At 44.8% G+C, this 436,825-nt stretch overlaps 3 protein-coding genes, 2 long non-coding RNA genes and 1 other non-coding gene across 14 annotated transcripts; 3 read left to right on the top strand and 3 right to left on the bottom strand.

The window, feature by feature from the left end:
- Positions 1-46,697: 46,697 nt before the first annotated feature.
- PSMD12 (proteasome 26S subunit, non-ATPase 12) lies at positions 46,698-77,183 on the bottom strand. Of its 2 annotated transcripts, XM_086687787.1 has the most exons (11): positions 76,983-77,182; positions 67,841-67,900; positions 67,626-67,754; positions 62,669-62,776; positions 58,499-58,603; positions 55,032-55,181; positions 54,802-54,936; positions 53,684-53,796; positions 52,822-52,996; positions 50,122-50,199; positions 46,698-49,181 (listed from the first exon to the last, which is right to left on the bottom strand). In XM_086687787.1, the coding sequence occupies exons 1-11, from the start codon at positions 77,088-77,090 to the stop codon at positions 48,972-48,974; spliced, it is 1,371 nt and encodes a 456-aa protein (XP_086543913.1). In that variant the 5' UTR covers positions 77,091-77,182; the 3' UTR covers positions 46,698-48,971. The 2 variants fall into 2 exon arrangements, with proteins under 2 accessions (XP_086543913.1, XP_086543914.1); XM_086687788.1 differs by lacking the exon at positions 46,698-49,181 and having other exon boundaries at positions 50,123-50,191; positions 76,983-77,183.
- Positions 55,815-55,901, top strand: LOC112864728 (small nucleolar RNA SNORD35). The gene has a single exon (XR_003223998.1). It is a non-coding gene; the product is annotated as a small nucleolar RNA SNORD35 (small nucleolar RNA).
- Positions 77,184-77,414: 231 nt separating the features above from the next.
- PITPNC1 (phosphatidylinositol transfer protein cytoplasmic 1) lies at positions 77,415-347,541 on the top strand. Of its 7 annotated transcripts, XM_086687794.1 has the most exons (10): positions 77,419-77,570; positions 79,195-79,313; positions 80,273-80,337; positions 215,786-215,934; positions 233,111-233,207; positions 257,950-258,021; positions 300,788-300,883; positions 327,524-327,679; positions 330,764-330,827; positions 346,558-347,541. In XM_086687794.1, the coding sequence occupies exons 4-10, from the start codon at positions 215,807-215,809 to the stop codon at positions 346,872-346,874; spliced, it is 930 nt and encodes a 309-aa protein (XP_086543920.1). In that variant the 5' UTR covers positions 77,419-77,570; positions 79,195-79,313; positions 80,273-80,337; positions 215,786-215,806; the 3' UTR covers positions 346,875-347,541. The 7 variants fall into 7 exon arrangements, with proteins under 7 accessions (XP_086543919.1, XP_086543921.1, XP_086543920.1 ...); XM_086687793.1 differs by lacking the exon at positions 79,195-79,313 and having other exon boundaries at positions 77,415-77,570; XM_086687796.1 differs by lacking the exons at positions 77,419-77,570; positions 79,195-79,313; positions 80,273-80,337 and adding exons at positions 171,794-171,980; positions 342,368-342,486 and having other exon boundaries at positions 346,558-346,696.
- On the bottom strand, positions 294,747-305,742 carry LOC147574483 (uncharacterized). Its single transcript, XR_015244246.1, has 3 exons — positions 305,066-305,742; positions 297,144-297,564; positions 294,747-297,109 (listed from the first exon to the last, which is right to left on the bottom strand). It is a non-coding gene; the product is annotated as an uncharacterized LOC147574483 (long non-coding RNA).
- An 18,561-nt stretch (positions 347,542-366,102) lies between the features above and the next one.
- Positions 366,103-389,877, top strand: NOL11 (nucleolar protein 11). Of its 2 annotated transcripts, none has more exons than XM_086687786.1 (18): positions 366,103-366,301; positions 368,022-368,135; positions 368,265-368,321; positions 371,332-371,480; positions 372,829-372,886; positions 373,192-373,336; positions 375,795-375,983; positions 377,658-377,734; positions 380,707-380,830; positions 381,423-381,511; positions 382,093-382,161; positions 382,863-383,047; positions 383,200-383,325; positions 383,535-383,702; positions 384,138-384,216; positions 384,856-384,948; positions 389,190-389,297; positions 389,463-389,877. In XM_086687786.1, exons 1-18 carry the CDS (start codon positions 366,161-366,163, stop codon positions 389,577-389,579), a joined length of 2,088 nt encoding a protein of 695 aa, XP_086543912.1. In that variant the 5' UTR covers positions 366,103-366,160; the 3' UTR covers positions 389,580-389,877. The 2 variants fall into 2 exon arrangements, with proteins under 2 accessions (XP_086543912.1, XP_025783489.1); XM_025927704.2 differs by having other exon boundaries at positions 383,475-383,702.
- Positions 389,878-398,956: 9,079 nt separating this feature from the next.
- Positions 398,957-406,977, bottom strand: LOC147574482 (uncharacterized). The gene is made up of 3 exons (XR_015244245.1): positions 406,834-406,977; positions 406,558-406,702; positions 398,957-399,276 (listed from the first exon to the last, which is right to left on the bottom strand). It is a non-coding gene; the product is annotated as an uncharacterized LOC147574482 (long non-coding RNA).
- Between the last annotated feature and the right edge of the window lie 29,848 nt (positions 406,978-436,825).

Raw genomic sequence — 436,825 nt, 5'->3', positions numbered from 1 at the left:
GGTTCAGTCAGTTAAGCATCCCGCTCTCGATTTTGGCTCAGGTCATGGCCTGACGTTCATGAGTTTGAGCCCCGCATCGGGCTCTGCGCTGACGGTATGGAGCCTGCTTGAGATTCTCTCTCTCTTTCCCTCTCTCTCTGCTCCTCCCTGCATCTCTCTCTCTGTCTCTCTCTCAAAATAAATAAATAAACTAAACAAAAAAAATTTTTTTAATTAAAAAATAAATAAATAATTTACCCATTAAGAAATCTCTTTATTTTTTTTTTTTTTCAAAATTTTTTTTAATGTTTATTTATTTTTGAGACAGAGAGAGACAGAGCATGAACGGGGGAGGGTCAGAGAGAGAGGGAGACAGAATCTGGAACAGGCTCCAGGCTCTGAGCAGTCAGCACAGAGCCGGACGTGGGGCTCGAACTCACGGACGGCGAGATCATGACCTGAGCCGAAGTCGGACGCTTAACTGACTGAGCCACCCAGGTGCCCCAAGAAATCTCTTTATGAGGGGCGCCTGAGTGACTCAGTCAGTTGAGCATCCAACTTTGGCTCGGGTCATGATTTCACAGTTCATGGGTTCAAGCCCCACATCGGGCTCTGTGCTGACAGTTCAGAGCCTGGAGCCTGCTTCTGATTCTGTGTCTCCCTCTCTCTCTGCCCCTCCCCCACTTGCGCGCTCGCACTCTCTCTCTCTCTCTTAAAAACAAATAAATAAATAAAATTTTTTTTAAATTTAATTAAAAGAAAGAATTGGCGGGGCGCCTGGGTGGCGCAGTCGGTTAAGCGTCCGACTTCAGCCAGGTCACGATCTCGCGGTCCGTGAGTTCGAGCCCCGCGTCGGGCTCTGGGCTGATGGCTCAGAGCCTGGAGCCTGTTTCCGATTCTGTGCCTCCCTCTCTCTCTGCCCCTCCCCCGTTCATGCTCTGTCTCTCTCTCTCCCCAAAATAAATACAAACGTTGAAAAAAAAATTAAAAAAAAAATAAAATAAAATAAAAGAAAGAATTGGCTAGGTGTCAGCCTTCCCATCCCAGTATCTTCATGGTCCTAGCACCTACCTGGGGAGATCTCACCCGGCATTGTACCAAACATGAAATACACCCACATCCTGTAATCACATCAATTCATAGGTATCTGTGTTACATTATATGTGTCGGTTTTCACTGGTTAGTTGGCCTATTTTGTCAGCATTTGATTAGTTGTAGTAAGTTTTGAGTGTAAAGGCAATGCATTTTCTTGAGGTCTCAAATCTTTTTGTAGGCTTCTGCACAGCTCATAGGACTAAGGGACCACATCTGCAGTACCTAATGAATTTTAAGTTGCAAGAAGTTTTATTTACTTTATCTTAGAGACAAATGTCCCTGAATTCATCAAACTTACTTCTTTTTTTTTTTTTTAATGTTTATTTTTGAGACAGAGAGAGACAGAGCATGAATGGGGGAGGGGCAGAGAGAGAGGGAGACACAGAATCGGAAGCAGGCTCCAGGCTCTGAGCCATCAGCCCAGAGCCCGACGCGGGGCTTGAACTCACGAACCGCGAGATCGTGACTTGAGCTGAAGTCGGACGCCCAACCAACTGAGCCACCCAGGCGCCCCTCAAACTTACCTCTTAAAAAAACAGGCAACAACAACAACAACAAAAAAAAACGGATTTATTGAGATTTAATTTCCATACCATTAAAGTATACAATTCAGGGCATCTGGGTGGCTCAGCCATTTAAGCATCGGACTCTTGGTTTTGACTCAGGGCGTGATCTCACGGTTTGTGACTTCCAGCCCTGAATCGGTCTCTGTGCTGACAGCAAGGAGCCTGCTTGGGATTCTCTCTCTCTCTCTCTCTCTCTCTCTCTCTCTCTCTCTCTATCTCTCTCTCTCTCTCTCTCTTCCCCCCTTTCTCTCTGCCCCTCCCCTGCTCACACACACACACACACTCTCTCTCTCTTTCTGAAAATAAATAAGCTTAAAAAAAATAAAAATAAAGTGTACAATTCAATGGTCTTTAGTGCATTTACAGACTTATGCAATCATCAGCACTATCTAATTTTAGAACATTTCATCACTCCAGATAGAAACCTTGTGCCCACTTAATGTCACTCCCCCATCCTTCCCCTAATCCCTGGCAACCGCACAACTACTTTCTTGTCTCTATAGATTTGTCTTTTCTAGACATTTCATATAAATGGAATCGTATAATATGTGGTCTTTCCGATTGACTTCTTTCAACGTAGTCTAATGTTTTTGAGGTCCATCCATGCAATAGCATGTATCAGTATTTCATTCATTTTTATTACTGGTTAAGTATTACTTAGTATGGATGGAACACATTTCATTATCCATTCACCAGCGGCTGGGCACTTGGGTTGTTTACACTTTGGGGCTATTGTAAGCCATGCAGCTGTGAACATTTTGTGCAAGGCTTTGTGTGGATATATATTTTTGTTTATCCAGGAATGGAACTGCTGGATCATGTGAGAACATTTAGGGAAATTGCCAAACCGTTTTCCACAGTGATTGCACCATTTTCCATTCCTGCCAGCAGTGAATGAGGGTTCCACTTTCTCTACGTTCTCACCAACACTTGTTGTTCTCTTTTTTTATTCCAGCCATTCTGGTGGGTATAGAGTAGTAGATCCTTTTGGGTGGTTCTTTTTTTTTTTAAGTTTATTTATTTTGAGAGAGACAGAGAGACAGAGAGAGAGATTGTGCACACGTGCAGACTCTCACACGGGGAAGGAGGGAGGGGGGAGGGGGAAGGGCGCAGAGAATCCAAAGAAAGCTCTGTACTCCTGGGGCTCAAGCTCAGGAACCCTGAGATCCAGACCTGAGCTGAAACCAAGAGTCAGCTGCTTAACCGACTGACTGAACCGCCCTGGTGCCCACCATTTTGGTTTTACTCTGCATTTCCCTAATGATTAGTGATGTCAAACATCTTTTCATGTGTTTATTGGCCATTTGTGTATCTTCTTTGAGAAATATTCAAATCCTGTGCCCATTTATTGTATTTCATTTCATTTCATTTCATTTCATTTTTAATTTGAGAGACAGTGGGAGCAGGGGAGAGGGGCAGAGAGAGAGAAAGGGAGAGAATCTTAAGCAGGCTCCACACTCAGCATGGGGCCCAGTTCGGGGCTCAATCCTACAACCCTGGGATCATGACTTGAGCTGAAATCAAGAGTTGGACACTCAACCAATTGAGCCACCCAGGTTCCCCTGCCCATTTTTATTTTTTAAGATTTTAGTTTTAAGTAATTTCTACACCCAACATGGGGCTCAAGCCCACAGCCCCAAGATCAGGAGTCCCATGCTCCACCAACTGAGCCAGCCATGTGCCCCCGAATTCTTCCTTTTATTGTTTGTGCTTTTGGTGTCCTATCTAAGAAATCATTCCCCAAGCCAGGATCATGAAGATTTATTCCTATGTTTTATTCTAAGAGTATTATAATTTTGGGGTTGTCTGGCTGGCTCAGTCAGTGGAACAGTCAACACCTGATCTCGGGCTTGTGAGCTTAAGCCCTGCGTTGGGTGTAGAGATTACTTGAAAACACGATCTTTGAAAAAGAGAGAAAGAATTTTAGCATTTTACCCTTCTATGATCCAGTGTGAGTGAGTGTTTGTGCATGGTGTCAGATAGGAGTTCAGTTCTTTTACAGGTAGGTTTTCAGTTGTTGGAGCAGCATTTGTTGAAAAGACTATCCTTCCTGGGGCGCCTGGGTGGCTCAGTCGGTTAAGCATCTGACTTCGGCTCAGGTCATGATCTCGCCATCCGTGAGTTCGAGCCCCGTGTCGGGCTGTGCTGATGGTTCAGTGCCTGGAGCCTGTTTCGGATTCTGTGTCTCCCTCTCTCTCTGACCCTCCCCCGTTTATGCTCTGTCTCTCTCTCTCTCTCTCAAAAATAAATAAATGTTAAAAAAAATTAAAAAAAAAAAAAGAAAAAAAGAAAAGACTATCCTTCCCCCCAATGACTTATCTTGTCCTCTGAATTTTACAACGGTCCTAAAAGTCTTAAATCCAGTGGCAGGATCTGAAAATTAGGGGAAAGTGGTTATTTCCAGGTCTGATGTGACTGCTGGTACTTGAACCTGCCCTGGAGACCCCTCAGATGGTAAGCTTGCTCTTGCAAGAAAAGAAATGGCCTTCTGCTTCCCAAGGTGGCAACAGAGATTTCTGGTTATTTGTTTATTAAAGTTTACGCATTTATTTATATATTTATTTCGGTATTTTATTTATTTATTTATTTTTTAAATTACATCCAAGTTAGTTAGCATATAGTGCGACAGTATCAGGAGTAGATTCCTTAATGCAGCGGACCCATTTAGCCCATCCCCCCTCCCACCACCCCTCCAAAGTTTATTTATTTGTTGAGAGGGAGAGAGACAGAGACGGAGAGAACAAGTGGGGGAGGGGCAGAGAGAGAGGGAAACGGAGGATCTGAAGCAGGCTTTGTGCTGACAGCAGACAGCCTGATGCGGGGCTCAGCCTCAGGAACCGTGAGACCATGACCTGAGCCAAAATCAATCACTTAACCGACTGAGCCACCCAGTCGCCCCAGATTGCTGGTTTTTTAGAGCACCAGTGGTATTCCAGTTTTACTGGCTTTGTGCATGGGGGGTTCCCGTCCCATCAGCACCTAGGTGGTGATCATAGCAATGGAAGCTAAGTATTACCCACAGAGCAGCGCCGTGTATAACTGTCAGCACCTGGCTCCATTAGGTCCAAACTCGGGTAGCCAACGTGGCCACCGTGACTGCTGGTGACTATGCCTAAGGACCCTGGTATTTCCGGAAGTGATTTTGCAAACGTAGGCGAGGTTACTATAAAGGATTGAAAAAGTGAGAGCTCATGGGAACTGAGATTTGGACATTTATTTAAATGAGGTCCTACGTATAGTCACAGGCCCTGCCTGTGCACTGTGTGTGTGTGTAACAGTGTGCATTGGGGGCCCAATGCATTCTTCCCGGTGATGAAACTTGTCCAGACCTAGGATCGGAACAGAGCAAGAAACCAGCCGGGCACACTGAGATCAAGAATTTGGAGCTGGAATCCGAGGCCAAAGAGCATAGATGGGCCAAAGCTAAAACCAGGAGTGAAACAAAGATCTTTATCAGGAGCCAGACGTCAGGATCCAGGAAGGCAGGATACAACAGAGACATTGAGTGTGGACAAGAGTGTGGTAAGAATGAGACACTCGAGACAGAAACCAAGGATCACGTTGTGCCTTGGAGTCTAGGTAATCTTGTAGTTGGATTTAGAGGAAAACTGGGTGATTTTCCCGCTGACCAGCCTTTTAGGAACTGCAGAAATGTTCATTTCTACATTCCAGACAGGTGGGTTCCTGGCACGTGCATGGCGAGTGCCTAGGATGTGTCTCATGTGGCAGCAGGTACATTTGGAGGTAGAAGCGACTGTCAGAGTATAAGACAAATCCTGCTCTCAGGAAGCTGAGAAGTCGGCTGGCTTAGACTACTTCCAGGGTGGGGGTGCCTGGCTAGCTCAGCCGCCAGACCATGCAACTCTTGATCTCAGGGTTGTGAGTTCAAGCCCCACACCCCACACTGGGTAGAGAGTTTACTTTAAAAAAAAAATTGGGGGGGGGGGGGTGCGCCTGGGTGGCTCACTTGGTTAAGCAGCTGACTCTTGATTTCAGCTCAGATCATGATCTCATGGTTCATGAGTTCGAGCCCTACACTGGGCTCTGTGCTGACAGTGTGGAGTCTGCTTAGGATTCTCTCTCTCTCTCTCTCTCTCTCTCTGTTCCTCCCCCACTTGTGTTCTCTCTTTCTCTCTCAAAATAAATACACTTAAAAGAAATTTTTTTAGGGGTGCCTGGGTGGCTCAGTCAGTTAAGTGTCCAACTCTGGGTTCCGGCTCAGGTCACGATCTAGAGTTCAAGTCCTGCATCACACTGTCTCTGTCTCTCTCAAAATAAATAAATAAACTTTAAAACAAAAAAAAATTTTAATAAAATAAAGAATACTTCTGGACTGGAGACAGGTCCTAGGGCTGTGAAGTCTCCATTCAGCTTAACCATAATGGCAAACAATGATCAGCCCTAATTCATGTCCAGGTCAACACAGCTAATAAACGGAAGAGCCAAGATTAAAATTTAACTTTCTTTATTCTCCAATGGGGCTCTTTCCTTCTTCTGCACCAAGACTCAGAGGCACAGTAGAAGGAGAGAATGAAAAGGGCTGAAATTTGATTATTTCCGTAGGGAAGAATGATAAGAGAAGAAAGTTAAGAAGGAAGGGACAGTGTAGGGGAGAGGGTTAACAGGAGGGCAAGCAGTGAAAGAGAAGGAGAAATGTTAGGGAACTTGTTAGGGAATGTTATTGTTCTGCAGAGAGATAGAACCAGATTATATAATGTATGTAATGTACTTAGTACACACACACACACACACACACACACACACACACACACACATACGTGTTCATAAAGAGATTGATTGTAAGAAATTGACTCACAGAATTACAGAAGTTAAGGGGCGCCTGGGTGGCTCAGTCAGTTGGGCGTCCGACTTTGGCTCAGGTCATGATCTCGCGGTCCGTGAGTTTGAGCCCCGCATCGGGCTCTGGGCTGACAGCTCAGAGCCTGGAGCCTGTTTCGGATTCTGTGTCTCCTTCTCTCTCTGACCTTCCCCTGCTCATGCTCTGTCTCTCTCTGTCTCAAAAATAAATAAATGTTAAAAAAAAATTTTTAAAGAATTACAGAAGTTAAGAAATCTCAAGATCTGGGGCACCTGGGTGGCTTAGTCACTTGAGTGTCCAACTTTTGATTTTGGCTCAGGTCATGATCTCGTGGTTCCTGGGATGGGGCTGCATGCTGACAGCACACTCTGCTTGGGATTCTCTCTCCCTCTCTGTCTGCCCCTCCCCTACTCTCCCTCTCTCTCCCTCTCCCTTTTTTAAGTTAAATAAACTTAAAAAAAAAACAACAAACCTCAAGATCTGCAATCAGCAAGCTGGAGACCCCAGTCCAATGCCGTAGTGCCATCCAAGTTGGAAGGCCTGAGAACCAGGAGAGCCAATGGTGCAAGTTTTAGTCTGCGAGCAGGAAAAGGCAGATGTTCCAGCTCAAGCAGGCAGGCAGTTCTCTCTTACTCAGCCTTTTTGTTCTATTCAGGTCTTCAACAGATGGGGTGAGGCCCACCCACATTAGGGAGGGCAATCTGCTTTACTCAGTCTACCAATTAAATTGGTAACCTCATCCAGAAACATTCTCACAGACATACCCAGAGAAATGTTTGACCAAATGTCTAGGTACCCCATGACCCAGTCCAGCTGACATAAAATCAACCATCACAGGGAACAAGGAAGTATCAATGCATTGATTTCCAATGGATCCCAAAGACCCAAGCTACTGGCTTCGTCCCGTGGTGGGGAACTTTGTAGGTAGAGAAGAGATTCCCTGAGAGGCTGGTACTGCTCCCTATGAGACTTTTGAAATCTGTACGGACAGTTTTTCTTTTCAAAATCAATGGGGAATTTGCAAAATCAAGTTGGAAACCAGGCATGCCAGACATCCTTCGATACCCATGGTAGGCAGCACAGGACTTTCAAACATCCCACTGGATGTTCAGAGGCAAAAATTATCATTTAGGTGTGAATTATCATATAGGTTTTATCTCAGCCTAGAACCTGTTTTACATTACAATCTTAGAGTCTTACCATATTTTCATTAAACATAAAAATTTGGGGGATCCAGCTATCATATAAATTCAGGGACAATTGTGCTTGGTTTTGTACACGTGCATCTTAGTCCATTTGGGCTGCTCTTACAAAATACCATAAGGGCACCTGGCAAGCTCAGATCTCAGGGTCGTGTGTTTGAGCCCCACACTGGGTGCAGAGTTTACTTAAGAAACAAACAAACCAACCATAAACTGTGTGGTTTATAAACAACAGAAATTTAGTTCTGACGGTTCTGCAGGCTGGAAGTCCAAGATCAAGATGGCTGCTTAGTTGGGTTCTGGTGAAGGTGGTCTTTCAGGTTGGGGACTGCCAGATTCACCTTGCATCTTCACACATCCTCCTTGCAGTAGAAGGGGCAAACTAGCTCTGGGGGAAGGGGGGGGATCTCTTATTAAAAAAATAAGCACCAATTCCATTCCTGAAGGCTCCACCCTAATGACCTCATTACTTCTCAAAGGCCCCACCTCCTAATACCATCACCTTGGGCATTAGGTCTTCAACATATGAATGGGGGGTAGGACACATACATTCAGCCCAAGCAATAGGCCACTCCCAAAGGTTTACTTTTTTGGAAAGGATGTCTTTAATGGCCACATTCCTCGTGATATTTAAGTCCATAACCATCCACCTATACCAATCTGCCTTCATTGTGTCTCCCTCAAGGGGATTCTATACAGAGGTACAAACATCTGCTTAGTTCCTTATGTCTTCTAGTGTAGTCGAGCCCAAGCACTTACATATGAAAATATTTTATTTATAAAATTTATTTACTTATTTATTTATTTTTAAGTAGGCACTCCACACCCAACACGGAGCTTGAACTCAAGACCTTGAGATCAAGAGACACATGCTCTACCAACTGAGCCAGGCAGGCACCCCTATTTATATTATTTTATTATAAATTACTTTCCATTTATTTCTCCTTTATATTGAGGCTTCATATGTGGGGTTTTGTTTTGGGAATGATGTATGTAGGTTTGTTATTTTATGTATGAATTTCGTTTCAGAACTGAGAGGGTATTGGGGTGCCTGGGTGGCTCAGTCAGTTGAGCGTCCAACTTCAGCTCAGGTCATGATCTCACAGCTTATGAGTTCAAGCCTCACGTCAGGCTCTGTGCTGACAGCTCGGAGCCTGGAGCCTGCTTCAGATTCTGTGCCTCCCTCTCTCTCTGCCCCAACCCACTTGCATTCTGTCTCTGTCTCTCTCAAAAATAAATAAACATTGGGGCGCCTGGGTGGCTCAGTCGGTTGAGCGGCCGACTTCAGCTCAGGTCATGATCTCGTGGTCCGTGAGTTCGAGCCCCGCGTCGGGCTCTGTGCTGACAGCTCAGAGCCTGGAGCCTGTTTCGGATTCTGTGTCTCCCTCTCTCTGACCCTCCCCCGTTCATGCTCTGTCTCTGTCTCAAAAATAAAATAAACGTTAAAAAAAAAATTTAAAAAAATAATAATAAAAAAAATAAATAAACATTAAAAAAAAATTTTTTTAAGAACCGAGAGGGCATTACAAAAATTTGGTTAAAAAGAAGGTACTGGTTCTGATCCTGGCAGAGAAGGATATGGTTCCCAACTACCCTCCCTTTCCCACTGTGACTTTGGGTATGTTCTTTTTTTTTAATGTTTGTTGTTGAGAGAGAGAGAGAGAGAGAGAGAGAGAGTTTGAGCAGGGGAGGGGCAGAGAAAGAGGGAGACAGAATCTGAAGCAGGCTCCAGGCTCCAGGCTCCCAGCTCCCAGCGCCCAGCTCCCAGTGCCCAGCTCCGAGCTGTCAGCACAGAGCCCGAGGTGGGGCTCCAACTCACAAACTGTGAGATCATGACTGAGCCGTTGTCGGATGCTTAACCAACTGAGCCACTCAGGCACCCCAACTTCGGGTATGTTCTTAAACCCTTCACAGAAGAGGCGCTTATACAGTAATTAGCGTTGAGTATGTAATTGGTTTAGAGAAAGATGAGCAAAGACTTAACCAGAGCAAGCAAAGGGTATCTCCTTTGTCCAAGATCTCCTCCAGACATCAGCAACCCCCTCTTCAGGGATCATTAACAGCAAAGAGCACCCCCCAACAGTGAGCACACGACCCAGGAGAGGACTGCCCAATTACCTGTTCCACAAAGAACAGCTAGAAACACCATTTTGGAATGGAAGAGGACAAAGCATGGTTGGGGAGGGGGGTGCTGCTCCATGACTGCAAACAGACTTTGCCCTCCCCCTTCTCCCTGGGAAGTACTACAGAAGATTCCTTCATTCTCTTTTGGAGCCATTGTGGTTTTCCAAGGGCCACAGAAGGTCTTAGTGTCCACAGTGCTCATGCCGATTCTTACACTTCTGTCCATTCCTCTGCATAAAAGTTCTTGCCTATATAGATTTTCCTCTGACATCTTCCTAAATTCATTCTCCCACCCCTTCACATCCTGGGTTTGGGGGTGATGTTTTAAGTCCAAACTTGCTTCCTACTTTGCTCTTTCCCAAGACCCAACACCAGTTCCCCTTTTGCATCATGACCCAGCGCATGGACCTAACCCGCCCCTGCTCAGGACCCAATTTCACTCTGGTTCCATCGCCTTCTAACTGCCGACCAACCACACCCTCCCCCAAGCGCAGCCCCGACTCCCGAACTCCTGGCTGGCCCTAGAAACGAAGGCCCGATTTGTCAGGGAGAGAAAGATGGCCGCTATCCTGGCCTCTGCCTTTGCAGAAACCAGAGCCCCCCTCCCCATCATCTGCCTCACGGTTGCTATAGGGGCTCTCCCAACGCCAACATCTTTATTTCATTTTTGCCAAAGAAATTCAGAGCAACCAGTGCCCAGTGTCTAGACTCATGAGCAGCCCTGATTGGAGAAGCCTAAATCAGCTACTACTCGTCCTGCAAAGTTCTTCTCACCGTTTCTTTGAGAGGATTTCTGGGCTTTATATTGAACCTAGTGTTTCTGAAGGTTGCTAGACAACCCCAGATATATTCAGATTATCACTCCTTCCTATGGCTTCTCGGCCTTTTGGCTAAAATCAAGTGTAGTGCAGATTATCACTCCTTCCTTACGCCTCCAACCCCTGATCACGAACATCTAGCCTTTTGCCGTATGTAAAATTCACGAAATCTGTTCGAATCCTGAATGTAATTGTCTTTTTTTTTTTTTTTTTTTCCTTTTGATAAATTAGAAACAGCATCTAGAGTATTCGGAGATGCCGTAGAGAATTCTTTTCTTGCGATTCTTTGCCTTCTCTCAGGCAGCCCTTGCCCTCAAACCCCCTCCCATTCCAACACCCTGCCCCCACTCTCCTCCCCCATCCATCACCCTTCCTTTCAAAAATGGTCAAGCCTCAACTCTGCTCCTCCTTCTCTCAGTGTCTTGCAAATTTCACAAGCCTCTGATGTCACAAGATACTGACGGCCCTCCTCCTGGACCTAGTAACTGCTGCTTCTGCAGAGCTGCGGGGGGGGGGGGGGGGGGGGGGTGGGGGGGGGGGAGGGGAGGCTCCAGAAACTCAGTCTTCCAGGCTTTCCCAGGGAGCCGGCAAGAGGGAGCTCTGGTTTCAAAGATGGGGGCAGATTCCACTTGGAACCACAGCCCGTTTCTCCTAGTGCATTTAAATCAAACCTCTCTTTGCCTTGATGAGGATTAATTTTCTCCCCAAGCCTTCCCCTGTCTGGACTACATAAGAAATTTGTATTCCTTCTATTAACACAGCTTTGACTGTTTCCAGTAAACTAATCCGTTAAGCCCCTTGCTTCGTGAGCTTGCACATTTTCCTTGCCCACAGTTGCATGACAAAGCGTCCTACCTCGGCCGACAAAGATTGCTAGCAGGCCCAAATTGCTAGGAAGTTTCTCCCTAGACCACAGGTCTGGCGCCTCGGGGGTGCGGGCAAGATAAAAGTTCAGTTCACCCAGTCTCATTACAATTGCCATTATTATTCATGCCTCTGCGCCCTCCCCACCGGGGCTGGGAGAGCCGGAGGAAGCACTGTTTGCAAATGCTTTAAAAATTGAGTCAGCAAATGTCTGACCTAAATAGTAAATCTGTAACAAATAGAACTCCAATGACAAAACAACCTCAATAAAACAACAATATTTCAGCTAGAAAATGTTATTACCCAGGTGAGGCCAGATAATCAAATTTATTGTACAAACTTTACTGTGTTGCTTTTGGGATACATGCACACCATAAACACTCTCTCAGTCCGGTTCCTGGTCGATTTCCTCCTCCTCCTCTTCCTCCTCCTTCTTCTCCTCCCCCTTCTTCTTCTTCTTCTTCTTCTGGAAGCTCCTTCCTTGCCCATCATGGGGCTTGAAATCACGACCTTGAGTGTCATGCTCCTCCAACTGAGCCACCCAAGGTGCCCCAGTCAGTCAATTACACTTTTTGTCAGATATCAATTTCCTAGGGTCCAGCCCTATCCCTGGATTTAGAAAATCATCAATAAAGACTGGACCAATCATTAAAAAAAAAAAAAAAAAAAATCATTGGAGGGAAATGGTAATCCAGCGGGCAAGCAGAATTGTGATCCACCTGGCCTGGGTTTATTTGCATTTTTGTGTTTTGTTTTGTTTCGTTTCCAAGTCCAATCACAATCACAATGTGCCAACAGCACCCAGAGAGACTGTCTTGAGGGGTCACCTGCACCTCTGCCTTTTGCCTACAGAAAGTGCAACCAGAGGGGCGCCTGGGTGGCGCAGTCCGTTAAGCGTCCGACTTCAGCCAGGTCACGATCTCGCGGTCCCTGAGTTCGAGCCCTGCGTCAGGCTCTGGGCTGATGGCTCAGAGCCTGGAGCCTGTTTCCGATTCTGTGTCTCCCTCTCTCTCTGCCCCTCCCCCGTTCATGCTCTGTCTCTCTCTGTCCCCAAAATAAAAAATAAACGTTGAAAAAAAAAATTTTTTTTAAATAAAAATAAAAAAAAAGAAAGTGCAACCAGAGTCCAAGATGCAAGGAACTGCCTGGCAAGACAGGCTCTCCAGATAAAAAGCTGGGTACCCTTGTCTTAATTAATTACAGAATGCCTCACCCACACTTCCACACTTCCATAGTCCTACATGGCTCCCCTGCCATCGATCAGATAACCTTCCCCCCCCCCCCCCCCCCCCCCGTGCAAAAAAGGTGGTTTTATTACAAGGACAGGACTCTTGGGCAGAAAGAGCTGCCCCTAGATCAGATAACCTTTTCATTAAAAGGCTGGCAAAGAAGTTCAAACATCCCAAGAAATCTGTTAAGCAACAAAGATTTCAACTGAGGAAATTTAAAGATTTGACTTTATTCAACAATTCGTGAAGGATGCAGCATCCCAACTAGAAACAGAAAGGAGATCTCCACTGAGCTGTAGAAAAGGAAAGGTTCCTCAAGGTAGGAAGGGGTTGGGGGGGGGGGAGGAAATTATTAGCAAAGAATGCCTTGTTTCAGGCAAGGTTGCCTTCCTGAGGGGAATGGAAAGGGCTATCGGGTGTATTACCTCACTGGTGTTTGATGTGGAAATATTCAGGTTCAGAACCAATGGCTAAGAATTCTTGAGCATCTTCCAGTGCAAAAAGGTGGTTTTATTAAAGCACAGGGTCAGGGGGCGCCTGGGTGGCACAGTCGGTTAAGCGTCCGACTTCAGCCAGGTCACGATCTCGCGGTCCGTGAGTTCGAGCCCCGCGTCGGGCTCTGGGCTGATGGCTCAGAGCCTGGAGCCTGTTTCCGATTCTGTGTCTCCCTCTCTCTCTGCCCCTCCCCCGTTCATGCTCTGTCTCTCTCTGTCCCAAAAATAAATAAACATTGAAAAAAAAAATTTAAAAAAGCACAGGGTCAGGACCCCTGGGCAGAAAGAGCTGCACTGGGGTTGTGACAGGTAACTGATAATACACTTTCAAGTTGGGAGGGGGTTGGGGATAGCCTAAGTCTCTAAGGAATTTTGGAAGCAAGGTTTCCAGGACCTTCGGAGGGGGCTACTATTGTTAGGAAAAGGTCACCTATTACTGTTTGGTAAAACATCAGTCATGAGGCCCTTCAAATGCATATCAGGGGGCCACTTGCTTGGAAGATGATTGCTAACATATATTTGGAAGGTAGAGAAAAAGGAAGTTCAAAGAAAGGTGTTTTTTTAGTGTTTATTTATTTTTGAGAGAGAGCTAGCAAGCAGGGGAGGGGCAGAGAGAGGATCCAAAGCAGGCTCTGCACTGTCAGTGGAGAGCCCATTGCTGGGCTCAATCTCACGGACCTCGAGATCATGACCCGAGCTGAGGTCGGACACATAACTGACTAAGCCACCCAGACACCCCTGCAAAGAAATTTTTATATGTTAAAGTGGACTTACTGAATCCTGCAGATTGGGCTAATATTCACCTAAAGTTGTCTTTTGCCCTTAGCAAAGTATCATCATGGAGGCAGCTGAACCCCTAGAGCAATGTCACTCTGCCTGTCTCAGGGACTTGTCAATGGGCTGTAAGTTTTAAGAAAATTTGATTTTTTCTTTTGCCTTTGTTTTGCACATCAGTGCTGACCAGGTAATTCCATGTTGACTGGTTATAGGTTACATTCATTGGGGGTGGATACTGAGATTAGGTATTAAGTCTTGGTTTGCTGATATGGGGTTTAGCACAAGTGACTCCATATTGGTCCTGCTATCTCGTTTTAACAAATCCCCCCCTTTTGGGGCACCTGGGTGGCTCAGTCGGTTTAGTGTCCAACTTTGGCTCCGGTCATAACTTCATGGTTCGTGAGTTTGAGCCCCACATTGGGCTCTCTGCTGTGGGCATGGAGTCAGCTTCAGATCCTCAGTCTCCCTCTCTCTCTGCCCCTCACCGGTTTCTGCACTCTCTCTCACAAAAACGAACATTAAAAAAATAAAAAACAAAAACCAATTCCTTCAACTTGAGAAATGTGATCAAATTTATGGCATTAAAAAAAAGGGGGTTGGTGGTGCCTGGGTGGCTCAGATGGTTAAGCGACCGACTTCAGCTCAGGTCATGATCTCACAGTTTGGGAGTTTGAGACCCATATCGGGCTCTGTGCTGACAGCTCAGAGCCTGGAATCTGCTTCGGATTCTGTGTCTTCCTCTTCTCTCGAGCTCTGTCTGTCTCTCTCTCAAAAATAAATAAGCATTTAAAAAATAATAATAAATAGGGGCGCCTGGGTGGCGCAGTCGGTTAAGCGTCCGACTTCAGCCAGGTCACGATCTCGCGGTCCGTGAGTTCGAGCCCCGCGTCGGGCTCTGGGCTGATGGCTCAGAGCCTGGACCCTGTTTCCGATTCTGTGTCTCCCTCTCTCTCTGCCCCTCCCCCATTCATGCTCTGTCTCTCTCTGTCCCAAAAATAAATAAAAACGTTGAAAAAAAAAAAATAGTGATTGATCATTTAAGCTCTTTTTTTTTCTTTAAGTGTATTTATTTATTTTGAGTGAGAGGGAGCATGCTAGCAGCGGAGAAGCAGAGAGAGAGAGAGGGAAAGAGAGAGAATCCTAAGCAGGCTCCACACTGGGAGCGCAGAGCCTGACGTGGGGCTCAAACCCATGAACCGTGAGATCACGATCTGAGCCAAAACCAAGAGTTGGATGCTTACCCAAGAGTCACCCTATCCCTCCTGTAAGTTCTATTTAAGATTTTTTTTGCTGGAACCTTGTAAGCAAAGTTCCAGGCTGGTTTATTGGTTCTGTAAAATCAACCTTAGTTCCTTAAAACTGTTGGGTCATGCCCAAGTCTACACACATCTCTCTCGAATGTGACTTTCTAGTCCAAGCTTTGATGATATAACCAGTATTTTCAATTGTATCTTGTTATAAGGAGAACAGATTCTTATTAAATCATGTGAATAACTATATTGCCAGGAAAATAATATTAAAAAAAGAATTTTCAATAGTTTATGAATTTTGGAAAGAGGCAAACCAATAAACAGACTCTTAACTATGGAGAACAAACTGGTGGTTATCAGAGGGGCGGTGGGGGGTGCGGAATGGATGAAATCAGTGATGTGGATTAAGGAGTGCACTTGAGATGAGCACCAGGTGATGTATGGAATTGTTGAATCACTGTATTGAATACCAGAAACTAATAACACACTGTATTTTAACTAACTGGAATTTTTAAAAATATTTATTTTAGGGGCGCCTGGGTGGCTCAGTCGGTTGGGCGGCCGACTTCGGCTCAGGTCATGATCTCGCGGTCGGTGAGTTCGAGCCCCGCGTCGGGCTCTGCGCTGACAGCTCGGAGCCTGGAGCCTGTTTCAGATTCTGTGTCTCCCTCTCTCTCTGACCCTCCCCCGTTCATGTTCTGTCTCTCTCTGTCTCAAAAATAAATAAACGTTAGGGGCGCCTGGGTGGCGCAGTCGATTAGGCGTCCGACTTCAGCCAGGTCACGATCTCGCGGTCCGTGAGTTCGAGCCCCGCGTCGGGCTCTGGGCTGATGGCTCGGAGCCTGGAGCCTGTTTCCGATTCTGTGTCTCCCTCTTTCTCTGCCCCTCCCCCGTTCATGCTCTGTCTCTCTCTGTCCCAAAAATAAATAAAAAACGTTGGGAAAAAAAAATTTTTTTTAAATAAATAAATAAATAAATAAATGTTAAAAAAAGTTTTTTTTTTTTTAAATATATATTTTTTAATGTTTATTTGTCTTTGAGAAAGAGAGACAGAGCGTGAGCAGGGGAGAGGCAGAGAGAGGAGTCACAGAATCTGCAGAAGGCCCCAGGCTCTGAGCTGTTAGCACAGAGCCCAGCGCTGGGCTGGGCTCGAACCCACAGACTGTGAGATCATGACCTAAGGCCAAGTTGGACGTTTAGCCCACTGAGCCACCCAGCAGCCCCTTATCTATCTTGAATTTTATAAAAACTTTACAAAACGGGCACCTGGGTGGCTCAGTCATTTGAGCGACTGACTTTGGCTCAGGTCCCGATCTCAACAGTTCCTGAGTTGAGTCCCAAGTCAGGCTTTGTGCTAATAGCTCAGAGCCTAGAGCCTGCTTCAGATTCTGTTTCTATCTCTCTCTGCTCCTCCACTGCCTCTCTCTTTTGCAAATATAAATAAAACTTTTTTTTTTTTTAATTTTTAAAAAAACTTAAAAGAGCTTATGAATTTTGGAGAGATCTTGGAGGGAGAAAAAGCAAATGGTTCATCTTTGTTTACAAAGGTATACTTTACCACTCTGTCGTAGGCCATAGTAAAAGAAAAAGTTTCTTTAAATCTGGAAAAATAAAACATTAAAGAATCAGCAAGGTTTTAAACAAAAGCCATAAATAGTTATAACCCTCCTCCTTAGTTCATTCAGTTCTATGCAACATTTGCTCTGCTTGAATCTAATTTTTTCATTAGCTCTGGAAATTTTCACTTAGTTTGGGTTTGGGTTTTTTTTTTTTCTTTGTTTTTTATCTCAAAGTTATCAGAAAACTGTCTTTTAGAGTACTTTCCACGAGTCCTTTTGAGATGACACATAACATCTTAAGATAATAACAGGATTTGTGAGTGATAACATTAAGCTAGGACATCAGATTTTCAGGAATGTTACACAATTTCTGGAACACTTATAACAAATACCTATACATATACAACATAGGGGTGCCTGGGTGGCGCAGTCGGTTAAGTGTCCGACTTCAGCCAGGTCACAATCTCGCGGTCCGTGGGTTCGAGCCCTGCGTCGGGCTCTGGGCTGATGGCTCAGAGCCTGGAGCCTGCTTCCAATTCTGTGTCTCCTTCTCTCTCTGCCCCTCCCCCGTTCATGCTCTGTCTCTCTCTGTCCCAAAAATAAATATAAAAAAAAAAAAGTTGAAGAAAAAGAAGAAAAAAAAAAAACATAATGATGGCTTAGTCTTGTTTCTTATTCGACAATGCTTTCCATATAAATTTAACATATCAACTAAGCCTATTTAGTTTAACATCTCTCTTTTTACAAGTAGCATGAACAAATCTTTTGAGATGTTCCACGGACACTCTGGAAAATCCCAAAGTTAGTTCGAGGTCAAAAAGACTTCATTCAGGGGTGCCTGGGTGACTGAATGGTTAAGTGTCCAAGTCTTTGTTTGTTTGTTTGTTTTTTAATGTTTATTTATTTTTGAGACAGAGAGAGACAGAGCATGAGCAGGAGAGGGGCAGAGAGAGAGGGAGACACAGAATCCGAAGAAGGCTCCAGGCTCTGAGCTGTCAGCACAGAGCCCGACGCGGGGCTCGAACCCACGAACCTCCGTGAGATCATGACCTGAGCCAAAGTCGGATGCTTAACCGACTGAGCCACCCAGGCACCCCTGTTTTTGTTTTTGTTTAATTTACATCCAAGTTAGTTAGCATATAGTGCAATAACAATTTCAGGAGCAGAATCCAGTAATTTATCCCCTACATATGACACCCAGTGCTCCCCCCAACAGATGTCTTCCTTAATGCCCCTTGTCCATTTAGCCCACCCCCCAAGCTTCCGACTTTTGACCTCGGCTCCGGTGGTGATCTCACAGTTCAAGGATTCCAGTCTGTGCTAGCAGTGTGGAGCCAGCTTGGGATTCTCTCTGTCTCCCTCTCTCTCTCTCTCTCTCTCTACCCCACCCCCCCACCCCCCCACCCCCACTCATGTACTCTGTTTCTCTCTCAAAATAAATAAATAAGTAAATAAATAAATAAAACCTCTAGAGGTTTTAGAAATTAAAAAAAAAAAAAAGACATCATTTAGAATCTGATTTCAAGGGACGTTTGTAAAAATTATCAAAACAGTTTTAAAACACTTGGTCAAATAGGGTCATAGGTCACTGTGAAAGGATATTTAGTTATCTAACCAAAGTGACAATTAAAGCCTTCACAAGCAAATATTGAAATTTACATAATTTTGAGCAAAACTTAGTTCTTTTAAAAAACTCAAGAGTATTCAGTTTAAATTATCAAAGACCTGAGAGAAACAATACAGGGAATTATTTCGCAAAACTCTGAATGCTTGTTTTCTAGGCAAATTACTTTCAAAGATCTAATAATAGGGGCACCTGGGTGGCTTAGACAGTAAAGTGTCTGACTTTGGCTCCGGTCATGATCTCGCGGCTTGTGGGTTCGAGCCCCACAGCGGGCTCTGTGCTGACAGCTCAGAGCCCAGAGGCTGCTTCGGATTCTTTGTCTCCCTGTCTCTCTGTGCCTCCCCGCCCCCTCCCACCCCGCTTGCTGTCTGTCTCTCTTTCTCAAAAAAAAAAGAAAGAAAAGAAAAGAAATGTCTATTGTTCACTAAGCCCCCCAAATTAAATTAGCTTTAATATTGGATATTTTCCCAGATCATGTAAATCTGAAAAGCATTTGGATTAGTTTTTCTTACATTTTTGAGAATTGTTTTGAGTACTCAATTTATACGGGCTTGTTTGTTTAAGCCAATTAAACAGAGCTTCTTTACAAATTAATGTTGGTAATACCATCCAGAGGTAGAAAATACCACATACCCACAATATATATATTATATAAACCCACATAAACCTAGGGACAGACGCAAACAGATTATATCTGGTGTACACTTAAGATTTCCCATTAGCCCAAGTTCCTTTTTTTTTTTTTAATTTTTTTTTTTAACGTTTATTTATTTTTGAGACAAGGAGAGACAGCATGAACGGGGGAGGGTCAGAGAGAGAGGGAGACACAGAATCTGAAACAGGATCCAGGCTCTGAGTTGTCAGCACAGAGCCTGACGCGGGGCTCGAACTCGTGGACCTGAGCCAAAGTCGGATGCTTAACCGACTGAGCCACCCAGGCGCCCCCCCATTATCCCAAGTTCTAACTGACCTACTGCAATCCCTGCCTTCCCCCCCCCCCAAAAAAAAATTACCTCCCTGAAGTGTTTACTTTAATATTTACATCTCAAAGGCACAGGGAAGAATGCGAGTTAGAAGACTTGTAAGATAAATAGGGAAAGTTTGGGGATTGGTAAAAAAAAAAAAAAAAAAAAAGGAATAAGTGAACTTTGAACTGCCTTTCTAGCTGCATTTTTAGTTTTGTAAAGAACTATAAAGACAAGGACTGCTCTCAATTCCTCAAAGAGCCACGCTGCAATTTAACCGGCATCATAGGTTGATTCACCTGTAAATCCTTTTACAACCGTTTGGGAAGACTTTTTCTTCCCTCTGGGTTCATAACTGTATTGTAAGTGAAGGGAGAGGGCCTAAAACGAATTCTCTCTTGCTCTGCAATTCGGCCAATTCCTGACCACAGCACTACGTTTGTAGTTTTTAGTCGGGACAAACAGTAAATATTTCTGGCGGTATCAGACAACTCCTTGGACTCCAGAGGCATCCCCAAAGAAGGTGCAGAAGGTATTGTATTTTCCCCTTTCTATCAGGCAGTGTAGACAAAGATCTGAAGTGCTACGCTCACAAGAATTCTCACCCTCAGCCAGCTTCTGCCAGCTTTTCCAGGAGCCCATCTGTAGCTCTGGTATTTACCAGAATTTGGCAAGGTTTTTCACTATTTTTCATTTTAGTTTTCCCTTGGCTGGTTAAGAGAGTAACGTAGCAGTTTATCAGAAAATCCCTCGGAGTCCCGTCAACTTTGGGAGGGGTCCATATGCCCCCCCCCTCCCCCTGCCCCCCCACCCGCCTTCTTCAAGGTAAGGTCATTAACGTGGCAGACTTCTGTTTACAGTCATATAAAGACAATTCAGACAGAGGATTACTGGATAATGGGTGATAGAGAAAAGCAGTGAGGGTTGCATCAATCTTATTGTCTCTTTTATTTCTTTATTTATGTTTTTCTTTATTTATTTTTAAGTAAGCTCTAAGCTCTGTGTGGGGCTTGAACTCATGACCCTGAGATCAAGAGTACGCTTGATCTCATTTAAGAGGCACCTAAAAATAAGAAACAAGGGGCCCCTGGCATGCTCTACTGACTGAGCCAGCCAGGCGCTCCTTGTTTCTTATTTTTAGGTGCCTCTCATCTCTTTAATTTTTCATTAGTTTTTTTCCACGAATCTTTTTTTCAAATTTTTTGTTTATTAAAAAAATTTTTTTAATGTTGATTTATTTGAGAGAGAGAGAGACAGAGCATCAGAGCATGAGCAGGGGAGGGGCAGAGAGAGAGGGAGACACAGAATCCGAAGCGGGTTCCAGGCTCTGAGGTGTCAGCACAGAGCCCGACAGGGGGTCTCGAACTCATGAGCCTCAAGATCAAGACCTGGGCAGAAGTGGGAGGCTTAACCAACTGAGCCACCCAGGCACCCCTATTCGTTTATTTTATTTTTTTTTTAATTTAAAAAAAAAATTTTTTTTTAACGTTTATTTATTTTTGAGACAGAGAGAGACAGAGCATGAACGGGGGAAGGGCAGAGAGAGAGAGGGAGACACAGAATCAGAAGCAGTCTCCAGGCTCTGAACCATCAGCCCAGAGCCCGACGCGGGGCTCGAACTCACGGATCGCGAGATTGTGACTTGAGCTGAAGTCGGACGCTTAACCGATTGCGCCACCCAGGCGCCCCTATTCGTTTATTTTTAAGTCCCCTCTACACCAAATGTGTGGCTCGAACTCACGATCCCCAGATCAAGAGTTGCGCCAGGCACCCCTACAACCCATCATTTAATGAAGCTATTTTGGAAGTTTGGAGGCTTTGATATGCCAATGAAAATAGGTATCGCATCCTGTGTGATTTGGGAGCCCTTACTTTTAAATGCACTTCTTGGGGCGCCTGGGTGGCGCAGTCGGTTAAGCGTCCGACTTCAGCCAGGTCACGATCTCACGGTTCGTGAGTTCGAGCCCCGCGTCGGGCTCTGGGCTGATGGCTCGGAGCCTGGAGCCTGTTTCCGATTCTGTGTCTCCCTCTCTCTCTGCCCCTCCCCCGTTCATGCTCTGTCTCTCTCTGTCCCAAAAATAAATAAACGTTGAAAAAAAAAAAAAAATTTAAATGCACTTCTTGAAGGATCTTATCTAATTGGAACATTCTTTTTAAAGGCCTTTGTAATTCTAGGTTGTAATTCCCCTGAGAGCTGGCGGCAGTTTGGTAGGACCCTAGCCTCAAAAGGAATTTAACTCACATTTCCTGTCCAGCTGTATCTGGTCACAAACAGGGTGTGACCTACATTTTTGTCAGGCCATGTGTTGAGTCCCCCGATCCGGCGGTTACCAAGCCAAATTCTCAGGACACGAAACAAGCATACTGAGATTTTGCCATTTTGGTAGAGATGTATAGCTTCCGGGACCAAAGTTCTTGGACAGAGAATCAGAGCGGGTGCCAGAAGGTGGCATGTTTCACTGTGTAGATTTCAAGCATTTCATTTCTATCATTATTATTATTTTTCCAGCTAAGCCTTGGGATCTCTTGCAGCCAAAATAACGCTCAACTGGGATGTGCTTTCGGGTTGGGGATTGTGAGTGTTTTTTTGGTGCACCTCGGGGAATGGAAGTTTTCTTGAAGTTGGCGGGTGACTTAGTGGCAATCTAACCCATTCCTCCACCAACTTATCCTAGCATGGGAGTCTTTGTGTGATGTGGCAAGCACTGTAATAGATTTTAAGGGCTTGGCCCATGACCACTGATTTTTGCAGCGTTTGGGCCTCTGAGATCCCCGTGAACAATAGCATTTGTATACAAAAAACAAAACAAACATGTGCACCTAACATAGGGGCAGCAACCAAAAGTAGTTACTGTGGACAGCCAGGAGAAGGCTATGCGCATGACCAGAAATTCTCAGCATGGATTAAATCTGCAGACTCCAGGGGCGCCTGGGTGGCTCAGTCGGTTAAGCGGCCGACTTCGGCTCAGGTCATGATCTCGCGGTCCGTGAGTTCGAGCCCCGCGTCAGGCTCTGTGCTGACAGCTCAGAGCCTGGAGCCTGTTTCAGATTCTGTGTCTCCCTCTCTCTCTGACCCTCCCCCGTTCATGCTTTGTCTCTCTCTGTCTCAAAAATAAATAAACGTTAAAAAAAAAAATTTTTTTTTTTAAATAAATAAATAAATCTGCAGACTCCAGTACATGGGGATAGTAGACTGGGATGGGGCTCAGGACTAAACCAGCAAACCCCAGTTCGTGGGGCCTGGGGATTGGAACTGGGAAAAGCGATCGCAAACAACAAGAGAATTTCACACTGAACCAAGAGTTCTGAATGGAACCATCCACCAGCTCGAGCTGACCCGCTAAGCCCTGGACCAGAAAGCCCATTTGATTGGAAGCTCGGTGCAGAGAAAGCAGCGGCTCAGAACCAAGAGGAACTCACCCACAGCCCTCAGAAAGGATGAGAAAGACAGCGGACTCAAAAGTGCTGGCAGGGGACCACGTCTGTGTTTCTTGTTGTTCCTTGGAAGAATCCTTGGAAGTCTCCTTTGCTCCCAATCGCTGACACCAAATCCATGAAACAACAAAAATTCAACTTCGTCAATTTGAAGATCAAATGAGCTTTATTCAACAATTTGTGAATCAGGCAGCGGTCCCATCTAGCAGTAGAAAGAAGCTCCCCTAAGCTATAGAAAAGGAAAGTGTTTTAAAGGTGGAAAGGGATTGGAAAAAGAACATTATTAGCAAAGAATGCATTGTTTCCCGCAAGGTCACCTTCCTAAAGGGAAGGGAGGGGGCTATCAGGTGGATTATCTTACTAGTGCTGACCAGGTAGTCCCAGGAAGAGTTTAAAGGTTACGTTCCTTGGGGGTGGGAACTACAATTAGATTAGGTATTAAGTCCTGGTTTGGTGACATGAGGTTTAGCACAAGTGACTCCATTTTGGGCCTGCTGTCTCCTTTTTAACAAGTCAGTTGTTTAATTTGCTGACTGTATATGGCTTATGTTTTAAGGAAACCTATATAATGGATTCCAAATTTGTATCAGGTTTTCACCCAGCAAAACACCTGCGCCTCATTCTTGCAGTTGACAGAACTTTGTCAGAAGGCACCTAGGACCCGGGTCAACCCAGGACCCAGATATAACCACAGTTCGGAACTAAAGCAGGTGGATCCCAGCCTTCTTCCCACTTTTCTGCCCACGGGTAGCCAACATCACTCCCGGGCTCCCATGCTGGCCTGCTTGCTGCTTCTCCAACAGGCCGGACTATTCTGGTGCTCCAGCCCAACGGCAGCCTCCCCCACAGCCCTTCCTGTCACAGGACCCTGTTCTATAGAAGATGAAAAGGTCAAGGCTTGATTCACACCTTCCTTGGGACTGAGGGTAGGCATGTGGCGGGATCCTGGCCAACAGGACCTGTAGGAAAGCTTTTAGGAAAGGTTTCCCCTAATGCAGAGACTCATGGGAGCAAATGCCTTTCTTGGTTTGATGTGTGCCGGTCTGCGATGCCTGGAACTGCTCAGCCATCTGTCTTTGACCATGAGGATGGGATGCTGCTGGCCAGCTGAGCGTGGCCAAATGGAAAGTTGGAAAGCAACCTGGGTCCTCAGTGTCATGTTCTCCCCCACGCATGCTCATTCTCTCTCTCTCTAAAATAAAAAAATGAAAAAACAAGTAAAAAAAATTAAAAAAAAAAAATTTTTTTTTTTCAACATTTATTTTTGGGACACAGAGAGACAGAGCATGAACAGGCGAGGGGCAGAGAGAGAGGGAGACACAGAATCGGAAACAGGCTCCAGGCTCTGAGCCATCAGCCCAGAGCCCGACGCGGGGCTCGAACTCACGGACCGCGAGATCGTGACCTGGCTGAAGTCGGATGCTTAACCGACTGCGCCACCCAGGCGCCCCCAAAATTTTTTAATTTAAAAATAACAGGGGCACCTGGGTGGCTCAGTCAGTTGTGTCTGGCTTCCACCCAGGTTGTGATCTCGTGGTTTGTGAGTTCGAGCCCCGCGTCGGGTTCTCTGCTGTCAGCGTGGAGCCTGCTTGGGACCCTCTGTTCCCCTCTCTCTGTGCCCCTTCCCTACTTACGTGCTTTCTCTCTCTCAAAAATAGTAAATAAAAAAATTTAAATTTAAAAATAATAAAATCGTAAACCCATTCCATGTTAATATAAACAACACAGTTTTGTGAAAAAATAATTACATTTTCCAAAAGCAAAAGAATTAGTAAGAAGAATTGTCCCGCCCTTTAGCAAATCTCTTTAACGTCTGAATTAACGGGAGACAGCTGGATTCTAATACCTGCTTCTGTACTTGATCTGTTGTGCCATCACACGTCACATAGCCACTGGAGCCCCCACAGTTTTGTACTCATTAAACAATGAGGGTGGTCTCGGTGCTATTATGAAAATACTTTCATCTCATGGATGCCTTGAAAGGGTCTTGGGAATTCCCAGGGGGTCCCCAGATCTCACTTTGACAAAGAGTTGTCTAAGCCTTTCTTTTTTTTTTTTTAATTAAAAAAAAATGTTTTTTAACGTTTATTTATTTTTGAGACAGAAAGAGACAGAGCATGAAGGGGGGAGGGTCAGAGAGAGGGAGACACAGAATCTGAAGCAGGCTCCAGGCTCTGAGCTGCCAGCACAGAGCCCGACGCGGGGCTCAAACTCACAGACCGCGAGATCGTGACCTGAGCTGAAGTCGGATGCTTAACCTACTGAGCCACCCAGGCGCCCCTAAGCCTTTCTTTTTTTTTTTTTTTAATTTTTTTTTTTTTTTAACGTTTATTTACTTTTGAGACAGAGAGAGACAGAGCATGAACGGGGGAGGGTCAGAGAGAGAGGGAGACACAGTATCCGAAACAGGCCCCAGGCTCTGAGCTGTCAGCACAGAGCCCGACACGGGGCTCGAACTCACGGACTGCGAGATCATGACCTGAGCTGAAGTCGGACGCTTAGCCGACTGAGCCACCCAGGCGCCCCGCCCGTAAGCCTTTCTTAATTGTATGTCCTACTACGTGGAGCAAAGATCCAACAATTGCCACCCCTCCTCAGCACTGGTGTACCCATTCCTTCAGGCGCCTCCCCCCCCACCCATGCTCTTGTCTCAGATTTTTGCATGACTCCCTCACTTCATTAAAGTCTCCATCAGAAATTTCACCTCCTTAGAGAAACCATCTTGGACCGTCTGGTAATTATTTTCTTACAAAGCATTTATTACTATCCCCCCCCCCCACATTAGTAATCTCTACACCTGATGTGGGGCTCGAACGCACAACCTTGAGGTCAACAGTTACATTCTCCACTGACTGAGTCACCCAGGTGCCCCTGTGTGTGTGTGTGTGTGTGTGTGTAGTATATATATGTACATACACATTTTTTAAAATTTTTAAATGTTTATTTTTGAGAGAGAGAGAGAGTGAGAGTGCTTGGGTGGGGGGAGGGGCAGAAAGAGAGGGAGACACAGAATCCGAAGCAGGCTCTAGGCTCTGAGCTGTCAGCACAGAGCCCGGCGCGGGGCTCGAACTCAGGAGCCATGAGATCATGACCTGAGCCGAAGTCGGACGCTCAACCGACTGAGCCACCCACGCGCCCCTGTATTTTTTTTAACTGGTTTATCGCCTAAGCACATAAGCTTCACATGGACATGTGTTTTGTTCAATTGCTGACATGGGCACTCAGTAAATATTTGTTAAATGAATAGATAAATAGATAAATGTGAGGGATGGCATAAGGATAATCTAGGGTATACTCTAAAGTCGTTTTCCAGAAAGAATAATGGTTGCCAGGGGCTGGGGGAAAGGGGATGGGGATTTACTGTTTACTGGGTGTGGAGTTTCCGTTTGGGAGGATGAAAAGTTCTGAAGACGGATGGTGGTACTGGTCGTTCAACAACGTGAATGCATTTAACCCACGGAAGTATACACCTCGACATGGTACGCATGGCGAGGTTTATGTCACGCATGTTCTATCGCAGCGAAATCAGTTGCAAACCCTGGTACATTGGCAATTATTACGAGGAACAAATTACCTACGACCCAGCTCACACCCGAGGAACCTGCCCATTTACGGAAACATCGGTTATTTTCATCAACAAAGCTCTGGTCCAGTTGTTGGTTGAATTCATTTGTAAACATGTTCATTCGGTCACTTCTTCTTCTTCACCACGGAGGCAGCTGGGGCGGGACAGCTCATCCACTTGGCATGAAAGCAGCAGGGAAACAGTGCTGTACTGTGCACTGAGCTGTTTCGTACGATCGCAGAAATAAACTCACAGGTTGAGACTCCCTGCACACACACACACACACACACACACACACACACACACAGAGTATCAGGAAACAGCCTGTCCATTTTGGCTTCAGAGGCAGGGATTTTGATTTCCTTGGCTTCTGAGCTGTTCTTGGAGCAGGGCCATCCAGGGAAACTGAGCAAGTACATGGGTCCATCGAACTTGGGCCGGATCCATCAAGGACACAAAAAACAGACTATCCAGCCCTCTCCCCCAAGAGGAGCAGACAAAAGTGTCGTTGATATTGAAGCTGTGGAAAGCTTCAGAAGGCCCCGTGGGAGGAAGCTTGGCATGAGCGGGCAAACAGCTCCGACTGACCCTGGAAGGGAGCACCAGGCTGGGGTCCCATCCAGCGCCTCTGCTCGGCCCTGAGTGCTGACATCCTGTGCTTTCTCAGGGAGCGAGAGAGGGAGGCAGCCGGCCCAGCAGGCTCTGCCCGGTAGCTTTCCTTGATGTCTGAGGAATTCTTGCAAAAGGACGCCACCCATGGAAAAATGCTTACGATAAAACGTTAAATGGAAAAGTCAAGATAAAGTATATATATACATAAAACATCTGTGTGAATATAATATAATGGAAATATAAATCACATCTATGTGGTTTTTTTAATTGCATTTATGTTTAAAAAAATTTTAAAGCATGTATTGAAAAACAAAATCAGGGGTGGCGATTGGCTGCCTAGACTCTTGATCTAGGGGTCAGGAGTTCAATGGGGCACCTGGGTGGCTCAGTCGGTTAAGCGTCCGACTTCAGCTCAGGTCACGATCTCACAGTCTGTGAGTTCGAGCCCCGTGTCGGGCTCTGTGCTGACAGCTCAGAGCCTGGAGCCTGCTTCGGATTCTGGGTCTCCCTCTCTTTCTACACCTCCCTCTCTCTCTCTGTCTCTCTATCTCTCTCTAAAAAATAAATATTAAAAAAATGTTTCAGGGTCGTGAGTTGAACCCGTACATCGGACAAAAACAATTGTTTTTAATTAAAAAAATTTTAAAAAGGAAAGAAAAACAACAGGAGGAAATACATCACAATATTACCAGTGAGGCTCTCTGGGTGGTTGGACCACAGGTTTATCTCTTATTTACATTTTTCTGTGGTTTAAAATTTTTCTGCAACTAGAATGTGTTATTTAAGTGGTGATACATTTTGAACTGTATCAACCCAGTAGCCCCTCGGCTTGTGGGGGATGCGGTGTGGGCTACGGAAAAACGGGTGGGGAATGCCCTGGGAAAGATTTGCCCTTTGCAAAAAGCTTGCTGCCCAGGCGAAGAGCGGAAACGTCTGGAAGGCCGGAGGTGGGGGTACCCCCCCTTGATTTTTGCTCAGTAGTGTTTCTCGAAGTTATTCCATATTTCCCAAGCATGGGCCTCCTGATCAAGAAACACGGTAGCAGACATTTTCCCCCGTAGAACACGGTCCAGACGTCCAGCGCTGAATTAGCTTCTTGCCTCGGTTGCCAGCCCTACGTCCCTCACCTGACATCACCCTCTCCCCGAAGGGCTCCCCTCTGCCTGGTCCTCGGATATCCACGTCCTGAGGCTCCAGAGAGTGTGGCCTACGTTCCGGGGCTGCTGGTTGTGTTCGGGCCCCACTCTGCCCCTGCTTCGATCCGAACCATCCCTCGGGCCTGCTCAGCCACGTCGGGACCACGTCGCTAACACCAGCCTGCAGCTGTGGAAAATGACATAGACAGTTTGTCCTTAGAAACACTTGGCTTCTTCCCTGGGAGGAAAAACTGAGCTCATCCCAAGGAACAGCAGAGAGCTGGGGACGGTGCAGTAATCTCTGGGTTCCGCAGAAATCTACTTCTCAGCCTCCCCCCCTCCCCCGTCATTATTAGATTTTTGCACAGCCCCTGATTTCCCACAAAACGGATTTTCCTCACATGGACGCTGTAGGGAAGCTGTATTTACGGCCACCTCAGAAGAGCAAAACCATTCCAGATGCTTGGTCAGAATTCTCACCGTGCGGTCGGGTGGGCTGCATGGAGCCTCCGAAGGTAACGTCAAGAATGTTCCAGTTGCTTCGGAAGGTGGTCTAATCGTCAAGAGTACTGTGAGGAGACATGGGTACGTCGGAAGCTGGGTGAGTGCGAGAGACCGGCCCTGGCTTGAGAGAAGTGTGTGGTAAGGAGGTGAGGAGAGCTAGAAAGTTCCTCCACTCACCGCCTCCAGGTGTAACACACACACACGCACATGCACACGCACAGGCACATCACAGCACTTGGGAACAGGGGTTGCCCTCCTGCTAGGCTCTCTTGAAGTGTAGCTCCAGAGACAGAATGAAGGAGAGCAAGGCGGGGCGGAACGTTTCAACGTTAAAGCGGTTCCTGGGGTGCTTGGGTGGCTCGGTCGGTTGAGCACCTGACTTCTTTTTTTTTTTTTTTTTTTTTTAGTTCTACCTTCTCTTTTTATTAAGTTTATTTATTTATTTTGAGAGAGAGAGAGAATGCAAGCAGGGGAAGGTCAGGGGGAGAGCGAGCGCGTGAGAGAATTCTAAGTAAGCTCTGCACTGTCCTCACGGAGCCTGACACGGGGCTCGAACCCATGAAGTGTGAGATCGTGGAGCATCCAACTCTTTGATATCAGCTCAGGTCGTGACCTCACGGTGTGTGAGCTCGGGCCCTGCTTCCGGCTCTGCATTGACAGTGCAGAGTTTGCTTGGGATTCTTTCTCCCTCTCTGTCTGCCCCTCTCCCACTTGGACTCTCTCAAAACATATATAAACTTAGGGGCGCCTGGGTGGCGCAGTCGGTTAAGCTTCCGACTTCAGCCAGGTCACGATCTCACGGTCCATGAGTTCGAGCCCCGCGTCGGGCTCTGGACTGATGGCTCAGAGCCTGGAGCCTGTTTCCGATTCTGTGTCTCCCTCTCTCTCTGCCCCTCCCCCGTTCATGCTCTGTCTCTCTCTATCCCAAAAATAAATAAACGTTGAAAAAAAAAAATTAAAAAAAAAAAAAAAACATATATAAACTTAAAACACACACACACACAAAACGGGTCCTGGTTCCCCTGGCCTCTTATCAAGTCTGGGCCTTTTCACGATCTCTCTAGGCGGTACAAATGCCCCTTGGACTGAACCGGACCCCGCATATGTTTCCCACTGTCTGTGTCCCTTCCCTACCGCACAAAGGGCTTCATCCTAGGAGGGTGAAGAAAGGGATCATAGTCCCCACTCAAAGGACCAGACAGCGGCTTCAGGTGGTGCCTCTTGCCCTGGTGCAAGGGTGTGGGGGTCGGGGACAGCCCCACTCTATGCACCCACAGCACTGCACATACTTCCTTCCTCACACAATTCTCCCTGGCCTTCCCACCAGCCACCAAAAGGCCACTCCTATCCTCATGGAGCTCTCTGCCCCCACCTCCCCTCCTTGCCTCTATCATGGGGGAGGGCGAGGGGGGGTGTTGGGGGGGTGGCAGAATGTGAAATCTCTGGTGGTCTTTTTAGTTGTCCTTGACATTGAAGAGAACTGAGCCCAGTGAGTCACAGTCTATCTTGGGCTAAACTGTGACCCCAGAACTCCTATAACAAAGGCCTAACTTGCGGTGCCTCGGCAAGTAACCATATTTGGAGATGAGGCCTTTATTTTTATTATTTTTTTAATTAAAAAAATTTTTTTAAATTTTTTAATTAAAAAAAATTTTTTTTAACGTTTTTATTTATTTTTGAGACAGAGAGAGACAGAGCATGAACGGGGGGAGGGTCAGAGAGAGGGAGACACAGAATCCGAAACAGGCTCCAGGCTCTGAGCCGTCTGCACAGAGCCCGACGCGGGGCTCGAACTCACGGACCGCGAGATCATGACCTGAGCCGAAGTCGGCCGCTGAACCGACTGAGCCACCCAGGCGCCCCAATTTTTTTTTTTTTTTTTTTTTTTTAAGAGAGAGATAGAGAGAGAGTGTGAGTGGGGCAGGGGGCAGAGGGGGGGGGGACAGGGGATCTGAAGCAGGCTCCGCGCTGACAGCACAGAGCCGGATGTGGGGCTTGAACTCACCAACGGTGAGATCATGACCTGGGTCGAAGTCAGACACTCACCCCACTGAGCCACCCACGTGCCCCTTAACAGAATCACTTCTTTTTTTTTTTTTTTTTTAATTTTTTTTTCAACGTTTTTATTTATTTTTGGGACAGAGAGAGACAGAGCATGAACGGGGGAGGGGCAGAGAGAGAGGGAGACACAGAATCAGAATCGGAAACAGGCTCCAGGCTCTGGGCCATCAGCCCAGAGCCCGACGCGGGGCTCGAACTCCCGGACCGCGAGATCGTGACCTGGCTGAAGTCGGACGCTTAACCGACTGCGCCACCCAGGCGCCCCCATAATCACTTCTTTAAAGACCTCGTCCCCAGGGGCGCCTGGGTAGGGAGAGAACACCTGACCTACTGCTTCTTTTCCTCCCTTTCTCTCCCATTCAACTTCCAGTCCCGACCCTCCATATCACAAGGGAAAGTCCCCAAGGCCTCAGCCTCTGCGTCTCCTGTAGCCCCCGTCATTCTTGGGACCGCGGGTCATGGATGGACCCAAGGCCACTGATCACCTGCGCCACTGGCCACCACAAACAGGAGACAGCATCTCTCTCCTGCTGCCGTTTGAGAGACTAGAGACGCGTCCGGTGCCCTGCACTTCCCTGGAGGAGAGAACAGGAGTGGGAAGGGATTTCAGACCCTCTCACTTGCGGCCTATTTATAGCCCACCGCTGGGAGAGGGGCCGGGACCCGCGAGCAGAGCTGCCCCCTAGTGGCGTCTAAGGGCCAGGCAGGCTTCTCCAGAAAGTCGTGTATTGGAATTAGAGTTCCCTAAAAGGGGTAAAGGGGGGGACTTAAAAAAAAATGTAAATGTTGGAGGAAGTGTTTATTTCTCTCTTTTCTCCTATATCTCTAAGAGAGGAAGGAGACAGAAAAGGAGAGAAAGAAGCAAGGTGGGAGGTGTGCATGAGGGACTGAGGGAATTTTTAACCTGTTTAGTAAGTGTGAGGCAGGGTTAAATATTCTCCTAAAAGAAGCATGAGGCCATTTGCTTTTTGCCGCCTCAAGCCTGGCCCCTTTTTAGCAAACTAGCTCGGAATCCAGCCTGGTAACTGTGCCAATATTTACTGGCGTAGATAAATTTATCTAAGCCTTATGCAAACCCTGGGAAGAAGTAACATCATCATCATCATCCCCACACAAATGGGGAGACTGGAGTACAGAGAGGGGACGTGACTTACCCAGGGGTTACAGAGTTATTGAACAAGGGAAGTCTCAAGTCCGGATCGGTGTCCAGGCTCCAGTGATGCGACCACATGTTCATGCCTGTGCCGAGCCAGGCAGCGGCACTGAGGTCAAGGTTCTCAGGACACTCCTCCGGACACGTTGGGTCCTCTGTGTCTCAGGTCCCTCCTCCAAGCTCTGACACTCTCCAAGCCCATGACCTATGGGGAGAGGCACAGGATGATTTTTGCTTCTCACAGTGAGCTCTTTGGTGACCCCGACACTCTGAGCAAATTGTAAAGGTAATGAAGAAAGGCCGGGGAACTTTATCTCTTCATGGGCAATAAAAGCCAGCTATGTCCAAAGATTGCAAACCACCTTCTGACCTCCTTTATTCTGTCTTTTATTATTTTTATTTTTATTTTTAAGTTTATTTATTGAGCAGGAGAGGGGCAGAGAGGGAGAATCCCTAGCAGGCTCTGCACTGCCAGCACAGAGTCTGATGCGGGGCTGGAACTCATGAACCGTGATGAGCTGAAATCAAGAGTTGGATGCTTAACCGTCTAGGCCACCAAGGCACCCTGATTCTTTTATTTATTTATTTATTTATTTATTTATTTATTTATTTATTTAACGTTTATTTATTTTTGAGACAGAGAGAGACAGAGCATGAATGGGGGAGGGTCAGAGAGAGGGAGACACAGAATCCAAAATAAGCTCAAGGCTCCGAGCTGTCAGCACAGAGCCCGACGTGGGGCTCGAACTCACGCACCGCGAGATCGTGATCTGAGCCGAAGTCGGACGCTTAACCAACTCAGCCACCCAGGCGCCCCAAGTTCCTAGGGGCTTGGTTCTAGGCTTGATTCTATTCTACACTTCTGGGATATAGTAGGGAACAGGACAAAGGTCTACCCCTCCTGGGCCACTCAGTCTAGGAGATGGAGACTGTCACTACTTGCACAAGGGAATAAGGAAGGAGGAAAATAAATGATGAGATAATTTCAGATGGTGACAAATGACATGGTGAAATAAAGCTGGATAGTGGGATAGAGAGGATCAGGTCAGGTCATCCCTAATAAGAGACATCAGGGACGTCCTCTTGAAATGACCCTTGAGCTGAGCCCCAAGTGATAAGAAAGAGCCCAAGAAGACCCACCCATGTCAAGATATGGAGAAGAGTGGGGAAGAGAGGCATTAACGTGGGAAGGTGCTGACCCAAGAAAAGCTCAACATGTTCCAGTGGCAGACAAGAAGAAGGAGAGGAAGGATCTAGGTGGCTCAATCAGGTGAGTGTCCAACTCTTGATTTCAGCTCAGGTTGTGATCCCAGGGTTGTGGGATTGAGCCCTGCATTGGGCTTGAGATTCTCTCCCTCTCTCTCCCTCTGCTCCTAGGCTCTGTCTCTCTAAAAGCAAGCAAGCAAGCAAGAAAGCAAGAAAGAAGAGGGAGAGGAGGATCCAGATAAGAGATCAGAGAGATCAGCCAAGGACAGATCAGGTAGGGGCTTGTGGATTTCATCCTCCTTGCAAGGGACGCTGTTAGAAGATTTTTTAGCAGGAGTGAGACAGATAATCAGAGTTAAGTTTTACAAAAATCACTCTGGTTGCATTTGGCCGGTACAAGAGGCTCTTACGGTCCAGGCTAGATACAACGGTGGCATGGGTCTGGGTGTAGCAGTGGAGGTGATGAGAAGTGGCTGGATTCGGGATGAATTGTAGAGATTCAGGACTTGCTGATGGATAGGATGAGGGGAGAGGGAAAAAAATGACATCATCTGAGTTTTGGTCCTGACCTACCACGTGGGATCATTTCCTGAAATGTGGGAAGAACAGGAAGAAGCAGGTTGATGGGGAAATCAGGAGGTGCTTTGAATAGGTTAAATTTGAGTTGCCTTTTTTTTTTTAATATTTTAAAAAATTGTTAAATGTTTATTTATTTCTCAGACAGAGAGAGACAGAGCATGAGTGGGGGAGGGGCAGAGAGAGAGAGGGAGACACAGAATCCGAAGCAGGCTCCAGGCTCTGAGCCATCAGCACAGAGCCTGATGCGGGGCTCGAACTCACAAACCGTGAGATCGTGACCTGAGCCGAAGTCGGTCGCTCAACTGACTGAGCCACCCAGGCGCCCCTTTTAGATATCCAAGTAGAAACATGTTGAGAGTCTGGGGTTCGAAAGAAAGGCAAAGGTAGAAAATAGTGTTTTGGAAGTCATCAGCCTAGAGAGATATGTGAAGGCACAGGATTGGATGAGATTATCTGGGGAGAGAGCATGGTTGGAAAGGAGGAGAAGGCTGAGGAGAGACCCTGGCACCCTTCAATGGCCAGCCATCCGGTGGCATTGGAGGAGGAGACAGCCATTGAGGTAGGGTGTGATGGTAGCTCTATCAGAGAAGTCTAGAAAATGTTTCAATAAGGCAGTCAGTGGTTAACTGAGCCAAACGCTGCTGAGAGACCACGTAAGAGGGGGACGCGATACCTGACCTTTGGATGTGACATGATGGTGGGCACGGGGGTCTTCGAAAGGGCCATTTCAGAAGGATAGTAGAGCGGAAAGCCAGATTGCAGTAGGCTGAGGAGAGAAAGCAGACCCAGTGAGGAAATCTATAGAAAGTGTTTGGGTCACAGCCTCCGCCCTCTGTTGGACTTCTTTCTACTCTCACCCCTCTCTTACCCAGAAGGAGAAGGAGCAGGTCTGCGTTTGTGATGTACCGTATTGTACAATCCCGAGAACTCGGGATTCTATTTCAACATCGATCGCTAGAAAGACTTACAGATGGCTTAATTTCAAGTTAGTAGAATCGTGTGGAAAATACCAACTGTCTCAGCCTGGATTCCCCAGGAAGCACAACCTGAGGCAGAAGCTTAGGTGCTACTAATTTACTAGCGAGTGTGATTTCAGGGGGCAGGAGCAGGAGGAGACACTACCAGGAGGCAGATGCATTATTTGTTTTTTTTTTAAGTTTGTTTATTTTGAGAGAGAGAGAGAAAGGAGAGAGAGCAGGGGGAGGGGCAGAGAGAGAAAGAGAGAGAATCCCAAGCAGACCCCACGCTCTCAGTACAGAGCCCGACGTGGGGCCCGAACCCATGATCCACGAGATCATGACCGAAGTCGGCCGCCCAACCAACTGAGCCATCCTGGCGCCCAAGAAATTGCATTATCAAACCGGCCGCTGCTCAGTGCGGCTGACTGTGCCATCCTGGGGGGCTTGTCCTCTAAGACGTTATATGACCTGCGCTCAGGACGGTCCAGCAGGGAGAAGTGGGAAAGAGGCAACCCCTTGGTCAGGGGTTCACCTCAAGGGACGTCAACTCTCACTCTCTTTTGGTGGTGCCAGCTGGGCTCCCGTCAACAGGGAAGTCCTAGAGAAGAAGGAGAGAAGGGGGGTGGACCCAAGGCGACCCATGGTATGGTCACACCAGTTCCACATCACTTGTGTCTACAAAAGAGTGATTGCTGCTTTGGCAGCTGGAAAAGTGACAGAGGGTGCCCAGAAGGTCTGAAGTGGTGCCTACGAGTCATCTGATATGTCCCTGAATAATAGCCTGGATGTCACTTTATCAATTTTTTTAATGTTTTGATTGATTGATTGATTGATTGATTGAGAGAGACAGAGTGTGAGTGGGGGAGGGGCGGAGGGAGAGGGGGACACAGAATCTGAAGCAGGTTCCAGGCTCTGAGCTGTCAGCAGAGTCTGAAGTGGGGCTCAAACTCACAAACCACAAGATCATGACCTGAGCTGAAGTCGGACCCTTAAACGACTGAGCCACCCAGGCAGCCCTGGACGGTCACTTTAAAAAACATAATAATTAGGGGATCCTGGGTGGTGCAGTCATTTAAGTGTCCAGCTCTGGATTCAGCTCAGGTCATGATCTCAGGTTTGTGAGTTCGAGGCCCCCATAGGGCTCTGTGTTGATGGTGGGGAGCCTGCTGGGATACTTTCTCTCCCACCTTCTCTCTGCCGCTCCCCCGCTTATGCGTGCTCTCTCCTGTGCGCCCTCTCTCACTCTCAAAATAAATAAACTAAAAAAAAAAAGAACATAATAATTAGAAATATCCATAACACCTCATGTCTTCAAGAGAACTGAACCAAGATAGGTATTCAAGGATGTTTACAGCAGCACTGTTTGTAATGGGGGTGGGGGAGGGTGGGAATCAAAATCCAGAACCAAAACTGGGAGGGCACCTGGCTCGCTCAGTCAGTAGAGCACGTGACTCTTGATCTCAGGGTTGTGAGTTTGAGCCCCACATTGGGTGTAGAAATTACTTAAAAGTAAAACCTTAAGAAATAATAACGATGGGGCGCCTGGGTGGCGCAGTCGGTTAAGCGTCCGACTTCAGCCAGGTCACGATCTCGCGGTCCGTGAGTTCGAGCCCCACGTCAGGCTCTGGGCTGATGGCTCAGAGCCTGGAGCCTGTTTCCGATTCTGTGTCTCCCTCTCTCTCTGCCCCTCCCCCGTTCATGCTCTGTCTCTCTCTGTCCCAAAAATAAATAAAAACGTTGAAAAAAAAATTAAAAAAAAAAAAAAGAAACAATAACGATAAATAAAGAAAATCTTTTTAAGAACTGGGAAAAACCATTCAATGGGAACTCATTAATAAAATTGTATTCAATAAAATAAAAATATATGCCTTTATTATTATTATTTTTTAAAGTTTTAAATGTTTTTATTTATTTCTGAGAGAGAGAGCACGGTAGGGGCACAGAGAGAGGGAGACAGAGGATCTGAAGCAGGCTCTGCACTGAGAACGGAGAGCCCGATGCGGGGTTCACAAACCGTGAACTCATGACCCGAGCCGAAGTTGGACACTCAACCGACTGAGCCACCCAGGCGCCCCTGTGCACTTTAAATATAATACAGTGTTTATTTGTCAATCAGTCTCCAACAAAGTTAGGGTGAAAAAAGAAAAAAAAAAGAAAAAGAATAAAAAATGTAAAATTTAAAAACCTGAAGCTAACCATTCAGTCAAGGGGGGACTGTTTAATAAATGATAGTATTTAATATGTTAAAAATCTATGCATCCAGGGGCACCTGGGTGGTTAAGCATCTGACTCTTGATTTCAACTCAGATCATGATCTCAAGGTTGAGTCAGGCTCTGTATGGGGTGTGGACCCTGCTTGGGATTCTCTTTCTCTCTGTCTCTCTCTCTCTCTGTGTCTCTCTCTCTCTCTGTCTCTCTCTCCCCTCCCCCCCCCCCTTTCTCTCTCTCTCTCAGAAAAAATAAATAAACATTAAAAAAAGAAAAGAAACCAGGGCACCTGGGTGGTTCAGTTGGTTAAACGTCTGACTTCGGCTCAGGTCATGATGTCACAGTTAGTGAGTTCGAGCCCCGGGTTGGAGTCTGGGCTGATGGTTCAGTGCCTGGAGCCTGTTTCGGATTCTGTGTCTCCCTCTCTCTCTGCCCCTCCCCCGCTCCTGCTCTCTTTCTGTCTCTCAAAAATAAATAAACATTAAAAAAAAGAAAAGAAAAGAAAAGAAAAGAAAAGAAAAGAAAAGAAAAGAAAAGAAAATGCTTTTCAGAGAAAGAGCACTTGAATATAATATTGGCCAATGTTTTCCTCATCATAAAACCTGTCGTGAACATTCACAAATAGCATGGGAACTTAAAAACCAGGAAGGAAATGAATGATAGTTATCTCATGGGAAGGAACACAACTTCCTCACAAAGACATGAATGATGTACATTCACTTGTAGTTGTGTCCCACACAACTCCTTCCTAACAACTGAGTATACTTAGAATAACTTCAAGGAGTGGATAATTTGCCTGAATATATCAGCAAACATTCAATAGTGATTGGAGTTTAGCAAATTATTTTACCAACGTGATGTATCTAAAAAACCAGAGAAGGGGGCGCCTGGGTGGCGCAGTCGGTTAAGCGTCCGACTTCAGCCAGGTCACGATCTCGCGGTCCGTGAGTTCGAGCCCCGCGTCAGACTCTGGGCTGATGGCTCGGAGCCTGGAGCCTGTTTCCGATTCTGTGTCTCCCTCTCTCTCTGCCCCTCCCCCGTTCATGCTCTGTCTCTCTCTGTCCCAAAAATAAATAAACGTTGAAAAAAAAAATTAAAAAAAAAAAAAAAACAGAGAAGTACATATATGATTAAACACTTAATTTCAAGGTTTGGGGGGGGGGGAAGTCCAGGCCACAAATGAAGTTGTTAAACATCAAAATTAGAAAAAGAGTCTCTCTCTTCGGAGAGAAAAGAAGCTGCCTCTCCAGAAGGACTTTACCGGATCATCTGAGTTTTCTCGGTTAATTTTTCTATAGGCCAAGCCTGGCCTCTGGCCTTAGAGGCCCACGGGCTCTGTGTTTCCAGCTCACGGAGCAGATCTGTCTTTCAGAGACGGATGTCCATTATCCGTCCATGGTAATACTTGTGTATAAAACCACAGCAACCATTTACTTCTTCCCGAGAAGACATTTCACGGTCATCCAAGAAAACACCTCATCAACCCTTCCTCTCTCCTGGTTGATGAACATACATGATGTCAGAAAAAGTATTTAAAACTTGGAAATGGATAAAAGAGATTACTGGGCTTTGTCTCAGTGCAGTGGCTGAGCTTGACTCTGTATTGTCTGGGCTATTTAATAATTCTGTAGGAGCAGAGATTAACTTAGAGATTTTTAGTCACTAAAGATGGAAGTGATACCTGTCTGGCAAAAAGATAAGACACTCAACACATTACGATGCCTGGGCCTGTTTTACACGAACCATTTTTGTATCACGTGCAATTTTTTTTGTTAAGTTTATTTATTTTTGAGAGAGAGCACGCACACGAGAGCAGGGGAGGGGCAGAGAGAGAGGGAGAGAGACTCCAAGTGGGCTCCGTATTGTCAGCGTGGGCCGACTCGGAGCTCGAACGCAGGCACGAACCTGAGCCAAAAGCAAAGGGTTATACGCTTAACCCACTGAGCCACCTGGGCGCCCCCGATTTTATTCTTAAATATCCTTTTGGAGTGGTTTTATTTTCATTTATTTTTAAAGTTTATTTTTATTTATTTATTTTTTTAGACAGGCAGAGAGAGAATGAAAGAGAAGACCCCAAGCAGGTTCCCTGCGGTCAGCACGGAGCCCGAACGCTGGGCCCAAACCCACCAATCCTGAGATCATGACCTGAGTCGAAATCAAGAGTCTGATGCTTCACTGATGAATCACCCAGGTGTCCCCCGCCGCCTTTGAACTGGTTTTAAAATTTTACTGGTTCTCAGGGGCACCTGGGTGGCTCGGTTGAGCGTCAGAGTTTAGCTCAGGTCATGATATCGCGGTTCGTGAATTCGAGCCCCGCATCAGGGTCTGTGCTGACAGCTTGGAGCCTGGAGCCTGTTTTGGATGCTGTGTCTCCCTCTCTCTCTGCCCCTCCCCTGCTCGTGCTCTGTCTCTCCCTGTCTCTCAAAAATGAAGAAACGTCAACAAAATTTAAAAAATTTTTTTACTAGTTCTCTTTTTTTTTTTTTTTTTTTTTTTTTTTTTTTAATTTTTTTTTTCAACATTTATTTATTTTTTGGGACAGAGAGAGACAGAGCATGAACGGGGGAGGGGCAGAGAGAGAGGGAGACACAGAATCGGAAACAGGCTCCAGGCTCTGAGCCATCAGCCCAGAGCCCGACGCGGGGCTCGAACTCACGGACCGCGAGATCGTGACCTGGCTGAAGTCGGACGCTTAACCGACTGCGCCACCCAGGCGCCCCTACTAGTTCTCTTATTCAGTAAAGTTGAATCCAATCTTTGATGTACATATTTTATATTTACATGAGCCATGTTTTTACCTTTCTAAAAAAAATTAAGGTGACATTAGCAAAACAGAAGTAACCATTCCAGAGGCCCTGGCTGGCTCAGTTGGTGGAGCATTCGACTCTTGATCTCGAGGTTGTGGGTTTGAGCCCCGTGTTGTGTGTAGAGATACTTCAACATTAAATCTTTATGGGGCACCTCCGTGGCTCAGTCAGTTAAGCATCTGACTTCAGCTCAGGTCATGATCTCATGGTTCATGAGTTCAAGCCCTGCATCGGGTTTTCCACTGTCAGTCCAGAGCCTGCCTCGGATCCTCTGTCCCCTCTTCCTCTTTTCCCCTCTCCTGGTTGCACGGTCTCTCTGTCTCTCTCAAAATAAACTTTAAAAATAAATAAAATCTTTAAAAAAAAAAATTAACCATTTTAAAATGAAAAATTCAGTGGAATTTAGTACATCCACAATATTGTATAACCATCATATCTACCTAGCTCATAAACATTTTTATCGCTCCAAAATAAAATTCCTTATCCATTAAACAGTTATTTAAAAAAATTTTAGTGTTTATTTTTGAGAGAGAGACAGTATGAGGAGGGAAGGGGCAGAGAGAGAGATGGAGACACAGAATCTGAAGCAGGCTCCAGGCCCCGAGCTGTCAGCACAAAGCCTGATGCGGGGCTTGAACTCACAAACTGGGAGATCATGACCTGAGCCGAAGTTGGACGCTTAACCAACTGAGCCACTCAGGTGCCCCAACAGTTATTTTAATTCTTCCCCTACACCTTCCCAGTCCCTGGAAATCATCATTTACTTTGTTTCTCTTGGATTTACATATTCTGGATATTTCATATAAATAGATTCATACCGTGTGTGATCTTTTGTGTCTGACTTTTCACTTGGCATGTTTTAAGGTTCATCCTCACTGTAGCATAGATCAGCATGATTTTTCATGACTAAATAATATTCTATGGTATGGCTATGCCACCATTTACTTATCCATCCATACTCTGATGGCCATTTGGGTAGTTTCTACCTTTCGACTATTGCAAATAGTGCTGGTATGAACATTCCCTTGCAAGTATTTGAACACTGTTTGCACTGTTCTCTTGGGGATATACCTAGGAGTAGAATTGCTGGGTCATATGGTTTTATTTATTTTTATTTTTATTTTTATTTTTATTTTTATTTATTTAAGTAGGCTTCATGCCCAGCACGGAGCCCAACATGGGACTTGAACTCACGACCCCCAGGTCAAGACCCGAGACCAAGAGACGCTGGTCCCCAGAGCTGAGAGCAAGAGTCCGACACTTACCTGACTGAGCCCCCGGGAGTGCATGTTATTCTGTTTTGTTTTGTTTTTTAATTAATTTTTAATGTTTATTTATTTTTGAGAGAGAGACAGAGCATGAGCAGGGGAAGGCAGAGGGAGAGGGAAACAGAATCCGAAGCAAGCTCCAGGCTCTGAGCTGTCAGCACAGAGCCCAACATGGGGCTCGAACTCATGAACCATGGGATCATGATCTGAGCCAACATGGAATGCTTAATCCACTGAGCCGTCCAGGCTCTTTGTTCAAGTTTTCGAGGAGCCACAAAACCGTTTTCCACATGACTGAACCATTTTACATTCAATTTTACCTTTTTGAAAATAACACTTGGTAAGTTACCAAATAACACTTGGTAAATTATCGTGAACTTCGTGATAAGGTAAATATCATCATTAGAAGTTTGCTTATAGAGCATGGGGTCAGATCAAGGTGAACTCCTTATATGATTTTAGGCCATTTGTACGTGCTGTCTCAATTTCATGAGACAAATGTTTCCAGCAAGGGGGTCACAGGGGTTTGGCTGTATTTCCTGTATCCATTTCCGTGGTTAGGATGGCCTTGACTGCAAGTGCAGAACACTTGGATTCAGTTCGCTAAGGATTCGTCCCCCACCGACACCATGAATGTGTGCTTCCGAAACTCTTCTCCTAGCTTTCATGGCTAACTCTTTGATCGACACATTCTGTCTTCCAGTTCCATACGGCGAGGCTACTGAAGCCAGTTACCTGGTCATTTTTCAAAGTGCATACCTTTTGCAACTGTACGCGGGGCATAAATGCCTCGTGTTGGGAAATTTTGTTGTCAACTCCCTGTAAAAGTTGTCCTCCAGACGCTTGCCTTTTTGTCGTCAGATTTTGCAAGCCAGGAGGCCATTATGTCTGCTTATCCACTCTGGCCCAGAATATGCTGCTGTTATAATCTAAATCTTACAGGAGAAACTGATTTCCAAACTCTTCCTGTAACCCCCAAGTACTGACAGCAGGAAAAAAAAAAAAAGTCACATCATCCTTCTCTTTCAAGATTTGCATTCTAAAAGGTGCAGGAAATGTGGTCTCATAGTGTTTCCATTAAGTGGAACACTTTGAATAAAATATCTGGCCTGCATTCCAGGCACAATGGAAATCAATGTGGAAGCGTCGGGAGACCAGCTGGTTAGTATTCTGTAGTGAGGCGTTATGCAGCACATTCAGCAGTAGCAGACATGATATGCATTTTAAGAAACGTCTTACTCCTTTGCAACATCATCTTTGCTCTTTCTTGAAGGTGAACTCTTCTAAAGTTATCTAATTTGCAAATCCTAAAAACTTGAATACAATGCTAAAATCTTGATGACGTAAAAGTAGTTTACATCATATTGCTTTAATCTTTTTACTTTCTGCACTGGCCAGTGACATTGAAGCATAAAAAAAAAAAAAAAAAAGGTATTATGAAACCACAAAGTTTTCTTTCTCAGTTCAAGGAAAGTGTCCAGAGTTCAAATTAAGATGGGAAATTGAAGCAGGCTATTCAATTTAGAAATGTTAAAACTCTTGAAGATGAGTTTTAAAAGTAGGGACCACGCTCAACTTGGGGCTCGAACCCATGTCCCTGAGATCAAGTCATATGGTCTACTGAGCCAGCCAGGTGCCTCTATTTAGCTTTTTTTTTTTTTTTTTTTGAGAGAAGGAGAGAGACAGACCTTGAGCCAGAGAGAGGGACATGGGTGGGGGGGGGGGGGGGGTAGAGAAGGGAGGAGAGAGCAGAAGAATCCCAAGCAGGCTTCATGTTCTATGTGAAGCCCGACTAGGGGCTTGATCCCATGACCCAGGGATCACGAACGGAGTGGAAATTAAGAGTTGCTCAACCGAGGGAGGCACCCAGGAGCCCCATGGCTACTTTTGATTCATACTGAATAGTTCTTTTTATTTGTCCCAGTTATACCAAATGTTTAGACGTTTTGGTTCTGAACCCTAAAAAGTCCTTAAGGGTTTCAGATACAAGATCACCTATTATGGAGACAGGAATGCCTTATTTAATGCTAATTGTTCTGAGATATACATATGATATATGCTCCAAAAGGCTGAGATGTGGTCTGATAACTTGATCACAAGTAGTTCCTGTTCCACTGACTTTGGCCTCTCCTGGCAATAGGTGTAAGAGAACAAGAATTCTTGTGAAATTTGTCTTTATGTTTAGTGTTAAGATTGTTAGTAAGTTAGTGTTAAGATTGAAATAGCAACAGCTTGGCCAGAAATTGGTCTCTCTGGCCAACCACATCATTCCTTTGTACATATTTTTTTGAGAGAGTGCACGGGGGGGGGGGGGGGGGGGGGAGGGAGGGAGGGAGGGAGGGAGAGAAAGAGAGAGAGAGGGAGAGAGACTGAATCTCAAGCAGGCTCTGCACTGTCAGTGCAGAGCCCGATGGGGGGCTCGAACTCCCAACCTGCAAATCATGACCTGGGCCGAAGTGGGAAGCTTAACTGACTGAGCCACCCAGGCACCTGTTCTTTTGGTTTTAAAGGCCAATATGCACCCGGCTGGTTCAGTACGTAGAACATGCGACTCGATCTCAAGGTTGTGTAAATTCAAGCCCCACATTGGGTGCAGAGATTACTTAAAAATAAAAATCTTTCGGACGCCGGGGTGGCCCAGTTGGTTGTGTCTGACTCTTGATTTCAGCTCAGGTCATGATCTCACGGTTGTGAGATCGAGCCCCATGTCGGGCTCTGCACTGACAGCATAGAGCCTGCTTGGAATCTTCTCTCTCCTTCTCTCTCTGCCCCTCTCCCATTCAGGCATGCACAATCTCTCTCAAAATAAATACAAAATAAACACTAAAAAAATTTTTTTTTAAATAATAAAATCTTGAGGCACCTGGATGGCTCAGTTGGTTAAGCATCAGACTTTGGCTCAGGCCATGATCTCACAGTTCAAGTTTGAGCCCCTTATCAGGCTCTCTGCTGTCAGCACAGAGCTTGCTTAGGACCCTCTATTCCCCCCTCTCTGTCTCTCTCCTGTTCACATGGTCTCTCTCCCTCTCAAAAATAAAGTAAATAAATAATTAAAAAAAAATCTTTGGGGTGCCTAGCTGGCTCAATCAGAAAAGCATGCAACTCTTGATCTCGGGATTGTGAGTTTGAGACTCAGGTTGGGTGTAGAGATGACGAAAAAAATAAAAATTAAGTGAATAAAAATCTTAAAAAAAAAAAAAGCCAATGTGTAAACTGAGTAAAAAATATGCTGCACAGTCTTTATAATTTCTTCTGAGTCTTTTTATTTTTTTAAATTTTTTTATTAAAAAAAACTTTTTTTTAACGTTTATTATTGAGAGACAGACAGACACAGAGCATGAGCAGGGGAGGGGTAGACAGAGGGGGAGACACAGAATCCGAAGTAGTCTCTGGGCTCTGAGCTGTCAGCACAGAGCCCGACATGGGGCTCAAACTCATGGACTGTGAGATCATGACCCGAGCTGAAGTCAGACGCCCAACCGACTGAGCCACCCAGGTGCCCCTGAATCTTCAAAAAAAAAAAAAAAGCCAACATGCAGAAATGCCTAAAATAATTGTGAACAGGACTTCACACATGTATACCGATCTTCATAGCAGCACTAGTCACAAGAGGCAGAAGCAGAAACCTAAGTGGCCACCGAAAGATGAATAAACAAAATGCGCTATATCCTTACAATGGAATGCTATTCAGCCATGAGAGAAACGAAGTTCTGATACATGCTACATGGACGAACCTCGAAAACATTACTCTAGGTGAAGTAAGCCAGGCGCAAAAAGGCAAATTGTAGGACTCCACTTACATGAAATATCTGGAGTAGGTGAATTCAGAGAAGCAGAAAATAGATTAGAAGCTACCAGGAGCAAGGGAAAGGGAGAGGGGGATGGGGAACGACCACCTAATAACTTCTGGTTGGGATAAAATTTCGCAAGTAGGGTCACCTGGCTGGCTCAGCCGGTAGAGCACACAACTCTTGATCTTGATCTTGGGGTTGTGAGTTCAAGCCCCACGTTGACTGTTGAGATTACTTAAAAAAATAAAAATAAAAAAAAAATGAAGAAAGTTTTGGAAATAGATATGAATGCTGGTTGTATGTTATGAATGTAATTAATGCCACTGACTTGTATTACAATTACATAATATAAAGGTAATATACAGTGGGAAGTGAGGATCAAACAAAATCCCAGTAAGGTATAAGGAGAGATTTTTTTTTTTCAATATATGAAGTTTATTGTCAAATTGGTCTCCATACAACACCCAGTGCTCATCCCAAAAGGTGCCCTCCTCAATACCCATCACCCACCCTCTCCTCCCTCCCACCCCCCATCAACCCTCAGTTTGTTCTCAGTTTTTAAGAATCTCTTATGCTTTGGCTCTCTCCCACTCTAACCTCTTTTTTTTTTTTTTTCCTTCTGTTAAGTTTCTGTTAAGTTTCTCAGGATCCACATAAGAGTGAAAGCATATGGTATCTGTCTTTCTCTGTATGGCTTATTTCACTTAGCATCACACTCTCCAGTTCCATCCACGTTCCTACAAAGGGCCATATTTCATTCTTTCTCATTGCCACGTAGTACTCCATTGTGTATATAAACCACAATTTCTTTATCCATTCATCAGTTGATGGACATTTAGGCTCTTTCCATAATTTGGCTATTGTTGAGAGTGCTGCTATAAACATTGGGGTACAAGTGCCCCTAGGCATCAGCACTCCTGTATCCCTTGGGTAAATTCCTAGCAGTGCTATTGCTGGGTCATAGGGTAGGTCTATTTTTAATTTTTTGAGGAACCTCCACACTGTTTTCCAGAGTGGCTGCACCAATTTGCATTCCCACCAACAGTGTATAAGGAGAGATTTTACAAGATTAATTGGTTATGCAACAATTAAACTCGGCAAGCATTTACGTTTCTATGTAACAGAAATGATGGATAACAAGATAAACACGGTTCCCAATCTTACTTAAGTTTTTATTTTGCGTGTATGAGAGAGAGAGAGAGAGAGAGAGAGAGAGAGAAATGAACGAGTGGGGGAGGGGCAGAGAGAGATAGAGAAAGGGAGAATTCCAAGGCTCTGCATGGTCAGCAATGCAGGGCTTGAACTCAGGAACCATTGAGATGGTGACCTGGGCTGAAATCACGATTTGGTGGCTTAACCCAATGAACCACCCAGGAGTCCCAATTACTAATCTTACAGAGAGAAAAGAAATAGCAACATAATGAAACTTTTCCAATCCTCAATTCTTTCAACATGGTAAATATTGAGCCCCAGGTCAGGGACATTGCTTTGTATCCACTCAGAAAGCAAGAACATCTCTCTCCATGTCCGCAAGCAAGACAACAAAACCCAGAACTTTGGATCACTAGACTCAGAAACAGAGGGCACGGGACTTAAGAATCACACTGGAGCATAAGCCTAACTGTACCGATGCCCATGTCCACGCAGTACTTTCTCACAAAGCCCTTTTGAAAACCCTACCGTTTATGCAAGTGTTCGTCCGCAACCCCTGAGAACTTGTTACAAATGGAAGTTCTTGGGCTCTACCCCAGACCTCCTGGATCAGAAACTCTGGGGGTAGGGCCCGACCATCTGTTTTAACAAGCCCCGCCGGTGACTCTGATGTGGGCTCCACTGGAGAACCGCTGGTCAAGGGCACAATAAGGTAAGGCCTGTCGTGAACCCCAGATCAGAAAGGAGTCGGGGGGGAAGCCAACCAGTTGGCGTGTAAAACACGCACAATGTTGTCCCCCGGCTTAAAAAACAGGTTTATGGAGAGGACATGATTTTGAAAGAACGAAAATCCTATGGCTTTTTGCTTTAGACGGCAAGAGAACTGAAAAAAGACATGATCTTTAAAAGTATGAGTTTATTCTCCAGGGTTTTACACACCCACAAATCAGTGCTTTTATTGCAGCTATATCCAGGAGCCAAACACAACGTACAATACGTACTTGTTGTATCATACATGTAACACTTGTAAGAGATAGAATGGAACAGCATGATTTTTAAAGATTAGTTTTCAATGATTCAGTAAGCATATGGAAATTGAGGATAATTACAGAAATCGGTATTGAACTCTAAAATAAAAACATAAATTATATAAAAATAAAAGGGTAAAAAGTGTTTCATTTAAAAACAAAAACAAAAAACAGTGGCTCATCATCTCTCTGTAGTTAGTAACCTAATGAAAACGAAAAGGAGTTAAGTATTATCTTCTCCATATTTAAAACAAAGTGGTTCTGTCCTTTTCACGAACAGCCAGCTGGAAGTCTGAAATGGAAGCCAGGGTTTGGGGTTCTGAACGTCTCAAATATTTTATTGCCCTGTGTTAGCTGATTCTTCTTCGTAACACTAAGAAATTTAAGTTGCTTGGATAGGAAAAACTCAAGAACTGGATGAGCAGTTAAATTAAATGAGATCCAGTGACTGGGACACCGTTACAAATGGCACCAAATCAGGACACACAAAGAGCTTAGTTCGAGGGCAAGCACGTTAAACAAAGACGAAAGAGGGTCATTTGAGAGCTTGACAACAATACATCTGGCCAAATGGCCTAGGTGTTTGCCAAGTACAAGGGTAACGAGTTAGTGAGTTAACGAGAAGCTAGATTCAAATTAGCTCCAATTTGGTTTACAAATGAACAATGCAAAATGATTTCATTTTCTATCCTTTTCATTCAGCAGAAAATTGAAACCATATTCTACTGCTAGTGTGAACTTCTGATGTTCCTGAACTTGCCACCACAGTTTTGGTTAGATTTTTAAAGATGAGTGGTAGCAGATGTTTGTCATCAATGTGACCGATACATAAATTTCCGAAGAACAGACTTGGATTTAATACTGGGTTATTACTCACAATGACTCAGCATAAATAGCAGAGGTCCCTACAATTGTCCCCAGCTCTGGATCACAGAACAGTTTAGTGACCACTAAATGAAAACAAATTATGAAAAAAATGTTATTTCCACAATGCCTTTTGTTCCCCCCTCCCTTCGTTTGGATTTTCAAAAAAGCAGACCTCCTACTTTCTTTACTTTAAATAACCTTCTAACATTGTTTCATTGTTCTGTTTTCCCTGAAATAAATCAAATTTTTTAAAAACTTCCAAAAATTTGCTCATATTAATTGATCTCAGATGTTTCTTTTGACAGTATAACTACTTTTGTTCACTTCTGTAAAAGAAATGTCAATACTGTACGATCTGCTTAGAGGATGGCTGAGTCCTCCTGGATCATTTTTAAAACGTGTTAGGTTGTTATCCAGTGTTCATGTAATGGAAATCAGTTCCTATAGAGTTAATGAATTTGGAACACTAATGATGTCATTAGACCTAGATGTGAAAGCCACGAACCTTATAAAAATGACTTTGCGTGTTAACCTGTGTCAACACGACGTCACTTGATTTTGTTCAGTAACTGGTCAAGACGGGGAACGGAAAGAATCGAGCTACTGTGATCGAAACCAGTTTGACTCAAGGAAAAAAAATTAAGTCTACATTAAGTCTTTAGCCTACCAATCACTCTCTACACTCAGTCTAGAGGCCTTTTGCCACAATACTAAAATACAAATTCTTCACAAATTACAACTCTATCCCAAATGTTCTGATATGCCCTATATTGTTTTATGTTGTTTTTGAAATTCTACTAAATAATTGATAGCTTTACAACAGAATTTCTTTTATTTAAAAAATACTTAAATCCCTATCCCACAAAATGTTCAGAAACACAGGTAACTATAGAAAGTCAATGTGCATATACTGCTTTTATTATAATAATGACGGTTGTTAGCTGAATGAGAACAAATAATAGCTAAAAAGTTTTCAAATGATAGAAAAACACATTTGGGTAAGTTATGACACAAGTTTTTGAGTACGTAGACCATAGAAATAGAAATTTTTTTTTTTTTGCACCAATTGCAAATGCAAAGTTAACGATAAAATCAGGGAAGTGAAAGGTCAAAAGGGGCCTTAAACATAGTCACTATCTTTTAAATTTTAGACAAAGGAGCTGAGAATAGAAAAAAAACCCCAACATATACACCATAACAGTCTTTTTTTTTTTTTTTTTTTTAAATGACTTCCAATTTTAACTCTTTTCTAAAAGCATTAAGGGCACAGAGACCCTATTGTAGATTATGTATCATCTCCTCTTTGGCTATGAGGTGTGTAGTTTTGTTAACAAGAGACATCAGTGAGTTCAGTTTCTGAGACCAGTCATTTAATAAATTATTTGGATCCTTGGGTCTCTGGAAGTTGATAATTCCTGCCAGCCTGTCTACTTTAGCAAAGATGGTCTTGTTAACTACTAGATTCGAAAGAAAAGCTTCTGACTCCTGCAAGAGAGAAAGACAAATTGGATTAAGACAGGATAATTAAAAAAAAAAAAAGCATAATTACAGAAAATAATTTAAGGAAAAATTTAAGGAAAGCATTTTGTCTTTTTTAAAAAAAATGTTTATTTTTGAGAGAGACAGAATGTGAGCGGGGGAGGGGCAGAGACAGAGGGAGACACAGAATCCAAAGCAGGCTTCCTATAATAACGTATTTATTTTACTGCGAGTCTAGGAAATGTCTGCTCTTGGTCTACAATGGTCACCCCCCAGCACATTATGCAGTTAATTTGTTTCCAGAAACAGTGGGTCACTATATATGCCCTGTCACTTGGCAGCTATGTAACTAAGGACAAGGCACTTTACTTCTAAGGACTCTGGTCCTCGTGGTCCAGAAATGTGAGGAGCTGATGAGCCAACCAACGATCAAGCCTTTGACCTCTAACATCCGTGATTCCTCTTTTTTAGCTAAACTGGAAAACGCTATGCGATGACAGAAATGGCTTTTAGCTCACATCACTTCACTCTGTGATGGGTGAACATTCCAGCAACAGGAACTCAGGCCTGAACGTAACATTCTTCTAATATGACCTGGGCCCTCGGCAGGGGGGCTGCAGCAAAGTCTCCGTCACAGTTTACATCTCTATGGTTATTTCTGGGAACCCAGACATATTTATGACAGAAATATAAACCCCAGGCAAACGAATCAATCTAAAACTGCCATATTTAAGAGAAGATTTTAACTAGGACATAATATTAATGTAATTATAAACTTGGTGTTTAGGCTATTCTTTGATCCTCAAGATAGCCTGGAGAAACCTTCTGCCACCTAAGCTTAAAACTAAATAATGAAACAAAACTGATTTTCTCATTTGATTTTTGTAAGTCAGCTGATATTCAAAATGACTGGCTACAAACAGCTCATGCAACATTTACCACTTACATCAACAGACAGATCGAGAAGCTGGGCCATCCTTGTCATTGTTATCCTCGTGTAATACTTGGCCATTATTCTAATATTCTGGGGAGAGAACAGAGGGCATATGAAGGACAGGTAACGGTTGTCGATAAAGCTAACAGCCCATTTGTTTTCATTTCCAGACAGGTTTAGTTAAAATGTCGGATTCAGAGCTTTTGGTTCTCTATAGCCCACCACGGTTCTAAAATTCAACAACAAAGTAAAAAATTTAGGTATTTTGACTTCTGTAGTTATTTGGAAGTTATTCTGAATACTCTCGACAACTTTTTTAAAGCTTATTTATCTATTTATTTATTTAGAGAGAGACAGAGATAGCATAAACATGGAGGCACAGAGAGAGAGGGAAAATCCCCAGCAGCCTTCACACTGTCAGTGCAGGGCCTGATGCGGGGATCAAACTCATGAAACCGTGAGACCATGCATGACCTGAGCCAAAATCAAGAGTCAGATGCTTAAGCGACTGAGCCACCAGTCGCCCCTACTCTCTCCAACTCTCTTTAAATATATATAGTCAAGGGCTGCCTGGGTGGCTCAGTCAGTTGAACATCTGACTCGTGATTTCAGCTCAGGTCATGATGCCAGGGTCGTGGGATCAAGCCCCGCATTGGGCTCTGTGCTGTGTGGAGCCTTCTTGAGATGCTCTTTCTCTCTCTGAACCTCTCCCCTGCTCATGCATGTGCTCACTCACTCTCTAAAATAAAAAAAAAAAATAGAAATCTATTAAAAATACATATATGTGGTCAAAACCTAGGCTTATCTTAACTAAAACAATGGTTAAAAACTATAACGATACTAAACTATTTTTGCTAAATGCAAGAATCTAAAGTTAAACTTTCCTAATTATGACACAGATGTTTAAATGGCTCAGATTAAAAAAGTGATCGAGTATCTCAAAACACCACATTATCATAACTGTTGAAAGGTAACTTGAAATTAAATGTCCCAATTTTCACTGGAAATGGTGCTCAAGTTAGAGACTTCCCTTTATTATTATGTTATTAACAAAACAACAGCATTCACAGGGGAAATGGGGAACAGTGGGAAGAAAAATGAATGGATCTTTGAAGAAGCCGTGTCTTCTCCTGTCTCTGTTAGGGTCCAGGGCCACACCAGCTTCTTAGGAAGCAGGGGAATCATTCTGGACCCCTCTTCCTTCATAACTTTCAATTTAATCAGTGACCAAATTCGATTGATTTTCTTTCTTAAAATATTTCCACCTCATCCATTCTTCTATCCTCAGCTACTGCTTTGGCTGGAGCCCACAGGAGCCCTCGCTTCGTCTTCTCAGTTCCATTGTGGTCTCTCTCCAAACACATTCTCCACGCTTACTGCTAGAGGGCTCTGTGTCAGACATGGGCCTGGCCACCGTCCTCTCGGTTTCCACGACTGGAGTATATACACCTTGTTATGTTCCAGACCCTTACCGTATCTCCGACTTCCTTCCTGGCTGAGCCCTGTTCTTGGAGGCCCTAAGGTTCCCCTGCTGGTCGGTGTCTCCATGCCTTTGCTCAGACTATCCCACCTGCACGCTAACCTGGTTCTCTTCTTATGAATCTTCCCTCCTGTGTCAATTAACCGCGGCTCTTGCCTGACCGTTCTTTCAGGCAGAACCAATCAACTTTCTCCTCATGCTCTACTCCATTCGATATATACTTGTACCCTAATATCTGTAACATTTTTTTAAAGTTTATTTATTTGTATTCTGAGAGAAAGCAAGAGCGTGTGCACGTCCACAAACGGGGGAGGGGCAGAGGGAGAGAGAGAGAATCCCAAGCAGGCTCCACGCTGTCTGCAAAGAGCCCCATGCCGGGTGAACTCACAAACTGCAAGGACATGACCTGAGCCGAAATCAAGGGTCGAACGCTTTACCAACTAAGCCACCCGGGTGCCCCTGTAACGCTTTTATTTATAAATGCATCTTTCCTATGATTTCTTTTTAAGCTTTCTGAAAGCAGGGCCCAAGTCTTCCTTTCCCACATGCCTCAGCACTTTGAACAGTGTCTGGCACACAGAAGGCTCAATAGGATGTTATATGAATGAATGCTGAGCTAATTCAATTTGTAGTGACACCAAGATCAAAGGTCAGGTTTAAGACATGTTACCCATTCTCCAAACCACCAAGCGAGTATCAGACGGAAAACACTCCTTTCACCCACAACTACCCCCCACATTCTTAAGAAATTCCTGCTGGTTTATATGCTGTAAAATTTTGGATTCTCGAGAGGTCCCCACAAAATAAGCATGCTAAAACATCGTTTTCTGAGAAGCCAAAAATGGGGGAATGTGGTGGTGGGGGGAAGAGGGAGTAAGAGGGAGGTGATAAATTCTGATGTGCTTTGGGAAAATATACAATAAACATTTAAATAACAAATTTACATCTCTACTACATTGGGAATAGCCTCCCTACCTCCAAAAAATCCTAAAGCAAAGAACTAAAGACATAACCTCCAAAGAAACACTGGACTATCAAACTTAAAAATCAAAGTTTATGCTCAACTTTACTTCCAGGTTGGCAACTCTGTCATGCCTTTTTTTTTCTTCACTATTTATTTTTTTCGGCCATCTCTATGCCCAACATGGGGCTCGAACGCATGACCCCGAGATCAAGAGTCGCACACTCTTCTGACTGAGCCAGGTGCCCCATCCACCATGCCAGATTCTTACATGTTCAACGACTCTGTTCTTCAGGTCTTTCCACCTTCTTTCACCTTCCTCCGTAGAACCAAACACATCAGTTGCCGGACTCTCGGGAGACCCTTTCCTTAATTCCAGTCCATAGTCTTCAACAAGCGTGGACCAGCGCATCAGCTCCATTGTGGTAAAAAGCTTTAAAAGATCCCTGTAAATTGTATAAAACTTAATATTCCCAATCTGTAAAAATTGTTTTATCTAATATAACAGCAAATGTTTAAAAACTGTCAAAGACTGTACTTATAAAATCTCTACACTCAATGGGGACTCAAAGTTAGGACCCTGAGATCAAGAGTCGCACACTCTTCCGACCGAGCCAGCCAGGAGCCCCTGATTATTATTTATTTTGCCTACTTTACTATCATTTTTTCCATAGTAATTCCGAACGGAGCATTCCCCTACTTAACATTCTATCCCCTATTGCAACGTATTTGCCAATCTCTGGAATAATTAATGTAAACTTACTAATGAGGCAGATAAAAGAAAAAAAACAGCTTTTAAATAAAAGCCCACTGTGCTTATGAAGCGTGTGTCTGTTTCATATAGTATGTACTTCTGAAAATCACGAAGCCCCAAATTACTAAAACTTTATCAAATGGTTAATTAACCAAAAGCTGCTAAAGTGAGCTTGAAATGCAACTTCTACTTGATAAGTGGTTTAGAACGAAGAGTGTAATTTCGAATACAGCGCGAAAACACATTTCGCTATTTTATGAACTCTAGCTTTGTTCGCCAATACAATCTATCAGCAACCAAGTAAGAAGGTGCACACTTAGATTAACCAATTTTCTTTCATGATGGTGTTTTCTGCTACTTTAGCTATAAATGTACTTACTTGTATTTAGGAATTTCTTCTAACTTCTTGTCGCCACTTATTCGGTGAACCAAATCTGACTGTTCATTGTCAAAAGGAGCCAAGATCACATAGAGGACAACACTTTTCAGAGCCTACAAATGTTTTATAACACAATGGATTATATGTAAACTTAGAAACAAAATGGAAACTTTGGCAGGAACTAAAAAAATCACAAGAGAATTGTCTATATTCATGTTTGATATCGTACTCAAGTCTTAGGGAATAAACACCCTATCAAGCTGATCTTTACACAGTGGCTTTCTGTCATAAATTTTTCTGGAGCAATTATGTAAATCCTCGCTAATCTGAATTACTCTCTGGGCTGACACCTTTTTCGGTGACAAATGTATAAAGAAAAAGTTCTTATAACAAGTTAGCAGCACAAATGTGGAATATACCTATCAACTATCTGAAACAGTACTGTGAAATAATTTTCCAAAGTAATGCCAGGTCTTTGCTTGTAACCTTATTAGCAAGTGACCTGCTATACATATTTACTTTCATTTATTTTATTATTTTTAACTTTTAAAAATATTTATTTTTGAGAGAGAGAAAGAGTATGAACAGGGGAGGGTGAGAGAGAGAGGGAGACACAGAACTCAAAGAGGCTCCAGGCTCTGTGCCGTTGGCACCGAACCCGACACGGGGCTCCAACCCACAAGCCTCAAGATCATGACCTGAGCCGAAATTGAATGCTCGAACCCATGAGTCTTGAGATCATGACCTAAGCCGAAGTCGAATGCTGAACTGATTTGAGCCACCCAGGTGCCCCGTATTTTAAGTAATCTCTATACCCAACATGGGGCTTGAGCTCACAACCTCAAGGATCAAGAGTTGCATGCTCTACCGACTGAGCCATCCAGGTGCCGCTATACACAGTTTAAATTGCAAACCTACACTCTTCAAAAGTGACAAAGAACTTAGAGTATCGCCACAATTTGTTTGAATCAGTAAAGATAAACTGAATTGTCAACACACTGAATAGAAAGCAGCACCATACAACTGCTTATGATTACTGAAATTAAACTTATTTTAAAATAAAAAATGCAAATTCTTCCTAATAAGTATCGACGTCCAGTATAAGAATATATTCTTACCTGTTGCCACTTTTCACTTTCTGCCTGTATACAGGGAGTATCATATATTGCTCTGTAGTGCTTACAAATAGACAAATAGGACCCCTCATGTTGATCCAGCTGAATCATTAAGTTATAATATTTCAACTTTAATTTCTGGAAAAAAAAAAAGTTGATAAAATAAATTGGGGCTTATGGTTTTTCCCCCCAAATACTCCTATAGTAAACTTGTAGTTAAGAGACATGCTTACCTCTGTATTTTCTTCCTGGAAAAATTTGGTGTTAATTTTCTTGCTGATGATTTGTGTACGAATGTAATCCTTCACAGCTAGACAGAGCCTCATCTGCTCCAAAATAAACTCCACTCGCTCTTTCTTTTCCATTGATCCGTAGGTTTCCACCTAGCGAAGTCCCCAAATAAGTTTATATTTGTTAATTTTTAAAAACTGCAAAGTTAAATGTATTAAAACATTCACGCCTGTCCAATAACAAGAAACTTCTCGCACACCGACAGAGTACTGATGATGATCTAAAAAGCTGGTTTCCTCCAGGAAATTACAATTTTAAAAAATATATAGTAAATGGCTATTTTTTCTTCTGGTATAAAAAGTTCTGTGAATTTTCACCTATGTAGTTAACAATAGAACTATGTAGTTAACCTATGTAGTTTAACCGCCATCACAATCAAGATACAGAACAGTTCTTTCAGCCCCAAATACTCCCTTGTGCTACCCCTTTACAGTCACGTAGTTCCCCCACTTTGAACCCTCGACAGCCAATGATTCTGAAACAACAGGTCCATTCCTTTTTACGGCCATGAAGTGTTCCACTGTGTGGAGGAACCAGTTTATCCACTCCCCGGCTGAAGGACAGCTGGGCCGTTTCCAACCTGTGCCCATCACTAACAAGGCTACTCTGAACACCAGTGGACAGGTTGAGTGTGAACTTAAGTTTTCATTTCTCTTGGGCACAAGAAGCGAGACTGCTCGGTCGTCTGGCAAGCATACGTTCAGCTTCATAAGAAACTGCCAAACTGCAGACGATGGCCCTTTCTCACGATGGTCTGTGGATGGCACTGTGGCCAGTGCCGATAATGCCAATGGCTCAGCAGATGCCAGGAAAAAAAAAAAAAGAAAAAGAAGGAAACTGCCAAACTGTTTCCCAGAGTGACTGCACCATTTCTCATTCCCATCAGCAACGGGTGAGAGTTCTCATCACTTCGCATCCCTGCCAGCGCTTGGTATTGTATTTTTTTTTTCTGAGCTGTTCTAATACGCGTGTAGGGATATCTCACTGTGGTTTTAATTTGCGTTTTCCTCATGGCTAGTGAGGAAGTTACAATTCTGAACCCAAAATACGATGCCACTTGCAGGCTATTTATATAATAAAAAAATTAAGGAAAAAAAGAGGTTCTAGCCTTTTTATAATTCGGATGACAAGGCTGACATGACTCCAAACGGATGCAGGATGTACAGTTACAGTCAATATGCAACAGATACAACATAGAAAATCAGTTACGTCAAATACTATAAAAACATTTTTAATACTTGGTACACACATATTGCAAATGAATTTATAAAATGTAGAATAACAAAGTAAAATGAAGTAAGGCTATTATTACTAGGTCTGAAAAGGTTTTTATTTCATGGTCTTTGTAATTTTTTTACTAAAGAAAATAAAAACGTATACACTGATGAATGTATGTATGCAAATCCCTAAGGAATGAAACCATCGATGTTCCATCTATGTATGTTCACTCACTCTGCATGTGTCAAGTATTTTGAAGCAAATTTCAGGTAACATCTTATTTATTTCAGTATGTATTTCTAAAAGAGAAGCTGAAAAAAAAGTGATCATACCTAACAATTTCTTAGATCACTAAATATCTAGTCAGTCCTCAATATCTCATTTAATTAAATCAGAATCCAAATAAGGCTTATACTTTGCAAGTGGTAGGTAAGTTTCTTTTAGCCTTGCCATTTATTTATTGACAAAATCAAGCCAATCATCCTACAGTTTCCTGGAGTCTAAATTACACTGATTGCATCCCTGTGGTATCATTTAATAAGCTCCTCTGTCCCCAGTGTATCTTGTAAACTGGTAGTTAAACCTAGAAGCTTTATATAATTGAGGTGATTTTTTCTGGCAAGAATATTTCAGAAGATGTTAAATCGTGGGGCACATAATCCTCCTGGTTGAAAGACAAAACTATGGAGATGGTAGAAAGCTCAGTGGTTGCCAGGGGGTGGGGGAGTGGAGAGAGGGAGGAATAGTTAGAGCATAGAGAATTTTTAGGGCAGTGAACTATTCTGCATGGTACTACACTGATAAACACACGTCATTAGACATTTGTCAAAATCCACAGAATGTACAACATCAAGAGTGAACCTTAAAGCAAACTATAGACTTTGGGTGATCATGTGTTGACACAGGTTCATCAACCGTAACTAACGAACCACTCTGGTTCGAGATGCTGGCAGGAGGGGAAGTGGTGCGTGTGTATGTGTGGGTGTGGGGGGGATGGTGCATCGGGGGCTAGATGGGAACTCTCTGTACTTGCCACTCAGCTTTGTTGTGAACCTAAAACTGCTCCAAAAAATACAGTCTTTTAATTAAAAAGAAGAAAAGAAGTTTGAAGTCAAACAGAACTAGTATGAATCTGAACTCTACCGATTCTTGGCAATGACTTTAGGCACATTACTTAATCCTTTTAAATTTCAGTTTCCTTGGCAGAAAAATGGGGATAGAAATAGTGTCGTGTGTGAACATTAAATAAGATAAAGTGTATAGAGAACTCAAGACATGCTTTAAATTTTTTTTTTTTTTTCAACGTTTATTTATTTTTGGGACAGAGAGAGACAGAGCATGAACGGGGGAGGTGCAGAGAGAGAGGGAGACACAGAATCGGAAACAGGCTCCAGGCTCTGAGCTATCAGCCCAGAGCCCGACGCGGGGCTCGAACTCACAGAACGCGAGATCGTGACCTGGCTGAAGTCGGACGCTTAACCGACTGCGCCACCCAGGCGCCCCAAGACATGCTTTAAAAAAAAGGAACACAGACAACGCAGGGCACACGAGATCCTCTCAGTATTATGGTTCCCCTCCTTTGGCTAAAATGGCACATGACTGAAAAATCAGAATAAGCAATTTAACTTACTGGGGAAACCTTGATGGGCCAAAATTATAAACAAAATTTTGAGTGTAGTTCAGGTACATTTTTTTATTAGGGAGTCTATGGCTTTTCTCAGATTTCTTAGCTCTTTGCTATCTCATTTTAAGATCTCTCCTAAAAATCTGTCCTGAAACATAGCAAATTATGATGCAATTTGTCTTTGTTAAACCAATTTAGTCTAGAAATTGACCAACAATCAAGTATTCATTTAAAACGAAGCTGATGATTAACAGCAAATCCCTAACGCATCAGTAAACAGTACGTGAATTACTGATTTAAGTTCTAAAGAGGATGAAAATGTTAAAATAATAGCACACATCAAGACTGATTCATTGCTTCTAACTTTTCTTCACAACTTTTTTTAGCAGTTTAGTTGGGACCATAATGACATAATTCTCAGGTACTTGAATAACCCCACCCTCCACTGCCCTCACCCTCAACCTTGGTAGTTTTGAAGAAGTGACCAGGTGCCAAAATAAGCTCTGTCTACAAGAAACACTGCCGACCAAATATCAGGATTTTCACATTCTAAATACAACTCCTTACCTGTAACTCTTGTAAAATGGAGGCTGCCTCTTTCACATCACCATTTTGTTCTTTTATGGTTGCTAATGTTTTAGTCAGTCGAGCACGCTCAATTTCAACATAAATCTACAAATATGAGAAATCTGTATTATGAAAATTCTCAGACATGTATTAAAAGTTTTTTAAATGTTTATTTTTTTATTTAAAAAAAAATTTTTTTTTAACGTTTGTTTATTTTTGAGAGAGAGACACAGCATGAACAGGGGAGGGGCAGAGAGAGAGGGAGACACAGAATCGGAAGCAGGCTACAGGCTCTGAGCCATCAGCCCAGAGCCCGACGCGGGGCTCGAACTCGCAGACCGCGAGATTGTGACCTGAGCTGAAGTCGGATGCTTAACCGACGGAGCCACCCAGGCGCCCCTAAATGTTTATTTTTGAGAGTGAGCAAGCACACGAGCAGGGGAGGGGTGGAGAGAGAGACTGAAACGGCGAATCCCAAGTGGGCTCCGTGCTGTCAGTGCAGAGCCTAACGCGGGACTGGAACTCATGAACCATGAGCCAAAATCAAGAGTTGGACACTTAACCAACTGAGCCATCCAGGTGCCGCTAGTTTTGAGAGAGAACAAGCGAGTGAGGCAGAGGGGCAGAGGGAAAGAGAGAAAGTTCAAGCAGGCTCCAAGCACAGGGCAAAGCTAGATGCAGGGCTTGATCCATGACCCTGGGATCTTCACCTGAGTGGGTGAAAACCAAGAGTGGGATGCTCAAGGGGCACCTGCGTGGCTCAGTCAGTTGGGCATCCAACTTTGGCTCAGGTCATGATCTCGCAGTTCATGTGCTGACAGCTCAGGGCCTGGAGCCTGCTTTGGATTCTCTGCCTCCCTCTGTCTCTGCCCCTCTCCTGTTCACGCTCTCTCTCTCTCTCAAAAATAAACAAACACCAAAAAACATTTAAAAAAAAAAAAAAAAAAGTGGGATGCTCAACTGACCAAGCCACTGAGGTGCCCCAAAATGTGTTAAATTTGTGTGTGTGTGTGTGTTAAAATTTTAAAGGTAGAATTGAACTATTATTCAAACCAAGCCTAATAGTATTAGTATTTATCATCCAGTTATGGTGCACTTTATCCTCCATGTACAAATACAGCTGTGTGATTTTACATCTCACAATCACATAATTTTTTAAGAAAATGTTTCTACAAAGCATTATCCATATTTTGTAGCTTTACTTTGAGAACCTAAACATGAAATCCTTGTGTTTAATGAGTAACAGAACCACATGCTACGTTAAATAGCACAGAAAATAGAACAGTGTCTTTAAAAGAATTATTTGAGGGGCGCCTGATTGGCTCAGTCAGTAGAGTATGCCACTCTTGACCTTGGGGTCATAAGTTCAAGCCCCATGTTGGCATAGAGCTGACTTAAAAAAATAATAATAATAAGATAAAAATATCTGATCTTAAGTATTAAAGTTATGAGCATTTTTTGCAGCTACGTAATGTTAGATGATATAATTTCCGACAAATTAAACATAAAAAATAGAACTATAGCCTAATCGGGGCACCTGGGTGGCTCAGTCGGTTGAGTGTCCAACTTCAGCTCAGGTCATGATCTCACGGTTGGTGACTTCGAGCCCTATGTTGGGCCCTGTGTGGACAGCTCAGAGTCTGGAGCCTGCCTCAGATTCTGTGTCTCCCCCTCTCTCTGCCCCTCCCCCGCTCACACTCCATCTCTCTCTGCCTCTGAAAAATGAATAAACCTAACAAAAAAAATTTTTTTTAAAGAACTATAGCCTAATCAAGTCTAGGGAACTAATTTTCATGTTTGGGCTTGCTTGTCCCTTCAGCCTTTGCTTTGCAGTAACCCTTTTTCCCACTCCACCCCCAAAAACCTTAATCTCCAAGAATAACAAACTACTTCCACTTCCCTAAATGTTCCATGTGTTTCTTACTTTGACATATTTGTATAGAATTTCCCCTATGTCTAAACTGCCGTTCCCCCTATGCCCCTACCCCTGTGAATTTCTATTCTTCTTCTTTTTTTTTTTTTTTTAAATTTTTTTTAACATTTATTTATTTTTGAGACAGAGAGAGACAGAGCATGAACGGGGGAGGGGCAGAGAGAGAGGGAGACACAGAATCGGAAACAGGCTCCAGGCTCCGAGCCATGAGCCCAGAGCCTGACGCGGGGCTCGAACTCACGGACCGCGAGATTGTGACCTGAGCTGAAGTCGGACGCTCAACCGACTGAGCCACCCAGGCGCCCCCTTCTTTTTTTTTTAAATAAAGTTTATTTATGTTGAAAGACACAGAGAGCGTACAAGTGGAGGAAGGACAGAGAGAGAAAAAAAAGGAGAGAATTCCAAGCAGGCACCACGCAGAGCCCTTATGTGGGCTTGATCCCACGAACCATGGGGTCGTGACCTGAGCTGAAATCAAGAGTTGGATAGTCAACTGACTCAGTCACCCAGGTGCCCCAAATTTCTATTCGTTTTTTAAAAAAACTTTATTTAAAAAAATAATTTTTTTTAACATTTGTTTTTGAGAGACAAAGAGCACTAGCAAGAGAGGGGCAGAGAGAAAGTGAGACACAGAATCTGAAGCAGGCTCCAGGCTCTGAGCTTGTCAGCACAGAGTCCGACGCGGGGCTCAAACTCACAAAGTGAGAGATCATGACCTGAGCTGAAGTCGGATGCTTACCTGACTGTGCCACCCAGGCGCTCCAAAAACGTTATTTATTTTGAAAAAGAAAGAGAGTGCACACGAGTGTGGGTGGGGCAGACAGAGAAGGGGAGAGAGAGACTCCCACGCAAGTTCCACACTGTCAACACAGAGCCCGACGTGGGGCTTGAACTCACGAACTGTGAAATCACGACCCGAGCTGAAATCAAGAGTTGGGCACGTAACTGAGCCACCCAGGCGCCCCAAATTTCTATTCATTCTTAAAAAGCCAGCTCAGCCATCACACCCTGCCTCTGTGACATGGGAACGGCAGACCCACTGCCACTGTCGAGACACAGCGCAGCGACTATTTTTCTGATGGATCTCTTTGCGGTGGTAAAGAACAGCGTCATGTTCATTCTGGATCTAGCACAACACAGGTGCTCAATAAACATTTACTGAACTGATGGGACAGTCAAACCAAGACCCAAGAAGTTAAACATAAGCTAAAGTTTTGTCCTCAAATCACAAATATCTGTCCAGAAAAAAACATATTTACCTCAGTCACCATTTTATACTTGCCGTTTTTAAAGAAACAAGATTAGGAGAAAAAAAAAAAAGCATCAAAACAAATACAAACAGATTCTGGTAAGACAGTGAAAGTTTTGAAATTAAGTTTACACTGTAAATACTCAATTACTTTATTTGTTTTGAGAGCGAGCGAGCACAAGCAGGGAAGGGGCAGAGAGAGAGGGAGAGACAGGATCCCAAGCAGGCTCTGCACTGTCAGCGCTTGACACAGGGCTTAACTCATGAACCATGAGATCATGACCGAACCGAAATTCAGTCAGATGCTTAACCAAGTAAGCCAACCAGGCACCCCTGTTACTATTAATTCTTAAGTAAACTACACTCATCATGGGGCTGGAACTCAGGACTCCAAGAGTCACAAGCTCTCCCAACTGAGCCAGACATGCACCCCAATACTTTTTATTTGTTTTGAGAGAGCGAGTACATGTGCACGTGAGCTGGGGAGGGGCAGAGAGAGAGGGAGAGAGATAACCCCAAGCAGGCTCCATACTCCCCATGGAGCCTGACGAAGGGCTCCATCTCAGGAATGAGATCATGATCTGAGCTGAAATCAAGAGTCAGATGCTTAACTGAGCCACCCAGGAGCCCCTCTATTAATTTAAATAGTAGAGTAAAACTGTAGCTATCCCAAGCATAGGTTTCTCAAGCAGATCTAGGCCAGGGTGAAGAATTAACTATCTTTAATTATTGCCACATGTAAATATGGAGTAAGATCACTAATTCCCAGAAAAATCTGGATATATCAAGACTGCCACTATTTTAAATATATTCATGTGTAAATTGGGAAGATACTACAAGGAAAAGTACAAAGATAATGGTTGAATCAAGGTGATGACCTATTTTGTCATCTTAAATATATACTGATCTAATGTCTGCATATCTAAATATCTCTGAACACAGATAGGATAGTAATTTCCACTATGAGTTATGCCAATGGAAAACTTACCTTGCCTTCTGTAACCATTCGCAGAGTATCAATTAATCGAAGCTTGATCGGAAGGTCTGTGATTTCCTCGACGTAAGTACAGCACTGTTGAACCATTTTTGCAACAGCCTAAAATGATAAAAACCATTCATAAGCAAGGTTCATTTCTCATACAGTTAAAAATGAAGTATTATGCCCATAACGAAACATAAGGGGCGCCAGGCTGGCTCTGTTCGTAGAGCATGCAACTCTTAATCTGATCTCTGGGTTGTGGATTCGAGTCGGGTGAAGAGGTTACTTAAAAGTAAGGGGCGCCTGGCTGGCTCAGTCAGTGGAGTGTGTAACTCTTGATCTTGGGATTATAGGTTGGAGCCTGATGTTGGGTGTAGAAATTACTTAAAAAAATAAAATCTTGGGGGCACTTGGGTGGCTCAGTTGGTTGTGTCCAACTTCAGCGCAGGTCATGATCTCATGGTTCATGAGCTGGAGCCCCATATCGGGCTTTGCCCTGACAGTGTAGAGCCTTCTTGGGATTTTCTCTCTCTCCTTCCACTCCTCCCTCACTTGCTTGCTCTCCCCAAATAAATAATAAACCTTAAGGAAAAAAAAAAAAAAAGAATAGGTATACTTTCCATTCTGTTAAATAAATACACACACAAATAAATAAAATCTTAAAAAAATAAAAGGGAGGGGGTGCCTGGTGCCTGGCTAGCTCAGTTGGTAGAACATGCAACTTTTTTTTTTTAGGTTTTATTTATTTTTGAGAGAGACAGAGTGAGCAGGGAGGGGCAGAGAGAGAGAGAGGGAGACGCAGAATCTGAAGCAGGCTCCAGGCTCTGAGTTGTCAGCACAAGCCTGACATGGGGCTTCAACTCACAAACCGCGAGATCATGGCCTGACTTGAAGTCAGATGCTTAACAGACTGAGCCACCCAGGTGCCCCTAGAGCATGCAACTCTTAATCTCAAGAGCCATGAGTTCTACCCCCATGTTTGGCATAGAGCTTGCTTAAAAAAAAAAATCATAATGTCTCTGACAGCTAAGATGTACTGAACACCCAGGAATAACGTAAAAAGGTTAGGAAAACCTCAGGTGCAAAGACTTTACCCCTCCCCACTACAAAGAGCGAACATACATGATTACATAAAAGGGGTATTTGACGAGGTCTATTAGAAGGCTTCCTAGCTAGCTTTTTTGGAGCCAAACAAAAAAGCATGGAAGAAGTTGTAACAGACGAAAGGGGGAAAAAGGACAAGAGAAAAGCAGGGGTCACCAGTGGCTATGAACAGCAATGAAGCCACAGCTAGCAGATACTGTGAGTTAAGAAAGAGTCCGTAGCAGAGGCAGAGGGTTTAGCAGCTGCTGCCCCCCCCCCCCGCCCCCCGCCGGGCCTCAGGAGGGCAGAGAAGCCACAATCACCCATACTCCCCTCAATGAAACAGGACATTGAAAGTCACAGCATCCCCTGCCCAGGTTTCTCAGATAATGTAAGTGGGTTGGATACATTTCCTCTAGCTCTAACATTCTAGGTCAGGGGTCAGCAAAACTTCTCTGTACGTTTTAGTAAACATTTACACAGTAAATATTTTAAACTTTGTGGGCCATAGGGTTTCTGCCTCAACTATTCAACTGCCTTTGTAACCTCAGAAGCTGCCAGACAATATATAACAAATGGGTGTGGCTGTGTTCCAAAAACTCTATTTACAAAGCTGACAGGTGGGATTTGGACCGTGGCCTGTAGTTTGCAACCTCTAATATAGACTCTGAACAGCATTATCAGTTATGATAGTCATTGAGAATAATAATTAGGACTCTTTGTCATAAAGAAAATGTTAAACTATATTAAATATATTTTGTTTAAGACAGCAGAAAAGTAAACAGAATATCTTGCTGTCAACTGTACCTCAATCATGCTGGGAAAAAAAAAAAATCCGATTGTATATCTTGCAAAGATTTCCTTAAAAAACAATATTCATGTAGTTCAGGTCAAACTTCTAATTAACTGAAAAAATGGCCATTCAGAGACACAGGAGTTCCAGAAAATAAAGGTTTTATTGTAAAACACAACTCTTTCAGCAAGGGTCTGGGACACTTTGTATCTCAAAACATGATCCTTCTGGGGCGCCTGGGTGGCTCAGTCGGCTAAGCGTCCAACTTCGGCTCAGGTCGTGATCTAGCGGTCTGTGAGTTCCAGTCCCCCGTCAGGCTCTGTGCTGGCAGCTCAGAGCCTGGAGCCCGTTTCAGATTCTGTGTCTCCCTCTCTCTGACCCTCCCCTGTTCATGCTCTGTCTCTCTCTGTCTCAAAAATAAACGTTAAAAAAAAAGTTAAAAAAAAAAAAAACACCAAAAAACCATGATCCTTCCAACACTAATTATAATAATGATTTCTACAAGGGCATACAAATTAGTAATTCTGAAAGCTGTGCAAAAACTACATTAACAGAAATCAGATGGGGTAAAAGAAAAACAAACAAAACAGTTATATCAATATTCTAATGATAAGTGAACATCCTGCTGCTCTCTGAGAAAAACACAAGTCATTAGGTAAGTCATGGTAGGAGTGAGGCTTACCCCCTGGGCTCAAGTGACAGACAGTGAATTAGAAACCATTAATTTTAAGCAATCCAGAAAAGGTTATTTTAAGAAAATCATTACTTTCTAAGTCTGGTAAAGCAGAAAGAAAAGCTTTAGGTAAAAAGTAATTATGGGAAAAGGAAAGAGACATTCTGAGTCCCTAAGCACCTTCCCGAGCTAAGACATAACATTGTTGTCACGGTGAAAAGGGCAGTGCCACTGCAGTCGGGGTCATCCGTCAGCCAGCTGGGAGATGGGCTCACACTCCTCTTTCTCCGGGACGCTCCCCACCCCCCCGCCCCCCGACAAATGTAATCAAAACCCTCTCTTCCTCCTATCAGGTCTCCTAGCACCGCTGACATTGTGTGTCACTTACTGTATACTGCTGGGAGTGTGTGTGTAACTTAAAAAAAGTAAAATAAAAAATAAGTCACCTTTAGGGCACTTGTTAAAGAGGTACTACACTACTATCAGGGATCATATTCTGTACTGAACCAAAGGTGACCTGGCACATTTCTTCACATTCCAAGAGTCTTACATAGAAATGTCAGTTTCTCAATCAGAAAAGGGACAGAGTTAACAGTCCCTCTACTAGTTCTGAAATGCTAGGACTCTAATAAACCTTTAGTTTAGGATACGTGCTTTGTTTGAACGGCATCAGTCCTATACAAAACACATTTTCGTTTAAGCCAGGCTACCTCAAGATGTCTAGGGAAGCAGCGCTTTCCAAATCGTCCCATAGCAAGCAAATCTCAGAAAACCAGAGGAAGGCAATGACTCATCTATGCCAGTCTCTCAACCAACTCTATGATGGTCTCTGAAAGCACAGAACTGAGCAACAAAAGGCATATTTAAAGGAATTTCGCATTCACATGTACTAGATTGCCTCAAATCGATGTGAATTCTTTTTTAAAAAATATTTTAGGTAATCTCTACACCCAACACGGGGCTCGAACTCACGACCCCGAGGTCAAAAGTCGCACGCTCCACTGACTGAGCCAGCCAGGTGTCCCTCTATGTTAATTCTTGACAACAAATTATATGCATGTAAACTTATCTAAAAAAAGAACAACAAATTGTTTTTTGCAAAAAATAATTTAACCTACTCTATCACTAAGTTCACTCTAGCAGTAAACTAATAAAACAAGGGATTTGAGGGGCGCCTGGGTGGCGCAGTCGGTTGAGCGTCCGACTTCAGCCAGGTCACGATCTCGCGGTCCGTGAGTTCGAGCCCCGCATCGGGCTCTGGGCTGATGGCTCAGAGCCTGGAGCCTGTTTCCGATTCTGTGTCTCCCTCTCTCTCTGCCCCTCCCCCGTTCATGCTCTGTCTCTCTCTGTCCCAAAAATAAATAAACGTTGAAAAAAAAAATTAAAAAAAAAAAAAAAAAAAACCAAGGGATTTGAACAAGAACACCCTATTTGTTCTTTGGTTCTACTACTCCGTTTTACAACGTCAATACCTTTATTTGAAAGCAAAAAATAAAAACCCAGAAGCTACTCAGGGAACAATACTTGAAAGATGAGCTATAAATGACAAAAGTGGACTCTTTTGTACAGAGGATCATTTAAATATCTCAAGCGAAAGGGGTGCCGGCCAACTCAGTTCGTAGAACATGGGGCTCTTGATGTTGGGGTCGTGGGTTCAAGCTCCATGTTGGGGATGGAGTTTACTTAAAAAACAAAACAAAACAAAAAAAACCTCAAGCAAAAGAACAGGGAAACAGTAAAATCTAGCTTCCCCAAGACACCAAAAGAAAACATAATCTTTAAACAAAATAAGTAGTCAAAATGTCTGAAAAACTGCCTCAAAATAAGTGAAATATTAATTGTTTAATGAAAGACATGATTAAAAAAATTTTTTTTAACCTTTGTTTATTTTTGAGATACAGACAGGCAGAGTGCGAGCAAGGGAGGGGCAGAGAGAGTGGGAGACACAGGATCCGAAGCAGGCTCCAGGCTCTTGAGCTGTCAGCACAGAGCCCAACGCGGGGCTCGAACCCACAGACCACGAGATCATGACCTGAGCCGAAGCTGGAGGCTTATCTGACTGAGCCACTCAGATGCCCCAAAATACATGATTAAGTAAATGATAGATTATCAGCTTGATGGCTTATAACACAATCACTTAAAATAATAAATATGAAGATAGGGAGCAACACGGAAACAGAACAAAGCTGCACCAACATTCTCGGCACAATTTTGTAAAAATATGCAAATATATGAAAACTAGAAGAAAAAACAACATAAAAGCGGCTGACATGAAAATATGGACAGAATTTTTAAAAACTGTCTAGAATGTTGTAATGCTGATTTAACAGTAATTTAAGACAGATTCACAGAAAGGTTTTCTAAATGTCCTTATTTAAATGCAAATGTGTTTGCTTTATGAGCAGTCACGAACTCACTTGCTTTAACTGGCTCCGTCTTTTTGACAAAAGCATAATATTTTCATTAAGTAAATCCCATTCTTCAGCCTCATAGCACATCTTCACCACTGCAACTAGGATACGGGATGTAGACACCATATCAGAAGCCTGTAAGAATGAAAATATGCTGAGAGTCAACGGAACACTGTTAAAGAAAATCAACGATAATTGAGTTTTCACTATCATCTACTCACGGTGCGGGTCTGTTTCTCCAAAGAGAGAAGGGTTTCAATGACTTCTTGAAGTCTTCCTTCCTAAAACGAAAGATACAAGCGAACAATGAAAACACTACCATCAACACAAAACCAAACAAGAGTCTAAAATGAGAGGTTTCTGACACAAAAAGAAAAAAAATCCATTTTTGAGGAAAAGGTCCATCCCCATTACTATTATTGTTTTGTTTAACCGACTGAGCCACCCAGGTACCCCCTTTGTTTTGTTCCTTTCCATCGTAGTGCTTGCTTTTCCTGTGGACTCCTTAAGTCAGTGGTTTCCAACTTGGGGTCCACAAGCTATTTTTAACATTTCAAATCACCTAAGAGAAACTGAATATAGAACAATAATTTAACACCCGAGAAAAACCTCAAGTCTTTGTTTTGGATTCTAATTATCAACTCAGTGTGGTAATACCAGATTATCTTGTTCTGAATAGACTCTTAATTGGCAGTCACACGTGTCTTTAAAGAGGAAAAATGGGGAAAATGAGTGATTTCTCTATGAAGTCACCATAACAAATACTTTAATACACGAAGTTCTGAGGGGCACCTGAGTGGCTCAGTCAGTTAAGCTTCTAACTCTTGATCTCGGCTCAGGTCACGATCTCACGGTTGGGGAGTTCAAACCCCGTGCTGGGCTTAGCACACTAGCAGCAGAGAGCTTGTTTAGGATTCTCTCTTCTTGCTCCTCCCCCTCTCGCTCTGTCTGTCTGTCTCTCTCTCTCAAAACAAATAAACTTAAAACATGAAGTTTTGAGGAAAAATAAAAAGGATATCTGGTGGTAAAAAGACAAGAAACCCTGGTTTTATTTTTCAATGACTTTTTTTTTTTTTTTTTAAAGTAAGCTGTATGGCCAAAGTGAGGCTTGAACTCACGACCCTGAGATCACGAGTTGCAGGTTCTGCCAACTGAGCCTGCCAGGTGCCACTAATTGTTCAATGCCTTAAAAATAAATCATAACTGGGACACCTGGGTGGCTCAGTCGGTTGAGCGGCCGACTTCGGCTCAGGTCATGATCTCGTGGTCGGTCCGTGAGTTCGAGCCCCGCATCAGGCTCTGTGCTGACAGCGTGGAGCCTGGAGCCTGTTTCAGATTCTGTGTCTCTTTCTCTCTGACCCTCCCCCATTCATGCTCTGTCTCTCTCTGCCTCAAAAATAAATAAACGTTAAAAAAAAATTTAAATAAATAAATTATAACTGTGCTTAAAGGAAATAAAGACCACCTGAGAATATCCATACATGCTATACCAAAGGTCATGCCTTTAAGCAGATACTGATCCAAATGGAATATACCCCTTTTGGTCAACTGATAATGACCTCCATCTCATATGCAAAAACAAAATATTCCCCCTGGGGAGCACATTTGGAAACGGGAGTAACAAAATTCAAATCATATAAACCTAAATGATAATACACCAGGACTAAAATAAGCCATCCTATTAGAAACCACACATTTTAATAAAAACAAAACCAGCCCACAGCAAAAAAAAAATTACAAGTATTTAAGATACTGGTATTAATAACAATGAATGAATCAAAAGTGATGAGGATTTTATTTTGAAATTGTTTTTCTAACTATAAATGAAAAAAAAAATTAAGTTTATTTATTTTGAGAGAGAGAGAGAGAGAGAGAGAGAGTGCGCACGCGTGCCTGTGCAGGACAGCAGGGCAGGGACAGAGAGAGAGAGGTAGAGAGAGAGAATCCCAAGCAGGCTCCGGGCTGTCAGTGCGGGGGGGGGGGGGGGGGGGGGGGGGGCGGCTCCAATTCACGTACTGTGAGATTCAGAACTGAGCCAAAATCAAGAGCTGGATGTTTAACCGATTGAGCCTTTTTTTAAGATTTTATTTTTAGGTAATCTCTACACCCAACATGGGCTCAAACTCACAACCCTGAGATCAAGAGCCATGTGCTCCACCAACTGAGCCAGCCAGGAGCCCCCAGAACTTTTTTTTATTTTAATGACATTCATGGACAGTACATGAGTCCTACTCTTTTACTGATCAAAGAAAGTAATTAAACAGTTTTTGAATTAAGGACTCAAATAATGTTTGGATTTTTCAAAATACTTTCTATATTTTCCAAAATAACGTTTAAACTATGAATTTTCTATGGAGTACAGATTATGTACTGTATGCTCATTGTTTGAATTTTCTTTAACTCTGAAATATATGATTACTGTAATTAAATCTGAAACACCATGACTAGCATTGTAACAATGTTTCCTATGCAAAGGAGAGCATCAGTTCTGAAAACTCTACAGATTCATGTGTACAATAAAGGCTAACTAAATGCCCATCAGAGGAAAAGAACAAAGAACAAATCCATAAATTCTCCAAAGTTAAAAGCTAATAAATCATAGAAGATCAAAGAATCTCAGAACTTAAAGACTGCCACAGATTATTTAATCCAATCAACTCATTTTAGATTTTTTTTTTTTAACGTTCATTTATTTTTGAGAGAGATAGACTGCGAGCAGGAAAGATGTAGAGAGAGAGAGGAAGACGCAGAATCCGAAGCAGGCTCCAGGCTCTGTGCTGTCAGCACAAAGCTCGAGGCTCATGAGCCATGAAATCATGACCTTAGCCAAAGTCGGATGTTTAACTGACTGAGCCACCCAGGCACCCGCTGTTTATGGTATCTTAATTCAGAAGTATGGTTTTTTTTTGTAAGTTTATTTATTTTGAGAGACAGCGCACAAGAGCGCAGGAGGGGGAGAGGGAGAGAGAGTCCCAAGTGGGCCCCACACTATCAGTGCAGAGCCCAATGTGGGACTGGAACCCACAAACTGTGAGATCATGACTTGAGCCAAAATCAAGAGTGAGCCACTTAACTGACTGAGCCATCCAGGTGCCCCAGAAGTATAGGTTTTAAAGAACTGCATTCTAGGGGCACCTGGGTGGTTCAGTCAGTTAAGTGGCCAACTCAGGCTCAGGTCATGATGTCACAGTTCATGAGTTTGAGCCCCATGTCGTGCTCTTTCCTGACAGCTTGGAGTCTGCTAAGGATTCTGTGTCTCCCTCTCTCTCTACCCCTCCCCACTTAAACTCTCTCTCTCTCTCTCAAACAAACAAACAAACAGGGGCACCTGGGTGGCTCAGTCGGTTGAGCGTCCGACTTCGGCTCAGTTCATGATCTCATGGTTCAGTGAGTTCGAGCCCCTTGTTAGGCTCTGTGCTGACAGTTCAGAGCCTGGAGCCTGCTTCAGATTCTGTGTCCCCCTCTCTCTCCGTCCCACCCCTGCTTGTGCTGTCTCTCTCTTTCCAAAATGAATAAACATAAAGAAAATTAAAACAAAATACATTAAAAAAAAAGTAGAAAAAACAAACCAGTAAAAGAACTGTATTCTTCATGTGAAGAAATCACATATTGCTTTAGAGCCATCATCTGCGGTTATCAACAAAACATCAGAGGTCACCTTCTCAGGAAGGCATTCTTAAATAACTCTCCGGAAGTCAGTAGTCATTCAGCACTTCCTTAACTAACAAGCCCACTGACTTTCTGCTTGGTAATGACCCCAAACTCTTTTCTCTTTTAATGTTCATGGTCTCTCTAATCTCACTAGAATGTAAATTCTGCAAGAGGTGGGACTGTGTCTATACTGTTCACCAATGCAGCTCAGTACCTGGCCAAGCACATGATGTTGCTTCTGTAGCTACTACGGTACATCCCTCTATACCTTGTACTACAGTCATTAATGTGCATGTCTTGCCTCCTAAGTGGTCCATAACTTCCTTCAGGGGTGGACCTTGTTCGATTGTTTCCCTCACACCAACTTGTACGTAGTATGCACTGAATGGCTGGACCACAACTAGCAGATGATCTTAATGGCTTACAATTCCTGACTCACCTTGAGATTATGACCTAAGCCGAAGTCAGACACTCAACCAACTGAGCCACCCAGGTACCCAAAATTCCTGATTCTTACTGTCAAGGTAAGTAGGACGTGGTAAGTTATATGGCCGGCAATTCAGTTCTATCTGGGGGATGCTACCATCAACTTCAATAAATACAACTCCCAATTCTCTAATTATTCCACTTTTTTCTCCAAATCTTCCACGGTCAATGCTATGGCTAACCACCTTCCTCCTTTCCTAACTATTCACAGTTCTTGAAATTCCACCCCACCTTGCTGCCTTTCAACTCAGAGGAAGGAGACGGTCAAAGCTACCAAAACCAACTCATTAGAACATGTGACTTTTGTGACTCATTTTTCTCATTAAAGTCTTTGTAAATGAGGTAACTTACTAAGGAGTTTGTTCAACATACATATCATCAACATACATATCATGTATGTTATGTATCTGTAAGTTCTCTGTTTCTACCTTTTACCTCCTAAATGGATCCAACCTTTCAATAACTTGTTAAACAACCTACACAAGAAAAAGGCCAATAAAAAGTTAACCACAAGTAGTTGAAATTTAAAGCTAATCCAGTATTTTTACATGACCTATTTCTTAAAAATTTTTTTTTTTTTTTTTGAGATAGAGAGAGAGAGCGAGCGAGCATGAGCAGGCAGAGAGAGAGGGAGACAGGCTCCAGGCTCTAGCTATCAGCACAGAGCCCGACATGGGGCTCAAACTCACCAACTGTGAGATCGTGACCTGGCCGAGGTCAGATGCTCAACCAAATGTGCCACCCAGAAGCCCCTAACGTTACTATTTCTTAAGAGGGTCTTTATGTCCGAGCTGCTGGCAATCAATAAACTGTTTTACATTTCACCTCCTCCTGGAGAAGAGGCTGCAGGTAACCAAATGAAATGAAAAGACACGAAGAGGGAGAACCAAAGGATACGTTCAATTTAAGAATATAATCCCCAAACAACCACGTACCAAATATAGTGTAATTGAAATGGGGGGTGGTGATCCTCTGTGTAGTAAGAACTGCTAAATACCACATACAGTTAAGAAAAAGCCCTCTTCAGATTAATTTTTAACTCCTTAGCTAATAGGACGGTGAAGCCCTAACCATTATCAAGAACTAGTATCACTTTTATTATTTCATCAATCAAATACCAATCACAGAGGCAGCAGAGGAGAACGTAATGGTTAAAAACATAGGCTCTGCAGCCAGACTGCTTGGGTCTAAATCCCAGGTCCACCACTGTGCTACCTAGGGCAAGACCCTCATGCTCTCTGGCCCTTAATTTTCTCTTAAATGAAATGAGTATAATAAAAATAATTCCTGCCCCACAGGGTTGCTGTAAGGATTAAAGCAATACTTATGAAGACATGCCTGGAATATACTAGGTACATTATCTTCATCATAACAGCTAACATTATATAGAAAGTACACAGCAATAAATATTAGTGACTGGTGTTCTATGTTGAGTGTTAGGACACAGAAACAGAGTCGTAGTAAGTCACAACTGTAGGAGATTCAAATGGCCTGGATTTGTCAATTTTACCACCCAGGTCTAGACTTCAGGATGCCTTCTGAAGGTTTCTGCTCTCTGTGCTTTTCTCACTGGGTATATTCTTATTAAGTTTCTATACACACAATTTTTACCTGCAAATGTTGTTCACATTAAGAATAAAAATTGTCGGGGCGCCTGGGTGGCTCAGTCGGTTAAGCGTCCGACTTCAGCTCAGGTCACGATCTCACGGTACGCGAGTTCGAGCCCCACGTCGGGCTCTGGGCTGATGGCTCAGAGCCTGGAGCCTGCTTCCGCTTCTGTGTCTCCCTCTCTCTCTGCCCCTCCCCCGTTCATGCTGTGTCTCTCTCTGTCTCAAAAATAAATAAATGTTAAAAAAAAAAAAATTAAAAAAAAAAAAAAAAGAATAAAAATTGTCTTGGGGCACCCAGGTGGCTCAGTCAGTTGAGCATCTGACTCTTGGTTTTGGCTCAGGTCATAATCTCGAGGTTAGTGGAATCAAGTCCCAAGTCGGCTCTGCACTGATAATGGGGAGCTTGCTTGGGATTCTCCCTCTCTCTCTCTCTCTCTCTCTCTCTCTCGCCTCTACCCCACTCATTAGTGCAAGAACTCGTACTCTCAATCTCTTAAAATAAACACCATAAAAATAAAAAATAAATTAAAAATGCTGTAAGGAAAATAAGCACGGGAGCAAGTCTCTTAAAGATATCGTGAGATGTAGCAAAACGAACACTACCTGTTGCCAGGAGACCTGAGCTTGACCTGGCTTTGCTGTAGACCTTGGATAAACCACTTAAGCTGCCTGAACCTTAGTTTTTTCACAAGTAAAGTAAAAACAACAAAACTTTCTTCAGTTTTGTTGATGGGCTTAAAGTAAAAAAGCAAAAGAATGTATGCTAAAGTGTCCCATACATTCCAGTGTAAAAATACAATGCTTTAAATAGGTATTTTGTTACATTTGGCAGAATGGTTAGAAAATATAAGATGACAAACAGAAGGCAAAACAAAACTTAAAAAAATTAACTAGACTGTAAGACAATCGTCTAATCCAAAAGTTGAAAATCGTGGGTTTGCATTAAAAAACAAAACCACAAACATTTATGCCCTCCCATCCCCTCCTCCCTCACAAAAAGAATCCACACCTGTACCCTGTTTTGTTCCACTGGCACACTGGCTTAAAAAAAATAAATAAAAAATCCAGGAGCACCTGGGTGGCTTAGTGGGTTGAGCCTCTGACTCTTGACTTCGGCTCAGGTCACGATCTAATGGTTTGTGGGACTGAACCCCTTGGCAGAGCTTGCTTGGGATGCTCTCGCTCTCTCTCTGTCCTTCCCAGCTTGTGCACATGTGTCTTCTCTCTCTCAAAAATAAACAAACTTAAAAAAAAAAAAAAATTCAAACGGCTTTTATTTTACATAGTTCAGCAGGCCACAACATTCCCTGTTTTAAACATTTCTGCTACCCACTTGACACCTAAAAAGGCATTTGAGTTTGCAAGTCTTTCCAACTGTCTTGAACACATAACCATAATATCCTACATAAACGCCATACACGTGATTACTACAACTGTAGCAGTGAAATATTTTTTTTTTCTTACTGGCCTATAAGCTCTCTGAGGGCAAGAGCTTTGTCTAATAACCTTTATACTCCCCACAACGTCTAGCACGGACTACTGACAGTAGGCTATCAGAAATTGGTAAAGGGAAGATTTTTTTTTCTCCCAGGTCTCAGCTCTAGGCATAGCTGTACTTCTTTTCAGCAAACGGTTTCTTCCTTATGGAAACCAGCAATCTATTAATTCCAAAGTGCTGGTTCAGGGGCTGACTGTGGACCGTAGGTATGTTTTGTCTGATCTATGTGGTATTGGCTCAAATGGTGTTTTACAACAGATCTGTGTCCAGATTCTAAATATTGAGGCAATTCGTATAAAACAAATCCATACCCCTGGTTTCTCCCTCAAATTAGAAGAGTTGAGGTCTGGCTGTCATGCCCAATTGGCAAAGATTAACTGGAGGTGAGGAGTTACTTCCCCCCCTTCCCTGGATAAGTGGTCAGAAGTTGGCTCAGGATTTCATCACACTTGGCTCACTAGGCAGGAGAGCATGGAGACAGCACAAGCTCCAGAATCAGTCTGCTTGCTCTGCATCCTGGCTCCATCACTCTACTAACTGTATGACCTTGGGGCACGTGACTCAACTTCTCTTAGACTCTTTTCTTGTCGGTAAAACAACAACACCTATCACATGGGGCTAAGGTGAGGCCCGAACGTGCTAATGCATGTAAGCACGCAGAAGGCTGCCTGGCAGTGTAGAAAATACTCGACAAATGCCAGCTATCGTTATCTGCCTGGCACTGTCGGGGTTTTCCAACTCTCATGTAAGTGAGGATGTTTCTTTACACAAGCTGCTAGAAAGTTCAGAGATGAATTTATGGCTCCCCGCCATCAAGTGTACTGAAGCTAAGAAATTCAGGTGTATCAACTTCATCAGCCTTCCCTATCCCTGTCTTTTTAAAGCCCCACCAAATCTTTTATCAGAAAAAAAAGGAAGCAGTGGAAAGGTTGTTTTTTTTTAAGAAATATTACTGTGAAATATTACTTGACACTCCTCCTGTCCCTGAATTAGTTGCACTTAAGTGTACTTCTGTGGTAATCACCTTAAGAGACAAAAACAACCCTATTAGTACATGCATCCCAGGTGAATAGCAATAAATATTTGTGGCTAGATTGATCAAGGAATTTAATGAGGCCTGAGCGTAATCCTTAGCAACAGCCCATGATGGGAATTGATTCCACAACCATTCAAACCCTAGTCAGACAAATCTAGTTTTGAAACCCTGGTTCTGTTCCTACCTGTGTTCCACAAATATCTCCAGGAGGCTTGGTTTCTTTATATGTAAAATGGTACATAAAGTTGCCTGACACATATCAGGAGATGTGAAAAATGTTCGAATCAAGTTCAATTTCTATTCCAGAGGAGATAAGCAGTTGGACTAAACCACGGTTCATGACCTCCCCTAATTAGGTTATTCTGCACTGCTGTGCCTGTTAGTCTTTGCGGCTGCAGTTCCCGCTCCGGGGACGACTCCTCCCCATCCCAATTTTCTTCTTCAAGGCCCAAAACAAACGTCAACTTCTCCGTAAAACCTTCCCTTACCCCACCAGTAAAAAAAAACAACAGCTTCCTTCTCTGCGTTCCAATAAGCACTTTTATACTTGTGTAACACGCACCACCATGCCTGACTCGTCTAATTCGTTATATATACGAACTCCTTAAGGGCAGGGGTCCTGCGCTCATCACCTTCGTCCTGTTTCACTTTCCTACTGCTTCTCCTGGCTACAGGCCAGGAACATCCCATGATCCATAAACAACTTAACGACATACGTTCATTCAGCCAGAGTAAGAGAACTCAACTCTCTGATCTAGCCTGAACGCTAAAGCGGCCGTAACCCCTGGGAAACTGTTAAAGTAAACGATAAACAGTACCGAGAAAAGGCAAAGAGTACTGTGAGGCCCCACCTCCTCCGGGAAGTGGCCATCAGTCCAGGGGAAGAGTTTGGGAAGCTGTATGCACCAGCGTACTCCCGCTGCGGGGCACACCTGGGACCTCCTGCTCACGCAGGCCCAACTCGGGCTGGGCAGGCAGTGGGGGACGCACCCTTCAGCCCGCAGGCCCCCTGAGGCCTAAGCAAGCTCCGCGCCGTGACTCAGCCCTTGGCGCCCGCGAACAGCCAGCCGGCCTCCCCTCACCTTGGCCAGCTTCTCGCACTCTGGCAGTCGCTGATCCACCGTGGCGCTGTAGTCCACCTCCATCTTGACGATGCGCCCATCAGCCCGCTCTGAGCCGCCGTCCGCCATGGTCCCGGCCTGAACGTCCCTTGATGTCCCCCTGCTTCGGCCACCACTCGTCACCCACACCGGAAGCCGCCTGCGCACACACTCAGGCAGTGCGTCGGGAGCCCGCGCGAAGGACCCCCACGAGGCCCCCTGCGCTGGCCACCAGTCAGGCACTGCCTCAGACAGCCCTGGGGGCGGGGCGGAGGGCGGGGCTCGCCCTCGAGCCTGCGGCTCACGTCCGGTTTTGCCTTGATAACCGACTTTCATCCACGGCTTCTGCGGTGAGAAAAGCTAGTGTAATAGAGTAGGCCGTCCCATATACTCTTACGTCTCCCTGCTTTGCAAATATTATTTCTCAGAGCCGTGGGCAAGTCGCTTAGCTTTTCTTGGATCTCCGTTTTCTCATCTCTGCATGAGCAGGCTGAAATCCTAAAGAAAAAAGTTTCATCTGGTTGAGAATCTTGGTTTAATCTGTGGGATCTCTCAAAGCTCAAAGAGAAGGTATGACAGCGGCTCAGTAATATAACAAGTACTTTTTGTTTGTTTTCATTTTTACTGTAATCCACTACGTGGGTAAGAAGAATCTTTAGAAAGATTTTGTTGACTTTTCTTTGTAGGACTCTTGTGAGCATCAAATGAGATTTTACGCATGCAGGATTATTTCCATTTTTAAGGACCGTGCAAGTTTTCATTAGCATCTGCATCGTCTGGGTCCCTATTTAACTGCTTAGGATGCTTGAAAGTGAAAATGAGGTTGTGTGTGGTGTGGTCAAAGTATAAACAGTAGCTTCCAAAGCAAATGGGAAATCTTGGAATGGTCTACCTGTTAGCGAATTAAATCAGCACCAACATCCCTTTTTATATACTGAATAGACCTCCTTTTGTTGTTTTTGTTTGTTTTTACTGTTCTGTAATGAAAATCATGGGTAATATAACCCACCTGCACACATAATTAAACACGACAACAACAAAACACCCTAGCTGTAAGGTAAAGGAGAAGCATCGCAAAATAGCAAAATAATAATACTTCAGAATATAAAGGCTAGGGGCGCCTGCGGGCTCAGTTGGAGGAGCAGGCAACTCTTGATCTCTGGGTCCTGAGTTCCAGCCCAACCTCAGGTGTAGAGATTACTTACGTAAATAAATGAATAAACTTCAAAATTTAAAGGCTAAGACATGTCTACTATAGAAAATAAAAAAAGAAGCAGTTGTGTGGTTGTTCACACACATAACTGTGAAATTAGAAGTTGCAACCTCAATAGGTTGGTTCCCCAAGCATCATAAGGATTTACTGTGGGTGACATGATTTCTCCAGAATGGTGTACAACTTCTTGGTAAAGTTCTGACTGTGTGAAAGTACAATTTTCCATTGTTTTTTTACATAGAAGAATTCTTAGAAATTTTAGTGTATATTAAAACGTCAAAAAAGAGCATATGTAAAGTGAAGTTCGAGTCTAGGCCTCAGACACATAAGTGGGTGTCTGGCAGGACGTTGAAAAGTCAGGTGGAGGGGCGCCTGGGTGGCTCTGTCGCTTAAGCAGCCGACTTTGGCTCAGGTCGTGATCTGGCCGTTTGTGGGCTGGAGCCCTATGTCCGGGTCTGTGCTGACAGCTCAGAGCCTGGAGGCTGTTCGGAATTTGTGTCTCCCTCTCTCTCTGCCCCTCCCCCACTCACGCTCTGTCTTCTTCAAAATAAACGTTAAGGAAAACAAACTTTTTTAAAAGAAAGAAAAATCCGATGGATTGTGGGACAATATTTTACCATGCAGGTTTGTCACATCGTAGATGTCTGGCATCCCAATTACATGCTGATCCCCCTTACCCCCCAGTGATCGTGACAACCTGAAATACCCACACAAATTTCTAAAACGCATTTCTAGGAGCCAGTATTGTTGAGAGCACTAGGCTGAGCTGTTTCTGGCTCTGTATTCAGTGTGCAGTTGGTTTGGTGAAGAGTAGACAGAGCATTTGGAGGTCTACCGTTTTGCGTCAAGAATGTGAAAAGACAAAAAGTGACAAGGTTGTGGTGGAGTAAATCTGGAGTAAATCCTGGTTTCCAGGACTCAAAAAGTAAGAGTGAGAGAGGGTGGAGAAAACTCCACCAAACTGAAGCCCTTCCTTGCTAGGCCTGGAGGAAATGAACAACGAAAGCACTTTGAAATCTAAGGGAAAGCTTACAAAGGAAACAACAACAAAGTGAAATAAAGAAGAAACCCGGTGAAAGACTGAGCAAGAGAGAAAATAGGTTGAGAGTGCGGGTTACGTAGACGCTTTATAAATCATTTATTTGTCTGAATCGGACATCGTAAGAATTTAGTTTCAGAAGAGAAAAATTAGCAAAGAATAAGGAACCTAAAAGGTAGAGATGAAACCTCTGTAGAAATGTAAAGAGGGATGGAAATTAAGATGTACGCACTAGGGGTGCCTGCATGGCTCAGCCGGTTAGGCGTCCAACTCTTAATTTTGGCTCAGGTCACGATTTCATGATGCCTGCATTCGAGCCCCTGGGATTCTCTGTCTCCCTCCCTCTGCCTCTCTCTTTCTCTCTCTCAGAACTAAACAAATAAACATTAAAAAGAGAGAGATGGACAACTAGTTGGGACACCTGGCCGGCTCAGTCGGTAGAGCATGCGACTTTTAGTCTTGGGGTTCTGAGTTCAAGCTCCACGTTGGAGCTAGAGATTTAAAAAACAAAGAATCAGGGTGGTGAGTTTGACCCTCACTTGAGCAGTAGAGATTACTTAAAAATAAATAACAAAAAAAGGTGAACGTGCTAGTCCCCCAGCAAGGCTTGACTTTATCACTATTTTTTGTTTTGGGTTGGACTTTATAAACTGAACAAATTTGTCTCTTCCTCATTCTTGAAAGCCTCCTCCTCCCCTTCCCTTTCACTTGTTTTTCTGTGGAATCCTTTGTTCCAAGAACTCAGTACAGATATTGACATGCCGCCCTCAATGTATACTTAGTAACGAGACTCAGATGGCCCCGCCAGCTCTAGTCATGAGACCACCTTGAGGAACCAGGCTGGCAGCGGGGACCAGACTGCTATCCAAATGCCCAGATCCTGTATTTTCCTATAAAAGCCCTCAGCCCTTTCCCCCAGGCGGGCTTGCAGTCTTGGAGACATTAGTCTGCTGTAACCTCCTTTGCCTGGCAAAGTAGTAAACTATCTTCCTTTCTGTATACCCCAACTCTGTCTTCCAGTTCCTGCTCTGAGCACAGACGTCAGTTTTCGACAACAGAGAGAAAAACTGATTGGAAAAGCAGGGGTAATGTATATTATGATACTAATTATTGAAAATAATGTGTCTATATATTATTGTTATTTTTTCCATATTTGGCATCTTTGGCCCGTTCAGCTTATTGGCTGTGCACACATCTGACCCGAAGTTCCCGCCTCTGTGAAGTGAACCTTATAAAGGGGGCGGGAGGGTAGAGGGGAGATAGAAAATAAACATGTAAATAATGTAGCAGGGGTGATAGTGAGTGGGAGGTGGTCAAGGAAGGCCTCGCTAGTGAGCCAAGACCTGAAGTAAGTAAGGGAGTCTTTTTTGGTTTCTTTTTACCTTTTTCTATGTGATCTCTACCCCCAACACGGGGCTGGAACTCACGACCCTTAGACCGGAGTGACCGGAAGTCATATGCTCCACCAACTGAGCCAGCCAGGTGCCCCAGTAAAGGAGTCTTGCGGATAGTTTGCAGGGGAGAAGATTCCAGGCAGAGGCAGGAGCAAGAACCCTGAGGTTAGAGCAATCAGGTCACCCTGTCTGAAGACCAGAATACGCGAGGGTAGGAGTTACAGGAGATGAAGTTTGGGGCGATTCAACCATTATAAAGACTTTTTTTTTTTTTTAATGTTTGTTTATTTTGAGAGAGAGAGAAAGGGAGAATGAGCAGGGGAGGGGCAGAGAGAGAGGGAGACACAGAATCTAAAGCAGGCTCCGTGCTGTCAACACAGAGCCCGTTGCAGGACTTGAACTCACGAACCGCGAGATCGTGACCTGAGCCAAAGTCGGACGCATAACCGGCTGAGTCACCCAGGTGCCCCGGGACTTGGTTTTCAACCTAAGTAAGATGGGGAGCCAATGGGGGCTTTGGGCGAAGGGGTGGTATGAGCTGACTTACATAGTAAAAGAGTCTCTGCCATGTGGTGACTAGGTTGGGGAGAAGCTGGGAGACTGGCTGGGGGGTTATTGCGGTAGTTCGGGAGGAACACGATGGTGGCCTGGACTAGGGTGGAGGCAGTGGAAGCGGTAAGCAGCAGCTAGATCCTGGATATAATCTGAAGGTGGTGCCAAGATAGTTGGCCTTGAGGGCAGAGAGGTCAACTATGTCGGCAAGATTTTTGGGCTGAGCGTCTGGAAAGATGGAGTTGCCATTTACCAAGGAGGAAGCCGACTGGGGACAATCAAGCCAGGCAGAAAAGGACAGGAGTCCACAGTTTGGGATATGTTAAGTTTGAGGGCCCTATTGGGTATCCAGTGACAGTGACAGTGTTGAAAAGGCAAATGCATGTACAAGGGTCAAATTAGGGGGAGTCATTTGGGCTAGAGGTTTGAAGTTGGGAGTCACGTAACGTAAGCCACAAGGTCTGCGTTATAGAAATGTTCCCAAGGGACGCCTGGGTGGCTCCGTCGGTTGAGCATCCAACTCTCCAATTTGGTGAGCCAAATTTCAGTCATGATGCCAGGGTCGTGGGATTGAGCCCCATGTTGGGCTGTGTGCTGAGCATGAAGCCTGCTTGAGATTCTTTTCTTTCTCTCCTTCTGTCCCTCTCCCCCATTTGCTTGCTCTCTCTCTCTCTCTCTCTCTCTCTGTAAAATAAAATTAGGGGCGCCACGTGGGTGGCTGAGTCAGTTAAGTGTTCAACTCGACTTTAGCTCAGGTCGTGATCTCATGGTTGTGAGTTCTAGCCCCACATCTGGCTTTGCCCTGACAGCGTGGAGCCTGCTTGGTATTCTCTCTCCCTCTCTGCCCCTCCCCACCCTCAAAATAAATAAGTAAACGTTTAAAAAAATGTTCCACCAAAAGTCGAATTACATGCTCTTCCTATGGCACTACATTGCTGAGAAATACTATTTCCAGGGGCGCCTGGCTGGACTGGTCGGGAGAGCATGTGACTTGATCATCTTGGGGTCATGAGTTTGAGCCCTATGTTGGGTATAGAGATAACTTAAAAGTAAAATCTTAAAAAAAAAAAAAGAAAAGAAATACTATATCCAGATCTGTGTTGACATCATTTGATGATACTACATCAAATATGCTTTGGCATTAAATAGCTACAATCAGTTATGGTTGCATAGGTGCCTCCCTTTAAAGGACACTTAGGATCAAGGACAGTGTCTTCTTTCATCACTAAAACTTCTCTCCAGTGAGTATAGTTACATATAGTCTAAGAATTTATTTCAGATTATTCCAGTGTTTTGCAAATTTCTGTAAAAACAGGAAATGCAATAAAAGGACATTTATTACTAGCTAATTTATTCATTTTTAAAACCTTAAAAAAATATTTATTTTTGAGAGAGAGAGAGACAGAGCACGAGTAGGGGAGGGGCAGAGAGAGAGGGAGACACAATCCAAAGCAGGCTCCAGGCTCTGAGCTGTCAGCATGGAGCCCCATGTGGGGCTCGAACCCATGAACCGTGAGATCATGCCCTGAGCCGAAGTCTGATGCTTAACTGACTAAGCCAACCAGGCACCCTGCTAATTTATTTTTTTAAAAAAAGACAAAACTATACCTTTGGCCACAGAACTTCCTGTTTTTTTTTTTTTTTCTATGTGAAGCAATTTATACCACATCATCATGGATGAATTTTTATTTTATGAGCATTTAATGCACAGCTATAAGCAATTACATGTCAGTTATTCTCTGTATTTAACAGAGGCCTGATAAATGGGTCTACACATAAGAATTGCCTTGGGACTTGCTTTTTGTAGTTGTGTTAAGAATGAATTTAACATTTGCTTATTTCCTAACAAAATCAGACACACAGGTGTTTAAAACACACACAAAGGGGAGCCAGGGTGCCTCAGTCAATTAAACGTCCAAACTCTTGATCTTGGCTCAGGTCATGATTTCACAGTTGGTTCATGGGTTTGAGCCTTGCGTCGGGCTCTATGCTGATCGTGCAGAGCCTGGTTGGGATTCTCTCCCTCCCTTTCTGCCCTTCCCCTGCTCGTGATCTCTCTCTCTCAAAATAAATAAACCTAACACACACACACACACACACACACACACACACACACACACACAGGCTTAGACTTTGCTGGAATTAAAACAATATTTATTAAAACAAAATTTAATTGCAAAGGATAATGTTTGATTTTCAAAAACAGCCCTTGAAAAGGGGGTATGTGAAATGGACACAGGAACCTGGGAGAGCTACCACAGCTTGTCCACAGCAGAAACGATCTGAGCAAGAAAACTCACACAGTATTCAGTTGTTACTCAGAGTATAAAATAAATATAGATAATTGAATGAATAAATAAATGGAGAAGAGACAAATCTCACAGAACGTCCCATTATATATGTAGATACCCTCTCCTCAGGACACAGGCTTAATTCTCCCTCCCTTGATTGTGGGCTGTACCTAATGACTTACTTCCAAAGAACAGAGCATGGAAAGGGAAAAATAGTAATTTTATGGTGGAAAAAAAATGGGCAGACATGACCTTAACCAAGTGATCAAGGTTAAAGTCAAGCCCCTTTTCAAGGGCCACTTTGGTAATGTGAAGAGAAGCATGGGAATGAGAAGGTACATCTTTATGTTACTGTGGTGTAACAGTTTTGTCTTATCCTTCTCTCCTTAGCCCCAATTTTGACAAGTTGAAAGTCAGTCTCTCCGAAAGCTTCTTCTTGGAGAAGCGAAACATTTAGATAAGATTAACAAATGTTACACAGATACAGCAGGTCTCCGCAGCAAGACTTGCCCCCTCCATATGCACCCCCATATTTGGCAGTGTGTGTGTGTGGGGGGGGGGTGGGGGCGGATGAGACTGATACTCGATGGGTCGAGATCAGGAATGTTGCTGAGTATCCTACAGTGACCTCCACAACAAAGAATTAACCTGGCACCAGGGGCCAAGTAGCTCGGAGGTTGAGAACCCTGAACTAATATATACACACATCTAATAGATGTTTATTAGGCACCTACACTACCCCTTCTAGCAGAAAACAGTTTCCAGATGATTCAGAGAGGACATGGTCTGTGTCCTCTGGAAGCTTACAACCATTTCGGGCAGTTGGAAAACAGGTGGCATTTTGTATACAGAGGCCACACTTGTATAACAAACCAGAACCAAAAATGAATAGTCCAGATAAATGTTCTGGGCAGCTAGAAAGGTAAAGAATTGTCTGGAATGGTTCTGTGTAGGCGATGGGACTTTGAATGGGCTTTGACAAGCCCACACAACTTAGAGAGTAGAAAAGAGGAAGATGGAAGGAACTGTAATATTTTACTTCAGCAGTGCCAGGGATATTCTAGGACTAAAACATGACTTGAACGGTCACAAAGACTGTTGCTACATTCTTCTTTCAGATGTAACTTACAGGGTGGGTCCTATTTTTATTCACAGGGACTGAGAAAGGTCTCAGTGTGTGTGTGGAGTGCACATAATCAGAATCCAGGTGAAGACAATGGATTGAAAAAGCTCCTTAGATGATCGGTTTTGATGTGCACCTCCCCCATCTCACCTTCTGAGAACCCGTGCCTTCACAGCTTGTCACTTATCCAAGAATATATGCTGTCAGAGACTTGTATAGGCTGATACTCTTTTCCTACTGCTCATGTCATTCCTCACTGATAACTTAACTCTTTGTTCCTCTTTTTGCTATGTGCCCCATCCTATTTTTTAATATGTGATAATCAGTAACTGTAGATTATACAGTTGTTAATGTATCATCACACTATTCCCTTTTTAAAACTTTTTCAAAGTTTATTTGAGAGACAGAGACACAGAGAGAGAGAGAGCATGCAAATGGGAGAGGGGCAGAGAGAGAGAGAGAGAGAGAGAGAATCCCAAGCATGCTCTGCACTGTAAGCACAGAGCCCTACATGGGGCTCGAACCCACCAACCCTGACATCATGACCTGAGCCGAAATCAAGAGTCAGACATTCAACCCACTGAGCCATCCAGGCGCCCCTCATCAGTACTATTCCTGGTGATGATAGCAACACCTTCAAAGCTCTTTGGCAGTAGATATTGGGGATTCCACTGGTGGAAAAGAAACAAAGATGGAATTCTTGCCAGACTCTTGCTGACGAGAGGACTGAAAACATTTTAAACAGCGCATCTGACCAGTAGATGGCGCTCTCCTCCCTTTGTGTGATTGCATTATGAATGAATAAGCTCTCCCTTTGCCCTCCCCTCCCCCAAGCACTGTTGTAGTGAAAACGGATTCTCCCCAAGTCCTTACCGAATTTCAAAATTCATCGTCTTTTCTTTCTGTGCTAATTCAGATCCTCCTCATAGGTCTCCTGTAGTATTCTAATAACCAATAACCTCCTGCCTCTGGTATCTTTCTTCCTTATCCCATCCAATGCACTGTCCTCAGAGTCACTTTCCAAAAACAGACTGCTGAAAGATGGTGTCATGGGGGAAGAACTGGGGGGAGGGATTCTCTGTGAAGGCAGTGACAGGAGCAGAAGGGTCAAGGTAAAGTGGATGCCTTCCCAGGCCAACAGATTTGTCTCACTTGGCTGCAGAAGGACAGGGGAAAGGTAACTGGCGAACAGGGGAAAGGTAGATTCAGAGCCTTGATCTTCCTGCCAAGGAATTTTAATGGGCTCAGTAGGCCACAGAGAATCAGCGAGAGGTTTTGAAGGTGGCAGGATTAGTGCAGTGCTTGAACAAGATTAATGTGACCAGGCATGCGGATGGACTGAATGAAAAGGAAGTTCAGGCAGCTTACCAGAGTCAGGAGAGAAGTGTATAAAGCGTAATTTGCAGTTTGGGAAGTGAGGGGAGGGAGTTCCTCAACTTTAATATCAATTTCAGTAAAAAACAAACACAAACAAACAGTTACAGAATCAATGTCAGGAAACATCTAGGAAGCTAGGAATATATCTACCCATTGTGATGTCCTGTGTGCATGTGTATGTGTGGCTAGCCAGCACATCGCCTCGCTGCCTCTGGGAAGAGCACTGGGTACCAGAAGCGAAGCCGCGACACTTGTTTTCAAGTAAGAAGTAGGAAAAAAGGAAAAACAGCTTGAGCTTCCGTATCACAGGCTTTCAGTGTGTTATTATTCACCACTACGGTGTCGGTGTCAGATTTAGATTTTCCACCTCGAGGAATTTGGTTTGGCTTTAATTAGTTGCTGTGAATATTTCGGGGCCAACTCTGGGAAGCATCTATCTAGAAAAATAGTTGTCGCTAAAATATAAACTGGATATAGGGTGTTGTTTTTCTATGAGGCTTTGTATCATGTTCACACAGTTATAAATTCCCTCCAGCCATCTGGGATGATTTTTGCCACAGCCCACCATAGTTCTTCTGGTTAACTATTTATTAATCATAATTTTAAATACTGTGACACTGAGATCATCCGCAGCACCATCCAAGCTCTGTGGGTAGCGGTGGGACTCTAGAGCACAAATATTTCCTCTGAGAAAAGATGATGCTTTGCTGGTTATTCTGCACAGAGGCAAACGATGCATTTTTTTCATCCAGCAACTTTTCAGAAAAACAAGCTTAAAAATACCAGACAAATGAAAAACAGACTTCAGCAGTTACATGCAGCTTCCTGAGTAACTGAAGAATGTGCCTCTTGTGGTTAAAACGAGGGATCTGTTTAATATGGATGAAATACCAACACGCCAGGCATTTTCATTGACATTTCACTGTGACTTTTTGAACTTAGGAGTGCTGACAGGAAAACCTCTTTTTGCAGCCCTGTGGACCGGGAGAGGTAAAAGGCTATGTCTGGTTCACGTTCCCTCTGGTCGTGTGCTTTCTGTTTGTACTTCATTTTCTTCCACGCTGTTGCACTTCCCAGTTTAACAGGATTCCTCCTCTGAAATCAGTCAGGAACCCAGGCGAGAGTTCGTTCTCAGGCTCCCAAAGCTCATCGCCTCTCCAGCGCTGGGCTTGCTCCCTGGACCCAAGTGAAAACAATCGCGGTGGGCAGTTGCAAAGACCTTTTCTCCCCCAAAGGTCAAGCCTCGCTTGTGCACCTGGCAACCAGAAGCTACCCAGAGTGGCCGGGCGGAGCACCGTGGCACCCAGGGAACACTGGAGAACGGACTCCCAAGGGTAGGGGAGTCAGGGAAAAGCCCCCTTTCCCGATCCACCCCAGCGCCGGCCGAGCTCAGCTCCGGGGCAGCCCTGCCGTCTGGCAGGAGCCGGGGAGAGAGAGAGAGACATGCTGTTTTGTTTAAATCCTCCACATTCTTTGCCATTTCCCCATTGGCCGGATGGGGCTACCCTCCCCACCGCGGCCGCTGCTGATGTCAGCCTCGCTGGCGCTCGCTCCTCCCGCACCCACCTCCCCGGCCCGAGGCACACTGCAGCTCCGCGCGGACTCTCCGGCTCCGGCGCGGTGGCTGCAAACTCGCGGGCACGCTCGGCGCTCGGGGAGCCAAGGGACCCGGGGGAGGGGACGTGCGCGGAAGGCGCCAGCTTCCTCTCGCCCGCCCCTCGCCGCCGCGAGCCCGGGTTGGAGGAACCCCGGGCCCCAGCCCGACAGAGCCGAGCGGCGGCGGCGGCAGCTTCCCTTTTCTCCTGCTGAGAGCCCCGGAGCGCCTCGGGGACCGGCCCTAAAAGAGCAGGAAATCTTGTTTACCGCCCGGGGAGAGGAACCGATCGAGCCTTTGTCTGGAAAGTCAGCATCTCCAGCTCCGGCTGCAATGTGTTCCTGGTGACATTAGCATTGGCAGACCCGCCGGAGAAGGAGGGGGGGTCGGCCAGGTTCATGTCTGCTTTCGGAGGCGGATCGAGCCGGTGACTTTTGTGCATTCGTTTCAATTTTTGGAAACCTCTCTTTTTTCCTCCATTGCCCGCCACCGGGCATGTCCTGATCCGGTGGCCGCTCCTACCGCCCAGGGCTGCCGATCTGAGCGGTTTCCAGTGGGTCTCCCTCCCGCCCGCCCCGATCCCTCCCTGACTTTGCAACACCGCGTACCGGGAGGACAGACCTCGGTGAGGAAGGAGGCGGGGGAGCCCCGAACACTCGGACCCGAACCTTGACATGCTCTCGGGCGGAGAGGAGGAAGCCAGGAGCTGAGCGCAGCGCCGGGACTGCTTCGCCAGCCGGCTCCCGAACGGGGGGCTACGGGCGCCCTGCCCTGCGTCGGGGAGGCAGCCTTGTTGGTCTGGGGGGCGCCCCTCGCTTCCCGCCCCGGGGGCCCGCGGCCGGCAGGACCATGCTGCTGAAGGAGTACCGGATCTGCATGCCGCTCACCGTGGACGAGGTAAGCGCCGCGCCGGCCCGGCCTCGCCCGCTTCGGGGCCCTTCGCCCCGGGGCGCCGCGTACCCCGCTGCCGCTTCCCGGTCGGCGGGTCCTCTGCGGGCCGCAGGGAGACCCTGCTGGAGCATTACCTCCCCAGCGGGGAGGAGGAAGAGAGGGGGTTGCTGTTTCCACTTGTCACCCCAGAGGGGGAGGGCGGCGTTGGGTGGGGCGGTGGACTCCAGGTGGGTTCTTGGGGGGCACCCAGAATCCTGACTGGGGGATCGGATGCACCAAAGGGAGTTGGTGCGCCCCTCCCTCCAATTAAGAAAATGAATAAAACAAACCCAAGCGCCGCAAGAGCGCCCTGGTAGCTTGGGGGTCGAGGGGAGGCATCCGGTCCTGTCGTGGGCCCTGGCTCCCCTCCCGCGCTTTGCTGTGTGGCCGGGGTACGGGGGAAGCCTTTGCTCTCGGGATCTCGAGGCCCCGAACCCGCTGGGGGGGAGCACCTCAGAGCCCTACGGGAGTCCTCCTGGGCCCGCACTGCTCGCCCTCGCCGCCAGCCTTGGGCGCCGCTCCCGCCACGCCCGCGCATCGAGGCTCCCAGACCTGGCTTCGACCTTTCGCTAACCGCCTGGCTCGGAAACTTTCTGCGTCTCTTGTTTCTTCAGCGGCGGGGAGCGTGGTCTGCGGGCGAGCCGGGAGCGGCGGGGACTGCGGCGCGGCCACAGGAGGGCGCTCCAGCACGTGGGTGCGGGCCCGGCCCGGGTCTGGGTCCTGCAGCTGCAGGGCGGGCGGGGGGCGGGGGCTCGTCCTCCACCCGCTGCTCCGGTTCCATTCTCCAGATCCCCCGAAGCAGCAAGCTCCATCATTCAGGAAATGATGACTCAGTGAGGATTATTCAGGCCCCGGCTTCCCTTTCTTCCTTTCTTCCCCCTCGCCTCCCTACCTTTTTGGTGATTTCACAATTGCTTAGCGCCTGTCCAGGGACATCAAGGAAGCATGAAGCCAATCAGGGAAATTTGAAACTCACCAGTGTGTTTTGGTGTGCCACACCAAAGAAACGGGTGAGCCAAACCGTATTTATATTTAATTACAGAGCATTTAATCTATCAGATGCGTTATTTGAGCCACCACCTTGTGGCGCGGGCTTGGTGCTTTGGGAAAGAAAAGGATATTTAACCTGTAAAGTAAGTGGCTGTGCTCCCGAGGGGCAGGCTTCATCTGTCATCTGGAGCAAGTGTTCAGGCAAGACCCCAGTACAGTCCAAGGCAAGATCAAAGTAGCTCCGGGTTGACAAAACATATATCCCAAGAACATTGGCTGCCAAAGAGAGAGGACAGCCCCCACCGGAATGATGAACCGAGCGTTCTTGCCTGGTGGCGTTTGAGAGAACATTGGAGTAGAGTCTTGAAGGATGGAATCCATGTGGACAGGCAGAGTTTGGAGGGTGCATCCGGAAGGTGTAAATCAAGTGGAGGGAGCAGCGCACAGCTGTGGGGGTGGGGAGACAAATGAGTGAATCTGGTTAATCAGAGTGTTTCTAGAAAGAGTTGAGATGTTCCCACCGTGGGCAGCTGAAGCTGGAGCAGGTCCGCCTGGAGGTATGAGAGCTTCTTCATCTCTTCCTAATGACTTTATTTATGGAGAGGAGTTTGGAAGCTAGGGACAGTGTTGGTACTGTGTGAAAGAACCCACAATGCAGGTGATAATTGAAAAAAATAGCCAGTTCTAGAATCTTCTTACTACCTACAAATTTTTTTAAATGTTTATTTGTTTTTGAGAGAGCGAGCGAGTGAGCACAAGCCGGGGGAGGGACAGAGAGAGAGAGGGAGACACAGAATCCCAAGCAGGCTCCAGGCTCCCAGCTCTCAGCACAGAGCCTGACGCGGGGCCTGAACCCACAAACTGCAAGATAATGACCTGAGCCGAAATTGGGCGCTCAACCGACTGAGACACGCAGGCACCCCCAATGTCTTTTTATTCTCTTTATTCTGGTTGGTTTTATTCGCAGGCTTTGGTGAACGCTCAGGCACACCTCTTACCGCACTTACTTATTTATTTTTGGTGCTGAAATACCCACTGCTTCAGGGTGAAGTAATCGCATTTGAATGGTGCAGGCGGAGGCCCTTTCTTAATTGGCAAATGAAATCAGGCTCCGCTTAACAATAAAATGTGTAATTATAATTTACCTAATGTATAATTCATTCAGACTAGCGCATGATTCAGTTACTATAAAAGTTGAATTTTGAAGTTAGTCTTCTACTTGGTTAGGGAAGCTGCAGGTCAGTGTATAGATCGATAGAGGGTTTCACACCGATAGGGTTCAGATTTTTCCAAGCCAGATGATGGATGAGGAAACTAGGCCCAGCTGGTCGGAGGTTAGATCCCTGGAGTCTGACTCAGTCTCTCTTGTGCTGCGTCCTGCCGTCCTTAACGTTAAAAACTGGGAAGGAGCTGAACGGTACCTTCAAAGAAGCCAGTTACGTCAACCTAGGTAGACTCTTAGAAGCCTAACTTTTGCTTCAACACTTCATTTGCTTTGGGCTTGATTCCGTCTACACAGGAATTTGTTCCTAACCAGCAAGGTTAATTAGCGGCGCCCATAGTCTTGAAAATGAGGCAAACGCCCTCAATTTGGAGAGTCAGTGAGAGAACTGAACCAACACTGTCCATTCTTCTTCCCTGGCCTTGTTATCCCCTTTAACTCCCAGTGGAGGGGAGTGTCAGGGGAACTCGTGTGCTAGGATCCACATTTTTGCAGATAAGTAAACAGAGTAATAGAGGTTAAGTATTGTGTGCCAGGTCATGCAACTAATTAATTGCCAAGCCACAACCAGAGCCATGGCAAAACCCATTGTTTTTCTTTATGCTGCCCTTTGCCTGTTCCTGGTATTTAATGCGGAAAAAGGAAAAACAAAAACAAACACTTTTCTTGAAAACCGATAACATTGCCTCTGTCAACTAAATGAAAAATCAAAGACCTTTGGAATTGTTCTAGAGGGTACTAGATTCTACTATTTCTCTAAACCTTATTTTAACTCATGAAACGTTCCCTAGTTCCAGGAAAGAGGAAAAGCATTGGGAGGTAAAGAAAATAAAGCTGAACCACGGTCTAGATCAGAGTGTTGGTGTTTTGTTTTTTTAGACAATTTCGGATTAAAGGGTTTTAAGATCCTAATTAACATCCCATGCATCAATTTTATTTCATTATTTTTTTAATTAAAAAAATTTTAAATGTTTATGTATTTTTGAGAGAGAGAGAGCGTGAGTGCGTGAGCGGGGAAGGGGCAGAGAGAGAGGGAGACCCAGAATCTGAAGCAGGCTCCAGGCTCTGAGCTGTCAGCACAGAGACCGACCCCGGGGCTCGAACCCACGAGCTGTGAGACCGTGACCTGAGCCTGACCCTTGACTGACTGAGCCACCCAGGTGCCCCTCATGGGTTAATTTTAATAAAAGACTTCACTGGAATAGTTTCCTCATTTATGTTTAGTGTCGTCTCTGAACTGGATATATATATTCCCCTCCACTGGAAAGTTCTAAACAGGAAAGGTTCCTGAGGGCTGATAGTTGATTTCAAAGAGACAGTTGTCACTGTCTTCCTTTGGAACATTTGGTGATGTAGATTCTTTAATTTTAGAAGGGCTGGTAGAGATCTTCTGTAGTTGAGCCATTGCATTCCGTGGAGAAGACTACGGTTGTAGAAGGTCCATCTCATAGTTAAGGGCAGGGTCTAGGCCAGAACCCGGGCCTTCTGATTTCTGGTGCACAGCTGTTTTACTGTTGGCCAGCGGGTCTCCCACTTTTCCTTCTCTGGGGGCTTCCTCGTTGGAAGGAAATATTATCCCTCAGCCCGTTTACAAAAGCAGGGCCACTAGAGAAGTCTAAGTAGTCTCTAGTTGAAGGTGGGTTGAAGACGCTGACCTTCCGTCTACTTAGGGGACATTAAGTCAGCTGACCAGAAGGATGGCCAGAGGCTCCATTTGAGGCTGATTTAGTATAACTCATCTACTGCTTTTCCTTAGATTGTGTATTTATTTGGGGTGGCTTTGGGATGTGTGGCTCAATGGAGATCATGGTGGAGTTCAAGGCCCCTTCCCCACAAGCTTCTCTTTGCTGCTGCCAGCATCCCAGACTCCACCTTCCTTGGAGTCCTTGCAGCGGTCTGAAGATCACCCCTCCCTGCCAGGTTCTTGCCCGTAAGATCAGCATCGTCAAGAGTGAATGAAGCACATCCTAATATTATCTAAGGCAGGACCCCTTTTATTTTCATTGCTTGCTCTGGTGTTTTAACAGTTCCTGTTCTGACTGCATTAACGTTAATGGGAGCACTTTAAGGGACTTATTTGTGGTCCTCAGGGATTTGTTGCACAATGAAAGATAGAAACACTCCCCTCCCCTCCAAGAAGAGAAGAAAGAGAAAGAAAGAAAGGAAAGAAAAACAGCTTTTTAAATACAGAATATTATTTTGTTCTTTGCCCTGGCCAGGAGCCAGTGCACTTTATCCAGGCTCCCCTGGGTCCCGGGAGAATTTTCTTGCGCACATTTCTGAGAACAGATTTGGGATTGGGGTAGTGCCGGCTCTGGAATGACCTAAATGGAGATTCCACAATGCCCAATAATGCTCCTGAAATCTGTTCTAAACGATTTTCATGAAATGCATCTGCAAATATTGGAGCAGAAATTCTTTAAGGAAAGGGAGTTTAAGTTTAATGCCGGCATTGACACTGTATGTTGTACAAAGCGATACCCTGAATATAAAGAATAAAGTCTCCTTGGGTTAATCTCACCTCTCCCGGGGTTCCTCATAAACATAATTTTGAAAAGGTTTTTAAGAACAAGCACTATTTTGACTCCCCCCTCCGCCCCGGACTCTCAGCCTAGTTGGGAGGGACCAAGGCCAGGGTCATGAGTTTGGTTTCTGAGTGATCATGGTGGCTTCTCTTGCCTGTCCCACAGTCAGAGAACCACGTTGTGCATGCTGCCCAGTTATCTTGCAAAGAAAGGTCCCTTGCTGGTTGGGAGCGGCACCTGGGCGGGTTAATGGATAAGTGCAAACCTTTCGCCACTAATGGAACTGACAAGGAGCAGATGTTGACCTCCTGGCTGGTCAGTGAAATTGACTTTCGTGTGCAAAGGACACTGCCATTTCCCCTGTGATTTGGGAGCGAATGTCTGCCACACGAAACAGATGCTGGGGCTTGGGGAAAAAAAAAAAAGGACATTATTGTTAACAAAACCTTAGTTAAAAGCAGGTGGTAATTAACTTTTGCTTTTCATTACAAAAGGATCGAGTGAGTCCCTAAGGCTCTTGAAAATCTACTTAAAAACCCTGTGTCTGATTAAATGAGTAATACTGATATTCAAAGAAAAGCAAGTCGCCTTCATTTCAGAAACGCTCTTGTTTCAGGGGAACGGAGAATACTATTTTTTGTAAGCAGTTTTGAGAAAAGTAATATATTTTCAACACTCAATCTCTTTAAGATCCACCGTGACCTACCCTCCCTCCCCCCCTCAACTCTTTGCCCCAGAATGGCAATGTGTAAAGTGTGTGTAAGGGGAAAAGCGTTCACAAAGTTCTTCTTCTTCTTCTTTTTTTTAAATATAAAATTGTGTGCACAGTGACAGGCAGTAAACGTGTTTTTCAGGGGCAGTGATTACTGGAAAAGTACGTCGAGGTTCATTGCTTTAGCCGCCTGAGTGAGGGCGCAGGTGACCTGGTTGTGGTGTGCGTGGGCTTTGGCCTGCTTTCAGTAGCCTGGAGGTTTATACGGTCAAATAACTTGGGAAACTTTTTTGGAAACTAGCTAACACTTCTGCCCCTGTTTGGAGAAAACGACAGATATAGAAATCAGCTGATTTGTAGCAAGAAGTCAGGAAGGTTTTATATATCTTTTGTAAATTCAGCCCACTGGGAGAGGAAAAGGAGAATTTCAGGTTGTAGATTGCCAGCTGCCTGCCCTCCCTGTCGCCTGCTGGCAGGCGGGAATTTTGTGGTATTCCCAAGTGGAGATTTTCTTTTCTTTTCTTTTCTTTTCTTTTCTTTTCTTTTCTTTTCTTTTCTTTTCTTTTCTTTTCTTTTCTTTTCTTTTCTTTTCTTTTCTTTTCGGTAGGCTACATGGCAGATGAGGTTCTAGTGAGTTACAGATATAAAAACTGGAGGGGCGCCTGGATGGCTCAGTTGGCTGAGCGTCTGACTCTTGATTTCGGCTCAGGTCAGGATCTCACCGCTTGGGAGATCGAGCCCCGCCCCCGTTGGGCTGTGTGCTGACAGCGTGGAGCCTGCTTGGGATTCTCTCTCCCTCTCTCTCTCTACCCCTCCCCTGCTCCGCTCTCTCTCTCTCTCTCTCTCTCTCAAAATGAATAAGTAAACATTAAAAAAAAATATTTGGAAGTTTACAGCAAACTTGTGGGTTTCTAAGTGGAAGTGTCCCCTCTTTAGAGATGTCTTTTCCTGAGCACTCCATCTAAAATGGCTTTCTCCTATTATTATCTCTGAACTTAATTTGTTTCCTTTCAGAGCATTTATCATAATCTGTGCTTATCTCTTTGTTTCCTCGTACGGTGTTCATTTCCATCATCATCTTTTCAGCATGAAATCCACATGGGAAGATGCTGAACATAGTTTAACTTACTTTTCTTTCATACTACGTCTTTGACACCCAGTGTGTATTTTCTGTTTGCGGCACGTGTCAGTTCCCACCAGCCGTGGTTGGTGGCTGCCATTTGGGACAGGGCGCCTCTAAATGCTTAAACCTCTGGTCTGGCACGTAGTAAATGCTTAATGCACGGATGGGAAGAAGCAGGGATAAGGGATCAGGAAAGCTGATCGCATTGTCCTCCTTCACATTGTTTACAATTTTTTCCACTTAGGTTTTATGCCACCTGAAAAGTTTGCAAGCTAGAGATTCTTTTATATTAAAAAACATCTTCACTGTAAGACTCCTCAGCCATACCCTACCCCTGAGAAGCTTGAGGCCAGTCTTTCCTGGGAGTTAACGTCATTTTGCTACCCTCCTAACTTCTGGAGGAGAGTACTCGGTTTCTATTACTCTGTAACAAATTATCACGAACTCAGTGGCTCAAAACAATACCCATTTATTACTTCAGCCTCTGTAGGCCTGAAGTCTGGGGATGGCGTGGCTGGATTCTCTGTTCAGGGTCTCGCAGAGTTGCGATTAAGGTGTCCGGCAGGCTGCCTTTCCTTCAGGAGCTTGGTGTCTCTTGAAAGCTTGTGTGGTTATTGACAGGACTCAGTTCCTCACTGTTGTAGGCCCAAGATCCACCCTCCCTGCCCCGCACCCCCCCAGCCCCACCATTTTTTTTTTTGCCAGCCATCAGCTAGGGCCCAGCTCCTAGAGGCCACCTGCTATTTCCTGTGACCTGGCCTTCTCCACAACTTGGCAGTTTGCCCCTTCAAGTCCAAGAGGAGAGCATCTGCTGGGACTCTGAATCTCTCTGATGTGTTATCTCTGACCTTCAGACTCTTTTTCAAAAAGCCTGGCCTGATGAGGTCAGGCCCACCCACATTCAAGGGGGAAGGAATTAACAGATAAACAGGGTGTGCACGCCAGGGAGCAGGAATCTTGGGGGGCCTTTCTGCCTACCACAGGGAGAATAGCTGGATTGATAGCATCTATTAGAGGAGAGGAGAAGTAGTTATTTCTTGTACCTAACTTGGTGCTCTGGGTGGCACGAAAGTGCTCATATCACAAATGTGTTTTGGACTCTGTATGTCAGGTGCTAGGCCAGGTGCTAGGATGGAGCAGCAAACGCGGCAGACGTGGTTCCTGTCCTCCTAAAGCTTCCAGTCTAGAGGCCATGAGAGAAGTTTTGCTGCCATTTTAAAATAGATTATGACAGTGGTTGCAGAACTCTGTGTGACTAGATTAAAAACCATTGAGTAGGTATATAAAATACATCTCAATAAAACTTTTTTTTTTTTTTTAATGTTTATTTATTTTTGAGACAGAGACAGAGCATGAACAGGGGAGGGTCAGAGAGAGAAGGAGGCACAGAATCTGAAACAGGCTCCAGGCTCCGAGCTGTCAGCACAGAGCCCGACGCGGGGTTTGAACTCACAGACTGAGATCATGACCTGAGCCAAAGTCGGCCGCTTAACCGACTGAGCCACCCAGGCGCCCCTAAAACTTTTTTTTTTAGTTTTTTAATTTGTTTTTGAGAGAGAGAGAGAGAGAGAGAGAGAGCGAGAGAGAGACAGAGTGTGAGCAGGGGAGGGGCAGAGAGAGAGTGGGAGACACAGACTCTGAAGGAGGCTCTGGGCCCTGAGCTGTCAGCACAGGGCCCGATGTGGGGCTCGAACTCACAAGACCAGGAGATCATGACCTGAGCTGAAGTTGGACACTTAACCGACTGAGCCACCCAGGCACCCCTCAATAAAACTGGTTTTAAAAACTTTAGGTGGCTATGGATTTTTTTTTTTTTTCTCAGCAGAATAGACATCTGTGTTTAGAGAGAGAACCACTGACAGAAGGTGCTGAATTTGAATTATCAGTATACTGAAAAGTTGTGGGTCCCTGTCCTCAAGGAGATGGCTCTAGTCATCCTGAATTTAGCTAGCCTTCCGAAGGAGGTTGTTCCTGTCTGCAGCAGTGTGGGCAGAAAATCTGCCAGATTTGGACCAGAATGACCGCAATTTAGGTCAGAACTTGATACTTAGGGGAAAGAAACAGTCCAGCTTGAATAGCTGCCTTAAGGCCAACCGTCGGGCTTTGGAGTACTGGGGAACCTTCACTGACCGATTTCACAACCCTCGGGAGTACCTGCCCCCACTTCCCACCCCAAGGGGACAGGCTGGTGGCCATCATGGGTGGAAGGAAGGAACAGTACCTGGGGACCTTTCTGCTATAGCTCTAAGTGCATTTCTCTCCTCTTTTTTTTTTTCTTCCAACTCTTTTCCCCACTTTATTTAGAGAGAGAGAGCACACATAAGCAGGAGAGGGGCAGAGAGAAAGAGAGAGAGAGTCTCAAGAGTCTCTCAAGAGTCTCAGCGCAGGGGCGCCTGGGTGGCGCAGTCGGTTAAGCGTCCGACTTCAGCCAGGTCACGATCTCGCGGTCCGTGAGTTCGAGCCCCGCGTCGGGCTCTGGGCTGATGGCTCAGAGCCTGGAGCCTGTTTCCGATTCTGTGTCTCCCTCTCTCTCTGCCCCTCCCCCGTTCATGCTCTGTCTCTCTCTCTCTGTCCCAAAAATAAATAAACGTTGAAAAAAAAAAATTAAAAAAAAAAAAAAAAAAAAAAGAGTCTCAGCGCAGAGCCCAAGGTGGGGCTCAATCCCACGACTCTGGGATCATGACCTGAGCCCACATCAAGAGCCTGATGCTTAACCAACTGAGCCACCCAGGAACCCCGCATTTTTCTGCTTTCTATGCACGTTGAATGGGAAGTATATGTGTTAGCCGAATGAATCCTAGAAAACACATTCTGGAGGAGATGGTCCTACATGGGAGTTGAATCTTCTGCCTTACTCATCTCAGACAGATGTCCTGAAGCCTTCCCATCACTGGTTTTATCGCAAAGGAGGCTTACTGACTATTTAAAATCTGTCCCAGGGTGCCTGGCTGGCTCTGTCGGTGGAGCATACGGCTCTTGATCTCAGAGTTGTGAGTTAGAGCCCCATGTTGGGTGTGGAGATTACTTAAAAATAAATCTTAAAATAAAAACAAAAATCTGTCTCAACAATCTCCGTCTGGGATGGCAAGATCGTACCACACTAGGCTGGGCAAATCTCCCGGGATGCCAGACTGCCCCACTGCATAGGACACAAGGTCTTGGCCATTGACTTCACCCATGTCACAGGAAGGAGTCTAGCCCCCCCCCCCTCCCGCCCCGCGACTTTCTGGCAGACTGCCCGAACAACATTATCCAATGCTGTTTGTTGATACAGAAACACGAAAGCCAGCGCTCACCGAGGGTTTTGACATCAAGTATTAAAGTGACTCATTCTTTCATTTCCCAGCCCTCTGACAAAAGGGGGCCTGCTCTTGAAACTCCTTTTCAGACTTTAGTGGAAGTCGACTCGTAATCTAAACAAGTACCTAAGTTCTTGATCCAGTTTTTCTAATGACTCTGCACTTCTTCTTCTTTTATGTCTCTCTTTTTGCTCCTTTTAAGTTTCAAGACCTTCTAGATTCTTCTTGTTCCTGAGCAAAGAAAAAAAAAAAATCATCCTTTAATTTCTTTGGATTATATCTGACAATCTTTAGGGTGTTGTTTCTTTCCCAGAATGAATCACCTAGAGAAGTAAGATTGGTCTAACAAATGTAATTTGATGACAGCCTATAATAATGTTGTTTAAGCACCTAATCTAAGCAGCTAATCTCCAAACACTGGTCCCCGCCCCATGTCATCTACGCATACACCTCTCCCCCCATTGAAGTCTCATTATATTTGCTGTAGTAAGGCCAGATCCAGGTGTTTCTAAGCACTAATTTGTGTATTTTTACACCCCAAATAACTAATCTGTGTGTTTATTTAGAAGAAAATTTAAGGGCGCCTGGGTGGCTCAGTCATTGGAGCGTGCAACTCGATCTTGGGGTTGTGAGTTCAAGCCCCACCTTGGGTGTAGAGGTTACTTAAAAATAAAATCTTAAAGGGGCGCCTGGGTGGCTCGGTCGGTTGAGCGTCCGACTTCGGCTCAGGTCATGATCTCATGGTCCGTGAGTTTGAGCCCCGCGTCGGGCTCTGTGCCGACAGCTCAGAGCCTGGAGCCTGCTTCTGATTCTGTGTCTCCCTGTCTCTCTGACCCTTCCCCGTTCATGCTCTGTCTCTCTCTGTCTCAAAAATAAATAAACATTAAAAAAAAAATTAAAAATAAAATCTTAAAAAAAAAGAAAAAAGTTAACCGGCGAATGAGAAGTCCCTATTAACTTGGATATAATTAAGTTGTTGAAAACCTCAAATTCACTGGATCTTATTTGCTGGATTGTTTGTATTCCTCAGAGCGCTCCCATATTGTATAGTTTTTTGTTTTTTTTTTTAACTTTTTTTTTAATGCTTATTTTTGACAGAGAGAGACAGGGACAGAGCATGAGCCGGGGAGGGGCAGAGAGAGGGAGACGCAGAATCCGAAGCAGGCTCCAGGCTCCGAGCTGTCAGCACAGAGCCCGACGTGGGGCTCGGACCCACGAACCGTGAGATCACGACCTGAGCCGAAGTCGGACGTTCAATGGACTGAGCCACCCAGGCATCCCAATATTTTATAGTTTTAACTCCTGTAGTCAGATTTATTTATTGGTTTTGTTTTTTGTTTTGTGTGTATGTGTGTGTGGTTGGGGGGGATTTATTTATTGTTAACATAGCAAAGCTTCACTTGTCACTCTGGCAAAAATGTTTCCAGCTCGTGTAGACAGTTTACAGAGACAGTGATATCTGCTCATCTGAGCTATCTCCATCTTACAGAAACTGTGGAAGTTCCTTGCCCTGCCTCTCTTGATCACAGCATCCAGAAGCTAGGTACTTAGGCTGTGTCACGAGGTCATGGTTGAGTGTAGTCTCACAGTAACCTTGCTTTTATGTACACGATAAAATAGCATTGTACGCCTCAGCAATGCATCCCACAAAACATACTTTTTGGAAAGTGTTTTAAAATTTGGTTTCTGTTTTTATAGATTCGACTGATAGCAGTCACGTTGTACAGGCGAAGGAGAGAGAGAAATTACGTGTGTTGAGTGCCTTTCAGTTTTATTTAGTCTTCATAATGGTCCTGTGAGTTAGATGTTATCATCCCACTTTCCAGATGGATCATGGGTACTTGCATGGCTGGTCAGTGGTGGGTCTGTATCCGCACCTGGGCTGATCAGACAGCAGAGCCCAAGCTCTTTGTTCTACCCAGCTCTGCTCTGCCTTCCCTACAATCTGAAAGCTGGAAAGAACGAGGGAAGGTTATCCAGTTCCATCAGACAGAGAGGCAGACAGGCGCACACACACACACACACACACACACACACACACACACACACTCTCACACACACGAATCTTCAAGATTGGAGAACTTGTTGAGGATTATCAAAGGAAATGTTTGGCGGGTGGGGGGGGCAGGTAGGTAGTTCTTCCATTCCAGTTAAGCTAAGAGCATGGTCCGTAAGTTTTATCTTCCATTGAATGATCCATTTTACCCAAGTATTAAACCAAGTGACAGTCCTCTGTTTAACTTTGAGAAATGAATCATGTTCCTTTGAAAATACCTTTTGTGGTTCATGCTCTAAAAAGAGAACCACCCCTACACTTTTGGAAATTATTCCTTTTAATGGGTGTAAAAGCCTTTGGCTTTCACAGACCTCATCAGCAGAGATGTTCACTGATGAGCACCAGTGACTTTGTCAAAATTAGTATCAGGAAATAATGATGGGAACAGACAAGTGACACCATGTTTTGGGCACATTTAGTTGAAAACTTAAAAGACTCTTCACAGGCAGGTAGGTAAGCAAATTGGAGGATCTGAAAATGATCAAAATGTACTATTCAAAGTTGTGTATTTACCTCTTGCTGCTGAGTTAGCTGCTCCTTGGAAACTTCTGGCTCACCTTTACTAGCATTGCCTCCAGATGCAGTTTACAACCCACACTCACAAATTAATGTTGTTCTTTTAAAGTCACACCTCATGCAGACCTAAAATTTTTTAACTTGATAATTATTTTGAAAACGGAGCTGTCACACGTATTTTTTCTAAATTAAAAATTATCCTCAAGAGACATTTACCATTATCAAAAATGTGTTTTGAAGAAACCCGAACAAACCTGCCCCTACCAAGTTTCACAGTGGCGATTCAGAGACGTTTTGCTCTGTCTCGACACTGTTGAAATGAACGCGTACGTAATCTAAAATGAACTATTTGAGGGACACCTGGGTGGCTCAGTCGGTTAAGCGTCCGACTTCAGCTCTGGTCATGATCTCACGGATCGTGGGTCCGAGCCCCGCGTCAGGCTCTGTGCTGACAGCTCGGAGCCTGGAGCCTGCTCCAGATTCTGCGTCTCCCCCTCTGTCTTCCCCTTCCCTGCTCACGATCGGTCTCTCTCTCCTTCAAAAATGAATAAACATTTAAAACAGATTTTTAAATGAACTATTTGAAGGGGTCCACTCGTAGTCGGATGTGTACATTCTGGTCATTTTTTAAAAAATTGTGGTAGGGGTGCCTGGGTGGCTCAGTCGGTTGAGCGGCCGACTTTGGCTCAGGTCACGATCTCACTGTCCGTGAGTTCGAGCCCCGCGTCGGGCTCTGTGCCGACAGCTCAGAGCCTGGAGCCTGTTTCAGATTCTGTGTCTCCCTCTCTCTCTGACCCTTCCCCATTCATGCTCTGTCTCTCCCTGTCTCAAAAATAAATAAAATGTTAAAAAAAAAATTAAAAAAAAATTGTTGGAAGATACATATAACACAAAATTTGCCGTCTTAACCAGTTTTTAAGTGTAGGGTTCAGTGGCATTGAGTGCCTTTGTGTCGTTGGGCAACCATCACCACCATCCATGCACTGAACTCTCTGTGTCTTGCAGAACTGAAACTCTATACCCAGGAAAAAAGAAATCTCCACTCCATCTTCCTGCAGCACCTGAGAATCAGCATTCTACTTTCTTTCCATATACATTCACTACTCTAGGTATCTGCTCAGTTCGTTTAAAAAATTTTTTGTAATGTTTATTTTTGAGAAAGAGAGCGCGAGGGTGGAGAGAGGCAGAGAGAGAGGGAGACACAGAATCCAAAGCAGGCTCCAGGCCCTGAGCTGTCAGCACAAGCTTGACGCGCGGGGCTCCCAACTCGTGAGCTGTGAGATCGTGACCTGAGCCACCCAGGTGCCCCTGTTTGTTTGTTTCTTAAAGTATTGCTTGTATTACTTTATCATTAAACTCATACGCCATTTCCGAAAACATACCTAATAAAAGTTAAATTAATGGGATCTAACGAAATAGAATTTTTTCCCTGAATTTTGCCTTCTTTCAAGGAAGAAAAACTACAAAATGGGTTCATATCCATACTCTGGGTGACATTAATGACTCAGTGACCTCTACCTTTGTAGCAACAGCTGAAGTGGTTGGCAACTTAAATTCAGGGCTACTACTCTGTTGTCACATAACAGAAAAAGGGCATTTTGTTCAGAATCCTTACTAAGGCAGGAAAAAAGTACCAGTGCATTTTGGAAGCATTTCAAAGAAATAGGATTGGCACTGAAAAATGTTCTTCTGTTAAAGCAGAAGACAGAGTATTTGATTAATGATAATGCTTTATTCCTGTTCCAGGTGGAAATAGACATTAATTGGACCCTTTTTCTGAATAAAGAAATACAGTTGACTGTTTTTTTTTTTTTGATTTTGTAAATGTTTAATGCAGGAGAAAAAAATAATTTGTCAGTATGATGGCTTATTAAGAAATTAACTTTGGGGGCGCCTGGCTGGCTCCGTTGGTTAAGAGCCTGTGATTCTTGATCTTGGGGTTGTAGGTTGGGGTCCCACCTTGGGGTGGAGAGATTACTTAAAAATAAAACTTTTTTTTTTTTTAAACGTTTGTTTATTATTGAGAGACAGAGAGAGACAGAACATGAGCACGGGAGGGGCTGAGATATGGGGAGACACAGAATCTGAAGCAGGCTCCAAGCTCTGAGCTGTCGGCACAGAGCCAGACAACGGGGTTTGAACCCACAAACCGCGAGATCATGACCTGAGCCGAATTCGGATGCTTAACTGACTGAGCCACCCAGGCGCCCCTAAAAATAAAACTCTTGAAAAATATAAATTAACGTTGTAATCATTTTCATTCTTGTTAATTCTCTTCGTGATGTCTGCACATAGTTTTCAACTCACTAGCCAACAACTTGGATTTCGTTAGATTGTATAGGATGATGGTCCTGCCACGCTCAAGGACTTGTTTTACTGTACCCAGGCAGGGAGGGGGATGTAACGAGATGTTTGTCCTCAGCTTTCATTCTGTCTCAGAAGCACTTTACAGTGTGCCTGAGCAGCTTACAGGCATATTCAGCCTCTAATGCACCTGAAATACAAAACCACAGAAAACAACACTCTTGTTAAACTAGTAATTAGCGATTAAACAAAATAGAGAAACAACTTTGGGTGGATGTTTGAGAAAGGTAAATTTGTAACCACCTACTTGTCTTGACAGGTAGTTGGGAAGCTAGGGGTTATCACTAACTACTTGAGCCTGTGGGCATGTCCTCTGTCTGAAATGTGAGTTTCCTGTGGTCACTGCCTCCATTGGAAACATTCTGCTGAGTTCGTCCTCATCCAGAATAACGATGATGCTGGTGTTGATGAAGAGCGAATGTGACCCTTGGTATCACCTCACACGGACCTTCATTGGGGAGTATTTCAGCCTCCGTAAAAGTGACGTGGTGGATAAAGGTGGTTTTCTTCCTACTTAGCAAGTGCTGTGAAAATAGTCCTTTTGCTCAGTGAGACAGGCTTAAAGATGTGAAATGTGAAATGTAGTTATTTAATCCTCCCCTCGCAAAGTGCAAAGAGTTTGATAACTGGAATTGCATTTAATCATTGGGGTACAGATTGTACCGTGCATGCTAGAAACCCAAACCCTGTTCTGTTGAAGGCCGTGATGAATGCTCATTTTTTTTTTTTTTTTTTTATATATTACGTTTTCACTGCTCATAAAGAGGCATCATGTCCAAAATGAAAAAAACCTTTAGATTCAGGATTTAATAGCTCACCTCTTTCGGATCGTGGTTCACAGCAACTTGGACACAGCTGAGTGTAATTATGTTTTTCAGCAGTGTGACTTATGGTGCTGCGGATAGGGGCGCACTTAGAGACTTCTTGCCAAGATCCAGTTGAAAAGGAGCTTGGTGGTTGTTTTTTTTAAAGAAAAAAAAAAGTAATTAGGCTATTAGTTGCCCAAATGGAATAATCCCCTTAAGCCTTTTCAAGAAAAACATTTCCAAAAGGGTCAGGTGTATTTAGAATTAGTCATTATTTACATAGGTGCCTAGCCTTTTATCCATGCTTGCCTAGGAGTTTCTTTTAAAAAAGATGTTGGTTGGGGGCACCTGGGTGGCTCAGTTGGTTACAGGTCCGACCTCGGCTTGGGTCATGATCTCACAGTTCGTGGGTTCAAGCCCCCAGTCGGGTTTTGTGCTGACCGCTCAGAGCCTGGAGCCTGCTTTGTATTCTGTGTCTCCTTCTCTCTCTCTCTGCTCCTCTCCCACTCATGCTCTGTCTCTCACTCTTTCAAAAATAAATAAACATTAAAAAAAAAATGTAAAAAGATGTTGGTTACCGTGTGTCAGAAACCACCTTATTTTTTCAAGGGGTTCAGTACTGGTTCTTAGAGCAAAAGCAGCCACCTTCTGGGTGCTGGGCATCCCAGAAGCTATATTGGAGATTGATCTATTTTTCATCAGCAGAATGGCTCCTTTCAGGGTTCTGGCCTTCAGACAGCCTTTTCTGTGCACCTGGAGAAGGAACTGCCCAACGGCCTTACTGGCCTCTGTTTTTGAGGAAAGTTGAGAACAAAGTGAAAAGAGGCCAGGAGTCAGGGGAGGGAAGTGGTGGCCAGGGCTAATGGACTGTGGTTTGGAGCTGGAGTCCAGGCCTGTATTGCTGACCCCTGGGCTCAGGATCCTCCCCTGAATGGAGCCTGCTCGCCCTGAAGCGGACTCCACACCGACTTGCCACCACCCCCAGATCCCCCCCTCTGGCTCACCTTTTGGGTGTGTCTCATCTTTAAGCTGGATGATCCGCTTTCTTTCTGCTTTTGTTGGATCTTTTTGAATTGCTAATCAGCCACACCTTACAATGTTCACGTTTTAAGTCCTGGAAATTTGCTCCGCCTTGCGTGCACACCGAGTTAGCATCCCTGAAAAAAAGGCATAATTACTTTCAAACAGATTTTCCTTTCATTTTTCTCCACCCTTTCCTTTAATTAAGCACCTTTGCGTTTTATCTCCTTGAACCCAAAGTACGTATGTTGCTCTATGTTCTGGGTTGCTGGTTTAGGGCGGTGCAGTATATCGAGGAGTAGGAACAAGACTGTAGAACAAGTTGAGTCCTTCCTGGGTGATAGTCATGAGTTGATTTAGGAAGACTCGGAATTTCCTGTGCCTCCGTTTCCCCTACTGGTAAATGCCTCTCTGTTTTACTTCCATCAGGGGCTGATCATAGGAGATAGGGAACTTCCTTGGCAAATGTTAAGTACTGATGATTGTCCATCAGTGGGTGCCGCGTGAGTTCCTGGTGATGCAGTCCCTGAGCTATGCAGGAAATGATATTGTCTCACATTTTAAATACCTTAATATTAGGGGACCATACAGTGCAATAGACATTTTGGAGCCTACTTTCCAAATGGTCCATGGGAAGGAAACCTAAGGTATCCATGGGATCTGACTTTGCCCAGTGGAAATGTTATGTCATAGTAACACATGTTTAAGGATTAGTTTATTTCCAAGCATGCGGGGGCTATAAATTGCTTCTTAAAATTTTACTCTCCAGCACCGTGATGTTTATGTTGCTATGGTGTCAGGATTGACACTCTTGCTTGAGTGTCAGGATTGTCATTGAAAATAGATAGGCCAAAATAACAGCTTAACAGGTGGTTGTGCTTTGTGATGTTTGTAAAACCATTTTGTGAAGAGGTCCAGTACAAGTAAATCACACAACTGTGCCCTTTACTGCATTTTATATCTTACCCATGCTTGCCACCTCCTCCTCCTCCTCCTTCTCCTTCTTCTTCTTCTTCTTCTTCTTCTTCTTCTTCTTCTTCTTCCTCTTCTTTTAACACATGCCTCCCTTTTTAATTTTATATATAGATTTCCCTTCTCTTTCCAGCGGTGCTATGCCAGTTTCCTGTAGTAACACAAGGTTTCAGCTCATTTTATTTAGTGGTGAATGTCCTTTCCTTATTTGTGTAACTGGAGCCCTCCTCCTAAAAATAACCCTTCTTTGCCTAACGTGATTCTTTTTATAGCCGATGCACTCTTCATTTAAATGGAAGACCTCTTTTTAATGTGCCATTTACATACACACACGCATGTATTATATTTCATATCCATAAATACCTATTATGTATGTATTTCCTTGTGAGGTGTAATCCTTAGTGAATTTGGCAGTAGGAGTTGTTTCCAATGACCTATCGTTAAGCGTTCACCCGCCGTTAAATGACAATTTTCTTTCTTTTTAGATAAAATCATAGAACCCTACCGTTAAAACCGTTCAGCTTCCTGCCCACTGTAAGAATCTTTCCTATAATGATCCTGCACGGTGATCATCTTGCCTTTTAGCCTAAATACCAGCATGGCACGGTTGCTCACTCTTCTGCGGTATGACCCCAAAAGCCATGATTGTCCTATGATTGTCCCCTCATGATCGTCTTTTCATTTGTTTCATTGACGTCTTCCTCCCTGGAACTTTCATGGTCGTCACTCATCTCCCCCTCTATAGTGACACAGATACGAGACACTTCCCCATGCTGGCTCTTGAAGTATTTAAAGAAAACTCGAATGTCCTTTGGTTTTCTCTTCTGCTGGCTTTAATATCCACAGTCTGTCAATGACTCACCTTACAAAATGGTTTCCAGATGCCCTCACCCTTCCTGTGGTTCTCCTTTGTCATTGGCATTTAATTTTTTTTTTTAACGTTTTATTTATTTTTGAGACAGAGAGAGACAGAGCATGAACAGGGAAGGGGCAGAGAGAGAGAGACACACAGAATCGGAAACAGGCTCCAGGCTCTGAGCCATCAGCCCAGAGCCTGACGCAGGGCTCAAACTCATGGACCGCGAGATCATGACCTGAGCCGAAGTCGGACGCTTAACTGACTGAGCCACCCAGGCGCCCCTGTCATTGGCATTTAAAAAATACTGACCACAATGCTCTAGAGCAAGAGTCAGCAAACTTTCTGTAAAGGCCCAGAGGGACACACTGTAGACCTGCCGTCACATCCCTATCACAACAACTCACCCCTGGCCTGTAACACAAAAAAGCAGGCGAAGGCAGTTTTGTAAATGCATGGGCATGGCTCTGTTCTGATGACATTTTATTTGTTTATGGATACTGAAATTTGAATTTCATATAATGTCCGCACTTCACAAGGTATTATTCTAATTCTAATTTAACTCAACCATTGAAAACCACAAAACCCATATGTAGCTCAAGGGCCATACAAAAACAGGCATGGGCCGGGTTTGGTCCAAGATCTGGGAGGACCCGGGCTGAAAACAAGGGGAACTGTTACTTCAGCACCTAAGGCTTTGTGGATGCTTTAGCATTAGCCGTTGCCATTTTCAGAAGCTGCGTTCAACTGCTGGCTGCTGGGGCGCCTGGGTGGCTCAGTCGGTTACGCCTCCAACTTTGGCCCAGGTCCTGATCTCACAGTTCCGTGAGTTCGAGCCCCGCGTCGGGCTCTGTGCTGACAGCTCAGAGCCTGGAGCCTGCTTCCGATTCTGTGTCTCCCTCTCTCTCTGCCCCTCCCCTGCTCACACTCTGTGTCTCTCTGTCTCTCTCTGTCAAAACACACACAAAACTGCTGGCTGCTTCTGACAAGGTGATCAGCTCCCTTAAGCCTCCTGGCAAAGCTCAGTCTCTCTACCCCGGAGCCTGTAAGATCTACAAAAATGGCACCTTATAGCAACAACGGTCATTACCATAGGACTTTGAAATGTAAATGTGATGGATGCTGTCTGCTGATTTCAAGTTGGACAAAATGTTTTTTGATTCTTGCTTCTGTTATTTACTGTGTTGGTGAATTCTCTTAGCTTAGTGGCAGATGTAATGAGCATGCCTTTCTGTCTTTATCCAAGCCACCAACTTTTCGGTAGCATCCAAATCACAAAATATAGCTCATAATTGTTTACCTCAGTTGCAGAAACCAGTAGGCATTTGGGTATAAAAATGAAGCCCTCCATTCTATTTTCATAAGCTTAAGAATGGATTATTCTCTACTTCCTCATTAGTTTCAATTTTTAAAAAATGGTCCTCATTAGATTTTGTGAAACGGTTTTGTGAAACCGTTTAACTAAGATTATAATTTAGCATTGCGGAAGAGAAAATTGAGTAAATGGTGAAGCCAATTTTTTTTTTAAGTGTATAAACATTTAATTAAAATTATATGTTTGTTTATGTGGGCATTTCCTTAGCAAGGCTTTGCTTTCATAGGGGAAGGGGAAAGCACAGTAGGCCAACATTTGTGGAACATTCAAGTGTACCAGGACCACTGTATTTTTTATTAATATTTATATATTTTTTGAGAGTCAGAGAGAGACAGAACATGAGCAGGGAGGTGCAGAGAGAGGGAGACACAGAATTGGAAGCAGGTTCCAGGCTCTGAGCTGTCAGCACAGAGCCCGACGCGGGGCTCGAACCCACGAACTGTGAGATGATGACCCGAGCCGAAGTCAGTCGCCCAACCGACTGAGCCACCCAGGCGCCCCTAAGGACCACTATGTTAATTGTCTCATTTTATCCTTACAAGTCAGTGTCCAAGGTGGATCCTATTATCTTCATTTTACAGATACGGAAATTGAGGCTCACAGGATTTGCTAAAGTCACTCAGAGAGTCAATGGCAGAACTAGGTTCAAACCCAGGGGTCTTTGACTACAAATTCCATTTGCTTTCTCCCCCTACACCATTGCTTTCTACAGCCAGAGAAGTTGACATTTGTTCATTAGCAAGTTAATTGCATCAGCATAGACCATTGATCCTAAAATGGATATACTGTATATTCCTGAAGTATTTACTCAAATGGACATATTTTGCAAGGTATGTCCTAGAAACAGTATAAAATGAGAAAATTGACCTCCTTCATAGAAAGAGAGTGATCAAGTTAAAACTATTTGCATTTGGCATTCTTTGGTAAAACTGGGAACATAGATACAATTGTGGATTACCTTAAAGCTATTATAAGTCTTGAGGGAAACCTTGATTGTTTTTAGAAAGCTTCTATATTTATCTAGACTCTATCTTGCAACAAGGCACTTCAAGATGCCATTATATGAATATTCAAAAACTAATAGAGCCTAGATGAGAATGTGTGATAATCTAAAGATATTTAAATCAGGGCTTTAAAAATACATTACTTCAAGTGAAAAGGGAAGTCTCGTAAACAAATTTTTTATAATTCACTATGCATTCTAATTCCACTTCTGAGTCTTTAAAAGCAGATTTATAGAAGGGGGATGAAACAAATTTTCCGAATGAAAATTCGGAGCTCTGAAAGTAAAATGTATTTAATATTTTAATTGTCAACAGCTTGCCATTTTTTTCTGTTAAATTTCTGTGTTGAGATATAATTCACGTATCATAATATTGAGATATAATTCACCTATCGTAAAATTCACTTTTAGTTTTTTATTTAAAATGTTTTTTCTAATTATTTTATTTATTACTTATTTTTTAATTTAAAAGTTTTAATGTTTACTTATTTATTTTGAGAGAGAGAGAGAGAGAGAGAGCACAAACAGGGGAGGGGCAGAGAGAAGGGGAGAGAGAGAATCCCAGCAGGCCCTGCGCTGTCAATGCAGAGTCTGACGCGGGGCTTGAACTCACGAACCGTGAGTCAGATGCTCAACCGACTGAGCCACCCAGGCACCCTTAGAATTCACTCTTATAAATAAGTGTACAGGTCAGTCGTTTTAGTATATTTACAAGGTTGTGCAACCATCACCACTATCTAATTCCAGAACATTGTTTTTCATGTTTATTTATTTATTTTGAGAGAGACAGAGCATGCAAGTGAGGGAGGGGCAGAGAGAGCGGGAGGGAGAGAATCCAAGCAAGCTCTGCACTGGGCTCGATCTCACGAACCATGAAATAATGACCTGAGCTGAAATCAAGAGTCAGATGCTTAGCCAACTGAACCACCCATGCGCCCGTAATTCCAGAACATTTTTATTGCCCCCCAAAAGCCCCTACGCCCATTGGCATTCACTCCCTATTAGCCCTTTTCCCCAGCCCTTGGCAACCAAAGTCTACTTTCTATCTTTATGAATTTGCATAATCTGGACATTTCATATAAATGGAATCATACAATATACGGCCTTCTGTGCCTGGCGTCTTTCCCTTTGCGTAATGTTTTCAGGGTTCATCCATGTTGTAGCATGAATCAGTGCTTCATCCCTTTTTATGGCCGAATAATATTCCATTATATGGATCTACCACGTTTTGTTTGTATCCAGTCATCAGTGGATGGACATTTGGGTTGTTTCCACTTTTTTGGCTGTTGTCGAATAATGCTATGAACATTCATGTGCAAGCTTTTTTTGGACACTGGCTTTCAAATCTTTTGGATCTATATACCTCTTGGTGAAATTGTTGGTCCTGTGGAAATTGTTTAACTTCCTGAGGAATCACCAAACCGTTTCGCACAGTGGATGGCACTGTTTTACATTTTCACCAGCCGCGTATGAGGGCTCCAGTGTCTCCACCACCTCACTAACACTGTTTATTTTCTGTCTTTTTGATTCTAGGCATCCTCATGAGTGTGAAGGACCATCTTATTGTGGTTTCAATTTGTATTTCCTTAATGACTAATACTGCTGAGCATCTTTTTCACGTACTTAGTGGGCTATTTATAAATCTTGGGAGAAAGTTCTGTTCAAGTTACGTATCTATCGTTGGGTTGAAGAGTGCCTGTATTCTGGATGTTAGACCTTATCAGATACATAATTCGCAAATTATTTCCCCCCATTGTGGGGGTTGTCTTTTTTAGTTTCTGGATAATGTCCTTCAAAGCACAAGCACTTTAAATTTTGATGAAGTCCAATGTATCCATTTTCACTTTGGCTCTTTTCGCTCTCTGTGTCCTGTCTAAGAAACCATTCCCTAATCCAAGGTCACAAAGATTTACACTTAAGGTTTCTTCTAAGAGTTTTATAGTTTCAGTTCTTACATTTAGGTCTTTGGTCCATTTTGAGTTAATTTTGTATATGGTGTAAGGTAGTGATCCAAATTCATTCTGTTGCACGTGGCTTTCCATTTGTCCCACCACCATGTGTTGGAAAAGATTGTTTTTCCCCACTGTATTGCAGAACTTGCTCTTTCTCCCTCAACATTTTGATCCTGAGATTGATGCATATAACTATCATTCATTCATTTTTATGGCTGTGTAGTATACTTAAAAAGTTTTATTTATTTAAGCAGTCTCTTAAAAATTTTTTTTAATGTATATTTATGAAAAACAATTTTTTCATGTTTATTTTTGAGAGAGAGAGAGAGAGAGAGAGAGAGACAGACAGAGCATGAGTGGGGGAGGGGCAGATTGCTAGGGAGACATAGAATCTGAAGCAGGCTCCAGGCTCTGAGCTGTCAGCACAGAGCCCTATGCGGGGCTTGAACCCACGGACCGTGAGATCGTGACCTGAGCCAAAGTCGGAAGCTTAACCCCGGTGCCCCTAACGTATATTTATTTTTGAGAGAGAAAGGCAGAGTACGAGAGGGAGACACAGAGTCCTAAGCAGGCCTCAGGCTCTGAGCTGTCAGCACAGAGCCCGATGCAGAGCTCAAACCCACCAACCGCAAGATCATGACCTGAGCTGAAGTTGGACACTTAACTGGCTGAGTCACCCAGGTGCCCCTATTTATTTAAGCAATCTCTGCACCCAATGTGGGGCTGGAACTCATAGCCCCAAGATCAAGAGTCCTGTGCTTTTCTGACTGAACCAGCCAGGCACCCCTTATGGCTGTAATATCCTTTTATGTGAATCTGCCAAAATGTTTTTATCCGCTGTTTGATCCATGCACACTGGGTTGTTCCTAGAGTTTCGCTTTTAGGAACACTGGTGCTGAGAACAGACTTGAAACTATTTCTTACTACCCATGTGTGAGAATGTGTGGGGAATATACCTAGAAGTGTAGAGTTACACACATGTTCTCCAAAGTGATGGTAATATTTATGCTCCTATCAGCTATGTATAAGAGTTACATTTGGGAGAACTCAGTTTTTAAACATTCTGTTTGTTTAGTGTCTGTCTGAAAACAGTCATTACCTAAAGGAAAGTTGTAGTATTTGCAAGTGAAATCTGCCTTTTGGGCTTCTGATATTTTATTAGTAAGAATTATTCTGAACGAGTGAAAGGTCCTTAGCTGGAAAACCTAGTATGCAATCAGTGTCTCTTTAATTTGTGAATGTCAGTGTGAGGCTTGAACAGATCTTTGGCTGGTCGAGGTCCTGAAACTTTCTGCTAATAGTAAATGAGCGTGTGTGTGCTTCATCATGGCCAGCCCACTGTTGCTGTCTTACACAGAGCCTGAAGCAAGTGTGATATAACAGTTGGTGGAACCAGGGTATGGAGGGGTGGGTGGGAGGATGCTTCCCTTTCTTGGCATCCACATGTTCGCACACAGTGGTGATGCTGAGTAAAATTGTGTCAACGATGATGGGAAACATGGCCTATCTTATCTTGTAGTATTGTGTGAAAAGGTTGATGACAGTTTGGGCCAATGGTGCTCAGAACTCGGAAGGAGATGGAAATGCCCTCTGGGCTGGGGACACATCCACTGCTTATGATTAAAGGGAGTTGCGCCAGACCTCCAGTGTGGTCCAGGCATTTGGGTAGCGACAGGCTGGTGGCCGTCAGGAGGTGGCCAGAGGCCTCTGGAGGGCAAGCGGGTGGGGGGCGCGGGCCTCTTGCCCAGCAGCATCAGAGAAGCACGCGGGGAGGTGCTCCAGCTCAGAGTGGGGCCTAGTGACAGGGTGCCAGTTACGAAGCAGGAGTGAGGGTGGAGGGAAGGAGGAGGTTGGCAAGACGCTCCGCCCTCCCCAACCTTAGGGGCTCTTCAGTAGGTCATCAGGCCCCGTATTAAAGAAGATGGAACTAGAGTGGAAGGAAGCAACCTAGTCTCAGGAATTAGTTGATGTTATGCCTCATGCTATATAGACTGAACATTTATATATGCGCCCCCCTGCACCCCCACCCCTCACCAGATTCATTTGAAACCCAGTCCCCGATGTGATGGTGTTTGGAGCTGGGGCCTCTGAGAGCCCTCAAGAATGGGGTTAGGGTTGGGGCGCCTGGGTGGCGCAGTCGGTTAAGCGTCCGACTTCAGCCAGGTCACGATCTCGCGGTCCGTGAGTTCGAGCCCCGCGTCGGGCTCTGGGCTGATGGCTCAGAGCCTGGAGCCTGTTTCCGATTCCGTGTCTCCCTCTCTCTCTGCCCCTCCCCCGTTCGTGCTCTGTCTCTCTCTGTCCCAAAAATAAATAAACGTTGAAAAAAAAAAAAAATTTTAAGAATGGGGTTAGGGTTTTTATCAAAGAGACCCCAGAGTGCTGCCTCGACCCTTCTTCCGTGTGAGGGCACAGAGAGAACGAAGCCATTTATGAACCAGGAAGCGGGCCTTCGACCAGACACTGAATGTGTGCTGGTGCCTTGATCTCGGACTTCTTAGCTTCCAGAACTGTGAGAAATAAATTTGTTTGCTTATGAGCCACCCAGTGTGTGGTATTTTGTTCCATCAGCCCGAATGGACCGAGACAGCTCGTTCCTGGAACCGGCTGACGATAGCAAAACTAGGTGGGCCCGACCTCTACTCCTCCCACAAATAGTAGCCGTCATTGTTTTGGGTGCTTCATATGGGCTAAGCATTTATGCATATTCATTTTGTTCGCTCCACACAATCATCCCATGAAGTGGATTCTGTTACTGCCTCCTGTTTGTTACAAATGGGAAAACCGAGGCACAGAGCCGCTAGATGACTTTTCAAACAGGCAGTCACGCCTTCACTTCAACCTCGTGTTATCTTTATGGTCTTAGATAAGACAACTCCATTTTCTGTTACAGTTTATTTATAAAGTAAGAGCCTGGTTTGCCTCACACCTTTGCCTAGTCTACGGTGTTCGTTAATACTTCTACTGAGGGGCGCCTGGGTGGCTCAGTCGGTTGGGCGTCCGACTTCGGCTCAGGTCATGATCTCAGGGTTTGTGGTTCGAGCCCCGTGTTGGGCTCTGTGCTGACGGCTCAGCCTGGAGCCTGCTTCAGATTCTGTGTCTCCCTCTTTCTGCCCCTCCCTACACATGCTCTGTCTCTCTTTCTCTCAAAGGTGAATAAACATTAAAAAAAAAAAAAAATACTTCTACTGAAAAACCTTTCCGGACTGAGGAAAGGACTTGGCCTGGGGCCTGGAGCAGGGTTTAATGTGTGTGCAAAAATCAGGTAGTTCGTCTAGGGAGAGAAGAGAGACATGGCAGGGGGGGGGGGGGGGTCAACATTCCAAGCAAGTACTGACAAAACTGGATGCATTTTCCAACTAGCCTCAGGATGCCTGGCATTAACCCAGTCCTCCAGCTCAACTGGAAAGTAGATAGTTGACAATTTCTCACTTGTTTGCACACTCCTGATCTCCATGACCTTACACACACACAAGTAGGGGAGGGGCAGAGAGAAGGAGAGACAGAATCCCAAGCAGGCTCCGTGCCATGAGCGCAGAGCCCGATGCAGGGTTTGAACTCATGAAGTGTGGGATCACGACCTGAGCGGAGATTGAGAGTCAGATGCTTAACTGACTGAGCCACCAAGGCACCTCCTTTTTTTTTTTTTTTAAACAATTGCTTTTCTTTTTCTTTTTCAAATGTCTATTTATTTCTGAGAGAGACAGAATGTGCGCGTGTGTGGGAGGGGCAGATGGGGGTCCAGGAGAGGATCTGAAGCAGGTCCTGTGCTGACAGCAGAGAACCACATGTGGAGCTCAAACTCACAAACTGTGAGGTCATGACCTGACCAAAGTCAGATGCCTAACTGACTGAGCCACTTGGGTATGCCCCCCCCATTTTTTTTTTAAAGTAAACTCTGCCCTCAGTGTGGGGAATCGAACTCATGACCCTGAGATCAAGATCTGCACGGTCTGTGACTGAGCCAGCCAGCTGCCCCTCTCCTGCCTTTCTTTAGCTCATGAATCTCATGGTGTTGCTTCGATTAGATTGTAAGATTCCTAATAACAAGACCCACGTCCCCCTTCTCTGAATCCCTTGGATCAGCATAGCCCCCTTTATGAGTCTATGTCCGTTAAAGTCTTCCTGGACAGACTTTTCGTATCACCCTCTGCCCTCCCTCGTACCCCGTGCTAATAAAGTGTTGGCTATATTACAGCTACATGGACATGGTTATATACCGGCCTCACGATACCCTTAACAAATGAAATCTAAAGTGGTGGACCTTTGGGGCGCCTGGGTGGCTCAGTCGGTTGAGCGTGCAACTTCTGTTCAGGTCATGATCTCGCAATTAGTGGGTTTGAGCCCCGCGCCGAGCTCTGTGATGACAGCTCGGAGTCTGGAGCCTGCTTCGGATTCTGTGTCTCCCTCTCTCTCTCTGCCCTTCCCCTGCTCATGCTCTGTCTCTCTCTGTGTCTCTCTCTCTCTCTCTCTCAAATAAATAAACATTAAAAAAAAATAAGTGGCAAATCTTTTTGAATCCCAAAACTCATTCTAGATTCACACTTTATTCTGTGTGATGGTTTATAACATTTTCTGAAGCTCATGTTTTACTCCTCTCTCTTCTGGATGATTTGCAAGGAGCTTTGGCCGAAAGCGATAAAGTCCTGACTGAGACGTGCTACCTGTGCAGTAGGTCACATCTTCCAGAATGAAAATGTTGACTTTAAAAAAATCATGCTTGCCTGACAAACAAACCTGAATACTTTTTATATGTGGTAGATGTGTCAAAAGGTCTTAATTTTTTTTTATTTTTTTTTTTTTACTTCATTTGCTCGTAAGTTGAAGGACAATCACAAAGTTGAAGGCAGTGTCAGTGTTACATATGGAATAATATGGAAAACGGCATGGCTGTGACTGGAGTGTAAAGAACACAGGAACCGACTGAAAATTCACTTAACTTTCCAAATCAGGCTTTGTACTTTGTGTAAATAAATGTACGCCTCCTTTTCTTTTCTTTTCCTTTCTTTTTTTTTATTACAATTTTTTTTTTTAACGTTTATTTATTTTTGAGACAGAGAGAGACAGAGCATGAACAGGGGAAGGTCAGAGAGAGAGGGAGACACAGAATCTGAAACAGGCTCCAGGCTCTGAGCTGTCAGCACAGAGCCCGACGCGGGGCTCGAACTCACAGACCGCGAGATCACGACCTGAGCCAAAGTCGGCCGCTTAACCGACTGAGCCACCCAGGTGCCCCTCTTTCTTTTTTTTTTTTTAATTTGAGAGAAGGAAAGCGAGGGAGTGGGGCAGAGGGAGAGAGAGAGAGAGAGAGAGAGAGAGAGAGAGAGAGAGAGAGAGAGGGAATATCGGAAGCAGGCTTCACATTCAGCACAGAGTCCGACCTGGGATCAAGACCTGAGCCAAAATCAAGAGTCAGATGCTCAACTGATGGAGCCACCCACGCGCCTCTCTCTCTTTCTTGCTCTCTCTTTTTTAAGATTTTATTTAATTTATTTTTAATTTAATTGATTTATTTTTTAACTTCCATGCAAGTTAGTGGATGCATATAGTTAGCATGTAGTTAGCATATAGTGCAACAGTGATTTCAGGAGTAGATTCCTTACTGCCCCTCTTACCCATTTACCCCCATCCCCCCTCCCACAACCCCTCCAGCGACCCCTGTTTATTCTCCATATTTAGGAGTCTCTTATGTTTTTGTCCCCCTCCCTGTTTTTATATTATTTTTGCTTCCCTTCTGCTATGTTAAGATTTTATTATTTATTTATTTATTTATTTATTTAAAAAAAACATTTATTTATTTTTGAGACAGAGAGAGACAGAGCATGAACGGGGGAAGGTCAGAGAGAGAGGGAGACACAGAATCGGAAACAGGCTCCAGGCTCTGCGCTGTCAGCACAGAGCCCGACGCGGGGCTCGAACCCACAGACCGCGAGATCATGACCTGAGCCGAAGTCGGCTGCTTAACCGACTGAGCCACCCAGGTGCCCCAAGATTTTATTTTATTTTATTTTTTTTTTTTTTGAACGTTTATTTATTTTTGGGACAGAGAGAGACAGAGCATGAACGGGGGAGGGGCAGAGAGAGAGGGAGACACAGAATCGGAAACAGGCCCCAGGCTCTGAGCCATCAGCCCAGAGCCCGACGCGGGGCTCGAACCCACGGACCGCGAGATCGTGACCTGGCTGAAGTCGGACGCTTAACCGACCGCGCCACCCAGGCGCCCCCAAGATTTTATTTTTAAGAAATCTCGACACCCAACGCGGAGCTCAAACTTGCAACACCAAGATCAAGAGTCGCAGGCTCAGGGGCGCCTGGGTGGCTCAGTCGTTTAAGTGTCTGACTTCGGCTCAGGTCGTGATCTCACGGTCCGTGGGTTCTAGCCCCACATAGGGCTCTGTGCCGACAGCTCAGAGCCTGGAGCCTGCTTCTGATTCTGTGTCTCCCTCTCTCTCTGCCCCTCCCCCACTCATGCTCTGTTTCTCTCTGTCTCTCAAAAGTGAATAAATGTTTAAAAAAGAAAAGAGTCACAGGCTCTACTGAGTTAGGCATAGGAAGCCCTATGCCTCCTTTTTGTTATTTATATATATTTGACTTACAGTGGACGATGAAGAAGCTGTATTTTTTACTTAAGGATGTATAACCTAGGAGAAACAAGGTGGTCATAGGGAGATGCAGTGTATTTTTCATAAATTCCTTGCCCCCCCAGCTCTTGTCCAGGTTCCCAGGTGGAGGGATGCTGATGTGCTGGGGTGGGGTCCTGCCATATTTGAGAAATTCGACTTTTGCTTTATCACCTTCCTCTCTCATGTAACTTGGCATCTATATCCCCATTCAAGAAGAATTTATATTAGTGATCTAAGTTGCCCTTAAGAGCAAATTTCCCAACATTCGGGACCCTCCTGGTTCTTGAGCCCAACGTGGTGTCAGTGAGGGTAGCAGGGGCACAGTTAACTTGATCTCCGTTTCATCTCTTGGTTGGGTCTCCTGTTGCACAAACCTCGAGTATTTAAAGTCTTGAATCTGTTCTTTTTTTGTTTTTTTTTTTTTCTATAACATTCTAGATGTCCTTTGCTGTGGATCGTATTTGTGTTTGCACCCTTTTTAAAATTTTTTTTTTCAACATTTATTTATTTTTGGGACAGAGAGAGACAGAGCATGAACGGGGGAGGGGCAGAGAGAGAGAGGGAGACACAGAATCAGAAACAGGCTCCAGGCTCTGAGCCATCAGCCCAGAGCCCGACGCGGGGCTCGAACTCGCGACCTGGCTGAAGTTGGACGCTTAACCGACTGCGCCACCCAGGCGCCCCTGTTTGCACCCTTTTTAAATAGTTTCTCATCAATTGTCCTGCTGATAGCATACCTTTGAGGTCATTACCATTGTAAAGATCTCCTTGGTATCCTGCTGACCTGGTTTTGACTGCTCAGCTGATGGAACTAGACCTATTGGAGTATCCTTTCTTTGGGAAGTACGCGTCATAAATCTTCTTATCCACAGATGATTTGAGTCTTTAGGCTCCCAGGCACATGACTTCATTATTAGGCAGTAGATTAAGATCTCCTTATTGCCTTGCAGACTATATAAAGCCTCCAGAATACCTATTTTTTTAAGAGACTAAATTTCTAACTTGCTCAATTGGTTTGTTTATGGCCGTGCTGCTCTGCTGGCCCTGGGAGAAGACAATTTTACATTTAAATGGAATATTCCAACTTTGCTTAGTAAGTAGTGACCTAAACATTACAACGCATGGAAAGGGAACTTCAGTGTTTCACACGAAAAGTTCTGTCACAAGAGAATCCCCATTTTCCATTCTTTGGGTAGGTAGGCACATTTCTCCATGCTGTTGCTGGAAACAGTCTTGCTGGAGGGGAGGAAACAAACAAGAAATCAGCAACCATCGAGTATGGGGTCGTATTAGGAATCCGGCTTACTGTGATCATGATGAAAGCAAATGCCCTTGGCCAGTGGAAATGGACACTGGCGATCCCTTGGGCTGTTGTTTAGGGTTAGGTTGGTGTTACAGAGTAACCGCTTCTTTCTAGGCCAGGTGACGTGGTAAGGGGCAGAGAGCAGCATCCTCTGCCCCCAATTAACACCAGATGGACAACTCCGGGAAATTACGCAGAGACCGTGGCTCGAAACCACGGTAGAAGTTTGCTTAGGGAGAGCACGAGAAAGGGAGAGAGAAATGTGAGAGGAAAAAGGGAGGTGGCCGGGCAAGGTTGGAAAAGACAGGCCCGTGTAGGAGCTGAGGGGAGGAAGTAGGTACATATGGCGGGGAAATGGAAGCTTTCTCGGTTGCTCCGTCAGCAGCATTTCATTGGCACCGATTCTAGAAGTTTCCTATTTCTGGGGCAGAGCGTAGATCTGGTGCATTTCCTAGGAAGACAGATTTACATCCAGCGAACGGCATCTCAAATTGCTGTGCCAGACTCGCGGATCCTTCTCTGTGTCCTTGTCTCAAGTTTTGTGGCTTCAGGACACGCATTAGATGAGAGGGGTAGCCAGACTTTCATAGCTCCTGGGACACTTTCTGGTTCTGACCTTAAATATGGTATCAGGAAAATTCTGAGAAAAGGAAGACCCTCTTTCTCCTGGATCACACGGTACGTTGACTCATGAGACAGCAACAACAACAAAAAAACGTTTTGTTCCAGAAAGATCCACTTGTGGCTGCACTTAAAGCACAAAGTAATCAGAGACAAGTCACGCTCTCATTTTGCTTTGTGCTCGTGGGCCTGACATTAGTCTGTCTTTGATCCCTGAGGGGGTGGGAAGAAGGCAATGCTTTTCAGGTTGGAGCTAAAAAAAGGCACTCTGTGGAAGGGAATATATTTTATTGATCAATGATTAGTGAGCCTTTTTATGACATGCTTGGTATGAAATACAATTTGAAAACCTTCAAAGAAAGGTTCTTGGGAATTACTAAGTCACAGCCGGGTCGGCATGCCCCTAAAAACACAGCCAGAAACATTGGCGCAAAAATCTCAACGTGCAGCCAAGTTCCTAAATTCTTGGGGGGCGTACAGAGACGAAGCAGTGCAATTTCCTGCTTGTGTCTTTATTTACATGGCATTTCCTGACATTTAATGTGTTTTCTCATCACAGAGCACTTAGTGTGTCAGTATTCAGGCTTCTTCTCCAGTATTCCTTTGGATCAAATCAATAGTCCTTTACTCATATCTGTGTGTAGTGCAGAGAAAATCAGCAATGTCTCATGTGGGTCCTCATGTGCAATGAAGCCACCAGGACGATGATGTATTACCGCTGATGTGAACTAGAACATACTTGGCCCTAGTCTCTGGGGGGGGGGGGGGCTCTGTAGGGTCCTTATGGGTATGGAGGGAAAATGGCTCTTGGAGAGACCTCTGTGTCCTCGTCTCTGGCTTCCTCCCAGGTCGGCTGAGTGAAGGCTTTCCTCCTCATAGCGTGAGTGATTGCTTGGCAGGTGGAAGAAGAACTTTAGGTTTTTACCCTGTGTTGGATTCATCTACACACACAGCCCGTATCTAGGATGCACGTCTTTTTTTTTTTTTTTTTAATGTTTATTCTTTCTGAGAGACAGGAGCAGGGAGAGGGGCAGAGAGAGAGGGAGACCCAGAATCTGAAGCAGGCTCCAGGCTCCGAGCTGTCAGCACAGAGCCTGACACGGGGCTCGAACCTTTGAACCACGAGATCGTGACCTGGGCCGAAGTCAGACGTTTAACCGACTGAGCCACCCAGGCGCCCTCCTCCCCCACCTTTAAAAAAAATATTTATCTATTTTTGAGAGAGTACAAGCGGGGGAGGGGTAGAGAGAGAGGGGGCGGATAGAGGATCCAAAGCAGGCTCGGAGTGGTCCTCACAGAGCCCGTCATGGGGCTCCAACTCACAAACCACAAGATCATGACCTGAGCTGAAGTTGGGCACCCTATAGACTGAGCCACCCAGGTGCCCCTAGGGTGCATGTCTTTTACCTGGGTGTCAAAGACTCGGAAACAGAGGACGGTAACTTCTGGAACCCATTTATGTTGTTTCAGAACACTTGTGCCCAGTGTGGTATCGAGAGGCAGGTTGCTGCTCTACAAGGTAACCCTCCTGCAGATTATGACTGTCCTTAAATCACTTTGCCTGCAGCCGCACTCTTGTGTGGCCTTAGCGAAGTTACTTTGATCTTGAAATGTGGCAAAGAGACAGTGTCGATCTAGTAAATATGTATCAAGTTCTGGGAACGCTGTGGCGAATGAGCCAGCACAGCCTTCCTTCCACAGTCTAGCACGGCCAAGGCAATTAGAGACCTTCCAGAAATAGTATTGAGAGGCAAATCCCACGTATAGGTGATGCATGAGGGCCACAGGAAATGACCTCAAACTGAAGTTAAGATTCACAGTATGAGAGACGAGCCCAGAATCTGTGAACTCAGAACCCAGCAAGTGAGCTGGTAGAACTTGCAGGAAGGATGACTCAATTGTGACTGTAATGAAGAAGGCTTAAGCCAAGTCATCTGAAGAAACGACACTAGCATATGCTTCGAAAGAATAAAAGGAGAGACGGAGAAAAACAAAGCAAATGTCTTCTCAGGCCTCTTCCAGGAAGGGAGGGGGTCAGAGCCCTTTGACATTGTCGAACTTCCTTCCGTGGTGTAGAGTTGGGGGCAGTGGGCGGGGTGGAGGCAAAACAGGGCTTTGGAGCCAGACTAAGTTGGAATCCCAGTTCTGCCACTTCTTATTAGGTGTTTGACCTTGAACAAGTCATTTCAAACCTCCTGAGCTTCAATGTGTTCGTCCTTAAAAGTGGGCTGAAAGAGGGGCACCTGGGTGCCTCAGTCGGTTGAGTGTCCCACTCTTTTTTCTTTTTTGAGAGTGAGTGAGAGAGCACGTGGGAGGGGCAGAGAGAGACAGAGAGAGAGAGAGAGAGAGGGAGGGAGGGAGACAGACAGAGAATCCCAAGCAGGATCTGCAGTGTCAGCACAGAGCCCATTACATGAACTGTAAGTTCATGACCTGGGCCCAAATCAAGGGTCAGATGCCAGCAGACGCCCTGAGTGTCCAGCTCTTGATTTTCAGCTTAGATCATGATCCCAGGGTTGTGGGATTGAGCCCTACATTGGGCTCCAGACTGAGCACTGAGCGTGGAGCCTATTTGAGATGCTCTCCTTCTCTCTCTCTCTCTCTCTCTCTCTCTCTCTCTCTCTCTCCCCCCCTCCCTGTCCCTTTCTGTCTCTCCCACTGTCCCTCTCTCTCTCTGTCTCCCCCCCCCAACTCTTTTCCCCTCTCCCCCACTTGTGTGTGCTATCCCTCTCTCTATAGTAAAAAAAAAAGTGGCGGGGGGGGGCACCTGGGTGGCCCAGTCGGTTAAGTGTCTGACTCTGATTTTAGCTCAGGTCACGATCTCACAGTTTGTGGGTTCAAGCACTGCATGGGGCTCTGTGCTGGCAGGGCAGAACCTGTTTGGGATTCTCTCTCTCCTTTTCCCTCTGTCCTTCCACCGCTCATGTCTCCCCCCGCCCCCAAAGCAATAAATAAACATTTAAAAAATGAAAAAAACTGAAAAATAGTGTACGTGCCTAAATGTGATCTACATTCAGCAGGTGCTGCCCCTGCTCTAAGGGGTGGAGCTCGGGTTTGAAAACCCAGGTATGTGTGGGTTCTGTTACTCCCAGACTTCAGCATACTTGCTTTCAAAAAAGTTTTTTTAAAATTTTAATTATTTTGCTCTTTTTTTTTTAAATATGAGAAAGAATATAAGGATTTTAATTGTATTACTGTTCAGTTGCCAACTGTTTTGATATGTTGAACAAAGTCCATTGATTCTTCGTGGAGGAGGGCTTGCTGGAGCGTGTGAGTCAGGCACCTGCATCATTAACTTGTCCAGAAGCTCTTTGCGGCAGATTGATTTTAAAAGCCCCCAGCAAAACAGGATTTCATTCAATGGAAATATTGTCAGGATGGCACTGAGATTTGGATTTGGCTTTCAAACCATGTGTTACAAGACAACTAAAGGTCTTTTCCCTGACACGATGCCTTGCAACTTCTGTTGTCTCTAAGGGCCTTGCCTGGGGGTGATATTCACCCGGAGCATCCTTGGGACCTTGCTCAGCAGGTGTGGCTTTTCTAAGGGCGGGGACATGGGCTTGGTATGTAGAGTTGGACATCTGGACATCTGGTGACCAGTATTTTCAGCCTACAAGGGTGCGTGGTCTACCTGCATTGGAGTGGGGATCTGTGTGCGTCCAGATGTGTCCCTGTGGGTTTCCATCCAAAGGCGAAGGACAAATAAATACAAGGAAGTTGCTAAAAGGGGACACCTGGGTGGCTCACTCGGTTAAGTGTCCGGCTCTTGGTTTTGGCTCATGACCTCATGTTTCGTGGGTTTGAGCCCGCAACGTGCTCTGTGATGATGGTGCAGAGCCCTCTTGGGATTCTCTCTCTCTCCTTCTCTCTCTCTCCTTTTCTCTCTCTCTCTCTCTCTGCCCATCCCACGCATGCTCTCTCTCTTTCAACATAAATAAACGAAAGAAAAGAAAAAGTTGCTAGAAGAAAGAGGAGAGCTTGAAAAGTAGGCTCCAGATTGCTATCCAGCCTGGAAGGAATATGCACACCACCCCCCCCCTTCTACATGCAGAGCATTGCAGTGTTACTTCTTGGGTGTCTTTATCCTTATGTAGATTTAGTACCGAAACATCCAGATTGGTTTCACAGGAGAGGTTTTGAATAGGTTCCTTGCAACGCTGCAAGTCACGCTTTTCTGAAATTGGTTTAACACCCATCCAAACCCCACTGGTGTTTCTGTTACATCTTACAGTTATTCCTCTGCGCCCCGTAATAAATGACCTCTGTAGAGGAAGAAGAGTCACCAGTTCATTGTACAGAAGGATGAGGCCCTCGGAAATGGCGACAGATGACTCAAGATATGCCACCTATTAATGAGGCGCATTGCTTCCGCAGAAATCCTAGCTATAGGCAAACTTTCTCTCAAAGGGTCAGCAAGTAACTGTTTTTTGGCTCTGCAGGCCATAACACGTCTTGTCACAGTCATTCAGCTCTGCTGTTGTAGCTCAGGGACAGCCATAGACGATGGTTTAATGGAATGAGTGTGACCGTGTTTCGATAAAACTTTATTTAACAAACGGGCCTCTGGCATGGAGCCCCTGGTGTGGTGACACATGCATAGGTTATCATAACCTTCCTGTACCCCTGTGAGTATGAAAGTTCATACTTTGGAGTAAGAAACTCTTTTGAATATAACAGAGAAAGAGAGTTTTCGTATTTACACATCACAGTGTTTTCTTACAGCCTATTTAATTTTTAGATAAGTGGTCCACATTTATTTCCTGGAAACTGGATTCCTCCTAAAAGCTTGGTAAGGGTACCCACGTTTGATACGAAACTAATTGATGACGGTTGAACTCTTGGTAACTTTGAAGTTAATTTTCACGCGCCAGCAACGTTCTCAGTAGCACATTTCACGCATGTCTCCTTTGTAGCAAGCACATGCGTGGGATCCCTGAAATTCCTTGCTGCCATCCCAGGTGACCCTCTTAATCCTGAGAGTGTCCACGATTCCCCTGGGAGAAGTTCTCCTGGTCGTCTGGGCTAAGTCCACACTAACACATAGGGCTTTGTGGTGTTGTGAGACTCTATTCCTCTCACACAGTTTACACTTCCTTACTACCGAACCCTCCTCTGACCCGATTCTTCGCACAAGAGAGCGCAAGCCGGATCTGCCATATTTTCAAAGTCATCCTTCATTGCCCACGAACATTGGCTGCACCCCGAGCTTGGCTGTGAACTGATTATTCTCACCAGGACCTGTTAACACAAGTTTCATCGCTCCCAAGGCTAAAAATAAGCCATATTTAACACTTGGAAGCAAAATTCCAGGCGAATAAATAACTTGATTTGATTGAATCTTCGTTGAAAATGTTAACGGTGGAATCAAATGCTTACCTTTAGGGTGGAATGTTGCATTTTTTCTGTGAACGGGTGGAGAGAAACCAATTCCACCTATCAATTGATACAATCAGAGATGGGTGGATGCCTAAGCATCTGAAGTGACAGTAGTTCCTCTTGTTTGAGGGCCTTCCCCCCAACCCCCTGCTTCCCATTTGTGGCACACTGCCATTGAGTGACTGTCTTTTTTTTTTTTTTTTTTTTAACTTTTTTATTTTTTTTAATGTTTATTCTTTTGAGAGAGAAATAGAGCCTAAGTAGGGGAGGGGCAGAGACAGAGGGAGACACAGAATCTGAACCAGGATCCAGGCTCCAAGCTGTGAGCACAGAGCCCCACGTGGGGCCCGAACTCATGAACCATGAGATCATGACCTGAGCCGAAGCCGGATGCTTAACCGACTGAGCCACCCAGGCGCCCCTGACGGACAGTCTTTTGTTTAAATCACGCTGCTACGTTATAGGATTTAAGGATATTTAGTGTCTGCTACGATACAGAAACAGAATGTGCCTAGGAGATAACAGATATTAATTATAGTCATTTGTGAGTGATGGCATTATAGATGACTTTTATGATTTTTCTGTTTCACACATGCTCTGCAGTGAATATGTATTGCTCTAAGAAAAACCGTGCTAAGGCTTTCAAAGTTTTTTGCCAGTAAGTACATTTGACGACCTGACCCAGTACAAACCTGCATTTCTGTGTTTATCAAATTAAAACAAAGAGTTTCATGAAACATTAGTTAACCTTTCTGCTACCTGTCCTCACCTCTGACTTTTTTTTTTTTTTTTTTTTACTACTTGTCTATTCTGTTTTACCGAATGCAGAGAAAGAAAGAAGAGAGTATAGGTATTGACCAACTGAAATGATTTCATGAGCCACTGATGGGTAAATTGAAAAATACTGATTATATAGTGCAGTCATGCCAGACTTTTATTTCATGGGTCAGTAAAATTTCAGAAGAAATTTCAGCGATTGATGTAAGATCATTCACTTATGATGTTGCAGAATAAGGATATTCTAGGGGCGCCTGGGTGGCTTAGTTGGTCTGACTCTTGATTTCAGCTCAGGTCATGATCTCACGGTTCGTGAGTTTGAGCCCCGCACCGGGCTTTGTGCTGGCAGTGCGGAGCCTGCTTGAGATTCTCTCTCCCTCTCTCTCTCTCTGCCCTTTCCTGCTCACTCTCTCTTCCAAAAAATAATAAAATAAAAAATATTTTAAAAGATATTCTAAAACTTAAATTGCTATTCTGTCATTAATTTTTCATGTTTACGATTTGGGGGGAATTTTCATGTCAAAATATCCTTTCTTTTATGAAAGACTATTTCATGGTTTTTTTTTTTTATTATTCTTGAGAGAGAGAGAGAGAGAGAGAGAGAGAGAGAGAGAGACAGAACACAAGCAGGGGAGGGGCAGACAGAGAGGGAGACACTGCATCCGAAGCAGGCTCCAGGCTCCGAGCTGTCAGCACAGAGCCCAACACGGGACTCGAACTCATGAACTGCGAGATCATGACCTGAGCCAAAGTCGGACACTTGACCGACTGAGCCACCCAGGCCCCCCAAGAAACGTTTATTGGTTAAAAAAAATTTTTTTTTAACGTCTATTTGTTATCGTGAGACAGAGAGACACAGAGCATGAGTGAGGGAGGGGCAGAGAGGGGGAGACACAGAATCCGAAGCAGGCTCCAGGCTCTGAGCTGTCAGCACAGGGCCGGACGCGGGGCTCAAACTCACAGAGGGCGAGATCATGACCTGAGCTGAAGTCGGACGCTTAACCGACTGAGCCACCCAGGCGCCCCTATGAAAGAATATTTAAACGTGAAACTTTGAAAAGGGTACAGTTTCGGGATGTAAATAGTGAATATATTTAGCTTTCTGAAAACAGACAGCACTCACTTTGTTTTTTTTCTCTCTGTCAGTGAACTGGTGCAAATTTTGCAAAGCAGTAGCATTTAGGAATCATCGAGAAGTTATCAGTGTTGCCAAAAGAGCGTTGCTTTGGGACGGTACAATGTCAGCAACCAGTTCTGAATCCTGGCCACTTAGGGCACATCACTCAACTTTTCAGAGCCTCCTTCTTTCTGTTCATCTGCAAAAGGGGTACCTTTCAGAGGTATAGAGATAAGATTTATAAAGGGTTTAAGACCATTGCAGATGCAGAGGAGTTGATAAATGTTACCCTCTCAGGATCATTCCCTCTCTCTGCTGCTTTTGTGATTATGAACTTCTGGAATGTGGGAAGAAGTCTATTATTATGTGCTTCTGCACGATGATGTGCTATCCCATTAAGGACCTTTAACGTGAAGAACACTTGTTTGCGTCTTGTCTTACCCTCAAGATTTAGCCCTGTTTTCACGTCCTGCCGGCCTCTTTCTACAACATCACTCATGACAGGAGCACAGCTCGCTGGGTCGTCTGGTTTTAGGGCACGATTAGAAAACATTCCTTGATAGTACAGTGAGGTTGAAGTTTTGAAGCTGGCGGTTTTGGCTGGTAAGGCCTTGGAAGTTGAGCAGAAAACCAAGACTAAGGAAAGGATGTGCTTAAAATAGTTCTCATGCGCCCTCTGTTTAATGACATGGTAATTTGTAAAACAGACTGGTTTCTGTGGCCTTGACTGCTGATAGAGGTTTGTCCCCTACTACAGTTCCTCTTCAGAGTACAAACACGGACACGTGCACAACTCATACATCTCTGCACCTACTTCATTTCCAAGGGCTTGATGAGGATCGTTTATTCCAAAAGTCGTGCCTTTCTTGACCACGGACTCTGTTTATTTCAGCAACATCTTTGTTTACTTAAAGTCACCTCTCGTTGGCCAATGTCTTTTTCAAAAAAAATTTGAATTTGAAAACATTCAACAACTTTTTTTAAATGTTTATTTATTTTTGAGAGAGAGACCGAGTGTGAGAAGGGGAGGGGCAGAGAGAGAGGGAGACACAGAATCCGAAGCAGGCTCCAGGCTCCGAGCTGCCAGCACAGAGCCCGACGTGGGGCTCGATCCCACGAACTGTGAGATCATGACCTGAGCCGAAGTCTGATGCTTAGCCGACTGAGCCACCCAGGCGCCCCAGCAAATATCTTTATCAGATATTTTCAGTTTTGTCCAGCACCGACCATCCCCCGCATTACCTTCTATTTTGTTCCCATTGGGTTTGCCCTCCGGGAAAGCTCCAACCATCTGAAACTCAGGAAATGACCTGGGTGTTCCTGGGAAGGAAGGTTTATATTTATCAGATCCTGTAAATGTTTCTAGAATGTTTCCTATAATAATAGCTAACCTTTTGGTGGGCTTGCTATGTTCTAGAAACTTTGTTACTGGAACATTATCTCATTCAACTCTAAGAAAAAAGAAATACAGTAAAACCTTGGATTGCTGGTAACTTGTTCTGCCGGTGTTCCACGAGACGAGCAGACGTTTCTAAATACATTTTAACTTGATAGAAGAGCGATGTCTTGCAATTTGAGTTAGTACCTGCCGCCGAACGTCACATGATCACAGCTGAGCCAATGGCTCTTGAAATCCACCTTGATCTACAAGTGCTTTGGATTACAAGCACGTTTACAGAACGAATTATGCTCACAAACCAAGGTTTTACCATACTTCCCTGCCTTGATTTCTTGAGAGATCTTTGTAAACGTCAGCTATTACAGTGCGTTCTACCTAGCGATTTCAGACTTCAGGTTCATGGGGACTGCCGTTGTCCCGCAGCTTACCACTCTTTATTGAGTGATTATTATGTGCCAGACACTGCTCTGAGCACTGCAGATACACGGCAATGACTAAAACAAACTCTCTGTCCTCTGCTGGGGTCGGGGGTGGTGGTGATGGGAGAGATCCCGGCAATAACATGTAAGTATACAAAACTACAGATATGTCAGGGAGAGATTAAACAACAACAACAGTAAAGGGACAGGAAGTGGGCATGGGGAGAGAGATGCAGGAAGGCATTTGATGAGGTGACGTTTGAACAGAGACCGAATGCATCGCAGAACGGGACTGGAAGGTGTTTGGCCAAAGAGCCATTTACTCCTGCATGAAATAGTTCTCCTCCTTCTGTTTTTGATAGTTTTCTTGTCTCCTCCCAGCCATCCGTGTCAGAAATGGGCTCAGGGGAGCCAGACTGAGAGAAGCCAGCTCTAGAAAGGAGAGAGAGAGAGAGAGAGAGAGACAGACCCACAAGGTATCAGCTGGCAGATGGCGTTGCTCCTGGGGCTTAGACCAGGACCCCCGCGCTCCACGGAACGGAGCAGAGCGAGGCCGGCTCCCAGAAGCAGAAGCCATGTCTGGTTTCAGAGAGAGAGCCTCGTTAAGGAGGCAAGAGCTTAGTGCCTAGAACCAGGATGCAGTTGGGGAAGGAGCCTTGCAGCAACAGGACTTAATGCTGACACCTTAGACTTGGAACCAGAGTCCTGTGTCCCCTCCCTGTGCGCACAGGGGATGACCAGAAACACCTTAGCATTCCATTTGGTGCGGTCTGCTTTCTGCCACACTCTTGTGCCGGCTGTCCGTCTTCACTTGTTGATTGCCTCCTCTGCCTGAGAACTCAGCTGCAAAAGGAAGCCCCCGCCCCGACTCGGGTGGAGTTTCCTCATCCGGGCCCCACAGGCCTATTGCATAACCTTTACCCCTTGGCAAAGTGCTGTATGTAATCTTTGTTTGCGTGGCAGGCCCTGATGAGGGAGCCCAGAGCATGGGATCTAGAGTCAGACCCACTGGTTTGAACGCTGGCTTCCCTTGGGCAAGTTACCCCATCTCCCTTGTTCCACCTGTAAAATAGCAATAACAATAGTACCTGCCTGGTGGGATGGTCGTGAAGATACATTCCACAGCACAGTTCCAGCCCCGTGAGCGTTCCCGCTTCGGACGAATCCGTATCCCCTTCACTAAACCGTGGAGCCCTCGTGGGGCTGACGTTCTATCGCTGGACACAAACTACACGTTAGCAGACACGGAAATAAATAAGATGCTTTTGGATGGTATTACATGTTGTAAAGAAAAAACTAAATTAGGGTGATGTGGTCAAGAGTGACCTAAGGCGTGCGTGGGTTTGTGGGTGGGTGGGTGGGTGTGGCTGGGGGCATGCATTGTTTTAAATAGGATAAATGGAAGCTTCTCTGAGGATTTGACATGTGGACAAGGGTCTGATCCGTGTGACAGTCTGGAGGGCAGTTGTCCAGACAGAGGGATCAGCAAGTGTTGGAATGACCTTGGTGTGTTTGGGCAAGGAGGCGAGAAAAGGTGAAGCTGGGTGTACCCAGGAGGAGAGCAGGAAGTAGTGAAGCAGGGGAGGGAGAAAGAAGGGAAGATGGGGGAGGGTACCCAGCGCAGATGGTGCAGGGCTCTGGAGGGTGGCCAGGAAGTGTCCCCTTGCAGTGGGAGTCACTGGGAGTTATAAACAAGGGAGTGATACGACTTAACTTATATTTATTATATACTACATATCACATACTACGTAACTATATATTTAGCTATATACAGTTGTATGTAGTTTTTCTGTTTGCTGTGTGGAAAGTTGAGGTAACAGTGGGAACGGGTAAAAGTCAGGGGCGCAGGGGATTCTTGGACTTTCGTGGAGGCTGAGGTAAAGGGGCTTGTTCTGACAGCTTTTTGGGGGAAGATGGAGAATCAGTAGGGGGGTTTAATAGTGTCCCCTCAAAATTCACATCCACCTGGAACCTCAGAATGAGACCTTATTTGGAAACAGGGTCTTTGTAGATATGATTAGTTAAGGACCTCGAGATGAAATCATCCTGGGTTGAAATCCAATGACTGGTGTCCTTCTCAGAAGAGGAGAGGACACACAGAGGCACAGAAGATGCCACATGAAGACACGGGCAGATATTTGGAGTGATGCAGCCACAAGCCAAGGACTGTCAGGGCCACCAGAAGATGGAAGAGGAGAGAAAGGATTCTTCCCTAGAGCCTTCAGGGGAAGGGAGACCCTGCTGATACCTCGACTGTGGATTCCAGCCTCCAGACCTGCAGGGGAATCCATTTCTGTGGCTTCAAGCCATGTAGTCCATAGTACTCTGTTACAGAAGCCGCAGGAAACTAATACACCTCCTAAGGGTCTTTGGTTCAGAAGATTTGCACTGGCATGGGGATGGGGGGCACGGTCTTACCAGGAGTGCCAGCAACTCTGTAGACATCCCTTGAAGTCAGAGAGGGTGGTATTAGCAGGAACTTGAAGGAGCTGGAGGAGTCCAGAGGAGGCTTCTGATGGATGTGGTTGAATGAATCAGTGAATGAATCAGTGAATGAATGAATGAATGAGTTAGTGAGTGAGTCAATGAGTGAGTGAATGAATGAATGAGTTAATGAGTGAGTGAGTCAATGAGTGCCTGCCCTTCAGGTCATTAAATATGATATATATAATTGGCCATCCAGGGGCACCTGGGTGGCTCAGTCAGTTAAACGTCGGACTTCAGCTCAGGTCATGATCTTACAGCTCGTGAGTTCGAGCCCTGCGTTGGGCTCTGTGCCGACAGCTCAGAGCCTGGAGCCTGCTTTGGCTTCTGTGTCTCTCTCTCTTCTGCCCCTCCACTCCCTTCTCTCCTTCAAAAATAAACATTAAAAAAAAAAATTGGCCATCTATAGGGCGAGGGCTGAGCTAGTGAGTAGAGCCACCATCCCTTCTCCTATGTGCCCTCTAAACTCCTGTGAGTTGAAAAACCAGATTAATTAAGATCTTTGTTAGAATTCAGGTGAAGGGGACAGAGTGAGGTCCTCCTAAATGACTTTCTAATGCATAGAATGTGTGGGACTTAGAATCTGGACTTTTAACATTGATTTTCTGAGCCCAGAGGTAATTTTTCTTTGCTCCCTTTTAAATGTCGGTCAGATAGGTCAAGTTAGGAGAAGTGGAGGAGACATCCAGAAGTGTAATCTTCTGCCCCAGCAACAAAAAGCAGTCCTGTTGCTGGTTTATTGCTCCTGGTTTTCGTTTCTTTGTGTTTTTTTGTTTTTGTTTTTTTTTTAATTTTGTTTTTGTTTGGAGTTGAAAGTGCTGAAAAGGGACAGGAAACTCCAGGCCACGAGCATTTAATTTTGTTGTAACCCTGCCAGAGGTCTGCCCCCTCTGCTTCTATAAATTTCTCTTGGCCTGTCTTACAGAAAGTGTATATGGACTGAGATCAAGCTTTTTTTTTTTTTTTTTAAATTAAACAAATAGACTGCACTCTCCTCTGTAAAACATGGGTCCAAAATGGTGATGCCCTGGAAACCTGGCCTTTTGTCCTGGTGATTCAAATTCCTGGCTGTGTTTGGACACACAGTAGGTGCTGAATGAATGCCGTTTTTATTGACATCAGCACTGAAATGGCAAAGTGGTTATGTATGGGTACCTGAACCTATTCAATTTCTGTATCAGTTTCTCTCCCGTGTAATTGATGAGCGTCCCAATGTTGATTTTTTTTTTTAATCAAACACTGTATTTAGTTAATAAAAAAAAAAGCCCACAGAATACAAATCAAAACAGCTGTGTTTGCTGTTGGCGTGGCTGTTCCCCTCCTCATCCTGGAGTACGTCATAACAGCACCACATTTGTAGCAACAAAAGTTTAGAAATAAAAAGGATGGCTTTTCTCCCTGCAGCTACCAGTGACAACCCACAGCCCCAGCTCATAGTATTTATTTAATTTTGTGTCTGGTAATGGGGCTCAGAGATAATTTTGTGAAGCAGATGTGTGAAGATCTGATCATTACGGAAGCTCATCTGTTACAAAAATAAATATATTCTCCAGCTTTGGGCAGGGGGCAAGACATTACTCTAAGACACTTCCTTTTTAAATGTGCTTGCATATATTCATGGACGGTGCGGAATTTTTTGCAGCCCATTTTCAGTTTACCACCTTTTGCCACATTTCTTGCTTGTAGATATCCTGACCAGTGTTGAGGAAAAAAAGGAGGGCAAAGGAAAAAAACAAAACAAACAACAGTAACAACAACAAATGAAAGAAGCAAACAAGCAAATAAAAAAACAACAACAAACACCTCTTTCCCAGTACGCAGTATAGACAGGAGGAAAGTGAAAAGTCAGCAGTGAAAACACAGGCTTCATTCAGGTTATTACAGGTCATTGGCAGCCCGGAACAGAGCCAAACGGAGGGCGAGGCCAGTGAGACATGCCTCTTGGGTGCAAAAAAACCCTCATAAATAATATCTTAATATGGGACACTTAAAAAGTCATAATTCATGCAAAAACTCCACGATGAACAAAGTATTAAAATGTTGAAGACGGGAATCTCACCCAGCACTGGCAACCTCAACCTCATTCGCTTCCCTCTAATTAAAAGTAGGGTCATCAAGAGCTTGAAAGGAAAAGTTTCTCATTTCTCTAAACCTGCCTTTGCTCCTCTGGGTTTGAACTCTAGCTCCTTTAGGACCAGCTTTGTGACTTCAGGCAAATGACTTAACCTCTCTGAGCGTCTTTTCGTAAAATGAAGATCACGCTATCCGTTGCAGGGCTTTTGGTTGGGTTACAAATTATGTCTGTGCAGGGAGCCTGGGTGGCTCACTTGTTTAAGCATCAGACTTCAGCTCAGGTTATGGTCTCATGGTTTGTGAGTTCGTCAGGCTCTGTGCTGGCAGTTTAGAGCCCGGAGCCTGCTTCAGATGCTGTGTCTCCCCCTCTTTCGCTGCCCCTCCTCCCCCCACCCCCTCCAGTCTCTCAAAAATAAATAAAAAAGACTTAAAAATATTTTTAAAAATTATGCCTGTGGAACACTGGGTGCATAGTAGTCTCCCAATAAACGATGGGAGCTGTGAGGGATAATGCAGCCTTATTTTCACTTTGTAGGATGTAGCAGAGAATAGCCCCGCGCCTGTGCTTTGAACACTCATACATCGGTTCAACCCATTTCCTGTTTAGTCATGGCTTCTTGCCTGGGCCTTAGCCACGGGCCATAAGCTGTCATTTCAGTACCTCTTTCTCAGAGCAACTCAGCCTTCTGAAGCCATCCAGAAATCAGGTTTCACGGCGGCTTTTATTTATGAAGGTCTCCCTGGTCATTGTGAGTCTCTCTTGAGCGTATTTCCACACCTGATGATTCATCTGGATGATGCCTCACTCTTGTTGTCACTTGAACTGTCCATAGTCCTGAGCTGGCCTTTGATTTGCTCCATAGAAATGGAGCGAGCAAATGTTCTTACCACACAAGGCTGAAGCTAACATGAGCAAGACTGCAAATCAGGGAAGGAGAGCGCAGTGGGAATCCAGTTAATACTTGATACAGAAAACTGTAAAGCAGCTCAGTTATTCTCTCCCAATTGTACAGGGTGGGCGGGAACAGCCATTTTTCGGTCAGCCTTTCTTCTAATCTGATTGTGGCTGCAGAGACTATAAACTGAGCCTTCCCTTTCATTATTTTCCTCCTTAGTCCTCAGGATGCAAAATGAGATGGAAAGAGGACAGGAGAGTGTCACTCAAGTAACTTGCTAGCTTTGTGGTGGGGGGGGAGGGTCTTCGTTATCATTAATGGTTTATGTGTTTTGAATATTCATGAGTGACCCGCGCTTCATTGAGGGAGGCAACATGAAGGAAATACACATTTGGGCTTTCAGTCGTGTGTGCTTTGGATGTAAGCTCTTCTCTTCCGCTTAATGAATTAATAGGAACTTATTGAGTTGGGTGCAAAATGATACAAAAAACGAGGGGAATGGGATTTTTGCCCCTGAAGTATTTAGGATGTAGTTGGGTAGAATAAATTCTGCTTGAGCTGAGCACTGGGCTCACCCTCCCCGTCCTGCATTTCCCGCCCCCCCCCCCCCCCCATTTCTGCCCTGGAAATGTTGCTTGAATCTGGCCTCTCCTCTTTCACTCTCTGGGCATTTGCTCTTGTGGTTTTTATTTTTGTTTTTCTTTAAGCTTTATTTATTTAAGTAATCTCTGCACCCAGTGTGAGGCCCGAACTCACCACCCGGAGATCTGGAGTCTGGAGGGAGTTCCTCGGATTGAGCTAGCCAGGTGCTTTTTAAGGGTGGTCCCTCCTCATTTACTGTCTGGGTCTATTGAGAGCGCTGCCGAGCCCTATTGGAGCCGGAGGCAAAGAAAGCTGTGTGTCCCTCTGTGCACTTATCAAAATATCCTCCCATATTGCGAACCAAGTGGGAAAAGTTAATAAAAGCTCTACAATATTAAACACACACACACCAATATATATAAAGTCTCATGTTGTTCAATCTGTTCCCGTATCATTGTCAGCTCTCTTAGACTCACCCAGTGGAGTTGGGGTGGGGGATGGGGAGTTGGGGGGAGGTTTGCACGGCCAGTTGCGGAAGGCAGCGTTGTAAAACAAACAGCAACAACCTGCCTTTATTGACAGTTTGGATTTTTGTTTTAATTGTGGGTTTTCTTGCATTACTTTTGAGTATTAAAGAAATACTGCATTAAAGTAATAGGTATCTGGATTGCTGGGATTTCTGCCCCCCCCCGCCCCCTTGATTTTGTACCTCCCTCGTTCATACTAATCCTGGCTCCGGTCGCCTGTGAGAGCCCACTCCCGGCTGCCATGCACACAGCTTGGTTACCTTCCTAATAATCCTGATGGTGATTATGTCCCTTGCGTGTCGACTCCTGATTGCCTGGGAGGTGAAATCCAACCCCCTTGGCTTGGCTTCAAGCCCTATCACAGCCCGGCCCCCACTCACCTCCCCAGGGCATCTGCCCCACCTGGCCCTGTTTTTCCTCACCAGGCCTCCACAAGACCTCACCTTGGCCCATGGCTGAGTCGTGCCTCTGTCCCCAAACCCCTGAACCTAAAATATCCCTGCTTAGCACTTGAGTTCAACCTGGGATACCACCTTCTGGCGCGGCTGCGTTTCTGGGCTCCTCAAGTGTGCTTAAATGCTCTGTTTCCCCCACAGAAAACTGTTTGCTTCCACTCGGATTCCTCCATTGGCTCCTGTCCTTACCATTCCACTGTGATTTATCTGTTTACCTGTGTCCCTGGTTACACTGCCTGCTCTTTGAGGAGAGCAACCGGGCTTTCCTGTCAAATGAATAATGAATACGATTTTGGATACAGTGAAAAAAGCAGCGAGAGCTGCTGTGAAATAATCCATGGGAAACCGTAGCAGGCAGGGAGGGCCCTGGTCTTAAAATACGGAGTCCAATCTTAGTTCTGTCATTAGCTGGCTTTGTGATGCTAGTTATTTTCAGATTTTCACTGTGGAAACTTCCAAACATAAGCAAAAGTAGAGAACCCTATGATGAACCCGCGTGTACCCACTTGGATCTGTAACAGTCTGCCCAGGACCAGTGTGGCTTCGGGTGAGGCCGCGCCGCCCGCCCCCAGCCCGGGACGACCCGGGAGCAAACGCCAGACAACGTATTCTTCCGCATAGAATTATTTCGGTAAGGACACTAAACTTGGAATTGCTTGCAAGCTCACTATGAACCCGGTGCCAAGAAGAGTTCACAAAGGGTGGGGATCATGGGGAGGCCCTCTGCAGCAAGTCCTGAAGGATGGTTATGGATTTTGGCAAAGAAGTTCTGTTAGGTGGGAAGCTGTGAAATCATGTGAGCCGCGCACGGTCAGCAGATTGTTTTAGCTGGAGTGGGGCAGGGTGGGGAGCCGTGAATGGGGGGGAAGCCGAGCCGTGGAATGGCGGGGCTGACGGCCCCCCCCATGCTCCAGGGGCAGCCTTTTGGAGGTGTAGGGATAGGCTGGGAACCTTTTTGTTTTGGTTTTACATTTTGATATTTATTCATTCCTTTTTTTTTTTTTTTTTTTTTAAAGAAAGCTCTAGGCCCAACGTGGGGGCCTGGCAGCCAGGTGCCCCTATTTTCATTTTATGTTTCGAGTTTTGTGTTACTCTTTTTTCTTTTTAAAAGTTTTTTTAATGTTTGTTTATTTATTTTTTTAACGTTTATTTATTTTTGAGACAGAGAGAGACAGAGCATGAACGGGGGAGGGGCAGAGAGAGAGGGAGACACAGAATCCGAAGCAGGCTCCAGGCTCCGAGCTGGGGGCACAGAGCCCCACGCGGGGCTTGAACCCACGAACCGCGAGATCATGGCCTGAGCCGAAATTGGAAACTTAACCAAATGAGCCACCTCGGCGCCCCCAGTTTTGTGTTACTCTGAATGGTTGCACTCACCCTTGGGTGAGTGGGGCCAAGGGTTGTACTCCTATTTATTGAACCCCCTTAAGCTCTGTCTCTGGGAGCATTTTCCTTCTTAACTAATTTCTCCTTTAACAGCAAAAGGGGTGGGGTGCCTGGATGGCTCAGTGGGTTAAGTGTCTGACTTCAGCCCAGGTCACGATCTCGAGGTTCCTGGGTTCAAGCCCCGCATCGGGCTCTGTGCTGACAGCTCCGAGCCTGGAGCCTGCCTCGGATTCTGTGTCTCCCTCTCTCTGACATCCCCACTCACACTCTGTCTCTCTCTCTCTCTCTCTCAAAAATAAGCAAACATTAAAAAAATATGTACACACAACAAAAAAAAAATAGCGAAAGGGATTATGACTGGCGCATTTGAAGGAACTGGCTCCTGTACCCACCGCGGGGCTCCCGAGGGGGGTGAGAAAGGAGAAGTCGGTGTTCCACGCTCAGCCCTACGCTAAGGTGACCTGGCAGCTGGGCATTTTATCCCACTGGGTTTAATCCTTACTATGAATAACAGAGCGAAGCTTTGTTATTCATGGGGGTGGATTTCTGCTGCGGAGAGAATTAGCTGCAATCTTATTCCCAAGGTGCCTTCTGATGCCATGAGTTCTTTCGAACTGTGCATAAATAGCGGCCATTGTTTAGGTATTTGGAACATAAGGCTTAAATTGCTCTAGAAGTTTCAGCTGGACTCCAGATATCTTTGGTTGATTCCCTCTACCCCACACCCCCAAAGTAGTAGTTTTCTCCATATTGCTTTAGGGCCTGCCTCTTCAGCACCTTCTAGAACTAGGGCACAACCAATCCTTTCACTGGAGCTTTTTCTACCAAGAGAGGGGAGAAAAATTCTTCTGCCCCTACCCCCCCCAAAAGACTGGAAAATAAAAGTCTATGCAAGCTTAATCAGAATCTCACACAGAATTTAGGAATATGGTAAATAAATAATTTTGTTTCTGATTAAAATTTTTTTTAACGTTTATTTATTATTGAGAGACAGAGAGAGACAGAGCATGAGCATGGGAGGGGCAGAGAGAGGAGGAGACACAGAATCTGAAGCAGGCTCCAGGCTCTGAGCTGTCAGCACAGAGCTCGACGCGGGGCTCGAACTCACAAACGGGGGGGATCATGACCTGAGCCGAAGTCAGATGCTTAACAGACTGAGCTCACCTAGGGGCCCCAAGATTTTTTTTAAATTTAAGTTTAGAAGAACAATATAGAGTGAATTTATTAATTTATTGCTCCCTGGAATCTCTTAGGAGGACAAGACATTTTAGAATCTCTAAAGGAAGAGTTGATTATTTATACAAATCTCAAAGCGTGCACACCCCGGTTCCCGAGCACAATATGCCTTTTGTGGAGGGGGTGCCCCTAGGAGCAGCAGATATGAAGCTTTCTTTGTCTTTGAAACAGAGAGAAACCCTTTTCTTTGAAGGTGTTTATTTTCTGAAATTTTTACCTGGGAGCTCACCTAACACATTGCTATTTTGTTACTGTTGTTGTATTTCTTTTTTTTTTTTTTCCACGTAATGAGAATTTTTAAGATGTACTCTCTTAGCAACTTTCAAATATACGATCACCACTCTGTACGCTCCGTCCCTAGGACTTACTTATTACATTGCCTTGCTCGAAAAGGCTTCTTGAAAATGGTTTGTGGGCTTAATCTGGGTGTTTTGGTTTTTGTTTTTCCTTTGGTCACTTCGGTCTCCACAGGTTTCTGAGCGTGTGGCCTTCTGTGCTTCCGCTTCCCAGAGTAAAAGTGATGTTCTCATCTGGGACCAGATGCACTCAGAACTGATGCAGTTTTCGCTGACTTAGAGGAGAGGGTTCAAGGCTTCCTCAGAACCCCAAAAATCTGCCCTTTGTGGGCATTTCACACATGCTCTGGTTTCTGCTCTCATGATCTTCCCTCCGTTTCTCCCCTCTGCTGGGCCCGTCTAGAACCCCCACCGGCCCATTCTCTCCTCTCTTCCGTTGCCAAGTCCCTTCTCATCGTTCACAGTCAACATCACCGCCAGGCCAGGCCGTCTTCACTGAACTGCAGAGGTGAGCACATCCATGATAGTATTTATTGCTCTGCTCCTTCAAGTGCTAACGTTTTTATCTCTTTGCCCTTCCTCCTTGTCACCTGCACGTTGAGACCCAGGCAGTTAAAACCATTTGGTTGTACTTATTTAATTTGCGCCGACCTGCTAAGGGGGGGGGGGGGTCTGTGTTGACAGAGCAAAGTCCCTTCCCTTGTATTTTCTCCTCTTCCATGTTTGAGTTCGGAAAGGCTTAGCGTCTGGAAGACGTTCCAAGTGACCCAGAGAACTGCTTGTTTGATAGTGTTGATACACGTTTGTCTTGAAGGCTGATGACACTGGGTATTGTTAATTTAATTTGGAGCCTGTCAGCTTCTGCATTCTAATCACTCATCTGAAGCCTCGCCGAGGACCCAAGATTGTTTGTGAAATTGCCATTGGAATAATCATAACACTTTTTTAAAGGGAGAAGGACTTTATTTTAAAGCTTATTTATTGAGAGAGAGAGAGAGAGAGAGAGAGAGAGAGAGAGAGAGAGAATCTCAAGCAGTCTCCACACTCAGCAAAGAGCACGACTTGGGGCTCGATCCCACAAACTGTGAGATCATGACCTGAGCCGAAATCAAGAGTTTGACCCAGGAGCCCTGGGTTTTGCATATTTTAATTACTTAACTGTTTATCTTTCTAGCAGTGAGGGTAGTTCATTAACAGTGATTGCCAACAATTAAAATAACAAGCCAACTACAATAACACTTACACTCTCAGAAAATCCAACTGAAATCACACTTCATTTTGCTTTCATGATTTAGAGGTAAATTTAGAATCAGTTTCATGATTCTTACGGTATTTTCCAAACTAAGGACTTGCTGAATGTGTTTTTACTCTTGCTATTAAGTTAGATATTTAACTTATCAAGAAATCGCTACCTAAAAGTGGGCCAGAGGCCACATCTCATATCCTTCCTCCTCAGATGGCATATTGCACAGGGGACATTTTATTTTATTTTTGTTTTTTAAATGTTTATATATTTTGAGAGAAAGCAAGTGACTGAGAGTGCACACATGAGCTGGGGAAAGGCAGAGAGAGAGAGAGAGAGAGAGAGAGGGAAAGAGAGAGAATCCCAGAGAATCTGACAGTGCAGAGTCCGATGCAGGGCTTGAACCCAGGAACCACAAAATCATGACATGACCTGAGCCAAGTTAAGAGTCTGACGCTTGTGACTGACTGAACCTCCCAGGTGCCCCTGTACAGGGGTCTTTTGAAAAGAAATTGTGGTTTTATATGTGTGTGTGTGTGTGTGTGTGTGTGTGTGTGTGTGTGTGTGTGTATACACATATGTGTATATATATGTATATATGTGTATACACACATGTGTATATATGTGTATACACACATATGTGTATATATATGTATATACACATATGTGTGTGTGTGTGTGTGTGTGTGTGTGTATATATAAAAAACCTAAAATTTACCTTCGTAACCTTTTTTAAGTATACAGTTCACTGGCATTAAGTACATTCACAATATTGTGTAACCACCACCACTGTGCATTTCCAGAACTTTTTCATCCTCCCAAATAGACATCCTGTCCCCATTAAACACGAACTCCCCCATTCTCCCTCCCCCTGACCCCTGTCAGCCACCCCTTCTATTTCCTGTCGCTATGAATTTGACTGTTTTCTTTTAGGTACCTCATATAGGTGGAATCATACCGTGTTTTTCTTAATTTTTTTTTTTTTTTTTGAACGTTTATTTATTTTTGGGACAGAGAGAGACAGAGCATTAACGGGGGAGGGGCAGAGAGAGAGGGAGACACAGAATCGGAAACAGGCTCCAGGCTCCGAGCCATCAGCCCAGAGCCTGACGCGGGGCTCGAACTCACGGACCGCGAGATCGTGACCTGGCTGAAGTCGGACGCTTAACCGACTGCGCCACCCAGGCGCCCCAATACCGTGTTTTTCTTTTGGGTCTGGATTATTTCACTTGGCATAATGCTTCCTGGGTTCCATGTTGTCGCGTGAGTCAGAATTTCATTCCTTTTCAAGGCTGAAAAATACTCCATTGTCTGTATGTACCACATTCTGTGTATCAACATTCATCATCAGATGAATGGACAAGAGGCTTTTATTTAATTAATTTTTAAAAATGATTATTTATTTATTTAAGTTCTCTGCCCAATGTACGGCTCGAACTCATGACCCCAGGATCAAGAGTCACACGCTGTACCCATTGAGCCAGCCAAGGCACCCGACCAGAGACTTTTAAAACATTAGTTTTGCTCATCTGATCTAGCGCACGCGAGATTGCACACGAGACTCCTGTGGGAAGTGGTATTAGATTTAATTATTAGGTAAAAGATTAACGGAAAGATTTTAAAACTGTGTTTACAGCTTTATTAATCGAGGTACAGTTGAGGTATAATAAACCACCCTGACTTAAAATGTACAGTCTGACGAGTCTTGCCACACGTACAGCACCCGTGAAATCATCGCCCCAATCAAGGTAAAGAAATATTTGTCATCCCTAACGGTTTCCCGGTGCCCCTTTGAAGCCCATTTCTCACTCCCTACGCTGCCCCCGCGGGCTTCCATGTACACTACCTTTCTCAACCTTCCTGCAGGGGGTGGCCAAGCGCCGAGCTGCTGGCCAAAGGGATGTGAGCAGAAGTGAGAGCACTCCTCCAGGCCCAGCCTCCCACATGTGAGCCTTTCTCTCTTCCCGTGTCCTGGCAGAACAGCAAAGGTGACCCACTTGTTGGTGACGGCAGAGCCCTCATCAGCCTGGATCTCTGAATGACTGTGTGGAGCAGGGTGCCCCATCCCATGGCCAATGAACCTTTCCTTGAGTGCTGGTTGCAACAGCTCAGGGTGCCCCATCCCATGGCCAATGAACCTCTGTTGTATTAAACCCCTCCTTGAGTGCTGGTTGCAACAACTAGTATTACTTTAGCTAATACGGTGATACTCACAGAGGGGCACCTGGGTGGCTCAGTCAGTTAAGCGCCCGACTTCGGCTCAGGTCACGATCTCGCCCTTGGTGAGCTCCGGCTCTGCATCGGGCTCTGTGCTGACGGCTCGGAGCCTGGAGCCTGCTTCCGATTCTGTGTCTCCCTCTCCCTCTGCCCCTCCCCCACTCATACTCTTTCTTTCTCAAAAATAAGTAAACATTAAAAATATTAAAAAAAAAAAATATTCACAGAGCTCTTACAAACCGACAAGAAATAACCACACAACCCAGTATGTTAGGGTGACTGTAGTAATCATTTCAATACGTATACGTGTACCGTGTCATCATAGTTTTATTCCCTTTTATATGCAATTTTTCTTTAAAATAACATAAAAATTTTCTCCTTTTTTTAAAAAAATTTTTAACGTTGATTCATTTTTGAGAGACACAGAGAGACAGAGCATGAATGGGCAGAGAAGGAGGGAGACACAGAATCCAAAGCGGGCTCCGGGCTCCGAGCGGTCAGCACAGAGCCCGACATGGGGCTTGAACTCACAGACTGAGAGATCATGACCTGAGCTGAAGTCGGTCGCTCAACCGATTGAGCCACCCAGGCGCCCCTAAATTTTTTTTTCTTTTTTTAACGTTTATTCATCTCTGAGAGACAGAGCATGAGCGGGGAAGGGGTAGAGAGAGGGAGACAGAGAATCCGAAATGAGCTCCAGGCTCCAAGCTGTCAGCACAGAGCCCAACATGGGGCTGGAACTCACGAACCGTGAGATCATGACCTGAGCTGAAGTCAGACACTTAACCGACTGAGCCATCCAGGTGCCCCCAAATCTTCTTTTTAATAGGTGTCATTTGGAAGTCTCTCTTCCTTCTAATTTCCAGCTCTTCTTTCGCTTTGGGGGTCATTTCTTGAGCCCCTCCACTGTGCGAGGTGCTGACTGTATAATGATGAACAACCTCTACCCTGCCCTTGGGGAATTTTTTGTCTGGCAGGCCCATACAGACAGGTGGCCACCCAAGCAGAAGGCAGAGGGGAAGGTGGGAGACTCACTATTGGAGAAGGACCCTATTCACTGGCAGTGGATGGGTGGGTGTGTGGGAGTGGGGGAAGGCCTGAGGAATGAAGGGTTCTAGGTTATGTTCAGAGTTCTATTACCCAAAAGGCTAGAAATGGACAGGAATAGAATCAAAGACCTTCTACATAAGGGGGATCTGTAGGGGTGCCTGGGTGGCGCAGTCGGTTAAGCGTCCGACTTCAGCCAGGTCACGATCTCGCGGTCCGTGAGTTCGAGCCCCGCGTTGGGCTCTGGGCTGATGGCTCAGAGCCTGGAGCCTGTTTCCGATTCTGTGTCTCCCTCTCTCTCTGCCCCTCCCCCGTTCATGCTCTGTCTCTCTCTGTCCCCAAAATAAAATAAATGTTGAAAAAAAAAAAATAAGGGGGATCTGTAATGCTGCAGTCACTCCATTCCTAGGCATGATTTCCAGTAAATTATTTTCAAGTTTTGCCATCAAAGACTCTTCCCTCCTATAACAGCAGAGCACAACTTGAACTCTCCTGGCCCGCAGGTAGACAGAAGGTTGTGTGTATGAGATGATCAACTTTTAAGCAATATTACCGTACATTGGACAACACAATTTCAAAATCTGTTCTGTGCACTATATTCTCATTTGTACATAATACAAAGAATATAATGAACTTGTCCATGATGGAAGAATAAAGTGTTGAATCTGGGCTTCCTGGCATTTAGTCCACTGTTCTTCTGTCTACAGTTCTTTGTTTTTTTTTTTTAATTTTTAAAATTTTATTTTATTTTTTGAGAGATAGAGTGCGCATTGGGGAAGGGCAGAGAGAGAGGGGGACACAGAATCCGAGGCAGGCTCCAGGCTCCGAGCTGTCAGCACAGAGCCTGACGTGGGGCTCGAACCCACGAGCTGTGAGATCACGCCCTTGAGCCAAAGTAGGGCGCCTAACCAACTGAGCCACCCAGGCACCCCTTTTTGTCTACAATTCCTAATGTCCTACAATTATCCTACTATTCCTGTAGGTAATAGTGTATGAAATGTTTTGGTCATGTCGTGTGTCAGCCATTGTTGGGCATTGGGAAGGTCCAGGAAGGTAAGTCTCCAGGCTGCTGATTTGCATAGTATATTATTGAAAGAATTGTAGAACTGTTGTGCATTTGGGTGGTTGTAGGTGAACTGAGGGGCCAATCTGACCTATCTACTCTGAACTTGAACGAGCAGATTAATGCCCCGATTAGCAATATGAGTCTAAATTAGCAATATAGTCTAAATTGCCTCAGTCGTGTCCTGTTGTTATGCTCTCCAGTCTATATATTTGTCCCTAGTTTGATCATCATCTTTGGCATATTTGTTTTGTAATTACTAACTCTTTATAAAAATCTGTTAGCCGTCTGCTGGGAACAAACCATCAGAATAGTAAGGGAGGAAAAGGCGTTTTCTTAATGTCTCTGCAGGCACGATGCGGAAGGTAGACTCTTGCTGGCGTTTTTAATCTTGAGCCCTATCTACTTGCTGCTTGTATGAGTCCATATGATTCTGAACTCACTTCAGTGGGTTTAGTGACCATATACACACACACACACACACACACACACACACACACACACATACACACACACATATATATAGTTTTATATATATATGGTTATATATATATACGTATATAATGTGTATATATATATATATTTTTTTTTCTTCCCCCCTGCTAAGGATTCCCCAAGGCATAGCTTCAGCCCCAGACGCTTTCCAATTTTGCAGCTGTGCACCGGATGTTTGTACCTGAATATCTTCACGACACCTCAAAAATCAACCCAAAGCAGGATTCATTGTGCCCTTCCCCCCAAACCAGCCTCTGGTCCTGTGTTCCTTGCCTTCTTCAGTGACACCACTGTCTTTGCAGGTGCTGGGACCAGAAGCCAGCTGTGTCTCTCTCCCACTACTCCATTAGAACCTAAAAGGCTCATTCTATCTTCCAAATGTCTCTTTGCTCTGACTTCTGCCACTTTCATTTTTGTCTTTCACCTGGACGCAGCGTCTTGGTTTTTTTTTTTCCCCTGTCTCTAAGTCACGTTTTCACATAGGCTCCAGAGTTAGCTTTCCAAAACTCAAATTTGATAGTCACCTCCTTAAAATTCTTAATGACGTTTATCACCTATGAGATGAAGTACCAACTTCCTAGCGACCCCTCCTGATTTCTTGCTTACCCTCCTGTGCACCCTGCCCTCCAGGATCACATATTTGTTCTCCTTCCTCAAATGCTACCTTAGTTTTCATTCCTCTTTTCGCCTTTGCACACTGTTAAATCCTCGCCTCCACGACACGTCCCTTACTCTAATATTATCGCACGGTTCTGTCTCTTGCAGAGCTTCCCCTACCCTTTCTTCCACCTCAGGCAGTTAGCTGCCCCTCTGATCCTTGCGTTTGTTTACAGAGCTTTGTTGTGATGTAATCCGCGTGCTGTTAATACACCCGTTGTCAGCGTGCCGATGAGCTCTAGTGAATGCGGACGTTTGTGCCACCATCACTACAACACAGTTCTATAACTTTGCATCATCCCCCAGATTTCCCTCATGGTTGTTTGTGGTCAGTCCTTGCTCTTGCCCCAATCCCAGGCAACCACTCATGTGCTTTCTGCCTCTGTGGTTTTGTCTTTTTCTAGAAATTTCATCTAAAATCATGGAGTACGCAGTCTTTTGAGAGTGGCTTCTTTCACTTAGGGTCCTGTTTTTGAGCTCATCCATGTTGTTGAGTGTATCAGTAGTCGGTTCCTTTTTACCTCGTGAGTAGTGTTCCATTGTATGGATGCACCCCATTTGTTTACCCACTCACCGGTTGATGGATATTTGGGTTGTTTCCAGTTTGGGGCTATTATAAAAATACTGCTGTGATCATTGATTGGTCTGCAAGTCTTAGTGTGGACACATGCTTCCATTCCTCTTGCATAGATACTCAGGAGTAGAATTTCTGGGTCAGATGTTAAGTGTATGTTTAATGTTTGAAGAAAATTGCAGACTGTCTTCCAAAGTGGCTGTTACATGTTCTATTGCGACGAGCAGCGTATAAGGGTTTTGGTTTCCCCACATCGTTGATGCCAATACTTGATGTTATCTGTCCTGTTGCTTATAGCCATCGTATTGGGTGTGTGGTGTTATCTCCCTGTAGTTTTGATTTGCATTTCCTGTGGTCTTTTAAAACTGCTTTGTATTCTAGAATGTATTGTATTGATATTTATCTTCTTCTAATCTGTGAGCTATTTTAGGGCTGATCCATCTATCTAGCAGAGTGCCATTGGGCAGGTACCTGTTAAATACTTAAGGTTTGTTGAAGGAATGAATGAACAAACTGATACTTAGTTTTTTTAAAAAAAATTTTTTTTTTCCACGTTTATTTATTTTTGGGACAGAGAGAGACAGAGCATGAACGGGGGAGGGGCAGAGAGAGAGGGAGACACAGAATCGGAAACAGGCTCCAGGCTCTGAGCCATCAGCCCAGAGCCTGACGCGGGGCTCGAACTCACGGACCGCGAGATCGTGACCTGGCTGAAGTCGGACGCTTAACCGACTGCGCCACCCAGGCGCCCCAACAAACTGATACTTAGTATGAGTGGCCAATTCTCAGTCATTTCGGGTAACAGAAAACATTGATAAATTAACTCTTGAGATGATTGAAAAGTCAAGTTTCCTCCCCTGAACACATTTTTTTTTTTTTTTTGCCAGTTTCCAAGGAGCAATACCTTGACTGAAGTAAATTTTGCTTCCTTTCCTTTCTTTTCCTTTCCTTTCCTTTCCTTTCCTTTCCTTTCCTTTCCTTTCCTTTCCTTTCCTTTCCTTTCCTTTCCTTTCCTTTCCTTTCCTTTCCTTTCCTTCTCTCTTCTCTTCTCTTCCCTTCCCTTCCCTTCCCTTCCCTTCCCTCTTCCCTTCCCTTCCCTTCTCTTCTCCTCTCTTTTTTCTTTTCTTTTTCACCCATCAGTGGGAATTAAAACATGTAGACAGAAACTTCATCTCTAAATGACTAAGAGCTTGTTGAATAGCTTGGGAGAGAGAGCCATTTGGGTTATTGATTACTCCAAGTTCTGGGAGTGGGGGATTTCCACCAGTACTGTGACTATCTGCCACTTCTCCACTTCTCTCTCAGTTTGGGCAGAAGTCTGCAGACAGTTTCTGTAAAGGGTCAAATAGTAACTATTCAGGTTTTGTGGGCCAGGAAGCAACATCAAGGATGTTACATGGGCGCTTATATAATGAGGGACCGAACAAATCTCCATGAATTTTTGTTGATGAAATTCAAAACATATTAATAATCGGGTACGATTTTTTATAATACAGATTTACTATTGAGAATAGAATTTTGGCGGGGGAGAATAACATTTTGCTTAGAGTTCAAAGGTAATGTTTCCTATCATCATGGTAGAAACGGGGCCTGGTTATCCAATAAAGCTTCCCTGAAAACACCATGGTCATCTGTCTTGAGAATTCACCAGAATGTGCTGGCTGTGTTGGCTCTGATTGCGTTGGAAAACTTTTCACAGGGAGGAGCTGATTAACGGCATAGGCTCTGGGCTAAGACTCCTTGGGTTTGAATGCCTGCAGAGACTCCATAACTATGAGATCTTTGCCTACTTACAAACCTATCTAGAAGCTTCTGTTCCCTCATCTATAAAATGAGTAATAGCACCTACTTCACAAGGATCTTGTAAAGATTAAACACAGAGATTCAGAATGACATTTTGTAAATATTATTCTTCTCTTGATTTTCAGCCGTGTAAAAATGGGAAAAACCATTGTTAACTCACGGGCAGTACAAAAATGGGTGGAGGGCTGGGTTTGGCCTGCAGGACATAGTTTATGGGCCCCTGCAGTCGCGTATAAACTGAAATTATTGCCACTTATTTTGGAAATAATGATTACTTTTTTCTAATTGCAAAGCACCATATGCTCACTGGAGGAAATTTGGAAAACACAGAAATGCACAATAAAACAGAAGTCATCCAGAATCTCCATCATCCAAAGATGTTTTATTGGTAGCATGTCAGCATATATCCCTACAGTCCATAGTGTTCATATGTAAACATACATTTTTTCTTTTATTTATTTGTTTGTTTTTTCTGTATTGAAACGTTTTTTAAAATGTTTATTTATTTTGAAAGAGAGAGAGAGAGAGAGAGAGAACGCTCATGTGAGCAGGGGCAGGTCAGAGAGAGAGGGAGAGAGTGAATCTCAAGCAGGCACAGAGCCAGACTCGGGGCTCGAACTGACAAACCATGAGATCATGACCTGAGCCAAAATCAAGAGTTGGATGCTCAACCGGTGCCATCCAGGTGCCCCTCTATGATGTTATATTTTATTTTATTTTATTTTATTTTATTTTATTTTATTTTATTTTATTTTGAGAGAGAGAGAGGGAGAGAGAGAGAGCATGCACACAGGAGGGCAGAGGCAGAGGGAGAGGGAGAGAGAATCCCAAGTAGGCTTCATGCTGACAGTGTAGATAGAGCCTGATGTGGGGCTTGATCTCATGAGCTGTAAGATCATGACCTGAGCTGAAATCAAGAGTCGGATGCTTAACTGACTGAGCCACCCAGGCGCCCCAGTTTGTTTGCATTCATAGTAATTGTTGACATATTTTAGATTATTTCTCTTATTTCATGCTATTTCCAACACCTTTCCTTTGCTTTTTCTCTTTTCTTATCTCTTGCTGAATTCAATTTTATCTATTCCTACCCCTCCTTTTTTTCTCTATTAGTTTTGTTGGCCTTAAATATTTAAGGTGTGCCTTTAATATTTAAGACTTAGGGGCGCCTGGGTGGCGCAGTCGGTTAAGCGTCCGACTTCAGCCAGGTCACGATCTCGCGGTCCGTGAGTTCGAGCCCCGCGTCGGGCTCTGGGCTGATGGCTCAGAGCCTGGAGCCTGTTTCCGATTCTGTGTCTCCCTCTCTCTCTGCCCCTCCCCCGTTCATGCTCTGTCTCTCTCTGTCCCAAAAATAAATAAACGTTGAAAAAAAAAATTAAAAAAAAAAAAAGACTTAAATAACAGTTTAAAATTAATTATACCTCTGCCTGGTTTATTTTCTTTTTATTTAGTATTATAATTTCTCCCCAGTTTTGGTATTTTATTGTCTTTGATCTTCTGCAGGCTGACTACAGTGTGTGTAGATTTATTTTGATTTATCCTGCTCAGAATTTGGTATTATTCTATACTTGGAGGATTTATGGCTTTCATAGTTCTGGAACATCCTATCTTTTAAAATATTGCTTCTCCTCGGGTACCTGGGTGGCTCAGTCAGTTAAGCATCCGACTTTGGCTCAGGTCATGATCTCACAGTTTGTGGGTTTGAGCCCTGTGTCGGGCACTATGCTGACAGCTCAGAGCCTGGAGCCTGCTTTGGATTCTGTGTCTTCCTCTCTCTCTCTGCTCCTCTCCCGCTCATGCTCTGTCTCTCTCTCAAAAATAAGTAAACATTAAAAATTTTTTAAAAATATTGCTTCCCTTTCATTTTAGCAACCATAAAATGTGCCTCCACATCTGGTGTGGGAAGCATAGTTGATTGACCCCCAGATGCCACATGTAAGGATTTACTCAAAAGCCATCTTCCCCTGGGATGCTCCCTGTTTTGGACTGAGTGTGATGGGGGTTCTAGTGCTGGCCTATTCCTGTAAGATGTTGGACTCCTCCAACGAGTGACTTTGGCTCAAGGGTTCTCAGCAATGTGGCCAAAAACTTTCTCAGAGTTGTGCTTCATTCTCAGTCTCATCCTTTCCAACATGCCTTTTTCCTCTTCCTCCTTTAGAAGTTATTCCTACATCATGGTCTGCATGTCCTCCTTAGCTACTCCTGTTTTTCTCATTCCTACATCATGGTCTGCATGTCCTCCTTAGCTACTCCTGTTTTTCTCTAACATCCTTCCTTGGCATCTGCATCTTGGAGGATCCAAACTAATATAATTTCTATTTTGGTCATCTGGATCTTGCATTAAATTCATACGGACCTTCTCATTTTTCATGTACTCATTGTCCCTATTCTATGGTCATTCTTTCATGTCCCTTTCATCTCTCTGATCCCTTTGGTAATGTCCTCAAATCTGTCTTCCATTTTACTTAATTCTCTCTTCTTTTGTGTCTAGTCTGCTGTTTAACCTTTCTGTTGACTTTTTAATATCAGTGTTTATAATAGTCATTTGTTGAAGTTCTATTTGGCGTATTTTCAAATCTGACTATTACCTTTTTCATATTTTTTTCCTCAGGGTTTTATTTTCTCCTTTATGTCTTTAATAGTTTTTCTTTTCTTTTCTTTTCTTTTCTTTCTTTCTTTCTTTCTTCTTTCTTTCTTTCTTCTTTCTTTCTTTCTTTCTTTCTTTCTTTCTTTCTTTCTTTCTTTCTTTCTTTCTTTCTTTAAGAGAGAGCACAAGTTGGGGAGGGGGCAGAGGGAGAGAGAGAATCTTAAGCAGTCTCTACACTCAGTGTGGAGTCTGATATAGGGCTCGATCCCACGACCCTCGAATCATGATCTGAGTAGAAATCAAGAGTTGGATGTTCAACTGACTGAGCCATCCAGGTGCCCCATGTCTTTAATAGTTTTAAACATACTTACTTAGTATTCTCTGTTTCAAATTCTAATTTTATTATCCCAAGTTCCTGGACTTGTTTGTTGTGTTTGCTGTTTTCTGCTCATGGTATTTTATAATTTTAGATTTTCTTATAAGCTGATTTTTAGTGGGTATTATTTTTTTTCTGTGGGGATCTCATGTGGCCTGATGGTGGGACTTCTCCAGAACAATTTGCATTATTGTTCTAGAGATCCCATGAGCATCCCTGGCTTGGGACCAACGTTTCTGCTAATTTCTTAGTTTGGAATTTTTCCAATCATTATGCTCATGGTTTGGATCTGGGATATCCATTTTTTAGGGGAGAGTTTGGTTTGGTTTTTGTTTTCCCTTTAGAGCCCAGGGACCTGTGAAATTGTCGTCTTGGACCCTTTTCCCAGGGGAAGAGTTTTTCCCCTTAATCTTCACTGAGGAAGCAATCCTTGGAGGATTCTGCCTCTCCTGAAGGGTGTTAGTTCTAGCTCTGCTTATGGTAGCTCAAGGTTTTATCTCCTTTGTCCACTTGGGTTTTAAAATCCAAGTCTGTAAGTTACCAAAGCAGCCTTAGGATTAGCTCACTTGCTTTCACTCACTTTTTCCCCTTTTCAGGTCATATTTTCCCCAGCATTCCTATCTATGTGTTTGTAGCGAGAAGTTGTTTTTTGTTTTTTCAGATATCTTAGCCTGTCACCATATTGTTGAATCAGAAGCCCTGTTTACCACATTCAGTTCTTTCCCCCCCCCCCCCTAACTTTTTAAGGTTTATTCATTTTTCGGAGACAGAGACAGAACGTGAGTGGGGAGGGGCAGAGAGGGAGACAGAGAAGCTGAAGCAGGCTCTAGGCTCTGAGCTATCAGCACAGAGCTGGACTCGGGGCTCAAACTCACGGACCGTGAGATCATGACCTGAGCTGAAGTCTCACGCTTAATCAACTGAGCCACCCAGACTGACCCCCCCCCCCACCCCCCACCTCCCGCCCCCCGCCACATTCAGTTCTATGCTTCAAGCCTTCTCTGGGCACCAGTTTCTAAGCAGTGTCATTAGTGAAACCCATACCCTCACTCATGATTAGAAAACCCGGGCCTTTGATTGTGTTGAGACTGTAGATCTATAGTATATCTTGAAGGGTTTGGAAGGATGACCTTTATCTTCCAATCTGTGGTAACTTCATTGGTAAATCACGAAGCCCTTTAAGATTTTACAAATAGAACTGACACTTAGAAAGTGATGATGGGGAGGGAGGGGGTGCCTGGGTGGCTCAGTTGGTTGAGCATCTGACTTTGGCCTGGGTCCTAATCTTGCCATTCCCAGGTTTGAGCTCCACGTTGGGGTCTGTGCTTGACAGCTCAGAGCCTAGAGCCTGTTTGGATTCTGTGTCCTTCTCTCTCTCTCTCTCTCTCTCTCGTGCTCCCCCCACTTGTGCTCTGTCTCTCCCTCTCTCTCTCAAAAATAAATAAACACTAAAAAAATTAAAATGATAATGGGGGTGCTTGGGTGGCTAAGTTGGTCAAGTGTCTGACTCTTGATTTTGGCTCAGGTCATGATCTCACCATTCATGAGATCGAACCCTGCATTGGCCTCTGTGCTGATGTCGTGGAGCCTGCTTGGGGTTCTCTCTTTTCCTCTCTCTCTGCCCCACCTCTGCTTGCCCTCTCTCAAAATAAATAAATAAACTTTAAAAACATTTTAAAAAATGGTGACATTGTTTTGTCATTATTTCTTTTACTGCACGGGCCTAGTAATAGAGCTCTCTGTTTTCCTCCCTACTTTCTCCCAGCTTTCCCACCATCCTTCTCAATTTGTCCTTTGTCAACAGGACAGAAAAAAGAGGTTGAAGTGATATATGGGTATAATCCTCTGTGCACTGCTAAAAAGATAAACTTAAATGAAGTGATTTATTACCTGTGACAGGTATACTGCACCCAAAATTGTCTGTCAAAGTTAGTGCCTCATTGATTTTCCATACTTTCTCTGTCTGCCTTTGGCTTGCTATTGTTCATTAGAAGTGAGTAAACAGTTTAAGGTGGCGGGGTTTTCTCCCAGTCTGGGCACTCTGCCGCAGGGGTTGGGTTAGCCTTTCTTTGTGTTGGAGGGCTCAGGACTTTTGCCTTCAACTGTATGAGAAGGATAAATTCCACCGGTCCCTTGGGATGACTCAAACTAGAAGTAAAACGTATCCTATACTCCCATTTTGAAAAGCTTCTAGAATCTTCCTATTTGAGTCAAAGAAATAATGGGCTCAGTAGAATAGCACAGGATAACAGACAGCTGTAGGAGCAGTGCCTGAGTAGGGCTGGTCTGTATTAGTTGGTGATATGGAACATTTGGTGGGAACTAATGAAATGGGAGTCTCTTTTCACTTGAGGGGACCACATGCATATCACACAGGACATGTGTTTCCTGTTTTTCTCCAAACCCGTCCCACTGTGTTGGAGAGTGACGAAGCAGAAATCTTCTCAGCAACCACAGTTCAGCCTTGGGAGTCAGGCTCAGTGTCCTCCATCTTCAGCAATGCCCAGATATTGAAGCAGTTGTTTTTAAAATCTTAAAAATTTTCGACTCGCATGGACCTCAGATCTTTTCGTTCACTGTTCTAACTTTATGTAGACTAGGAATCTGAACCCTGCCAAGTATTCGATAGCTTGTTCATTGTCATAGAACGAGTCAGTTGCACGGCCAGGATGACGACCTGCCTGTCACCCGTTACCCTTCCTGGGAGGGCTTCTCCTCTGCTTCTCTGGGAACTCTGGGCAGAGCTCGGTTTGCCTGCACGACAGACACACTTCGTGAATTTAAAACCTGTGCTGTTTGTAGCTCTCATCTTTGAAGTTCATTTGCTTGGTTCTTTGATCAGAAAGAGAGTTCTGTGTATTATGGGTTGGAAAGAGTGAGCTTAACTCTGATTTTTCTTTTCTTTTTTCTGTCTTGCGCTTAAGGTATAGTAATCTAGTATAGTAAGGTATAGTGGCCTACTGCTCCATAGTGGGCACTTTCCAAATACATATTGTGCTGGAAAAAAGACTGCTTTTATGCCAATGGGGTGGAGCCAGGGAATTGATTTATATCATGTAATGACATTTCCTAACTGGCAAATTTGGTGTGGGGGGTGAAGACTAGTTTGATCACTAAATAGTTACAGTTGACCCTTGGACAATTGCAGGAGTCAGGAGGTATTGACCTCCTCCCCCCCATCCTACACAGGTAGAAGCTACGTATAACTTTTGACTCCCCCAAAACTTAACTACCAGCAGCCCACTGTTGACCAGAAGCCTTACTGTAACGTAGAGCCAACGAACACATCTTTTGTATGTTATATGTACCTATATACTGTGTTCCTACAATAAAGTAAGTTAGAGAAAGGAAAATGTTGTCTACGGCCATACCACCCTGAACGCGCCCGATCTCATCTGATCTCGGAAGCTAAGCAGGGTCGGGCCTGGTTAGTACTTGGATGGAGAAAAGAAAACGTTCTTAAGAAAATCATAAGGAAGAGCAAATACATTTACAGTTCTGTACCGTATTTTATTGAAAAAATCTGCATCTGAGTGAATCTACAGAGTTCAAATGTGTGTTGTTCAAGGGTTAATAACTATATAGACAAATACATAGATTGTGTTTATATATACACACATGTATATACAGTAATATACTAATGGTATTTCGCATTTTTAATTAAAGTTTTTTTTTTAAAGTTTACTTATTTGAGGGAGAGAGAGAGAGAAAGAGAGTGAGTGGGGGAGAGGCAGAGAGAAAGAGGGAGAGAGAGAATCCCAAGCGGGCTTTGCACCATCAGTACAGAGACCAAAGTAGGGCTTGAATGCATGTGAGATCATGACCTGAGCTGAAACCAAAAGTCAGATGCTTAACTGACTGAGCCACTCAGGTGCCCCAGCATTTTTTATTTTAAAAATGATAAGCATCCTGTAGTAATTTGTACTTTAAATACTATTACATAGCAAGTAACAGTTTATAATAGCTTACGGGGGATGAATATTGCTGGACAGTTCTCTCTTTGTACCTCTGATTGACAGCTAGGGGGAGTTGAAAGTGTGATTTGTGTTAGTTTTCTTTTTTCTTTCTTTTTTTAAAAAAATTTTTAAATATTTGTTTATTTTTGAGAAGGAGAGAGACAGCGTGAGCAGGGGAGGGGCAGAGAGAGAGAGAGGGAGGCACAGAATCTGAAGCAGGCTTCAGGCTCCAGCTGACAGCACAGAGCCTGACACGGGGCTAGAACCCATGAACCGCGAGATCATAATCTGAGCCTAAGTCGGACGTTTAACAGACTGAGCCACCCAGGCGCCCCTCTTTTTTTCTTTTTTAAAGATTTTATTTTTAAGTAATCTCTGCATCCAGCTTGGGGCTCGAACCTACAACCCCAAGATCAAAAGTCACATACATGCTCTACCGACTGAGCCAGTCAGGTGCCCCAAGTTTTCTTGTTTAAATACTTATCTGCCGTACTGAACAATCACTTTTTTTTTTTTATTTTTTTATTTTTTTTATTTATTTTTTATTTTTTTATTTTTTTAAATTTTTTTAACGTTTATTTATTTTTGAGACAGAGAGAGACAGACAATGAACTGGGGAGGGTCAGAGAGAGGGAAGCACAGAATCCGAAACAGGCTCCAGGCTCTGAGCTGTCAGCACAGAGCCCGATGCGGGGCTCGAACCCATGGACCGCGAGATCACGACCTGAGCCGAAGTCGGCCGCTTAACCAACTGAGCCACCCAGGCGCCCCTGAACAATCACTTTTTAATTGAATTTGTGGCATATTTTGCCATCGTATGCATTTGTGGCAACATTGATTCAGCTTTCCCTGAGCCCAAACTACCAGTTCTTACAGGTTAAGCAGGATGTTGCCTTCATGCTGAGATTAGTTTGTGCTTCACATAGTTGGAGGTCTGAGGAAGCAAAATCAGCTTACAGAAGTCCCTCCCTTAGGGTCAGGAAGCACCACAGATATCAGGAGAAGGTACCTGAATGTGTATGTGGTGGTAAAAATGACAGGATAACTTAGGCGTTCATATAAGCAGAGAAAAAAATGTATAGACCTGCATTATGTGCATTTTCTTCTCTGTGTTCCTTAGTGGTCTGATTATTCGTGTGGCCGAGATGTAAAATCTTTGAGCTTCTAACATCATAGTTATTCATAAAGACATTTAGGCTGATGGCTTTCTCAGAACGTTCTGCTCTTCAGGATGGAACTTCATCTATATTTCAACGAATTTCTAAACGGGGGAGGGAAACAGAACATTTTTCCTTTGATTAATTCATTGGTGTTTTAGTCCTCAAGGACTCATATACCGGTGAACTCCAAAAGGAAGTCCGTAAAGGAAGAATCGTAAATTGGAATTGGAACCGTGAAACTTGCCCCATAAAAATCTTTGAGGGCTGTTCTAAATTCAACATCTGAAATATAACGGACTAGGCGAAGATTTATGAAAGCTAATTTAAAAAGCTAATTTAAACTTGTACCCAAGAAGCACAGTCTTATGAGTTGTGTGGAGTGTTTAGGCTTTTACAAGTTTTAGTCTTTTTACAGTTAACCTGGGTCTTAAGCTACTTTGCCCAAGAATCAAGTACTTTAACTTAGCATTACTCCTAGTTAGATCACAGAGGCATGCTTTGCATTCTTGGGCTGTTCACTGGGACTATGCCCTTTGGAAAAAAATTTTATGATTTTAAGATTTTATGTTATCGGATCTATACATCTGTCTTAGAGTCGTCTCCAGAGGCTGACCCAAAGATGAAGACTTGGGGAGGTGATCCTGAGAAGTCCCAGGAGAAATAAGAAAAGGGAGGAAGGGAAGGTAATAGTGTGTGTGGAAAGGATAGGATTTCCAACCGATCCAGTATTTAGGAAATAGCCTTCAAAGGCACTAGGGACGGAGTCTGCCATGATGGTAACACCATTACGAAATCCCATACGTACCTTGTTGAAAAAGACTTGAAGAATGGCATAACTCTTTGCCTTATAAGAGATCAGTGAGGGACGCTTGGGTGGCTCAGTCAGTTAAGCGTCAGACTTCGGCTCAGGTCGTGATCTCACAGCTTGTGAGTTCGAGCCCCGCATCGGGCTCTGTGCTGACACCTCGGAGCCCAGAGCCTGCTTCGGATTCTGTGGTCTCCCTCTCTCCTTGCCCCTCCCCTGCTTCCACTCTGTCTGTCTCTCAAAAATAAATGAACATTAAAAAAAAAATTTTTTTTGTAAGTGATCAGTGAGATTGGGCTTGCCAATGTTGAGTTTTTCCCAACTTGGGTACAGGGTGCCCAGGAACTAGCAAAATCAGCCTTTTGTTGTAGAATCTTGTTAGGACACAGGTCTGTCACCCAGGTGTGGCAGAGCCCCTCCTTCTAATGTTTTTTCTCCAACCTGAATAAGGAAGAACCAGGAGGTTCTGGTGGTTAGGGCATCAACTGGGCTTTGGTCTTAAGTCCCCTCTGCTCGGTTCTTCTCGGGGGAGTGCTGGAATCCTTGGGCGGGAAGTTCTCGTCCAGGATCTGCCAGATGCTCCCAAAACTTCATGGAAGCTCAACTCCCAGAGTCTTGCATCAGGAGTTCCTTAGAAGTCAGGCTGTGTGTAGGGAGCTGAGGGATAGTGTGAGGGTGAGGTAGGGAGAGTGGCAGGGCAGGTGGGGGAAAGCCGAGCTTCAGCTAGGTTCTTGGGGAATTTGGGAGCGTGACTTGTGCTACAGAGCTGGTCTCCCCCAACGCCCGAGGGTCGACCTTTTGTGCCCCTCGCCCGTGCCAACCATTGATAGGTTGTGGGCCTCCTTCGGCGTAAGTGTAACTTCCCAGGAGGAGTGGCTTCCAGAGGCAAAGGGCAATTTCAGGGACTAGGAGGCAGATGGGACCCCTTAGCAGTGGCACTCACAACAGCCATCCCTGCTGAAGGGGTCCAGGCAGGGCCCTCTGGCATTCCCCAGCAAAGAGATCAGGGCCAGGCTTTGGCCTTTTTCTAGCTCGTCCCCTTTGACATAATTTACCTGTCCTCCAATTGTCCCTCTTCAGAGTCCCCCCCACCCCCCGCCCTCCAAATTCAGTGTCCTCCCCTCCTCCCTGGAAAAACTCCACTCATGGACAGAGTGGGAAGAAAAGTCAGAAGCCTGTGCCTTCTGCACCTGTGGCTTGAGCTGAATCCCACTGGGGGTTCTCTGGCTTGGGAAGGAGTGGGGGGCCCTGGCGCTGGGTGGGAGAAGACAGATGCTTTACTCGTGATCTGTCTTTCAACCACGTTGTACCAGTCAACTAAATAGGCCTCAGAAGGGAGTGTTAATTTTCTGCCTCAAACAACCCAGCAACCAATCTACTTTTATTTATTTTTATTTTTATTTTTTAAGTTTATCTATTTTGAGAGAGTTAGAGAGCATGAGCAGGGGAGGGGTAGAGAAAGGGAAAGAGAGCGAATCCCAAGCAGGCTCCACACTGTGAGTGTAGAGCCTGATGTGGGGCTCAAACCCACAAACCGTGAGATCATGACCTGAGCCGAAATCAAGAGTCAGATGCTTAACCGACTGAGCCACCCAGGCGGTTCACAACCAACCTATTTTTAGTAGAAAGTAAGTATTTTTCTCCTGTGAACAGGCTAAAAGGGCTCTGAGGCATCCAAGAAATTCCCCTCCTTTCCCCCATCAACTCAAATTTCTTGCCCCGACACAAGACACAAGACCGGATGAGGAGGGTGTGGAATGGTGAGAGAGGGGTCAGTTGTGAATGGGGTGTTAACTAAATGGGTGCAGTCAGCCATGCTTTTGAAGTGTCCTTGCTGTGTGATTTCTCCAGGATTGAAGGGCTGTTGCAAAATTCTGAATTCTGGAAGCCAGTATTGTTCTTTTGCTAAACCCTCAAATCCCTTTAGGGGTCTGATAGATTTGCCTTGCCTGCACCCCAAATATATTTGCTCCGCAGGTTATTGTCACTAAGGGATAAACACCAAGCTCTGTATCTTTTTTTTTTTTTTTTTTAAGTAGGCTCCACCCACCGCGTGGGGCTTGAACTCATGACCCTAGGATCAAGAATCTGATGTTTGTACCAACTGAGCCAGCCAGGCGCCCCGCCCCCTCCGCCCCATCTGTATCTTGATGGAAAATTCAAAATCATAAAAAAACAACAAAGGTGCCTACCAGCCACACCCGGGTGCATGTTGCATTTGGGTATTGTGTCCATAACCTTGACCTAAGGTCTCCGTGACCTTAGAATAAAACCTCTAAAGACGTCAGCCTGACATTCTAGAAAGCTGTCCTTAGGACATACTCAATCCATTAGAAGTGAGCCATTAAACCCAGCACACAAGGGGGAGGGGCAGTAAGCTCTACCTCCTAAGGGGAGGCTATCAAAGAAAGGTTCAGATGTGCTGAAACCACCACAGTAATTAATAAATACTTTCAGAAAGATTCAGGCTCTGCAAGTATCCTAGTTCCCCTTTAAAAACCTTGAACATTCACCAGGAGGTCCTGCAGCTATGATTACTGTGGCTGGCATTCTAGAGATTTTCTATTTTCTCTCCTTCCTTCTGTATTTATTACTTGGAATTCCTCTGTAAGGAAGATGTGTCCCTTCTCTTCCATTTATTTATTTATTTAATTAATTAATTAATTAATTAATTTATTAGTTTATCGATTCATTTGTTTGTATCAGTAAGGACTCACGGATATTTATTTCATTCTTTGGGTGAGAGTTTTTGTGTTTTTTTTTTTGTTGTTGTTGTTTTTTTTTAATTATTCTCAAGTTAGTTAGTATACAGTGTAGTCTTGGCTTCAGGAGTTGAAACCAGTGATTCATCACTTACATGTAACATGCAGGGCTCATCCCGACAAGTGCCCTCCCTAATGCCCATCACCCATTTTCCCTACCCCTCAGTTCCCCACCCCCATCAACCCTCCGTTTGTTCTCTGTATTTACGAGTCTCTTATGGTTTGCCTCCCTCTCTGTTTTTATCTTATATTTCCTTCCCTTCCCCTATGAACACGTTAAGTTTTTCAGATTCCACGTATGAGTGAGATCACAGTATCTTTCTCTGACTTATTTTGCTTAGCATAATAACCTCCAGTTCCATCCACCTTGTTGCAAGGGGCAAAATTTCATTCTTTTTCATTGCCACATAGTATTACATTGTGGATACATCCCACTTTTTCTTAATCCACTCATCAGTTGATGGACATTTGGGCTCTTTCCATAATTTGGCTATTATAGATAACACTGCTATAAACAGTGGGGTGCATGTGCCCTTTCGAATCAGCATTTTTGCATCCTTTGGATAAAAACCTAGTAGTGCAATTGCTGGGTCATAGGGCATCTCTATTTTTAATTTTTTGAGGAACCTCCACACTGTTTTCCACAGTGGCTGCACCAGTTTGCATTCCCAGCGACAGTGCAAGAGGGTTCCCCAAGAGCTTTTTTTAATTTTAAATATTTTATTTTTAAGATATGTCTACACTCAGTGTGGGTTTCGAACTCAATGGCCCCAAGATCAAGAGTCGGACGCTCAACCAGACTGAGCCACCCAGGTGCCCCGAGAGATATTTTTGAAATAGGAAAACAGCCTCTTTGAATCAGGTGGAGGGAGGTGGTAAGAGTGTCAGTGCGGATCAAGAGCACATGGGGGATGGGGCGAAGTTCCTGAGAAGGTCAGCAATGATGACATTCAGAGGGGAGGCCTTGGTGAAAACGAGGGACACTCTGTTCTCAAAAACAGGGACCAGGAAAGACTGGACGGCCAATTTTGACGTCAGGAGGGAGTTCCCATTAATTAGCTTTTGTCTTCTCAGTCAATTGGGAAACTGACTTTTGGAATTTAAATTTTCTTGGCCCCAATTCTTGGCCTCCAGAGAAGGGTTTCTCAACCGCTCCACTCTTGACAGTCGGACTGGATCATTCTTCGTTGTGGGGGTTGTCCTGTGCCCACAAGATGCCAGCAGCCCAGTGTGACCACCAAAATGTCTTCAGTGCCACCAGCGGTCCCCTGGACAGCAAAATCACCCCTGGCCAAGAACCTCTGATGTAAAATAACTTACACAGAAGTCTGGCAACCCACAGGATTCCTGATCTTAACCTTCGAAAGACTAAGACAAGGCATTCACCTCTAAGTTCCCGCAGAAAGAACTGAGCTGTCCGAGCTGGAACGCTCGGCTTTGTTGCCATTGGTGAAGCGGGGCCCTGTTTCCTTGGGGATAGTGGGTGTTCTGAGCACACAAGCCAGATGAATCAAGAGGAAACACAGTTCTGTTTCTCAGAGTGTCTTTGCTTCTGAAAAGCGTTGTTGCGGTTAGAGTTTTGCTTCACGGTGGAGGGTTGTTTTGCTTTCTCTGTGGTTTCTATGTGGGCCGAGAGAAGCAACTTCGTTGTTATGTCACATGGGGACATAGAAGCTGTTTCACAGGTGAGTTTCCAAAAGCCAGTTTGTTCTAAAAACCGACATGACACTTAACCTAGCTGGGTGTGCATTGGTTGCTGGTACAATTGTTTCTTAAGAGAGCTGGGGATGTCAGGTACTCTGAATTCCTTTAAGGCTCTCATTTTATTTTTTTTATTATTATTATTTTTTATTACTATTATTTTTTAATGTTGTTATTTATTTTTGAGAGAGCGCACGAACGAGGGAGGGGCAGAGAGAGAGGGAGAGAGAGAAGGAGACGCAGAATCCAAAAGAGAGAGAGAGAGAGAGACACAGAATCCAAAGCAGGCTCCAGGCTTTGAGCTGTCAGCACAGCACCTGATGTGGGGCTCAAACCCACAAACCACAAGATCATGACCTGAGTCGAAGTTGGACGCTTAACCGACGGAGCCACCCAGGCGCCCCGTGGCTCTCATTTTATTATCCAAAGATGGCTTGCATTTTGGCCTAATTTTTTTCACCTCCAGTAAGTTTTTAACAGCATTTCCAACAGCAAACATGACAGAGATTAAGGAACCAAGCCAAGGCTAAGGCTCAAACGACCTTGTGCGACCGCTGATGCCATCTGTTGGCAGCTGGCAGAACTGATGCCCTTCGGAGTTCTGTTTATTGCACAGAAAGTGGAAAGTTGGCTGCAGGGTACCTTCTTTGCAGCCTGGAGCTGTGGATCAGAAGGATAGGGCAGGGGTAGAAAGGAAGGGACCGTGAGTTTGCTTTATAGGTCCTGCATGGGCCATTAGTTGTTGGCAGGAATCCATATTTGAAAAAATTTCAGGACTTTTTTTTTTTTTTTAAGTTTACTTATTTATTTTGGGGGGGAGAGAGAGAGAGAGAGAGAGAGAGAGATAATCCCAAGTAAGCTCCACACTATCAGCGCAGAGCCTGACTTGGGACTCGATCTCACGAACTGAGTTCAAGAGTGGAGGCTTAACAGACTGAACCACCCATGCTCAGTACTTAAAGGTACTAGCTGGGATGCCATTGGGACCTAAAATCCATTTATGAGTCAGTTGTCATCTAAGAAAGTTACGGTCCCAAGGCATTGGCCTTGGGGGGGTTAACAGAACAGCAGGGAGGACCCTTAACTACAACAGTCTCTTCCAGAACCTTAGCATGTGGCCCACGCTTGTGGAATTTGATTAGTCAGGGACACTATGAACTCCTCACTTTAATCAAAGAAACTGACACACTATCATGTAAAAAATAAGTATCGTATTATATCTCTCTTCGTTGTGTTTTCAAATACTGTATGTTTGTGTCTATACCAATCCATTTCGGCCAGCAACCCTTCTTGGATACGAAACCGTGATTCCCAGACACTGGGTTTCCTGGGTCCACAGATGCCGTTAAAAATGAAAGCCAGAATGAGTCCAGCCAGTGGATACCCATCCCTGACCATACGTAAGAATCACCTGGAAAACGTAAAACATCCCTGAGGTTGGCCTCCCTGCCGTCGGTACTGATTTAATTCCCCTGGAGAAGCCCTGGGTCATGGGTTCCGCTTTTGGAACCACAGTGATTCAGGCGCGCCGCTCTTCCTCAAAGTGTGGTCTGCATTTGGAACCTTGTTAGAAATGCAGATTCTCAGGCCCCCCCTCCCAGACCTTCTGAATCGGTCTGCATGGGAACAAGGTTCCCGGTTGATCCCTGCGCACGGTGGAGTTTGGAAGCACACGGTGTTGCCTCTGAAGAGGGGGGCGTACTGAGCTGCCCGTTGGTATCTCCACTGAGGACACCTGTTTGCATTTCATCTTTACCATTCACGGTTTGGGTGGCCTTCGTCAAGGGCCTCAGCTTCCGCCTGCTCGGTGGGTGCCGTGGGCGTCCCAGATGGAAGCCACAAGAGAACCCAGGGGCCCTGCTTCTACCCCCACCCAGTCTTGCTCACAGCTAGCCGTTAGAGTGTGTTTCACAGCACTGGTGCCTCACGGCGTAATCGCCAAACCCAGACTCCAGTCTGTGGGTTACCTCTGGGCTCTTCCTGTTGAGGCTGATGGTGCGTCAGTGCCGGCTGAACCCGTGAGGACAGGTTGAACCTGGGTGCAGCTCCCCAAGACTCTCCCTCGATCTCTAGCCTAGAAGCCGCCTGTGTTGAAAAGGAGGGAGGCAGCGCCTCTTTGTTCGTTTCTGTTTTTCTAAATGTAAACGTTGGTGTTTGAATATTTGAATGAAATTAAGGCTGTGGGGGCATCTGGGAGGCATCTGACCTTACAAACAGGTTTCATCCCGGTCGGACTTGGGGTTTGGATGAGGGGCCTCTGGGCCGGGCAACCCTCTTCTGATCCAACGAATCCATCCATCGTCTTTCTAAAAGAGATCTTTTTTAGTTCGTTTCTTAAAACGCGATGCTATATGAGAGATCTTTTCTAAATCTGTAGTTTCATTTTGAGTAGTGCCTAAAAGAGACACTGAAGTCCCTGTTCAGCCTTTTTTGGGAAACGGAGATCCTTGGCTTCTTTTCTCTGCCGTCTTTGACAACAAGCCCTCTGTGATGAACGGCCATTCGAAGCCAGGCAGGGCTGTTTTGTCGTCTTCTCCAAGCTTCGTTCCCCCCCCCCCCATCTCCTGTACCTCCTGCAAAGGAACAAAACCACCAGAACAAACCAAACTTGGATGAACAAGGGAGGCTTGTCCCCATTCGTGAAATCCCTTCAAAGGGTGTCACTGAAAGAGGGTTGCTGTGGCTCTCTCTTTCTGGAAGCTTTGGGAGGTCTCCGGTAGATCTGATCTGGAGAGACCGGAGTGCTAATTTATGCACAGAAGCCATTCATTAGTCGAGTGCCAGTGATTGCCAGTCGGTTACCATCCCTCCGAATTCAGGGCTTTTGAAAGGACCCCAAGCGGGGCTTGTGGCTTTTCCTTCAGTCCTTTTCTCGATCCTTCTTCCTCCTCCCGCCTGTCTGTCCTGTGCTGCCCCTCTGCCCTCCCCAGTGTTTCTCTTGTGTTGCCCACAGCAACCCCAGCAGTCGGTCCTGGAGTGGAGGGAGCAGGCCTGGTTACCTGGGAGTCTAGCAATGGTTGCTCAGCAATTCACTGGAGCCACACAAAGGAATAGGTTTCTGTGCAAATCTCCCGGTTCAAGCCCCCCCTCAGCGGCTCCCCAACCTTGCTGTGCCTGAGAGCCCTGTTTCTTCTGGCACCTGAGAAACCAGTTACAGAGACACCCCTGCCTCGCCTCTCCCAGGCATCTGTTTACCAACAGTGCTTCGTAAACACTTTTAACACCTTTCCTTTGTGCCCACACTTCTCCTACACACACACACACACACACACACACACACACACACACACGCATGTTCCCTAGTGTCTCCTACTGCCAAGGGTGTTACTGAATCTAATGTCGCTCTAATTGAGTCGACAGACAGACTGGGGCAGAATTAGCCAACGGCCACCCATGTGGCCAGCAGGGCTGTTAAGGTTTTTCTCTTTTGCTCTTTTACCACAAGAAAGCGCTGTGTCAAAAGGAAGTGCCCAAGTCGTCATGGAAATAAATGATCAGGCGGTGGCAGCCAGATTAATCGAGCCATCCTTAATTTGAGGGGGTGGGGGAGCAGCTCTTCCACTAATATACTTAAATCTCAGTTGACAAATGAGACGAGGTGACTTGATCCACTACTGTACTTATTGTTGTGATTCTTTTGAACCTCATTTAGTAAACTTTCTTTCCCCTGGAATACAATAAAACTCCCCCAAACCAAGGAGGTAAAATGCTGAGAGAGCAGACCTAAGAGAGCGATTTTTTTTTTTTTTCCTGAAGGAGAGAGAAAAATAAATTCGGAAACAAAGTAGTGTTCATCACTTCTATCTTGCCTTCTGATTTCTAAGTGTGCCCGCCGGCCCCTTTAAATTCCAAGGACCGTTATGTTCTTTGAGATATTTGTCAATGACAAGGGAGTATGCTTTGAGTAAAGGCATTTTCTTCTGCAGTGTTCATTTCTATTTCAGTGGTTTTCTCCAGTACTTTTCTTTAATTAATACTGTTTATGCTCACTGATGAATAATTCAGAGTCATACAAGCAACAGATGTCAGACGATTCAAAATGACTTTCCCTGAATTATTTATTATTTCTAAAAAAGTAACAGGTTTGTTGAACAAGTAATTGGCAACACAGATGTAGATCAAGGTTTGTCAGCAGGAAACAAGGTCTCCTACTGCTTTTCCTTTTGTTCATGTCACTAACGAGGGCGACACTGAATAAGGGGAGTTTGGCTGATACCAACTCGTAGGGGGTCATTTATTTATTCATCCTGGGTGCTGACCGGGGAGCTGGAACCATGTTTAGTTTCCCAGTTGTCTATGGATGTCAAAACATGAAGGGGAATTCATCCAAAAACATAATTAATGAATGTAGCCTTGCAAACACCTATCAGACAAAACTTAATATATGTACCCAGAAAGAGGAAACATCTTTGTTTGCAAAGATATGTCAAGAATAGAGACCTAGGGGGAAAAAACGAACTGACAGATACGTGAAAGTTTGTGTATAATAATGTTCTGTGCAGTGTTGTTTACACCAGAATTTTAAAAAGGGTCCGGAGAAAAAAAAAGCAAATGTCCAGCAATGAAAAATTAATTAAGGGGCGCCTGGCTGGCTTAGTTGGTGACGCATGTGATTCTTGAGGCAACAGGTTGTGAGTTTGAGCCCCACATTGGTAGGAGTTATTTTAAAAATAAACTTACAAAAGTATGGTTTTGAAGTTTTTTTGATGTGGGGCGCCTGGGTGGCTCAGTCAGTTTAGCGTCCAGCTCTTGATTTCAGCTCAGGTCATGATCTCATGGTTCGTGAGTTCGAGCCCTGCCATTGGCAGATGGCTCCTAGCTGACAGTGCGGAGCCTGCTTGGGATTCTCTCTCTCTCTCTCTCTCTCTCTCTCTCTCTCTCTCTCTGTCTTTCTCTCTGCCTCTCCCCTGCACGTGCATATGCTCTCTCTCTCTCAAAATAAATAAATAAACTTTAATAAAAGCCTTTTAACGTGGTTATCTTGAATAAGTGTTTCTAGACCCACTTGGAAGACAAACCACAAGCATACTAGTTTTTTTCCCCCTTGGTTAGAAATTTTTCTGTCTTTCATAGACTTCTGGCAATCATATGATCTATTACCTTCTTCACGATAGGATCAAATTTTGGATATCTTTTGCCTAGCATCAGATTTTTCAAGTCTGCAGAGTTCCAGCTAATAAAACAAAACAAACCCTCCAGAAGTCAAATGGAGGATTGGGGCCCATTCTTGAACCCACCCCAAATACAGTCCCTAAAACCTACTGATATCCAAATACCTGTGATTTGATATTTCGCTGACAGTCCGTAAGATGCAAGAAAGTAGTTGAAGGGGAGGACAGTAAGAACCATTTGGTGCTTTGGTGGTTTTGTGCAGGTGATACTTTCACAGTTCCTGACTCTTGGGGTGGTAGACCAGGAATGAGATGAAGGGGGAGCGAGGGTGCCATCTCTGTTTTTTTTTTTTTTTAATGTTTAAAAAAATATTTTTAATGTCTTATTATTTTTGAGAGAGACAGAGAGTCAGAGTGTGAGCAGGGCAGGGGCAGAGAGAAAGGAAGGCATGGAATCCAAAGCAGGCTCCAGGCTCTGAGCAGTCAGCACGGAGCCCGACGTGGGGCTTGAACTCATGAACCGCGAGATCATGACCTGAGCCGAAGTTGGGCGCCTAACCAAGTGAGCCACCCAGGCACCCCTGTCTTTTGTAAACTCTTATTCAGAGCTCTGAGAGTGGCACTCGCACAGTGACAACAAAAATACAATATTTCCTTATTATAAAGTGATCAAAGAACTGAAAGACAGTACAGTAAAATAATTTTCTTAACTGACGTTCGTTTGACCAACATTAAGGTGGATTGTCTCTTTGGGGACATGATTCCGGTTTAATCATTGCAAATGTTTTGGGAGATGTTTTATGACTTCTGGTTTTATTGATTTCAAAGACTGTGCGTCCATCTGCCCGTCCACGCATCCCCCACCCACCCAGCTGAGAGCAGAAGGGGCGAATGAGAAGTTTACAGAGAGGGGCCAACCGCCTGGATTGGTAGGTAGCCTGAGGGGACTTGGTACTTTACGTTGTGCTTTTTCTGCTTGGAAAGCATATTGATCTCAATTTTCCAAACACAGCTCGGTTTGTAGCTGAAGAGGAGTAAGTTTTATAATGTCGCCGACGCTGTTGCTTGTCGTGGATTAGCCATGCTCTCTATGCTCTCTTCATCCCTATTAACCGGTTTCTTTATCCCGTTTTCTTGCCCGGGCTATGGGCACCGCACCCACCTCAGAAGGTTGCTGTCAGAGTCCTGGAAACTCATGCTAATGCTTACTTGCTAGCTCAGCCTAATTAAGATTTCTGTTAAGCTTGAGATAATTTGTAGCCAGTGTCTTCCCGATGAAAAACAGAGGCCTCTGTTGACACGTTTTGTTATTCTAAATTGGGACCATCCTGACTTTATACCCAAGAATTCATCTTTAGTTCAGTCATCACGTAAGCTGGTGTAATTCTCTAGGGGCAGCTGTCATTATTAATTTATATCTGACCTGGTTCTGAAAAAAAAAAAATATTTAAGGCGGTGGAACCCTAATTTAGGACTTAGTGGTTCTTGCTTGGCCCATTAGTCTGGACCCGTGAAACCAAAATTGTATTGTTATTGTTATTTTTTTAATGTTTATTTACTTTTTGAGAGAGAGACAGAGTGCGAGCAGGGAAGGGGCAGAGAGAGGGAGACACAGAATCCAAAGCAGGCTCCAGGCTCTGAGCTGTCAGCACAGAGCCCGATGCGGGGCTTGAACCCATAGACTGCGAGATCATGACCTGAGCTGAAGTCGGACGCCCAACCAACTGAGCCACCCAGGCGTCCCCCGCCAAAAAAATTTTTTTAAAGATTATTTAATAAGTATAATCTCTACATTCAATGTGGGACTCAAACTCATGACTCTAAGATCAAGAGCTGGACACTGCACTGAGTGAGCCAGTGAGGTGACCCAGGACCTATGAAAATATTAGAACGATTCCCTAAGAAAGCAGACTAACAATTAATGGCAACTTCAAACGTCATGCTAAGTACTAGGGTTTCTTTTGACTCTCGGACATTGTGTCAATGCAGGTGATTACAACTAGTCTTCCCATCTTATAAACGGGGAAACAGAGACTCCGAGAGACCCATGACTTCTCTCAGTAGTTAGCAGTGTCGTCACAGGGTACCCACTCCCAACCCCTTGGCTGCATCCTGTGTGTGTGTGTCAGTTTCCCGGTGGCTGTGCTACTGGGAGCATCTGTCGTGGGCACAGTAGGAAATGTGTGGAGCGTGTTGGAAAGCGTCCGGATTTTCATCTGGATTTGTGGATTTTGTAACAGGGTGTCTGCTGGGTGGTGTGCTTGGGTAGAGCTGGCACTCTACCTCAGAGGATGGGTATTTCTATCAGAGAAGAATGGACTTGCCAAGTCAGTCTGGAACATCAGGAGTTGAAAGACATTGCAACTACGGGAAAAAAAAAACATTATTAAAGATGACTCTTAAGATGTCAAGAGGGAAAAGAAAATGACTTCTTAGGTCAGAAAAGCGAAAGCTATCATGCTGGGCGAGCCACGAGCTGAGGGATGGCTTCTCAAGGGCGGCTTAAATGCATTAGATTAGTCTGCAGTGTGGATTAAGGGACTGCGGGGACTTAATAACTTGTGTATGAGAGAAGGGCCCTGCAAATGTTACACTGTCATAAAAATGTAACCCTTCTAATTGAATTTAGAAGCGATATTAAAATTATTCTTTTGGTGATGCTTCCTAGATGTATTAAATAAAATATCAAGAGTCACAGTTGATTAAGCTGAAACTTGAACATGCGAGAGTTGTTTACACATGAAATTCTGTTGCTGGGGGTTATTTTGATTTTTTTTTTTTTTTTCTGAAATGTACTAAGAAATTTCTCCTTTTACCTAATTTATGGTCACTCCGCTGTTTCAGGGTCCCAGAAGATGCTCTCAGAGTCTTGGCAGTGTTTTGGAATATAGTATATTATCTTAGTGTTGGGCTATGTATATAATGAACACTTTATATATAGTGATGGTGGGACTGCATGAGCTGAATTCTCTCTTAAGGGCAAAGGAAGGGATAGACTATTATTAACTTACATATGGTGCTTGGCATGTCTTTAAGGAAGTAATGGTGGAAAACACACCTTTTTTTCCTCCTGTGGCCATATGTAGTTTGCTAGCCTTATGTCTGCGCCCCAAGACTTAATGAGAAGATGACTTTGACCGGAGGTGGTTACCAGTGTGCCACTGGGATACTGCTGTCCATGAACTTCGTGAACTTCGTGGATCCATAGACTCCAGAGAGCCTTGTAGAAATCATGAAGCATGAGTGGCAACTGTGAGCGAGGGGGTCTTCTCCTTTCCACCTGAGGACAATCAGATAGGGGCAAACACTAGAGTAGGGAGAGGCAGGGACATAGCATTTTTTTTTTTTTAATTTTTTTTTTCAACGTTTATTTATTTTTGGGACAGAGAGAGACAGAGCATGAACGGGGGAGGGGCAGAGAGAGAGGGAGACACAGAATCGGAAACAGGCTCCAGGCTCCGAGCCATCAGCCCAGAGCCCGACGCGGGGCTCGAACTCCCGGACCGCGAGATCGTGACCTGGCTGAAGTCGGACGCTTAACCGACTGCGCCACCCAGGCGCCCCGGGACATAGCATTTTGAATCCAGACATGTAACAAGGACTATAGTTGACTGACAGATGTCTGTGCTTTAGGAGCGGGGAAGGTGGTGGCGATTCAGAGGCGGGAAACCCTCACCCTTCAGGCTCTCTTCCAGAGTCCCCAAAGGTGTATGTTGTATATTAAAGAGTATTGTGGCATGTATTCCTAAATACCTACATAGAAAAAAACGTATACGAGCACAGGTTAGACCTCAGAACACATGAGTCACACCATTCAAGGTAGATTTCCCTTTCCCTCCACGAACAAGAGCCTCCCGCCTTTTCTATTATTGCTCAAATTTAGAGAAATTTCTTTTATTTTGCAGAACTTTATGCCAAAGAAACCAGTGAGTGTTTTCCTGTGTCTGTCTGAGCTCAGTGGAAGGGTGTCCAAGGACTTAATCCAACTCCCATTGAATGATTGGCTTCTGGCAGAACTGTTAATTTGCAAACTCTTAAGAAAGAGGAAAGTGTACATTCTTCCAGCTGCTAAACTTTGGGCTTCATGGTGAATCATTGGGACAGACTTTCTCGGCCGAGTGGGAGAGCTGTTGTGGGGCCCCGGGTTTATTTAGACACCTGGCCAGAGCTCAGACACATGTGCTTGGTGACCGGCCTCTAGGGCTGACATGCCTTCCCCTAGAAAAGATCTTCATATGTCATTCCCTGTATAGGATCATCACAGACTGCTGATTGAGGGAATGAGTTAGGATCACTGACCAGAGAACACCTGCTATGTTTTTCTTCTGCCTGTTTCAGGGATGTCCGTAAAGGAGAAACCTTACTCGCTTGAAAGCTTCGGATTGCCAGGCAGCTCCGAGCAGTCGCTAGAGGCGTTTTCTCCTTGCTGGGGTTTTTCTTTGCCTCTAGAATACTGAGCCGAAAGGAGGGAAAAGAAGAAAGATAAGCCCCTCTTTGAAAATACGTTCGAGTGGATCCCTATCAAAGAGAAGACCTGAGATTTCTCAACTCACAAATTAGGTGGGACTACTGCATCTGGGAATTAGGACTAGGCCCCATATGGAGTTATTTGGGAATTAATCACCAGTTGGCTGATCCCAGACGTGGAGCACATCGGAATTCACCTCGTGTTGTTTGAAAGTTGGCAACCTGCTTGTTACATAACATGGAACGCAAGGCTTGCCAGCCGGGCCTCCACGTGCCCTGGGGGATTTGCGAGGCTTTATAACTCTTTGTTGAGTCAGCCAGGCCTGCCAGATAGATTCCAGGGGCCTGGGGTATGTTGGACACCGACCTCAGGCTTCGCAGTTTGACAGACGATATCTCTGCCTTTGGGATTTTGTCTTTAGCAACTGCCGTGAACCCCAGAGAGAAGTAAATGAGGGACATGACATGGGCTCTTTTTTTTTTTTTTTTTTTTTTTTAATTTTTGAATATGTGTTAAAATACGCATAACAAAATATACCCCCTTAACTATTTTTAAAGGTACATTTCAGGACACGTGGGTGGCTCAGTTAAGCGTCTGACTCTTGATTTAGGCACAGGTCATGATGATATCGTGGTCATGAGATTGAGTCCTCCATCAGGCTCCACGCTTAAAATTCTCTCTCTCTTCCCCCCCCACCCCTCCCCTACTTGCATGCATGCATGCACTCTCTCTCTCAAAAGTACATTTCAGTGGTATTAAGTACATTCATTTTGTTCTATTGCTAGTGCTACTATCTAGAGCATTAGTAATTCTGCACCCATTGAACACTAACTCTCCATTTCCCCTCTCCCCAGCCCCCCAGCAGCCACCATATACCCCTTTCTGTCTCTATGAATGGGACTATTCGAAGTACCTTATGTACGTGCAGTATGGACCCTTGTGGCCGGCTTATTTCACTCAGCATGACGTCTTCGAGGTTCATCCATGTTGGAGCCTGCATCAGAATACCCTGCCTTTTCCAGGCCAAATAATATTCCATCGTATGGATATACCACATTTTGTTTATCCATTCATCTGTGCACAGGTAGATGGATTGCTTCCTCCTTTTGGCTGTTGTGAAGTATGTTGCTGTGAACGTGGGCATACAGATATTTCTTTGGGTCCCTGCTTTCCATTCTTTTGGATATGTGCCCATAAATGGAATTGCCAGGTCATATATAATGGACTCCTTAAAAAAAGAAAAAAGAAAAGAAAACAGAGAAAGACAGTATAATGACAGTGTGTGACTACCCTCAGAGGACAGGACTTGATTGCTTGCTCTGTTTCCTTCTCCCCTCACCTGTAGCCTACATGCCTCAGTGGTAATCAGCTTGGTGGGGGAAGCTGGCCTTGTTTGGACTGAGATTGCCGGTGTAGACCTTCTCAGTTTGACCCTACATCTGATTATCCCGCTAAAGCACAGAGAGATGAACAAAGTAAATTGAAGTCATACAAATGACTCCTCCTGCCTCCTTTTCTTCTTCTTTTCTTTCCTTTTTCTTCTTTTGAGAACTCTGGTTATGGTGTCTGCACATCTGTTTTAGCCTAAACTCCAGTAAATCAGTGGTGCTGCACGTTGCCTGCCCGTTGGAGTCACCTGGTTGTGTACTGACAACTAAACCCTACGTCCAGAGACTCTGAGTTCATTTGCTTTGAGGCCTGGCCTGGGCGTGGGGGTTGGAAGGCCTGCAGGCAAGTCTAATGTGCACCCAGGAAAATGACCACACGTAAATAAATGTTTTCTTCACCCCTCTCTTTATGTCTTCTTTCTGGTTCTTTCTTGTAAAAAAAATTTTTTTTTAATCTTTATTTATTTTTGAGAGAGAGACACAAAGTGAGACGAAGTGTGAGCGGGAAAGGGGCAGGGAGAGAGGGAGACACAGAATCCGAAGCGGGCTCCAGGCTCTGAGCTGTCAGCACAGAGCCCGATAGGGGCTCAAACCCATGAACTGTGAGATCATGACCTGAGCCGAAGTCAGACGCCCAACCGACTGAGCCACCCAGGCGTCCCCTCTGATTATTTCTTTAGACCGCATCTACAGATTTGTAAATCTCAGCCCCAACTTGAAAGTCTTCTAATTGACTTTTTTGCTTGTTTAAATTCATGAGGCTGCATGATGTAATTTTGAATCCAAGAATGAGGAGACCTGGGTCATACTCGTGTATGTCATTATCTAGCCAGGGATGATGAATTACTTCACTTGTCAGAATCATAGCCTTTTCTTCTTCTCCCCCCCCCCCCTTTTTTTTTTTGGTCTTGTCTTCAAAATTAGAATATGGATCAGCATCTGATCCATAAAGAATGAAATTAATGATTAAAAGAAGATAACCCCTCCAGCTCTAACATGCTCTGAATGAGCAGGGGGGGATTGATGTGGAACAAGGCAGGCTTGTAGTTCATGAATGTGAACTGTGTCATGTTCTAGTAATGAGTAGGAGGATGAAGAACTTCCCCATAGGGCGCTACTGGGAGATCTGGTGCCCCAGAAGCAGCCTTCAGGGCAGTTCTGATCAGTAAATAAAAGGATGCAAAATAAAGATCTTGCAGGATACGTAGTTAATAAAGCAGGAATGTGGTGCCAGGCAGATTGTTAGTGTTGGGGACGTTTTAAGTGATAGAGGGAACATAGCAGGACTTGGTCTAGTGGAACAGAGTGCCAGAGGTCCCTGTCCCCCTGAAAATTGTCACCTCCTTGCCTCTTGCCACGAGCTGTTTATCATATATCTTCTGAATCCTTTCAAAGCTTATACTGTACAGTTTGTTTCTCCCCTCCTCTGAGCCTATTCGAGGAATACGGATGGCCCAAGTTTTTATGTGTGTGTGTTGGTTTTTTTTTTTTTTTCCCTTCTCCAGATTAACACAAGCTAATGCAGTTGGGATACGGTGCCGGAGATGTTAGTGTAGAAAAGCAGAGAATGCACTTCTGTCCTGGACACCTCCGGGCATGGAATTTTTATTCCATGGTGACTTCTTAGGCCCATGGGAAAGTAAGAGGAGGTGGTCTCTTGGGGTGGGGGTGGGGGGGTGGCACCTTCTCTGGAACCGCCCCATAGCGTGTGGCCGTCAGGATGACGCAGAGAGGCGTGTGAATACAGCCGGCCGCTGCAGCTGGTGCACTTGACTCTGGGCGGCATGTTCCCAGGAACCCGCAGGACACTGAGGACCGTGAGTGATGTAACCCAGATCTGCCAGATGTGGGAGCCAGCGTGAGTCACGCTGGACGATTCATTAAGAAACGTTTTCTGGGTCATCTGGGTGAGGAGTCCTGGCTCTTTTCCCTGCCATCTGGGGTTGGAGGCACACGTCCACACACCAGGAATTCCCAAGTTCACTAACATCTGTCTAAAATTACAGCCCGGTTCTCTGAGCTGACACGGTGCAGAGCCCAGACTCTCGGATGGTCCCTGCCTTGTAATTTGCTAAAGGATGTCATCACTTTGGGCAGTAGAAGGTGGGGGAAAGTCACTTGATAAAACCATACATGTGAGTTGCTATGAAGTTTCTGTATATTTGACTAAGATCAGAAGGGGGATGGGATGTTGTGAGAAGACAAAACTCTGTGGGTGCGGTGCCAACAAAATGCCAGGGGTCGTCTTTTTTGTTAGATGCGTGTCAGACACCTCATGGTGGGTGAACAAGTGTATTTCTTTTATTTATTTATTTGTTATTTTTTTTAATGTGTATTTATTTTTGAGAGCGAGAGAGAGAGAGACCCACAGAGTGCAATCAGGGGAGGGGCAGAGAGAGAGGGAGACACAGAATCCCAAGCAGGCTCCAGGCTCCGAGCTCTCAGCACAGAGCCCGACATGGGGCTCAAACTTGTGAGCGCGAGATCATGACCTGAGCTGAAGTTGGACGCTTAACTGACTGAGCCACCCAGGTGCCCCAGAACAAGTGTATTTCTAAAGTGCTTTTTTTCTTTGAGAGAGAGAGTGTGTGTGCACATGTGAGTGGGGGAGTGGGGCAGAGGGAGAGAGGGAGAATCCCATTCGGGCTCTATGCCCAGCGAGCGGAGCCCAACGTGGGGCTCCATCCCATGACCGTGGGATCATGACCTGAGCCGAAATCAGGAGTCAGGGGCTCAACTGACTGCACCCCCCAAGGTGCCCTAACAAATCTATCTCTAAAAAGTTGTAAGCTGACTTAAAAAAAAATTCCTCACAGATGTGTAGCATATAACCAAAAAAGTGCATGCATGCATTCTGGCTAAAATTTCACACCCTGTAATGGGTTGAATGGTGGTCCCTGGAAGCCTGTGAATATGACCTTATTTGGAGGGAGGTCTTTGGAGATATAATTAGATAAGAGATCTTGAGATGGGATCGTCCTGGATTCCCCAGGTGGGCGCTAAATCCAATGGCAAGTGTCCTTATAAGAGACAGGAGAGAAGACGCAGACATGGAGGAGAAGGCCACATAAAGACGGAGGCAGAGAAGGGGGAGTTCCAGCCATAAGGAACAGCTGGGGGGCCACCAGTAGCTGGAAGAGCCGAGAAGTGGATTGTCCCCTCGAGCCTTCAGGGGGGGAGCTGGTCCTGCTGAGACCTTGAGTTCTGACTTCGGGCTTCCAGAACTGGGAGAGATACATTTCTATTGTGTTAAACAATCAAGTTTGTGGTAATTTGGTATGGAAACTAAAATAATAACCAACACTTAGATCAAGAAATAGAATGTTACCAAAACCACAGAAACTCACCTTATGCCTCATCCTGAATTCACACCACCCCAGGGTAACCACTCTCCTGACTTCTAATATCAGAGATAGTTTTTATGTTCTTGGAACTTAATTAAATGGAATCACATAGTATGTAGTCTTCTGTATCAGGTTTCTTCCATTCAACCCTGTATTTGTGTCTGTGTTATTGTGTGTGTGATCATTGTTTTGGCCATACAGTGTTCTACAATGTGAATATGCCACTCTTTACTTATTCTTTTCCTTTTGGGGCCATTTGAGTAGCTTTCCTTTTAGGGCTGTTACAAATAGCATTGTTATGGATTCTGTTATATGGGTTTTTTTGGTGAACACATGTGTTCATTTTTGTTGGTTATATTCTCAAGAGTTGAAGTGTTGGGTCATAGGCTACTTATATGTTCAACTTTAGTAGATACTGCTAAACAGTTTTCGAATTAATTTTTTTTTTTTTTACATTTTTTTTTCAACGTTTATTTATTTTTGGGACAGAGAGAGACAGAGCATGAACGGGGGAGGGTCAGAGAGAGAGGGAGACACAGAATCGGAAACAGGCTCCAGGCTCTGAGCCATCAGCCCAGAGCCTGACGCGGGGCTCGAACTCCCGGACCGCGAGATCGTGACCTGGCTGAAGTCGGACGCTTAACCGACTGCGCCACCCAGGCGCCCCTCGAATTAATTTTTTTTTTTTTTTTTTTTTTTTAAATTAAAAAAAATTTTTTTTTCAACGTTTATTTTATTTTTGGGACAGAGAGAGACAGAGCCTGAACGGGGGAGGGGCAGAGAGAGAGGGAGACACAGAATCAGAAACAGGCTCCAGGCTCTGAGCTATCAGCCCAGAGCCCGACGCGGGGCTCGAACTCACGGACCGCGAGATCGTGACCTGGCTGAAGTCGGACGCTTAACCGACTGCGCCACCCAGGCGCCCCTCGAATTAATTTTTAAAATAGCCAATCACATTCAGAATTCTTTTGTTAGATGGAGACTCCAACAATGAATTCAATAACCATTCTTTAATGGGATATTGTGCAAGAACCAAGTGTTGGACATAGGGTTTTCTAGGAGCAAGGCTCCCCTCCTTAGATCAGAACTCTGCATTCGCAATGAGGAATACCCCATGTCTCAGAAGAACCCATTACAGGTCTGGGCAATTGTTAGAGCACCCCACTTTCTGCTGTGTCACAGAAGCTGGGCTCCTGACTGTAAATTTTAAATACACCTCGCCCATCAGTGGCCCAGCTGCTGGATCTCCATCTTGAAACTCAGAAATAAATTTGCCGTCTTATGAGACGTATATAAGACATTAATACTTCTTTTTTTTTTTTTTTTTTTTTTCAACGTTTATTTATTTTTGGGACAGAGAGAGACAGAGCATGAACAGGGGAGGGGCAGAGAGAGAGGGAGACACAGAATCGGAAACAGGCTCCAGGCTCTGAGCCATCAGCCCAGAGCCCGACGCGGGGCTCGAACTCACGGACCGCGAGATCGTGACCTGGCTGAAGTCGGACGCCCAACTGACTGCGCCACCCAGGCGCCCCAAGACATTAATACTTCTTATAAGCCATATTAACTCCCCTTTCCAGCTTTTGAGTCCGTGTTCTGTAACTTAGGAAGCAATCAAATGATATGAAGCAACCAGTAAACAAGTAAATCTGTACATGAAATAAAGAATACATCGTTTCTGGTCGTGACAAAAGCTGAGAAGACAAGTCAGATGTCGTGGTTGAGTTTGGAGGGAGTGTTCCCGAGCCTTTTTATTTTTTGGCCTGGGAACCTTTTTTTCACTTTGGGAAATGTTGCTTTTGCTGTGTAACTGGAGTTTTGTGAATTCTAATCTTTTCTTTCTGGTTTATCATTAGTTTTACTCATCCTAAGTTTATTAAAAATAACTATCTTGGTTCTCTGCTATTTTAACTACTGTTAGGTTAGAAATATGGGCGTGTGTCGCTCAGTGTGATTCTTCTAGTGACCAATAACAAGGCGTTTGGCCGAAGTTAGACTCAGAGCTGGTGGCCATTATCAGGTGAGTTAACAGCTATAGCAAATGTTGTGCCCTCGCCTGTATCCCTTCATCCTCACCACTGCAGTGCACGCTGGCCCGACTTCTGACTTCCAGCAGCTGCATTTCTTTGCTTGAGGACTCTTCTGGCCTGTAGGCCACCTTGCTGCCCATGAACCAGTGCTTCCTGGGATCAGCCTAAGTAATGACTGACAGGTGTATCAATACCCCAGCCCCCTCACCTGCCAGGGTGGGTAAATCTGAAGAATGTGTCTACATGGGTTTTGAGACTTCCCCAGTGGGATTAAGCCCAGTTGCCCAGAGTGGTAATTGGCTTGAAACATGCCATTTATTTCCTATTTCTTCTTCCCTATATCACTTCCCCATTCCCTTTAAATTGTTCTCATTTGAGTTCTTTTCTCAGCATATGCTTCTGAGGGAACCTACACTGAGCACGAGCCAATGTCAGAATCAAATCTATGAGGTTGAATTTCCCTTCCGGTGATCTACTCGGAGAGATAGCCAGCCGTGTTGTTGAGCGGGTCAAGACAAATGAAAAACGAGAAAACAGTCCGATGGCATAAGTCTACAGGATTCTTCCAACACGAGGGGAAAATCCACTCAGTTCGGGAATGAGATGGCACATTCTCAGTGGCTGTCTTGACCAATGAATTCGGCAACAGTACATTGCATACTTGATAAATAATGCAAGTTAGCAGGTTGAAACTGCTTATTAGACAACAGAAATTCTGCGTTAAGTAAGCCAGAATGATGTCTTAGGTGATTGATAGCTGCCCACTTCCCGTTTAGACATTTGATTGAACTGGCAAATCACATTTCTGATTTTATTTGTTTATTTATTTATATATATATATATATTTTAATGTTTATTTAATTTTGAGAGAGAGACAGAGCAGGAGTGGGGAAGGGGTAGGTAGAGAGAGAGGGAGACACAGAATCCGAAGCAGGCTCCAGGCTCTGAGCAGTCAGCATGGAGCCCGATGTGGGACTTGAACTCACAAACTGTGAGATCATGACCTGAGCTGAAGTTGGACACTCGACCAACTGAGCCACCCAGGCGCCCCTGATTTTTAAAAAAACTTAGTGGCTAAGTGTAGATTTTAGCTCAGATTATTTCAGATCACCTAAAGAACTCGACATTTCTCTTGCTGGGCATCTTGTTATGCCAAAATAAGAAGGTAAAAAGGGAAAAGGTTGATGCCCTCACTAATTCAGTTGACCTCCTAATTAGTCATACTTCCTTTCTTGAGAGGCAAAAATCTATCAAAAATTAAAATATTGAAAGTTTATTTTTCACTTCCCAGGAAACACTCACAGAAGGTAGGATGGTTTACAGATTTGGGCCACAAACTTAAACTTGTAAAGACAACCCTGATGGGGATAAAGGGTTTCTCAACCTGGAGCTTGTCGCGGAAGTATTGCCAGCCAGAGGGAATTCAGAATAATAGTACATCCATTTTGATGATAAAATCACATTTAAAAAACTCAGCCTATTTTCTAGTCTCATTTCTAGTGGTTTTGAAAAGCCGTTGGCTATTTATTGTTTGTCGCCGTTCTTCAAATAATTGTAGTTCCCCCTTACCCTGGGCACGAGAGAAGGGTGCTCCTGGACGTCTGTCACGGGTGAGGCCCCGTGTGTGACTAGTTCTGGCCAATGGGTTGTATCAAGAACAACATAACTGCGACACTCAGCATTTGCTTGCTGGTTGTGGAGTCTCCAGAGTTCTCACTCTCCTTTTCGTGTGGTGACCACAAGGCTGGCGATGGTGACCGCTCTGTCAGCCTGGGTCTGGGACGATCAGGACACCCCATTGACTTGCAAGAGCAAGGAGTAAACTTGGGGCGGTTTTGAACCTTGGAGATCTTGGGGCTCTTTGTTGCCTCAGCAGAACTGGCCGATCCTGACTGATACAGCTCCTGCCGTAACAGATACGGGGGGGACTCCCAGGGAGAGAACTTGAGCTGATTCCCCTTTGTTGTCACAGTGACCTTACTAGAGAGGTTTGTTTGTTTGTTTGTTTGTTTGTTTGTTTGTTTGTTTGTTTTAGACTGAAGACGTCGAACCGGAATATAAAAGGTCCTATGGAAATAAATGTCTTTGGGGCGCCTGGGGGGCTCAGTCCGTTGAGTGGCTGACTTCGGCTCAGGTTGGGATCTCGCGGTTCATGGGTTTGAGCCCCACGTTGGGCTCTCTGCTGTCAGCACAGGGCCTGCTTCAGATCCGGTCTTCCTCTCTCTGCCCCTTCCCTACTTGTTCTCCCTCTCTCCCTCTCAACAATAAAAAAGTAAAAATAATTTTAAAAATTAAAAAACAAAAAAGAAAGAAAGAAATGTCTTTGGGGGGCACCCTGAGTGGCTCAGTCGGTTAAGTGACTTCGGTGGAGGTCATGATCTCACTGTTATGGGTTCGAGCCCCGCATCGGGCTCTCTACTGTCAGTGCAGACTGATTGGAAGCCTCTGCCCCCCTCTCTCTCTGCTCCTCCCCTTCTGTCTCTCTCTCTCTCTCTCTCAATAATAAATATTTAAAAAAGAAAGAAAGAAAGAAAGAAAGAAAGAAAGAAAGAAAGAAAGAAAGAAAGAAAGAGAAAGAAAGAAGGAAATTCTGAAATACAAATGAATTTTTGGTGTTGCTGGGAGTTGAATTTCGAGAAGAAAATGTTGCAGGAATTTTAGCCAGCACTTTTGGAGCAGGGCCAAGCATAATACTTGTCCTTACAGGAAAAAATGCCGGAGAGCACAACTTGAATTGGGGGGGAAAAAAAAAGAACAAAATTTCAAAATACCACTCACCTCTCCAACAAACACTTTCATGAGGGAGACATTTCCCCTTGCCATTTATTTTTCTTCTCCATTTCCTGCTCCTATTTAACTACAGACTTTTGCATGTAGCAATTCCCCCATGTAAATTACGGGGAAAACATTTTCAGCTTTCTAACAACATTACCAAATGTGCAGCTTTTTAACTTGTTCCAAAAGGCATCCGTGGCTCTCACCGAGTCCTGTAAACGTTATCGCTGGTCTCTGCAGAAACCAAGTGAGGTTGAGTCCCTTTGTGCAAGTTGTACCCCAAACTTGCATCCCAGTCTCCCCGTGTTTACTGTGAAATTGTTGGGTCTGCTTCACATTCCTAAATTTGAATTTCCTTCTGTATGGGAAGCACTCACTGTTCCCCTCTGGTTGAGCCCTCCTGAGAGTATGAGGGGCGATTAGTTCTAGAAAACATGGTTTCAATTGTGTCAGGCCTCTGGAATGGTTTTAACCGGGACCCATGCATGGTTTCTGAAAGAGTCCATGTTACCACTGGTTAAGAAAATTATTTCTGTTTCGAATAGAGAAAATTAAGGTGATGATTTTTAACAGTCTTAATTCTGCCTTTCTCTGCAGAGCTCACCACAGTAAAAAAAATGTGCTATGTACCTTTTTTCAGAGCTTATGCTGTACATTTGCAAACATAAGATTAAAACATAGGGGCACCTGGGTCGCTCAGTTGATTAAGCGGCCAAGTTTGCTCAGGTCATGATCTCACGGTTCGTGGGTTCGAGCCCCACGTGGGGCTTTGTGCTGACAGCTCAGGACCTGGAGCCTGCTTTGGATTCTGTTTCCCTCTCTTTCTGCCCCTCCTCCACTTGTGCTCTGTCTCTGTCTCTGTCTCTCTCTCAAAAATAAAAAATAAACAAAAAAAGATTAAAACAGAGTTTTTTTTTTAACATAACTGTCCACACATGACACATTATTATAAACTTGCTTTTTTGAAACTTCATTTATTTTTTATTTTTTAAAAATGTTTATTTTGAGAGAGAGAGAGGGAGAGGGAGAGGGAGAGGGAGAGAATCCCAAGCATGCTCTGCGCTGTTAGCCCAGAGCCTGACGTGAGGCTTGAACTCACCAACTGTGAGGCCACGACCTGAGTGGAAATCAAGAGTTAGTCACTTCACCAGCTAAGCCACCCGGGTGCCCCTTAGAACTTAATTTATAATTGGAGTCTCTCTCTGTGGCTACACGTACATCTCCCACACTCTTTTGAACAGCAGCTCATTACATAGATGAACAAAAACGTAACTGTGCCCTCAGTGATGGACATTTAGGAAGTTTGGGGTTTTGCTGTTATTACAAATGAGCTAAATCTCTGTCTCCACAAACCCATTTGTTTGCTTGTTCATGTTGTCATGCATACATGTATGTATTTCCCCCCAGGATGGATATCTTAAAGGGGAACTGCTAGACCAAAATGCCCACATCTTCATTTTTGGTAGAGCCTCTTGCCTTTTCAGAGCCAGACCGCTTTATATCCCTACCCACGGTGAGCAGGGCAGATTCTCCGCACTTTCTCCAATGCTGCCATTTCGTATTTTGTATTTTAGTTTTCGCTAATCTTTTGGCTAAAAATATCGGGAGTGACTTAATTTGCATTTCCCTGATTCCTAATGAGGTTGACTAATCTTTTCTTTAGGTTGATAATCCATGTGTATATCCTCTTAGTAACTTGCTTCCAGATATCTTTTGCTCATTGTTTTTCTTAATCAGGTTGTTTATCCTTTTAATTGATTTTAGGAACTCTTTATATATTAGGACTGGTGATCTTCAGTAATAGGTTACAAATATTTTCTCCCAGACTATCGTTATTGCTTATGTGAGTATGTCTTTTATTGTAGAGGAATTTAAAATTGCTTCCTAGTCAATCCGTCAGTCTTCTCTCTTTGGTTCCTAGATTTCATGTCTTGCTTTGAAACGCCTTCTACAAAAATATTCTCCTCTGCTCTTTTCATATAGTAAATTTAGAATCTGACTCTCTCTATATAAGAAGACAATTCCTCTCTAAGTCTCTCCATTTATTCCAGGTCTTTATTTATATTTTTTCAATGTTTATTTTATTTTTGAGAGAGAGCGAGAAAGAGAGCATGAGCAGGGGAGGGGCAGAAAGAGAGAGGGAGAGAGAATCTCAAGCAGGCCCCACGCTGTTAGCACTAAGCCTGACGCGGGGCTTGATCCCATGAACCGTGAGATCATGGCCTGAGCCAAACTCCAGAGCTGGATGCTTAACCGACTGAGCCACTTAGGCAACCCCCTCCCGCCCCCGCCCTGGTCTTTATTTTTAATGTTTTTCGATAAAATTTTATTTCTCTCTTCATATAGGCCTTGTACATTTTTGTCGTCGTTGTTAGATGGAGTCCTAGGCATCGTATGGTTTGGGTTGCTACTGTGAATGGGATCTTTTCCAGAAAAGTCTGAGCATTTGATTATTTTCCCAGCTTCGCTCAGCAAACCAGTGAGGACTATATATTTTTTGCTGGTGTCTTGCCTTTGTCTTGCGAACTTAAATGGGATGGTGGCGCTGGAACAATCTCACTTTCTCTCTTTGCTTTGGTGGGCGGTACAAGGCTCATGGTTGGGTTGGTGATGGCGGCAGTGGTGAATAGGGGAAATACCGCCCGCAGAACCTTAGCTTTGCGTGCCCGGGGACACGACTCAGCCGTGGCTCTCCTTGACTCTGTTTAACAGCACATGCTTCCAGCAGGAAACAGGGTTGCTCAGTAAAGATAACGTTGCGAACTTAATAAGGAATGTCTGGCGGTTTTATCTCTAAATTTGAATCCTCTGTTGTTGTAGTTTTTTTTCCAGTTACTTCTATTTCCTTCTCTTCCACCATAATTACTGGCTCTCTATAGAGTTGCCAGATAAAATATAGAATGCCCAGTTAAATTTGAGTTTCAGATAAAGAATGAACAATTTTTTTTAGTATAAGTGCCCCAATGGGACATACTTATACTAAAAATATATATATATTATTCATTGTTGATCTGAAATTCAGAGTTAACTGGGTGTCCTATATTTTTATTTGTTGAATCTGGCAACTCTGGCTTATCTAATACCAGAGACAAGATCTGTCCCCTCAAGGAACTTACCTTTCAGTGATGGAGAAAGACTTGGAGAACTCTCTCTCTTGTCCTTAATACAGAGGGATTTTCTGACAAGATGGCAAGCTCTCTTTATAAAGGTGAGCCTTCTCATACGTGGTGTGCCTCTGTCAGTACTGGCTAATTTCCCCACTAATAACCACGTCCCCCTTTCAGACCAGTGCATCCTCCCGGCTTTCGTCTCTGCTTGTTTTTAAACTGCGGTAACACACACACACACACACACACACACACACACACACACACACACACACACAACTACATAGCATAAATTTACCCTCTCAACAGAGTTGCCCTGTTTTCTTATGTATCAATTACAGCTTTTTTGCTTTTGTTTTTTTGGAAACTACTTCCCTTTCATTTTTATAAGAACAAAAAATAACATGGTTTCATTCTCTAGTGCGATTACCAAGCTCTTGGTTCCATGACATCCCCTTACTTCTTAGAGCCACTGTCATCTTGCCCCATCCCACCAGGCCCTGCCCCCTGCCTTTCTCTGCCATGGCTCAGCATTTTCTTGGATTGCTGTCTTTCTCTATTTTGTTCTCTTCCGTTATTTTGAAGCCTCTTGAACGCATATCGCTCAGGGAACATACACACAAGAAAAAGTATGGGAGAGTTAACCGTTCTGAATTCTAGCATGCCTGAAAATATCTTTTTCTTAAATGTTTATTTATTTTGAGAGAGAGGGAGGGAGAGAACATGAGCAGGGGAGGGGCAGAGAGAGAGAGAGAGAGAGAGAGGGTAAGAGAGAATCCCAAGCAGGCTCCATGCTGTCAGCACAGAGCCTGACACTGGGCTTGATCCTACAAACCTTGAACTCATGATCTAAGCCGAAACCAAGAGTCCGATGCTTAGCTGACAGAGCCACCCAGGTACCCCCTGCCTGAAAATAACTCGATTTTTGTCTGCTGCTTTGCCTGTGCCTCAAGTGCCTCATCTGTATGACGAGAGTGATCATAATTGTACCTACCTCTTAGAGTTATTAGTGAGGATTGGATGTGTTAGTGTGTGAAAAGCTGTTAGATGATCTTTGGTACATAATAAATTTGTCCAGTAAATATTAGCTGTTAATGTTGTAATTGAAGCGCATTTAGATGCACCGTGGCATCCAGCACTCTGAAAACATCATATGGGCTAACAGTAAAGCAGTCAGATGAAAGTTCGTGTGATTAAGTAAACAGTCCTATTTCCACAGTTGCCCCATAGGCTTATGAATTATTTCTTAGTGTTTTTCTTCCCTTCTTTCATAAAGTCGCAATCAGTGTTTTAGGATTTACCTGTACTTTTTTTTTTTGTTTTTTTTTTTTAGGTCACTAGGTTCTTCTCAGCTCTCTGGGTTTTTAGTAAAGCACAGTCATTTCCAGGAAATGGATTTAAATTGTAATGCAAATTCAGTTTAGATGTATGAAAGCAGTTTTGGAGAGGAACAATGCAAGCTACTTAAGGGGGATGGAAAACTTAGGATATTAAAGATTTAAGGAATAGGTTGGCTCAAGTACAAAAGCCGAAAAACATAAAATCCTCAGTGTGGTCGATCTACAGTGGCTGCTTGGACCGCTGTGTTGGAGAGGATTCCAGGTGATGTCTGCCATGAGATTGTAGTCTCATCTGTCATTCCTGGCTTCACCTTACTCCTTTCTCACGAAGAAAGACACAAGGCGTTAGTAAGAGGCTCTGAGAGGGAGAGGGGGTCTAGTTTTTGGTGCGCAGGGAAGGTATCTGGGGAAGCTTGGGTGAGCCTGCGAGGCTGATATCAACCAGCCAAAGGGAAGGAGGTTGAGAGAACCTAAGCACAAAGGCTCCTCGGAAGGATGGGAGGGTACGTCCCTGAGCTGGAGGAGTAGGTGCCCAGCAGGTCAAGGCATCCCTTGTGGGCCGTGCTGAAGACTAGAGCTTTATTCCAAGAGCAGTGGAAGGGATTGCCTTTTTTTTTTTTTTTTAATAAGAGGTTTATTGTTTTTTTTAAATAATTTTTTAATGTTTATTTTTGAGAGAGAGAGAGAGACAGCACGAGCGGAGGAGGGACAGAGAGAGAGAGAGATAGAGAGGGAAACACAGAATCCGAAGCAGGCTCCAGGCTCTGAGCTGTCAGCACAGAGCCCGACGTGGGGCTTGAACCCGTAGACTGCGAGATCACGACCTGACCTGAAGTTGGACGCTCAACCGACTGAGCCACCCAGGCGCCCCGAAGGGATTGTCTTGGATAGTGACAAAAACAGATCTGCAGTGAAATGGGAACCGAGGGACCAGAATGGATTCAGGCACACGTCTTTAGGAGCTCTTATAGGGTCCAGTGGAATGTGGTTGTATCTTAGCCCAGGGCGACAGCTGTGGGGTGGACAGAAGTCAGTGGAGGGGAGAGGGAGAGGGAGAGGGAGAAATCAGTCTACAGGATGTGTCGGGGGGCAAGGCAGGAGGCATCAACAATGCTGACTCCTGGACTTCCACCTGGAGACCTGGGTGAAGGGTGGTAGGAACTGGGAGAAATCCAACCACTTATTGAACCCCTCCCTCTCACATACGAATGTGCTAGAGCTTAGCAAAGGTCAGGGACTCTGGTTCACAGAGCTGCCGGTGGAATCCTGGTGGCTGTGGCTCTGTCTTAAAGGGAAAAAGCAGGTCACGTTGCCCAGTCACCCGTCTCACACTCTGGGTAACTGCTCTGCAACCCTGGCATTCTCTCCAACCTTCCAGGAATCTGAGGAACATTCTTCCCTAAAGGAGTAAGACCACTTGACCACTCTGTTATTGAATAGAAGTTGTTTTCATTTTCTTTTGTATCTGCCTTGAAGTCTGGAGCGAGTGAAAACCTGACAACACCGTATAAACGCAACACAGAAAAGCACCTCAGATCTTCCCATTTTCTCAGGTGGGCGCAAAACGGGTTTCATCTAAAGCAGCTGAAAAGGCGCAGAGACAGTAATTGCTTTGCTATTCCAGGAACAGGTGGCCAAATGAGCAAAACTATTGAAGAGCACATTTTCAACCTGCTAAAAAGCTATAAGGAAATAGCCAAGATCTTTCTAGAACCCATTCCTCCCTGGGGCAAAAAGAAGACCTGGAAAATATATATATATATTTTTTTTAATTTTTTTTTTTCAACGTTTATTTATTTTTGGGACAGAGAGAGACAGAGCATGAACGGGGGAGGGGCAGAGAGAGAGGGAGACACAGAATCGGAAACAGGCTCCAGGCTCTGAGCCATCAGCCCAGAGCCTGACGCGGGGCTCGAACTCACGGACCGCGAGATCGTGACCTGGCTGAAGTCGGACGCTTAACCGACTGTGCCACCCAGGCGCCCCTGGAAAATATATTTTAAACAAAGCACACTCACGATGTTTGTAATCGGAATCATCTCTCTTTTTCCCTTGGTCAGTCTAACTAAAGGTGTGTCAAATTTGTTGACCTTTCCAAAGCACCAGCTTTTGGTTTTGTTGATGGTTCCTGTTGTTTTTCTATATCCATTTCATTCATTTCGACTCTGATCTTTATTTCCTTCTTTCAGCTTGCTTTAGGTGTCTTCAAGTAGAAGGTTAGGTTAGTGATTTGAGATCTTTCCTCTTTTTCACTAAATCTATTTACAGCTCTCCATGTCTCTTTACACCTGCTTTAGCTGCATCCCTGAAGCTTTGGTATGTTGTGTCTTAATTTTTATTCATCGAAAAGAAATTACTAATTTCCTTTGTGGTTTCTTCTTTTAGTCATAGGTTGTTTAAGAGTGCGCCAAGGTTGTTTAAGAGTCCGCCAGTTTTCTACATATTTGTGAATGTCTCAAATTTCTGACTTTATTCCATGTTGTCAGAGAACGTGCTTTGTATGAATTCAGTCCTTTCAAAATTACTGAAGTTTTGTTCTGTGGTCTAGCACATGGTCTATCCTGGAGACTGTTTCATGTGCACTGTATTCTGCTGTGTTGGGTGGACCGGTCTATAGATATGTTAGGTCTGGTTGGCTTATAGTGTTGTTCACGCCTTCCGTTTCCATGTTGGTCTTCTGCCTAGCTGTTCTGTTATTGAAATGGGGGGTTTAAGTCTGTTTTTGCTTTATGTGTTTCAGGGCTCTGTTAGGGGCATACTATGTTTCTAGTTGTATCTTCATGATAGTTTGTTTTTGAGAGAGAGAGATTGCCTGCACGTGAGAGTGGAGAGTAGGGGAGGGACAGAGGGAGAGAGAATCTCAAGTAGTCTCCATGCTCTCGGCATGGTACCTGACACGGGGCCTGATCGCACAGCTATGAGATCGTGACTTGAGCCAAAATCAAGAGTTGGATGCTCAACTGATTGGGTCACCCAGGTACCCTGAATATATATATATATATATATATTATACATGGAAATATTATATATATGAATATATATTATATATATGAATAGATACATAATATATGAATAGATATGAATAGATATATATGAATAGATATGAATAGATATAATATATGAATATATATGAGTAGATATATATGAATAGATTCATATATATTCATATATAATGAATTCATATATGAATATATATGAATCTATATTATATATAATAGTTATATATATGAATATATCTATATCTGTATAGATAGATAGGGGGAGGGACAGAGAGAGGGGGACACACAGATTCTGAAGCAGGCTCCAGGCTCTGAGCTATCAGCACAGAGCCCAACGTGGGGCTCAAACTCACAAACCATGAGATCATGACCTGAGCCAAAGTCAGACGCTTAACTGACTGAGCCACCCAGGCACCCCTATACTATTGCTTTTTAAATCAGTTGAGACAGAAAAGGAGAAGAAATATGCATTTATACTTTTTTTTTTTTAAATATTATCTCCCCCTATGGGGCACCTGAGTGGCTCAGTTGGTTAAGGGTCTGGTTTCAGCTCAGGTCATGATTTCAGCAGTTTGGAGATCAAACTCCTCATCAGGTTCTCTGCTGTCAGCACAGACCCTGCTTTGGATTCTCTGTCTCCCTCTCTCTCTGCCCCTCCCTGCTCATGCTCTCTGTCTCAAAAATAAAAAAACATAATATATATATTTATAATATATATTAATAAAATATATTAATGGAATATAATTTATATATACAGATGTGATTTATACATACACACATAATATATGTATATTGTCTCCCACCTATTTTGTTTTTAAAATATACCTGTGTGGCTCAGTTGATTGAGCGTCTAACTCTTGATTTCGACACAGGTCATGATCCCAGGGTTGTGGGATCAAGCCGCATCTTGGACTCTGCACTGAGCGTAGAGCCTGCTTAGGATCCGCTCTCTTTTTCCTTCTGCCTCTCTCCTCTGCTCATGCATGCACGCTCTGTCTGTCTGTCTCTCTCAAATAAAAAATAAAATAAAATAAAACAAAACACAAAAACCCCACAAAACAATGCACAATCACAACCACAAAGGGAATTCTCTTCAGCCCTTCTGTTTCTTCCCCACCAACTCTAGAATGTGAGTGCTGTCCTACGGGACCGTTCGCTTTTAAACACAGGCGTCACCAGGCCACCCTTGGTTGCTCACCTGTCTGGATGTTTGATTTCCCCCAAAAGAGACAACAATGGTTAGGTTTCAGCCGGTGCATCATACCCTTACTTCCAGGCACAAGACCAGAAGACAGAACTGTGCTGAATTATAGTAAAAACAGGCTTGTATTAACCATCATTAGGCTAGAGCTTAAAAGTCAAAGCAAAGGAGAGAATTTTAATTGCCCTTGATCATTTTGGCAAGATGGTGTTTTGTTTCTCTCTTGTGACTGTAAATTATGTTTTTGTTGTGCTTTTGTTTAATCTTGTTCTAATTATAAAAGTGCTGCATGCTCATTGAGACTTATTTAGGAAATTCAGAAGAAAGTAGAAATTCCATAACCTGGAGATTACTATTCTTAATATTTTAAAGAGTCTTTTCTCTCTCTCTGAACGTGTATGTTTGTATGTGCTTACAGTATTTAAATGGCATCCGAATTTGGAGTTAGGCTGCTTTCAGCCTACGAGTTAGAAAATAGGCCTGTTCCCATCTGCTTGCCTTGTCTCTGAATACAGCTTTGTCTTTGTCACCTAAGATTTAATACGTAGTGCTCCCATCCTTATTTTCTATTTTTTAATTGCGTGTAACTATAGTTTCGATGTCTACTCGGACCAGAAACCTTATTGAAAAGTTCTTTTAAATTTCCAAGTGTTGGGGTTTGATTTAGACTTAGATATTTTTTTAGTGGAGTATTTTGTGACAATGAGTGCTGTGTAGTTTCTTCTTGGAATTTATTTGGGTTTTTATGGTGGTTTATGACATGATTAATTTTTGTAAGTGTTGCATGAGCACATAAAAATAAAATATGGCCGATATTATCATGAATTAAAGGCCCTTCTTTTTGTTTGTTGTCTGCTAAATCTTTGATCATCCTTTTATTATGACCATTTCTGTCTCATTTTGTTTTAGTTCTGCCTCTTGTAAGCAAAAAGTCACTGGGCCTTATTTTATAATCCCATATGAAAGTTATTTCCTTTTAATATGGAAGTGTAACTTATATTTATCATTATAGCTAATGGTACGGTCTTGTTTCATCTCATTTTATCTGTATTTTTATATCTTTTCTTTTAACAACTGCTGTTTTCTGTATGCACTGTGTCTTCTCTAGCAATTTGCAAATTCATGTCTTGTTTTTAATTCTGGTGGTTACTTTTATGTGAGCATTCCTCAACCTTTCCGTTTTTGGATTGTCAAGGTCAAGGTAATCAGTACTTAGAGCAGTACTTTTTTTTTTGTTTTTAATATTTTTATTTATGTTTTGAGAGACAGAAGGAGACAGAGTGTGAGTGGGGAAGGGGCAGAGAGAGAGGGAGACCCACGATCTGAAGTAGGCTCCAGGCTCCGAGCTGTCAGCACAGAGCCCGACGCTGGGGCTCCAACCCACGAACCGTGAGATCATGACCTGAGCTGAAGTCCGACGCTTAACTGACCGAGCCACCCAGGCGCCCTCAGAGTAATATTTATTATCTCTCCTCCATGTCCTCTTTCATGAACTTGCGTGTCACTTCCACCTAAAATAGTATGTGGAACTCAGAACGCTCTTAATACGTTTTGCATTGTACATTACATTTAAGTTTTTAGTTTTTTTAGTTTTTTTTCTTTTTTTAATTTTTTATCTTTATTTTTTATTTTTGAGAGACAGAATGCGAGCGATGGAGGGGCAGAGAGGGAGAGGGAGACACAGAATCTGAAGGAAGCTCCAGGCTCTGAGCTGTCAGGACAGAGCCCAATGCGGGGCTGGAACTCACGAACCGCAAGTTCATGACCTGGGCTGAAGTCGGATGCTCAAACCGATTGAGCCACCCAGGTGCCCGTAGTTTTTTTACTTTACTTTAATTTTTATTTTTTTACATTTAAGTTTTTAAAGTGTCACAATATTATATCATATTTGCAGTGATTATTTAGACATCACTGTTTTGCCGGTTTCAATGTACATCGTTCGATCTTGTATATGTTGAGCTCTTAATTTTTATAGTTATTAGACATCTAGAAGAGATCTTCAAGTTGGTTTTTTGGGGGGAACACCTGTCAGGGCTGTGTGTGAGCCCTTTCACGCAAACGGCGGCTAGGTCATATGTAAAATTTTGGAGTCATTCTCTTTTACTCCCAAAGTTCATGTGCTGAAGGTTTTTATTTTATTTTATTTTTTAATTTAATTTTTTTTTTTTTTTTTTGCCTTCGGGCCAGCAACGTCAGCTTCCGCGTCTTTACCTACATAGCCTTGGAGCTTGCTGTCATGGCTTTAGGCTGCGTCTTTTTTCCAGTGGTTGGTCCCCTGTGGTAAGTCCGTACTTAGAGCCCCTTTCCTGCCCTCATGGACGGTGGAGATCGTGACCTTCGATCTCAGTCTCATTCTTTTCTTTTCCACTCTCTCTCCTTCCTCCCTCAAATCATTATGCTTGGCTGATAAAACTGTGTGTCGGGTGGATATTAATTAGTGATACTGAAAGTCCACTTTCTTGTGGGCAAGTACATAAATCATATTAAACTGGCTTTTACCAACTGAAAAAATTTCAATATATTTTAATGTGAAGAGAAAACACTGAAGGAAGGAGATTCAGGAAAAGGTGACATGGGCTTTTACACAAATGTTCAGATTAGATGACACTAAAAATCTGTAGAAGGTTTCTGAACATACCGTCTCCTTATAGATTTAAGACATTCTTTGTTTCTTCCTTTTTCTTTAAGGTTTTGTTTAAATTCTAGTTAGTTAACATATGGTGCAATATTAGCTTCAGAAGTAGAATTTTTTTTTTTAAGTTTATTTATTTATTTTGAGTGAGAGAGAGCACAAGTGGGGGAGGAACAGAGAGAGAGAATCCCGAGCAGGCTCTGCACTATCAGCACAGAGTCTGATGCTGGGCTCAAACTCACGAACCGTGAGATCATGACCTGAGCCGAAATCAAAGATGGACGCTTAACGACCTGAGCCACCCGCAGGCGCCCCAGGAGTAAAAGTGACTCATCACTTACTCGTACCACACACCCAGTGCTCCTCACAACGAATGCCCACCTTAATACCCGTCACCCACTTAGCCCATCCCCTGCCCACCTCCCTCCACCAACCCTCAGTTGATTCTCTATAGTTCAGAGTGTCCATTCTTTGTTTCTTTCCAAATCACTACCTTCATCATGGATTTGTCTTTGCAGAAGATGGAGTGATCCCCATAGGCTGGAGAAAGCAGTAGTTTCATTTGATTTAATTGGGCTTACAGGGGCGCCTGGGTGGCGCAGTCGGTTAAGCGTCCGACTTCAGCCAGGTCAAGATCTCGTGGTCCGTGAGTTCGAGCCCCGCGTCGGGCTCTGGGCTGATGGCTCGGAGCCTGGAGCCTGTTTCCGATTCTGTGTCTCCCTCTCTCTCTGCCCCTCCCCCGTTCATGCTCTGTCTCTCTCTGTCCCAAAAATAAATAAAAAACGTTGAAAAAAAATTTTAATTGGGCTTACAAATTCTGCAAATATGTGTTACCACACAAGCGGAAAACAGTTTTTTCCCCATTTAAAAAATTTTCTGTTAATTGAATGATAAAGTCAATTCAGAACAGGATCTAGCTATTGATAATGCTTTGTCCTGATCATAACCATTCAATTCAACAAACATCTTCTGAATACTTACTAGGTGAAATGTACTGGGGGAAACACAAATTTTTGAAATTCTCATTTAGTAATTGGGGACTGATTAAATTATGCCCACACAAGGGGAGTGAATGCAACCATTAATAAGTTTTGAAGACTAAGGATAGGAAAAATGCTGATAATATGTGTTAAAAAAAGCACTTTACAAAGTGATATATTCAGTATAATTTCCAATTTATCTACAATATTTTTGAAACCTAAAAAGAATATGTACCTAAACATTAATATTATTTCTGGATGAGTAAAAAAACCTCAAACTTTTTCCATATTCTAATTTTTCTATGATGAAAAAAGTTGATTTTGTAACCAGATGATCATATGATTTTGTTGTTTTGTTGTTTTTAAAGTTTTTCTTTAAAAAAAATTTTTTTGGGGGGGCGCCTGGGTGGCTCAGTCGGTTAAGCGTCCGACTTCAGCTCAGGTCATGATCTCGTGGTCCGTGAGTTCGAGCCCCGCATCGGGCTCTGTGCTGACAGCTCAGAGCCTGGAGCCTGCTTCCGATTCTGTGTCTCCGTCTCTCTGACCCTCCCCTGTTCATGCTCTGTCTCTCCCCGTCTCAAAAATAAATAAAACATTAAAAAAAATTTTTTTTTTTTAATTTTGAGAGAGAGTGAGGGAAAGGCGGGGGATGGGGTGGGGGTGGGGAGGAGAAAATCCCAAGCAAGCTCAGCACTGTTGGTACAGAGTCCAATGTGGGGCTCCAGCTCATGAACCTACGAGATCACGACCTGAGCCGAGATCAAGTGTCGGAGGCTTAACCGACTGAGCCACCCACGTGCCCCTTGTTGTTTTTAAAGGATGTATGCCTGCTGTATAGGATTATGGGAAATGGGCACATTTATCCCCACTCCAGGGATCGATTCAGATCTCTCAGAAAAGGTGGGATTGCATGTGGTCTTTGAAGGGAGACCATAAGCCAATATTCAGAAAGAATAACACATACACCAAGAGAAAGACGCTGGTTAGGAACACGTGCACACATGTGCACCACAGATGAACCGAGCGGCTGGACCAGGTGGGGTGAGTCAGGAGAGCATCAGGGTGAGCTGGGGAGAGCCCTGGAAACTTCAGTAAGAGGTTCGGATTTTGCTCTGAACACTGGACAAAATCATTAAAGGTTTTAGATTTGGGGCAAGAGACTCAGATGAGGAGTAGATCTGTGGTTTAGACAGATGGTTCTGGAAAGGAGTGACGAGTAGGGTAAAGGGAAGGCTGGGAAACACTTAGAAGGTACGCTCCTGGTGTCTTCTGTTTTTTCTGGCTGATCCTGAATTTTTCAGACATCTTCCCGAATTTTTCTTGCTTCCTCTCTCCCTTAATTGTTGGGTCCTCCTGAGTACTGTGCACTGTCCCCATGATTCCCCCACTATACCCACCTTCATAATGCTGTTGGTTTCAGTCCTGAGCTCCAGCCCGGATCTCTTTCCTTGGCTCAAAGGCTCCAAACCAGTATGTGTTTAATTATGTCCAGTTCACCTTCACCTGCTGACTCCCCAGCCTCCCAGAAATGTCTTTCTTCCCAAGTCTGCTTCTCTCTCTCCTCTATCTAGACCCTGGGCATAGTCTCCATTTCCCCATCCTACCCGTTCCTGAAGCCCGAAACTTGGCCTGTCCTCACAAAAGACGCAGAAGGACAAATATTGTGTGATTCTACTTAAAAAAGATCCCTAGAATAGTCGAATTCATAGAGACAGAAATTAGAACAGTGGTTGCCAGGGGCTGGGAAGGGAGGGAATGGGGAGTGAGATTTTAATGGGGACAGAGTTTCTGTTTGGGGATGATAAAAAAGGTTGGTGATGGTTGCACAATATTGTAACAGTTAATTAATGCCACTGAATGGTACACTAAAAAATGGTTAAAATGGTCAGTTTTATGTTGTGTATATATTACCACAATTAAAAAATTTCTTTAAATAATAAAGCCCGTTTGGCCTGGTTTGAATTAGTTTCTCCCGGTCTTATTTGACAATGGAAGCCTGTATCAAAAGAAAAAAGTGTTCTAAAGTGTAACATACATTCGCATCATTTAGATGTTGAAGGAACACGCTTTGGGCAACATTCCCACATTTTTGGGAACAGAGAAGAGGAATTAAGTTCCTCATTGCCTCACACCCTGTTGGAACTCAATGCATTTCCTTCAGAAACATTATTAGAAATGGTGATTAGGCTTTTCCTTAGGGCAATTACGGGTCAGCTAGTTTCTGTGCCGACCTAATATCGTTATTTCTATGGGAGAGGGTATTTGGAGCTTTAGCCTGACAAGGAAGTTCTAGAACACTGTTCACTCAAACTGGAGAGAGATTTCTTTCGACGGGTCTAAGTGCACAGTCTGCTCGCTTTATATTTTGAAGGATAGGCGGTTCCACCTGTTTTGGGGGTAACTTCCAGTTTCTGGTCACTGTCACCAGTCTGGAGGTGTTGAAACTCAGGTTTGAGCACAGGGAATTGTGTGAGTGAAGAGGTGCCGAAATGGGCAGCTTGGGGCATTGCATTTCTTCCTCCATTCGCCTCTGTCTCAGGACCCAGACCCATCTGGGTCTGAGGCAGGAAGTACTTTAGAGGCTCCGCCCACTTGAAGGCTTCATGTCTTAAACCCACCTGCAGATCTGAGAATCAGAGCCACACTCAGGTTCTGTTGGTGACCGTGTTGCTCGCTTTCAGGACCACCCTGACCTGGCCTTGTCACTGACTCCTATATCCTGAGATGTTCAGAATTGACATGCTCATCCTCTTCTTTCTGAGCCCCCTTCCTGCCCTGCTTAGCTGACCTTTTGCTTTGGTTGCCTTTCTGAATTTGTTTCGGGAATCCATCTAATGCCCCAAGCCTGCACATCTCAAGAGGGTGCCCTTGTGCAGTGCACAACCTGTGTGGCTGACCATGTCCTAAAGACTCCCAGGTCCTTGTCTATCTACCCTCCTCCCCAGGAACTGGAATCCTGCCCTGAAATTTCAGCATAGGGCCACGTTTCTAATGTCAGCTTATTTCTTTACTTGGAATGTACATGCTTCTTGTGAAAACTTCCAACCTTATAGAAGTAACATTTCCCACAATCCTCTCTTAGGTAATTGCGATTAAAAATTGGCTATATATATATTCTTTTAGGGTTTTTATTCCCCCCTCCCTGTTCAGGTACTAGTAGGCATGTCTGTACTTTTTTCTCATGTGTATGCACTTGACTGAAACTCTTCCTATTCCTACTATTTTGCAGTTACTTTTTTTTCCCACTTAACTATGCATCTGGGACATCTTTCCATTTTGGCTAGTAGAGATCTCTTTCATGATTTAATGTCTGTATTGTATTTCATTATTTGGATGTACCTTGATTTATATAAGCGGTCCCACTGATGGACAACTGGAGTTTTTCCAGCTTTTTTTCTACTGCATATCATGTAGCCGTGAAGAATCTTAAGCATATAAATCTTTGCACAATTGCATAAGAGCTTCTCTGGAAGAAATTCCTAGGTAGAGTAGCTAGGTCAAACAGTATAAACATCTTAAATTTTAATCGCCGGATCATCTTCCTAACCACCTTGCTCCCCCCAGCAGTGTGGTTCAGGATTTGTTCCCTCCACCTCACCAACACTGGGTAGCCTTTTAAATCTTTACTAATCTGATAGGTGTTGAGTTTGCACTAAACATTTTTTTTTTCACTTGTTCCCTCATTGCTAAACTGAGGCGATACCGGTGACCCAAGGTTAAAAGTTTTACGTTTTTCACTTGCTTATGGGCCCGTTTTATTTCATTAGGTTCCCGCCCAGACCTCTACTGACTATCCACTTTTATTCTATATTTCAGTCCGTTCTCTCCTTCAGACCACTCCCTGCCTCAAAGCTGCAGAGCGATGCCCAGCCCAGGACTTGCAGCGGGAAAGACTCAGGTCACCCCCCAGCTCCACAGATGGCGTGACCTTTGACGCTTTCCTTAACTTCTCTGTGTGCCCCGACCCCACCCCGTGTCCTCATTTGAAAACTGAGATGGTAATTTGTCTTTCAGGATTAAATGGGGTAATTTTTGTGTAAAGCACTTAGCCCTTGCCTCTTACAGTGTAAATGTTCAGGAAATACTAATCACTGTTATTATTGTTCTAATAAGTTGTGCCCTTTGTTTTCTAACTTAAGCTTTCTGACCAGTAGCAATATTGAGATGGCGAAGGATTTACGGTGCTCAGATATTTACAGTGTTTTATATCTTCCCCTTTCCCATAACCGCCCTGAGCCTCAAGCACTAATGAAGTTGCTTGCCTCTAAATGTCACCCTTGGCAGCATGATTCTGACCAAGCACCTCCGTTCTTTTTATCGTAACTGAGTTACATGTAATTGGAGGTTAAAACCATATAGCTAAAGGTAGCTGCTTACCAATTTTTTATGTTTATTCAGAGTGTTGTGAGGTTTGTGATTTAAAAAAATTTTTTTAATGTTTATTTTTGAGAGGGAGAGAGACACACACACACACACACACACACACACACACACACACACACAGAGCGCGATTGCGGGAGGGGCAGAGAGAGAGGGAGACACAGAATCCAAAGCAGGCTCCAGGCTCCGAGCTGTCAGCACAGAGCCCGACGCGGAGCTTGAACCCACCGAGGGCAAGATCATGACCTGAGCAGGAGTCAGTTGCTTAACCAACTGAGCCACCCAGGCGCCCCTGTGTTTTGTTTTGTTTCGTTTTGTTTTAATCTGAGCCAACATTTAGAAGTTAGGCCACTAATATAAAAATCTAGATTTCTAGCTTTTCTGGAGAAATATTTTGGAGATGTTGGCAAACATCCATGAGAGCTGGGTTGCTGCTACCTTCTGTAGACAGGGCATGGGTTCTCCAGGTTTCCATGCCATGCCGTTTTCTGTCCTCTCCAACCCGTGCACCTGGGTATCGTTGGTAATTCATCACCACAAGGCCCTGTCGTTTTGGAAACCATAGAGGAATATTTCTTGGTACCCATGTACCAAGGTAAAAATATTAAAACAAGCATATTTCTATGTATAGGCGAGTGATATTCCCAAGTGTTTAATTTGCTGAGTTTAATTTGCTGAGGAATTATGTTGTTTTAGCCATTGGTTTCATTCACTGACCCCACCCCACCTGCCAAAGCAATGAACATGTGATTCATGTATGAATCAGTTCTAACAGCCTGCCCCTACAGGGCTTTCTTTCTCACTTTCTCTCCTCCTGTTACCCCAGTAGTTCTCAGTCTTAAACTGGACGTTTTTTAAAAAATACTCAGGCCTGGGTGTTGGGGTGTTTTACCCTCTGCCTCACTGCTTTCCTAAAGAGCGGAAGAACCTTCTTGGAGGGGTCAAGAGAGGAACGTCTATTGGACTTCTGTCTAGGAGCGTCATCTGTCTTCCTTGGCGTATACCGTCTCTTGGGATCTCCAGGATTCCCCTCGGAACTGCGGGTTGTCAGTTCTGGGATTCTTGGACTCTGAGGTTGCCCTGCCTGGAAGGCCAGATGGGCGAATGAGACTGGCCATGTCCTAGTTCTCATAAAGGAGAGGAGCACTCCCATTCTTTTCTTTCCTGTGTTCTCTTCTTTTGTTTGTTTGTTTGTTTTTTAGTGTTTATTTATTTTTGAGAGAGACAGAGACAGAATGCAAGTGGGTTAGGGGCAGAGAGAGAGGGAGACACAGAACCCGAAGCAGGCTCCAGGCTCTGAGCGGTCAGCGCAGAGCCCGACACGGGGCTTTGGACCCACGAGCTATGAGATCATGACCCGAGCCGAAGCTGGACGCTCAACCGACTGAGCCATCCAGGCGCCCCTTTCCTGTGTTCTTTTCTTTGGATCCACCCTTTGGTCTCAGAGTAACAACATAGGGCCGGGCTCTGACCGTAGACTTGGGGATGGTGCAGCCGTGCCACGTGTGTGGCTGTAGGCCCTGGCACAGCTCTCCCTGGGCAACAAGAACCTACCAGCTCCAGGTGGTGGAGGCCCATTCACCGGGGCTTAGGATCCACATTGGGGTTGAGGCCAAAGCTTCACCCGGTGGGTATCAGTACTCACTCAACTGGAGCTACCTCTTGGCCATGTGCCCCCCCAAATGTGGTCAGTTGGGGACCTGGGTGCCACCATCAAACCCAAGTATCCTAGTACTGACCCCTCGCGCCTCCCTGCCAGCATGTACAGAACGAAATACTCCACCTGTGCTCCCAGACAGCCTGCCCTTCCTTTTAGAGTGTTTATATTTTACCATCATGTTTTGTTTACATGTCTCTTTCCCTTACTGGAATCTAAGCTCCCCGATTGCCTGTTACCATATTAATGTCCGTGGTACCCAGGACATAACTGATGTTCCATAAATATTTCCTAAGGAATTTAGGTCTTAAAAATTTTATTGACTTTTGCTATATGAAAAACTTCTCTGGGTGCCGTGGGAATATAAGAAGGTCAAAATGCAGTTTGTATTCTGAAGGAGTTCATCATCCAGTTATCAACCTTCATTTATACATTCAGTTATTCAACATTTCTTTCTTTCTTTTTTTTTCCTAAGTAATCTCTACACCCAGTGTGGGGCTTGACCTCACAGCCCTGAGATCAAGAGTCGGGTGCTGCATTGACTGAGCCGGCCAGGCGCCCCCAGTTCTGCAACACTTCTAAGGTCTGGCTAGCTTGGCCCTGGGGATGTAAAGTTACCGAGGTGTGTAGCCTAGTATCAAGTGGCTTCCAGTCTAGTAGGGGAGACAGATATAAAACGATATAAAACACACACGCCATAATGTGGAAGTGCAATGATACAATTTCTAGTAATGGTTAAATATATAGAATAAAACATAAGTAGCTCAAAACCATAAGGGAAGAACTATCACAAAGCAGTGCACGGCTTAGGTGGTTGTTAGGGGGAAATAAAGCTCAACTTTCCTATCGGAGACCAAGGGCCACTTAGAAGTGTCTGCTGGGAATGGGGCTCCACTGTGAAATCAGTGATCCATGGCACGTGGCAGTACAGCAAAGGCCCTGAGAAAGCCTGCATTAGAAACCCATGCAGGGGCCCCGGTGGCTCGGCCGGTTAAGCGTCCAACTCTTGGTCTCAGCTCAGGTCATGATCTTGAGGTTCGTGAGTTCGAGCCCCGCGTGAGGCTCTGTACGAATGGTGCGGGAGCCCGTGTGGAATTCTGTCTCTGCTCTCTGCTCCTCCCCTGCTTGTGCTTTCTCTCTCTTTCTCGAAATAAATAAATAAACTAAAAAAAAAAAAAAAAAAAAGTTAAAAAAAAAAAACCCATCCAACTCTGTTTGACTTAGTGTTTCCCACACTCACTTGAAACAGTCACTCACTTGACTGTGGAGCTCTTTTTCCCTCACCATTTTAACATCCTTTGGAACTGTCATTCCTTCAAATCATTGAGGGAAATGCCAGTGTAGGTACCATCTGTAATTAGACAGTTGGTGGGTCTTCACGTTTTGGGGGCGCATGGACCTTTTTAGAATTAATGGTGGGGGGGAGGATTGTACACCATCTATGCGTTCCTTGAAGCCTGTCCAAGACCGCTGTCCATGGTCAGGGATGGAAAAGAAGGGAGCAGATCCCAGTAAGAGGGATGCCTGTGGACCAGGACAAAAGAGGCTGGAAAAGATGGTCCTGGATCAATGCCAGTCACTTTGGAAGGGGGTGGGGAGAGGTTGTGCAGGGAAAGGGGGCCACAGCGGAGTCGGAGAGGCCAACTGCGTAAAGGCTGAAATGCCTGGCACAGAACAGCAGTCCTTAACGACCAACTGACTATGAAGGTCAAGGGAGAGCCAAGGCCAAAGATGACTTTACTGACAGAGACTAGCGTTCTAGTAGGATTATTTACAGAAAACAGCAACTTCTTGCGGCTGAAACTTCATTCAACATGTCAAAACCGATGTCGGTGTCGTGCTGAAATGCCCCAACTGGCCTTTATTAACTAGTGCCGAATCTCCCAAGTGAAAATTCACTGTAAGAACCGAATTCGCCATCTAACTGGGCATCCTACCTTGAACAGTTAAAAATCAGATTGGTCTGACTTCTAATTTTAGAAGGAATCAGGCTGACCTTCATTGCGCTGTTGCTAACTGGAGCCCGTTACCTGGGTGACTAGATTTACAATATGTCAGTATGCAAATACCATCTGCCCAAGAGGAGGAAGGAAGAAAGGCCTTCCTCCTCTGGGGGGTTGTCAGCAGTTCTGGAACTGTCTTCCTCTGGGAATGGGGCGGAGGGCAGAGAAAGAAGAGAAAAGAAAACCAGGGACGATGTGATTTTTCCAGGAGTTTGTGGTTTGCCTTGTGGACAGTCCTATAAGGCACATTATTAGGGGGCGATCTATAGGTGGGGTTGAGATTTTACCTTGCTTCTGGAGGAGTGAGCAGAAACGGTCATATATACTCCACACCCAGTGTGTCCCCAAACCCTCTGATTCAGATCCATTGCAACAGCTTAATGAAGTCTTTGAATAGATGATTCTGTCCTCCACAGCGCATTTAGGAATCTAATTTCCAATTGATAGGAGCGTATGAGCTAGATAGGGAACCCGCTGCCTTTCTTGGGCGCGCTCTCATGAAGGGTGAACTAGAAGGGGATAGTCCATTTCATTTTCCTGCACGATGGGTTGACTGGGTGAGCCGAAGGGATTTTCTCCCACAGAATCTCTATATTCAGCCCTCGTCCTGTGTGTTGTTCCAGGCTGGGGTTTAGAATCCCATTTGGAAACATTCAAATCCGAAGGCAGGCAACTTCTCTTCCTTTTCGCGAAGTAACTGTCACATCAGCCGTCGGCTCCAGAAATGTCTCCCACCCACGCATTTTGTGCGTCCAAATTAGATGGACTCATTAATTTAAATTTTTACTTTAAAATCTCGGGGATTTCTGTGAGTGGGTATGCTTCTTTTAATTGCCGTGTGTCACGATGTGTGTAGGAGGAAGGCTTTCCAGGACGAGGGCTGAGAACCTTGGGCTGCTGGCTTCTAATTTTGTCCCCGCTGGTAACTCCCCCTGTGACCTCTTCTCTCCTTGCTCTCTTTGGTACTGCTGTCTCCCACCTCTTTAAAAAACTCTTCCTAATATCAACCTGAAACTGTCAGCAGCACGGGAGGGTGAGGAAACTCACGTTCCTTACAGGGTACTTTTTCCAGCCTTATAAATAAATAACCTTTTATCTGGATGCCACCCAAGTGGCCGAGGAGATTATGCCAGAGACAGGGGACAGTGAATCCTGGAGCCGGACTCCCTGGGTTCAAATCCCAACTCAACTGCTTCATAGCTTTGGGCAAGTTGTGCAGCCTGTCTGTGCACCAGTTTCCTTATCTGTAAAATGGGGATAAAAATACTTAACCTACCTTGGGGCGCCTGGCTGGCTTAGAAGAGCATGCAACTCTTGATCTCGGGGTTGTGAGTTCAAGCCCCATGTTGGGTGTAGAGATTACTTTGTTTGTTTGTTTGTTTTGAGAGAGAGAGAGAGAGAGCAAGCGAAGGGGGGGGGCAGAGAAAGTGGGAGAGAGAAATCCCAAGCAGGCTCCACACTTGTAGCACAGAGCCCGATGCAGGGCTCGAACTCACAAACTGTGAGATCATGACCTGAGCCGAAAGCAAGAGTCGGACGCTTAACTGACTGAGCCACCCCGGCACCTGGGTGTAGGGATTACTTAAACATAAAAATCTTCAAACACAACACACACTTACCTTCAAACAAAACACAAAACACTTACCTACCTCAAAGGGTTGTTGAGGATTGAAGACGTATAAACAGTTTAGAACCATGCTGACCTAGAGAAGTTAGAACAGGGTGGTGGCTTTTATTTTTGTTATTATTTTATATTTTTATTATTTTATTATTGTTACTTTTCATTTTTATTATTATTATTTCTGTTGTGCATCGTCAGGGCTCCTGGGAAGAAGCGACGTTTTGCTGTGGACAAGGAAGTGTGTAGGATTTGCTTGTAGGCTGTGACCTCCCTCCCTCTTCTTGCCAAGCTAGTGCCATCTAGGCACAGGTGAAGCCTTTTTTCCCATGAGACGCCTCCTGGCTAACCGCAGACCCCGCTGCTCTGCTCCATTCCTAACTCCTTCTCCACTTTCCGTCTGTGCCACATAATCAGTAGATTTGGATGTGCTACTGTAGCTTCTAATAGTCTGTCGTGCCCAGTTTAGCTCTCCGTTGGTAATGAAAAGAGGCTATGTGGCTGGATAGTTGCCCATGGTATTTGTCCATTGGATGTGCCCACGTGTGAAATAACGGTGACAGAAGCAAAGATAACCTTACCCTTCCGTAGCTTACTCTTGGCTTTCGAAGTCACTTGTTTGACTTTTCTCGTTTCTACAAGTAACTTAACACCTATCACCCAAAAAGTAAGGATGACACGTTATCGGCAGGGATGTAAAATGGGGCAGCTGCTGCGGAGAACAGTTTGACGGTTCCTCAACAGGTTAAACACAGAGTTTGCCATGTGGCCCAGCCATTCCACCCCTAGGTGTCTACCCAAGAAAACTGAAGACGTGTGACCTATGTCCACACAAAGGCTGGTACACATTATGTTTATAGCAGCATTATTTCTACTAACCCAAAAGTGGAAACCACCCAGATGGCTATCAGCTGAGGAATGAATGAACAAAATGTGGTGTTTCCATGCAATGGAACATTATTTGGGTTTTTTAAAAAAAAAAAAAAAAAAAAAAAAAAGGAAGGAAGGAAATACTGATATATATACTACAGCATGGATGAATCTTAAAAACACGATTCTAGGGGCCCCTGGGGGGGCTTAGTCGTTTGAGCTTCTGACTGTGGCTCGGGTCATGGTCTCGCAGTTCGTGAGTTCAAGCCCCACATCAGGCTCTCTGCTCTCAGCTGCAGAGCCTGTTTCAGAAACTGTCCCTGTCTCTCTTTGTCCCTCCGCTGCTTTTACTCTCCGTCTCTGTCTCTCTCTCAAAAATAAATAAACATTAAAAAATATTCTAAATTAAAGAAGTAGTCACAAAAGGCCACATGTTGAATGATACCATCTGTATAAAATATCCAGAGTAGGCATATCCATAGAGACAGAACATACGTTGGTGGTTGATAGGAGCTGGGAGGAGGGAAGGGTGGGGTGTGACTGAAAATGTTCCGGAACTAGATAGCGGTGATAGTTGTACAGCCCTGTGAATGTACTAAAAACCACTGAATTGTGTACTCAAAAAAAAAGAAAAAAAGAAAAAAAGCTATGAGAAGATCTGTATAATCTATTGCAGAGTTTCAAGTCATTTCCAGGGTTACTTTTTCAAGAGTAGCTGTCACCTGAAATAGAATAAGAAGCGACTTACTTAATTTGCAAGAAAAAAAAAAAGAAAAATTAAAATTACCAAGAATGGCTTTTTCACCCCAAACCTTTGAATATAAACCATACACACGTGTTATAAGTCAATTCTCAGGACTCAAACAGTTATTTACTTGAACACCAATGTTTGTAACAGCATTACTCACAATAATAGCCAAAGGGTGGAAATAACCCAAATATCCATCAGCAGATGTATGGATAAACAAAATGTGGTCTATCCATACAATGGACTATTAGTCAGCCTTAAAAAGCAATGAAATTCTGACACTCGCTACGACATGGATGAACCTTGAAGACATTATGCCCAAGTGGAAGAAGCCGGACACAAAAGGACACACACATGTTGCGTGATTCCACTCATACGAGGTACCTAGAATGGCCAAGTCCATACATAGAGACAGACAGGAGATTAGAGGTCATGGGGGTGGGGGGAGGAGTTGGGAGGGATTGGAAGTTGTTGTCCGATGAGTATGGAGTTTCTTCTTGAGATGATGAAAAAGTCTGGGAATGGGTGGTGGTCGTGGTCGAACAATATTGTGAATGTACTTAACACCACTGAATTGTACATTTAAAAATAGTTAAAACAATGGAGCGCCTTGGTGGCTCAGTCGGCTAAGCGTCCGACTTCGGTTCAGGTCATGATCTCTCAGTTTGTGAGTTCGAGTCCCGTGTCGGGCTCTGTGCTGACAGTTCGGATGGAGCTTGGAGCCTGCTTTGGATTGATTCTGTGTCTCCCTCTCTCTCTGCCCCTCCCCCACTTGTGCTCCATTTCTCAAAAATGAATAAATGTAAAAAAAAAATTTTTTTTAAATAGTTAAAACGGTCGATTTTGGTAATGTATATTTTACCACAGTAAAAAAAAAAGGGGGGGGGGGTAAGGATCCTATGAAGACCATCACTTCCTGCTCCTCATTTTGTTTGTCACATTCTCTTTGCTGTCAACCCTTTGAAACTTGATACATTCTCTTTCATGCTGGTGTTGCCTTGGGGACTTGTTGGGGGAGGGGGGGGTGCCGGAACAAGTTTACAGAGAGTCAGAAGGGCCACCGTGGTTGGCCTCAAAGGTGCCGGTTGATAAACTACCTCCCCAGGTCATAAATCCAGAATGCAAGAGGAGCTCAGAAGATAGATTTCTTAACGTAGTAATTTCTGAAATTGTACCCGATTTCCTCTGTCTTGCCTATTTCATTCAGTGTCTCAGGAGAGCAGGATTTGACTGCCATTTGCCTTTCTCTATCAGTTATCTGCTTCTTTTAAGCAAGGACGAAACACCCTCAGGCTGCCATTGCCATTAACGAATAGTGCCTTCCCTGCAGCCAGCCACGTACCCTACAAATGCCGGCTGCCTCTGGGCTACAGGTACCATGAGTGTGCAGCCTGGGGCCTCTCTTCCAAAGCGAGGTGAAGAAAGGTATTGGAACTTTCCATACTTAGATCCCCGGTTACAACCTGGTCGTAACTCTCCGCATTGCTAGACAGTTCGCAGAGGCAGCTAACACTTAAGCAAACAAAGGAGTTCGGTGACCTTCAAATGTTATTCTAGGCATGAAGTGGCTTGAATAACTCTTTGAACACAGCGAGAGCTCCCATTGTTCAGTTGTATATGAAGCAGCAAGTGCTTTTCTTTGCATTCAATTGCGCTTCTGTTCTCAGAAGGTCTCAAAGACACTAAAACTAATTGCTATCATTCCTGCAAGTCTATTTCAACTTTTAGCCAGTACAACAGCTTCCCTGGATGCTACTGGTCATTTTCCTAAAAGATGGATAGGTGCCATAATAGGTTTCGCAAACAGGAAAGACCCTAATTCTGGAAAGACCCTGTTGCTTGCATAGTAGACGGACCGCTCTCCCTTTGATTATGGGGCCAAAGTTAAGGAGAGGAGCACTGGCAAGGGGGAAGCAAGGAGAAGGTGCAGGATTCATTTCCCAGGACAGTTCTGTCTCAGTCTTTCCCCTTTAGGGCCTTGTGATTGGCTGTGGGTTTATGTTCAGTAGTAAACACAAGTGCCTTGATTGCTTTCCAGAGGTCAGACCTGTCCCCAGACCTCTCTCCACTTATCTGAGTTGCGGTTGGTTTCTCAGCAAACGGTCTGATAGCTGAGATGGAAGCTTCCGCTTCTTGCAGCTCAAAGCCTTCTGTCTTCACGGCGGAGCTCGTGTGGAAAGCCTCCTCTTCGCCAGAGACGAGGTCTGTCTTGTTCCTAGCTCTGCTTCCAGCGCCTCCGGGGCCTGGCACACACTGAGTGCTTGTTCAGTGCACAAGCCAGGACGGACAAGGCTCTCCAGAACCAAGGCTTGTCCCCACAACCACGGTATGGAGAAATCTCGCATTCTGCCGTGAAGGCCAGCTACCCCTGTGGCCTTGAGTTGAGTTCTAGCATGTCCTATCTTTGGTTCTTCATGGCAGTCAATAATGACTAATTCGTTCAGCTTCATAAATATACACACACACACACACACACACACACACACACACACACACACACATATATACACACACATATATATTAAAAATTTTTTTTAATGCTTATTTTTGAGAGAGAGAGAGAGAGACAGAGCTCGAGAGGGGAAGGGCCAGAGAGAGAGGGAGACACAGAATCTGAAGTAGGCCCCAGGCTCCGAGCTGTGAGCTGTCAGTACAGAGCCCGATGTGGGGCTTGAACTCACGAACCATGGGATCATGACTTGAGCTGAAGTCGGACGCTTAATGGACTGGACCACCCAAGCGCCCCTATATATATATATATATATATATATGTATATATATATAATATTAACATATTTTTAATGTTTATTTATTTTTGAGAAAGAGAGAGAGAGAGAGCAAGGAGGGGCAGGGAGAGAGAGGGAGATAGAATCCCAAGCAGGCTCCATGCTGTCAGCACAGAGCCCGACGCGGGGCTTGAACCCACGAACCAGGAGATCGTGACCAGAGCTGAAACCAAGAGTCGGACGCTTAACCGACTGAGCCACCCAGGTGCCCCAGCTTCTCATTTATAAACACGAGGGGATGACCCCTCCTGCTCGAGCTGATTCTCATAAAGTGGCCGATATATGCTGCACCTTACCAGTTTGGCTATTCGATATTGGCATCAAATGAATTCTTGGGGCTAGAATACCACCCCAAAGGCGAGCCAGTGTTGGAAGGGGCACATCAAATGTGCACTCTTGCTTTTTCCTGCACTGTGAAGAATGTAGCTGCCTTCCCTTACGGGGTCAGGTAGATTACGCCGAGCGTCCTGGAAATGATTTGCAGTCTTGTGGCAGCCACGGGTTGCAGACTTCTGCTTGCACCAGCATAAAGCCTATCCTGAGCCCTTCCCTTGGCGTTAAATTGCTCTATTTCTATTCAGTTGGGTCCAAAACTTAGGACGGGTTAAGCATCGGTGTATGATGCTATTTCTATGAGTTTGTCACAAAAAAAAATTTTTTTTTTTTTGAATTAAAGTCCATCACCCAGCTCCTTCTTAAATCTTTTTATCAGCTTTTTCATTCCTGCACCCTGGCATAATGACACAGGTATTCCGTAAACAAGACACCTCAGAGGGCTGCTTATAAAAATCCAGGAGAAAAGATAAATATGCGATGATGCACTGATATCTTGAAAATATGAGCTGCAAGTTTGTATTTTCCTTGTGGGATCGGATATTGGTTTTCGTGGTTTATTGACCTGGCAGGGAGATCTGACGAAACACCGGAGAACCTTACACCTTTGCTTTTTGGTTTTTTTTTTTTGAAACCTCCTTGTCTGCTTGGAGAAATCTGGACATTGAATCACAGAGTCAGAAAGACTAAGGGGTTGGCAGCCATGTCCTTGTGGAACCCAAGTCAGATCCGGCCCTTGGTAGCAAAAACACGCACTACCTTTCCAAAAGGAAAGGATTTGGAATTGGTCTTGCTGTAGAGTTGCTCTCAGTCGGAGCCCCAGGCTGACTAGCAAATGGAGGGGGAGGGTCATGAAATGAGACGGTCCTTTCTCAATAAGGAGCTGGTGTTTTCATGGACGCATGTTAGGGATGGGGGGATCAGCATGCATTTTGTATTTAATCATTCTTTCTGGACTGTCAGGGTCTTTGCAAGTCGTCATAGTCAAACTGTGTTACTTGGGAGCATCGTTACTGTGAACCCTCCAGAATGTCAATATCAAGGACATTTAACTCAGGGCACCTGGGTGGCTCAGTCGGTTAAGCGGCCAACTTCATCTCGCGGTTCATGAGTTGGAGCCCCAGGTCAGGCTCTGTGCCGACAGCTTAGAGCCCGGAGCCAGCTTCAGATTCTGTGTGTGTGTGTGTGTGTGTGTGTGTGTGTGTGTGTGCGCGCGCGCGTGTGTGCACGCGCGTGTGTCTCTCTCTCTCTGTGCCCCTCCCCTGTTCATGCTCTGTCTCTCTCCCTCTCAAAAATAAACATTAAAAAATAACAATAATAAAGACATTTAACTCTAGGGCATCACGAGCCAGACAAGTAACCAGCAGGGCAGGAATCGGGCATTTCATGCAACATTGTCTCTAAGAGAAATCCTTTTCTAAAGTTCTCAAATTTAGAGAACTGTGTTGGCACAGCCCAACACCCTCAAATTAGCGTCCAAACCAAAGATCCATCAAATGTGAAAGTCCCTGTCCTTAAATATTTTTTCTTTTTCATAGTGAAAAAGACAGACTCTCTGTTAGATGGCCACCGTGAGGGAGGAAGCAGGTGGGAGCCACACTCACTGAAGAATGACACGTTCCCAGGCTTTTTTGAGAATTGGGATGAGGGGGGCACCTGAGTGGCTCAGTGGGTTCAGTGTGCGACTCTTGATTTCCACTCAGGTCATGATCTCTTGGTTTGTGGATTCGAGCCGGGTGTCGTGCTCTGTGCTGATGGGGCTGAGCCTGCTTTGGATCCTCTGTCTCCCTCACGCTGTCCTTCCCACGCTCACACATGTGCTCACTCTCTTTCTCGAAAGATAAACATTAGGGGCACCTGGGTGGCGCAGTCGGTTAAGCGTCCGACTTCAGCCAGGTCATGATCTCGCGGTCCGTGAGTTCGAGCCCCGCATCGGGCTCTCTGCTGATGGCTCAGAGCCTGGAGCCTGCTTCCGATTCTGTATCTCCCTTTCTCTCTGCCCCTTCCCTGCTCATGCTCTGTCTCTCTCTGTCTCAAAAATAAATAAAAACATTAAGAAAAAAAATTTTTTTTTAAAAGATAAACATTAAAAAGGAAAAGGGCAGGGGGTGGGTATATAGGTGATGGGGATGAAGAGGTGTACTTGTGATGAGCACCGGGTGACATACAAAAGTGTTGAATCATTCTGTTGTATACCTGGAGCTAATATTACACTACGCGAACTAACTGGAATCTAAATTAAGACATTTAAAGAAAAAGGATTGTCATGGAATAGACCGCACATAAAATTCACTGTCTTGGCCGTTTTTAAGGGTATGGTTCAGGGGCATTGAGTGCACTCACAGGGCTGTGCGACCATCACCACCGTCTGTCTCCAGGACGGTTCCATCTTCCCATTACACACTAACTTCCCATCCTCCCTCGCAACTGCCATTCTACTTTCTGTCCCTGTGAAACTGACTACTTTGTAAGTGGAAGTTCCCAGGCTTTTTTATATTTGGGAAGTGTTCAATCTGACGACCATCTAAGAAAATTTTTACAGAAAGAAGAGATCGTCTTGGGCAAAGGGTCCGATTTTCTTTGGTTTTTGCGTCATACGGGCATGTGGCAATGCCCTGTTCTCATGCGTGTCCCTTACAGAGCCATAGCATAACAGGGAAATGGGCAAAACAGATCTCAAGACCCAGCCAGATGCATTGCCCAACAACAGAAGGAGCGGTAACTACGGCGGTTTGGGGACAGTTTTACATTTTACAAGGCATTTTTTAATTTGTAAGTTTCTTCTCACTTGATTCTCACCATGGCCTGTGAGGTATTTTGTTAGTCCCATTCTAATGATAAGAAACTGTGGCTCAGATAAATAAATTGTCTAAGGTTACAAAGCTAATCAAAGGCAAAATCAGGACTTCAGCTCCAGGTTTCGATTTTAAAACCCCAGTGCTTTCCACCATAGCATGCGGTGAGCAATTATCACCTCTCTAGAGGTCCAGGTAATCGCCAGTCCTCAGAAAAGGGAAGCTTTGGGGCACCTGGGTGGCTCAGTCGGTTGGGCATCTGACTTCAGCTCGGGTCATGATCTCACAGCTTATGAGCTCGCGCTCCACGTCTGGCTCTGGAGCCTGCTTTGGATTCTGGTTCCCTCTCTCTCTCTCTCTCTCTCTCTCTGTCTCAAAAATAAACACTAAAAAAAAAAAAAAAAAAAAAGAAGAAGAAAAGGGAAGCTTCTCCAAATGTATCCCTAATTGTCCGTGTTCCACTTTGTTAGCTTGGAAACGCATGGAAACGCTTTCCTGACCAGCCAGCCTCAACGAGTCTTAGTGCAGCCTAATGGCTTGAGCCTCAGACCCCATTGATCTAGATCAGGGTCTAGACCAGCACGTCCAACAGAGCTATGTGAGCCACAAATGCAAGCCGCAGTGGTTTCCATTGAAAGTGGTTTAAAATTTTTCTAGTAGCCACATGAAAGTAAGAAGAAACAGGTGAAGTTCATTTTGAGAATGGATTTCAGTTACCCAGTATATCCAAACTACTATCATTTCAATATGTAATCAACATAGAAATTAGGGGTAAAAACATTTGTTGTTGTTGTTGTTACCAAGTCCGCAAAATCCAGTGTGCATTTACACTGACAGCAATCCCAAGTCAGATGCTAAATTTTCATCGGTGGCATCTGATCTGAATTTAAATTTCATAAAAATTCCCAGTTGAAAAAGTAGATTCACATGCCCAAGGTGTTTCGACCTTGTGTAAAAGTTTTCTAATAGCTGAGTCAAGTGTCAGTTTGAGTTTTTTTTTTTTTAACACTTATTTATTTTTGAGAGACAGAGCGTGAGCAGGGGAGGGGCAGAGAGCGAGAGGGAGACACAGAATCCGAAGCGGGCTCCAGGGTCCGAGCCGTCAGCACAGAGCCCGACGCGGGGCTCGAACTCACAGACCGCGAGATCACGAGCTGAGCCGAAGTCAGACGCTTAACTGACTGAGCCACCCAGGCGCCCCTGTCAGTTTTAAATGTTTATTTTATTTGTATTTATTTATTTATTTTTATTTTTATTTTTATTTTTATTTATTTATTTTTAGAGTCAGGCAGTAAATATTTTCAACTTTGCCAGGCCATGCAGTCTGTGTCGAAAGTACTCAATGCTACTGCCGTGCGGCGAAAGCCACAGAATGAAGAAGTAGAGCCGTGTTCCATCGAAACTGTAATTTAACAACAACCACAACCACAACTTCATTTAACAAACAAGAAACAGCCCACACGGTTTGCCGGCCGCTGGTCCAGAACATTGTCCCGATACCTTAGCTGTGCTATGGATCACAGAATACACTCAGCTCTAGACCCTAGTTTTCTGAGGCGGTGAAAAGCTAGACTCATTGTATCTCCCTTCCTGTGTGCAGTTACAACTTTGGCACCACTTGGTGTGAAGCTCGCAGGGCACCTGAAGATAGAACATCTCGGACTCTCTTTTCGGCGGGCTCTTTGCACATCGTAAGGCAGTTGCTTCGAGGTCCACGTGTTGAGAGTGGAGAAAGCTGGAAGCGTTTTGACAGAGCATTTACAGTGATGTGAACCCCGTGGGAAAGTCCCAAGAATGCCAAATTGTGTCACCCCCTGCTCGTTCCTCTCTCCACACTGCCAGAGCGGAGACAGGCAGGAATTGCGCCCATTTCACAGCTGGAAAAACCACATGGTATCATGTTAAGTCAGAGGGCCAGATGTTTCCCCGTGGTTATGTGGTTATGTGGCATTCATCCATTTTGATGGTAAAGGCAAAAGCACGTGTAAATTCTGATTCCTGGGCTGGGGCTTTGATGTCCTGAGTCATATCTTTGGGGAAGGACTCCATTCAGAATGGGTCATGTGTATTACAAAGGGTTGCCCCACTTTTCACATCTTGATATTTAGGAATGGCATTGAGACCAATGGAGGAAGAGAAAGGGGACAGGAAGGGATGAGACAGAGATTGGTTGGAAGATGACACCCGCTTGGTTGGTGCTTTAGGGTGGAGATATATGAGAGCCTGAGTGCAGCACTGGCAGCGGGGGATGGCAGGGGATGGGGGTGCAATTTAGTGAAAAATCATAGCTCGCGGTTCTCCTGAGCCTAAAACTTTGGGTCTAGTAATTCTGGCAAGGAGGACATTTCAGGTGTTGGTGGTGCTCAGTTAATAAACTATATACCCAGAGGTTCTGGCTCGGGGTCACCTTTTCTAAGATCAAGATTTGAGGTCGAACTATATTGAGTCACTTGACTGTGCCCATTCGGAGAGTTTGCAATAGGACAAACTGAGAAAAACCCTTGGCTTCCCCAGATACGTTTGTGCCTTTTCTTAAACTGTGCAGCTCTCTCAAACTTGTGGCACTGTGTGCAAGTGGGAAGGATCTGAATCCCCATGATGTTTTTGTGTTTTTTTTTTGACAATAGAGATCATTATTTGGGGTAGCTGTTCCGATGACGGCTCACACGGAGGCTCAGCCCTGCAGCACAGAGCTGTCTGGAATCGTGATTGCCTGTAATGATGATTACCCAGACTCTGGAGTTAGAACAATAGATCTTACAAAGTTTGAGCTTACTTCCTCCACAAGTCCGTATGTGAGCACAGTTTAAACAACCTGGGTCTTTCACATGGTATCAGGCTTTGGTTATTCGGCTTCTGAAATAGCAAAGTTCAGAAGCGATGGAACTCATCCATCACTTCTCCCAAAATCATGGTGAGGCCCAGATGTGTTAAAGCGATTCACTTGTCAGAGAAACAAAGGCTGAAGGTGGGTAAAGAAGAAACAGTAGACCTGCGGTCACGTCCCAGCTCTGCCACCTAGAAGCCACGTGGCCCCGGAGAAAGTCAACCCTCTCTCGAGACTCAGTTTCCTAATTTGGAAGTCATCGTGAGCATGAAGTGACTGGATCTGTTATCAGTTCAGTTCACTGGCTTTCTTAAGAGTCCTTCTGAATCTTTGGATTTGCAGCCTTCATTTGGCAAAGTTTGTTTGGAGACAGTGATGAGGAAGGTGGTATTTTCACTAAACTAGGGATGGAGCCTTGCAAAAAAATGGTATTCAGGAGGAAAGAAAAGACGGGTCCCCTAAAGATGGAACATTTTGGCTTCAGTACCGTCAGGTACCCCGTAAGTGCTGTGAATGCCTTCGCCGAATTTGCCCCAGTGGCTCTCAGCATTCAGTGTGCATCCGAGCCCGGTCCCCAACTGCCTCTTCCCCAAGGGTCTGGATGTCAAAGCACCAGAATGGCCTGGGATCCAACATTTTGAGGAATATGTCTGCCGACTTTGAGATAAATGGTTCAGGGACCATCTGTCCTACCCTCTACCGCGTCACTGAGAAACTGCTCGATGCATGTGTCTGTGAGTTAATTTGTGGCTTTAAAAACAACGGCAAAACCTGTGCTTCTGGATGGCCCAGCTCAGACGGTCACAACCAGCAGAGCAGGCCTGATTTGCTTGGGAGGGAAAGGAGCGACAGCTGCAGAACCCTTGGCCATCTCCGTGTCTGGCCTTGAGTGTCCCGCCACCCCCCAGTAATGTCACCCACTGCATCCAGCGTCTGTCGGTCGCCCCCAGACTGACGTTATCTTAGTGAGCTAAGGCTGGTGTCTGCCCCACAGTGGCTCGTTCAGGAGCCGCTGGAATGATCAATGAGGCTGAGCAGACGGGCCCTTCTCTGGCCACTGGTGAATCAGCTGCCGGCCGCCTCGGCCCGTTTCCAGTCTCCACAGAGCAGAAGCGCTTGAACCAGGGACGGCTCTTCTGTTGTCAGGCATTGTCCTTAATGCCATGCATTCTTCACATGGGAGTGGGCTGGAGCTCCTGAAGACACGCCCCTTCTGCCAGACCCCTCCCCCACCCCCAACTAAAGCCCTTGGTGGCCTTTGGTTTTTGTTTTTACTTTAAAAAGTGTATTTATTTATTGTGTGAGAGAGAGAGCACAAGCTGGGGAGGGACCAAGAGAAAGCGAGAGAATCCCAGGCAGGCTCCGCACAGCCAGCGCAGAACCTGGCACGGGGCTCGAACCCACCAACCGCAAGCCCAAGTTGGACGCTTAACCGACTGACCCACCCAGGCGCCCCTTTACTGTCTTCCTTTTTGAAAGAGCCGTAGTTAGTCTTTATGAGCAAAAGTAAGAGCCAGAGTTACTAAGGGGAAGCCAGGTCAAACTTCTGATTGAAAATAAACTCAAAGATTGATTTTATCTTTGATGTTTCTCTCTCCCCTTCCTGTGTTTCTCCTCAGCACCCCCTCTTCCCCCCGATTGTGCACAGCACGTGCACGCATGTACGCACATACACGCTCATGTGAAAAGCATTGTAAGTGCGGATCATCCTGGGGAGGCGTATGGCACAGAATCGTGGCACTGCCCTTTGAGGAGACCCAGCCTGCCGTTCCCATTGTCATGGTTACTGGCCTGGCCCCCAGGGCTGGTCTCAGACCAGAGGCTTTCAGCTCGTCTTCACACTCCCCTCCCTGCACCTGCCTCACAGCGAAAGAGGGACCTTCGGAGGTGTGTGTCTTCTCAGCCTTAGAATTGACCGCACTGGTTGATTTGTCCATTTCATCTGCCCCCTTAATTTAAAATCTGTTTCTCTCTCTTAGGCACACAGATAGGAGACCTACAGCCCTGCCGGCCTGGGCGCTTTGGGGAACAACCCAGAACAACCCACCATTATTTTGCTACAGACCCAAGCCCCTTTTCCCAATCCCAGGGGCCTTGATGATAGTGACACTGTGTGTCTGTTGTTTTCACACCAAATCTGCCCGAAGGACCACAGCATCCTGTCTCCTGGCTCTGAGCAGACATCCTTTTTGCAAAAGGCATTTGACCCCCTCCTCTCTCTCTCTCTCTCTCTCTTTCCATCAAATTAGTTTTGCCATGTGGAAAGTACACAGGGGGAAGAAATGCCTGTTGGCCCTGGGGTTTTCAGAGAGGCAGGAAGGAGAGTGGAACAGTTGAAAAATGCAGACAGGGCAGAGAATGTTCCCATTGTATGTTGCTCCTTATTATCATTTTCCTGTAAGTAGACGTGGCTTCTGGGAACCTCAGGCTGGAAGGATCCACACTGTGGATGCAATTGGATAAAAAAGAGTTAAAGACTCTGTAGATTCGCCTCTTTGCGGATCAGTCTGTAGAATATAGGTTCCATTCTTGGTGGGGCTCGGTCATCTGGAGTTTGCTAAAGCTTCGAGGTGATTCTAATGTCCAGCCACTCTTGAGAACTGCAGATCTAGGGGACAGAGAACTCCAGGAGAGTTTGAGACTGATGACGAAAGAGTTAGGTGACATCTAGTCCACTTCTGCCCAGCAATGCAGTTAATTAGGCAGAGAAGGGACAGAAATAACACATCCTGGCCTGTTTGTTGCCAAACAAAATCAGACTTTAGCACCATTTAACCCTGTAGGGCTGATGCTCCGCGCACCCCCCCCCCCCCCCCGGCCGCTTAGTCTGCCAGCCACCCCGGCAAGCATCACCAGGGTGATGTAGAACATTCACAGGAACACGCCGTATCTACACTCTACTCACAACTGGTTCTCCTCCCCACTCCGGAGGAAAAACAACGCCAGGCCCACGTGTCTGCCTTCTTTTCTGGCAGAAAGTGCTGACCATAGTTGCTTGCCACGCCGTGGAAGTTGGGGGGGATGTTTTCGAAGGCAAGCGGCGGGGCTGACCTTTCTCTCACTGTGTGTTTTGTAGTACAAAATCGGACAGCTGTACATGATCAGCAAGCACAGCCACGAACAGAGCGACCGAGGAGAAGGGGTGGAGGTGGTCCAGAATGAGCCCTTTGAGGATCCTCACCATGGCAACGGGCAGTTCACCGAGAAGCGGGTGTATCTCAACAGGTAAGTCACGGCAGCCGGCCATCCACCTGCAGGCTCTCCCACGCCACCCCACGGCCGAGCTGGAGGCGGTGTGTGGGATAAAAAGGTGACCTGAAAAGTCACTACATTTGCCCGCTCCATCCACCAGTCTCGTAGCTTCCCCAAAACAGAGTCCCCTGCCTTCGGCAAGAGAGTCCCCAACTGCATTTTCATGAGGAGGGGCTTTCCTCTTCCATTTCCCACCCGCTGGATGACATGTTCAGATGAAATTTGGTCTAAAGGGTTACAGAGCTTTGTCTCCTACCCCTGGTTCGGTGTTAGCAGCGGGAAAGAGATGGCTTTGCCTGAGGGTTGTAGAGACGTGCCGAAGATCGCAGTGTGCCATTGGGGTCTTGATTTGGTAAGCGTTCTCGTTCCTGCCAGGTGACCACTCGGGTGTTCACAAAGGGAACTGACAATGAACGCTTGTCGTTGCTTCTTTGGAAGGGTAAACAAGCAAGGATGATAACCCAGCACTCGTCGGGACAGCCGTTTCTGCTTTGCAAAGCGTATTCTTTAATCTCTTGGTGTTTTCTTACCATTAATGGCATAGTTGATTATCGGGGCTTGTCTGATCTTCTCCCCACCCAATACCCATTTCCAGCCCGTTTTCTTCCATTTTTTCTCTTCCAGGTCAGGACATGTGTATACTCACTGGAAATATATTTTATTGGAATTAACTGTCTGCTCCAGTGAACCAGTGGATGACTGGTTTGGTCTTTGCTACCGTTTCTGTGCATACTCTTTACCCCCACCTACGGCTCCTCCTGTTGGCCCCGATGTGATTATTCAGAAAGCATTTCCAACATAATAACTGGACAGCGCCCCAGTTTATTCCCTGATACTCGTGAATATTTATCCATTCTTTGTGCCTTGACCATGAGCCATTTCTGAGAGGAGCCACACTGGGACTCTGCCATGCCCACATGGCCTCCACCTTCCAGCAAGCTCAAGTGTACTATTCCTTCTCGATGGGTGCATTTGGGTCCTGTCACTACGGTGTGTGGAAATCTCTCAGGCCGATATCCTGACAGTGAAGGCCATGGGCTGATTAAACTGACATGTTTTAATCTACCCAGGGATGCAGTATCAGGGAATTCCTGAGTCCCGATGAAATGCAAATGAGATCGATCTTATTCATCTATTAGGAGCTGTGAATTCGCAGGATTTGGAACCCGTTCAGCCTCCAGCCAGCTGCCGATTCGCAAGAGTAGCTGAGCTCTGGGACTGGTCTGGGGATGACTTCCTTACAGAGACTGGTTTCTCAACGTGCTGCTTTGGCATTCTTAGTGTGGAGGGTGAAAATCAAATACTGAGCAGGAATCACCTGTGTAGAGCGAAGAGGAGTGAGCATGATGTGAGAAAATAGATACAGACCTATGGAAAATTCCATTCCTTGGCAGACAATTGCCTTTTCCTAAATTATTGCTTAGGAAATGTTCCCTACATACCAAATTAAAAAAAAGAATTGGAAAACTTCATACTGGGGTGTCTGTGTTGGCTCAGCAGGTTGAGCATCCAACTCTTTTTTTCCTTTTTTGATTTTCTTTTTTTTTTTAATTTACATCCAAATTACTTAGCATATAGCACAACAATGATTTCAGGAGTAGATTCCTTAATACCCCTTACCCATTTAGCCCATCCCCCCCCCCACAACCCCTCCAGTAACCCTCTGTTTGTTCTCCATATTTAAGAGTCTCTTATGCTTTGTCCTCCTCCTTGTTTTTATATTATTTTTGTTTCCCCTCCCTTATGTTCATCTGTTTTGTCTCTTAAATTCCTCATAGGAGTGAAGTCATATGATATTTGTCTTTCTCTGACTGATTAATTTCACTTAGCGTAATATCCTCCAGTTCCATCCACGTAGTTGCAAATGGCAAGATTTCATTCTTTTTGATCGCCGAGTAACACTCCATTGTATATGTACACCTCATCTTCTTTATCCATCCATCCATCGATGGACATTTGGGCTCTTTCCATACTTTGGCTATTGTCGATAGTGCTGCTGTAAACATGGGGGTGCATGTGTCCCTTTGAAACAGCACACCTATATCCCTTGGATAAAGACCTAGTAGTGCAGTTGCTGGGTCATAGGGTCGTTCTATTTTTAGTTTTTTGAGGAACCTCCATACTGTTTTCCAGAGTGGCTGCACCAGTTTGCATTCCCACCAGCAGTGCAAGAGAGATCCTCTTTCCCCGCATCCTCGCCAACATCTGTTGTTGCACAAGTTGTTAATGTTAGCCATTCTGACAGGTGTGAGGTGGTATCTCAGTGTGGCTTTGATTTGTATCTCCCTGATGATGAATGATGTTGAGCATTTTTTCATGGGGCGGTTGGCCATCTGGATGTCTTCTTTGGAGAAGTGTCTATGCATGTCTTTTGCTCATTTCTTCACTGGATTATTTGTTTTTTGGGTGTTGAGTTTGGTAAGTTCTTTACAGATTTTGGATACTAACTCTTTATCTGGTATGTCGTTTGCAAATGTCTTCTCCCATTCTGTCTTTTAGTTTTGCAGATTGTTTCCTTTGCTGTGCAGAAGCTTTTTATTTTAATGAGGTCCCAGTAGTTCATTTTTGCTTTGTTTCCCTTGCCTCCAGAGCCGCGTTGAGTAAGAAGTTGCTGCGGCCAAGATCAAAGAGGTTTTTGCCTGCTTTCTCCTCAAGGATTCTGATGGCTTCCTGTCTTACATTTAGGTCTTTCATCCATTTTGAGTTTATTTTTGTGTCTGGTGTAAGAAAGTGGTCCAGGTTCATTCTTCTGCATGTCGCTGTCCAGTTTTCCCAGCACCACTTGCTGAAGAGACTGTCTTTATTCCATTGGATAGTCTTTCCTGTTTTGTCAGAGATCAGTTGGCCATACGTTTGTGGGTCCATTTCTGGGTTCTCTATTCTGTTCCATTGATCTGAGTGTCTGTTCTTCTTTTTTTTTTTTTTTAGTTTTTTTAATGTTTATATATTTTTGAGAGACAGAGATAGAGAGACAGAGAGTGAGCTGAGGAGGGGCAGAGAAAGAGAGACACAGAATCCGAAGCAGGCTCCAGGCTCCAAGCTGTCAGCACAGAGCCCAATGTGGGGCTGGAACTCATGAACCACGAGATCATGACCTGAGCTGAAGTCGGATGCTTAACCGACTCAGCCACCAGGTGCCCCTGAGTGTCTGTTCTTGTGCCAGAGCATCCAACTCTCGATTACAGCTCAGGTTCTGATCTCAAAGTTTGTGGTATCGAGCCCTCACTACATTAGCCTCCTCGCTAATAGCATTGGATTCTCTCTCCCTGTCTCTGTCCTTCCTCCACTCTCTCTCTTTCTCTCTCTCTCTCTCTCTCTCTCTCTCTCTAATAGCACTGGATTCTTTCTCCCTCTGTCTCTGTCCCCTTCCCCCATAGGGCTGGATTCTCTCTTCCTCTCTCTCTGGCCCACCTCCACTCTCTTTTTCTGTCTCTCTCTGTCTGTCTCTCTCAAAATAAATAAACAAAAACTTAAAAAAAATAAACCTCGATCTTTTCCTGAAACAGAGCAAGAACTGTCCAGCTGTCTGTGTCATGGCTGTTTTCTCTATCAGAATATATGATGTTTATTTTAAAGGAGAATAATAAACATTAGTAAGAGGGAAATTTGTTATAAATAGAATATCTGGACTTCCAGTAATAGAAACTAAAGAGATGAATGTGGACCCTCCGCCCCGCACCTCCTGTGACAAACACAGGATGAAATATAACAATATAAAGCTGGCTCAAAACAAAGAAAGGGAAATCCTCAGGTACGAGAAATAAAGAGGAAATGCAAACCAGAGTGGAAAGCTGATGAGCTATGGCTCCAGATGCTGGGATATGTCAGAACTGACATACAGGGAATGTCGTGCCCATAAGGAGACAGGAAATGTGGGTTTGGACCCCTACAAACGGGGACTTGGAGCTGAGAGTCGTGCACAAAAATTGTTCCTGACAATCGAGTACTCAGAGAGGTTACCAGAGAGGCACACATGGACAGAACTACTAAAGGTTTTATTAGAAGTAGAAGGAAATTGAGCCCAAGAAGGAGGAGTGGAGGATCCAAAAGTAATAAGCCAAGAAATTGGTAAACATCTCAATGAGTCTGAATCAGCAATAGGATGTTTTAAAAATCCTGCTAATGGGCCTATACTCTTGGAATTTAAATAATGGACAATGATAGAAGATGAGAGGGTAGTAATTATCGTAAAAAAAACACTGTCAGTTGCTAATATTTTTTAAGAGGAGGAGACAAATGTTGATTGATTTAAAAACTTTTAAGGCATGTGTGCATATTCAAAAATGTAAAGATGACCTCTAAAGAAATGGTAAAACACTACAAAACTCCCAAGAGAAAATGTGATCCATCAGACAGAAAGCAGAGTAAGAACAGAGACAAGCCTACAAAAGGCATGGTAAACAAAAAATGTCAATTTGGGGGGTGCCCGGGTGGCTCAACTGGTTAAGCATTGGACTGTTGATATTTGCTCACGTTTCACGGCATCAAGCCCCTCATTGGGCTCTTCACTGACATCGTGCAGCCTGCTTAGGATTCTCTCTTTCCCTCTCTCTGCCCCTCCTCTGTGCTCACTGCCTCTCACTCTCTCTCTCTCTCTCTCTCTCTCTCAAAATAAAGAAATAAACTTTAAAAAAAAAAACATAAATTTTGATGGTAAGATGAAGCAAAATATATCAGTGGTCACACTGAAGGTTTGTAAGTTAAATCCCACACCTGAACCAGCTCAACAAACATAGGACCACACTGACAAAAATCACAGGTAGCCTGAAGTTATAACTGGAGATTGTCATATACCTGTTGAATAAATGGATAGAGCAAATAGCCAAATTAATTTAGCACACGTAGAGCAGATGTAAACAGCAGAATTAGAACTTTGATGTAGTGGACATTAATAGACCCTAGTACCAACATGCTTTTCTCTTTCTACTTCTTCTTTTTTTTTTTAATGTTTATTTTTGAGTGAGAGAGAGTGGCAGAGAGAGAGGGGGATAGAGAATCCCAAGCAAGTTCTACACGGTCAGTGTAGAGCCCAATGTGGGGCTCGAACTCATGAACCATGAGATCGTGCCCTCAGCCGAAGTTGGACGCTCAACCGAGCCACCCCGGTGCCCCACCAACCTGCTTTTCATAAACACATGAAAATGTAGAAAAAACTGATGACACACTAGGCAAGAAATCAGTCTCAACAACTACCACAATGTCAGTATGATGTAGATCCTGTTTGCTGGTTACAAAGCCCTACAATAAGAAATTGACAACAACAAGTCAACTTCCTCATCATTCAGAAATGGAAAAATTTTTAAATAATTCATGGGATAAAAATGTCCATACTCCCTTTCTTGGCCTCCTTTGCAGTTAGGGATGGCCATGTGACCTAGTTCTGGCCAACGAGATGTAAGGTTTTCCTCCCTGATGAAGAGTCTGGCACCCAGCTGGCTCAGGGTAGAGCACGTGACTCTTGATCTCTGGGTTGTGACCTCGATACCGCACTCCGTTGGGCGTAGAGAGATTACTTAAAAACAAAAATCTTAAAAACAGAGAGAGAGAGAAAGATGTCCAAGAGGCATAATCTTGCTCTAAGAAAGGGAGGAAATGAGAGGAGACTTCTGGGAAGGTAACTGACAGTGTCTACCACCTGGACCTTGACAATAAAACTGAACAGTAGTGCAAGAAGGAAACTGATAGACCAATCTCTGTTAAGAACACAGATGTGAAAAGCCCATATAAAACATTAGCAGATCAAATACCTCGGAGAATAACAATAATAATCATGGTAATAATATAAATCATGACTCGACCAGACTCTCATATTGTTAACACCAATATGGGAATTCAGCAAGATTGCTGGGGATAAAATCCATGTACAAAATTAGCATTATTATACAGCAGGAACAATAAGTGGAAAATGTAACTCTGAAAAAATTCCATTAGAGGGGTGCCTGGGTAGCTCAATCTGTTGAGCCTCCAACTCTTGATTTTGCCTCAGGTCATGATCCCAGGGTCATGGGCTCGAGCCCCACGTCGGGCTTGGCACTGAGCATGGATGGAGCCTGCTTGGGATTTTTTCTCTCTCTCTCCCCCTCTCCCCTCTCCCCTGCCCTCTCTCTATCTCTTTCTCTCTCTCTCTCTCTGGAAAAAAAAAAATCCATTATAATAGAAAAAGGATAGGCAAAGAAATTTAAAGGTACCCAGTAATCAATCTACAAGATATACAACATCTCTCTGGAGGAAAAAAAAACAAAACAAAACAGTAGTGGAGGACATTTTTATCTTTTTAAAGTAGGCTCCATGCCCCCACCTGTGGCTCGAAGTCACAATCCTGTGACCAAGTGTCACATGCTCCACTGACTGAGCCAGCCACACATCCCAGTGGAGGACATTTTAAAAAACCCTAGACAGGGACACCTGGCTGGCTCAGTCAGTGGACCATGTGACTCTTGTCAAGGTCATGAGTTCAAGCCCTACAGTGGGTGTAAAGCTTACAAAAACAAAACAAAAAAAACCCAAAAGCTCCCAAAATAACACGCTAGACAAGTGGTAATGTTCATGGATAGGAAATGCCGTATTATAAAGTTGCCATCAATTCCCAAATTAATTATAAATTTAATACAAATCTAATTAAAATGCCAACAGGGTTGTTTCTAAAATAGAGTTTGAGACTATAATTCTAAAATTCCTGGTTATTATAGCCTTATAATGAGGTTTGGTATCTAGTGGGGCAAGTCCCTTCTACTTATTCAATTTTTCCAAAATTGTTAATGTGAATGTTAAAATCAGAGAACCACCAATGATGTGAAGAATGACTGAAAAAACCAAGGGCATTTAACCTGGAAAGGCCAGACTCAGGGTTTGTGATGGTGTAGGCAGGTGGGAAGAGAATTAGACATGCATATTCGATACGACCTCCAGGGGACCAACTGGACCAAGACCAACGGGTAAGAATGCCAGGAGAAAGGTCTAGGCTCAGTTTAAGGAAGGAATCTAAGTGCGTGTGTGAGAACCCAGAAGGGTGCCTTAAGAGTCCGTTATGCTTTTGCTGGGGATGCCTGAACATGAGCGGGGCTCCCATCTACCAGACTGTCCTTGAGCAGATTTGAACATCAAATAGGTGGTTAAACTGGGCACCCTTTCAGATCCTTTTCAACCTTAATTTTCTATGCTCAAAGTAAGTGGCATACTTACTCACCTCCAGCATTCGTAAATGAGTAACCAATGAGACATTGGAGAAAAGTACTTTCTGTTCCCTTTGCACGAGTCTGAACTAGGTCCATCATTTTATAACATAAAAGACTCTTGGTATATTTGGAAGAGTGTGGCACATCTCTTAGGACCAGGGAGATGATGGTTTAGTAAGAGAAAAAGAAAAAATGTCTGTGCGACGTACTAGAAAATAAGAATATGGATCTCCGTAATCATAAAAGAACACCAGATCCGTTACCTTGTTACACACTGGAGCCACCTTGAGTTAATCATGTCCTGCACGCACAGGTCATGGGACTGCTGTCTTGGCAAGGCTGCTTCCTAATTGAAATTCATTAAATAGGTATTTATTGGAACTTTAAACGTATAGTGAATTGTTCCTCTATTAGGATCGCTTAGTAAGTAACACGTGGCCTTTGCCTTCTGATCAAAGCAAGATCTGGGCTGACAGTGTTTAGCATTTGCGAATCTATCCGTCCATCTTGGGAATGGTTCAGGGAGGAAAATCTTTTGCTCAGCCCACTTAGGCTCTGTGAGCGGGGGCCTGCAAATTAAACTAAAACTGACAGATTTGTGGGAGAAAAGACATTTGTTTTATTCATGGATGTACATGGGAGCCCCCCAAAAAACAGTCAGTTAGAGTTTGGGGCTTATATGCCATTTTACTAGGGGGCGAGCAGGGTGGGGGGGAAAGGCACTTCTGGAAGAAACAAATGGCTTTCATGAAAAACAAACGGGACTTGAGGAGGGTGGATAGGAGATATGATAGTTTTGTGACAGGGGCTGTTTATTAGCCAGTTTCTTATCTCGATGGTAACTTCTCATCTCTGGTGATAGGAGTCAGTCTTCCCTGGTTGTGAATTTCCTAGGGAGGGGATTTATGACAGCTGAATTCTTTCTTTCGAGAGGCTCCGCTTTTATGCTGATAAGGGCAGTTCAGTGAAAGCATCTTCCTGCAACTGTTGATTCTCAAATATCTTCAGCTCCAAATAATTCTTACACTGGTGTGGGTGGCATCTTGGAGACCCCTTTGCCAGCCGCAGGGAAGTGGGTTCTGAGAGCTGGACTGGCATTAGCTGAGACGTCACAGTGCCCACTTAATAATTTACACGCAGGAACATCTGTGTCCCGTGAACCCGCATTCACGAGCTGGCAAAGTGAGTGAATTTTCTCCCTTACATCAACCTAAATTTTTTTTTTTTTTTTTTACGTGTATTTATTTTTGAGAGACAGGGAGAGACAGAGCCCAAGTGGGGGAGGGGCAGAGAGAGAAGGAGACCCAGAATCCGAAGCAGGCTCCAGGCTCTGAGCTGTCAGCACAAGGCCCGACGTGAAGCCTGAACTCACAAAAATCGTGACCTGAGCCAAAGTCGAACGCTCAACCGACTGAGCCACTCAGGCAACCCTCCTTATGTCATATGGGAAGGCAAATCACATTTAGAGATAGGTTTATCAATCTGTTCTTACTGGAGTTCCTCAGAGCCTGGGTAGTCAGAGCCTTCTCTCTGAGTCTGACCTGAGCAGAAAGGACATTTTGTGGAAGGATGTCAGTGGCCCACAGAACTGCCTGCACGGTTGAGAACGGGCAGCTGCCTGGGCACCTGCAAGGGGCCAAGGGCAGCAGACAGACTCCATTCTGCCAGCACCACCACGACTGCCATGGATGGGCCCAAATTGTCCCTTTTTTTTCTTTCTTGCTATCACTTACTCCAAAATCCCAACACAAGCATCCCACTGAGTTTCCGATCCAGGCTCGGGCTGCCAGTGAGTGGGGAGAGGGACTTCCAGGCTGGTTTCCAAAGTGGCTGCATTTTACATTCCCTCCAGCAAATGTGTGAGCATGCCAACTTCTCCACGTAATCACTGCCACTTGCCATTGTCTGTCTTTTTGATTCTAGCCATCCCTCCTGGGTGTGAAATGGTATCTCATTTTGGTTTCGATTGGCATTTCCCTCATGACTAATGACCGTTGAGAATCTCTTCTTGTGCTCATTGGCCATTTATTGGAGAAATGGCTGTTGTTGTCCTTTGCCCATTTTTAAAATTTTTTTTCAACATTTATTTATTTTTGGGACAGAGAGAGACAGAGCATGAACGGGGGAGGGGTAGAGAGAGAGGGAGACACAGAATCGGAAACAGGCTCCAGACTCTGAGCCGTCAGCCCAGAGCCCGACGTGGGGCTCGAACTCCCGGACCGCGAGATCGTGACCTGGCTGAAGTCGGACGCTTAACCGACTGCGCCACCCAGGCGCCCCCCTTTGCCCATTTTTAAATGGAGTCTAATGTCTTTCGAAAATGCCATCCGTCCTTTTATTGCTTGTATCTCATCTCCCAGGGAGGGGATTCCTCGGGCCCCTCCCTACGGCGTCTGAGGCACCGCTGGGTGCACCGTTCATTTCGGCGGTTGCCTCATACGCTCGGAACATTACATTACTTCTCCTACGTTAGCACATTTGGTGATTGTCCTTGGGCCTTCGATCCAGTTCAGTTAACCAAATAAGTGGTATTTCTTGGCTTGGCTTCAAAAAAATCCCCGTTTCAACTGGCATCCAGGGAAAGGAGGCGAGATACTCATCAGTCTCTCAAATAGTGATTCTAAATAAAACCTGTCTCCCAGAATCAGATGCGGGTGGGTCTTTTCTCTGGTCCCTTTGCATTTTCTTTTCATCCGCAGCATCTCTCCCGTCCCTCCCCATGAAGCCCAGGAGGGGAGGGATTCAGGGATGGGGGTGGGGGGCATGGGAGAAAAGAGGGAGGCCTATTTTTAGGCTTGTTTTTCAGTCATGAAGTGTCATGTTCTTCCCCACCACGGCTGCTGGATTAATTAGGCTGTGCTGGCAGCTGCCCGTCAGGGAGGGTTGCCAGCTTATAACGGTGATTCCGCCCAATGCCTGAATCGATCTAATGACGAGGACCACCTTTCTCCTGTTCCATGGCTCTGGCCTTCCAGGGTCACTCTCCTGGCCTCTGTGTGTCGCTGGGTAAGAGAGGGCCCAACTTCCCCAAGCTACGAGTCCTGTTTGGGCAAGCAAAGCCGCCCGCCGGTCACTTTGCCTACCAGCTCGTTGGTCCAGCTTGGTTGCCAGGGCTTGGCTCTTTCTCTCACGTTGCCTTTCTCTTCTCCCAGGTCTGCCAGATCTGCCAAGCAGATCGGTCTCATCTCTTAGAGCTTGCCCAGAGTAAGAGCTCAGTGCCCAGAGCTTGTGTGGCCTGGGGAGAGCCCGCTGCCCAGGCAACAGGTCGTAGAGAGATTGTCGGGGTCAAAGATTCTGACCTGCGGGCTTATTTCCTTGCCGTGTTGAAAGAATCTTTATGGTCAGTATTGAATGTTCGGAGTCAACCGTTACTCATTCAGGAAATAGCTGTTGGTGCCTGCTGTGTGCCAGGCACTGTCCTAGGTGCTGGGCATGCAGCAGGGGCAGAACGAGGATCCCTGTCCTGGGGGATCTTACCTTCTAGGTGGGAGTGACGGTGCGCAGTGGCCATAACGTATGGGAACATCAGCTATTTCATTTTTTAATGTTTATTTATTTTAAAAAGTTGTTAAGTGTTTATTTACTTTTGAGAGAGAGAGAGACAAGAGTGTGAGTGGGGGAGGGGCAGAGAGAGAGGGAGACACAGAATCCGAAGCAGGCTCCGGGCTCTGAGCTGTCAGCACAGAGCCCGATGCGGGGCCGGAACCCATGGATCGTGAGATCATGACCCCAAGCCAAAGTCGGACGCCCCACCGACTGAGCCACCCAGGCGCCCCTGAACGTCAAGTATTTTAGAATATTCCATCTTACATATTCTACGTAAATATATAGTCAGTATGTAAGCATTGAATATAATATTCAATAAATGAGATTGATTAACCTACTGTGTTTTTTTTTTTTTTTCAACGTTTATTTATTTTTGGGACAGAGAGAGACAGAGCATGAACGGGGGAGGGGCAGAGAGAGAGGGAGACACAGAATCAGAAACAGGCTCCAGGCTCTGAGCCATCAGCCCAGAGCCTGACGCAGGGCTCGAACTCACGGACCGCGAGATCGTGACCTGGCTGAAGTCGGACGCTTAACCGACTGCGCCACCCAGGCGCCCCTAACCTACTGTGTTTTGTATACTGGAGAAGTAGAACATGTCAGCGACTTCCTCCTGGCGTGCCTTTCAGTCCATGCAATTCTGCTCCGTTCCGTCTCAGTCCTTAAGAACATGCTGCAGATTCTCACGTTGCCAGGATCGCTCCCTTCTGCTCCTCATTCACCTTCTCCCGTGGGAACTCACAGGAACAGAATGTTGGCCTGGCTGGATCTGAAAAGAACTGGAACGTCCATCGAGTCAAACACGTGCCACCTTGGTTCTGCCTCACTCCTGACCAGTGCCACTGACATCACGTGGCCCTCTCCCTTGAGTGCTTCCCAGCGTGCTAGCCGTGTTACCATAACGCTGTCCGAGCACAGCCTTCCAAGAACTGACACACAGGCAGACCTTTTTTCCCAGAATCCCAATGCAAACTGCTCTTAAAAAACATTTTTTTTAATGCTTACTCATTTTTGAGAGAGAGAGAGAGAGAGACAGAATCCAAACACAGGGAAACATAGAATCCAAAGCAGGCTCCAGGCTCTGAGCTGTCAGCGCAGAATCCGACACGGGGCTCGAACCTACGAACCGCGATCTCATGCCCTGAGCCGAAGTCGGCCGCTTAACCAACTGAGCCACTCAGGTGCCCCCAAACTACTCTTTTAAGTAGGGAGAGCGGTGGTGGTGTGTAAGTGAAATTACGAGCAGAATTCAAAGAGCAGCCAGAACAGTCATTAATCGGAGATCAGCATACGCGGAACTGGGTACCGACGATTCTTATCAAATAATTGTCAAATGCCAGGTTGGAAAGAAAAGGTGAGAACATCCCTCCTGGACCAGCGGGAAATGAGGTTCTAAAAGGTAGCTTCATCCTTTTTAGAAGTCCCTTAAGTGGGCTTTGCTTATGTGAGCACAATCTCCACATCGACAGTGACACGTTTCAGGGACACTGTGAGAAACGCCTGAGCAAAGGGAACCCAGACGGGCTGTCTTTCTGCGGGGAATGTTTTAAGTCCAAAAGGTGGTTGATTCTAGTGCTGTGTATCCCGCATGAGTCGGTGGGTAGAACAGCTCAAATAAAGATTCTGGTGCAGACCATCATAACTCTGATCCCCGTGGAGAAAATGAAATTAGACTCCATTTAGACCACATCTGGCCTAATGATGTTCAGTACCTCCTGGGGCCAAAAAAATATTCCCAAACGAGCCTAGATTGCAAAGAGAGATTAGATATCAGGGCGAGTCTGGTAATAATCTGGATTGTAAAGTGCCAGAAGCTTCTAAAGAAGGGATGGTTTGGGTTTTCAGTTCCGGAAGCTCTTGATGAAGTAAATAAACACGCTTCAGCTGAGACCAGTTCAGGTTATGCCTGCGTTTTGGGGCCTTCTTATCAGATCAGTTGTAATTTAGGGAGACCTAGGAAACCGGTGAGAAGGTTTCAGTGACCATATCCACTGAAGTCCAAGGCCGGGTTTCCCAGTCTCGGCACTGTTACTAATATTTGGGGCCAGAGAATTCTTTGCTGTGGGGGCTTTCCTGAGCATTGCGCATTGTAGGGTGTTGAACAGCATCCCTGGCCCCTACCCACTAGGTGCCAGCAGCATCCCTGCCCCCCTCCCCCAACCTCTCATTTGTGACAACCAAAAATGTTTCCAGACTTGGTCAAATGCGCCCCCCCTCCCCGGGGCGGGGTGTAGAATCCCCCCCCCCCCGCCCCATTGAGAACCAGTGCTCTAGGGTGACGACCATACCAGTTTGCCCAGGACTGGGGAATTCTGGCATGTAGGACTTGTAGCACTAAAAGCAGGACAGCCTCATGTAGACTGGGATGGGTGGGTCACCTGGGTGTGTCATTGATAGGTTCTGTGTTTCATACTAGAGTTTAAAAGTGGAAAAAATACATAAAAGTGAAAAGCCAAGTGTTTTGAAAAGTCTGTCTTTGGGGGGCATTGACAGAGGTGTTTGGGCAACAGTATCATTCCACGTCAGCATGTTTTACGATTCTGTAAAGGCTTCAGGGTTTTGTCTGTCCGTCTGTCCTTTTCCTCCGTGCCTCTGAAGCCTGACATGGTGATACGGGCCATTGGGAGGTCTGGTCCCGGCCAGTGGATCAAGAGGACATGATTCAAACCGTGCCACCATTCCAGAAGAGAGACTCTTAATTTTTTTTTTTTATTGATGTTTATTTATCTTTGAGAGAGAGAAAGAGACAGAGTGCAAGAGGGGGAGGGACAGAGAGAGAGGGAAACATAGAATCCGAAACAGGCTCCAGGCTCCCAGCTGTCAGCACAGAGCCTGACACCGGGCTCGAACCCACGAACTGTGAGATCATGACCTGAGCCAGAGTTGGACACTTAACCAACTGAGCCACCCAGGCTCCCCCTCCAGAAGAGAGACTCTTGTTTGACACCTGGGAGTGAGTTTGAGTGACAGACTTCTCCTTAGAATTGGAGGCTGTGTGACAGTATACATCATGAAAGTGACAGCAGCAGTGGGGACTAATTTAATTCCATTTTCCTTTGCAGCCCTGATAAATCATTGCCACGGGGAAAAATAAATTTTACTTCCTCAGACAAAAATGATTTGAATAATGATGTGCTCTGGGGAAAGTGGGGGCTGAGAGAAAGTCTGTTAGTGGGATTAAAATATTTGAATATTGTATCATGGAACTTTCTGCCAATGCCTCCTGCCCCCGGCCCGGCAAATGGCTTGTAGTGAGAGGTTTTCCTTCCTAGACTAATTGAAGAATCCTATAAAGTGGCATCAGCCCTCTTGCCTGAATGTTGTGGGGTTTTTTTAGGGCGTCGCTTTGGAAAAGGCAGCTTTTTCCAGTGCTTCGTATCCTGGATGAGTTGGTGGATGAAACACCTGAGCTAAAGATTCTAGGGGCTGAAGTCCTGACCACGTACAAATAGGAAAGGTCTTGGCGTGGATTGAAAATTGCTGGTGCTTTTCAGCCAGTCTCCTTCCAGGAAAGGGTTGTCGAATAGGGATGTGGTTCTTCTGGGAGGCTGTCTAAGTGACCTGGGGTCTGAGTTATAGAGGGAGGGGGCTGGGGCCCCCGAGTGCCATGCCTCAGGAGCCTAATGCGTATGGGGAGGGGTTCCGCCCCCAGCGTGGACAGTGGAGAATGGGCTCTGATGCTTGTAGGGAGACCTAGGTACTTGGTCTTGGTCCGAGCTAGAGAATGCCTAGCTTTCTTTGGGGGAGATTCTACAATGCTGTTCCAGTCCATTCTGTTCCAGTCCGTTAACAGCCCTGGGAAGCCACCTGCCCGTGAGTAGAAGCCGTGTCTTCCTACACCACCTGCTGACACGCATCGCTCTGGGCTCTGGGGCAGAAAGGAGGGAGCCCCGGGGGGAGTTGTGCTCGTGCCCATTTCCTGCAAAGCAAGCCCAGCGCGATTTTCCCACCCTGCACGTCAACCCTGGTTGCCCTGCTGCTTCCGCGACAGAAAGGATAAATCAAAGGCAAAAGCTATAAAAACCCCCGTCAGGAAGCAGCTCGTTCCTTTCAAGCAGTGTGAACGTAAGGTAAATGAGCAGTTACTGCAGACCTGATTTTATGGGAGCGAGACGTTGTGTGGGAGAGCGGCAAGAAAAATCGCGATGCGGGGCAGAAAATGCTCCTGCCCACGCCGCCCAGCCCACCGGAGAGCAGTGGCCCTCTGTCTGACACCCCCCCAACTTCGGGGAAGCTTTGGGTCCCCCATTTGATTTGGCCCTGATGAGCCGCCCGGAGCTTTGGGGTAGGTCCGGCTGGCCACTGAAAATACATATTTGTCTTTAAAAAAAAAAAAACAAAAGAGGGGGTCCTGGACACTGTCAGAAATAAGAGAATTCGAGAAGACATGCGAGGTGCACAGTATTTTTCTGGCTCGGGTTGTCGTTTAAACTCCATGTCCGAGAGAGGTTGGGGATTTGGGGTTCTGTTAGCTTGATGGCCCCGTTTTCTTGGAATTCACAACTGCCCCGTAGTGTTATCGTCAACATGGGGGCCTTCAGGAGCTCAGAGTCTGCGTCCTCTTGGGGTCTGATGTCCGGCTAGGCCCAGAGTCCCAGACCCTTGAGCTGGAAGCCCCAGGATGGGAAAGAAACAAAATGGGGTGGGGGCCAGGGAGGCGCCTGGGTGGCTCAGTTGAGCTTCTGACTCTTAATTTCAGCTCAGGTCATGATCTCATGGTTCATGAGTTTGAGCCCTGCATCGGGCTCTGTGCTGACCGTGCAGAGCCTGCTTGGGATTCTCTCTCTCTCTCTCTCTCTCTCTCTCTCTCTCTCTCTCTCTGCCCTTCCCTTCCAAAATAAATACATAAATAAATAAACTTAAAAAAAAAAAAACTAAAACAAAATGGTAGCATCCGGAAAGACACAAAGCCCCCAGGTATAGTGCTGGGGGCAGGGGCAGGGAGGTAGAATAAAATCATGCAGACATATTTAAGGAATACAGGGTACTATATATTTAAATATAGCATTTACAGAATTCTCTGGGCCTGTACTGCTGTAGAGTTGGCCCCTGAAGGAAAACAAAGCCAAATAAAACTAAACAAAACTCAATGAGTCTTTGGTGTACAAAAGGTCTTGAGACCTGTGCCCCTGGGTTTTCTTTGTTTTAAGAATTTGTTTTCTGCTAATGGCTGCGCGGGTTCCTGCTCCAGGGAAAGGCTCCATCACTGTATCCTTTCCAGTGGCTGCCTTAACAGATCCCCACACACGGGGTGGCTTCAAACAACACAGATTTGTCCTGTCTCGATTCTGGAGGCCAGAAGTCTGAAATCAAGGTGTGGGCAGTGCTGATTGCCCCTGGAGGCTCCGCGGGAGAGGCTGTTCTGTGCCTCGCTTCCAGCTTCTGGTGTCTGAGGCAGTCCATGGCTCGTGGCTACGTCACTCCTGTCTCCAGCTTCTGTCTTCACCTGGCTTCTCCCCCTCTGTGTATACCTGTCTCTAAATCTCCCTCTCCTTTCTCTTACGAGGACACTAGTGCCTGGAGTGAGAGCCTAGCCTAGATCCAACGGGATTCCATCTTGGGATCCTTAATTACCTACAAAAGGCCTGCTTTCACATAAGGTTAAGTTCACAGGTGCTGGCTGTTAGGACGTGGCTACATCTTTGGAGGGGACACAAGTCCCCCAACTCCAGTCACCAAGGGGCTATGTTTTGTTACTCTTCATATCTCTAAAATCATTACTGTCTGTCGTTTTAGTTCGTTTTTAAAACATCGCCCCTGTGGATTGTTGAGCTGACACCCGGCCCTGACATTTGCCTCCGTCTCCCTCCCTATTCGGTCTTAAACATCCTATCCGACCACTTCCGCCATATGACTCCTAGGAGACCAAGGCCAGGCTGGCCAAACCCTCCCAACGGCACACCTTCCAGGCACTGAAACCTCATGTCCTTGTAGATCAGGTCAAAGAGGACAGGCTAACAATCGTATGAGGTTCCCCATCCCCACACCCAGGCTGCCATCTGCCTCCCCACATTTTAAGAGCATATGAAGGGGCCCCTGGGTGGCTCAGTCGGTTGTGCATCTGACTTTGGCTCAGGTCCTGATCCCGTGGTTCGTGAGTTCAAGCCCTGCGTGGGGCTCTCTGCTGTCAGTGTAGATCCTGCTTTGGATCCTCTGTCACCCTTCTCTCTGCCCCTCCCCCGCTTGTGCGCGCGGTCTCGCTCTCTCAAAGATAAGAAATAAACATTAAAAAAAAAGAGCAGATGAATATGCACAGAAAATGGTGAACTATGGTGAAAACCAGAGGGATGGGGAAGAGATGACCCGTGGAGAGAAGGGCTGTCTAGGCATGTCTCCACTTTCTCTGGCAGTTTATCCAGAAAGGTGTGGGAGCACGTGAGATTCTGGACAGACTCTTTCTAATTGTCTTTTTTTTTTTTTCCTCTTAGCAAACTGCCCAGCTGGGCTAGAGCTGTTGTTCCCAAAATATTTTACGTTACAGAAAAGGCTTGGAACTATTATCCCTACACGATTACAGGTAAGTCCGTTTTACAACCGGCACGTCACATGTAGCAAGAGAACGTAGTGCGGTAGTCAGATTTCACTGATTCAGGGTTTATTATCCAAGCAGGGACTGTGAGAGCCCCGTAGTATCTGTCTCTTCACCATTTGCCTTCGTCCTTTGAGATCAGTGCTCTTCCTAGTGGGGGCTGGTAGGAATTGAACTGAACCATTCCAGCTTGCTTCTTAAAGTGATTTTATTAAATAGCTAGTGGAGAAGGAACGTGAAAGGTTTTTTTTGTTGTGGTTGGTTTTTTTTTGTTCGTTTCTTTTTTTTTTTTTTTTAGTAATATGTCTAGAGTTTTCGTGATCCCTGTTTCTCCCTATTTCCTCAGTAGTCCCCAAGTAATTTGGGGATGTGGTTTGTAAATAAACAAGTTTGTTTACTTTGATTTGTTTTACAGCTTCTCCCAAAACGTTGACTATAATTTATGTCAAAGGTTCTATTGGGTCTCTCTGCCCCAACTACTTCCTCTGCAGTTGGATAATACGATAATTATAAGATCACTTTCCCTCTTACTTGGAATGGGATGATAATAAACTGTGTGTTGATTCTGAACTAGAAACTGTGCTCCCAGATTTGCAAGGTTTGGTTCCTGTCTCTCAAACACGAAAATTCAAGACCCTACTTGAATATCATAATAGGCTCTTCTTACTGGTTATAAAAGCTGCTTTTCCACTTAAAAGATTTCCTTTGTGGTTAATGAAATGCTCCACTGAAATTATTAGTCTTTAATTCTGCTTTTATAATGCCAGCTCGATGGTTTTTAATTAGCCACAAACCTATAGGCTAATTGAACCTTGTCTTACAGTCCTTATCTGCCCAACCACAGAAGTATCATCTGTAAGAGTTTCATGAGCAAACATGGAGATATTTATGAAAGTTCAGTTTTTGGAAGGTTTCTTTAAAATATTTTTAATAATTATAATTCACCAGTATTTGTTAGTTCTGTGGTTTTATAAGCCATGTGGTTGCATATAAGCATGGTCTAAATCATCATTTTGTTTCTCTTTTTTCTTTTCCCTCTTGCCCAAATGAACATCCGGGACCAGAATACACAGTAAGTGTCATTTAATCATTTTTAAATAGTCAGTTTAAGAACAGTGGAGTAATTGGAACTTCCTGTGTCTTTCTCATCGTACCACGTAATAAAAAAATAGGGGAATAATTCAAATCAGAAATATTTAAATGTAGGCTATTGCATAGCTGTATGTAATGCAATAACTCGCATGTTCTCATTTGTTCAAGAATATGAATGTTAATTTGAAATGCCTTGATATTCACCTTACATAATTAACTTTTGCTTGTATTTTTAAATAGCTTGACTGCTCTACTTGTGATCGTTCAATGTAATAGAGCAGTTGCCAGAAATGCAATATTAAAGTGATGATAATAGCTGTTGACAGAAGGCGGGGCTGATACCTAAAGGCTGTGATCTGATCACTTATTGGAGAACCTCGTAACTAGAAAGACGTTCATTCAGATTATTTTCCTCTGAGCTCTGGATTGGGCAGTCTTGATGGCTTGATGAAAATCATTTGATTTCTTCCTGCCCTAAGGGCCTTTAAAATCATTACTTAGTTAGCATTAAAAAAGGAGACCCTATAGTATCACTGTGTTACCGCGTTTTCATTTGGATCATTTTCCTCAACAACCAACAGGTCAGGTTGTCATAATAAAAGAATGGGGGGTTGCCAGGGTGGCTTAGTCAGTTGAGCATCCAACTCTTGATCCCAGCTCAGGTCTTGATCTCAGGGTCGTGAGTTCAAGCTCCGCACTGGGCTCTCTCTGGGCGTGAAGCCTACTTAAAAAAAAAAAAAAAAAAAAAAAAAGAAAAGAAAAAAGAAAATGGTTAACTGAGCTATAATGGAGTTGAGTTTTTGGTCTTAATCAAAACAATCAAAGGAAAGAGACCTGGTGAGAGGGAAGTGGAGGAAAATGATTCATTGTGTCCTTGGCAAGAGCACAGTGCTTTGCACATAATGAATGCTCAATAAATAGTTATTGAATGGCAGAAGGAAGGCAAAGACAGATGGATCATCTCCTCAGGCAGAGGAGAAGGGTCACTGGCTTTGGAGTCACGTAGGCCTGAGTGTCCTCTGGCTCTGGCTTTGCCACCTTCCTGCCCAGAGTTCTTAAGCACGTGACCCCAGTTGCCAGTTTTTTAAACTTACATGACTCTATGACTATATTCTCACCTGTCCTTTGCAAAAGGAAGAAAATAGTATCCAAAGTTGTTCATAAAATTAAATTTATTCCACTTAAAGTTTCCTTTAGGAGAATAAATCACATCCCTCATTCTTGGGTATTACAATGTCTTTCCTTGGGCCACCTGGGTGGCTCAGTCGCTTGAGCATCTGACTCTTGATCTCAGCTCAGGTCTTCAGAGCCATGAGTTCAAGTGCAGCATTGGGCTCCATGCTGGGTGTAAAGCCTATTTAAAAAAATTTAGATAGGGGCGCCTGGGTGGCTCAGTCAGTTGAGCGTCCGACTTTAGCTCAGGTCACGATGTCGCGGTCCGTGAGTTCGAGCCCCGCGTCGGGCTCTGGGCTGATGGCTCAGAGCCTGGAGCCTGCCTCCGATTCTGTGTCTCCCTCTCTCTCTGCCCCTCCCCCGTTCACGCTCTTTCTCTGTCTCAAAAATAAATAAATGTTAAAAAAAAAATTAAAAAAACAATTTAGATAAAACAATTTTAGATAAAAAAATTTAGATAAAAAGATAATAAAATATATTTCCTTTTACGAAACGATAGGAATATATATAGCATTTCTTCCCTAATGTCTGTGAAAAGGCAATTCTTTGGCAAAATACAAATATTACATTTTAGAAGTAAGCAGCTTAACTTCTCTGAACCAGTTTCTTCATCTCTAAAATTGGACTAAACCCTCTTCCATAGAGCCATTAATAGAAGGATTCAGTGATTTAACATGGGGATCAGAAGACTTTTTTTTTTTTAATGATTTTATTTATTTTTGAGAGAGAGAGAGCGTGTGTGGGGGAGGTTCACAGAGAGAGGAGGACCAAGGATCTACAGCAGGCTCTCTGCTGTCAGCACAGAGCCCAATGTGAGGCTCGAACTCACAAACTGTGAGATCATGACCTGAGCCCAAGTTGAACGCTCAACCGACTGAGCCACCCAGGTGCCCCTAGAAGACGTTTTCTGTAAAGGATCATATAGTAAATATTTTCTGCTTTGGGGGACAGCTTCTGTCACTGTGAAGGCAGCCATGGACAGTATGTAAAAGATGTTGGCCTGGTTGAATTTCCTCGGACAGCAGGCCCAGTTGGGTCCCAGTTTGCCAACCCCTGATGTATACAATGGTTAGCACGTTGCCTGTACATAGCAAGCAATTAAATGGTTCCCCAGCAACACTATCCTCAGTTCCATGGCTGCTAGCGATTGAACCACCTCTAAGAGGAATGCTTGGGTATCTTTTGAGTCTTGCTTCTGTTAACAGTTGTGCAAGTTACCTCCCTCTAAACCTCCATTTCATCGGGGGCGCCTGGGTGGCGCAGTCGGTTAAGCGTCCGACTTCAGCCAGGTCACGATCTCGCGGTCCGGGAGTTCGAGCCCCGCGTCAGGCTCTGGGCTGATGGCTCGGAGCCTGGAGCCTGTTTCCGATTCTGTGTCTCCCTCTCTCTCTGCCCCTCCCCCGTTCATGCTCTGTCTCTCTCTGTCCCAAAAATAAATAAAAAAAAATGTTGAAAAAAAAATAATAAACCTCCATTTCATCATCTGTAAGCGGGGAAAATGTAGTAACTATCTCATAAGGGCAATACGAAGATTATATTAAATAATCTAACGTGAAATCTTAGCCCAGTCTTTGGTGCATGGTGAATGCTCGCTAAATGTTCAATGCTAGAAGCTGCCATCGTTACAATGGAAGTCCTATGGGCGAATAAATGGGAATACATCTTGGTGCCCTTCAATGCAGACTGGGCTCCAGTTCTTAGACCGGATGGGGCTAATTGTCTAGGATATTATTTGATTTTATTGATATCTGATGTTATCCTTTTTCCTGCTTCTCCGAAAGCTTGTACATGGACTTTTCACTTGAAATGTGATCAGTAGTTACAGGGAAAAGAGAATTCATGTCCCTATAACTATGCAAAGGCAGTTATTTGTTCAGCGAGCTTTAGAATTAGGTCACCTTGACTTGACCCAAAACTCATGGCACTTATTCCCCCAGAAGCCAATGACCATACCATGAAATGTGGGGTGATTCATGGAGAAATGAAGTCTGAAAAATGTTTGACATCACGTTCAGTTTTTAAGAATATACATTAGAGGACTTTGGTTCTGAAAACAAGATGCATCAGAATGAAGACCACAGCTCCTGACAAAGCCAGTCCCATGGGGACGCACCTCCTCGAGCAGCCCTCCCATGAAAAGCTTTCTGGCCAGCCCCCATTACCGTGGACTCGGTCTCCTGTGCTGACCTCTGCAGAGGCCACGGCGGATTTCTCAGGGGTCGTGGCCTTTCTTTCTGTCTAACTTCTGCCCCACGGGACTCCTGTAGGTCTTTTTTTCTTTTTTTTTTAATGTTTATTTATTTTCGAGGGAGAGAGAGACAGACAAAGCACGAGCAGGGGAGGGGCAGAGAGAGAAGGGAGACACAGAATCTGAAGCAGGCTCCAGGCTCCGAGCAGTCAGCACAGAGCCCTGACACGGGGTTTGAACTCATGAACCGCGAGATCATGACCTGAGCCGAAGTCGGACACTTAACTGACTGAGCCCCCAGGTGCCCCAGCTGTAGTTCTGATCACACAGCTCAGACTTTCAAAGGATCACGTTATTTTATTTCTATTTGAGAAAACTTTTGGGATAAAACATAAGTTAGTTATAGTTGTATAGGCTCATACTCACCCCCTTCTGTTTGACTCGATGTATTGCTTGATCTTTTCTAGGGCCCTTATTTTTTTTATTTTTTTTTTTGTCAGTTCCCCCCTAACGGTACCCCCAATCCTTGGGGTAGTTGATTAGGCCTGCTGAAACAAAGTACCACAAGATAATAGAAATTCATCTTCTCGTGGTTCTGGAAGCTTAGAAGTCTGAATCAGTGGTTGGCTGGGCCATGCTCCCTCTGAAGCCTTATAGGGGCAGAATTCTTTGCCTCTTTCCAGGTTCTGATGGCCTCAGAGGAGTTCCTTGACTTGTGGCTGCATAACTACAGTCTCTGCCTTCGTCTTCACATGGCATCTTCTCCCTGTGTGTGTGTGTCTGTGCCTTCAACTGGTGTCCTCCTTCCTGTGTCTCCTCTTATCAGTTCACCAGTCCTGAGGTGACTGGGTGGCCCAGTCAGTTGGGCGTCCGACTTCAGCCCAGGTCATGATCTCATGGTTCGTGGGTTCGAGCCCCACATTGGCAGAACCTGTTTGGGATTCTCTGTCTCCTTATCTCTCTGCCCCTCCCCTCCTCTCAAAAATAAACATTAAAAAAAAAAGAGAGAGAGAGACCAGTCCTGTTGGATTAAGGACCTGCCCTACTTCATCTTATTATAAATAATTCCATCTGCAGCAGCCTTAAATCCAAATCAGATTACATTCTGAGGAACCCAGGTTAGGACTTAAGCACATATCTGGATCGTGGGGCGGTAGGGTGGGCTGGGACACACACACACACACACACACACACACACACACACACAATTCAACCCATAGCACCATCTTTCAGTTTTAGATCAACAATCATTTATTAAACACCGACAGCGTATAAAACATCATGCTAGTAGGTTCCATTGAGTAGCTCCTGTCCTTTGGGGAGCCACAATCTTGTGGGGGAAAAGCTAGACATTCCAGTGGCAGCCATCAGCAAGGCACAGGGTTTTCTGGAGGCAAAATGGGACAGGCCATCATTCAGCCCAGAGGGCAGGCTGACACCAGACCTGCCCACTGAGCTGGATGAGCTCTGAGTGAGGCTGATGGCAGAAATTCAGACCAGAGGGCAGAATGCATGGCACTGGGCCATCCAGGCAGACAAGCAGGTGCAAGGAGCAAAGGTGAAAAGAAGAGCCTTGGTCTCTGGACCGGGGCCCGGAGCTTGGTGTACAGGTAGGAGCGGGACACGGCCATCTTTCACAGGGGACTTGGTCATGAGATACGGGAGTGATAAAGTCGCCAGCTTTAGCAAGTAGAAATACAGAATGTCCTGTTGAATTTGACTTTTCAGATTAATGGCATATTAATTGAGAAGTTGTTAGTACTTCTCAAGTATTGCATGGAATATACTTCTACTGAAAGATTGCTCATCTTCTATTTTTTTTTTCTGGCAACCCTATGGGAGGGGGGACAGCACTGGGGCAGAGCTCATGTCAGAGACTTAAGGACAAAAGTCAGGTTATAAGGACAGGGGCACATTGGTGGGCCAGAAGAAAAGGAGGAGAGGGAACTGTATGACTCGGCAGCTTGTCCTAAAGTTAACGTGCCACCTTAACCCGAAGGCCAATCCAGTGGCCTGTCAGAACAACTTAAGTACTTCCTGCCTCAGGTAGGTTTGGCTCAGGAAGTGAAATGGATTAAAGGGGGCGGGGCTTGGGAAGATTAGAGGAGAGCAGATGAGTGTAGGACTGTCAATATTTCAAGGAATATGTGTGCTAAGGGTTGTGGTTGAAGCACAGAGCGTTGTAGAAAGGCGAGAGAAATTTTGCCTGGAAGAAATAGGGAAGATTTCCTGGAGAAGGCGGGATTTGGGCTGGACCTTGGGAATAGTAGAAGTCCTACCTGCGGACACCCGCTGTGTCTTCGTCAGTTCAGGCTGCATAACAAAAAACACCATGCACAGGGTGGCTTCAACAACAGACATTTATTTCTCACAGCTCTGGAGGCTGGGAAAGTCCAAGATCGAGGTAGCAGCTGATTCAGTTCCTGGAGAAAAAGCCCTCCTCCTACTATGGCTTCATAGAACTGGGAAAAACAGAAAGCCAGCTCTGATCTCTTCTTATGAGGGCACTTATCCCATTGTGAGGGCCCCACCCTCATGGCCTCATCTAAACCTCATCACCTCTCCAAGGCCCTACCTCCAAATGCCATCACATTGGAGGTTAAGGTTTCAAATATAAATATGGGATGGTGAGGTGTGGGGGCGGGGGGGCAGTCCGGAGCATGCACACTCCAGGCCCAGTGGGTAAGTGACATTGCTGGATCCTGGAAGCTTGGAGGCCAGGTCATCGTGGCTTTGAATGTCATGTGAGGTCTGTATTTAACTCTCTACAGGAGGCCACATTGTTCCTGGCTAGTTCACTTTGATTTTCCATCCTAAACATAGCACAGGTTTTCTGTCTGCCTTCCCAGTGACTGGGGGTCTGGGTTTCTCCCTCTGGCTGCAGTGGTCATTCTGAAGTTGCCTCCCTCCCCTTGCCTCACACTCAGCCAAGTTCTCACGCTCTCTGCCCCGACAGTTCGGGAGGAAGAGCCCACTCTTCTCCCTGACTCCAGGCTCTGCTCCCTGGATTTACGACAGATGCTTTCAATTGTCTTCATCCTTTTTTCCTGTTTTAAATGCTTTTCCGTTGGCCTTTTTGTGCCCCAATCCTTTCATCCTAAATACCTCTTCTTGATGTCGTTTCAAGCCCATATTTCCTGCCTGTGCCCAAAGTTTTGCCCAGAGCAAAACTTCTCCAATGCCTGACTCTCAGCTGGGATCACCACACCCTGCCCTCCCTACCCTCCGGGGAGACACAGGGGCTCCTAATACCCTAGACCGCTCTCTGTTCTCATAGGATTAGCCCAGAGCAATGTTCATCTATTCCTAGGATCCCCTAGGTCCTCTATCTGACTGTCCAGCCTATTACTGAGACCTCATGCTGCCCTCATTTGTGACAAAACCCAGACAAGAGAACTTTCTTTTTTTTTTTTTTATTTATTTTTGGGACAGAGAGAGACAGAGCATGAACGGGGGAGGGGCAGAGAGAGAGGGAGACACAGAATCGGAAACAGGCTCCAGGTTCTGAGCCATGAGCCCAGAGCCTGACGCGGGGCTCGAACTCACGGAGCGCGAGGTCGTGACCTGGCTGAAGTCGGACGCTTAACCGACTGCGCCACCCAGGCGCCCCTAGAGGACTTTCTATTTAGGGTCATGTAAGGCTTCAACATTATCACAGTGATCAAAACATAAAAGCTTTTTCATCACTGTGTATGACTGAGTCGTTAGGATTACGTGGAAATGCCATGTGCCCAGGAAGTGGAAAAAATATCTTTAGCTTGGTTATAGGAAAAAGTCTTAATTACACAGTAAACAAAGACTAACACGATGACAATTTTCCAGAGGACGGACTATCTATCTAGCCCGTTCTTCAAAACCTGCCGGTTCTTCTGTAGTTTGTAAAGTCACAAAGGAAGGTGCCCGAAGAGACTGGCTGCCTTCCAAAGTCACTGATTTTGTTTCTCTTGAGCTAAAAAAAAGGCGACACTGGGCTATGAACATAGCTCAGCCGCATCAGTTCAGCCTTGGTCGTGATGAAGGGGAAAAAGTTTTTTTCTCATTTGTACGAATTTGAAAACTGAAGCTTACAGTAATTTGATAGTGGTGACCCAGATACACAGTTACTATATATATTTGGGGGCCATGATCATCCCACTCCACCAAAATATCTTTTTTTTTTATTATTTATTTAAAGATTTTAGTTTTGTTTTTTTTTTTTAATTTTTTTTTCCAACGTTTATTCATTTTTGGGACAGAGAGAGACAGAGCATGAATGGGGGAGGGGCAGAGAGAGAGGGAGACACAGAATCGGAAACAGGCTCCAGGCTCTGAGCCATCGGCCCAGAGCCCGACGCGGGGCTCGAACTCACGGACCGCGAGATCGTGACCTGGCTGAAGTCGGACGCTTGACCGACTGCGCCACCCAGGCGCCCCAGGATTTTAGTTTTTTAAAGTAGGCTCCACACCCAAGTGCAGAACCTGAACTCACAACCCCGAGATCAGGAGCTGCCTGCTCTACCGACTGAGCCAGCCAGGCTCCCCTCCGCTAAAATATCTCTCAATAAGAATTCACAGAAGAAGCAATGACAGATGGGGAGCCCCTTTGTACTAGCGAGAATGGCTTCTGTTGCCCAAGATGCAGAGGTGGTGAGCTGTCCCGTGTTCCTCCACAGTGTTGTTATTTAGTTGAAAAAGGTGGACAAGGTAAATTATAACAGACCAGGGAGAAGGAGATGACTCTTGAATGAGTAGCTCCAATGGTGTTGAGCCACAGTGAGAGATGGGGTTGTTTGGGGTTGGTTCAGACCAGCCAGGGTAGAGAGTCGAGCCTGTTCACCGTTGAGAACGTATCATGAGTCACCCGAGGTGAACTCGGGCCATCTTCCCAGGAGTGGCACGGGAGGCTGAGGTATTTTTCTGAAAGCAGCTAACGGCTCTGGATAGGAACTTTCCTTGAAATCTTAGCCTCAGTAGATCCCCGATAATTGAAAGTGCTGATGGGTGCTTGTGTGTGCAGACCGATGATCTCCATGCCCATCAGGCTTTTCTTGAGCTCCCCATCCCCACCTTCCACTGAGTCCCAGCCAAGGGTCGTAGAAATCACTGAATTACATAACTAGGAAATAGGTGCCAGTACAGAGAAAATACACTCAACGCCTGAACGCTAGGATTAGTCTTATTCAGACGGACATGAGAGTACAATCTGGCCATTCTCAACTAAGCTAAGAGAATGATGGTCCTTAAGTGTTCCTTCTCTGGAGTCATGGAGACAAGGGTAGGGATGGGGGTTAGATAGTTAGGAAATAACTTTTATCTCCACGTCGCAATTAACCCTGAATATCCAGGGCAGAAGGTAATCGTGGTGATCAAAAAGAAACAGCCTTCCAGTTGGGGGCGCAGATGAGCAAGGCAGCACTTAGCCACAGGCTGGAGGAGGACCCTCCCAGAGAAAGAAAAGAAAAAAGTCAAGGGAGACATAGGTCATGACACAGGTCATAGACCATAAATAGTCGAGAGTCAGAATAGCCAAGTTCAGAAATCTTCAGGGGTCAAGAGATTTTAGGTGGAAAGAGTCTAAAACCACTTACACCTATCATTAAATTGTGCACAGCCAGTTAGGTTGGGAAGCACTGGGTTACGCAAAGCTACAAAGCTTAAGTTATTGCAGGACTTGTCAGAGGCTTCACTTTTCTGCCATACATTGTGAATCTTCACATGGGAGCTGCAGCACTTTCCACACTTATTTTCTCCTTGGGATCTTGGGTTTTGTAAGGACAGCCTTCTAAACCTTAGGGGAGCTCCAGAAGCTTCTCTCAGGGTTAGAGCCATTATGCACCCACAAAATAGGTCAGTGGATCAATTCTATTTCAGTAAATGTTGTTTTCTCTAAAATTTCAGTGAGTTAATACATTGCATAGTGATTACTGTTCCTCAAATACCAGTGGTTTGAAAGACTCCCAACAGTAATGACCTGTGAATTTCTTTCCAAATGGTGCCGTGTGACCCCACAGCAAAGGCAGCCCTGCACGGAGATGACAGTGATTTGTTTCTATTTCGAAAATGAACTGGTCATGTAGGGGGTGGCGGGGGGGACCTTATTCACAGACCTAGTCAGTTGGTGCCTGGTGACTCAGGATCCTTGGAAAAGCAGTGTTCTTTGTCTGGTGGATCCCCTTTTCCATTTCCTCTGGCTGTTCCCAAGCTGTTCCTTGTACTTCAAAGAAAAGTAATTCAGCCATCTTGGGGGAGAGGGCAGGCGATAAAATGGGCTTCTCTACCATAACGTTAACATTTTGAAATTGTTTGCATTTTTTTTTTTATAAATTTTTTTTTTTAAACGTTTATTTATTTTTGGGACAGAGAGAGACAGAGCATGAACGGGGGAGGGGCAGAGAGAGAGGGAGACACAGAATCGGAAACAGGCTCCAGGCTCCGAGCCATCAGCCCAGAGCCCGACGCGGGGCTCGAACTCACGGACCGCGAGATCGTGACCTGGTTGAAGTCGGACGCTTAACCGACTGCGCCACCCAGGCGCCCCAAAATTGTTTGCATTTTTTAAAACAGGCGCCCCAAAATTGTTTGCATTTTTTAAAACAGGCGCCCCAAAATTGTTTGCATTTTTTAAAACACCGCTCAGGGGCGCCTGGGTGGCGCAGTCGGTTAAGCGTCCGACTTCAGCCAGGTCACGATCTCGCGGTCCGTGAGTTCGAGCCCCGCGTCGGGCTCTGGGCTGATGGCTCGGAGCCTGGAGCCTGTTTCCGATTCTGTGTCTCCCTCTCTCTCTGCCCCTCCCCCATTCATGCTCTGTCTCTCTCTGTCCCAAAAATAAATAAACGTTGAAAAAAAAAAAAATTAAAAAAAAAAAAAAAATTAAAACACCACTCAGAATGACTTTATATGGGTCAGTCATCAGAGAGAAAATACACGTTTCATAGAATCTTCCTTCTCTTTTGTTTTCTGTTTTCCACTTGTGGCACTGAAAATTGGATTTCTCTTCTCTGGTTTATTAGTACCTATGGAATTGTGTTCAGTGTATGTTGGGGAGGGAAGAATAGTACAACTGCACAGATTTTGTGGGGCAGATTTCGTTGTGTAAAAATACAATAAATTGCCTAAATTTGGTGATTAAAATAAAGTGAGTGCAAAATTGCCCCCGTGTTTTTGACCCTCTGACCACTAAGATAATCTCAACTGTGTGATATCTAACATCTTTTCAGTTCAGAATCTCAACATTGATCTTCTTTTTAAGAGTGAGTGCGATTTGTTGTTTGTTTGTTTTTTAATATATTTTTAAATAAGGAATGTGCCTGGTTTGGTTCAGAGGGGTGGTTCTTACAGTTTTTAATTGAGAAGGCTTGTCATAAAGTTTGCTATGCAGCCTGTGTATTTGGGGAGTTCCTCTGAGTCTTTCCCATCTCTATTATTTACGTGTAATTCTTTTTCATTGGATGTGTTCTGCCTGTCTCTTTAAATCCCTGTCCTGCCTTCATTGTGTGTAGCTATCAGTATTCACAGGCACCTTCTGCTTATTTCTCCGTGACAGGTCCAGCTTTAGACTGTATGAGCCTGAATTTAGTTTCCCTGCTCGATTTTCGTAGAGGCGCCAGCAGCAAACCATGCCCCATTGAGAAAACATATTTTCATTCATGTCTTCACTGCCTCTCCCTCCTGGCCTTGCTTCTCCTGCAAGATGCTGTTACTCAGCTTGTCAGAGGACGGAAGAGGCTCCTGCGATGAATGAACTAATGAATGAACAGAGAGCCTCAGTGTAGGGTGCAAGCTGCTGAGTAGCCTCACAGAGGCTGGGGGCTGGAATACAGACAGATGTTTTCGGTGGGGGCTGGAATACAGACAGATGTTTTCCTTCCACTCGGTCCCGTCCTCTCGTCCTCCCCCACTTCTCTTTCAGGCCCCACTGTTCTTCTTGGCCACCCTTTTCTTCCTGTGCAGCATATATTAGGGAAGTCACTCAGACTCATCGTCATCGTTATCCTTTACATGCAATCCCTTTCTCCTTCTCTTTGCTTTAAAATTCTTCTTCTTGGGGCGCCTGGGTGGCTCAGTGGGTTAAGCGTCCGACCTCGGCCCAGGTCATGATCTCGCGGTTCGTGAGTTCGAGCCCCGCGTCGGGCTCTGTGCTGACGGCTCGGAGCCTGGAGCCTGCTTCTGATTCTGTCTCCCTCTCTCTCTGCCCTTGCCCCGCTCGCGCTCTGTTGCTCTCAGTATAAGAATAAACATTAAAAAAAAATAATTTAAAATTCTTCTCTTCTTCTTCTTCTTCTTCTTCTTCTTCTTCTTCTTCCTCCTCCTCCTCCTCCTCCTCCTCCTCCTCCTCCTCCTCCTCCTCCACCTGGGTTCCTCTTCTCAGTTTTCTGGAACTGTCATTGCAGTTTATTTTCCCAATCACCCCATTGCATTGCCACCCACCCTATCTAGGTGTAAAGTCATACATGGCCCTCGGAACCCAAGAACCCAGTGGAAGCCCGGATAGCTCCCCTTCCTTCCTGTGCACCTTTGCCTGCATGATGACTGCAATTCTGAGTAGATGGGAGGGACAGCTGGACATACGCCTTCTTGAAACTGGTGTGTGTGTATGTGAAGGATCTCTGCCTAATAGAGGAGTTTATATATGTGACTGTGTGTGTATGTGTGTGTAAAACACTTTACAATTATGGGCAAAATTAATGAATTAATTAATAATTAAAAAAAAACAAAAGTATTTAAAAACGGAGTAAAGGAAGTTGAGAGTTACTTTAAGATCTAGATATCTATCAGCTGCCTTTACGTACAGATTGACCACCCATAGTCTCCTAGTTTACAAACAACACAGACTGCAGCCCCAGAGTCCAAAAAGACAGTAACTCCTAAATTCTAGACTTGATCTCACGAGCCCTGTGGCACATTCTCGTGTAGGTCTCCTGCTGGTGAAACTTGAAAACATTTGCAGATTCATTTTTACTAATGATCCCATCTCAGGCTGAAATACCCTGTACGGCCTTGGAGTACATTTAATATGATAATATAGAATACAGTACCAGAGAATCAATGTCTTCAGGGGAATTCCATTAGAGAGAAGGTCAAGTCTATATTGAGTTTAATGTTCATGGATAGCAGGGGGACCCGTGAGCACGGAGACAGAACAAGATGGCCGGAGAGGAATGCATTGAGTTCCGGACAAAAGCTAAAAGGAAGTGATCTTTTGAAAGCCTATAAACACTTCATCTACCCCATGCCAGCTTCTCAAGTCTTCCATTTAACAGTCTTGTCTTTGAGCCTCCTTGGAAGGTTTGTCCTCAGACGTGGAAGGATTCCGGCTGGTAACCGGCAATAAAACACTGCTATTGAGCTCAATCGTTGGTTCTCAAACTTTGCTTTTGTTGGTCCAGGAGGTTCCATGGACATGCCTCACCAGCCACCATGTCCCTACATAATGCTTTATTTGTAGAAAGAACCCTGGTGCCATTTAAAAAGCGGTGTGAACTCCAGGACTGTATCATCCCTGAGATCCTTCCTCATCCGTGAACAAGTATGATGGATGAGATGGGAACCACTTGAAGTAGCCATTTCCCAAACTTCCTTCACTTACACCTCCTCCATCTACTCAACCATGCTCTTTATAATATGCTCCCCTTTAGGTTAAAGTGGACTAAAATGAAGAGAATTTCTGGAATACCTTGCGATTTCCATTAGATCCCATATAGTTCCTTTGGGATCTCATTGACATATTTATTTACTTTTTTACTGCTTTGAATTTTTCTTTCCTACTGAAAAAGTAGATGTTTATTGTCAAATGCAAGCATTATAAAAATGTGTATCAGGGGGCGCCTGGGTGCTCCCTGGCTCAGTCGGTTGAGGGTCTGACTTCGGCTCATGTCATGATCTCGCCATTTGAGTGAGTTCGAGCCCCACATCAGGCTCTGTGCTGACAGCTCAGAGCCTGCAGCCTGCTTTGGATTCTGTGTCTCCCTCTCTCTTGCCCACCCCCCACTTACACTCTGTCTCTCTCTCTCTCTCTCTCTCTCTCTCTTTCAAAAATAAATATTAAAAAAATTAAAACATAAAAATATAAAAATGTATATGAGGGCAGATAAAAGGGGCTCGTGATTTCTGCTGATCTCCTCCATGAGAATATTTTGGTGTCTGTTTCTCCATGTTTTCTGTGCATATACTAACATGCTTTTTTTTTTAGCATGTTTTTGTTTTCTTTTTACAAAAATGGGTCATCCTGTTTTAACACTTTACATTTTAATGGCTGTAGAGTTCACCGTAATGTACTTAACCAACCCTCTGTTGGTGGTCTTTGGATTGTTTCCATGTCTTTTCTAAAAGTAGATGTTTATCGTAAAATACAACAGCAATGCGATAATGAATGTTTTTTTTCTTCGTAATATTTTTTACACTTGAGAATTTCTGCCCTTCCTTGAGTCCTGAGCAGGGTTTTGAAAGTACTTCACAGCGGGAATCAACTTAAGCCATCATATTTAAAATCAGTTTTTGAAAATGATTGTATTTGAAAGGTACTAGGATATTTTGGCATTTGAAGGGATATCACTGTGAATTTCTTCGATGAATAATTACTTCCCCAGTTTATCTTTCTTTTATTTTTAACGTTTATTTATTTATTTATTTATTTTGAGAGGGGGCGGGGAGGAGCAGAGAGAGAGAGAGGAAGAGAGAGAATCCAAAGCAGGCTCTGTGCTGACAGCACAGAGCCCAATGCAGGGCTCAGTCCCACAAACTGTGAGATTGTGCCCTGCGCTGAAATCCAGAGTCGGACACTTGACCGGCTGAGCCACCCGGGCGCCCCTCAATTTACCTTTTGAGTAAACAGTTGTTTTCTTCTTCGGGCTTGTTTGAAGTAGGACACATCTATCATTTGGCAGATGTACACACACACATTTTCTTTGTTCTCAGGGGCCACAGGACAAACTGAAAAGCAAAGCCTGTCTCTGCCTTAGTCACCATCACCCCTGACCGAGTGCTCAACTCCACTCGAAGCACTCGTGTGCTTTCCCAGTGCTCAAGAGGCAGCAGAATGTAGGGTCACAAGCACGAACTTCCTTGCCTGACAGCTTGAGCTGAATCTCAGCTCCATCATGTAAATGTTCCATGATTAACCTTTCCGTGCTTTTGTTTCTTATCTGTAAAATGGGGGTAATGATAGTACATCCCTCATCGAGTTGTACGAGGGTGAAGAGTTAATAACAGAATTATCATAGATCAAATACTTGGAATAATGCCATATTATGGTCATCGTTACCTCATATTATGGTCATCATTACCTCAGTGCTGGGTCATGTCTGTCTCAGCATGGGCATAAAGCATGCTGACTGTGGTTACCCTGCATCATCATTTTCACCCAAAGATATACCAAAACTTCCCAAGGTGAAGAAACACCTGGGCAGTAAGTAATAAATGTTGGAAAGGATGTGGACAACCTGGAACCCTCATATCGGGAATGTAAAATGGTGCAGTCGATTTGGAAAACCACCTGACAGTTCCTCAGAAGGTTAAACGGAGGGGTGGCTGGGTGGCTCAGTTGGTTGAGCATATGCCTTTGGCTGAGGTCATGATCTCACAGTTCCTGGGTTCGAGCCCCACCCTGAGCTCCACACTTACAATGCAGAGTCTGCTTGGGATTCTCTCTCTCTCTCTCTCTCTCTCTCTCTCCCCCCCATCTCTCTCCCATCTCCCTGCCCCTCCCCCACGGCACGAGTTCTCTCTCTCTCTCACTCTCTCAAAAATAAATAAATAAAGATGAAAAATTTTTTAAAAGAACTATACTGTGAGAGAGAATATGATTTTCACTTTCCTTTGTAAACTGATGTAGGGTGGGATTACTACCCTTTAGCTCATGGTTTTCATGGGTGCTGTGGGCGTCTATAGCGTGACAGGAATGGCGATCCTCTACCTGAACGGCGCTCATTCTTCCAGAAGTTTTGTCACCGCACGCTTCTGAAGGGCAGCCCCCTGGAGAGCCTCAGACTTGACTCCCCTGCCTGGGTCTCTGCGGCCACCATTTGCTCTCTCTGTGCACGGGTGGGGACTGCAGAAAGGGTTTTCGGCACCACCCAGAAGCTAACTATGAAATTCCCATGGGCTTGCCCCTTTCTCTTTAAGACTTGCTTGTATTTAGTTTTCTTCTCGTAAGTGTTTCTGATTGCCATAGCAACCCTAATCAATCACCGGACTAAAAATAGCCCTTTCATTTTTCCAAAGCATGTCTGTAGTGAATTGAAAATTCAGCCCTGCCGTGCATTTTGCATAGGCTGCTTTCGCTTCCCGACACTGAACCTGGGAGTTGCTTGGTCTGGAAAATTATTCTTGCAGAAGCCGAGGGAGGTACTTTGCTTGTTTTTCCTGGCATTCTTTTTCCCCAACTGCAGATTCTCTCGTCACTTCCAAAAGATACAAGCACATGCGTTCAAATGTTCGACAAAGAACCATCACTTTCGTGCACGTTCAGCTTTAGGTGCTAGAGATTTCACAGGTACCCGGCGATCTCCTTGGCTGCCGTTGCGTTAGGAAGGCAAATGAAAGATGTGTAGATACTGGGTACAAAGGAAGCTTGGTCACAGCGGGAGCGGATGACAGCAGCCCTACTGAGACTCTTCTGGCTCCGGAGGATCTAAGCTAGCAAATCAAAGTGGAGATGACGGCAGAACTCTGCCTCGTTTCTCTGATTTCTCCGTGACACAGCTACTATTTTTACGGGGTTAGGGGCAAAACAGACCCTGGGTGTAAGAAAGTGAATATTTGTTACAGTTCTCCTGGCCAAGCTGTTTTTCTTCTAGTCAAGAAGAGAAAGGGAGAAAGAGAGTTTTCGTGAGAAAGAAGATTCCAGATCTTGAAAGGGCCCAGGAGAGGAAGGAGAGCAGGGAGGGGCTGAATGACTCATGGTGTCCCCCAGGCTCCAAGGGGATTAGGGCATTTTATTGCCCGTCTCCCTGCCTCATCTTACTACCCTAGAGTCACTGCCCCAATCTTCTGCCTGTAAGCAGGGTCATCTCGTGGGGCCCCCGGGGCTCCCAAATGCTGTTTTGTGATGCTATTTTTCAACTCATCTGAACCTCAGTTTTTGTAATAAGGCTGAGTGAACGCGCAGGCGTAGAGGCTTTACATCTAGGAAAGAAGAGAGTCCACGGGGATCCCGGTAGTGTTCTTGTTTCCCTGCCTGAAGCTGGCAGGGGGTCGAGGGAAGCAGAGGAGAGGTCAGGGGATCGAGCCCCTGCTCAGAGGCAGGAGCTCCCAGGCTTTCAGGAAAAGGAGGACACTGTGGGCACGGACGATAGGACGCGTCCTCAACAACAGAGCGGGTCCAGCGGCAGAGCGAGGCGGAAAAAGCCCAAACCCGCTCTGTGGCATGGCCACCGCCCACGTCGTGGGAAGGACCAATCGAGTGTCCTTTTCTTGCACCGCACCCACAGGCCCACAGCCTCCCAGTGTGTCCATGCACCTATGCAGCGGAGGATCTCCCCACCCAGTTTATTTTCTCCCCGCGGAGCCTGTGGGATCTCGTGAGGACCGGTACGGTGGGACGGGCCAGCACCCGAGGACCTGTCCCGCCAGACACTGCATGGCCCTTTGTTAGATCGTTCAGTCTTCACCCCACGGCGCTGAGGTTGGTATCGTCTCCGTTTTATGGGTGAGAAAACGAAGGCTCAAAGGGACTCAGGAATTTACTCCGAATCACACGGTAACTTGTGAAAAAAGAAGCCAGGGCTCGAACTAACGTGCATCTCACTCGAAAATCTGTATTCCTTCTACTGTATTCTTGCTTCCTGTGGGGTCATTGTGTCCTGCTCTCTCTGTGGTCATTGACAAAGCAGTTGACCTCACAGCCGGAGCTACTAAGTTCCAAGAGTACAGAGTCCCCATTTCCTGGGACCTGTTCACACTTCGACTTGAGTGATCTTTTACTCAGATGAAAGCCGGATGGGTGATTTGAAAGGGAAGCAGTGGTTGGATTCTTGAGGTTGGGTGTTGTGTTGGCTTTTCTATCGTCACATAACCAATTTCCCACAAACGTAGCAACTTTAAACAACACGCATTTACGGCCTCAGAGTGTCTCCTGGGCGCAGGTTGGCAGGGTCCTGGCTCAGAGCCTCACTCGGCTGGGCTCCAATCTCATCTAGGCTCAGGGTCCTCTTCCAAGCTCACTAGTTTTTTGGCAAGTATCGGTTCCTTGCTGTTGTAGGACTGAAGTCCACTTTTCTCATTGGCTGGTCTCCAGAGGTCTCTCTCTCTCTCTCTCTCTCTCTCTCTCTCTCTCTCTCTATCTCGGCTCCTGGAGGGTTCCCTTGGGCTCTGGCCACATGGTCCTCTCCCCTCATGGCAGCTCACTTCTTCAAGAGCAGCCAGAATCTCTGCTTCTTCAAAAAATAAGTCTTATGTAAGGTGTACCAACGGATCACCTTGGTAATCCGATCAGAGGGGCTCCTACCCTATGGTGCTCACAGGTGTTGCCCACACTTGAGGGGAAGGAACTGTGCCAGGTGTGTTTATCAAGGGCTGGGAATCTTGGGGGCCATCTGAGCATTCTATCTGGCGGGAGGGTTTTAGTCTTTCCTTCAGGTTGTCCTTCATGTTGGATCATGAGCCAGATGGGACTTGAAGTGTTCACTGTTCCCAAGTGACTGTACCCTAGAGAGCATAGGAGTCCTCCGAATCACTTGACGCCTTCCAGGTTCAGCCAATGGGGGACGCTCCTGACGTCTCCCTTCCTGCAGCATGTTCCAGTTGGTTGTGTCTGGGTTCCCCCCTTTTTTTTTTTTCTGCTCCCACACTCCTGATCATTCCTTCAGTGTTACGGAATCCCCCTCCCTGATGGAAATGTGTCAGAATCTTTAGGGGATGTGACGTGTTTGGAGAAAGTCTGGGTTTGGAAGGTGGGGTACTCCACTTTGAGAAATGTGAGAGTGACCGGGTGAGATGGTGTATTCCTAGCTGGAGCAAAGCCCTCCGTCACAGAAGCTTTGATGCCCGAATGACGGGGTGACTGTGACTTACGCCATTCCTCGTGACAGCAGGAGTGAGGAGGGGGTCTTCTTGATGGAACAGTGTTGCAGACTTATCTTCTGGCTGGTGAGGTGGACACCTGGCAGCTAATGGTGATGATGGACAAGGAGATAAGTGCTATGACACAGGTACAAACAGAACGCTACCCGCACACATGGGGTCAACATTCTGACATGGGATTTGAGATGGGCTGTGTAGGAGACTTCAGGCTAAGGGAACTGTAGGCAGGAAAAAACAAAAACAAAAAAAAACATGGCAGCCAGAAGTGTTCCAGGGAGTGGCGAGCACTCTTCTGTGGTGGACTATGGGAGGAATACAGGACAGAGATATAAAGAAAATTAGGATCGGATATAGAAGACTCTAGGTCTTGCCTTTAAGGGGGGAAGCTGAGCCAGCAGGATTTGGAGGTTCACTGGCCGTGATGGGTGAGAGTAGTGGATTGAATGGTGTCCCCTCAAAATTCGTGTCCACCGGAACCTCAGAACGTGACCTTTTTGGAAATAGGTTCTTGGCAGATACAATTAGTTAAGGACCTCAAGGTGCAAGATGAAATCACACTAGATTTAAGATGGCCTGGGGGCGCCTGGGTGGCGCAGTCAGTTAAGCGGCCGACTTCAGCCAGGTCACGATCTCGCGGTCCGTGAGTTCGAGCCCCGCGTCAGGCTCTGGGCTGATGGCTCAGAGCCTGGAGCCTGTTTCCGATTCTGTGTCTCCCTCTCTCTCTGCCCCTCCCCCGTTCAAGCTCTGTCTCTCTCTGTCCCCCCCAAAAAAATAAATAAATAAACGTTAAAAAAAAAAAAATTAAGATGGCCTGAATCTAGTAACTGGTGTCTTATAAGAAAAGGAGAGGACACCCAGAGAGACGAGGGTGATGTGAAGACACCGGTAGAGACTGGAGGGAGGCAACCACAAACCAGGGAGCCCCTGGGGCCACCAGAAGCTGGAAGAGGCAGGGAAGGGTTCTCCCTGGAGCCTTCCGAGGGAGGGCAGCATTGCCAACACCTTGATTTCAGACTTCTGGGCTCCAGAACTGAGCAGGTAAACTGCTGCGTTATACTACCCTGCCTGTACCAATTTGCTACGGCAGCCCCAGGAATCTCATACAGTGCAGGGAACATTCTAATTCAGTATGGACCTTTCAGTTTGGACCCTTGCTGGGGATGGCCGGCGGGGAGCTGCATACGTGAGAAAAGCAGGTGGGGTTAGACGTCAGCTTGGGAGGCAGCCAGATAACATGGTCTAGGAAAAGTGAGGGGCAGATGAGATTCCCCAGGGGAGAGGGTTTGGTGCAAGAAAATAGGGCAGAGGACAAAATCCGAGGGGACCTCTCCATTGAAGGGGTGGAGGAGGGAACGGAAGGCAGAGAAGGAACCGCTTTCCAGAAAGGTGGAATTCTGGACTCCTACCGAACAGGATAGAGAGTTCCTCAGGGTGTGGACGACAGGGAAGCGATGTTTGTTTGAAAATTCTTTGACTCTCGGTTGTTTCCATACCCTGTTGCTCTGGTTGAGAAGAGGTGAGAGGTGAAAAAACAGCAGAGCATGGGCTACTTTTTAATAGAGTTTGATGGGGAGACAAAGGGAAATGGAATTAATTGTGGATGAAGGAAGGAACATCACCAAGGGTACTTTGATACTAGTTTTTAAGGAAGATGACACCTTTCATGATATTTTTAGGCTGCAGGCAGGAAGCAGGGAGAAGATGCAAGTAATCGATGGAACAAGTTTCCAGGGAAGAGACTTAAAATTTTTTGCTGTGCACCTGCTATGTGCCAGGCACTGTGCTGGGGGTTACTGGAATGATCTCAGTGATCTTCTCAACACTCCTACAGAGTAGAGAAGGGTGGTCTCCCTTCTGTTGCGAGGAAACTGAGGCCGGGAATGCCAAAATAATTTGCTCGAATCCATACATCTCAGATTCGAGCCTGGGTCTGCTGCCCTCACTTCTTCAGTCCTTGTCGTTACATTATTTTCCACTGGAATACAGAAAGCAACATCTTTGTCTGATTCACAAGGAATAAGAAGCAGCATATAGAAATAAGCAGATTAGTGGGGCGCCTGGGTGGCGCAGTCGGTTAAGCGTCCGACTTCAGCCGGGTCACGATCTCGCGGTCCGTGAGTTCGAGCCCCGCGTCAGGCTCTGGGCTGATGGCTCAGAGCCTGGAGCCTGTTTCCGATTCTGTGTCTCCCTCTCTCTCTGCCCCTCCCCCGTTCATGCTCTGTCTCTCTCTGTCCCAAAAATAAATAAATAAAAATTTTTTTTTTTTTTCAACGTTTATTTATTTTTGGGACAGAGAGAGACAGAGCATGAACGGGGGAGGGGCAGAGAGAGAGGGAGACACAGAATCGGAAACAGGCTCCAGGCTCTGAGCCATCAGCCCAGAGCCTGACGCGGGGCTCGAACTCACGGACCGCGAGATCGTGACCCGGCTGAAGTCGGACGCTTAACCGACTGCGCCACCCAGGCGCCCCGAAAAAAAAATTTTTTTTAAAGAAATAAGCAGATTAGCAGTGGAGGAGAGGGAAGTTGTTGGTGTTTCTATCACATGGCCTCGTTAAACTATGAATCAAAATTACTAGTTGCGAGGGAGGAAGAGGTAAGCCCGCAGACTTCTCTAGACCTGGGTGATCTAGAGAAGGGAAGGGATTTATGACAACCTCAGTAGTGAGACACAACAGGAAGCCAGCCAGGGAGAAAGAAGAACCTTGCTTAATCACCGAGGCTGTACTAGGATTAGTGGGCTGGGTCTTTAGGGAAGTTAACCTGTGTAGGGCAAGCAGAACTCGGTCTCGAGATAGACTTCTAGCCGGAAAGTTTTTAGTGATCTTTCTGGAAATGCCCCAGGCCAGAGATCCTCCACATTCAGAGGCTGAGACACCAGCCTCTGGGGCTCTGAGAACCAGCCATCAGATAGCCCCTGGAGATTGTCAGTCCCGAACCCGGTGCTATAGGGGAAGACCTTGACCAGCCCAGAGTTGACCTGTCCGATCCGGGTTTTCCCCGCTGCCTCACCGGAGCCAGGTGTGCTCCCTGCCTCTGGCAAGATTGCCATTCTGATATGAAAATAACCTAAGCCCTTGACTCAAAAATAACAGCATCTGCTAATTTGCATAAGAGTTTTGCATTTCATATTTGGGTTGAATACCCGGATTCATTTGTTTGACCTTAGTTAAGTGGTTTAGAGTTTCAACCGATAAAAACTCCTTGTGGGGTTCCACTCTGATGCACCCGGACCCAGCTCCCCACCCAAGACGGCTCTGTTCTCTCGCCATCTGGCTCTGTGCACGCATTAAGTTGATTCTCAGATGAATTATGGGTTAAAAAGGACCGATCAGTTTGCCGGAAGGCTTGACATTTTTAAAAGGGTCTTGGCAGGTGCATCTCTCCAGGTTCACATGTCAAGAGCTCTGCCATGGGGTTCTGAGCCGCTCCGATTCCTCCAGGGCCTCGATTCATGAGGAGCAGCCCCTCCTTGGAACCCCCAGGGACAGAGGGTGTGAGGGCAGCAACTGTGGAGTGAGAGATTTGAGAGGAGACAGCAAAGAAGGTGTTAATGAATAATCTCAGAGCCTCATTCTCCATAAAGGCAATTACTGGGATTGATTGTTTCTGTGTTTCCTTAGTCACGGTTCAGTTTGCGTGTTTCACTTGGATTGAGACAGATGAACGCCGAATGCACACAGTCACGTGATGTCAGAATTATCAATGGCACGTCCAAGGCCTCTGCCTTCCTGTACACATGCCACTGGGGTTCTCAGCTAGGCTGAAAGGGGATCCTAGACTTGGGGGGATGAAGCACGTGGGGTGAGGGATTGGGGACTAATGGATTTTAGATAATGCACTGTTTTCTCCCCATGCACGGGGTAATGAGGTGGTTTTCCAGTGCAAGCCCACATCTGCATCCCCTGGATGGCTTGTGAAACACAGATGCCCGGGCACCTTCCCTGGAGTTTCTGATTCAGTGGGTACGGGGTTGGGCCCAAGAATTGGCATTTCTGACAGGTACTGCTACAGGTGTGGAGACCCCACTTTGAGAACCAGCTTGGGGGCAGGGGTGATGAAAAGCAAGGACACTGGGACCAGGCCACTAGCCTTGCTATCTTGATGCTACTGTTGACGAGCTGTGTGATCATGGGCCTAAGTTTACTTAACCTCTCTTTGCCTCCATGCCGTCGTCTCTAAAGCAGGGCTGATAACAGTAGTATCTACTTCATGGCATAGTTAGGAGGAATAAATGAACGAGCACTTGGACATACTTAGACTGGTGCCTGATATAGAGAATATGTGCTCTGTGCACGTGGGGTAAATAAATGAAAGCCAGACTCAGGATTGTGAGCCTGTCGGCAGGAGTCTCATTTCTCCGACACCTGCAGCTCCCGGTGGAGTTGCCGGGTCATTTTACCTATTAGGCCTTCAGTCCCATCTCTGGTGGCCGAGGAAGTCACTGGCCAGCTCAGTGGCAGCAGGAGGGAGGTTACGTCAACATCCATCAAAAGCCTCTTCTCAAGTCCCCTTAACCCTTGAAGTCCACTTAATGCACACAGTGTGGTTCAGTGAGACGGGGATGGTAGGACAGAGTGTTTGGGGGTTTTTCCCCCTCGTGCTGGCAAAAAGGGGGGCTGCCTTTTCCATCAAGCTTACCGCAATCAGTTGCTGTCATTTGCGGAATGCCTCCTCTGCGCCCGGCACTTACACGACTTACACACGTGATGACTTAACCCCCAGAAAGTCACTCCTGGGTAATAGTTATTATCCCCATATTAATACTGCCGCGGCTCAGAAAAATTAAATGACTTGTCCAAACTCACGTAGCTATCCAGTCATAAATTCGAAACGAAAAGCCAGGTGTGTCTGACTTCGGTAATCCCATACTAACTACCTCCCTTGCTTTATGGGAATACTCACGTGAAGGTGAAGGCTGGGTCCCCAGCAGTGACAGCTTCTCGCCGCAGAGGTCAGCACCCCGGGACCGGACCTGCCTCTGTTTCAGGGGTTCGCTTTTCTAAAGCCTGTGGTAGGACTGACAGAACGTAGTCTTTCTGGAAATGGACAACGTGCCTTCCATTGCTTGGTCATTCTCTCCGGCCCGGCTTCTGGATGCGATTGTGTTCATGTTGCCAAGGGCAGCTTTTCTGTCCGAATTTGGATGTTGACCTAGTATCTTAACATTGCTGATCGAGAATGGTGCTCCCGACGTGATGGTCAGGAGAGCCTCCAGCGGCTGTACTGAGCGTGTAAAGAGAGGAAGAATGGTATGCTAATGAGACTTTCCTTTTTTCCCCCCGTAGTGTTCCTTTCTGCCAAAATTCTCCATTCATATAGAAACCAAGTATGAAGACAACAAAGGAAGCAACAACCACGTGAGTAGAGCCCCCATGGTTTTGGGGTTTTTTTGATAATTTATTGTCAAGTTAGCTAACATACTGTGTATACAGTGTGCTCTTGGTTTTGGGGGTAGATTCCCATGATTCTTCGCTTACATACAACACCCAGGGCTCATCCCAACAGGTGCCCCCCTCAATGCCCATCGCCCATTTTCCCTGCCCCCCCACCCCCTACCCCCATTAACCCTCAGTTTGTCCTCTGTTTAAGCGTCTCTTGTGGTTTGCCCCCTCTCTGTTTGTAACTTAGTTTTCCTTCCCTTCCCCTATGTCTTAAGTTTCTCAAATTCCACATGAGTGAAAACATGGTATCTGCCTTGCTCTGACTGACTTATTTCACTTAGCATAATACCCTCCAGTTCCATCCACATTGTCGCAAATGGCAGGATTTCATTCTTTTTGATTGCCGAGTAATACTCCATTGTATATATATACACCACATCTTCTTTATCCATCAGTGGACATTTGTAGAACCCCCCCATTTTGTACTGTGCCCTCATCCACTGGGCTCTCAGAGTCGCGGCACTTTTCACAGCCCCTTGGGTGGCCAGGCCCAGCACCCAGCAGGAGGATCTGTACCTAGGACCCCAGACAAGTTCTGGCATTTGCTTTCTGGGGCCATTTCCCTGGGATTTCTCCCTGGAATTACTTTGCAGTCCCGCCTTTCTTCCCATCTTTATGTACTTTCCATGGGCCTCCGTGCGGAAATCTCTGTGGCCTGGAGTGGTTGTCACTGGCATTTGAGGGGGTCGGTGGGGACCTTGAACTCCAGGATTCGGTTTCTGGTCATTGGATGGAGCATACGTCTTCTCAGTGACTGTTCACATTTACCTAGAAAAATGAATGCAAGCAAATATATGTGCGCATGCTGTATATTTGTTCGGGACTATGCTTATATTCACATATATACACACATATCCCACATTAAAATCAGTTTACCCCTCCTGCAAAATACTTACCTTGTGGGACGTTCTGACTCTTACTAGATCTCAGCCATGAAGTTGATTAGTATTGCTGAGAATCCATCTGACCTAGCATTTACACCAGCCTCTTTCTGTTGGGGCAATATAATTTTGAATTGCCTTCTCTTGGGGAGTGGATGTTTTGACCTGTCGAGAGCCTCACCCTGAGATTGGGCTATGGGTTCCATCAGGATCCACTCGGGGAAGAGCCTGGATCGAGAAGCTACACGTCTTCTTCTATGTCATTTACGTGTTTTGCATTTATGGAGAATGATGAAGACCGACACCGGGTCATAACGGTCAAGAGAGAGTTTCCTGACTAGGTGATCCCTGTGGTGCCTTGACACAGCCAAGGGAATGCAAAACAGGATGCAGGAAGTTGTGGAGGGAACGAAGTGCCACGAGGCAAGATCTAAGGACTCCTAAGCATCAGCAACTTGAAATCTTTTATTCATGTGAAAACAGTCACTGAAAAGAACTAAGAAACCCTTTAGAAAGAACAGAGTTGGCCAGGCCTACTCTTGGCTCTTTACATTGATATCTTCTAGAAATATCTTCTAGAAAGTTCCTGCCTGTGGCAGTAACAAATTCTTCTAGAAGGTATAGGTGTATTTGTGGGGAACACAGCTTGCCCTTTCAAGGTGGAATCTGCCTGGACAGAGCGTGAGTGGTTCCCAAGGGGCGTCACTCAAGAACTACCTTTCACACCAGCTTGGTGTGGGAGGAAACTCATTTATTCACTCAGTCTTCAGCAAGGGCGTATCAAGCACCTTCTATTTACATGTCACTGTATGAATCGTATGCATGGTATTAAAAAAATGCAGGCTCAATTCTCAAACGTCAGGTACTCCTACTTTAGCTGGGGGAAAAACCAACAGAGTAAATAATTTAAAATATAAGCACAATAATGGGCTTCCCTTCCTTCAGTATAGAGAGCCACCACTGCTAAGCTCTGAGAGTGGAAAGAGCTGACAGAGCAGCATTCCGTAATGAGCCCTGTACAGTTGTCCCCCCCATCGCTGGAGAGGAAAAATTCATTCCAAGACCCCCAGGGGATGCCTGAAACCACAGATAATACCGAACTGTATATATACTGGTTTTTTTCTTACATATATGTACCCATTATAAAGTTTAATTTATAAATTAGGCACAAATAAGAAATCAACAACCGCAGTAATAAAATAGAACAATATAACAATATTCTTTAGCTTTTACTAAAGCTAATAATAACTTTTATTATATGAATATGATCTCTCTCTCTCTCTCTCAAAATATCTGATTGTTCTCAGCCTTTTTGTGATGATGTGAGGTGATAAAATGCGTACATGATGAGATGAAGCGAGTTGAATGATGTAGGCAGTGACGTAACCATTAGGCCGCTATTGACCTTTTGGTGACGGGTCCGATGGAGGTTCATCTGCTTCCAGACCACGGGTGACCGTGGGTAACCGAAACCGCGGAACGCGACATGCGGACAAGGGGATATTACTATATTTGCAGGGACTGACTTGGCTTGTACCAGGTCACTTCAGCTTCCTGAACTAAGTTAAGAAACCTGGAGTTTATCAGGGGTCAGCAAACTACCTTTTTTGTCAATAAAGTTTTATTGGAGCACAACCACACGCTCACTCATTTGTGTATCATCTAAGCTGCTTTCATGCTACAACAGCAGAGTTTTATAATTGCAACAGAGCTCATGTGGCCCATAAAACCTAAACTATTTACTACTTGAAAAATGTTTGCTCACCCCTGGTTGGAGGGACTCACATCAGAACAGCACCCAGCAGATCTCAGAATTTGACCACTTGATAGATCTCACCATCTGTCCCAGCCAAATGCCCTCTCCAGAATTCCTGGAACTTTCCAGAGGAGAGAGGAATGCCACTGGCTGGGGTACCTTCCCCCCATAAGTTCAAGATCTCCAATGGTTAGCGTCCCTTGGTGGTTGGTAACCTCAAAGGAAAAGTTTTGGGCCATATCCCTGTCAGCAGCCTGAAATAAAAGGTGCTGTGGTGGCCAACTACATTAAAACCTCAATGTCTAAAATAATGTTACATCGTACTTAAACTTGAACCCTTGGTAAAATAAGGACTCTTCTCTCTCTCTCTCTCTTTTTTTTTTTTTTAATGTTTATTTATTTTTGAGAGACAGAGAGAGACAGAGAGACAGAGTGTGAGGAGGGGAAGGGCAGAGAGAGAGGGAGACACAGAATCTGAAGCAGGCTCCAGGTTCTGAGCTGTTAGCACAGAGCCCGACGCGGGGCTCGAACTCATAGACCCTGAGATCATGACCTGAGCCGAAGTCGGACGCTTAACCGACTGCGCCACCCAGGCGCCCCAATAATGACTTTTCTGATTGGAAAATTAATACATGGTTATTAAAACCTGGAAAATGCAAAAGGGTACCCCCCGAAAAAGGAAAAGAAAAGCCAGTAATTTTTCTGTAATTTAGAGATTACTGCTGATAGCACTTCATGTTCATGTTGCAGACCATTAATAAATTTATTTTTTGACCAATTCCCCCAATATTGAATCACTCAGTAGACTGTTTTTAACATGTCGTGATGTATCCTTCCCTATATGATTTTTAAAAATTTTTTTTTAATGTTTACTTATTTTTGAGAGAGAGAGAGAGAGCAAGCGAGCATGAGCGGGGTAGGGGCAGAGAGAGAGGAAGACACAGAATCCGAAGCAGGCTCCAGGCTCTGACCTGTCAGCACAGAGCCCAATGCGGGGCTCGAACCCGTGAACCGTGAGATCATGACCTGGGCCGAAGTCAGACACTGAACTGACTGAGCCACCCAGGCGCCCCTTCCCTGTATCATTTTTAATGGCTGCACTGTATTCCACACTTAAGCGTACTTGAAATGGGCTCGACCTTTTTGATGTTTCCATGTGGCTGAGGACCATCAGGAAACGGGTGATACAGAGCAGACGTGCCTGCACTGCGTTAAGCAGCACAATCTGAAAATAGGGTGGGGGAGAAATGTTTTCAAATATCTTTCAGTCTTTACAAACAAATTCTCCTGCTTTCTCTTTTCCTCTATGGCTCTGTCCTCATGAGCAGATCGTACCTGCGCCATTCGGAGAGGCGTGAGGGCATGCGCAGGCTCACCATGATCCCCGTGGGTTGATAGGACCAGCGTGATCTTCTGGTTTATTCTCTCTGCTGAATTCAAACAGTCAAAAAGCATGTCCATGGCTGTCATTTTATTATCTCGTATCCCTTTGTGGTAGGTGCTGCGTTCTTTTCACTACTCTGGTAGGACTTTGAAATCCCAGGTTAGCCACCCTAAAGTCAGGACCCGGGGTTGGCATCAACATCCTCTGTCCTTGCCCTCGGAGACCTGGGCCGGTCCACACGAGAAGCGCTAAGCCCCCGGGCACTCGCATGCAGTCCTTGTCAGCACAGTTTGCTGCCTCCAGGAGAAACGCCAGCTGTTGTCCCCTGGATTGCCGCCTCCTCCCCAGCCTGCTGACTGCCCGTGGGGTCCTGGGCTTCATCTCTCTGTCATGGCGCCCAGCTTGTCTAAGCTCCCACCCCAGCCTCTGCCTGGCTCCACTCCATAGATCCCCAGGTCTTGCTTGAGACCAGACAGGCCAACCCTGGCCTGATTAGACTTCTTTGCCCGTCGCCTTCCTCCGATTTCCATATTCAACAGCAGCTGTTGGTCGCCAGCTGCTTCAAGGTTGGTCCCAGGGAGGCGGCAAAGGAAGACTTCATGGGTTTTCATTCACACTTGTTAATGCTTCAAAATCAGAACGTGACAAATACATATTTATGTAATAATACTTAAACTGTTAAAGGATAGCTTTGTCCGGGGGTTCAAAGCTAGAGCCTTCAGCAGATGGTGTGCGCTGACATGTCCTTTTTCTGTCCGGGGAGCCGAACGGAGTTGTTGGTGGGAGGCATAGCTAGCTGCTAGAGAAAGTAGCAGAGTCGTGGGCTCTTTCTCTGGTCTCACTGCTTTGCCAAATTATTTAATAAACTCAGTGTATTTCTTGGCATCTTCTGAGCGTATAGTCTTATTGTTCCATCCTTCATATTGTTATCTGTACCCTGTTTCCTCCCTACCTGCCAAAAACTTAATGAAATTGATGACAGACGATAAGAAGCAATAATTAAATTGAAAGACGCCAGTGATAATCATATTGATGAGTGATTGAATAGAGTCCATGTTGCTATCCCATTATCAATTACCGTGCAAGTAATTTTTTTTTTACGTGTCCCGCTATCTAGTAAAAAAAAAAGTAGTGGGATGACTAGCTATAAATATCTTCTCCTTCTTGTTAAAATAAAACGCGTATATTGATGATTGTGAAAACCCCGTAAATTGTGATTACATTCACCGGGGCACAGTGGGAAAGTTGTCTTAAATTGAGGCCCGTTTATTTTATGCGCACAATGATGAGACTTATTTAGGTTTTAATTAGCGCTGGGGAGGCCAGCACCACGCCAGGGTAGGGATCTGTTGTTTGTCCGAGGCCATAAATCTAGGTCTGGGAGAGTTCGTGTGTAGCTGCCGCCAGGCGACTGTGGTTCAGTGGGGTTAATGGGGAGCCAGCCGCCGTGCCTTTACTTCCTCTTCCAGACAAAGTCAGCACCATTTAAAGCAGTGGCTCTCAACCTTAGTTGCACACTGGAGTCACCTGAGAAGTTTGAACAACAGCTCATGGCTGAGTTCCATCCCTCTGGGTTTCTGATTTTATTGGTCCTGGGTGCAGACTGGGTTAAGGCAGGTAAGACACATGAAGCATAGAACATGAGCCCTCTAGGAATGCCAAAGTCTCCCATCAGGAGTGTCTGCAGTTTTAGAGACTCTATCCATCCTCCAGTTAAACCTGATGTGTTCTCTTGGGGGTAAGATATGCAACCCCTCCCCCCACCCCATTTGAAGTCTAGACCAATGGTCGTCAGTGGTGGCCACGCATTAAAGTCACTTGGGAAGCTTTAGCACTCACTGATGCCACTGTCCCATCTCTCCACGAGTCTGATTTCATTTGTCTGGAAAGGGGTCTGGGCATTGGGATTTGTAAAGCTCCCCCAGGTGAATCTAAGGTGTGTCCAAGCTGAGAAGTATAGATTTTAAAGGAAATATCAAGCGCTATTTAAAACCAACTGTGAACGCTTAGGAAATCAGGTTCTCCCAATTTCTTCGCTTCTTCATACCGCAGGAAACAGAACAGTTTACAAAAAGCGTGTTTATGTAACCACCAGCACCACCCACACACACAGTAAAAGGGCCTTAGGGCACCGTATTTATTCTTGTTTAGCCATTATTCCTCAGCAACAAGACTCCTCTGATCAGGTGGAAAGAATGTCCAGCTTAGTTCCTGGAAGAATGAGTCTGTGTCCTTCACAGAGCTCTCCTTGGAGGTTGCCTAAAAGTGGTATGTGAATCTATTTAGTTTCTGGTTCAGCTGTGTTATAATCAGAGAACACAAAGTCATTCCTTGTGAAACAAAAAGATCAGTATTGAAGTCCCAGCTTCGTGACCTTAAGCAATGGAGTGTTGGTTTCTTTATCGAGAAAGGAGAGTAAATAATGCTTGCATCACGAGGATTCATACGGGTTCATTTACCTGGAAACACTTCATAAACTGTAAAGTGCTGTGAAAATATTAGGTTTTTTCTGTTACGGTCATACCGTGGCATTAACTCTGTTAATGATTTCCTAGCAAGACCCTGCTTTTGTCTGAATTGTCAATAAGCTCTTTCTTAGTCAACAAGCGTTGAGTACTAATGTGCTGGGCGCTATAACCAGCAGTGAGGAGACAGCAATAAGACAGACAAGGCCTCCACCATTCCTGGAGTAGGGCAAAACAGATGAACAGGCAGGTAAACAAAGAATTCCAGCCGTAGTAAATGCAAAGAAGGCGATAAATATGGTGGAGAGGTGGGGGGAGGTGCTCGGCTCGAAACCAGGTGGTCGGGAAATGCCTCTCGGAAGAGGTGACAGGTCCAGGTGCCACGTGAGCATGGAAGGAGCCAACCGTCTGAAGGGTCGTCCAGGAAAGGAGACTGTTGTAGGCGGAATTGTGTCCTCCCAGGACCCCTATGTTGAAGTACCTCAGCATGTGACTGTGTTTGGCGATTAGGCTTTGAAGAGGTTGATGAAGTTAAACGAGGCCATTAGGGTGGGCCCTTATCCAACCTGACTGTTGTCCTTACAGAAGAGGAAACTGGGACACACAAAACCAGAGGTGTGTCAGTCCAGAGGAAAGACCATATAAAGACACAGCAAAAATATGGCGACCTGTAGGCTGAGGGGAGAGGTCTCAGAGGAAACTAGACCTGCCAACGCCTTGATTGTGGACTTGTAGCTTCGGATTGCATTGTTTAAGCCACTCATCTGTGATATTTTGTTAAGGCAGCCCTAGTAAACTACCACAGGGACTAACACAGCCCCTGACACAGGCTGATATGTTCCAGGAACCGTCAGAAAACTAGTGGCCAGAGCTGTTCAGAAATGAAATTTGTAAATTGTTTTTTATTCTCTTAAGTTTTTATTTATTTTTGAGGAAGTGTGAGTAGGGGAGGGGCAGAAAGAATCCCAAGCAGGCTCCACACTGGCAGCGAGGAGTCCGATGCAGGGCTCGAACTCATGAACCATGAGATCATGGCCTGAGCCAAAGTCGGATGCTTAACTGACTGAGCCACCCAGGCGCCCCACCCCCCCACCCCCGGCCAAATTTTTTTTAAGTATCGAGGAGCACCTGGCTGGCTCGTCAGAAGAGCATGTGACATTTGATCTCGGGGTCATGAGTTCAAGCCCTCCATTAGGATTACTTACATAAATAAACCTAACGACAAAAAAAAAGTATTGGAAGCTAGATGACGTAAGACCTGTGAGCCCATGGCAAAGAGTCTGGATTTTAGCACAGTGGGAAGCTATGCAAGTATTTTAAACAAAGGCAAGACACGATATTTATGGGCTTATAAAATAAACTTTTTGGTTTGGAATAATCTTAAATTTACAGTAAAGTTGCAAAGATAGGACAGAGTTTGCATATACCCTTCACCCAGCTTCCCCTAATGTTAACATCTTACGTAAACCCGCTACGTTTCTCATAACCGTGGGCTTTATTCAGATTTCACCAGTTTTCCCACTAATGTCCTTTTTCAGTTCCAGAATCCACTTTGGGAGACCACGTTGCTGTACGTCATTTATGTTGTTAAATGTTTGCTCTGGCTGTTCTATGGAGACTATGTGGTAGGGAGAGCAAGAGCGGGAGCAGGAGGGAGGACAGTTGGCAAGCGGTTGTAATAATCCAGACCAAAGATAATGGTGGCTTGGGCTGGAGATGTGACAATGGATAAAGAGAGGAAGGATAGATGTATTTTGGAAACAGACCAACTTGCTTTTGCACTTGATGCATTAGAGGAGGGGGGCGTAAGTATGACCTCAGGATATCCAGCTTTGTCTCCTGACCCTGATTGCCATCGGGGGGAACAGTGCAGGGGTTTCACCCGAGATACAGTCAGTTTGAGGTGCCATTGAGACTTACAACTGGAACCAGCAGGTAAGGAGTTGGCTATAGGAATCTGGAGTTCGGAGAGGTGTGTAGGTCATGACCCAGAGACAGAAATGAGTAAAGTTATCTAGGGAGAGAAGTGACAGCAAAATGAAAGTTCCAGTGCTCCAGGATGGAGAACACCCCGGTCCTGAGAAGGACCTTGGCTTTCAAGTCCAGCTTCTGATTATTATTATCTCTTCTTGGTTAACTCATTTTTGGGGGGTGCGTGAGTGGCTCGGTCGGTGAAGCGTCCCACTCCTGATTTCAGCTCAGGTCACGATCTCACAGTTCATGAGCTCAAGCCCCACATTGGGTTCCGTGTTTACAGTACGGAGCCTGCTTGGGATTCTCTCTCTCTCTCTCTCTCTCTCTCTCTCTCTCTCTCTCTCTCTCTCTCTCTCCCCCCCCTCCCCCCCCCGTCCCTCTCCTTTTCTCTCTCTCTGTCTCTCAAAATAAATAAATAAACTTAAAAGAAAATAAAAAAGACTCATTTTCGAGGCAGCTGGCTGGCTCGGTTGATGGATCATGCGACTCTTGATTTCAGAGTTGTGAGTTTGATCCCCACATCGGGTGCCCAGATTACTTAAAAATAAACTCTTAAAAAAAAAAAAAAAAAGACTGATTTTCAAGCACTAAATTGTGCTTGGTTTTAGGGAATTAGATTGTCTCATTTAGTTAACCGAGAAATCTAGTTTCTTCTCCTGGGTGGGTGCCTTCTTTGGAGAACTGAGTAAACATTTCAATGCTTTGACTGCTTATCTTGCATGGCTGTGGAGAGTTGGCCAGAAAAGTTCTCCTCTTGACCACAAATAGCTTCTACTGATAGTTACCAACTGACAAAGAGGGAATTTTATCATAAGGATAACTCTGTTTATCGAGGATTCTTTTTTCGAAGTTTATTTGTTTATTTTGAGAGAGAGAGAGAGAGAACAAGCAGAGGAGGGGCAGAGAGAGGGAGAGGGAAAGAATCCCAAGCAGGCTCTGCACTGTCAACATGGAGCCCAATGGGGGGGGGGGGGGGGGGGGGGGGGACTTGAACTCACAAACCAAGAGGGAGGTCATGACCTGAGCCAAAATCAAGAATCAGACGCTTAACTGACTGAGCTACCCAGGCGCCCCTTGAACATTTATTATTGCAGTAGTCATTATGAAGTTTGTTTCATTATTAGTATGACTTTTGTATTTTTTTAAGTTTATTTTATTTATTCTGAGAGGGAGTGAGAGAGAATCCCAAGCATGCTCCCTGCTGCCAGTGCAGAGCCCGATGTGGGGCTCGAACTCACGAACCGTGAGATCATGACTTGAACTGGATGCTTAACCAACTGAGCCACCCAGGTGCCCCATTACTTTCATATTTTTAACATAAAGAGGATGACATGGATGGATGTACAGTAAAATAATTTGTTTGCAGATTTCAAAATTTACTAAAATCAATTTACAAAGCAGGGGGCCAGTGAGAACTATAGAATCCATATTTACAGGTCTCTGAAGCTGATCTTCTTTTCCTTAAATGACTTCTCATTGAGTCTTATAGAAAGTAAAAAGCATTTGCTTTATTTTTAGATGTGATCTCTGATGTCTTCAACTTTTATGGTTCTCTTTTTAACCTTATTATAACCAGCCACCTACGAAATCTGTAATTTTCTCTAATATAACAGTACATGCTAAAAAGAAGTTTGCACAAAATACCCCCATTTGCGGTTTCAAAGGATTATTATCCACTGTGGTCCATGACGTGGAAAGTCACTGTCCTTGCTCACTCCATGTCTAACAGTATCATTTTGAGGACAATGGAAAACAGGTCAGGTTTGATTCCTTAAGATGGTAACTTTGCTGTTTGTGGTATAATTTGTGATCTGAGAGCTGGATGTAAAAGACATGTGAACAAAAGTAGCATCTATCCAACTAGCTTTCTGATTCTCAAAGTTGTACTCAGAATGCATGTTACCTCTGCATTCAGAGCTAGAACATACTGCTCATGATCATTAGTAGTAGTCGATATAGCTTAGAGCAATATTTGCTTTCTGTCGAGGCTTGGTTCACGGACGCTGTGGTAAATGCAAAAAGGCCTGGTGGTTAGTTCTAAGGGTTAGGAAGACCGTTAACCAGACTGGTCAAAAGCAGCGTAATCAAAGGGACAAGGCTGAATCATGGTTGGGAAACTAGAAATCAGGGCTAGAAAAGCAACACCAACTACAGGGTCTAGGTGACCGTTTTAAGCTATTACAGTAATAATTGGCTCAAGCAAGAGTCATCAGTGGATGCTAAAACCACGGAAGGAAACAGTATTGGGGAACAGGAATTCACGCTGTCTCAAAGCATTATAAGATTCTGTATTAATTATAAACTGTAGAGAAATATGTTGGATACCATCAAGTAAGCAAATTTTACATCACCAGTAATAGGACGCACTGACATAATGTGCCTCCCATTGTGACACACTGAGAACACGACATCACCTGTGGATTCTTGCCAGAAATGCTTAACCTGGATCAATCAGGAGGAAACAATCAGACAAATCCAAATTGAAAGACATTCTACAAAACGACTAGCCAAAACTTTTTAAAAGAACATGTCGTTAACTTGGGGAACTGCCCTCAATTAATGACTAAAGTAATCCAGCTACTAAATTTAAGGCCCAATCTTTGATTGGATTCTGAATTAACAGGGGGTGGGCCAGCGCAGAGGGCAAGGAAAAATATTCTTGGGAGATTTGGGGAAATGTGAATATGGACCATATATTAGGTAAATAGTATGGTGTAGTATTGAGGCAATCTTAAATTTCTTGCCTGTGGTCTTTGCTTTGTGGATATATGGAATGTCTTGTTCTCTGTTCTTGGGAGGTACGTGCCGGCATATTCAGGAATGAAGTGTCATGCGATGTATCTTACTGTCACATGGTAGAGCCAAAAATAAAATTTTATTTATATAGGTTTTATTTTCTTTAAAAAAAGCCTTTTAAAAATTGAGGAACTGTTCACATGTTGCAATGAGATGTCAAAAAACTCACTCAAGGTTGCGCAATGAGTCTTTTGTTTTTCTTTCTTTTTTTTTTTACCCAGGTGGTATGGGTTTTATCAGTCATATACCATGTGATTTTATTTCTATGCTTTGACTCATCACCGTAGTTTATATATATACACACACACACACACGTATATATATATATATATATATATATATATATATATATATATATATAGGCTAACATACAGTGTATACAGTGTGTTCTTGGTTTCTTGGTTTTAGGGGTAGATTCCCATAATTCATCATTTATATACAACACCCAGTGCGCATCCCAACAAATGCCCTCCTCAATGCCCATCACCCATTTTCCCCTCTCCCCCGCCCCCCTGTTTTTCTTTTTTTTGTACCACAAAACAAGTTTTCAGTCCTCTTTCTTTCCAATGATATCCTGATTTCATTAATGAAATAGGGGGAAATATGAGCCTAATCAGAACTATTGTTATTAGCATCAACATTGATGCTATTCATTCAAAAGATATTTATGAATTGGAGATTTTTTTGAACTGCAGAAACCCTAGGTTCACTGTGAGAAATTTCACTCTCTGGGATGTGTCCTGAAATTTTGAAAGGGCAGATAAGATGATTTAGACTAGCCTTCTAAGTGTACCCTTCTGCTAAGGGTTAGAGCCCAGGCTATGTGCCTCTCTAGATGTTTGCATACTACCCTATTTGTGCCTCCTTCCCTATAGCTTGTCATGCTAAATAGTAATTGCTCATTTAATCGCTCATAAACTTATTTAAAGCTGAATAAGGTCAGATAGCATGAGTAATATCAACACATCTTTAAAGTACCTGGGAGCAATCTAACTTTCATAGACAAAAAAGGACATAACAAAGACGTGAATAAATGATAAATGCTCCATGTTCCTGGATGGCTAAACTAAAGACAATAAAGAAGTAAGTCGTTTTCTAAATTAACTTCCAAATTAATTGTCATGCCATTCAAAATCCCAACAGGATTGTCATAAATTGATTGTAAAATTGAAATGAGGAATAAAAGTCTAAAAATAACCAGAACAAATTTTGAACAAAGAACAAGAAGAGGAGATTTATCCCACAGATAACAAAACCATATTAAAAGAGCATGGTATTGGCACAAAGACAGGAGTAGATCTAAGGTGATGAGGGAAGTTTGATACATAGTAGATAAAGCAACTCAAATTATTAGGGAGATTAATTGGGTCATTTTCTCAGAAAATGAAGTTGAGTCCATTGACTATCCATATGGAAAAATAAAATTAGATCCCTACCTCACTCCATATGAAAAACTAATCTCCCAAAGAAGTTTACAAACCTAAGTATGGATAGCCATTAAAATCACTTAAGCACATTCTGTTTATGGATACATTTACATACCAAATGAAATATAAAATTTATCAGGTTCACCACAAGTTTACAATAACTGTCAGCCTGAAGTAGAAGGGGAAGAGATTTCAACTTTAAACGTGAACATTTCTTTGAAAAGAAAGGAAAAGGAGGGGCAGATTCAGAATCAAATGTGACAAAATGGTTACACGTGTTCGTTTTGAGTGGTGGGTAGTAGCTGTTTGTCATGGGATCCTTGGTATTCTTCTGGAGGTTTGTATCTTGAGTTTTGAAGAAAAAATACTCTTCCAACTCGTCGGTTCCACGAAACTCAAACCGCTCCTGTTTTCTGAGATCCGTTCTCCGTTCCCATTGATTTGCAGTTGTTTTCCCAAATGCTTGGCTTTTCTTCCCCCTACGTACGAAACCTAATTACTGTGGGAAAACAGTGCACTTCACTTAAAAATAAAGCACGGCTTTCCTGTTTATTTACCTAGAGCTTTGTGTTTATGTTTATTGAGCCCAATTGTTGGTACCTCAGTGAATGGATTGCTTACAACAGATGGTGGCCAACAACCTTTGGGTCTCGGAGCATTTTGGATGAGGACACTTTAGGAGTCTGCCCAAAGCTAGCAGCTGGCCAGGCCCATTTAGAAGGATGATGTACTGGATTCAGAGAACTCGCTAGCCTTGGATCGAACAGGGTCCAAAGCGGGGCTCAGGCACTCCGTGATAATGGGGCTTCATTGTCCTGAACCTTCCCACTTCAGGGAGTCATTGGGAGGATTTGGTGAGAAGATGCATGTCAAATACTCCATAAACAGTGATTCTTTTAGCCTCTTTAACTTCAGTTACGCTTCATGAAAACCACTTCAGAGTTAGACTCTCAGAGATCGGCCAGCAGAGAAGTTGGTGGAGTTCTTCAGCGGAAAAGTGCTGAGTTCTCGCATTTTCAATGTCTGTAGTCTCTTCTCATTGTCCACCTTCCAGAATGGGGCATCCCCAGACATAAGCTGAGAAGTCACCCTTCCCTGGGACCTTTGTGTTCACTTTGCCAAGGTCGAGGAGGGATTGAACACAGGCTGGAGCCTGGGACCCTCTGTCCAGTAGCTTCTTTAAAGGAAGTTGGGAATTCTGGTTTCGGAGCCAGTCCTTCCTTGGCTCTCATTCACCTGTAGAGGATCTTGATTGGCACATCTTGGCTCCAAGACATGACAGACACCTGTCCTGTCGCTCCAAAATAGTAACCAACAGGAGAGCTGCAGAATGGTGGAGGGATTCAGGCTGCACGCGCTGGAATCACACCAGTTGGGTTAAGACCAGTTGGCTTAGCTGGCGAAGGCATGTTACTTCACCTCTTAGTGCTCCCACAAATAGGTTTAATAACAGTTCCTGCTCATCGGTACTTGTGAAGACTGAATGCACTAAATGTGAAGAGCTTTCAGAATAGTGCTGGTTACACATAATAGGATCTCGACATGTCAGCTGTAACTGGCATTTCTCTATCTCATCAAGTCTAAGGTGGCCACTGATTTTTCCATGTCAGCAACCCTAAAAATGAAACGCATGTTGGGGTTGATGGCATTCTGCAGTTATAACTGGCACTATTTTTCTTTTTTTTTCTTTTTTGGTGTTATAACTGGTAATGTCTTAGAGTCAATGAATTCAGCATGAGACCTCCTCCTGGACAGGACGTCCAGATGTCTGAATAGTGAATGTAAGCCCTGAATGGTGTTTGCAGGTAAAGTGCGAACGTTGTGCTGGATTCTGTGGAAGAGAAGTCATTGATTAGTAAGCTGTTCAGGCCTGGCAGGTGGCGTGTTAACTTTTTCCAGGGCACTGACTGCCTTCCTAGTAAAGAGAATGACTTGATAGAGCTCTGAAAAAGGAACAGGTGGATCGTCTCCACTCACGGGTTCAGAGCCATCGTTTTTGTCAAATGGATTTCTCTCTAAAATCCCTGGATATCATCGCGCCGATAAATACCCACAAGGACAAAGTCGCTGCTAGTATTTTAGTCTTTAAAAAAAAAAAAAATGGGGCAACGGGATGATAGGGGCTGACCTTATGGAAAAGAAGTTTCCGTAATGATTTCCAGCAGACATGATTTAAAAGCGTTTTTTTCCCTTTGACGCACTGAAAGCGTTGCTTTCATGTGCTCCCTTACTTGTACACGGACGGTGTGGGTTTTTTGGGGGGTTTTTCTTGTTTGGTTGGGTTTTTTTTTGTTGTTTTTTAAGGTCACTTACTTATTTTGAGACAGAGAGAGAAAGCACACGTGTTAGCCAGGGAGGGGCAGAGGTGGGGGGGCAGAATCCCAAGCAGGTTCTGCACTGTCAGTGCCAAGCCCGATGGGGGCTCGAACCCACAAACCATGAGATCGTGACCTGAGCCGAAACCAAGTTGGATGCCCAACTGACTGAGCCCCCCAGGCACCCCCACAGACTATGTATTTTAAGCAAGCACATGTCAGCCATTGCGCACCAAATTCTACACCTGATCTTCTGAGACTAATGGCGATTCCTTCTGACTAATATTAAATATGAGTCTTTCTGACTCATATTTACATCATATTTCCACACTAATACCCACTGAAGGACTGTTTCTAGCCCATCAGACTTTACGGCCATTTTGGCACATAAATTTGTTAAATAGAAACTTCATGAAGCTGCGTCTGAAGATCTTCCATCTTGTTCCCAGGTCTTCAAAGAGACTGTCGTAAATACCTTCGGAATATGTAGACCATTATGAGGAATCATTTTAATTTCCTTTAGCTATTCCCATTACATTGGTAATAAGTAGATCTTGAAAAGCATGAATGAAATGCCATCATGGAGTAGATACTCAGGGGGTGAAACCAAATAACTGACCATTCGGTGCTGAAATGTTTTATTGTCCCTCATACCTAGGTTCAGAGGAAATCAGAAATCTGTCACGAGTTTGAGTTTGTTATGAACTCAACTTCACCTTGGTTGGCATGTGAAAACTACAGTGAAACATCGAAATGAAACATGAAACATACTAAGGAAGGTCCTCAGGAATGCAGGACACTGGCAAGATTGATTTTTCTAGTAACTTAATTTTGATTTATATGTGAAGCCTTGTTTTCAACACCCAGCTAAATCTGCTTAGAACCATCTGGGTCGCTTGAAATAGATGATGTTAAACCAGATACACCAGTTGCACACATGATATGCCTTTGTTGAAGGTTTTCGTAACTGAGATAGAAAACAATTTTGGTTAAAAAAAAAAAAAAGTTGTCTTGTGATACCCAGGAGTGGCTTAATACTCTGTTTGGGTTAAGTGTTCAAGTAACTGCATATTGCCTCCTGTTTCTGAGATTTGCTCTTATTATTTGAACAATCGTACTATTAGAGAAGAATATTCTCTCATACAGTTAAGGATAACAAAATTAATTAGTGACTGGGTACAGATTTTTGGAAGTTGTGGTTTTTTGCCAGGTTTATTCTCTAGCTGCCTGGAAGATCGTGTCTTCTGGTGCCCACTTTGTAAGTTTGCACCGTGGGGTGTTGAGGAACAGAATGTTACAATGGGTTAGAATTATCATTAAGTACTTGTGCAAACAGGAAGGTCCAATGTAAAGGGCTTTTTAAAGTCTGTGGGTTTTATCTCGTACCAAGCCAGTGCCCTCCTCAGATAACAGGTGTTTAGTTAGTTACACTGGACAAAGTCAAGAAGTGGTTCTGTTGGACAAAACCTTCGGGTACTTGAACGGGTTTTTCCTGCTGCAGAGTTGGGGTCAGGTGGCCGAAGAGTCCTACTTTGTCTCAAGGGCAGTCAGCACCTGCCTTAAAAGATGGAGGAAGCAGAGCTGTTGTCCACAGACCTGAATTGACTTGTGTTGTCCCCGACCATTATTATTCCAAACTGACAAGAACGTTAAGCCTTCTGGTTTAAAGACTGTTCCCTCGGGTGTTTCTTATTCCCCGGAGATGGAGTAAATTCTTGTGTTTTGAACATTCTTCCCCCTGGATTTTCCTTACCCAGTTGGATCAGTTTTTTTTTTTTAATTTCTTAAATGTTTATTTATTTTTGAGAGAAGACAGACAGAGCACAAGAAGGGGTGGGCAGAGAGAGAGGGGGAGACACAGAATCAGAAGCAGGCTCCAGGCTCTGAGCTGTCAGCACAGAGCCTGACACGGGGCTGGAACTTGCAGTCTGTGAGATCATGACCTGAGCTGAAATCGGTCGCCCAACCGACGAGCCACTCAGGCGCCCCCCCACCCCCCCACCATTGGATCAGTTTTTTAAATGCTAATGAATATTCTGCACCAAACAATTGATAAAAGCACCTATCACAATTTCTACAGTTAATAGATGCTTAGTAAATACCAGTTATCTTCCTTGATCCCCATGTCTCCACTTCCCAGTGAGAACCTGGGGAGTCCTTTATTTTGCACTGAAAGGAGAAGATGACCTCAATAGTGCATTAATTCATTGCAGCATAAAATGGAAGATGCTATAGAGAACACAGGAGGGAGGGTGGGACTGGAAAGAAAGGCAGGATTGTAATGCAGGCAGAGGCTAGTTGAGAAAACAGGAGGTTTGCAGTAGATCAGATGAGAAGGAACACTGCCCAAAGCTTAAAGAAAGCAGTGACAGCAGAAAGAGGGAGAGGGTAAATTAGGACGAGAAAGAGACGTGGGTGCCAGATTAAATTTGGGAATGGGACAGGAAGACCAGCTGAGGGGTCTGGGATAATGCAGGATTTTGCCATGGATAGGTGATAGTGTCACAGCTAGGTGGTAGGATTTAACCCCAAGCAATCTGATTACCCTCAACTACCTCTCTAGAGACTGCGGAGATAGGCAAGAATAGGTCCATACCTACTCACGTTATAATGAAACCACAGATTATCAGAGATTTTTAAAAAGTCATTAGAAGCTGCTTCAGAAGAAAGATCACACGCGAAGGGACAGCAATAACCCTGACTGTGGACTTCTCTGATTTAGCAACAATAGATGAATGAGGTTATTGAAGGGATATATTTAAGAAGTGAACCCAGGGAAAGGCATGGGCTACAAGAAACAAATGTGGGCCCATCAGCTGGTAAAATATAAATGAACTCTTGCCTGTGAAATATAGAGAGGAAAGAACCAGCAGGTGGGTGAGAGTTTGGAAGCAGGAGAAAGAACCTGCTCCCAGAAGTTAGAGGGGATGGTCTTCCTGAAAATCTCCAAGAGACGAGGAGAGGCCCGGGGGGAGGGGGGGGGGGATATGTCTCCAGGGAAGGGAAAGAGGGGCAGAGAGTCGGTGGCCATGCCTGATGACCTCTCCTTTCCAGGAATGTGAGAAGTGTCATCCACTGAAAAGGAAGGACTTAGGAAAAAAAGGACTTAAGGAGGCCGATGAAAGTTCAAGATAACCTGTGTGGGAAATAGAGGAGGGAGCCAACTCCAGAGGAGTTAAGAGGATGTCTTGAAAGGTTTGGCAGTCTGGTGATTTGGGGATTTTTGAAAGAGTTGGTGCCACCAGCCTAAGGAATTGTGTCATTTTCCCAGTTGTGCTTTGCAGCCGACATGTGGGAGCAGAGGAGATGGTTGGACTGATTCAGGATTTGCTTTCAGGGTGGGCTCAGCAGGCTATGGAAAAACTGAGTGAGTAAGTGAAAGTCGAAATGAGCCTTGAGACCAGTGGAAGCTCTTGGGGAGTGGAGGGCCCAGCAAGGTCAAGGTGAAAGTGTCTGGGGGTGAGGTTGAGGCTGGAGAAAAGGCAACTAGAGTTTCCAGATTTCGGACGTGGAATCACTTCCAGGAGATCCAGGACCAGGCTGGGGCTTGGGAGGAAGCGGGTAAGAAGTAGAATGACGTGAAGGTCATTAGAGGAGGAGCAGAAAATGCACTAGGCTCTGCCCTTGGGGGGGTCGTCCACGTGGACTCTGAAATCACAGGTTATGGGCATGAGTCGGGGTAAAACAGAACCTTGAGTGTGGCTCCTTGGACCTTGTTCAGTGAATGGAGGGGCCAAGGTTTTCCAGATCGGTGGTCTGTAAGTAACACGCGTTGGCAGTGAGGCGTCGCAATTAGAAAGCACGAGCCTAGCAGCACGTTCTCCAAGTGACCAGTGGCCTCTAGGAATTCACTCCCCAGGAGTCTTCATAATCATTTTCTGGGCACGGCTTGATGAATGATTCCGAACATGCCGTCTCTTCAACACTGAGCTCTTGGTCCTAAGGGAGTCCACCTCCTCTCCTTCACGCCGGCCACCCGGCTTGTCCCGCCCGGCGCCAAGCCGCGGGGGGCACGGTGTTTGCTGCATTGCAGACCCTAAGCCCCCGCTTCACCAGAGCCGCGGGTTCATTTGCTCAATCTGAGCAGCCATCGCAGAATTCGGCATTTCTCTCACCCCTTTTACCCAGGTTCCAAAGTCCAGAATCTGCGCCCCTTGCTGACGTGGGCGATGAAGGCAGGGCCCCACCTAATGGCCCTTTTGCAAAGTACAGGAGGAGCAAGCCGACTCTCCTGGGCCCCTCTTGTCAGCCAAAGGGAGGCAGAAGGGTAGAGGGTAAACCAGCTGGCCCCAGCTAGGAAGCACCGTCTTCAAGAGTGGGGGAGTAATAGTGATGATAGTCATGTGGGTATTGGCAGGAATAGTTACTGAGCATGAGCCCAGCATCCTGCTAGCCTATCTATAGCCATGCTCTTACTCAAAGCTCACAACTATTATTATCCCCATTCTACAGCTGAGAACTGAGTCTTAATGAGAGCAAGTGGTCTGCACATGATCAGAGCTAGCAAGCATCAGCCCTGGGACTTGATTCTAGGTCAGTCTGGCCTTGGAGCACAAAGTCTCGTATAACTAATATGCTATATTTGGCTCTAAAAATTGAATTAAAAGACCGTATATGGAATCTGCTACCTGAGTTTTTCAAGCCCGGCTGAGGGTTTAAATTTTCATAGAGAGGCAAGGGAAATAGTCCCTCCCACGTTACAGAAGCGATGTCGGAAAAAAAACGTTTTTTTCCTCCTTCCAAGTTTTATAGGGCAGCAAATACTCCTGAAAGGGATTGTAGTTGTCATGATATCCTTTATGATCTTGTTTTTTCAAAAAGTCTTTATGGGGAGGAATTTTCTCAGAGGTTTAATACCTTATAAAGCATGTTTATCAACCGGAATAGTCAGGAAAATGGCTTTCCAAACGTGTCTTCAGTTTTCATACAGAGTTAAGTGTGGATGGAAGGACAGCTGGGTCATCTTGCGTCCAGCTCAAATCAGATGCCGGGGGTTAGAAGGATGGTAAGCTGGTGGCACGTGCCAAGGAGATGAAAATGATCAGATTCTGAGAAAAGAAGGATCTGGGTGGAAACACCATGATAGGGGAGAGAGAGACCGGCCCCCAGAGACCCAAAGGCAAAGGAAACGAGTTAAAAATAAAACGGGGCTAATGATAAACCTAAGGGCTCCTTGACAGGAGCAAAGTTGAAACGACAACTCTATTCCTAGAGCCCGACGTCTGAACAATTTATTTTTCCTACCTTTTAGTCCCCGTGCGCCTTCCTCGGCTGAGATCAAGTGCCAAAGGACATCTCAAAATATCCACAGCCATAACTACTCAGCATATCTCACCATGTGGAGAGGACAACAGTTCTGCAAAAGTCTTTGTCCTGAACTGTTTATGGATTTTCCATAGTCTGTGCAAGACTTTGAACACATGCTGCCTGCAACTGGCAGCTGCCACCCGGCCTAGGGATGACCTTGCCCCTGATGCAGGAGAGTCCTCACTGGCTTTATCGTGACTTGCCCCTGTTTTGCATATTCACCCTGACCTTTTCTTAATGAAGATTTCAGTTGGGAGAAATTACATTAATGGCTCACGTGTTGCTGTCGCCCTTCCAAATGCTGTGCGTGCTGTGTGGATGGGGCGCCTGCCTGGTTCAGTCAGTAGAGCGCGTGGCTCTTGATCCCGGGGTCGTGAGTTCGAGCCCCACGTTGGGTGCAGAGATCACCTAAATGATGGGAGTGGTAAGTAAAGGCAGTCCAGTAAGTCCTTGTATTCGTTCTGGGCTGTGCCTGGGAGTCAGAATGGACAATACAATAATATGTAATGGGCAGGAAGACAGCTCTTGAAACCGTGTGGAAAAACTCCCATCAGTGCCAGACCAAAAAACACCTCCTGCAGTTATAAAAAGTTGGGTGAATTCAATAGGCACTCATGAAGCTCCCGTTAAGTGAGCACCAAAGTGTAATATCCCAGCACTTAAAGTTAGGAGAGCATTGTGTTACATGTTATCTCAGTTAATATTCACAACATCTTTTTTTAAGTCTTTGAAAAATCTATTAAAAAAATTTTTTTTTGGACAATTATGTCTTTTTTGAGAGACAGAGAGAGACAGAGCACAAGTTGGGGAGGGGCAGAGAGAGAAGGAGACACAGAATCCGAAGCAGGCTCCAGGCTTCGAGCTGTCAGCACAGAGCCCGACGCGGGGCTCGAGCTCAAAAGCTGTGAGATCACGACCTGAGCCGAAGTTGGCTGCTTAACCGACTGAGCCACCCAGGTGCCCCTCATTCACAGTATCTTAAGGTAGATACTGTTACTGCTCAGTTTGTACATGAGGGCGCTCCTGTTGAAAGATATTTAAATGAATTGCCCAAGACCACATGATTAATAACTGACAGAACTGAGGTCCCCAGTGTTTTGATTCTATGTCCTTTGATCTTTCCACATTCCACCTCAGCTGCCAAGAAACAGATCGTGTGGCCAGAGTGCCCCTCAGTGGGAAGCGTCAGAGACGGGGAAGATTTCTGCCCTACACCGGCTGTCTGAATGAACACAACAGTGGGCCATGGGTGATAAATGAAAGAATTATTCACTAGTTCGGTTGAAAAAGTCTTCAGTATGTAAACAAGTCTTACATAAGTCATGAAAAATGGGGTTGAGAAAAATGAGACAGGAGAGTAAAGGGACAAAAATATTTTCTTTATCAAGCCTTAAGGGAAAACACTCTTTTTAAAATACCTAATGTGGCATTTGTCTTAAAAAAAAGAAAAAATGTTAAGACAAGTGACCCTTCTAAAAAAAATTTTTTTTTTAGTATTTATTTTTGAGAGACAGAGTGCAAACAGGCAGCAGAGGGGCAGGGAGAGAAAGAGGGAGACACAGAATCCAAAGCAGGCTCCAGGCTCCGAGCCGTCAGCACAGATGCGGGGCTCGAACCCACGAGCCGTGAGATCATGATCTGAGCCAAAGTTGGACGTGTAACCAAATGAGCCACCCAGGTGCCCCATACACGTGACCCTTCTTTTTTTTTATTTAAAATCTTTTTTTTTTTAATTTTTATTTATTTTTTTGAGACAGAGAGAGACAGAGCATGAACGGGGGAGGGGCAGAGAGAGAGGGAGGCACAGAATCGGAAGCAGGCTCCAGGCTCTGTCTGAGCCATCAGCCCAGAGCCGGACACGGGGCTTGAACCCGCGGACCGCGAGATCGTGACCTGAGGTGAAGTCGGACACTTAACCGACTGAGCCACCCAGGCGCCCCCACGTGACCCTTCTTAACCCAAATCCCAAATTCAAATACATCCCAAGAGATGTTTAGGGAATGAAGCATCTCACAGAAAATGAGCTTTTCCAAAGAGCCCTACAGAAGCACCCTTCCAGGCCAAGTAGTCTATAAATGCAGGCTGGGGACCCCTGGGCCACATGTGGATGACCAGGCATGGAGTAAGGGCCCTTTGCCTGGAAGACTGTACGTCCATCTCAGAAAACACTTCCAAAGCCGAGCTTCATAATGGAAACACTGAGAACCTGCTATCAGCAGCCACGATATTAAACAGGCACAGAGCCAACAGCAGTGGCTCAGAGCCAGGGAGGAGAGATTAACATCACAAGTAAGAGATTTTAGGCTCTGGGCCAGGAGAGGTTTTTTTCCTTTTCATTAAAAAATAATAATAAAAAAGGCAGAGAGAAAAAAATGAAGGAACGGTGCGAAAGAATTCTTGTTTAGCGGCCCTCTTTCAGATTGTTCTCCTCCGACGTCCAGATAAGCAGAGAAACAAACCACCGTCTGTCTGCAAAGTAAAAATGGCCTTCGAGGTAGCCCTTCCGGCCAGCCGCTCTCTGCGTCCTTCATTGGCCCAGGTGCAAAGGGAAAAGAATGATCAGCAAGGCCCATTTTTTCCACTTGGAGTTGGAGAAAACACCATTTGAGCAAAAATTCAGGCTGCCGCCTTCTCACCCTGTGGAGCTCCGAGGAAGGTGGTGGGGAGCCTGTGGCACCCGTCTCCTGGGATGATGGCACGTCGATACGGGGCCCAGTAAGACCTGTTGCAAGGCGGCACTTTTCTAACAAGCTGTATCCTTTAGGGCGCAGCCTTCTGAGATTTCGGGGGAGGTAGTCAGCCCCAGGAGCTTGAAGATGAAACCGTGCCTAGGCGGCATTTTCCAAGAGACGTTAGGGCTGCCCACCCCCAGTCTCAGGGCACCCCCAATCTCTGAGCAGCCCCGATGGGCGGGACATCCTCTGTCGCAAGTAACTCTCGAGAATCGAAGAGGTGCCCAGTTTCCCAGTTCAGAAGTTGCCTCTGGCATCTTAGCCGCTTTCTCCAAACCAGCAAACAATTTCTTGTGACCCTCTCTTAAACCTTCTTCTTTTTTAGTTAAAAAACTTTCAAACCTACAGAGCAGTTGCGAGTGATTCTAGATTCACCCATTGTTAACATTTTTCCACATCTGCTTAGTCTCTCTCTATGTATAAATATTAACACTTCACTTTTTTTCCAGAATCCTTTAGAGAGTAAGTCGGGGACATCATGACCCCTCACCCTTAAAATACATAAGTGTGCGGTCTTAGCAATAAGGACTTTCCCTGGGGTACCTGGTTGGAGCATGCGACTCTTGATCTCAGAGTTCATGAGTTTGAGCCCTGTGCTGACAGCGTGGAGCCTTCTTGGGATTCTCTCTCTCTCCCTCTGTCTCTCTCTGCCCCTCTCGCGTACCCTTTCTCTTTCTCTCTCTCAAAAATAAGTAAATAAACACGGTGGGGGGAGGACAAGGACTTTCCCTTACGTAACCATAGTGCAATGATTAAATTCTGGAAATGTAACAGTGATGCAATGCTATTTTCTGATACGGACTCATATTTACATTTCGCCAGTTGTCCCAACGATGACTTTTATAGTGAACAAAAATAAAAACCTTCAGGTTCATGTCTCAACACAGGCACACACGCTACATTTAGTTGCTATTTCCTGTAGTCTGGAGGTCTTTCCTCAGCTTTCTCTGTCTTTGGTGACACTGACAGTTGAAAAGAAACACAGGCCGTGTTTTGTGAATGTTCCTCATTCTTGGGTTTTCCTAACTGTGTTCTCATGATTAGATTCAGACCTGCATCTCTGGCAGAAATTCTTTTTTTTTTTTTTCTTTTATTTATTTATATTGTTTTTGTGAGAGAGGAAGAGGGAGAAGGAGAGGATTCCAAGCAGGCTCCACACGCAGTGCAGAGCCCAACTCAGGACTTGATCCCATGACGCTAGGATCACGATCCAAGCCGAAATCACCGAAATCAGCCACCCAGGCGCCCCTTGCAGGAATTCTGTAACAGCAATGTTGGGTCTTTGTGGACTCTCAAAATGTCCTTTCCCCAACACGTATGGATGGCTTCCCTGTGTTTTGTTTTCTGGCCTTTGAGAAGACTCTGGCCTCCTTCCATTTTCCAAGCTGCGTTCATTGCAGAGCTGCGTGGCACCGGTGTGAAGGGTTGGTGTCAGCCAAGGCTCAGGCTGACGTGTTCTCCCAGCACTGGAGGTGTGATGGCCACTTGGTCTGTAAAGTCACCTGAGAGAGAGCAGGAAGAATCCCAAAGCAAGGGCAACAGTGGACTTCTAGACTGGCCTCTTGCTTGTGCAGATTGCTGACGAATCCGTAACAGGATTGTTCAGAGGAGAAATGGGTCTGACTGGATTAGGGAAAAAAAGACCAAACTCCCTCCATTTGCCTTATGTACCCATGTTGCTGAGCTTGGGAATTCTATTTGGATGGTTTTACCTCCTCACTATTCCATCCATCTTGTTTTTCTCCATTCCAACTGCTGTTACCCTAGATGACATCCTTCTCTCTTTTCTAGAACAGTCTCACTAAACCCACCTCCCATAGAGTTGTCTGACGGGATCCGTGTAGAGCCCAAATCAGAAAATTTCACAGTGGCTTCCATTGCCGGAATAGAATTCCATCCGACCACTATTTTCCCCTGCAGTTTCTTTATTCCATACTCCCTGCCTCAACTTAAAGGCCCCCAATATCAGATGTTTATAGAAACTTCAGCACAGCACCACCTGGGAGCTTCTTAGATAGAATCTCAGGTTCTACATCAGAGCCACTGAACCAGAACCTGCATTTTAGCAAGATTTCCCAGATTTGTGTCCACAAGAAAGAGCAGGAAGGGCTATTTAGAACATGCTGGAAGGGACTGTTCTGTGCAAGATCTTAGGTTGCCCCTCAGGCTCTTACTGTCCTTGGTACTGAGGCCTGAGGCTCAAACTATTCTTTGATCCAAGGGATTCAGCCCCTAAAATCAAATGTTGCAATCATTTTTCGTAATTTGCAAAAAGAAGGAAATTTCACCGATGAGTTTTTTCTGTTTTTCTTTTTCTCCGTCACAATTTTTCTCCTAAACTTTGACATCCGCTACTACTTTCTAGTTAACAGGATAGTCCTCCACTGGCCGACAACAAAATGGATGGACTAACAGCTAACAAATGCCAGTGTTAAAACTCAAGAGTTGATGGGGGCGCCTGGGTGGCTCAGTCAGTTAAGCGTCCAACTTCGGCTCAGGTCATGATCTCACGGTTTGTGGGTTCGAGCCCCGCGTCGGGCTCTGTGCTGATGGCTCAGAGCCTGGCGCCTGCTTCGGATTCTGTGTCTCCTCTCTGTCTGCCCCTCCCTGCGTGCACTCTCTCTCAAAAATAAATAAACATTTAAAAAAAATGAAAACTCGAATTGATGGTCCAACAGTTCAGTTTGGCAACAGCAAAACGTTAGGTTTGATTACGTAGGAGGCTTTCATGCCAGAGAGAGGCACAGGTGAATGATATACATCAATTGTGTAGCATAGCCCCCACTACCCTGGGGCCGCATGTGCTCATAGTGCTGGGGCACCTTCTGGGACCTAGGCAGTGACCGTCTTTTTGCTGGAGTCATTGAGATGCTGCTTGTCCAGATCTGCAGAATTCAGTGAATTGCAAAACTTTTGCTGTCACCTGTCAAGTTGATTTCATCTTCCACGGCCAGCTCGCTCTCCAAGCTGATACAACCAGGACATGTACCCTGGGTTCTCCAGCTTGATAAGTAGTTTTTAAGACAAAAATCGCAATGAACCTGTTGCCACTTGTTAGATTTGACTTTAGTTGAAGAGACCTCAGAGGCCCGAAGCTGAAAGATAACTGTGCCACCTTTCCGTGAGTGTTAATGATTTGTGACCTTCTGATGGAACAGAAGTAGCAACAGCTGAGACAAACTACTTATTTAGTGGTAGTCTCCCCCTGGGAAGTCCACCAGGAAGCCACGCATTGGGATCTCTGGGAACCCAAGAACTGAACCACAACCAGATGTCACCCCCCAAAATGAATTCATTGTTCACTACGCGTACTGTGGCTTCAGTAATCGGAAGACTTGGCAGAGGCCGTGAACTGGAAAGATGAGTTGGTGTGAGTCAGGTAGGGAGGAGGAGGAAGACCCGGGGTGTGGAAGGTTGAAACAGTGAGTTAGAAAACCGGATGCTTATCATGGGGAGGAGGGCACGCCTGGAGCCATGAAGACAGAAAGGACAGTCCGGGCAGTGTGAATTGATAGGTGGACGCAGGTGTACTAATGCCAGACATTTGTGTAGCCTTTTGGAGCATTTTGAGATGCACCTTCACATCCATTGTCTCATCTGGTTCTGATGGCCCAGTGAGGGGGCAGGACGCATAGAGCGTTGACTTCCAGATGACGATATGGGGACCTCGAGGGGTTGTAGGAACACACAATTGCTAAGCCGTGGGACCCAGAGTGGGACCAGATGTTTTGACCCCTGAACTGTGATGAAGAAACCATTCTAACATATTGGGAAGAAAACTCACAGGGGAGCGTGTGGATGGATAGATAGATGTGTAGGGATGGAAAATTTTCCCTTCCTTCCTTCTAAGTTCTTTGACCTAATAATGGACAGAAGACAAATTTAAGACAGAAGCAAAACAAATTTAATTTCGTATGCACGGGAACCCTATACAAATATGGGACTCAAAGAAATGACCAGTGCGGGGGCTTGTCTACCTTTTAGACAAAGAAAACAGTAGATTTGTGAAAACATTGACCAGATAAAGGGGTTTAGGCTTGGAGCAGTAAGTTAGTGGAAGTAACAAGTGTGTTTATACAGCCTCTTGGCTCTCTACCTTCCCTGCTTCTGGTGGTAAGGATGCCATCTACCCTCCTAGTACAAGGAAGGTGCCTTTCACCTGGGACATTTATCTCCTGCTTTCAGGGGGACGAAGAAGGGTCACAGTGTGCTTCTTGAACTGGCTGTCTCTCAAGTAACTTTTTTTTTCTTTAAATATTTATATTTGAGACAGAGAGCAAGCGGGGAAGGATCAGAGGGAGACAAGAGACAGGCTCCAGGCTCTGAGCTGTCTGCACAGAGCCCAGACGCAGAGCTCGAACCCACAAACCATGAGATCATGACCTGAACTGAAGTCAGATGCTTACCCGACTGAGCCACCCAGGCGTCCCTCAAGTAACTTTAATTCAAAATGAAATGGCATATTTTGGGGTGGCATATTCTGTTCCCCTTCCGATAGACGGGATGGTGGAGGCCTGGATGGATTGGATGGATGGATGGATGGATGGATGGATGGATGGATGGATGGATGGACGGATGGACAAATGGATGAATGGATTGTGGAAACCAGAGTCTCAAAAGATAGAAAGTTAGCAGCACCTGGCTGGCTCAGTGGGTAGAGGATGCGACTCCTGGTCATGGTCATGAGTTTGAGCCCCATGTTGAACATAGAGCTTGTTTTTAAAAAAAAGGGGGGGGGTGGGGAGGAAGTTATGAGGTCCTGCATTCCTCCAGGTGAACAGAGAATAGAAGGAGATAGATTGGTGAAATACAGAAGCAGTGAGTTAATCAAACTTAGCGCCTGAGCAGATGTGAGGACAAGGAAGAAGTAAGAGCTTAGAATGACACCCAAGTTTCTATTCTGGGTGATTCAAGGACCACGGAAGAGCAGACTCAAACCCTAGAACCGAGAGTAGGGATGGGGATGGTAAATGTAGTTTTCATATTTAATTTTGAGTAAAACCAGAGATAGGTGTCCAACAGTCAGTTGATACCAAAAGGTCTGGAATTCCGGGAAAATGGTGGGGTTATTGAGGAGATTCATTAGGTTCTTAGCAATCAAAGATTAACATTTTATCACAGGCGTTCCCTGTAGCATTATCAATGGTGTGGGAAAGGGGACAAAAAGTTGGGGGGGAAGGAATGATCTTAAAGAGTTAACAGCAGGAAGACGGTTTCATTTATATTACAGGAATATAATGAAATGCGATTCAGACTTTCAAAGTGTCAGCCTTGTGGGCTTTTTTTCACAGAGCAAGGCCAGGTCAAAATGAAGCGGGCTTTGCCTGCTTTATGTCATTGATCCCTCACCGCTACCCCAAGAGGAAAGATCTGGTGATGCTTTACTTTACGGATGAGAAAAATGAGGTCCGGCTGTCTTCAGTATCCTGCTACAGGTCACCCAGCCAAGCAGCAGAGCCCGACCACAAACCCAGGTCTGCTGACGCTGGGATCCGGGCTTGCCATTGTGGTGCTGTATTACCTCTCTATGGAATTTTCTTCCTCTGTTTCCCATAATAAAGAAGTATTATGCTAAGGAAAAAAGAGAAAAGGTTGTTACTACAGGAATGACATCACGGACAGTCCAAAGTTGACCCCTGCGCTGGCCTGTCAGGGCAGGAAAGACACAGCAGAGGGCAAAGTGCTCCCTGCCCAGCGACGGAAAGCAGCAGCGACGTGCCCCTTTGGGGGCGTCAGGCCTAATCATGCACCACCTTGGGAAGAGCTTGGGAAGCTAACCGTCTCCCACCTGCTGGCCCATGTCTCTCTTATCCAGTCCTGGAGCAATCCTTCTGGAGCCTTCCGGTTGGCTGCCTGGGGCCCACCCGTGGAGCTCAGCCAGGAGGCCTTGCACAGTTCCCCAACTTTGCCTCGAGAGGTATTTAGAATGAATCCCGCAGAAGGGAAAACCAAACAAAACACAACCTACCAGGCAAATGTAACAATTTGTTCCTTTATTTTGTTTTTTCTGACAGTAGATGCAATCTATCATGATTCTGAAGCGGTTTTGGGCTGATGCCCATTCCATTGTTTGGCCCAGAGAGGCACGCCAGGAATGAGCTGGAAGGAGACACAAGGCCCTGAAGTACCTCAGGGACGCTTGTTTGGCGAACAAGAAGCGGAAACTCTCTGGCCTCTAGAGCTGAGCTGCTGGCAGCCGTCTCCCAGCTCTCCCCATTGTGTCTTGACTTCCCAGTGTGGCCACCCCACCACGCGGGCTTCAGCAAGCCATCTGTCTCCGCTGCTTTTATTCTCTTCCCTCAAGGCCGAGCTGGTAGCTTCTGAGGGCAAAGGCAGGTACTAGTCATTTTTCTCTGTCAGGAACTCTGCCACTTTGTGCAAAGGATTCATTGTTGAGGCTCAAAAAAAGGTTCAGGGAAGGACAGGGGATCAGAGTCACCTTGATGGGGCGAACCCCCAAACACTGGGGCTCCTGAAGGCTGGCCCAAAGCGAGCCCGTGGCGGCTTCCAGGCGAAATATCAATTTGTTAACTTCAGAGAAAACCATCAGCTCTAGTTCCCAGAGACCACCCTGTGAATTGAAATAAGAAGGAACTGGGAGAAATTGAAACTATTTTAAGCTCAGCTTCTGAGACCTATTTTAGGAAGCATTATTGATCATACTGCGGGGAAACCATCCACCGACCCAGGTGCCCGTGTGCGGTGTTGGCCTGATCGCATGGCACCGTCTGTGTGTCCAAAGGAGGCTGTGGCCCAGAGGAAGAATTCGGATTGAGGCTGCTCTGTGCCGAAATTAGCCCAAGTTTATGAAAAGAGCCTTGTTCCAGCTGCCCCGGGAACCATAGCTTAGAAGCGTTTTTGTGCTACTAAAGCCTTTTTAGTAAATGAATTGTGTCCGAGCATTTGTGAACGGCCTTCTGCATCGCTTGAATGTCTTTTTCTGCCCTTTTCTTAATTAGTTGCTATGACCCGGAGCACATTATTAGAACGGTGTTTTTCCAATCAGAATCTTTTTCTCATCGGTCACTATGTCACTTTGATTACTGTCTGTTGAACCTTCTTTGTCACATTTTCATCTCACCCAAATGAGCTGGGGTTCACCGTTGCTCCTTGCGTGGGACTTCAGGTCACGGCACAGAGTGGTTCTCAGCCCTCCACCGGTTTGCCAGAGCTGTTTCTAGACATACCCTGGAATAGAAAGAAGTGTCCTTTCTCTCAGGGGGATCACACTATGAATTCATTTCTGCTTTGTTAGGTTCTTTTACCCTTGGATCTCCACCCTGCCACGTTCCCAGGCATCCTTCCCAGTTTCTTCTCTCTGATGTCCTCATTCCCCAGGTGCGTTTACCAACGGCTTTTTATTTTGAACTTCACCGATGAGCAGTGCCCTTGTCTCTTCCGTACTGCTGTCGTCAGGTTACTGTCCCTGTTGAATTTTCTGCAACCTTCGAGGTGGGTGGAGAAAGGAAAAGGAAAATCTCCTCCCAATTTCTGGCCAATGCTGAAGAAAAAATTACTCCTGACACTTGTTAAAGATGGTAAGGCAGCCTCATTCAGGGGGACCTCTGGAACGGGTGTTTGTCGTAGGGGAGAGAGATGGGCTCCACCGTGAGCACAAGAAAGACTAGCGGGGATCGACAGCCAAGGAGCAGGATAGGGGTCAGTGAATGGAAGGGGGATTCTCGCTGAAGGCAAGCCAGGGTGATAGCAAGAATAGGAGATTTCTCCCTAAACGTACCCAACAGGCTTCTTGCTAAACAAAAAGACTAAACCCTCCAAGAACAGAGACCGAGGTGAGGCCTAGTCAAAAAGAGGACCCAAGGGTGAAAGTTGGGTGAAAGGGGGTGAGTCTTTGTCACTAGTCTGACGTCCACACTTCCTGTGCTCAGATTTGCTTTTCATTTTCTAACCTTTTTCTACTGACCGCACACATTTAATAACAGAACAAAGAAGGCCTGATTGCCTTCAGTCATGGAAGTTCAGAACAGCGAGGCCTCTTGGAAAGCCAGCTTTTTCAACTCCAGGGAGTTTCATCTTGAACTTGAGAAAGGAAAGAGATCTACCCCTTCCCCCCACTCCCCCCCAAAGAGCAGACAGTTGTATTAGTGTCCTAGGGCAGCCATAACCAATGACCACAGACTGGGTGGCTTGAGATTACAGCAGAAATGTATTCCCTCAAATTATGGAGTCCAGAAGTCTGAGATCAAAGCGTGGGCCAAGGCCTTGCTCCCTTATGAAGGTTCTGGGGAAGAATCTTTCCTTGCTTCTTTTTCTTTTTCTTTTTTTCTTTTTGTTACTTTTATTTGCATTTATTTTACGCAGAATTTACTCCCGGGTCATAAATTTGTTTCTTCAGTTTCTTCTGGGATATCTTTTTCTTCTGTGCAACTTCCTCTTCTGGTTTAGGGAAAATCTGCTCTTTTTCGGTAAGGATCGTCTCCATATGGCAGGAAGAGCTCATATATGGATTAATCCGACCATGAGCCCTGTAAATTCTATCCCACATCTTGGGGGCTTTGTTCACCAGGATGTGCTCAATGACCAGAGAATCTACATCTAAACCCTTAAGTTCAGCATGACTCTCTGCATTTTTAAGCAGGTGCACTAAAAATTCAGCCCTCCTTTTGGGCCACCGACCCTGTGTCCAAGCCCCACTCTTTGGTCTGGGCACACCTACCGGCTCCACCAGTTGTAGTGACAAAGTGCCACACACTGCTTCTGTGAAGTGACATCTTTCAGATATTGGTGGCTTTTCAGAGATGCATACTCCGTGAGGGCCTGCGCAGTGTCACGTGTGTTCTTAAAGCGAACACGAAGATTTGAACTTCTTGATTTGCATGATTTTTGTCTGGTCTTCAGGGTCAAGTGAAGAGTGAACCATTGTCCGAGATCACCACAGGCCACTTTTTCCTTGCTTCTTCCAGCTTCTGGTGGCTCCAGGCATTCCCTGGTTTGCAACAGCATCACTTCTATCTCTGCCTGGCTTTATATGATCTCCTCATGTGTTTCTCTGTCTCACTAGTCAACGGGATTTAGGGGCCATCCTAAATCCAAGATCGTTTTCAGTCCACGGACCGGGAACTTTATAAACAACAGAAATTCATTTCACGGTCTGGAGGCAGGAGATCCAGGGTAAGAGTGGGTTCAGAACCCAACCATTAGGTTGAATTCTGAGTTGCAGGCCGCAGCTTCTTCCTGTAAGCTCACATGGTAGAAGAGTCTAGGGAGCGTTGTGGGGTCTTTTTTGCAGAGCACTAGTCCGTTTATGAGGGCCCCACCCTCATGACCGAATCACTTCCCCAAAGCCCACCTCCTAACATCATCCCATGGGGCATTAGGTTTCAACAGAGGAATTTTGGGCCAGGAACGGTAGAATCACAAATATCAGTCCATAGCAATCCTTAACTAATTCTATTTGCATAGACTCCATTTCCAAATAAGGTCACATTCAGAGGTTTCTGGGCATGGTGTGAATCTGAATCCACTACGGGGGTGTTGATACATCTGCTTCTACAGAAACCTTACCGCCCTGCCATCCCACTTCTGGGAACGTACCCTAGAGAAATGAAAATATGCATTCACACAAAAGCCCGTCCACAAATGCTTTCAGCAGCTCCGTTCATAATTGCCCCAGGCTAGAAACAGGAGGATTGATCAACAAATTGTTGTGCGTCCACACGATGGAATACTGCTTAGCGAGAAAAAGGAATGATTTGTGCCACAACTTTGATTCGCGCCACAACTGGATGAATCTCAAAGGCATTATACTGAGTGAAAGGAGCCAGTTTCAAAGGGTTAAAATCTATAGGATTCTGTTTGTATAACATTCTTAAAAAGAAAAAAAAAAAAAAAAACTGAAGGGATGGAGAACACATCAGCGGTTGCCAGGGGTTGAGGCCTGGGGAGGGTGTGACTATAAATTAGTTTTTTGGGCTGCTCAAACTGTTCTGTATCTTAATTGTAGTGGGGGTTCCAGGAACACATCCACGTGTTAAAATTGATAGAACTGTACGGCCCCCAAAAAAACATTTTTAAAAGGTTGTTTCAGGGGCAGGGAGTCTAACGTGAAAAAACAAGGATCAACATATCTTGCTGAGATATTGAGTTGTCATTTTTTGTGAATGATGAAATGGCACTGGATTTTGTATAAAGTTAGGTTTTCAAAATCGTGTCTGTCCCGTGCTAGAAAGACTAGGGGATTAAGATATGGATAACATCTTATGGGTGGTTGCTAATTTCTTCTTTGTACTTGATTCTTCTTCTAACTAAAAACATCTACTTCCTGAGACTTTTTTTTTTTTTAAGAAAAAAAAAAACAAAACAACTCTGGAGGGGTGTGGTGTGCCTTCTGTGCTAGTTCAACCATGAAGGGGCCAGACTGAGCGATCTGGGAGTCGTACCCATTGTCTCTGTGTGCTCAAACTGGGAATGACCATTGCATTGAACTTTCTCCAGGCACCTATCTTGGAAGCCTTTTTGGCAGAGAGATCTGTTTAGGAGTTTAATTAATTTGAACTAATATAGAGAAACATATTCAGTAACTCATGTAGGAAACAGGCAAGCCCCTGTTGCTGACACCACGAATGCCCCGCTTTTTTGAATTGGCTCCCTCAAGATGGCTCACCATGTGGCGTTCTTTTCTACCCCTGCTTCCTGGCCTCCCAAGGACTCCCACTCGCGTCCTTATTCCTCTCCAAGGTGGGAGTGGTCCTCCCTCTGTTAGAAACTCTACAGCACTCTTGGGAGCCCTGGCCTTACCCAAGTGCTTGCCAGCTTCCCTTGGTTACTGTCCAGGGACCTGTAGATAACATGCAGGACCTGTAGATAACCCACAGATGATGCTGAGGGAAGCCACTTGTCCACCACCCATCTTCGGCTCTGATCTAAGCTGTCTCCCACCACCCAGAGCTTTATTTGTCCCTGCCCCGTCCTCCCCTAACTCAGTGGCCCCTCCCCAGTTCTAAGACACTATAGGGTTGCTGGGTCATGACAGTATTTTCCCCAGTTTACCAGCAAAGAGAAGAGTCCCTCTGAGAGACCCTTCGTCCGATTGTCTACGTAAAGCCCTTTAAAACTCAAACCCAATACACTCGAAGGTAAGTGAGCTGGCAATTCAAGGAGAGAGGGCAGTGTAAAGAAAAGAAAATGGCGCAACTAGAAAGGTCTGCTGAGATTCACAGAGACGTTCTTTGGTGCTCCCCTGCCCCATTCCTCACCCCTCTCCACCCCTCCTGCAGCTCTGCACACATCATTACCACCTCATTGAAGACAGAATTTTCTCAGACACTTGTGGGTGGAAACCTTTGCCTTCAGTTTGCTTTGCTACTCCCGCTGGCTTTGGGAAAACAGTTTTCCATTCTGTGCTGAAAAGCCTAATGATATTGTCCACCAGGGAACATTCTCTGGGGAAGCACTGAAGTTTACCCAGTAGCTAAGACAAACTGGCCTAACCCTGATAGATGAGTTTCCTTTACTCAGCCTTAATACCCTCTAAATCCAATGGCCAGTGGAGCATTTGATGAGAATTAAGTCAATGCAATTCACTTCCCATGCTATTACCATATGGGGCTCCAATTCGGCTCCAAAACCACGGTCAGTTCAGAAGTGAATCTGGGGTCATCACTTACCCCAACACTCCCAGCACTGGTAGACAGTTCTCTGAGGCCCCCTAGACAGAAACTCCAGCAGCCATAAGTTATATCCCAGCCTCAGGTGTCTCTGGACCACACTGTGCAGGCACATGGAGGGGATTCTTTCCATGCCACACCAAAATGGCCAATCTTTTGAATCATCCTTGCTGGTTAAATAATGATCCTGAGCCCAGACTACTATGGGCCATTGCTGAGCTTCCTCCTTGCTGAATTTGGACGGGAATACTCTTGTCTGAAGCATACCTTTTAGTACTCAGTACTTTAGTAACATATAGATTATATTTTATATGGTGGTGTTGGTTCAGTCATGCATTCAATCTAGTCTTCTCTCCAAAATCACAAGCCCCCTTGAGAGTGGACACATTCTAAAAGTCATAGTGTTGAACACATAGCAGGTGCTTCATAAATATTTGTTAATTGGGGCGCCTGGATGGCTCAGTTGGTTAAGTGTCCGACACTTGATTTGGGCTCAGGTCATGAACTCATGGTTTGTGAGATGGAGACCCACATCAGGCTCTGTGCTGACAGCATGGAGCCTGCTTGGGATTCTCTGTCTGCTTCTCTTTCTGCCCCTGCCCAATTGTGGTTGGTCTCTCTCGCTCTCTCAGAACTAACTAACTAACTAACTAACTAACTAAATAAATAAATAAAGTAAAATAAAATACTGATTTTTTTTTAATTTTTTTTTCAACGTTTTTATTTATTTTTGGGACAGAGAGAGACAGAGCATGAACGGGGGAGGGGCAGAGAGAGAGGGAGACACAGAATCGGAAACAGGCTCCAGGCTCCGAGCCATCCGCCCAGAGCCCGACGCGGGGCTCGAACTCACGGACCGCGAGATCGTGACCTGGCTGAAGTCGGACGCTTAACCGACTGCGCCACCCAGGCGCCCCAAAATACTGATTTTTTAATTGCTGTGCATCTAGTTTCTTCTTTTCAGAGCACCATTTTTAAGTAATTGCACCGTTAGAACAAATAACAGTTACCCAACTCTGTATTCCGGGTGGGGGAGTGGAAGGGGACGCAGTTCTTTTAAAAGACCAAAGAAGACCAAGCTTTTTTATCTCTATCTGAATGGCAGTTGGAAAATAAGTTGGGTTGGATCACAGAGTATACATATTAATGAAACAGTCACCATTGAATTGTGTAGGTGTGAAAATGTTCTTGGTGAGAATACCAGTAAAGATGGGGTAACGAAATGATGGTTTGCCTTGTCAATAACTTGGACTATGTTTTATCCCAGCCATAATTGCATTTTAGGCTCTGTCCACTGGGTGTACTGATGACAGATAACAATCAATAAACCATGAATCAGACTCTAGCCCCATATGCCTAATGTGTTAACCCAGGGACCATCATTGCCTGCCCTCCACCGAACCAATGGCCATCTTGCAAATCGAGAGCATTAAAATGAAAGGATTGGGGCGCCTGGGTGGCGCAGTCGGTTAAGCGTCCGACTTCAGCCAGGTCACAATCTCGCGGTCCGTGAGTTTGAGCCCCGCGTCAGGCTCTGGGCGGATGGCTCGGAGCTTGGAGCCTGTTTCCGATTCTGTGTCTCCCTCTCTCTCTGCCCCTCCCCCGTTCATGCTCTGTCTCTCTCTGTCCCAAAAATAAATAAAACGTTGAAAAAAAAAATTAAAAAAATAAATAAATAAAAAATAAAATGAAAGGATTGTTAAAACAGTAATTCTGCCTCCAAGGCTCCTTCTTGTTGAACCTGTTCTTTGTTGGTATGTCTTCCGTCAGTTGCTTCCCCAGAGACCTCCCAAGTGCAGCAAAATGACGTTAGAGAACAGAGGCTCAGCTGGGATTCTTTTCCCTTTAATCATATGTGAAGCATAAAGCAAGATGACTGGTGAATTTTTCTCAAAATCCCTACCAATCACCCACCTCTACCTTGGACTGATAGCTTCAGCTGATGGCAGGAAGATAAAATACACACAGCTACTAAGCTTGGATCTTTTTTTTCCTCTTCAATTAAAAAAAAAATCATAGACTTTATTTTTTAGAGCAGTTTTAGGTTTACAGAAAAATTGTGCAGCAAGTACAGATAGTTCCAATCTAAACTTGGATCTTAGGGGCACCTGGCTCGTTCAACCAATAGAGCATGCAACTCTTGATCTCGTGATTGTGAGTTTAAGCCCCAAGTTGGGCAGAGAGCCTACTTTATAAATAAGTAAATAAACAAACAAACAAACTTGGATCTTAAACCACAAAAGTTACCATTATAGAGAAAAGGGATGCAGAATCTGTGACTCCCAGGTTTGTGGATTTCTGAAAAGCCACTGTACCCAGTGCTGTCCCTCACTGGACTGTAACAAGAGAGATTCCAAATCTAGAAAGACATCCCTCCCTGTTCGAGGAAGAAATCTAGTGCATTGTTAAAACGCATTTCATATTTGTAAGTGTACCTTTCCCTTCTGAGTTAGGACCACATGACTCCTATTAAATAGGGGGCATTTCAGGGCAGCTGGCTGGCTCAGTCAGAGCATGCAACGCTTGACCTCAGGTTTGTGAGTTTGAGCCCCATGTTGAGTGTAGAGATTACTTAAAAATAAAATCTTTAAAAAAAAAAACGGGGTGTCTTCCCTTCTCCGTCCCACCCACCTCCATGTATCTATACTCTCCCGGGGAAATGATTTTTAAGAATGGAGTTTTCATGGGTATTCTCCCATACTGGGATATTTAAGCTGTTTGCTTCCTTTGTCTGTTTTTTCTTGCCATTACAATAATGTCAGGAAGAAAATCTTTGCGCATGAAGCTTTTCCTTCATTTAAGATTCTTAAGATAAATTCTCAAAGCTTAAGCTTACTAGGTCAAAGTATATTAAGATTTTAAAGATTCTTCATACCTAATGTTCCTAATACTTTACAACAAAGGAGAAATTACTCCCTTTTTGTTTGGAATCTATAAGATAATATTTACCCAGGAGATCTGCCTTCTCATTGTCGTAGTGCTCAGTTCAAATCAAAAAGAGTTTGTTTATTGAGCAATCATTGCCTAGTGGGTGGGTGGGAGAAGGTCAGGAGAGTCAACCAGATTGGCACTGATATCCACTGCAGATGATCTGTGGGCGGGCATGTCTCTGGTAATTAACCAAAGATGGGAACATTATTCTTCGGGATGTAGGGAAAGTACCACAATTAACTCCCTAACCCAGCTCCCATCTCAGAAGGGAACAACTTCTCCCCAAGAAGTTCCCAAGACCATCAAGGTGCACGGCACCTGTGTTAGGTGCGGGCCTGACGGAGCCGTGACTTGATGTATCAACAAGATATATCTCATCATAAAGCTATCTCAGCAGATCTCGTATTCCAGCTGAGAGAGCCAATGGTTTGACCAGAATTTTGGCAGCTACTTCTGCTGCTGGGGAAACCCAAATGAATAGTAGTTACTCATGGTGTTTTCCTCTGGGGCCTGACTAAGCCTCTGTAACAGTGGTGGCTTAGTTCTGGATTGTGCCCTGAAACTGAGCATGAAGATCCGGACCGTTTCACACACCCCCCCCCCCCCATGTGGCCTCTGATTACACTCCATCATCGTGATCCCCGGCTCTGTTCCATTTCTCCGCCTCAGCGCCTCTGTGGACGACCCAAGGCAGCTGGCTGTGAAGGGGCAGAGAAGGAATGGCCAAAGAGCAAGATGCAACACGACCCAGAGGTCACTCGACATCACAGACGTTTTAACTGGAAAGAATCTTAGTGGTCCTCTGGATCTCTTGGTCTCAACCTCACTGGGGCCGCAGATCTCTTTAGTGATCAGATGAGAGTGTTTGAACGCTTGCTCCAGAAAAACGCACCTCGCCACATTTGGGGTACGATTCCAGGATGTTTCACGACTTCCTGGTACCCATCCGTTTGACGAAGGCTTTTGTTTTCAGGTGAGGCTACAGAGACCCCAAGGAGGTACAAGGTCTTGCCCAAGGTTACACAGAGGAGATCATTGAAGTCCAGCTCAGCTCACCTGAGGCCCAATCTAAGACCTGTCGGCAAATACTGGGAAGTTCCCACTGGACATTGAGCCCTCTGTTGAGAATTACAGAAAGTTAGGGTGCTTCCGACCAAGGCAGTAGAACTCCTGCTCACGAAAGGAAACTAAGATCAATTAGTAAGCGATATTCCTGCCATAGTAGATTCCTCTTTGGGAAGTAAAAGCTAATGCCATCCATTAAGTCGGCGGGCACTGATTGAGCGCCTAAGAGCATCTCCCCAAATCTCTAATCATTGGGAGGTTAATTATTTATTGAAAATTAGAACTCCTTGTAACCTCAGGCCTGAAGAGAGGTTTCAGTCTCAAGCCTCAAGTGATTTCTGTGGCTATGTTCAAGCGGTGGGAACCCCACCCTGGAACAATTACTGTGATGGTGGGAACCCCACCCTGGAACAATTACTGTGATGGTGCTCCGTATTTCCAATGTAAATTAAGTGTCAAGGTAGTGAAGGCCGAGTAGATTCTGCGGCAGCGATCTCTGCTATTCAACAAAGCAGAAAAGTTCCCAGCCTGAGGGGAGTTCCCAAACTCAGTTGCTCACGACATACATTTTGTAAGTAGTGAGAGGGGAAGCAGTTTCCAGTTTCATCTTTCTGGGAAGAAGCAGGAAGCACTTTTGACTGACATTTATCTTCCCGCTTGGGTGCCGAAAGGCAGCTTTTTATCCCTGGAGGGGTCTGGTTGTGAAGGCTGGAGGCTCGCCCTGAATCTGAGGTTCTCTGCCAGCTCTTGTGTGACCTCAGGCAAAGCTCTTCGCTTCCTTGAGCCTTGGTTTTCTCATCTGAAAAATGAGAATTTTCTCATCTCAGTTCTCTCTCTCAGTGTCCTGATAATGTAGTTTTTTGTTGTTTGCTTGGTTGGTTTTTAATATTTATTTTTGAGAGAGAGAGAGAGAGAGAGACAGAGCACGAGTCGGGGAGAGGCATAGAGAGAAGGAGACACAGAATCCGAAGCAGGCGCCAGGCTCCGAGGGGTCAGCCCAGAGCCCTATGCCGGGATCGAACTCACAAGCCGTGAGATCATGACCCGAGCCAAAGTCGGACGCTTAACTGACTGAGCCACCCAGGAGTCCCTGATAATATAATTGTTAATATAAATGGCTCCTCCCCCTGGCTTTATAGTCTATTCTTTCATTGTAGCAAATACTTTATTCTGCCTTGCATCTTACGAAATAGCTTCCTAATCGGTCTTAGTAAATGGTAACTCTGTAAGGGCAGGGATTCAGCCCTCCCTGTCTTTGTAGCCCACAGAGCTGAGGGCAGCAATTTATATACACAGTGTGGCAGTCAGGGCTCGATCAGGAGGCACACGGTAATTTGAATAGAGGGAGTGTAATATAAGGAATTGTTAAACTTTGATAGGTGGAACTATAAAGATGTAAAGGGAACCCCAAAGGGTACCCAAGGCTGAGGGAGAATACAGAAGGAAGAACAGACTCGGAAGAGGTCCTTCTCCATGGCTGTGGGTCTCAGCCTTTACTGGAGAGGCTGTGGTCATAACCCACTGAATGGTGGAGTTTGCGGGTTTTCCTGGACCAGGGCCGGTCCACGGTCGCTAGGCACTGGGAAACAGCCCGCTGGGCACTGGTCAGATGACACTGTTGGGCAGGTGTGTAGAGGCGAGTGCCACAGCCAGTGCAAACCCTGGAACGCACGGTCCTACATGCAGAGGGCCAAGGTGAAGGCCAGGGCTGCAAGGTCACCAGGCAACCATGCGCTCCCGGCGTGCAATTGAGACAGAACGCCACTGAATGTCCCCACTGACGGACTCTGCAGCAGGAGAAGATCCAACACCAGGAAGAGAAGCCCCCTTCCTCCTGCCACGTCCCTCCAGTAAATGACGTAATGTCATAACTACTATAAAGAAGACGTGCTTCTAGGGTCCAGTGCGTTATCTCAGAGCAGAAACTAATGGGTTAATTCGCAGCTGAGGGGCAATAATGTGATAACTGGTATAATAGGTGATCAAAAATGTTTGGATTAAATTAGGAAAAGCCACACAATCTGTCAGTAACTCCCTTAACCCCTGTTTATTTCCCCTTCCTTCAGTCCCATAAATTTTACCACCAATAAATGCCAAACCTCTCTAACTTCTTTTGTAATTTACTCTCTAGAAGCTCATTTCCCTCTGGGGTATTCCATTTTGTTTTGTTTTCTTTTTTAAAAAAAATTTTTTTTTCAACGTTTATTTATTTTTGCGACAGAGAGAGACAGAGCATGAACGGGGGAGGGGCAGAGAGAGAGGGAGACACAGAATCAGAAACAGGCTCCGGGCTCTGAGCCATCAGCCCAGAGCCTGACGCGGGGCTCGAACTCGCGGACGGCAAGATCGTGACCTGGCTGAAGTCGGACGCTTAACCGACTGCGCCACCCAGGCGCCCCTGTTTTGTTTTCTTAATGAGGCACATGTCTTTCTTCTCTTGGCACATACTTAAAAGAGACTCCGGTAAAGAGAGGGGGTGGGGGAGGAGAGAGAGGAAGAGAGGGGGAGGGAAGGAGACCCATGAGAACAACCTGACACCCAGTATTTCATTTATTTACTTCTTCACTCAAACTTGAACTTGTTTCCATACAATCTCTTTCATTTCAAAGCCATCCACCTGTCCTTCCTGAACACTCTTGAGTGTCCCCAGGCACTTGACCTCAAGTGGCAGTGGAAGGAGCCAGAGCTGATCCGAGAACCGGTCCTTCTCTCCCTTTAAGGAAGAGGCGGTGGCCACCTCAGGTCAGACTGGACAGTCAGTCTCCTTGGACAAATCCGAAACGTCCAGTCCCCGACCATTTTAGAAGAAAGTAGACGACAGAGCAAACATCAGACTTGGAGGATAAATACCAGCACAGATATTATTGGAAAGCATACGGAAAAGACTAATAGTTTAAGTCACGAATCAACCAAGGAGAGTGTAGCATGGAAAGGGTCCTGCAGAGGCTGTCCTGTGGGAGATCATGTTATTAATAGGCACCAATTTGTGTCACGTGTCAAGTCAGTGTTCTTAGGCACACTGTTCTGCCAGAATATTTCATTGTCTTCTGAAGAATCAGATTTAATCAGCGGGCACAGTTGATTTCCCTGGCAGGAATTAGCCAAACGGTGAGGTGGGGATACAGCTAAAGCTAAAATGTCTTCCAAGGATGAAGTGGTTTTGCAAACTTAGTCTGTCTACCAGCCTTCAGCAGGGTTGGGAAGAGCATCCCTTCAGGGTGGAAAAAATGAGAAGGGAGAAAAGTAGAAGAACTTCATCGTCCCACCAGAATTTATATCCAGATATGGAGCTGTCTTACGTATTTCATTGCAAGCGATGGACATTCTGGGCCATTGGAACCTAAAGCGGACGATCAGGGAACCTCTCGCCATTTCTCCGCAAGCTCTCCCTTCTTACTCCTACGTGTCCCAAAGAAATCGTGTTCTTAAATAAACAAAAGTAATACATGGGTTTATTCCTGGGTGATGAGATTGTGGACAATCTCTATTTTCTTCTTTTGGTTTATCTGGTTTTTGTTTTTTTTTTTTTCTGCCATGGGCATGTGTTGTTTGTGAAGGTAAACATATATAACATTTTTCGTGAAAATGAAACAAAACAAAACACATTTGTCTTCCCTAAATCTTGGGCTCTGTTGCCACTTGTGGTCTTCTATCTAGCCAGACCCTTTGTAGCCTCTTCACGCCCCCTGTTCAGATTCACTGCCAAAAAAAACTCAGCAGTCTTCATTTTTGGAAGAGATTTATTTCTTCACTCTTGGACTTCTAAAAACAGACCACTTTTTCTTCTACTCCTCGCCAGGCGGTGATTGATGCTACACCTGCCTCTGATGTGACAAAATGTAAGCGACGAATAAAAAGCCTTTCATGAGTCTTGCACATGCCAAGGCCGGCAGAAAGCCCCAGCCAGGAGCACTGAGCCATGTGAAGATACTCCGTGGGGTGTTATTCTGCCTCGGGCACAGTCACGCCAACCATAGGCGCCTGGAGATACTAACTTTTGATATGTTGCTCTGCCCTTTCAGATTTTTGACAATGAGGCCAAAGACCTAGAGAGAGAAGTTTGCTTTATTGATATTGCCTGCGATGAAATTCCGGAACGTTACTACAAAGAATCTGAGGTAAGCAGTAAATGTGGGATGATATATAAAAGAGATTCATTCATTCGTTCATTCATTCGTTCATTCATTCATTCAACAGATAGTTATTAAGTCCTAAACCGGGAGACTTTCATCCATCTCTGTGTTGATTCAATTTGGTCTCACATCTTGCTGGATTATTTGATACGAGTCTCAAAATTAAGTTCCTACTCCTCAGGGCCCTGGCCGCCACTCCATTTCAGTTTAGTTTTCCTGTCTCCCCAGCTCTGCCATCATTCCAGGTAGCAAAATATCCCTTAGGCCAAACCATCCAACATACCGGCCTCCAAAAAAACAGCAGTCACCTGTGACTTCCTTTTTTGCCAGGCCCTGCACAACCCGTCTCCCCATCTGCATGCTCTGTGACAGCAGGGGCTGGGTTTTATTTGTATCTTTGGGGTGTGACACAAAGCAAATGCTCTCTCCATCCTCTGAGCGAATACTGAAACTGGAAACAGCTCATCTTAACACAGAACTTTTCTCTCAAAACAGGAAGTGCCTTCGTGAGGGCTTCTCTTTTTTTCCATTCTTGATGGAGAGTAAATCTAAGAGCATGTCTTTTTCTACAGCTTCCCCGCTACTAGAATCCGTCGTGTGCCTCAGTCCATCCAACCTTGTGATTTTACTGTTGGTGCGAGTTGCCATTTATATCCCGTTCGTATTTTATTAATGGCTGCTGGTGGAACTTGCGTGACCCCCCCCCCCCCCCCTTGTAAATAACATCCCAGTCCTGCGCTGACAGCAGATGCAGGGCTATTTCTGTTGTTTAGCAACAGGCAGCCAATCACAATATGTTTGGACTCAGGGCCCCAGACTCGTCCTTGAGCCATAACACATGGACCTTGAGACTCTTTCCTCAGATTCATTAAGGCTGATTTAAGACATAATAAATAAACCCGTTAAAAATGAATTCCACTGTTCTACCGACTGGGCTCCCAGTATGGTTTTGGATTCTTTTTTTTTTTTTTTTTTTTGCCTCCACATTTGGGGATCTTAACCTGCCCTTAGCAAATGCTTAGCTGTTTGATTGCGGGCGTGAGAGCTCTAGGGCTGATGTCCCTTCTTCATACGATGGGGAGAGGCTGATGTGACTTACTCTCGGTTGGCCTCCAAGGCTGCGCTTTGTAGCGTCATCCACTGACACCAACACTGTGCAGCCAACCACCCTCATGAATTTTCAGAAAAACAGAGTGAAATGCGCTCTGCGTAACTGGGCCTGCGGAGGAGGAGGAGAAACGTGGCCTCTCCTTGTCTCATCATACGGAGGATGTTCTACGGTTTCATATCAAGTCCCCCAGGACGTACGGGGCTTCGGGGACGCATTAGAGCACCACGCAGCGCAGCGGGGGAAGCTGTGTCCCGTCACTTCCGTGGCTCCTTCGGCCCGGGGTGGGGGGCTGCCGTCTCCCTCTTCGCGAGCTCAGGCCTTCCAGGAAGGCAGAAGACTGAATTAATTTCAGCTCCGCCTCTTAGATTGCTTTGATGTGATCCTGCCTGGGACTCACGGGGATCCCTCTTGATTTGGTGGAAAGTCTTAGGATAAATATGGAAAATGCTAATGACGAAATCAACAAGTCTCATTGCCAGTCAGCGGGTACCCGATTCATCTCCTTGTGCTTTGTGCTCTCAAGAACCGTCCCTGGAAAGCTTCTTTTCATTTACACAGACATTCAAGGAGCTTTTTTCTTCATTCTCCACGGTCGTTCATTTCTCTTGGTCACAAAGTATTCTTTTCTGGATGCGGTTGGCCAGGGAAGCGAGAGGTGAATAGTCATTCATCCAGTCAATGTTTACCGAGCACTCACTGAGCGTCACATAGCAATATTAAGATGGTGACATGGCAGTGAGCAGAAGAGACGCTGAGAGTCCCTTCCCTCAGGACACGTCCAATCTGGCAGGGGAGCCCACAATAGAGAATCACTTGAGTACAGAAGGCGTTAAAAGTCACAAGCGCTATAAAGAAGCATGCCGGGAGAGACCATGATGGGCAAACTGAATTTGAGAGGATGAGAGCAGGAAAGATGTTGTGGAAGAAATGACATACTGAGATCCGCATAATGAAAAGAGCTGGGGGAGAAGGTAAGAGGAGAAGATAACAGCATGTGTGGAGGTCCTGAGGTGACACACGTGAGGGAGCGAAAGAAGGCCAACATGGCAGCAGCAGGAACAAAAGGGTGAATGGCACAAAGAAGATTGGAAAGGAGGATGGGGCCATGTTAAGACACGTAGATTTTCTTCAAGTGCAACGGAATGCCTTTGCAGCAATTAAAGCCAAGCATCATGTGATCTGATCTGTGCTTTTAAAACATTGCTCTGGGGGCCCCTGGGCGGCTCAGTCAGTCAAGCATCAGACTCTTCATTTCAGTTCAGGTCATGATCTCATGGTTCGTGAGATTGAGCCCTGTGTTGGGCTCTACACAGGGAGCGTGGAGACTCCTTGGGATTTTCTCCCTCCCTCTCTCTCTCTCTGCCCCTCCCCTGCTCTTGTGTGCTATCTCAAAAATAAATAAAGAAACATTTTAAACAATTATGAAAGATGTCTCGGGATGGCAAATGGACTGGAGAGAAGCACAGCAGAAGGCAGGAAACCACTGAGGCCATTGGAGTTATCTGCATTATTGGTTTTTCACCTTATGTGGTGGTTTGAACTAGTGTGGTTGGAAACAGATGGTTTTGGGGGCGATTTTGAAGATAGAATTGGGCCGGGATTGGTCATGCACTGGATGTGAAGATGAGAGAAAAGCAGGTGTCAGGATGACCTTAAGGTTTAATGGATCGGACAACAAGTTGGCAGGGTTGAAGAGTGGATTTCTGAGAAAGATAGATGGATTCTGCGATGCCAACGAGACATCCAAAGCCCAGAGAAATGAGTCTAGAGCGTAGACTAGAGAAATCTGGGCCGGTGACAGTTGCGGGAATATTTGGAAAATCCTGGGGATGAATGAGAGGGAAAAAGCACAAAGTATAAGCAGGAAATGAGTTTGAGTACCAGCATTGAGGGAGGGGGCTGCATGTGGAGATCAGGAAGAAGATGGCGAGGCCCCAGGAATCCAAAGAACCGGGCAGAAAGTTGGAAGGAAGACACGGAGAGTGCACGAAGGAATAGAAGTTTCAGGAGGAAGCGAGTGACCCGTTGCACTGAGCGCTGCCGGGAGGTCCGGTAAGATAAGAATGGAATACTGTCCCATAGAGCGGTGGCTGTCAGCTGGGGGAGTTCACCCCACAAGGACGCTTCCAGTATCTGGAGACATTTTTGATTGTCCCAACTTGGGGACGCTACCAGCAGCTGATGGGTGGAGGACAAAGATGCTGCTAAAGGTACCATAATGGACAGGACAGTGCCCCCTGCCCCCAACAGGGAATTGCCTGGCCCCAAATGGCACTCGTGCCGAGGCTAGTGACACCCTAGGGAAACCCTGCCCTAGAGGAAATGGTCACTGGAGATGAACGGAACTTGGGATCCAGCTCTCCCAGCCTGCCACTCTGGCTCCCACGCAGAGCCAGCCCTGCCTGTCCCGGACTCTCAGGATTTCTTAGCGGCTGTGGAAGAAAGGGGCTCCAGAGCACTCAGCCCTGCACGCTTTCCACCAGGTACCCCTTCCCGGAGGATCCCTGGCCTACACTGCAGGTGGAATGCTTCCTCACTTGCCCTAGCAGTTAGACCACAAAGGAAGAGGCGTAATTGGGAGCCCCCGACAAAATCTCAGGGAAAGTATGCTCCGTGGGACTCCCTCGTGACGCCAACCCCACATCATTCCGCTTCCAGGCTCCAGACCGCATAGGAACCCACCTGAAGGGAGACAAGGGAGTGTCCTAGGCTCACTTGGTTGTGTGTCATCAGCCAGGGGCTGGGGACAAGGGAAGGAGCCGATTCGGAAGGCAAACCACTTCCAAATACGTTTCCACTGGGCACCCTAAATAATTCACATCCTCCTCCCCACCACAAGAGCTTTCTTCTAAAATGACTGGCCTTGTCATTCTCTGCTTCAGACCCCCTCACTGGCTGGGAGGAAGCCCCGTGCCTCAGCAGGGCCCTCCGCCCTCTCCACTCCCCGGTCCTCCCCACCTCTGCGCCACTCAGCTGGCGAACTTCTCCACTGGGGCCTTTCCTGGGCACCCCACCCCACCCGCGAAAACAAGAGCCATCTTCTCCCATCACCGTACCTGCCCAGCTAGTCCACGGCCAGCACGTGGCAGACGCTTAGGAGACGGTTGTTGAATGAACAAGTGAAAGCCGGGGCAGCCGAGTTGGCTGTGTCAGCATCATAAATAGGAGCACGTTTTCCACGGAGAAAGCTCAGGCGCTCGTGGGCCGACTCCGTTCTGCGATTTTTGATGCTTATGCATTCGGACCAGGGCTATGTGGGTCACCCGTCTCCTCCCAGCTCCGGTCACACGCACCACTGTCCAGGCCCGAGGCAGCGGCCTGAAGCATTTGCTTTCCTCCTCCCGTTTCTCCCTGGAAACCTCCGAGCCACACGAGAGGCGAGAGTGCCTCTCTTCGTTAAGGTGACTGGAGCTGGGAATTTTCCACTGGGTGCCCTCCGCCTGGCGGAGCCTTGTGCCACCACTCACCGGAGATTGAGAAGGACACTCTGGAGACTCGGATCAGGTGACAACACGGTGCTCTCCTTATTCTCGTTTTGCAGTGCTGCTGTCTCCTTGCCACACCAAGGGCCTGAGCTTCAACCCCCAAGAGCCTCTTAGCCTCAGGTTTTGTTCTCATGACCATTGCAAGACTCTGCAAACAAAACAAAACAAAACAAAACAGCGTGATTTCCCAGAAACAGGGGGCACCTCCATTCACCTCAGCACAGCCCCACCAAGGCCCCGCCCCCATCAATCGTAAAGCTCTTTGCATCAAGTCACATTAGCAACCCCCAAAGCAGGAGAGGGGAAGTGAAGCCAAAATCCGAACAGGTTGTGCTTGTCAGGCACTTGATACGTGGGTTCTTTCCTCTGCCAAGATTTCCATCCCAACCCTCTCATGCTCTGCCAAGGCTTCAAGGTGAAGATCCCAGCCCAGGAATGAGGAACTCCGTACAATATGTCAAAAGCGTGCCTGCGGAGGACACAGGCAGGGAGCCCGGGCCTGCAAAGCTGAGTTGGCAGTTTGGGGGCGCAGGAACACATCTCAGCACCCAGCCTACGGGACTGGTCCGGCCCGGCCAATTCCCAGAGTCTAGCATAGAGAGCTCTAGCTCGGAGGCTGTTGGTGTTGGCTTAAGGTAGATTCCGCGCTCTGTGTCCTTGATTGACCAGAGACGGTGATGTCTGTGTTGGCCTCCAGGGTGCTGCCCCCCCACAGCTCTCCACCAGGGACACAAATGTTGGGGGGGGGTGGCATATGGGCATATGCTTCTAAATGTTCAGACATGCCTTGCGTAGAAAGGAGCAGGGAACGTAATTACCTGCTGGAGCTAAGTTTATACATAGAGGACTTCTTTGTGCTTTGTTTTTACTTGTTGTTTTTAATCTTCATTGATTTATGTAAAGCAAAGAGGGGAGCCTCTAGACCATTGTCTCACACAGAGGGGCAATTTTTCCCGTCAGGGGACATCTGCCACTGTCTGGAGATATTTTTGATTGTCACCACTTGCGGGGGGTAGGGTCCTTATGGCGTCTAGTGGGTGGAAAGGCCAGATACGCTGTTAAACGTCCTACAAATGCACAGGATGTCCCCAAACACCCGGAGTGGCTAAGTCGAGAAACCGTGTTGTAGACCAATCCAAGGAAAGGAAATTTAGTAAAAGCAGTAGTAGCAAGACTCTTTTTCTTTCTTTCTTTCTTTCTTTCTTTCTTTCTTTCTTTCTTTCTTTCTTTCTTTCTTTCTTTCTTTTCTTTTCTTTTCTTTCTCTTTCTCTCTCTCTCTCTCTCTCTCTCTCTCTCTCTCTCTCTTTCTTTCTTAAGTAGGCTCCACACCCAGCATAGAGCCCAACACAGAGCTTGAATTCATGACCCTGAGATCAAGACCTGAGCTGAGATCAAGAGTCAGACACCTAGGGTCGCCTGGGTGGCTCAATTGGTTAAGTGTCCGACTTCGGCTCAGGTCATGATCTCACGGTTCATGGGTTCGTTGGGCTCTGTGCAGACAGCTCGGAGCCTGGAGCCTGTTGCGGATTCTGTCTCTCTCTCTCTCTCTCTCTCTGCCCCTCCCCCACTCACGCTCTGTTTCTCCCTCTCAAAAATAAATAAACATTAAAAAAAAAGAGTTAGAAACTTAAACTTAACCAGCTGAGCCACCCAGGTGCTCCTAGTAGCAAGACTCCTTAGTGAATTTTTTTAGTTTGCATTCACTAAGGGCCTACTGTGTGCCAGGCTCTGTGCTGGGCACTGAGGCTACAGAGGCCATGATTGTGTCTAGTCTCTGCCTTTGAACTTGATCTTTTTTTTTTTAAATGACAGAAATTCCGGGGCGCCTGGGTGGCTCAGTCAGTTGAGTGTCTGACTTTGGCTCAGGTCGTGATCTCACAATTCATGAGTTCCAGGCTCATTTTGGGTTCTTTGCTGACAGCTCGGAGCCTGGTGCCCACTTTAGAGCCTGTGACTCCCTCTCTCTCTGCCCCTCCCCTGCTAATGCTCTGTGTCTCTCAAAAAATAAATAAACGTTAAAAATATTTTTTTAAATAAAAAATAAAAAAAATTTTTTTAATGACAGAAATTCCTCTTTCCCTTTATTTACAGGGATGTAAAAGAAGTCCCCATCTTACCAGTGATAAAGAGAGCATAATAATTAAAAAAAAAATTTTTTTTTAATTTTGAGAGAGAGCACGAGCAGAGGACGAGCAGAGAGAGAGGAGAGAGCAAGAATCTGGGGCGGGAGCAAGTGGGGAGCCTGATGGGGGCTCGAAACCGCAAATCGTGAGATCATGACCTAAGCTGAAGTTGGACACTTAACTGACTAAGCCACCCAGGTGCCGCTAGAGCATAATAGTTTTTTTTTTTTTTAATTTTTAAAAAAATGTTTGTTTATTTTTGAGAGAGACAGAGTGCGAGTGGGAGAGGGGCAGAGAGAGAGAGAGGGAGACACAGAATCCGAAGCAGGCTCCAGGCTCTGAGCTGTCAGCACAGAGCCCGACGCGGGGCTCAAACTCACGAACTACAAAATCATGACCTGAGCTGCAGCTGGACGCTTAACTGACTGAGCCACCCAGGCGCCCCTAGAGCATAATAATTTTAATGGAGAAATTTACAATGTTTGGAACTTGGGTGCTGGGAAGGGCACATGTGAGTAATGCTGCCCAAAAGCATGGACTCCTGAAGTGGTGTAATAGAATTAGGACAGTACCAGGGTGGTTTTAGGCAGAATTTGAGAGCATTCCCCTTGAGCTGGATGCCTAAGGGGACTCCTTTGAACTCTGTCTGTAAGCCCCTGGATTCTAGAATCTTCTTGGACCGGTAGCCCGTTCATTGGTCACACCGATCTAAACACCCGTTGAATTCTCTCTTAAGGGAAAAGAACAGAACAAAGAGAGAAACATCTAACTCTTCCAATAACCCCCCGGGGTGAGAGATTAAATGCTATTTGCTAAATCCGACGGGCCGCGGAAAGGGAACCGGGAGAGACCAAATGAGTAAATATTGTCACGCTTCGCTCTACCCTTCCATACAAAGTGCTTCGTCCGAACTGCTCGGCTCCCTCAGATTAAAATCTTCTCATTTTGGTCCTCATGTTGGCGATTTAGGGTGGTAAAAATTTTCACTTGTCTCCAAATGGCCAGGCTTAACACAGCTGCCTCACACTGGATACGTGACGTCATCTTTCCCCCCCTTTCCCTCCGTCTGTCTGTTTCTGAGAGTAACGCAACTGTTTTGTGATGGGTTCCAACTCACTGGGGCCAGGTGCTTCTGGGTAGTTGGACTGACCGTATCGTGGAGAGGAGGGGACACCCTCTGCCACCAAAGTGCTCCCTGGTGACCAGACGCTAACATCAGCTGCCGGGTCGCAGGACCCGGAGCCCTTCTCGGTGGCAGGGTCTCCATGAGGCCAATGCTTTAGAGAGGGAAGGACTTGGAGCGGGGGGTGGGGGGGGAGGAGTTCTGGAAGCGGCCAGAGCAGCAGATATAAAGGGAAAAAGTGGGACACCCTCACTTTTAAGAAGCCTGTAATCCAGGTATCACAACATAAAAGGCTAAGTAAGGAACAGCAGGAGGCAGCGGACCAGGAGGCTTCGCAGCTGAGGTTTACTCCCCTGAAACTCTGTTCCGTCATCACTACAGGATTTCAAGGAGGGGGCAGCTCTCTGAACAGAAGCGATCGAGACAGGCTTTAGAGGAATGGTGGCATCTGAGCGGGACCTTTCAAAAATGATGTTCTTTCCTCTTTGTTCACAAAGTAAGATGTGGCCCTCGTAAACGACAACGACAACCACCACCACCAAAAGCAAAAAAACCGGCATAGGAATATATAACATCGAAAAGACAAATGTCCTGTGATGTCTTGTCCCAGAGATAGCTGTAGTTAAAGTCGGTGTTTCTGACGTGTATACTTAAGCACAATGCATAAGTGACGTTATTTTACGAAAATAAGCCCACCCTGCGCAACAACAGCACACTGTACCGCTTGCAACGTGTACGTTTTCACGAACAGTATAAGCTTGCCGCCTGTTTGTGGCAGCGCACGTGTCCCTAGCAGGTTTTGTAAGGGCTGTATGACGTGCCAGTGTGTGGTTCCTCCGTTGTTGTGCCATTCGTCGTTTGCTGGACGTTTGAGAGGGCTTTCCATTTTCTTGCAGGGATAGTACTGTAGGAAGCATCTCACGTGCTATCTTTTCCGTGTCGTTCTAATAATGTTGCCGCAGATTATGGGGCACCTGGGTGGCTCGCTCAGTCAGTGGAGCGTCTGACTCTCGATTTCGGCTCAGGTCACCATCCCAGGGTCATGGGATCGAGCCCTGCATTGGGCTCCTAGACATAGAGCCTGCTTAAGATTCTCTCTTTCCCTCTGCCCCTCTCTCCCGCTTGCTTTCTCTCTCTCTCTTTCTCTCTCTCACTCTCAAATAAAAAAAAAAAAAATAGAAGGGTGCCTGGGTGGCTCAGTCAGGTAAGCGTCCCGACTTCAGCTCAGGTCATGATCTCATGGTTCGTGAGTTTGAGACCTACGTCCGCCCAGAGCCTGGAGCCTGCTTCAGATTCTGTGTCTCCCTGTCTCTCTCTCTGCCCCTCCCCCACTCAAGCTCTGTGTCTCTGTCTCTCGAAGATACATAAACATTAAAAAATATTTTTAAAAATTACCTTCTGATCCACACGTGTGTGGGAGCAAACTGAATTTTGAAGATGAGTAAGGTTGAAGAGCAGTGTATTGAGGGCAGAGGTAGTAATAATCCCCGTGCCTATTCAGGGGTCAGTGAATAACTGACTGAGTCAGAAGGGAAGAAGAGCCTTGAATGCCAAGCTAAGGAATTTGGATTTTATTCTGCAAGTAGCGGAGGGCCTTCAAAGCAGGGGTCACCAGCCACCATGCAGCGGGACTCCATTTGTGACCTCTCCTGAGAGTCTAACTCCTCCAGGGGATGGTGAGGCCGGGCTTCTGGATGCCAACGGGTTGGTGATTCTCCAACTCCACCAGCCTGTTTCTCTCCTTCCGCCATCCCTTCCACGAACAAGCGGGTTTCAGCCGTTTCAACAGCAATAATATTTTGTTAATGAACAGGAACTTTTAGAAGTGAAAAGGCATTGAACAGCAGTCCAGCCCTCAGCAACCCTGGCTACCACATTTTTAGACCAATAATCAGGAGCTCCCTTCCCTAGGAACAAATAGGTAATCTCTTTGGGATCTCATTTTTTCCAAACAAAAGAAAGCTAGGTCACCAAGTCTTGACAAAGTACCGTACCTCGTGCTGATTCTTAAAAGCACCTCTGTTTTTTTGGCCTCATTATGCGGAACTAACTACTGCACTGTTTTAAGCAAAGCCAATTTTACTAGGAAAACAGTAGTGCCCAACTCCAGCCTCGAGAAAAGGTTTTCATTTTTTAATTTTTCAAAGGAAAAAAAAATTTTTTTTTAATTTTTTTTTAATGTTTATTTAGTTCTGAGACAGAGAGAGAGACAGAGAATAAACAGGGGAGGGGCAGAGAGAGGGAGACACAGAATCTGAAATGGGCTCCAGGTTCTGAGCTGTCAGCACAGAGCCTGACGCGGGGCTCGAACTCACAGTGAGATCATGACCTGAGCCGAAGTCGGACGCTTAACCGACTGAGCCACCCAGGCGCCCCAAGGAAAAAAAAATTTTTAACTGCTGCAGCAATTTGCACGAACGAGGTCCCCAGAGCTTAGTGCTCAGAGGATCAAATCTTACCAATTGGATCAGGTAGTGAAAGGCCAGACCAAGTAGGTCAAACAAAATTGAGGCAAATGAATTCCCAAATAACAGCTCGGAACCAGAGTTTCTAAGCCTCTGCCGGGAGTGGAGTTGCTGATTGTGGCATTGGATCACCGACTGAATAGAAAAAGTCCTTGGGGCTCGGATGCCTGGGTGGCTCAGTCGGATAAGCCTCTGACTCTTGATCTCAGCTCAGGTCTTGATCTCAGGGCCTTGGAGTTCAAGCCCCTCATTGGGCTCCAAGCTGGGCATGAAGCCTACTTTATAAAAGAAAAAGTCCTTGGGAAATGGCTCCATGCCCCAAAAGGAAGGACTCATCCAAGCAAAACATCCATAAAAGGAGAAACAATTAGGCTTGTTGTAGAGGGATCTATGCAAAAGATAACCTCTAGAGCCTACGGGTGGGGATTCCCACCCATTCTTTCCGTGTGAAAATGACTCAACCCCAAGGTAATAAGGGACCCTGGCTCCCAGTCGCCTCCCAAGTGATTACAGTCATTGTGCTGTGCTGCATGGCCACCAATTACTGTATCTTCAAATGAGTGGATGGAGAGATGGCAGGATGGGATGGGATGATATGACGTGAAAGGCACGACACTAAAATGACTAGGACAGGAGAGCCTGGGTGGCTCAAGTTGAGCCTCCGACTTCAGCTCAGGTCATGATCTCGCGGTTCGTAAGTTCGAGCCCCGTGTTGGGCTCTGTGCTGACAGCTCAGAGCCTGGAGCCTGCTTCGGATTCTGTGTCTCCCCTCTCTCTCTGCCCCTTCTGCACTCTCTTTCTCTCTCTCTCAAAAATAAGATAAACATAAACAAACAAACAAAATGACTAGCATAGTCTCTGGTTCATAGTAAGCATTTAATAAATGTCCCCTCCCCCTGCTTGGGCTCCGGCATTGAGATCTACAGATGTGTTGCTGGGATGGTTCCTCGGTAGAAACCATGTGTCTTCGGAAAGCGGCTGCCGTGAATGGTGCTCTGGGAGTTTGCATATTGCGTTTTACCTGTTGGCATGACTGAATGGAGAAGAGAAACAGAGGAGGGTTGGTTCCAATCCCTCTAGTTCTCAAGATCACAGAATCCTCTGCGGGTACAGCGAGCTCCTTCGGAAACTACAGCCATTTTTTTATTGCTGAGACTTTTTAAAAACTATGTTATTTCTTCTGCTGTTATTTCACCTGAATCCAGAGTGACGCGTGTCTCTGATACTTCACCTCTAGGAAACCTTAGCAGTTACCCTTACCGTCTGTCGTGCTAACTTCGAGCTGTCTGTGGCACCGGAGTCCAAGAGGGTGCCCAAGGCAGTTTGGGGCATTCTGTCACTGTCCAACGTCCTTACCAGGCATATTTTAGAAGAATAACTTTTAAGACTTTAAAAGAAGAAAGAAGGAGCCAAAAGTGAATAGATGCAACCGAGCTTTTCAATTCTGTCCCATGGAGGGACCCCTGGGTGGCTCAGTCGGTTATGCATCTGACTTCAGCTCAGGTCATGATCTCACGGTTTGTGAGTTCGAGCCCCGCGTCTGGCTCTGTGTTGACAGCTCAGAGCCTGGAGCCTGCTTCGGATTCTGTGTCTCCTTCTCTGTCTCTGCCCCTCCCCTGCTCACGGTCTGTCTCTCTCTCTCTCTCTCTCTCTCAAAAAAAAAAAAAAAAAAAGAATAAATGTTAAAAATTAAAAAAAAATTCTGTCCCATGGAGAACCTGTTTAAGAAAACAGGCATTAAATCCACAACTTGCTCAGGACTTGGACCAGCTACATCAGCCTCTGCTGTTTTTAGTTTTATTAAATTAAAGCATCAGAATTTCTTAGCCCTTAGAGCAGAGCTCCCAAATCAGGTCAGAATCACCTTGGCACCTTTAAAAAAAAAAAAAAAAAAAAGCGGATATCTGGACCCTACCCTAGACTTACCAAACGAGACGCAGTAAGACAGGACCCAAGGATCTACATAAAATTACACCGGGTTTGGGGAAATAGCCTCAGAGCAGACCTTCCCAACTTTTGCCTGCCGTGATACATGTGGAGAGTAGTTTTTTGACTGGCATATCAGGGAGGACCTCCCGGTGAGAGCTGACCAGCCTCGCGGGGTCAGATGGCCTAGTGTGCTTAGCCGGTGGCCAAGAGAAAGAGTATCTTTCCACATCTATGATCTATTCAAGGTAAGGCAGCTCTGCCTAAGAGAGCTCCATTTTCTGGATTCGAGCTTTTGGGTTTTTTTATTATTTATTTTCTGTGTTCAAGTTTTTATGCCAACTTATTGTTATTTAATTTTGTGGAGGGAGAACGTAATAGCAACCTAAGCCTGGAAAACTGCCTATTTCCCTACTAAGGGGAGGGGTCAATGCCTTTGAATATCACTCCATCTGTTGAGAATCTGATACCATCTGGGGAGTCACATCAGCGTTGTCCTTGCCAGCCAATGGTGTTAATTATAATATACATTTGTGCAGGTTCCTTCCTAAATGGTTTCTGAGCTGGGGACTGGCTTCAGATTGACCCTCATCTAAGTTAATTTCCTCTCTCCAAGACTCATCCGTGTCCAGCAGGTCCTCTGGCCCAGTCTCGTCCCGGCCTTTTCCCAGTTGGCTCTCCAAGAATCTGTGGCTACAAGGCTAATGACGGAGGTCATATTTTTCCCCTTGAGAGACAAGACGTGACCCTGTGATTCTCTCCTCCACTTCTTCTCTTTATTCAGACTCCAAGTACAACTGTTCAGCTTCTGCTCCAAAAATATCCAGGAAAGAATAGGTGTTATTAAGTTGCCTGTCTCCGTCTTAAGGGGCCCAGAGAAAGACCTACAATTACCAGCTCATTAATTTGGGCCTTAGAAGTTTCAGCAGATTTCTCACAGAAGTGCTAGACCCAGACCTAGAGGGCCAAGAACTAACTTTTGAGAAAAATAAAAGTCATGGCTAAGTTGTTTTTATTCAGTTATATCACTTAAGCCTGACAATCCAATAGAATAGATACTGCCTCCATTTTATAAATAAGGAAACCGAAGCTCAGAGAATCTTAAATAACTTGCTGGAAGTTTCCAAAACCTCGATTTAGACCCCGAATTGTCCAGGCTTAAAGACTGAGCTTCCCCCACACCAAGCTGGTTCCTTCGGTTAAAGCTGGAGGTACAACCGTTGTCTGTCTTTGAAGAACACTCAATTGGTTTCCTCTCTAAATGTACCTCATTAACCCCGAGTCTCACTGATCATATGAATGGAGGATTTGGGGGAAAGACAGGGTAAGAGAAAGGGTCTTTTTAACTCCCCTTAGGTTTATTGATCTGCTAGCACTCCATTTTACATCTTTGGGGGAAATTTTCCTCTTTGTGAATATTCTAGAAAATAGTGGATTGGACAAAACAAACCTAGACTGGAAAAAATAAAAACTGGCCTTCCTATAACTAGGTAATGCAGGGACTCATTAAAGAAAAAAAAAAAGATGTCCTAGCCCCTAAAGAGATCTCTCCAGACCCCAGTTTGGAAAACATTCCTTTTCTCACCCTATCATCCCCACAACAGTCTTGAAGTTTTTGGTTTTTTGTTTTCTTTAATGTTTATTAATTTTTGAGAGAGAGAGAGAAAGAGACAGACAGAGTGCAGAGTGTGAACAGGGGAGGGGCAGAAAGGGAGACACAGAATCTGAAACAGCTCCAGGCTCTGAGCTGTCAGCACAGAACCCAAGGCGGGGCTCAAACTCGCAAGCCATGAGATCATGACTTGAGCCAAAGTTGGACACTTAACTGACTTGAGCCACCCAGGCACCCCAACAGTCTTGAAGTTAAATAAAACCTGCCCAGGTTCACGCGGGTAGTCGTTGCTAGAACAGAAATTCGAACCCAGGCGTGTCTCGTTCCAAAGCCTTTTCTGTTGCCTCCTTAGTTCGGTTCCACAGAACCTTGCGCCCCTCAGGGGTGCTTCCGGGCCCAGTAAATAATGCAACGCATTGTGTCAAACAATAAAGGTTGAAATAGCCCTAGGACTTCACTTGTCACTTTCACCTGCCTTATAAATGTATTGGGATTCCCAATAATATTATATTTGGAAAAATGAAATGGGTCCTAAAGTTAAAATATGTCTGAAATCTCCTCCAGGTTTAAAAATGGAAATCCTGTATTGCCTTCAAATTACAGATTGATTGGCTGAGTGAACATCTCTATCCTGGTTTCTCTTCAAGTTGGAGGTCCAGGTTTCCCAAAATAATACAGTACATGAAAGGCAAGCTCGATTTAGGGACAGTTAATCCAGTGCTGATTGCTGTTGCCATGTTGCAACTCATCAAGAATATTTGTTAGTCTATTACAAGCTTTTGATTTATCAAGCTATCTAAGGGCCAAATTTGTATGTCCTCGGTATGGATCAAGGCTCCTCATGCGTCATAGCCTGTGTCCAAACAGCACTGCTAAAAGCGGAGTGAGCAGGGACAGTCCACAGCAAGCAATCCCAGTTCAAAGGCTGCAAACCGAGCCAAGTCTGAACCACCCTCCTTTTTGAACGGAGCTTGCCTCATGGGCTCTTAGGAGAGCTGGTGCCTGGCCTCACCGTCACACACAGTAAGACGGGGGTTCTTTGCAATGTGCCCTTGAGTGACCGTACTGGTTTTGATAAGGTGATCTTAAAAATATAAAGTCATATGTGTTAGTGCTGAAAGGAACAGGTTAGTGTTATATAACAGGATTTTAGGGAGCCGTCTCTGGTTGCTCTAGAAATGGGAGCCAGGCCCAAAGCTGGGGACAAAGGGGTTATGACTCCACATTCCACGGGCAGGTGCTAATCACCCAGGCCAGGTTCTCCCCAGGGCTGGGACTGAGGTGGCCCAGCTGGCCCTCTCATCATGGCCGGGCCATCCGTCTTCCCACCCCACTCCCCTGCCCCCCTGCCCCGCTTCTAGTCTGTATTTGGAGAGGGGGGAGGAGAGTTCATTGGGGGTACACTTCTTGCCTAACCCCAAAGCCTTGTGAAGGGAGTGTTCGGAGGGCATTAATTACAGAAATCAGGACATCTGCAAAAAAGCTGACTCTTTGCCAAGCTGCAAACCTCCAGGTCCAGCCGTAGCACTGCCACCCTATGGGACAGGGGCGAGACTGAAAAGTGGCCCCAGAAGTTTGTAGGGGAACATAGACATTGATGCCTACTGCCCATCTGGAGATTTCTGAAGGAGGGGGCTTTTGGAAGGAGCCCATGGTGGGAGCTGGGGTGGAAATGTGGGCGAGTCCGTCTGGGAATAGGATGCAGACATTCCCTTGGTCCTCATGCAAAATGAAGATTATCGTGTACTGTTTTAGAGATTTGTCCGGAGAATTCTGGTATATTTGCCCTGAGACCAACTGTTGCTCCAGTTCTGCCACACTGACCTGGTGTCCAACAATTCAGTTCAGTTCTGACATTACCTGGAGTTGGCGTCAGACCCCACAAGTTCAAGGGCTCGGTCCCCCAAGGCCGCTCCCACTGTAGACGCCCGTCACAAGTCCGGGACCACCCATACAAGTCAGGGCTTCCCACAGCCTCCTCCTCTGGTTGGAAAATTTGCTAGGAAGGCTCGCAGAACTCGGGAAAACACTTTACTTATGTTTACTAGTTTATTACAAAGGGTATACAGCTCAGGAACAACCAAATGGAAAAGAGGCACAGGCCGAGGTATGGGTGGGGGGAGGTGCAGAGTTTCCCTGCGCTCTCTGGGCATGCCACACCCCCCAGCGCATCCCTGTGTCCACAGGGAGCTCTCCAGATCTTGTCAAGAGATTTTCTAGTTCAATCTCCAGCCCCCCTTTCTCCCTCCCCAAAGGTCAGTGGGTGGGGCTGAGGGTTTCCACCCTCAGCACGAGAGCTTTCTGTAACCAGCTCCATTCTGAGGCCATCTGGGGACCTCACCCTAAGTCACCTCAAAATAAGTCTCTTATTATATAAAGATGAAAAGGAAAAGTGTATCTATAAAGTGCTTGACCCTGGCTGTGGTGCACAGGAAGCATCTAATAAACATTAGCTAGCGTGGTTATTTTTCCTTCCAACCTCTCTTTCTTCTGATCACCTCTGAGGATTTTCTTTGGACTTAATCTTCTCCCTCGGTCCTAACAGGCATCAACAGTGGTTACCCTTCCAGCTGGAGACCACCGACTATTAAATTATTTTGTGGTTTGTGCTCATATTTTCCATTCTCATGCTCCCTCCTCCAGTAGAGAAGTTTTGAGTTTTTCTGGCACTGAATTATAACTGAGAAGGGCTCAGAACACACACCAGAACGCCTCCCCACCACATCCCCCCTTTTCTCTGCCTTTCTGCGTGTCAGTAGCACTTTATAAGTCAAGCTCCTTTAAGAGAGTCGCTTTGCAGAGGAATAGCACAAATCACTCAGCGTTTGTGGTATACTCGAGTGCCAAGAGCAAATGCTTTAAAAATAGCACTTTAGGTATTAACTGCTAACAAAGCAAGAATTGGCTGCTTGTGGCTACAATTTGCATTTAGGGTTGTTGTTTGGTTTTTTTTTTTTTTTAAGCTGATGCACAGCAGTTGACCTTTTAAGTAAAGTTTTAGGTCACTTCTCAAATGCACTCTGAAAGCTCCTTAGTTTTGTTTTGCTTATTTCAACAGCTTTATTGAGAAAGAGTTCACAAACCATACAATGACCCATTTCAAGTGGCAAATTTGATGGATTTCAGTGTATTCACAGATATGGGCAGCTGTCATCACAATCAAATTTAGGACATGTTCATCACCTCAAAAAGAAACCCTGCATGCTTTAACTATCACCCCCCCACACACACACACACACCCGGCTTTTTTACCCCCGATCCCACCCCAGCCCTAGGAAACCCCTAATCTTTTTGTCTCTGTAGATTTCCCTGTTTGAGATATTTCATCTGAATGGGATCCTTTAATATGTGGTCTGTTGTGACTAGCTGCTTTGAAAGCTCCTTAATTTTTTATGTGCATTCCTTTTAGGATTCAAGTTCAATGAATCTGAGTCCAAATTCAGAGCCGAATTTTACCTGGTTGAAATGCCATTCATTGATGGGGAATGAGGATATATTCATCACTTTGGAGTCTTCAAGACTCCAAGAATGCAGGGAAAAAAAGTCCGATAAGTGTTGTTAGTTCATCCCTATTTTAGGACTGAGCGTTGTAGTTACATAATGTAACAATTCCTACCCAGTTACTGCTTAGCCCTATTTCATTTAACATTTATCAAAAACTTCTAATTTCAATTAACAGGGCAAGCCCCCGTTGGATTTAGTCCTTTGTGGTTCACATTGAAAGCATAATTAATCATGGAGACTTTAAATCTCAGTGAATGTAGACTGATAATATTGCCTCTGAGATGCTAGCTGAGCCCCAGCCAGGCCAGGACCTCCTGGGGGTCCTCCTTGCACCTCCCGGATGTGAGACTGATTCTAACAAACAAAGAGACACAGTCTCGAAAGGACTGCACTAATGAAGAGGCCCTCGGCTTCGCCTTTGTTCTGCTTTGTCCAAGTGCAAGATGGATGAAGCCTGGAGGTGTGACTGACTCCAGGGAGAGGAAGCCTTCTAAAGAAGATGTGCCTGCATGGAAGGGGTGGCCAATGTGGAGGCCAAGGGCAGGCTGTTCCAAATGTGCCAATTTGGCCTTTGGTTATTTTAAATAAAAGTTACTTAAGAGATTGGCTGTGCAAGAAGGACACTCCAGGACACCCGGCTGAGTCCGTTGGTAGAGCATGCAATGCTTGATCTCAGGGGTGTGAGTTCAAGCCTTGCATTGGGTGTGGAGATTACTTGAAAAAAAAAATAAAATCTTTAAAAAAAAAAAAAAAAAGGACACTCAGACCCTTCTCTGTCCCCCGAATGCAGGAAACCAATCTCCCTTGTGAAAGGTAGCCTCATCAGGAAGTAGAGAGACCTCCTTATCACCAGAGGTGGGAAATTCAGGGTGCAGAAGGCTGTGTAAACAACCCTTGTTACGTTTTTGTGTATTTACTACCCCAGCCCAAATTCTGTTTAGAATACCTTCCTAACTGAAGCTCCCAAGGTTTTCTCTGTCCTGTCAGTCCCTCAGAGATTTATTCTCTTTGTGTAAAATTTATGAAAACAGGGGCGCCTGGGTGGCTCAGTTAAGTGTCTGACTTTGGCTTAGGTCATGGTCTTGCGGTCCGTGAGTTCAAGCCCTGCATTGGGCTCTGTGATGACCGCTCCGAGCCTGGAGCCTGCTTCAGATTCTGTGTCTCCCTTTCTCTGCCCCTCCCCTACTCACACTGTCTCTCTTTCTCAAAAATAAATAAACATTGGGAAAAAAAAAAGTATATATATATATATATACACGTGTATATATATACACGTATATATATACACGTATATACATGTATATATATACGTGTATATATATATGTATATATATATATATCTTGGTAATTTCTTCAGGCCTCAATTTCCTTATTGGCCCTCTGTGCGCACATGATAAAACTTTGGGTTTTTTCCTCCTGTTAATCTGTCTCATGTAAATTGAATTCTTAGTCCAACTGGAAGACCTTGAAAGGCAGAGGAAGAATTTTTCCTTCCCTTCACCAGTTTGGTCCGTCTGGCTTGGGAGATTACCTCCCTCCACACAGATGGGCTGTAACTCACTACGAGGGCCCGATCTGCCATGTGCCAAGCCTGGGGAGTACCAGCAGACTCCGGAGCCAGAGCTCTCATCCGAGATGAATTTAGAAGCCCCCAGCCAGAGGAGCTTGCAGCCTGACATGATCCCAGCCCGCCAGCCAGCTGCTGGGCTCCAGGAGCCGTACATCAAGCAGTCTGGAGGCAAGAGCACTGCTTCCCCGGCAGCCCGTGCATCCACCCGCAGCCAGGGCGCGAGGTTCATTGTTCCGTGACCCAGTGAGTGGGCATGCTACGCGAGAGCTAGTTACAGGGGACCCTGTAAGATTTGCCTTGTGAAAATTATGACCCACTGGTGTGGGCTGGGTTGTGTCCCCCAGAAGAGAGATGTTGAAGCCCTTAACCCCCTGGCACCTGAGAATGTGAGCTTATTTGGAAATAGCATCCTTTTTTTTTTTTTTTTATGTTTTTTTTATTTTGGGGAGAGAAAGAGAGAGCACCCAAGTGGGGGAGGGGCAGAGAGAGGGGAACAGAAGACCCAAAGCAGGTTCTGCACTGATAGCACAGAGCCTGATGCGGGGCTCAAACCCGCCAACCACGAGATCATGGCCTGAGCCAGAGTCAGACACTTAACTGACTGAGCCACCCAGGCGCCCCGGAAATAGCATCTTTACAGAAGGAATCAAGTTAAAATGAGGTTGAGTGGACCCTAATCCCATGTGATTGATGTCCTCATTTAAAAAAAGCCAAAGTTCGTGTCTCCCTCCCTCTCTGCCCCTCCCCCATTCATGCTCTGTCTTTCTCTGTCCCAAAAATAAATAGACGTTGAAAAAAAAAAATTTAAATAAAAAAAGCCAAAGTGGGAAAGTGTGGAATTCATAATATTGGAAATGAAGGTGGAGCTTTTACAAACTTCATTTGAAAATAAAGAAACCTAGAAATGAATGTTTAAAACCTAAAAATAATCCAAGTCTTATAAAGAATGAGTGAATCCTATCAGAGTTTTTTTTGAGTCAGGACCAAAATAGTACAGAAGCTATAGAAACACAAACCAGAAATTTAAAAAATTTAAAAGGTTAGAAGAAAGGTCAACTGATGTGTGAATGGGGCGATTTAGTCATTTATGTTCACAAACTCAAGTGAGAAAATGAAACTGAAGATGATTTCAAGTGGAATGGATATTAGGGGGTGCATGGGCAAGGGTGGGGGAGGGGGAGAACATGACCAAGGAGAAAGGTTTGCAGTGACCAGAATATTTCAGATAAGACCCGGTGGTTTGATTTTTTTTTTTCCATCCTCACTTAAAGGCATTCAGCTAGACGTTCATTTCTGATCTTGAGGGGTTTAAAAAAAATGTTTTTAATGTTTATTTATTTTTGAAGGAGAGAGAGACAGAATGTGAGGGGCGGGGGCGGGGGGCAGAGGCAGCGAGAGAGGGAGACACAGAATCCGAAGCAGGATCCAGGCCCTGAGCTGTCAGCACAGAGCCCGATGCCGGGCTCGACCCCACAAACCGCAAGATCATGACCTGCGCCGAAATCAGACGCTCAACCGACTGAGCCACCCAGGCACCCCAGATCTCGAGTTTTGATTAAAGGAGTCCTCTGGTAAATCCTCTCTCTTACCTCCCTCCCTCTCTTTGAAAGTGAATCCCTAATTATAGGCCACGTATAAGATTTACTAGATGAAATCAGCAGCTGTAGATATGACACCAGACTTGCAAAAACATCAACCCACTGTTGCCAGAAAAACCCCAATTGTTAATTGCTTCTTTGGCATCTGGCTATAACAAAAACACCCTTTGCTGTTTAACATTAAAAGTAAATGTAGTGGAAAGAACATTTGGCCTAGAATTAGGGGAGCTGGGATTCTAGTCTCCTCCTTGTGACCTAGTGCTTCTGTGGCGTGATCCGGAGCCACACATAGATCTTGGCATCTGCATGGTTTTCGCTGTGCAGACGTTACTTTTCCAGTCTTCTTCAGAGCTGATGGTTGCTGTGAGGGCCTGTGATTCTTCACTGTTTGGGAAAATGTGATCTACCAGCGTTCCCTGCTTAATGTTGCAGAGTCTCGCTTAATTTCTTGAGAAGCCTATGCCTAGAATGTATATGAAGATTCGGGAACAGGTACCATTTCAAAGTCAAGTAGTTGCCAGCCCAAGAGGCGAGCTAAGGCTAGTCCATGAACCAAGGCGGGGCGCCGCCAGATGGCTCCGGGACCTTCATCTTCAGGCCTCTCTCGGACTCCCTGCACAAGATCCGAGACGCATGAAGGCAGTCAGGCCACAGCCATGGCTTTTACCCCATTCCCCTACCTCCTGTGCCTGGCCCCTTGCTCTGTTTGCAGGGTCCTTTGTCTCCCACACGTCTGCATTGCTGAGAGAGTTGCCTTCCCGCCTTCTGCCACTTGCTGGCTCCGTAATTGTGGTTTGATCACCCACTTGCAAACTCAAGAAGGACGACGTTCTCTCAGGTTCTCAGGGGTTTGCCTATGTGCGTTCTGGTCGGCCAAAGCATGGAGGCCATGTCTTCTAAGCCTCAAGCTAGCTGCTGTCCAGGGGCACCTGGGTGGCTCAGTCGGTTAAGCGTCCGACTTCGGCTCAGGTCATCATGTCACAGTTCGCGGGTTTGAGCCCCACATCGGGCCCTGTGCTGACGGCTCAGAGCCTGGAGCCTGCTTCGGATTCTGTGTCTCCCTCTCTCTCTGCCCCTCCCCACCTCGTGCTCTCTGTCTCTCAAAAATAAATAAACGTAAAAAAAATTTTTTTAAAAAGGATAGTTACTGTCCATGTGCTGATAATTATACTCCTCATTTGCCTTTTGTTGGAAAGTTAATAGGCGGGTGGCGAAAGAAACCAACCCTCCCTGTTTAACTCCAGCTCCTGTCTGTTAACTCACATTGACTACGTGGCAGCTGTAAATTTTTTGACGAGGCTTAGCTGGGCAGATCTTCTGTTCCTCACGATGTATGTTTGGACTGAAATATCCAATTTGACCTGTTCCCTCGCATGCCTGCTGGCTTCTTAGCTGGAATGGGTGGGCACTTCTCCGCAAGGCTATCTTGGGCTTCCCCCCAACATGGTGGGCTCGGAGTAATCAGACCAGACTCTGTACGTTGTGTCAGGCGTCCGGTTACTAGCTTCCTTTAGAGGCCTGAACTGACACAGTTTCTCTTCTGCCATTTGCAATTGGTCAGAGCATGACCTAGGCCAACCTAGATTCAAAGTGAGGGGAGATAGCCTCCATCTCTTGGTGGGAGGAACAGCATACTGACTGGCACAGAGAGGGAGGGAGCTGCTGGAGGCCATCTTTGGAGATTATCCACCAGAGACTCCCTGGTGTTACCTCTTGATTTATTGGTTTTCTCTTTTTATTCTCAATGGCGTTGTAGACTGTAGGAACATGGGGTAGGCAGGAATTAGTCCCGTGACCTTAAACCATCAAATCTCCTACCAGCAATTCCAGGGTACTTTGGAAAAGCATCAGTGGCTCTGCCCCTTGACTGCAGGAGTGGGCATGTTACTCAGACGCATCTGAGACTGCCTTCGGAGTACCGTAATAGCTAACGTCAGTTGAACACTTGCCGTGAACCAGACCCTAGGCCTGTGCCTTTTTCCTGAATCGTGTTATTATTAAATTAACATAATCTTTCCAGGCCTGTATGTATATTTCAGTAGTCGTTTCTGGGCTGGTCCGGGTGATAAAAACACAGCATGACAATATTGGTATCAAAGGTTCGAAAATGCTACCCATAGTCCAATCTCCAGCTATTCCTTTCACAGAACACTTATGCCTATGGGATACTTACTGTGCCTTCTCTTTTCCTTCTCTCTTTCAGAATCTCTTTTGTCAATTGAGTATTCCATTAATTATATATTTGTCCCGCTCTGGTCCCTGCTACCTCCAGGCCCAATGTCTTCCTGCAACCGATGCCAATGAGGAACCCGGGGGAAGGTCAAGGAATGGAAATCAGCCAAGTAGAGCGGATTCCACCATGGTTGGAGGGAAGTGCTCTGTGACCACACACAGCCCACACCTTCCAGGGCGTGCGAATGTGCACGCACGCGCGCGCGCACACACACACACACACACATATACACACACACAGCTGCTGCTGCCCTCCCACACCCCTCAGGGCAAAGAAACCAGGTCAAGGGAGAGCATAATGTAATATCTGGTTCTCTACTGTGCCCACATTGTGCATTCAGTAAATGCTTAGGATAATGACTGTTATAATATTACTTTATACAGGACTTTCAGGAATCTCAGAATTAGTACATACCCTGAAAAATCTGACTAAGGTAGCACGTGGCATTTTTATACTGCATTTGTGTGTTTTTCACAGCTTTGTCGATACATAATTTACCTAACGTTCACCCATTTAAGGGGTACAGTTAAATGGCTTTTAGCATATTTATAGAGTTGTCAGCCGTCACCTTAAACCTGATTTTAGAGCATTTTCATCAGCCCCAAGAGAAACTCTGTTTCCATAGCAGCTCACCCCAGCTCAGGCCACTACTCTGCTCTCTTTCTCTGTAGATTTGTCTACTCTGGATATTTCAGATAAATGGAATTATACAAGGTGGCCTTTGATGACTGGCTTCTTCCGCTTATTGTAATGTTTTTTGAAGTTCATCCGTGCTAGAGCATGGATCAGTACCTCATTCCTTCTAATGGCTGGATAATCTTCCATTGTATGGATGGACCACATTTTGCATATCCATTCATCAGATGATGGACACTTGGGTTGTTTCTATTTTTTGCCTATTAGGAATTTGAACATTCATGTGCAAGGTTTTGCATGGACATAGGTTTCAATTCTGTTGGGTAGGTATCTTGGAGTAGAATGGCAGAGCCAAATTCACTCCGTATTAACCTTTCGAGGGACTACCCAGTTGTTTTTCAAAGTGGCCACACTATTTTATATTCCCATCCTCAATGTGTGAGGGTTCTAATTTTTTCACATGCTTGCCGGCAGTTGTAATGATGCACATAGCATTTTTAACCTGTCTTTCACTTTAAGATTTACCCAAATGTAGCTGAGATGGTGATGCCCAGCCTTGTGTGTGTGGTGGGTCCAAACAACTCAGGCATTCATTCAACAAACATTTATTCAGCATGTGTTGTGTACCAGCATCATGGGCATTCAGCATCCACTGGGCTCAAGATGACTGTGGTCTTGTGGAAATGGACAAGCACACCAGTGATGAGAGTCCTTCCCACCTGCCAGGTTCATGGGAGAACCATGGCTTTGGAAGCATAAAGGAGGAGTGTTCGTTCTGAACCACATAGGACAGTGTTCTGGGAGGAGGGGACCCTCAAGCTGAGTCTTAAAGAAGGAAAAGAAGAGTGAGGCAAAGTGGAGGAGTTGGCTGGGGAGAAAAAATTTCAGGAAGAAGAACTGACACTTGCCTAGAAGGTTCTGGAGCCCTGGAGCATGGGGATGCAGGAGCTTCGTAAGGCTGAAGGGAAAGGTGTGGCTTTGGGACAGTGGTCCAGAAGAGCTGCTAGAAAGGTAGGCAAGATCCTAAAGGGCCTTGTATTTCATGCCAGGCATTTTAATGATATCCTGAAGTCATGGATTCTGAGGAAGTCAGCAATGGGATTAAGTCTTCATTTGGGAGGTCACTCTGGCAGCAGCATGGGGAATGTCGGCTAGAGGCAGAGGCCACAGGGGCAGGGAGGCTGTGGGCTCTGCCTGGATGTCGCTGAGGGCCTGGCATCAGCCTCGTGTGGGAGTTGGTCTCGGGGGTGTGCTGTGTTTTCTGGGGGAGCCACAGTTCTGGGAGTGGCCACCGCAGCCAAAGTGTTGTCCGCAGGAGGCACGCCAGTAAAGAAAGGCAGGGGCAGCCTGCCAGCCCCTCAGAGCCAAGCCAGACGTCCCTGCCAGAGCCTCAGCCAGACCCCAGTGATAACGCTCTCTTTAGTTGTAAGCATCCTGCTTGCACCTGCTGGACCTACCCCTGAGGCACAGTCCGGGCTGAGTTAAAAGGGCTGGGCAGTCCGAGATAATCCAGTTCCGTGGCTCAGACTACCTCCCTTCCTGCACAGGGTCCCCAGGTCTCCCTTGGACGGGGGGTGGGGGGAGCCTCATTCTGCTTTATCTTGTGGCCTCTGCTGTGTTTGGGGGGCTCATTTCCTCCAAATTCCTACCTCCCCCTGAGCGGGAGCAGGGTTGTGGTAGAGGGGAGCCCCGAAACAGAGCTGGACAGTAATCCCCAGAGCAAAGTCTTCTGTAAGTTAACGAAAATTCTCTCCTACATACATTTTTAAACAATTTTTTTAATGATACATGTTGTACACCTTAAGCCTACACAGTGTTATCTGTTACTAACTCTAAGCTGGGAAAATAAATAAAAATATTTTTAGGTGTATATATGCATTTTCTCTTACTTTATTAATTCACACATTTCTTCTGAGCTATCTCTGAAAAATAATCCTCTGATGAGATAAATCAGAAGCTGATTTCCACATGGCAATCATTGAGGAAATATTAAATGGTTAAACATTAAAACAATTTTTGTAATCTTTCTTATTTGTTTCTTTGTTTTTAAATATTTTATATATTTTGGGGGCACCTGGGTGGCTCATTAGGTTAAGTGTTCGACTTTGGCTCAGGTCACGATCTCACGGTCCGTGAGTTCAAGCCCCACGTAGGGCTCTGTGCTGACAGCTCGGAGCCTGGAGCCTGCTTCAGATTCTGTGTCTCCCTCTCTCTCTGCCTTTCCCTGTTTGCGCGCTCTCTCTCTCTGTCTCTCTCTCTCTCTCTCTCTCTCTCTCTCAGATAAATAAACATTTAAAAAAAATTTTTAAGCTGTTGTGAATATTCAAGTACAGTCTTTTGATGGCCAAATGCACCCATTTCGCCTAGAAATTGAATTGTCGGGTCATAGGTAGGCGCATATGCTTAGCTCTTAGATATTTATACACATTGTTGAGCAATTGTCCAAATTTACACACCCAGTAATGGGTTGGACCTAAAAAAAATTTTTTTTGTAAAGTTTATCGAACCTAAGGTCAGAGAAAATACAATGCAGTGGCACAAATCTGGCTTTTTTTTTTTTTAATGTTTATTTCTGAGAGAGGGAGACAGAGCACAAGCTGGGGAGGGGCAGAGAGGGAGACACAGAATCTGAAGCAGGCTCCAGGCTCTGAACTGTCAACACAGAGCCCGACGCAGGGCTCGAACCCACAAATCGTGAGATCATGACCTGAGCTAAAGCCTGTTGCTTAACTGACTGGACCGCCCAGGCGTCTCAGCACAAATCTGGCTTAAAATCACGTTTTTGAGGGGTACCTGGCTACCTAAGTTGGTGGAATGTGCAACTCTTGATCTCAGGTTTGTGAATTTGAGCGTAGAGATTACTTAAAAATAAAATCTTTTAAATGTGAGTAAGTAAATAAATCCCGTTTTTGACATGTGAATAGGTGAGCTATCATTTTACTATTTACTTACACCATAAGCCCCTCTTTTGATTGAGATGTATATAATTCCCCCTTTTAATTAAGTGTACAATTCAGAGGGTTTTAGTGTATTCACAAAAGCTATGCAACTTCCACCATTACCTGGTTCCAGAACATTTTCATCACCCCAACAGGAACCGTTTTATCCATTAGTAGTGACTCCAACACCTGGCAACCACTCATCTTGCTGGTCTCTATGGACTTACCTATTCTGGAAATTTCCTATATAAATGATAATTAAGCTTTAAAGTTATCATTTCTTTGATGTATCTTTTTCAGGATCCTAAACACTTCAAGTCTGAGAAGACAGGACGCGGCCAATTAAGGGAAGGCTGGAGAGATAGTCATCAACCCATCATGTGTTCCTACAAGCTGGTGACCGTGAAGTTTGAGGTCTGGGGACTTCAGACCAGAGTGGAACAATTTGTACATAAGGTAAGTGAATAAACAGCAGTTCCCGGACTGTGGACACAGTGACTTGTTTTGTTTTTGTTTTTGTTTTTGTTTTTTTAATGTTTATTTATTTTTGAGAGAGGGGAGGGCAGAAAGAGAGGGGGACAGAAGATCCGAAGCAGGCTCTGTGCTGACAGCAGAGAGCCTGATGTGGGGCTTGAACTCACGAACCGTGAGATCGTGACCTGAGCCTAAGTCGGATGCTTAACCGAGTGAGGCACCCAGGCTCTCCGTGACTGTCTTTATTGTCAGCTGGAGTACACAACGCACAACACCTATACAGTGCTGAGCCAACATGAGCCAACTGCATCCAGAAAACCCTGTTTTCGTGAAAATGCATTTTACATCCAGGCTTAATTTGATGTTTTGCACTTCATTTCTCATTCCGTGACCTCCGTGTCTGTTGGATGAGTATATTCAGGAAATTAACTGAATTTAAAACATAATTCAAAACATACTTCTCCCTCTGGCATCAGGCTAACCTCGTTGCAGGCAGAAGTACTTGTACTTGGTACTTGGGTACTTGGATTCCAGGCAGAGGCACGGGGCTTATCTGTGTGTGCAGCCCCCAAGATCATTCTCACTCAAAAGACCCTGCAAATATAGACACTTAAGGTAGAAGACGCCCCCAAGAGAAAACACGATTGTCCCCTAGATGGTGCATCTCAGTATTTCTGGTCATTTAATAATTCTGTTACCAAAGAATTATTGATAGCCTCGAAACACAGATTTCAATTGTATGCCCACTTTAGCTAAACATGTTAATTGTGTAGCAGGAAATCATCACCTGGTGATGACTTAAGTTTGTTAGGGGCTTCTAGCATGACTGTTAGCCTCATGGAAACAAATGGAAAATGTAGAGTTTTGCATTACCCTTTGTAATGCCTCCCATTTTCATAAAAATAAATACTACCCACATTGTCTCTACATTCCAGATAGGCTGGATATCTGTTTATTTTTCCACTTAAAAACTGATAAAGAATAGCTTTCTGAAATTCTTTTGGGGCCGCTGGAATTTAACGTTAATGCACTGAGCTTTGTGTTACTTACTTAGACGGATTGGTCTACTGAGATTGAAGGCCGATTGGCAATAACACGTATACGTTTTGAATTTAAGTACAAAGGAACAGATTGAACCTGGGCTCATGAGACTCTAGAACAGATCTGAGAGCTTTGGTGTTTTTTTTAACGGAGAGGTGTTTCGTTCTTCTGCGCTCTAGAGCCCTGTCGGCCCAGCCAGAGGTGGGACCCACGTGAGAGACACATAGAAATCAAGTTTTGGGGACCACCTGTTTCCCAGCCGTGTCCCAAGTGATTAAGCGGGAAGACGCTCCCGGCTCTGTGTCTAACTTGGGCTATATCTTCTTTGACTTCCTGCACTATCTCTACCCCCTTATTTTTTAGCCCAAAAGGATCTCCTCTTCTCGGGGCCACTACACAGAGCACTTGTCATATCCTCCTTTCTCTTCTCAAATCCTATTTAGATTGCTGTAGGGCTTATTGTGTTTCTTTTCTCACCCGATGACTTTGGCTAGTTTTGACTTCTGTTTCTTTAAAATACCTGTAGCAATTATGCTCTAGTAAAAGGCATGCCCGTTTCCAAATATAAGGAAGTGTTATCTACACCCCCTAACCACACCTGCTCTGGCCCAGGAGCTGCTAATGAGTATAGGAGGCTAGTATTTGCGTGCGTTTAAAGTACCAGGGATGCCTTTCTCTGAATACTTTTGTTTTTTAAGAATCTATTCACAGTTAAGGGGGAAAAAAATGTTCGAAAGCGAGCCATTAGCACATTATTGAATTCTTGGTTCCAGCAGACAGCTGTGTTGTGCTTAATGTAATAGGGTATATTTTACTGATGGCTCAATGCCGTTCTTTTCATTTCCATGAATTTGACAGTCAGCACTTGAGTGTGTATGGTTTCATGTTGTTTCTTATTTTCTTGACATATTTCCTCCTTCCAAATCATAAAAGCCTCACCAGCTATCCAGAGGCATGGAGAAATAAACACTTCATTATAAACGCTTCCCTTGTTTCTGCAAATTCGCCAGATTAAACTCCTTCATTTATTGAAACGTGCTTGAACCTTTCGCGAGAGGTTTTTGACAATTGCTGGGTTTTGTTTGGCAGGAAGAAAGGAATGTTGAAGGGAGCGTGTGAGTGTCCAAGAAACGTAAAGCGGCATATTTATAGAGGACAAAAAGAGCACCAGAAGATTCATTCATAAATAAATAAATAAATACATAAATAAATAAATAAAATTAAAACTCATGAACAGGGTTACACACAGGCACACATATACACACAAGCTATATATATTATCTTTCTTAGTCTTCTATTGCCATTGCGTGTCACTACAAGAAACAATTTCTTTCCTTTTGTCTCCTAGCCAAGCTTAGCATCCCCATCTGTTCTATACCTGCTGAGGTCCCTTTATTTCGTCTCTTTCAATAATAACTTGTGTAAACTGCTTTTTTCCCCTTCTGTTATGTGAAAGTCACTCCCCAAATGATATTTCTTTATCTCGTATCCCACACCTTCAATTACATTTAAAAAAAAAAAAATTTTTTATCAATATTTAGGTTATTTCCTCAGGGAAGAGTTAAGTGCTCTTTGCTTAGAAGTCACTTGCTATCCAGAAAAGCATTCTTGATTCCCAACACCTAGGACCTCCTTGCACCAGCGAGACACGCACCGTGCCACAAGCGAAAAGTTGAACCTGTTTTAGGTAAAGATAAATGAAAAGTCTCAGGGTGATGAGCCTAGAGATCCATCCCAGCCCCTGCTGTACGACTGCCAAGTAAGGTTGTCCACAGTGTATACACTGCCAGTCCACGTTTCAAACAAGATGAAGAGATTAACTTACAGCGAGTAGAGCACGCCATGGAAGGACTCGGGGCGAACGAGCCCGTATCTGTGTCCATGAGACTATAATTGCCGTCCCATGGACAGAGTGATTGAGAAATTTGTAATTGCCAGGATTCCTAGAATTGGGAACAACCTATTTTCCGGATCGTTTTCGTCAGACGTGGTTATTACTTCACCTTCCTTCTTCTGCTTTTCTAGGTGGTCCGGGATATTCTGCTGATTGGACATAGACAGGCTTTTGCATGGGTTGATGAGTGGTATGGTAAGTCACCTTCCCCACCTTCATCCCATCTGGCTTCAGATGCTACCTAGAAAGACACAACAAAGGCAGGACTATTCCGCCCTGAATCGCAAGCAGCGCTGTCTGTGGGAACATAACAAAGAAGAATATAACGATAGAAGCTTTGTCTCAAATAACCACGGTACAGCTGGCCTTTGAACAACACGGGTTTGAACTGTGTGGATCCACTTAGGCAGATTTTCTTTTTCACTAAACACAGTACGCTGCTGTAAATGTGTTTCCTCTTCCTTATGATTTTCTTAACATCTTCTTTTCTCTAGCTTACTTGATGGTAAGAATACAGAATTGATTACACGGAACATACAAATATGTGTTCGTCAGCTGTTCATGTTATCAGTAAGGCTTCCAGTCAGTCGTAGGCTATTGGAGGGAGTCAAAAATTACGCATGGATTTTCGATTCCACAGGAGAGAATGTGTGTGTTGGCGCCCCTAACGCCCTAATTGTTCAAGGGTCAACTGTACTTAGTTATTGACTAATAAGTAGGACCTCCGTACCTTTGCTGCTGGCAAACTTGAGAACACAAGGGCTCTGTACTTCTGTTGGATGGGTTTTAAACCCATCCTGATTTATCCCAGACTTCGATTCAAGATCAAAACTGTCTGAAGCATCATATCAAGTGAAAGTGAATCCTTGGATTCACAGGACACTTTGCAATACTCTCTCACTAAAAACCTAAGGATTCTGCAAGGATCCATAGGTGCCCCTTCATCCTAACTAAGACTGTTGTGGCTTTTTTCTTTTTCTTTCTTTCTTTCTTTCTTTCTTTCTTTCTTTCTTTCTTTCTTTCATTCGTTTTTTTTTTCATGATTTGGGAGGAGTTAAACAAGTTCTGCACATTTCCACTAAAAGAAAATAAGGTTTGCTTCATCCTGTGATGGATGGACCACCCTTTCCAGATTCGCAGCACTATCATTTCATCCACATGAATCTTCTACATTGCCAGAATCAGTCATCAGAGGCTCTTGTCCTTGACTATAAATAGAAATGAACACACCCAGTTGGTGACTTGGGTTAGATCTGATTAGCCAATGAAATGCTGTCCTCCTTGGCCTCTTCCTAAGTCAATTGAATTTGTCCTCAGTGTAACCTACATTGCATTTTAGTGCTTGTCTGTCATTGTTCCACCAATCCCTCCCTCTTCTTAGCAGAAGATATCAAATCCACAATGAAAAGATACATTGGACTAAACAGGCAAAGAAAATGATTGTCATTAATGTCATTAGCTGCCTCGAGCCACATTTCAAAAGACCTTGTTCTGGAGGGCTTGGTCTGTGTGTGTATGTGCGCGTGTGTGTGTGCATTTTTCCCAGATCTGCATCTTCTGGAGAGCCAAGTGCATCTTCCTGGGTTTGTCCAAAGGCAGACCTCTGGAAGAGATTCTTTTGAAAGATCACCATTTGTTCGTTCTTACCGCACACCCCCAGGACCCTGCTTACATGTAGCAGATGTTGGCTTGTCACATTGTCATGATTTTCATGATGTCTCCCCAAGGCAGGTAGAGGGAGAGCCTCCTGTGATTACTTACCCTGATCATGAAACAAATCTTTCTGCTTCCCCCCCCCCATACACACACACCCGGAGCTTTTCTCAGCTTCTTAGAGAGGGCGCGTAGACGCAAAAAATCCTGAAGACTTGCTGCTCTCTCTGAACTTGGACTTCTCTAAGCTCGTGGTGTCCTTGCCACCAACACTAAGAGAATATCAAAAGGATATTCAAAGAATAATTGGCAAGTGAATGGGGACCTGAAGGGCCAAGAATCTGACACTTTGAAGACCAAGAGACAGGGAGGGCACTTTGATAGATTTCCTTCCAGTACCAGAATGCCATAGAGGTCTTTTCAGAAAAGGCAACATCGAAAAGGGTAGCTGGTTCCTGATTAAGAGGACAAAACACTTCAAGGCTGTTGATCAGAAAAGAGGGTTTGAGTAGAGGCAGGATATAGGAAAAAAAAAAAAATGTGGGTGGGCATCCAATATGGAACGGCTGGGGTACAAAAAAATGGGGGCTGATTCTTTTCTGTCTCAGGCATGCCAGAGCAAGGAAGAGACTTAAAGTCTTTTAGTCCAAAAAAAAAAAAAAAAAAAAAAAAAAAAATCTCAGACCATTCCAGGGGGCCCAAAGCTAGACTAATGCATCAAAGGAAAATAGAGGCCTCCAGTCCTGGAGAGCTTTCAGAGGGAGAATGCCTACCTATTTACTCAGGATGGGTTAGGTGGACCTATTAACAACTCAAGGAGTCTATTGACAAAAAGCCTTTCTGTATCTGAGTGCAGAAAAGCAGTGTGTGGTTTCGTGGATGTAGACCATGGGGAAGCCATGTACTCTGCAGAGAAGGTCTCCACCCCCTGTATACACAGTCTTAGCTCCAACCAAAATAGGCAGCCTTTTCACTAGGCAAGGGGTCTAGGAACCACCCCATCAATTTCATGTAAATTACTGGCATTCTTGCCCCCCTCCCCCCCAACTGCTTGCCCGGAAAACTGTGGCTCCTTCCTTACACAGCTACAGACGGCTCAGTCATAATAGCCCTGCCCACAGAGTGCCTTCTCAGTCTCTTATTCAAGGTGATCCCAGGGACTGTGGGCCTTTCGGGGGAAATGGGTGTGTCACTGTCCATGAGGATGGCCCTTCAGTTTGCGCTACCTGAAGTTACTTATTTTTCTTTGGTCCCAGTAGGCTCAGTGAGGCTCTCATTAGTAGACACAGAAAAGGTCCAAAGTAAAACAAAATAATAATAAATAATAATAAAGTTACAATTAAAAAACCCTTGCCTATGGTTTGTAGCATTGGTGCAAAGTGAGGTCCCCAGGCCAACATCAGCCCCCACCTCAGGTACTTGTTAGAAATTCAAATTCTGGGCTCCTACGGAATAAAATACTCTGGGGGAATAGCCCAGCAATCCGTGGTTTAACAAGCCCTCCAGATGATTCGGATACTTGCTAAAGTTTAAGAACAACTTTAAATCAGATTAGATTGCAAGGACAACTTAATTAATTCAGTCCAAACAGATTAGAGAATGGTGGATGTCTTCCGGGCCAACTGGTAGGCTTCGGTGCCTTGTGAGAATTGGAAAAAGACATCCTTCTGGGCCGGTTCAGCAGGTGATCTCAGCTTAGGGCTGAATTTTAGTCCCATTGGCCTCCCGGGCGATGTGTTTGTACCGAACACAAACTCTACACCATAGGCAGTGGCACCCCTGAATGTCTTTCTCTCTAATTAAGCCAACCACCTCCAGTGCTTAATTAAGAAGAAAGAAGGGGAGAGGGGGGTCGGTGGGAAGGACATTGTACATGGTGGTTGATCTTCTCTTACCCAAGGATTAATTTTGTATCTTTTCTGAGTCTGAGCACGTGGCTGTCTCATAACTATTTCCCTAAACAAATTTTATTCTGCTCATGTTCATTGTGAAGTGTAACCATGTCCACAAAAGGTTCACAAATCTGGCGGTATTTTGAGAGAGGCACAAAGAGGATTGCCAAAGAGAGGCTATGATTGAATGGAACTTCATGAACGTCTTTGAAATCGTCACCCTTCCAAAAAAATTATGAGACTGGGGTGGGGGGTGGGGGGGGGAGGGTGGCATAGTCTTGCTAGTATAGATGAAAGTCCCTCATGAAAGTGACTTAGAAATTATTCTCCAGTCCCTAGAGCAGGCCTAAAAATGAATGGAGCTAGCCCAAGGTGGAGAAGGAAGCCTACTGAGGGACTAGACTAGCATTAGCTGGTTGAACTCACCAAGCCATTATTTTCCCATGGCCTCCAGTTTCCTGAAGTATGAATTTCAGTGCCGTGGCTATTACACAACGTTTTATGTGTGTGTGCCTGTGTTCATTTTCCTGGGGAGAGAACTCCTAGCTTCTCATCAGATTTTCAAAGGGATCTGCGACTCTCTTCTACCTCCCCAAATTAAAAACTATAAAAAAAATCATAACTGTGTATTACAGTTCTAGATCTTAGGGGTCTGAATTACATGGAAAGGGTAATTGACCAAGACTTGAGGATTGGCTACTTTCACTACAAAAAAAGTGGAGCCCACCCCTAAGCTATTTATAACAAGCTTGTATTGAATTTATAATCACCGTAAAGAGCTTTATTTTTCTTTTAATTTTTTTTGAGGTTTATTCATTTTTCAGAGACAAAGTGTGAGTGGGGGAGGGGCAGAAAGAGAGGGAGACACAGAATCCGAAGCAAGATCCAGCTTCTGAGCTGTCAGCACAGAGCCCGACACAGGGCTTGAACTCACAGACCACAAGATCGTGATCTAAGCCAAAGTTGGACATTCAACCAACTGAGCCACCCAGGCGCCCCTCATTGTAAAGAGTTTTAAAGGCAGGAGGCACCTGGATGGCTCAGTTGGTTGAGCGTCCTACTCTTGATTTCAGCTCAGGTCATGATCTCATGGTTCGTGAGTTCAAGCCCCGCATCAGGCTCTGTGCTGAAAGTGCGGAGACTGCTTTGGGATTCTCTCTCTTCTTTCTCTGCCCCTACCTCATTCTCTCTTTCCCTTCCGCCCCCCCCCCCCCCCCCCACCACGCCAAAGGATAATTGCCATTTTGCTAGAGCCGAGGAGTATCAAATTTCATTCATGGTTGCTGGAGCCTCCCTCTGCCCCTAACCCAACCACTTGTTTAACACTTCCATTTTGACCTAGTATTAAGAAAAAATTGCTTCTGTTTAGGCTGAAGATCTTAGAAGTAGAGAGAAAATGTTTGTAGAAGGAAATAAAACATGTACTACTAGACAGGTCATTGAATTAAAGTATATAACTCCAGGGGCGCCTGGGTGGCTCGGTCGGTTAAGCGTCCAACTTCGGCTCAGGTCATGATCTCGCGGTCCGTGAGTTCGAGCCCCGCATCGGGCTCTGTGCTGACAGTTCAGAGCCTGGAGCCTGTTTTGGATTCTGTGTCTCCCTCTCTCTGACCCTCCCCCATTCATGCTCTGTCTCTCTCTGTCTCAAAAATAAATAAACGTTAAAAAAAATTTTTAAATAAAATAAAGTATATAACTCCATTAAAATTTTAGCTGCTGTAGGTATGCAATACAATGAAGGAAAATTTTTGATTGCAGACGTTTTGTCCCATGACATTTGTAACTTCTCTGTATGTTCAACTGACTTCTGTTCTTTCAAATATATGATCTTACCTCCACAAACGGTGAAGTCAGCCTGCCTCCTTTAAAAAATAAAGCGATTGAAAAAAAATTGCCACCATAAACAAAGTTGAAAGATGAGGGGAAGATATTTGTAGTATAGGGTAGCCAACAGAGAATATCTATAATGTATAAAGAGGTCCTGTAAATAAAGAATCCAGCAACTCAGTAGAAAAAAAAGGTAAAGAACATTAATAGGTACACCATAGAAAAAAGCACAAATGACCAATAACTTTGATACTAGTCACAAGAAATACAATGAAAACAAAATATGACATTTGTTCATCTGATAGCAAAAAAATTAAGATCTTGAAAATATTCTGTTTTGGATAAAGTGGGAGAACAAATAAACAGTTTCTATAAAAATGATTAAGTACAAAAACCCATGACCCAGCAATTCCACTTTTAGAAATTTATTATAGAAATTTGTTTATTTATACATGTGCCCTTGAATATGGGTACAAAGAAGCTATTCAGTATAGTGTTGTTTATAAAAGCTAGAAATTAGTCTCAGTTTAAGTGTTTATTTTATTAATAGGAATATGAGCAAATAAATTACGATACACCCATACTGTGAATATTGTTTGTGACAGTTAAAAAGAATAAGCTAGTTCTATATATACCACTATGGAAATATGTATATTTTCCATTAGTGGAAAAAGCAAATCAGATCAATATGTATAGGGGTGCCTGGCTGGCTCCATTGGTAAAGTATGTGACTCTCGATCTCAGGGTCATGAGTTCAAGCCCCATGTTGAATGTAGAGATTACTTAAATAAATAAAACTTTATTTTGTTTAATTTTTTTTTTTTACATTTATTCATTTTTGAGACATAGAGCGTGAGCAGGGGAGGGGCAGAGAGCAAGGGAGACACAGAATCCGAAGCAGGCTCCAGGCTCTGAGCTGTCAGCACAGAGCCCAACTTGCAGCTGGAACTCACGAACTGTGAGATCATGACCTGAGCCAAAGTCAGACCCTTAACCAACTGAGCCACCCAGGTGCCCTTAAAACTTTTAAAAAAATGCATTAAAAAAATGAAAATGGGGTGCCTGGGTTGGCTCAGTTGGTTAAGCATCTGGCTCTTGATTTCCACTCAGGTCATGATCTCCAGGTTCATGAGCTTGAGCCCCACTTTGGGTGAGCTTTCTTTCTCTCTCTCTCTCTCTCTCTCTCCCTCTGCCCCTCGTTCATTTGTACCCTCTCCCTCTAAATGAATGAATGAATGAATGAATAAAATAAAAATTTAAAAAGAAAAAGAACAGTATGTGTAAGATGTATGGCATAGGGTACTATATAGTATGATTCCATAAATGTAGAAATAAGTGAGACTATATGTATGTGTAGTAATATACATGTGAATTCATAAAAAGAATTCATAGAAAAGAAAAGCCTGTACCTCAAACTCTTAACAGTAGTGATATTCAGAAAAAATAGGATTAGTGGGAGAGGTTACAAGGAATTAAATTCTTTTCTCAATATAAATCAGTATTATTTGAATTATTTCTGTGGAACACAATTCATGTATTACTTGAGTGATTTCATAAACAGTCACTGAAATCCATATTTTATTAAAAAGCAGAAAATGGTTGAAGCAGACCAACATTCATAGAGTGGAGGTGTATATATATTATATATTTTTTTAAATTTTTTTTTTTTTTAATGTTTTATTTATTTTTTTTGGGACAGAGAGAGACAGAGCATGAACGGGGGAGGGGCAGAGAGAGAGGGAGACACAGAATCAGAAACAGGCTCCAGGCTCTGAGCCATCAGCCCAGAGCCCGACGCGGGGCTCGAACTCACGGACCGCGAGATCGTGACCTGGCTGAAGTCGGACGCTTAACCGACTGCGCCACCCAGGCGCCCCTATTATATATTTTTTTAATGTCACTTCTTCGTATTTTTTTTTTTAATGTTTATTTTGAGAGGGAGAGTGCATATGCGAATGAGGGAGGGGCGGGGGGGGGGGGGGAGGGCGGAATCCCAAGCAGGCTCCTTGAGGTCAGCAAAGAGCCCAAAGCGGGACTCAGTCTCCCAAACTATGACATCATGACCTGAGCCCAAGTCAAGAATCTGACACTTAACTTACTGAGCCATCCAGGCACCCCAATACAATATATATATATATATATATATATATATATATATATATATATATATATATATATATTTTTTTTTTTTTTTTTTTTTTTTTGAGAGAGAGAGAGCACATGTGCATGCTGCAGGGGAGGGGTGAAAGAGGGGAGCACGGGATCCAAAGCAGGCTCTCTGTGCGGACAACAGAGAGCCCAAAGAGGGTCTCGAACCCACAAACCCACAAACCATGAGATGATGACCTGAGCCAAAGTTGGACACTCAACCAACTGAGCCACCCAGACACCCCCTATATTTTGTTTTTAAATGAAAGCCTTTAGTTCACAGCTGAAGAAATCAAAGCAGATTCCTCAATTAACAAATTCCCTGGATCCAGAGCCTCTTGGACAAAGCAGACTGGTAATAAAAGCAGAAGGTTCCCATCTCAGCCCAGTCATCTGGCAGGGGGGAAGGTTCTATTTGGGCCACATTCAGTGTGACCTCCACGTGGCTGGAGTAGGAGACAGGATCAGCTCTCCCCTCATCCGAAGGAGGGTAAGAAAGAGAAGGAAAGAAACGGCCTCGCAAGAGGGCAAAGAGAGGAAGCCTTGTGCCACTGAAGTGTAATGAGGGCATTTATACCCCCAGCATACTTCCCAGAGCAGATCATATCAGTGTTATACACACACACACACACACACACACACCTAAAACTTCCAACAGCCTAATGTCAAAGATACTATGATGTACCTTTCTTACCAACAGAAACATCATACTAGTTACAACATACTCTTAAATCAAGGAACTAGCCCAGGGTTACTTATTTAAAAACCTTTTATCTAAGAAACGTTATTTATGAAAAGTAACTTATGACCTTCCAAATCCGTATATTGAGGGGTGATTACTTATCGGTCTATTTACAAAACAATTAACATAAGTTTCCTTTTAGAGTGTTTTAGTACACATGAACTGGAAATAAAAAGGTTTGAACCTAAACTGTTAGAAGTCATTCTCTGATCATTGAAAATCAATCCGTAATGAAGATGAATCATCTCTGAAAGTATAATCTGTCGTTGGGCAGTGCAATCGAATTCACTAAAAAATTGATTCATATATAGATTTTGAGGTAATATACTTTGCAGAAGCAAGACATAATGCATTTCACCAGATAAACTAAACAGGAATATTTTCACTTGATTAGGCTCTCCATAAATTACTAAGGAATATTGAAAATATTTACATCATATCCATAAGCATGTATGTATGGTACATGGGGAGAACTCAGGAATCTTATGTGCTCTAATTGGGAGATTTTCTTCTTCTAGGTGAAATTTCCTGGAACTTTGTTTTGTAACTCTTCGTTTAAAACAAAACAAAACAAAAAAGGTGGGGCACCTGGATGGCTCAGTCAGTTCAGCGGTTGAGCATCTGACTCTTGATTTCGGCTCAGGTCACAATCTCACGGTTGTTGAGTTCGAGGCCCACATCGGGCTCTGTGCTGACAGCGTGGAGCCTCCTTGGGATTCTTTCTGTTCCCCATCTCTCTGCCCTACCCTGCTTGTGCTATCTCTCAAAATAAATAAATAGGTAAACTTTAAAAAAAATTTGTTTAAAGGCACCATATTTCTAGAATGAGCAGAAATTCTAGAAAACTATATTTTCTTTTTTCTTTTTAAATATTTATTACTTATTTTTGGGAGAGAGAGAGAGAGAGAGAGAGAGAGAGAGAGAGCAGGAGCAAAGGAGGAGCAGGGAGAGAGGGAGACACAGAATCTGAAGCAGGCTCCAGGCTCTGAGCTGTCAGCACAGAGCCCGAAGCGGGGCTTGAACCCACAAACCCCGACATCATGACCTGAGCCAAAGTCAGACTCAAGCTACTGAGCTACCCAAGTGCCCCTAGAAAACTGTATTTTCTCCTTACCAATCCCAAACTGATGGTATTTGACCCCAAACAATAGATTTTAAATAATGTTCTTCGTTTTTGTTCTTACACAAGTACAGCAGATTTGATGTAGGAAATAATAAACAAAAGGAAGAAAATGAAAATTACCTATAATTCCAACTCCTCAAAACAATCACTGTTAATATTTTGAAATGTATCCTTTTAGTCTTTTTAAAATGTATGTAATGCTTTTCTGACAAAAATGATTTCATATAATACATACAGTGTTTTCACCTCCAATTTTTGACAATATACCGAGAACATTTCCCTATAGTGTTAATTTTCTTCTACATCGCTTTTGAATGGTTGTATATTACTATCAGTCCCCTGGGTTGTTTTCCATTTCTCACTATTACGAACAAGGCAGTAATGAATACCTTTGTTGTTAAATCCTTCTTCACATCTACAAAATTGAAATATCTCTGAAAGCACACGGTTACACAGTTAAACCCTTCTCCTCACGTTGAGCTAATTAAAGATAAAGAACGATTTCTGTTGGGATTCACTAGAACAAAAAAACTACAATGCCTTTGTTTTTGTTTGCCAAAATACTGTCATGCCAGTGTCTGGGAAGGGAGGGGAGGGAGGGAAATGTCTAATGAACACATATATAGAGAAACGTCCCCAAAGTTTTAGCTTAAAAATGACCTCAGTATTCATTCCAGGTGTATTTGTGTTTAAGAAATGTTGATAACTAGCCTTTGAGGTTAAAGTTGATTGTATTGAAAGAATATTGTTAATTAAGATAACGTTTGTTCTAATTACAAAGCAGCGTCTCTTTGTTGCTTTCCAGTTACCTCGATTTTCTAAAAGAAAAGCATGCTCTTTGCCTGGCCAGACTGCTGCTTAGCATCCTCGATACTTACATTGCTTATGGACAGTATTTTTGATTGATGGCTTTGGGGTGGGCGGGAGGGGGGTCATCAGCTAAATAAAATAGCCCAGGTTCGGATTTAGAGCCGCCCTCCATCTTGGCCCCAGACCACACTGAATTGAATCACAGGGTTCTGGCAAGTGTACCCTGTGGAGATGAAGAGAAGCTCACATGACATACATGGATTGATATAAAAAGACAGCAAACCACATGATGCAGCAAATACTTAGGGAAAAATTCCAGCTGTGAATACCCTCTCTGAATCCCCACCAAGCTAATTCGTGATCGGGGTGGTCGCATAACCAATTATTCAGCATACCTTCATTGTAGAGGGGCATGAAGTTAAATTCTGCCATGACAGCAACAGAGGAATGCCTGTGTCTGGGAAGATTGCTGGTAGCGTGGTGTAAAATAACCAAAGAGCGGGGTGGGGAGTTGAGGGTAAAACAGCAGCCATCTTGAAAGTGAGAATAATTGTTATTTTTACGCATTTCACATACTGAAGTTGAATGGGTTCTTTGTTTCAGCTTTTTGTCAGTTGGATTTAGACGGGGGTTCCTCAGCCTTTACCACCATTGACATTTTGGCCCAGACACTTCCCTGTTGAGAAGGGGAGAGTGCTGTGCATTGGTAGGATATTCGGTGGCGTCACTGGCCTCCACCCCCTAGATGCCAGTAGCACCACCACCCCAGGTGTGACAACCGAAACTGTCACAAAGTTGTCCCCTGCTGGGAACCACTAGATTAGGAGATGATCGTTATCCTGAAATGCTGAAAAACTACAGACTCAGACCCAAAAGCATAATGTCATGTGCCATTTTATTTATAGATCAGTGTAGGTGGAAGTAATGCCAGCCATCTCCAAGCTGTTAGACTAGACTTGAAGTTCGATGTAGACCCGCACTCTCCAACACTATGAATTCTGTGCAGAAATACATCCATGTGTGAGCACTGCGCCCAATATCCTTTGTACCGGTAAACATCGTTTGTCTGCCTTCTATGTCGTGTCTCCTGCACTAGCAATGAAAGTGTCCTTTCTATGGTCGAATGCGTTGACTTAAAAAAATCTCCAAATCTGTTTTGAAGGGTGTATGAAAGGTAAGTATTAAACCAAACAAACCTGACCCCGTTCCCGAAGGGATCTTCTAACGATCGCTTTAGGAGATCTCAGGCTATGGCTCTGCCCACGTGCTAATACTTTCTACCCATCTAGCTCACGTTACAAGATTCACCCCTAAATAATTTCCACTCTTCTCTGTTCTAAGACTATTTCAACTTCACTTCCTTGCACTCACCCCCCGTTTGGCTGGTGTAGCTAACTTTATGACATCCTCTTCATAAAGTTAGCGAATCCCCTGCTTTTTAAACCTCTCTTTGGCTTCCGCTATCCTCTTTCCCTAAAGTCTCCCCCTTGAAAGTCTGCGTTTAATAACAGTAGTTGCCAACGTCTTGACCTTTTTTCAGATATGACAATGGATGATGTTCGGGAATACGAGAAAAACATGCATGAACAAACCAACATAAAAGTTTGCAATCAGCATTCCTCCACTGTGGATGACATAGAGAGCCATGCCCAAACAAGTGTATGTAGAATTTTTAAAACATGTTGCCCACCCTTTACCAAACGTACACATAAACTGATATATGAAATACTGCAAACGTTCAGTTCTCCGCCTGCCACAAAAACATGTCGTCGTCGCCCAGAGGCTGTTGGTGAGGAACCTGAGCTGGGTCTAAACTGGACAGTGTCACCCCCCTCTCGACTTTTCGCTCCTTCAAAAAGCCGCTTGATTTGGGGGTTGTTCCACTCCTACAACCCAAGAACGTGGAGAGTGGAAACATTTGTGGCTGGTGAATGGCCTGCACCACGAAGGAAGACAGGGGTGAAAACAGAAGTCCTAGGAAAACTAGAACATCGTGACCGTAACTTTTAAGAACGTAGTTAGCATTCAAGTTATTCATTCAAGGGACAGCTTGTGACTCATCTGGTATTTGAGATTTCTTTACATTTCCTTTGAAATGCTTTCTATGGCTCTTTATAGCTGTTCTATTCTAGCCAATCAGTTCCTTTTTACTTGGGTTCATCTCAAGATGGGGTGCAATCTGTGCACGCACTGGCTGAGCGGTGAAGGTGTGGTGAGCTGGGAACGTGCTGGGCCATGTAGCACGTCCAGCCTGGGACTTAAAATGAGACTCAGAGAGCCACAGGTTATTTAGTGGCACATTGGACATTGAGAGCTGACTGCATGGTGTATGTCAGCGTTTTGAATATTGTTCCTCCCAATCATTTGGTGGGAATGAAGGGGAGATACAGATAACGAAGAAAATGTAATCATCAAGTTGTTTGTATGTGTTTTTGGCCAGAGCCGTGATCTCTCTGGGTATCGGCTTGAGCCTGCCTGTCAGCTGGCCCATGCCCCAGGACAGAACATACTAGATTTTTAAGAAACTGGTAACCTAGTTGTGGAAAGTTGAGCAACGGCCATTGTTGTAAATGGGCGCTTCGGAATTGTGAAGATCTTTGGTTGCACTTTGGAAATTCTTAGTTCAGTTTTTAGAGCATGTGTTTGGTGTGTGCCCCGCAAGGCTCGTTTGTTCCTGTCGGGTGTGTGTGGCTGTCCTTGAGGCCGAAATGGCCCTGACCTTTCCTCCCCATGTTGCACGCAGTGATTGATTGGATTTGCGGAAAACTGTTGGGTAGACTTAACTGGGGTGTTCCTCTCTATGCACAGGCCAGTCCCAGCAGGACCTCCCCCTTTCCTCTGTCCCTGTGCCCACATTGGAAATGCTCATTAAAGACACTGTCCTTGAATATTCATCATTTTCTATTCCCTTTCCTTTTGGAATCTTAGATGCTAGCGCTCGCTCAGCCGCGCTCTGAAAGCTGCTTTGCTGGAAGTGTGACCAGACAAAGGAAGCCAGGGCAAAGGGGGAGAAATGCCACATTCCCAGGGATACTAAGCAAAGCGCTTTTCTCATTCCAGGCTCTTATAGTTTATAGCTTACGGCTGTTTGTTTGGTTTTCTTTCTGTTTTGCTGTGATGATTACCACTAGAAAGTCCGTTTACTATGTATGTAGACAGTGGTACCTAGATGGTTCTCCCATGGGGAAGCCCCATGTGTTCTCTGGCTGAGATTCACTGTGGTTCCCATGACTTCAGCATAAGAGATGCCTATCTGCTCAGAAGTTATACAAAGCAGTTATTTTGAGTGCTGACGACATTTCCCTTATGCTTTGGAATTCCATCAAATTGGGGACCATTTATTTTTCCATTGTCTTTCTTCTCTATCATAATGAAAAACAGTTGACATCAAGAGGCCGCTGTCCGTCACAAATAAAAACTGCATGCGTGCTCAGTAAAGTTTAAATCCTCAACCTCAGACAGGACGTGGTAGGTTGAAATTATGCAAAATTAGCATCCATGAACACGGCAATAAGAAAATAACAGTCTTCTTTTCCACTGAGCAGTTTCAGTGCCTTCAAGGAAGGGAACTTCTAAGAGACTCTGGGAATGTAAAAACCCAATTCTGTATTTTGGATGCTCTCTGCCCCCTGCTGGATGTGTGGAGTAGAGCATTATACTAGCCACTAGAAAGTCTAATATTCCAAGATGACATTTATTTATGATAGCAGAAACATACTCCATTGACTAAAATTTTTCTGGGAGTCTCAATTATATTTTGGAGTAAATCCTTCTTTTTTAAAAACTCAATCTCATTTCTTAGCTTGTTTAATAGTCTTAGTATTTTTTAAGTGGTAAATTTATAGGTACAATTTTTCTTGTTATAGTCTAAATTTTCTACGATATCGATACGATCGTAATTTTGTATTTACTTTATAAATTTCCCCTTTCAGAATCTTTTAACAATTGCTCCCAAGAAATCCTCTTAAGGGTTTAGTTTTTTAAGAAATATTTCTGGTTTCAAAATAAAAAGCTTCTGCACAGCGAAGGAAACAATCAGCAAAACTAAAAGGCAACCGACAGAATGGGAGAACATATTTGCAAATGACATATCAGATAAAGGGTTAGTATCCAAAATCTATAAGGAACTTATCAAACTCAACACCCAAAGAAACATTTCTGGACTGCTCATGTTACGATATGACCTCATATATGCATATATATCTCCTAATGAGTAATACCATGTTATGAATATTCATTCCATAATTAATATTTCCAAAGTGGATGTATTGCGCCTTGCTAGCTGATGCACTGTCATCTCATGGTTCTACCACTCGGTGCATGGGAGAGGACAAGAATGAAAAACGGGTCTGTGGGAAGTTAAAATACATGTAGAAAATCCATGGGCAATAGCTTTCACCTTTTATTCAAGGACAAGCCCTTAGACTTCCACTCAGTGCTTTTTCTAATAAGCCCAGTTACCTATTTTCTCTGTTCCCAGTAAGGAAAAATGGCAAAGGGGACCAGGGATAGCCAGAGAGTGATTAATAAGAACCGTAACAATAGTGATGATGGTAATAGCCGTAGAGTTTTGAAAACTAGAGATCTCAAACTATTAAAAAAAAAAAAAAAAAAAAGGCCATGATAGAGGAGTCATCACTGTGTTGTAGCACAGTGATTTTCATATTAGGTCTAAATGGTAGCAAGTGTATGTAATACATTAAATATATGGCCGGAGCGGCAGGGCGGGGTGGGGTCCTGGCTGGCTCAGCTGGTAGAGTGAGCAAGTCTTGATCTCAGGGTTGTGAGGTCAAGCCCCACGTTGGGCATAGACATTACTTAAAAATAAAATCTGCTTAAGAAATAAATAGATTAGGGAAAGATTTACATTTAAAATAGATATATTTTTTTTACTTTCTCACTTAAATAAAAACATCTCAGGTGTTTAGAAAATCTCCCATCATCTGGCAATTCCTCTTACACGGGGCATCACTGAGTTTATTTCTTGAATGCTTTTTTTCTTGTATGTTTCCTTGAAAAATGGCTTTATTTTTCTTGGCTTTGGGAAAATTAGCAGGGTTTGTTGTTGTCATTATCTTACCTGTTTTTTTAAGCTGAATTAATTAAAATACAGGATGGATACATAGTCAGGATGGGTTCACAGTCAGGAAACCAGTAACCCCCAGAATACAAAAAAATACATTTATTGAATAAGAAGAAAATCTGATGATTTGCCTGTTTTACCCTATAAAGGTATACTTGCATGACCTAAAGTAGGTAATAATATGTGTCATTCCTGGGCCATTGATGGCTTTAACTGCCTTCCCTTTATAGAAAAGATAGGTCTAATAATAGCTCCATATATCATACCATACCCACCACGCATACACACACACACACACACACACACACACACACACACACACACACACACACACAGAGTCTGGTTCTGTACTCTGCTGATCAGTTCTAATTCAGAACATTTAAACTACTCACTGAAGAATGCTTTGGAAAATCTTGGGTGGATATTCATAAAGGAATTTTTTTTTTTCCCCAGAGGTTTGCCTTAGTAAAAAAAAAAAAAAAATTTTTTTAGGGTTTAGCATTTCAGTGTTACTTTTGGTTTATAATCTGGACAGACCTCTTTATGGTACAGTTCCCGTAGTTCCCTTAAAATCAGGTGTAGAGATAAAGCCATTTGCATCTCTTCTAAATGACTGGTCATTTTTCTATTTTTTTTTTTCTTTGAAGACATGACAATGGATGAAGTCCGAGAATTTGAACGAGCCACTCAGGAAGCCACCAACAGGAAAATTGGCGTTTTCCCTCCTGCGATTTCTATCTCGAGCATCCCCCTGCTGCCTTCCTCAGTCCGCAGTGCCCCTTCCAGTGCTCCGTCCACACCTCTCTCCACAGACGCACCAGAATTTCTGTCCGTTCCCAAAGATCGACCCCGGAAAAAGTCAGCCCCAGAAACTCTCACGCTTCCAGACCCTGAGAAAAAAGCCACCCTGAATTTACCTGGCATACACTTTTCAGATAAGCCATGTCGGCCCAAATTAGAGTAACTTCCTATGAATCTTTCATGGGGTTTTTATATTTTCATTTGGGTTGTTGGGTTGTTTGTTTGTTTGTTTGTTTGTTTTTAAGAATCTTCTGATAGAGAAAAAGACTGCTTTGTCACTCAACCATGTTCTTTCGATCTCTGAGTATGCATGTGGTTAAGTAATTTCCCATATAATACGATTCCCTAAGTATGCCACACAGCATCATACTAGATGTAAAATGTAAGGCTTGCAAAGGACAGAAGGAATCTTCTGTAACCACAGCTGGAAGCCGGGAGGAAGGCAGGAAGCCTTGTTTTTGAGCATTTGATGAGGTAGGTGTGGACTTAAAGAGTAAATAAATGAAAACCTTAGGCCACTGTTAACAGGGGTGGTAAAATAGTGAAGTCAGTCTCCTCTCATCAAACCTGAATTCTCAAAAATACTCTCAGGCATAACATACCTAACTGTTCGATTTCAAACTGTTTATCGCCAAGACTTGAATACTAGTACTTAACTGAGATTCCTATTTTGATTAATCTGACTCAGGATTTGGGGCCTAATTAACTCTTTAAATTTTTTGAAAATTTTAATTATCAACCTATAGAGGCTCCAAGTGCAATTAATGAGAACTTATTTATACCTTTCGCAGAATTTAATAAAGATTCCACTTGTTTCTGTCTTTTAATAACTTCCCCCTTTGTGCCCTTGTGGCCTCAGAAACCTTTCAGAATTGCATGGATGAGTTTGGCTGTAACTGACTGATTTGGGGATGGCTTGGTTTAGGAACCAAGAGGCCCAGGTGAGGCAAACGTCCTTTTTCTCTACAGGTACCAACAAACCCTGAATTGTCACCTTCCGTCATCCATTAAGGTTCACAGTATTTGCAATTAATTGAGTAGAATTCGTTGACTCTTTGTCTATTCTAAAAAGCGCAGGGGTAGTCTAAGCTGACTGGACTTTAGCACTGTCACGATGTCTGGTTTGGGAACCCTGAAAAAGAGAACTGTCTCCCATCCCTCTCCAGGTTTTACTTTTCATAGCATCCAGATTTCCCTGGAACAGATTGCCCATCACCGGACCTTAAAAAAGACTGTCCTTCTCTTGCTCTTACTTGAAATCCAAATATTGGGAATGCTGTAGAAGTGGAGTAAATGCTGTCGGGGGAGGGGGGAGGGAGGGGCGGAGTGAATGCGCAGAATTGATGACTCCTGTTTGTAGAGTATACAGGAAGCATGAGAAAAGGTGCCCCCCTGGCTAGCTTTCTTTTCTGCAAGTAGCCGTAATGCAGGATCAGAACCCAGGCTGACAGGAAGCAAGACCGTTCAACCCAAGTGGCAGAAAGCGAACTCTCCTTTGCTCTAAAGAGAAAACTCTGCCATCGTCGCGCCTCACTGCCTTTAAACGCAGAAGGAAGGGCAAGCAGAACCTAGAATTTATTTTTGTCCTCCAAGAGAGGAAGACGACAAGGTAGTTGGGCAACTCCGAGGCCCCAGCTAGCCTTCCTGACCATAACCTCCAACCTCAGGAAAGGGACCTTCCCAAAACACAGATTCCAAAGGAAACAACAGAAACCAAGGAGCGTGTTCTCCTTCCCACACAGCCTCTCAGCCAGTGGACCCTGCCTGCTTCTCTCTCTCAGCGCTCAGCACGCTGCATAGTGTCTTTCCAATTGATCAACTCTCCCAAGGTGCAGGCGCTGGCCCCACGAACCCAGCACCGAGTATTCTAAGTCCTACGTCAGACTGTCAAGATCATTTCTTTATCTACAGGTTGACATTGAGCTTAATAAGTAAATAAACCCAGAACTCAAAGGAAACCAGTTGCAAATAGCTTAGATCCACAGTGCGTCTCTTCCCTGAGAATGACGGCGCTACATGTAGTAAGACCTCTCTGCATGGTATAGTAGCATGATTTTTGCCTGTGGGAAAACTTAATCTTCTCAAACCTCTTGGACTTGCTCATTGGTCCCCTCTCCACACAGTAGTACTTAATGAGAATGTGTGGCTTTCGAGTGCAAACTTCTACTCTCAGAAGACACTGACTTAGTATACGTATTTGCTTACTGTTTGCCAGCTGAAATTTGCCAGGATGGGGCGGGATCGTTATTTTTGCACAGAACAGATTTATCTTGTGCAGGTTGTTAACACATCTGGCACCCAGTTTTTCCATTAATACCGTTGCCATTTTTCTTTCTTTGTAAAGCAGCTTCTGCTATCAAGGTCAACAATGCTATGTGCTTTAGAAAGCTGATTTCTGATTTCTTTCTGTGAGTTTTCTTTCTCCTGTAGCCAGTTCAGTAACACAGACATCAGTTTCAAAGCTGCCAATGATCGTGTGGTTTTTAGCCAACAAATGTGTGTGCACTCCAAGTATGTTCAGTTTTTCCTGTCTACATGTGGTTTGTGTGCATTTAAACAAGGGGGTGGGGGGTGCAAATATTCCCTTAGCTGCTTTGAATATTTAATCCGGTCATCACAAGGCATAAATGACTTCAATATTTTGTCTATCTTGATTTTTCACCTGTCCTTTCTTTTTTTTTTTTTTTTTTTTTTTTTTTTCAAAGTTTATTTATTTTTGGGACAGAGAGAGACAGAGCATGAACGGGGGAGGGGCAGAGAGAGAGGGAGACACAGAATCGGAAACAGGCTCCAGGCTCTGAGCCATCAGCCCAGAGCCTGACGCGGGGCTCGAACTCGCGGACCGCGAGATCGTGACCTGGTTGAAGTCGGACGCTTAACCGACTGCGCCACCCAGGCGCCCCTCACCTGTCCTTTCATATTCTCCATACATGAGTCTGTTTCTTGTGCGATACAAGCCTGCGATGAACGTGTATATATACACCATTAATAATTCCTATAAGGATGGAAATTAAATGCTTGCATGATGGAAACTTAGAAGAAAACAAAGCCGAAACTTGAATTTATTAAGCATGTTTGGGGAAACATAGAATCTTAACTCAGTGCCTCTGTCTGCAATGTGGAAACCTTCAACTTTGTTCACCGAAATTGTATTATACCTGTATATATATAAATATAGTATAGTGAATCAGACACCACCAGTTTTAAGTCTCTGGTAGCCAAATTAAAATAAATAATCCATAGAAGAACACATATGTTCACCCCATCTTTATCTCTGTCGTTAGTGGAGACCATCAAAATGGCCATAAATATCGTTGCTTTGGATGGATTTCAAATGGTGAAATACCCCTGTGCTTCTCATTGGCTATAATACAGCATTGTCGCTTTGGCTGTGCTGTCCCAGGATAAGAAGGTCTCCGTGTTTTTACTGCACAGACTTTCTCTGAGATGAGCTCTGAAGATCATCGCATTTTCCTACAGTTGGGCTGAAATAAAGCAAAGCAAAGGAAAAGCATAACAAAGGAGTCTGTGACGTCTTTCAGTTACCAACGTAATAACAGAAAGAGTTTGCTGGTGAACTAAGTTATAAACCTTCTGCTTTGGGTTTGCATCTGTGTGTGGGGGGAAATGGTTTTAATTTGGGAGGATTTAATACCCATGTTTTGGATTGTGAAAATAAATCTCTAAGGGGTGCAGTTGTGGGTGTCGAATGAACGCAGACACTTAAAAAAACACAAGACCTCCAAAAGCAAATGACACTGTCATCAACAGTGACCTAAGAGAAAAGATTCTGACACTTCTCAGGAAGTCATTTTTCCGTGAAAATTTCAAGACTACTGTCTTTATGTGTGTTTTCCAATTTTACTTACCTTAGCATCTCTGCGTGGCCTCAGAAACAACAAGGTCACTGGCTGGCTTACGTCAATAGGAATTTTACTTGTTACAAGGGCCAGAGTATAATTTAGTCACATAGAATGTGTATTCAGATAATCCAATAGAGAAGAATTGTCTAAATAGCTTTAGTCCCTTTCTGATCATCTGACTCAGTAGGCTAGGTGACAACCTGCCATCTGAGCCATAATTCTTGAAATTAAAAAGAAAAAAAAAAGGTCTGTTTAATAACTGCAGTTGATCATAAATAGACCATTTAAACTCTCCATTCTTGCTGAAACTGAAGTGTTACTCGAGAGCACAGTGTTGGCATGCAGAGACAACACCTACTGGGTTCTTCTGTGTTCTACCTTCAAAACAATCTGTTTGCATTTGAAATAGAAGTGTTTAAGCTTTTTAGGAGTTAGTGCAATAAGAGAATGTGAATATGTTAAGAATTTTTCAGATGCCGTTATAATGTCATTGTTAACAAGTGCATTAGGATAAGCCTCTGGATGTTTTTGCTTAAAATGGAAAACGTCTGTCGAATTGCAAGTTTCTCTTCAGTTTCTGTGTCCTCACCAAGAAGAGGTTCTTTGAGTTGTTGTTATCTCTATGCCCCTTACATGTGGCTTCGAGTGTAATTTTTTAGTGTTTACATTTCAAGCCGGGATCTGGATTAGTTACATCTATTGAGTCAAAATACCACTGCCACTGCCGAAGGACCAAGTTTTGGAATGCACAGTGTTACAGACTACGAGCAGAGCAAGCAAGGTTTGATCATCATACGTGCCATCCTCCTGTGTCATTTTATGGCTGTTTTGTGTTGTTGGTTTTTTCCCCCAGTTATTTATTATTGTTAATAACTTCCTTTTTCTTACATTCTATTGTAAATAAACTACCAAGCAATCTTCTTTCCAAGTGTAGCTTCCTTCTTTCCCTTTCTCAGCCATTCTCAAGGGAATGTTAGCAATTGTGAACTTGCGGGTTGCCGGAAAAGAAGCTTCAAGGAAGAAGGAACGAGCCAATGGTCGGCACTGAGACCTACTTCTAGGTAGGAGTGGGAGTGGGTAGAGTGAAGACAGAAATGCTTTACTGCCCTTTGTCAGCAGTCGTTTGCTACATACCTCCCAGCCTATGCTCTCTTCAAACCTGAAGCTAATGTCAACGTCCGTGTCCCGATTGCCATCAGGCCACAGGCTTCGTATAACTGCACCATAACTAGGCTTTCTACACCGAAAACTTTCACGTAATCATGTCACACTGAGCCGATGAACTAAAACGTGCTTGCTTTTATAGCTCTCATTTTGCCATTGCCACTCCCACCCCGCCTTTTAATTCTCTCTTCCACACACGCAGACTTCACTTTGTGCCAGCAAACTCAGGTACAGCCAGCCTGGCTGTTTCTTCCTGGGGCCAAACTAGAAAGGTTGCTAAGTATTTGGATGCTTACTGGTGAATAAATAGTTTGTAGTTTACCAGCTTACCAGTACTGCTTTTAATCAGTGTTTCCTGTTTGAGTATTACTCTTAGACGTCCAAATGCCCACACTGTTCTCTAAAATTCCCTGTTTCCCTTTGGGAGTTTTTGCCTCCAACCTCCGATTGTACCTTGGCCTGTCAAGTTCAGGATAAATCATGTATCCTTCCTCCAAGCCCTGTTCTGAAATACCCTCCATGAAAATGTTCCTCTCAAACCTGAAGCTTTGATGGCCTTGGAACAGCAATCAACCTGTGTGTACATGTACATACGTGTGTGTGTGTGTGTGTGTGTGTGTGTGTGTGTTTAACTCCACGTGGTTGATCGAAGCAAAGCCCTGTTTTCAAGTTTGTTATGTTGACTTTCTCCATTGAATTATCGGCCCTCTAATATTCCGTGCTCTCAAAAATTCCTTTTCTATAACATGCAACCTAGTGGGATATGCCATTCAAGTCCAAACATTAAACTGGGAAGATTGGAAACAGTCTGGTACTCTGCCTTAATGCTCTGGCTCTGGTCCCAGCAGTGAGGACTCAAGGTAAGATGTAGCCAAGGAAACTCGACATGGCTTCAAATCCTACTGAACGTGGCTGTTCGGTACAGCAACATTACGGAGCAACGTTACCAACCTTACAAAATGAACTAAACACCTGGAATTTAGAAGGCAGACACAAAAGCCTGGAGATCATCATTTCCCCTCCAATTTATAGAAGGGAGACTGGCCACTCTGTCTCTCGAGCATATTTAAGGACAGCCACATCTGGACCTTTGTGATTTTTTTTTAAACCTTTATCTTTCAAAATAACTTTCCTGCTTCTAAGCGATTCCACATGCAAGATGCTGGCAGTTTGCTGCTCCTGAGAAACGCTTGAGAATCATTGTGTCATCTTAAGCACACTAGTGATCACATCCAGAGCATTCCAAAGGTAGCTTTGCTGCCCTCTGTATGCACTGGTTAAAGACCAGCCATCAGTTCTTTTTTTTTTTTTTAATTTTTTTTTTTAATGTTTATTTTTGAGACAGAGCACGAACGGGGGAGGGTCAGAGAGAGAGGGAGACACAGAATCTGAAACAGGCTCCAGGCTCTGAGCAGTCAGCCCAGAGCCCGACGCGGGGCTCAAACTCACGGACCGTGAGATCGTGACCTGAGCCGAAGTCGGCCGCTTAACGGACTGAGCCACCCAGGCGCCCCAAGACCAGCCATCAGTTCTAATGTGTGTTATGCCTCTTCTCAGAACGTAACTTGAAAACTGATAAATGTTTCTACAAGTTTGAATTTCCTCACACTCATCTTAGACTTATTCTATGTATTTGCATTTTGCTAAAATCTATTCTATAGACCCGAGGACATGAATTTCACTTTCCACCTTAATTAAGCACTGTAGAGTTTGCTCTTTCTTCTATGGAAGGTAACTCATAAGTGCATACCTTTCTATAAAATGCTTTGACGATTGTGAATTGTTTTACAAGCACCTTTCCATTTGGTACATAGCCTGTTTACCATTTTTCATAGCTACATAATAGTCCCCCGGGTTGGAAATCCATAATTTACTTAAACATTCCTTTATTATTTGGCATTTAGGTTATTTTCTGGATTTTGTTATTATATAGAGTGTTGTTAGGAGCATCTTTATAACATAGTTTATGTCTTCTTTTTAATGATTTGTTTTGGGTAAATTCCCAGAAATTGAATTACTGGGCCAAAGGATATGAATGTTTTTATGACTGAGTATTTACTGCCAACATCTCTTCCAAAGAAAATTGTAACAATTTACAGTCCTGCTGACAATATATGAGTGAGAACATTTGTCTTTTTAAACAAGTATTTACAGTTTTAAAAGTTTACTACTCTCCACTTGTTAAGCAATTGCTAGCATCCAATTCCCGTTTAAGTCCTTTGTTGGTTTAACGTATTAATACTCTCTTTTTGGGTGTTCATGTGATGAAGGGCAAACGTAGACAAAGAAGTTCTCTGATTTATTTAGAGGTTCGGTGTCTTCGCTGGCTTACTACACTGCAGAAACATTTCCTACGAAAGAGACAAAAACATAAGGAACTCCATTTAATTGAATAAACAAACATCAATTCTCATTTGCGTTCGCACTTTCAGTGATAACATTGAATGCATCTTGACTTGAGGATTTCCTGAAAACCACCATGTAAACGCCAACAGAATTTTTTGGGGTGGTTTTGTTTTGTTTTGTTTTGTTTTGTTTTGTTTTTAACCAGGAGAGAATGAAAGTAAGAACTCAAGCTCACTGTTATTTTAGAATCCATGCTTTCCTGTTTCTAATAGGACCTTGGTAAGGAGAGCAGAAGCTTAAGTCTTTCCTTTAACTTCTTGGAAAGAACATGATGATAGATTGCATGTGTGTCCCCAGAAAAAAGGACATCAACAGACTGTGCATCATCCTCTCTCACTGACGCCACGGGAGAGCCACTCCTGGAGAAGAGAGAATTCTCCTCAAGGAGAATGGTCATTCCTCCCACATCACAAGGACAAGGAATAAAATCTACCCTCAAATTCGTGTGCCATCTGACTGCTGTCTTTACTTTTTTGTTGTCCGTGTCGTGTGTTTGGGTTAACTTTTTATTTTGAAAGAACTGTGGATTCGCAGGGAGTTACAAAGAAATGGGTAGGGATGTCCCGTACATCCTTACCCCGGCCTCCCCCAATAAATATGATAACCACGAAATTGATACAATCCATAAAGCTCATTCAGGTTTCACCGGTTCTACGTGCACCACATTGTGTGTGTGTGTGTGTGTGTGTGTGTGTGTGTGTGGATCTGTGCAATTTCACCACCTGTGTAGCTTCGTGTAATCACCATCGTATTCAAGCTACAGAACTGTTTGATTCCCACAGGACCCTCTCATACATGCGGCCACTGGTTCCGCCTCCCAAACCTTTGTGAAATATTTTATTAGTGAAATATTTCGCAGCCATATCTTTTTTTCACCATAACATACTCATCACAGCTCTCAAACGTTTTGGGGATATTTTTTAAAGTTTTTTTTTTAATGTTTTTATTTATTTTTGAGACGGAGAGAGACAGAGCATGAGCAGGGGAGGGGCAGAGAGAGAGGGAGACGCAGAATCCGAAGCAGGCTCCAGGCTCTGAGCTGTCAGCACAGAGCCCGACGCGGGGCTCGAACTCACAGACCGCGAGATCATGACCTGAGCTGAAGTCGGACGCTCAACCGACTGAGCCACCCGGGCGCCCCTTTTTGGCTATTTTTTAAAAGTTTATTAATTTAGAGAGAGAGCGTGCACCGTTGGGTTAGCTACAGCTGAGGGGCTGCGTTGGGGGATGTGGGAGGAAGGCTAATGTTTGAGTTTAGGGGCAGGCAATCTTGTTTAAAACCTTTAAAGGCTAAGCATTTGGATTTATATGTATTTCTTTTATTTTTTTAATGAGAGAGAGAGAGAGAGCATGTGCCAGAGGGGGAGGGGCAGAGAAAGAGAGAATCCCAAGCAGGCTCTGCGCTGTCGGCACGGAGTCCAATGCAGGACTCGAACTCATGAAACCGTGAGATCATGACCTGAACCGAAACCAAGGGTCAGTCACTTAACCGACTGACCCACTCAGGCGCCCCTACATTTTACTTCTATAAAGATAATTAAATGAGGGTACTTGGGTCATTTTTTAAAAACTGGCTAATTCATGTTATCTGGTGGGTCAATAGTATGTATACTCAGATTCTTTTGAGCAACATGACCTTGTATTTTCAGAATATAAAAATGTCAAGAACTTTCCTTTTTTCCTGATAGGCTAGGTCTAATTTACATCTAAATGAAAAAGCTTTTTCACATAAGACACCCTCCCCAACCTGATGAATGGCTTTTGAGACAGATCTAATTAATACACAGAAGTTTAACTAGAAAAACCAACATTTTGTTATTTGGATTTGCTAAGCAATAACACCGCCTCAGCTGAAACTCTTCAGTGAATCCTTTTAAGTAAAATTAAACCAAATGTACTCAAAAGAAGCATACATATCTTTAACAAGAGCCTCTTCAGATCTGGATCCAAATATGAATCAATTATTTTAAGTGTTTTTGGTGAGTTCCTCTCTTCCTCTCCTTCTGGAATCTTTTTTTTTTTTTTTTAAATGTTTATTTATTTATTTTTGAGAGACGGGGTAGAGAGAGCAGGAGAGAGAGAATCCCAAGCAGGCTCTGCACTGTCACTGCAGAGCCCTACACAGGGCTCAAACCCGAACCCACAAACGTGAGATCATGACCTGAGCCAAAATCAAGAGTCAGGCGCTTAACCCACTGAGCCACCCTGGCGCCATATATATAGAGAGAGATAGATACTTTTTAAATGTTTGTTTATTTTTCAGAGAGAGGGAGGGGAGCACAGAGAGGGGAGGGACAGAGAGAGGGAGACACAGGATCAGAAACGGGCTCTGCGCTGACAGCAGAGACCCTGACGCAGGGCTCAATCTCATGAACCGTGAGATCATGACCTGAGCGAAATCAGAGGTTTAACCAACTGAGCTACCCACGGTTCATGGGTTCAAGCCTCATGTCGGGCTCTGTGCTAAGCTCAGAGCCTGGAGCCTGCTTCAGATTCTGTTTCTCCTTCTCTCTCTGCCCCTCCCCCACTTGCGCTCTGTCTCTCAAAAAATAAATAAACACTTAAAATTTTTTTTAAAAAAAGAAAGAAAAGAATAGAACCAATTTAGGGGTGCCTGGCTGGGTCATCTGGTGGAATCCCCAACTCTTGATCTCAAGGTCGTGAGTTCAAGCCCCATGTTAGGTGTAGAGCCTACTTTAAAAAAAAAAAAAAAGGAATAGAACCAATTTATTTGTAGAGCTGACTGAGGAAGAACAGCTTGGTGAACGGACTGTCTTTAACCCTTGCTCACGCTAAGCTGACAAAGGAAGATGTTGGGGCCACAGGGGTGGAGGGGAACAATCCCCACATAGTTGAGCAGCGTCCTAGCCCAGACCCACTTGACCTTTCCCTGAGGCAACTGCACAAAGAAGTTCACTCGTACCCACCCCCGTGCTGCCCCATATGCCGGACCTAATAGAGTTTAGAGGTAGAATATGTTTAAGCAGCCTCAAACCTCATCCTCGGCCCCATCCCCCACATATTGGGAAAACTACCGGCACCTTCTTCCCAAGCTGACTTGGGTATTTTGTCGTTACCCTGCATCCTCTTCCTGCCTTCCCTGTGAAACTGGTTCCTAGGGCCAATCTCTGCTGGAGTCTTCATTCCTCACCCTCGTTCTGATAAAACTTATTCAGTAATCTAGTACTATCCTTCATCTTTTTCCCTTCCTTCTTTCCTTCCTTCTTTCCTTCTTCCTTCCTTCCTTCCTTCCTTCCTTCCTTGTTTCCTTTCTTCTTTCCTTCTTTCCTTCCTTCTTTCCTTCCTCCCTTCTTTCCTTCCGTCTTTCTTTCCTTCCTTCTCTCCTTCCTTCCTTCTTTCCTTCCTTCTTTCCTTCTGTCTTTCCTTCCATCTTTCCTTCCTTCCTTCCTTCCTTCCTTCCTTCCTTCCTTCCCTCTTTACTCCCCTCCTTTTTCCTTTAACTCCTTTCTTCTCTCCCTTCACAGTGCCTATCATGTATCAGACACGAGGAGAGGCACAGGGGACACAGTGAGCAAAAATAAATCTGGTTTCTCACCTTACAGTTTAGCGGGAAAAATATAATACTTAACATAGTCACACAAATGTGTAATTGCCGTCTGACACAGGGTCAGTGAAGGAAAGTTACACCCCTCTAGGAGAGTACACAACACAAGGAGAAGGCTGTGAAATCTGAAAGGTGAGTCAAAGCTAATCCAGGAGGAGCTTAAAGCATTCCTAGCAGGGCTGCCTGGCTGGCTTGGTGGGTTAAGTGTCCAACGTCAGCTCAGGTTATGATCTCATGCATCATGGGTTCAAGCCCCGAGTCGGGCTCTGTGCTGACAGCTCAGAGCCTGGAGCCTGCTTTGGATTCTCTCTCTGCCCCTCCCCTGCTTGCATTCTGTCTCTGTCTCTCTGAAAAATAAATAAAACATTCAAAAAAAATTTTTTAATGGGGCACCTGGGTGGCTCAGTCGGTTAAGCAGCCGAATTTAGCTCAGGTCATGATCTCACAGTTTGTGGGTTCAAGCCCCACGTCGGGCTCTGTGCTAACAGCTCAGAGCCTGGAACCTGCTTCGGATTCTGTGTCTCCCTCTCTCCCACTCCGCCGCTCACACACACTTTCTGTCTGTCTGTCTCTCTCTCTAAAATGTAAATAAACATTAAAAAGTTAAAAAAAATTTTTGATAATAAATAAATACTCAAAGCATTCCTAGCAAAGGCCTTGAGGTGGAGAGGGCAGACTGTATTTCAGGTTCTGAAGAAAACTACTATGACTTGAGTCAGAGAACAAGGGATATCTGATGAGAGAAGAACCAGGGAAGAATGGCAGGGGTCAAATCTTGCAAAGCCCTGGTGGGTAGGTAGGGTTGCCAGACTTAGCAAATAAAAATACAAGATGCCAAGGGTGGGTGGCTCATTCGGCTGAGCATCTGGCTCTCGGTTGGGCTCAGGTCATGATCTCACAGGCCCATGGGTCATGAGTTCGAGGACCAAATGGGGCTTTCAGGCTGACAGCGTGGAGCCTGCTTGGGATTCTCTCTCTGCCCCTCTTCCACTCATGTGCACGTGCCCTCTCTTTCTCTCTCTTTCTCTCAAAATGAATGGATAAACTTAAAAAAAGTACAAGATGCCAGGTTGAGTTTAATTTAAGGCGAGTGATGATATTTATACTAAAAGTGATTCTTCATCTGAAATTCAAACTTTACTGGGCATCCTGTGTTTTCTTTGGCAACCCTACTTGTGGGTCAGGTAAGGATTTGCTTTTGTTCTTCCCAAGACCAAGGCATTCAAGGGTTTGAAGCTGGGGAGCGGCATAATCTGATTACATTTTGAACAGGTCACACTGGCTACAGATTAAACAGGAACAAGCAGAGAAGCACGGGGACAAGGAACAATTACAGTGGCCCAAGGAAGAGCAGGGGGCTGGACCTGAGGGATGGTAGGGGAGAAGGGGCGGGGTGGACACGTTGAGCTAGGTTGAGAAGATCAAATCAACAGCGTTGGACACCTACCTACTCTGGTCCCACCTTCCACATGCCGATGGTGCTGAAATGCCCAAATCCGTATGTCTGACCTGAACCTCTGCCAGGAACTCTGGGCCCATGAGAGCTACTGCTTGGCACCTCAAGCTCAACACAGCCAGACTAGAACTCTAGGTCTGGCCTCTCCAAACCACTCCCTCCAAATCCCCCCTCCCCTGCCCCCGACCTCCTATGTCGGTAAAGAACACCCCCAATCCACCTGGTCACTCAAGCCAAAAGCACAGGGCTTGCTCTGGATTCCCCTCCCTCTCTCCTACCACACTCCATCCATCTACCGTCCTGTTGACTTCACCCCAAATCCCATCCTGAATCAGTCCACTTTCTCCTATTTCCATTATTACTAACCAACCACAAGTCACCATCTGTCGCACCCAGATGAATGGTAGAGTCTCAAAATTGGTCCTTCCATTTCCACTTTTCTTCACCTATAACCCATTCTCCCCTCGGGAGCAAAGGTAATCCGTTCAAAATAGAAATCAGATCTTAGCTTAAAACCCTTCCAGCACTTCTAATGGCATTTAGAACGTGCCAACTCCTCACCTTGGCTTACAGAGAGTCCTAGAAGATCAAGGCTCCTGCCTTTCTCCGCCTCATCACCATAGGTTGTCCCCCATCACCTGACCCCTTCTTGTCCCGCAAATCTCAGTGGGAAAGTCCCATCTTCAGGGAGACTTTTCTTGAGCAGACTGTCTCCCCCACTTCCCATGGGGTTGAGAGCTCCTTGGGAGTAGGAGCCTCATCTGTCTCATTCACTGCCAAATTCACAACTCCTAGGCCCTCATCAATATTTGTGAAGTGAATGAATACATAGGAACAGTTTGGATCTGGGAGACAAGGGAGAGGAAGTATCAGTGATTTCTGGCCAGATCCAATCTTCAGTCCAGTGACTAAAAACCACTTCCAGAGGCCAGACCCCTCCCAGATTGTTTATTTGTTCACCTGCCAGCAATCACTTTTGCAGAGCCCTGGTTTCTGCTCTGACCTCAACTTGGACCCTTAGTGACAAGTTGTCCAAATTCTTCCTGAAGATTGTTGGCTTCTGTGGACACTGTACCCCGCCCACCTGTCTAAAAGTCCTCAGCTTAAGGGGTGTCTGGCTGGCTCAGTCAGGGGAGCATGCAACTCTTAATCTGATCTCGGGGTTGGGAGTTCAAGCCCCATGTTGGGTGTAGACATTACTTAAAAATAAAATCTTAAAAAACAAAAACAAAAACCAAAACCTCTTCTGCTCCTCAGCTCGAGTTTTTTCCTCCTCCTTCCCTGTCCTGTGAAATTAAATTACAAGTGTTTGCTTGACCTCAAATTCCAAACACACCTGTTGCGTTTGGGCACAATGGAAGGGCATTAGCGTTAGACTGAAATGTGTGCCCTAAATTACCAAAAAATAAAAATTAAAAACAAAAAGCTTAGATTCTTCCTTTATCTCTGAAATTTACCGTGGGAAGTACAGAGGTGTCTGACTGAGTTTCAGTGATATTGTTCAATTCATCATGGCGGTCTCAACATTTGCCTCAAAGGTACTTTGAGATTCTAACACCGGAAAATATATCTTGGAGCATCTTAGACCATATTTAAGAACCACCATAACTTCCATATGATATGGAGATCTGGTAGAATATATATATCTGCCATGCATCTTCTTTTCAGAATGGTGCTTCTAGAAATGTTCCTTTGGCAAAGCTCTTACTATAACCCACTCATGCAATGTGCACACCACCAACTGTCAACCTTCCATGAAAAATCCATAATGGGCAACATTCTCCCTTTTGAATATGGGCAGGCATCCCTTCCTACCCGTTACATAATTAGACTTGTTCATTGTATATTTATCACCTAATTCTATTCTAGGAATTGAATGTGAGAGGCGATAACTTCCCCCAGTCTTCACGGCTAGGCAGCCAAGCAGCATAAACATGACAAACAATTCAGATGGAACAGCCTCAGCTCACAGTAAAATGTACAGGGTCACAGCTGCCTTTGAAGCCTGGCTCTTCTGTGTCTCTCACTGGCGATGGATACCCAGGCTATGTTCTTGCTCATTGACCTTGACTGATGCATCTTGGAAGTGGAACATTTTGACCCGTTCTTATCTGAGACTAGGTTACTGAAGCCTCCTAGTTCCCTTGTTACGGCTGGTGTCCTTCCAGAAAGGATTGCAATCTCCTTTAATAGTTTACCAAACTTAGACTCGAATTTACAGATGAACACGCAAATGCAGCTTCAGCTTTCTCAACCACCAAGTCTTACTTTATCCTAATGGATCAAGCCCACAGCCCATTTATTACAATGGCTTGCCATGTGAGTGTTCTTCTACTTAACAAACGTATATTAAACTCTTTCTTCTTTTACAGTAAACCCTATGCCCTACATGGGACTCAAACTCATGACCCCGAGATCCAGAGTCACATGCTCCACTGACTGAGCCAGTCAGGCACCCCTGTATTGAACCCTTTATGTAGATCAGACACAATTGCTGGTGCTAGGAATGCAAAGATGTAAAGTGATCGATTCACTCATTTAAATAGCATATTTTTTTTTTATTTTTTTTTTTAAATTTTTTTTTTCAACGTTTATTTATTTATTTGGGACAGAGAGAGAGACAGAGCATGAACGGGGGAGGGGCAGAGAGAGAGGGAGACACAGAATCGGAAACAGGCTCCAGGCTCCGAGCCATCAGCCCAGAGCCCGACGCGGGGCTCGAACTCACGGACCGCGAGATCGTGACCTGGCTGAAGTCGGACGCTTAACCGACTGCGCCACCCAGGCGCCCCTAAATAGCATATTTTTAATGAGTACCTACTAAGTGCCAGGAAATGAGGATGTGTAGGTTAATAGGACAGACAGGGACTCCCTATGCCCAAGAAGTTTATGATATAGGGGCGCCTGGGTGGCTCAGTCAGTTAAGCATCCGCTGCTTGATTTAGGCTCAGGTCATGATCTCACGTTGGGGAAATCAAGCCCTGCATTGGGCTCCACATCATGGAGCCTGCTTGGGATTCTCTCTCTCCTCTCTCTGCCCCTCTGCTGCTCGCTTGTGTGTGCACTCTCAATCTCTCTCTCAAAATAAATAAATAAACTAAAAAAAAAAAGTTTATGATATAGTTGGGGAGCCTAGGTGAGTGAGAAAACTAATTTTTAAAATTTTACAAACTATGATAAAAAGGAAACAAATTGTTAACAGAATGATGGGCAAGACTTGTTTTAGACAAGGTAGACAGGAAGGCCTCTCTGATGATGGTATCCTCATCATCTATCACCTGGATAACTACAGTAACTACAATAGCCTTCCAATAAAGTCCCCTGCTTGTGCCACAGGACATTTGCACTTTCTGCGGACAATGCTCTTGTCTCGGCTAACTCCATAATTAGCTCCCTCTCCTCTTTCATGTCATTTGCTCAAAAGACATCTTCTCAAGAACACCTTCTATGGTCCCATCCTTACTAAAATTTCACATACACACTTATCATCCAATTCCCCCCTCCCCTTTTCATTTCCCCCTTCTGAGCTTTTTTTTTCCCCTCCTTGCCACTTATAATCATGTAAGTTACAAAGCATAATACGTGCGTAATAAAACACATATTCCTGAACCCACCACCCAACCTAAAAAATAGAGTGATATCAATAGCTACTCCATATATGGCTACATATTTCATGAAATCCCCAAACCATCAAAAATCTATTACCGATTATGCAAGAATCAAGAAGAAGAAAGTTCTTTATGTATTGATAGGGAGTGAGCTACAAGACATATTATTTAGGTGAAAAAAGCAAAGGGCAGGGCACCGGATACACTATGCCATCCTTTTCGTAAAAGCGAGATGAAAAAAAGGTGTACGTACAGAAGACTTATATGGGTAGAAAATCTATCTGAAATGTTACGTAAAAATTGGTAACACTGATCATCTCTGAGGAGGAGGATAGGGTAGCTGGAGACAGGGATGGGAGAGTTTTTACTCCACATAGCCTTTGCATGTTTGGAATTCTGCGTAACCTATCGTATTCGTTTCCTGGTGCTGCCATAATTGGGTCCTAGAGGTCTGAGATCAAGGTGTCTTCAAGGTGACTTCTTCTGAGACCTCTCTCTCCTTGGCTTGTCCATGGCTATCTCCTCATGTCTTCACAAGACCTCCTCTTTGTGGGTCTGTGCCCTATTCTCTTCTCCTTCTCCTTTTTAAATTTCCTCTTCTTATAATAAAACCAGTCATACTGGATTAGGGCCTACCCAAATGACCACATTTTACCTTAATGACCTCTCTGAAGCTCTGTCTCCAGATACAGTCCCATTCTAAGGTACTGGAGGCTAAATCTTCAACATATTAACTTGGTTAGGGGAGGGGATGATTCAGCCCATAACCTCTATCACAAGAAAGAATGGAAAGAAAATGTAGGAGCGCCTGGGTGGCTCAGTCGGTTAAGTGTCCCACTTCAGCTCAGGTCATGATCTCTCCGTTTGTGGGTTCAAGCCCTGTGTCAGGCTCTGTGCTGACAGCGCAGTGCCTGCTTGGGATTCTTTCTCTCCCTCTCTCTCTCTCTGCCCCTCCCTCACTCACTGTCTCTCTCTCTCTCAAAATGAATAAACTTAAAAAAGTTGTCTTTCACATTATTTTTCATAAAAAATACTATTTATGTTACTATGTAATGAGTTTATTACTATTTTTAAAAATTTTTTTTTCAACGTTTTATTTATTTTTGGGACAGAGAGAGACAGAGCATGAACGGGGGAGGGGCAGAGAGAGAGGGAGACACAGAATCGGAAACAGGCTCCAGGCTCTGAGCCATCAGCCCAGAGCCCGACGCAGGGCTCGAACTCCCGGACCGCGAGATCGTGACCTGGCTGAAGTCGGACGCCTAACCGACTGTGCCACCCAGGCGCCCCGAGTTTATTACTATTTTAAAATGAGTAACTTTTTTCCTGATTCCTCAGTTTTAATTTCCAATACAACAAATATCAATAAATATAATCCGTAGAAACAAAAGCTACTTGTGATCCTCAATAATTTTTAAGAATTTGAAGGAATCCTGGGGCACCTGGCTGGCTCAGTCCATGGAACATGTGACCCTTGATCTTGGGGTTGAGTTTGAGCCCCATGGTGAGTATAGAAATTACCTAAAATAAAATCCAAAAAAAAAAAAAAAAAAAAAGAATGTAAAGGAATCTTGAAATCACAAAGTTTGAGAAACCCTGTATTTATTTAATTTTTAAAAGTAATCTCTACCCCCAATGTGGGGCTCAAACTCACAACCCTGAGATCCAGAGCTGCCTGTGCCTCTCACTGAGCTATCCAGCTATCCCTCTTCCAACTGAGTGAGCCAGATATCCCAAGAACCCCTGTTTTAAGTCTTCAAGCTGAAGGAAAAGGGAAAACACAAATTCAAAATTATGAGTAAGCTTTCACTATTTATTCATTAGTCGCACAAATATTTATGGGACAGGCATTATGCCAGATACTAGTGAAAAATCCAGAGTTCCTTCAAAGAAATAAAACATAATGGGTCAGATATTTGAGTAGGCTTTCCCAGTACTGGATGGCACATGTTACAATAACATCGGTGCATTGAATCATTTAATCCAGTCCCAGAGAATCAGGGTAGGCTTCCTGGAGGAGGAGGCAACGTCTAGGCTGGAACCAAACCGTGGGCAGTATGCACCAGACAACATTCAGTGGAGAGGCCGATTAACTGTCCTGGGAGGAAAAGGAAGGTTTCACAGAGGCCAAGATGGGTCGAATCTCATATTACTTCTTTTCCAACTAACAAAGGGGCCACAAATTCGTAGTCAAATTCCTTGGCAACTTTGAAAAATTAAAGGCCTGTTAGCCTTATTAAGAGTTTACAGTATTTGATTCCTTTACAGTAGCTAAATATCCTCGTCTCCAGTGTTGTAATGTTGTAGCCATAAAGTATCTCCACACATAAGGCGATCCATGTGGATGCTTGATTTAAATGTTGCCCTGATGTAACACCTGATATAGGTTTTTTAGTAATTGCCCATTTAGATGGTTTCTCCCTAAGAACATGAACTATTTATCGTTATTATTATTATTTTTTTTAATTTTTTTTCAACGTTTATTTATTTTTGGGACAGAGAGAGACAGAGCATGAACGGGGGAGGGGCAGAGAGAGAGGGAGACACAGAATCGGAAACAGGCTCCAGGCTCTGAGCCATCAGCCCAGAGCCTGACGCGGGGCTCGAACTCACGGACCGCGAGATCTTGACCTGGCTGAAGTTGGACGCTTAACCGACTGCGCCACCCAGGCGCCCCTATTTTTTTTTACATTACTAGTTAACTCAATCATGTTGACATTAGAAATCTCTCCCAGAAATGATGTAAATAAAAATTGCCCAAGAGGACCTTGCCCTTCACCTTCTATCAGACAAGTTCTTATTAGCTAGACAGGGCTCAGAAACAGAAGGCGACTGAGACAGATGCAGGTGGGTTAGGCATCTCACTTAGGTACAGGACTTTATCGAGTTTATTTAAAGAGGTAAATTTCTCTAGCACACTGTTCCTTGAGGCCTTGGTAAAGAATTCCCAGAGAGTTCACGTAGAGTAAAAACAAAACAAAACAAAACAAAAACAAACCCACAACCAAAACAAAAACGAGCTTATTTCTGTTTGGTCACCTGCCACGCCCAGCCTTCAGACTCTCAAATCCTTAGCAGAAGGCGCTGCATCTTGGGCAGCTGTACGCAACGTAAGCTTTCCCCAGCCTGCCCATCCCCGTCACGCAGAGTACATCCGGGACGCTGACGGGGCGTGGCTGGGAGGCGGAGTCTAGAAGGAAAGTCCAGGCTCCGCCCACCCGGCGGCGCCCACAGCCTTGCATGCCCGCCACGCCCGGCAGAGGTCGCAGGCTCAGCAAACAGGTTTGTTATTTGGCGAGCGCCTGTCCAGTTGCGATCCTAGTTCTCGCGATAGAAAGCGCAAAGCCTGCCGGGAGGGATGCGCGGCCGTCTGTAGGTTTGCCCAAAATGGCAGCCCTGGAGGAGGAATTCACGTTGTCTACGGTACCCTTGGGTGCCGGGCCTAACGGACTCCTAGGTGTGGAGCAGAGCGACAAAACAGACCAGTTTCTAGTGACGCACGGCGGTAGGACCGTCATCCTCTATAAGGTGAGGGCGATGTGATCGGAGAGCCCCCGCTGAGGTCTTGCCCCTTTCTGTTCACTGAGCTAGAGCCGCAGGTTTCTCACGGCTTCAGAAAGAGATCGCCGAGCAGCTTGTTGGAGAGCTGGCTTGGCCCCTCCGGGACGCTGAGTGAGGTCTAGAATAGGATTCGGCTGTTTTCCTGGAGAGAGAGGCATATTTCGGAGTTGCAAGTGGCGGAGCGTCTAAGTGCACGTGGGCTATACTCAGAAACGAAAAGAAAACCTGTGCTTTCGCTTCGCATCTCTCCGACAGGGCCTTAACATCCCCTCCTGGGATTTCTGTCACCCCAGCTGCCCGCAGAAGGTTGAACAGAGATTGGGCGGGAGAGCATGATTGGCAGCATGGGAACAGTGTTTGTGTCCATACCCTGCTTCCCTCTCTTTGGGGAAAAGAGATGTGTGGATTGTTTTATTGTTTGTTTCCTTGGTAGCTTGATGGAATTTTGATTCCGAGTAAGCTGTCTCTTGCCAACTCCCGTGTTGTAAATAAATCCTGGAGTTGAGTCCTGAACAGGCTTTATACGTCCCACCCCCTTTTCATCCTCGCTCTTGGCTCACCACACGTTCTACGTTGTGCTTTTAGTGGTCTCATAGAAAGTAATTGTTTTATTTGGGCTGCTGAACATAGTTTCACGTGTCTTTAAGAAGCTAGCTGTCTACTTGGAAGTTTGGGGAACAGATTCTCAACATTCCTTTTTTTTTCTTAAGTTTATTTTTATTTATTTTAAGAGAGAGAACAAGCGAGTGAGGGGCAGAGAGAGAGGGAGACAGAATCCCAAGGAGGCTGCCTGCTGACCAGCACAGAGCCGAATATTGGGTTCGAACTCACGAACCATGACCTCACAACCTGACCCAAAATCAAGAGTCAGAAGCTTAACTGACTGAGCCACCCAGGTGCCCCTTGACTCCTCTGATGACACTGTTGGTTTTTACCTTGGCTGTCTAGTGGACTTAAAATTTTGTAGTTCCTGCGTAGGAATACAGTGGCTGATTGAAACTGACATGATCGGGACTGTCCCTACTCAGTTTCCCATGCCTCTGTTCAAATGCACAGTGGAATCCATTTTTTAAATGTACTGTTCACTAAATAGTGTTGTTTATTTACATTTTCATTTTAGAAACTTAGTCATATTTTCATTTAAATTACTTTTTGAAAATTTTTTATGTTTTTTAATTGTAGTAAAATACACATAAAATTCATCTCGGGGTGCCTGGGTGGCTGAGTTGGTTAAGCCTCTGACTCTTGATCTCACTCAGCTCAGGTCTTGATCTCCGGGTTGTGAGTTCAAGCCCCACGTTGGGCTCCATGCTGGGCATGGAGCCTACTTAAAAAAAAAGCTTAGATCTTAACCATTTTTTGATCATACAGCTCAGGGTATTTAGTGCATTTACGTTGTTGTGCAGTCATCACCCCCCCTCCACCTCCCAAACTCTTTTCATCTTACAAAACTGAAACTCCACCATTAAACAGTAAATCTCTATTCTCCCAGCCCCTGAAAACCACCATTCTACTTTCTGTCTTAAGTGGAATCATACACTGTCTTTTGTGACTACTTACTTTTTTAATTTAGGAAGTTTGTTAAATGCTATTATGTTAATGATTTCTTCCTTTGTCTTGATTGTAAATTTAATTGCTTATAATATCTGAAATTGACCTTTTGAATATCGTATGTTAATTTTACTAGGTTTCTGATCAGAAACCCTTGGGGAGCTGGTCTGTGAAACAAGGCCAAATTATAACGTGTCCAGCTGTGTGCAACTTTCAAACTGGAGAGTTTATTGTTGTACATGATAATAAGGTGAGTTTTAAAACTATTTATATAATAATATATACAGCACAAGTGTTGATTTATTAACTGTGTAAATGAAAACTGTTATGTGTAAATGAAAACTGGAATGCTTTCTTAACTTGTATGTTTTGATTTAAGGTTTTGAGAATATGGAATACTGAAGATGTAAACCTGGATAAAGTATTTAAAGCTACAGTAAGTCTGAATTTTCTGACTTTTTAAAAAAAATGTTTGTTTTTAAAGTTTATTTATTTTGAGAGAGAAAGAGAGAGACAGAGCACAAGCAGATGAGGGGGAGAGAGAAGGAAAGAGAGGATCCCAGGCAGGCTGCACACCATCAGTGAAGAGCCCGATGTGAGTCTCGAACTCCCTGTGAGATCGTGATGGGAGCAGAGATCAACAGTTGGACACCCACCTGACTGGGCCACCTAGATGCCCCAAATGTTCATTTACTTTTGAGAGGGAGGGAGGGAGGGGTAGAGAGAGGAGGACAGAGGATAGGAAATGGGCTCTGCACTGACAGCAGCAAGCCCGATGTGGGGCTTGAACTCAAGCCGCCAGATCAGATCTGAGCTGAAGTCAGACACTCAACCCGCTGAGCCACCCAGGTGTCCCGGAATTTTCTAACGTTTTTAATGTAGTAGATCGTTTCTCTTCATGCATCTGTGAAAGTGAGCATAAAGGTTACATTAGCTTTCATTCTAATTATCTTATAGTGTATCTTGGTAACACATCTTAGTTCACGAGTTAATGTTAGAAAATATAAACTTTTTTATTCCATGAGATTAAGAATTTAAATAATTCCTGGGGCACCTGGGTGGCTCAGCCAGTTAAGTGTCCCAACTTCGGCTCAGGTCATGATCTCATGATTCGTGAGTTCAAGCCCCGTGTCGGGCTCTGTGCTGTCCAGCTCAGAGCCTGGAGCCTGCTTCGGATTCTGTGTCTCCCTCTCTCTCTGCCTCACCACTGCTCGCTTGCTCTCTTTCTCTCTCTCTCAAGAATAAATAATTAAAAAAAATTTTTTTTTAAATAATTCTTGAATAAGTTTACAGTTAATTTCCACGAGTTCAGGTGTTTATGGTATGTCTCTTGTGAGAACTTACCATGCCCTTTCTTAAAATAAGTAGAACACGTCCTGCTACTTTGATGCAATATATATGTGATGCAATATATATGTGTATATATATATATATATATATATATACACATATATATGTACACACACATACATACATGTATTGTTTTTTCAATGTTTATTTTTGAGAGAGAGAGGGAGGGAGACACAGAATCCAAAGCAGACACCAGGCTCTGAGCTGTCAGCACAGAGCCCCACACGGGGCTTGAACCCACGAACTGTGAGAGCATGACCTGAGCTGAAGTTGGACACTCAACTGACCGAGCCACTCACACGCCTATATATATATATTTACATACATACTGAGAGAGAGAATCCCAAGCAGGCTCCACTATCAGCGCAGAGCCCGATGCAGGGTTTGAACTCACGAACTGTGAGATCATGACCTGAGCTGAAATCAAGAGCTGGGTGCTTAACTGACTGAGCCACCCAGGCGTCCCTGCATTATGTATTTTAAGAGTGGCTCAGAATGCAATAAAAATAACCATGAGGAACTGTGCATTTTCTAGTGATGACGTAAAGTATGTTAATTAACTTTTTCTTACAAATTGAGAGTCTCAAATTAGGGTAACCTTGAAAGTTCCTTCCAGTTCTTTCTATCCATCTATTTATCTATCTATCTATTTATTTATTTATTTTTACTTTTTACTTTTTTATTTATTTTAGTGGAGAGCGCTAGTGGGGACAGGGCAGAGAGAGAGTCCCAAGCAGGCTTCACACTGTTGCAGAGCCCAACACAGGGCTCAGTCTCATGAACCATGAGATCATGACCTGAGCTGAAATCAAGAGTTGGACACTTAACTGACTGAGCCAACCCAGGCGCCCCAAAGTTCCTTCCGGTTCTAGATGTCTAACTCTAAGGGTGCCTGGGTGGCTCAATCGACTGAGCTTCCCATGATCTCACGGTCATGGGATCCAGTCCAGCATCGTGCTCCGTGCTGCGTGTGGAGCCTGCTTAAGATTCTCTCAGTCCCTCTCCCCCTTTCTCTGCCCCCCTCCCCCCACTCTGCGTGTGCTATGAATAAACAAAGATGTCTAATTCTAAGTATAATTGGCAAATTTTAAACATTTTTAAAATGTTTATTATTTTTGAGAGAGAGACTGAATGTGAGTGGAGGAGGTGCGGAGAGAGGGAGACACAGAATCTGAAGCAGGCTCCAGGCTCTGAGCTGTCAGCACAGAGCCCGACGAGGGGCTTGAACTCACGGAACTGTGAGATCAGGACCTGGGCCAAAGTTGGAGGAGTAAGCAACTGAGCCACTTAGGAGCCCCTAATTGGCAAGTTGTAGACGTGGCTTATAATGGAGCTGGTTCAGATATAATGGCATTTATCACCTGGAACCTTGAAACTTCTGGCTAGCTAACTATGTTGTCTCTCGGCCCCCGTCTTTTCATTTACCCTGCGGTAACATGATCTTGATTTTTACAGTGGGGTTAACTTATTTTCTTGGGTTTACAGGCTGTAGTTGTAAGTATGGCATCAGTCTTTGTCTTGCACCACAACTGCTTAAATCTAATTAGTGGCTTTATTTATACCTCTTCCACCTTCAGTTTTTGGAAAGCTAGGTTGTACCTAACCTCCAGTACTCACAATGAAAGGATAAACCAAAAATGCATAGAAATGCAAAAAAATACTTAAGGGGGAGAGCAGGGGACCGAGTACACAGAATAGGAGTAAAAGGCTTCTGTGTGGGGGTGCCTGGGTGGTTCAGTCGGTGGAGCATCCTACTCTTCATTTCCGCGCAGGTCATGATTTTGCAGTTCGTGAGATCGCGCCCCGAGTCAGGCTCTATGCTGACAGTGTGGAGCCTGCTTGGGATGCTCTCTCTCCCTCCCTCTCAGCCTTTAAACCTATTGCTTGCACTCTAAATAAATAAGTAAATAAATAAACTTTATAAAGAAAAGGCTTCTATGTATATTTATGTTGTACATTTGACTTTGGAACCATACAAAGCTGAATCAAAATGAAGACAAATCAGTTCTTAAAAATAAGCTTTCTATAAACATCCTTATTTTATTAGGTGACAATTGTTTTAGAATAAAAATTAATGCATTCTTATGTTTTTCAAGTTGTCAGCTGAGATCTATAGGATACATTCAATACAAGGGACAGAACCCTTAGTGCTATTCAAGGAAGGTGCTGTTCGTGGTTTAGAGGCCTTGCTTGCAGAGCCCCAGCAGAAAATTGAAACTGTTCTCTCTGATGATGAAGTGATTAAGTAAGTTCCAATACTTGTAAGTGAATTTTTACCAAAATAATGGACTCTGCATGTTTTTTGACATTCTTTGCCTTGGTTATAAACATAACAAACCTTAATCAAAAACCATGTATGTGCTGTTGGCCAAATTAGCATCCTCCAGTAGCCTTGAGAGTGTTAGGCGATTGAGGAAACAGCAGGGACATACGAATCCTGTTCTAATGACAGAGAACTGGATAGTCAATTATTTGAATATGAAGTGGGTAACTCCAGGAGACCAAAATCTCTGTTTTCTGTCCTATTGCCCTGACTGCCAAGGTTGGAACCCTTACCCCTGAGCAAAAGTAGTTTGTTGTTAGTAAAATCATGATAGTGCTTTGAGCCCTCTGCTGTCCCAAATTCTGGAATAAAACTGGAAAAATGACTCACTCAAATGATAGAAGGAAATCCCCTCCAGTCCCCATTATTTTATCACATTTCCTGTTTAGTGAACTTGCTCCCTGTCCAGGTCTACTTGATGCAAGCTAAGTTCCTGAAAGTCAAGGTGAAGGCTTGTACTGAGTGAACAGTGTGGACAGTGACTATGTGTATCTTGTTGAATGCTCCTAATGTGTGGAGGAAAGTGGAGGAAATCCCTCGGAAAAGGGACGTAGGTGGAGGACCTGGGTTCTAATGGCCACTTTGCCAGACTCTGGCTGTGTGTGGCCTTGCCTAGAAGCCCGTCACCCCCAACCCCCGGCCCACTGTCCTTCTGCGGCTCGAGGAAGGCACATGAGCGCCTCATGTTTTCCTCAGAGCATGGGTCCCAAAAGTGACTGAAAAGGGAGAGGAGGTGAGTCAGATAAGGTTAATAACACTGCACAATGTCCCACAGCCACCCCTTTGGAGCTTTACAATTCACATTGTCTTCCTTTTTTTTTTGTTAAATTTTTTTTTAATGTTTATTTATTTTTGAGACAGAGAGAGACAGAGCATGAACGGGGGAGGGGCAGAGAGAGAGGGAGACACAGAATCAGAAGCAGGCTCCAGGCTCTGAGCCATCAGCCCAGAGCCCGACGCGGGGCTCGAACTCACGGACCGCGAGATCGTGACCTGAGTTGAAGTCGGACGCTTAACCGACTGAGCCACCCAGGCGCCCCTCACATTGTCTTTCAAAGCTCCGGGAACTTGCATTTAATCCAGAGATGCATTTGACAGAGAAATGCCTACTGATTCCCTGTCGTATATGTATCTTGAAACACCGAATCAAATGTTCTCTGGTGTCTCTCTGGCTCTAAAAAATATTGAAGATAAGGTATCCTCTTAAATTTAGTTTGATGGGTTTCTCTCAGCTGGTGATTTGATGTTTTATAATTTTTCTGTTTTTCAGGTGGACAAAGGTTTTCATGGTATTTAGGCATCCTGTCTTAATCTTTATTACTGAAAAAGTAAGTGACCGCTCTAATTCCTGGCCTGTTTTGTGACATTTCAAATTCACCTATATTATTTTTAAAACTAAAATCGGGCATTAGTATTTCTCTCAGGTGTGTGTGTGTGTGTGTGTGTGTGTGTGTGTATTTTTAAATGCTAAAAAACCTATTAGTTACAAGGAAATACATTTTAGAATACGTTTAAATGGATAAGAGGTTTTTAAGCACTCGTTGAAGTAATTAGAGTGACAGTTGGCTTTAACATTTAGGTACAGTTGGTTGAAATGGAAATATTTTTAAATAAACCCTTTTTTTGTGTGCAGCATGGAAATCACTTTGCTTACATACAAACATTTAGCTCTCGCACCTTAAGCAAATACACACTCTTCCATGGACAAGAAGAAAAATCTGTCATACAGAATTTTACTGCATCTGTGGATCGGAAATTCATCTCTCTGATGTCATTAAGTAAGTATTTTTCTTTGAACTTTCAGAGATAGTAAATAAAGGGATATCACAGGATGGTGGGTTTTTGGAGTTTGAGTCTTAGGTTTTTGCAGTTGTCTGTTGTAACACTTCCCTTCACGTGCTTCCTTACAAGCATTTATGCCCTCACTTTTTGCACTTTGTCATGTGTGGTCACGCATTAAGTCAGTATTTCTCGGCAGGTACCTTTTATTTTTTATTTATTTCTTTATTTATTATTTTAACTTTTTTAATGTTTATTCATTTCTGAGAGAGAGACAGAGCATGAGCAGGGGAGGGGCAGAGAGAGAGGGAGACACAGAATCTGAAGCAGGCTCCAGGCTCTGAGCTGTCAGCACAGAGTCTGACATGGGGCTTGTCCTCATGAACCATGATTTCGTGACCTGAGCCGAAGTTGGAAGCTTAACCGACCGAGCCACCCAGGCGGCCCATCGGCAGGTACCTTTTATATCTTAAAATTTATCATAAGCAATAAATAATAATAATATAATACCAATAAAGAAGGAAAAATCACTATCGTGATAAAGTCAGGTTGTTTGATATTGTAAATAGTGACCCATAAATTAAGAGGGTTTTTTTTGTTTTGTTTTTTTAATATTTATTTTTGGGAGAGTGCAGGCAGGGGAGGGGCAGAGAGAGGGGGACAGGATCCAAAGCAGGCTCTGCACTGACAGACTGTCCGCAGCGAGCCTGATGTGGGGCTCCAACCCACGAACCGCGAGATCATGACCTGAGCTGAAGCCAGACGCTCAGCAGACTGAGCCACCCAGGCACCCCTAAGGTTGGTACTGAGTGGCTCCGGTAGTCCTCTTGTTTAGCCTTAAGGTATAGTTTGCCCTTCTTTGAACAGTGGTGGAGGCAGATGGGCTAAAGGAGACTAACAAAGCATTCGTGGCCTCTGCCAGCCAGCATTTTATAGATTTGTTAATGCCTTGGAGTTTAGCTGTATGTAATGGTCTAAAGTATAATCCGATTGTATGTGACTAGGAGAAAGAAGAGTGCCTGTGTGGGATTCTCATCCTCCTGCTCTTTATGGCTCCTCTTGAAGTTGTTTTGAGAAAAGGGAGAAAGAAACAAAAGCAGCATTTTCATATTATCACAATTAAAAACCTGTGAAGTTTTTTAATGTGCAAATGTTTGCAATGGCTGTTAAGAAAAAGATTCCTATCATATCTAGAAGATCTTTGGAATGCACTTAATGCCTTTGCTCAAGAAGGACTGGTTTTCTTATGGTTTCACTTATATACTTACTGGTTTTGTTCTGTTTTGTTTTTTTAAGTCGGCTCCATGCCCAACATGAGGCTTGAACTCACAACCCTGAGACTAGGAGTTGCATGCTTGGGCACCTGGGTAGCTCAATTGGTTAAGTGTCTGATGCTAGCTCGGGTCATGATCTCCTAGTTTGTGACTTTGAGTCTCACTTTGGGTTTTCTGCTATCAGCACAGAGCCCGCTTTGGATCCTTTGTCCCCCTCTCTCTGCCCCTCCCTGCATGTGCTCTCTTTCTCTCTCTCTCAAACATTAAAAAAAAAAAAAAAAAAAAAAAGTTGCATGCTGTACTGACTGAGCCAGCTAGGCACCCCAGATATACTTACGATTAAATGAAAGCTTGTGAGTTAATGAATGAACATAGGAATAAGGGAATCTGAACCAAAGAGCCCTAAAATCTTTGTGTTACTCAGCTAGAACCACGTGAAATTGCCCAACTTCAATTGACATACAAAAAACGGCCACTTCATACAGTTTTCAGGGTGATGGAGTAACAAAAAATGTCATGTGCAGACCCGAATGCTAATTAATCTTAAATGTGAGATACATCCTCTTGGTGACTAGATTGTCTGTATTCCTGACAGTTCCTTCTCATATTTTTTTTTTTTTAATTTTTTTTTTTCAACGTTTATTTATTTTTGGGACAGAGAGAGACAGAGCATGAACGGGCGAGGGGCAGAGAGAGAGGGAGACACAGAATCGGAAACAGGCTCCAGGCTCCGAGCCATCGGCCCAGAGCCTGACGCGGGGCTCGAACTCACGGACCGCGAGATCGTGACCTGGCTGAAGTCGGACGCTTAACCGACTGCGCCACCCAGGCGCCCCTCCTTCTCATATTTTAAGTTCGTACTAGTATCTGCAGTTTGTAATTCTTACCTGTTGTGACGATTTTTTTTTTTTTTTTTTTTTTTTTTGAGAGCAAGTGAGCAGGGGAAGGGCAGGGGTGAGAGAGGAAGAATCATAAGCAGGCTCCACACCCAGCTCAATTTTAGGTTTGTAGTGCAGTGCGTTCTTTAAGGGAAAACAAAGAGCATGTGATTGTTAACTTTATTTTTCTGATTATATCTTCTATCAAATTGGTACAACTTACAAATAACCTGGTACCTTTAGCTCTGAAAGATCTAGAACTGTCCTTTAACTGATAATGAGCAACAAATGCTTGTTCCCAACAGGCTCTGATGGGTGTGTATATGAAACCTTGATACCAATACATCCGAGGGACCCAGACGAAAATCAGAGGGTAGTCAGATCGCTATTGCTCAAGACTGTGGTGGCCGGTAATGCTCGAAGTGGTGTTGCACTCACCGTCCTGGATCAGGATCATGTAGCAGTCCTAGGACCGCCGCTGCCAGCTTCCAAGGGTGACTGGATGTGATCACTTAAGAAGTCCTTTGGGTTTTTCCTTCAACGTGTGCCTCTTTTTCTTCTTTTTCTTTTGTATTTATTACCACCCATTCATTTTCTTTATCATCGTACTCAAATTATTTTTGTAGCTTCCTAACTCTTCTTGAATAGGTCTTTGATTTTATCTTAACGTTAATCTTTTTCTTCCCCCCAGGTTATTTATTTATTTATTTATTTTTTTGGTCATCTCTATGCCCCACGTGGGGCTGAAACTCAGCGACCCTGAGATTAAGGGTCACATACTTTCCTGAGACAACCAGGTGCTTCATCTTTTTAAAAAACATTTCCTTATATCATTACCTTGCTCATGACTAATGTCTTAAAGAAATAAATACTGCAAATATCTGTACCAGCCCATGGGCATTTGATCATTGGTAAGCCTTACAGTAGAGAATTAAATTCATAGCCTGGTGGCATTTCAGCAGAATGGAAGTCCACACGACCTGGATGACTTGAAATTCAGGGTCTACTAGAATGCTTTTCCATCTGTGACTTCAGAGCATGATTTTCATTTGCACCTCCCCTAGCCCCCAAACACCCCTCCACACAACACAGACTTGTAGTCTATCACGAAGAACACATTTGTTCCTGACCAGTGCTAGATTGGGATCTCTTAGGCAACACTATAAAACTCAAGAGTCTTTTGTTTGGTATTCAGGTCTCTTACAGTCTAGACCTCACCCACCTTTTCCGGTCTCTTTTCCCAGTTGCAGAGCAATAACCCTTTGATTTATTCAGTCCAGGCTTCCTATTGACTGTACGCGTCATCTGCCTGTGCTCTCATCTGTCTGTGCTCGTCTGTGGTTCTTTGTTTCTCCTGCTTATTGAGATAGAAGCTACTAGATACAGCGTAGCTATCCTGGGCCAGGCATTTTACTTGTGTTATCGCTTTGCATTATTTAATCTTCCAACAGTGCCAGGAGAGAAGGTAGTTACTAATAGCATTCCTGTTTTACAGACCAGGAAACAAGTGTTAGAGGATTCAGTAGAGCGGGGATTCAGCCCAAGCAGATTGCCTCTTCGGTCACGGACCTTACTTTTCTCAAGTCCTGGCGCCCCGCCACTTTACCGCCCCGTGCTGTTCCTCTCCCCCACCATCATCCCTCTTTCTGGTTCTGCTCTACCCCCCGAAACCTGGTAACCACCGTTAGAGCTTCCATCGTCTCTTTCCAGAGGGTTTTTATATGCATGCAAGCAAATACTACTGCTTATTTTTTTTCCTCTTCTTTTTCCATGAATGGTAGCATACCATACATGCTGCTGTGCACCTTGTTTATTCACTTACCTGAGAGATCAAAGAGCCCTTTCCATATTAACATTTGTCATTATTATTACTGTTAGTATTATTAGCTTTCTTTTATTAGAACAGTTTAAGGTTCACAGCAAAATTGAGGGGAAGATACATAGATCTCCCATATGCCCCCTGCCCTCACACATGTCCACTTGTCATGAGATCTCATTTCCTTGAATTTCTGTGGTACTCACTGTCTTTGTGACTTCTTTTTATACTGAATGAAGCAAGACTTGTGTGTTTAGCTGTGACTCTCCCCAGTCTCCCCACTTCCCCCTGCCCTCAGCATCACATATTTACATGTGGCACGACGTCTGAATTTGTATATCTTATTTTACAGAATGCCTTTCCATATGGAACACGAAATTTCAAACACTACAGACTTCCAGAGAGTTACCACAGGGGACCAGCGGTCAAGTAAGTTTTTGTCCTTGACTCTTTTCAAATTTAGTACTTTTGTGCATGATAAATACACTGTAAAGGAAGAGACTTCCGATCTAAATAATTTGGCAGTTTTTGTTTTGAGAGAAAGTGCGTGTGAGCCCACGTGAGCCGGGGGCAGAGGGAGAGTGAGAGAGAGAATGTTAAGCAGGCTCCATGTTGAGCGTGGAGATCAGTCCCAAGACCCTGGATTCATGACTCGAGCTGATTCATGGTTCAACTGACTGAACCACCCAGGCGTCCCTATTTGGCAATTTTCGATTAAAATAAATTAAGAAATATTTTTTTATCTGCAAGAGTATACTTGTTTGGTTATTTGAATTTTCTTTTATGTTTGTTACTTTCAAAACACTAAATTTGGGGTAATTTTAGATCAAAGGAGAATAATTAGTAAATAAAACAACTTTTGTTTTTAGCTGCTCTTTGGTTTGACCTTTTTACTTTTGTATTGTTTTTTTATTTTTTTTATTTTATTTATTTTTTTTTTAAATTTTTTTGTTTTTCAACGTTTATTTATTTTTGGGACAGAGAGAGACAGAGCATGAACGGGGGAGGAGCAGAGAGAGAGGGAGACACAGAATTGGACACAGGCTCCAGGCTCTGAGCCATCAGCCCAGAGCCCGACGCGGGGCTCGAACTCACGGACTGCGAGATCGTGACCTGGCTGAAGTCAGACGCTTAACCGACTGCGCCACCCAGGCGCCCCTTGTTTTTATTTTTTAAGTATTTTCTGTATCCGGTGTGGGGCTTGAACTCACGGCTTTGAGACCAAGCAGGAGTCACATGCTCTACCGACTCAGCCAACCAGGCACCCCTGCCTTTGTATTTTGAACCATGTGCCAGGGCTGTTACTTTTTTAACAAATTAGTCTTTTAGATATATATTAAACATTCTCGTGGAGTTACACAAGAATTATTAAAGAATTAAAATTTAGACCAACCAAACTGTAAACTTCCTGAGGCCGGGGGTCCTTGTCTATTTTGTTACCCATTTTATCTTCAGTGTCTAGCAGAGGTGCTCAGTAAACATTGGTGGTTTAGTGAATGCGAATAAAATGCAAATAAAGGTAATACAGCTTTACTGATAATTGTAATTAGACGATAAAGAGACTAAATTTCTCAGCATACAATATAATTCTAATTTATAGGGGTGCCTGGGTGGTTTAGTTGGGCATCTGACTTTGGCCCAGGTCATGATCTCATGGTTCATGAATTCATCAGGCTTGCTGCTCTCAGCGTGGAGCCTGTTTCACATCTTCTGTTCCCCTCTCTCTTTGCTCCTCCCCTTTTCATACCCCCTCTCTCTCTCACAAAAATGAATAAACATTTAAAAAATTTGTAATTTATACTTACAACAGAGTTAACCATTCACAATTCTGCTCTAACATATGATTTCCATGTTTCTTTAAGCTTTTTGTTCATATATCTTATTTATACTATTTTAATAATTGGAATCCTAAGATAGAAACAATGTTAAATTCTGCTTTTTTCTTTTTTTTTTTAATTTTAATTTTATTTTACAATTTACATCCAAATTAGCATATAGTGCAACAATGATTTGCGGAGTAAATTCCTTGGTGCCCCTTACCCATTTAGCCCATCCTCCCTCCCAGAACCCCTCCATTAACTCTCAATTTGTTCTCCATATTTATGAGTTTTTTCTGTTTTGTCTCCCTCCCTGTTTTTATATTATTTTTGTATCCCTTCCCCTATGTTCATCTGTTTTGTCTCTTAGAGTCCTCATATGAGCGAAGTCATAGGAGATTTCTTTCTCTAATTTTGCTTAGCATAATACCCTCTAGTTCTGTCCACATAGTTGCAAATGGCAAGATTTCATTCTTTTTGATTGCCGAGTAATACTCCCATTGTATATATACACCACATCTTCTTTGCCCATTCATCCATCGATGGACATTTGGGCTCTTTCCATACTTTGGCTGTTGTCGATAGCGCTGCTATAAACATTGGGGTGCATGTGTCCCTTCAAAATAGCACACCTGTGTCCCTTGGATAAATACCTAGTAGTGCAATTGCTGGGTCGTAGGGTAGTTCTGTTTTTAGTTTTTTGAGGGCCCTCCATACTGTTTTCCAGAGTGGCTGCACCAGCTTGCATTCCCATCTGCTTTTTTCATCTAGCACATCATTAACTGAGTGTCCTGTTAAGTAGCCTTGGTAATCATTACATTAATAGCTTTAGAATAGTGGCAATACTATTTTTAAATAATTATTTTAAATGCATACAGTGATCAGATTTTTTTTTTTTTTAATTTTTTTTTTTTTTCAACGTTTATTTTTGGGACAGAGAGAGACAGAGCATGAACGGGCGAGGGGCAGAGAGAGAGGGAGACACAGAATCGGAAACAGGCTCCAGGCTCTGAGCCATCAGCCCAGAGCCCGATGCGGGGCTCGAACTCACGGACCGCGAGATCGTGACCTGGCTGAAGTCGGACGCTTAACCGACTGCGCCACCCAGGCGCCCCATACAGTGATCAGATTTTTAAGAGTTGAGAGTATCCTTTAAATTCTGCTTCATTCAGGGGCGCCTGGGTGGCTCAGTCGGTTAAGTGCCCGACTTTGGCTCAGGTCATGATCTCATGGTTCATGAGTTCAAGCCCCACATCAGGCTCTGCGCTGACAGTTCAGAGCCTGGTGCCTGCTTCAGATCCTGTGTCTCCCTCTCTCTCTGCCCCTTCCCTGTTTGTGCTTGTCTCTCTCTTTCTCTCTCGAAAATAAATAAACATTAAATTGTGCTTCATTCAGTCATGGGTAGAAATAAGAGCTGTGTAAGCCTACCCAGTTAATAAGTTGTACATGTGAGGTTATTCTGGAAAGTTGTTTAACTTTATCCTGTTGTTTTTTGTTAAGATTACTTAACACTAAGTTATTGTTGTAAGTGTGATTCAGATCTTAGAAAAAAATTGCTTACATTTTCTGTGACATTTTTTGTAGCTCTGGTATTTTGGGGAAAATTTATTTATGCTACATGGAAAATTTCTTACTGTGATTCCATACAAGTGTGAAGTATCTTCATTAGCAGGTGCTCTTGGAAAACTCAAGCATAGTCAAGATCCAGGTAGGAGGCCACCCCTTTTTTTAAAGTAACCTCTGTGCCTAATGTGGGGCTCGAACTCATGACCCCAAGATCAAGAGTCGCATGCTGTACCAACTGAGCCAGCCAGGCACCCCAGGAACTTCTCTTTTTTTCTTATTAATGTAAACCATTTTATTAACTTCCAGTGTGATGTAGATTTCTACAGCCATCAGTTTACAGAGCCTGTTTTTGATGTTGCAATTTGCCACTGTTCATTGAAATTTCCTTGACCCAGGTATCTACCTTGGGAGCAGTCTATACTGCAGGTACTGGTGTAGGCTGAAGAGCTACACTGTTTTGAACACCAGTGTTCTGACATTAGGGGCATTGGAAGAGTCCCCCAGGCAAAATCACTAATTACTTTATCCTCTCGTGTTTCCCAGTGATCTCATCTGTTGGCTTAATGTTGCTGGGCACATACCCTTTTACGGTATTGTGACTTACTGATGTGGGGTTATCAGTAGGATTCAGTGGTCTTTAAAGCATCTCTTGAATTGTGCATGAATGGTTGTCGTTTGGCTAAACACCAATAGGTCAAAAATTTTCAGAAATTGTATGCTTTGTGTTTTCTTAGGCACTCACACTGTGCCTCATTTTGTAAACTGGGAAGCATCTCGAGGATATGGATTTGGATCCCAGAACTCCGAGCAGTCGAAGAGAATTGTAAGTTTGGTAGTTGAAATAGAAATGTTAGTGCAGGGTGGGTAGAGATTACTTAAAAATAAGATCTTAAAAAAAGAAAAAAAAAGTTCTCCAAAAATGTTAGTGCAAATATTTTTAAAAAAGAGAGGAAAAAAAAAAGTTGGGATTATTTTAATAATTCACATCTGTACAACTCTTCCGGCTTTGATCTTCATGACGGCAATTTGAATCGTGAACCCAGTACCCAGTAACCTGACAGCCTTTATCCAAAATGTCAGGTGTAGTTGAGTAGTTAATTTTTATGGGCATATGTGTATGTCTAAGACACAGGTGTGAAAATGGACAGTTTGCAATTAGTAATAATACCTTGTTGAGTATAGCGAGTTTTGTGTGTGTGTTTAAAAAACAAAAACCTTAAAGGTATTTAAATTACTCTAAATAAACCCATTCTTCACTATAACGAAGCTATAATATTTTGAAAAGCTTGTGATGAGAGCATTAGGGGTGCAATTCTAGTGTCTTTAGGACATTTTATATTCTTCTAAATATATGTTGGATCTTTTGCACTGTTTTGAGATCCTAATCAATTTACTTAATTCCAGTTAAGGAGAAGGAAAATTGAAGTGAATGTGCCGCCTCCAGCATTCGAACAACTTTTATCAACAATAAAGGTAAATAAAATACTAGAAATATGAAAAATCGAGGCACCTGGGTGACTCAGTCGGTTAAGCGTCCGACTTTGGCTCAGGTCATGATCTCACCGTTTGTGAGTTCGAGCCCCGCCTCGGGTTCTGTGCTGACGGCTCAGAGCCTGGAGCCTGTTTCAGATTCTGTGTTTCCCTGTCTTTCTGTCCCTCCCCTGCTTGCGCTCCGTCTCTTTGTCTCTCTCTCTCTCTGTCTCTCTCTCAAAAATAAACATTAAAATAATTTAAAAAAAAAGAAATATGAAAAATCAACCGAAGTGGTAAAAGAAATCCCATCTGCTTTCCATTCTAATTTTTCTGATCATGGTTTAATATCTGCAGCTAACATATGTATAGTGTCTTCAGGTTGTCAGAGCTACCTAATACTTTGGCTTATTTGACTCTTACTGACCATTTTGTGAGAGGGAGGTGGCCTCATCAGGATCTCTTTCACCTTTGCATTGAATACACTTGTCACTTTGCCTCTTAAAGAATTTGATCTCTAAACCCTGGAATTAATTTCTGTTTTGGTTTGGTCTTTGTGTAGCATATCATATCAACTCCCAGTTTCACAGGAATGCATGAATGTTGTTAAGTGATTTGAGAAAATGTTGAGCTAGGAACTTTTGACTTCAGAGTGACGTTTGTTTCCTGTACTAGACTGAAGTCTGTTACTTCCACCCTTTCAGAAAGATTCAGAAAAAGACATTGAAGTAGAACTATGTAAATTTTTGGCTGTGAAGCGGACACCTGACTTTCATACTATTGTTGGGGACATAGTATTAGAACTTCTGGGACGACATACAACAGAGCCATCATTTTACCCCCGGAACTCTCTGATGCAACTTATCCAGACACACGTGCTTTCTTACAGGTAAGTGTTTCTGTGTACCACGCTTTGTGTCTGTAACTCTTTTGACCTTGTTTTTTACAGTTCTAGTATTCATACTCTGAAAAAGCTTATACGTTATTTGCAGTTGAGATCTTTCTTGCTATACAAAAGTGGTTCATGGTGTTTTGTCTCAGCTTGTGCCCCGGCCTGATGGAGGCGGCCTTGGAAAAGACAGATGTGCAGATGTTACAGCTGTGTCTACAGCAGTTCCCCGACATTCCTGAATCGATCACCTGCGCTTGCTTAAAAATTTTCTTGAGGTAAGTTAGAAGCTGATGGTCCTTTTTCTCCACTGCATCTTTACTCTCTTACAGTCCTTGATTTCTAAAACTTCAGATGCTTACAGAATGAACATTTTTCTAGTTCATGCAGCGATGAATTAATTTCTCACTTTCAATTAACATGATAGCATTAGTGATGACAGTCTTCAAGAAACAGAAATCAATATGGAATCAGTTTCTGACTGTAGTGATCCTGTGCAAGAGAAAATGGATGAGCAAACGGAAATTCTTCAAAACGGTTTCAATGCTGACGAACAAAACTGTGATAGCTGTGATCGGAAGTTAAACCAAAAGCCTCAGGACGCAGCCGAGGAGACCACCTCGTGCCCTGTGGTACCGAAGAGAGCGGCACTGCTGTATCCTTTGAAACCCTCTCCCCCGTATTGTCTCTTTCCACAGATACAGGCGAGTGCCAGGCAGTAACCCGGGAATAAGTAGATCATTTCAGGTGCTTTTTGTTTTCTTCAGTTTTTTTTCAGTTTCTGCCTGAATGTGGAATACATTCAGTGCTAGATTCAAATAACTTACTTAAACCTGTTTTAAGAAGGCGTATGAAAGCAGAAGTTCTATCAATTCTAAAAATTAGTCTTCTGAATAAATACCAGTTAGATGAGTGAAGTATTCCAGGTGACCTGTCGTGATGAGGAGAAAGTTCAGTGATCGAGCTCTTTCAGAAAAGTGAAACTTTCATATAAATTTAGAAAAGATCTCATTGAGGCAGGGAGTTACTCATAATTCCGGTAGAAAAGCCTTCATTTGTTGAAACAAGGTTTTCCTTTAGTCCTGAGTAGAAATGCAATTCTTCATTCAGCTTATAGCGAAATGTTTCTTCTGCCGCACTTGAAAGACATCCCAGCACAACATGTCACTGTAAGTGTTTGTAGACATCCTATGGAATTTTGTATTCTATACATTTCACTGCTCAACTGACCGACTTTAGGGCATTTGAAAGGTGATCAGTGAAGTCTCCTTCATGTGAATAAGAGGTTTCCCAGCCCCCACGGTGAAAAACTGTGCCAAGGAGACGAGTGATTTTTGGTGGGCAGATCTTGGCATGCTTGGTGCCAAGCCTGAAGGCCAAGTTGATCCATCTGCATTAAAAACAGGTGCCTGGCCGGCTCGCTCTCAGTGGAGCATATGACACTTGATCTTAGGGTTGTGAGTTTGAGCCCGTGTTGGGCGTAGAGCTTACTTTTAAACAAACAAATATTAAAAAAAAAAAAAAAAGTAGAAACTAAAAAGAATTGTCCAGAGGTGGATTCTCTCTTTTCTGCTTATTGTTTACTAACAGGATAAGCTTCCCAGCTACCTCTCCCCAACCAGATGAACTCCCCATTGATAGCAAAGACTGTGTTTTATTCTTCTTATGTCCCCAGATGTCTAGCATATTTGTCTGCTGTATAATTAAATTCAGTAGCTTCTTAAAATTCTTCAGTCTCTTTGTTAGCTTTATAGAGAGAGAAAATTTTTCTATCAAAGTGATAAATTATCCTTTTTCTTCCTACCCAGCTATTTCTCCAGTATTTGTATTTCCTTTATCTGAAGTGTAGTGAAAATGCTACTATGACTCTTCCTGGACTGCACCCTCCAACCTTGAACCAAGTAAGATCATCTTTTTAAAAAAATTTTTTTAACTTTTTAGTTTTATTTTAATTCCAGTAGAGCTGACATACAGTATTATATCAATTGCACGTGCACAGTATAGCGATTGAACAGTTCTAGGCATTACTGAGTGCTCATCATAATTAGTGAACTCTCGTTATTTCCCCTTCACCTATTTCCCCCATTCTCCCCTTCACCTATTTCCCCCATTCTCCCCACCCATCTCCACTCTAGTAACCAACAGTCTGTACTCTACAGTAAGAGTCTGTTTTTTTGGTTTGTCTCTTTTTTTCTTTGTTCACTTGTGTTGTAAATTCCGTATATGAGTGAAATCATGTGGTATTTGTCTTTCTCTGACTGATTGCACTTGGCATAATACACTCCAGCTCCATTCGTGTTATTGCAAATAGCAACTTTCCGGGTATTTTTTTTTTTAATGTTTATTTATTTATGAGTGGGGCAGCAGCAGCAAGTGGGGTAGAGGTAGAGGGAGAGAGAGAGAGAGAGAGAGAGAGAGAGAGAGAGAGAGAGAGAGAATATCCCAAGGCGGCTCTGCACTGTCAGCACAGAGCCGGATGCAGGGCTTGATCTCACAAGCCATGACATCATGACCTGAGCTGAGATCAAGAGTCAGATAGTCAACTGACCGAGCCACCCAGGTGCCCCTTGATTTCATTCGTTTTTAATGCTGAGTGATATTCCATTACACACACACACACACACACACACACACACACACACACACACACCTTCCCCACATCTTCTTTATCCATTTATATATCGATGGACACTTACACTGCTTTTATAATTTGGCTATTGTAAATAATGCCACGGTAAACATAGGGGTGAGATCATCTTTTTAACTTTTTAACTCGATCTGGTGCTAGGAAAAGTCTATAAGAACAAAATAATGTTACATATAATAGTGTCAGAACTTGGAATTCGGTAACTGATTTCTCTTTGTCTCCTAGTCCATATGAATTTCCTCTCTCACCCTGTATACAAACCACTGGAGTGAGAGGTGGGGAGGATCTCTCAATTTGGGGTCAAAATTCTGTGCTAAAGAACTTAAATACATCTTAAATTCTTGCTATTGTGACCCTTTTCAAGAATTTCCTTATCTCTTTGGGAGATGGTGTAAGTGTCCAAATCTCTTTAAGAATAAGAGAATTAAGATTAATGGAAAAAAATGTTTTCAGAGAATCTCTTTAAATACAGTATTTATTTGAGAAGCAGTTTAAAACATTAAAAAGTTTATTGTTGCTAGTAACGCATGGCTGGCTCAGTCTGTAGAGTATGCAACTCTCAATCTTAGGGTTGTGAGTTTGAGCCCCATGTTGGGTATAGAAATTCCTTAAAAAAAAAAAGTATTGTGGTTTAAGAATATGTTATCCTAATTAAGCAGTTCAAACACTAAATTTGACTACTTTCATTTAAAAAAAATTTTTTTTTAATGTTTATTTATGTCTGAGACAGAGCCTGAGTGGCAGAGGGGCAGAGAGAGAGGGAGACACAAAATCTGAAGCAGGCTCCAGGCTCTGAGCTGTCAGCGTAGAGCCTGACTCGGGACTTGAACTCACAAACCGTGAGATCATGACCTGAGCCGAAGTCAGTCGCTCAACCGACTGAGCCACCCAGGCACCCCTACTTTCGTTTTTTTTTTTTTTTTTTTTTTTTGTTAAGTAAATTTTATTTTTTTTTAATTTTTTAAAATGTTTTTATTTATCTTTGAGAGAGAGAAAAACTGAACTGAACGCAAGTGGGGAAGGGGCAGAGAGAGAGGGAGACCCAGAATCCGAAGCAGGCTCCAGGCTCCGAGCTGTCAGCACAGAACCCCACATAGGGCTCAAACCCACGAACCATGAGATCGTGACCTGAGCCAAAGTGGGATGTTTAACCACCTGAGCCACCCAAGTGCCCCTAAGAAGTTAATTTTTGGAGCTAAAAACTCCAACATTATCAGCGGTTGCTTCTCCACTCCCCTTGTCCGTCTTAGGGATAACCAATATTAAGAGTTTCTTTTGGGGCACCTGTATGGCTCAGGTGGTGGAGCGTGCATTTCTCATTCTCAGGGTTGTGAGTTCGAGCTCCGTGTTGGGTGAAGAGATTAAGTTAACTTAAAAAAGTCTCTTTTATGCCTGGGAATTTTCTTTCTATACCCTAACTTATCTTCCTCTTGTTTTTCTAACAGAAATTAGGTCATAGTATGCATGCTATTTGCAATTTGCTTTTTTATTCAGCCCTGAGTTTTAGACATTTTCTGGACCAAACATCTGCCTCATTTCTCTTCTTTTTTTTTTTTTTTCTTTTAATTCAATTAAAAATTTTCTTAAGTAATCTCTACACCCAACATGAGACTCAAACTCAGACTCCGATATCAAGAATTACATACTGTGCTGACTGAGCCAGCCAGGCGCTCCCTGCCTCATTCTTTTTAATCGCTGCATACTATTTCATTTTATGGAGAATCTTAATTTATGTCAGTCCCCTGTTGATTTGCATTAAGTTGTTTACAGTTTTTTTATTATTGTAAACGTTCAGCGAACATCTTTACACAGATACTCTTTTTTTTTATTATTTTTTTAAATGTTTATTTATTTTGAGAGAGAGATTGTGAGCAAGCATAGAAGAGACAGAGAGATTGAGTCCCAAACAGGCTCCACTGTGACACTGAAACTCACAAACCCTAAGATCATGACCTGAGCCACAATCAAGAGTCGGCTGCTTAACTGGTTGACCCACCCAGGCGCCCCCCCCCCCCATCTTTTTCTTAAGTAATTTCTGTATCCAATCTGGAGCTCAAACTCAAAACCCTAAGATCAAGAGTCCCATGCCCTACTGGCTGAACCAGCCAGGTGCCCCTACACAGATATTCTAGTATGATTATAAAGGAACACCTGTGGAGTAAATTCCCAAGAGTGAAATTACTGGAGAAAGGGTACATGCATTTTTTTTTTTTTCTGTGTTTGTTTGTTTTAAATAATTTCTCCCCCTCCCTTTTTTTCCGTATTAAGTAATCTCTACACCTGGCATTGAACTCACAACTCGGAGATCAAGAGTCCTATGCTCTAATGACTGAGCCACCCAGATGCCCTGCATTTTTAGTTTCCAAAATGCCAGTACCTTTCTGAATGGTTGTGACCATCTTTTCTTGTCTGTTTACATTTCCTTTCGTGAACTGCCAGGTTGGGTTCTTTGTCCAGTTTTCAATTGCTTTTTCTGTGTTTTTCGTTTTGGCTTATAAAGAATTCTTTGTGTATTAGGAAATTGTCTTTTTCTATGGAGTGTATTATAAGTACTTTCTTCCTATCACTTGTCTTTTTACTTTTTTCAGTGTAATTTTTGCGATAGATAAGTTTCTGATTTTATTTTAAAGTTTTAATTTTTAAAATTATTAAGCTTTTCCTTTTTGGCTTCGTTATGGCTAGGTCATGCTTGAGGCCCTTTCAACTCAGAGAATATAAAAATAGTCACCCTTTCTTAGTACATTCATGGTTTCTTTTTCTGTGTTTAATTCCTTGATTCATATAACAAAATTTATTTTGGTGTAAGGAGTTTCATAGGGAATGAACCTTCCCTTCTCCACCCAAATGGTGGATGAGTTTCCTTAATGCTTTTTCATGACAAGTGATATGGCATGTTAACTGTAGCCCATCTGAAGGTGTCAAACTATGTAGAATACTTTAATAAATGTATAGCGATTGTATTTTAGTTCATGGTAGTTCATCTTTGACACACCACATCCTATTCTTGGGGCATAGGGTATATTTCAGAGTAGGAGATGAGTGGGTTGTTTTTTGTAACTGTCAATAATTTTTTTTAAGATTGTATTTTTAAGTAATCTCTATATCCAATGTGGGGCTCGAACCCACAACCCTGAGGTCGAGTCCCCATGCTCCACAGACCAGACCAGGCCAGCCAGGTGCCCTGATTACAAAAAAATTTGTAATAAAAACCATGTACTAACTAATCTCCCTTGGATTAAATGTCACTCTGGCTTTCTTTTTACAGATTAATGCTGTGAAAAAGACAGTTATACTTGTAAAATAACAAGTGTAAAGCAAGGAAGACCATTTTTATATTGTTTAGAAATTCTTCCATTTCTAAACTTAAATGCTTAGATTTTTGTAAACAAGACTAACTTTCCTTATAACTGTTTGATATAATTCTGGACTTTCTAAAATGAATTAACCTAAAATTAAATTTAAAATCTTAACTTTCCTTTTCCTGTTTATCCTCAGATTATGGATTGGATATGCCTCCTTCTGGATGCTAACTTTACCGTTGTGGTAATGATACCAGAAGCAAAAAGACTACTGTTAAGTCTTTATAAGTTTGTGAAATCCCAGGTGTGTGATTATTTGATACATGCTGAATTCCTTTTGTACCCGAGTATCACTTACATTATAATTTATTCTTAACATTTTTGAATTGGCATAGTTATAAGTAATCGTGGAGGATTTGTTTGTGTGCGGAAGTTACGGTAAAAGTTACTTTGGAACTTTTTTCTTTAGATATGCATTTGCTCCGAGCTCAACAAGATTGAAGTAAGTTTTCGTGAGCTGCAAAAACTAAATCAAGAAAAGAATAATAGGGAATTGTATTCAATCGAAGTACTGGAGCTCTTCTGATACTACCGATTCGCCTTCATAGACGTTTTATGAAGCTCTTTTATGTGAATTCTTCCTGCTCATCCAGGCAAGAGATGTGTTTTGTTTGTAACTGTCTCCGTGACCAGAGAAATGAGTCCTCTATAGTACCTGGACCATCACTGTTGCATTCTTCTGGGTTGGAACATAGGTTTCATGTGAACCTATTTTAGTTTATGGACATTGGTGGGGAGAGGTTCTGAAACTTTTTTTAAATATGTAACTGAGCTGATTTTAAGTGAACTTATTTGTGTATTGATAAAAATCTAATTTCTTACCATGTGTTTTGGTTAGTTCTTCTTTTAGTAAAAAAAAAATAATAATAATAAATGAATAATAATAATCGTAAAAATCACCACTGAAACAGTGACTCTAAGAAGAATGTAGTTTTATCAGAGTCCGAAGCTGTCCTAGCTCATCCGTGCTTGTGGGGGACCGAAGAAGTCGGTCCCATAAGCAGGTGCAGAAAGGTCTGTACAGGCATGTATGTGCCTGTCTTCTGCCAGTTTCTCCTGTCCTTTATCGACTTCTGCTTACCTTCTTTATATGCCTAGGGGTTGAACAGTACCTCCCTCTATTTATTGTCCCTCAGATCATCTTCATGATGAGTAGGTAATTTAGGTTTTTATATTACTAAATAGTAGAAAAGTCTGTTCTGAAAATAGCTTTATAGGTTAGTTGACCATAGAATTTCCCATTTTAACTCTTTGGATTTAGGACAGATGAGGGGTTTTATGTAGATGAAATGGATGCTTTTGTTTCTTGGAGATAAACTCAGGATTTATCTTTGTTAAAAATGAAATCATTCGGGGCGCCTGGGTGGCTCAGTCGGTTGGGCATCCGGCTTTGGCTCAGGTCGTGATCTCGCAGTTTGTGAGTTCGAGCCCCACGTTGGGCTCTGTGTGGACAGCTCAGAGCTTGGAGCCTGCTTAGGATTCTGCACCTCCCTGTCTCTCTGCTCCTCCTCTCTCTCTCTCTCTCTCCAAATTAAACATTAAAGAAAAATTAAAAAAAAAAAAAAATGAAATCATTCTTTCAGGTGATGAATTAAGATCCCTGTAAATAACTTGAAACATTTCTGAGCAATGAAATCTCTGTTGAGTAAATCATATTGAAACCTGTTTTAACTTGAAGAGTTACAATATGTGAAAAACAATTCCTGTAAATTCTAGTGCATAAATATAAGTTCAAATGTGATTGTAGAGCCCAGAGTTGCAGAATTCGGATTGCTTGACTTAATTTGCATCAGAGAGAGGCTTCGCTTTATGTCAGGCACTCCATGTAAACTTTAGTTACAACTGTGACATTTAACAAACAGCCACCCCTCCGTTGTTCTCAATCTGTCTTTAATCCTGAGAGAAAAGACTTACAAAGGTAACAGCGAATGTTAATTGTCACGCTCACTTTACATAACAGGAATTTTTGCTCTTAAAGTGATAGGGTACTTCTCAGCAGAAATAGAAAATCCAGGTTTTCATAGTAGTAGAGTTTCTGTATATGGTCCTTATAAAGTCTTTATTGTAAAGTTTAATAGTGTGGATTTAATATTAGGGAAATTTTGCTGATGCTACATGCTGTAAAATTAGGTTGCCCACAGCCTAAGTCACTAAATTTAAAAATAAGGATTTTATAAGGATATGTAGAGACTTTTTTTCTATCGAAGTATAATTGACAGTAGACTCTTGTAGGCTGAGTCCTTCAAGGCAAGGGTTACGTCTTATCCTTTCTGCACACTAAACACGGGACCATGGGCACATAATTAGTGTTCAGTAGATGGTTACTGAATAAAGTTACTGAATAATGGATCTTATCTGTCCAGCTATTGAGTAAATTCTGAGGTTTGCAGCAGTTAATTTTTCTGGAAACTAAATCCTCTGTGTTTACGTATAGTCAGCGTACCTTTTGCCTTTATACTTACTTTTCATAACCCTAAATTATATCTCAGATTTGTTTCTGGTTACATACTACATCTATAAAAAGAAAAATAATTGTTTTTTAAACTTAAATTCTCCATTTAGGAAGTGATTTCCTGCTGTGAACTTAATGTTTTATCAGGGTAATGTGGACTAACAAATTACCTTTAATACTTGAAATTAGACATCTGTTTGCCTTTTGTCTCTTTAGGTTTCTTGTGAATATTTGGTGACTGTAACTATAGTGGAATCCATTCTGGATCATGTATAGAACTTTTTGGAACTCACGACCCTGAGATCAAGAGTCACATGCTCTTCCGACTGAGGCAGCCAGGCACCTCTGCATCATGTTAGAACTTTAGTATTTTATGTTTATTTTATTTTTTTCATGTATAGAACTTTAAAGCAGGGCGCTTGGGTGGCTCAGTTGGTTAGGCATCCAACTCTTGATTTCAGTTCAGGTCATGATCTCATGGTTCATGAGATTGAGCCCCATGTTGGGCTCTGCACTGACAGGGCTGAGCTTGCTTGGGATTCTTTGTCTGTCTGTTCCCCACTGCCCCCCCCCCCCCGCACCCCTTCCTGTCTCTCTCTTTCTCTCAAAATAAATAAATAAACTCTAAAGAAAGAAAGAGAGGGAGGGAGGGAGGAAGGGGAGGGGAGGGGAGGAAGGAAGGAAGGAAGGAAGGAAGGAAGGAAGGAAGGAAGGAAGGAAGGAAGGAAGAACTTTAGGGGTGCCTGGGTGGCTCAGTCAGTTGGGTGTCCAACTTCAGCTCAGGTCATGATCTTGTGGTTCATGAATTCGGGCTCGCTGCTGTCAGTGCAGAGCCTGTTCAGATCTTCTGTCCCTCTCTCTCCCTGCTCCTTCCCTCTTTGCGCTGTCTCTCTCAAAAATAAATCTTAAAAAAAAAAACAAAGATGGACTTTTTGCCCCAACTCTTTAAAAAAAATTTTAATCCCAAAACAGTTATAAGAAAAAACAATGAATACCCATTTATTGACCTCAGTTTACCTGATAACATTTTGCCATGTTTGTTTCACCACTCTGCATATATTTTTTCTTTTTTTTAAGTTTATTTATTTCGAGAGAGAGAGAGTGGGGAAGGGCAGAGAGAGAGATTTCCAAGCAGACTCCACACTATCAACCCAAAGCCTGACCCAGGGTTCAAACTCACAAACCATGAGATCACGACCTGAGCTGAAACGGAGAGCTGAGTGCTTAACCAGCTGAGCCACCAGGAGCCCCTGTTTGTTTTCTTTCTTTAATGAATCATTTGAGAGATTTGCAAACATCCAGATTAATACAATAATTCAGTTTAATCTCATAAATACATTAGTTTAGTCCTCTAAAACAAGAGCATTATTTTACATGACCATAATTAAATGATCAAGTTCAAGAAATTAATATTAATACAGTACTATTTGGAATGATTACGGTCCTTATTCAGATTTCCACAGTTGTCTTCAGTAATGTCTCCTATAGCTGGACTTTTTCCTTATAAAATCCTTCCAAGGATCTTGCACTGCATTTAGTTTTCATGTTTCCTTAATTTCCTTAGTGCAATTTTGACGAATCTAGGCCAGTTATTTTGCACAACGTCCCTCGGTTTGGATTTATCCTGTTTCACATGATTAGATTCAGAGTAAACATTTTTGACAGGAAAGCTACAGAGACGGCACAGCATCAGGAGGCATTGATGGGACTCGTCCCATCGTTGGTGACGTTAAATTGGATCACTTTGGTAGAGTTTACCAGATTGCCTCTATCTTTTCCCTTTCCCTCTTTTATTTCTTCTTTTTTGAGTGAGGAAGCAAAGGAGGGCCAAAGAGAGAATCCCAGGCGGTTTTCCTGACTGTCAGTGCAGAGCCTGACATGGGACTCGATCTCACAAACCATGAGATCATAACCTCAGCTCAAACCAAGTGTCACACGCTTAACCGAGCCACCCAGGTGCCCCTGTCTTTTTCCTTTGTAACCCCATTAGTAACCTGTGTGTATCTTTGAGACTGTGAATATCTTATTCTGGAATATTCTGCCCAACAATGGTTTTTTGGATCTATTGGTAATTTTTGCCTGAACCAGTTGTTACTTTGGTGGTTGTGATTGCAAAGCTGAAAATTGTTTTGGCATAAATTTCACTTTAAACCGAATGCTGTGCCAATAGCCACCATTATCCTCTCTGCGGTCTGCTTTCTAATCTATAGATGGATGGAGCTGTTTCACAGATTTGAATAGTTATTATCACATTGAGTGTACCATGTGTGGTCTTTTTTCCTTCACTTAATATCTTCATCAAAAGCTATTTTTACCTAGTTACTATGTTTTGATTCTTAAAAGTTTCAGACTCAGAAAACTGTACAACTGAAAAGGCTTACCAGTGATTTATTCCTAAATGTTAAGTGTCTCACGCAGTTCGCACAGCTTTGTACTTTGCATAACTAAAGTGTAACTTTGGATTATACCACCCCACTTCCGTTATACTTACGAGAATACCCAAATCAGTGGAATATTTGGAATGCTTCTGTTTGCTACAAATTTCTTAAGGAAACAAGATTAAATTCTGGATAACTTTTTTGAAGAGTAATCATTTTTTTAAATATTTATTTATTTTTGAGAGAGAGAGGGCGCTCATGCAAGTTGGGGAGGGGCAGAGGGAGAGGAACAGAGTATCCAAAGCGGGCTCTGCGGTGACAGCAGCAAGCCCAGTGTGGGGCTCAAACTCACGAACCGCAAGATAGTGACCTCAGCTGGTCAAGTCAGATGTTCAGTGCTGACTGAGCCACTTAGGTACCCCAAGAAGTCATCATTTTAAATTACCTCCTCAGGACTTTTTATCTCTTAAGAGAGCAGTGTACTACTATTAAAGTGATTTTATATATACATATATATGTAATAATATATATGTATTTTATATATAAATAATATGTATATAATATATAATAAGTTATATGTGTGTGTATATAATTTTGTTTAAGTAGGCTCCACACCCAGAGTAGGGCTTGAACTCATAACCCCAAAGTCAAGGGTCACGTGCTCTACTAACTGAGCCAGCCAGACACCCCTGAAGTGGTTTTAAATAAATGTCTGTCGGGGGCCTGGGTGGCTCAGTCAGTTAGGCGTCCATCTCTTGATTTCAGCTCGGGCATGATCTCCTGGTTCATAGGATTGAGCTTTTAATACATTTCAGATCCCAGTTGCTATGCTATTCTACGCTTATTTTCAGACTTAGAATAGAAGAGTTTTATTTCTTTAATTGTATTTTAACTAGTAAGACAAATGTACAGGTGTGTATTTGCCCCTGAAGCTTATAATGTATAAATTAGTATATATTAGATCATGTGATACTTAGTGTGTGCCAGCCATTGTCCTAAATGCATCCCCCAAATTCATTAATTTAAATTTTTTTTTTTTCAACGTTTATTTATTTTTGGGACAGAGAGAGAGCATGAACGGGGGAGGGGCAGAGAGAGAGGGAGACACAGAATCGGAAACAGGCTCCAGGCTCTGAGCCATCAGCCCAGAGCCCGACGCGGGGCTCGAACTCACGGACCGCGAGATCGTGACCTGGCTGAAGTCGGCCGCTTAACCGACTGCGCCACCCAGGCGCCCCTAAATTCATTAATTTAATACTCTGCTTAACAATCCCATGAAGTAGGATTTACTGTTGAGGAAATTGAGGCACACACCAGTAAGAGACCCTTCCAAGTATATATAGCAAGTAACTATCAGAATTTGAATCCAGGTGCTTTAGCTATCGGTTTTTGCTCCTAACCCCCTACGCTGTGCTGCCTCTTCACCACTGCTATACTTAGGCTACCTGGCTGGTTATATCTATAATTTGGTGTTTGATCTTAGGAATATAACTGAATTACCATTTAATTTTATGTAGGAAAAATTATACGTAAGACCTGCTTCACGGTAGTGTTTCTTGGGATGTAATTTACAGGAACACCTTGTGACAAGAAATGGGTGCCATCTATATAGTGCTCAAAAGATTATCTGATAGATTCTAAATATCTATAGCATGCATGTACACGTTAGCAGAAAGCATTATGACTCCCAAGACCTAGTAAATTTTCTCATCAAACACTGAATACCTTGGGCGGTCACCATCAAGAAAGACGTGGAATCAAAATGGAGATAGTTTACGTCCGGAATAGATAAAAGTATACTTGTCTAAGGATGAAAGAGTGATTTGAGTTAGAAAAAATGAATTAGAAAAAATTAGAAAAAAAGGAAAAAAATGTTCCTTATTCAAAGTGAGGACAATAACCTCTGCCTTCCGAGATCATTGCAGAAATGAAATGAAACAAGCCCAGGTGTATTGTAAGCAAAAAGGTTAGAAAATGTCAAGTGTCCTAAACGCTGGGGGAGTTTTGAGGAGGGTGAAGGTTGCTCCCAGTTAGGGAATCATGGAAGGCTTTGTGGAGGAGGTGGCATTTGAAGTTTGTCTTATAAAATGGTAAAGACTGGAAATACAGCAGTGAAAGGGAAGGATACTTCCAAAGGAAGGGAACAGCATAAACAACGTCAAAACCGAGATCCCAGGGTGCCTGGCTGGCTCAGTCAGTGGAGCGTGGGACTCTTGATGTAGGGGTCCTGAGTGCCAGACCCATCTTGGGTATGTATAGACATTACTTAAAGATATAGCCTTTAGGGGCGCCTGGGTGGCACAGTCGGTTGAGCGTCCGACTTCAGCCAGGTCACGATCTTGCGGTCCGTGAGTTCGAGCCCCGCGTCGGGCTCTGGGCTGATGGCTCAGAGCCTGGAGCCTGTTTCCGATTCTGTGTCTCCCTCTGTCTCTGCCCCTCCCCCGTTCATGCTCTGTCTCTGTCTGTCCCAAAAATAAATAAACGTTGAAAAAAAAAAAAGATACAGCCTTTAACAAACAAACAACAAAAACGCAAGATCATGATGTGTCCCAGGGCAGCAAGTATGGCAGGACCTGGAGATCAGCTCAGACTATGGAGAAGTTCCTCCCTACAGGCTTGGGGTCATGAAGGGCAGATTGTACCAAAGAAGGGCACTTTGAGGCACTGCCCCTCAGATCATTGGGATAAAATGGCATTTGAGAATATTTCTTTATCACCTACTGTTCGGGGGGCCTTATTTACTTCCGGTTGAGGGGATCTGCAGCGTGTGGCAAGGCTCCCAAGTGACTAAGTGCCATGAGGGTTGTGATGGGGGAGTTTGAATTGCACAGTGAGTAATCTGGATTATCGCAAGCATAATCCGGTTCATGTTGCAGAACTATTGGTTGTAAAGGGAGAATCTCCATGGAGAAGTCTCAGTCATCAGACCGCTGCCCCCCTATAGCAAGGGGATGGTACTGAGGGCTATTTACTAGCCTTCTGGGATGGAATGCTGCTCATGAGTCATGAGGTTAAAGGATAAGAATCAGAAATTGTGTTTTGGATATAAAACAAGGAAAGTAAATCCAGAGCCACCTGCAGTCAGAGTGTAGGGTAGAGGGATGTAGACCAGATTAAGTTGGCTGATGAAATGTTTGGGCTTTTTATGAACAGATGTGACAAGGTGGGCAATCAAGCATGCATTACAGTTTAGGTGTAAATGTAAATTTGGTATAGCCTCATCAGAAGAAAATTTTGACAATATGTACTGAAAGTGAAAATCAGGTATCTTTTCACTCCTCTCTCACCGGAATTTATTCTACAGATGTAGGGCACATGTGCCCACAGAAGCATGTAGAAGGTTATTCATTCCTGCCCTTTTTGCAATAGGAAACATTTGGAAATAACTTACATGTCCAAGAGAATACTAGCTAAATAAATACGGTACATCTGTGCAATGGTTTGACACAGCGAGTGGCGTTAAAAAGGGGCACAGGTCAGCATGTATTGATATGGACCAGTCTCCAGAATATAATAGATGAAAACAGAAAGCAAGGTGCAGTGCTATGGTTAGTATAAATAATGGGATATGTTTACATTTAGAATATTTATAGGAGGACGCAAAAGAAGTTAGGAAGAGTGGGGGTGCCTGGGTGACTCCGTCAGTTGTGTTCAACTCTTGGTTTTAAGTCAGTGGTTCCTGAACCACTTTATCTTGTAATAGATAAAAGCATGGCTTTTTAAAAAAAAAAAAAAAAATTGTGGTAAAATACACATACCATAAAACTTACCATCTTAACCATTTTTAAGTGTGCAGTTCAGTGATGTTAAGTACGTTCACACCGTGGTGCAACCAATCTCCAGAACTTTTCATCTTGCAAAACTGAAAACTCTGTGCCCATTAAACAACTTCCCTTTCCCCACTTCCCCAGTGCCTGGCAACCACCATTCTACTTTCTGTCCTTGAGTCTGACTGTTCTAGATGCCTCGCATCAGTGAAATAGGATCTCTGGCTTTTTGTGACTGGTTTACTTCCCTTAGCATCATATCTTTAAGGTTCATCCACGTTGTAGCCTCTGTCAGAATGCCCTTTCTGAAGGTCAAATAATATCCCATTGCACGTACATACATTTTTTGTTTATCCATTCTGTTGGTGTCGCACTTGTGTTTCCATGTTTGGCTGTTGCGAGTAATGCTGCCGTTGTAGGGGAGGAGCAAATGAACTTTTCCCTCTACCCTCTGAGGTTCTCTGGCTGGCGCCCTGCACATTGGACTGACACAAAACAGATTAATAGGAGAATGGTTTCTTCATGAGCGTATGTGCACCAGAGAACTCAAAGGGGCGATTGGGACTTGGGCTTGTAGTGCATCGAACAAAAGAACAATAAATCTGATAGAGAAGTGACAAGACAAAGCACCAGGACTATGTGCTTCTACGGGCAGCAAACTGTGGGAAGGTAAATATTTGGAGAGAGTGAGGATAAAGGTTACCTAATAGGGTTTGTTATGTGGAGTCCTCTGGTGCTATTTCTGAGCTAGAGTCTAGAGGTGTCTCTGATGATCAAGAATTGTCCTGCCCTCCTGTCCTGTAAGGGGAGGGGGGGGGCAGTTTTTCCTGTGTCCCTTTTTTTTTTTCCAATTACTTTCAGCTCAAAATAATTCTTTTTTTTTTTTTTTTAAGTTTTATTTATTTGAGAGAGAGAGAATCCCAAGCAGGCCCCACACTTGATCCCACGGACCATGAGATCATGCCCTGAGCTGAAGTCAAGAGTCAAACGCTTCACCAACTGAGCCACCCAGGCACCCCTCAAAATAATTCTTCTATCAGGGGCGCCTGCTGGCTCAGTCGATGGAGCGTATGACTCTCAAGCATGTGAATTTGGGGTTGTGAGTTCAAGCCCCACGTTGGGTGTAGAGCTTACTCAAATCAACAACAAATAATTCTTTTTTTTTTTTTTAACAAATAATTCTTAATGCGTATTTCATGGTGCGTGTTCTGAACCCCTTCGTTGTGGACACGGATGTACAAATATTTCTCCAAGACCCTGCTTTCAACTCTTCCGATGTATGCCCCGAAGTGGAATTACTAGATCATCCAGTAATTCTATTTTTAATATTTTAAGAAACTGCCACGCTGTCGCATTCCTACCAGCGGGACACCGGGGCGCCAATTTCTCTGCGTCCTTGCCAACACTTGTTGTTTTTTGGGTGTGGTTTTGGTTGTTAACAGTCGCCGTTCTAACAGGTATGAGGCGGTAACTCATCGTGGTTTTGATTTGAAAGGCACTGCTTTTTTAGTTCCGACTCCCGGTGGCATGCTCTCTCCACCGGGTTACTACAGAAGCCTCCAGACAGCCTCCTGCTTCCACCCTGGCTCCCTGCAGTCCGTTCTCAGTGTAACAGATGGAGCGATCCTGTTAAAAAATCAGAAGAAGACGACAAATCACGTGAGTGTCTTTCAAACCTGCGTCCCTGTGTCTCTCCTCACTGTAGTCCTCCCGACCTCATCTGCGGCTCTCCTGCTCTGTCTTGCTCCTGCAATTCTGTACCTTATTCTTTCTTCCTGAATCTTTTTCTTCCCCCCGCCCCCCCTTGGGGTTTGTCCTCAAATGGCACCTCAGCGAAGCCTCCCGTTCTGTGCCCACAATGCCGCTCTCTAATGTCTTTTTCCCTCATTCATTTCCACCCAGAAAACTGTTAACTATCCAACATCCCCTATATTTTACTTCCCTATTAAAAGTTTTTTTAATGTTTATTTTTGAGAGAGAGACAGAGCATGGAGGGGAGGAGAGGGGCAGAGAGAGAAGGAGACACAGAATCTGAAGCAGGCTTCGGATTCTGAGCTGGCGCGGGGCTTGAGCTCACAAACCGTGAGATCGTGACCTGAGCCAAAGTCGGCAGCTTAACGGACTGAGCCACCCGGGTTCCCCCCCCGCCCCTTATATTTTACTTCTTTTTTTTTTTTTTTAATTTTTTTTTTCAATGTTTATTTATTTTTGGGACAGAGAGAGACAGAGCATGAACGGGGGAAGAGCAGAGAGAGAGGGAGACACAGAATCGGACACAGGCTCCAGGCTCTGAGCCATCAGCCCAGAGCCTGACGCGGGGCCCGAACTCACGGACCGCGAGATCGTGACCTGGCTGAAGTCGGACGCTTAACCGACTGCGCCACCCAGGCGCCCCCTTTATATTTTACTTCTTAATCTGTTGGGACTTTTTTCGTCAGTTCGGGCTTCATGGGGACAGAATCCCTGTCTCGTTCTCTGCTTTAACTGCAAGCATTAGGTCAGCGCCTGGTGCACGGAGGCAGCCAGGGCCTCGAGATAAAGAAACGAAGCCCTCTGCCCTGACGTTGCTGACCGTGAACCACCAGGCAGCTCTAGAGCCAGGGATCTGATTGGTAAGCATCCTTGCCAGCGCGCGCCCCTTGCTCGCGAAAGGATCATTTCAGCAAAGGGAGAAGGGTTCTTTTTGATTGGAGAGTTCAAGGGCACTTCCTCCTGCGCCGCTCTCTCCTCTTATTTGCCTGAGTGCCTGCACCTGGGTTTTATAGTGATTGAAGTAAACAGATTTGGGCAAGACCAGGAAGACAATTGTTGGAAGTCTATCTACATCTTCCCTTCCTTCCCAGTGCCGCCCACCCAGAGGCTGGGGTGGGGCCCCGTCACTGCTGTTTGAGCGAAAGTGGACTCCCTTGTGAGGTGTTTGGTTACAGGACTTCTCCCAGAGACTTTGTGTCCACAATTAGGATGGCCGCTCATACAGGAGCATGGATTGTCCAGGAAGAGTCAAATCACTCGAAAACATGACGGTGTAGAAGCACTTTATGAATACAGTTGACCGACCCTTGAACAACACAGGGGTTGGGATGCCGACCACCTTGCAGTTGAAAATCCACGTATAGCTTTTGACTCCCCCAAAACTCCAGTAATAGCCCGCTCTTGACCGGAAGGCTTACTGGTAACATAAATAGTCAATTAACATCTTTTGCGTGTTGTATATGTATTATACACTGTATTCTTACAATAGGTGAGCTAGAGAAAAAAATGTAACTATGGGGCACCTGGGCGGCTCAGTCGACTGAGCGTCCCAACTCTTGGTTTTGACTCAGGTCATGGTCTTGTGGTTCATGGGTTCGAGCCCCACGTCAAACCAGCACGGAGCCTGTGTGGGATTCTTTCTCTCTCCCTCTCTCTCTGCCCCTCCACCATTCGTGTGCTCTCTCTCTCAAAATAAATAAAACTTGGGGCGCCTGGGTGGCTCAGTCGGTTGAGCGACTGACTTCGGCTCAGGGCATGATCTCACAGCTCATGATCTCACGGCTCACGAACTCAGGGCTTGTGAGTTCGAGCCTCGTGTCGGGCTCTTTGCTGACAGAGCCTGGAGCCTGCTTCTGATTCTGTGTCTCCCTCTGTCTCTGTCCCTCCCCTGCTCATGCTCTGTCTCTGTCTCAGAAATAAATAAATACAAAAAAAAATTTTTTTTAAATAAAAAAATAAATAACATTTTAAAATAAAATAAGTACAAATAAATAAATTCTGTTAAAAATAAAATGTTTAAAAAAATCATGAGGGAAATACACTTACAGCACTGCACTGTATTTATCGGGGAAATAACCCTGCCCTGGACTCCATGGGGACTTGATGCCACACGTCCCTTGCCCCCCCATCCGTCACCAAGTCCTGTCGACCTTACCCAGAAAATATTTCAAAAGCGCCTCCTCGGCATTTCTACTGCAGCCACCCTCCCACGCCTCCGTCCTCTCTCACCTGCCTACATTCCCCCCGGCTTCTCTCCTGTCCTTCCTCTCCATAGCAGTAAATGGGACCCTGAAACGTAAATCAGACTGGTCCACACATGCCCTCTAAGAAGCCTGTACTGGGCTGGCTCAGTCAGTAGAGCATGCACCCCTTGGTACTGAGTTCGAGCCCCATGTTGGGTACAGAGATTGCTTAAAACAAATAAAAGTAAGGGGCGTCCGGGTGGCTCAGTCGATTAAGCGTCAGACTCCGGCCTAGGTCACGATCTCATGGTTCACGAGTTCAAGCCCCGTGTCGGGCTTTCTGCTGTCAGCACAGAGCCTGCTGTAGATCCTCTGTCTCCCTCTCTCTCTGCCCCTCCCTCTGTCTCTAAAAAATAAATGAACATTAAAAAAGTTGCTTATTATAGTCCACCAAGCCTTGCGTGATCTGGCCCCTGGCTACCCGTCCCGTACTCTGAGCCTCACCTGGGGTCAGCGCACCTCCAGTCCTTGTTCAGGCTGTTCCCTCTTCCCCCAAATTTACCGGGTGGCTCAGTCGGTTAAGCATCTGACTCTTGATCTTGGCTCAGGTCCTGATCTCACAGTGCATGAGAGTGAGCCGCGAGTCGAGGTTCTCTCTCTCTCCCCCTTTGGAGGGAGATTCTTGGGATTCTCGCTCTCCCTTCTCTCTCTGCCCCTCCCCAATAAAACAAAAATAAATAAGTAAATAAAACATAATATGAAAATCTTGAATGTTATGCAAAGAGACAAGATATTCTTACAATGAGATAACCTAATTGACCGACCGGAAGTATTTCATCCAAGAAGCTGTGCCTTGTTACTAGGAGAGCACCTGGGTCTGGGCCGAGCAAGCTCCTTTCCGACCTCCTGACCTTATTTTTGGATAGTGCTTTAGTTCATCACGCGACCTTCCACGCATTAGCTCATCTTTTCTTTGAATTAACTTCTCCAGGTGGGTATTTCTATTATTTCCACTTCGCAACTATGGAAACCGAGGCTCCGAGGGGCCAAATGACTTGCCTAGAATCGCAGCGCCAGAGCCAAATGCGCTCATCGGTCTCACTTCACTTCGAGTGAGCGCGTTGCTTGGCCTCACCCAGCTCCTGCTCCCGTTCCTTGCGTCCCCTCCAGGCCTTTCCCGTCCAGCTGGGGAGTTGCAAGGAGGATAAACAATGCATAGCAAATGCCAGGCTGTGGTCCGGAGCCTTCCATCAAGGCCTGTTAGTGTTGTAATTTTTCCACTCAATGTCAAGCTGACGCTGCCCCCCCCCCACCCTCCAACCCCCCCCGCCCCGCCCCGCCAAGGTGGCCTGGAGGGGACTGAGGGCCTCTTTGCTCTACCTGAAAGGGGCGACACCCTGGCTGGGAGCTGAGGGCTGGGAAAGCCACCAGCCCGGGTCCTTCCAGCCTCTCCCTACATGCTCTTCATACCACACACGTGCTCACACACACCATGCTCAGCGCAATGGAATTTCCAGCCCGGACAGGGAGGCAGGAATGTATATTGAGACCCACAATAGCCAGAAAAATAATTCAGCCTGGCTCCGTTCCCAGGGCAGGCGCCCCTCGCGTCATCCAGACCACAGTCCACACCCAGTCCCTTCTGACCAACCGCCAGGCCCAGCTGCTCTGCTCTCGGCCCGGAAACACCCTCTCGGGGCAGGGTGTACCCTGGGAAGACTCAAAGGGCAAGGGGTGAAAGGGCCCAGAGAAGACAGGAGGGAGAGAAGGTCCTCTCTCCCTCCCCTCCCCCACCCAGGCTCATCCCTGGGACCACAGGGCTTCAGCCAAGGCCCGTTAGTGGCAGGAGCTCCGCTCCTTCTCCCGCAGTGGGTAATGGGAAATTAAAGCAATTATGGAGATAAAAGCAGCCCCTTAAACTCTTCCTTACATTGTAGGTAAAGGAGGATTGTCTCTCTTTAGTTTGTGCAGCCATAGCAACCAGGTATCTTTAAACTTTCATGTTTCTGGAAGCCTTGAGCCCCGTAATAAAGAGCAGCTAATCTCTATGCACTTTCATGCTCTTATCCACGCAGAACACTCTCTGCCCTGTGCCCTGGGTATTCGCCCTTGCCATAGCTCTGTATGCTGTTCTTTCATATACGATGTGCTCGGGGACTTTATTTTTCCTTTTAGAAACCACTCTATAGGATTTCCATGGCTTAAAAACTGGTTTATACAATTTAAAAATTATCTTAAGCAGGGACGCCTGTGTACTACAAGGTAATGTATCTTTTTGTTGATGACCACCTTGTAAATGAATCCATGTTTGACTACAAAAGGGAGAAAGCATGGATGATTGTCTTCTCTTAATTGATACAGGTTTTCTTTAAGACCAACATGTGATCTCAGGATAATTCTAATTATTTTGAGGCTTTTAAAATATCATTTAGGTTTTCGACTACAAGATAAATTGGAAGAGTATAATAAAGAGCAGGAAAGTCTCATCTAAAGAGACTTAAAAGACATCAGTCAGTTGCGATACGGGAACTTTATTTGGATCCCAGTTTAAACAAACCTAAAAAAACGTATGATAAATACAAAGAGAAGGTGGATTTCTGAGTAGATATTTGACGATAAGAGGAATTATTTTTATTTTGTTTTAGCTGTTTTATATTTTTCTAAAGGAAGCCCCTCTCTTTCAGAGATATATACTAAAATATTTATGTAAGAAATATGCTTTCTAATATTTGCTTCAAAATAATATGGGGAGGGAGAAAAGGAGGGGGTTAGATGAAAGGTGCTAAGCCATGAATTTGATGATTGTTGAATCTACATATGAGTTCATGGGATTCATTATACTAGTCTCTCTACATGTGTATACATCCGAAATTAATTTTCATAATGATTTAAAGAAATTGAATACACTCATACACGCACATATTCCATCAATATGAAAATACTTCCTACTTGCATTTGCTTTTTTTTTTTTTTTTTTAAATTTTCAACGTTTTTTATTTATTTTGGGACAGAGAGAGACAGAGCATGAACGGGGGAGGGGCAGAGAGAGAGGGAGACACAGAATCGGAAACAGGCTCCAGGCTCCGAGCCATCAGCCCAGAGCCCGACGCGGGGCTCGAACTCACGGACCGCGAGATCGTGACCTGGCTGAGGTCGGACGCTTAACCGACTGCGCCACCCAGGCGCCCCGCATTTGCTTTTTTAAGTAGACCCTTTGCCCAACGTGGGGTGTGAACTCATGACCTGGAGATCAAGAGTTGCATGCCCTACCAACCGAGCCAGCCGGTGCCCCAAAATACTTTCTAAATATAGGGTGTTTCTAGCTCATTCTAGTCTACTTGTAAAGTGTGTTGAAATGGCCAGTTGGCCCTGTCCATAGGAGAGGATTGGAGCTGTGGTCAAATCTTGGTTCGAAGGCAAGTCTTAAAAACTACTTAACTTGTACTCTTAAGTTCACTACTCGGTCACATCTGAAGACCTCATTTTTATGAGTGTATAAAACTTCACTATGAATAGTATTCAATTTCATCTCTCTCTCCCCCTTACATTCACAGTATCTCTTTGGGGAATGGGGACTCTAAAAATTCCCTGAAGAAACTAACAGGATGAGTCAAATGACTTGTCCACAGTAACCCAACTCCGGGGGAGCACTGAGCCTGGCTGCTTCCATGGGGCTCCACCCGGTGAGGGGGGACTCAGAACAGAATAAATAAAAAATAAATTCGTAGAAGAATGTATCTGTAAGAACTGGACCCAGGTTGTATCCCAGCGAACATGTGTTAACAGAAACACACTATGGGATCCCCTAGCCTTTCTTCGCAAACCCCAGTTCTTAATCTCCATGAAACTTTAGGCAAGTCACATCCTGAGACCCAGTTTCCACATCCAGCAAGTGGGATAACAAGACTTGCTTTACAGGTTGCTTTGAAGCCATCTAGTGAATGAGTGCCCGGGGCACTGTCGGCTCTATGTGAGTGCCAGCTGTCACCATGAAGGTAATTAGGTATTTGGAATTTAGACCACAGCCAATGTTTTATTTGTTTATTTCTATTAAAACATTTTTTTAATGTTTATTTATTTTTGAGAGAGAGAGAGAGAGAGAGCGCAACGGGGAGGAGCAGAGAAAGGGGGAGACACAGAATCCGAAGCAGGCTCCAGGCTCTGAGCTGTCAGCACAGAGCCTGACGTGGGGCTTGAACTCACAGACCCACAGACCATGAGATCATGACCTGAGCTGAAGTCAGACGCTCAACTGACTGAGCCGCCCAGACGCCCCCAGAGCCAATGTTTTAAACAATAGTTTTGATCCCAGGCTGTTTCTCATTCAGCACATATTAAATGAGTGCCTGCTTGTGCCAGGCATAGTTCTGGGGTCAGAGGATACAGCACTGAACAAGATAGATGTGGCTCCCAGTGGGATGCCTGGGTGTCTCAGTTGGTTAAGCGTCCGGCTCTTGGTTTCAGCTCAAGTTGTGATCTCATGGTTTGTGAGTTCGAACCCTGCCATCGGACTCCGTGGTGACGGTGCGGGGCCTGCTTGGGATTCTCTCTCTGCCCCTCTCCTCTCTCTCTGTCTCTAAATAAATAAACTTAAACAATTTTTCTTTAGTTTTTAATATTTATTTATTTTTGAGAGAAAGAGAGAGAGAGAGACAGAGTGTGAGCTGGGGAGGGGCAGAAAGAGGAGACACAGAATCTGAAGCAGGTCCAGGCTCTGAGCTGTCAGCACAGCTAACAGTTTGCGGGGCTCAAACTTAGAAACTGTGAGATCATGACCTGAGCCAAAGTTGGACGTTTAACCGACCGAGCCACCCAGGTGCCCCTAAATGAATACACTTTAAAAAAGAAAAGAAAAGAAGAAAGATGTGGATCCTGGCTCACGCAGAGCTTGCAGACCACAGGTCAGCCCACAGAAGCTTGCATGACACAAGAACACCTGAAATAGAGTATTGATAGTGTCTAGCACCGTTACCTCAGTTCTCCCTTGTCTTCATAGTCGTCTGAGAGAACACAGGCCCCATTCCTACTTCAGTGAGCATCTCCTACCTCACCCCGCACAGCTGGGGCTGCCTCTTGGCTCCTGGGACGGTGAGATGGCCGGTTGCTCCATGGAGGACCTAGGACGAGTAGAGGGTGTCAGGATCCGGGCAAAAGAAGTTGGATGAGAGTAGGACCACATTAGGCAGATTGATGGAGGCCCCTGGGTCGGATATTTGGAAGGGACGTGGTCTGGGGAAGAATCCTCCACCTTGAAAACGGGCTCATTCCCATGTGGCTAGTGGGCGGGTTCAGAGGTAAAATCCAAGATAGTCAGTTTTCAAGGGATTAGAGAGAGCAGTAGGTCCCTTGAACCATTGTCCTTGGAACGTCCTTGGAGTTATTCTGGTTCTCATTCTTGTCATTGGTGAGACGCAAAGTGTGATTGGCAGCATCATCAATGGGTATCAGCTCTGTCACAGAGGTGTCCTAGGTGCTGGGGTGCCCAACCCCATGCCACAGCTCTCTCTGAATTCTGCTTCTCCTCAGGTCCTCCCAGGTGGTCCTGGAGCTCCCAGAGATATTCCACATAGGGTTTTCTTTCATGGCCACACAGGACAACCTTACTGAGCTGCTGGTGGGAGAGGATCAGATGGTCCCAAAGTGTTTTGCGTGGAGGACGCCCCCAGTGGGCATTCACCCCCAGATCCGTAAGCTGGAAGGAATCCCAGAACTCATGATAAGGAGTCTCTGAAAGGAATGATTATTTTTTTTTAACTTTTTTTTTTAATGTTTATTTATTTTTGAGACAGAGAGAGAGCATGAATGGGGGAGGGATAGAGAGAGAGGGAGACACAGAATCCAAAGCGGGCTCCAGGCTCTGAGCTGTCAGCACAGAGCCCGACGCAGGGCTCAAACTCACAGACCATGAGATCATGACCTGAGCCAAAGTCGGATGCTTAACGGACGGAGCCACCCAGGCACCCCGAGGAATGATTCTTTTTACTGGAGTTACTTTCCTCTTAGAAGTCTACTGACCTCATTGCCAACAATTTTTTCCTTCTCACTCTCACTGAGCTAAGCAAAGTTGGAGGCTGGGCCAGGGGAAAGGACCTATAGGTGTTACTGTTGCAGGTAAGGACTTAAGGCAGGTCCAGGATAGATGCTCAGGGGACACTCAATGTGAAGGAGCTGAGTTTGGCCAAGGACTGGGACAACAATGAGGTCAAGACCATTGCTCTTTACAGAAGACACAATATTTTAAAAATATTTTTATTTATTTTTGAGAGAGAAAGGGAGGGGTAGAGAGAGAGGGAGACAGAGGACCCGAAGTGGGCTCCGTGCTGAGAGTGGAGAGCCCCCTGTGGGGCTCGAACTCACAAACCATGAGATCATGACCTGAGCCACCCAAGCACCCCAAAAGAAGACACAACTTTTTTTTGAAGACACTATCTTTTTTTAAGTTAAAACAATTCTTTTTCTTTCTTTTTAAAAAAAATTTTTTAAGGTTTATTTATTTTGAGAGAGACAGACAGCATGAATGGGAGAGGGGAGAGAGTGAGGTAAAGGGAGAATTCCAAGCAGGCTCCTCCCTGGCAGCACAGAGCCCGATGTGCTTGAACTCATGAAACTGTGAGATCATGACCTGAGCCAAAATCGAGTTGGACGCTTAACTGACTGTGCCACCTAGGTGCCCCTTTGTATTTATTTGTTTCTTTTCAGAGACAGAGAGTTCATGTGTGAGCATGCCAGTGGGGGAGGGGCAGAGAAAGAGGGAGAGAGAAAATCCCAAGCAGGTTCCACACCCAGCCCAGAGCCCGACTTGAGGCTCCATCACACAACAGCGACAAAACAACCTAAGCTGAAATTCAGAGTCAGGTGCTTAACCGACCGAGCCACCCAGGCTCCCCATATTAGCTAAATTCTTAATGAATGAATGAAGGAAGAATGGTAGCTATTGCATCCACAGCCCCAGGGGTTCAAGAACCATCCTAATTTTCTTCTTTAAATCAAATCAACTTAAATCCTACTTCAAGCGTTTGTTTCAACAGACTTCTAGGCAACGCAATCTCAGTCACGATTGGGTTTCCCTCACCTTCCATAGCTACCAGGAGGTTTTGATGATGCCAAAGATATGGGGGATGGTCAGTCCACCATGGTTTTTGTCCAAACCTCTGAAGTCCCTTGAAATCTTGCAGATCTCTGTTTCCGTGCCATGTCTGAAATCCAGGAATTCTCACTGTGGCGGGAGTGGGCGCCCCAGAGCCAAGGCTCTAGACTCCTGGGGACGCCAGTGGGCCATCTCCTCTGAGCACTTGCCATTTCTGTGAAGCGTGCCAAAGTGTAAGCTTGGGGGCCCCTACCCTCGGGACTAAAAGTTCTCTCTGCTTCCCTATGTCCCCCCTTGCTGCCCTCGGAGTCACTCCTCTCTCAGTCCTCCTCCTTTTTATTTTTTAATTTTTATTTAATGTTTACTTATTTATTTGTTGGAAGAGCGTGAGAGGGGAAGGGGCAGAGAGAGAGAATTCCAATCAGGCTCTGTACTGTCAGTGCAGAGCCTGACGCGGGGCTCAAACTCCTGAAGTGTGAGATCATGACCTGAGCCGGAATCAAGAGTCCGAGGCCTACACTGGCTGAGCCACCCAGGTGGCCCTCCTCCTCCTTTTTAAATTGGCATGGCAGCTCGCTTCTGTAGCTTTTGTAGCCTTCAACGCAGCCACGGGGGAGGGGCGGAGAGAGAGGGAGACCCAGAATCCGAAGCGGGCTCCAAGGTCTGAGCTGTCAGCACAGAGCCCGACGCGGGGCTCAAAATCACAAGCCAGGAGATCTTGACCTGAGCCGAAGTCTGACACTTAACCGACTGAGCCGCCCAGGTGCCCCTCATTTTATTTCATTTTGTTGATTTTTTAAAAGTTTTTTTATTGAGGGAGAGCGGGAGGAGGGGCAGAGAGAGAAGGAGAGAGAGAAAATCTCAAGCAGGCTCTGCACGGTCAGCGTGGAGCCCGATGCGGGGCTCGAACCCACGAACCCGTGGGATCAAGACCTGAGCCAAAATCGAGAGTCAGACGCTCAACTGACTGAGCCACCCAGGAGCCCCTGGGACACTCCTTCTGGCGCCACCACGGAGTCACCAACCTTGGGCAATTCACTCCTTTGTGCCTTCATCTTTCATCTTCAAAGTAAGTGAAATTATTCTTATTTCGCGCATGAAACTGCTGTGCTAATCCAAGGTGATAACTTGCCAGCAGGTGCCTTACACATAGTGTCAATTGTCATTACACATGCAAGGTTTTGTTTTTGTTTATCTTAGTAACTTGTCGAATCATACTGCTTTCTTAACACGGCCAAGGACGTGTGTGCAAGACACTTTGCTGTAGGCAGCCACGTGACAAACGCGCAAGGCACGTCAGGAGCCAGGTCCTGAGTAGAAGGCATCGGCTGGTCTCAGTGCTTTGGTGTCTGGGTGGGTGCTTATGCCAGGAGATCCAAAGCAAAGAGGGGAAGGAGTTAGGCAGCACAGACGGAACGGGGCTGTTGAAGTTTGGGGCCTGGGGACGTTGCCACCGGTCAGTAAGAGGATTACTGTTCTAGTGAGGAGGTCAAACCGAGGGACAGGTCTTGGCGTGGCAGAGGTCAGGATGTGGAGGCTCTGGGTAACAGGGTTATAGAATCTCGGGCCCAGAGAACTCGGTTCATCTGCCAAACTCGCTCGTAGCTGGATCCCAGGGTTGGGAGTCCACGGGTCAGGTCCAGGCAGAGAGACTCAGTGGTGGAGATCAAACTCCAGGCACAGAATGACTTCAGAGCATCAATTGTAGCAAGTCTTCTGCTTGCATTTTACCTGCACCGTCCCTCGGGTGTAGGGACGTCCCCGTGAAGACAGGGGCTGCGTCCCATAGCTGAGGAAACGCAGAGATTCAGAGATGCGGTCGCTCTGCCGAATGGCCGAGCCTGCGACTATCTGACTCCACGACCGGAAGAAATGGACATCAGAGATGGGGGGAGAGGGCGAGCGAGGGGGGCAAAGGAAGAAGCTGCAAAACTCTGTCGATCTCATCCCTTTTTCTGAGGGGGGCTCATGGAGGAGAGCCCTTGCTCACACAGGGACAGGACGGACTCCCGCAAGAACACAAGAAACCACCTAGAACAAATCCCAACTCAGACAATCATCTTGGCACCTTTCCAGCAATGCTTCGGAAGTGAGGGGCAGGAAGATGCCAGTAAGCTGGAAATTTCTAGAAGCAAAGGCTATTTTAAAAGAGGCCTGGGTGGGGCGCCTGGGTGGCGCAGTCGGTTAAGCGTCCGACTTCAGCCAGGTCACAATCTCGCACTCCGTGAGTTCGAGCCCCGCGTCGGGCTCTGGGCTGATGGCTCAGAGCCTGGAGCCTGTTTCCGATTCTGTGCCTCCCTCTCTCTCTGCCCCTCCCCCGTTCATGCTTTGTCTCTCTCTGTCCCAAAAATAAATAAACGTTGAAAAAAAAAATTTTTTTTTAAAGAGGGCTGATGGGGCGCCTGGGTGGCGCAGTCGGTTAAGCGTCCGACTTCAACCAGGTCACGATCTCGCGGTCCGTGAGTTCGAGCCCCGCGTCAGGCTCTGGGCTGATGGCTCAGAGCCTGGAGCCTGTTTCCGATTCTGTGTCTCCCTCTCTCTCTGCCCCTCGCCCGTTCATGCTCTGTCTCTCTCTGTCCCAAAAATAAATAAACGTTGAAAAAAAAATTTTTTTTTAAAAGAGGGCTGGGTAACGAGATGGGGAAACACTTTGGACACGACGTTAGGAAAATCAGCGTGCGGGATTACTGTTTTGTATAGAAGTGCGTAGAGAAATACACAGGGAAGGTAATGGGTTGTTAGGTGCTGAGATAGGATATTTTCCTGCTTAGTTTGCAAAATTTGTATAATGTATTACATTTTGAAAGTAGTCATCATGAAAAAATAATCATGAGGCTTATGTGAAAATGTGAATAATGTTTGTGAGTCAGTTACGAGCCTGCTCTTTTAAGCAGAATGTATGATGGAACCAGGATGGATGTAATTAAGAGCACTGCACATAGTGATGTATGTGCAGTGCTTGGCACGTAGTACATGCTCAATAAATAAGTAGCAGGAGTGATGTGTAGCTATGGAAACAGTGCTAAGGTGCCGGGGTTGGGGATAAGGTTGTCTCTTTTTTCCTTTTTTAACGTTTCAGTATTTTTAAACATTTAAATCCAAGTTACTTAACATAGAGTGTAAGAAGGATTTCGGAAGCAGAATTTAGTGATTCATCACTTACATATAACACCCAGTGCTCATCCCAACAAGTGCCCGCCTGAATGCCCATCACTCATTTAGCCCATCCCCCCACCCAATATCCCTCCGGCAACCCTCAGTTTGTTCTCTGTATTTCAGACTCTCTTCTGGTTTGAGGTTTTTTCTTTGTTTGAAATTTGCTTTAATGTTACATTGGCTTCCAAAGCCCTGAAGAAACCACAAGGCCCTACTGAGGGCCAATTCGCTAGGATTCTTAATACATTAGAGTCTTAAACCAAGATTCTTAGCTGAACATATAAGCCAATGTAGGCCAAACATGCTTTCTTTATACGCAAAGATGCTCCAGCACACCTTTCTAGAAGCAAGGGCATCCATGTTGAGAGGCACGCCTGGGCCTCCGGTTTCTCTCAGATATGCCCAATATCCAAGCAGAAGTTTCCGTAACACGCGGGGTCAGACGAGAGCCTGAAGCCACAGTCTTTCTTCTAAGTAGAGCTGATGGGGCCTCTGGGGATGGAGCCCAGGGTTCTGGACTTGTTTCTTAGACACTTCAGACTTGATTCTGGAAGAGACAGAAGATCTCAAGGGAGAGCGGGGCCTGCCCGGAATCGGTGGGGCCCCAGGCAGAGAGTAAGCACTGGCTTACACTGGGGGCCTATGTGGAGTCCCCACAATCCCTCAGCATTTCAGAGTCATCCCTGAGGTATCAGGAACCTGGTTCCAGGAAACCTGACACTCACCGTGGCTTCAGGCAAGCTGGGGTCAAAGGGCGGGGTGGGCGGAGTCAGTCAGTGTCCTGAGAGGGCCTGGCAAGGGTGGAGTCCCCGGCCCGCCCCGGACTGCTGGTGTCTGACAGGTAAGTCAGGGCTCACGGTTCACATCTCCAAGCAGCCCCAAGGGGGTGGCTTGGGGATATTTGAATCTCCACCGGTATCTCTATGAGTCCCCCAACACACCCCAAGCAAGCCTATGACTTTTCCCAGATAGGTTTCAAGACAAGCTAGCTTCCAGTTCCTTCCAATCCACTTGCTGTTCCCAAATTCCTGCTAAACGGACATGTCAGAGCATCTCTGGCTCCAGAGAAAGCTCTGGAAGAAATAAGTTCCCTGTTGGATTAAAACCTCCCGTTTGGGAAGTTACCTACTCTCTCTGAGCCTCAAATTTCTCATTGGTACATAGAAATAACATCACCTACATTTTTTAGGGTTGCTGAGAGAACCGAGTTAAAGAACTGTATTTCGTCAAGTCTAAGATTCTTGATTTTTTTTTTCATATATTACGTCTGAAATCGGGATGTGTTTTACAATTGATGACATCTTATATGCAACACATATGTAAATAAAACCAACTCACTTGGTCACTCTCTCTCCAAACAAATAAATAAACTCAAAAAAAAAAAATCTCCAGAAGAAAGAGAAACTATAAATATAACATAACACTAAAAAATGTCTTCTGGGGGGGCGCCTGGGTGGCTCAGTCGGTTGAGCGGCCGACTTCACTCAGGTCACGATCTCGCAGTCCGTGAGTTCAAGCCCCGCGTCGGGCTCTGGGCTGACGGCTCAGAGCCTGCAGCCTGCTTCCGATTCTGTGTCTCCCTCTCTCTCTGCCCCTCCCCCGTTCATGCTCTGTCTCTCTCTGTCTCAAAAATAAATAAACTTAAAACAAAATTTAAAAAAAAATGTCTTCTGGGGAGAGGAAAGATCTACCTAAGTTCAGTATTTCAGTGCAATCTGTATAGGCCAGACAGCATTTCTCTACCCTTCCAGATGATTCTCCATCATTCTCTATCTGGCTTTCTAGCTAGAGGCTGACCTGTATGGATCTCATAAAGGGCCTCTTGTGTCCCTGGCTCCTAGATGGGAAGAGCCCATCAAGACATCAGAGAAAGAAAAAAAAGGAAGATCATCTCCCTTCCTAAGGGGTCACCTTGCTCTGACTGTCCCTCCGCTTCCTGGTCCTTGCAAGGCAAACTTCCGTATACAACTCTCTTTCCAGTTTTGGGAATCTTTCTCTCCTCTTGTCCCTTCAGCCCAGGAGAAGTAACAGGCCGTTACCAGCCCCCGGAGCACTGGACTGTCCCTTGTGGTGTCCTCATGCAGGGCCTGCCCTGGAGTGCAGAGTCCGGTTGTCAGACCCGCCTTGCGTGATCATAATTTGGGTGTGCCGTCCGTTTCCTGCTGGAACCCAAGCCCTGTGTTTTTCTGCACCACACTGCTCTGGAACTAAGAATGGGGTCACATGAGGCTTAACTGTATTATTTGGGTTCCCACTGACACCTGCTGATGAGGAAGGACCCTCCGACCAACCTTCAAGTCTCACCTAGATAGGTCTGAACATCCCCAGAGGGTGTGCACACGTGTTCACCAACCGGCTGTTTCTTCCACCCTGGCTTCTTTCAGCGACACGTCCAGTGAAGAAGGAACAGGGTCGCATCTTGGCATTTTTCTGATAGCCACAATCAGGACAACGTCACATAGGCACTGCCATTTTTACCAAAGGCTTCACCGCTGCCTTTCTTGAGCACAGCCACTTTCCTGGTATATCGGTCAGGATTCTACCAGAGAAATAGAACCAAGGTGGATGGATAGATGGATGGATGGATGGATGGATAGACAGATTTTTTTTTTAGTTTGTTTAATGTTTTTAGTTTATTTTTGAGAGAGAAAGACAGAGCGAGAGCTGGGGAGGGGCAGAGAGAGAGGGAGCCACAGGATCCAAAACAGGCTCCAGGCTCTGAGCTGTCAGCATAGAGCCTGACGTGGGTCTTGAACTCACGAACCGTGAGATCATGACCTGGGCCGAAGTCAGATGCTCAACCAACTGAGCCACCCGGGCACCCCTAGATTTAAAAAGTTTTATTCTAAGGGCCCCTGACTGGCTCAGTTGAAAGAGCATGTGACTCTTGATCTCAGGGTTGTGAGTTCAAGTCCCAAGTTGAGTGTGGAGATTACTTAAAAAAAAAAAAAAAAAAAGATGTATTGTAAGGAATTGTGATTGTGGGGATTGGCAAATCTGAAATTTGTAGGGCAGGGCAGGCGGGGAAACTCTTGAGCAAGAAATTCTTGGGCTGATGTTACAATCTACAAATTTCTTCCTGAGAGAAATCTCGGTTCTGTTCTTAAGGCCTTTCAATAGATTGAATAACACCCACCCAGATTATCAAGGATAATCTCCTTTACTTAAACCAATTGACTGTAGATATTAATCACATCTACAAGATGCCTTCACAGCAACACTTCGATTACTATTTGATTGAATAACTGGATATTTTAACAGCCACGTTGACCCATTGAACAGATCATCATGCATGAGTGCCAACCATATTGATGAGCAGGAGGCCAAAGCTGTGTTGTATTCTCTGGCAGACTCAGGGCTCTGTCTTCCATACATGTCCACGTAGAAGTGGAGAGCAAGGCCACTCTCCCTACTTTACCCACATACTGTGTCACATGGACAAAGTAAAAGGGGCCATCATTCCTTCCAGTCCTGTATAGACTTTGTACTGGACACAGCTCTTCCAGATTTAGTTTATATATATTGCCTAGGGGCTGAGACAGCTCAGTCCAGTTGGCCAGGTTGGAGACTAGACAAGCATGAGCGACAAACACCTCCTCTGCATTGTCACCTGAGGTTTATTCTTGAGGCCAGGTCTGCCTGCCTGGATGCTGCTGCTTTCTCTTAGGATCCATTCTTCCCCAGGAGATAACTCGCTTACAGGCAGCCAGGCTCCTGGCAGGGCTTGCCCCCGCCCCGGGGCGTGCTCACATTCCAAGACCCGAAGGAGCACAGGCACCCCTCGCAGGCACCCCTCGGAGCCTCAGTAAGTCCACCACAAAGGGGAAGGGGAGCTGAAAAGGAACTCCCAATGAGCATATCTCAAGAAAGGAAAGACTTGTCAAAAAGCATTAACCAGAGTATTTTTAATCAGAAAAGAAATAATAATGATGACAAGAGAGGCTATGCAACAGTCCAGAAAGAATTTCATCACAAAATGGCAAATGCTGAAGAGGACCAGGTGAATGCATTCTTTCTCGTCCTTCCTGGTTTAAGAGGCTAAGGAGTGCTGCTCCTACCCAGAATCCTCACTTAATTGACAAGCGGTAGAATCATTAAGGACAGGTGTAATTGTATAATTAAGAACTTTTGGAAAAAAAAAAAAAGAATTTGTGCACGCACACACACATCACATTTTCACATATATAGTTATTTGTTTTCAAAGCTCAAGAAACGATTTGCCTTATAGGAAGTAGGATAAGTGGTAAGGAAGAAAGACTGCTTTTCACTTAGCTTTTATCTGTAACCTTTGAATTTTCAAACCTGTATATATATATATATATATATATATATATATATATATGTATGAGATGAATTTTTCAAAGTGCGAAACCAAGATGACCTAACTTAATGTAGTTTGATTAGTTTAACTGATACAATTTAGTTTAGTAGATGCTATATTAGACATGCTTGTCATAATTCTCTAAGAAGGAAAAGTAAGATACAAAAGAATTGAGAGGAAAGAACTGCATGTATCATTTTTGGCAGTCAAGATATTTATATTTAGGAAAATCTTCCCAAATACTACTGGAGTTCAGAGGCACCTGGCTGGCTCACTTGGTAGAGCGAGCAACTCTCGATCTCAGGGTCATGAGTTCAAGCCTCACATTGGATGTGGAGCCCTCTTAAAATTAAAAAACAAAAACAAAAAAACCTACTGGAGTTCAGCAATGGGTTCAGCAAGATTTTTTTTTTCAATTTTTTTTTCAACGTTTTTATTTATTTTTGGGACAGAGAGAGACAGAGCATGAACGGGGGAGGGGCAGAGAGAGAGGGAGACACAGAATCGGAAACAGGCTCCAGGGCTCTGAGCCATCCGCCCAGAGCCCGACGCGGGGCTCGAACTCACGGACCGCGAGATCGTGACCTGGCTGAAGTCAGACCCTTAACCGACTGCGCCACCCAGGCGCCCCGGGTTCAGCAAGATTTTAAGTTATAAGAGGGGCGCCTGGGTGGCTCAGTCAGTTGAATGTCTGACTTCAGCCCAGGTCATGATCCCCTGCATTGTGGGTTCAAGTCCCATGTCGGGCTCTGCGCTGACAGGCTCCGAGCCTGGAGCCTGCTTCAGATTCTGTGTCTCCCACGCTCTCTGCCCGTCCCCCACTCTGTCTCTCTAACTCCCAAAAATAAATAAATATTAAAAAAATTATTAAAAAAAAAAAAAGAGTGTAGGTTATAAAGAGTCCGTTGCTGGAAAAACAGGTGGAAAATTCAGCGGGAAGGGAAAGGTCCCACAGACAATGGTAAATGCAAATCAACCAGGAAATATTTAGGAATTAACTTCACTTTGGACATATAAGAGCCACTCAAAGAGAATGCATATTTCTGGGGGGCCTGCGGGGGGCCACTGAGTGAAGTGTCCAACACTTGATCTCAGCTCAGGTCTCGATCTCAGGGTTGTGAGTGCAAGCCCCCATTGGGCTCTGCACCGGTCGTGAAACCTACTTAAAAACAAAAAGGAAAGAAAAAGAAAATGCACATTTCTCAAATTTAGCCATTATAAAACAATACTGGTTGGGAAAATAGGACATGTGACTGTGACCCTAATTCTTTAAAAAAAAATTTTTTTTTTCAACATTTATTTATTTTTGGGACAGAGAGAGACAGAGCATGAATGGGGGAGGGGCAGAGAGAGAGGGAGACACAGAATCGGAAACAGGCTCCAGGCTCTGAGCCATCAGCCCAGAGCCCGACGCGGGGCTCGAACTCACGGACCGCGAGATCGTGACCTGGCTGAAGTCGGACGCTTAACCGACTGCGCCACCCAGGCGCCCCTGTGACCCTAATTCTTGAAATAGGTGCCACATTATTTTCACAGTTTTTTTTTTTTTTTAAATGGCAGAAACTTGTTTCATAGGAAGTCCTTCCTGCTCAGAAGCTTTATATATAGGACAGGGTCTATGTAATATGTAAGAGCGAGCTCCCCGTGGACACAGAGAGTGACCCTGGAGTCCCATTCTTTCAGTGCTTCCCCTCCCCCAAACATCTCCATGAAACACTGGTTAAAAGCCAGTGATAAATGTCATTTGACATATTTGACCTCCTATTCATGGAATTTTAAAACTAGATGAAATTAAACTGAAAAGGTCAGATCTACCATCAATCCCATTTACCTTTGCAGTTTTAGAGAAAAGTGAAAACCAATAGTTTCCAAAGGGTTATTTCTAACTGTAACAGAGTGGTCTTTTCCATCATCCTCTGGCGCATCTTTCTTTCTTCCTTTCTTTCTTGTAATTTCTACGCCCAACATGGGGCTCGAACTCACGACCCCAAGATCAAGAGTCACACGCTCTACCCAGCGAACCAGCCAGGCATCCCCTCTGGTGCATGTTCTTTTCCTTCTTCTTCTTTTTAACGTTTATTTATTTTGAGAGAGAGAGAGAGAGAGTGTGGGAGCAGGGAAGGGGCAGAGTGAAAGGGAGAGAGAGAATCTCAAGCAGGCTGCGCACTGTCAGCACAGAGCCCAAGGTGGGGGGCTCCATCTCAGAAACTGTGAGATCATGACCTGAGCCAAAATCAAGAACCCAATGCTCAACTGACTGAGCCACCCAGGTGCCCTGGTGCCCTGGCACCTGGTTGGCTTAGTTGGTAGAGCAAGTGACGACACTTGATCCTGGGGTTGTGAGTTTGAGCCCCACGCTGGGGGTAGAGGTTACTTAAAAAAAATTCTCTTCGTGGGCAACAGGAAAGAACACAGAATGAAAGAACTCTGAAGCCCTCTGAGAAATCACGGAGACCTTAGCACAGTGTTGTGAGGTTTTTCGTCTTCTGTCTACTGAAAAACCAACAGAACCAGTATAATAGGAAAAATATTGAGATAAAGGTTTTATTTACAACAAAGATGACCAATCATAAGTAGTTACCACTCGTGCTATGCGAAAGTTTGCACAAATGTAACGAGGAATAAACGCAGAACTAGTAGGTTTCTCACAGTGAACAAGTGTGAAATTGAACTCTGATCTAACCTGTTCCTTGCCTAGTCTTCCCCACATCTGCTAACGGCATTCCTTCTAGTTGTTCAGGCCGAAACTTTGGAGTCATTCTTGAAGGACCTTTCTCCCTGTGTCATATCCACCTGCAAATCCTGTCATCTCTGTCTGCAGTATACATACGGACTCTGACTCCACTCTGCTCATTTCACTGCTGGCTGCCTGCTCTGAGCTGTCGGCGTTATTTTCCAAGGGGATTATTGAGTAGCCCCCTAGCTAGTCTCTCTGCTTCTTTAGAGCGGTGCCCTTAAAACATGTCATCACATGCCACTCCCTTGCTCAAAACCCTCCAGTGGCTCCTACTTTATTCTGAGTAAAATCCAAATATGTTACAAAGAAGGCCATCAAGGCCCCACTTGATCAGGTCCCATCCCCCTCCCTCGCCTTGACTTCTCCACTCCACTCAACTCTAACCAATACGGAGGTCAGCGTGGCTAAGTCTGTTCCTACCTTCGCACCCCTGCTTTTGCCTCTCCCTCTATCTGGAGCACCTTTCTCCCAGATAGCCATGTGGTTCATTTCTTCCCCAGCTTCAGGTCTGAACTTGAACATCAGCGTCTCAGTGATGCCTTTATCAGAACACCCTCCCCACTAGTCTGTATCTCCTTTCCTTGCTTTATTTCCCTCCGCTGCATTAATCACCATCTAGCATGCTCTATACTTCCCTTATTTAATCAGTCTGTTTTAGAACATAAGCTCCATATGGGTAATCAGGAGTTTTAGCTGGTTTCTTTGCTGCTGTATCCCAAGTGGCTAGGCCAGTGTCTGGCCAGCTGTAGGTGCTTGGTAATAATAACAAAGCCAGCGTCCTGATGAGTGTTTCCTGAAGCCAGTTACTGTTCTGATCATTCTATATACATGACCTCATCCAATCCTCATAAAAAACCTTGTAGGGAAAAAAAATCTGCAGTGTAGATGTTATCTGCATTTCCAAGACAAGGAGGAGGTTAATGGTATTGCTCAAGATTACACAGCTAGTAAGTATATAGACCAGATTTTGGACCCAGGAAGTCTGCTTCAGGGCCTCTACGCTCAACCCTTGTGCTATACTAGCTCTCATAATAAGTAAATTTCTGCTGAGAGAATGGAAGACATTCCTGCTACAACCATCCACCTAAGCCTCTGTGCACGTTTCTACATGATGGATGTAACCAATAACAGGTTACCCTTCAAAATATATAAGGAAAGTAAGACTCATAGACTGCTTTTATCCAGACTTATATAATCAATATCTTTAACATGTGGTTAGAAGAGAGAAACCCGAGAAAACACAGCATGTAAACTGTGAAAAAGATTCAGCTCTCCCAGCAATAAAACATTTGAGTATGACAATATTAAGGTATCATGCTTAAAAATGTAAGTGATGAAAACAAAAGTTGGGGAACAAGCTGACTTACTAGGTTGCTTTAGAGAGCAATCTAGAAGTAGATTTCAAATATTATTAAATCTTTTTGTGTCTTGACCTATGTATCATTTGTCAGGACTCCCTTGGTTTGAAGGTGACAGAAATCCAACATAGAGTGGCTCAAGCAAAGGGAATCTATCCAAGAGAGTTGGTCCTGGATCCAAGAGTTCAAAGCACAAACCTGGGGGTCTGAGCTTCTGGGCTCTCCCCCTCTGGCTTTGTTTTCTAGCAGCCTTCCTCTCTTTCTTTGCTGGGGAAGAAGCCCTGCCTCCTCCATGTTGGCAAGAGCTACATAGCTACCATCCCTAGAAAGATTCCCAGAATCCATAGCAATCCGCCAGAATAACTCTGAGAAATCTACTTAGGTCATATGCCCATTACTGAGCAACCTCATGTTCAAGTATGGGGTACTCGAATTGGCAAAGACAATGCTGTGTGTTGACTAGACTCTTTCATTTCTTCCTGGGCAGCATAGAAGACTACAGTTCCCAGGGGCCCTCATGTCTAGTGAAAGCATGTGACTAATTCTGGCCAATGAAATACGGCAGAAGTAAGGTGTACAACTTCTGAGCAGACTCCTAAAATGTACCCCCTCCCCCAATCTTCCCTGCTCTCTGCTCATTAATGGTGGACAGGTCTAATGAAGGGCCCCAAAGAAGCCCTAGCGAACCCTGAAGACACTAAAAGGAAGGAACTTATATATGAACTTCTACTTATAAAAGGGCCTTCCCATGTCCCACCCCCTCTATCTCCCAAAAACTCTTATCAAGCAATGATATGACCAAGAAATAAACCACCGAGATCTGTGGTTTGTTGTTATCACTCTACCATGAGCAAATTGGCTCAAATGCCCACCCCAGGGATAGGACGGGTGGGGACTTTTGCTTGAAAGCACATCAGAACCATAAAGTGGAGAGAGACTGTTCCCAGTGGAAAGGGATGTGCATCAGACAAAGAAGGAACAGATGAATACCTCAACCCAATTATCTTGTGTTTGTGATCAGTCCCAAGTAAATAACCCAAAAGGAAACTGAAGTAATTTGAATAAAGATGTTCATTGCAGAGATATTTGTTTATTTATTTAATGTTTATTTAATTATTTTTGAGAGAGAGAGAGAGAGGGAGGGAGGAAAGGGCAGAGAGAGAAGGGGGAAAGAGGATTCAAAGTCGGTTCTGTGGTGTTAGCTTGGAGCCCAATGCAGGGCTCCAACCCACGAACCATGAGACCATGACCTGAGCTCAAGTCTGATGCTTAACCAACTGAGCCACCCAGGCACCCCCAGAGATATTTTTAATAACCACAGATTGGCAGTGTCCTTAAAGCTAAAAACATAGACGTGACATAGACTTTGACAAAGCAAAGTCTATCAGTGTAATGGACCCATTGACACATAGAACTCTATATGGGAAATAACGTTAACTGCCCGGGCACCTAGCTGGCTCAGTCAGAAGGGCACAGGACTCTTGATCTCTGGGTCATGAGTTTGAGCCCCATGTTGGGCATACATCCTACTTAAAAAAGAAATTTGGGGGGCACCTGGGTGGCTCAGTTGGTTGAATGTCTGACTCTTGATTTTGGCTCAGGTCATTATCTCACAGGTGGAGGAAGTGGCCAGGCGTCCAGAAAATGACCTCTAGAAGATGGAAAGAGTAAGGAAATTGATTCTCTAGAGTCTCCAGAAGGAAGACAGCCCTGACAGCACCTTGAGTTTCGCTTAGCGAGACCCATTTCTGACTTCGGACCTCCAGAACTGTGAGATAGTAAACATGTGTGATCGTAAACCTTTACGTTTGTGATGTTTCGTTCCAACAGACTTCAAAAAAATTGAAAAACCTGTGTGGTGATTATAGATCTCCTCACCATAAGATTCTATAATTCACCTTTTACTATTTGTCTGGTTACACAATTATTCATCTCTCCACCCATCTATCCATCCATCAAACCATCTCATTTTTCTTTTTTTTTTTTTTAATTTTTTTTTTCAACGTTTATTTATTTTTGGGACAGAGAGAGACAGAGCATGAACGGGGGAGGGGCAGAGAGAGGGAGACACAGAATCGGAAACAGGCTCCAGGCTCTGAGCCATCAGCCCAGAGCCTGACGCGGGGCTCGAACTCACGGACCGCGAGATCGTGACCTGGCTGTAGTCGGACGCTTAACCGACTGCGCCACCCAGGCGCCCCAAACCATCTCATTTTTCATGCATTTCAAAGTAAATTACACTGGTGCCTGGCTGGGTCAGTCAATAGAACATGCAACTCTTGATCTTGGGGTTGTGAGTTCAGGCCCCACATTGGGCATGGAGCCCACTTAAAGGAAAACAAACAAACAAACAAAGTTCCATAAACATTTCTGTACAACTTGGAGTCTGTGTGTGGTCACCTGTTTTCATTTCTCTTGGGTAAATACATGGGAACAGATGTGCTGGGTCATAGGTAAGGTGCATGTTCAATTTTATGAGGAACCGTCATACATTTTCCCAAAGTTGTGCCATTTTTTAAAAAAGTTTTATTATTCACTTTAAATAATCTCTACACCCAGCGTGGGGATTGAACTCATGACCCTGAGATCAAGAGTTGCATGCTCCGCCAACAGAGCCAGCCAGGCGTGTTGTGCCATTTTAAGCTTCTACCCAAAAAGAACTTTGGTTACTCTATGTTCTCTTCAACATTTGGTGTGTTCAGTCTTGAATTTTACCCATTTTGGTGGCAGTGTAGACGTATCTCATTGTGATTTTAGTTTCCCTGCCGATCAAATGATGGAGTGCACTTTTTCATGTGCATATTGGCTATCCATCTGTCTTTGTGAAGTGTCTTTTCAAATCCCTTGCCTATTTTTAAAATTGGATTGTTTTCATTATTGGGTTTTAAGAATGCTTTTTGAATCCTGGATACCTTTCCTTGGTCAGATATATATTTTGAGAATACTTTTACTCAGTCTGTGGCTCATCTATTCATTTTCTTAATGATGTCTTTTGATAAGCAAAAGTTATAAATTTTGATAAGTCTATTTTGTTGGCTTTTTTTCTTTTGTGGTTGTTGCTTTCCGTGTCCTAAGAAACCTTTGCCTATATTTGAGTGATGAAGATATTCTGTGTTTTCTTCTAAAAGCTTTAAAGTTTTAGCTTTTATATTTAGGTCTAGGATCCATCATGGATCGATGTTTGTCTATGATGTGAGGTAAGAGGTTGGGGTTTGTTTCTTTACCTCCATATGGATATACAGTTTCCTGGAAATATTTGTTGAAAGCACATTCCCTTCCCCACTGGATTCCTTTTTTTTTTTTTTAATGTTTATTTATTTCTAAGAGAGAGAATGCATGAGCAGGGGAGGGTCAGAGACAGAGGGGGACAGAGGACCTGAAGCAGGCTCCGTGCTGATAGCAGGCAGCCTGACACGGGGCTCGAACTCACAAATCACGAGATCATGACCCGAGCCAATGTCAGGTGCTTAACTGACTGAGCCACCTAGGTGCCCCTGGATTGCTTTTATGCCATTGTTGAAAACCAGGTGGCCATATACGTGTCTACTTCTGGTGGGACCTCTGGGTTTTTAAAGCTCCTCAGGTGATTCTAATGTACACCCTTGGGGTCCTGACCATTTGCTGGTAAGGTGGTTCGTGATTTAGAAGGTTGAAGGGGAGATGCGTGTCAGCGTATTGTAGACATGGCAATGTAGTGAACTGTATGCAAATTTTGCAGAGTTAAGGTGGGCGGTGCAGCTGTGTCACCTGGTGGTCAGGGAGCAGGAGAGAGAGTTCTCTAGAGCTTGACTGATGTATTCCATCAGGAATCTAGTGGTAAGGTTCAGTGGTGAGGGTGAACTGTGCCACCTTAGGCTACCTGCTTCCCACCATGATGACGTGATGGCCATGGGCATCAAGGCAGGCGGCCATTGATCCTTAGAACCATTACTGTCTGTCCTCAGCCAGAGTACCTGTGACTCAAGCGCTGATAGACCTCAGGGGCAGTTTCCAGACCACAGGGCCACCAAAAGTCCCCTTGCACGATCACGTTCAGGATTTTGAATGATCCTCAATGACACGCTGAGTGATGCCTCGTCTGATCTCAACACTGATGTGCAGTATATGCTGCCGGGGTACGGGTGGCTGTTCAGGAAGTAGAGGATCCATGAATTCCTTACCTTTGGGTGGACTTCAATTTCAGCCAACTCGGTGATAGTCTTGCAGAATTGCTTAGACCAGCAGCAACCACACTGGCATGATGCAAAGTTCTCAGGCCATGGGGCTTTGGAGGTGGGGCTTTCCTGCCACCCTCAGCTAATGCGACAGGGTATCTACCGGACAGTTTGGGCTGCTCAGGTAGCAAATGTGAATATACAACTCTTTGAAGACTGCGATGAGGTAGTCACTGAACCAAGAGAGCTCCAGGCACAGGAGCTGGCTGTCAGCTGATGGGAACTACCCTCCCAGACAACCACTGGCTCAGTAGCAATGTCTCCCTGACAGAGTCATATACGTTAGCCATTACGTGTTTCCTCACATGATGTCACAACAGAAGTCGCTTAGGCTGGGGACTTCTTTTTTTTTTTCCTTCCCCTCTGGGGACTTCTTTTTTTTTTTAACGTTTATTTATTTTTGAGACAGAGAGAGACAAAGCATGAACGGGGGAGGGTCAGAGAGAGGGAGGCACAGAATCTGAAACAGGCTCCAGGCTCTGAGCGGTCAGCACAGAGCCTGACGTGGGGCTCGAACTCACGGACCGCGAGATCATGGACTGAGCCGAAGTCGGCCGCTTAACCGACTGAGCCACCCAGGCGCCCCAGGCTGGGGACTTCTTGAGACAGGCTGGAAGAGTTGGCTTTGAGGATATAAGGTTAGAGTGATTTAGATGGAGGTCAAGGACAAGTTAGAAATAAAGAACGATCCCTGAAATAAAACACACAGCGAGGCTGGTATGGGAGGAATCCCAACTCTTTTCTGAAGTCACTTGGGGCAATCAGGGTGGGAAAATAGGGCATGGACTGTTCAGATTCTTGATCCCCAAAGAAACCCTAGATTCTAGAATTCCCCAGGAAAGGTGCTCCTAACCCACGAGCCCAGACTTTTTTACCTTTCGTGTTGAGGATACACAGATGTGTCCAGGAACATCAGTCTGGATCACCAAACTACACTTCTTGGGATTGGCCTGGAGGTGGCGCCCTTGCTGTTGGTCTGGAACCACTGGACGGAGGCTCAGGCAGGTCTGGAGCAGGATGTTACCCGGTGGAAGATGTCCTGAGGGCTAGCCTGGTCCCTTTCATCTCCTGGAAGAGAACAGGGGCGTCGCCCAAGCCTAAGAGCACTGCCACGTCTTTGAATTGCTCCAGGTCTATCTTGAAATCTGTGTTTAAATCCCATCCCCTTAGATCCAGAGTGATCTGGGTTCTAAATACGACACCCCGATTTCTTCGTAAAACATTTCAAATCTGGCCTCACCACGAATCCTTCCATGACACAGCTTAAAAATTCTTTTGATTAAAGGGCCCCTGGCTAGCTTAGTGGGAAAAGGACGCAACTCTTAATTGCAGGGTTGTGAGCTCGAGCCCCGCATCGGGTGCAGAGATTAGTTAAATAAGTCAAACTTAAAGAAAAAAATTCTTCTTGATCAAAATGTACTCTGAGTGTTCAAAGGCCAAAGATACAGCTGACATCCTTAAGGAAAGGATTGAAGTAGGGCTAGATTGAGGATCCACTATACTTTCCTCCCCTGAGTCCTGCAGCCTGGCCAGCCCCCTCCTCAGTTAGGTTGAGCCCAGGGTCCCCTAGTGGAGGGGTCAGGAAGGAGGCAGAGCTACAGGCAATCTGAGGCCCCTTGCTAGATGCACTTCTGTTTCTTCCATCTCTGGGCCACTGCTCTGACCAGGGGACCCCCTCTCTGCAAACAGCTTGAGGCATGTCTGCAAGACTGCCTTCCATTCCCTGCCTCTGTGATCTGCTTCTAGTTTTCCAAACAGCAGAGCCTGTGAAATTAGGTCCAGCCTGGCCATGACTGCCCTCAAGCGTGATCCACTGTGTGCGCGTGTGTGTGCCTGTGTGTGTGCCTGCGTTCCCACGGCAGGGCAAAGCGGACCCTTTCCTTCTAGTCTCAATCCACGGGTACACCATCCCAGCTGAGGCGTGGGGAGCTCTCCCCATAGCCTCTTTATTTACTCTATGCCTCCAGCATCAGCTGGCAAATGAGTCCCATGTTTCATTCACCACCTTCCCTTCCCCTAAAAAAAGGTCATTCGTTTTATGACCAAGCTCACATGCATTCACTTTGGAGTAAAGCAAATAAATGTTTAATAAAAGCTGGAGTCTCCTAAGACGTTGGCTGTCTAGCTGCCTGGCTGAGAAAGCGGCATTCGTGAGGGTGAGGAGATAACGAAGGGGCCGATGTTACTCGGGGTAGCTTTCCACGGTCGGGAAATAAAAATATTCCGTCCCCGTATCGCTCAGGGAAAATGACCTGTTAGGAAGACCCAATGGGGCTTGGATATACTTTGCTTCACTGCCTATTTGCCAGGGCTGTTCAGGGAGCAGCGAGGTCCCAAAGAGTATGATGGAGTCCCCTGTTAGAAAAAAAGCTTGTGTGTCACTGCCCCCCCTGGAAACTAAATTTGTTTTGTACTGCCAGGCCCACGGGGGGGGGGGGGGGGGGCGGCTCCGGATTCTTGAATGGTGCGCCTGTGGTAGGGAGGATCAGAGGCCACCCTGTAACTGTCCTGACAATCTCCGAAGAATGGCACCGGGTGTGGCTGAAGGCTGGCAGCTGGCTGCTTCTAGGATGGGTGTTCCCAGTGGCTTCTGAGACTCGGGAATGAAGGACTAAAAATCACTGTGAATATTTGAAAGCATAAAGGCTATTTTCAGGCAAAGCAACACTAGCTTGAAATGTGCATCTCTTCCCAGTTTGTTTTATACTTGCCCTTTGGGTTGTTATTATTATTATTTTAATCTTTTCATTCCCTTCACTCAGAATGAGGGAGGTAATTGATTTCCTTATCAAGATGCCGGGCGATACATTTTTCACGGCTTTCAGGGCACACGGCAGATCTAAAACCATTGTCTGGCTGATGCAGGTTTCAGCTGCAATCATTTTTATCATCAAGGTAAACCTGCTGGCATATGTTTTTTTTTTTCAAATTTTATTCATAAGTGTTGTCTTTTACCGGCCAAATAAATGATAGCGTTCTTTACTTTGTGATTGCGTTATCCAAAAATAAAAAAGGGTTTTTAACAATGATCAAAATGAAGCTTGTTAGATCATTTCTAATGGTAATGAATTGGTTCCTGAAGATTTGATTAAAGACAAAACTAGGTCAGTTTAAGCAGAGTCCAAATGAGACAGAAAGAAAGTCCATGGAGGGGAAGGAAAAAAAAAAAAAAAAAAAAAAGGAAGGTGTAGAAGCAGAGACACAGTAAAAGAAAAAATTTGAAAAGTATCAGGGCGCCTAAGCGGCTCAGTCCATTAAGCATCTGACTTTGGCTTAGGTCATGATCTTGCGGTTCATGAGTTCAAGCCCTGCATCGGGCTCAGTGCCGACAGCTCAGAGCCTGGAGCCTGCTTCGGATTCTCTCTCTGCCCCTCTCCCGCTTGCACTCTGTCTCTCTCTCTCTCTCTCAAAAATTAATAAACATTAAAAATACTTTTTTAATTTTGAAGAGTGTAAAAATCACAAAGAAAAACAGATCCACAAATCACCTTGCATATTTTCTCTGTTTCTCTGTGTCCGTCTCTGTGTGTGTGTCTGTCTCTCTAAATCTTAGAAAAGGGACTAGAAAGTTTACTAATGGGTAATAACAGTTATCAGAATTATCAGAGGTAATAATAGTTAATAATATAAGACTGGCTGGCTTAGTCCATGCAGCATGTGACTCTTGATCTTGGGTGGTGAGTTCGAGCCCCACGTTGGGGGTATAGTTCACTTAAAACAAAACAAAACAACACACTGTCAGCTGAAAATAATTTTTTTGCTGAAAGGGTGAAGAGAACTGATTACAGGAAGCCTAAAGTGGGGCACCTGGCTGGCTCAGTCAGTAGAGCATGTGACCCTTGATCTCGGGTTGTAAGTTCGAGCCCCACTTTGGGTGTAGAGATAACTTAATAAAATTAAAAAAAAAAGAAGACTTGAAGCATACCTATAACTTCCCCCCATTCCTTGAAGCACTTACGTATTTCTTACTAATTTTTATCAAGATATAATTCACATACCGTAAAATTCACCCTTTTAAATAAAGGTACAATTTAGTAGATTTTCGTGTATTCACAAGGTTGTGTAACCATCACCACTATCTGGTTCCAGAACATTCTCATCACCCCAAAAAGAAGCCTGGTGACCATTGGCAGTCACTCCCCATTCTCCCCTCTTCCATTTCCCAGCAACCACTAAGCTACTTTCTGTTTCTATGAATTTGCCTATTCTGGATATTTCATGTGAATGAATCATATAATATGTGGCCTTTTGTGATTGGCTTCTTTCACTAAGCATAAGTTTTCTAATCATGGAAAAATACACTTAACTTAAAATCCATTTACCATTTTAAACATTTTATTTATGTACTTATTTATTTTTAAGCATTTAAGTTTTTAATTGTTTTTATTTTGGAGAGAGAGAGAGCAAACGGGGGATGGGCAGAGGGCGAGAGAGAGAACCTTAAGCAGGCTCTTCGCTCAGCACAGAGCCCAACTCCAGGCTCCATCCCGTGACCCTAGAATCATGACCTGAGCTGACATGAAGAGTCGGACGCTCAACCGACTGAGCCACCCATCTGCCTCCATTTTAGGCATTTTAAAGCGTACGGTTCAGGGGCACCTGGGTGGCTAAGTGTCCGACTTCGGCTCAGGTCACGATCTCCCGGTTTGTGAGTTCGAGCCCCGTGTCGGGCTCCGTGCTGACAGCTCAGAGCCTGGAGCCTGCTTCCGATTCTGTGTCTCCCTCTCTCTTTGCCCCTCCCCAACTCACACTGTCTCCCTCTCTCTCAAAAATAAGAATAAACATTAAAAAAGAAATAAAAATAAATATTGAGTGGGGCGCCTGGCTGGCTCAGTTGGTGGAGCATCCAACTCTTGATCTCAGGTCGTGAGTTCAGGCCCCACGTTGCACATGGAGCCTATTTAAAAATAAGTAAATAAAAATAATAAAAGTAAATCTTTATTGAGTAAGGGAAGGTGCCCCATGGACATTCCCAACCCCCTAAATTTGCTTCCCCCATTCCCACAGGCCAGGATGGTTTGTCTGCCTGGCTCAAGTCCTGTCCCTGCAAGGATACCACCTCCTCTGAGCACCTACAAAATGATCAGCTTTCACCCATCAAGCTGTTCCAGTCCCTTCAACCCTGAAGTAGTCCTTCCCTTCAGTCTCAAGCTACCAATCGGTGTCTTTTTTGTGCCTTTAACCACGAGTCTCTCTTCAGTTTCTCCTCCATCATGCTAGATACGCTGGAAGGAGATGAACAAGAGGCAGCTCTACCCTAAGGGGCTCTCTCCACTTGCAGGTGGAGATGTGTGAACAAGCAAATACAACATGGCGAGAAAAGTGCAAAAGAGAGACACATGTGATCACTTGCTCAACATATGACCACAAATAAAGAGACGCATCTGTAAGGCTCAGTATAGCAAACCCAGGCAAGAGTCGATGCAGCCCTGAACGAATCAGAATTCGCCATCAACATATTTTAAAACACGTATGGTGCCTCGGGTTTCACATCCTGGCTCCGTGCACCAGCTATGTGACCTACACAAATTATGTAATCCCTGGGCTCTCGTTTCTACCTAGGGGAAATAATACTTAATCCAGAGCAGCGCTGAGAGGTTTAAATGAGATAACATTTCATCATATATACACTTAATCAATGATATGTTTGAATTACTGTTGACAAAAATTTTATTTTTTTTTTTTTAACGTTTATTTATTTTCGAGACAGAGAGAGACAGAGCATGAAAGGGGGAGGGTCAGAGAGAGAGGGAGACACAGAATCTGAAACCGGCTCCGGGCTCTGAGCTGTCAGCACAGGGCCCAACACGGGGCTCGAGCTCACGGACTGTGAGATCATGACCTGAGCCGAAGTCAGACGCTTAACTGACTGAGCCACGCAGGCGCCCCAATTTTAATTTGTTTTTTAAGTAAACTCTACCCCCAACGTGGGGCTCAAACTCACAACCCCGAGATCAAGAGTTGCATGTTCTCCTGAATGAGCCAGCCAGCTGCCCTGACAAAAAACTTTTTGAAAAAAGTTTTTCATGTTTTTAAAAAAATTAATTAATTAATTAATTAATTAGTTTTTTTTTTTTTTTTTTTTTTTTTTCTTTTTTTTGAGAGAGAGAGACAGAAAGAGAGAGAGCAAGCCGGGGAGGGGCAGAGAAAGAGGGAGCGTTCAGCGCCCAGCCTGATGCGGGGCTCGAACTCATGAACCGTGAGATCATGACCTGAGCCGAATCAACACGAATTTTACATACAGCAAAAGAAGCTGTCAGCACAAAGATGTTTGTGAAGTGCCGGCAAAAATTTGAAACCAGCAAAATCCTCTTGTTGGAGCATTCTGCAGCCATTAAATTGTGAGAACATATTGTAGAGTCATAGATACAAAGGCACTGAACAAAAGAGGTGTATGTGGTCTCATCTTGGCTATGTAAATACATCCCCAACGTCCCTGGGCCTTTCCAGCCTGTGGGTTTAATGAAGCTACATTCACCTTGTACCCAAATTTCTCTGCCTCATTGCCCCCACCTGCTCCTGCAGACCTCTGCAAAGGCCCTAAGGGACCTAGGGCGTAGCTAGAACATACTTGCCCCTCCATCCCATGTCCCCAGTGTTCAAAACGTAGGTTCTTGATAGATACAGCCACTCTTTTTCCAGGACTTTGCCCTTGCCAACCTCACAAAGGACGCCCCCCTGTAGGGTGACCACCCATCTGGTTTGCCAGGACCTGAGGCACTTCTTGGGATGCCAGCCATTGGGTACCCAAACTGGGAGAGTCCTTAGCAAACTGGGATACGTTGGCCCTCCTATCTCACTGCACAGGGAACTTCCAAGGCTACAAAGTTCTTAGGTGAGGTTTGTCTTCTCGGCAGGAGCCAGGCTGCGTTCCTCCCAGAGTAAGGACTGACGGATCACACAGAGGACTAGGTGCGTAGAAGATTTAGGCTTGGATTCGGGGGACTTTTCCCTGCTCCCAGGGAAGTGAGACAACCAATCAAAAGGTTGCTTGAGAAACAAGCGATCGGAGCATAAGGTCTGGACAACAGGTGCCGGTCTGGGGGACGTGAACTCATGGTGGCTCGTGAAGTCAAGGGAGTGGACTAGAGGATCTGGGAAATTTGTAATTAGGACAGCAGCTTGAAAATAATGACATGTGAGCCAACAGGTGTAGGGAAAGAAATCCACAAAAGAAATGAGGGGAGTGGCTAAAGAGATAGGAGGAAAAGTCGAATTTGAGGTTTGCAGTTTTGGGGCCCAGTTTCCCCAATCAGTTCTCGGTTTCCGTTTGGCCACGCCTTACCCCAGAGCCATTATTAATACTGACTGATCTGTCTCCAGACTTCTCTTCCTTTTCTTCTAGTTCCTGGAATGTAAGTGATTCCCCAAAGTCTGTATGAGGTACTATTTTCTCTCTGCACTCTCTTCCATGAGGGCTTAATTTACCCCCATGGCCGCCGTTTACATCTCAATGAGGCCGGTTCTCAAATTCTACCTCCAGTGTCAATCTCTTCAGAGCTTCCGTCCGCATTTCAAACAATCTCCTGGACATTTCCACTTCATTTCCCCACCAACAAGCCAAATCCAGCCTACTTAGTATGAACCATGGCAGGATCGTGATCCTAGACGTTAGCATTGGAAGGAAGCATAGAGATGACCTAATCCAGACCTGCCACACCAGGGAGCTATGGCACACACTAGAGCACGGTGAATGAGATCTGGGCAGGTGGAGATGTTCATCCTTCCTTGCCCTCGGAGTTCATCATCCTCCCCGGACATTTTACCTCTCTGTCCACTATGGCCTCATTCTCTGATGGCCTTAAGAGAGTGGGGTCTGATAGTGAGCAAAAGACAACCATTGGCAGTCAGCCGCAGGGCACATCAGTGTCCACATAGAGAGGCTGGAGGGGTTTGTGACCCAGGTGCCCAAGGGTTGTGGGGAGCAACCTGGTGGAGAGGGGGGTATGGGTGAGTGTGTGTGGGGGGGGGGTGGGGGGGGCGTAGGGGTGAAGATCCTAGCGCAGAAGCTCAGAAACTGTCTTCGCGTACTTTTATTTTTTTACGTTTATTTATTTTGAGAGAGAGAGAGAGAGAGAGAGAGAGAAACCTCAAGTAGGGGAGGGGCAGAGAGCAAGGGGAAGAGAGGGTGGGGGGAGAGAATCCCAAGCAGGCTCCCCACTGCCAGCACAGGGCTGACACACCTCGAGATCGTGACCCGAGCCATCTGAGCCACCCGGGCGCCCCCTCGCACTCTTTTATGTTGGACAATTTTGCCTGTGGCCGATGTGCCGCAAACGATGTACAAGCCGTGAGGTGACCATTCTAATGATGCCTGTGTCTCGTTGTTATCTGGAAATACTAGCCACGAAAATGTTTGATTGGCTCTAACATCCACAAGAAATTTCATGGGCGCATTTGTCAATGAAAGAAAAGGAAGAGCTTTAAATATAACTGAAGTATAATTTCTACCGTGGTAAGTGTTGCAACGGTTATAAAAGACGCTTCAATTTTTTTATCACCTACTGCTGCAAACAGTTTCTTGTCATTTAAAGAGATCACTGTTAAAGCGTCTGGATCAGGAATTGCAAGAGCTATTTAAAACACAAAGCTGAGAATATAAAGTTAGGTCCCGGGATTCAAATTCAAGTTTCTCATTTAATACAAAAAAGGGCTTTTGGGGAAGCGTTACAAATTCACTGTTTGATATCTTCTATCTACCGCTATATGTTTAAGTTTAATTTTTAGTACCATTGTACTTAGGAAGAGAACACTTTATTTTTACAAATGCAGTATGCCCCTGAAATGACCCTCTAGTTCCATTGGATGCTGTCATGTGAAAGGATTGGAAAGCACAGGTCTAACCTAGTCCCCCTCACTTATTCATGAGGAAACCCGGGCTCCACAAGGGTTGAGTGAGCTAAGGTCACAGAGCTAATCACTTCCTTCCTAAAGCAGCGCCCGTGCTGACTTTCTGAGTCTTAACAGCAGGTCTGTGATCCATCACTCTCTGAGTCACTCAAGTCCAAGTCAACTCGTGTTGACTTCTTTCTCTGTGTGTCAGATCTCCCTCGGTCTATATCCCCTCCCCGGGGGAAGGAACCCTTCACATTATGGGAGCTGAAACCCAGGTCCTCCCCTCCCGGCCTTCCCTGCAGCCAGACTCTGTACTCACGCACACACATCCCAGCTTCGGAACTGGAAGCTGGCAGCGCTGTGGGGCAGTGCCCGGGGCCTAGTGTCGGTGTGTTACCAGGACAAGCTGGGACCTGTGCCAGGAGGCAACAACCAGGCTATCGCCAGCCTGATTTTGCACTTCCTGGTTGCATACTCAAAGTCTGGTTCTTGGGCACTCCCAGAGATCCTGTGAGCTTCAATCAGGCAGTGTTGGTTTCTGTTGCTTACAACCAAGAACCCAACTGGATAAAGAAATTGGAACCAGACTGGATGAAGTCTATAGACTCTCAGGGAAATGGGGTGGGAATAGTCTGTGACTGTCTGGAGAGTCTTTTGAGCTGGATGATAGAGAAAATGCTGCTTCTAATATTTGGGATTTATTTTCTATTTTATTTTATTTTTTAACATTTATTTATCTTTTGAGAGACAGAGCATGAGCAGGGGAGGGGCAGAGTGGGAGGGAGACACAGACTCGGACGCAGGCTCCAGGCTGTGAGCTGTCAGCACAGAGCCCGACGCGGGCCTCGAACTCACGAAGCACAAGATCGTGCCCTGAGCCGAAGTCAGGCGCTTAATGGACTGAGCCACCCAGGCGCCCCGAGATTTGAGATTTAAACACCCCACGGCAAAATAATTCAACAGAATATGCGTCACCTGGAATTAAAGGCAAGTCTTTAGAAGACTGAATGGCTGTAACCATAGAACATACAATGGATGTGAAAATTTTGACTGTGGGGTGTGGAGCTTTCTTCCGACAGTGCTGAATATTTGGCGACTCTCTTAGATTCACAAGACAAATATATACCACGTTTATATATATGCTGCTTTAACACATTTTCTATTTATTTATTTGTTTCTGAGAGAGAGAGAGAACTTGAGCAGAGGAGGGGCAGAGAGAGAGGGAGACAGAAGATCTGAAGCGGGGAGCCCAATGAGGGGCTCTAACTCACCAACCATGAGATCACGACCTCAGCCGAAGTTGGACACTTAACCGACTGAGCCACCCAGGCGCCCCTAACACATTTTCTAAATGACCCGGAAGCTCGCTAACGATGAGCAACAGCACGAAGCAAAAGGTTCTTCAGCAGATCTAGGCTGCAGCGCAGGGAACTGTGCTAAGTGGTTCCTCATGACCCAGTGGGTCCACTGGTGCTCCGTGAACAACCACATGCTGGGATGCTGTATAGAGCCTGTGGCAAGCCCCCAAAAGAGCATCACTGTGATGTGCTTAGGGTTTTTGGAGCAAAGCTTGCTCTCTTTGGCTAACAGCCATTCTCCTTTTTCGAAACTGTTTTGTGTTTTAATTTTTTTTAATGTTTATTTTTGAGAGAGAGAGAGAGAGCGAGCACAAGTTGGGGAGGGACAGAGAAGGAGACACAGAATCTGAAGCAGGCTCCTGTCTCTGAGCTGTCAGCACAGAGCCGGATGTGGGAATCAAACTCACGAGCTGTGAGACCGTGACCTGAGCCGCAATGAAGAGTCAGATGCGTGACCCACTGAGCCACCCGGGTGCCCCTCTGGAAACTGTTCTTAAGTTGCTGCTGGGCCCTGGCAAGATCGACAGTCTGGCCCTGGAGTACCAGGTGACCATGTAACCTACATGGCTTATCATAAGCCGAGTTATCTGTCCCCATTGGCCATCAAGTGCCCAGGAGTCCTCCCTTCCTCAAGAGGACGTGGAATATATAAGAGCAGGCCTGAGCATTTTTTTGGAGAAGACACAATCGTGCAACTCCTCATATGTTTACTCACATTTTACTATCACCCTCCCTCAATTCACAACTGCGGCCTCCTGGGAAACTCCTATGACCATGTGACGAAGGAGGTCCCTTGAGCTTGTTTTACAGATGGTGTCAGCCGGGAGTGGATTGCTAAGGGGTTATAGTTGCGCTTGCAAATGGTCCTGGAAAGACAATGGCACAAGGGAATCGCCCAGTGGGTAGAGCTTTGAGGGGTATTCTTGTGGTCCTCTTTGCCTGGAGAAAGACTCTATACCAATTCATGGGCAGGTGGTCAGGGACTTGGATTGGTGACAAGGTCTGAGTGAGAGAACATAGACGAACCTCTCAGAGTAGACCGAGAAAGTAAGAGCGTTTGTGTCCTGCATGAACACTTACCAGAATGCTCCCATGGCTAAAGAAGGTTAAAGCTGGTGGACAAGAAGACCCGCCTTGTGGTTGTAGATCAAGCTCCTTTTCTAGTCAAGCTAATGCCTGTTTGTTGGGGTCACACAAACATGGGCTTCTCCTCGGTGAGGCTGACCTGGCTGTTGCTACTGCTGAGTGCCCATGTTTGCAAGAATCATTAGAATGGATTCTTTCTATCACGGTGGGTACAGTGAGTCAAGCCTCTTTGGGAAGAGGCTTACACTGAATTTGGATTTGCTTTTCCCACCAGCAATGCTTTTACCGTCGCCATCCTAGATGCGTTTACTACAGACCTTATTCGCCATCACGGTATCTTACACATACATCATGGCACCTGTCTTAGTCACTTTGGGCTGTTATGACAAATTACCATAGTCTGGGGAATCTTTTTCTTTTCAATGTTTATTTATTTTTGAGAGAGAGGGAGAGACAGAGTGCAAGTGGGGGAGCGGCAGAGAGAGAGAGAAAGAGAGAGAGAGAGAGAGAGAGTCTGAGGCAGGCTCCGGGCTCTGAGCTGTCAGCACAATACCCAATGCAGGGCTCAAACTCACTGTGAGATCGTGACCTGAGCTGAAGTTGGATGCTTAACCAACTGAGCCACCCAGGCACCCCAGCCCCATCTCCTGATACCATCACATTGGGAGGTACAGTTTCAACATATGAATTTTTGGGTATGCAAACATTGGGTCCAAAACAGCACCTGACCAAGGAACTAAACAGTGAAAGGAGGAACGAAACTGGCTGTCCCATCGAACTCCTAGCCCTGTTGGGGACCCCGACAACTGGTTTTGTAGTGAATGGTCCATGGAATACAGCTACCCAGCCAGCTGGAAGACAACAGCTCGAGAGCGTGGATTCCATTCATACTTGGACCCAGCAGTTCTGGAGGTGTTCGTATCTTTCTCAGGAGTTCCTTTTCTGTTTAAATGAGCTAGAGTCAGTTTCCATTGCTTGCAACTAAAACCTCCAAGTAATACAAAAATACCTCTCGGGTATCTGGCTGGCGTAGTTGGTAGAGCATGGCACTCTTGATCTCAAGCTTGTGAATTCAAGCCCCACACTGG

This window comes from Puma concolor, chromosome E1, assembly GCF_028749965.1.
Source record: "Puma concolor isolate L17-30 chromosome E1, mPumCon1.1.hap2, whole genome shotgun sequence".
Taxonomy (NCBI): Eukaryota; Metazoa; Chordata; class Mammalia; order Carnivora; family Felidae; genus Puma; species Puma concolor.
The sequence above is the reverse complement of the archived record's forward strand: the minus strand, read 5'-3'. Positions and strand labels throughout refer to the sequence as shown.

Excerpts from the sequence above, each read along its gene's own strand:
- NOL11 (XM_025927704.2), top strand. The coding sequence starts at position 366,161 with ATGGCAGCCCTGGAGGAGGAATTCACGTTGTCTACGGTACCCTTGGGT. Across the intron at positions 366,302-368,021 it reads GGACCGTCATCCTCTATAAG|GTTTCTGATCAGAAACCCTT; the intron begins GTGAGGGCGATG and ends TAATTTTACTAG. Across the intron at positions 389,298-389,462 it reads ATAAGTTTGTGAAATCCCAG|ATATGCATTTGCTCCGAGCT; the intron begins GTGTGTGATTAT and ends TTTTTTCTTTAG.
- PITPNC1 (XM_086687791.1), top strand. The coding sequence starts at position 161,239 with ATGTGGGCCGAGAGAAGCAACTTCGTTGTTATGTCACATGGGGACATA. Across the intron at positions 300,884-327,523 it reads GTTACTACAAAGAATCTGAG|GATCCTAAACACTTCAAGTC; the intron begins GTAAGCAGTAAA and ends TATCTTTTTCAG. Across the intron at positions 327,680-330,763 it reads TGGAACAATTTGTACATAAG|GTGGTCCGGGATATTCTGCT; the intron begins GTAAGTGAATAA and ends CTGCTTTTCTAG.
- PSMD12 (XM_086687787.1), bottom strand. The coding sequence starts at position 77,090 with ATGGCGGACGGCGGCTCAGAGCGGGCTGATGGGCGCATCGTCAAGATG. Across the intron at positions 58,604-62,668 it reads GAATGGTTACAGAAGGCAAG|ATTTATGTTGAAATTGAGCG; the intron begins GTAAGTTTTCCA and ends TCATATTTGTAG. Across the intron at positions 54,937-55,031 it reads TCCAGGAAGAAAATACAGAG|AAATTAAAGTTGAAATATTA; the intron begins GTAAGCATGTCT and ends TTTTTTTTCCAG.